This window comes from Lynx canadensis, chromosome D1 (assembly GCF_007474595.2).
Source record: "Lynx canadensis isolate LIC74 chromosome D1, mLynCan4.pri.v2, whole genome shotgun sequence".
NCBI classification, from domain to species: Eukaryota; Metazoa; Chordata; class Mammalia; order Carnivora; family Felidae; genus Lynx; species Lynx canadensis.
This window is the reverse complement of record NC_044312.2, coordinates 65,318,965-65,846,349: the sequence shown is the minus strand read 5'-3', so window position 1 is coordinate 65,846,349 and position 527,385 is coordinate 65,318,965. Positions and strand designations below refer to the sequence as shown.

At 41.7% G+C, this 527,385-nt stretch overlaps 9 protein-coding genes, 2 long non-coding RNA genes, 2 other non-coding genes and 1 pseudogene across 21 annotated transcripts; 8 read left to right on the top strand and 6 right to left on the bottom strand.

The window, feature by feature from the left end:
• The first annotated feature begins 14,084 nt into the window (after positions 1-14,084).
• On the top strand, positions 14,085-39,192 carry NRIP3 (nuclear receptor interacting protein 3). Its single transcript, XM_030333428.1, has 7 exons — positions 14,085-14,316; positions 31,386-31,547; positions 32,052-32,134; positions 34,047-34,186; positions 35,613-35,665; positions 35,787-35,881; positions 36,165-39,192. Exons 1-7 carry the CDS (start codon positions 14,143-14,145, stop codon positions 36,178-36,180), a joined length of 723 nt encoding a protein of 240 aa, XP_030189288.1. The 5' UTR covers positions 14,085-14,142; the 3' UTR covers positions 36,181-39,192.
• Positions 39,193-52,811: 13,619 nt separating this feature from the next.
• TMEM9B (TMEM9 domain family member B) lies at positions 52,812-66,932 on the top strand. Of its 2 annotated transcripts, XM_030332469.1 has the most exons (6): positions 52,812-53,033; positions 55,136-55,227; positions 59,326-59,434; positions 61,310-61,444; positions 65,749-65,922; positions 66,479-66,932. In XM_030332469.1, the coding sequence occupies exons 1-5, from the start codon at positions 52,929-52,931 to the stop codon at positions 65,902-65,904; spliced, it is 597 nt and encodes a 198-aa protein (XP_030188329.1). In that variant the 5' UTR covers positions 52,812-52,928; the 3' UTR covers positions 65,905-65,922; positions 66,479-66,932. The 2 variants fall into 2 exon arrangements, with proteins under 2 accessions (XP_030188329.1, XP_030188330.1); XM_030332470.1 differs by lacking the exon at positions 55,136-55,227 and having other exon boundaries at positions 52,950-53,033; positions 65,749-66,932.
• A 7,891-nt stretch (positions 66,933-74,823) lies between these two features.
• Positions 74,824-75,749, top strand: ASCL3 (achaete-scute family bHLH transcription factor 3). The gene has a single exon (XM_030333631.1). It carries the CDS (start codon positions 74,824-74,826, stop codon positions 75,367-75,369), a length of 546 nt encoding a protein of 181 aa, XP_030189491.1. The 3' UTR covers positions 75,370-75,749.
• Positions 75,750-79,093: 3,344 nt separating this feature from the next.
• Positions 79,094-87,311, top strand: CD1H11orf16 (chromosome D1 C11orf16 homolog). Its single transcript, XM_032595074.1, is given in 7 exon segments — positions 79,094-79,272; positions 80,542-80,698; positions 82,564-82,798; positions 83,395-84,054; positions 86,898-87,018; positions 87,020-87,111; positions 87,208-87,311. Coding segments are annotated over 7 exon segments (1,536 nt in total). The 5' UTR covers positions 79,094-79,105.
• A 902-nt stretch (positions 87,312-88,213) lies between these two features.
• Positions 88,214-95,889, bottom strand: AKIP1 (A-kinase interacting protein 1). Of its 2 annotated transcripts, XM_032595125.1 has the most exons (5): positions 95,351-95,888; positions 94,807-94,887; positions 92,528-92,632; positions 90,872-90,946; positions 88,214-88,660 (listed from the first exon to the last, which is right to left on the bottom strand). In XM_032595125.1, the coding sequence occupies exons 1-5, from the start codon at positions 95,570-95,572 to the stop codon at positions 88,520-88,522; spliced, it is 624 nt and encodes a 207-aa protein (XP_032451016.1). In that variant the 5' UTR covers positions 95,573-95,888; the 3' UTR covers positions 88,214-88,519. The 2 variants fall into 2 exon arrangements, with proteins under 2 accessions (XP_032451016.1, XP_032451017.1); XM_032595126.1 differs by lacking the exon at positions 90,872-90,946 and having other exon boundaries at positions 95,351-95,889.
• A 176-nt stretch (positions 95,890-96,065) lies between these two features.
• On the top strand, positions 96,066-117,363 carry LOC116738345. 2 transcript variants are annotated; one of them, XR_004344191.1, is made up of 3 exons: positions 96,066-96,515; positions 98,525-98,595; positions 117,110-117,363. It is a non-coding gene; the product is annotated as an uncharacterized LOC116738345 (long non-coding RNA). The 2 variants fall into 2 exon arrangements; XR_004344192.1 differs by lacking the exon at positions 96,066-96,515 and adding an exon at positions 96,539-96,843.
• Positions 117,364-117,606: 243 nt separating this feature from the next.
• On the top strand, positions 117,607-275,965 carry DENND2B (DENN domain containing 2B). 4 transcript variants are annotated; one of them, XM_030332095.1, is made up of 22 exons: positions 117,607-117,759; positions 119,051-119,183; positions 166,437-166,525; positions 224,321-224,425; positions 241,397-242,641; positions 246,078-246,214; positions 253,829-253,980; positions 255,492-255,707; positions 256,744-256,840; positions 257,437-257,481; positions 258,479-258,663; positions 259,730-259,839; positions 260,055-260,124; positions 262,858-262,935; positions 263,490-263,630; positions 267,305-267,453; positions 271,125-271,302; positions 271,603-271,644; positions 272,529-272,640; positions 273,387-273,626; positions 274,507-274,593; positions 275,218-275,965. In XM_030332095.1, exons 4-22 carry the CDS (start codon positions 224,346-224,348, stop codon positions 275,250-275,252), a joined length of 3,399 nt encoding a protein of 1,132 aa, XP_030187955.1. In that variant the 5' UTR covers positions 117,607-117,759; positions 119,051-119,183; positions 166,437-166,525; positions 224,321-224,345; the 3' UTR covers positions 275,253-275,965. The 4 variants fall into 4 exon arrangements, with proteins under 4 accessions (XP_030187955.1, XP_030187957.1, XP_030187954.1 ...); XM_030332094.2 differs by lacking the exons at positions 117,607-117,759; positions 119,051-119,183; positions 166,437-166,525 and adding an exon at positions 166,987-167,319; XM_030332096.1 differs by lacking the exons at positions 117,607-117,759; positions 119,051-119,183; positions 166,437-166,525 and adding an exon at positions 195,538-195,658.
• A 6,189-nt stretch (positions 275,966-282,154) lies between these two features.
• On the bottom strand, positions 282,155-285,938 carry RPL27A (ribosomal protein L27a). The gene is made up of 5 exons (XM_030332502.1): positions 285,588-285,938; positions 285,130-285,193; positions 284,611-284,686; positions 283,758-283,932; positions 282,155-282,327 (listed from the first exon to the last, which is right to left on the bottom strand). The coding sequence occupies exons 1-5, from the start codon at positions 285,588-285,590 to the stop codon at positions 282,199-282,201; spliced, it is 447 nt and encodes a 148-aa protein (XP_030188362.1). The 5' UTR covers positions 285,591-285,938; the 3' UTR covers positions 282,155-282,198.
• On the bottom strand, positions 282,453-282,583 carry LOC115526633. Its single transcript, XR_003972682.1, has one exon. It is a non-coding gene; the product is annotated as a small nucleolar RNA SNORA3/SNORA45 family (small nucleolar RNA).
• LOC115526634 lies at positions 284,302-284,431 on the bottom strand. The gene has a single exon (XR_003972683.1). It is a non-coding gene; the product is annotated as a small nucleolar RNA SNORA3/SNORA45 family (small nucleolar RNA).
• On the top strand, positions 285,881-344,958 carry TRIM66 (tripartite motif containing 66). Of its 2 annotated transcripts, none has more exons than XM_030332499.1 (20): positions 285,881-288,323; positions 312,221-312,324; positions 313,761-313,908; positions 314,777-314,909; positions 315,236-315,352; positions 316,650-316,764; positions 317,317-317,463; positions 319,631-319,748; positions 321,174-322,078; positions 323,457-323,618; positions 334,593-335,114; positions 335,280-335,472; positions 336,977-337,037; positions 337,464-337,638; positions 337,944-338,233; positions 338,722-338,848; positions 339,175-339,249; positions 339,611-339,763; positions 340,175-340,393; positions 341,140-344,958. In XM_030332499.1, the coding sequence occupies exons 1-20, from the start codon at positions 288,272-288,274 to the stop codon at positions 341,197-341,199; spliced, it is 3,876 nt and encodes a 1,291-aa protein (XP_030188359.1). In that variant the 5' UTR covers positions 285,881-288,271; the 3' UTR covers positions 341,200-344,958. The 2 variants fall into 2 exon arrangements, with proteins under 2 accessions (XP_030188359.1, XP_032451015.1); XM_032595124.1 differs by lacking the exon at positions 285,881-288,323 and adding an exon at positions 306,041-306,155.
• A 14,448-nt stretch (positions 344,959-359,406) lies between these two features.
• STK33 (serine/threonine kinase 33) lies at positions 359,407-526,955 on the top strand. Of its 2 annotated transcripts, none has more exons than XM_030333370.1 (13): positions 359,407-359,586; positions 459,072-459,462; positions 460,749-460,862; positions 465,157-465,270; positions 467,680-467,784; positions 472,686-472,824; positions 475,286-475,374; positions 477,789-477,873; positions 484,838-484,913; positions 488,968-489,080; positions 489,523-489,608; positions 507,566-507,772; positions 526,120-526,955. In XM_030333370.1, the coding sequence occupies exons 2-13, from the start codon at positions 459,238-459,240 to the stop codon at positions 526,330-526,332; spliced, it is 1,566 nt and encodes a 521-aa protein (XP_030189230.1). In that variant the 5' UTR covers positions 359,407-359,586; positions 459,072-459,237; the 3' UTR covers positions 526,333-526,955. The 2 variants fall into 2 exon arrangements, with proteins under 2 accessions (XP_030189230.1, XP_030189231.1); XM_030333371.1 differs by lacking the exon at positions 359,407-359,586 and adding an exon at positions 362,760-362,845.
• Positions 426,322-426,728, bottom strand: LOC115525943 (annotated as a pseudogene).
• Positions 502,322-516,647, bottom strand: LOC115525944. The gene is made up of 3 exons (XR_003972497.1): positions 516,637-516,647; positions 509,895-509,901; positions 502,322-502,391 (listed from the first exon to the last, which is right to left on the bottom strand). It is a non-coding gene; the product is annotated as an uncharacterized LOC115525944 (long non-coding RNA).
• Positions 526,956-527,385: the final 430 nt, after the last annotated feature.

Below are 527,385 nucleotides of genomic sequence, written 5' to 3'. Positions count from 1 at the left end.
GATGGCCTTCCTAGTTGCCAGCTTCCACTCTGCAGTGAATGCACAGTGCTGGTTTTAGCACCTTCAGCTGTGCCTTCAGATGCTCTGCTGGGCCCTGCATCAGGGCCTGGAGAGTTCAGGCCAGATGTGATCTCCTTGGTGGATGAGAATCACCCACTGTTATGAAAAGGAGATTTCACAGATCCTGAGTCACTACTGCCAAGGGTGCTACTTCTCAGTGGGCTTGCCTCCACAGGTGTCTGAGGGCCACATGGGCCACTGTGCAGCCAGACGGTTATGTTTGCCTTCCTTGCCCACTCTTCAAGGTCAGGCACTACCGCAGCTCTGAGGACGTGAGCGGCACCACTAAGGGTGGGCTCGTTCTCTTAGTCACCACACCACCGCCAGGAGCAGCTGCACAAATCCCCGTCTCCAGGTACTGCAGAATCACATTTGGTTGGCACAGTGGGGACTCACAATCATTTTCTTCCGCAGAATCTTGAATTCTCAACATTACTTAATTTGTAAAAATTTAAATCCATAGGCAAAAATCTCATTACAGTGAAGAAAAAAAGAATCCTATCAAACAAGCTGCCATTTCCCTAATGAATGGGCTGAACTACACACACCTATAGTGTTTTGTTACTTCAGTAACAAACTAACTCTGTACACCAAAGTACTAAAAAATGGTTAGCAAATATTTTTAAAGAAAACAGAGCCTATTGGGAAGCTCTCTTTTCACCTCAGTTGTTGTTTTTTTAACCTACTTACAACATTGATTAAAAAAAAAAAAAAAACCCTAATCCAAATTTTCTTCTTTATTTGCATGGGTCCTAAATACCCATTTCCAAATTGCTTTTCAAAAATGTGAATATTTTCATTTTTTACAATCATCATCAAAATAAGCACTTGGAGTTTGTCATACAAGGACTTTGTCTACATTTCTGAGTCTCATCATAAGATGAAAATTCAAATGTAATATAACCTGAGTCAGTGACCCGATCCATGTGGAGGAGGGGTGAGCGGAACTGTGCCATCCTGTCCTAAGCGCGTTAGTAACTCTATGTTCATGACTGTGTGATGCTGTATTGCTGAGGTCACAGGAAGGCTAGGGATGGAAATGTACTGTGGGCTGAGACCCCACACGAGAGCTGTGCTCCTGGCACAAGCATGAGCAACTGAGGTCCTCCCTAAGCTTCCTCTCTATCCCCGTCAACCACCCTGCGAGATGTTGTGGTGGGCTGGCTGCCTGGGGCTACTGTTGCTACCTACTAAATCAATCAATATTTATTGAACCTCTGCTCTGTGCCAGGTACTGTTCTAGGCCTTAGGGATGCCCAGTCACAAGGCAGACAGGGTCCTTGCCCTCATGGGACTTACATTTTAGAGGGAGGAGATAGTCAATGACTAAACAAATCACCACAAAAAAGTATCAGCTAGCATTAAATGTTATGTTGTAAGTTAATGTGACACATGACTGTGTCACTACTTTAGAATTATGGATTATGGATGTCCTTTCTGGGGAAATGACATTTCAAACTGAAAATAGCCAGAAGGAACCAGTCTTGGGACAGGAACAGTCAGGGCAAAGAGTACTCCAGAGAGAGGGAAACCAAGTGCAAAGGCTGGCAGGCAGAAGCCAGCATGTGTGGGGGTCACAGTCCAGTGAGGAAGCAAATGGGATGAAGTGAGGCCAGGGGACTGGACAGGAGCCAGAGCACATCAAGCTTTGGAATCCAGAATGAGGGGTTCGGGTTTAATTCTGAATATGTTGTGAAGCTTTTAGAGGGGTTTAAGCAGAGGAGTGGGATGACCTGATTTATGTTTGTAAAAGATCGTTCTGGTTACTATATGAATAGATTTCAGAAAAAGGCATGGAGGCAGAGAGCCATTAACAAACTATTGCAACCAACCAGGCAGTCATCCAGGTAGGAGATGAGTTTGTCTGGGTTAAGGTTGTAGAAGTGGAGATGTGAGAATAGTTTCTGGGCATGTTTTGGGGCAGAGTCAAGAATTCGCATGAGGATTGGATGGAGAGGAAGGGAAAGGCAGCAACCCAAGAGGCCTCCTACTTGCCTGAGCAACTGGTAGCTGGAGGAGACCACAGGAAGAGAGAGTCTGGGACGTGTGACCATTTTAAAACATGTCCACAACTTCTTTGATGCTTCTTCCATGGAAAGTTGGTGGTCTTTTGACCCTCCCCTTAACTTGGAGCTCTGTGACTGCTTCCCCAGTTTAGTGTGGCAGAAATAACATTTTACCAGTTCCCAGGCCCAGGACTTCAGACACTGGCAATTTCCACTTCTTTTGCTCACACCGAGAACTCAGTCACCACAGCCTATGGAGCAGCCATGCAGAGAGGAACCACGGCCCCCGACCCATAGCCCAGCTGAGCTCCCAGGTGACAGCAAGTAAAACTATGTGAGTGAGCCATGTGGGAGTGAATTCTCCAGCCCCATGTCCAGCCGCCCTAGCTAGTACTTTACAGAGCAGTTCCCATCAAGCCATACCAAAATTGCAGACTCATGAGCAAAATCAATGGTTATTGTTTTTTTCCGTCACTAGGTTTTGGGGTGATTTCTTATGCAATAATAAGATACTGGAAAAGGAGAGCTCAGTTTGGGCCATTTCAAGTATAAGGTACCTGTTTAGGAATGCACACTCAAGAGTTCAGGTAGGCAATTGATTCTGTGAAGCCCCAGGAGAGGTCAGTGCTGGAATATGAATTTTAACATGACAGAATTTTAACATCATCATGAGACATGAGGTAGCGGTCACCTGGGAAAAGTATGTACGTAAAGACCAGGGAGCTCTGAATTCTGGGATTCCCTGTGTGGGCACAGGACCAAGACTTGGAGGAACTGCTTGTTAAGTAAACAGGAAGAGGTCAGAGCTGTTTCCCCTGCCCTCTAAGAGAGCTCTTTCTGTGGGAGGACACTGAGTGGAAGTGAAATCTGTACAAGACCTTCCTTCCAGCTGTGGATATTGTTCTTGAACCATTTACTTAAGTGCTGCATTTGTGGATTTAGCAACGTTTCCCTTGAGTTTCCAGTGCTAATAAAAGAGTGTTTGCCTTTTCACACTACCAGATGATTATCTTCACTGTGGAAAATTGCTTCCTCTGAATCATTCTCTGAGCTGTTAAATGTGTTGTCTGTAGGCATTCACTGGATTTAGGCTTGCAGGTGATTTTAAAATTGTCATGTGGTAATCTGGGATTGTGGCTGCACAGCACAAAGCAAGGACTTACTTGCCCTCAGGCAGATCTTTGTGGGGAGAGCATCAGGGCTGTTGCTGCAGGCTGCTTTAGTGGGTGGGCCCGTGTGCTGGGGAAGTGCACCCACACCAAGCCCAGCCTCTATCCTCTCTTCAGTCCAGAAGGGATGCCTCCTCCTAGGGCTGTCAGCATCTCTGCTTCCTTTCACACAGCAGGGTGAGTCCTGAGAGCCTTACCCAAGCCTATATCACTCTTAGCCAGTATTTGGGAGGCAAATGGATTAGATGAGGAGTAAAGCAGTTTCCTCACCAAGTTCAGGGAGGTTTGTTATCTATGGCCTCCTTGCTTGGCAAGCCATCCTCGGAATCCAGGCCCTACGTGTGGCCACTAGGGGCCCATCCATAGGAAGTGAGAAGCCTTGGTGAGGCTTCCTTTCTGTGGCATCTTCTACTCCAGGGGACTGTGAACCCAGCTTGGGTTTCCTGAGTATGTGTGGTTCCCTGCTTCCTTCTCCCTTCAGGTAGTCCTGATTGGCTTGCAGGAGACCATCCTCAAGGACCTGATGGCCCAGCAAGGCTGTTCCTGTGATAGATAGTCACAAAGACCTAACTACTCAGTGGGGATCACTTTCCAGAGAACACAGTAGGATCAAAATAGAATTATAGATTTAGAAAGTGAAACCACTCTAATTCTCAGGGAGGCTGCTTTAAAAGCTGAATAAAAGGTCACAAATTCACCTACTGCAAATAATGATAGTAACTTAGCATTATTTGGTTTTCAGAATATCTCATTAGGGGAATGCTACTACAGACATGAGTTACTAATAATTATTTGTTATGTGTTCACTCATTTATTCATTTATCCAACATATTTCTTGCACACTTACTAAGCACTAAGTACTGTAGGAGCTGGTGTGCTGTAGTGAGCAAAATAAAGTCATTGCTTTTGTGTTTATATTCTAATGGAGAGAGACAGAAAATAAATAAATATAAATAGCAAAGTCAAGTGTGGTAACTGTTTAAAGGAAATAAAGAAGGGTAAAATGGTAGAAGATGAATAGGTGGTGAGAGGGAGTTGCTATTTTAGATAGGGTGAGCTCATCGTTGGAGTCATGAATCCAAGCTTCTCCCAGGGCACTCGCTCCTGAAGCCTACCATGGCAGTGCTGGCCCTGGCAAGTTCCCCTACGCACCCAGCAAGCACATTTCATCTCATGCCAGGCTGACCAGAGCTCCAAGTTGTGAACAAGCCATTTTGTAATTTCTAGAGCACGCACCACCTAGTGGTTGTAAAATGGAATAGATCAGTGTCTCATTCATCCCCCTGCTTTGGAGTTTAAATGGCCACAATTCAGGGCAAAATGTTACCAGTGAGATGTTGTGGACCAGGGCTGTGACTGATTGCATGTTGTTTAATACAGCCCTCAGAATGTATCTGTTTAGATCTTTTCCTTATCTCTGCCTGGCCTAATGACTAATGACCAGGTGGGAAGTCATTGAGTTGGGTCTTTTCAAACTGTCAACAGTGCTCTGAATCATGCCCAAACACACACACACACACACACACACACACACACACCTCATTCATTCATTCATTCATTCATTTATTGTTAATGGTCTAGGCACCATGCTAGGTTGGATATATACTGCTGAGACAGGAGGGAAAAGGAGTTGAAAGAATGAGGGGGGAGAATCCCCATATTGTAATCTTGTGAAATCTTTTAGCACATGTAGTTCCAGGAGCTACCATACCCCTGACCTTGGACTGTCCTCTGATCCTATAGTCTACACTAGGACTGAAGGATAACTTTGAAGCACAGTTTGGAGTTTTCTGTCTTTTCCCTACACAGTGCAAAAAGCAGAAATACAAACCTACCTCAAATGGGCTTTGGTGCTGGCTTTGCCTTATATTTTTTTTTAATTAAAAAAGTGTTTATTTATGAGAGAGAGAGAGAGAGAGAGAGAGAGAGAGAGGCAGAGCATGAGCAGGGGAGGGGCAGAGAGAGAAAGACACACAGAAGCAGAAGCAGGCTCCAGGCTCTGAGCTGTCAGCACAGAGCCCAATGTGGGGCTTGAACCCACGAACCAGGAGATCATGACCTGAGCGGAAGTCAGATACTAAACCAACTGAGCCACCCAGGTGCCCCTGGCTTTGCCTTATTATACACACTTTGTGATTAAAGAAAAATTAATAGCTGCTGAGCAGGAAATGAAACTAATGCCCCAGGGAGGACAGAGCCCAGCAATGTGTAACATCAAGACAGTGTGGCAGTTAAAGAGTGTGAGCTTGTGGTAAACCCTGGCCAGGTCTTCTGTGCTCAGCCCTCCGCAGCCTTGTGGGTAACTCACTGTGTGACCACAAACTGGTCATTTTCACACACTGCCAATGCAGCTGCATGTGCATGATATCTGTCCAACATATAAAACTGGATGATATAGCAGGATGGTAATGGCGACAAAGCAAGAATGTGTGTCCAGAATACCAATGTTAGATCCAGGTGACCTGGCTTGAGGAAGGGAGCTTTCAGCAGCCACAAAGGTACCCAAGCAGGAATTTTAGGTGATGTGGATGCAGGTATCAGAGGCCTGGTAAACCCTTACTGAGGACTTCCAGTAAGGAACTGGTGTGACTCAAGCAGCATCAGTCATCCAATATCCCCCCTCCCAGAATTCCCAATGTTCTCTTTATGAATGCATTCTCTCTGTTTATCTTAGTGAAAGGTTTCTCTAAGAGTGTTTCCTAATGCTCATTTTCTCCAGGACTCCTATTATGTCCTCTGCAGTACCTGGATTGGTATCCCAGCTCTGCCACTTAATAGGTGTGCGGCCTTGCACAAGTCACTTTACCTCTCTGTGCCTCAGTTTCCTCATATGGTATGTACACTGACTGGATAGGGTTGTTGTGAGAATTAAATGAGTTCCTCATGGAAAACTCTTGGAATACTGCCTGGAATGTAGGAAGGGCTCAGTAAATGTTAACTATTATCATCACCATTATTTCCCACTTCTGAAGACTTGAGAAGTTAAATCCAAGATGCTTTTTTTTTTTTTTTTAACATCTGCTGGGTTTATTTGAACATTCAGAAGACAAGGCAGGAAACAATAATAGGAAAGAGGATGGGGTGTAGCAATCAGAGCTCAGAGCACCTCCCAGAGCCAGGAGACACTTAACTTAGCTCAGTGAGTAGTCAGGGGAGCCAGGGCCCTGGAGCGCCAGCCATGTCAGCACCATGGGAAAGAGGACTCAGGTGAGTCCACAAGCAAATCTCTGGCCAGCAGATGTGCCCACCTCAGGAGATGCGATGGCGGGAGGTGTCCGCCATTGGTCACCTACTGGAGGGTGTGCTGGGCCTTCCAACCACCCCATGGGTCAGCCTAAATCCCAAATCTATTTTTAAATGGGTTCACACTATGCTGGTTTCTCCCATCTCACTGAAACACAAGGCCCTTTAGTCACAGGCTTTGTAGTGGGATGTGTTCTAGGAACAGAATTAGAGCTTGAAGCAGGAAAGAAAGGCCAGAATGCCTGACTTCGGTTCTCACACAAGACCTCTGAAAACCCTTATCTTCCTGAGCAGGGAAAGTGAAATGGACTTGTCCAATCTCCTCAGACTGCTCTCAGGTCAGGAACAGCACACCGCACAGAGGCCTGTCTGTCCTTCATCTTTCCTTACTTCCAGTCTTCAGCCCCTGATGTGTGAGGACGTCAGTACATCTTGCTGAGTCCAGGACAACACATTCTCCAGAAATGTCTATCTCGAATTTGATGTTACCAACATGGCAAAGTCCAACTTCTAACTCCAGAGAGGCAGTAATCAGGGTTGTAGGCAAATCAAGCCTACAAAGAGACTCACTAGGCCAGGATGTGAACTCGGGGCCCAAAAGGAAAGAGTGAGGAATCTGTATGAGCCCTCACGATCAGCAGGACAAAGTCCCTGATGAGACATGAGGACACAGGCCTGGCCAACGTGGGTGTGACCACCACGCAACACGTGCCTGGGAGAGCACCGAACTCAAATGTGCTGATGGAGTATAGACAACCTGGAAAAGAGAGAATTTCATCTTTTAAAAAGTCATGAATGGGGGACAAAAAAAATCTAGTAATTATACAGAAGAGAAATCAGGCAATACCTTGATCAGATGTTCAGAATTATCATCTCCAGTAAAAGGCATAAGGACATCACATGGCTCCACATCCCCTGAAAGAACATACCATCACCTATACAGTACTCAGGCCAAGAATGCAAAGCCTCAATGTCAATACAAAGAAATTTCAGATACAAACAAAATGAAGAATACTCTATTTTTAAAAAGGGAGAGGAGTTGAAAAACAACTTGTACACCAATGAAATTTAAAACTTTTGCATTTTAAAAAATACCATCAAGAAAGTGAAAAGGCAACTCATAGAATGGGGAAAAATGTTTACAAATCATATATCTAACAAGGGTCTTGTAGCTAGAATACATAAAGAACTCTTACAGCTCAATCATAAAAAGGCAAATAACAAAAATGAGCAAAGTATCTGAACAGATATTTTTCTAAAGAAGATAAATAAATGGCCAATAAGCACATGAAAAGATGTTTGCCATCGTCAGCCATTAGGGGAATGCAAATCAAAACCACAATGAGACACGATCTCACACCCACTAAGATAGCTACAATTAAAGAGTCAGATAATAACAAGTGTTGTTGAGGATGTGGAGACATTGGAATTCTCATACACTGCTGGTAGGGATGTAAAATAGTGTAGCCACTTTGGAAAAGTCTGTTCCTCAAAAGGTTATATCTCTATAAAATAATTTTTTTCTATAATATGGAAGACTGAATTCTTCAAAAATGTCAATGTCATAAAAGACAAAGCTTTGGAACTATTCCAGACGAAAGGAGGCTAAAGAAACACAGCAACCAAATACAATACCTGACCCTAGCCTGGGTCCTATATTGGAGGAATATGTCACAAAGAACATTATTGGATCAATGGATAAAACTGGAATATGAACAGAAGGTTAGATAAAAATGTTATATCCATGTAAATTCAAGAAGTTTATATCTATACTGTGGTTACATAAGAGAAAAATCCCTATTCTTAGAAAATACACAATGAAATATTAGTGGTAAAGGGTGATGATATAGGTAACTCATACTCAAATGGTTCAGAAAAAAAAGTGTGTTATGTGTGTTGGGAAAAGCAAATGATACAGCAAATGGAGTAAAATGTTAATAATCTGGTTAAAGGATATAGAGCTGTTCTTTAGACTGTTTTCATTTTTGCAACTTTTTGTAAGTTTGAAATCATTTACAAATAACCACAAATGACTTTTCTCTATGGGCCGTGCAGAGCTGTGTGAAAATAGGTCAGAGTAAATGTTGTATGAGTGTGTGCGTGTGGTGTGTAGATGTCTGCACACCCAAGTGCCTATACATGTTCCATAGGGCGCTTTGTGTCTCCTATACTATTTGCCCCATTTGGCCTTGGACTTACTCAGCAAGGGCCATTGGCCTCTCGCTGTCACACCCAAGGAATTTTTTTAGCTACTGTGGGGAAAGCAGTAGAGCCTCTGTGTGCCTGAGGCAGGCGGAGGTAACCAGAGTGAGCTGCCCTGCAGCTTTCTTGCCTTCGGCTGGGAGCAGGCAGGTCAGGCCTAGGCTGCATTCTGAGAGGCTTGCCATCTTCAGAGGTCTGTTTCCAGACTGAAGAGCTCTCTACTGGCCTCTGGAGGGCTGATCTTTCTCCAAGTTCTCTGCAGTCCTGGAGAGGGGAATGAGAGGGAAAGAGGACTCATATTTATTGAGGGCTCACTTTGTGCCAGGCCCTGTGCTTTACATGTTATTTTATTTAAACCACTCAGAGCCCTGCCAGATGGGTAAACTGAGGCTCAGAGAGTTGCAGTAATTTGGCCAAGGTTCCACAGTGAGCAGGAGGCAGAGCCAGATTTGGAGCCAAGCCTAGATTCCCCTCTTTCCCCCAGAAACTCTTGCTTCAGATACTGAGATTTTTTCCCCCTTCCTTCTCTTCTCTTTGCTGTCTGATTTGAGGTCACAGCCTGTCCTTATCCCAGGAAATGAAACAAAATCATTGCTAACAGGAATGAATCCAAAAGACCTAGTCAACTTTGGAAAACACCAGCAGGGCTGCCATCAGCCCTGTTTCTATGAGGCTACGGTGATGCTGGGAATCACTCCGAAGGAAGAAGACAGAAATATCTCATCTTTGCTTTAACCTGCCAAAGTAGACATAATCTTTGGCGCTGTGTGCCAAGTCATGGTTTCTGTGTAGCCAGAGATCCTGGCACACATATGGTACCTGCAGTGGACAGGTGTTTGAAGAATCTTCCTGACAGAGGGAGTTGGGGTGGGGTGGAGGGCACCAGAGGAGAAAGCAGACTCTGCAGCTATAAGGATGGGGGTGGTGAACAAAGGGGTTCTGGGCAGTGGCCATTACTTCCAGGGGTGCCCAAGGGCAAAGTCAGAGCAAAATATGCATAGGTGGGAAAGAGGGGGATAAAAACTCTTTAGAAATCTCCACTTTCTCCTCTACTCTTCCATTTACTCTTCTGGTCTCCTGGCCCCAGCACTCTTTCTATACCCCATTCTCAAAGGTCTTCCTATTAGCTGAAGACTCAAAGGAGGGGTGCTGGGAGAACAGATTATAAACTGGGAGCTGCTGACAGTCACAAGACAGGGAGAGCCTACCTACGGTGGCATCACCTCAGTGCCTAGAGTGGTAATGTCATTTGAGCCCTTGGATCCAGCCATGCCTGAAGTCCCTGCACTTTTAAATAAGAGGACCCAAAGGTTTACACTTTTGTTTAAGAAATTTTCAGTAGGGCTTCTGTCACTTATAATAAGAACAACACAAATAAAATCCTGATTGAAACAGCATCAATTTGTCTAATACACTTTTCAAGGACTAATCCTCTACAATAGCCAAGGCAAGATGCAGGGAACTTTAGTACAGAACCATATGAATGGTAAATTCAGAATCCAGAGGCACCATGGACAGGAAGAGAGCTGGCCAGCCCCTGCCTCAGGAGGCCGTGGCTCCAGAGAAGGTATAAGATGCGCAGGTCCAAATTGCATTGCCTGGAGCTTTATAGAAAGGCTTGGAGCAGGCATAGGTCAGGGCCCACTCTGAGACTTAGCAACCTATGGGTTTTCCTGAGTCTGTCTCAAGTGACAACTATGGTAGCTACCTTCTGCTGAGCCTTTATTCTGTGCCAAAATGTGTTATGTGTATTATTTTATTTAATCCTCACAGCAGCCCTGAGACAGAGATGTTACTGGCATTGCTTTCTAGATGAGGAACTAAAACAGTGGTGAAGTAAGTTACTAGTCATATAGCTGGTAAGTGGCAGAGCAGGGATTCAAGCCTAGTTGTTTTTAAAATTTTCTGTAATGTTTATTTATTTTTGAGAGTGAGAGAGATAGAGCATGAGCAGGGGAGGGGCAAAGAGAGAGAGAGGGAGATACAGAATCCAAAACAGGCTCCAAGCTCCAAGCTGTCAGCACAGAGCCCAATGCGGGGCTTGAACCCACGAACTGTATACGATCATGACCTGAGCTAAAGTAGGACGCTCAACCGACTGAGCCACCCAGGTGCCCCTCAAGCCTAGTTGTTTTTTTTTTTTTTTTTTCAACGTTTATTTATTTTTGGGACAGAGAGAGACAGAGCATGAACGGGGGAGGGGCAGAGAGAGAGGGAGACACAGAATTGGAAACAGGCTCCAGGCTCTGAGCCATCAGCCCAGAGCCCGACGCGGGGCTCGAACTCACGGACCGCGAGATCGTGACCTGGCTGAAGTCGGACGCTTAACCGACTGCGCCACCCAGGCGCCCCAAGCCTAGTTGTTTTTAAGAATTACATTATACTTCTTCCAAGAGGGGCCAATAGGGCAGGGAAGGTTGGCTATATGGAGAATTAATGATCTTTTCTGTCGGTAAAGCCCTCCAGAGTTCACAAAGGTTAATTTTATATGCAATCTTACTGTACTCATCTTACACATAAGGAAACTGAGGCTTAGAGGCAGCAAGTGACTTTCTCATAGTCATTTGGGAAAACTGGATAAACTTACCAGGGATGATACTCCTCAAACAGAGCAGCCAGGCTGCAGTTTGCAGAAACTCATAGTGTATGTGCAGGCTAGCCTCACTACACTGACCCATGCTTAAGTGAAGTGATGCTATCAGTCTGGCTGAGGATGATCTCTAAGAGATAAGGGGACCAATTGTGGTTTGGCCACAGATCCAATTGCAGAACACAAATCCCATTATAGCAAAGAGCTCTGCATTCATAAAAAGATCCCTAGCTCCAGCCAAAGTCCTGTTTAGTTTTCAGCAACACTTGATATGGACAAATTCCAGTTCAATCAGAGACATTCAGCTTCCTGGTGTTCCCAGAGGGGGAGCAGGGAATCTTGCTATAAAAGGAGCCCCTTACTTCCACTGGGCCATCCTCAGCAAAAGGGCTGCAAGACTGAGTTAGTTGCCTAAGAAGTGGTAGCTGGAATCTGCCTGCCTGGCTTCCTCCCAGAGGAAAGTAGCTGTCCCAGCTTAAGCCCCAGGGGCCCTCACTGTTGGACCTGCCTTGATGCATTGCCCAGTCACAGGTACCTGTCCTAGAGAGACAAGGCAAGGCTGTCTTTCACTGTTCCCTGGGTGATTCATGCCTGGAGGAGTGACCAGGCAGGAATCCAGGCAACAGGACAGAAGGGGCCAGGGCAGCCACTGTTGTTCACTGCTGGAAGCATATCAAAGGACTGGAAGGTGAGCTGCAATCCCACCTCCTTTTTGCCCCTCCCTCCAAGAGATCCTGCCCTTGATGAATGGGGCTAGGGGGCAGGGGCTTTCTTGAAGCCAGGTGAGTAGCCTTCCGGACTTCTGGATTTCTTTTCCCACAAGCAGGCTGTGAGCTGTGAATCTAGGACAAGTGTTGAAGACAGGAATGGAAGGTAAGAAGCAGGTTCATGAGTTGAAACCCAGTCCTTCCAGGTCTGGGAAGTCCAGCACATGTTCTGGGGGCAGACAGTCTTTCCCAGCTGTGCCACTTGCCTTCCTTGGGCAAGACCTTAACTTCTTGCCATACTTACACTAGTATTATTGAGCACCTTGTATGTGCTGTGCTAGGGATTTAATGGTAAGCAAAAAAATAGACTCAATTGCCTTCTTAGAGCTTACAGTTAGTAAAGAAGATAAATATTAATCAAACAACCAATAAGATGCCCACTACCACATACACACACAAGAAAAGTCCAGGAGAGATGTAGAGCATATAATTAGGGAAAATTCACCCACTCTGGGAATTGAGAGAAGGCTTTCCTAAAGAAATGATAATGGAGCTGAGGCCTGTTTACTGAACAGGGTAGAAGGGACATTCCATGCAGATAGAACGAGATATTCAAGGGTAGGCCATGTGGCAAGGAGAATGGCTCCTCCAAGGAACGGGAAGAAGGCTCAGGAGGCAGAAGAAGTGCAGATTGGAGACCCAAGTGGGGACAGACCATGCAAGAATGTGGGTCTTAAGAGCAATAGACAGTTTTTTGTGGTGCTTTAAACAGAGAGGTGAGATTAACACACTTGTAGTTTGAAAGGTTTACTCTGGCAGCAAAAAACAATGGATTAGAAGAGAATCAAAGAACATTCAGGAGAGCAGTTAGGAGGTCTCCGGCATTTGCCTGTAAAATGGGAATAATAGGTAATACTATCTCATAAGCTGTTACCAGGATTTCATGAAATACCGCATTTTAAGTATTTATGCCAGCACCTGACACACAGTAAAAGCTCAGTTAATGTCGTTATTGTTACTTTTGTTGGTTCTCTTCGTAGAGCTGATCTTTCTGCTTCGTATCTGCTCCTGTCAGACAAGGTGGGAGAGGGTAGTGGCGGTGGTTTCTAGGGTGGAAGTGTGGTTTGTCTTAAGTCGCAAGGTAGAGGCCAGAAGCCAGATGCCTGAAAGGCTCTTTAGAATGGCTTGAGAGTATCAAGGACTCACAAAGAACACCGAGCTCCGATTGCTCTCGGAAGCATGCTGGAGAGTGAAAGACCCTCCGACGGTAAGCCCTAGGGGTGCTTTTCTCCCCGGTGTTCCGAAGAGCAGGTGTGGGGCACTATGCACTCCTGTGCAGTAGCGCGGAGGCGGGAGCCATTGCCACTCCTCAGCCCTAGGCTGACTCTCAGGATTCCAGCCAGCCCTGCGCCCCCCGGCTCGCAAGTGAGGATGCGGGTACATGGACAGAGGGTGCCAGGAGGTGGAGTGGGGGGTGGGGGAGGTGTCCCCGGAAAGCCGGCTCCAGCCAGCCTGCAGGGGCTGCCCCCTCCCCAGTCACGTGGCCTGGTGGGTGGGGACCGACCTGAAGTTGCAGAAATCCTGAGCCATCCCAACTCTGAAGTGCGCTGTGGACGTTGGGGTTCCTGGAGGGGGCGCGGAGGTGAGAATTTGCAAAGCCGAGCAGCGGCGCGGACGGAGGGACTTGGGGCATGGCTCAGCTGGCGGTGATCCCGGGGTCCGCCACGGCGTGGCCAGGTGAGCGGCAGTCGGGTGCTACGGCGGCTGGGGTGGGAGAGGCTGCTCCACCAAGGGGCCCCCACACCCTATCCCGGTCCAGGGGATGCGGGGCACCCGCAACAGGAGAGGGCGGTGGGATAAAGCGGCCGTGGTAGAGCCTCGGCACTCTGAGTCAGTTCAGCCAGCGTCACCCCTTGTCACCGGTCCTTCCCTTCAACGAGGTGCCTCAGAGACCCGCAGCGGCCCGCGGACGCTGGGGAGCCGTGAGCAGGGAGGGGGCGCTCCGCTGGCCCCGCCCCTCGCGCGCGCACTGGCTGCTCCCCGTGACGTCACGCTCGGCTATAAAACTCTCGGCGCGCGCCTCTCGCGGCGCTGGAGGAGCTCGAGGCTGAGGGCTGCTGGGGAGAGGAGAGCGACGCGGACGCCGGGCCGCGGGCGCCTCAGCGATGTTTTACTCAGGGCTCCTCAGCGAGGGCGGCCGCAAGGAAACGGACATGCGGGAGGCCGCGTCGCTGCGGCAGCAGCGCCGGATGAAGCAAGCCGTGCAGTTCATTCATAAGGACTCCGCCGACCTGCTGCCCTTGGACGGCCTCAAGAAGCTGGGCTCGTCCAAGGACACGGTGAGCCCCCCGCAGCCGCGCCACCTGGGGATGCCCGCACGCGGCGACCGGTCACCGTCGCGCCGTGCGGTCTCCCCGGGCCCGCCCTTGGCCGCTTTCACTGAGTCACCCGCCCGGCCTCCGCCCCCGCCTCCGCCCGCCGCTGTCCGCTGTCTCGCTCTCGCTGGCTCGGATTCCTGTCCATCCAGCATCTCCCTGCTTCGCTTTCTGTCGGGATTCCGTCGTAGCTTTCTTTTCTAGCTCGCGCTGCCTTCCGCTTCGTGCCTCTGTCTAGAGTAGGAGACCCTGCCCTGCCTTCTGGCCCTCTGGTCGCCTTTCCTTCCCGTTATTCTCATTCGTAGTACCGAATTCGATTGCATGGGGCTTGAGCCTCGCTTGGCCGGGCTGCTTGGCCAGTCCAGTGACCCAGACAGAGGTGACTCCTTAATGGGTGTGGGAAGGAGAGGAAGAAGTGGGAAGGGGGGTTTCTTGGCAGTCACCATACCCAGATGATTTTGCTACATCCATTTCCCCCTTTGCCAAGTCTACTTCTCCGTTTGATTTTGGGCTTATCTACCTTGACCTTCTTCTGAGGAGGGAGAGAGAAAAAGGGTCGAATGTGAAGGTTTCTTGAACCCCAGACATCTCTTCATCATTCTCATCCACCTCTACCTCCAAAGAGTGGATACAGGCAGCCAGGCTGCTCCATCTCGCTGGCCAGCTAACGTGTGGAGCTGGAGCTGGCGCAGGCTTTTTTTCTAGCAGGGTCGTTCTTTGCCTTAAGAAGGAGAAACTCCAGGACAGGAGGTCTGGGTTCAAAGACCATGCTGTCCTCTCTAGGAGGGGGGTGGATGGTTCAGTATTGCTAGTTTAAAGAACTGTGCTTGACTCTCATCCTTCAGTCACTGTAGTGGAACTGGGCCAAATATTTGTTTAGGTTTGCAGTTTTATCTGGAGTTTTCTTGTAGTTTACTTGTTTTCTTGAATTTCACAATCACGGTATTATCTGGGCAATAGGTTATGAAGCATTAATTAAATGTCTTTTAAATGAGGTAGGTGGTCTGTATAATTTTTTCAGTGTTTTTTGAGATTTTGGAATATTTAATTTGGCATTAATTTGGTATAATATTTGGCAGAGAAAGAAAGGTGTCAGCCTGGTTCACTGAAATTGCCATTGCAAGCCCTAGATAGTATGGAAGGTAGAGCTTCTGAATCCACTTCCTTTTTTTTTTTTTTTTAACCATGACTAATGACACACAGATTCCAATATCAGATTTGCCCTCCCCCATTATGATAGAGAATAATTTTAGTTATTTTTGAGCAGGGAAAGGCTATCCAGTTATTTTTCTCTGATTTTTCCAAGGTATGTTACAGGATAGTCAACCTAATTCATACTCACTCAGAATCGTGAGTGACTGAAATGCATTCCTGGAAAAAAGATAACTCTCTGTCTTCCCTTCTTTCACTTTAAAGTGGTCTAGATTCATGTAGCAAACCAGGTCTAAATCTTACCTTTAGGCCAAAATAATCCTAGTTCCTAAAAGCTTCAGGAACCAATAAAGAGGGAAGTATTTAAGAAAAGAAGTAAAATGTGGAATGTTTTTCTTCCCCTTATGCTGGATATAAGAAATGATTGACATTTGGTTGTCCTGGGCTGTCGGAGTTCCCTAGCCCTGAGGAACTACCACTCTATCCTTCTGCTTAGCATTCCTTGTATTACTTCATCCTGTGTAGGAAGAATTCTGTCTGCTTCTCTGACTCCAGTCTGTGTCACTGGAGTCACACAGGAGCTGATAGCATAAAACATAGGCAGTCAGTTGGAAGGAGGACGCATCCTCAAGAAGCAAGTTATTGCCACGGATATGATGCATAGCAGTTTACTGTGAGACCTTGAATTAGGATTCACACTTTTTCTCTGAAAAAGAGAGAAATCCATTGCCATGGATTTGATATCCCTCTCTCACTGTTCTCACACTCTTAATGTGAAAATGATTACACAGAGGAGCTAGAACAGGTCACAGAAACCAAGGCAGATTGGGGTAGGGAAAGAAAAGCTATGAGTACTGGGGTGAGGTAGCATGATTAAGCTCTCTTGAAACTGATGTTGCTGCCTCAGTACAATCTAAGAAATAACCTTAGAAGTACCCTATCACTTCACTTTATGCCTATGTCTGGTAGTGTAGACAATGACTGAATTTTCTTTCACCGAAGTGAAAATTTGAGCCAAAACTAATTGATAGGTCTGTGGTACAAACCCAATAGAAGAGGAACGAGAAAAAGAGGGAGATGGGGGAAAGAAAAAATTAGGTTTTTGTTGTTGTTGATGGTACAGAAATAAAGAGAGGACAACTTAGTTTGAGATTTCTTTTTTTTAGTTTTTAATGTTTATTTTTTTTTAATTTTTTTTAACGTTTATTTATTTTTGAGACAGAGAGAGACAGAGCATGAACGGGGGAGGGTCAGAGAGAGGGAGACACAGAATCTGGAACAGGCTCCAGGCTCTGAGCTGTCAGCACAGAGCCTGACGCGGGGCTCGAACTCACAGACGGCAAGATCATGACCTGAGCTGAAGTCGGCCGCCCAACCGACTGAGCCACCCAGGCACCCCTTAATGTTTATTTTTAAGAGAGAGACAGAGAGAGTGTGTGCAAGTAGGGGAGGGGCAGAGAGAGAGGGAGACACAAAATCTGAAACAGGCTCCAGGCTCTGAGCTGTCAGCGCAGAGCTTGACGCAGGGCTTGAACTCACAGACAGTGAGATCATGACCTGAGTCAAAGTCAGACGCTTAACTGACTGAACAACCAGGTGCCCCAGGACAACTTAGTTTGAATTGACTTGGGTTTGTGCCAGTGAGGAGATTGTGGTTTGTTTTCCTCACCCTAGTGACCTATATTAGAATTATACTGTTGGGTTTTATGAATTATCTACCTTTTAACATGCTGTTTCTGAAATATTCACTATTTGATACCAGCCTGCCAACTTTTTTTTTTTGGATTGGCAAAGAGCACCTGTAGGCAATAAAATGTGGTCTTGTTCTCTTGGACCCAGGGAAGTGCCTTTGTCCTATTCCTGTTTATGTGTAGTTGGCTGCGACAAAGTCTGCTGTGGATATAATCTTACTTCTTATGTCTAGTTACCTTATTTTGTTTATCCTTTCATTTTGTGATTTTTTTTCTGTATTAGATTAAGAACCAAAATCAAAGATATGAATGAGTAATATTTTATTTGATTTATTTTTTTTTTAAGTTGATGAAGTTGGAGAAAAAAATTTCTACTCTTGGAATTTTGCCTCTTGTAATTTCTTTTGTCTTAGCTACCAGTTTCATAAATGTTCTTTTCATTGAGGTAAGGACTTTTTATTTTTAAAAAATGTTTGTTTAATTTTGAGAGAGAGGGAGAGAGAGAGAGATCTAGAGTGCAAGTGTGTGTTGGGGAGGGGCAGAGAGAGAGAGAGAAAGAGAGAATCCCAAGCAGGTTTTGCACTGACATTGCAAATCCCAATGCAGTGCTCGATCTCATGGTGATGAGATCATGACCTGAGCCAAAATCCAGAGTTGGATGCTTAACCGACTGAGCCACCCAGGTGCTCCAGGACTTTTTAATTTTTAAAAACAATGCTGTCGGGGCGCCTGGGTGGTGCAGTCGGTTAAGCGTCCGACTTCAGCCAGGTCACGATCTCGCAGTCCGTGAGTTCGAGCCCCGCGTCGGGCTCTGGGCTGATGGCTCAGAGCCTGGAGCCTGTTTCCGATTCTGTGTCTCCCTCTCTCTCTGCCCCTCCCCCGTTCATGCTCTGTCTCTCTCTGTCCCAAAAATAAATAAACGTTGAAAAAAAAATAAAATAAAAAATAAAAACAATGTTGTCAAATAGCTGTCTTTCCTACATGATAATATTATTGACCATCAGGTTATATCTTTAGTTTTCCAGCAATAGAAAGAGTTTTTCTTTCCCATATATGATTGAATCTACTTATAGCCAAATGCTTTAGAAAAACTCACTAGAATTAGGAATGAAGGCTGCAGTAAGGATGGTAGAACACAGCAAAGCCACCTGACCATGAAATCCCTAGTCTTATACTCTGAGCATCTGATCTACCTGATCACAGAATGCCATAAGACATCCCTACTGGTATATATTTTGAATCAGAGAACTTTTGGAGCCTTAGAAGAGAAGCATGAAATACCAGTATAACACCAGGATCTGGTGCAAACTGAAGAGTCAGAGCTATGATTGTATCCAATTATAGCAAACATTATTTGAACACTTGCTGTGTTCAGGACACAGTACTAGGTGCTCAGACCACAAAGAAGATAGCAGTTTCTTTCTACAAGAAGTTTATAAATCAGGGGAAGGACAGGATAAATTAATTTAAAACAAGTAAATGTGTAATATATCAAGTAGCAATAAGTGCTATGGAGAAAATAAACCAGGGTAAGGGGAATAGAGAGTACAATGGCCAGGGTAGGGTGGAGTGGAACCTTGTACTTTATACAAGGTGGTCAGGTAAGGCCTCTCCGATAAGATTACATTGTAGAAGATATTGAAGGAAATCAGAGAGCAAAATATCTTGGGAAGGAATGTTTTAGGCAGAAGGAATAGAAAGTACAGAGGCCTGAAGTGTCAGTATGCTTGATGTGACTGAAAAACTATAAGAAAGTCATTGCGGTCAGAGCAAAATGAGTAAGTGGCAGGGTGATAGGAGATAACATCAGAGAAATAGTGGGAGGCCAAACTACTCAGGACCTTATAGGTCATTGTAGATTTATTTGGCTTTTAATCCGATATGGGAAACCAGTAGAAGACTTTGTACAGAGGGGTGACATGACATGACTTATTTTATAAAAAGATTTCTCAGACTACTGTGTAGATTAGGCTGATGATGGGCAAGAGTAGAAGCAGGGTGACTGATTAGGAGTTTTGTTATCTAGTAATCCAGGCAAAAGATGAAGGTGGCTCAGAGCAGTGAGAAAGCAGTGAAGGGGACAAGGAAAGATCAGGTTCTTGAAGGTAGAACTGACAAGTTTAGTTGATAGATTGGATTAGAGATCTGAAAGAAAGTAGTCAAGAATGACCTTAAGGTTTTTGATTTAGCAGTTGGAAGAATAAAGTTGCCATTTACTGAAATGGCTAAGACTACAGGAAGAGTAGATTAGGGATATGGATTAGGAATCAGGAATTTGATTTTTGAATGAGTTAAGTTTGGGTTATCTCTTAGTTAATCAGGAATCAGGTGTAGTTGTTGAGTAGACAGCTCCATGAGAAGACAAATAACACCATCAGGAAGCCTATGCTTGTTGCCAAGGTGTTATAGTCTATAAGCACTAGAGGAGTTCAGTGGAAGAAGTGATTACTTTGGCTCAGTGTGGCAATAGTAATGGAGATCAACATCTGATTACAATGTCACCATTTCATAGTGAGTCAACTGACTACAAGATGTTATGGAGAGGAGGCTGCCAGAGTGTGCCCTATAGAACCTCAGAGCAAGAACTTTACAGTTTATCTGGTCCAGTCCCTGCCTGTGTGAATCCTTCCTAACAAAAATGCAGCCTGCCATGGGCACCTGAGAAACTGCTCAGACTAATCCACAAAGCAGACAACAATCAGGAATAGGGATCTTCTCTTTGAAATAACATGTCCGTGAGCTACACAGAAGGTCTGGAGCAACATAATGGCCTACCTTAGACAGAGCCCCATTTGTTGTTGTTGTTATAGTTGTTGTTGTTGTTGTTTATTTTAGAGAAGAAGAGAGCAAGAGCAGGGGAGAGAGGCAGAGGGAGAAAAAGAGACTCTTAAGCAGGCTCCGTGTTCAGTGCAGAGCCTGATGTGGGGCTCAAACCCATGACCCTGGGATCATGACCTGAGCCAAAATCAAGAGTTGAATGCTCAACCAACTGAGCCACCCAGGCGCTCCAGTCCCCATGAGTTTTTGAATAAATGTAAACCCACAGACAACTTGTCTATGTTCCCATGGGGGTAGAATGGGTCACATGTTATATATGCAATGAGTAAACAAAGAAGAGAAGGCACAGATACTAGTGCTCTTTTAGATTTCCAAGGCCTGATAGATCTGTATATTCAGCTTGAAATGAGAGTCAATCAGGAGTCCATGTTTATCCACAAACTTTAAATGAGGACTAAATGGAGTAGGATAATTTCATGCCCTTTTAGGGAAAAAAAAAAAGAATGGTAATCAGTTTCAATTTTAAGCTGAGCATGAGGATTTTAAATATGTATATACATATATATATATACTTACTAACATTTAAGCGCTTACTGTATACCTGATGTGGTGTTAAATGTTCATATGGATCATCTCATTTAATCCTCACCAGTGCACTACAAAGTGCTTACTAACTTGAACTCAACTTTGTCTGACTCCAAGGTATGTATTTTATTATTATTTTTTTATTTTTTATTTTTTTGGAAGGTGGCAGGTTTAATAAGCAAAAAGAACTTACATATGAGGCTTGTCTTGGGCATCAGTAAGACAAGAAGACTCTTGCACCTGCCCACCACATCTTAAAAGCTTATTGGGAGGCCTTGATTAGGTTCACTTACACATACCATGAAGGTGTTCTCAACACATCTCTACCTCAACACTGTCTATGTTCTTGGAGCAGCCTCTGGGAGTGGGAAGGGCAAGTGGAATTCACATTCCGAGGACAGGGGTGGGGATAAGAGCCTTGGATGGTACAGTGCCAGCTCATGGGTCAACCCAGTGATCATATCTTTTCCATGACCTTCCCCAACATTTTATAATAACAAGAAAATCCTAATTCCTTTTCCCATCTCTTGTGTCATTGCCAGTATTAATTTCATTTCACCTATACATAAGAGTATATCAGCATCTACTATATAAAAGCATTGTATAAAATCATATGTAATAAAATATATTGTTGCTATTATAATTTTGAAAAAAACTGTTATTTGTTACCTTAATTAAGAATAAAAAAAAGGAAAGGCCTTGTTTTAGTTTCACTTATTGCTTTTATAGTACTCTTCCTATCTTTATATAGATCCAAGCTTCTGACATGTCATTTTCCTTCTCTCTAAAAAACTTCTCTAATATTTCTTGCAAGGCACATCACTGGCAACAAATTCCCTTAATTTTTGCTTTTCTGAGATACGCTTTATTTCTTTTTCACTTTTGTTTGTTTGTTTATTTTGAGAGAGAGAGAGAGAGAGAATGCACAGGTGAGCAAGAGCAGGGAGGGGCAGAGAAAGAGGGAGAGAGAGAATCCCAAGCAGTGCACTGTCAGCGCAGAGCCTGATGTGGGGCTCCAACTCAAGAATTGTGAAACCATGACCTGAGCCGAAATCAAGAGTCGGATGCTTAACTGACTGAGCTACCCAGGCTCCCCACTTCTTCACTTTTGAAGGATAATTTGGCAGGTACAGATTTTGAGATTAGTGGGAGTTTTCTCTCTACACTTTATTAATTTAATTTATTAATTTTATTTTATTTAAAAAAATTTTTAAAAATGTTTATTTTAGAGAGAGACAGAGAGACAGAGCATGAGTGGGGGAGGGGCAGAGAGAGAAGGAGACACAGAATCCAAAGCAGGCTCCAGACTGTAAGCTGTCAGCACAGAGACTGACATGGGGCTCGAACTCACAAACTGTGAGATCATGACCTGGGCCGAAGTCAGATATTTAACTGACTGAGCCATGCAGGCGCCCCTAATTTTAATTTTTTAAATATAGTTGACACACAACGTTATACTACTTTCAGGTGTACAACATAGTGATTCAACTTCCCTATAGGTTATGCTATTCTCACCACAAATGTAACTATCATCCATCACTATACAATGCTATTACAGTATCATTGACTATATTGCCTATGCTGTGCCTTTTGTTCCCATGACATATTCATTGTATAACTGGAAGCCTGTATCTCCCACTCCCCTTCACCCATTTTGCTCACCTCTCCCACCCCCTTCCCTCTGGCAACCATCAGTTTGTTCTCTGTATTTATAGATCTAATTCTATAAAGCATATATTTTAAATACTATTCTAAGCAAGGGTTGGCAAACTTTTTCTATAAAGGACCAGATAGTAACTATTTTCAGCTTTTTAGTCCAGTCTCTGTCTCAACTACTCAACAATGCTATTGTAGTGCAAAAGCATCCATAGACAGTAAATGAGTGAGGTTGGTTGTGTTTCAATAAACCTTTATTTACAAAAATAGGTATCAGGCTGGATTTGGCTTATGGACTGTATTTGCTGACCCCACTTTCAAAGTGGTTCTAGTTGTGGTTCTATTGCTAGCTAGAAACCTTGGGTCTCTCTTCTGGGAATAAAAGCTACAAATGGGAGAGACTTATGTAATTTCAACTCTATTGTCTGGTCTGGTCTATTCTGTGGACCACAAAATTCCATTAGTTTGATTCTGTCTGGCTTCAGTGCAGTATAGGTAAAGGGATTAAGAAAGTGGCCTTAGAAGTTCTTGCTCAAAACATGATTTTGTGGCATTCTGCAGTATAATCTACTTCCTCTCACCTCACTTTTCTTCCCACTCTATAGCCTGATTAGAAGAAGAGATATTTAAGCAGATTGGATGCCAGATTGAGGAACCTCAGCTATTTCCACCCAGAATACAACACTGCCCACAGAGTGCATTTCCTTCAGAAGCTCCTGATAATAGTGAAGGCAGCACATTTGAGCTTGCTGCTAAGGCTTAGATGCCTAAACCCTGGTTAGGGTTTAGCAGCCACATTTCAGAAACAGGAGAGAACCAGGGACTGCTTAGGTTAGTAGTACCTTGTTGAGGTAAAGCATAAAGCAAGATCCATGTCAGTAGGATGACTGGAGAATTATGTCCAAAGGTCACCAGAGTGCCTGTAGCACCTTTCTAACTAATTACTAATGTGTGTCTTGAAGGACTTCAGGAAACTAGAATACAGTTCTTGGAAAGCCAATTTTTCAATAAACATAAAAATAAACCACCTAAGTAAATTTCCTAAGCAATAGTCAAGGAGTGGGAAAGTAAATTACAAACTATGTAATGTGTAAGTATTGAAGGGATTCTGAAAGAAAGATCTAGATGATGTTAATCAAGAAAGGCTTTTTGAAGAAGTAAAGAGTAGAGATTTGTTTATTCAGTACTATATCAAGAACTAGGGGTATAGCTGTGATCAAGACATTTATGGTCCCTGCTCTTGTGGAATTAACAACCTAGTGGGGAAGTGAAATAGTAAACAAGTAAATAAGCAAAATAATTGTGGATTTATAGTTACTATGAAATAAAGAGTAGGATATGTTAATAACTGAAGAGGTGGGGTACCCACTTTAAATAGTATAGTTGGGGGGGCATCTTTGATGAAATGACATTTGAGCTGAGACTTGAAAAAATGAGAACAAGCTAACTATTTGAAGTGTTAGTGGGAGAACATTGCAGACAGAGGGAATAACAGGTGCAAAGGCATTGGAATGGGGAAGAGTTTTTGAACAAGGAAGTATGGATGAATAAAGGGAGTGTGGCATGTATATGGTATGTAGATGGAGGTTGGAGCAATGGACAAGAACCAGATGATGCAGAACCACATAGACCATGGTAAGAAGTTTGAATTTTATTCAAAGAATAATAGGAAGCTATTGAAAGGTTTGGAGTAAGGGAATGTATTATCCAACTTATATTTTTAAAAACTCACCCTGGTTGCTATGTAGAGAATGAACTGGAAAAGGATGAAAGAAGAGGCAGAAGATAAGTTAGGAGTTTTTTTGCAGTTCAGGTAAGAAGTGATGAACCAACATATAGAAGCAACCTAGGTGTCCATCTGTGGATGAATGGACAAAGAAAATGTAGTATATATATATAATATTCAACCATAAAAAAGTATTAAATCTTAACCATTTGTGACAACATAGATGACTGTGAGGGTCATGCTAAGTGAAATAAGTCAGAGAAATACAGATACCATATGATCTCACTTATAAGTGGAATCTAAAAAACACAACAAACAAACAAAACAACCAAGGTCATAGATACAGAGAACAGATTGGTGCTTCCTGGAGGGCAGGGGAGCGAAATGGATGAAAGTGGTCAAATGGTACAGACTTCCAGCTATAAAAAAATAAGTCATGGGGATATCATGTCCAGCATGATGACTATAGTTAATACTAGCGTACTGCATATTTCAAAGTTGCTAAGAGGGTAGATATTGAAAGTCCTCATTATAAGGAAAAAAGGGAAAAAATTATAACTATGTATGGTGATGAGTGTTAACTAGACTTATTGTGGTGATCATTTTGCAGTATATACAAATATGAAATCATGTCATATACCTATAACTAATATAATGCATGTATAATGTAATTATACCTCAATATTTAAAAATTGCATTGTTTAAAATAAAACTTAGAGGATGAGGTCAATTAAAGTTACATTGCATTTTTAAGGTCTAACAAGCTTTGAAGGTTTTCTGCAAGTATAAAAGACAAAAAAATGATGATGGCTTGGATTAGATTGGAGGTAGTAAAGATGGGGAGGAGTAGATTAATTCCAGATATGTTTTAGAGAAAGCAACAATGGTACTTTGGGATGGAAGTTTAGGGAAAGGAAAGAATCAAAAATAGATGGGTGTATGGTGGTGCCATTTTACCAAGTTGGTGGAAAGGGAGAGATCCATAATGTTAAAACTGAACAGGACTTGGAAGCTCAAACAAACTTATTTTATTACTGATGAAGAAAGCAAGGCTTGAGAAAAGTAATGCCTACCAAGATTAGTGATTGGCCCAAGATAATATATGACAACTGATCATTTTGCTGAAAGTAGAAAGTCTTCCTGGAGGAATAAAGATAAGTTTGGGAAGGAGGATGAATGGTACTGGAAGATCTTTAATGTTAAATTGAAGATTTTGTGTTTGATATACCTGGCCAGAAAACCTCTGTAGGTTAAGGAGACCATGAAACTAGTCTTTTAGGAGATTTCTTGGATTTAGCAATAACAGTAGAAATGGAGAGGGAAATATAAGGTGTTAAAGAGGTAGCAGAGTTTCACTCACCGAGATAGGGAATAAGGGAGAAAGTTCAGGTTTTGTGGGAAAGATCAGTGCGACAAGTTAAGTTTGAAAGTGCCTGTGGAATGTCTAAGTAGAAAGTTCAAAGTGGCAGTTGGATCTATGAGTCTAAAACTCAGAAGTGAGATCTGGGCATGAGACAGCGTCATCATCATAAAGGTAGTAATTTATGCGATGAAAGTAGATAAGGTTGCCCTGAAAGAATATGTAGAGTGAAGAAAGGACCAAAGACAGATTAGTGATTTAAGAAACGAGCAGAGGTAAGGGAACCAGTAAAAGAGATAGATGCCAAATAGAGACAGAAAGGTTGTTTTAGAAGCTAGTGGAGTGTGTCAGGAAAAATGGAGTGGCTGTGTTTTGTTGCAGCATTGTTTCTAATGGCAGACATGTAGAAACAATCTAAATGTCCATCAGTAGTTAAATAGTTAAATTGAGGTATATTTGAACCACAAACTCAAATGTCTGCAGAGGATATGCTGTTTTAAAATGCAGGAAATAGGGCAGATGTAAGAGAACAGGTGCCAAGGTGGTTACCTGCCTAAGTTACATTGTTGGTGCCTGTGCATACACGCATGCACACACACTTTGGTTTTTGCATGATTGGGCTGATACTGTTGGATAGCTAAATCATCACCCATTCTCAGACCTTTTCTACCTGCATGTCTCCTCTATAGAGATTAGAAAAGCTGAATTCTCTCCCAACTCCCTTTGCAGTTAAGACTGGACATGTGAATTCTGATCAAGAAGATATAGGGAAAATACTGAGGGAACTTCTGGGAAAACTTTTGCTTTCCTGATGAAAGGGATAGATGGCACATTGTCCCTTCATCCTTCCTCACTCCTTGAGGAATATTTATATGACCATGAGGGGATATCCAAGAGTACAGAGACAGTAGCCCCGAAATTGTTAAACTGCTGAATTATTGCCAACATCTGTCTACCTCCAGACTTCTTGTTATATGAGAAAAAACACACTTCCATTTAAGACATTGTAATTTGGCTTTTCTTGTGGCTGAACATTTTCCTACTATATGGGGTATACTGTTTCATGTAATGTTTGTTTTTATAAAAGATACATTTAAAAATTTAGACTATTCCTTGTGTAGGGATCTCTATATATCTAGGTCAATGGTGATATTATTATTTCTTGACTTAATTGATTTTATCATTATCTATTGATTTTCTACCATAATAGGTAAGGGTTTAATTCTCTTACACCTCTTTATTATGTCCTCTCTCCTAATATACTAATATTCTGTTAACTGTTTTGGGTCCAATCAGCATTTACTGCTTAGTAAATAAGAAACTGGAACTGTTCATATTATTCACAGCTGGGTCAAATAATGTACTGTATTTCCTTTCTCATACAAATATTTGCTTTTCTCAAAATTAATAGTTGACAGCTTATTTTTTATGTAAAATTTAAATCTCCAAGTACCTTAAAACTGTAGATGATATACCAGGTCCATCACTTTTTTCTTGGAGACATCCTTCCTGGAGCCCTCCATCCTCTAATTTCATTTTGGACTGGTTGCTCTCAAGACCTGTTATATATCCTATATCCTAGACTTTTCCTTCAGCATCATTTTCAGAATATCCTTTGCCTCTATTCTCTATTGGATCCTTTGTTCTTGGACCATATGATTTTTTTCTTTGTTCATTGGTTTCCCTCACTTTGGTGGAGCATGTCCTTCAGTAGTTTCTTAACGATTCATGGGAAATATCTTTCCTGAGTTTTGACTGATAGTTTGGCTACGTTAGGAAACTATGCACTGTCAAATTTTTAAAAAGTATTATTCCATTGTCTTTTAGCTTCTCTAGTTATCCCTATGCCATTTTGGTTCCAAATCCTTTGTATTTGGATCATCTTTTTCTCTTTGGAAGATTTTGCAATCTGTGTCACCTATAATATTCCAAAAATTCATAGTGATGTGAAATTTTGTTGTGGGCCTTTCTTCTCTTACTAGATGAGGCTCTACGTGGATTTTTTCAATCTTTAAATCCATATCCTTCAGCTCTGACTTAGTATGGTACTCCATCCTCACCCTTAGCTGTTCTAGAAATCTGACAGTACATAATTTCTAAGTCTAGATAAACTATTAACCAGACAGAGTTTTTTTGATTTACTATTTAAAAAAGAATAAACTTTTGGCATACTTCCCATTTGTCTGGGTCAAGTGGGAGTTTTATGAAGCCTTTATACTGATCTATTTCCAACCCTCTAACTGTAGAGGTTCTAATACCTCTAACTCCTCAGCCTTTTCAGAGTTTTAGTTTGAGTAGGAAAACTGCTTTTACAGTTAGACCCCAAAAATATAATAGCTCAAACATAATAGTTTATTTTTTCTTAAGTAACAGTACTAGTAGAAAGGTCAGCAAGACAGTCTTCTTCCATATAGTCATTTAGGGACCTAGACTGACAGTGGCTCTTCTGTCTTTAACATGTCACCTCTAAAGGTTGCCCGGGTGGCTCAGTCAGTTGAGTGTCTGACTTCAGCTCAGGTCATGATCTTGTTCATGGGTTTGAGCCCTGCATCGGCCTCTGTGCTGACAGCTCAGAGCCTGGAGTCTGCTTCAGATTCTGTGTCTCCCTCTCTGTCTGCCCCTCCACTGCTCATGTTCTGTCTGTCTGTCTGTCTGTCTCTCTCTCTCTCTCAAATACACATTAAAAATTTTTTTTGAATGTGACCTCTAAGAAGGTTATCTTAAGGATCATTTCCATTCCAACCAGTCAGAAGAGAAAAAGAATGGAGGAATGTGCACAGGATATTTTTATGGATCAGGTCTAAAGTGGTACATGTAGCTTCTTCTCACATTCCGTTGGCTAGAAGTCAGTCATATGACCATGCCTAACTACAAGGAAGTTGTACTGCACAAGAGAACATGGATTTTGATGAACAACTGGCAGTCTTTGCCACTCTAGCATTGTATGGAGTGGAATAGTGTGAAGCTTTCTTTAGTCTAGGTCAGTTACCACTTTTCTGTTTGCTTCTCAGATTCCACAATTTTGTCTCTTTTTGTCTCTTCTTTTTTGTTATTGTTGTTTCCTGTATATTGTTCTTTTTGTTCTTATAGGTTTAGGCCTTTCTTCTTCCTTGACTATTATTTTAGTGCAATTTTGGTTGGGAGCACAGGTAAATATGCAGTTGCATGTCATTTAAAGCCTGTAGGCATAATAAAATGACCACAGAAAACTATTTCTGAGGTTCATGTGGGTTTATTGGCTGTGAATTTTCAACTCCTAAACTATATTATGAATACTTTTAGTTATGAAATTGAACAAAGAGAATTATATGTATGACATAGAAAAATGTCTTTCAAATATTAAACAAAAGTAGAAAATGTTAGAACTGTGTTATAGTATGATCTTATTTTTGTATGTGTTTGTATATGTACTAAAATGTTTGGAAGGATATACTTCTAAATTTAATGGTAGTTATTTGTAGAAAGTGGGACTGAGGAATGGTTGAGTTGAGGGACACTCCCTTTTGATTTTATATATTTCAGTGATATTTGAATTTTTTCACTGAGCATGTATTGTGTTTGAACCTTTTTTGGTTACTAAAGAAAAGAACACATAAATTGTCAGCAGGGTCAAATGCCCCAGATAACTCAAGGAAAAATGAAGGCTGAAAAATATCTACCAGATTTGGAAATTAGGAGATTATTATTGGTGTTGAGGGATCAGAAGTAATCTCAGTGAAGAAAATATAGGATATCAGGAAATAGACATAGTGATTTGGGGCTTCTTTAAAAATAGACTATTCAGTGGGGCGCCTGGGTGGCTCAGTCAGTTAAGCTTCCACATCTTCATTTTAGCTCAAGTCATGATCTCATGGTTCGTGGGATCAAGCCCTGCGTTGGGTTCCATGCTGACAGTGCAGAATCTGCTTGAGATTCTCTCTCTCTCTCTCTCTCTTAAAATAAATAATTAAACTTAAAAAAATAGACTATTCAAGACAAGGGTGTGATTAGAGGAGGATGCTGAATTGAGGGTCTGAGGTTATGTGGAGTTTTCTCCCCAATATATGAGCACTTTGAGTATGTTTTATAACCTGTGGAGGAAGGATTCTATATGGAGGGAGGAAAATTCAGAAGAGCAATGACTTCAAGGAAAATAATTTCAGAATTTTCCTCATCTGTCCAGTGATGATTAGACTCCTTTGCAAGATTAGGAGTAGTGAGGTAAAGCCATGTTCAGCAAGACTGATGTAGAAGGAAAGCCCCAAACTTTCAGTGAGCAGGGCTTTCGTTAAATGGCCTTTGAATGAATCCCTTCTAGTCTTCAGTTCTACAAAGGTAGTTTATCTGAGTTGGTTCTGCTGAGCATGGACTTGATCGAAGCAAACACCCTGCTTTAATATGACTTGAGCTAGGAACCAGGCTTATTAGTGAGAGAGATAAGAATGAAGAATTTCTGTTTCTTTTGAGGAGCAAAGCATTTTCCAGTGTCACATCAGGAAATCTGACAGAGTTAGCACTTCCTCTAGCTCCTTATCAAGTTAAGAAACTCTCATTTTCTTTTTAAGTGCCTCTCTCTCTCTCTGTCTCTCTCTCTCTCTCTCTTTTTCCCAAGGATACTAATTTAGAATCTGTTTTGCCAAGAGTCTGTGTATTTTGGGAATCCATTTCTTCACCTCACCAGGGTTACAGTGAGTCATGGCTCTGACTCCATTCTTCCTCAGAAATTGTAAGGTGGTAGATAATTAAGACCTTATCCAGTTTTAACCCCTTTCTTGGGAAAATTCTAGGCTCTAGGCTTCTAAGAGTGATCCTCTTCGCCCTAAAATTGGAGAGGCACCTGGTATGTGTTATATAGAAACTTGGAGTTAGACTCTTTCCTCTGAGAGATTTTAAATATTATTGTAAACTGAGGATAAGATTCTTGTGTATAGAAATTACTCAGGTCAAATGAGTTCTTATCAAGAGGTAACCTATATTTTCTACAGGCCACTTTGTGTAGAAAGAGCAGAGCATGGATATGGCTGCCCTATGAACTCTCCAAACAGAATTTCTGTCAAAGAGCAGACTTGAATTCACATTCCTCATTCTGCCTCCTAATATTAGGTATCCTGGCATAGATATAAGGTCTTATTAAGTCTCCTGTTTCTTGGTCAGTCGCTTCCCCTTTTACACTCCCACTTTTTGGCCCATTGGAGAGAGAGAGAGTGGATAACAAGCATCTGACAAGGTGCATCTTGAGGTCCAGAGGCTGTCAGCAAGGATTAGTCATATGGGTTCTGCCAGGTTCCAAAGTGTCTCCTGAGAGGGTTGCTCAGCAGGTATGGATTCCTCTCTTCCTGCCCCAACCACCCCATGAGTTGCCTAGCCCACAGGACAATCAGGTCACGAAGGCATATGAAGACTGGGTCCAAAAGATGAGACTGTAAGGGAATGAGACTTGAAATAAAAGTGGGCAGGGACATCTGGGTGGCTCAGTCGGTTGAGCGTCTGACTTCAGCTCAGGTCATGATCTCACATTTGTGGGTTTGAGCCCCATTTTGGGCTCTGGGCTGACAGCTCGGAGCCTGGAGCCTGCTTCGAATTCTGTGTCTCTCCCTCTCTCTGTCCCTCCCCCACTCGCTCTCTGTCTCTCAAAAATAAATAAAAAGAAATGGAAGTGAGCAGAGCTTCTGACAACCAGTACTGGGTAGGTTTCTTTGGTCTGTGAGAATGAGCTGCCTCATCTGTAAATTACCTGGGAGGATACATTTCTTCCACATAGACTAAGGTCACTTTAGCCCTTGTAAGGGAAGGGAAGGCAGTAGGCCTTCCAAATCACAAGGGTCCCTCAGTTCTCTTTAGTCATAGAATATTCACTGGCCCTATCCACATTTTCCAATGTCCCACCTTGCTCTTTAATTCATTCAGGGTGGCCTACTGCAAATTGATTCATAGTACCTGCTCTGATAATACCAATGAAGTCTCTACTTGAAGGAAGAATAAATAAGAAGCAAAGGTAGAGCGCAGTTATGTGAGGTTCCTTCATTACTTCTGTGGGACCTGGGGGACAATAGGAAAGGGGGGAAATGACCTGTCACTAAGATGCCTCTGCTTTCTATTCCTCAAGCAACCTCATAACATTCTGCAGAGGCGCCTCATGGAAACCAACCTGTCTAAACTTCGAAGCAGCCGTGTTCCTTGGGCCTCCAAGACCAACAAACTGAGTCAGGCTAAGTCTGAGGGACTAAAGAAGTCTGATGATGATGACATGATTTTGGTTTCTTGCCAGGTAATATTCTGAGAGTAGTTTTTCCAGGGTTTTCTGGAACAGGATTTGGGCCCATTGTGATCCCCATAGTGGGGCCCTCTCCTCCAAACTATAGAGTGTGGGTCTTATCATGGACTCACCGTAAGTGAGTTTTACCGGAAGCATATGCAGCATTTTTATGCATGTATATCTTTATGGGAAAAAGGACCAAAGCTTTCATCATATTTGCAAGAATGCGTAGTACACACACACACACACACACACACACACACACACACACACTTAAAATTAAGAGCTACTTGGTGTATAGAACTATAAACACACAAAATTCTTTGGGATCCTCTGACAGCTCTAGATTCAGCAGGAAAAAAGCTCCTAAAGGAGATTCTGCCATGGATAAAGATGAGACATTACCAGCCCATAATGGTGAGATGCTCTCCAGCCCTGCCTTTCATATGACATCTGCTTGCTCCCTTCCCTTTTGCTTCTCTAGCTCCTGCTGAACAGTATGTTTCCTCTCCACAGTGTGCTGGAAAGGATGTGAAAGCCTTGGTTGACACAGGCTGTCAATATAATCTCATCTCTTCAGCCTGTGTGGATAGACTGGGGTAAGTAGCCACTTGTACTGGGTGGGAATCAGATGCTAATGCACTCTTTTCCTGAATCTATTTTGAGGTTAGAGATGGTGAGGGTCTCTACCAAGGCTCCAAGAGAAGTGTACAGAGTTCAACTAGTCAGCTGGAATTAGTCCTTAGTAGAGGGGGCATGGTAGATTCCCAGGCACGTCGGAGAAATCAGTGAGCCAGGAAAGCCTCAGGTTTTCCATCAACTCCCACCTATTAATTTCTGAGCAAAGACTTTGAGGGTCTATAATGAGAGAGTGTGAGATCCTTGGTTCATTGTTTGCCATGGCCTGATTCTGATATGTGCCCTGCCAGGACAACAGATTAGAAGGAGCTGTCCTGTTGGTATATCCCAGATGAGTAAAAGCAGGGATGCACTTTATCTTAGCTTACTCAGCATACTTCTGGAAGCCATACTGCCTGTCCCAAGAAGATAGAACTTAGAATAGGATGGCTATTGCTGCTGGGCCTGAACCATCATAGGTGTGATTAGCTAGCTGTTCCTTAGTGCCTTTCCTCTCTGTAAAGAACACGTAAAATCAAATCTTACTGCTTCTCCAGCTGGGGATTGGGTGTGAAGCAGATACTTCATATATTGAATGTCTTTGGTTATTTAACAGCTAGAATTGGGTTCTTCCTCTTCTGGTCAGAGAAAGTCATTTTGTATCTTTCCTCCTTTTCAGTCAATGGGTACTTTTATTTCTTTCCTTCTTCCTTCTCTTTCCTCCTAAGTAGCAGGGGGGGCCCTAAGGTCTAGCCCAGAATTGGAAGAATCAATCCAATGTCATTTTCTACTTTTCTAGCCCTCAGTACAGCAAATCATTCCCAGCTCAAATATCTTTATTGAAACAATCACTAGTGTAGATAAAATGGTCCATTCTAAGCTACTTTCAAGATGTTCATATTCTTAGGTGGGACTAGAACAAAGCTTGGTTTGTATAGTTAGTGACCTCTGCCACCTGATCTGTTCCTTCTTGTTTCTACCCTGTCCTCACCCTCACTACCACTGTAACTCTTTGAAGCTGGCTCTGTGGGATTTGTACACTGATATTTAGGCTGGTGGGAGGAGCCCAGGACACAAGTGCTCCAGTGGGAAGAATCCTGAGCTTTTTTATGTGGTGAAGAGGTGAAATACAGTGTAACATGATGGTTCCAGAAAGACTAATAATGTCCTGATGCATAATTAGGCACCAGTCTGCCATGGTTCCAGCAGAATTAATAACCATCTGTAAAACTGCAGTTATTTTTCTTTTGGATGAGCTATAACACCAAAAGAGAGGAAATGGAGTAATGCAGAAGTATTGGCACAGAAAGTCCATAATTAAGTTTTTATCCACCAACCCATAATAACTTGGGTGCTAGCTGTTCCAATCAGCTTATATAACTGTGTAAAACCTGGGTGCTGTTCCTTTCCTTTCTCCCCTGCAGAGACAAGTTAAATTAATTATGAATTTCTCCATGATATTCCTTGCTGATATCAATATCAATGTGATTACCAAATAAGTACCAGCATCCACTAACCTTATATCCTAAGACTGATGAGGATAAACTGCCCTCTCTGAGGGCAGTTAGCTGTTAACTAAGTTGCCTTGCATATAAGTGGGGATTTTAGGATGCAGAAGAGGATTTTCTGAGTGTATCAACTTTCATTTACACCAATGCAGATAGTGACATAGCTTTTTGAGAACAGCAGCTAAATCTTTCAGTTTTTGTATCCCCTGGCATAGGTAGGACAAAATTCTGAAACAAGAAGTATAGGCTTTCTAGCACTTTTTTTTTGGTAAATTAAACCCAGGAAAGCCTGGAAAATTACACCTGGGGGCCAGAAGGTAGAAATTGCCAGATTTTATCAAAAACCTCTGCCAACGGGATTCTGATAGTTCCCTCTCTGATGCAGACTCAAGGAGCATGTCAGATCTCACAAGCATGAAGGAGAGAAACTTTCTCTACCCCGGCATCTGAAAGTAGTGGGCCAGATTGAGCACCTGGTGATCACACTGGGTTCCCTCCGTCTGGACTGTCCAGCAGCTGTGGTTGGTGAGTAGAATTGAAAGTGGGACCTATGGACCCCTTTTGTAAACCCTCTCCCTTCTTCCACCAAACCCTTGTGAGGTCTCATGCCTGTAAATAACTGACTTCTTCAAAATCCCAGGTTTCCACTTTTTCTGTACTATAGACTTGTCCCAATTTTTACTCTCCAAAGTACCAGATGGGCTCTGAGCTACATTCAAGACATGTTGAGAATCACTAAGAAAAAGGAGTGTGTAATTCAGGATAAAAAAAATTTAAGGGTAAGAAAATAGACATTTTTGTGTGCCAGTGAAGATGGTTCCTGAAAGCTTTCCCTGAGCTATTGGAGGTAGAAGGCAAGATCCTCTTACTCCTTTGCCATAAATCACTTTCTACTACCTCTTGTACTTTCCCTGATGTAGTCTCCTCTACACTACTGTAAATCCTGAGTTTTGTCTAAAGGCCTTTGGCTTTTAGAGTTTTTTTTTTCAATATATGAAATTTATTGTCAAATTGGTTTCCACACAACACCCAGTGCTCATCCCAAAAGGTGCCCTCCTCAATACCCATCACCCACCCTCCCCTCCCTCCCACCCCCCATCAACCCTCAGTTTGTTCTCAGTTTTTTAAGAGTCTGTTATGCTTTGGCTCTCTCCCACTCTAACCTCTTTTTTTTTTTTCCTTCCCCTCCCCCATGGGTTTCTGTTAAGTTTCTCAGGATCCACATAAGAGTGAAAACAGGGGCGCCTGGGTGGCGCAGTCGGTTAAGCGTCCGACTTCAGCCAGGTCACGATCTCGCGGTCTGTGAGTTCGAGCCCCGCGTCAGGCTCTGGGCTGATGGCTCAGAGCCTGGAGCCTGTTTCCGATTCTGTGTCTCCTTCTCTCTCTGCCCCTCCCCCGTTCATGCTCTGTCTCTCTCTGTCCCAAAAATAAATAAACGTTGAAAAAAAAATTAAAAAAAAAAAAAGAGTGAAAACATATGGTATCTGTCTTTCTCTGTATGGCTTATTTCACTTAGCATCACACTCTCCAGTTCCATCCACGTTGCTACAAAGGGCCATATTTCGTTCTTTCTCATTGCCATGTAGTACTCCATTGTGTATATAAACCACAATTTCTTTATCCATTCATCAGTTGATGGACATTTAGGCTCTTTCCATAATTTGGCTATTGTTGAGAGTGCTGCTATAAACATTGGGGTACAAGTGCCCCTATGCATCAGCACTCCTGTATCCCTTGGGTAAATGGCTTTTAGAGTTTTAAAGACCTAGGTTTGAATCTTGGCTCTATCATCTTTTAACTGTAATGATCTGGGAAAATTATTTAATATAATAAATGCTCAACAGATGTTTATTGGATGGATGGATGGATGGATGATTAGATGGAACCCAATAGTGATAAGGCTGACTTCTAAACCAGAATGGCAATAGTTGAATCTTACTTTTTTTTTTAGAGGACAATGAGAAAAACTTGTCCCTTGGTCTCCAGACTCTCCGATCCCTTAAGGTAGGGTTGATTTTATTTTCCCTTTGATACTTACTCTCTGGGTGGGGGTGGGGTGGGGGGGGTCCTTTTGCACTGACAGTAGGATTATTGACAGTGCCCAGTGATTCTCCTTTGTTTTCAGTGCATAATAAATTTGGATAAGCACCGACTGATCATGGGAAAGACAGACAAGGAAGAAATCCCTTTTGTGGAGACAGTTTCCTTGAATGAAGACAAGTAAGTGCCCAAATGAGTCAGGTCAAGTAAAATCCACTTGTCATTAGGTGGAGGGTTCTCATACAGGATATTGGGTTGTGTTTGTTCTTCAGTCTTGCCATAAGTACATTCACCCCTAACCCCTAGAGTTCACCATCCCACAAAACTCTCTAGCCCATATTCTGGAATGAGTAGTAATGATACTGGTGGGGAAATTAAGTAGCTTTTAAACTAAAATTGTACTTGCCTTCAACCTAACTTCTTTGAATTTGGTATCATTTCTTCTATTTCTTTCTCATTTCAGCACTTCAGAAGCATAACTACAGACTGCAGCATGTCTGCACGTATGCATACATACCAGGTTGACAGATTGAGAAACCTGGGTTTGAACCAAATGCTGTAGCAACTTGCTGTGGACCAAGTCCTTTCCTCTGATAGAAGCTCCAGGGGCTCCTTCCCACCCAGACCTCTCTAGACTTTAGTCTGTGCTTAGAGATCTTATCTGGTTATAGCCATTGTTTTTTACTCCTCTGATCACTTAATTTATAGACCTTTTGACACTGCCAGGTCTCACTTGTGGCCTACTTCTCTGCTTCTTCCAGGAATTTGCTTTTATTAGTCAGGTATAGGGGCTGTCAGGTTCTATTTCTCTATAGATACACTTGCTTCTTTTCCTATAGCTAAAATGTATAATAAACAGGAACCTGACCTTTATCTCCTTTCAGCTGTTTCAAAGAGGTGCAGGATACCTAGGTCTCAGAATTAGAATTTCTTCTAATTCATTCGTTGATTTATCAAGTACAAATTTATCTGAAAGGGCCAAGAGAGATCATCTAGTTAAACCCTTTTATTTAAAGGTCCAGAGAGGCAAATGAATTGTCTAAGCTCTTATACTAAGTCAGTGGCAGAGAAACCTAGAGACTCAGACTTGACAAGCCAAGACTATGTTCATTCTCCCATTCTGCTACTTTTGTCTTCAGGCCTTGAGAGGAGAATGAAGAGGTGGGGGGTTGTAAAAACGCAGGGTAGGGGAAGAATCTGCTTTGGGGATGGGTGCCAGGAGGATCTGAGTAGCCCTCCCTCCTGTGTGCTAAGTCTACTAAAAGTCTCTGCACCCAGTTGTCACATATAGGGCCTTATTTTGGTGCCTAAAAGCTGAGGGTACAAAGATGAATGAGATGGTCTCTCACTGTGAACTTCTTAGAGGGGAGAAGGGGGAAAGGAGCCACAGACAGAAGAACATTAATCACTTTCTGAGATGGAATTGAAGGCTATGTTAAATAATCAGGGGATCACTATTAGACATTGATACCTCCAAGATCCAGTCATTATTTCTGCCCAGTCTATTATTTGTCTGCCATGGACTCAAGTAGCTGGTATCATGAATAGGGAAAGGAGATGCAAAAAACCTGAAGAGGTCCAGAATAGAAGGAAATACTAGGTAGAATAAGTTGGTGGAAACTCCTACCTATGGAAGCCTTTCTGGGGTGGTGGTCAGGAATGAAACTTCCAGGCAGGAAACTGAGGGTTGGGAAGCTCTTCAGCTTTGCTCTATTTTAAGGAAAGAGGCAGGGTAGGAGCTGGCAGTGTTAAGGACAACTTTTTCTGACTGCCCAATGTCCCCTGCCTCTTCTCAAAACATTGGAGGTCACAGGGGTATCTTGAAGCTTTTTTGTTGGGGTGTCAGCTTAGGCACACAGATACCTATAATGGAATCTCCCCTTCAATTTGGTCATAAAAGTACTTGGAGAAGTCAGAAAAATACTCAGCTATGTCTTTTTAAGAGATTCCCTACTCTATCCTTGCTTCATGGAAGTAGTTTCCAGCGCATTTAACAGATCCCATGTTGAACTTTGCCAGGTCCCACCTATAATCTCATCTAGTGTTCAGCTACTGCCTCTACCAAACAACTTTTTGGAACTGTGAATGTTTTTAGGCTTACAGAAGCTCCCTAAGGACTAGGAACTTGGTGACTCCCACTTGAACAGCTAGGCAGCCATAGTACAGCCTAGGTCACCCCAAGGCTCCCCTTCTTATCAGCCTCTATAGCGGAAGCAAGATGGAAAACTAAGCACAGCCACAGCAGAGGAGGCCATGCCTGAACTTCAGCAGGGGTGATCCCAGTTTACCAGCCTTCAGTGCCCCCTCCAAATTTACCACATTTTTTCCTGGGGTGAGGGAGACCTGTGCCTTTCCACTGAGGCCTCTCCACTCTCTTGCCCTACCTATCATGGCATCACTTTGGCCTGCTCTTTACCCTAAGGCTGAGTTGAAATACTTCACCCCTTCCTTCCCAGGTTGAAAATTCCACTCCAAGCCTTGACTCTTGGCTACTCGACAGGCATATTGTAAGTTCCTTCACCTGGTTTATCCTTATTTGGATTCCTGGTGGACCAAGTGAGGCCAGAAATTCTTAGGTGTTAGAAAGATGTGACTGATTCTGACAAATTGAGTTGAGGATTATGTGGTGTCAGAGGAATGATCAGATGGCCTTTAGTGATCTTTCTGGCCTCTGAAAATTAATGATTTTCCAATTTTGGAATAGAAACAATTGGGATGATCCGAGCTTAGGATATCATAACCTCATTCAGTGCAGTCAGATCATTTGAATTCACTAACCAAATAATTGTGCTTTAAACCTCAGGCTTTATAGAGGTACCTAAAAATGTCTAAAGACAATTATGGGAAGTCTTGAACTTCATTAATCTTTAAATGCTGCCAAGTTTATTATTCTGGTAGCCCATATCTCTCTGGTATTCATGAGGGAGCACCTGATCTACTTTTTGGGAGCTGGCAAGGTAAAAAAGTAAAGTTATTCTTCCCAGAATTCCCTACAAAATTCTCTCTGGCACCTCTGATTCAGGATGTGAGAAGAAAGTGTCTACCCAGGTCAGAGTTCTCAAGACAGGCAGTAGCAGGCATTAACCCTGCAGAACTAGTACCCCCCTCATTCCTTATTAGATCTCCATCTCAAGTACAAGAAGTTTGAAAAATATTGTTTTTGTTATTTGGTATATCTATGCCTGAGTTATTTGAGGAACAAATGTTTTCTGACTTTTCTATTTCCTTGCCCTGCACAGACCCCATCTGGTAAGATTTTCTATTCCTTAGCTCAAAGTGTCTGTAGAATGGAATGCTTATTGTGTCAGCTGCCCTGACTCTTGTGTAATAGAAGCATCCTTCCAGGCTGGAGACATGGAGGAGATGAACTGGATTCTTCCCTCCTTCTGTTGCCAAGCCTCTACATTGGCACTTTACCTGCTCAGTGTTTATGGCTGTGTTGGGTTTATTTGTGAGATTGATGTAACAATAAAGTGAAATCTTCCCCTCTGTGTGCTTGTCTGACAAAGTCTCTGTGTCAGGGCCCCTGGAAGGTGAGGGAGCCCAGGCACAGCCTAATTGCATCAGTGTTTCTCTCATAGGGTCTTCTGAACACAAGGCTTTGAGGTCCTCATTTTTCCATTGCTACTGGTCCTTTGGCAGTCTCTTACTGGCTGTATGTCCTTGGGAAAATTAGTGACCCTCTCTGAGCTTGGTTTTGTAATTTTTAAAACATATTTATTAATAGTATTTGCTACACAGTATCAAATGTAAAGAGGCTGTCATATAGTCATCCCTTAAAGATTTAACTGCATGTGAGAATAATCTTTCATGGTGGGTCAGCAGAGTGTAAGAGAATAATTCTTCCAGAAAGGGAAATATTATTTAGTTAAAATAAATAGCACAGGTTTGGGAAGGGGAAATATTATTGAATGAGCCTTAATATATATTAAGTTAAAGCCATTGTCTAAATGACATTTCAAATAAATGCATTTTACAGATGATAGAAACTTTTAAGCATTAATATTTTAATATTTAAACAGTATGATTAAAGAATCAGCAAGAAACATTTTTTAACTATGACAGTGGTTATCACAATCTAGAATTATGGTTCCACTACTACTCAGATGATACCACCTTAAAAGGTTTTCTCTTATTTTTGTCCATTTACTCTAAATTTTAAAAATTAAAAAGATTTACCCAATGTTACTCTTAGTCAATGGATGACAGATTCAAGATTCAAGATTATCTTAATAGAATGAAATAAAGAAAAATAAGTTTTAAAGAGTTAAAAAAATAGATCCTGACTTTCATTTAAAAAAAAATCTATTGCTCTTGCACAGTGGGGGAAATCTTGGATTAACAGGTTTACATGAGAATGATGTTGGTGTTTTAATTAAGGAGTGTAGAATTATTCAGGACTCTGTGTAGGAGATGTCATTTGTAAGATAGGAACATGTGCACAATTTGTGGAACATCTAGAACAAGGCAATGACAACATGATTACTGGCTTCAGAGCTGTCGTGGAAAGTGTTCCTTCTGGAACCAGAAGGCAATCATTTCCAGTAGGTGGAGGTTTCAGGGAGGCATACAGATCCTGGTTCAGTTGGAGGGAAGCATCTACTATAAACCAGGGACTATGCTAACTCCTGCAAAGAAGGTAGTATTTTTCACAGTTTTGCAGAAGGAAAAGCTAAGGCTCAGAGTGGTATCAAGATACAACTGTTTGGCACAATTAAATGAACTGTCTCTAAATTTTCTTTCACTGGAAGTGAAAGGTGGAATGATCATTTTCTAGCAATATTGTGAAAGATTTCTGTATTGCGTAGAAGGTTGGATAAAGAGACCTCCAACGTAATTTCTGATGCCAAAATTCTTTGATTCTAGGATATCTTTACTAAATGGCATTGTGAATCAAATATAGTCTCTTGTCAACTCACTGCCATCACTACAAACAGACTCATTAATTTGGACTTAAATTATGATCTTTTTACCCAGATTTGAAGGGTTGCAGGTTACTGATCTTATGGAATCAGAAAGCAGAAAGAAACTGTGTATTATAGCTTGGACTCCTCTGTTGGCTGTCACTTCTTCCTTCCATTATTAGTGCATCCTGAGCTATAATATGCTACTGTCTTATTTTGTGCTCATTTGTCTGGCCAATGAACTACTGGCAGCTGTTTCTCACATGGTGTCAAGCATATGGGCATTGTGACAACTGTTTTCTCAAAGATGTTTTTATTCATGGGTCATGGTATATTCTGGAAGACTGGGGCTGCCAGATGCCTGACCAGAATAGAGAACAATGGGCCTTTATCTAATTTTATTAAGTGATTGGTCCAAAGGTTTTAACAACCTGATGACTACAAGCCTTGTTCTTTCTCTCCAGCACCTTTATCACGTTCTTTCCTAGACCTATGCCTCTAACCAGCAAATCCCAGCCATAAACATCAGAGAGGGGAATTCAGTCTTAGCATTGCTTTTACTAGAACCATAGTGGCCTCCAAATTTGTAATTAATATAGGAAACTTAACTCTCCAGGGAACTCACATACTTTGATATTGACATACTCAAACCATGCCTGTTGTCTAGAAGAGGAGAAATCGGTTGGGAAAGGGGAGTATGTTTGATCAAGTGGAGATACTTGTGTTTGCCAGGGGAGAAACTTGGAGGGGAAAGGGAGGGGAAAATATAATCTTCTGTACTGTGAGCCTAGATAACAGGCATTTAATAACCTTTCTTTCATCATGTGGCAAACTAATGTGGAATGTCTTGGGATTCTTGATTCCTTGGATACACTAGATGACCTTGTAATTGGGGGAGCTGCTAAAGTGGTTCTCATCTTACATATTTTAAAAATGGGTAAGGAGATGAGAATTTGATTGGTACTGGGGCTGATCATATGAAGAAGCAATTACTCTTTTTTGAAAGTTCTACAGAAACTGTCTCTTACATGACTGACTGAGTTCATAATAGTTTGTGGCATATATGAACCAGTGGGGAATAGAAAGTATATTAAAGTTAACAGGTTTCATAAAGACCAATTAGACTGTAGGTGTGTGTGAAAGGGGCCAGTTCTAAGCTCTGAGGAAGGGTAGCCAGAGAGTAAGGCCAGCTGGGGCTGCTCATTGGAGTATAGAATTTCAGAAATAGTAGGGCTCAGTATCAGCAGGTAAGGGGTGAGGGGAAGGGCAGGAATTGAAAAGAGTGATAGTTAAAAGGAAGCAACACCAAAGTGGGAATGCCAGCATAAGTTGATTCCACCACTGGTGTTCAGATCCGTCTGTATATACCAAAAGCCTGGATGGTGGGCCAGTCAGAGCCTATGTATTTGAGGGACTGAGGAGCATCCTGGGAAGAGTGAACCAGTCAGACATGTCTGACCCCTTAACAAAATTCTTGTTAGCAACATCTTACTAAAAATGGTGGACTGAAAATACAGCTTCCTCCCAAAACTCCACTAAAATAACAGTACGGGTGCTTGGGTGGTTTAGTCGGTTAAGTGTCTGACTTTTGATTTTGGCTCAGGTCGTGATCTCACAGTTTGTAAGATCAGCCCTTTGTCAGGCTCTGTGCTGACTACATCGAGTCTGTTTAGGATTCTCACTCTCCTTCTCTCTCTGCCCCTCCCCTGCTTGTGCTTGGTCGTTCTCTTTCTCAAACAAACATTTAAAAAAATAATGGTAAAAAATATTAAATGACATAAATCAATGAGGACAAAGAACGTGGGAGAAAAGATAATAGCACCCAAACAATGTCAACAAAATCTTTGAATATGGAAAGTAAAAGACAAGCAACAATTGTTGGAGCAGTCTAGAGTAAGTAGAAATCTAGTGTGGGGAGTGGGGGCTGGGGTGGGGGATAATAATAATAATAATAATAATAATCAAGCACATGTGTGCCACAGAACCACAGAAAAGACTGAGTGAGGAATTGGAGACATCAGTCATCTGAATATCAAGTGGCAGGGGTAGAGGGCTAAAAACACAATGATTACTTTGGCTATAAAGTAAGTTAGAGCTGAGATCCTCACCTGTTATTCATTTGTTTGTTCATTCCTTCGTCCCCTGGAGAAGCTGAATTAGTCGGAGTCACCAAGAACAACTGGGAGGTGGGAGAAGACATCCCACTGAAAATGGAGATTTAAAGTTGAGCATTCTGAAGCATCAGACACTTCTGTCCCTTGCTCTTTTAAGACAGTGCTTTCACTGCAGCCCTTTCAAGGTGGTTTTTTCCTCCCACATTCCTATTATTGATCTAGAGTTGGAGTAGATGTGCTCCTTGTTCCTTATCACTGCTTCCAGATATTTCTCCCTTTGTCTTCCTTTAAAACTCCCCAGCTTTGAGTCTCATGCCATCAAATTGTATCCCTTATTTCATTATTGCTGTCATCTACAAAATCTACTAGTCCCTGGGTCATTCACTATCATTTCTCAAAAAGTTTAGCTCTTGGCTTATTTCACTCCCCCCAACACTACTCTGTTTTAATTCTTGGTGATTTAATTATATACATGGATGATCCTTTCAACACCCTGACATATTGGTTCCTTGAATAACAGTGTTACATCGATTTTATCCTCTCCTATTCCCTGCCATTCATTCCCATGTTCATACCTTTGATGTTATTTCCAAACACTCTAACTCCTCCATGTCAGGCTCATGTATCTCACTGTTTGACCACCACATTCTATCTTCCAGCCATGTCCTAGTAACTTGATTCCAACACTCCTTTGGCTACCACCTTTCACTGTCCCTACCCTCTCTCTCTGAGTTCCTCTCTTCCCATCATTAACCAATTTGGGTCCTAGGGCCAGTCATTACAATGATTCACTTGCATATACTTTTAACTCTGTATACCCTCTTTTTCTCACACTCACTTCACAAAACTACAATGTTAGTTAAAACCAGCTCTTTGCTTACTCTGTGCCTGCACATGTGCAGCAACCATGCTGACTGGTCTCACTTTTAGTTTTTAATTCCAGTGTAGTTAACATACAGCATTATATTAGTTTTGGGTGTACAATGTAGTGATTCAGCAGTTCCATATATTTACTCAGTGCTCATCAAGATAAGTGTACTCTTAATCCTCTTCACCTATTTCACCCATCCCACCACTAGTCTCCCCTCTGGTAAAAGTCTGTTTTTTGGTTTGTCGTCCCCCCCCCCCCACACCGCTTTATTCATTTGTTTTGTTTCTTAAATTCCACATATGAGTGAAATCATATGGTATTTGTCTTTCTCTGACTGGCTTATTTTGCTTAGCATTTATACTTGCTAGATCCATCCATGTTGTTGCAAATGGCAAGATTTCATTCCTTTTTATGGCTGAATAATATTCTGTGTGTGCGTGTATACTGCATCTTCTTTATCATCAGTCAGTGGACACTGGGCTGCTTCCATAGTTTGGGTATTGTAAATAATACTGCAATAGACATAGGGGTACATATATCCACTCTAATTCATGTTTTTGTATTCTTTGGATGAATACCCAATAGTACAATTACTGGATCATAGGATAGTTCCATTTTTAGTTTTTTGAGGAAGCTGCGGACTGTTTTCCACAGTGGCTGCACCAGTTTGCATTCCCACCAATAGTGTACAAGGATTCCTTTTTCTCCATATCCTTGCCAACACTTGTTGTTTGAGTTTTTTATTTTAGCCATACTGACAGGTGTGGGGTGATACCTCACTGTGGTTTTGATTTGCATTCCCTAATGATAAGTGATGTTGAGCATCTTTTCATGTATCTGTTGGCTATTCTGTATGTCTTCTTTGGAGAAATGTCTGTTCATGTCTTCTGCCCAATTTTTAATTGGATTATTTGTTTTATTGCTGTTGAGTTGTAGAAGTTCTTTGTATATTTTGGATAATAGCCCTTTATTGGATATGTCATTTGCAAATATCTTCTCCCATTCAGTAAGTTGTCTTTTAGTTTTGTTGTTTCTTTTTCTGTACATAAGCTTTTTATTTTTAGGGTGCCTAGGTGGCTCAGTTGGTTGAGTTTCTGACTCTTGGTTTGGGCTCAGGTCATGATCTGATACTCATGGGATTGAGTCCCACATCAGGCTCCATGCTGAGTGTGGAGCCTGCTTGAGATTCTTTCTCCCTCTGTCCTCTCCCTCACTTGATCCCTCCCTCTCTCTCTAAAAAGAAAAAAAAAAGAAGCTTCTTGATGTAGTCAATAGTTTGTTTTTGCTTTTGTTTCCCTTGTTCAGGAAACATATCTTAAAAAATGATGCTACAGCCAATTACTGCTTGTGTTCTCTCTTCTACGATTTTTATGGTTTCAGGTCTGACATTCACGTCCTTAATCCATTTTGAGTTTATTTTTGTGTATGGTGTAAGAGTGGTCCAGATTCATTCTTTTGCATGTAGCTGTCTAGTTTTCCAGCACCATTTGTTAAAGAGACTATCTTTTTCCCATTGCACATTCTTGCCTCCTTTGTTGAAGATTGTGACTGGGCTCACTTTATTTCTTTTAAATAATTTTTTAATGTTTATTTATTTTTGAGAGAGAGACAGACAGACAGACAGAGAGGAAGGGAGACACAGAACCAGAAGCAGGCTCCAGGCTCTGAGCTGTCAGCACAGAACCTGATGCGGGACTCAAACCCACAAACCATCAGATCATGATCTGAGCCGAAGTCAGACGCTTAACCAACTGAGCCACCCAGGCGCCCCATGACTGGCCTCACTTTAAATTCATGTCCATAACTCTCAGGTCCTTACCTCTGCCCAGCAATCCTATTTCCTTAGTCATTCCCCTTCCCATTCTCCTAGATCAGAGATCTGCAAACTATTTACATAAAGGACCAGATAATAAGTATTTTATGCTTTGCAGGGCATACAGTCTTTTTAATAACTAATCTACTCTGCCATTGTAGCAGAATGGCAATATGTAAATGAGTTGAATTTGAATTTTATATAATCTGTGTCACAATATAGTATTCATGTTTAGATTTCTTCCCCCAACCATTTATTTTTTTAAAAATTTTTTTTAAACGTTTATTTATTTTTGAGACAGAGAGAGACAGAGCATGAACAGGGGAGGAGCAGAGAGAGAGGGAGACACAGAATCCGAAACAGGCTCCAGGCTCTGAGCTGTCAGCACAGAGCCCGACGCGGGGCTCGAACTCATGGACTGTGAGATCATGACCTGAGCCAACCTGATGCTTAACCGACCAAGCCACCCAGGCACCCCTCTTCCCCCAACCATTTAAAAGTATGAAAATTATTCTTAGATTGCAGGTTGTACAAAAACAAGACTTGGCCATAGGCTGTGGTTTGCTGCGCTATGTCCTAAGTTATTTCATACCTTCTCTTCTTCTCAAGTCTCTAACACCTCTTTTCCCATTCTCTCAGATGATGACCTTGCTTTCTACTTCATTCATAAAATAATCAGCAACACTTACTACCCCTACCTTATGTAGCCTGTAACTACCCTCTCACTTGCATCTGTATACATATATTCAGCTTTCTCTTCTGTTACTGTTACCATAGCACAACACCTAACTACTGTATAATTTACCACTTTTGTTTATTGTCCGTCTCCCCCTCTAGAAGCTTAGTTTCAAGAAGATAGGGAGTTTTTCTGTTTTTTTTTTTTTTTTTTTTTTTATGAAATTTATTGACAAATTGGTTTCCATACAACACCCAGTGCTCATCCCAAAAGGTGCCCTCCTCAATACCCATCACCCACCCTCCCCTCCCTCCCACCCCCCATCAACCCTCAGTTTGTTCTCAGTTTTTAACAGTCTCTTATGCTTTGGCTCTCTCCCACTCTAACCTCTTTTTTTTTTTTTTTTTCCTTCCCCTCCCCCATGGGTTCCTGTTAAGTTTCTCAGGATCCACATAAGAGTGAAACCATATGGTATCTGTCTTTCTCTGTATGGCTTATTTCACTTAGCATTACACTCTCCAGATCCATCCACGTTGCTACAAAGGGCCATATTTCATTTTTTCTCATTGCCACATAGTACTCCATTGTGTATATATACCACAATTTCTTTATCCATTCATCAGTTGATGGACATTTAGGCTCTTTCCATACTTTGGCTATTGTTGAGAGTGCTGCTATGAACATTGGGGTACAAGTGCCCCTATGCATCAGTACTCCTGTATCCCTTGGATAAATTCCTAGCAGTGCTATTGCTGGGTCATAGGGTAGGTCTATTTTTAATTTTCTGAGGAACCTCCACACTGCTTTCCAGAGCGGCTGCACCAATTTGCATTCCCACCAACAGTGCAAGAGGGTTCCCGTTTCTCCACATCCTCTCCAGCATCTATAGTCTCCTGATTTGTTCATTTTGGCCACTCTGACTGGCGTGAGGTGATACCTGAGTGTGGTTTTGATTTGTATTTCCCTGATAAGGAGCGACGCTGAACATCTTTTCATGTGCCTGTTGGCCATCTGGATGTCTTCTTTAGAGAAGTGTCTATTCATGTTTTCTGCCCATTTCTTCACTGGGTTATTTGTTTTTCGGGTGTGGAGTTTGGTGAGCTCTTTATAGATTTTAGATACTAGCCCTTTGTCCGATATGTCATTTGCAAATATCTTTTCCCATTCCGTTGGTTGCCTTTTAGTTTTGTTGGTTGTTTCCTTTGCTGTGCAGAGTTTTTCTGTTTTATACACTGATGTATACCCAGAACTGGAACAGTGTTTACCATGCAAGTATTCAGCAAATACTTGAATGAATGGACACACACTCCCAGACCAGCAAGCAGAAGTTTAGAGAATTTTTCTTCAGAGAAACTTATCTCTACTTCCAAGAGAAAAGACTTACCTATCTTGTTATTTGGAGATCTCCTTGAGCACACCAACTGGTAATTTTTCAAATTTCTTTAAAAAACATCCACAGTAAGAAATCCCCATTTTATGGGATTGACCCAGTACTTGAAATGTACATATGGTGTGTACATAAAAGTTCCATAGAATAACTTTTTTTATATGTGATATATTCTGATATATTTTCCATTCTTTTCTGTCATTTGGGGCAGCAAGGGGCAGGGATTGGTTACAACTGATTACATTTATTTCACAAACCACTAATGGGTTTGCAATCAGAATTCTGAATACTGCAGGGTGTCCTAATTACAAGCCCTGTCCATGTACACTGAGCTTCCAATCAGCTTTCTAAGACTGCACTCTTAGCCAAGGATCTCTAGACATTAAGAAAAGCTTCTCATACGAAAGATAGAAACAAAGACTGAAAAACTCAATGCAGACAATTCAAGAAATAAAACATTAGAAATATTCTCAGATAAATAAGATATTGCATCCCCCAGATGGAAGAGAATGCTATTTAAAGGGTAGAGGGAAGGGTGGACAAGAAAGTACTCTAGTAAATATAAGGCAGGATAACTGAAATGTAAAAATTCAAAAGAAGATTTGGAATATGTAAATCTTTCAGGAAAAAAAGTAGAAAAGGGAAGAAATGATAAATTATCCTAGGACAAAAGCTGTGCAGTAGGCTTAGAGAATAACTGGTCCAGAGTAAGGGAGGATGATGGATTCTTAGAGGGTTGTCTCCAGTTTAAAAAACAAACTGATTTATTTGAATGTATTGAGAGAAGACTTTCAGATAAATTAATTATAGATACTTGAGTGCTAGCCACTTAAGAAAGCATGGAAAAAGAGGCAATGGCTAATTTCAGTCAAAAAGCCAAAATTTAGTATTATGCTAATGGGGTCAACTATGAATAATACGTAGTCATAATATATTGAATGGTTATTTACCTAAGGTGTTATTAGATACATTGAAGGATAGAGAAATAGGTGTTTATGAGAGGGCATTAAAGTATAAATGCATAGTCTGTTTCCTATAGCAAGAGGTAAGATAATAGACCAAACTGAAAAATCAAGAACTAGTAGTATAAGCATGTTATTAAGAAATATGGAGAGGGGCACTTGGGTGGCTCAGTTGGTTAAGCATCCAACTCTTGGTTTCAGCTCAGATTGTGAACTCTTGGTTTGTGAGATCAGTCCCATGGCTGGCTCTGCACTGATAGTGCGGATCCTGCTTGGGATTCTCTCTCCTGTTCTCTCTGCCTCTCTCCTGCTCACACACTCTGTCTCTCAAAATAAATGAATAGACATTAAAAAATATGTATGGAGAGGGCCGCCTGGACGGCTCAGTTGGTTGAGTGTCCAACTTCAGCTCAGGTCATCATCTTGCAGTTGGTGGGTTTGAGCCCCGCGTCAGGCTCTGTGCTGACAGCTCAGAGCCTGGAGCCTGCTTCAGATTCTGTGTGTCCTCCTCTCTCTGCCCCTCCCATGCTCATGCTCTGTCTTGCTCTATCTCTCAATAATAAATAAACATTAAAAAAAAGAAAAAAAAATATATATATATATATGGACATAAATCCCAAGAGATAGCTAAAAGGTAAAAAAAAAAAAAAAAAAAAAAAAAAAAAAGCTTGTCTCTGAGGAGCTGAAATTGAGAGTGTAGAGGGCTGGGGCAGAGTCTGCTGTGAAATCCTATTTGATTTTTTAAAATATACTATATTGGTAAAAATAAACACAAATGTAGATTTCATTTATTTGAAAATCATAATGGTTTAGAGAGGAGGGACTGTTATCCTTAAGTGTTCCCTTAGAACACTGGGAGACCAACAATACAGATTTAGCAGTCTTCTGAAGGAAACTCTTAAGATCCTCCCAGCTTTGGTACTAAATCTTGTATTGTTTTGTTATTTTAGGGACTCCAGTAACTTATCAGCAATAGTTGCACCAGCATTTCTACGAATAGGGAGAATATTCTGGCCCCATATATTGTTATCATGGTGGGGACCAGCAAGTGATGTGGCATGGCACACTTAACACAGCTTTACAGGCAGCAGAGGGCAGAAAATCTCACTAAAGGAGGTCAAGTAGGAGGAAGTATCCTGGTCAGGCACGTGGTAAAGGAGAGGGCTCATATAAGACATTCCTGGGTATGCTCAGAAATAACTGGAAGAACTTGTGTGTGTGTGTGTGTGTGTGTGTGTGTTTGTGTGTGTCCTGTCCTGCCATAACCACTACAGGCACAATCCAAGGAAACCATCATCATTCATGTTGTGCATGACTCCATTTGTTCTGGACTGGCATGGCCTGGGAAAGTGTTGAGTAGATCGGGTAGGGTGGAGAAATAAGAAAGGGGCATCCAGAGAGCTGTTTGATCACTGGAGGGGAAAGGAGGTGAGGAGGCTACAGACAGAGCTGGCAAAACCTTGGTCCCAGATACACTTGTCCTGGGTTGTTGCTTCTGTGCTTCCTAACCTTCTAACTTCCACATTTAAATCCCCCCACCAGGGAAATTTTCAGCCCTCAAAAAGAAGAGGGCCCAGGCCAAGTGGGAAGGTGCCCCTGGATCTATGTCACTCCTTAAAAAAGAATGAAGTCAGGAAACCTAGTCACAGGGAAGCAAGAAAAAAGGAGGGGAAGAGTGGATACTGACTAAGGGAAAAGATTGGGTACTAAGGCCAGTCTTTCCTATAAAAAGAACTCTGATATGGCCTGAAGGTCTAGGAAGATCCTATGTCAGAAATCTCCCCTCTCCTGCCTACTATGGTGCCCCAGATCCCATCCATAGTTCTTTGGGCTCAGCATCACCTTCTAATGGTCAGAAAGGAATCAAGTAGGGATTCAAGTAGGTACCTGGTTGTTTGACACAGACCAGAGGAACCTCTCCTGTTCACCCTTTCCCTTTTCTGGATCCCCACATTTATTGGTTTTTACACTATCCCAGTCTCCAGGTACGAAGATAATAGGCAAAGTCCCTGCCCTCAAAGAGCTCGCAATATTTGAGTGGAGGCTGGGAATATAGAGGCAGATGTGAAGGCATAATTTTACCATAATGGGGTAAGTTATGAGGTATTTGCACAAACACAGAAGGGAGTGCACTTAAGTCAGGTAAGTCTCTCTAGCTTAGAAGACCCCTGACCTAAGGGGAAAGTGTTATCTAGGTGTGAGCAGGGCAGAACAAGAGGAACTAACCTCTCTACTTCTTTTGCATCACCTAAAATTACTTTCTTTCCTTTCTTTTTTTTTTTTTTTTTGGCGGAGATTTACCTCCCCTAAACCCTTGGCTCCAGCTGTCCCAATTCCTCCCAGTCACCTTTCTCTTTACCCAAGCCTGAGTCTTCATTCAGCCTCCAGCCAGGCAACCATCTTACAGTCACTCTTCACTCATGGTAGCCATATTCCATATTCTACAACAGTGATACCTAACATAAATATTAAATTCTCTACTAGCTACATTTAAGAAGTAAAAAGAAACAAATGAAATTATTTTAATAACATTTTATTTAATCCAATGTATCTGAAATATTTCAACCTTAATATAAAAATATTGATATTTTGGTTTTTTTTTTTTTTGTATGAAGTCTTTGAAATCCAATGTCTATTCTACACTCAATTCAGACTAGTCACATTTCAAGTGCTCAATTACCACATGTGACTAGTGACTATGTATTGGACAGTGTAACCTTAAAATTCTGCTTCCATGAGTGTACTTGGTATTTCTCCATTAAACAGATGAGGCCTATCAGAGGCATTACTATATATTTATTTTAAGCCTTTGTACTCCCAGTCAAGGGAGAACAATTTTGAAGAAAAGGCCTATGAGGTTTTAGCCAGAGTACTCCCTTTAAATGCCAGACCTAGACAATTAACCCTAAATTGATCCCAAACTTGCTTTTAGCAATCACAGATCCACAATGCCTCACAGGCACATCTGACCTCAGGTGTCTCCAGGTTGTTCTCTGGCCAACAGACCACCCACAACAAAGACTTGATATTTCACTAATGTGACAGTATCTTCACAGGGCAGCCTGGAGGGACTTTGATGGAAGGTCATCTAGTCCTACCCCTCTGATTCTGGTTGGGACTAGGTGCCATTTGGGATCGAAAGGGGTTAAATATTTGGGGGGCAACATCAGACACCTTGTGTTACATTCTAGCATCAACAATAATCCCATGGGAGAAAAATACTGAAAAAATTCTATTAAAACATTTCTGCAAACCAGAAAAACCTGTAAGTTTTGTTTAAAGAAAGAAACATGGGTATCCCATGGGACAATTTGAAATCCACAGATAAAAGTTCAATCTCATACTGAACCAAGAACCAGAGGCTCAGAAAAGGTAAGTGTTTTGCCTAGTCATTCAGCAAATCTGTAGTAGTGGTGATGAACCCTGTATCCTTTCCATTATCCAGCTCCACTCTCCACTAAGTGAAAAATATTTTAATTGGAGACACTGTGCCATCTCCAGGGTTCTAAATTACCTATAGAGGATGACCTGCACTGGAAAGACCGGTCAGCGCTCCCCCAACTCTGACTTAGGGGCCAGTCGCCCTGAATAGGATTGCAGCACCGGGATCCCCCACCTTCTGGAGTCCTGGGCAGACGAGGCCACTAGGGTGGTTCTTTGTCCAACTCCACACCCTGCGGAGCCTGCCCTGGCCTGGCCCACGCCACGTCGCTGTGGCCCAGTTCCGGCATCAGGGTGAGCCTAGACGGTCAGCCCCCAGCGGGAGGCAAGTGGGGAGACCTAAATAGAAGCCAGACCCACGAAAGCAGAGACTTAAAAACCCTGCGGGGAGCGGCGTTCGAGAGGCGCACGGGCGGCAGGTTGGTACCCAAAGTGCCAGAGAGGACCCCAAACCCCTGGTTGAGGGGGTTAGGCTTCCCGGGAAAGGATGGTTCGGCCAGTCAGTCCCATAGCTCCGTTTCCACGCCTGCCACCCGCCCCCCTGCGCCTGCGGGATGCGCCGCCCTCTCAAGCAATCCCTGGGGCTTGGGCTCACTGCAGCCTAGTGTCCGGCAACGAACGGCTCCGGCCTCGCAGGGGTCGCTGGAGGTTCCCATCTCAGCTCCTGGGCTTACTGGGGGTCTACCTGGGCGAGCGGACTTTACAGAGCACTGGCGGTCCACAGCCCCCACTGCTACTGCATCCGAGAAAGGCAGCCTCGCGCCTCAAAGTTCTGCCAGGCCAAGGCTGCGCCCCCGGAGGCTCCCCTTTCATTTTCGCGGTCCGAGTGTACGCGGGACAGGCGTCTGCACGGCGCAGCCTCTGGACCCTTAGCACCGGCAACCGCTTCCGGGGCGGAAGCTTTTTGTAGCTGACCCGGCGCGGCCGTGACGCCAAAGCCCAGACGGAAGTGCGGGCGGAGGAGCCGGAGCCGGAGCCGGAGCCCGAGACTGAGCCCCAGCTGGGAGCAGGTCTCGGGGGGCGGGCTCCGGGCTGTGGGAACTGCTGGGCCTGGCAGCGATGGCGACTCTGTGGGGAGGCTTTCTACGGCTTGGCTCCTTGCTCAGCCTTTCCTGCCTGGCGCTCTCAGTGCTGCTGCTGGTGCAGCTGTCAGACGCCGCCAAGGTGAGTCTGCCCAGCCTGCGCTCCAGACTGGAGCTCCTCCCCTGCCCCTGGCCTTGCGGAAACTGAGTCTGTCAACCTGCTCCCCACCCCACTCCTCTCCCAGCCCTGCCAGCCCGACCCCTGGCTTCACAGCCCTAGCAAACCCCCCACCCAACACCCTACTGCCTGATAGCACTCTCGCCCTCTGGTCCTGACAGTCTGACAGTCACTGCCCCCACTCCCACCCCTAGCCCCGACACTACTCTCCTCTTTCCCGCCTGATACCCCGCCTGCGGCCCCAGCTCCACCCAGCCCTGACAGTGCGCACAGCCTGGAGAGGCAACTCCTCTAGCTCCTAGACACTTCCCTTCCCAGCCCCTACAGCACCCACCTGAAACTTTACAGCCTTTCCAACTCTAAGAGCCTTTAACTTTCCACCCTTAATTAAGCTCCAGACAGTCTACCGCCGCCCTCTACCTGCCTCACAGACAGCCCTCTTCCTCACCCTCCCGCTCCATTCCCTAAGCCAAAGTGATAGGAAGCCCCCATGTCACGGAAATCTTCCCTCTTAGGAACTGACTCATTTCAACTCATCCCTCCCCAGTGTAAGAACTTGGCCTTTCCTGGCAGCCTTCCTTCCCAATAGGACCTACACAGAGTCTCTCTCACCAGCCTAGTAACCTAACCTAACTCTCTCTAGGATCTCTTGGCCCTTGTTTGCCTTCTCTTTCCCTGATAATTTAGGGGAGAAGGGAGGATCCAAACTGCAGGAGAGGTGAAGTTGTGGCCTTCTCCCCTGCTCCAGTTCTTGGTCCTTCTAGCCTCCTCATGCTGCTCTTTAATCCCCTTCATGCCCCCACCCTCCAGACGTGCTCTGGCCCCATACACACTTGTGTTTCCTCCTTGATGAGCTAGCTCCTTCTTGGAGAAAACAGAAGGAATTCACATTAATGTCATGGGAAAACAATGACATTTGCATTTTTTAAAAATAGGAGATTTAATCTATAATATCTTTAAATATAGGGGCTGAGAAAGACGGGTTACATGCAGACATATCAGGGGGTTTTAAACTGGGAGTTCTTTTTGAAATCTTCCTTACCTCCCACCAGAAACAGGGACAGCAGCTTCTCCTGACTTTCAGAACATTGCTGGCATCCTCTGCACATCTCCTGTGTCACTTTAAGTATTATAATCATGTATTTGTTTGTCAGTCTCCATTACTAGGGTGTGTCTTAATAACTGGCAGGAATCTGAATCTACTTCCTTGAGCACAAGTTCTGGTACTGAACAGATGCTCACTAAGTGGTTGCTGAATGAATGAATGCATTGTCAACAGTTCTGCCACACATAGCATCACATATATAGCAACACTGGGCCTTGTCCTCTGGGGACTAATGAGCCGCTGCCTTCTCAGATAAATTCCCTTTTGCTAATGAAGCTTCTCCTACTCCCTGTACTCCTATATTTAGTCACCTCTTTCTCCACCTCTTGCAACTTGCTTATCAGTAGTTATACTCTCTGTCTACCAGAATTGGAAGCAAAGTTTCCTGGGAAGGGTAGACCAAACTGATCTCAGCTAGACTCAGCTACTTCCCTGTGTACTTCCTTTCTAAATTGTAGCTGAGTGCCTCTAAAACTTCATACCTTGTATAGAGTTCTAGTACAACCCCTTTTATCCATATCAATGCCATTTTACCAGAGGGTGGAAGAATGGTGGATAAAAGAATTGTGACTTGTTTTATAAGTAATATTTAGTTTGATTCTTCCCCATCCTTTTGTAATTGGATTCTTATTTGCAGGCACAGCTGTCTGCTGTGTCTTTTTACTAGCAGGCAGAGGGTGATAACATTAGCACAGTTTGACTGTCATATGACCTGTAAATTGTAAGTAATAAACCACAGATCATGTACAGGTATTATTTCAAAATAATTTTATGTAATATATAAAGATTCATTAGCATTACCAAAAAGAACCTGACTTTTTAAAAGTTTTATTTCTCAGAATTAATGGTTTTAGAATATTTGACAGGGGATGCTTAGTAAAATGTATATGGTACAGTTTTTTAAAAAAATATCGATGCTAACATGTCAACAAGCTATACTAAGTTTCCATTTTGGTTACAGAACTTCGAGGATGTCCGATGTAAATGTATCTGTCCTCCCTATAAAGATAATTCTGGGCATATTTATAATAAGAACATATCCCAAAAAGATTGGTAAGTATTCTAGATTACTGAATTACCTGTCAAATTTCTTTCTATGGGTGTCATTGTTAGCCCAGAATGTTTATCCAATGTATTGTTTCCTTTTTAGGTACAGCTGATCTTTGAACAACGTAGGGCTTAGGTGTGCCAACCCTGGTACAGCCAAAAATATCCCCCAAAACTTAACTACTGATATAGCCTACTGTTGACCAGAAGGCTCACCAGTAACATAGTTAATTAACACGTACTTTGTATGTTATATGTATTTTGTGCTTTACTCTTACAATAAAGTAAGCTAGAAAAAGAAAATATTAAGACAGTCATAAGAAAGAGAAAATACATTTACTGTGTCTACTGAAAGAAATTTGTGTACAGTGGACCCATGCAGTTCAAACCCTTATTGTTCAAGGGTCACCTGTATTTCTTTTTAATTGTAAGTGTCAAATTCCACTTCCATTTGAAAAAGTGAGAGTAAGGCTCCGCGTGCTTGATGTAAACTTAAAGGAATATGGCCAAAACACAAAACCCCAAGTAGGGAGTATTTTATAAGGGATGGAATTGAGTTTGTGGCACCTACCTGCCCATAGCTACCTTCTGGCTATCTTAGTCCTCCCTCTTGGTTTTCAGTGGAAGGTAAGCAAGCCTCATTTATCTGGGTTATAATTTTCACACCTTGTAGGTTTTGATGATATATTGCCAACTACATAGGAGACTATGTTTAGAAGTGTCAAAAGGCTCAGGACGGAATGGGAAGGAGCCGTGTATAGCATAGTTTCCCAGTCGGTATGCCATGGTTTAAGGTGTGTCAAGAACTCCCTCAGCCCTTGGGGTAATCAAGCAGGCCTATGATGACGGGGATCTTGCCTCACTGGTCACCAGTAGCCCCCTCTATTTATGGACCTGACAAATGATAAGTTTTCCACATATGACATAAAATGATTGGGAAGCAGTTGTTTTGTAGCAGGATGGATGGGCTCCTTCTCATGAAATTGTGATATTTTATGGTTTGTAACCATGGTGGAATATTGCTGGGATAGGCTTACAAGAAAAATAGCTCTTTATGCTAGGAACTTTTCACACATACCTGATTTCACAACTAAATATACAGCAAAATTTTTGAAAGCAAAAATTAAGTTCATTTGGTTACAATATTCCAAATTGATTTTGAAAAAGAAAAGGTAGCCTTTGAGCATGTGTATTTTTTCTGATACTGTTGTCTGTTCTTCCCATGATATGCATTTAGGTTCAGTCTGATATTTGATAAGTGTGTTCTTGAAAATTGCTTATGAACTTCCATGCTCCACTTTAAATTGTCTCTTATTAGAGGGGCGCCTGGGTGTCTCTGTCGGTTAAGCATCTGACTCTAGATATTGGCGTAGATCATGATCTCATGGTTTGTGAGTTTGAGCCTCACATTGGGCTCTATGCTGACAGTGCAGATCCTGCTTGGGATTCTCTCTACCTCTCTCTCTCTCTCTCTCTCTCTCTCTCTCTCTCTGCCCCTCTCCTACTCATGGCCGTTCATATGCTGTCTCTCAAAAGTAAACAAATAAATGTCTCATATTACAAAGTGATTTAGCTATATTTTTATAGATTTGTATATCATCAAGTTACTTTTATGATATAAGAAAGCTCAAATAAATTACGTTATTCCTATAAATTTTCCAAATACATTAAAAACATTTAGGTTAATCTATTATTATTAATAGAATATGATGCCTGTTATTGGAGGGGCAGGTAAACTCACTGTTCAAGTGTTTAGCACTGATCTTTTCACTGACTTTATAATTCCAGGTTCAGACAGAACTATATGCCATTCATCTTTGGGTATTGGTAAAAATAGGGGGCTTTGAAAATAAACAACTGAGAACAAAGCTTGTTTCCGATTTTTCTTCCCTTTCTCCCTTGCTTCCTTCCTGCAGCTCAGCCTTTTACTGAGGATATGTTCTCAGTTATTAACTGGCTTTAAAAGGGTAGGCAGGTTATGATTAACCAGGATGTTATGGCTTTACAAAGCCTCCAATAACTATTTGGTCCTAGGTATAGTTTTACCTTGTGGCTTCCATTTCATCCATTGTTGGCATTAATTTTTTATTGACTTACACTGTCTAACTTAAGAAAAGTTTGAGTTCTCTGGTTTGTGTTTGGGATATGATGTAAGTCCTCCTTTTGGCACTAGGGGGAGGTGTTGCCTCGTTCCCAGAATGGTTGCGTTCTTTACCTGGGTTCTGTGTTTATCATGACCAGCCACCCAGAACCAACCTTCCTGCTTCCTTTCCCACCCCGCACAACTTTTGCACAATGCTCAATATCTCCTTGTTATTAAACTACATCAGTACTTAAAAAGAAACACTCAGTACTCAACATTTAGATTCTCAAGTAATTCCTGGGTATTGTTATGAAGGCTTCCGAAGCTGAAATAGGAAACTAGGAGATAAGTCTTATTTTCCTGAGGTTTAGAGAAATACAGGGGAGCTGACCTAGGTGGTAGGAGCCCTGGGTTCTATGAAAGTGTTGGGCTAGGATTCTGAGATAGATTACCTTACCATACTACCAGTTGAGGTTTCTTTTTCATTAGTACCTTTGTTAAAATTAAATAACCTGTTAGGGATAACTGATGGAATTTTTATCATTTATGCCATTTTGGGTTTTCTCTCTTATGCCATGGCTTGAGGGAATGGGACACATAAAAAAGTACAGCAAAGGAAAAGCTGTAGCCTAGAGAATTGTGTGCCCCCAAGAAAGATGGGTGGGGTGAGACAGGATGCTATTGTAGAGTTCTTTAGGCAGTAAGAAGTGCCTAAAGAAGAGATGACAAAAGAAAATTGCCCAGCAGCTGGCAGGACAGGAAACTTTTGCCTACTTTTTTAAAAAAAAGTTTTTTAATGTTTATTTATTTTTGAGAGCGAGAGACAGAGCACAAGCGGGGAAGGGGCAGAGAGAGAGAGAGACCTAGAATCTGAAGCAGGCTCCGGGCTCTGAGCTGTCAGCAGAGAGCACGACGTGGGGCTTGAACTCACAAGCCACCATGACCTGAGTGGAAGTCGGATACTTAATCAGTTGAGCCACCCAGGTGCCCCTTGCCTACTTTTGCTGAAGGTGAACAGAGTAGTAGGCTCTTAATAGCTGGGAAGAGTAATAATTTAATTATTTCCTAGAATTCACAGATTTCTGGGAAAAGATTTTTTGGATAGAATTTCTTTTTTCATAAGTGGCCTGGAAAATGGGGGGAAAATAAAGAATATCCAACAACAAAAATATTCAGCCTTTTATTATTTTTTATATACTTCTTCTGGGTAATCAGTTTGCACTTTTAAATATTTTTGTTGTCCTAAGCCTATTTTCCCATGCTTTTTCAATAGACCTTTGCTCATTAAGAAAAGTAATTGTTTTTTACTGTGCCTTTGAGTGTTCAGAGTTTCAGAATTTACCAACTGTTAAGTGTGATTAGCCATTCAGATACCACACTGTGGCAGTTAAGACTAAATTCATTCATAAAAGAGATATCTCATATTTGAACAATGTCCCAAGATACTTTAAATCATTTAAAGCAGTTTTTCTTGGTAACTGTACAAGTCTAAATATAACTTGATATGCTAAGTAATTTTCAATGCCTTTTGGGATTTTTAACTGTTAACAGCAGCACTTTTTTTTTAACTTCTTTTTTTAATGTTTATTTTTGAGAGAGAGAGAGAGAGAGACAAAGCATGAGTGGGGGAGGGGCAGAGAGAGAGGGAGACAAGAATCTGAAGCAGGCTCCAGCTCCGAGCTGTCAGCACAGAGCCCGATGCGGGGCTCGAACCCACAGACCGCGAGATCATGACCTGAGCCAAAGTCGGATGCTCAACCGACTGAGCCACCCAGGCGCTCCAACAAGCAGCACTTTTGAAAATAGCTACTTGATATATGTCTTTATGATTCTTAGACTGTTAAATCTCACTAAATTGCTAATATTGAGAAAGCAAATGATTTCACTTCCCTTAATAGTTGTTCCTTAAATTCTGTAATTGGGTAAGGTCAGTGATTATTCTGGATTTCAGGAAAGTTTTGATCAGTACAAGTAGAACATCCAGGTAGCCTGATACAGTATTTTTATCTTTGTTTTTTCAGCGATTGCCTTCATGTTGTGGATCCCATGCCCGTGCGCGGGCCTGATGTAGAAGCATACTGTCTACGCTGTGAATGCAAGTACGAGGAAAGAAGCTCTGTTACGATCAAGGTAAAAAAAAAAAAAAAATTCATCTTTTTTGCTTCTGGAATAGTTCTTCATGGTATCTAGACAAGTAAGAAAATTTTGGACATCTGGATTCTATTTTAGTCACTCAAGTACTGTTCTTCTCTCCCCTCCTCACCACCCGCGAACACTTTTCCTTCCTCACCCTCAATATCAACCCCAGAGAACTGTGGGCCTGCTCTCTGCCCACCTCATTGAGATACTTTGTGGGTTTATTAGGACACGTTACATAGGTGTGATATGAAATGGCACAAAAATGCCCTACATGTATATCCCAAAACATATCCTGGCTTTTTTGTGGGCCATGTTTGCCAGAAGCTAGTAAAAGCACAGCATGACTAGGCCCTCTTCTTCCTGCCTTCTCAACCCTTAGGGAAAAAATTATATAAATAGACTACTTTGTTCTAGAAATAACACTTCTGGATTCTAAGATTTCCTTTCTTTATTTCTTATAGGAAATAGAATATAGGTCACTCTCCTCACCATTTGGACCTCTAATGAATTAAATTACTTTATTATGGTGGCTAACAGTTCTCCTCCCCAATTTTTTACATGGAACTTCCTATTCATTTTCCCTGAGAAAAGACTTCATGAAGAATCTGGGGTGGTCAGTGTAACAATTACAAAGATTTCTGTGGGAGAGTTTCTGTTCCAGCAGGATGCTATCCGGTAGAGAAATCCTCACTGTACGTTTTTATTTTTCAACTAAATTTTTGATGTGTAATTACACATGAGTGACCCTGAAAGTCACTCACTGTAAGTGTATAATTGAATACATTTGGGGAAATTTAAAACAATTAAAAAAAATTTTTAGATTTAGTGTTACAACATTCCCATCACCCCAAAAAGATCCCTCATGCCTATTTACAGTTAATCTTATTCCCACACCTTAGCCCTTGACAATCACTATTCTGCTTTGTGTCTCTACAGATCTGGATATTTCATATGAATAGAATCATACAATATGTGGTCTTCTGTGGCTGGTTTCTTTCACTTAGTATGTTTTTAAGGTTTATCCATGTTCTAGCACGTTATCAGTATTTAATTCCTTTTTTTTACTGAATAGCATTTTAGTATATGAATATACCACACTTTCATTATCCATTCATTAATTGATAGACATTTGAGTTATTTCCACATTTTGATTATTATGAATAAATAATAAATATCTGTCATAAATATCTGTGCACATGTCTTTGTGTGAATATATGTTTTCCTCTCAGGTAGATTCCTTAGAGAGATAAGTTTATTTTAACTTTTAAGAGACTGCTGGAATGTTTTCCAAAGTGGTTGTACCATTTTACATTCCCACCAGCAATGTATGAGGGTTCATGTTTTCCACATTCTTGCTAACATTTGGCACTATCTTTAATTATAGCTATTCCAGAGGCTGTACTTTTTGACAGCATACAAATTAAGATCTCAGGGAAATCACTGACCTGAAGTGTATTTTTGTATATCTAAATTGATCTAAAAGAGTATTCTGTTGAAATTCATCTGAATTACATTTTTTGTAAGGGTTCCTTTAAGTTGTCTTAACACAGTGCTGCTGAATCTAGGATACCATCTTCAGGTGCAAAAAGCAAACTGTGTGCTAGCAGCTTTGACAGATGATTATCAGTAGGTGAAGACGGAGTTTTGAAAACTTGCAAAAAGATCTCAAAGACAACATGCTTACTTTCCTCGTTCTATTTAAATAATACTTTGGTGAAGAGTTGAGTTTGTTTATGTTGGAATCTGGTTTGTATAAGAATCCTATATGCTTTGCTGAAAAATCAGTCTTCACTGTGGTGTCATTATTACACAAAATTCTGATTTCTTGGCTTGAATAGAGATTAACTTATTTTCAATTTCCTTCAGGTTACCATTATAATTTATCTCTCCATTTTGGGCCTTCTACTTCTGTACATGGTATATCTTACCCTTGTTGAGCCCATACTGAAGAGACGCCTGTTTGGACACTCACAATTGATACAGAGCGATGATGATGTTGGGGTAAGTACTTGGCTTGCCCTAGCTGTGAGGCCAGTCTCTGTCCTCATCTGATACAAAGAGCAAGTGAAAAATGGTCGCATATAGATGTTCATGTGCTGGAGCAGATGCTCAAATAGAGAAGCTAAGGACTGGTCTGATTGTAGTATATGTCTCTTCATGAGGAAATTGCTCTGTAAAGCCATCAATATGGTAGTTTAAACTTGGTGAGTGTGCTGCGCAAGGCTTTGCCCTTTAGTATCAAGGGCACAATCTTCATTGCCTTTCCCTGTTTACACTGAGAAAAGCTTCTGAGATAGATTTCTCCCCAAGCTCCTGCCTGAATACCTTTCCTGTCAGCATGACCAAATATATTAGAGGGCAGAGGCTTTAGTGAAGGGAAGCATGAAGACAATGTTCTTTTCTTAATGAGGTGCAGCTTGATAACCTGCTGATGTTTTATATTTCTTTTTCCCTCCTTCTAAAAAAAAAATCTCTGATCTTTGAAGGAAAATAAAACTATCATTCTCAATTCTCTTCCTGTCTTCAAAACACATTTATATTTGTACATATACTTGGTATAATGTGTGTAAATTAGTTTGTGGTCTCCTTTTTATGTTAACATTACTTCATTCACAAATGTCTAGTAATGAACATACTCCACAGACTTGTTATTTATTCAGTATAACTTAGAGAATTATATTGTTTTGTTATTATCCTGTTTGGGCCTCTTTCCAAATTTTCTACTATTTCATTCTTCTATATGTACATATTTTCAGAAATTACTTTTATTTTGGATTACTCTATTGGCCTATGTTCCTTAAAATGGGTAAAATTCAACAGTTTCAAGAGCCAATCCCAAAAGCTTAAGCCAGCGTGAGCCCTTGCCAACCATAGTCAGAAGTCCTTTTACTCTGGAATTGCTTGTGGACTTGTTGCTAAAAGATGGGAAAAGGATATCCTGACTAGATGGCTTGAGTTATAACTACAAACAGAGCCTACTTTTCAATGAATACATTATCATATGAATATCAATTATGAATACTTAACTGATTTGGGCAAGATTTCATTTATGTTTTGTCAAGAACTTTCATAGAAACACCTCTGCCTCTTTTTTCCTTGCTTCCTTATTAATTCAACCAATACATAATGAGTAACTTTTCTGTATCAGGTCCTCTGCTAGGGACTAGGAATAAAGAGATGAATGAAACAGAGACAGACACATAAAAGAAATGACTAATTACAGTACGTTTCCACCTTTTATTTTTAAACATGTAACAAACGCCTATTTATTTTGTAAGAATTCAAGGCAGGGAGTGATAGGCTGGGAGAAAGGTCAAGACTGGAGATCTGATGTGGTCAAAAACTAGGCATATGGGGCTAAAGGGACAAGAGAGCTAGAAGCACAGGAGGTTGTACACCAGAAGCATTAGAGTCTCAAATACTGTTCCCATGTTACTTCTCATTCACATATGACAGATTTTCTCCACCTCAACAGTATTGACATTTTGGGTTGGATAATTCTTTGTTGTGGGGTATTCTCCCGTCCATTGTAAGGTACTTAGCCGCGTCCTTGACCTCTGCCCCCTAGATGCCAGTGGCACCCTTTATCCCAATCATGATTATCAGAAATGTCCACGGATATTGGCAAATGTTCCTGGGGGGCAAAACACTCCCAGTTGGGAACTAACATGAAAATGTTATGTATTAAAGGCCACATAAACCATTTCATAATAGGCACCCAGATAGAAAGTCTGACTTAAAACTATATTCTTTGCAGTATAAAATATCTGGCTCCTGATTTTAGAAATAATGTAACACACATAGAACATACAAGAAGTGGATGCACAAATGCGTAGAAGAAAACATGTAGGAAAGTCATGTGATTGGTAGGGTAATGTGCTTAATAACCATTTTGTTCACCAGTGATTGATTCTGTGCATGTGTTAACTGAAAACATGTTCTCTGAGATGTCTGGCTGACTCTTGGATATCTATTGACTTGATTCTGGGCAGAGAGAAAGGTTTTCTAACCTCCAGCTGTGAATTTATGGTAACAACTCTGTACAAAAAGAAGCTAAATTTAAATTCCTACAATTGTTGCTTATCTATCATGAGGGTTCTTTACTATTTATGTGCTTTTAAAAATGCTTTATTAAATTCTGTTAAATTCTTTTATTTTTTCCATTTTTGTTCACTGTAGAGCATTTTAAATCAAGTGAGAATTAGTATAAATAGTTAAGAAGCTCACTGCAAGTAGTCACAATATTTATCGTATCATGTATCCATGACACATCATTGCTGTTATCAAAGCATTGCATTAAAACATGTTTTGTATTTATTGTAATTTTATCAGGTGTAAAAAGAACAAACATATAAAAGGGGTAAATCTCTATTTGCATTCTCCCAGCATCCATGACCATGAGCAGCTAGTTCAATCTTGTTCTGATAGGTGGAGAACAGACCAAAAGGATTAACTGGTTTGTTTAGTCCTTTAAATTTGTCCCTTAGAAAGTTTTTTCTCCCCCTACCTTGAAGGGTAGATAACAGGACTATGAAATTGAGAGCTGCTCTGCTGATAAAGTATATCCTTCTTCCCACTCTTGTTTATGTCAAAACAAACCAATGGTAATACTATTTTATATACAAGTTCATTGAAGCACCATATTCCCATAGAGTCATTTTAATCTACTTGGACAAAATCAGTGTGTAGAGATGATGTAACACCAAGTCAAGGTTAGGTGAGGTAAGCCTTGTGTTTGCTTGTTAGATGACCTCGGGTCAGTGTATTTCAAGTAATCAAACAACTTCAGCCTTTCTCTTTCCTGACCTTTTTTCTTAAATCTTTGAAACATTTTGAACTTTATGGAATATGTTTTTATTATTTTCATTTGTAAGGTTAAAAATTTTTTAAAGGGGCAGGGGGCTTGCCTTTTGCCTTTGTTGTAACAAGCTGGTACCTAAAGTAAGTGAAAAGTTGAGGCGGTTTTGGCAGAGAAGGCAGGGAAAAAGATTCCTTATAGAAAACTCTTTGATGTATTTGAAATGTAGACATTGTGTAAGTGTCTTTCTATAAAAAGAAGACCAGGTGTTATAACTCCACATAGTGAAAGTTGTATATATAGTTAATGTGGTTATGGATAGCTTTCTATAGACGTGCTGACTCCCGCCCTGGATATATAATAGAGCTTTTGCAAACGTGCACAGCAAAACAATATTTCTTTCTTTGAGGCAAGGTTTAATGAGAGAGGTACAACTTGTGACTTGGATCCTATGTTGGAACATTTAGAAGCTTTGCTAACACAGGGTTCAGGAAGAAGATCAAGGAAAAGGCAAACAAAAGCAATGAACTAGTATTGAATGCTTTTTGTCATTTAGGCAGCTGTGTTTATATCAAATCCATAGATAGATTAGCATAGTGGTTTCCTGTGTAATGACTACAAACATCAGTGGCATTGGTTTACTTTCACCAGGATAGCTTGGTTTTCTACACAGGTACCTGAGTAACCCTTCAGTAGCTTCTTTCCGAAAGCAGCAACTAACATGGAAGCCCCTGAGTGCCCAGTAGTGAAAGATTCAAGTACTTATCAAATAAAAAGGCTGAAGTAATAATTCCTACTGTCCTTGGTAATAGATGGTAATTGTAGCACTTGAGCTATGTCTCTTTTCCTTACAGACTCGGGGAGGGGGAATGAAAAGGATTTTGGAAACCAGTCCATTTAGTGTATGTGTTAAAGATGCAGGGAAATATTAAAACCAGCCAAGATAAGATCCTGTCAACTCCTCTCCCAAGGATGAATGTGGCCCCAAGCTGGCAAGTTAACAATTCTAATGTAATGGGAGTCAGGAAATTAAATGACAAGTCTTTCCTCTGCAAGATTAGCTATATAGTATTGAATAAAACAGGGAGAAGTCCTGCTTTTCATATCTGTAACAGGTAGCTATTAATGTGGAAATGGATTTTCTTTCCCCTACTTGTCAGGGAAAGCTTGTCTTTAACATAAATGACCACTGTCTGTCTTGGTCCCTGCTTCTTCTGGGAAATGTCTTTGGAAATGGTGACTCAAGGAAACATTTCACAAATACCTCCTCATCAGTCATACTACTTGAACCACCTATTACTGTAGTTGAGTTCATCCTGCTTCTGGCACTTGGGTACCTAGGAGTGCTTGGTCAAAGAGATGGTCTGTTGTTTGAAGTCCAGCTGCTCCTATCTCTGTGGCTGGATAATGGCAGTTTTGTGTGTGTGTGTGTGTGTGTGTGTGTGTGTGTGTGTGTGTTTCACACTATCATGCCACCTCTGATGTTCTCCATTCCTGGACTTTTCAGGATCACCAGCCTTTTGCAAATGCCCACGATGTGCTAGCCCGCTCCCGCAGTCGAGCCAATGTGCTGAATAAGGTAGAGTATGCCCAGCAGCGCTGGAAGCTTCAAGTTCAAGAGCAGCGAAAATCCGTCTTTGACCGTCATGTTGTCCTCAGCTAATTGGAAATCATACTGCAGGTGATTAGAAAGAAATAAGGCAGACAACTGAAAAAAAATTGACTGAGTATTCCTGGGTTTTGTTTTAATACCCTGTTGATTTCACCAACTCTTGCTGGGAAATTCAGCATTGGAAACAAAAATGTGCTTGGTATTTTCTTTTCTTGTTAAGGTATTAATACAGACATTTTTAAAAGCACACACCTCAAAGTCAACCAATAAACCTTTTTCCTATTTGTGACTTTTACTAATAAAAAATAAGCCTGCCTGTAAATTATCTTGAAGTCCTTTACCTGGAACAAACACTGTCTTTTTCACCACACAGTTTTAACTTGGTTTTCAAGATAATTTTCAGGTGTTGTTGTTTTGTTTTATTCTGTTTTGTTTTTCTGGCAGGGGCGGGGAGGGATGTGTGGGAAGTGGTTAGCTTAACTTTTCTCAAGTCACTTTACTAAACACACTTTTGTAAATAGACTTAACATTCTATTTTCAAGTTTCATTTATATTTTGCAGTGTAGCCAGCCTCATCAAAGCCCTGAATTACCCATTTGAATTTTGCACTGACTATATTATCTAGGTATCTGGTTCGCCTGTGGCTGCACTTCATGGTAAAGTGGATCTGAAATACCTGGCGGCTCTTCATAAAATGCAGATTTTCCTCATGTACTGTGATGTCCGATGCAATGCATCCTAGGACAAACTAGCAATTTGCTAGTTTACTCTAATGACTAAACATAGTCTGGTGTGTGTGGTCTTTCTCATCTTCTTCTAGTATCTTTAAGGATGAATCCTAAGAACTTGGACACTTGCAATAAAGGAATTTTCTTTTACCCCAAGCCTCTCTGGATTGGTGACATACACACCTTTGTCAACATTTCCGGTCAGGTGGAGAGGCAGCTGTTTGAGCTCTAGTGTGTTCTGGGGTTCTGGGGGCCTCCTTCTGAAATGTGTAACAGTTATTGGATAACTGGCTTTTTTCTTTGGACGTCCTCTTTGGAATGTAACAATAAAAATAATTTTTGAAACACTTACCAGTATATCTATGTCTCCTAACTTTTCTCTCCTCCTTCATTTGCTGCATAATACATTCAAAGATACAAAGACATTTGGTATCATGTTATGAGACTACTGTTTTATGACAGTTTAATTATAAAATATTGGTACTAAATTGTGTGTGTGTGGAGAAAAAGGGAGAAAGAGAAAATGTATGGGTATTTTGATGTGGCCCTGAAAGTATACAAATATTATTTTGACAAATAGATTAAAATTCATGTAAAAAAACACATGAAGGAGTGCTTGTTCTAAGAAATTCTTGGCAAAATGATAATTAAATTACATTAAATTAATAAGGCCAAGGTTTTAGGAGCTCTTAATGGGTTTTTTGGCTAGTCAAAAACATTTTTTTTGAACCTACGAACCTAATCTAAACTTATTGATTTTATTGTTAGTATTAAAAGATGTAAGTTCAACTACGACCAAGTGGAATTTATCTCATGTATGCAAGTCTGATTGAACATTGAAAAATCAACAAATCTATCACAGCAACAGGCTAAAGAAAAATGACATGATCCTATCAATAGATGCAGAAAAAGCATTTGACACAATTCAAAACCCATTTATGATAAAAACTCTTGGTAAACTAGGAATAGAGGAGAAATCCTTCAACTTTATAAAGAACGTCTACAGAAACCTATAGCTAACATCATACTTCATAGAATCCAGAAGATTTCCTATTAACCAGGGACAAGGCAAGGATACCATATCTTCTCATCACTTTCTTTTCAACACCATACTGCAAATTCTAGCTAATGCAATAACAAGAAAAGAAAAGTTCTACGGATTGGGAAGGAAGAAATAAAACAGCTTAGATGATATGATTGCTTACAAAATCCAAAAGAATTAGCAAAACAAAACCCCCAAACTCCTGGAACTAAGTGATCTATACAAAGGTTGCAAGATAGAAGGTTAATATACACAGGCCAATTGCTTTCATATATACTATCTAAAGTGAAATTGAAAACAATACAGAGGCACCTGGGTGGCTCAGTTGGTTAAGCGGCTGCCTCTTCATTTCGGCTCAGGTCATGATCTCACGGTTCATGAGACCAAGCCCCACATTGGGCTCTATGCAGACAGCACGGATCTTGCTTGGGATTCTCTCCTTTATTCTCTCTCTGCCCCTCCCCTGCTCCTGTTCTCTCTCTCGCTCTCAAAATAAATAAACATAAAAAAATACAATATAGTTTACATTAGTACCCCCCAAAATGAAATTGGTATAAATATAACAAAATATGTACAAAATATACATGAGGAGAAACTACAAAACTAATGAAAGAGATCGAAGAACTAAATAAGTGGAGAGATATTCCATATCCATGGATAGGACAACTCAATATTGATTGACAAGATGTCAGTTTTTCCTAATGATCTATAGATTCAACACAATCCCAGCCAAAATCTCAGCAAATAATTTTGTGGATATCAACAAACTGATCCTCAAGCTTATATAAAGAGACAAAAGACCCAGAAAGCCAACACAATATTAATGGAAAAGAACAAAGTTGAAGGACTGACATATCTGACTCTAAGACTTAATATAAAGCTATAGTAATCAAGTCAGTGTCAGTATGGTATTGACCAAAGAATAGATACGAATAGAACAGAGAGCCCAGAAATAGGCCCACACAAATGTAGTTAACTAATCTTGACAAAGGAACAAAGACAATGCAATGGAGAAAGCATTTTCAACAAATGGTGCTGGAACAACTATATCCACATGCGAAAACAAAACAAACAAAAACACTAGATAACAGACCTGAGACCCTTCAAAAAATTAACTCAAAATAGATCATAGTGCTAAATGTAAAACACAAAATTTAAATGCCTAGAAGATAACATAGGAGAGAATCTAGATGACCTTTGGTTTGGTGATAACTTTTTAGACAAAACACTAACAGCGTGAATGGTGAAAGAAGTTGGGAGTTCATTAAAATTAAAAACTTGTGCTCTGTGAAAGACACTGTCAAAAGAACAAGATGAGCCAGACTGGGAGAAAATATTTGCAAAAGACATACATTTCTATGATCCAAAATATACAAAGAACTCCTAAAAGTCAACAAGAAGATAAACAACCTGACTTAAAAATGGGCCAAACACCGGAACGGTACCTCACCAAAGAAGATACACTGATGGCAAATAATTATATGAAAAGATGCTCCACGTCATGTCATTAGGGACATACAAATTAAAGCAACAATGAGATACTACTACACACTATTGGAATGGCCAAAATGCGGGACACTGACAACACCAAATGCTGGTGTGGATGTGGAGAAACAGGAACTCTCATTCATTGCTGGTGGGAGCTCAAAATTGTATGGCCACTTTGGAAAACAGTTTGGCAGTTTCTTAACAAAACTAAACATGCACTTATTATATGATCCAGTAATCACACTCCTTGGTATTTGCCTAAATAAGTTGAAATCTTATCTTCACACAAAAACCTGCCCACGGATGGCTATAGCAGCTTTATTCATAATTAGCAAAACTTGGATGCAACCAAGATGTCTTTCAGTAGGTTAATGGATAAGTAAACTGTGATACACCCAGACAATGGAATATTATTCATCACTAAAAAGAAATGAGTTATCATGCCATAAAAATACATGGAGGAACCTTAAATGCATATTACTAAATGAAAGAAGCCAATCTGAAAAGGCTACATACTGCATGATTCTGACTATATGACATTCCGGGAAAGGCAAAACTATGGTGGCAGTAAAAAAATCAGTGGTTGTCAGGGGAGGGATGAAAAGGTGAAGCATAGAGGCTTTTTAGGGCACTAAAACTATTCTGTATGAGACTGTAATGGTGGATGCATGTCATTATACATTTGTTAAAACTCATAAAATGTACACTAAGAGTGAACTGTTGGGTAAACTATGGACTTTGAGTGATGTGTCAATATTGGTTCATCAATTGTAACAAATATGTTACTGGGGCAGGATGTTGGCAGTGGGGAAGGATGTGCAAGTGCAGGGAATGGGTATATGGGATCTTTGTACTTTCTTTTTTTTTTTTTAATTTTTTTTTTCAACGTTTATTTATTTTTGGGACAGAGAGAGACAGAGCATGAATGGGGGAGGGGCAGAGAGAGAGGGAGACACAGAATCGGAAACAGGCTCCAGGCTCTGAGCCATCAGCCCAGAGCCCGATGCGGGGCTCGAACTCACGGACCGCGAGATCGTGACCTGGCTGAAGTCGGACGCCTAACCGACTGCGCCACCCAGGCGCCCCATGTACTTTCTGCTCAATTTTGCTGTGCATCTAAAGTTACTCTAAAAAATAAAGTCTAAATAGAGGAAAATATAACAGGTATCTTAACAAAATGTATTAGGTTTATATTTAGGTTCATGTTTACCTCCCTGGTTATAGCCTTAATCTCTATTTAAAAGAATATTGACCAACACTATGAGACTATTACTTAAAGATACTTTCCATAAATAATTTTGATAGAAAATCATATGAATCAGATGGCTGGGAGGCATTCTTTTTACAAAATAATTTGTTATAAGAGTCCAGTTTTGTAAGCAAACCTTTCTATTTAGCATTGTTATGTGTTGTCATATCTACATATGAAGTAGAAAAAATGGCTAAACCAGAACTAAGCAGTTCTGTTTAACTGTAAGCTACTTTGCATACAGTTACTAAATGATCACCTATAAATCAGGTTACGTCTGACACAGCCCAAAATACAGCATCTTAGCTACAAAACAGGTAAGAGACTCTTTTCCAGAGTGGCCCACAGAGGGAGAATAAGAATATGGCTTTTAAGAAAATTCCCAGGCACAGTTGGTAAATGATGAATTTTATCAACTGATTATTCCATTGTCTTAAACTATCAAATAAGCCCATAAATTGAAAGATCCAGATTTTGCTGGTGATTAGATCTGGAGAAGTGGAAAGGGTTTGGTTTGGAAATCAGGAGACCTAGGTTCTGACCCCTGCTCTGCTATGAGCTCTGCAAGCTTAGCCAACTCACAACCTATGAGGGATTGGATAAGAGGATTTGTAAGATTCTTTCCATCCCTAAGATTCCATAAATCAATTATACGTGCAGTTGTAGCTTTTTTTTTCTTACAGGCTAGATATTTTTAATATCTTTGAAAAGTTGAAGTTTTTATGCTCAGCAGAACTACCGGAATCTCTTAGGATTTTATCATTAAGACCTCATCATTTATTTCCCAGAAGACAGAAATCTGAGATTTTCCCAAGATAGGTGCCTTTGTTAGCTGTGCATGTATCTGGAGCTGTGAAGCCCCAACACCAATAATCTGTGTTGCTTTATTTTAAAAATTTGTACTCAATTTCTGCAAATACTTCCATCCTCCAGTAGGTTTCTATCTTGACCCTCTTCTTTACTGCATTAATCATTGTATCACTCTGTTGTGTTGTGATTAAATTTTATTCTTTGAGTAAAAGATAATCATATTTCAATGCTACTACATTGATTGGTGAACTTTTGGGAAATGCTTAGTAAAAAAAAAGCTTCTCAACAGCGTGTCTACAGAGACACCAAGCTCTTTTTCTAAGAATTATGCATAGTCTAGTTAAAGCCTAGAAACTTTCAAGTACCTGTGGCATATGTAAATTACTCAGATTTCATCTGGGTCAAGGTTTAAGACATTAAAACTATCTGTCAGGGTAAAACCATACCTATAGAATTCTTGTGTGTAATTGGCTTTGCTGACATCTGCTTTACATTGTGATACTCTGTTGTGTCAGTTCTGGCTTATTAGCTATAGGCAGAAATAAGACTCTGCTGTTCTCAGAAATGTAGAAATATAGACTCCATACCCACTGTGCCATTTTTGTAGCTTCTGCCATCCATGTTCTTTATCTCTTATCCTCTGGAATTCCTGCCTTGGGAATTTCCTAACTTTTCTCTCAGCAACTTTTTATTTTTGATAGAATCTTGGCTAGTTTTTAATCTTCAAGAGATTTTTGTTTTATGTTAGTTATTTTAGGCCAATTTGGTCAGTAATTTGGAATCTTTCATTTCTTGTTCCTTTGTTTTGATTTTTAATTGCACCTACACACTTGTCTCATCCCCACCTCCAACCCCCAACCCCATATTAGGAAGAGCTTTTCCTGGCATTTGCTCCTTTCCTGGGTGTTTCACCATGACTTCTTATAGCACTCCTCACCTCTCACCCTCCCCACCCCCATCACATACTGCCCTCTCTGATTCTATAGTCTTTTTCATCTTTCAGTAGCCATACTAGATGGGATAGGCTTTTTCGCACTTTATTTTAAAATAATACACTTCATTAGGGGCACTTGGGTGACTCAGTTGGTTAAGACTAAGACTCTTGATCTCAGCTCAGGGTTGTGAGTTCAAGCCCCAGGTTGGGCTCTTGGGCTGGGCATGAAACCTACTTACAAAGAAAAAAAGGGGGGGGGCACCTGGGTGGCTTAGTTGGTTAAGTATCCGACTTCGGCTCAGGTCATGTTCTTACGGCTCCTGAGTTAGTTCTAGCCCAGCATCGGGCTCTGTGCCGACAGCTCAGAGCCTGGAGCCTGCTTTTCATTCTGTGTCTCCCTCTCTCTCTGCCCCTCCCCTTCTCATGCTCTGTCTCTCTCTCCCTCTCTCAAAAATAAATTAGCATTAAAAACATTTAAAAAAAAGAAAAGAAGAGAAAAGAAAAAAATATATATACCTCATTGTGTTTGAATTCTGGTGCTTAGAGGCTACACCACCCATTATATAGTATAGCTTGCAGGTTGTTGCTATGCTCAGGTAGAGAAGCAAGTGAAATGTTACCTAATCTTGCTCATAAACAGGTCTGAGGTTTTTCAGGTGGGGAGGGGAAGTTGCCTCTTTTTCTTTACACATGCCAACTATAGAGGCCAAGCCCTCATTCCTAAAGATGTTTTAAAATCACATCCTTGAGGAATTAACAGAAAGTCATATTTCCCTCTTTTCTGGAGGCCCACAGGTAGATTTCATGTTGCTTTTTCCATTTTAGGTATGATCGTCTCTCAACCAATATGTTTTAGATAGGCCAATGTTTGATTTTCCAGTGTTAGGGAAAATATAAGCCAGGTTTTTCTGTGAGCTGCAATTTAGAAAGGGACACTACACAAGTATTCATCTGTAAAGAAAGGAAAGCGGAAAATAACTGATGCCTGTACATTATATATATTTTTTCATTTGATCCTCACAACCACCCTGCAGAGTAGTTAATAACTCAGTTGATCATAGGAAAAAAACTGAAGCTCAGAAAGGTTAAGAAGCTTGCCTAAGGACACATAGCTATGAAGGGGCAAAGCCAAGTTTGAAACTCAAGGGTGTTATAACTGAAAGAAAAATGCTCTTTTCTTACAGCACTACCCTACCTCCCAGTTAACTCGTTACTCTGAAGTATCCCTGTAAAATCTGCTGTGGCTTTATTATTATAGTCAAAGGCAAAAAGTAACGGTTGTTTAATAAATGAGGTGCATGAAGACCTATTCAGAAAAAAGGAATGTATTGGTGTGGGACTTCTTGGGTATAATTTTCTATCCTTATGTTCTGTTAAAAAAACAACAACAAAACACCTAAATACAGATGGACTTCATTCAATATATTTAAAGTTCTATGTAAGTAAAAATATGTAATTTGACTATGTTTAAGTATATTAGGGGAGTTTCTTATTTAAAAGAATCTTAAAGTGAATTTTTTTTTTTTTTTTTTTTTTTTTTTTTTTTTTTTTTGGGACAGAGAGAGACAGAGCATGAACGGGGGAGGGGCAGAGAGAGGGAGACACAGAATCAGAAACAGGCTCCAGGCTCTGAGCCATCAGCCCAGAGCCCGACGCGGGGCTCGAACTCACGGACCGCAAGATCGTGACCTGGCTGAAGTCGGACGCTTAACCGACTGCGCCACCCAGGCGCCCCTTAAAGTGAATTTTTAAGAGCAAATGATTCCTTTCTTATTTTTATTTTTTATTTTTCCTGTGGTGTATCAGGTATTACTTAAGAAGGCTATGCCCGTGAGGTTGCATGATCATTAACTCGTTTGTAATGTTTCCAGCATGTATTTGAATATTGTGGTATTTCAATGTTTCCCAAACTTTACTTATTTGCATTGCATGCACTTTCACGGTCTTCATTATCTGTATTCCACCTGTACTATTATTTACTTACTACTTTTCTTTAAGTGAGATTTTTTTTACTCAAGCAGATGTATTTTTTAATGTTTTTTTTTTAACATTTACTTATTATTGAGAGACAGAGCATGAACAGGGGAGGGGCCGAGAGATGGGGAGACACAGAATCCAAAGCAGGCTCCAGGCTCTGAGCTGTCAGCACAGAGCCCGACGCAGGGCTTGAACTCACAAACCATGAGATCATGACCTGAGCCGAAGTCGGACGCTTAACCGATGGAGCCACCCAGGTGCCCCAAGCAGATGTATTTTTAAAAGAAATTTTGTATCACTTCCATAAATGTGAACTCAGTATAATTCACAATTAATAGAAATTAACAGCAAAGCATTATTAAATTCTAGCTAGATACTATTGCTTGTTGAAGGCCTCCATCTGGGGAGAATCAGAAAGCATTCTAGTAATGTGGAAGACACACTCTTACAAGACTAAAGCTGTATCTTTGTAATCACAAGGATCAAAAGAGCTGGAAGAGAATAACTTTCTTACAAAGTGAGTCAGTGTTATTTAATGCTGTTCCCCTGTACCACCAAAAATTCCTCTCTTCCTACCCACAGAGTATTATAGCCCAATATCGTTTTCAGAATGAGCTCAGAAACTATGCATCAAAGCAGAGAAGTCTTTAAACTATTGATCTCTGAGAAAATCAATGAGACCTGCTCTCTTTTGATCTGGTCAAATTAATAAACTTGGTTATGTTTCCAGGCTAAAGAGGAAATGATGGACAATCGAAGCTACTCTAATCTGCCAGAAAAACTGCCTGTTTTCTCTGATTCTGTCCACTTGCCACTGACCAGGTCCTTCTATCTGGACCCCATGGTCACTTTCCACCTGTACCCTGATGCCCCAGTACCATCCCCTTTCTCTGAAGACCTGCCATTGCTGCCTTTTCCCAATGATTCCCTGATCATGGAAAATTATGGTGAACCCTGCTCCTTCTCCTTCCCCATGCCTTATGCAAATTACAGAAGGTGTGAATATGCCTATGGGCCAGCCTTCATCCAGAAAAGGAATGAACGGGAAAGGCAGCGGGTAAAGTGTGTCAATGAAGGCTATGCCCAGCTCCGACATCATCTGCCAGAAGAGTACTTGGAGAAACGACTCAGCAAAGTGGAAACCCTCAGAGCTGCTATCAAGTACATTAATTACCTGCAGTCTCTTCTGTACCCTGATAAGACTGAAACCAAGAATAACCCTGAGAAAGTTTCCTCCATAATGGCAACCACCAGCCGCCACAGTGACCCCATTTTTAGAATCATTTGATCCTAAACAGAAACAAATAATTTCACAAAATGGAGTCTTTTACAGCATCATTCGATAGTTTTTCCTAAATGTAATTTCTGAATAGGCAAATAACAGCTCAAATGTTAACCTAGGCTGGCTATTTCTTACGGGGGTTTCAGACATATGACAATTACCTTATGTGGATTGAGAAGATGCATCTTAAGCTTTGGTGATTTCTTTCAAGAACTTTAGAGGAGCAGAAGTCCCCAGGATTCTCTGTAAATCTCCCCTAGCCCTTCTCACACACTTGGCCAGAGTCTCAGCCATGAGACACTCTCACAAAAGTATTGTAAAGTATGACTAATGACTGCTCAATGCTTGTAATGCGTTTTGCAGACACTTCACGCGAAATGACCACAATGAACCTCTCTTGATTTGTCAAAGTGTGGTGGTTTTTATTGCTAGCATTTGGGGTTGACAGAAAATCTACACATCTCTATCTTACTCATGTCCTGATGGGAGAACGTCCCAGGGCTGAAGCAAAGGTAGTTAACAAAGTCTTGTTGTCATGTGAAATTATTTTGGAGTCATCTTTTTCCTGCATGCAGAATACTTCCTCAGGCAGCCTAGTGTAGGGGTTAAGGAGGCAGTCTCTGGAATCAAACTGCCTCAGTTTAAACTAGGACTCTTGCTACCTTCTCTCCATGTCTCATTTCTTCATCCACAGAGTGAGAATAATAATAACAGGAACTGTCCCCCATGTTTATGAGGAGAATTAACAGTGCCTGACACAGAAGTATTCATAACCATTATTATGATTGTTACTATTATTTTTAAAAAATTTTTAAAGTTTATTTATTTTGAGAGAGAGAGAGAGAGAGAGAGAGAGAGAGAGAAACAGAGGCAGAAGGAGGGAGGGGCAGCGAGAGAGAGGGAGAATCTCAAACAGGCTTGGTGCTGTCAGACAGAGCCTGATGCGGGGCTTGAACTCATAAACTGTGAGATCATGACTGAGCCGAAATCAAGAATCGGATACTTAACATACTGAGCCACCCAGGCGCCCCATTATTATTACTATTATTAACCTTGTTTTGTCCATAGCATCACCATTCTCCAGGTTCTCCTGGCCAGAAAATGTGCATGTGCCTCGCCTTTCCTTCACCCCTGGGAAGGACTGTCACTGCCCCATATCTTGGAGTCTGCCTTCAAAATGTCTCTATTTCCATTCCCATGACCAGTGTCAGCTCTTCCTTCTCCCTTAACTCCCAGGTTCCATCTGTCACCAAGCCCAGTCAGGACTTTCCATAAACTGGCACATTCATCTCTACTGTCATCTCTGTAAAGTCTTCCCACTCCAGCCATTACTCGTTGCTTTATTTTGTACACATATCTCCTTGAAGTTCCTATCCTACTATCTTTACACTCTGTATTACACACCTATCTCTTCAGTAGACCAGTCTTATTCCTTCTAAATTGTTAGCACCCAACAAAGAGCCTCAAATCAGGCAGGTGTTGTGGGTAAAATATTTGGTGTTACTATTTTCCTATTCCACTCCTGTCATATCATATCCGGTCACTGTTAACAGTCTCCTCCCTGGCCTCCTGGGCTCTATTCTTAACTGGTTACATTCTCACTCTGATGTTTTTTCTTAAAGCATTTCCTGTCACTTCATTGTGTGAAGATGTCAAGACCCTATTACATATTCCCTTTGATTACCATTTTGTTTACATGTATCTTCTTGGTTTTCAAAGCTCCCACTGATCTGGCACTTTCCCAAATAGTCACATCTTGATTTTCTCATGACACCCCATTTCCTCCAAAAGAGAAAATCAGTCTTGCAAAGGCATCCTTCTCTCTTAGCTCTTGACTCCTAAACTGGAATATTCTCCTTTTTCCCTCCATCATTGAAATCCTACCTGTCTTATTCTCTCACTGCCAGAGACTCCATTGGCCTTTCTTGGACTCCAATTTTGTGCACCAAAGAACTCGGCCTTTAGCAACAGTCAGTCAAATCTGTATAGCAATAGGGCTGCCTTCAGTCAGGGCTCAACAATGTCACCAAGAACCTGTTTTGTTTACGTCTATTCTCCCTTTCTCTGGGAATAGCTTCAGTATCCCACAAAGGCAGCCAGAAGCCCCTAGAACAATGTACTTTCTTATTTATGCATAGAAAGAGAGGAAACAGAAAGTCTATAATCCAGAATTCCCAACAAAAGTCTTGAGATTTATTCTGATTGGAGAGGCTAGGAACATGCCCATACTTAACCAAACCCCAGGAGCAACCCCAGGGGAATGGAATGTGCTGATTGACACTCATTATACCTGTGGAGCTGGGGGTGTGGTCAGCCTCTCCTAATCACACGAGTCTGCAAATGGAAATGGGAACTGTTGGAAGAGGGGAATGGACGTGGGGAAAAACACTTGCAAATGTCCCAGTATACTTTTTTGGTATTCTCCCCTGAACACAGTGCCAGGCACATAATCGGTGCACAATGGCCGTCACATGCCTCAAACACCAGCCTGTTCCATGGACATTCAAATAAGTGCGGAGTCCAGACTTCTGTTCCCTTGGTCACTGGTGTCCACTCCCATCACCCCCAAGTGGTAACCACAACTCTGCTCTTCAGCAGGGTCCTGTCTGTTACAGAAAAGATGTGCCCACATGTTTAGTTATTTTGCTTTAAACTACAGATACATTCTATCTTAGAGTCCTTTGGCCAGTCAGGGGCTCACCCGACCTGGTCTCCTGCCTGCACAGGGTGGAGACAGATCAGTAGCCCCTAGTCTCTGTAGTGACAGTTCCCTCCCTCACAGGACTCCCCTGGGTCATGAGGGCTTCCCACCATGACTGCCTCTTCCAGCAGTGGGAAAGTCTGAACTTTGGGGAAATGAGGCTGCAATGGGCTTTCTCTCTAATGCCCTTTCTCCCCCTCTTCCAAGAGAAACCCTCTCCTCTCTCCCCTGCCATGTCTCCCAAGGCCCCCTGCCACTCCTGTGCACGTGCTCAGTACACTCAGTCCACAGTGTTCCTGCTGTCTTGGATCCATGGCAACCTGCTTGGCAACCAGGAGTCAGTTGGGCTGAGGCTCTGAGCTCCAACTGTCAGACGGGCTGAGGCTGAGGTGGAGGAGTTTGGGGCTGTGAGTAAGTCCCCTTGGGGTCAGCCCTGTGGGCTTGGGCAGGGGCAGACCCTAACATAGCTCTGGTGGGCTGGGGCAATGGAGTGTGATGTTGGGAGCGGGGTGGCAGCTGTCACCTCTAAACAGGTCTGTGGAGGACACAACCCTGGGATCTCAGCTCTACCTGGGGCTAGTGTTAGTCCTGTGGGCCACTAGGTTAGGAAGGGAGTCTGTGGCTTAGGTTAGGGGTCAGTTTGTCATGAGGGTTAGGCCAGTCATATTTGTGCTGTTTTACCTCCGGGAGTCCCTACACCTGGGGAGAAGGAAAAAACTAGCACACATTGAGCTGCTTATACGCCAGGTGCATCCCATATATTCTCTCCTGTGCCATAGCTGAAGCACAGTGGTGGAGTGAGCACGCAGCCTGCAGGCTGTGAAGGATTTAAAGCTCGGTCTCTCTGAAGTCACAACTCTTGCCCTTTCAACCCCTCCTGTACCTTCTGAGCCAAGGTTCTCAAGGCAGGTGATTCAGAGGACAGTCTGTGGGAGCAGTTGGAGGCTGCTAATGGCAGAACTGAGCCCTGCTCCAGCCAGCAGCCCTCTGCTGCAACTCAGGTAATGGTGTGCTTGTTCTCAGGTGGTTTCCCTGAAGGCCATGGAATCCTCTGCAGGGCCCAGGATTCCTTTGCCCAAATACTGCAGTGTGGCCTCAACCCTGAAGTCCGCCTCCTGGGCTGGTGCTGCTCCCTGCTGGGACTTCTCCTTCACCTGCCCCTTTGCCATCCAGGCACCCTGGCTCAGCCGGCACATCCCCCTTACCAGGTACTAGTCTCTGCACCTCTGGCGGAAGGGGACTTCCCCCCCCCCTTTGTTCCCCTCTGGTGTTGGCTCTCGATGGCATATCACGAGGGAGACAATTTGCTTCCTGGGAAGGCTGAAAGGGTTTCTTCACTGTGTGGGCTAGGAGTTGCTTGGGGTATTATGTCACTAGTGTGTAAACTGTACTCCTTGTAGCACTTAGTAGAGGGTGGCAGGTGTCAAGGTTAGACGTGGGAGAGAAGGCAGTCAGGCATTCACCAGTTAAAGAGTTTCTAGCTCATTTTACCATTACCCAAGAGACTTGCCCCGGCACCGTGTGAGAAATGAGGGTTTCTGCAACCAACAGCTAAGGTGAGGTCTCCAGGTGCCTCCACAGGTCCCCTCAGTATCCCTCGGTTATCCTGGCCTTTCCTAATTTCCTCCGTGGGCTGTCTAAAGTGTGATTGCAGAAGAGGGAAAGGGAGCTCAGCCCTCAAGCACACACAAGTGGTGTCAGTTCCAGGGACTCACTTGTGTCCGTGACACTCAATTCTGTTCTGCCCAGGTTAGGGACATGCCAGCTTGAACCCTTAATAGCCCGGCTTTCTGGATTCATCTATGTGGACCTTCTCGTTCAAAGCCAGAGTTAAGCATCCCTGTATCCAGGCTTTCCCACAAAGTAACCGGCTGCTTCAGAAAACCCATGCCCTGACTCAACCATCCCACACCCCCACACCCCTGGTTTGGCCCTGTCCACAAAACTTTTCAGGAGTGGCTTCTCCTTTATTTCTGTCTCTCAGGCCCCTAGTCAGCTCCGCCGTGCTTCCCTTGCTCAAATACTTCCTCCTCCCTTCTGAGCCCACAAGCATCCTTCCAGTTTTACTCCTTTGGCACTAGCATCGAAACACGCATATGAATCCATCCTGGATTCCCACGCGCCACCTTAGGATTTACCTCCCCAGGGCCCTTTCCTGGTCTCCTGTTCAGTCTCAGAACCAGTGTTAATTCACTTGAATATATCAAGGCGAATCACATTTTGATGACCTTGAAGCAATTCTCAATCCCCAAACGATATTCCCTTTCACTGTCCTCTCCTTCTGCCCCTTCCAGCAGTGTATCGTAGCATACTGGAAGCCACAGATTGCCAGCCACCTTTCACATGGATTTCTGTTCCATATAGCCTTACATGTCATACACATGCCACGGTGCTGCTCAGATCTGTGAAACGTGTTTCTCGATGTTTTCAGGGCTTGATCGTCTCCATTCCCTAATTCCATTTGTGTTTTTTTGCAGATATGCATCTTACCACCCGTGTCTCCACATTGCTGACTCCGCATGGCAGGGGCCTGGCTGGTCGGGAAGAGTTGGAGATGCTGCTGACACATGGATCCTCGCAAGAAGGGCACCAGATGGCTTTTATTACTGGGCTCAGATAAAGGCTGCTCCAGAGGCAAGTTCCTCGCACGTCCCAGCACCCTCCTCTGGGTGGCCCTGTCACACCTGCTATGCCTCAGCTGTGTGTGTCCAGCAGTTCAGTTTCGTGGATAAGCACATGTCTTTCGTGGCCACGTTCCAGAAGGGAAATGTAATGTCAGTGAGTGTATCAGTCTTCTAGGGCTGTGTAACAGAGTAGCACAAACAGGGTGGCTTAAATAATAGAAATGTATTATCTCTCAGTTCTGGAGAGTAAAACCCAGATGTTGGCAGAATTGGTTCTTCTGAAGGCTATGAGGGAGAATATGTTCCACATGCCTGTTCTGATTGACTTCTGGTGGCTTGCTGCCAATCTCTGCTGTTCCTTGGCTTGAAGAAGTGGCACCCCAATCTTGGCCCCACCTTCAATTGGTATCTTCCCTCTGTGCATGTCCGTGTTCACATTTCCCCTTTATAGAAGAGCATCAGTCATTGGGGGTCACCTGGGTGGCTAATTTGGTTAAGCGTCTGACTCTTGATTTTGGCTCAGGTCATGATCTCACAGTTTGTGACTTGAAGCCTCCCCCGCCCCCGCCCCCGCCCCCACCCCCCATTGGGCTCTGTGCTGACAGTATGGAGCTTGCTTAGATTTCTCTCTCTGGCCCTCCCCTGCTTGTGCTTTCTCTCACAAATAACTTAAAAAAAGAAGATCAGTCATTGGATTAGGCAGCCACCCCCCTCAGCCTACCATGACCTTGTCTTCACTAATTATGATCCTATTCCCAAATAAAGTCATATTTGGAGGGGCTTGGACTCTAACAGATGAATTCGAGGATACAATTGAACCTGTGACAGTGAAGAAAGTTTGCAGTAAAAAGTGCTTTGTTCAGGAAAATTCAATGTGTTGAATTATGTGCACCAGCCTAAAGGAAAGAAGCAAACCCCTCTGCCCACACATGTGCCTCTGTACCTGTACACACGGAAGTGTCGTCCCCCACATGCTGGGAGTCAGGCCTACCCTGTACTTCAGTGGCTGTTTACTTCTTTGGGATTTTTTTCTCTTCTTTTCAACACTTCTTTTCAGACTTCGTGCATGTGGATTCATGGAGGGAAGACTAGTGTGAATTTCCGTTCAGAAGTCATTTTGTCATTTTTCCAGTAACTAAATGTGAATTTCAATGAAATATTAGCACAGTTTTGTTCAAGTAATAGGTTGTCTCATGATTAATTTTTTTGTGATTAATTTGTAACCAGAATTTATTTCTCTTTAAAATCATACCGAGTTCTCAAAACAGCATGTACTTTCAGTAGCTTGAGTACTTCCCTGCCCTCTCTTTTATGATGTCCACTTGCTGAGCCAAACCTATCCTCACTGATGTAATGGCAGTGCTGAGGGCTGCCCTCATGTTAGGCCACAGCTGCTCCTTGCCCATGTGGATGTGGGCCTGTGGATGCATATGCGGCCCCTGGTTGGTCTTGGATGCAGGGACAACATTTTTGGGGAATGCCAGGAGGACGGGGAGTACACTGGGGAAAGATCCAGAGGACGCAGGTTATCCCTGGGAATTGCAGGCCAAATATATAGGGGAGCAAAGACAGACAGGAAAAGAGGAAGGGAAAGGAATGGCAGGAAGTGATAAAAGTTGCCCATGGTGAAAAGAGGTCGAGGGAAGAAGGTCCACACCACAGCCGGCCTGTCCCTGTCTCTGTCCCCTGGCCCTCACTGTGAGTAAGCCAGCCCCTGGGCCTGGTTCTGGGAACTGTAAGCCAGCCCCTGGGCCTGGTTCTGGGAACTGTAAGCCAGCCCCTGGGCCTGGTTCTGGGGCATTGTAGGGAAGTGCAGTGCTTCCCTGTTCTACTTCCCAGTGCCACATCTTACGCTGAGTGTTTTCTTTTCCACAGTTGGAGAGACAGGGGGCCCTGCTTGTGGAATTTGAGGTTCCCACTGCCACAGACCCAAAGCTGCCAGCCCAGCGGCAGAGTGTGGTCTTAGAAGAAGATGTCATTCAGTTCTTGCCGTGCGTAGAACACTCACCACGGCCAGGGGACAAGGTGCTTGCAGCCTGGGATCCAGACCAGCAGCGGTATGGCCCTGGCACGGTTCTCTTGGGCTTGGAGGCGAGAGACCCCCTGAGAGGTAAGGGGAGCTGCTCTGACCTATCAGTCCCCGGAGGGAGCCAGGCTGGTAGGAGAGAGCCAAAAGTGTCTTAGAGGGGAGTGTAGGGTCTTAGAGGTGTTAAAAAAAAAATCCTCACCCCCTCACCTGCAGCTTAATTGTGGATGTGGCAACAGATAAAAAAGATCATAACTTTTGGATTATAAAATGCTTTTCATCAGGGAAAAATAGCCTAAAACTATTATGTCTAAATAGGTTAGCTAACCTATGGTGCGATGGGGCCATACTCGTGACGGGTCCCCCATCAAGTCATCAAGGAGACAGTCCCCTCTGCAGGGTGCACCAGCTAGCATCATTGCAGTTTAGACAGTGAGAAGGGGAGGCCTCTCCTCTTTCCCCTCTGGGGATGCATTTTGACTTTGACCTGAAAACTGAGACAGGGAGGTGCCTGCAAGTGCAATGGGAAGTGGCAGTAGGTAGATAGGGGGTGGGTGAGGGAATGTTCCGGGGAAGGCTCTCCAGGGAGGGGAGGCCGGCAGAGCAGAGGCTGCCCTGAGGTTTGCTTTGAGGCCATGACATAGAAGAGGTAACTGACAAAATGTTGCTCTGTTATGTAGCATCAAAAGGAGGAGGAATTACTGTTCACTTCTGGAATGGCAAGACAGCTACTGTGCCTCTGGGCCAGGTCAGGTGGGTGCCCCCAGCTGTGTGGAAGAAGGCTGTGGAGAGGCTGCACAAGCCTTTAACCAGGGAGCACCCCGGGCCCCTCCTCTGGGCCCCTTGCTGCTCTCCGCTGGGACCGGTCGCTGGATGTGTCATCAGCGGGCTTTCTCCAGGCTCTCTGTTCCTGTGCCCGCCCTGTCTCCCCCAGGCCTGCTGCCAGCTGCCGTACCAGACCTGCCTCTGCTACTGTCCCTGGGCAGGACCCACCTGGTGGCCTCTAGCCAGGGCCTCAGGGGCCACAGCCACAGAACATCCAGAGGTGGAACTAAAGCCCACAGCACAACTTTTGCCTCTGGAGGGTCCTGCAGAAGAGGAAGCAGTAGCAGTGCAAGCTCCCATGGGTGTTTCTTCCTCTTCTTCCTCCTCTTCTTCTGAGGAAGAGGATTTGGAGAACGGTCTGGAGATGCGCCTCCCGCAGAGGCTGGCGGTGGACAGCACAGTCAACACAGACCCTATTCTTCTTGAGAAGTCTCTGAGGAGGCAGGGTGCCCTCTGCCAGCCCGAGTGGAGGTATTGGAGGAGAAACGGGCCTGAGCCCTGTCCTGGGAAGCCAGGTACAACACCTCCTGAGATCCCTGCTCCCTTCCCTCCCATGTATCTCTTAGGAATCTCATGCATGTGTCCACTGTACTGGGATTGGAAGTAACACTTAGGTGTGTGGCCATGTTGAAGGGGAAGCTGGGACAAGAGGGAAATAGTGGGTTTCCATCTGAACAATAAAACCCACTAAGAAAAGATGGGTTGATCTTTGTGTGAAGGTTTGCATCCCTATTTAACAACTGTATTTTCCTTCTTCACTTGTCTGTGCTGACAGGGCACTGCCATTGTCTGCTTTGGCCTGCCCCATACCCCTACTTTTTTTTCTTGGAGCCCTTGAGTTTTCTCTAGATGAAGAGTCAAAATGCCCCCAGGTGTCAATTAGTCTTCAGTGTCCCGAGAAGCACAGAAACTGGTCTTTAAATATTGGTCGTCAGGCCTTACTCCCGGATGGTCCCCTTAGTAAATCAGAGTGGGGAGAAGCAGGCCCTGCGTCATGCTGCTCACTCCTTACAAGGGATTGTAATCCCAATGGCTTACAAAGGGATTGTTGTTGGCAATCCACAGCCATCCTCACCTTCACCTTGAGCTATGAAGTGTGAGACATGCTCCCCTCATAGGTTTAGAAGCAGTCTATCGCTGACATGCTTCACCTCTGTCAAATTTAATTCCCAGTAAGCCCCAGCAAGAGCAGAAACCTAAGTCAGCTGGCAGAGGTGGATGGGATGAGCCCAGCCCTAGACCAGATCTTGGGGCTAACATCCAGTGAACTAAATGAACATTCAATCTGAGGCAGGAGGCTATGTGGTTAAAGAATACCACTCCTAAGGGCTTGAGGATCTTGAGGCACCACCCACATTGGGACCCACTGTGTGTCCCTGTTTAAGGCCACTGCCCTATTTCCAGGAGAGCTGAGGCTCAGCCAGAAGGACCTCTGAGCCCCTGAGGATTTCAATCTTGCCCCAGGGGTAAAAACTTTATTGGTCTTCAGTTCCAGAAAGTTAAATTATTTCTACACTGAGAAACTTTCTTGGTGACTCCTGGGCCCCTGGGCTTTGGGGTGGTTGGGAATGGACAGGGGTTGGCTGCTGTTGGACTTAAACTGAGGGCTCTAGACCTTCTTTGGTTTTCAAGATGGGGATCTTTCCCCCACCTCTGAGAGGGGGGTAACTAGAGAAACAAGAATCCAGCTGTGTGCAGCTGAGCTCCTCCTCCCCTGAGAGGAAACTCTGTATTGATAATATAAAGGGGGGGGGGGCAGGTTCTTGGGCTCCTGTAAAATAGATCCCTGATCTTACAGTGAGAGGCTGTGAGAGGTACTGGCAGAAGCTACTTGGAAACAACTGTTTCTACCAGATATACCCTCTCTATAAGTGATATTATAAAGAAAATGGTGCCCAAACCTAGAGTTTTCATGCTAAATTCTCCGTAGCTTCCACTGCCTCCTGCTTCAGCAGACTGGAGAGAGAAAAGCTGTACCTATCCGACAGAGAGGAGTCTGTAGGGAGCAACTGAGCAGCACGGGGTTCAGTTTCAGGGAGGAACGCTAGAGGGGTAACCAGAGGGGACATGGAGGTCAGACATGCCCCAGGCACCAGTCTGCCTTCCCACTGCTGTAGCTCTGCTCAGCACAACATTCCACCTAGACTGGTTCCAGACCTGGCTAAGTACAAACTTCCCCTAAAGCTCTTCTCTCCCTCCAGTGCCCAGCCACCCACATTCAGTCTCTCTGCCCCTCACCACATTTAAACTGCTCCACTCTGAAGTGTTTTGTTCCCTCCCAAAGCAATTTCTAATTGACTATAAAGAAGATAAATATGGTACCTGCAGGTACTCAGCCTGGTTTGCCCTTAGGTATTAGATCACTTGTTACGCTCCAGGCAAAGGTTAATTCTTAGAGCTCACACATGAGGATCACAGGACCTGCCCTCTCCCAGCTCACAACCCTGTGCCCAAAGCTATGGGGAATATACTCGAGTCGGGGTGTGGAGAAAGGGGCCATCCCTGACCCTTGTCACAGGTGGGGCATTGTGTGCCATAACTAACTAGTGAAAAAGAGGTGCAAATCATGTGTGCACCAGGGTTGGGAACAATGGCAAATGCCAGTACTTTCCTTTTCTCCCCTACATATTTTGTATGTTTTTAAGGAAATCTGCTACTTTGCTTCTTCTAATTGTGCTTGATGGCACCAATCAACTACCGATGTTTGACAGTCAGTCTTAGGCTCTGCCTTGTAAGAATCCCCTCGTGTGGGTCCCTCTGCCCTCCACACTTGGTTATTTTTGAGTTACCGTTTGATCCTCACATAACAATTCTGGAGAGGTCAGGTTGCTGGCTGCCCAGTTAGGTTGCTCTTCTCCCATGCTTACAACCTAAACAGGATTCAGTCTGTGGTTTTCAAAGCCAGGACAGGGACGGATTCCTGTACAGCATTCCTTCCTTTTTAGATTACTGTCCTATTCCCCTTGGAGTCACATCTCCCAATGTTTTGTTGTGCCTCGTTCAACCTTTCAAAACTTGTTTTCCCAGTAGCTTGCCACCTTTTCTTTGTGATCAGTGTGATTTACAAGCTCCTTTGACAGGTGGCAGTTGGCCACCTTTGCTTCCCCTACTGGCTGGCTTGAAAATCATGACTAATACCTTCTCCACCCAGTTCCAAATGTGGCTATCAGATATAACCTATCCAAAAAGCATAATGGCCAGAAATAACTACCAGACTTTATTTCTCTTTATAAACAGCAGTGCCAGACACTTACAGATAGTTCAGAGATTCTGGGATCCGTGATGTGGTTCTATTTCAGTCATCAAGACTCATCCCATGGTGGCACACACAACATAAGTAATTAAATTTGGGGTTTAGGAACAAGACGTGGCATCATCTGGAAAGAGAGGGGCGGCAAACAACAGAGGGTACGAACTGTAGTGGTGGGGAGAACCAAGGAGCTGGTTCTGGAAGCAAGCGGCATGAAGTGGCCACAGAGCAGAGGAAGCTGAACACAGAAAATGGAGCCAGGGTACAGTGACACACGGGAGGGAAAGGAATGGCCCTCAGAACGAACGCCCTGAGGAGCCAGGTAAAGCAGGATGGTCGGGAAGGGGCTTCTCAAGGACTCCTTGTGTGGTTCTTCATGCTCCTTTTGAGAACGAAAAATCCCATGCTCTCTTCCCAGGAAAACGCACAGACCCACGATTTTGCATTCAGTTTCAGAAGGCTTACAGAACCCACAAGGCTGATCACAGTCTCCTTGGGGAGGCCAGGATCCCACTGAAATGACACTTTACCCTAGGGTGATGGGCATGGGTCTGCTTTATCAGGCCTCTGTCCATGGGAGTCTGTTCCTCCCTAGGAATGCTAATATAGCTCTACATAAAACTTAGTTTTCATCATATAAAATATTGGCATTCATCCTAAGGAAAGACTTGTTACATTCAGAATGAGATGAATTACCAGGCAACCAAACAGACAGATGCAATACTGTTGACACGGTACCTTAAAGAAGTTTAGGGCACATCAAGGACTTTTGAAAACCAGTGACTTTTGGGGCGCCTGGGTGGCTCAGTCAGTTAAGTGTCCAACTCCTGACTTCAGCTCAGATCATGATCTCACGGTTTGTGGGATTGAGCCTTAGGTCGGGCCCTGTGTCAGGCTCTGTGCTGATAGCACGGAGTCTGCTTGGGATTCTCTCTCTCCCTCTCTGCCCCTCCCCAGTGCACATAAATAAATAAAATCTGTGACTTTTGAGCCTTATAATTATAGTCAGCATAAGACTCTCAGGATTTTTTTTTTTAATAGGAAGCTAGAAGAGTAGTGGTGGTAAATACCTGAGGAGGCATTACAAAGTGGTTAAGTCCTTCTTCAATGGACGGAGGCAGAGTGCAGGCCTCAGGTGACAGTCGAATAAGCAGCAGCATCTTCACCCATTAAGACTTCCCGGCAGATGAGCGGCAGGAAGGCACCTGCCACAAGGGGCACAGGAGTCTGGTGGCCACGGCCAGGGCTCCCTGACAGGGGACTGGGGAGATTGCTCGAGGATGCCTCCTCCACAGAAGCTGCAGGGGGTGATTGGCCTGCTTTGGGGAAATGTGTCCACAGCCTCTCTGCCATCGTTTCATAAGCCTCCAGCTATGCGTGAGCGACACTGTTTCACCTCTTAATACCAATAAAAAGGAATTCTCTTCATTTCCAAATCATCTCCCTTTATTATAATTAGCCTTTACCTGGAAAGTAAGCAGTTAAAAACAATTCAGATAGCATCATTACATTATTATTTTCAGCCAAGGGGGGGGGGGGGGGGCGGGCACTTCCAGAATTTTAAGTTAAAATAGGCACTGAAAGAGACAAACTCCAGTTCCCAGGAAGACTGACCCTCTACAGTCAGCAGTAAAAGCAGGAGTAATGTGTAAATATTAAGAGAATCATATGGTGACTTTATTCTTCTTGCTACTTAAGAAAAGGTGATGCGATGGCCGTGATGGTCAACATCATACGGCGAAGACCAAGTCCACACTTTGTCCTGAGTCCACTGCTACCACGTGAGTCTTGGTTAAATCATTTGCACCCACAGTGACGGAATAGGTCCCCGGATATACTTCTATGTAGAGGTCCTTAGAGATGTTTTCAGCCTGCAAGAAAAAGCATGTATTAGCGGTTTAGAGATTTTCTATCACAGTGCCATCAGGGCACCTCCAGCAAGGTGACCCCTGTGTGCCAGAAGTACAGTGGAACAAAGCACTGATGTGGGACATGGAGGTCCTGCTTTCAAGTCAGCCTGGGAAGACAACAGGAATGTCATTTAGGTAAGTCTGTGCCTTGTGCCTGTTCCCTTGTGCCTGTTCCCTTATTTCTAAAACTGTGATACCTACCTCACAGCATGTATGTGAAAACACTTTGTAAGCGCTAGAATGTTACAAGAACATGAAGGGTCATAAATGGGACACTCCAATCATCGTGTTGGGGATCAAAAACAGACAGTGGCACCTGTTAGCACAGATTAGCAGTAATGACAAGGCACCATGGAATAACGAGACCCTTTTTAACTGTGCTTTGCTAACTCAGGAGGAAGATGAACTATTCTCTTCTCTGAAAATGGAGCACACTAGAGTAGATCCCATTCCATCATGCAGCAAGGCGGCTGGCTGGCCAAAGCCTCCCCCGGAGGATTGGTTGTCCCATAGTACAAAGCACGGGAAACTGGAGTCAACGGAAAGAGTTGTGTTTAGAGCTGTGCCGAACACAGACCATCTCCCAAGGACAGATTCAACACATGGCTGGGAAGTGGGTAGATGTGCGGCCAGGGGAGGGGTCTCAGTTCTGATGGCAGATGGCAACACCGCACACAGGAGAAGAGAAGAGCCTGTAGTAAAGAGCCAAAGCTCACATCCTACAGCTGGGACGTCCTGCATGCTTCCTCAGTGCTGGGCGGGGTGGGGCGGGGCGGGGGGGGGGGGCAGTAGCCACAGGGAGCAGCTGCCCTTTCTACCACCATACCCGCGGCCCAAACCAAACCACCGGCCAGCAAATTCCACAAGGAGGAATAAATGGTAATATTTATACTTTTATGAAACTGCCTCCCCGCCCTCTACTTTGCAGAGATTTAAAGTGAACTTTTCCTCGGACGCCTGGGTGGTTCATTCGGTTGAACTTCCTACTCCCAGTTTCGGCTCAGGTCATGATCTCACAGTTGTGTGGGCTTGAACCTCGCATCGGGCTCTGCACTGACAGTGAGGAGTCTGCTTGGGATTCTTTCTCTCACCCTCCCCTGCCCCTCCCTTGCTCATGCTGTCTCTGTCTCTCTCCAAATAAATAAAAGTTAAAAAAAATTAAAAATAAAGTGAACTTTTTCCAAAGCTGCTTTAACCTCTGTTCTTTCACACTCAGTTACTGCAAAATTGGCCTTATTATCATTTAAGTGACACGAATGCATAGGACTCTACCACAACTACGCATTGGTCATCAACTAAGTACACAAAAGTCGGTTTCAGAAAATTCGGCTATATTGGAATCACAGAAAGCCAAGGATACTTCATTTGTCTGCATAAAAGGAAACACAGGGGTAAGACTGGCATCTGTGATTTCAACACCATGAATATCGGGCAGATTAGCATTACCAAAATTCAGCAAGCATGGGAGGCATCTAAACCTTACAACTTATCTGCGCTAGAAGCAGAATATTGTTCATTGCCACTAACTCTAGCATATTCTGAATCCTGGCTAGTAGCACACTGTAGACAAATAAAGATTAAGCAAACTATTCCAGCAACATGCTGGAGTTCCTTTTCTCAGAATTCCAGCCCTTCCAACTTCCAGAAAATTCCCTGGGTTCATGAACTAATGAGTACTTTATTCTAAAAATGAAAAACTCATCACTGCGTTTTTACAGGGAAACATTTGTGGAAAATGAGAACAAATCCCTTCAAATGTTTTGGAACTCGATCTAACCAAATTTATATGTTTCAGAATTTCAGCAATGGTTTTCACTTTGTAAGCAGGAGGGTCAGCACCCCCCTGCTGCTTGAACAGATGGTGGGATTCCAGCAGGACCCAGTGCCAGCCCAGCTGGGCCGTAGGAATGGAGATGTGAATACTTCACATTCTTTCCAACCGCAAGTATGAGCCCAAGCACAAAGAGTATCCCTTAAGCTTCAAGTGAAGGAAGGATACCAAGAAAACATAATTTTACATTGAATCAAAATGCTGTATTCTCTCTTTCCTCAAGGGTGAAACCTCCCAACTTCAAATACTATGGATCTGGTACAAAGAACACTCTAACCAGGTCAACTGGTTCATGGAATGCACTGGTGGTGAAGCCCAGAACACAGAAGATCTGTACTCACAGGCTGCTGAGAGGCCTCTAGAGCACACTCTGATGCGTGAGAGATGACTCCAAGACCAAGAGAGGTGTCTTTTCTCTGAAGAGATAAGTTGAAACACTGATTAGTGCCCAGACTTCTGGATTATAACAAGAAACTTTCTCTTACTTTATTAGGGTTTAATAATTGTTCTGTCAGTTTCTTCTAAGTTGTCACCTAAGTTATTAAGGCTTTTAGTGAACTCTGTGAGGTATTTGTAGTCAGATGTTTACCATGTTATTTAATTAATTAATTTATTTAAAACATTTATTTTAGTGACAGAGTGCGAGGAGGTAAGGGGCGGAGAGACAGACATACAGAATCCGAAGCAGGCTCCAGACTCTGAGCACAGAGCCTGACGTGAGGGTCGAACCCACGAACTGTGAAATCATGACCTGAGCCAAAGTTGCACGTTTACCTGACTGAGCCACCCAGGCACCCCTACCATGATTCTTCTTTATACTTATGTGGGCTTTGGAGACAGACCTGAATTTGAATCCTATCTCCTGCTTTACAAAAAGGGGTGGATTAATTTCTCTAAGTCCGTTTCCTAGTCTACAACATGGGGATACTAGATTGGAGATTTTAAGTGCAAGAGTGACTGACACTTAGCAGGCTCTCAGAAAATAAAATTCTCTTCTATGCTTCTCCCAGGAGTGGGGGTACTAGAGGAGAAAGGCAGAACTGATAAAGTCGATCTCCCTTAGAAGCACTAACTTACATTTTATAGGAAGGGATGGGAGGGGCAGGACTGACCCTTGCTCATACGTAACCCCCTTAGGATCAGGCAAGAAAAGGGAACCCAGGATTTGGGCCGTGTTGGTGCTCCACACATGCCAGGGAAACGGGAGGGGCTTCCAGCGTGCATCCAGCCCTCACTCACATCCTTGTGGCCATTCTTCTGTCCTTTCCCTGAACCCACAGGCCAGAGAAGTCAGGAATCCAATCTGTGGATTAGACTCTGAACTTAAGTTTGCTGTCTTCAAGTACAACTAGGAGAGTTTAAAAAGAGCAAAACAAAACAAAACCCTACTCTCTTCAAAAACAACAATGGACTCCTATGGCATCAGTTCAACAAGTAGAATCTTTGGCTTCCCCAGAACATGTGGTAAAAGACAGGTAAGACGGTAGTAAGAGGCCTATAATTGTTCCTAATACTAGTAGTTTATGTTCTAATATTTTAGGAAAAGAATTCTGTTACAAGAGACCCCCCCCCTTACACTTCCTTTTTTAAAATTACCAAACACATGATAATTATCACTAACTTAGGGTGAAGTATGTGATTATTAAAAACCTCTTTCGTATCTGTAGATGTAGGTGAGGACATCTGAAGCTCTCCTCTTTAAGCCTGTCCAAGGATCCTGGGACTCAGGATTTCAGGCTCAACTGAAGATGCTGCAGTGGCATCAATCTTATCTTTTGGACAAAATCCTATTTCGTGTTCATTGCTGCGAGGTCTCCAAGGTTGGGGGTTGATACATTTCCATTGAACACTGTAATGCTGAGACACAAAGTAATCCCCCAAATACAAATCCAGCAGGAACTCCTAATTACAGGGTATCACTTCGGGGGTGGTGGTGGGTGTGTGGGTGTGTGTATGTGCGTACTAAGAGCATGGCACGGACAGCTGAGGATACATACCTGACCATTCCTCCCGTCACAGCACAAATGCAGTTCCGACTTCCTTCTGTGATAACGAGAGACGTGGGCTGCCCCTCCATCCTCCAGTACAGATGAATAATATTTCTATAGAAGTGATGTGAAAGATATTGGGTAACCAAATAGTCTGATCAAATTAAAAAAAAAAAAAAACAAACCCAAAAACCTCCCTGCTACTTGGGGGAAATGTGGTTATGGAGGGAGGCATCAGAGCAAAGGTAAATCATCCAGTCTCTTGACAGGCCTCTGAAGTTAAGGAACAACTCTGAGCCCACGTAAAGTAGCTGCAGAGAAGGAAACTGCATTTGGCATCACTTTGCTGCCATCTGCTGTCTTTGTAGGGCAAGAATTCTGACCACCTACAGTTGGGCAGGACGATGCTCTCTGCCAGGTTAAATAATTGTCACAACGTCTTTGCCCCAATGTCAAGTACATATGCCCTTCCACCTCCTCTCATCACAAATTCTGATGAGCTGTTCCATTTTTATTGTCTAAGTCCCAGACAAGCACAAGGGAAGAGGGGTGCATCTCCTTGAGACTTAGAAATACAACAGGAAATGTAACAAAAACTCAACAGCTAGGCAATCGTTCTGTCCATGCGGGGGAGGGGGGGAAGAGGTCTGTAATTTAAGGACAATAATCCAAAGGATCAGAAAGCAGTTACATTTTTTCTTGTCTATTTCCTTCCTCCCCCTCGAAGTTAACCTTAAACTTGCCCTTGATTATGACTAATGATGAGGACATCACAAGCCTGCTTGTTTTGAACACAGTGTACAAAAAGTGTTTAAGGCATGAGACCAAAAGAATGAGAAGCTGGGGATAGCACTTCAGGACATAGGTCTAATGATGTATTTTAGGGGCTCCTTCAAAATTGTAAAGGCAAGCTCAGAACACATCTTAATTCTATCTCGAGAAAGCCACGGGATTCTGAGACTCGATTCAGAGTGAAAATCTGAAGTATGGACTGAAAATCAAAATGAAGAACACCAATTTGCTAAACCTCAAACCAAAGATCAATGTTATTCCTTTTACTGAACCATGTACCAAAATGTTTAAGTTGATCACTTCACAGAAAAGCTGAAGTTATGGATTTTTCTAAAACTAACAGAATAACATAAAAATATTCTCTGGGCCATATCTCATTGATAGGAATCCTGTTCTTGGAGTCAGAGGGCTTTTACAAAAGATGTAGAGAGAGAAGAGATTTTTAAAAACCTTAATAGATGAAATTGAAACAAGGTATTCTCTTCCTTCTCCCTTGTAGACCAGCATCCTTATAACCACATTAAGAATCACATCATGTTAAGGCTGGAAGAGACCACAGAGTCTGCCATAACTTCTAGATAACAGAGTATCTTCCATGCAGGTAATTTCCTTGAATGCAGGCTGGCCTGCCTTCACCATTCCTTCAAAGTACTTAAAGATGACTTAGTGTATGGTTTTGAGAAGAGAGTCTTTAAAACCTTTGTACACTCATTTCAGTGAATGGTACCAAAAATATCCCTCAAGTCCCTCATGCTGACAGTTCATGACAATTTTCTGGTGTTCATCTCTCAGTGGAAACCAAAGAAACAGACTCTAGAGGCTGGAAAGCACTTTAGAGATCTTCATTTTATGACAGGGAAGGTAGGCTGAGAGAGACCAGCAGGCCCAGGGCATCATAGCCAGAAAGTGGCGGAACATGGGTGTGATTCCTGGGAGGTTGCTCTGCTAGTAAGCCACACCACCTTTGATGAGGGCACTCATCAGGTTATGAGGGTTCCACATAACCATCTTCATGGCCAACAAGTGATATGGACTCATAGGGACATACTTAAAAACAAATTACCGGGGACTTGAAACAGAGGTTAAATTCTAGTGTAGGGAATTTGTTTCTGTTTTTGTTTCAATACATTTCGAAAACCAGAAAGGCTCAGTTCCAGTTTAGAGTGACCTTACTGATGTTTAACTTTAGTTCAGTTCGAAGTTAAAAAAAAATCCCTAATATCTGGACTTGATTGTTTTGGAAGTCAGCAAATAGTCTGACTTCCCCCAATAGTCTGTATCCTCAATAATACCTACAGAACTGGACAAACAATATCTGTTGAATAAATTCTAATTTGGATTTATCACCCGGTTTAAATCCCTGTTTACAACCTGCCCTTGAAGGCGGGGCAGGGCAAACAGGCAGTCTCCAGATTCTCCCTAAATTCTGCAAAGATCCACTTTGTGATCCATCTGCAGGTGGATCAAGGGCATGGCTTTGGCTTACACCAACTTACCCCACACTGACTTGAAGTATAGTCCATGAATTCTGCCATTGTTCTGAAGGAAGCACTGAGGGTTGGTTGTCTTTCTTCTCTCTATTTAAATAAATGGCAAATCACAGGTGAGATGTGGTATTCCCTACTGGAGAATGAAGTCATTTGGAGAATGGAGTCTTTCTTGCTTTTCAAAAGGCCTCTGCAAGTTTAAGTCAGTAAGAAGGACCTTACTGAGAAAGAATTCCAATCTAATAGGAATTTATCCAGGACAAGGAAAGGTTTCTAGCTTTCCTGTAAAATCAGGTGGTAACATGTAAGATTTTTTTATATATATATAAAAAAGTAACATACCAGGGCCGACCACTAGCGGTACCCTAAACTACCCAACAAGAATCTATCAAATGTCAAGAGTTTTCAGGGGGCTTTCCGTTCATTGTCCCGTTACTTTACAGCTTCCGCCAAGAACAGGACCCCTCAGGTGCTTCTGCTGGGCGTGCCCAGGTTGCCAGCAGGCCACCAGGAGCGAATGAATGGGCTAGTCCCCCAGCACAGGAGCCCTCACCTCTCCCGGGAGAAGGCGCTGGGGGCCGGCTGCTGGCCGTCTTTCTCGGTCAGGCAGTTCCCGGGAAGTGACCCCCACGCTGCTTTGGGGGAGCTCCCGCGAATGCCAGTCCACCGCCCTCCTCTTGGCCCGCTCCAGCACTTCTTGACCCAGCCTAGCCGTGCGCTGCAGGGCACGTCGGTCCACCCCGTTCAGCGCCGCGGCCGCCAAACAGTTCTCCATGTCTCCCTGCGCGGGTACATACACACAAACACGGGCTGGTCAGAGGGCCGCCGCGACCCTACTCCCGCTGCGGGTGGGAGCCCCGACTCGACTTCCCCGGCGACCACCGCCCCCAGTTCCGCCCCCAACGCGCCCTCGGGCCGGTGCCCGTCCGGGGGCCAGCTGGTGCGAGCAGATTCCCTCCATTTCCGTCTCCCCCCTCCCCTCGGTAGGGGGCCCTGACCCACTCGCCTTTCCAGGCGCATGCGCACAGCCCTGTGTTGGGGAGGGAAGGCTGGACCTGGAGAACCCGGCGCCGGCGCAGCAGGCCATTGGCGGGGGGCTGGGCCTGGGGCCTGCGCCGACCACGCCTTTTGCGTCCTGGCTGCGGCCCGGGAGCGCCGGTTGCCGGGCTAACTGCCGGGCGCAGGGGCGGGGCTTGGCGGCGTGCGGGGCGTGGAAGTCTGAGTCGAACCAGGGCCGGGGCCGGCCAGTCTGCGCCTGCGGTGGGACCCCTGGGCTGGGGGCCATGTCCTCCGAGGTCATCTTCAGCGCTTTACGTGATGGACTCGGAGTAAAGTTAGTTGGTCGCCTGTTGGGCTAAGAAACTGTGGGGAATAAGACACCTGCCTCCAGGAGCCTTTTTCTGCCTGGTCCATAGTTTGGGATACCGCTACTCTAAAAACTTTATTTGAGATGAGGTGAGGCCACACAGTGAGGCCGCCAAGGTGGCGCTTGGAGAAGAGTGTGGCCCGCCGGCTGTGGGCAGTGGGACTCGGGGCCCTCCGCCAGAAGACAGGTGTTCAGGGCCGGAGGGGCATCTGAGTTCTACGTACAGCTCCGTAGTCTCATCGTGGCGGCTTTCTAACTTCTCTGGTGGAGAGTAGGGACTCACACATTTTTGGAAGCCTCTTCTCTTGGGGGGTTGAACCCAGCTTTCAAGAATAGTTGCAGCAACGTTTAAGTAAGAAGCTATGCATCGTTTTCTTCCTCTCCATTCCTCACCTCTGGGTTATTTGATAGAAGGTATAGCCCAAGGTCTCGCTGCTAATTAGCGACTGGGCTACACCACACTGCGCACAGCCAGCACAGCAAAGCCTTGACGTTCAGGAAGAACCACTTTAAGGGATACTGCTCATTAGGGGTCATTTTAAGGGACACGAGGAAATCAATGCTGACCTCGTCTCCTCAGCAGATGGCTTGATCAGCAGTTCTGGGCCACCAGGATACCACTGCAACCTCCATCTGCACTGTGGCTCATTTCCTGCTTTCCTCTCACAGAAGGAAATTAAGTAAAAGTGTTCATTATCTTTGGGATATTTTCAGTGTAGTATAAAATATTCTAAAACTTTTCCTTCAGTAAATGGTTTTTATTGCCTCCTTTAGAACTTAGTGGTTAGGCGCACATGGTCCCGAATATCCAGTCTGGAGAGCTGAGTTTGAATTCAGACTTTGCCACTTTTTTGCTGTGTTGATTCTGGGCGAACAAGTTACTTCTTTGAACTTCGCTTTTCCTCTTCTCTATACGTAGGGATACTAATAGTAGCAACCTCCTAGACTGTAAGCTTCTTGAGAGTGGGGACCATGTTCATTTTGTTTACTGAGTTTAAGGCGCATCTAGTATTTTTTATCTGTGACAGAAGAGGCTAAAAATAGCTCTTGAATGCAGTGAAGTAGGAATTGGGTTGCTGGGTTTTTTTGTGTGTGTGTGAGATAAATCCTCTAAAATGCTTAGCCCGATTCCTTGCAAACAGTAAGTGCTCCACAGATTTAACTAGCATTATAACGCTCCAAGCACTGTTCTAGGACTTGTGGAAAATAGAAATGGATCAGGTTAAAGCAGAATAAAAACGAGAGAATGATGCACATAAAATCTGTAATGCCAGAGGCCAAATATTAAGATTTTGTTCATAAGCTGTTGTTATAAGATTGATAAAGTGCTATGAGGCTTAGAGGAGAAAGGGATACTTTTCAGTTGGGGGTATCAAGAAAGGCTCGTTAGAGAAGAAGGCATTTGAGCAAAAGTCTTGAGGATGGCCCAAGAATTAATAACAGATATTTAAAATCCCTGTTAACTGCTTTTATAATGAATGTGGTTCGAACTTTTAACTGTGTCTATGTAACCATGAGCACATATTTAACCGTTTTCTACCTCAGTTTTGTCATCTTTAAAATGGGAATAATAATAGTATATTCCTTATAGAGTTGTTGTGAGAATCAAATAAATTAATACATATAAAATGCTTTGAATAGTACTTGACACATAGTAAATACTCAGTAAATATTAGCTAGTATTATCTTAATCAGACTTCAGCCTTGTCTCCCAATATGTCCTTACTTACCTGATACTATATCCATACCTCACATCACTTGGCTTTCTTCCACAGGATTCTGTTACTACCTCCCATTCCCAATTCCATTCCAGTTGAAGCATTACTTTTTATCAAGTCAACTTTTTGAAATCTGCTATTCCCAGATGCAACCTCTGTTTCCATGGCTTTCTTTTTTTTTAATATTGATGTACTCATCCCAATCTGATTTAAATTATATTAGTTATGCTTCATTTTCTTTCAAGGTGGAAATTATTCCTGATTTGTTTCTAAACATCCAGGGCTTGTTAAGCAGTAGGTGTTCATTAGGCATTTGTTGGATTTACTGACTTAATTTTTTATTTAAATAGATCCCTGTTAGGCCAGATAAGAGTTGGCTTCTTGGAAAAAAAAAATCTACCTACATACTTGAGTGAATATAAGGAATATTCGGTTATAACTAATTTTCCCAGAATTTAACAGTTAGAAATATATGGAAAGAAGATGCTTGGAATGAAACTAAAGCCTAAAGACTGACATGAAATTAAAATTTTGCATTTATTTTTATATTTATAAACATATTTATATATATCTTTTTAAAAAATGCTTTCAAGGTTTGAACCATAAACCACAGATTGAGAGGCTCCTTTTTCTCTTTTTTAAGATTGGATGGAAATAATGATGGAACATGACCTACCATCAGGCCCTATGTGGATCAAACACAGCCCAAGCCAGGTATTCCTTAAAGCCACTGGTGGGACTTGGAAATATAACAGAAAATAGAGGGAGGGAATATGATCAGGAATGTATCTGATCATCAGTGGAGAAAGGAACTGTTGATGTAAGTCTTTCATGATTTCTTTCTTCATGACGTAAATACATTACAGGGAACACATAGAAGTTGTCTAGAAGTTCCCCTTGTATTCTGGGGAATAGTTGAGTTGGAGGACATCTTTATTCCTGGAATCTGTGGAAAGAGATTGGTGCTGTATTTGGGACTTTTTGAGGAGCAGAAAAACCAACTTTAGTGAAGAGAAAATGTAAATTATTTTTCTCTGTGTGAAGAAGGCTAAAGAAGGGTTAAAAACCTATGATGTAAAAGTGGGTATCATGCCAGAGTTAGACAATGATTTATACTGTACATACCAGAGAATGTATAAATCATTTTATTTGACAGGTGGTATTTTTATTTCTTCAACAGACTTAGGGAGCTTTAGAATCATTACAGCTTTGTAAAGTAGTATTATAGACTGAGTTATTAGATCATTCATTTTGCCTGATTACATCAACTCATTGGGTTTTTGGAGAATGAAAGAAAGTCATTATCAAAATTGTCATCTTGATTATATAGATTAAAGAAAATGGATCAAAGTTCTGAGAATTAGCTTTCACAACCTGTTAAAAATTAAAAAATTGGAAGTTAAAAAATTGATTGAGAGCAGGGATGATTAGGGAAAAGTTTTGTCATTTTAAAAACCATCAGAGATTAAAGGAATAGTAATTTTGGTGGATATAAATAGTTGGAATCCATGTGGAGTTTTAAAAAAACTACCTTATTGAGTTGAGGTATGATTTACCTTACATTACATTATATTCACCTGTTTTTTAAGTGTATAATTCAATAAATTTTAGTAACTGTACAGAATTTTTGCAGACATCACCACAATCCAATTTTGGAACATTTCCATTACCTGAAAAAGATCCCTGTGCCCACCATATGCAGTTAGTCTCAGGTCCTATCTCTAGAACCAGGCAACCATTATTCTGCTTGCTGTTTCTATAAATTTGCCTTTTCTAGGCAGCTCATATAAATGAATCATACAGTATGTGAACTTTTTTGTTTGGCTTCACTTAGCAAAATGTTTTTGAGGCTCATCCATGTTGTGGCAGGTATCAGTACTTCATTCCTTTGTATGACTGAATAATACTCCATTATATGAATATCCTACATTTTGTTTATCCAGTCACTAGTTGATAGCCATTTTAATTGTTTTCACTTGAGGACTGTTATGAATAATGCTGCTATGAAAGATTAGGTATGAGGCTTTGTGTAGGCACAGATTTTAATTTCTCTTGAGGAGACACTTAGGAGTGGAATTGATGAGTGGTTATGTTAAATTTATGTTTAACATTTTAAGAAACTGCCAAATTGTGTTCCAAAGTGGCTGTCTCATTTTAAATTTCCACAAGTGTTGTATGAAGGTTCCAGTTTTTCCAGACCCTCCACAGTACTTGCTATTGTTTGTCGTTTGATTAGAGTCATTCTACTGGGCATCCAGTAGTAGCTCATTGTGATTTTAATTTGCATTTCTTTAATGACCACTGATGTTCAGCACATTTTCTTATAGCTATTAGCCATTCCTATTCTATTGTCTATTCAATATGTCTATTCAATAGATGTCTATTCGATGTCTATTCACATCTTTTGCCCATTTTTTTAAATGTTTATTTTTGAAAGAGTGAAAGTTGGGGAGGGGCGGAGAGAGAGGGTGACAGAGGATCCAAAGCGGGTTCTACGCTGACAGCAGTGAGCCCGATATGGGTCTTGAGCTCACAAATTGTGAAATCATGGCCTGACCCAAAGTTGGCCACTCAACCAGCTGAGCCACCAAGGCACCCCAACCTTTTGCCCATTTTTAATTGGCTTTTTAAAAAGTTGTTATTGAGTTATAAGAGTTCTTGCTCTGAACAAGAATTCTTGATCAGATGTATGATGTATAAGGATATTTTCTCAGTCTGTGTCATGTTTTTCTTAATGGTGTTTTTTTGAAACACATCTTAAATTTTGATGAAGTCCATTTCTTAATTTTTTTTCTTTTATGGATTGTGCTTTTGGTAGCTAGAAAATCTTTTTGCCAAATGATCTGTGTACAAGTTGGGGAACAAAACATCAAGTCTGCTATGACTTACTTTCTGTTGTGTGCAAGTCATCACATTCAGGCAGTGAATACCTAGGACACGTGCACACCTTCCAGACCACCAAGGATGTGTGAGAGTTTATCAAGGTCCACTATGGCTAGCATGCTCCTGGGTCTTACTGTTAAATTTCTGCTGGTCTGTTGCTTACCCCAACCAATACTGCAGTCTCAGCCAGCTGTGATGTTGATTTTCCCTGATTGTTTACCACTTGTTTTCTAAGGTCACTTGTTTCTGACAATACCCTAGGCACCAAATCAAGTCAGTGCCCTCCAACGGTAGAACTACTGATTTTCATGACTTGTCCTGTCTTAACAGAACTACTGTGTTGGCGCTGGGGTCAGGGAAAGGGAGTGGGAACAGCCTCTGTTGTCCCAGAGTCCCACTTTTCTCACAGAGGTTCAGTAGTTTTATTATTTATTTATTTTAAAAATAAATGCTTTCCAAATGTTTATTTATTTATTTTGGGGGAGAAAGAAGAGAGAGAGAGAGAGAGAGAGAGAGAGACAGACAGACACACCATGGGGGGGGGAGGGGTGCAGAGAGAGAGAGGAAGGGAGAGAATTCCAAGCAGGCTCCACACTCAGCATGGAGCCTCACATAGGGCTAGATCTCAACGACCCGTGAGATCATGACCTGAGCTAAAGTCAAGAGTCAGATATTTAACCAACTGAGCCATCCAGGTGCCCCCAAAATAAGTGCTTTTCAATTTGTTGTGTACCTCTGGTCAATTTCCAAAAAAAAAAAAAAAAACCCCAAAAAACAAAAAGGCTGAAATGCTTTTTTTTGACAATTTTGTATAGTTTTTTGTGGCTTTGGACAGATGATTTACCAATCTCCTTAATCTATCATTCTGGAATTACCCCTAGGTAGAGTTTTAATGTCCTAAAAACTGACACCATATATCCTGACTGATGTAGCAGCTTTTTAAAAATTAATATTTAGATCTTACCACTCCCTTCCAATTTTACATCCTTCCTAGCTTTTTAAAACACAATTGTTGACTCTCTTGAGGTTTACTTTTACATATTCTTTTAGGATGAAATTTATGTTTATTCTTTCTATCAGTATTTCTTTTTTTTTTTTTTAATTTTTTTTAACGTTTATTTATTTTTGAGACAGAGAGAGACAGAGCATGAACGGGGGAGGGTCAGAGAGAGAGGGAGACACAGAATCTGAAACAGGCCCCGGGCTCTGAGCTGTCAGCACAGAGCCCGACGCGGGGCTCGAACTCACAGACTGTGAGATCGTGACCCGAGCTGAAGTCGGACGCTCAACCGACTGAGCCACCCAGGCGCCCCTCTATCAGTATTTCTTTATTTGTTCAGTGGTCATTTAAGTCTTTGTTCTATATTGATGTTGGAATGTATTTGCATTTCAGGAAGCTCTCATAAGTCGAGTAGGAAGCCAAATTTCCAGGGTTGGAATTACAACATTTTTGAGTAAACCTTGGTTATATATTCTGGTCTGTGCTAAGTCTATCTAATTATAATTATAGGTGTATCCCATTTTAAGAAATAATAGAAATATGTTTAAAAATTTAATAAGTAATATGGTGATTATATTATTTAAAATGTGCTGTTCACACTCAAATATTCGTATCCTTCAGCTTGTGACTTTTTTCCACTTATACACCATCCTCTTAACATTGTGTAGACAACATAAAATGGTCTACAGAAAAAGTTTCTGTATTTTTTTTTTTTCCTTATGAGACCCAATAGTAACTAAGGCAAAGATGTCCTATTTGGGAGAGATGGGACAGATTGGGGGGATATTGAAAGTTATGCCTGGTGGCTGTGGACAATGAGCGAGGATCCCAAAGTTGAGATGGCTCAAATTATTATCTGAAGTTGATTATAGGATGAGGCATGGCAGGTAGAGAGGTATGTCACCTTTTGTACTACTCTGTTCCTTGGGCCGGGGAAATTTTCTCTTTATCGTGGACTGGGCAAGATTGGGCATAAGGTGAGTGGGGCAGAGGATGCTTTCATTATGAGGAAGGAGGAGAAGAATATAGTAGCCAAATAGAACATGCAGCCTTGTGGAGAGAGGAGGTGCAAAAAGCTCACTAGGCTTGACACAGGGCAGAAGATTTCCCTGGCTGATAGTAGGCGTTCTGAGTCAACAGCTAGATCCTCATCTTCCTTTTTGGATTTTAAGAAAGTAAAAGTCAAGTGAGGTCAAAGGATTATTTAATAAATGTGATAGCCAGATTTGAGGGTCCATTATCTGATGCATAACATGGACAGAGGGACAGAAGGAAATGGACTAGAGAATGTTTCAGACTAATTGGTTTTAGGTGTGGTCCTCTGACTAACTTATTCTTTGACTTAATTTTTGTGCTGACATCTCATTTTATAAGTCCTAGCTTAGTCTCAGTGCTAGCACTTATAAAATGAGATGTTAAAACAAAAATTAAAATCATGGATGTGAAATACTTGGAAAGACACATTGCTACATAAATGTAAGAAAATATCATTGTATAATGCTAAAATATTAAGAGCTACTGCTAAATGAAACTTTCTCATAAGATAAAGCTTCACCAAAATTGCAATGAAAATTAATGGAAAGATGAGGTTTAATTTACCACAGATTTCAATATGCATATATTGAGTCTATGCTCGCTGAACAGTTAAGGTTCTTGTGTGTTAAAAGTGAAGGACAGATCACTTAAGTGACATAAACCCTATAGGTACCATGATTTTAAAATCCTTTTCTGCTTACTGTGTTTATGATGCTAGTTTAAACTGAGTACATTTGCTTTGTAAGAATCCAAAGGAGAAGATTTTTCCAAAAAAAGATGATGGTCTGTTTATCTAGGCCCTCCAAAAGCATTTCCTGCCAGGCAGTTGACATGTAGCCTTGGCACAATTTCAGAAAACTATTTGCTTCTGTTTACCCTTCCAGATACAGCATCTCCTAGGAATTGAGATGAGGAATCTCCTTTAACTCTTTTAAACTTTATAAAGTTTATGTAACACTTTTGGGTCTCCTCTTTATGTTAGCACAATGAAAATTCCTGTGTCTTTAACTTCTAAAAAAAATGCCTCTGTTTTAGTAATTGACTAGCAGAGAAGTCAAAGCCTTAAAGTGAATTAACCCAATAAAATGTAATTAGAATATTCCTTTTCCCATATGATTGTTAAGCTAAGTCTCCTTTTCAGAAAACTCAATGCAATTATATCTGAATATATAAAACTTATTAATCATGGGATAAGTGTTAACATTTGCAAAATCCTTCTTCACTAAGAAACAGAACCCACTATTGAGTTTTTCTGAAGAGTATGCTCTGCTTAATTGACTTATAATATTTTTCTTTTTCTTTTCATGTAACATTTCATAATAGTATGTTTAAAAAATAAAAATTACTCAAAATTTTTATCCCTTTTAGGGAGTCAATTTGTTTCTAAATGTTTTTAATATTCATTATATAGTTAGGAATATAAGAGCATATTATAGCTTTATTGTGACCCCAGAATGCATGCTATTTTAATTAAGTATAAATGTATCTTTGAGGGAATGTGACAGCCAGTATATTAATATAAAGATGAGAAATTTGAGATACAGGAAAAATACAGTAACTTCAGTACCTACTACAGTTAAATGTTGGCAAATTTAGGTCCTCTCTGCACACTGTTGTTAAATATATTAATTATTACTTACCTTCTTTGTCCTACCAGAATGAACTAAAAAGGATTCTAAAACTCTAGCCAGCACCAGGGTAGGCAGCAGTAGATGAAGAAGGATAAGAAGCTGTGATGACCCCGAAATGAATGGCATAGGAAGGTAGCAAGAGAATAGTTTATGATCAGGCCTAGGCTGGGGAACTGGAGCCAGGTAAGTGGTTCAGATTCAGAGCGTATCCATGATCCAAGGTCAGAAGAAGGCCATGAATTGGAACAAGATGACTACTGAATGGCAAGGGTCAGGGCAAGCAACAGATCAGAGACAAAAGTACAGGAGATTGGCATACAAACACCAGTGAGATGGGCAGGTGGGGAATGATAAGCATATGTCCAAAGTTTGGAGTCTCAAATTTAAGGTTGCCATTAGAATTTGTCCCATTAATACTCTGGACAGCATAGATCTCACATTTCCCACCCTCCTTTTCTCTGTAATTTACAAGGTTTCAGACATAGTTGGAAGACATGACCCTGCTTTTCCACAACTGATACTGAAGGCCTATGTGCTGAGATGAATGGCTCCCTGCAATAAGGGAATCAAGAGTCAACATAGTCTAGAGTCTAGAGAGTTCTGTCTTCGAGGCTGGAATTGTAAGGGCAAAATGATTTAGAAAAGATAGGGTCACCATTGTTATCATGCACAAAGAGTTATCTTGGTCTTGTGAATTGGGGACATTGGTCCATTCCATGACTTCTTATCTGTCTTGAAACCATGTTGGTTCCCAGATTACCTGGCCCAGCAACAATCTGGGTACTGACTGACAGCCTCAGCCCAATCCTGTGAATCTATACCACCTTAATTTTTAGGACTTCCAGCTATATATTCCAGGGGAAGTAAAGAATAGGAGATCCAGAGTCAGGGTGAAACAAGCAGAATGACTGAGACAATCCTCTCTGTTAGTCAGGGAACTAGTATCACGGTCCTCTCAGAGACCGAGCTCATCCTCCCCCTCACTGCACTGTCTGTCATGGAGTAGGTCCTTAATAAATTTTGGTTGAATATTGAATTATTGCAGGGGCCTACAAGTGATGAAAGTAACTTAGTGGGAGAAGGAGTGGGAGAGGAACTCCTGACATAGGCACAGAGCCTGAATGCAGCTTTCATATATGAGAAAGATGAAACTATATTGCTAGGGATGTCCTAGAAATAAATGAAGATACAAAGAAGTTATTAACATACCCATGGTTATAGAGCCATCCAGGGCAGCACTAGAAATTTACCGAGTGTCTTTTGTTTTCAGATTTATGCTGTGTACACTAAACAAATGGTGTGTAAAGATTCAAAACAGTGCTTAGGCCAGCAAAAAAAAATTTTTTTTAATTAATATAAAGTTTGAGTAAGTGAAATTTTGAAGATGATGGAATCTAATTGATAACTTCCTTACTCTTTAACCTGTAGATAATCTCCCTTTTAAAAGTGTTCATTATAGTAGTGATTATGCAGAGAAGAAGCCTGTGATGAAAATGTGGTATAAAATTGTGTTCTTTGTTCAGCAAGTTAAAACAAGCTGGTCTGTAAGCAATTATTATCTTCATCAAAATTCCTAGCTCTAATGTTTTGGCTTCATTGGCCCGGCACGTATGCCTTCTTGAACAATTGGATGGATTTAAAACACTTATGAGATGTTTGTGCTTATATCTTAACATAGCATCAGTTCAACAGGAAAGAGAGAGAGAAAAAAAGTAACATTTGGCATTAGGGCATGGTTTTAAAAAGAAAATCAAACCAAAACTAAAGTAAACAAAAATCCCTTACAGCGCTTAAATCCCTGTATACGAATGAACATTCTTTATTGAGCCTTGTAATGCCTTCAGTAGCCATGCTGTAGTTAGTGTTCAGGAGTGTCTTTCTGTTCCTTACTCTTTAATCACCTAATGTTTCTGGAAAGATTACTGGAGGGTTGGCTACCCGTCACTAACATTTTTATATGGGTGATGCATTCTAAAGAAATCTCTTCTTGCCTTTTTTGCTGTATTTTTGGTTATTCCAAACAACAGCAACAACAAATATATACTGTAATCTAAGGAAACTCTTCAGGTGCCTGGTTGGGTAAGCAGATGATTTAAAAGTGAATTAGCTTTTTAAATTCTGAATTTGCATATGTGTGAGTGACTATGAAGAATGTGCCTTTGGATAAGATTGGGAATGTTTGGTTAAAAAATAATAACCTTTTAAGATTAAAAATATTCACAGGTGCATTTTTAAGCTTATATAATTTTTTCTAGGGTGTTGGGTTTCTGTTTACATTCTTTGGTTAGCTAATGATCACATAATCTAATATTTACACTATATATTCTTTTGAAATTATTGTAATGCAACAGCCATTTATTGGGTAGCTGTCATTTACTAGATACTGAAGATGGATACACCTTCAAGAGGTACACATTCTAGCAGAATCAACAGATTGGGTGTCATGGTGAACAATACTTGTGAACAGATGTTCTGGGCTATGGACTGTGCGTTGGGTGCAAAGAGAGGGAGTAATTCATTCTGCCTAGGAGCAGGCTTTACTGAAAAGGTGACCTTTGAGTTGGGCCTATCAAAAGTGTTAACCTTCTTGACATTTTCAGGAAATGACAAGTTATTTATGAGACTGAGCATAATGAAGCCAATATGTAGAGTCTGATAGAAGAGTTAGAAGGAAAAATGTACAAAATTTCCATAAGGTAGAAGAAAAAGACAATGAGATGGACAAATAAAGGATCAATCTAGGAGGTCCAACATATAAATAGGAGTTCTAGAAAGAGAAATTAGAGAAAATTAGGGGAGGAAATCTATGAAAAACAAAACAAAACATTTATTGGAACTAAATCAAGGAATATGAGCCTCCAGATTAAAAGGGCCCACTTTTAATGTGCCTTAGAACAATGTTTGAAAAAGTACCCATATGCAGGCACATCATCATGAAATTTCAGATTTCAGATAGAAAAGATCCTCCAAGCTAGCAGACACAAAAAATGCATTATATTTCCCAGCTGCAATACTAGAAAGCATATGACCAGTAGAACAATAACTTCTAAAATCTGAATAAAAAATATTTTTTATTTAGAATTCTTTACCAGACTAAACTGTCAGTCCAGTGGGAGAATAGTTTGAAATCATTTTCAGCCTTGTAAAGGATCAATTTTTTTTTTTACCTTCTATGTACCCTTTCTCAGAAACTACAACAGGGATCGAAAAAGAAAGAGGAAGACATGAGATGCAGGAAACAAAAGATCCAACATAGTAGAGTTATTCTTCAAAAGGAATAGGCATGCTTCTGGGATAAGAGATAGGGAGGCAAGCAGATGCATTTTGACATAGTAGAGGAATGTCAAGGAAGGTACACCTCTGCTTTTTCAGCGATGAGGGCAAGGTTGCCTGCTAACAGTAATTGGTTAGAAGTTTTGAAAATATACAAACTTGGGACAGTTGTTGTGGAAAGCAAGAAAAGAATCTTAATCACTAGGAATAATGAAAAAAGGATTGTTGAGCAGTATTCAGTACAGTGAGGCGGTTTGTAGTGAAGCCTGTCAGTTTCTTTTGCACCTTTCAGTAGGTTTTCAGAAATCATAAAGGTACTTCTTGTCAGTCAACTTCAATGCTCTTTATCAGAGATCACTTTTTCCTGAGATGCTCTGAAGATTTGTTTGTATAACACAAACTGAATTTTGGTTGGTAAAGGATCAGTTTCCTCATGGTATTAGATCTGTATGCTGGAAAGCTGAGACTCTTAAAAAATTACAATTGGTAGTAAAAATCACACACACACACACACACACACACACACACACACACACACACACCACACAGAGGTTAGAGTGACAGCTTCCAATGCATCTGTAACCCAGACTTTTTGAGCCCTTAAATCTTGGCTCTTTAAGTCTTGATGACTTGAAGGTTGGTTGATGACTTAGATACTGGGGAGGAAGGAACTAAAGACCGAATGGAATGCTAGTTATTCTGCAAGAAAAGAAAAGAGGAAAGAAAGGAGGAAATAAGATAGATGTGAGTGCTGGGAAGAGGTTGGCCTTCCAGGAGACTGAGGGCAGCTCTGTCCTCTGACTTGAGTGTATCAGCCATGTTTCTCAAGCTAACAGAGATGTTGGGGTAGATTACACTTAACAATAGGGTAGGCACATACAAACTGTCACCCCCATCTTACTGATGTTTAAATTTTCAAAGTCATAACTATGACTATACAAATGGTAATGTGAGTAACTTTTTCATAACTATTTTAACAGAAGCTCTCTAAGCATTTATCATTCCATTTGTTAAGAAAATAGTTATTCTTTTTTTTTTTTTTAATTTTTTTTTTTCAACGTTTATTTATTTTGGGGACAGAGAGAGACAGAGCATGAACGGGGGAGGAGCAGAGAGAGAGGGAGACACAGAATCGGAAACAGGCTCCAGGCTCTGAGCCATCAGCCCAGAGCCCGACGCGGGGCTCGAACTCACAGACCGCGAGATCGTGACCTGGCTGAAGTCGGACGCTTAACCGACTGCGCCACCCAGGCGCCCCAAGAAAATAGTTATTCTATTATACTGTTTGTTTGAGTCCACTAAGCGTGTAATTTTGGTCATCTCTGAGCTAGACATCTTTTCCTTGACTCTAACCTGTAGTCTAGAATCTCCCATAGAGTTTTTTTCAATTATAACTGCCTAGACCCTACCTCTAGAGATTCTGCATCAGAATCTCTAGACATGTCCTGGACTACAGCATTGCATTTTTATAAACTCCTCAGATGATTTTTCCCCCTGAGGACACATATTTTATTCTTTAAAGAAATGTAAAGGAATTGGAAGAGGACTACAGTTCTCAGGTGATTTCTGATGTGCACGAAGGTTGAAGACTATCTTTGTTTCTAATTTACTCAGCACATTGCATCCATAATTATATTCCTGAAATGCACATCATGTTACTCTTTTCCTCAAAAGCATTGTCTCTTCATGCCCTTCAGAATAAAATTCAAATTTCTTAGTACTGCTTTTTTAGCCTTCCTAGATCTGACCCTGTGTCAGTCAGAGTAGGTTTAGCCTATGCTGCAATAGCAACCCCTGAAATTTCAGTGGCTTAAGACAATAAAAGTCTATTTCTTGGGGCACCTGGGTGGCTCAGTCAGTTAAGCATTTGACTCTTGATTTTGGCTCAGGTCATGATCTTGCAGTTGTGAGATCCATGCTGAGCATGGAGCCTGCTTGGGATTCTGTCTCCCTGTGCCCCTCCCCTGTTGTCACTCACTGTCTCTCTCTGTCTCTGCCTCTGTCTCTCAAAAAAAGTCTATTTCTTACTCATATAAGATGTCCAGCATGGGTCAATAGGGAGGCACTACTTTATTCAGTGACCCATTCTGCCCCATTGTCTCACATGGCTTTGGATCTGTGTGGTTAGAGAAGAGAGGCATGCACATCTCTTACTCATTTTCTTTTTTTCTTTTTTTTTTTTTTTTTTTTAGGTAGGCTCAACATCCAACATGGGGCTTGAATTTATGACCCCAAGATTAAGAGTTGCATACTCTACTAACTGAGCCAGCCAGGTTCCCCTCTCACTCATTCTTAGAAATTTTGGCCTGGAGGTGACATGAGTCATTTCTGCTCACAACCTGTTGGCTAGAAAGTCATATGGCCCTACCTAATTGTAAGGTGAATGGAACATATAGACTTCTGGGGACTGGGCAGGATATTAGTAAGCATTTGTTGTATCTACCACAGACCCATATCTCCCTATTTTTTTTTTTTAAGGTTAAGTTGGACTTCATACAACTTCATAAAAATTAACCATTTGAAATGTAGAATTCAATGGCATTAATTGCATTCACGATGCTGTGCAACAATCACTTCTGTCTAGTTCCAAAACATTTTCATCACCCCTAATGGAGACCCCATACTTATTTCTCCCTCCCTCCAGCCCCTGCCAACCACTAATCTTCTTTTTGTCTCTTGGATTTACCTGTTTTGGATAGTACATATAAATGGAATAATACAATATGTGGCCTTTTGTGTCTGGCTTCTTTCACTTACGTAATGTTATCCAAGTTCATCACATTCTAGGATGTTTCAGCACCTCATTCCTTTTTGTGGCCAAGTAATATTTCAGTATATGAATATACCACATTTTGTTTATCAATTCATCTGTTGATGGACACTTGGGTTGTTTCTACCTTTTGGTTATTGTGAATAGTGCTATGAAAATTCATGCACAATTAATTTGAACACCTGTTTTCAGTCCTTGCAGTTTATACCTAGGACTGAAATTGTGGGGTCATATGGTTATTCTATGTTTAACTTGTTGAGGAACCACCAAACTGTTTTCCACTAATCTGCCCTTTTAGCCTCTGTTACTCTAGTCAAATGAAGAGCAGTCATTGTTCTTAAAGTTAGTAGTTCACAGCTCAGGCAATTCCTGTGGTTTTGAATTATCTCCTCCTCTTTTCTATTTATTGAAAAGAAATTGTAACAATTACTTAAGATTCAGTTCTGACCCTCTTTCCATCAGTTTTTGGGAGGAAAGTCTACTACTGCAAATTCCTCTTTTTTTCTCCTCTTTATCTCTTTTATAACACATATTTTATTCTGATATATTGTTACTATGTGCCTCCCTCACTAGATTTTAGATTTGCTTATATGACTTATCTCTTTTATGCTCCATTGATGTCAAAGACAGTTTTTTGCAGGTGTTTAATAAATGTTTGTTGAGTGAATAAAGAAGTAAATAGCTATAGCTATTTTTTTCTCATTTGCTGTAGGTTCATTTTTTTTTTTTTGCAAGTAATATGGAAAATTACTAGAAGAGATCACATTCTCACAATTCTTATTTCGGGGATGCTTTTGGGGCAAAGTTTAGTGAGCTTAGTGACAGAGATAAATCATTCTTCAATCTAGGGATATTTTGATTAGATCTAAAACTGATACCATTGGAACAAAAATTGATAACTAGTGTTTCAAATCAGTAAATTTTTAGACTTTCATTTCTTCCAATTAAAAATTATCTTTAAGCCCCTGAGAGAAGAAAAAGGACCATTCAACAAGACATACGAGTGAGAGACCTTTCAGTCTTCGTGAGCTTTTCTGAGCTTTTTCTTGTTTCCTGTCCATCTAAAGAGCATCCAGTATCTCATCTTATTCTTTATTCTCTCCCAGGTCTAGCCTGCCCAGCCTCATCAGTCAAACAGTCCTAACACTTTCTTTAAGTAAATAGTAAATAGCCTGGTATTTGGAATAAAACCCCAAATAGCATTACAGAGCAAAAAATAAATGGACCTAGGTCAGACTAAACCTTTTTGTAAGCTGATTATAGGAAAAGAGACTTGATTTTATGTACTATATCTCTCATACACTTAGGAAGGGGAGAGTGAAAAGTACTACATGGTATTCAGGCAAGGAAACAGATTCTGTTCTGAAAAAGGGGATAAGGGAAACTGTTCAGTTAGCCCTTAAGTACTTTAACAAACTAATAGCTTATTTGTAGCTTTATGTTAAAATCCCAATTATAACACTTATGAAAGTAATAATCACTTAAATCCAAATGAGATTTACCATCTTGACAAAAATAATGTATATCTTAAAACATAAGGTTCTTAAGATCTTTATTAATAACCTTGTAACTTATGTTAACTATACCTACCAAGAGTATACTAAGTCAATTTTCCCCCTTAAATTCTGTGTAGATATAAATAGAATCTTTCTCTTATTACAAAAGAAAAATTTCAGGTTGTGAGGGTATGTATATGCCAGAAGTTTTTGTACAGATTTTCACTGTCAGTCTATTAACACAGTAACAGAAGGAACTATTTATTGGAGGGCTTGTTTAAGAAAAACATAAAAATGAGGAAGTTATTTACAAACAGATGTGGCATTTTATAACCACATCTGCATGTTAACCAACATTGCTCGCTGAAGCTATTTTGTAGTCTGGAGTTGTGCGTAGTAACGCTCATAAGTAAAATGAAGGTTGCAATTCTGCTAATCCTTCCAGTGGACTGAAATAGAGCGTGAACCCTTAGCTTTGCTCTAGAATGGGGATTCCTATCTTTTTTGAGATCTTGAACCTCTTTGATAATCCGTTATAGGCTTTGGACTTCTTCTCCCAAAAATGCGTTATACACAATAAATAATTTTATGTTCCCTTTGAATATCTCTGGAAACATATACAAGAAACTACAGTGATTGCCTGAAGAGAGGGGAGCTGGAGGACAGGAGTAGGAAGGAAGACTTCTCTTTCTCCAAATATCCTTTTATACTGTTTTTTAAGTTTTCAACCAGGTATATATCTTACATATACGTATACATATACGTATAAAAAAAAATATATATATATATATATATATATATATATGTATTTTAAAGTCACAATGAAAAAATGTTTACACACAATTTTGGGTTCTGTGCTTCTTATACCCTGCAATTAAAAAAAATTTTTTAATGTTTGTTTATTTTTTTGAGAGAGAGAGAGAGAGAGAGAGAGAGAGCACGCACAAGTGGAGGAGGGGCAGAGAGAGAGGGAGACACAGAATCTGAAACAGTCTCCAGGCTCTGAGCTGTCAGCGCAGAGCCTGACGCAGGGCTTGAACCCATGAACCGTGAGATCATGATCTGAGCCTAAGTCAGATACTTAAACAACTGAGGCCTCCCCCCCGCCCCCCCCCCCCCCCCCCCGCCATCGCCCCGGTGCCCCACTTATCCTCTACAATTTTAAAAACTAAGTAGCTTTTAACAGAATATACATTAGGTCAGTTACGGATTATCTTACTTGATTACCAAAGATAGAAATATAATCAATAGTTTCAGTGACCTATTAGTGCTATTGTTTGTTTAACAAAACATGCTGAGTCCTCAATGATCTGTTTTGAAATCTTGTTAAACTTTGTTTAGTAGGAATATACTTTTTTTAAACATCAGTTTAAGGATTTTTTTTTCTTTCAGAGGTAGGCTGTAAAGGCAATTGTGACTAAGGAAGTTGCTTATTGGGAAGAAAAGAGCTATATTATGTTTCAATTCATATAATGTCTTGCTTGATTTCTTTTGGGAAGCCTGTGTGAGTGTGTGGTGATAGAGGGGCTTTCCTCTAAGGGAAAATTGGCCTATGTAGAACTGACAAAGATCTTACAATTAATTTAGTGTAGTGTTTCTTAACCTTGGAGATTCTAATTCAGTAGGTCTGGGACTACGGCCAGAAACTGTATTTCTGACAAGCTTCTTAGATGATTCTGAAGGGCTCTCAGCTTTAGGAACTAGTGTTCTAGTACATGCTATTATGCTTTACTGATTGCAAAAATTCATCATAAGGATTCATACTACTGACATTTCAACTGTGTGAATGTAAGTCCCGTTCACCTTTTGAGGGTCTTGGAAAAGAGGAAAGTAAAAAGCCAGAGGGATGACCTTGATAGCTACTCCTGAGGCATGCTGGGCTTCTGGAGATTACAGATCAGAGTTGTTTTATATTGAAACTGGCCCTAAGTCTTAAAGCTTATGGAAAAAGTTCAAGGGTGAATATTGGATGCTTTAGAAATGAGGTTCTACTCAAATGTAGGGGGAATGGAAACAGAATTGGATTAAATAGTACTTGTTGAGGTTATGGATTAATTAGTAATTATTTAGAGTGATTGAAAATTATTACTAATTTTTAATAATTAGTAATTATTTAGAGTGATTTCAATATTTACCATTTAAGTTTAGTTATTTAAAACAAAACATAAAATTTTTATTAAAAATTTAAAGAAGGAAATGATATGTAGAAAAGCATGCCCTAGAAAACTTAAAGATAGGTCATCTGGGCCAAACTTCTTGCCCAGTTGCCTGCCTTAGAGAAACCTGGTTATTTGGATCATGAAGCATAATAAGATTCCAATTCCCCCTTTAATTATGACCACATATAATATTGTAGGCAGAGTATGTAGGAGGAAGTAACTGCTTCATGAGTACTAGACCTGCAAACCTGGAAGACTTCCTCAAAAATCTTAATCCCTTTGTCCCTCGAAGAAAAAAAAAACACTCCAAAGCAAAATCTATGAACCAGAAAACCCAAGCCACTCACCATGTTTAAGTGCAGGATTTAAAATAGCAAAAGGAAGTAAAGCCCATCTCTGTGATGTCAAGTGCTATTTTGGTATATAACAAAATAGTTGAATCATAAGTCCCTCAAAGTTAAAATATTAAACAGACTCTTAGCTATAAGATGTGTTGCCAGGCATCTGTATGGAATATAAGCATGTAATCAGAGTGTATTGTATTTCTCCACACAAAGAGAAGCAAAGCTACTGCTTCTAAAGATTAGGAAACTTTCATTAGACTGACAGAAGACAGTACAGAGGAAATGGCTTGGGGGTGGAGGCGATGTATTTGAGAGGATGAAAGGAACAGTATTCATACTATCCAAATTAGAGCCAGGATGTTTATGCTCAAATCTTGTCTTGCCTCTGTGTTGAGGGGACTGAATAATGGGGACTTGAGAAAGTGTATCTGGGAGATCCCTAAATTAGGCACCAAATATACCAAATTCCTCTTGTAAACTCTTATTTGCGAATAAAGCCCAAAGCCAGCTAATGCTAATTACCTCTTCCTCTTTTCTGTTGCTAGTATCCTTCCTAAAGCTGTTATTTCATTCAGTTGTTTACAAGTCACATGCCTCTACAGGATTGTCACCTTATGGGGAGTGGTTTTATTCATCTTTCATTTACTCAAACACCATGTACTTATTGTGCACATATTTCATGCTGGGTACTGTGCTGGGCACATAACAATGTAATTATTAGCAAAGATAGACTTGGTCCGAGTCCTCGAGCTTACAGCTCCCTTAGTTTTGTCGTGTGACGTGGACATTAGATTAATGTAAATTACTTAATTAGCACCTTTTAAATTAGTATTAAAAACATTTCAGTTGTCAGTGTCTCTAATAAAATTTTGGCCAGTGTTAACTGACTGAGACTGACATCAGTGGAGTTTAGACTCAAGACTATATTTAGGCTGTATTTAAAAAACTTAATGGGATGTTAATTTTCTTTCTGAAAGAGCAGATCTAATTAAGGTTTTTCTTAAGAATTAGAAAAGCTCTATGCATAATTTGCAATAGCATTGGCAAAAAAAAAAAAAAAGAACTATTTGTATCTCATTATTGCCCTCTTACATTGCTTTTAGTACACATAGGAGGCAGCAGCAGCAGCTCTTGGAGATGAAAACAGTTACTGTCCTGGGTCTGAATAGAGAAAATCTTGATGCTTTCTTTTGGGATGGCTTTCTTTACAGTTGTCATTCATAAGAAAGGACTTTAATAAGTAGAAGTTTTAATAGTCTTGCAAGTGAGAAACTTAAGAACCTCCTTATACAGCATAAGGAGCTGCAGGTGGAATTTGCCTGGAGTGTTATTACATTCTGTGGCTTGTGTCCCCTAAGGATTCTTCTACATGAATTCTCTTGTTGCTTTTGGAGAGTAGAACCACCCTAATTTGAGACTGAAGATTGGAGAAGGCTAAGTCCATCCATATATGGCCTTGGTCTCCTGAAGGGTTCAAGTACTTCACTAAACTAGAGGAGAAACTCACTGCTAGATTTTGAATTTGGAGTAAAACTTGTTTTGATTTGCCTAGTTTCAGGTTGTCATCTGTATTTTCCAGTGTGCCTCAACAATGGAAACCTTGGGTTTTCTTAATGTAGAATCAATTCACTTTACCAAGAGCTGATATATTTTTCACACACAGACAACTGTGTTACTCTGTGTATAAGGCCTTCTGCTAGAAAGGCCAAATGTATTCTCTGGCACTAATATTACAAGATAAAGAGTTCGTGCCAGTGATTTATATTAATATCCTTTTCGGGCAAAGGAACAATAGACTTTATCGGTTTGATTCTTGCCACTATTTCTGTTTGATCATGAAAAAGTTAAATTATTTTTAGGATGTGTCTTAAAGTCCCCATTATTATTATTTTTGAGCAAGAGAGAATGTGAGCGAGTAGGGGAGGGGCAGAAGGAGAGGGAGAATTCTAACCAGGCTTAATGCTCAGCGCAGAGCCAGACTCTGGGCTTGATCCTCACATCTTTGAGATCATGACCTGAGCTGAAATCAAGAGTCTAATGCTCAACCTACTGAGCCACCCAGGTGCCTCCCTGCCCCCACCCCCACCCCACCATTATTTCTGAGCTGAATAAATCCCTCTTTCAGACATGTGACAATTGAATTGGCCTGGGCTTTGAAACATGTCTTGGCCTTTATAGCCTGTTTATCTTCATTCATATACATTTGCTCCTTCAAGCTATAACTAGGTTTGTTAAAGTCAGATTCCAATATCAAAGTCTATTTATAGTGATTTATGGGATGAGAAATTGGGTAACATGGGTTCCTAACATCCCACCAAGTATGTGTGGGTTTGGATTTTAAGTGGTTTGCATGATTCTTTTCCAAGTGGATTGTCACACTGAGTTAACAATGTCTTTCAGAATTCCACTAATAAATCACAGATTCTCACTGCTAGTATTCCATTGCTTATTTAATGACACCCTATTCTAGTTTTGGGTTTTGCAAGCCAAATGGAGTATTTAAAACAAAATCTCAGAATGCCCTTGGAACTTTCGGTTCAGATCAAACTCCTTGGAACCCTACTGCTTTCAGAGTTCCTCTGCCACTGTTGGCAGTACCAAACGTAGCTTCTTGTAATGTCTTTTTGGGTTTTGCAGGGCTGCCCCAGGCCAAGGGCTGGAAGAACGGAAAGAGCTCATCGGTTTGTTTGAAGGCAGACAAGCTGTACAGGCAGCTGTTCCCAGACTCTCCCAGCTCCGGCTTTTCATGCATACCAGCAGAGCCGCTTTTTTCCTCCAGTGATTGAAACCATCTGGACTGCAGGGGGGTCACGTGTGTATGAGAAAATGACATAAAGTTTCAGATCCCCTTGTGTTTTGCTCCAGACCCAGACAATTCTTGTTCGGATGGTGCCGAGGTGAGGGCCGTCCGGTTTGTGGGCCAACTCTTCATCCTGCCCCCCACCTCCATTTTCCCAACCCCAGCACACCCTCCCCCCCCCCCCCCCCCCAAGCTCCACACTCTCAGCGCGGGTTTTCTTTTTCCCTCCAGTGCCTTGGAGCACACCCCGCCACCGGGCTCAGCAGCCCACCCTCTCTGTCTCGGGTGGAGGCACACCTCCTCCACGCCCCCCTCCACTCAAATCTGTGCTCCCTCCCATCTCTCCCCCTAACCCGGCCGCAGCCCCGGGCGCGGATGCCTGCCCGACCACCGCCCTCTCTCCCGGAGCGGCTCCTCCTCCGGGCTGCGCGGCTCCAGACAAGCCCCCATCAGTGCGAGCGCCCAGCCTGGCTGGAGAACTCAAGAGGTAAGAGCGTCCGGCCGCCGCCCTGGCTTTCCCAGTCCGTCTTCCCTCGGGAGGGGGTGGGGTGCCCGTGCCCTGGCTCCCGCGGCGGGCGGGCAGGAGGGGCGCCGGTTCCGCTCTGCCGCGCCCTGCCCGCCGCTGCAGCCCTAGCCCTTTTCCCGCTATTCACCGCTCCTAGCCCCGGCCAAGTTTCAGCTCTGTGAGTATTCGCGCCGGGCGCCCACACTCGGGGGCCTCTGCAGGCGCAGAAGAGCAGGGCGGAGGGGCAGCTCGGCGGGGCTGGTGGGGACTGCCCTCTGGGCGGTGGGTCGGGGCAGCCTTTCCGGCGGGCTGGGGCCACGCAGTTGGGGGTGGGGAGCAGGGAGACCAGGGATCTGGGGAAGTGCAAAGCTGCGGTGCGCAGAGGAGACTGCGGGCAGTCCCGGCGGGCCTGTGAATGGGTTTCGCGTGCAGCCGCCGGTTGGTCCCCTGGACTCGCCAAGCTGCTCTGCCGTGGCTGTTGAGCCCTAACCTGCGGCTGTGGTGGTTGTATGCAGGCTCCTTGAGGGACACGCGCGCGCGCGCGCGCGCGCACACACACACACACACACACACACACACACACACACACACACACACGGAACTCAAACAAAGGAAAATTAACTTTGCACTCTATGACTTTAACAAATTAAACTGCAAGTATTGGTGAATGATTAGCTTTCCTTTTTTGTCCTTCACCTGAAATGCACTAAGTATTAAAGATGTATTTTTTAAGTGACTCAAGACTAGCCAATGTTTGTGCTACCTTATCCAAGAATTTAGTAATTTAGTAGAATTTAAGAGACTGAACATTTTCAAGTGTTTCTAAGGATTATTGCATTTTCCTGGGATCTTTATACGAATGTAGTTTACAGTTACTTGGACATGAATAAAACAACTACACTAACTGAGAGAATTTGTTTTAATGCTGCCTTAGTCTAGCTCTTGGTTTTATCCCATGCAGGTGTTTCTCTTGTTTGGGCAGCAGGGTCTTGGGAATGGGAAAGAGGTCATTATCTCAGCTCCAGGACAGTTTTGAGTTATCTTTTATATGCACACACTTCAACTGGCCATCTTGGGATAGGGCCACAAGATTAAAACTCAAGTGACTGTGTTACTTTTTTCCCCCAAGTAGTATTTTCAGAAGGTGAATCCCTTCACTGATGAGATTTTTCAGAGACGGGTTTCTAAAGAACCTGAAATAGTCTAGATTTCAGAAAGCTGATCAAAAGTAGAAACCAAATTGCTCATAGTCTGTCTCCCGTGCTGAATTAAGGACTGCACAAAGAAGGAGCTTAAGAAGAGCCTGTTGAATGCATGGAGTGAAGTAAAGGCTTCCTGGACTCTGCTGGCTTGTCTGAGAGTTCCACTGTGACTACGTAGATACAAGCATCCTTTTCATTTTTCTGGTAACTATTACCCTTGGAAAAACTCCCTAAGATATGGGGGTGATTTGTTCAAGTGCATATGGGAAGTGGTGTTATCTTCAAAGTATTTTTTATGGAACACTTGGTGACTGGCTGATAATTAGTAAAAACTTTGCTCTTGGGTTTGTGGATTCATTGGGGAAAGAGGAGTGACACATAAGAGAAGAATAAAAATTTTAGATCCATTGGCTTAGAATATAAGAATTAATTATAGAAGCTCAGAGGAGAATATGATTATGAACCAGAGTGCCTTTAAGGAAGAGAAGGGATTTCAATTAGGCCTTGAAGCAAAGCATGGCTCTAAACCTGGTGGAGAGTTGCTAGGGAGAGTTTCCAAGAAGAGAGACAGTAGATCATTTGGATTGGAGCTGGGGAGAAATGTGATGCTTACTGAGCATCTTACTCGGTGCCACATGCCACACTGTCTCTTTCATCTTCTAGTGATACGAAGTAGGTATTGTTACTCTTGTCTTACAGAGAGGGAATTCTTGTTTTACAAAGAGAAGAGCTGAAATATAAGTAACTTGCTGAAGATCACACAGGTAGTGAGTGGTAAAGCTGGAATTCTAACTCCTGGTTGTCTACCTCTAAAGTTTGTGCCTCCACAGCTGCCTTCCACAATGGGCAGTGGGAAGTTCAGTTGAAGCAGACTGGTCAGCTTGAATTCTGGCTCAGGAGTTGCAACTTTATCCTATATGCATGGTCTGGCTTTAAAGATTTTTGAGAAAAGGAGTGATGGGCAAAGCCATTTTTTGAAGATTAATGTGACATCAGGGTACAGGATTTGTAACTTGCTCATCACAGGTAAGGTGCAAGATGTAGTTCTTAATAAAGGAGGTTAAAAAAAAAAGGTGAATGTAGGAAAGATACCTGGATGTTTAAATTCCTGGCCTCTCCAGTAGCTTGGTTCACTGGGTAAGACTTTGTTGCACTGACCACAGGGCTGCTGGGGATCTAGAAAAGAGCTGGATCTGACCGGGCTAACATTGAACTGGAATGTATATGTGGGGCAACATGGTTTGTGCTTTATATTTCCCACATGTGTTGCAATGCTTTGGTGAAAGTTTTTTGTTTTGTTTTGTTTTGTTTTGTTTTGTTTGTTTGTTTGTTTTTATAATTACCCTAGGACAGAGATCAATGTTATAATTTGTTTAAGAGCCTTTACTAAGTGGGAAAGTTAAGCTCCCAAACCAGGGCTTCTGCTCTAAAGATCTCATTTAAGTTGTGGTGTCCTTTCCCCCCAACATTTCCTTGTTTCCTAAAAATGCTGAATTTTAAAATTTGGTATTGCCAAGGTAAAAATGAATTGAGATTCCGTTTCTTAATAAAACCAGTTAAGAGAAAATGCACTTTATTTCACTTTTTTGTCATGGAGGAACAATAGGATGCCTTTGCAAAGTTACTGTGTGGGAATTTCAAAGGGATAGGAAAGCCAGGATTTAGAGATGTGCAGAGCTCTTCCTACCCCTCTACATTTCTTACCAGTGAGTTGTGTTCATATATACACTTAGAGAGCTTAGGGGGCCTTTGAATACCCAAGTTTATAGCTAGACCCTTTGATTCTCTGCAGATAATGGGCTCAGGAAGGGCAGCAGTGGGTGGAGCCATTTTATTAGAATTGTCTCCCACTTTGAATACAGTCTAGTGCAACTGGTTCTTCCTTGTGCAACATCTAGGCCTTTTTCTCTGAACTTGTCAGTACTCTAAAGAATTGGTTTTTAGGCAAGGGATACCAGGTAGTGGGGGAGTTGTGCCCAAAAAAGGCAGAAAATCAAGTTGGTCAACTAGAGAATTTTTATTATTTGTTTGTTTGTTTATATATTTATTTTTGAGAGCAAGAGCTTGTGCATGTGCAAGCAGGGGAGGGACAGAGGGAGAGGGAGAGAGAGAATCTTAAGCAGGCTCCACAGTCAGTGCAGAGCCAGACATGGGGCTCAATCTAAGGACTGTGAGATCATGACCTGAGCCAAAATCAAGAGTTGGATGCTTAACTGACCTAGCCACCCAGGCGCCCCAAGGATTTTTATTTTAATTAATGTTAGAGTCAACCATAGTTTTGTGTAAAATAAAAAATGTAAACCCAACATAGGATCTCAGTTCTCTATACCCATTTTTACCTTAAAGAGCCTCTAACTGGAGAGCTTGCTTACCCCATTGATAGGGCTTTGATAGGTAAAATTCTCACGACCGGCTCTAATCGTATCAGGACGACTCAGTTTGGGTTTTGGATCTCAGAGGAATGTGACTTCTCAGCATAGGGGATTTAGACTCCAAAGATATCGGTTCAAGTTCCAGCTTTGCCACTTTTGTTTAGAAGTGTCTGGAGTTTGATATCAGAGGGATTTCTTAGCTCAGTTTTTCTGGTTCTTCTAGGTGAGGGTAATGCTCTAGCATTAGACAGAGCTCATGCCCCGATTAGTCCCTTGGTTCCTTCTTGTAGTTTGTTATCTTGTGTCACCTGAAAGCCATTTTGTTTCATCTGTAGCCTGTAGTTATAGATCAGAAAGGAAAATCAGCTGGGATTTCCTCTAGAGAATGGCAAGTCTCATTGTTGGTGATCTTTTGGTAGGAGTTTCTGTGAGAATGCTGTTAAGTTCTGAGAATTGAGGTTTCAAATAGCGACTTTGGCAATGCTCTTATTTATTTATTTTATTATTTTTTCCACTATAAAGGTCTTTTTTTTATATGAAATTTATTGTCAAATTGGTTTCCATACAACACCCAGTGCTCATCCCAACAGGTGCCCTCCTCAATGCCCATCACCCACTTTCCCCTCCCTCCCACCCCTCATCAACCCTCAGTTTAGTCTCAGTTTTTAAGAGTCTCTTGTGGTTTGCTTCCCTCCCTAACTTTTTTTTTCCCCCTTCCCCTACCCCCATGGTCTTCTTCTGTTAAGTTTCTCAGGATCCACATAAGAGTGAAAACATGGTATCTGTCTTTCTCTGTATGACTTATTTCACTTAGCATAACACTCTCCAGTTCCATCCACATTGCTACAAAAGGCCATATTTCATTCCTTCTCATTGCCAAGTAGTATTCCATTGTATATATAAACCACAACGTCTTTATCCATTCATCAGTTGATAGACAATTTAGGCTCTTTCCATAATTTGGCTATTGCTGAAAGTACTGCTATAAACATTGGGGTACAAGTGCCCCTATGCATCAGCACTCCTGTATCCCTTGGGTAAATTCCTAGCAGTGCTATTGCTGGGTCATAGGGTAGATCTGTTTCCAATTTTTTGAGGAACCTGCACACTGTTTTCTAGAGTGGCTGCACCAGTTTGCATTCCCACCAATGGTGCAAGAGGGTTCCCATTTCTCCACATCCTCTCCAGCATCTGTAGTCTCCTGATTTGTTCATTTTAGCTACTCTGACTGGTGTGAGGTGGTATCTCAGTGTGGTTTTGATTTGTATTTCCCTGATGAGGAGTTACGTTGGACAGTGCTCTTAGTTAAATGTCAGAGATGTTTGGTTGCATTTTTGGTTCATTGCTTACTCACACAGTTGTTAATGTTTTTATATTTGGTAAGCATTTGTTATTTTTATCATTTATTAAAGGAGTGATTTAGATTTTCTAAGGTAGCTGAAAGCTTTAGAAAAATAGGACTGGGGTATCCTTTTGGTTCTCAGATATAATCTCCTGTATAGTACAACCATTTGACTATTTTAACTCACTCTGCCTCCAAATATCCTTAATCTCTCTCAAGTGATTTGCTGTCTCTCAAGAGATTTCACAACCTCTCTAGGAAACATTTTCTGAGCTTTCCAGACTGATAATCACAGATTATCTCCTTGTTATTAGCCTGAGTTTTCTTTTCATGTTTCTTGCTTTCACGGTTTTCCCATCCTTCTTCAACACACAAATGTTCACAGAGGGAACAAGTTGTCTTTCCTGGGCCCCAGTGGCATCTACCAAATGTGCAGATTGCCCCTCTGGACTCATCCTTTCTTTCTCTTTGTCTGGCTAAACAAGCTGAGCACTCTGTATTTTTCTTTATACAACTCTCTTTTTAGACCCATGATTATACTTGTTGCTTTGTTTTTTGTTTTATGCAGGAAGTCAATATCAGATATGTAAGCAATTACAGGTTTCAGTGAAGGGAGCCTTTTGGAAATAAAATGTGCTTTTTCTTCCTATCGGCATGAATAATTGTGTAACATATGTAAATACTGAAGATGATCTTCTAAAAAAATATCAAAAGAATTTTGCCTAAGTCCCCTTTAAGAGCTTAAAAAGAATCCAGCCTTTATAAGATTACTCTAAAAGTAACAGACTATCCCAATTGAGGCCCTTCTAGAAGTGTGGGAATCATTTGTTTAAACCAGAACTTAGGATACCCAAGCAAATATGATAGAAAGAATCTACTTAACACTTTGTTAATAGCATAAGAAATAAAACTCTTTTTAATGGACATTTTGTGATAAAGGTCATAGTGATTAGAATATGTTGGGAACCCTGATTGTCAGTGCTCTGGAAACTACTTTGAGTAGACAAGTATAAATGTTAGTGGCTTTTTGTCTTTCTTTGGTGTGAAATTGGGATCTTGGATGTTAATTTAACTAAGAACAAGTTTGAATCTGGGTATTTGTGGATTTCCCCCCTACCCTTCTCCGTATTCTTTTTATTCTGAAGGCTAATTGGAGTGGAGTAGCAAGTGCCTCTAACCAAGGTATCCTTGTGTTGGGATGTTTTATCAGACACTGGTCTGTATTATTGTCATTCATACACCCTTACTTGTGTTCACCATTTATTGAATATCTGCTGTGGAAAAAGCACTGGGTTAGTCCTTCTTAAGCATCTGTTTGTTCTCTTACTATTTTTTTTTTTTTTTTTTTTTTTTTTAGTGAACACCATATTAGGTGTTTGATGAATCAGTGAATGGGTAAAGCTAAAAAGTTAGAAATTATTTTTGGATGTGGGTGTTGGATATCTCTTGATTTGAATGCTGCTGTTGGGAAGTGGCCATGCTTATATCATTCTGCGCTCTCTTCTAGGTGCTGTGATGATCCTTGACAAGGAGGCTGAACATGTGGGGTATATTTTCTAGTGAGTGAACAGGGCCCGGTTAATTATTTTTGCTACCAGTTGTGTTAGATTACATTTTCTATTGCCAGGAACTTCACTTAGCATAATATCCACTGCAGTAGAAAATACCCAGTGGTTGGTAGTGAGAACTACCTGGAGAGGGTTTTCCTGAAGGTCTGTTTTGCCAAGGATAGATTCTAGGTGCTTGGATCCAAAGGGCTTCTACACAGACCAGAGTGATTCTCACACTGGGACCCAAGGGGAATGGAAATTCTCTTAAAATGTTTTACTAGTATGGGAGGGAAGCCAAAGCTTTTGTTTTTCAATGGACAGTAGAATCTGTACTAGAGATGAAGAAAAGCCAGCTTACAGATGAATATTTAGTGCTCTATAGGGTTAGGGAAAGCATGGAAAAATGGGATTTAAGGTCAGAGTGTTCATTTGAGTCCTTAATGTCAAATTAATAAAAAAATCAGTTCCAAGGGTTTTGTTTTGCTATTTTTTTCCATATCTGTGTTTTGACAGGTCACTGTCTTAAATTAGAATAGTATTTAGGACCAAAACGTTTATATAGCAAGTGATATAGTAGAGTCATGGGAGATGGGCAGAGGCCACTTTGTGTCTTATTTCAGATGGACCATTTAAAAAATCCCCATGAGTAGCTTAGTGGTTAGAATTAGTTTGAAATAGCTTTGCTGAAAGGTATTGGTAAAATAACATTTATCAGTTTTTGTTTATTCCTGATTTAGATAAAAGCAAGAAGGCCAATTTGAGAGCTGTATCATGTGCCCAGCCCTGCCCACATACAAGTTGCCTACTTAGTTCCCATGTATTTGTCACTGTTATTGGTCCCTGGGAGGCCAGGGGTAGATCTCAGGGTATGAGGCTCAGACTTGGTTGAAACCGCATCAAGAGGTGCCTGGCTGGCTTAGTTGGTGGAACATTCGACTCTTAATCTTGGGGTTATGAGTTTGAGCCCCATGTTGGATGCAGAGATTACTTAAAATCTTCAAAAAAAGAAGAGCTGGCCCTGATAGGTTACTAGGGCTGTGGGTGTAGGGAAATGGGTGGATGGGACAGGGAAGAAAACCAGAAGAGCATGTAGTTCTGTGGAAATCGAGTAAAGAAATGAAAAAGTTATAACTCTTTTTTTCCCTCATTGACTTAGACCTCCATTCCATTGAAAACGTTTACTACTTGAGGTTATTTTATGAACCCTCATAGTAACTAGGTGAAGGCACTGTGACTTCTGTACACTGACGGGAAGGACACTCCTAGATGATTCTCTGGATATGTATTTGGGTTGTTTCCGTTCTTTCCCTCTTTTTTACCTAGGCTGTGATGCTGTTTTGTTTTTTTTTCTTAAGAAATATTCTGGCTTTGGTGTCTAGAAATTTTTAGGGCTATGGGGATCGGGGGCAGGGGTGCTGAGTGTGACATGTTGCCAGTATGAGAGGCTTTTACACCCAGACAAATTTCCAGGAAAGAGGGTCAGAAAATGTATACCCAAAGTCAGAAGGGAAAATGGCATGGCAGGTAGTGTGACTGCTTTGGCCATTGTGACTGTGTCTGTTCAGATGGGCCTGATGGTTGGATGATGGAATGGTACTGAGAATATTTTATAATCCACATCATTTCTTAAAGATTTTTTTCTTTAGGAAAAAGCATAGTACATTACATTGATTTTTGTTTTGAAATTTACATGACCTATCCATAAGTGAGCATACAGAGAAATGAACTTTCTTGAGATCACACAGCTCAAAAGATGAAGAGCCAGGATGTGAACCTAGACAGTTACACACTGAATGCCAAGCCTGTAACTGGTTCTGTATAGCCTCTAACTGGTCCCAGCTCTTCTGCTGTCCCTTTATAGTCTCTTCTCCACATAGCAACCAAAGTATTATGTGTGTCCCCTACTTTAGCCCTCATATTTAGAGTTCAGATTTACTGCCCAAGTCCTTAAGTGCTCTAGCCTCTAGTTTTCCACCTGCTGTCCACCGTCCTGCCCATCTCTTCTGTCTCAGAGCCTTTGCCTTGTACCTGGGATATTCTTCTTGAATATTGCTAGTTTGTACCCTCCCTCATTTAGGTGTCAGCTCAAATGCATCTCCTTGAGGAGGCTGTCCCTGACCATCCTATGCAAACTTCTCTTAGTGAATCTTTAATCCTTCCTTTGTTTTTCTTTCTAAAATTATATTACGTATTTGTGTGTTTTTCCTGTTTGCTTTCACAAATAAATAAACTTCGGGGGATTAGGGAGTTGGTCCATCTGTTTACTGGTATCCTTACTTTTTAGAACAGTATGTGGAAAGTTTTCTTTAAATATTTGTTAAATGACTAAGTGGTGTCATTTGCATTTGATGTTCATGTTTAACATGACTTCACTTGGATAAAAATAGTAGAGGGGAAAAGGATATGCAGGTGATACATACAAGTCTGGGTCTTACTTGCTTTTATATTTATTACCAAGGCTTTACCATAATATCTGGCCAAAAAAAATGCTCAGAATATCTGAGTTGAACAAATGCACAGTTTGATTTATTTTGGATTACACACAGGAGTTCAGAGAAGGGAGAGAATAGTGTGGACTGGAGTCCTTAGAGAAATTTGTGGAGGACTTGTAGGCTTTCAAGGCGAGATTGAGTTTGGTTGGTTTGTTGTTGTTTTTGTTATTTAAAGCTGGAAGGACTCTTAAGATGATCTAGCTCAAGCTTCTTGGTTATAAATGGGGAAACTGAGCCCAGAGAGACAAGAACTTGCCCAAAGGCACACATGGTTTTGTTAGAACCATGTCTGGAATCCAGGTATTTTGATTCCTAGGTCAGTTCTCTTTCCTCTATACAGTGCTTCCTTCAGAATGAAGGAGGAGCTTTGAGGGGTGGGAAGTGACTAGGAATAGCATGAGCAAAGGCTCAGAGGCAGAAAAGATGTTGGTTTGTGTGGGATAGAAATTGGGATGGAAATTAGGCCATGTTAATTGAATCAGCGAGTTAATGAAAGAGATCCATGGGAGATATAGTAGGCTGTAGAAGCTGTGTAAGACCAGATCCTGGAGGATTATTTTTTTTAAATGTTTATTTATTTTGAGAGAGAGTGTGTGTGCGAGCAGGGAAGGGGCAGAGAGAGAGGAGAGAGGGACTCTCAAGCAGGCTCCACTCAGAGCCTGAAATGGCCGATCTCATGAACCGTGAGATCATGACCTGAGCAGAAATCAAGAGTCAGACTCTTAACTGACTGAGCCATCCAGGCACCCCTAATATTTTATTTTTAAGTAATCTCTACACCCAGTGTGGGGCTTGAAGTAATGATCCCGAGATCCAGAGTTGCATGGCTCTACTGACTGAGCCAGCCAGGCCCCAGATCCTGGAGAATCTTGAATGTTATCTTGAAGAGTTTAAATTTGGAATGACAGGGAGACATGTGAAAATACTTTAAATATTGTTCTGTATTTTCTCTTCAGTGAAGGTGACAAATAATGTAATATAGAAAATGGAGTATAATTGAAGAATAAGTTGGAGCCTTGTAAGAGTTAGGAAGCCATTATAATAATCCAGATATCAGTGTAGTTTGGGGAGTAGTAACATTTCAGTTTGTTTTGTTTTTGTTTTTAGAAATTGTGTATTTTTTGAAGATGATATGTAATTCTCTGACAAAAGGTGTGTACCCTGATTTCTAAGAGAGTTTGGGAGCAATAAGCCTGGAGAACCAGTATTTTACTTTATTTAATTCCGTATATGTTGTAAATGAACTTTTAGTGTCTCGATGGTAATCCCTCTTAAGAAACCCAGGTCAGGTTAGTAAAGTAGGGATAGAAGATAACACTGCCCTCCATGTGAAGATCATGGTGGAGAGCACGGGCAGGGGCAGAAGGAACAGATGGGCAGTGAATGAGAGCAGCTTCCAAAAGAGAGTCTGGACCTCTCTGTCACAGGTACTGCATTGTGGCTGGGGAGTCAGGCATCCAGGGTCCTCAGCCTGGCACCATTTCTTCCTTCCTTCTTTCCTTCCTTCCTTCCTTCCTTCCTTCCTTCCTTCCTTCCTTCCTTCCCTCCTTCCTTCTCCTTGGACACAAGAGGTCAGTGGGAGTAAGAACCAGGCTTCTGGGCCCACAAATGCTTTGGATGGATTGGTTGTGTTGAAGCTCGGGCCTACTCATGTAGTCCACATAAGTTTTCAACTGGAACTGATGAGAATAGACTAATACAACCCTTACCAAGCCAGTGAATTGGCACAGGGTATGATACTTTAAAAGTTTTTCCATCCTCAGGAATCTTTTTCCATCTCTAAGGGAAAACTTTAAAAGTCAGCATGTAAGTGAGAACACAGACCTTTAAATAATATCTCATACTGGATCTGAGAGTTTGAGTTGCAAAAAAATCCTGGAGCATTTAACATTCAACAAATACTTATTGAGCAGGACCTGTTAAACACCTAATACTGTGCTTAGTATTGGAACTTTAATCTTTTGATCATGCTGCATCAAATGTTATTAATAAGATATTAACATTTGGCTCTATTTCACATTCAGTTTAGCCCCCAACATTATATAGCTCGTCCATAAACCCTCAGTTAGTTCAGACTGTTCACTTACGCTTGCAGTCACTTGTTGAAAGTTTACTATATAAGAGGCAATATGATGAATGTTGAGGCAGTTTTGAAGGTGAACAAGGATTAGTGAGGGTCCTCAACTGGTCACCTGGAATATACCAGGTAGATCTGGCAGCTGTTAAGTTTCCTGGGATTCCTAGCCCAAGAGGAGGGGGTTTCAGCAGTAGTGCATCCCTCTTCACTTGTTCTGCTCACACTAGGTCCTCCCCTGTCCCCCTTGCCACTGTTCTCCAAGCCTATCTTTAAATTTAAGAGAAATCAAAATTAGCTCCTTTGCATTAAATTGGGGAAGTTCCATTAAGGGCAGCACTTCTCTGACAAAACGTTCAATAAAGTTTGAAATCTTTCCCAGAGAATCTCTTCTGTCTGTGTAATCTCAAAGAAGAGGCTTCTCCATGAGAACTTTCCTCCTTCCTCTGAAAGTTGCTTTGCCTACAGTTGGACACACAGTATGCAGCATTCGGTATTTCTCAGGCTCTTCACTTTGGCCTGCTTCACTGGCTCTTTGTGGAGATGCCAGGAGGGGCATGTTGCCTTGTTTTTTTAGAGTGAATGACACAAATGAGGGAGGCAATCATGCTAAATTTTCCCATCATTTGGAAAGGCAGCTGCTCAACAGAAGAGAGGCAAAAGAAGATGGATGCAGAAGAGTGTTTCATCGAGGCTTTGAATTGCCAATTGGAGTGAGGTTGTTTTCCCCTCCTTTGCTTGGTATCTGGAGCCAGTTTGTACATTGTCTGTTGGGGTTTGCTCTGCTTTATTCATGTCTGCAACAACACTGAGAAGCATATTTTATTCTTAATTTTGGTACCCTCTTCCTGTGGGATCTCAGCTATCTTCAGGGCTTCAACTATTTCCTTTTTTTTTTTTTTTTTTTTTTTTGCTTATTTATTTATTTTGAGAGAGACAGAGACAGTGCAAGTGGGGAGGGGCAAAAAGAGAGGGAGAAAGGGAGAGTGAGAAAGAGCACGTGCATGCAAGTGCATGAGTGAGGGAGGGGCCGAGGGAGAAGGGGAGAGAGAGAATCTTAAGCAGGCTCCACACCTAGTGCTGAACTGGTGCTCCATCTCATGACCAGCCATAAGATCATGACCTGAACCGAAATCAAGAGTCGGATGCTTAACTAACTGAGCCACCCTGGTACCCCTCAAATCCTTTTTATACCACTCATTATATGTGATCCTGGACAAGTCACTTAACCTCTCCGTGCTTCAGTTTCCTCATCTGTAAAATGGGGGTAAAAATAGTGCCTACCTCCTAAGGTCTTTGTGAGGACAAATGAATTAATATATGTAAGTACTTAGATGACCTGGCATGTAATTTAGTGTGTATAATTATTGCTGTTGGACAGCTGGATGATCTGCAGGCCTCTCAAAATTTCTCTGTTTAGTTTAGTACCTATCTCTATAAAGCTGTCTTTCTTCTGTATTTATGAGCTCCTTTATTGATATCAGAGTCATCTCTGATTTCTCCTTTTTTCTCAGTAATCATACTCGAAGTCTTGTCAGTTACATTTCCCAAAAGTCCTCCTCACTGTCTTGCCTCCAACTCAGTTAAAGATTTGACCATCTTTTTTGTGGAATGCATCCTTAATGTCTCAGAATGCCTGCCCCTGGATGTTTTTCAGTCAGTCTCTCAGGCTGCTCCCAAGAGTGATCTTTCTAAAATAGTTTAATTATCATAGTTCCTTTCTAGAAACCCTTTCCTTTTTTATGAGGAATAACATACAGTAAAGTGCACAAATATTAAACATATAACTTACTGGCTTTCAGCATATGTAGTCACCCATGTAACCACTCTCAGATCAAGATATAGAACATTTCCAGCTTTATGTCTCTTTTGAGGTAGAATGTGCATTCCTACCCCTAACCACTCTTTTATTACCATTTGTTTTTCCTTTTTTCTTTTCAAATCTTTACAAATACTTAAAATAGAATTCTTTTTTACAGTTTTATTGAGAAATAATTGCTATACATCACTGCATAAAACTAAGGTGTACAACATGATGATTTGATTTTCATGTATCATGAAATGATTATCACAGTAGGTTCAGCTAACATTCATCTTGTATAGATATAATAAAAAGAAAAGACAGAAGGACAGAATAAAGAAAAAAATTTCTCCTTGTGATGAGAACTCTTAGGATATACTCTCTTAGCTGCTTTCCTGTATGTCATATAGCGGTGTTAGCTATGGTCATCATGTATGTTACATGCATAGTGCTTATTTGTCTTGTAACTGGAAGTTTGTATCTACTGCTAATCACTCGTGTATCTCCATTTTGCTTTTTCTTAATCTTTGTGTAAATGAATCATAAAAACCCTTTATTGATTCTTCTTGTTCTATATCTTTGACAGAGTAATTCTAAACTCACTTAATGTGACATTCAAACATGTTTGGTCATCTGGCTTTTACTTCAGGTCCTTTGCCCGTAGCCTGCCCTTCCTGCCATGCATGTAGTGTACAAACACAATAGGCTCTTTTTCCCTTTCATTTTTTTGTGCCTGATATTCTCTTGGCCTTCTACTTCATTCCCTGGCAAATTCATCCTTAAAAACTCAGTTCTAGGCAGAATCAAGCCCTTCTCTGTTCTCTGGAGGCATGATTATTATAGTTGGTTACTTATTTACATGTCTTTCTCCTCTACTTATCATTTTCAAGAGCCCATGGATGGGGCACCTCCCCCCCGCCCAGTTTTACACAGGTAATTCATATTTTCTCCAGAAAAATTAGAAAACAGAAACAACAAAAAAACCCCAAAACCCATTATATAGAGATGACCATTGTTTACATATATACCAAAATATATACCAACACTGTCATTCATTCACAAAATAGACAGTCATTCACAAAATACTAAATATCTGCTTTGTTATTTACATTTAGTTCCCCCCCTACTTTTTGTTGTTATAAAAACACTGTTGAACATCCTTATGCCTATATTTTAGTGCAGTTCCCTGATTATTTTTGGAGGATACATTTGTAGATGTAGATGAAAGAGATGAACATTTTTAAGGACTTTTGATACACTTAGCCAAATCACTTTCCAAAAAGTCTTTACCCTGGGTACACTTCTGCTAGGGTAAGAGTGCATGTTTTCAGCTGTCTCTGCGAAACTAAAAAGAAGGAAAATGGTATTTTGTAAATCTGATAAGATAAAAATGGTTTTGCATTACTGTTTTAATTTGCATCTCTTTGATTGCTACTGAGGTTGAGTATTTTCTCATATGCTTAATACCATTTAATTTATATTATATAATTTATATTTCTTATGTGATTTATATGTTCATGTATTATATTTGTACTGATTTTATCAATGTTTTTAATATTAAGGATATTAAGTCATATATACTACATATATATCCCTCAGTTTGTCATTTATCTAACTTTAATTTGTTTCTAAATATAAACATTTTAAATAATTTAATGTAGTGAAATGTATTAGTCTTTTATTATTGTTTAAAGTTTATTTATTTATTTTGAGAGAGAGAGAGGGAGAGAGAGTGCACTCATGCAAGCATGCATGCATGGAAGAAGGACGGAGAAAGAGGGAAAAAGAGAATCCCAAGCAGGCTCTGTGCTGTGAGCCTGATGCAGGGCTTGATTTCATGAATCATGAGATCATGACCTGAGCTGGAATGAAGAGTCAAATGCTTAAATGACTGAGCCACCCAGCCACTCCAAATTTATTAGTCTTTTAAATAATTTTTTTACCTGTGGTGTCATTCTTAGAATGATCTTCCTGAGGGAATATTAGATAAATATCCATTATATATTTTTCTACTTCTTTTGTAATGTCATTTTTTGCATTTAAATCTTTACTCAATCTGGAACTTATTCTGTTACAAAATCATACTACTAATGATAGCTAATTTTTTGAGTGCATATTATATGCTAGGCACTTGCTTCACTTATACTGACTCATTTAAACTTTCAACAAACCTGTGCTATAGGCACTGTTAGTATCACTGTAAATTGACTTGCTGAAGGTTGCTCAGCTAGTAAGTTGCAAAGATAGGAGTCAAGTTCAGATAGTTGAGCCCTAGAGCCCATGTCCTCAACTACTCTGCTAACTTAATTTTTTCCCAATGACCTAATGTCATTTTTTAAGGAATCCATTCTTTCGCCACTGTTTTGAAATTGCCAATTTTAATCATATGTTAAATTTATACATATACTTAGGTATGTTACAAACTTTTGTTCCACTGCGCTGTCTGTCTTTTTTGGTGATAATGCCACACTGTTTTAATTTGTGTAGTTGAAAGATGGTATTCTCCTCACCTTTGCATCCCCAGTGCTTAGCAGTGACTGCTGCCTTGTAGGTATTTAATGAATATTTGCAGAATGATGTCACTCTTGGAGGTTCATGGATAGAATTCAGAGGGTCTGCAGCTTGGCTAGGAAAAAATTACATCATCATTTTCATTGATCCCAGACTGAAATTTAATATTTCTTTTAATTATGAATATAGGCAATAAAGCACAGTAGTAATAGCACTACCTTTGACTTCGTCATGGATATTTGCCAGGGTGAACCTTAGGTTAAAAACTCTTGCTTTATTGTATTTCTTTCTTGGGGCCATTTTATCTTTGTGTCTCATACCTAGGCAGTGACTGATACTTAGTAGATGCCCAATAAATATGCTAATTTTAAAAACTTTTAATTTTCAAATATGCACAAAAGTCAAAGAACTGCATAATGAACTCCCATAATGACTTCTTCATCCAGCTTCAAATATTATCAGCATTTTGCCAGTTTTGTTTTATCTATCTGTCCTCATTTCTGGATTATGCTATTTTACCCAATGATATTTCAGAAAGCAAATCTAATTGATAAGGACTTGAAAATATATAGCCCTTCTTTTTTTTTTTTTTTATATTTATTTAGTTTTTGGGAGAGTGCAAGCAGGGGAGGGGCAGAGAGAGGGGACAGAGGATCCAAAGCAGGCTTTGTGCTGACAGGCTGATAGCAGCGAGCCTGATGGGGAGCTAGAACTTACGAAATGTGAGATCATGACCTGAGCCTAAGTCGGATGCTCAACCAACTGAGCCACCCATGCGCCCCAGCCCTTCTTTTTTTTTTTTTTTTTTAATGTTTGTTTTTATTTTTGAGATAGAGAGAGACAGCCTGCTCACGAGCAGGGGAAGGGCAGAGAGAGAGGGAGACACAGAATCTGAAGTAGGCTCCAGGCTCTGAGCTGTCTGCACAGAACCTTATGCGAAGCTTGAACCCAGGAACTGTGAGATCATGACCTGAGCCGAAGTCAGACACTTAACTGACTGAGCCACCTAGGTGCCCTCGAAAAACATATAGCAATTCTTAATAAATTTAACAAAAGTAAACTAATTCCTCAATATCATCTGTTACCCAGCTTGTATTTAAATGTCCTCTATTGTCTCAAAGGTGTCTTTTACTCAAATTGGATTTTTGAATTGGGATCCATGTAATACCTACACTTTGTATTTGGTTGATATGCCTCTTCTTGCATGTTAAAGACATTATATAAATTATTTGTTAACTTATCTTCATGTTCTGATACTGCTCCCACCCTCCTTCTCTGTTGCTTACTTTGGTATATTTTTACTGGTAACTTATTGTTGATAATTGCTCTTTTCCCCATTTAACATTTTATTCATCATTTTAGTAAATTGTTGATTTTGGTTATTTAGTCTTATTTTTAAAACTTGCATCATTTGAAGTTGTTCTTTCAGCCATATTTTGGACTGAGGTATGTGATGCATAAATTTCTTAAGATCAAAGCTCTAACAGATACTTCTTTTTCATTTGCTCAACAAGTCTAACCTTGTTAAATAATTTCAGGTTGGGGTGCCTGGGTGGCTCAGTCAGTTAAGTGTCTGACTTTGGCTCAGGTCATGATCTTGTGGTTTGTGAGTTCAAGCCCTGTGTTGGGCTCTGTGCTGATAGCTCGGAGCCTGGAGCCTGCTTCAGATTCTGTGTTTCCCTCTCTCTGCTCCTCCCCCACTTGTGTGAGTGTGCTCTCTCTCTCAAGAATAAATGAACATTAAAACAATTTTTTAAAAGTAGGAATTTGGGGTAAAAAAATAGTTTCTCTGGGGCATCTGGGTGGTTCAGTTGATTAAGCATCTGTCTTCAGGCTCAGGTCATGATCTCATGGTTTATGAGTTCAAGCCCCACATCGGGTTCTTTGCTGTCTATACGGAGCACGCTTCACATCCTCTGTCCCCCTCTCTGTCTGCCCCTCCCCTGCTTGCACTTTTTCCTCTCAAAAATAAATAAATAAAAACTCAAAAAAATGAAAAAATACTTTTTCTGAGAGTTTTATACACATCTGTGGGCCTTAATTGTATCCTCTGTAGAATTGGAAGAAATTCAGATTTGGGTCTTTTCTACAGGCAGAATTTTTTCTTTTCTTTATACTTCAAAAATATGAGAATGTGATAGTGTTAGTCTGTGGTTGTTGATTTTTTTCAGAATTCTATACATCGTTTGTATTTGGACCAAACTCTTTTTTCTGGACAGTTTGCTTCCATGAAAATTTTAATTACAGATTTGAGCCCATTTGCTGAAAGACTTCTACTATTTGCAGGGTGGTTCTCTGAGCTGCATTCCTTCTCATGATTTTCAGCTTGTACATTCTTGAATCTCTCTTTATCTTTCATTCATTTCTGCATATCATATCTTTTTCTTGATTTCTTGATTGGTAGCATCACTTCTGTTTTTTTTTTTTTTTTTTTTCAACGTTTATTTATTTTTGGGACAGAGAGAGACAGAGCATGAACGGGCGAGGGGCAGAGAGAGAGGGAGACACAGAATCGGAAACAGGCTCCAGGCTCTGAGCCATCAGCCCAGAGCCCGACGCGGGGCTCGAACTCACAGACCGCGAGATCGTGACCTGGCTGAAGTCGGACGCTTAACCGACTGCGCCACCCAGGCGCCCCGCATCACTTCTGTTTTTATCACATTCATCCCTTCATTGCTTTAGTATGGACCTCCTGTTTTTACAGCCTGTACTCGTATAGTCATTATGATGGTCTGTTTTATCTCCTTGAGAATCAGGAGATGCCAACTGTTCTGATTTGATTGATTCAAATTTGAATTGAATTGATTCAATTCAATAAATTTGATTGATTGATTGTTTACTGTGGGGAAGGCATTCCATTATAGGGATTAGCTTTGTTTTTGTTTCCTAAGTTTTTTTTTTTCTTTGCTTATATCTTTTTCCTGTTTATTAAGTTTTCTAAGTTTACTTGTTGATTCCCCATTCATAGTTTCAGACTATTTGGTTTGCACTGTATTTACTGAGATTTGTGAGAAGTTCTTTTCAATATATTGAGATCCTATTTCAGCCTCATTATAAAGGGTTAAGGAATTGAGCCATTTTTAATTTTTCTGACGGTTTAATTAATGATCACCTAATTATAAACCCCCCATTTTGGAAAATGACTTCATAAAAGAGAAGTGAAATTCCAGACTCCCGTTTCATTTTTTTAAGTTTATTTATTTTTTATTTATTTAGAGAGAGAGAGAAAATATTAGAGGGGCAGAGAGAGGGGGAGAGAGAGAGAATCCCAAGCAGGCTCTGCACTGCCAGCATGGAGCCCAATGTGGGGCTGGAATTCACAAACCACGGGATCATGAGTTGAGCTGAAATCAAGAATAGGATGCTTGGGGCGCCTGGGTGGCTCAGTCGGTTAAGCGTCCGACTTCGGCTCAGGTCATGATCTCACAGTTTGTGAATTTGAGCCCCACGTCAGGCTCTGTGATGACAGCTCAGAGCCTGGAGCCTGCTTCGGATTCTGTGTCTTCTTCTCTCTGCCCCTCCCCTCCCCTGCACATGCTCTGTCTTTTTCTGTCTCAAAAATAAATAAAAAATTAAAAAAAAAAGAAAAAAAGAATAGGACACTTAACCCACTGAGCCAGCCAGGAGCCACCTCCCCACCCTTGTCCCATTTCACTTTTGTTAAGATGAATTTGAAGGAAGAGCCCTACCATGATGGGAGAAAGCTCTGTATGAAGATGTGGCTTGTGCTTGAGAGACACAATGCTTGGGCATGCTTCTGGAGAGCTTCCTGACTCCTGTAGCCTCCAGGTCTGTGAAGGCAGTTGCGCTCCTGGTGTCCCCTTTCTCAGTCACTCTGCTCCCACTTGGCTAGAAGTGGGAGAAGGCATTGCTGTTATTTATTCTGACTCTTTTGCCATTTCTGTGTCTGGTGTTTGAAAACTCCCAGGATAGCAAAGGAACAATTAGGAATATTTTTTAAAAAATGAATGACTCAGGGCGCCTGGGTGGCTCAGTAGGTTAAGCGTCTGACTTCGGCTCAGGTCATGATGTCACGGTCTATGAGTTGGAGCCCTGCGTCGGGCTCTGTGCTGACAGCTCGGAGCCTGGAGCCTGCTTCGGATTCTGTGTCTTGCTCTCTCTCTGACTCTCCCCCGTTCATGCTCTGTCTCTTTCTGTCTCAAAAATAAATAAACATTAAAAAATTTTTTTTTAAAAATGAATGACTTAGTAACAAATCCTTTCCCAAATGAGATGGTTCCTGTTTTTGCTTTCAACAAAACTGAAAGAGTTGCCCTCTGGTAGATGATTAAAAATAATTAAAAAAAATTTTTAAATTATTTATTTATTTTTGAGAGAGAGAGAGAGAGAGAGAGCGAGCGAGCATGCACACAAGCCGGGGAGGGGCTGTGAGAGAGGGAGACACAGAATCTAGAAGCAGGCTCCAGGCTCTGAGCTGTCAGCATAGAACCCGATGTAGGGTTTGAACTCATGACCTGAGCTGAAGTCAGACGCTCAACCGACTGAGCCACCCAGGCATCCCAAAATAATTTTTGAATATGGATCACTGTGTAATTTGGGCATCTAACTCAGAGTGCAAAGATTGATATTGCTATAACAAAAGTTCTTTCATTCCTATGTAGTTATTTATGTGAACAAAGTTTCTTGGCCCTTGCAACATATAGACTAGAAATACAGAAATTAATGCATTTATAATAAAATTTTGCTTTTTATATTTAATACAAATTTGTAATATGAATGTTTTGATCAGTTGCATAATAGTAATAAATATAATGAAAACTTAATCCAAAAGAAATTATTTTTTGGACATTTAGAGTCTATATCATAGGATTTAAAAATATGTAAATGTATTTATATATAATACTTATATTGCAGAGAAATGTCAAAAGTTGATCACTAAAAGATTTTCAAGCATAAATATTAGGATAAAATCCTGAGAAGGAAGTAAAAGGTAAAAGTTCATAGAGAAGAAGGAATGGGTATAAAATTTCATGCTTTTTTTTTTTTTTAAATGGATGGTGATGGGGTGCCTGGGTGACTCAGTCAGTTAAGCGTCTGACTTCAGCTCAGGTCATGATCTCACAGCTCGTGAGTTCAAGTCCCGCGTTGGGCTCTGTGCTGACAGCTCCAAGCTGGAGCCTGTTTTGATTCCGTGTCTCCCTCTCTCTCTGCACCTCTCCCGCTTGTGCTCTGCCTCTCTCTCTCAAAAATAAATAAATAAATATTTTAAAAAATTTAAATGGATGGTGATAGATTGTAAATCACTATGGTATTCAGACTTCATTGGATGAATTTGGACTCATTTAAAAAAAGAGTAATGTAGTACTTTCATTTTAAAACGTCAATATTTATAAAATGCCAATATTTATAATAGGCTAGAAAGCATATTTCTACTACTATTTATGATGCAAACACATATGTTTAAAAGTAATTTTTAACTTGGACATATGGGAAGAATACTTGTTTTGTAAAATTCTTTTAGGGCAACATGAGAAACATTTATAGTAGAGTATGATATAGGTGATTAACTAGAGGAGAAGGAGGAATAATAAGGAAAAGATGCAAAGGAAGCCCCAGGATCACAGAAAGCAACCAGAGAAGGTGCTATTGGAGCTGCATCTTGAGGGACAATGGGAGTTGGCTAGCAAAGTAGAGGTGGAAAGGAAGGGGGAACAGTGTATACAAAAGACCTGGAGGTATAAAAGAACATGGAGACTTTGGGGGAGATGGCTGGAGTGGCATGAGGTGGATGGGGATTTATAGCCAGCCTGACAGTACACTTTGATGGCCTGGAAAGCAGAGGTGATGGGGGGTGGGGATGTGGAGGTGGGGGTGGGGGAGTGGAGGTCTTTTGAGGGAGCTCTTGCTAAAGGCCAGGCAGGAGGTAGTGAGGACAAGTGCAGTCCATTAATGGTGCCTTTTCCCCAGTGGCTCTTTTCCGTATTGGTAATCTTCTAGACATTCTTACAAATGTAGAGGTTCTTCTTTTTTTTAATTTATTAAAAAAAATTTTTTTAAAGTTTATTTATTTTGAGAGAGGGAGAGAAAGAATCCCAAGCAGGCTCTGCACTGACAGTGTGTGTGGAGTCCGATGCGGGACTCAAACCCACAAACCATGAGATCATGACCTGAGCTGAAATTAAGAGTTGGACGCTTAGCTGACTAAGCCACCCAGGGGCCCCACAAATGTGAAGATTCTTATTTATATTCTGCTAGGGTAGAAAAGTGAGGTTCTATTCCACTTCTAGGTTTTGTACGTCAGTAGTGATGTGCAGGCTGAGATTAGCACTAGAGTCCAAGGATTCTTTCTACACACTGGCCACATGTTTAGTTGAGGCCTTCAGCTTGTCATGGAAAAGGCTGACTACGTTTTTAGAGCCCAAATTTGAGATCCTTGGGCCAATAAAGGATTTACCCCCGCTGATTTGTAAATTTGTTTATGTGAAAAGCTTTTACAAACTTCTACAAATTAAATCAAATTTAACACATAAATTTAACTAAATCACCCTTATAAAGAATTCAACTGTATAAAATTTCTTTGGTCCCAGAAAAGGTAGCCCACAAGGGCATACTTCTGGCCCATCTGGTACTGGGAATTCTTTTGTTTTCATGATGGAGAAGTTCCCCATTATAGGGATCAAAATAAGAGGGCTGTAAAATAAGACTATGTATAGTCCAGAAAAAACAGAAAAAATTGATTACACTTTTTTGCCTGTTTGAAGTATTTGTTCTGCAAAGTGATAGAGCCCTGATTCAGTGTTTGCGTAGAGCAGATTGAATGAACTCCAAAAGGAAATCATCAAAGGGTTGATTTGATACCACACAGAAACACGAGGTGATGAGATGTGTGGTTTTTCCACATTTTAATATTTTCCAGGATGACACTGAAAGCCTTGCCCTTAGAGAACCCGGAGCCACCTAATAATTCATTCTTTCAGGCTCTTAAGAAGGAGAAATGGAAGATTTATACCCGTTCAGTAGCTGCCCTGGGCCTTTCCTAGGAGAGCCTGGAAAGGAATTGAGGACAGCCATGGAAATATAACCAGCAAGGCCTAGCTCTTGGGGACAATAGGAGAGAATGCTGTCAAGCAAGTACTGAGTCAGTTCAGGAGACCTATTCTGTGCCATTCACTACTTAACACTTTCATAAATCTTACTAATTGTCTCAAAGAGGAGGAAGTCAGGACTTGGAGAAATCAAGGAACTTGCCTGATCCAGAATTTGAACACAGGTTCATTTGATTCCAAAACCCTTTCCACTACACTGTGATGCTTCCTTGTGCTGAAATCACGGAAATGAGCGATCGATCATTCTGAATTGAATCAGGGAACTTATGGTATCCAGCTAACTGTTCTGAAAAACTCTGAGTATGCTTTATTTGGTGGCATTTGGGGAGAGGAGTAATTCTGGCTAGGAGAGAGGAATTGGGGGGAAACACTAGGAGTTCTTCAGATCGTCTGTTTCATGAAAAGGGATTTTGTGTTGTGGCGTCTAATCTTTGGTGGTGGCTTGGAGGAAGTGGCTCCTGAACTCGTTTGCCATGAGTAATCCTTGTGAAGGAAAATGCGAGAAGACTAGCACACTCCAGGGATATGGTATTTCACAAAACACGGTTTTTGTTTGTTTGTTTTTTTGAGGCCAACATGGGATTCCCAGATTAAAATTTTTTTCTCAGGGAAAGAGACTAGAAATAAACAAAAACCTCAAATCTTGTATCTTCACATCATGTAAGAAAGGGCATTTGAAAACTAGACTAATAAATAAATTAAAACAAACAAGTAAATAAAATAGGATGAAAGGGCAAGCCCTTTCCAAGAATACCTTATCCTCCTCTTGTACAAAATTAGGTTAGTTTTAAAATATTTTGAATCAAGAAAAATGACAACATAAAATTTATTGACGTGTTTGTCAGTTTGGGAACTTTTATTTGATGGTACAGTGTTAGGAGGGGCTTGCCTGTCTGGTTGTTTCATACTTTTTTTCTTTTTTTAAATTACAGTTACTGTTGATAGTCCATTTCAACAGGTGTGTTGATGAAAACAGCTGTCAATAGTTCACTCAATATGGAATATTCTGGTGAATGGAGAGAAGGGGAGTAAGAGCAGTTCTTAGCTTTCGGTTCGGTGGCCGGGCTAAGAAGGCAGCACGAGTTGTAGCTCTGTGGTCTGATTGGTAAAGGCCATGGGGACAGTGCCGGCTGCAGGGACCTGGCTGCCCCTGATTCCCATGCTCCCTTGTGGGGTGGGGGGTGAGGGCTGTGTAGGCCTCTCACTGCCCAGTATAGAACAGGTGGGAATTCATTTGAGAGAGATGCTGCAGATGGCAAAAAAACAAAAAAAAAATCTTTTATCATGGCCTGGACCAGTATTTAAGGGAACCGCTCCTCTGAAGGAATTATCCTGTTTGGTTCTCCAAGATAATCTAAAGGCAGAGGCATAGACAAAGGCCCATTGTTTTCTCCAGGGCAGCTGTTTATTACATTGGTGCTTAGGAGGGGTGTGGGAAGCCAGCAGGACTATGGTCTAGGTGCTCAGATTTGGGGGTGGTCCTGCTGCTCTGCCTGGTTGTTTTCTTCTGAGTCTCTCTTATGGGAACTTGGGGCAAACTGCATTTTCCTCCAGGCAGTAAAGTCTTAGCTTCACTTTCTACAGGGTCTCCATGCCCAGGAGTTGTGAATGCCAAGTGCCTGAAAAAAAGCCTAAAGGCAGCTTGGGAATTCCCCAACGCTCCTAGCCTGCCTCTCTTGTCCAAGGGAACACTTACCTTCTGCATTTCCACGGCCCAGCTAGGGGAAGTGTGTGTTTTGGCCTCTGGAGAAGGGCACTTTAACTTTCCTGGCCTGTTTACATTAGTTTGGTCCTTTCTGCCTTTGATTACAAATGAGGCCTTGGATGGGGGATTTCCCTGCTTCCATGGAGGTCACTCCTTCCTTTTGTCTGCTTTCACAATTTTTCCACCTGGAGAAGAGCTGTCCTCCCCATCCTTCCCTCCCCTCCTCCACCCCTCATTATTAAAATACTGTCCTTGGCTTAACTCTTCCTGTCATAGACTTGGCCTAGTGGATCAGTTCACATTCAGGAAGCAATTAATCTGTCTCCTCAGATTCTCTTTTGCTGTGTTCTTTGACTTAATTAGATCTTTTTTCATTTGCCTGTCACTGCCTTAGTTGTCAGTACTCTCCCTAAGAAAGTGTTTCTTCCAAGCCCAGAGGCTGGACCGCTTATTGGTTCTTGTTGTATTGATGCAGGATTTCCTGGTTCTTTGGAATGTCTTGGCTGCTCCAGTAAAATGTAAACTCTCTGAGGTTAAGAGCTTTAGATTCGTTCTTTCTCTTTTCCCCAGTCTATGGTATGGCATGTGAGAAGAAAGGTGGGCTTTATGGGGAGGGTGACCACCACTGGCAGAATTTGCCAGTGAGGCTATCTCATCCTTGCTCTCCATGTCAGCCTGTCCATGCAGAGCACAGCCACAGCCATACCCTCTCTGAGGCTGACATCACTGTGTGCTAGACTCTGGGTCACAGTAGGTAGGTACAAGAGAAAACTCTTTTGCCCTTAGGGGCAGTGGTAGAAGGCTTGCCTGAGATCTCTGTGTTCCTTTGTGCTAACTCCCCTTTTCTTCTGGTTCATTTGAACAATCCTGCTTTCAGAGCCTCTGACAGAGTTGAGGGATCCTATCTGCACTTTGAAGCCTTTTCTTTCTTAAAAGTCCTTGGAAAGCTCAAGTGAGTTTTACTTGATGGTAATAACTTTTTCACTCTGCTCAAAGCTTTCACACTCTTGGGAGAGCTTCTCTCTTGGGTAATTGGGGTAGAATTTTTTTTGTTTTTTTTAAATCAGTGGACTTCGTTCTGTATAGTGACTTCTTCTATTCCCTCACGTCTTCCTTCAGATTGATCTTGGGTCTTGTTCTCCCTTTGGAAGAACTTTGTTTGGGTCCCTCAAATTTCACTAATGACACTCCTTGCTAGTGGTTCTCTGCCTGCAGCCTGTCTACCCTCTCCTTGAGTTCCTGGTGCCCATCTCATGCCCATAGATTTCTGTCTTCACAGCTTGGTACTGTCATATATTTTCTTCTGGCCTCTGTTTGTCCAGTTCTTAGATGACAGTCTATTTACATTCATTCACATTTAGACCTAGAATCCTATTTTTAAATCTCACCTTTTTTTTTTTTTTTTTTTTAAATCTGATTCCCTTGCCCCTAGCGTGTCTTCAGTTTAAGATTGGGTCTCTTCCTCTTGTGCCACCCACATGCTGGCCTTAGCAGTGGTCTTCCCTTCAGTTTCCCCGTATGCTGCTCCTACCTCACTCCCACAGTCTTCCCCTCCGGCATAGATCACAAAGGAAATATTTAGTTAGTCTCTGCCAAACATTCTGGCCGTGTTGTTTTGCTTAAGAAGACATGCAGATAAACTGTTTTGATTCTTGGTCTTGGTGCTCTAGGGCAGATGTTCCTCCTAAAACGGAGGTATTGTGGTCAGCCAAAACAGTGCTGGACCAGAGTTTGGAGAATTGGATTCTAGTCCCTGCCGCGCTATTAATTTGTGGTGTGATATTGCGCAAAGCACATTTCTATGTCTCAATTTCCTTTTGTCAAAAGGGGCCTTATGATAAAGAAGACAGGAATCTGTGGGCATGAGATGGGAACCCAGAGAGTAAGTCTGGGGGACCAAGGAGATAGTAGACAGGTTAGAGGTAGAGAACCATTACTGTGAGTATCATTAGTGGAACCAGAAGGAAATGCAAATTCAAATGCAGATAAAATTAATATATATAATCACTTTGAAAAAGTATAAGATGTGATAACAAAATGGTGGAAATTTCTTGACCAGGATGACTTCAGGGAGAACTGCCTTGTCCATCCCTAGGGTTGCTCTGGGTCTACACCTATTTGCTGTCACCCTTGGGATGTGGGAGGCTTGGCCTTCTGCGGGTTCAGTTCCAGAATTCCACCTCCCACCTTCTACCTCCTTCATAACCCCAGGAATATTTGAAACTCAGCCCAGATCCTCACCTGGCTTTGATTTCCTCATCATGTGGAGAATGGTCCTTGGAAGTTGTAGTTTCCAGAAACCTTAAATGTTTGCTAACATGTCCAACTTCTGCATTTGTTGATAACTCCTTCTGTGCATGGCTGTGTTCCAGTTCTTGTGCCCTAAAGGTGATTCCAGCAAGAAGGGGGGAATCTTTGGGGGATCCTATCACTAGAAACTAGGAAATAAAAGCAGACGAAAGAACTGAGAGATGCCCTCTTGGTGTTCATGAGAGGCAGATGTTTGAAGAAGAAACAAAGTGGTTTAACATCTTCCTAGGTAAACCACAGCCCCATTACACCTACTCAGATAGGCAGAGCTACATTTTTCCATATCCCTACCTGTCCCCTTCTGAAAGGATTCTGGAATTTAATCAGATCTTGCCTAGTTTATATTTTTTTATTTATAGTTAAAGATTTACATTGGTTTCTTCCAGCACAGAATGAGTTGGACAGAGATAGTCTCCAGAGTCTTTTGCTGTTCTGTGATCCTTTGTCAGACATAATCAGCAGAAACTTTCCTAAATGAGTACAGAGGATACTTGTCTCTGCAGGGTTAGTGATATGGTTTTGTACTCACTATTGCTATGCCCAACCCTGGAGGCTCTCAGGCTGCTGAAACAGAACTGAGTGGAGTAGTTCTGGGAGTAGAGTTATGTAATTGACTCTGTATACTTTCTCTTTTATATATATTATATAAATACATATAATATTTAATATGTATAATATATAATATATAATATATATACATAATACATAATATATAATATATATATATGGAGAGAGAGAGAGAGAGAGAAAGTGGGGGAGAGGGACAGAAGGAGAAAGAGAGAGAGAATCTTAAGTAGGGTCTGTGTTCAGTTTGGAGCCTGATGTGGGGCTTGATCCCATGACCCTGGGATTATGACCTGAGCTGAAATCAAGAGATGGACGCTCAAACGACTGAGCCACCCAGGCATCCCAACTCTGTATGGACCCAACTTTCAACTGGACATTATTTACTATTCTGCCGTTCTTTATTTATCTCTAAACTCTGTGATATATAGCAGAGTTCCCACGCCGTATTTTTTTACTCCATAAGCTCTGATTCCATCTTGGCCCTACATCACCAATGAGGGTGTCTTCTCCTTTACTGGGACTGGTGGAGCTAGGTGACTTCGAACTCTGGGATAGTTCCTGTTCTTTAGGTAGCTAGATATTCCAAATCATCCAGCTCCAAGGGAATAGGCAGTGAGTGTTTTCTGTAGGCTTTGTAAACATGTTCATTGTGAATGTCAACATCATCTGGGCAAAATAAGAGCTTGACTTGGGGCTTGATAAGGGTTATGAGCCCATATCTGCCTATTTGGTACTTTCCATCATCCCATTTGGTCTTAAGCCAAGTTGTCCAAGGCAGATGGCACACCTGGTAGTTGTCAGGTGATGCCTGATGTGCTGATGTGTCCTCTCTGCCACTCTAGTTCTGGATCCTCATGAGTCCTCTGGCTTTTGTGTCTCTCACCAAACAGAGCTCATACTGTCAAAACACTGCCAGTGTTTTTTAAACCCTACTCATGTCCTCTTTAACCCTCTTCTTCCATCCTCTTTCTTTCCCACCTATTTTGCTTGGTTATCTCAGGAAGCACCCTCCTCGCCCCCTTGCCTCTTTGAGTGTAGAGTAAAATCTAGCCCTAATAGCTGAGAAGTAGGGCATCCAGAACACGTTGAAAAGTCAGACATTTGGGAATGAAATTAAATGGTGTGAAAAATTAGTGGTACACATCTTGTCCTTGTAAATACCTTTTGACATCCCTAAAAATTCCCATCTTACAATTAATCTGTCCTTCTTCCATGACCACAACTTTGGATATGTGAAAATTATCTAATTTTATCTTTCTTATGTTTTGTTTTATTCCTAGTATTTACACAGGTATTTTTGTACATTTATTTTACACAAACAGTATTTTGACCGTGTTATTTGGTAATGAGCTTATCTGGGTATTCAACGACCATGTCTAATATTGTTTATTTGGGAAAATGTCTTCAACTTTTAGAAGTGACTGACTGATAAAGGAGGTATCAGTGAAAACATAGTCTTCTCCCTCTGGCCCCTGCTGGTGCTGGTACCTTGGAAGGGGCTGACTATATATATTCCTGTCATCTGGAGAAGAAGAGAGGTGCTGCCAGGCATGCCTGGAGCTAGATGAGGAGAGTGTGGTCCTGCTCCTGCCTTTTGTCTGAGTCTCTAGGAGGGACCCAGAGGTGCTGGAGTATGCCATGCCTGCCTTTGCCTAAGCTCTCTTCCCCTGCCCTCCACACTGTGTGTCACTTCAGGACATTCAAGACACTTCAAGACTGAAGAAGTACCCCCACTTTGGAAATCATGATCTAATTATGATAGGCCCACATCCTTTAAACATGTTGTTTGGTGGAGTTAATTGAATTATCCCTTCCTATTTTGAATGGGAAACAATACATTCTTGTGATGCTATATCAGGTCTTGAATGGAAATCTTCTAGTTTGAGGCTGTGTACATTTCCAGTGGGAGAAATCTGCTGCCAATTTGTGAAAACTGAAGATGTCCCTGTGCTCTGCGTGTAAACTGTAGCATCTCAATTGGAATGAGCAGTTCAGGAAAATGGAACAATTTTTTTGACTAAAATTCTAAACTTCACTAGGTTCCAAGTGACTGGGAATTTCCTGTTAGAGTGGGAAAGCTCATCCATGTGTTTTTGCCTGGGGACAGTGTGTGTCATTTAGTTCCAGAGAAGTTCGTCCATAGCTGATTTCCTCTTTCTTTGTCTGTCTTTCTCTGGTGCCCAGGAGTGGTGCAGTATGCATTTTGATCATGGTTGGGGAATAAAATCTGTAGCCTTAGGGGAGGGTGAAACTAATGGTTCTTCAAAGTAGCAAACCTTTCACCTTTGCCTCATTGGTACCAAGCTGTAAGTAACTGAACTAATCAGCTACAGACGCTTATTGTGCAATTTTGAGGTGAGCATGGGCAAAATCCCAGGGGCTGGGAGGCAGACATGTGGCTACCAGAGAGATGACATCAGCTAGTTTCCTGGTGCTGTGGAGGAAGGGGAGATTCCAGGTGCTCAGCCGCCTTCCTGCACGTGGGGGTGTCTAATGCCACCCCCAGTCCCGTTGGCAGCCAAAGCCTTTGCTTGGGAAAAGCCTTTGTCTAATTCTTGCCCCCTCCTGTCCCCACAGGGACCTGAAATTAGAAGGGGTCTTGCAGCTTTGGCTGTGGAACAGAGCTTTGAGAAAGGAATATACATGTGTGTCTCTATGTGTCTGTGTAGTTTGTGTTAATGCTAACAACTGATGAGGGTTTCTAAACTGAGGGTTGAATATGAGATGGGAAAGCATTATCTGCAGTTTTTAGAATCTGTATTAGGAATTGTCCTTTTCTTGGAAGGGAAAGCATTTTATTATTTGACTAGTTTTTTGTTAAAATTATCTGATTATTTTCTTTTGATACTCTTAATGTGATGACACTTAGTATACAACAGGAAGGCATTTCTAATTTCCTTTCTGTGTTCTGCTCCTTCTCCTGGCTTATCCTGGAACAGAACCTCACAAAGCCATAATCTGTGACAATTGGAGAAAGAACTTCTGCAGGGAAGAGCTTCCTTTTTGCTTAGCCTTGCCTTGTGTATGGGTGTCTAGGAACTGCGGTGAGGCTTCTTGGGAAGCCTGCACCCCACAGCAGGTATGGAAAAAGTTTTATGACCTCTGAAGCATGACAGAGAGAATAGAGAATAGAGCTGGGAGGTGTTGGAGCCTGTGAAACCCATCTGCTTACCAGCTTTACTTTTCTGTCAGATGTTGGGTATCCAGTCTGGTTCTACCCTCCTCCCCTAAGAACGTGGGAAAAAATGAAGCTGCTGCATGGAAGGCAGGTGATAAAGCCATCGGCAAAAGCTTATACTCAGAGGTTCAGACCTGAGTCTGGCCTGGCTTGGGTTTCTTTGGGGTTGTCAGTACTTAGGGTTTGTTTCTAAGACTCTTGCTCACATTCAAGTATAGCCACTGCTTACTTGAAGCCGTCTGGGGCCAGCCCAGGCGTGTTCTATCTGGGCGTGTTTCTACTGCTGTACTTTTCTCTTCTTTTGGGCTTTCAGATAGGAGGACCTTCAAGGTCTCTGAGCTGCCAGAGTCCTTCTTCTGAGAGCCTGGTTCCTCCCCTTCTGCGCCCAGGAAGCTGTGGTAAGCTCTTGGTTTCCTTCTTAGCTGGGCACTTCTGGGAAGCTGTCTGCATTCCTTTCTGCCCAACTCTGCCTCCGGGACTCTGTGGGGTGCGGTTGCTTCAGTCCTCTGTGATGCAGAATGCTAAGGCAGTTCCACAGAGGCCACTCTCTGGAGATGGCCAGGAGTGTGAAGGTAGAATTGCCCATCTCTGGAGATGGCCAGGAGTGTGAAGGTAGAATTGCCCTTTCTTGCCACCCTGGAAGCAGGAGCTTGCTTTTCATGGGATGTGGTATGGCACTGATTTTTCTTTTTTTTTCTCTTTAATTTTTTTTTCAACGTTTTTTATTTACTTTTGGGACAGAGAGAGACAGAGCATGAACAGGGGAGGGGCAGAGAGAGAGTGAGACACAGAATCGGAAACAGGCTCCAGGCTCTGAGCCATCAGCCCAGAGCCCAACGTGGGGCTCGAACCCACGGACCGCGAGATCATGACCTGGCTGAAGTCGGACGCTTAACCGACTGCGCCACCCAGGCGCCCCGGCACTGATTTTTCTTAAAACTTTCTCCAACTTGTTTCCCCGTCTCCTTGCTACTCTGTAAGGGAGTGGGGAGGAAGCCTGGTGCTCAGTTTCCTGTGATCTCGCTTTGGTACTGGAGATGGACGCAGCAGATGCCTTTTGTGAGGAAGGAGTTTAGAGGCAGGTGAGAGAATCTGTTTTCTGGTTGCTGTATAGCTGGGTGTCTTCCCAGGCTGGGTATGTTCACACTGTGAATGGTTTATGTTGGCATCTCCTCCTCCTTAAAGGCAAGTGCCACTTTCACCTGGTTTAAAATCTTAACGGAGGGCACCATCATCAGCTCCTGTAAAGTAACAAGGGCCCAAGAGAGCATTAAGAAGAATGAACATGCTGGGCAAAAGATAAGCCTGAAAGAAAGAGGCTTCTTGCCCAAATACCACCCAAGGGATTGTGTGTGTGTGTGTGTGTGTGTGTGTGTGTGTGTGTGTGTGTGAGATGTCTGGAAGTAGAGGGTGAGAGTGAACACTGCTAATGAATAGGAAAGGGTAGTAAATCTGGAGAGGGAATGGAGCAAGCTGGCTGTGGAGAACATGGAAGCTGGGAATTTTTGCAGAGCTGTGTTTTAGAGTAGCTGGAGGCCCATGGTAGTGGGAAGGTGGGCATCTCCGTTGTGCTTGCATTGCTGAATACCTTGAGTATGATGGCCTTGAATGCCTTCCTCTGTGAATAGAGCTGGTCCTGCGATAGCCCTCTCCATTCTGCATCTGTATTATACCTGTGTAATTCTTGTCTGCCAGAGGTCCTGGCCTAGAGTGTTCTGAGGCAGAGGCAGTGGGTCTGAGAGTGGGTTGGCCAGCCAGAGTCCCCACCTCCCAGTTTGCTGGCTCCCTAAGGATGAGAAGAAGCATCTTTGTAGCTGCCAGTCCTGGCTGACACAGCTTGTAGAGGTGTCTGTACCCTGGCAGGTTACAGAAACTTCTCATGGATGCCTGGCTCTTTGGGGTTTGAGAACTGATGGGGCTTCATCTGAAGCAGGCCTACCTGAGGGCCTCCTGGGTGGCTCAGTTGGTTAAGCGTCTGACTTCAGCATGGGTCATGATCTCGCGTTCCATGAGTTTGAGCCCTGCATCAGGCTCTGTGCTGACAGCTCAGAGCCTGGAGCCTGCTTCAGATTCTGTGTCTCCCTCTCTCTCCGCCCCTCCCCCACTTGCACTCTGTCTCTCTGTCTCTCAAAAATGAATAAATGTTAAAAAAAATTTTTTTTTGAAGCAGACCTACCTCAAGGGCCCAAATCTGAAATGTGTATTACAGAATTATTGCTAGTCTTGGCTCTTCATCCCTCTGTGTCTCTCTCCTCCCTTTATTTTCCCATCACTGTCAGGGATTGTGAGCAGCTACCGCCATCACATAGACTGATCAGGACATTAAGAATGGAGCTAAATATAACTGTGCACACTGCCGTGGTGTGCTCAGGCTCATTCTTAGAGAAGAGGTTAATCTGAATCTGTGATGATCGATAGGGCCTTTCCACCCCAAACAGAGTGGGTGAAAGCAGGAAGGAAAAGGTGGGAAGGTACTTCAGGGGTTGGTAGGGTATTGATTCCACCCCTTCCCTTTCCCCCTCCTCTACCTCCAGCGTATCCTGTGAATGGTCAGGGCAGGAGAGAAAACCAAGATACTGCTTTGCAGCCATCAGGCAGTTGTCAAGTACTTGCTGAATTTTTCAGCCTAACCAGCATTTTGATGCAAATATTGTATAATGCTTGTTTGTTGCCTGAGGGAACCTATAATCTCTAGGAGAGACAAAATTTATTAAACAGAGGATATCAAAGATCTTAACTGTGTTTAGTTACTAACTGAGTATATTTATACTTCAGAAATGAGAAAGTCGTGTCTTAAAACTATAGGAAAGCTTTCTTGGAGGAGGCAGAATCTTTCCTGGTCTTTGAAAGTTAGATGGACTTTATATAAGCAAAGGAGAAGTGGGAAGTGTTGTGGATGTGGAGAAGAGCAAAAACATAGAATGTGACATGGTTAGGGTCACTGATGATCTGCCTTGGGAGTGATGGGTCTTGTGGAGCAGAGCTGGGAATTTGAACCCTGGGACTTCTACTTTGGTGCATAGGAGATGGGAAGTGAAGCAGTGGCGATGAGAGTTTGTAGAAATCACTCTTGTAGAAAAAAGTAGAGTAATTTTGGAGAGGACAGAGATTGGCAGTAAGGAGACCTGTTAAAGAGTGTGGGACATCAGCAACAGGAAGAGAGAAGAAGGGGGTAAAACCCTAGAGAATATTTAGAAGCAGAGGAAGTTGGACCCAGACATGGGATGTTAGGGATGAAGTTGAGGGAAAGACAGAAGATGTCAAAATGTCTGCCCTATCAGAGTGGACTGTTACTGGTAACTTGTGTTTATGAAATGCTTTGCACTTTTTAGAGCATTTTTTCATTCAGTAAGTATCTCAGAGTTGTCTGGGCTCTTTACAGTTCATCTAGTCTGGTTCATTTTCCAGGTGGGGATTAGAAAGGGGAAGTTGCTGCTCCCGTTTCACACAGCTATTTAGTGGTAAAACTGGACCTCCAGTCTCAGCCCGCCATCTCCTAAGGGAATTTTAAGAGAAGAGTACATGGAGGAAGGAGCGTGGGATCAGGAAAAGTCCTGGCTAGTTGGGTGACATTAGGTGATTACTAATTTCTGATCAAAATGAAGCTTACTCAGAGGCATTCAGACCAGCTCTGAGAATTTTTTTTTTTTTTTTTTTTTTTTTTTTTTTTTTTTTTTGGAGAATTACTAGACAAGAAGATGGATTCTTTGGGTCCTTCTAGTTCTGAGATTCTTAAGAGTGTACGAAAAGATGTATATGAAAGGTACTGAATTGGGTTTCCTGGGAGACTGGCTGGTTTCCAGTGTGGTCTTTTCTAAGGGAGTTTCTAGAGTTAATTTGCTCCATATGATTTTCACCTTATGTGCTGACCGCAGAACCTAACCACTGAGGAGGACACAACTCTGCTGTTAGTGGACTATAGCCAGTGATAATCAGGAGCCAAGAACTCAGTATTTGCAGAGTTACATTTATGGCTCTTTTTATATTATCCACTTTTCCCCACCTCCTCTTGAAACACAAAACACACACGCACACACACACGCACACACACACACACACACACACTTTCCTCCACTCCCTTCCCTCTCTCCTTCCGTTCCTCTTTTATTCTTTCTCCTTCACTGTTTTTCTTGTCTCGTCCCCCATCCTCCATCTCTGTCCTTTACACTCTTGTCCATCTTGTTCTCTCAACAACTTCCTGTGTTGAGTGACTTCACCTCTTGGTTTGAACTCAGACATGACTACAGCAAAGCACCTTGGAATATCCTGCTTTGTCTGTATCCCCTGATGCGGTGACTGGCGCCCAGTGATCAGAGCCAGAATCCAGGAGTCATTCTGGGCACTTCCTTACCTCCATAGTCAGTCATCCTGCATCCCCCAAGTTCTTGTTTTCTATTAAAATAGCTCCTGATCATCCCTCCTTGTCCATTCCCATTGCCCATACAGCAGGAGAGAGAGACCAGAAAGAGAGGTCACAGTTGAAAAAAGAAAAGTAAAGATGAGGGTCACTTTTGGTGTCCTCAGAAGCATTTTGCAAACCTCCAAATCCCAAGTAGAGCCTTTTTGTTTGCCTGTCACACATTTGTAGCTCTCTTCTCTGAGATTGGCTGCTGGCTGTGCTTCTGCTAGCCGTGTTTGGACACAGTCTGAATCTGAAAAGGAACAATAATTTAATCAGCAGTCGTAACTCTCTTGGGAGGACATAGAGTCAAGCCTCATCTTCTCCGTAAACTGTTCCCAAGTAGATTTACCTCTCTTCAGCTCCGGTAGGCCTTTTCCTTGGAAGAGATGTGTCCCACGCATGACTGAGCACAGATGTTATCTGCATTGACATGAGTGGCTGCAATCTTTCATCAGCTTGAGGACTCTCAAATGGTTGACTTCCTGTGCTTGCTCAGGTTTGAAGAGAGCCAGTGTCTCTGAGATACAGCCTTTGGAGGCCTACAGCTCTTGAGAAAGAAGCCTTCTGCTGGCATCTGCTGTGCCAGGGACAGTGGTCCCTGACCCTTTGTTTTTTGTACTCTTCCCCCCTCCTCCCAGTCATTTAGCAGTGTTAGCCAACCAGTTACATGGACTTTGGGTAATCATGTTAACCCAGCATAAGGAATCCTGACGCTGAGGGAATAATAGACTTTCTGAATTCTTTCTTTCCTTCAAGAGGCTAAGTTGTACTCAGATATGTTCCTTGACATCCTTGGAGTAATGCTCAGGAATTCCCCCAAGTATGCTATTCTCAGACTTCCAAACAAGCTTCCTCCTGTTTCTGTCCTTCAGGATCTTCAACTACTTTCTCCTTTCCCTTTACTTTCCTCTATTTTCCCCCTCATCATCTCACCTCTCTTCCCTTCCTTACAACCTGGGGCCTAATTTTTTCCCCTATTGCATAGGTTTTTCTATGTTGACCTCTCAGTAGAAGAACATTATTTTTTTAAGTTTATTTATTTATTTTGGGGTAGAGAGTGAGCAAGTGTGTGAACAATAGAGGGGAAGAGAGAATCCCAAGCAGGCTCCTCTCTGTCAGCTCAGATGGGGCTCGATCTCATGATCCTGAGATCATGATCTGAGCCAAAAATCGAGAGTTGGATGCTTAGCTGACTGAGCCACCCAGGTACCCCTGAGTGAAGAACATTTGGAAGCACCTCTTTGTATACAAAAGCCACCTAGCTCTATTTTACGTAAAAGTGGGATACACCTAGTACATGTATTGTTAAGGAAGGAGCTAATCATTCTAGAAACTTCTAGGTTTGTATTCTTTGGAAAAAAGAGAATGGTTTAAAAAAATGACATTTTGTACTATAGGATGTTGAAGTTTATTTAATGTGACCCTCTTCTGTAGACCAGGGCTGCCTTCCATGTTTCTAGGATAAGAACTAGGTTTTGAGGGGCCGCTGCTCTTCTCTCTCTTGCTGATTCTTCCTAAGTATTTAGAAGAAGTATCATAGTTTTCCATTTTGGGAGATAAGCTGGCATGTATATATCCCAGCAATGCCTGATGGAGCTGAAATGCTGCATTCCTACTGTCTAATGTTTCAGTTATAATAGTCAAACCCGAGTCCTTATTCTCCAATAACTATCAGATGACACCTTAGTATAGAAGGCTAAAGGTCCACGAGAATTCACTCTGCTGGTTAAAAATATCACTTTGTAATTCTGATCATGATGAACCATGGTTTGGGGAGATGATGGTTAAGAATTGTTGAGATTCTTGAGCTTCTCTGTGTCCTTACTAAAGCCTGGGTGGTCAGAGCCCCAAATGGGAGGTTCCAGGGTGAGTAGCAGGAATGACAAAGGGCAGATCAGGCAGGGCTCAGCTGGCCCTTCTTTATGTGAGCTTTCTTTATCTCATCTAGCCACCAGTCCCCCGGAGATGACTCCATAGGGATAAAAGTGGTATCTTCCTGTTCTGCAGGAGGACTTAAGAGCCTCACGATCCAGACGTGTTATCTTATTTCTCAGCTTAAGGGGCTCCATAGACTTGATTTTTTTCCCTTCAGTATACTTGCCTGAGATGTTATTAAGACTCCATTTACTCCTGAGTCTGCACATAGGGTGTGTGTCCCCTGGATGCACAATTGTTCTAATGCAAATGGAGCAGAGTAAGACGTGGACCTCATTTGATCTGGGCTCTGTATTTCAGTCAGTGAATCTAAAAATCACATGGACTCATCGGTTGACTCCTATTGAATCATTTCTCAAATCTTCACTTATACCATCTTCATCCTGTGTTGTTACGCAGTTTTTTTCCCTAAACTTAAGTATAAAATAATGTCTTTTGTCCTTTTAAAATTTCATCTTGTTATATTTAACCTATGGTTCCAGTTTGTTGAGGCCTTTATTCTGATTCTCTCTAGTATATAAATTATTCCTCCCATTTAGGTTGTCAGAGGCATTTCAGATAAGCATGTCTTCCCCAAGTCATTGATAAAAAGGGTGACAATGGTAGGATCTAGAACAGATGGGAAGTGGCCAAACTTCTAGGAGTTCCAGAGTGCTTCTTCTTAGTTGATCCATATTGCAGCACCGTTTGGCTCCAGCTGTCCTGACTTCCCAGACCATCCAGCTGCCAGTATATTTCTGTTTTATCCTTAAGATCAAGGGAAGTTTTTCTGAAATCCAGATAAATTGTGCTCCCAGCATTTTTTGATATATGTGTGTGCAAATGTATGTGTTTATTTTTTGTGATATATCATATATATCATATACAAATATGTATCATGGAAATATGTGTGCATATTACTTTTTAAACCCCAAGTTGTTATTTATAGACTACTTGATTTCTATCACTGTGTGTTTTACATGTAATGTCTCCTTTATTCTCTACAATAATTTTATATTAACTTTATTCATTGAAAGTAATAATGTGTTTTAGTATGATTTGTGTGTAATCTCTAGTGGCTGATACTTCCTTCTCTATGTCCTTTCCACTTTTCACTTTTCTTTGTTCTGGAGTTTTGCCTGTGATATTGCTTATTTAATAAGTACTTATTGAGTACTTCCTATATGTAAAAAAAACACCGCATTATAGTCTGTTGAAAATTCAAAGACTAATAAGAAATGATCTCTTTGCTCAGAAAAGCTTTTATGTTATTACAGATATGAAGGGATGAACAATAGCTTGGTGGGGGAAGGAGTGAAAGCAGAATAACTCAGAAAAGAGAATCCTGAGTGTGAATGGGATGGTGAAGTTAGTCCATTACCAGGTTCTGAATGGGAAGCTCTAGAAGCCATAGTGGTGGTATGTTCCATGTCAGAACCTTTGTACAAAGATAGAAAGTATCCAATTGACTGACTGTTTTAAATCCTATCCCAATACTTTGTTGGAGTGTCTTACTGAGTTTGAGAGTAAGGAGAGGCTGGCCTGGCAAGGGGGGCCACTTCTGAAATCTTTCACTTAAAAATATTATTAAAAATATAGACAGTACTTTTTTTTATATGTCCAGTTTAAATGTGAATATTCTTGGGGCACCTGGGTGGCTCAGTCTGTTGAGTCTGACTCTTGGTTTCAGCTCAGAACATGATTTCATGTTTCGTGGGTTTGAGTCCCATGTTGGACTCTACACTGCTTGGTATTCTCTAGCTCTCCTTCTCTCTCTGCCCCTCCCCCACTTGCATTGCCTCTGTCTCTCTCAAAATAAATAAATAAACTTAAAAAAATTAAAAAAATAAATGTGACTATTAATGTACCCACAACTCAGCTTAATAAAGAAAACATTACCATTAGTTTTAAAATCTCCTATGTGCCTTTAATAATAATTGTCTTAATGAAAAAAAAAGTTTTTTTTAATGTTTATTTATTTTTTTGAGAGAGGGGGGGAACGGGGGAGGGGCAAGAGAGAGGGAGACAGAATCCCAAGCAGGCTCCAGGCTCTGAGGTGTCAGCACAGAGCCCAATGTGGGGCTCAAACCCATGAACTGTGAGATCATGACCTGAGCCGAAGTCAGATGCTTATGGACTGAGCCACCCAGGCGCCCCAATAATTGTTTTAATTTAAGAAAATCAATATGTATGTTAAATTGTAGAAGTAAAATAGTGTAAAGTATTTCAAACTTAGTAAAAAGGAAAAAAATGTGTTTATTGTTTTGGCATTATTTCCTTTTTCACATGCATGTGTTTTTATTAGTGTAGTTACAGCTCTGTTTTGCATAGTTAGCATTGTCTGATGCTGTTAAAGTCCTCACAGTCATCACTTAAAGTTAATTCCCAACTAAGTGATACATGTAACACGTGTAAAAGTAATACATATAGGTTCAAAAGGTACAAAAAGATGTACAGAGAAAAGTGAGTCTTGCCCTGGCTTTCTCTTCTCTTTCCCTAGAGCCAGTTGCTGCTAGCAGCTTGTGGATTGTGGTCGTCTCTTTTAATGCTGCACAATAGTCCAGTGTAGTGTTTCGCAGACTGCAGGTCATCACTAGTGGGTTGGAAAATCATTTAGCGGGGCTGTACAAGCTCTGTTTGTTTTCTTAATGAAATAGATTACGATAGAAAATAGCAGGGAGCATCTCCCATGGTAAAGATAAGTACTGTTCTGAGAAAACTTTTTGGTTCAGTTTTATACACACACACATGCCCTCTCACATATGCACATACTATGTTATATTTGTAGTTTTTACTCTGGATCCTGGTCAAAGCATACTTGAAATTTACCAATCTAGTAATGATTGACATTGAGGTTGTTCCTAGTTTTTCATTATTATAAATAATACTGGGAATAGGCATTTTTCCCCCCTCATACTACAGAATTTTTTTTTTAATGTTTATTTATTTTTGAGAGAGAGACAGAGACAGAGACAGAGCATGAGCTGGGGAAGGGGCAGGGACAGAGAGGAAGACACAGAATCTGAAACAGGCTCCAGGCTCTGAGCTGTCAGCACAGAGCCCAGTGCAGGGCTCAAACTTGGGAACAGTGAGATCATGACCTGAGCCGAAGTTGTACGCCCAACCTACTGAGCCACCCAGGTGCCCCTACAGAATGTTTTTTTTTTTTTTTTTTTTTTTTTTTTTTAGGGTAACTTCCTAGAAGTGAGAATACTGAGCCAAAGGATATGAACATTTTAATTAATGTAGCCAAGTTACTTTCTAAAATCTTTGTCCCATTTACTCTTTAATAAATGCTGTCTGTATTTTATTTAGTATAGGTTATTTTTATTTTAACACATTTTCTATGCATTATAAATGTTTTATATATATATTTATATATATTCATATATATATTCATATATATATATATATAAATATATATATATATATACATTTAAATATTGATTTTGAGAGAGAGAGAGCACAAGTAGGGAAGGGGAGAGGGAGAGAGAGAGAGAGCTGTCATCACAGAGCCGGATGCTGGGCTTGATCTCATGACTGTGAGATTGTGACCTAAGCCAAAATCAAGAGTCAGGTGCCTAACCAACTGAGCCACCCAGGTGCCCCAATGTGTTATATACTTTTTAATTAAATGGGATAATTTGTTACTTTTCTCAAAGTAATATAAAGTGAACACTTCTCTATTATACTAAATATTCTTTTTTTTAATGTTTATTTATTTTTGAGAGAGAGCACATGAGTTGGGGAAGGGCAGAGAGAGGGAGACAGAGAATCCAAAGCAGGTGCCACGCTGTCAGCATAAAGCCTGATGTGGGGCTCGAACCCACAAATCATGAGGTCATGACCTGACCCAAAGTTGGATGCTCAACTGACTGAGCCACCGAGGTGCCCCTATACTAAATATTCCTCTAGAGCCACTACTCTCATTCTGGGGGGAGCTTTTCTTGGATGTGGGATGCAAGGGGTGACTGCTCTTAGTGTTTCTCAAACTGGAGCCATTCTTACCCATTCTTATGATTTGTACCATATATACTTTTATTTACTGATCTTTAAGTTGGCTTTTTTAGAGCTTTTTATTTTTAAGTAATTGTAAACTTACAGAAAAGTTGTAGAGACAATACAAGTTCCCTTACCCTTTTATAACTATGGTACAATTATCAACTAAGAAGTTAATAGTAGTGTAGTGTAAACTGTAGACTTAATTTGGATTTCATTAGTTTTTCTATTCCAGGATCTAATCCAGGTTCCCACATTACATTTATGTATTGTGTCTTTTTAATCTCTTCCAGTCTCTGACAGTTCTGCACTCTGTCCTTGTCTTTTATGACCTTGAGACTTTTAAGGAGTGGTAGCCAGGTATTTTATAGGATGTCCCTCAAGTCAGGTTTGTTTGATGTTTTCTCATTATTAGACTGAGGTTATGAATTTTTGGGAGGAATGCCACAGAAATGAAATGCCCTTCTTACTGCATCATGTCAGGGCTACATGATGTCAGTATGACTTATTAATAGTAATGTTAACTTTGATCACTTGGTAAAGATAATGTCTGCTGGGTTTCTTCATTGTCAAGTTTTTGTATTTCTGCCTTTGTAATTATAAAGATACTGTGAAGCTGTGCAAGTCTGCTATTTCTCTTTAAACTTCTATCCACTAACTTTAGCAAACAAAATTAAAAGCAAACACAAAATATATACAATCGACATTTAAACAACATGGGTTTGAACAGTGAAGGTGCAGATGGTGCACTTATGCTTGGATTTTGTTTTATAAATACAGTGTAGTACTGTAGATGTATTCTCTCTCCCTTATGGTTTTCTTAATAGCATTTTCTTTTCTCTAGCTTGCTTTATTGTAAGAACATAGTATATAATACATATAACATACAAAATAGGTATTAATGATGGTTTATGTTATCAGTAAGGCTTCCAGTGTGCAGTAGGCTATTAGTAGTTAAGTAGTGGGGAAGTCAAAAGTTATATGCAGATTTTTAAGTGCACAGGGGGCCAGCACCCCAACCCCCATGTTGTTCATGGGTTAACTGTACCTTTTTTTTTTTTTTTTTAGCATTGGTCTAATCAATGAGATCAGTGAAAATGATAGCTGGTTGTGTTTTTTCTTATGCACATTAAGACAAATACAAAAGTATTAAACATTTTTAAAATGTCCATATACCACTTATAATCATCTGTATACACACCATACCTTGGAAACTCTGGACCACTCTGAGGTACTAAGCACCAAATAGTTTAGGTTTTGTGCTGATATTGTTGATCCCTTATTAAGGTTGATTAGTTGGTTGGTTTCATTAGTTCATATATTAAAAATGTAATAATTGTGCTTGGGACAGAGTCCTAAACTAGAATTCAGAGTTAAGAATTCAAGTAGTTCTTGCCCTGAAGAATATTATAGGCTAGTAGGAGAATTAAGTTGAATAGCCTTGGTACACTAAAATACAAGGCAGTGAGCACAGCTAACAACTGTTAGTACTTAGGAGTATAGGCGCTGTGGGTAGAGAATCCAGTCCAGGCGGGGAAAATCAGGGGAAACAGCATGGAGGAGATGACACAGTCTGGGCCCACATTTCCTACAGCTTTACCCAGATCTTATTCTGAGGGGCACTTTTTTTTTCAGGCTCCAGGTATTTTCTTGGTTATATCATGGAGAAGCCATTTGAGTCCACAGTCTTCTTATTCCACCATCTCCCTTCCCCCCACTTTGTGCTCTATCTCCCCCATCTTGAAGCTTTAGTCATGACAGGTTAAGATCTTGGTTGAGCTCAGAGTTCTAAGTAAGCATGAGAAGCACATTCTGGAAAGGTAAAATGGTGCTTTTAGAGGGGGGTCTGGTATATTGCCTGTCCAGTCTTTCCTGGCCCCAGACTGTGTTTATGTGGCCCAGTGTTAAAATGCTCAGACTTGGCAAGGGACAGTAGTCAGAGGTCTGTGGATTTGAGAGATTCTAGGAAATTAGCCCATATATGAGCATTGTGACAGATACTCCAAGAGACTGGATGAAGCCACTGTGTATCTTGTGATCTGGGGATCTGAATTGTGAGTTTCATACTGAGGGTTGGAAGCTGAATAGAGGTAAACTAAGGCTAGAAGGCTGACAGACCAAAGGAAAGTGTGCTCAACCCAGCATGATGTCTAGTAGCCATTTCACCACAGGGCGGTAGGATCCAGGATAATTACAGGCTGAATCCCATACTCTTTTACTTCAGAGTCTTAGTGTTGGGTGGGAGGGTAGGAGATGGGTGGGAGGCAGGTAGGATTAAGGCAGGAGTAAGGACCCCAGAGAATATCCTGCCATAAAACGGCAGGATTTGAACACAGAATGGCTCTTTCTCTGTTTTCCCGGGAAGGCTGTGCAAGCAGAGTATGTGTAGTAGTGGCCAGCACACTGGAGGTCCTGCTGGATGTGCCCCCTGACAGAGGCAGAGGAGGCTGGGGTTGCCATCTGGAGGGAGACATTTATTTTGTTGCTTCAAAGGTGCTGGTAGAAGAGACTGCTTGATTTGTAGTAGGCAGATTATCTCTCAAGAGAACTAAGATATTGCCAATTCTTCTGCTTTGTAAAAGCGGCTTTGTCTCAGACTGATGGCCAGGAGTAAGTCCCTGGGAGCCTCAGTCTCCTTCCAGGCACTTCCCAGGCCATTTCCAAATTTCCGCATCTGGTGTTTAGTATCTTTATTCTCTCTCTGGCTTTCCTTAGTCAAGAAGCCTGAATCTTCCATCTTCTCCTCCAGGAAAGCCTGCCCTATTTGGGGGGACAGTCTTCTGTCTGATACCAGGCAGATGACTCCAGAGCCCCAGATCAGGGGCTCTGCTGAAAGAGTTAGATGGAGACTCTGTAGCCCCTGAAACAAGAAGTCTTCTTGCTGCTCTGGACTCTTCAGAAAGCACTGGGACTAGGTGACTAGGACAGAACAGTTGGACTGGGCGACTGCAAGAGAAAATTCAAGCTGGAAGGACCCTTAGAGAACAGCTAGTTCAAACAGCCCAATTGCCCTCTTGTTATACACAGGGAAAAGCAGAGGCTTTTCAGTGGGGGCAGGGTTTTGCTCAAGATCTTACCACCCTGGAAACCAGGACCTGGGCTCCAGCCTGCTGACTCCTTCTTTCCCTCTCTGAATTTTTAATTTTTCCCTTCTTAGCCACATTGCCACTCAGAGGTAGAAAAAGAAAACTGGAAAGCCCTAAAGGGCTCTTGTGTAAGTCTGCCTGCTCACATGGCGGCCAGAGCCCAGTATAGAAATGGGCAGGATACGTGCCTGATTTCCCTGTTACTTGGCTAGAACTAGCTGTCTTTGGTGGAGATGCTGCTAGACTCCAGTCTGGTGGGCACTGGGAGGCTTCTGAAGTACACGGCATCTTTTAGGCATTCTGGTATCCAACAACAGCTTACTTTTCTTGAATTCCTTTGATCCCAAAGTAAGGAGTGACTTTAAAAGATTTACTTTGCTCCTCTGTTTTCAGGTTTGGAATTTCAGTTGTTTTTAAAGAGCTAAGAAAATACTATAGACTCTTCTAGGAACTAGATCTAGAATCTAATCATATATATATACATATATATATGTATATGTATATATATATACACACACATATATATACACATATATACACACACATACATATATATACACACATATATATACACATATATATACACACACATATATATATATACACACATACACACACACACACATATATATTCTCTTGGTACAGTGTAAGTCTATACACTCAAATTCCCTCATCTTATGGAGGAGACAGCTTCTGTATTTATTTTTTAAGAAGTCTTTTTCAAGGATCAATCTATTACATGAATAGATTGCCCACTGTGAATGAGATAATAAAATTGGTAGACCTCATGGGGCTCACAACTGTGGGGGATACAGGGGTACAAGTGACAGTGATAAAATGATATAAATATCATGATGAAGGCATCTTCAAACTGTTGTGGGATTGCAGACTAATCAAACAGATTCTGCCAAGAGATCAGGAAATATTTCTCAGGGGAGGTGATAACGGAGTTGGGCCTTGAAAGCAGTAAGCTTTTGCCTGTCGTAGAGGCGGAGGTAGGGAGGCGGATAAAGGTAACAGCATAAGCACTGGGGAGGGGCTGTAGGAGAGGAAAAACGCAGTGTTCAGGGCATAGGTGGTGTGTGGTTGTTGTGCCAGTAGATGGGTGTGGGCAGCAGGGGAAGCATGGGCAGCAGATGAAGCCAGAAAGGATTTCAGATTTTGGTGCTAATGTATCTCATGAGGGGGTTTAGTCACACTGCTGTTACTGTTATTTAGGCTTTCCTTATTTTCCCCTCAAATAGTAGTTTTATATATATATATATATATATATATATATATATGTATATGTATAAATGTGTATATATATATATATGTATGAATGTGTATGTATACATATACAAATATTTAATAATGAAAAAATTTTTTTCAAACCTTTTATACTCCAAATTATAAAACATAAGATGATTTTTTTTTTAGGGAAAATGTATTTCTTGCAAGTACAGTGACCTGCACAGTAGACATAAGAGAAAGCGTTTTTGTCCCTGAATGCTGCTGACCTGAGAGAACCTTCTCATGTATGGGAGTTGGGCCATTCCTGCATCCCGCTTGGTTTGGCAATGTTACTGGTGGAGGAGTGCCTGTAATGGGTAATGGGAGAGGCTATAAAACCCTGGAGCGCGTCCCTAGAAGAGTGACCTTACGAGGAAATTTCTGGGAAACAAACCACAGGGAGACTTTACAGGAATTTTTGGTTGAGCCCACAGGCAAGGCACATAAGAAAAGGGGATGTAATTATAGTTTGTAAGCCTATGAAAAGAAACAATGAGTGACATGAAATAGCTGTTCTAAGTTTCTTCTTCCTGTAGGACAGGATGAAATGTGTTGTTTTTTTTTTTTTTTTTTTTTTTTTGCATTCATTCAGCAGACATTAATTGAGTGCCAGCTGGGATCTGGGCCCCATACTAAATGCAGGGAATAGGGCGGCAAAAACAGTCAAGGTTCCTGCTCCTAAAGGAACTCACTGGGGAAAACTGACATTATGAAAAGGATGGATATATTTTGGTTAGAGATGATGGTGAGTGCTATGAAGGATAAATCCTCATTTAGATTGGAGGATTGTGGAAGACTTCTCTGAGGAGGTGAGAGTCCCGGTTGAGGCAAGGTAAGAACCAGTTTGGCACATGGGGAGTGACACAGGCAAAGGGGAACAGCTTGGGGAAAATCTGGCCCTTGTAGCTGGCACACTCAGGTGGAGGGCAGGAAATGTGCTGAGAGGAGGCTGGAGAAGGATCACAGGGCCTTCTAGGTCCTGGTAAGAATCAAGCTTTCATCTAAAGTGCAGTGGGAAGACACTGAAGTGTGTTAAGGAGGAAATGACATGATCTGATGTAAAAGGGTGATTCAGACAGCTGCATGGAGAATGGAGCTGTGAGGGCAAGAGTGAAAGCTGGGGCAATCGGACATTTTTCAGTCATTAAGGAACGGGACTAGGGTGGAGGTGGAGGTGCAGAAAAATGGACGGATACATTTTGGAAAAAGAAATGTTTGGAATTGGTAAATGGATTGGATATGGAGAGGGGGAGGTGGGAATATGCAAGGGTATCTCTCAGATTTCTGGCATAGGTATGCATGCATGCCACTCAACAGATCCTAGACCACATGAGGCTGTAAGAGCCCTATCATTTGGGAAAGGTCAAACAGGATTGGTCTGAATCCAGCTGTGCAGGGGCAGCAGGGGGATTCAGCTGTCCTCTTGCTCTGCCTAGTGCAGAGAGCTTATACCTGTCACAGCACCCAAGCAGGGATTCTGATTCTCCCATAATGGGGCCCTTACTGTGTCCCTTCCCCTAGAGGACAAGGCTCTAAAGAACCTCTGTGAACTCCAGCATGCCACTAGGGGGAGCATGGCCTGCATTCTGTTCCTGGTCTGTGGGGCTTTTTGAAGTTTGCATTACTTTAGAGTCTGACTTGTGTCTTCAGCCCTGGTCCTGGCCCCTGGCCCCTCACAGTGCTTAGAAGAATGCCTGACATATGGTAGGTGCTGGATCAATATTTGTTGGTGCTAATACTGTAACTGAGTATTAGCTTGTTGTAGAAGTGGATGGGCATCACCTCTTCTTAGTGTGGGTACTTGGAAGTGGAGGGTCAGGAGGAGAGCAAAGGGATGCCTGTTGGGAATGGGAAGGGGAGAGGTTCAGTGACTTGATGGTGTTCCACTTGTCATTTCATTCAGTCTTTCTTTGCAGACGTGGGGAACTAGGGCCTTTGAGGGATTCCTGAGCTGGTGTTTGGGTCAGGTCAGGCTTCTGTAGTGGGAAATTGGACCTGACCGTTTTGAAGCTCTGATTGCTTCACTAAAGCAATAGTGCCCACCACTTAGGATTTATTTCCTGTTGGATTTTCTAACACTTTCCCTACCTTAGCTTCTGACATATATTTACTTTTTAAACTCAAGTCAATTAAAATCTTATTTTGATAATTTTGTGATATATCAGAGGTCAATAAAAGTCAAAAGGATTCTATAAAGGATTGCTGCATTAAAGATTCCATCAGGACCTCACTGGCAGTGTTTTAGGAAAGCCGCATTGAAAAATCTCTTACTTGGGGCACCTGGGTGGCTCAGTTGGTTAAGCATCTGACTTTGGCTCAGGTCATGATCTTGTTGTTCATGAGTTTGAGCCCCACATCAGGCTCTGTGCTGACAGCTCAGAGCCTGGAGCCTACTTCAGATTCTGTGTCTTCCTCTCTCTCTGCCCCTCCCCCGCTTGTGCTCTGTCTGTCTCTCTCTCTCTCTCTTTCAAAAAATAAACCAACATTAAATTAAAAAAAAAGAAAGAAAAAGAAAAATCTCTTCTTTGAGCCTCGGTGTTCTCCTCTTGGAGAGATAACAGAGGCCCTGGGTTTTGTTTGTCTGTATGTAGTGAAAACAGTAGAGATGAATGAAGTTCTTAGCTCAGTGCCCGACTTAAGAAGAATGCTTTTACATAGTCATCTCTTTTATGCCCGTCCCAGCCCTATCAGTTGCCCATGGGACAGGTTTCATAGGTAGAAACTGGGAGGGTAGGTGACTTGCCCAAGGTCACATGGCTAGTTAATGGTGGAACCAGATACTGCCAAGGTCTTCTGACCCCCTGCTCCACCTGGTTTCTCTGCAGCCTCTCTGCTTACTACACAAAAGAGAGTTGAAAAGCTTCTGTACTCTTTCTAGATCTGTTATTTTCTGGTTCTGTGACCTGGGGCAAGTCATTTGACCTCTCTTTCAGATTTTCATCTCAATCTGTTAAATTAGATTTAATAATCTGTGATAATAGCAGTCCTAACTTTCAGGTCAGTTGTGTTGAACAGATGAGTCAAGATTTCTGAGAGTACTTCGAAAAAGTGTAAGGTAAATTATAGCTACAGGGCAAGACTTTTCCCTCTAATCTTTGTATCATTACCTTCTACAGCTCATAGATGCTATCATACAGTCTTCAGGCCAACAGGATGGTAGTCAGGTCTAATTCACAATGACTCAGAAAGATTCTCTGCCTTCCTCCTTGTATCTCAATATTGGCTATCAAAAAAGTTGTTAGTTTTTAAGATCAGATGGTAGTGTGCTTTAGTGGAAGGACACTGGACTAAAGGACAATGGACTGGCCTCTACTAGTTCTTTGACGGCCTAACTCACTAGCTGTGTAACTGTGGGCTGAACATTTGATCTCTCTGAGCCTCAGTTTTCCCATGTATAAAATGGTAATAATATTGCTCAGTGTATTTCAGAAGGTTTGAGGGTCAGACAAAATAGTGCATATAATAGAAGGTCATGGGGCGCCTGTGTGGCTCAGTTGGTTGAGCATCCAACTGAGCTTGATCTCAGCTCGGGTCATGATCCCAGGGTTGCGGGATCACAAAGAAGAAATATACATGGGGGGATTGAATTGAGAGGGCCTGCTGTGTCCTAGGCACTGTGCTGGCTCTTGGACAAAAATGATAGTATCCCCGGCTGTGACAGCAGCTCACAGACATCCAGGGGCTTTAGCTGTAGGTCCTGAGCAGGGCAGAGAGATGAGATTGTGTTTGTATCTTGTTTGTTGCTTCTGCTATGACTCTGGACTTGTCTGGGACTCTTAATGGTCCTGACCTGGTGTCTTTCCTCTCTGTTGCAGGAAGATGAGAGACTGCTTGGGTATCAGCAATAGTACCATGAGTCCCTGCACTGGTTAAAGCCATCGCCACAACCTGGGCAGGGAGCAAGGTAAGTGGAGAGGCCAGTCCAGGCGAGCTCCTGGGATGTGAATACATTTCCGCCTCAAGTGCTGCCCGGAAAATCCCAAGTGCACAAACAAGTCAAGGCAATGCATCTGGGTCCTCCTACCCACACTCCAGGACCCAGAGGAAGGGCTTGCTTCCCCTCCCAAGTGCTCCAGCTAGCTCCCTCCCTGCTGGCCAGGCTTCTTCCAAGTTAAAAAAAAAAAAAAATGAGACACTAGAGGGGAGGAAAACAAGTCCACTCACTGTCTTTCCCTTCTCCCATCTTAACTGTTCAAGCAAGTTCCCAGGAGCTGCCCAGAGCTCTTGTTTGACTGGAAGGGAGGTAGGAGGAGTGGAATGTGTGCAAAACCCGAGCTGATCAAAAGACAGTGCTGTTTCATGGAAGCCTCCCAGAACTGAGAGCGGGAGAGAAGGGGGGTGGAGGGGGAGAGAGGAGAGGAGACAGACAGAGAGAGAAGGAGAGAGAGAGAGAGAGAGAGAGAGCACGAGCGCGAGCGCACAAGCAAGAGCAGGAGAGAGAGAGCAAGCCAGAGCACAGAGCACGCTGGCTGGCGAGAACAGGGTCTCCATGACAACTGGCCTGGCCGGCTAGAAGTGCTCTGCTCATTTGGCTGGAAGGAGCGCCACGAAAGGTCAGAGGAAGGAGCTGTGGGAAGCTCGCAGCAGGTATCGGAGCTTAAGCGAGTGGATTTTGGGGCCCTGGGCTCCCTTACAGACTGTGGTGTGAGCCAAACTCTGCCGAGAATGGAGTGGGCAGGAAAGCACCGGGACTTTCAGGTAAGGTCAGCTCCGGCTTGGATTGTTTTTTCTCCTTTCCTGGCCATAGTCTTGGGCTGTTTTCTGGGAGGCAGGGATAAGTCTGTACTCTCTGCTCAGGGTTTGGGGCTCAGGAATGATGTCATGCTCCAACAGTTGGATTCTATTAGCTTAAGGAGGAGGGAAACAGCCAATTTTCTTGACTTTGCAAATCTAGCTGATCTCACTCTTGCTGAACCTGAGGTGTTTAGACTTTTCTGTAGAAATCATCATCTTGTATTTAGCACAAAGGCTTAGGATATTTTACAGAAACAGTTTTTTTATATAGAAAAAGCAAGTTATCGTCATTCCAGCATTGTGTTTGGAGTTCCTACGTGGAAACTCCAGTGTCTTTTGAGTGGCTTGGTTTGTTCTAGTGAACACTGTCTGTTTTGTCTCTTGGTGTTGCTATGTCTGACCTGTAGTGAAAAAAGAAAAAGCTCCAATTAGCTAGGAGCTTGTGGTGAGTTCCCAGTCTCTGGAGCAGTTATTAGGACAGAGGGACTGTCTTAGGGATATCTGAGCTAGGGTCACTCTCTTCGTTTCTCCCTCAGGTAACTTGGAAAGAAGCAAGCTGTCCTCCTTTATTAATAAGGCCCATCACAGGCTTTGCTAAAGGAGGCTGGCAGGTGTGTGTGTGTTTTGGGCTGGGGGTGGGGGCTGTGAAGAGGTTTCCTATACAGATATCTCTGAGTGAGCTCTCAGTGGTGGCTGCTACTAGGTTGCCTGTGGAGACATGAGGCACGGGGTTGTGGTTGTGGAGACACAGTACTGAGGTACTGTGATGGATTCTTCAGGTTAATATTTTAACCAAATCTCAGAGCACGCACTGTCCACACTGTGCATTCCTGTTTTGTTTGTCCTATGCTTTGGTGAAACTTGTTCTGTCCCAGAGGAGTGGTGTGTGCTAAGCTCAGTGTGGCCTAGGAGAGGAGATCCTTCCAGAAAGGCACTTTTATAGGTGATGGGGTAGTTAGGTTCTCAGTGATCTTATTTGGAGCATTAATGCAGCAGATACTCCCTGCAGTGGAGACTTATCAGGAGATGTGCTTCCACTTCAGCCATGTTACATCTCAAACTTACTGCTGGGCCTTAGGGAACATTGTGGATGCCTCTGGTTTCTCTGTGGGTTGAGGGAACAGCTGCTGTCCTGGCTCTTCGGTTTTTCTTCTTGAACTTTTTGAACAGAATGTCTTTTGTATTCTGGCAGACAATGAGGGGGCCTTCTGATTAACTTCGGGTCAGCTTGCCAGTAAAAGCACTGACCATGTCCCCAGTTTGGGCTCCCTGATTGTATACATGTACGCATCAGTATTGTGGCCTGAGGGTCCACAAGGGTGAACTCCGTGGCCCTGGACCTCAGATGGGCCACTGCTATAGTGATGCCTCCTTTTAATACACTCCCAGTGATCCTCTGCTTAGTTGAAACCTCTGTTTTGTTGGAAGCATATGGCATTGCACTGTTGGTTGGGATTTAAATTTGGGGGTGTGAGGAGGAGGCCTCTCTGAGTCAGTGGGCAGTGCAAATCCAGAATCCCACTTTTCTACTCAAGTGGCTGTGGTTGGGGTTCCTCTAACTTTATCACCCCCACACATATGAAGAGGGTGAGCAGGTGGTCATTCTTTTGATGTAGCAGAATGAGTACTGGATTTGAGGTGAGGAGACTTAGGTCCATGGTCAGGTTCTGCTACTTGCCATCAAGGTGGCCATGGGCAAGACCATTAACCTATGTGACCTTTAGATTTATTAGCTCTGAGATGAGAGATAATGATATAACTACTTTAACAGGTCTGTTGGGAGGAACAAAAATGAGGTAATTTATGTGAAAGTGGGGCATCTAGGTGGTGCAGTCAGTTAAGTGTCCGCCTCTTGATCTCCACTGAGGTCATGATGTCACAGTTTGTGAGTTTGAGCCCTGCATCAGGCTCTGTGCTGATGGCGTGGATTTGGCTCGGGGTTCTGTCTCTCCTTCTGTCTGCCCCTCCCCAACTTGTACTCTCTCTCTCTCTCTCTTTCTCTCAAAATAAATAAGCTTAAAACAATTTCTATGAAAGTAATTTTAAGCAAGTCAAGTCCTGTATAATGTGAGATGTTGTGAATTAAAGCTTGAATGATGGCCCCATTCTCTTCTGGAAAGGCATTTTGCCTCTCTGGTCTAGTTTCCCAATTTATAAAGTGCCCTATTCTTTTGTGCATTTATAAATAAAAATGAGAAAAAAACCTTTAAAAAGTCCTTCGAGATATTAAAGGAAACAAATGATGCTTTCTTTGGGAAATAGAAGAGTGATGTTCACTGCAGGTTTGAGTCTCATAAATAATGCTTCAGAGATGAAGCTTTCTTTGCTTAGGTTACCCGACTCATGTGTTTAGTATAGAAGAGAAGGATTCCAAGAGACTCTTCGCTTTTCCAGTGTCCCACAGCTAACTACCTGGCAGTTATGGTATACATTTCAGTAGCTGGAAGAGAGGCTTCTGATTGTGAGGGCTGGTTCCCTCATTCTGCTAGCTGGGTTCTGGGTCTGAAAGACAGGGTTTGGGGTGCCTGGGTGGCGCAGTCGGTTAAGCGTCCGACTTCAGCCAGGTCACGATCTCGCGGTCCGTGAGTTGGAGCCCCGCGTCAGGCTCTGGGCTGATGGCTCGGAGCCTGGAGCCTGTTTCTGATTCTGTGTCTCCCTCTCTCTCTGCCCCTCCCCCGTTCATGCAGTGTCTCTCTCTGTCCCAAAAATAAATAAAAAACGTTGAAAAAAAAATTAAAAAAAAAAAAATGAAAGACAGGGTTTAACCGGCAGGCAGTTATCACTCTGAAAGGCTCTTTGGGGGCTGGGCAGCTCTTTTAGGAACCTGTATGGCTACAGCTTAGAGGGAAACAAGAAAGAAATGAGGAAGTGGGAATTTCAAGGGCAGAGATTCTTGATATGCATTGGGACTATGCCAAGGAACAGAAAAGCAGGGGTGGGGAGACTTCAGGAAAGGGCACCCAGATCTGTTCTCAGGGAGTGTGTAGGGCTCATGGCATGCTAGGTGGGAACACAGGGAGAGACCTGGCCCCCCATTTGGCAGCCTCAGCTTTTGTAGCAGGACAGGGCAAGCTTCCATGCCCTGGAGTAGGCTCTGGGAAGAAGCCCCTGGGAAGACCCTGAGGAGACAGATCTGTTATTGTTTAACAACAGAGCCTTTTTTCAGGTGACTCCATCACAGTAGCCTCTCAGGCCCGACAGAGAAGTGGTCCGTAGCTTAGATTGGGGCTGCAGCTGGTCCCCACTCCTGCTCAGTCCAGCTTCCCAGAGGTGAGTCACACGTTGGATGGATCCCTCCATATTCTTTAAGGATTAAAAAGTAACGTTCCTGTTCTCACTCCCTCTCTCCCCTTCCTCTACTGCCCTTCCTACATACTCTCCCTCTGGGCTCCCTCTCTCTAAAATTAGAATAATCAGTTACCCAAGGAAGTTGAAACTTTGAAATGCCTTAGAGGACAGGCCTAGGGCATCCTGAATTCTGCTGGCTCTACCCTGTCCCTGGAATGGAGGGTGTGGGTTTACAGTATGCAGGGGTGCCTCTGACTCCAGATATCTTGGCAACACTGCTGAGTTATAAGTAAGAGAGGCTGTGCTCCGTGTCTACCTAATCTGATTCTAAGAACTACTTTGGGGAGGACCACGGGGAGGAGGTGGAAAGGTCAGAGTCTGGGACTGCGAGAACACCTCCCTGCAGGCAGGTGGGGCTGAGAGACTGAAGAGCATGTCTTCTTGTTGCTTCTCTTTGTCTGTTATGTGTCACTGCCCTGGAGTCTCCTGATTTCCAGTGTTGGGCCCAAGAGAGTTTGCCAAGGCAGCCAAGCGAAGGGAATGTGTATCTGAGCCTAGAGGAGTCCAGGCAGCCGCCCTGCAGAGTGTTGGCTTGGCCTCCCTTCTGAGCCTTTACATTAGCTTGGAAGAAGAGGGTGTTTAGGGTGGACAGGGGTGGGGGAGGGGGAAATCTGCTGGTAGATAATTGAGTTCTTTGAGTTAGAGTAACCATGGAAAGTGGAGAAGGGGCCAGGAGGGCATGAAAGAAAAAAAAAATTACCATCTGGCATAGTCTGCAGAGATTTCTCTATAAAGCCTGAGGGAGAACTTGCATTAGTGAGCACCTTCTCCTGGGGATGGGGAGGGAGATTCTGAGCATCTATTTTTGGCTTGGGAGGAGGCACTGTGTGCATCTATCTCAGTAGGTGGGTGCAGTAAAATGCTGGGTGCATCTATCTTAGGGGAATATGCTGCATAATATTGCCTGATAGAAAAATCCCCAGTGTCTCTGTTTCCACCTGTAAGACCTAGAAAACTTGCCTGTGTGTATTTGTGTGTTGAGGGGAGAGGAGGATGTTAAATGAGTTTAGACCTCATTGTAGGATTTCTCCAAAGATCCCTTCTCTTATTATTTCTGGCTCTGATATACTGTTCTTGAAGGGCTATTGAAATGATCACAATATTCTCATCTAAAAACTGCCTATATGTTAGATTGCACTGTATCTATAAAAGGTGAATTATATATGCAATTAGGGTATGAAAGCTGACCTGTTTCTAAGTGTTTGTCATATAAACCACCCATTTCTCAAAGATACAGACTCCTCTTCTGTGTGACTTGTCTCTGAAGGGGTTTGTATATGAGCTAGAGATTGACTAATGAGAAACAGTACAGTGAATGAAGGACTGTTTGACCCTGGGGAAAATGAAATGAACTGGGAGTTAGGGGAGACAAGATCTGAAGCAGTAGGAAAACTAGAAGGAAACAGGAGAAAGGCCCTGGGCAAGGGGACTGGGGAAAGGTAGTTCCGAGGGGAAGCAGGGGAGATAGAAGGTAGTTCTTGGGCTGCTCTAGGAGGCCTTTACAATTTAGCAGAAGGCTGGCCTGTCCCCGGGGGACCCAATGAGACAGCGTTGTGTCCTGGGAGGCCGGCATTGGAGTTGACACCCCTGTTCATTTGCTCTTGGGCTCAGAGGCATCTCTGGTACCCATATGCCCTCTTAGTCTGTTCACCCATTTTGTCAGTGAATACAGAGTGGCTAGGCCAAGGGCTGGGGAGGGTCTATATAGTAGCAAGTGAGGGACTTATCCCATATATATATTATGTTAGATGTTGTATTGTAGTTATTTCCTCCCCAAAGTGAGCCTCTGTGTGTTCGACTAAGAAAGAAGAAACAAAGACCCGCTGAAGTTTGGCGTTTTGCAGGTAGGGTTAATGATCATCTCATGCGTTAGGCTGGGAAGAAGGAGGAATAGCCAACTCTTAGACTCTGATGTGAAGTACTGTTTGAATGATGGACGAAAGCCAACTATAAAGGACTGGAAATATGAGGAGGGAGAGGGTTCTAGGTCTCTGTTGAAGTTTCTCTGAGAGTGTCAGTGAATTGGGTGTGGGAGGATAGGAAAAGGGAAAGGGAAAGGGAAAAATTGGAAAGAAAACTATATAGTCAGCTAGTTTTCAGAACTCTTTAGCCTTGTTAGAGGAAGTGAATTTTGGTGTGCTCACTTACATCTTGGAACACAGCTCCCTGATGGAGTTCTGACAGCTAAATATCATAGATTGCTTTTAAATGAATCAACCTGCAATGTGTTTGTTCAGCTATCAGTGACTCTTGATGCTCAGTGCGTGTGTGGTGGAATGGACCACTTGCACTTACTGTGAATGTCTCAGTGCAGCAAGGTGTGGTAATGAAGAGCTGGTGCCCAAGGGTCTTACACGCCTAGGTTTAGAACCTGCCATTACAGTTACTGGCTGTGTGACCTTGGACAAGTTGTTTAATCTCCCTGAGCCTCCCTTTTCTGTGAGGCATCTGTGAAATGTATAATAGTAGTACTTAGCTTGTTAGCATTGTGCCAAGGAGTGAATGAAATGACACCCGTAAGGCTCTCAGCCAGTGCCTGGCACCTAGTAAAGGTTCGGTGCTTTCCATTATCATTATGAACTTAGTGCAGCATTTTGAAGAGTACAGCGGGCATCTCTCTCTTTTTTTTTTTCCAAAGATTTATTTCGAGAGAGAGAGAGAGAGAGTGAGAAGGGGGAGGGGCAGAGGAAGAGGGTGAGAGAGAATCCCAAGCAGCCCCCACGCTGTCAGCACACAGCCTGATGTGGGGTTCAATCTTACAAATTGTGAAATCATGACCTGAGTTGAAACCAAGAAGTTTTGACTGAGCCGCCCAGGTGTCCCTATACTTTGCATTTTATTCACCTTTCTGACACCTGGGGAGAGTCTCCACGGTGGTCCTTCTCACCCCAGCTTCAGAGGCTCTGCTTTACCCTCCTGTAGGATGCCTACCCTTCACTGTCATGGCAGACTAGAACTTCTTCTTGCCAGTTGCTTCCTGGCAGCCTGCCCAGTCAGGGCCCTAGGTCCTCCTTCCCCCAACATTGGCCGCCCTTCACAAGCTGCTGTTGGTCCTTCTACTTCCATGAATCCTACCTGTGTATCCTTTAAGACCCTTTGTAGCCAGCCTACGTGCTTAGTAGTCTGGCTCTTCCTCTTACTATCTGTGGATCTCTGGGGAGTTAACCTTTGTAAACCTTAGTGTCTGCATCTGTAAATTGGGAATAATCTTACTCCTTTCAAAGGTTTGTTGTAAGGGTTAAATGAGTTAATTTTTTTAAATAATTTTTTAAAATGTTTACTTATTTGGAGGGGGAGGGGCCGAGAGAGAGGGAGACACAGAATGTGAAGCAGGCTCCGAGCTGTCAGCATCGAGCCTGATGTGGGACTCGAATCCATGAACCATGAGATCATGACCTGAGCTAAAGTTGGATACTTAACCTTCTGAGCCACCCAGGTGCACCAAATTAGTGAATTTATATAGCGCACTTAGCTTAGTTGCTGGCACAAATATGCTTTCAGTAATTGTTAGCTGTAATTGTTGTTTGAGATCTGTCCCTCCTGTGAGTTCCTCGGCCTCCATATAGCAGTACAGAGAGCCCTGGCCAGGTGGTCAGCAGATCTGAGCTTTAGTCCTGGATCTGTTGGTGACTTTTGGGTGACCTTGGGGAAGTAACCTTGGCTTCTCTAGGCTTCAGTTTCCTCTTCTAGAAAGTGGGGGGGTTTAGATAGAATGTTTTCATTGACATTTTGACTTGACTCTTAAATGCATATGTCTTGTCTTTCCAACTAGATTCCCTGAAGTTTTATAAAATTATTCCCCAAATTGGCCAACATATATTGCTTATGCTTAAAAAATATTTGCATAGCTTTTTTTTTTTTTAATCCTATCAGCTGGATTCTAGAAAGCATTTGACTTGGTTCTCATAACTTGGAGCCTGGAATCTTGCTCTCAGATGCACAGGGCTTGGTTGTAACAACCTGCAAAGAGGCTCCAGCCTTTAGTAAGTTAGAAAATCTACCAGGTTAGTAAGAAAGGAGGTGGGTTTCACTTGGTGCTCCTGGGGAAATTTTGGTTGACAGATGTTTAGGGTACTTATTTGTTCTGCTGTATAGACTCAGATCAGCTTTGTGAATAAGTACTGCCATCACTATTTCCTTCTCTCTGTGGAGAAAAATGTTTCCTTCAGGATTTGAAGCGAGCCATTGGTGCTCAAAGAAAAACCTGTGTGTTACGAGAAGAGCTGTCTAATGAAAGAGTGACATTTAGAGCCTGGGCTCCGGAGGCAGACAGTAGGGGTTCATATTCTGGTTCTGCTACTTACTAGTTCTGAGATCTTGGGTAAGTTATGGAGCCTGTCCATGCCCCAGCTCCTTTTCTGTGAAACAGAAGTGCTAATTGTATTATTTTGTAGTGTTGTGGTAAGGCCTAAGTGTCACGTGCTTAGGATAGTACCTTGTATCTGGTGCTGAATGAAATGTGAGCAATTACTGTTATATATCTTATTACCTTGTAAGCCAAGCAGAGTTTGTTTCCGAATGGTTGGTTTGTCTGGTTTGTTCTGCTGAGAAATGTGGAGCGATGTTCCCTTCCTCCATGTTTTGGGCAGACATCTAGTATCAGCAGAGCAGCAATAAGTGTCCTGCAATCAGTACATAGATTGTAGCTCTTGTACTTTGCTTTTGTAAAGAAATATATAAACCAGAAAGAGAATCTGAGCCAAAAGAGCATGTAGGTTTAAAGGACCTTCTGTGATGAGTAACACATGTTATATGGCACTGGAGTTAGGGGCATGGCAGAACCCTGGGTAAAAGAGGAAGATGGGAAGTGGGATGACAGAAAGTAGAGCTAGGTAATGAAGAGTGGCAAGTATCTCTGAGCAAGTGGTAGTGGCTATGACAGTAAGCCCCACTGAGAAGCTCCTGGCACTTTATCTTCCCTGTAGGTACGTTGACTCCTCAGCCCCAGGTGAGACTTGCCCCCGCACCCCACAGTGCTCACTCAGATCAATCTCAGAGGAATGGTGGATTGGGATGAGTCGGCTCTAATCTGTTCCTAACTAGAATGAGTAGCATGAGTAGCTCGGTGTGTCTTATCTACAAGTATAATTATAAAGAGATTTCCTTTTCCAGCTGTAAGAAACAGGAACTTTTGCTGCCAAACTTAGCAGCATGTTTTAAGTCCTTCAAATCTCCTCTGAGTGCTACCAAAGCTCTCAGCTTTGTTGTTATCTCTTGTTGAAATATAGCCTGGAAAGGTCATATCAACAGTGCCAATTTATGGGCCTGCTGAACCCAAGCAGGCCTAGGGCAGAATGGGGAGTTCCTGGGAGTAGGTGTTTCACAGATTTTCCCTTTGAGTTAGGCTGTTTATAATTTAAGGTTCTTTTTGCTTTAGAGAAGACCAAACTCTGAAGATTAGGGTCAAACATTGTATTTCTTCTGCAGTTTTACTTGTGTAGGCAGGCACTCAGACTCTACAGTAGCTCCCTGTACGGCTGGGAGAGGCTCAGCCTTGATGGGACTTACGGCTGCCAAAACCATGCCTGGCACTCCTTATAGGAGGTAAGTTTTCTTGGCACAAAGTTATGCCAGAATCCTTCACCCCATTTAGTTTATTAGCAGTTTTTGACCTATCGTGTGTTCTGAAGGGGTGATTAAAAGTGGCCAAGAGCACATGGTATAGAAACCACACATAGAGATTTTGCACTCATCTGAGGAGAAAAAGGTCAGATCTGTGTGTGCATATACAGTACTCTGTCACTTGGTAAAACAGATACAAATAGGGAAAGGAAACTAAAGAACTTAACTGACCCCAGCATCTATAAAGAAGCGTGGTACTTGAATGCCAGAGGAAAATACCTGGGACAGCTGAGGTGAACTTGGCAATGGCAGTGACCTTGGTTGGCAGTCTGTGACTTGACCAACTCAGCTGCTGTGTTCAGAGAATTGAGGCTTTGGAATCTAGGAAGGGAAGAGAGCACTGAAATTTTTTATTTTCTTTGCTTCCCTCTAACCCCCTGATTCACTCACCAGTCTGGGTTCAGACGCACATGGAAAGATTGCCAGATAAATTGCTGTTTTTGAAGTGGTATGGGCAGCACTGTCCTCTCTGTGTCTCTGTGTCTCTGGGTTTGAGTCCTCACTGCTGCTCAGGAGTGAGTTACTGCTCCCCTGTGCTGGAAGAGCTGGCTGGGAGGAGACGGGTGGTAAAAAAGGCAGTGATGGTGGTAAGAAGCCATGGAGACAATAACACCTCTGACATCATCCCAGGCCCTGAGAGTAGTTAATGTTTTGTCAGCAGGGGAGTTGGGATGACTGTTTGTGTTCCCCAAGAGTTTATTTCTCCTCAGCCTTAAAAAAATTAATTAAGAAATTAATTGAAGTATAGTTAACATACAATGTTATGTTAGTTTCAGGTGTACAGCATAGTTATTTGACAATTCTATACATTACTCAGTGCTCACCAGGCCAAGTAGTCACCATCTGTCACCACACAAGGTTATTACAATATTAGTGAATATTTTCCCTATGCTGCACTTTTTATCTCCATGATGTATTTATTTTGTAACCGGGAACTTGTGCCTCTTAATCCCTCTTATCTATTTCACCCATTCCTCCACCTGCCCCCGCCTCTGGCAACCACCAGTGTATTCTCTGTATTTAAGAGTTTCTTTTTTGTTGTTGTATGTTTGTTTGTTTGTTGCATTTTGTATATTCCACATATAAGTGAAATTGTATGGTATTTGTCTTCCTGTGTCTTATTTCACTTAGCACTATACCCTCTAGGTCTATTCATGTTGTCACAAATGCCAGGATCTCATTATTCTTTATGGCTGAGGAATATTCCAAAGCGCGCGTGTGTGTGTGTGTGTGTGTGTGTACCATATCTTTATCCATTCATCTTTTGATGGATACTTGAGTTGCTTCTATATCTTGGCTATTGTAAATTGGGACAACCACTGTGGAAAACAGTATGGAAGGTTCTCAGAATTAAAAACGGAAATACCGGGGCGCCTGGGTGGCTCAGTCAGTTGAGCGTCCGACTTTGGCTCAGGTCATGATCTCATGGCTTATGGGTTTGAGCCCTGTGTCAGGCTCTGTGCTGACAGCTCAGAGCTTGGAGCCTGCTTCAGATTCTCTCTCTCTCTCTCTCTCTCTCTCTCTCTCTCTTCCCCTGTTTGTGCTCTCTCTCTCTCTCTCTCAAGTAGAAATAAACATTAAAAAAATTAAATTAAAAAATGGAAATATCATCTGATCCAGTAATTCCACTAGTAGATGTTTACCCAAAGAAAACAAAAGACTAACTTGAAAAGATATATGCACCCCTATATTTATTGCAGCATTATTTATAAGAGTCTTTCTCTTTTTACTTTACACTCTTTCCTGGAGATTCCATCTTCTGCTACCAGGTAGAGAAGTAGGGTGTGGGGTGTGTGTGTCAAACTCTGCACCTCTTGTTTAGAAACTTTTTATTTATTCATTCATTTATTTATTACATGTTTATTGAGTACCCATTCTGGTCTAGGCACTGTTCTATATGTAGAGATGACTGAGACAGCAAAGTATATGTGTCATGGAGCTTAAAATGTTTGGGGTAGCAGTCAGTAAATAAGTAAACAATAAATGAGATAATGATAGTGATATGAGCTATGAGAGAAATAGTGGTGATGTAAAAGAGAGAGAGTAGCAGGAACTTGAAAGCTATTAAAAGAGGAGTTAGAGAAAGCCTCTCTGAGAATGGGACATTGGAGCTGCAGGTTCAAGCACAAAAAGAAATTGTGAATGTTCAGGTTTGGGGCATGTACATTTCTGGAGGAGGGAACAGTAAGGGCAAAGGCCCTGAGGTAGGAAAGAGCTTGGCATGTTGAAAGAACATGAAGTTCATTGTTAGAATATAAGGAGCCAGTGATTATAAGGGCATAAAATGTTGGTAGAGGCTAGTTCAGGTACAGCCTTTTGGCCATGGTAAGGAGTTTGGAGAACCAATGTGAAGGGTGTACATTCTAGGTCTGTGGCACAACCAGAGATAGGATGTCAAAATGTGAAAGGGATGGCTAAGAGGAACATTGGATTTGATTGAGAAGAATCAAGAAAAAATATGGGGAAATTGAGGGGGATCTGGAGTGGGGATAGGCCTAGCTAATTAGCTAAAAGAAGTGGAATAAGTATAATTCCATACTGCATAATTCTTGGGATCAAGCAATATATGTTTTAAAAACTGCTGTATATTTTAGGTTTGTGGTATATCATTAGTAGAATGCTTTCTGTATTCCAGGCATTGTATTACACCAGGCACTTTTACTTACATCATTTCAGTAAATTCTCACAATCATCTTTGAGTGAATTTGCTGATATTTTGATGTCTACATATGAGGAACTGAGAGTGGCTAACTTGCTTAAAATCCAAATCTAAGCCTGTCTGATTCCAAAGGATATGCTCCTTTTATACCTCCACTCTAATTGGTATACCAACTGTACTTTCTTTTAGTTATCTAACATACTTCATGTGCATTTTACCTCTGAACTGTTATGTGTTGTTTACTGTTATGTTCTGCCATCTATCCATTGGGAGCTAGGATGGATTTTGGATGTTTGTCGATTTTAATGAGTTCTTTTCAACTTTCTCTGAAAGGAGTACCTGGTTAAGTATGGAGAATTCCATTCCAAATAAAAAACCGGGGAGGCTGGGGGTAGGTGGCAAGACTCAGAAGCAGATAACCTGTATCATAACTCTTTGGGTAGGAGAAGTGATGGTCTTTTTCATTAACAATATTCCACAAGTAGTTAGATGTCTTAGATTACGATTCCTTCTGTTTTATAGTAAAAAGATAGAATTTGTTTTGGGAAAATATAACTAATTTTCAGTAAATTAGCATTTGTAAATAAACTATGATTTCCTAGTTCACAGGTTTCTTTTAGAATCTCAAAGTTCATTGGAAATGTTTGAGGAAATAAATTTAACAGGCCACAACTTTCACTTGCTGGAAATTGAACATTGACTAGTTTCTATTGGTGGATACTTCCTTTTTTTGAAGGATTGATCCTGTTTGGATTCTATAAAGCAAGGGTCAGGATTCTGAAATGAAAATGTGTGGGCTGTTTGTAAACTCTCATTCTCGGTGTTCATGAGATCTGTGTTCAGCCTTGTCAGCCAGCTTAGATGGAATAGTTTGAAGGGCAGAGCAGGGTGAGATTGAATTTCAGATTTAGCATGGATTCTTGACACACAGAGGAATTTTCTTTTGTAATGGGATTCTGCTTTCCTGTCTCCCCTGTCCCTGTCTGTTTTAGTAACCACTTTGCTTCTGGAGGAAAAGATGTGTGGTTAGGAAAGATTCATGTAGACAACGTTTTTATCTTTAGCACTGATTCGCTGAGCAAACATGAGATGCTCACCTACCATGAGTAGGTACATACAGACGAATTAGGGGTGAGGCTAAGAAGATTGGTTTGGTCAGATCTTTAAGGGCTTGAACCCTCCAGGTACTGGAGAATCCTTCTTTTGAAAATAGGAAAGGAACACAATTGGATTTGGTTGGTAGAAAAGAAACCTGTGAGACCGTGTGGAAGATAGAATGGGGGTGGGAGGAAACTTGTCTTATTGGGTATAACTAGTGAGGGCAGTATTCCAGTCTCTCACAGCTTATTTAAAACTGAGTATAAGGGAAGTCTGGAGGATCTGAACTCCAGATTGTAGGTTTTCAGACTTGAGAGGGGCTCCAAATTCACCTGGAGAGCTAGTTTCCAATTCAGTAGATCTGGAGTGGGGCCTGGGGGTGTGCATTTTTAACAAGTTTCTAAGTGCTGCTGCTGGTTGGGAACCACTGTGTAAGAGGCTCAGCAGCTGAGATTCAAAAAGGGTGTGAGGGCCAGATGTAATCCGTATGCCTTCTTTCAGTGACCTAGAATTTCATGTCTATACTTTAGAATCTCTTGGGTGGCTTACCACTGTAATGTCAACAAAGCCCAGTAAAGGTCCATGCCCTCAGTCACAGTGACTCTTCTCACGATATCCATATCACTTCCGGATGAGGTTTCCAGCTGAGTGCTTGTCTCTAAGCAGCTGTTTGACTTATTTTTGGAAAATGCCCATCCTGGCCTCTTGGTTCTATTAGGAGAGATGACATTTATGCCAGGATGAGCTCCCATCTTGCCCTTTAGCACACCCCCTGGTTGGCAGGACTGTTTTAGGGACTGCCGTCAGGCTTAGTTCTGAGTGTGTTGTGTTGATTAGCCAGGTTTACACAGGACATGCCTGGGAGATTATCTCTTTAGCCCAGGAGTTGAATTTCCAGGACAAAGTCCACAGTTGGCAGCTGATAGTCTGAGAACACCTGGAAGAGAGGATTTCACTTGGCTTTCGCTTAGCCAGGCCTCTCAGTGCCTCTTCCCACAGAGGTCGGGTGTTCTACTTGTCTGCTGCCCACGTGGGTATCTTTGGGATGCTTCTCCCAGAGCAGTGTCGCTCCAAGCAGTGTTCCCTTGCTCTCTGTTTCAGGATCTGTGGCTTCATGTGAGACACTTGAGTGAATAATCATAAGCTGCCCTCTCTTCCTTGAGGTTCTCATTTCTTGAATCACTGTCTGTGCTTGCTTCTCTCCTTGGGGAAGGATCTCCATTTTCTCCTCTATGGTAGGTGACTCTTAGATTTTCCCTGACACCCCCCTTTTCTTAGCTTTGCTCATTAGTTCAGCACAGTTGTAGAATTCTGTTTCAGTATGGGAAGAGATATTAAAGGTTACCTGACCTAGCACTGCCCAACCTTTTTCTTATCCCTGCACACACAAGAAGTGATAACTTTTGTAAGGCACGTTGGGATAACAGGAGGAGGCTCCTGGTAGCGCTGAGCCCCAGTGCTGCCCTGGGGCTTGAAGGAGTCGCGATGTCTACACAACCATAACCCATTCTTGGCATTGTGGTTGGGAACTCTGGTCCAGTCCCACTTGCGTCAGAGTCCCACTTGCGTCAGGTGAGAAAACCGAGCGCCCAAGGTGCGGAGCCAGGACGGGGAATTGACTTTTGATTCAGGGCTTTGCTGTAAACATTTCACAAGAACTATAATGTGTTACAATTTCAAATTAGTAAGCGTGCATGAAACTATCTCAGGTTAATTTTCCTTTAAGACCTTTTTTGGTGGGGGGCACCTGGGTGGCTCAGTTGGTTGAGCATCTGACTCTTCTTGATTTTGGCCCAGGTCATGAACTCCTAGTTGGTGAGATCGAGCCCTGTGTTGGGCTCTGTGGTGACAGCGTGTACTTGGGATTCTCTCTCCCCCAATCTCTCTCTGCTCCTCTGCCACTTGCTCTCTCTCTCTCTCAAAATAAGTAAATATTTTTAAAAAGTATTTTTTTAATAACAAAAGTAATACATTTGTTCTGTAAACTTTTACACAATAGGAAAATACATGTTGGAATATGAGCCTTTCCTATAAACTGGTGCCCCAGGAGTATAATCACTGTTAACAGTTTCCTCTACAATACATTTATATAAACATTTATTTTATTTTATTTTATTTTTTTTTTTTCAACGTTTTTTTTATTTATTTTTGGGACAGAGAGAGACAGAGCATGAACGGGGGAGGGGCAGAGAGAGAGGGAGACACAGAATCGGAAACAGGCTCCAGGCTCCGAGCCATCAGCCCAGAGCCCGACGCGGGGCTCGAACTCCCGGACCGCGAGATCGTGACCTGGCTGAAGTCGGACGCTTAACCGACTGCGCCACCCAGGTGCCCCACATTTATTTTATTTTTATAAAAATGATTATATTCTAACCAAAAATGGAAAATAAAAAGTATTGGCGAGGATGTGGAAAAATTAGGATCCTCATACACTGCTGGTGGGAATATAAATGGTACAGCTGTTGGGGAACAAATTCAAAAGCTAAAACTTACGATGTGACCCAGCAACTCCACTCCTAGGTATTTATGCCCCCCAAAATTGAAAACAGGGACTCAAATAATTATATGCCAATATTCGTAGCAGCATTACCCACAGTAGCCAAAAGGTGGAAACAATCCAAGTGTTCACCTGCTGATGTATAAGTAAAATGTGGTGTATGCACACAATGGAATATTATTCATCCATAAAAAGGGATGAAGTTCTGATACTTGCTACAGTGTGAATGAACCTTGAAAACATTGTGCTAAGTGAAATAAACCAGACACAAAAGGATAGATATCGTATGATTCTGCTTATGTGCAATATCTTTAATTGGCAAATTCATTGAGATAGAGTAAATTAGAGGTTACCAAGAATTTGGGGAGAGGGGACAATGAGGAGCTATTGTATAATGATGGTTACAGAGTTCTGTTGGGGTGATGAAAAAGTTTTAGAAATAGATAGTGGTGATGGTTGCACAAGATTGTGAATGTAATTAATGTCACTGAATTATAAACTTAAAAATGCTTAAGATGGTAGATTTTATATATGTTTTGCCCCAATTAAAAAATGAATAACAAGATTATACTCTACTGAAAATGGTTTCACTTGGTAATTTATCTAGGCTATTTTTCCATGTCAGTACATTACTTTGAACAGCAGCATTGTGTTTCTTCAGGTGGATGTAATGTAATTTATTTAACCAAGCCCCTATTGATGGACACTTGAGTTGTTTCCAATTTCAACTGTTATAAACAGGGCTGCAGTAGCCAGCAGCACACGGCTGTCTTTGCCCCAGCGTTGTAGTACTTGTACTACCTTAGGCAAAATTCCTAGAAGGGAAGATTTGCTGATCAAAGGCATGCTCATTTAAGATGTTAATAAATATTGCTTAACCACTTTCCAGAGAAGTTGCATCAATGTAATTCTCATCAACAGTATGTAAAGGTGCCTGTTTCTCCCCCACCCTTGCCAACATGGCTGTTGTAAATCTTATAAACGATTGTAATCTTTGCTGATCTGATAGGCGAAAAGGATTTCTTATTTGTTACTTAGGATTTCTTTACTTGTTAGTGAAATTGAACACCTTTTATGCTCACTGGTAGCTGTGTTCATTCTTTTGGGAATTTTTGGTTCAAATACTTTGTTCATTTTTCTATTTGGTCATTATTTTATCTTGTAGATTCAGTAAGAGCTTTTAAATAACATGTTACGTTAGAACTGTTTTCCATATAAGTTGCTGATATTTTTCCCCTCAGTTTATTTTTAAGTTTTGACTTTTTATGTTAATTACTTGCTTTTCATATATCTTATAGATCATATGTCTTAAATTTTTATTTAGGCAAATGTATGATATTTTCCTTCAGGGCTTGTTTTTCTCTCATTAGTGGCTTTTGAGTTGAATTTTGTGTCATACTTAGAAAAGTTTTCTTCCCTCCTCAGAATTATACAACTCATTGATTTTTTTCTAGTGTTTATCATTCCAATTTTTTACATTTAAGTTGTAACTAAGTTTCTGGTAAGGATTGAGGTAAGAATTAAATTTTATTGATAAAATACCTGAAAATAACCTTCTCCTATTAAATCAGCTCTTTTTATAAAATTTGTGAATGTCTATTACATTTACTTTAGTGTTTTTAAAAAACATTTATTAATTTATTTTGAGAGAGAAGAGAGAGAGCAGGGAAGGGTCAGAAAGAGAGAGAGAGAGAGAGAGAAAGAGAGAGAGAGAGAGAGAGAGAGAGAGAGAGAGAGAGAGAGAGAATCCCAAGCAGGCTTCCTGCTGTCAGCACAGAGCCCCAGGTGGGGCTCCAACTCACAAACTGAGATCATGACCTGAGCTGAAACCAAAAGTGGGATGCTTAACACACTGAGCCACTCAGGTGCCCCTACATTAATGTTTTTTGTGAGTGAGGCTACCAATATTCAAATTCTTGCAATATAAAGGCCTTTAGCGAGAGAGGGAGATCAAGGAATTGTGCCCAAGTCTTCTGATTGCCAATCCTGTTTTTTTTGTTTGTTTGCTATTATCCTTACACAGTGCAGCCAGATTCCTTTTCTTGATGTTTGGGGAAAATTGCATCATTCCTCTTCTGAGAAACTTTATAGTGAATCCTATGTGCAATCATATTTGACACATTAGACCTGGGTAGTGTGACATGAAAGCCTTGTTCTTAAACCTGGTGAGGTGAGCTCAGCCTGGCTGAGGTGAGAGCAGAGAGACAATTACATGCTTGGTGCTGAGGAGACTAAAGGGCCAAAGTCAAAGGGATGTTAAGACAACATCCAGGAATGTTGTGACTCTGGGTGAGGGGAGCAGCAGGAAGAAGAGTGAAGAAACTTGGATGCTTACAAGATTAAGGAAGATTTTTGAACTGAGAGAAGGAAGAAGAATAATTATTTAAGGTCCTGGATACTAAACTAGTTAGGTCCCACCTAATTATATTTTTTAAAAATTTATTTATTTATCTATCTATTTACATTTTAGGTACATACAGTACAATATTGATTTCAGGACTAGAATTCAGTGATTCATCACTTACATACAACAACACACAGTGCTCATCATGAGTGCCCTCCTCAGTACCAATCACCTATCTAGCCCATCTCCCATGTGCCTCCCTCTGTCAGCCCACAGTTTGTTTTCTGTCATTAAGAGTCTCTTGTGGTTTGTTTCCCTCTCTTCTCTTTTTTTCCCTTCCTTCCCATATGTTTATCTGTTTTGTTTCTTAAATTATACATATGAGTGAAGTCATATGGTATTTGTCTTTCTCTGACCGACTTATTTCATGTAGCATAATACAGTCTAGCTCTATCCACATCACTGCAAATGGCAAGATTTCAGTTTTTGATGGCTGAGTAATATTCTGTCATATATATCACATGTGATATATATATCACATCTTCTTTATCCATTCATCACTTAATGGACATTTGGACTCTCTCCATAGCTTGGCTATTGTTGATAATGCTGCTGTAAACATTGGGGTGCATGTACCCCTTCGAATCTGTATTTTTATATTCTTTGGGTAAATACCTAATAGTGCAATTGCTGGATTATAGGGTAGTTCTGTTTTTAGTTTTTTGAGGAACTTCCATACTCTTCTCCAGAGTGGCTGCACCAGTTTGCATTCCCACCAGCAGTGCAAGAGTGTGTTCCCTTTTTCCCGTATCCTCACCAACACCTGTTGTTCCTTTTTAAAAACATTTTTTTTTCCACGTTTATTTATTTTTGGGACAGAGAGAGACAGAGCATGAACGGGGGAGGGGCAGAGAGAGAGGGAGACACAGAATCGGAAACAGGCTCCAGGCTCTGAGCCATCAGCCCAGAGCCCCACGCGGGGCTCGAACTCACGGACCGTGAGATCGTGACCTGGCTGAAGTCGGACGCTTAACCGACTGCGCCACCCAGGCGCCCCTAAAAACATTTTTTAATGTTTATTTATTTTTGAGAGACAGACAGAGCATGAGTGGGGGAGAGGCAGAGAGAGAGGGAGACACAGAATCTGAAGCAGTCTCCAGGCTCTGAGCTCTCAGCACAGAGCCTGACACAGGGCTTGAGCTCATGAACCACGAGATCATGACCTGAGCCAAAGTTGGACACTTAACCAACTGAGCCACCCAGGCGCCCTGACACCTGTTGTTTCTTGTGTTGCTAATTCTAGCCATTCTGATGGATATGAGGTCATATCTCATCATGGTTTTGATTTGTCTTTTTCCCTGATGATGAGTGATGTTGAACATTTTTTCATGTGTCTGTTAGCCATCTGGATGTCTTCTTTGAAATATTGGGACTTCATCAAGATAAAAAGTTTCTGTGTAGCAAAGGAAATAATCAATAAAACAGCCTATGGCATGACATATCTGATAAAGGTTTAGAAATAAAGAACTTAGGGGCGCCTGGGTGGCGCAGTCGGTTAAGCGTCCGACTTCAGCCAGGTCACGATCTCGCGGTCCGTGAGTTCGAGCCCCGCGTCAGGCTCTGGGCTGATGGCTGGGAGCCTGGAGCCTGTTTCCGATTCTGTGTCTCCCTCTCTCTCTGCCCCTCCCCCGTTCATGCTCTGTCTCTCTCTGTCCCAAAAATAAATAAACGTTGAAAAAAAAATTAAAAAAAAAGAAATAAAGAACTTATCAAATTCAACACTCAAAAACCGAGTATAACCCAGTTAAGAAATGGGCAGAAGACATGAATAGACACTTTCAAAGAAAACATCCAGATTTTTTTTTTTTTAATTAGAGAGAAAGTGTGAGTGCACAAACATGTGAGTGGGGGAGGGGTCAGAGGGAGAGAGAGAATCTTTTTTTTTGATTATTTTTTTTAAATTTAATTTTTTATTTTTTTAAATTTACATCCAAATTAGTTAGCATATAGTGCAACAATGATTTCAGGAGTAGATTCCTTAGTGCCCCTTACGCATTTAGCCCATCCCCCCTCCCACACCCCCTCCAGTAACCCTCAGTTTGTTCTCCATATTTATGAGTCTCGTCTGTTTTGTCCCTCTCCCTGTTTTTATATTATTTTTGTTTTCCTTCCCTTATGTTCATCTATTTTGTCTCTTAAAGTTCTCATATGAGTGAAGTCATATGATTTTTGCCTTTCTCTGACTGACTAATTTCACTTAGCATAATACCCTCCAGTTCTATCCACGTAGTTGCAAATGGCAAGATTTCATTCTTTTTGATTGCTGAGTAATACTCCATTGTGTGTGTGTGTGTGTGTGTATATATATATATATATATACACACACACCTCTCTCTCTCTCTCTCTCTCTCTCTCTATATATATATATATATATATACACCACATCTTCTTTATCCATTCATCTATCGATGGACATTTGGGCTCTTTCCATACTTTGGCTACTGTTGATAGTGCTGCTATAAACATGAGGTTGCATGTGTTCCTTTGAAACAGCACACCTATATCCTGTGGGTAAATGCCTAGTAGTGCAATTGCTGGGTCGTAGGGTAGTTCTGTTTTTAGTTTTTTTGAGGAACCTCCATACTGTTTTCCAGAGTGGCTGCACCAGCTTGCATTCCCAGGGAGAGAGAGAATCCTAAGCAGGCTTCATGCTTAGCATAGAGCCCTGAAATGGGGCTCGAACCCATGAGCCTTAAGATGACCTGAGCCAAAAATCAAGAGTCAGACACTCAACCAACTGACTTACCCAGGTGCCCCTAATTATATTTTAAAAGTCATCTTTTAGTGCTGGATCAGCCAAGGGTTGTTGCTCCTAAGGGTTGTGAACCCATAAGAGAAAGCCTTATTCAAGGGTCAGAGTAAGTAAAATCTTGCAACCAGAGAAGTTAGGGTTTGAAAGACCCAGGAGAGCAGCATCAACCTGGCATCATTTCTGTTCTTGTCAGCCAGGATCTTAGATGGAAATATTTTTAGTGGGAATAGGCTAAATAAGGAAGCAGGAGGAATGAACGACTTCAGACCAGCGGATGTTCATTAGGCCTCTGTAGGACCAGCTGCATATAGACATAATCCCTACCCTTAAGGAATTTAGTAGTTCAGTGGACAAGGCACATAAAAGGTCAATATAAGTGGCACCAGGAGGAAGGGATTCGTTTAGTCACCGGCAGGAAGGAAGAGTGTGATCAAGATGAGGGCAAGGTTTCACAGAGGAAATGATGCAGATTTAGGTTTTGAAGTATGAAAAAATTGTGGCTTTTTTTTTAAGTTTGTTCCTTTTGGCCATCATGAATAGTTTTTTTTTTTTAATTTTTTATAACGTTTATTTATTATTGAAAGACAGAGAGAGACAGAGTATGAACAGGGGAGGGGCAGAGAGAGAGGGAGACACAGAATCTGAAGCAGGCTCCAGGCTCTGAGCTGTCGGCACAGAGCCTGACGCGGGGCTCAAACTCACAAACCAGGAGATCATGACCTGAGCCGAAGTCGGACGCTTAACTGACTGAGCCACCCAGGCGTCCCATGAATAGTTATTTTTTAAGTGGACAAGCCAAAGGAAGGGCATTCCAATGTAGAGGGATCAGCATGTGCCAAGACTGAGAGGAATGAAGCAGTATGTGCAAAGTTCTGTGCACATAACTACCAACTTGGTCATTTTTGCTGTGCGTGGTAGGGCAGGATGAGCAGCGGCAAGGTGAGACTGCAGAGACTGGTCTCCAGAACTAGCCCTTGTAGGGATGGATCTGCCGTTGCTCTGCATACCAGATCACCCCAAACTTAGTGGGTGTTTAAACAACAATAATTTTGTTATTACCTCTCATGGTTTTGGAGGTTTTGCTTGCAGTCTTCTCATGTAGTTTTAGTTAGGTGGTGGCTGGGGCTGGAATCATCAGAAGGCTTCCTCCTCCTGTGTGTGGTACCTGAGCTGGGGAGATTCAAGCATCTGGGGCTCCTGTGGTCTGCTGCTCTCACTCCACCCTCCCCCCACCCCCCCATTATTACTCCCTGTGGTCACTCTAGCATGGTGGTCTCAGGGATTGCTGGATTTCTTATCAGGTGGCTCAGGACTTGAAAGCTAGTGACCCTAGAGAGGCTGGCAGAGGTTGCATGGCCTTTATCTAACCTAGCCTTGGAAGTGAAGTACCCTCACATAGGCCACATTCTGTTCCTTGAGGTAGTTAAAGGGGCTCTTCTGATTTAAGGAGAGGAATATCAGACAGTTTGCCAACTTGTTTTGAAAGCATGAGAGTATAAAGAAACTTGAATTTTATGCTATGGGACAGTTTTTCCCAAACTTAATTCATTGCTTACCATCTTCACAGTATTACCATGGCCTCTTAATACCTGAACTGTTATTTACATAATGTTTAAATCAGCTCACTTTTGAACTTAAATTTGTTTTAAAAGGAAATGTTATCTCACTTTCTTAAAGTGGAAAATCAATATTACTTGTGATACACACAAGGTAACTTTTAAGTAAATACAGTGAGGACAAACAGTTTTAGCCAGGGGCGCCTGGGTGGCTCAGTTAGTTAAATGTCTGACTTTTGCTTTCCGCTCAGGTCATGATCTCACAGTTCATGAGATTGAGCCCTGAGTGGGACTCTGTGCTGATAGTGTGGAGCCTGCTTGGGATTCTCTCTCTCCCTCCCTCTCCTTCTCTCTCTGCCTTGCTCACACACACTCTTTCTCTCTCTCAAACTTATAAAAAAGAAATTAAAAAAATATTTAGCTAGATACTGCTGCCTATGAAAGTCTCTTTTAAGAGATCAAGTGAGGGGCGCCTGGGTGGCGCAGTCGGTTAAGCGTCCGACTTCAGCCAGGTCACGATCTCGCGGTCCGTGAGTTCGAGCCCCGCGTCAGGCTCTGGGCTGATGGCTCGGAGCCTGGAGCCTGTTTCCGATTCTGTGTCTCCCTCTCTCTCTGCCCCTCCCCCGTTCATGCTCTGTCTCTCCCTGTCCCAAAAATAAATAAACGTTGAAAAAAAAATTAAAAAAAAAAAAAAAAGAGATCAAGTGATTAGAGCTAGAGCTAGCAGCAGCGTGTGGAGACTTTCTATTGAATCGAGTGAGAGGTTTGCAAGAACAGGTGAACGACTCAATCACCTTGTGATTTCATGCCGCAGGGTGCCTGCCCTATAGTTCTTTACTGCGTTCTGGCAAGCACTGCTGTGGGCAGTGGAGCCACTAAAAGCACTTGAACCCTGGAGTGATACGGTGAACTTGCATTGCAGCAGGATCACTTTGGTTGAAGTGTAGGAAATAGGCTTGTAGAAAGTAAAAGTAGAAGCAAGGAGATGGTTCTTAGAGGATTATGGCAGTAAGTCAAGCCAATTGATGATAAACGCTGTGTGAATAAGGGGCAGGGGAAAGGAGGAGGTGAACCTGAGGCATTAAGGAGGCAGCATTGGCAGGGCCAGACTGAGTTGGAGTAAGAAGGAGAAGGAGAAGTCAGAGATGACTTGTAGAGTTGGGGAAAAGTGGAGAAAGTTTGTCGGAAAAGTACAAGAGGCAAAAAGTGTTTTATTAGAGGTGGAGTAGAAATGATGAGTTCAATTTTAGGCCTTTCTTTTTCTTAAAATTAAAAAAAAATTTTTTCTCTTAAATTTTTTAACATAAATTCACTTGGCACCCCATGGATTTGTCTGATTGTTTCTTTAGGGTGTTGTGTAGCTTCTTCCTCTCTCCCCTGTACTTTCTGTAAACTGCAGATTAGATCTAGAGGCTTGATTAGATTTAGGATAAGCATTTGTGGGGGGAGGAGGAAACCCTTTATAAATAATGCAGCAGATCAGAGGCACATAATGTCTGGTTTTCCCACTATTATTGATGCTAAACTTGGTCACTACTTAAGATAGGGCCAGCCAAATTTCTCCATTGTAAAATTACAGTTTTCATTTTATAACCAGCAGATAATCTGTGGGTAACCTTTGGCACTGTTCCCCATCAATCTTTCACTTAAGTGGTTTTATTTTTTCAACTTTTTATTGTGGAAAATGTCAAACATAGACAAAAGTAGAGAGAATCAAAGATGAACAGCTATACATCCATCATCCATCTTCAGCTGTTATTAGTACTTGGCCTAACTTGTTTTATTTCCATCCTTGTCTGCTACCTCTCCTTCTTCTCCACTGGATTTTTGGAAGCAAATTGTAGGCATCATACCATTTCATCCATAAATACTTCAGAATGTCTTTCTGAAAGACCTTTCAGACACATTTTGGACACGTTGATTTTTGATCAGTAGATTTTAGTTGCCCTCAGAAGGTACAAAGGATGCTGATGGTTGAACTGATCCAGAGTTAGGGCTTTACAAGTAGGTGCAGTGGAAGGAGAAGGGGTTAGTGATTTAAGGATGTGATGGATCATGGATTCTTGCTTGGAAGTTCATACTGCGAATCCTTCAGTGGTCTGGCCTCACAGCCCCTCAATCTGTTCAGCTCTAAAGACTTCATCTTCTATCCTCTTCTGGTTTCATCTTATAGCATGACCATATCTTTGGCCTCATCACCTAGAGATGTTCCACTTTCAGCATCCTAAGCTCTGAAATTGCTCTCCCTCTCTAGTCTTCTGGATGCTTACACATCCCACTCTTCATTGTCTCCTCTGGATAGCTGATTCTCTCACGTTTCGCTGCTTGTAGAGCCTCTTAGTGCCCTCAGGACTGCCTGCTTATTTTCTCATTCAGTCTGAACCCCAAAGATAAGAATTCCAGTCATGTACTGGATTACCTGATTTCCCTCCCTCTCTTCTCCTTCCTGTGCTCTTCGGTCCTTGTGGGCTCCATAATCAGATTTTTCTGCTACAGCCCTAGATTTCTGAGGGTTCCTCCATTTTTCAGAAGCACAGTTCCTGACCCTTCATTCCTGTCTCAGAAAATTATATGATTTCCCAGAGAAAAGATAAGACCCTTAATTTGGTTTTCAAAGCCCTCTAAGATCTGGTATTTCTCTTTCCAATTCTCCTTTTCCCTGGTTTACTTCCAGTTAAACTCCCGCCAGGCTGAACATCTTGTTTTCTTTCATATGTCTTCTACTTTCTTGCCTCCAAGACTTTGCTCATGTAGTTCCATCCATGCCCCAGTGTAAGGGCAGCCCTCTCTATTGAGTCCCTCCTGCTTCTTCAGTTGGAAGTAATCCCCCTCTACCTAAATCCACAGCGTTTCATCTCTCCAATGGCCCTTAAAATAGTCTTCCTGGTACTTACTATATTTATGTTTCTATTATATACACCTTACTAGAATGTGAACTCTTTGAGGATGGACTCATGCGTGAGGCATTTTGGTGTCCCAACCAGTGCTAAGCACATGAATTTGCACATGATGATGTTCAGTATGTATTAATTGAATGCACATATGATTGTGTGAATGGAAGGAGGGGAGACTGTTGCCCTGGCTTACTTACCAGAGACTTGTACTTAAAATTTCCTAGCCCTTCTCCTGTTCTAGTGAGTAAAGAATCAGACTTAGCTTGACTTGGCCCAGTAGAGGAATAGACCAAGCTCCTGACCCACATTGCAACGGGCGGAACACAAAGTTTGTCCCACTGTGGGAGCAGGAGCCTTGAGTACCAAGAGTTCCAGCAGGATGTTTCGGGTTTAGGGAGTTAGGCTGGCTTGGCTACATTCTGTGCACTGTAGGGGAGAGGATTTCAAAGTAGTACAGAAAAAGGAAACACTGAGAATGCTCTTGGCAGAGGTGGGAGCAGAGGGATTGGAGAGCATGGTGACCCTGAGGGGAGGGTTTTATTTTCATCAAGTCAGGCCAGTCCTTTTCCTCCTTACCCCCCAGGGCTGAGCCTCAGTTGGATATGGGAAAACATGTGGGCACGATGTTTGCCATTCTTCCTGCCTTGGGACCTTGAGTCATAGTCTAACTCTTCATCTCAAATAACCTCCTGTCTCATTCTGTCCAACTACTGTTTGTCCTTTAAGGTCTGGCTCATATTTCTCTCCCATAGAAACCCTTTCCTGAGCTACTCTAGCCCCTCCACTTCCAACCATTTTACTTTAGAGTACTTTAACTCTGTATCTCACATTTGAATTTTTTCCTATTGTTTTCTTGTCTCCCTAAGTTAGTCTGTGAGCTCCTTGAGTGCAAGAATCACATGTCATGTTTTTTTGTGTGTGTGTCTTTTTTTTTCTGCTGAAAACAAAGCAGTGACCAGTAATTACCACTGATTTTATTGAGGAGCCTGATACTAGAGCCTGATACTAGAACTTGAGAAGATTATCAGTAACAGAAAAACTGAAGATGGGAAAGGGCATGAAGGTTAAGCTTCATGAGCTGGGTCTCCAGAGTTTGGGTCTGGGGAGGCAATGCCTGTTTGTCTTTAACAATCACCTAGTGTACAAGAGAAGAGAGTGGGTTTCCTGAATTCTGGCTTTTGAAGCTCTGAATTCCAACAGTACTCAGCATCCAGGCAGGTAAGGGAATGAGGTGTTCAGGGCATGGCCTCCAGGGAAGAAGAAGGTGGGCTGATGGCTGGGGCCTCGCACAGCGGTGGACAGCTTGGGGTAAGCTGGCACCATGCTGGTTCCCCTCGTACGTGGGAGCGTTAGGCACACATGGTAGATTGGTGCTCGAAGGACCCTCACCAGCCTCTTCCCCGAGCTGGAAGCAGAACAGGGAGCAGCAAGCCAGTTGGCTGACTTGCGTTTTCTGCCTTAAAGTACTTTGTTTCTGTTGCTAACAACAGACATGGGTAGTGTAAATAAAACACAGACACACAGGCACATAGACACATATGTAGAGGCTGAAAATTTGAGTTGTTAGGGGCAGGAGGAGGGGCTGAGGTGGAAGGGGACTGAAAATGTGTAGCTAAGTCTCTGAAGATACTTAGTGTGAGCTGGGTCCTCTTCCAGCCTTTGAGGATAGAGTAGCTGAGTGAGGGAGCCTGGGCAGTCAGGTAGGGTATGATACTGTCTGGATACCACAAGTTATCAAAGACTAAGTGCTTGTTAACGGTTGGATGCAAAGCTTCACTCAGGCAGATACTCCTCCAAGTGAGATGCTTGTGATCTGAGGGCTGGTGGCAGCTTCTTCTCATCTGTCCTGTCTTTCTTTTAAGGCTTTTTGCTCATTGATCCCTTGTAGTGCTCTATGTGGTATACATTGACCAGCAGTGGTTGTGACCTTTCTAATGGTCTTGACCTGTCCAAGACCCCAGAGGTCTGCACACCTAAACATGTGACTGGTGTTTTGGGTAATGTCCTGAAAGCTGTGAGCTTCCTTAGTATGGACTGACACGCCATTCAGCCTTGTGGGGGGTTGGGGTAATCCTACCAGTAGGATGCTGAACAGTTAGTGCCATAACTAGCAGTTGTGTCTCATGTGAGACAAGCTTTTTAGAAACTTGAAGTCCAGATAGACTGTGATGAGAATAGGTAATGAGGAAGACTGTGAGTCTCCATTGCTGGAAATATAAATAGGAGTGGGTTAGGTGTTCTCTCTTCCTTTCTTCCTGGATCCAAAAGGCATCTAAGATTACATCTGGAGGACATTTTCTATTTCTATTCAGGGGGAAAAAAGAGTCTATATTGATATGATATGTCTCATGGAGTTACTGCATTTGTTCCTACAGGAGTTAAAGGCTCAAGGGACAAGTGAATGGGTTACCTATTTTTTAACTTAGAAGGTATGCAAGATTATCCCTATAATAACAGCCATCAGACTTATATTCTGATAATCTTTCTTGAATAGGAGAGAGAGGAATAGAGTTACTATTAGGGTCTGAGAATTGCACATTACCCTGAGGGACCTCAGGAGGTTGCCTCCCATGTGACCATCATCTATGCAGTCACAGTGGCACAAAGTCTTTTTAAAAAGACTTTAATCGCTTTTTAAATGTTTATTTATTTTTGAGAGAGAGAGTGTGTGAGAGGCAGAGAGAGACAGAGACAGAGACAGAGAGAGACAGAGGCTCAGAAGCATGCTCTGAGCTGACAGCAGAGAGTCCATGGCTTGAACTCACAAACCATGAGATCATGACCAGAGCCAAAGTCAGACACTTAACAAACTGAGCCACCCAGGACCTCCAAAGTCTGGGAACTCTTGAGGAGAGTATTGGTCATTTTCTCTCCATTTTCTGGCTTAGGAAGGGTAGTCTAGGGCTATTACTGAATGGGGTTGGATTCAGCCTACCTCTGAAGCTGATAAAACTCCAAAGCAGGAGGCAGCACTACTCCCCAGGTGATCGGAGAGAATGATGGTTCTTGTAATAAAATATGTTCGAAACCACCAAACCTGGGTGGCTTCTTGGAGATGCTTAAGGGAGAGGCATGAAGATCTCGTCCAACTGGACTTCATTTCTCACCCCCTTGTGTTCCCCCACAAGAATCACAGCAAGTTTCCAGTTGAGGTCTGGTCATTGACTCCCCTACCTGCACAGTTCAAGTGAGCAGGGAGGTTTATGTGAAGCCCCTCCCACCGGTTAGACACATGTAGGGCTGTGTTGTTTTCCTTATTGTGTACTCAGTGTCTGGCCTGGTGCCTGGCACAGAGGAAGTGCATAGTCATTGTTTGTGGATTGAGTGGCTTCTCCACCTAAGTCTGAGACCTTAGACTAGGCCTTGGAGCATGGATAGTATTTGGATAAGCAGAAAGGAAGGAAAGACTCCAGGCAGGAAGTGGTTTGAGCACAAAAACATGGAGGCAGAAATGGACATGCTTGCAGCAGGAGGTATTCTGTTCAGAGAGAGAAGTGTGTGTGTGTGTGTGTGTGTGTGTGTGTGTGTGTATGTGCGTGCGCAGGTCTGTGTGTCTTTGTGTGGAGGGGAATGGAGGGTGTGGTAGTATGGTGAGGGGTGGTGGAAGAAGAGAAGTATGATTGGTTGGTAGCATTTGACAAGGTTCTGGAAGAACTGGAAGAATCTGGATCTGGTATGGTTGGCAATTGAGGAGCCCCAAGGAATGACATGATTATATTGATGTTCCAGGATGCTTGGTCTGTTGTTTATGAGCGGAGAGGACTGGACGTGGAAGCATAAAGGGAAACTAGTAATGATAATAGTAATACTTCACATTTATTTAGTGTGAAGTGATAAGCTGGAGAAAAATTGCATAGAAGATGACATAGTTAGCTTCTTCATATTTGGCTATATTTGGCTCTTATTTGGTTAAATAAGAAATGGCTCCAAGGACATCTTCTGCTTCCCAAAACGTGTCCTTGAAACTGCTGGAGCTGGGGCTGTTATCTGACTCGGCTAGGCTGCTAAGTTTCTGCACACTCTCTGCCAGGAACTAATGTCCTTTGGCGTCAGCTGGGGTGTGTCCCCAATCCAGCCAACTGGAAGGTCAGAGAAATTAGCCACTAGAATGTGCCCATTAGTGCTATGAGGGGTTACAACCTGTCACTGGAATCCTAAGCCTGGGAACTGCTTCTCTCACAGGGCTTTTCCAAGTTGGAACAGGCTAACTGTTCTAGCACTGACTGCTCCCTTATTTGGACACTAAATTTTCAGGGTGAGATTGGACTTCTCCTTTGGTTTAGGAGAGTTTTTTAAGGATCTGCTACCCTTTTGAGTGATTTTCAGAGATAACATGACATTAGAGCCATAATTTTCTTCACCTGATTCTTTACTTGGCCTCCAGCCCATCCACTTATAAAACCAGGATGGGGCCCTGTCTGCTTACCTCAGTCTTCCTAGGGGAAAAATGGATTAACTCATCGTGAAGCCAAGAGTCAGGGTGGCTGAGGCTCAAGAGTGACTCCAGGGCTTGGGGGTGACTTCATGTCCAGCCTTGGGGCTTATCTCTTGGCTTTGGGGAATTTACACTCAGCATTGACTTGGTGGAGTTGTAGTTTATCAGCCCAGCTTCAGGTGGGGCCAAGGTGGGGAGCAAGGTGCAGGGAGGGGTGTGAGTTAGTGGTGGTGGTCGTGGGTGGTGTGGTGCTGCCAAGTGTGAAGAATCTTCTGTGGCAACTTTGAGAGCATACTTCTTCCCCTGCCCACACCCTACCATAGACAGCTAATTCTTCCAGAAACCTGGCTCTGTCAACTTCTGCCTTTCCTTGTGGTTGACCCCTGCAAACCTCAGGAAAGTAACTGAGCTCATGAGGGTGACATTGGATCCTACTGGAAGAGGGGAAAGCAGGAAGGAGAACATGCTTCTGTCCACAAAGGTGTGCTTTCACTAGTTGGAACTCGCTGTGAGGCGGCCTTCAGCCCTTTGGGCAGTTACTGTGGGTTTATAGTGTGATGCTGTATGTGGAAGAGGCTGTAACGCATGGAGACAGGTATGACTGTGGAGTGGAGGCAGGGCCTCCAACCCAACCCCAAGTAGGGGCTAACTGAACTGAAAAACAGTTACTGCCCAGAAAGAAAGCATGTTGGGCAGGGGTAAATTCTGTTTGCGCGACGCCTCACTTAATCTACACAATACTTCGTGGTGGGAACTGTCATCTCCATTTAATAGAGGAGGAAACCGAAGTTTAGAAAGGTTAGGTCACTCATAGCCAGTGGAAGCAGAGTTGGAATTTATAACCAAGACAACTCTTTTCCATTATTCATTATAGAGGAAACCATGACAAGCTATTAATTTTAATACACTCTTTATTTTAGAATAGTTTTAGATTTACACAAACGTTGTAAAGAGAGAACAGAGAGTTTCTGTAGACCCTGCAAGCCATTAAGTTTTTTCTTCCCCTTCTGGTCCATTTCATGAGGATTCGTGGGGGGTGGGGGTGGAATACAGATTTGGAGTAAGGACATTTTCCCCCAAAGATCCTAACTTGCAGATTTTTCAGCTAGGAGTTTTGGAAGTCCATCAAAGTACATAATTTCTCCCCCAGTTCCACTTTGTCCCAGCTCTGCCGGACTAGACTAGACCTGGCTTTTGACTCTAGTTTCAGAGTCAAATACCCTAGTTTCTTCCTTTTTTTTTTTAATATATATTTTTTAATGTTTATTTATTTTTGAGAGAGAGAGAGAGAGAGAGAGAGAGAGGCAGAAACAGAGGGAGACACAGAATCCGAAGCAGGTTCCAGGCTCTGAGCTGTCAGCGCAGAGCCCGACACAGGGCTCAAAACCACGAACTGTGAGATCATGACCTGAGTTGAAGTCAGACGCTTCACTGACTGAGCCACGCAGGTGCCCCACATGCCCTAATTTCTGATGCTGTCAGTAGAATTAGATAGCAACTGAGTTTCAGAGTTAGGGAAGGCAGGTCATGGTGGGGAGGATCTTTAGCCGTTTGGCTCCTGGACATTCTTCTGTCTGATGTGACTGTGACAGGGCAGTGTTAACAGTTTGAGCTGGTGGTTCATGGACTGGAGCTAGAGCCCTCCGGAGGGACACAGGGAGCATCAGTGTGGGGAGGCCTGTTTGCTTGGATGCTCTTGAGTCTGCCTTTGCACGGTGAAGAGTGTTTTGTAGCCATGGCTTCTCTGGGCCCAGGCCTCTGTCTGCAAGCAGGCAGGCTGGCTGTGGGCAGGATAATATCCATGGGCAGCTGGTGTCCTTTGTTTTGGGTACCAGGCATATTCTCCATTTAAGGGAAAGGGGTCTACAATCTCCTTGGCTCTGGGTGTGAATGGGCTGGCCCAAAGTTTGCTCATGGCCTTTGCTGGATGTGCTTTTTCAATGAGATCATTTCAGAATTACATTCCTATGAAATTATATTTCACTCAGGACGTGAAACTGGATTTGTGTAAAAGCATTGGCACTAAAACTCAGGGCTAAGAGCAGGGCAGAAATGAGAATAGGGATAAACAGCCTCTTCTTTAGAAGGAGGAGAAGACAGAAGGAGAGAGAAAACAGTTGTTAAAGGATTTTGCATTTAAAATTGGTACACTGTAAGCATACTCAGGGAGTAGGGATTGCCCTTAGACTGTAGAAAGGCAGACACGATATTTGTTGTCCCACCTGCCTGCCGCTTCCAGGCAGTAGGGGCTCATTCTCCCACATATTTCTCTCTCAGAGCTTGTTCTGTCTCTGTCTCTCTGTCTTTGTTTCTCTCTCATTGGCTCTGTCTCTGTCTCTCTTTGTCTCCCTCTGTCTCTGTCTCTCTGCCTCTGTCTGCCTGTATCTCTCTCTCTCTCTCTCTCTCTCTCTCTCTCTCTCTCTCTCTGTCTCACACACACACACACACACACACACACACACACATACACACACAACACGGCCCTTTCATGCTGGCAGTATGAGATTATCATATTCTGTATGATTCTGATTTGTATCCCTGTGTAAATACTGTTCTCTTAGCTCAGAATGTCATTCTCTCCATTTATCTGCTTCAGAAACTCCAGTCACACTCTAAAACTCATTCGCCTTCTCTGAACTCTACTGTGCTGCCCTGAGACAGTTATTTTCTGGTACTTCTGTGCTATCACCCCTTTGTGCATCCTGCTCTTTTGTACTTCTCATTTCTTGTATCTGGAGGGGAAGGATATTTCACCCAGTAGCTTGTGTGGTGCTTCATCAAGAGTAGGTGCTCATTAAATGATTGTTGAAGGAAGGAAGTGAATAAATGAAGACTTGGATATAAGCAAAAGTTGAGTACTGCAAACAGGGTGAGCCACAGAATGGTGGCTAACACAGCATAAATGACCTCAGATGCCAGGAGACTAGAGTCAGACTTGCAGAAAAGGTGATGCATGGGGCACCTTAGTGGCTCAGTTTGTTGAGCATCCGACTCTTGATTTTAGCTCAGGTCATGATTCCAGGGTTGTGGGATGGAGACCTGCATCAGGCTCCACACTGATACTGGAGCCTGCTTAAGACTCAATCTCTCTCTCTCTCTCTCTCTCTCTCTCTTTCTCTCTTTCTCTCCCCTCCCCCTCTCCCCCTTTCTTCCTCTCCCTCACTTATGCTCTCTTTCTCTCTCTCTTTCCTCAAAAAAAAAATGTGCAAAAAAGGGGGGGATACATATGTATGCACACAAAAATAAAAGTTTGAAGGTTAGATGATGCCACTTCCTAGTAAACTGTGCAAAGCTACAGCAGGATAGAGAGGAAAGAGCTCTAGATTTGGAATTGGGGATTCTGCTGGTGGTGGTAATAATACTCATAATTATTAATAACAACAGCAACAATAATAACATAATAACAGCATAATCCTTACTGTGACCAGACGCCATTCCAGGCACTTCCTTACTATAAGCCCTGTGAGGCAGCTTAATTAACAATTATTAATTGTTGACATATGAAGAACTGAGGTCACATAGCTACAAAGTAGTTCTAGGCCTGGTTCTGTACTTACTAGTTGAGTGACCTTGGGATAAGACAGCCTCCCTGGAGTCTCAGCCTTTGTTAAATGCAGAAAATACTCCTGCCTGATAAAGTCTGTAGCACGTGCAACTCTTGGTCTTGGGGTCTTGAATTTAAATCCCATGTTGGGTGTCAAGGTTACTAAAAAAAGAAAAAGTTGGAGAATATACTTATGGCATGTAACCTCTGAGGCTTGCTTGGTAGACTCCACTGAGATAATAACATGTGAAAGTGGTTTTGAAAACTATAAAGCACTCTTAAAGTACTTTGAACTAGTGCTCAGGAAGAAGGGAAACTTATATAGTAATTGTGGTTTAGGTATTGGGCTCATACTTAATGTGTATGCTGCTGAGTGTGGGGCCACAATTGTGCTTCACAGCTTTCCTGAACTGGCTTGTGGCAGTATCTTTGAGTATATTTATAATCGGGATTTGAGGGGTGCCTGGGTGGCTCAGTTGGTTAAGCGTGTGACTCTTGGTTTTGGCTCAGGTTGTGATCTCATGGTTTCATGGGTTCAAGCCCTGTGTCAGGCTCTATGTTGGTAGCATGAAGCCTGCTTGGGAGTCTCTCTCTGCCTCTCTCTCTCTCTGCCTCACCCCCATTTTCTCTCTCTCTCTCTCTCTCTCAAAAATAAATAAATAAACTTCAAAAAAATAATCAGGATTTGAGCTGTCATTAATGAATTAAGAAACCAGTTTTTATTGGAGATATATATATATGAATTATCACTAAAACAGATTCTTAGGGCTAACCAGCCCTTCCTTTCTAGCCAGCAAAGTAGTGTAAAGCAGGATGGTGGGCATTGGCGTGGGGGAGAATTACTCTGTTGGGCCCTTAGGAGCAGTGAGACCACTCAGCTGGTGGCAGAGAGGCTGGCTCAGAGAAGAGGCCTGTGTCAGCTCCCACAGCCCAGCTGCACAGCAGCAACTGGAGGATTCTGTGGGCTGGTGGGTGTGACCTGTTTTTCTTCAGGTGAGAAATTTGTGGGGCGTCTTAAAAGTTGATGTATATTGCTATTGCCTTGATAATGGAGACTGTGTGCAAGAAAATGGTCCATTTTTTGGAACATTGGGCTCCTCGATGTGCCACGACTTAGGTTTGGGAGTGAACTGTGCTGAGTCAGGCAGTGGATAAGGAAGAGGGGTGAAGGGCGTGGAATAGGGGTGTCTCCATATGCAGCCAAGAAGAGCAGTGTGGCCCTTCTGAAGCCAGTTGCTAACCAATATTCTCTGGACATCCTTAGAGCCAAGCAGCCTCCTCCGTGAGGTCTGAGCTCAGAGTGCCTCCAGCCTAATAGCTGCCTGGATTGGCCATGATGCCTGTGTGAATAATTATAGGTCACTGAACAGAACCGCTAGTCAGCTACATCCCTCAAAAATGCCTAATTGTAGGCTACAAATATGAAAATATACAAAAGATTAGATGCATGTCATACCCCATTACAGAGAGCAATGGCATGAGTCAGATGTGACTTGGGTGGCTTTTAGTATGTGAAAGCTGCTTGGTGAGCATGCTGGCTGGCCCAGAAGAATGCAGGAGGAATATTCCCCATGCTTCTCACAAGGAGACTAGGGACTTAGGTGAGAAAATACATGCTGAGACCATAGCTTGCTCTCTGTATCTGCACTTGCAGATAAATGAATGTGATTTCCTGAAGGTAGATTTGATTCCTCTTTGGGAATTGTCTCCAGCATCAGTTTACAAACCACGTTAGAAAACGTCACATTTGAGTCTAGGACTCTTGGCATTTGTGAGTCCAACATTTTTGGATTTAACCATTTCTACCACCCCTGGAGTCTTGTGAAGTGTATTAGTTTGTAGATTGCTGATGTTAACCTTAAAAATAAAACTTACTTTGCCATCAAAATGGGTTTATTCAGGAATAGCAGAGAATTACAATTCAAGACAAACAAGCTACCACAAAACCATACGCAAGTCCAAAGAACGAAGGAGAGGAACACTCTTTTATTGAGGAAAAGGGGAAATTGGGAGGGGCTGTTATAAACAAAAAGTCCATTGAAGTATAGTGGTTTTTCATTGGCTGAATTGTGACCTCTCATTGGCTGGGCTGTTGCTGGGAGAAGAGAAAAACCTTTCTTCTTCCTGCTGGTCTAGTAAAGTAGCTGAAGTAGTGTGGACTTCCTTTTGGGCCTGCAATTGTGAGAGCTCCCACTTCTGGCCTCCTGACTCCATTTTAATTTTTTTTTTTTCTGTTTTTTTTTTTCTTTTTCTTTCAACGTTTTTTTAAATTTATTTTTGGGACAGAGAGAGACAGGGCATGAACGGGGGAGGGGCAGAGAGAGAGGGAGACACAGAATCGGAAACAGGCTCCAGGCTCTGAGCCATCAGCCCAGAGCCCGACGCGGGGCTCGAACTCACGGACCGCGAGATCGTGACCTGGCTGAAGTCGGATGCTTAACCGACAGTGCCACCCAGGCGCCCCTCCTGACTCCATTTTAAATGAAGTTTCTTTTTATTAATTTTCATACTGAGGTCCGAGTGTGAAACATGGTGCTGCAAGGACTCAGGAGAGCAGGGTGCTTTGAGTCTGTCTTTGTGCTGAGCATTAGATCTCCATTCGGAATGATCTGTGCATTTGTGAGGAAGGTAAAATAGGTTAGGATAAGAATTCTTTTTTTTCCTAAGGTTTTCTTTTTAAGGTTTATTTGAGAGAGAGAGCAAGAGAGAGAGAGAGTGCCAAGTGTGAGTTGGGGAGAGGCAGAGAGATATAGAATGAATGAATGAATTCTGGGCAGGCTCTGCACTGTCAGTGTGATACGAGGCTCGAACTCATGAACTGCGAGATCACGACCCAAGGGGAAGTCAGACGCTTAATTGACTGAACCACCCAGGCACCTCAGGGTAAGGATTTTTTTTTTTTTTTTTAATGTTTATTTATTTTTGAGAGAGACAGAGACAGAATGCAAGTGGGTTAGGGGCAGAGAGAGAGGGAGACATAGAGTCCGAAGCAGGCTCCAGGCTCTGAGCTGTCAGCACAGAGCCTGACGCAGGCTCGAACTTATAACTGTGAGATCATGACCGAGCCGAAGTCGGACGCTCAACCGACTGAGCCACCCAGGTGCCCCTGGTAAGGATTTTTAAAATGAGTCTGTGGAGTAGCTTGTGAACCCCCTAAAAGGAAAACCCTGAAATGGGAGACAGGGTTTCTGTGGGGGTTATTGGGGTTTATTAGATAGCCACAGGGCTCTGTGACTCAAAGTGAGTAACTGCTGTCCTCTAAAGAGTGGAGATTTGGGACAGTTTCAGTACACATCCCCTTTGATATGAAGGCTCTACAGTATACTTGACAGTTACTGCTTATTCTGACCTAAGATGGTTTTCTCTAGTTTGTACTTTTTTTTGGTCATATGAATGAGTTAGCATCCTTGAAGAATGCAGATTTTCCTTCAGAGAAACTTCAAATCGTATTTCAAAGCCTCTGAGGGCAGTTTCCAAATGAGAGTTTCAGAAATGCTTTGACAATGTATTGGATGGAATAAACATTTAGGCCTTTAAGGACTACTTTGAAGAGGGTAACGTCTGGGTGTATTGTGTATTTGTGTATCATTATTGTTAAATAATCTGCTTCATTACCTGTAGTTATAACTTTCATGCCCTCACCAGTTGGAGCCAAGCCTACAGCTCTAGCACAAGCTAGGCAAAGAAGATCGTAGAATTATTTCTTTGAAAATTGCTCTATAGTAACTATGTTGTCATTCAGGTGGCCTCTAGCAGGATAATTGCCTGAGGCTGATGGGGATATGATAAGCTCCTTGAGAGAAGTGAAAGCATCTGAAATACCTCATGTTACCTGTCAGGACCATACTTACCTATTGCTGGGCTGAGGGAGCTTGGGTTCACGTAGAAGCCTACTTTGCCAGGTGGTGGTGAAACGGGGGCTTTAATAAATGTTCAGCCTGGTGGCTTGCTCTGGTCTGATCTGGTCGAACACCCTGCTGTCTCTCAGTGGGAGGCCCCTCCACAGCTGAAAAGGCAGCCTTAGCTTAGTCTAGATTTCTAGGCTTTTTAAGTAGCAGAAGTGGTAGGTAGGGTTCATCTGTGGCCTTTGGGGTCTTCTTTCCTCTCAGTTTCAAATTCTTTAGTCAATTCTGAAACCAAGGAATCTGAATATGGAAGGGACCTTACATGCCATCTGTGCTAAACTACAAAGCAGGGCGAGAGGGGAGATAGACTAAGTTTATCTACCTTATTCACTGCTGTGTCCATAACATCTTAATTAAGTGAATGGCATGTAGTAGGGATTCAAACAATACTTTCTGGAAGTGAATACTTTCTGGAGTGAGTCCCTGTGAACACCAACAACTTCACACCATTGCTATTGCTTCATTAATTCATCTATTTGACAACTATTAATAAGCACCTACTGTGTGCTATTTACCCTGAGTTCTGGGATATACTACGGTGAACAAGATAGTCCTTGTCTTCAAGAGCATAGTTTGTAATTGAGAAAATTGGTAATTAAAAAGAACTTAAAGTCTTTAATTGGAATTTAAGACTAAAAAATTCTTCCTCATTTTCTCCGTTCTGGATCTTCTTATGTCTGAGGTCTCTTTGGGGGCCGTAGAAAACACATATAATCCCTTTTTCACATGAGAGCCTTTCGGAATTCTCAAGGCAATTATCCTCTTCCTCCATCCCCAGTCTTGTCTTCTCCAGGGTAAACATTCTCCATTCCTTTAGTCATTTCTCCCATCACATGCCTCTGAGTGCCCCCTCCATCCCGGTTGCTGTCCTCAGGATGCAGTCCAAACTGAGTCTGTCCATTTGACAGTGTGCAGTCCAGAACTCAATACAGTATCCCAAACATTAAGTTCCAGGGAACACTCCAGCCTGGAGCCCTTCCTGCGTTTCTGCTTTTCTGTGTTTTCTCTGGGCCCAAGCAATGGCCTATGGAAAGAGAAGGTCCTGGACTTGGCCAGACTGAGAACATCTTCATATCTGGCTGGCTAACCCTAAAAGTGAAACTTTGTTTTGTCTTCTTTCTGCCTTTGCCCCCAACCCCTACCCCTCTCCCTTGATATGGACAGTCTATGTACAGCCTTGCTGCCTGCCAGTGGCTTGCCTTTCCTTTTCTGAGTCACTGCCCTTCATTACCAGGGAAATTAGCATGAAAAAGCAAATTCCAGTTCTATAACTTTATTCTGTTCTAGCCCTTTGTCACATTCTGTACCCCAACCCCCACCAAAAATGACAAAAGTTGAGTCTTGTGACATCACAATAGTTAGCTATTGTATCAAAGGCCATGATGTCACCAACGGAGGATTATAACTTCAGGGAAGAATGGAGGGAGGGAGTGTAGCAGGCTAGAGACTCCTTAGGAACAAAGGAGTTATTTTTATGCAAATCTTCACCCAAAAAGCAGCAGTGGCCTTTCTATGGATGGGCTGTCTGTCAGTGGAAGCCCTCACCCAGATTCCCATTGCTCCCTCCCTCTGTGGATTAATGGTTTGGTTTGTGGACATTGCCCAAGCCTGAGCATGTGTGGAAGTCTCCTGCTGGCGGGCTGGCTTCTGGGCTGGCTTTGGGTTTTGTTCATGAAGTCAGTACTGAATAGAGCTTTTTAGGGAGGGAGTTCAGAGGAGAGCCTGGGAGCCTGGGGTGAAGCTGACACGGATGTGCACAGCCTCCGGGTTGAGAGAGAGCTGATGTGCAGCCACTTGTCTTCCGGCAGAGGGGCAGCTGTTCTGTCGGGCTCCGTGTGCCTCCACGTGCCCTCCATAGACCTGAGTGCTTGCTGCTCACCTGTTTCTGGGGCAGGGTTGGGTGTGCCCTGGGGACTCCTTTTTGGCTCCTGGATGCAGAGATGTAAAAACACCTGCTGCAGATGTTCCCAAACGTTCTCAGTTCGTGGGCGCTTTATATTTCAGTAATTTTTTCAGTGTCCGTAGACATTTAGGTCTAAACAATTTAGTAAGTACTTATATCCTAACAACTGACTACCCATTTGAAAAAATTATACACCTAAATGGAAAGGAAACATACTTTTATTTCATAAATAATTACAGTTACTAACTAGTGGGTCATACTGGGCCCTGTACCATGTCTCACATCTTAGTATGGGGACAGATGGTAGCTACACTTGTAGTGAACATGGCATCATGGATGAACTTGTAGAATCACGATTTATACACCCGAAACTATTGCAACATTGGTTGTCAACTAGTCAAAAAACCCCTCACATCTTGGAATCAGATTGAATATTGCCATCCTCATTTCCTGTTCTACATTGCTTTTCACATGGTACTCGCTTTTTATCACTGTAGCTGCTGAAAACCCAGCTTCACCAAGAAATGGCATCACTAAAAAGAATGTAGTGTGATCTGATGTTAAAACTGTGAACTCGTGGGATGTCCGGCAAATGTTGAATATTGCTCTGTTTCCCTCAAAAAAATTAAAATATCTTGTATTTTACTGTGAGTTCATTGCAGTGCTCTAGGATACCTCAGCACACAGTTTGAGAATCACAGACCTGCAATTGCCAAGCAGCACTTGCTTTGTTTAAAGGAGGAAAAAGAGGCAAATTCTGTCCCCATAATGACTCTTAAAGAAGTTGGACAGATGGATGGACAGAGTCCCCTTACCTGCAGTCTCTGCTTCGGCATGACTGCACTTTTTTGGGGAAGGCCTTTCTTTGACCAGGGTCTGGCTTTGTGAGAGTTTCTGTTCCTGAGTGGGGAAGAATGATGAAGAGAAAAGGCCTGCAGAGCAGCAAGAGAGGAGCATCTCTTATATTTATTTTGTGCTGATTCAGGGCCCTCTGAAGTAGTCGGCTTAAAGAAAAATGGGATTTTTAACACCAAGAATTTGGGGGCCAGGCAGGGGACCTCTGCTAATATCCTTTTCAAACTCTATCCACATAGAGCGGGGCTGCAGGTGTGTACTTGGGATAGAGGATGGCTTCCTGCCGCAAGATATGACAAAGACCAAGGGACTGATGTGCTCTGGTATCAATTATGGAGCTCAATGCTAACCTTCTCCAGACTCTGGTGTCTGCCACTTACTGTGTATCCCTGGGCAAATTACTTAGCCTGAGCCTCAGTTTCTTCACCCGTAAAGTAGAAATACTGACAGATTAAATGAGATAAATGCATGCATAGAGCCAGCAAAGTCTGCTGTGTATGTACACTTTCATCTACTGCCTTCCAAAATTGAGGAACAAAGGGCTTTTCTCCAAAAGTGATCTGGCCAAGATCTGCAGTATGAGAATAAATCTACTTCTTCATGATAATTCTGTGTATCTAATGTTCTCAAATCTTCTGAGCCCCTTTAACCTGTGTACACACTCCGTGGGTTCCTTTTTCATTTTCTAAATGACATTTAAAAAATGAACAGAGTTCTTATTTAATGTAGTTAATTTATCAGCGTTTTCCATTAGGTTGTCACTTTTTGTGTCCTGTTCCAGAAATCTCAGCCTCCTCCAAGGTCTGTCTCTTTGGCTTTTGCTCATGGTTTTTCTTCTGTTTTCAGTGCTCCTCTTTTGTCTTCTTTATCTTTCCCAAGCCCTGCAAGACCCAGCCCAGTATCACTCTCTGTCTTCTCCAGATGCCCTCCTAAAATCCATTCTGGCCACCTGATTAGGTGTCCTTCTCCTTGTTCCCAGAGCTCTGTGTTCATACTTCTTTCACAGCTCTTGTTACATTGTACCAGAATCTTTTTTAATCTAACTCAGGCAGGATAGGATAGCTGCTCAAGGGCAAAGACCAGATTAAAGCACAGTGGTTTGGGGGCTTGGCTGGGAAGATATTCTCAAAGGGTTTGAGTAAGTAAATAATTGAAAGCCTTAGGTGCCCACACCTGGCCCTCTTCTCTACTTCTCTGACAGTATTTCCCAACCTATCTTAACCGTTCCCCCTTTGGATGAACGTAAAAATCTTGTGGGCAGATCGTGACTCCCCCAGGGAGTATAATCCTGATTGAGAGTTAACTACATTCTAGTGCTTCACAGAGGTCTGTTCAGTAGTATCCACAATGTAGACATGAGAAAAGAGAGGTCCTGTAATTCATTAAGATCCATAGAAAGGACCCTTGCATTTTGCAGTCAGAAAGTCCTTGTAATCTTTGCAGAGAGCAATTTCAGGTCAGTTCTTAGGCTGCAGTCACCCCTGCCCTGAATCTTTTGGATGCTCAGAGGGCTGGTCCTTTTTGAGTTTTCTGAGTGGGTAGGATTGTTGCAGGTAGGGTTAGACTCTGAACTGGAAAGGTTTGTGGGGTTGGAAGATGGGCCTGGATAATGGAGCCTGAAGCTGTTCACCCTGTCCAGGAAGGGCCACTCTGAGCTGGTGGCAAATTTTTTTCATTCAAAAAATATTTTTTGAGGGCCTACTGTGTGTCAGGCAGTGTTCTAGCCACTGAGGACACAGATTATGAACAAAAATCCTTAGCTTATATAAACACAGTAAGTGGGAAAAAAAAGTAGTATGTGAGATTGCAATAAATGATATGGAGAAAAATAAACCAAGAAGTGGGGAATAGGAGTGGTGAGGGGTCACAGAATGGAGGAAGGTTATTTTTGGTTTTGTTTTTAAAGATTTTATTTTTATTTATTTATTTAAAAAAAATTTTTTTTCAACGTTTATTTATTTTTTTTTGGGACAGAGAGAGACAGAGCATGAATGGGGGAGGGGCAGAGAGAGAGGGAGACACAGAATCGGAAACAGGCTCCAGGCTCCGAGCCATCAGCCCAGAGCCCGACGCGGGGCTCGAACTCACGGACCGCGAGATCGTGACCTGGCTGAAGTCGGACGCTTAACCGACTGCACCACCCAGGTGCCCCTAAAGATTTTATTTTTAAATAATCTCCACACCCAACATGGGCTCAAACTTGCAACCCCGAGATCAAGAGTTGCATGCTCTACTGACTGAGCCAGTTAGGCACCCCAGAGAAGATTTTTTTTTTAAGTTTTATTTATTTATTTTGAGAGAGAGAGAGAGAGAGAGAGCACATGCTGAAGGGGGAGAGAGAGAGAGAGAGAGAGAGAGAGAGAGAGAGAGAGAGAGAGAATCACAGGAACATTCTGCACCATTTGTACAGAGCCCAATGTGGGGCTTGAACTCATGAACCATGAGATCATGACCTGGGCTGAAATCAAGAGTCAGACACTTAGCCGACTGAGCCGACTGAGCACTCAGATGCCCCAAAGAAGGTTTTTTAGTGGGAATTTTGTTAATACTAAGTTTTTACAGTGTGGTCAGGGAAGGCCCCATTAAGAAGGGGACACATGTGACCCAAGTCCTGGAAGAAGAAGGAGCAGGCTTTCTTGTGGGGTGTTCTGTAGTTACAGGGCATGGCCAAGTATGAAGGCCCTGAGGTAGCACATGCTTTGGGTGTTTGAGAAAGCAACAAGGAGGCAGTGTGGCTAGTGTGGAAAGAGTAAGGGGAAGAATAGTTGAAAGGAGGTCAAAGATCTCATGAAGAGCCTTGTGAGTCATTTTACTTATGAGTAAAAAGACTTGCTTTTACTTTGGGAGCCATGTCAGGGTTTTCAGCAGAAAGGTGACAAGATCTGCACTAATGCTGGTGGTAGGTTATTGAGGGTCTGCTCTGATAGTTACTGTTTTCTCAGTGAAACAGGAAGCAAAGTCAGCTAGAAGAGTAAGAAAAAGGAAAGAGATTTTAAGATTGAGAATGGGGGAAAGCTAACCCACCATCTAGAGACTTCAAGTGTGTTCCCTCTTGGTTCTCAGTATCCTCTGTTTTTCGTAGATGGCTTCTCATTCGTCTCTGTGTTCTCATTATAGAGGTGGGATATTCTGCCTAATGCTACAGATAGAAGAATGGAAGTATGGAGACTTGTGCAGTCCCTTTGGCCCTTACTATTCCCTAGTCTTCTTCTGAGAAAGTTGGCTTGTGGGTGGTGTGTTTTTTAGAGCAGGGAAGGCATCTTTCCATCAGTCAGGTTGAGTTCACCTAGACTGGAAAGCATGGGAAGGGGGAGAAGGAGGTCAAGATTTAGGATCAAGAAAGGCTTCAGAAAGAAGTTGACACTTGAGTTGAATATTCAAGAAAGAGTGGGGGAGGAGGACATCAAGATAGAAGGAATTGGTTAAACAAAACCTTAAAGACATGAACATTATTGGCATCTGCAGAAAATGGCAACCAGTCTGCTGTGGCTGGCCAGAGGAAGGCACTGTGTGAGACAGGTCTGTGGCCTTTGAATCATCATCATGATTATGGGATCCACTTCTTGCCAAAGTGAACGAGGGCAGTGGTTAGCCCCAAGGAGCAGGGCTCTTTGTGGGGCAAGCCTCTGTTCTACTTTCTTTTTCCAAGTGCTGCCAAGTCATTCGACAGAGCAGGCTCTGCTGTCCTGGCAGAGCTGGGTTCAGCTGCTTGCTGACAGGCTGAGTTTCCAGACCAGCTGAAACAGCCATGTCTGGGTTTTTAAAACTATCTTGGAAGCCACCAGATTTCCTTTGGCCTGCAATTGCCTAACAAGCCCTCACCCCATTTCAGGCTTTCAGGAAACATTTAAACCCAGCTTCCAACCTCCACAGAATCTGTACTGAAGTGGAGAAGGACCATCTGGCAGGAAAAGGGATTGAAAATGGTTGAGGTTGAAAACCCAAACTTATAGGCCTCTTTGAGGAGGAGGGTTGGGAAAGAGGATGTGGGAGTGATAAATGGACAGTGAAAAGATGGAAAGAGCTTATTTTTTTTCTGATTATTATTCAACAACAACAACAACAAAAACCATCTTTTCCCGTGGCTGCATGAGGAAGATTTCAGCCTCATGGTGACCTGTAAAAACACCCAGCATTTCTGACTTCCCAGCAAAACAAATCTCAGTTCTTCTCCACTTGACCAGGCTTATGATTCCCTTGACATTTTTGCTTGAAGAGCTTTCTGGACCTAGAATCTGAGAACCTGGGGCTGGCATGGAAAGGCTCCAAGGTATAAGGTATGTAGAGGTAGTGACAGAGAAAAAGGGTCTGGCATTTTGGAGGGAAGTATGGGATAGAGTTGAGAAGATCATTCCTGGCTCCCTTTCTAAAGCTTTTGGTGCCTACCCAGCCAAACTCTGAGCCCACTTTGTCCCCTTTCCTTGTAAGCCCTTGATTTTAGGCACAGCAGAGCCAAAGACAGGTTTTGGGCAGATAACCAATAAGAAATGAATCGGGAAAGGAGGGGAGGAAAAGGGGGATGAAGGAGGAGAAGCCAGCGTGAATGAGATGAAGGCAAGATTCCCAGGAACAGCCTTTCCTTGTGGGTGTGTTGGATGAGAACTTGTTACTGAAGCAGCGTTCAGGAAGATAATAGGGATACTTGTGAGGAGATTGATTGAAAGCCTCGAGGTGGACAAGATCGGCTGAGGGGTAGGAGGAAAAGGCCTGCCATTGACAGTCTGACTGGGTGGCAGCCACAGTGGGAAACTCTCATCAGCTTTACAGCAGCTGTGACTTTGGGAAGAGAAGGAGCACACTTTAAAGGATATGCCCTGTGTGGGATTTCTAGGGCCCTTTGTCATCCTTGCCTCTGACTCCCTGGGGGTCCTCTTCTGTCATCAGTTAACAAGTCAGTTCACATTTAGTTGAGCACCCAGGGAAGAACTAGCTAGAACTGCCCCATAGCTTTCTCAGCCATGTGGGGACAGAGGAGGCCAGCATGGTGGGAGAGCAGTGTCGCTGAACTTCCTAGGAATGCCAAGCAACAGAGAGGCTGTGCAGGTGAGCTGTTAGTCCAGGCAGAGCCATGAAAGGGAGACAAAGCCCTTCCCTCCCACCTTAGTCTAATCCAAGGACATCTGCTGGAGAGAAGGAAAGACTCAAACACTCTTTTGGGAACTCTGGTTTGCATGGTTAAAGGGAACTCATTCTAATGATGATCCTCCCTGAAGCTGGTAGAGCCAATATTGGTTGCTGGGACTCTTGAAGGAGGAAATTAAAGACCTAAGCCCTCCTCCAGGGAGTTGCTGGTCTGTTCCTTTTCTTGGCCAGGGACCAGTGATGAGGAAAGGTTGCAGGAGGGAGTCAGTAAGAAGGTAAGGAGGGTCTGAGTAGGTGTTCCCTGGGCAGGGGTAGTAGGAATGTTGACCCCACCATGGTCAGATGACAGCTGTACAGACCTGTACAGTCTCCAGGCTGCAACCAGGTTCTCAGGGCACACATGGAGCTCTGTTCCCTTTCCCACCTCTTCCTTCTCTTTGGGCTGCTTCCTAAGCTGCCACATCCACGTGGGATATTGCTTAAGAAATGAGTGGAATGTAGTTGTTAGCAGAAATTCTCTTACATGGTTTAGAGGTTTCCTTTGTCAGGTGTCTTGACTTCTTACCTGGACCAGTAAAACAGAGTGCTTGACAGTGACTGTCTTTCCTCTCAATGGCGACTTTAACCCTAGCAAAATGGGAGGCTTTCTTCCAAATGCCTGTGTCTATTCCTCATCACTCTCAAGCTTCATATGTCTCCTCCTTCAGGGCAAGGCATATTGTCACATCCACGATTAGGCCTGCAGAAAAGTATCATACAGACATTTAGAAATATCACCTAAACAAAGGGAAACAGGTTTTTTTTTGCTCTAGGATAGGAAGGTTCATTCTTAGAGTCTGGGCATCCCTCAGAAGGAACTCCCTTAAGAGACTGACCTGATGGTCCCTTCTTGGACCTTCAGAGAACACAGATATTCTCTGTGGTCATGGGATTGGATTGTAGGGAGAAGAAGTGGGAGAGAGAGTTGCAAGATGAAGGCTAGCCTGAGCAAAAGCTGGGAGCCTTTCAGAGGTCTTTCCTCCAGTGACAGTGAGGAGAGAAAATGGGGGGTTTCAAGTGACTAAGAGGCAGTGCCCTGGACTAGACTAGGCTCCTCTTCCCTGCACTGCTCAGGCCCAGCTGTACCGAGGCTTTGTGTGGATGCTCCACAGGAAGCATGCTTCTGGTACGGTACCTCCTAACCTTTCCCTGCTGGGACTCAGGCTGGGGCTGTAGCACTCACCTGCTGATAGAGTCAGGTCACAGAGCTGAGTAAAGCTGGCCAGCTGTAGGCACTGGGTGGGCAGGGACAGCGGTAAATTGGAGAGAGCTTGCTGCATCTAAGTGAGCCACTTCTGGGGCACCTGGGTGGCTCAGTCGGTCCAGCGTCCAACTCTTGGTTCCAGCTCAGGTCAGTGATCTCATGGTTTGGTTCCTGAGTTTGAGTCCCGCATCAGGGTCCCCGCTGACAGTGCAGAGCCTGCTTGGGATTCTCTGTCTCTCCCTCTCTGCCCCTACCTTGCTCACACTGTCTCTCTCACTCTCAAATAAAAAAATAAAAAATAAATGGGCCACTTTTACTCAGTCTAGTCAATTGTTGCCACACAGAAATGCAGTAACATCAGATTTTCTGGTTTTTCAAGAGAAGCCAGAATCTGATTTTTATTTGTATTTTATTTGTACCCACCCACTTTTTAAAAATTTTTGACAACTAGGGGTGCCTGGGTGGCTCAGTTGGTTGAGCCTCTGACTTCGGCCCAGGTCATGATCTTGTGATTCACCAGTTCGAGCCCTGCATCGATCGGGCTCTGTGCTGACAGCTCAGAGCCTGGAACCTGGAGCCTAGAGCTGCTTCAGATTCTGTTTTTTCCTCTCTCTCTGCCCCTCCCCTGCCCACTCTCTGTTTCTCTTTCTCAAAAATAAATAAATGTTAAAAAAAAATAAAATGTTTGACAATTCAAATTATTTAAAAATAAAGGGAGGGCCAGATAAGACATATTTTTTTGCTCTTGCAAACCATCAGTTTATGTCTTGCAGACACCGGTTTATGTCTTCAGTATAAACTCTTTTTCCCAGGAGTTCAAAGTGAGGAGAAAGTGAGGAAGGCGGATGTTAGGTACCAGAGGTGAGTGGCAGGAAGAGTTGTTTTGAGATATAAGAACACTGGGCACACCAGAAAATTGAGTAACTGTTTAGAGGAGACATTGATAATGCTTTCATATTATTATCCATATTGTATTATAGATCTCATATTGTACCTGCTCCTTTGTCTTTGAGGGTCAGTGGTTCTGTGCAGGGTGGGAGCAGCTGAGGGGTGGGAGGAGGAAGAGGAGCTGAATGAACATCCATCTTTTATTTGCTTATAGCTGGGAAAATCCTTAGGAGGATAGTCAGTAGTGACCCTTTGTACCTTCCCAAGTCCTCAAAGTGGTAGGACAGAAGTTTTCACACTTACAGGTATATAAACTAGCTTAAAATGCAAATTTCTAGTCCCCATTCCTATAGATTCTCATTCAGGAGGTGGAGGTGGGGCCTGGGACTCTATTTTTAACAAGCAGCCCACTGATGTTAGGGCAAGTGAGTACACAGTGGAGTCAGACAGAGCTGAGGCCACATTCCTGTTCTGTTCCTTTGCTGCGTGAGTGATCTTGGGCCAATCATTCAGTCTCTTTGAAACTAAATTTCCTGATTGGAAAAATGGGCCTGTATCATCACTACCTTGCAGGCTGGTGAGAGCAGAATCAGAAGATGATTAGAGATAATGCAAGGTCCTGGCTCTGAGCTGTGGCACTGGTGCAGGCTCAAGTGCCTGTGTGGCCACTTTCTAGCCAAGTGACTTGAGGCAAGCTATTTAACTGCTCTGTACCTTGGTTTCCTTGATATGTGTAAATAATAATACCTACTTCATAAAGTTGTTACTAGGATTAAGTGATTTAATACATGTGAAGCACTTATAACTTCAGGTATTACAATTATATAAAGAATGTAGCAGCATGTCTTAATAAATGTACCTTTGCTTTTCCTTAGGCCCTCTAACTGTGGGTAACAAATAGGTTGAGGCTCACTTCAAATGTCACTTCCCTATGAGACATTCCTGGGGTACACTTTTTACTTGACTCTTGTCCCTTTATTGTTACATCCTCTAGGGCAAGGACCGTGTCTGTCCATTTTTATATTCTAGTACGTTTGCATAGTGCTTAGCATAGTATAGCAAACAGATTGAATGACAGTACCAGCGACTCTGAAAATGACTTAAGGTCAAGAATGGTTGCCTTCCACATACCCACCGAAGCATGATCTGGAAGAAAAACCTTTTATTAAGCTTTTGTATGCCAGGCAATCACGTGAGGTAGGTCATGTTATTATTATTGCTCTTATAGTGACAAAGTTTAGTCTTTGAAACTCACTTGTTCAGTGTCACTTAACTAGCAGTTGATAGAGGCAGGGTTGGACTTAGTTATTTGACCCCAAATCAGGTGTTCTTCCCACTGCACCTCAAGTACCTGGGACTGTGGTTTGTCTGTCTCAATGCAGTTTATAGAAAAATTCTGGGGGTACCTAATTATAGTCCTTTCTCTGGATAGTCCTGACTCTTCAGATAGTTGTCTATAATTTGTTAGAGCTAGGGTTTTGAGCAATTTGTCATTGGTCGTAGATGCTAACTGAACATTTCACTTTCTAAACAAGCAGTTTCTTCTTGGACTTTGCCACTGATGGGCCTGAGAACAAAACAGTGTCTCAGTTCCCTTCTCTGCTCCATGCTCAGTGGCTATTTCCTCTAACTGGAGTGTCTTCTCTCCTTGCAGCCCGACTAGCCAAGGTATCAGACTGAAAGCATAGATGAGAACCTGGAGTTGCTCTTAGGGCCCTGGGAGAAGCAGTGCCCCCCAGGAAGCCAGCCATGCAGAGTGCTCACGTCTGAGCTTCAGGTGTAAAGGGTTAGCCTGTGCCTTAGTTCCTCAAGCCCCTAGATTATTCCCTGAGCTGATAGACCTGGCCTAGTGAGAGCAGGTGGGAGGAAGGATGATGAGTTGGCATCTCTGTTCTTCTGACTTAGCAGGCCTGTCTGGGGTTCTCAGCAGTGCCTGCCCAAGATACCTGAACTCCTAGGCTACTTTTGAGGCTAGCAGCTGCGATCTTGCAGAAGTGTGATCAAGAGTCCTTGCCATAGGCCTTGTAACAATTTTGATCCACTCCTCTCTTGGTTACCTCTTCACAGGATTTTTCTTCTTGGCCCAAGAAATGTCAAAGTCATCTGTATTTTTCTTTCTTACTAAGTTGGCTCTGTGTTCTCATATTCAACTACGTAAAAGCATTTGTGAGCAGTGGGTCCACCCTCCTTAGATCGGAAATATGGGAGAAGAAAGAATATATTTTTTATCATGTTATTTTAATATTTTTCAGTTTCTGGTCTTTCCACAAATCTTCTGCCCTTTCCCTAAGGACCTGCCCTGGAGCTGCTAGAGCATGTCTAGTGTTGTTTTGATGGGTTATGATGGTTATTGTGACCATTGTTACCATGGGCACGGTTGAAAGCTCATACTTAGCAAGTTGATTCCTTGTAGTGCTGTGCTCCCTGAGGACCCTGAGAACTGGCCTGGGAAAGCTTCCAGAGGCTGCCTTTTCTCTCGCTTCCTTCTGTTGTGCACACAGCCATATGCCAAGCACTTAACTTGGCATGGGGCTGAGAGCCAGTGTGCACAGACTGGTGCAGGATTGACTTCTCCTCCTCCTCATTATCATCATCATCATCACCATCATCACTAACATTATGCTGTATACTTAGGTTTAAAGATTTTTTTCCCTAACAGATAGAGAAGGGTTTTCTCTACTTAATGAAGGATAAAAGTGAGTCTCAGGTTTGGTTTTCTTTCAAAAGCATCTGCAGTCTTCACAATGGAGGGACGTTTCATTACTATCACCTGATGCCTGCTGGCTTCTTCCTCCCTTTCCAACTCCCACTTTACCTGCTCCCACCATCAATAAAAACATAATCTGGAGAGCCTCCATGATGAAGTTAAAGAAATTAGAGGAAGTGCATTTCATATTGAAATTAGGAGAGAACTAGGAATGATAACAAAAATTACGGTTGGGCTTATTTTTTGCCATTGAGACCAATTGCTATTCTGCACCAAGGTAATAAGTAAGACAGCCTCTAGGATTAAGGCCTTTAGTGGCTGTAAATAAATATGTTTAATTTTTTTTTTCTAAATCCAAGTTAGTTAACATATAGTATAATAATGGCCTCAGGAGTAGAATTGAGTGATGCATCACTTACATATAACACCCAGTGCTCATCCCAACAAGTGTCCCCCTCCCCCATTTAGCCCATCCCTCCACCCAACACCCCTCCAGCAACCCTCAGTTTGTTCTCTGTATTTAAGAGTCTCTTATGGTTTGCCTCCCTCTCTCTTCTTATTTTTCCTTCCCTTCCCGTATGTTCATCTTTTGGGTTTCTTAAATTCCACATATGAGTGAAATCACATGATATTTGTCTTTCTCTGACTGACTTATTTTGTTTAGCATAATACCCTCTAGGTCCATCCATGTTGTTGCAAATGGCAAGATTTCATTCTTTTTGATTGCCGAATAATAGTCCATTTTATATATATATACACACACACACACACACACACACACACACATATATATATACATACATACACACACTAAAATAATATTCTGTTTTATGTGTATATATATATATACACACACACACATACACACACATTTATAGTGCTTCTATAAATATTGGGGTGCATGTGTCCCTTCAAATCAGCATTTTTGTATCCCTTGGATAAATACCTAGTAGTGCAATTGCTGGGTTGTAGGATAGTTCTATTTCTAATTTTTTGAGGAACCTCCATACTGTTTTCCAGAGTGGCTGCACCAGTTTGCATTTCCACCAATAGTGCAAAAGTATTCCTCTTTCTCCACATCATCACCAACATCTCTTGTTGCTTAAGTTGTTAATTTTAGCCATTTTGACAGGTGTGAGGTGGTTCCTCATTGTGGTTTTGATTTGTATTTTCCTAATATGAGTGATGTTGAGCATCTTTTCATGGTTCTGTTAGCCATCTGGATGTAAACAAATATGTTTAACTTTCACATCCAAATATACTTCATTTTGGTCTGTGTGATGGGAATACCAATCAGAGTGAGAATGGCTGTTCAGCTTCCAGGAAGGGGGTGCTAGTTCAGGCCAGAATGTACGTTCACACTGGAAATATGCTTGGTGTATCAGTTGTGTTCTCTCTCACATCCACTCTTCAGGGCACTTAAAAAAGGGGGGGGGGTTTTGGTCCTTAAGTTTTATTTGAACAACTATCTTGAGATATAACTTACATACTATAAAATTCATACATTTTACTTGTTTTAGTATGTTCAGAGTTGTGCAACCATCACCACTAATTCCAGTACTTTTTTTTCACCCCAAAAAGAAGCCCAAACTCATTGCAGTCATTCCCAAGTATGCCACTCTCAACCCAACTTAGGCAATTACTAATTTACTTTCTGTCTGTATAGATTTGCCTATTCTGGACATTTTGTAAAATTGGCACGAGGTTTCATGCATGTTATAGAATGTATCGGTATTTCTTATTCCTTTTTATGTGTGAATAATATTCCATTGTATGGATATACCATACTTTGTTTATGCATTCGTTCACTGATGATCATTTGGATTTGTTTCCACTTTTTGGCTATTATGAATAATGCTGTTATGAACATTTGTGTACAGATATTTGTGTGGACACAGTTATATTGCTCTTGGGTATAAACCTAGGAGTGGATCATGCTGGGTCATATGGTAACTCTGTGTATAACTTTTTGAGGAACTGCCAAACCGTTTTCCAAAATGTTTGCACCATTGTACATTCTCACCAGCAATGAATGAAAGTTCCAGTTTCTCCACAGCCTCACTAAAATTTTTTTTAACATTTATTTATTTTTGAGAGAGAGAGAGAGAAACTGAGCATGAGCAGGGGAGGGGTAGAGAGAGAGGGAGACACAGAATCTGAAGCAGGCTCCAGGCTCTCAGCTGTGAACACAGAACCCGATGTGGGGCTTGAACCCATGAACCGTGAGACCATGACCTGAGCCGAAGTCAGATGCTTAACAGACTGACCCACCCAAGTACCCCTTAATTTTTTAATTTTTAATTCTCTTATTTTTACAGATATCTTTATTGCTTATGCTCTACCTAACTATTGGACTCAAGATTCTGAGGCTTGCAGTGGATAGAGCTAGATAAAGTGCCTGGTCTACTCTAGCACTTTATAAACCATCAGTGAATATAATGTCCTGTGACATCATCTAAACTGTCTTAGTAAACAAATGTTCTACTATAGCAAGGGTCAGGAAACCATGGTCCATTGGCCAAATCCCAGACATTCACCACTTGGTTTTGTAAATACAGTTTTACTGAAACGTAATCGTTTATGCCTATTAATTTACATACAATCAGTGGCTATTTTCATATTATGTGAAGAGTTCAGTAATTGGAACAGAGACTGTATGACCTATATAGCCTAAGATATTTATTATTTAGGCCTTACGGAAAAATTTACCTACCCCTGTTCTAGACACAAATTAGTATTCTGAGAAAAAAAGTGGGAAGGAGTTCTACCATCAAATAAGTCCAAGAAGTGGCATATCTCTTCATGAAAATTTAAATTTTATGCTAACAAGAAAAAAATCTAGAGTTCTGCATAAGTATGAACATACATATACATATACAAACTCACACATATATATCAACTTGATTTTACACCATTACTTTACAGAGTTTTTAAATTTAAATACAATTTAGTTAACATATAGTGTAATAATGATTTCAGGAATAGAATTTAGTGATTCCTCACTTGCATACAATACCCAGTGCTCATCCCAACAAGTGTCCTCCTTAATGCCTCTCATCCATGTAGCCCATCCCCCCACCCAACATCCTGCCAGCAACCCTCACTTTGTTCTCTGTATTTAGGAGTCTCTTATGGTTTGTCTCTCTCTCTGTTTTTATATTATTTTTGCTTCCCTTCCCTTATGTTCATCTGTTTTATATCTTAAATTCCACTTATGAGTGAAATCATATGATATTTGTCTTCCTGACTGACTTATTTCGCTTAGCATAATATACTCTAGTTTCATCCACGTTGTTGCAAGTGGCAAGATTTCATTCTTTTTGATTGCCAATATTCCTGTGTGTGTGTGTGTGTGTGTGTGTGTGTGTGTGTGTGTGTGTATACCACATCTTCTTTATCCATTCATCTATCAATGGACATTTGGGCTCTTTCCATACTTTGGCTATTGTTGATAGTACTGCTATAAATATTGGGGTGCATGTGCCACTTTGAATCAGCACTCCTGTATCCTTTGGATAAATACTTAGCAGTGTAATTGCTGGGTTGTAGGATAGTTCTATTTCTATTTCTATTTCTAATTTTTTGAGGAACCTCCATACTGTTTTCTAGAGTGGCTGCACCAGTTTGCCCTCTCAGTGCAAAAGGGTTCCTTTCTCCACATCCTCACCAAAATCTGTTATTGCCTGAGTTGTTAATGCTAGCCATTCTGACGTGTGTGAGGTGGCATCTCATTGTGGTTTTGATTTGTATTACCCTGATTATGAGTGATGTTGAGCATTTTTTCATGTGTCTGTTAGTCATTTAGGTGTCTTCTTTGGAGAAGTGTCTACTCATGTCTTTTGCCCATTTCTTCACTGGATTATTTGTGTGTTGGGTGTTGAGTTTGATAAGTTCTCATATAGATTTTGGGTAATAACCCTTTATCTGATATTCATTTGCAAATATCTTCTCCCATTCCATTGTTGCTGTTTAGTTTTGCTGATTGTTTCCTTTGCTGTGCAGAAGCTTTTTATCTTGATGAGGTCCCAATAGTTCATTTTTGCTTTTGTTTCCCTTGCCTCCGGAGATGTGTCAAGTAAGACATTGCTGCAGCTGAGGTCAAAGGGGTTGCCTGTTTTCTCCACTAGGATTTTGATGGCTTCCTATCTTATGTTTAGGTCTTTCATCCATTTTGAGTATATTTTTGTGTATGGTGTAAGAAAGTAGTCCAGGTTCATTCTTCTGCATTTCTCTGTCCAGTTTTCCCAGCACCATTTGCTGAAGAGACTGTCTTTATTCCATTAGATATTCTTTCCTGCTTTGTCAGAGATTAGTCGGCCATACGTTTGTGGGTCCATTTCTGGGTTCTCTATTCTGTTCCATTGATCTATGTGTTTGTTTTGTGCCACACTGTCGTGATGATTACAGCTTTGTAATACACCTTGAAGTCCAGAATTATGATGCCTCCAGCTTTGGTTTTCTTTTTCAACATTACTTTGGCTATTTGGAGTCTTTTCTGGTTCCATACAAATTTTAGAATTGTTTGTTCTAGCTCTGTGAAGAATGCTTGTGTTATTTTGATAGGGATTGCATTGAATATGTAGATTACTTTGGATAATATCAACATTTTAACAATATTTGTTCTTCCAATCCATGAGCATGGAATATTTTTCCTTTTTTTGTGTGTCTTCTTCAATATCTTTCATAAGCTTTCTATAGTTTTCTGTGTATAGATTTTTTTTACCTCTTTGGTTAGGTTTACTCTAGGTATTTTATGGTGTTTTGTGCAATTGTAAATGGGATCAATTCCTTGATTTCTCTTTCTGCTGTTTCATTATTGGTGTATAGAAGTGCAACTGATTTCTGTGCATTGATTTTATATCCTGCGACTTTGCTGAATTTGTGTGTAAGTTCTAGCAGGTTTTTGGTGGAGTTCTTGGGTTTTCCACATAGAGTATCACATTGTCTGAGAAGAGTAAAGACTTCCTCTTTACTGATTTGGATGCATTTTATTTCTTTGTGTTGTCTGATTAGATAACAGTGGTAAGAGTAGACATCCTTGTTGTGTTCCTTATCTTAGGGGGAAAGCTCTCAGCTTTTCCCCATTGAGGATGATATTAGCGGTGAGTCTTTCATATATGGCTTTTATGAACTTGAGGTAGATCCTTCTGTCCCTACTTTCTTGAGGGTTTTTATCAAGAAAGGATGCTTTATTTTGTCAAATGCTTTTTCTGCATAGTAACATTTGTTTTTATCTGTCTGTTTGATTATAGCCATCCTGGTGGGTGTGCAATACCCAAGGGCAATACCTTCTTGTAGTTTTGATTTCTATTTCTCTGATGACTAGTGATGTTGAACATTGTTTCATGGGCTTATTGGCAAATTTTACAACTTTAGAGAAATGTCTATTCAAATCCTTTGTTTACTTTTTTAAGTTTATTTATTTTGAGAGAGAGAGAGAGAGAGAGAGCATGGGAGGTTTAAGTTTATTTATTTTGAGAGAGAGAGAGAGAATCCCAATCGGCCCTGCACTGTCAGCACAGATCCTAAGGTGGGACTTGATCCCATAAACTGTGAGATCATAACCTGAGCTGAAAACAAGAGTTGGATGCTTAGCTGTCTGAGGCACCCAGGCTCCTTCCTTTGTCTACTTCTTAATTGAGTTATTTGTCTTTTTATTATTGAATTGAAAGAATTCTTTATATATTCTGGATACGAGCTTCTTAGCAGATATGTGATTTGCAAATAATATCCCCCACTCATTGGTGTCTTTTATTTATTTTTATTTAAAAAAATTTTTTTAATGTTTATTTATTTTTGAGAAAGAGAGAGAGAGAGAGGGAGAGAGAGAACAAACATGAGAGAATCCCAAGCAGGTTCTGCACTGTTAGTGCCGAGCCCAATGTGGGGCTGGAACTCACGAACTGTGAGATCATGGCCTGAGCCAAAACCCAAGAGTCAGATACTTAACCGACTGAGCCACCCAGGTATCCCTCACTGTCATTATTTAGAAGTAAAATTGATTTAAAAAAATATTACTCTGTATCCTGAAAACTTGCTTGACTTTGTATATTAGCTTAAGAGTATTTTAGTGGAATCCTTTGGATTTTCTGTGTACAAGATTATACCATCTGCAACTAAGAGATAATTCTACTGATTCCTTTCCAATCTGGATGTACTCTTAAGTTATAACCTTTTTCTTCCTTTTATTATTTTAGCATAAAATAATGTTCCCTAAAGGATAATGATATATTAGCTAACTCTTTACAGTACATGAATGGATATTTTTCACTTTGTCAGTACTTAAATACCATAACATATATTACTTTTATCTTAATGGATATTAGAAAAAAATGATAGCTCATAATTTTATGGTGTTGGCTCGTATGTTACTTTATCAGAATATTCTTCCCTAAACATTTTATTTAAAATAACAGATCTTCAGGGGACCTGGGTGACTCAGTCAGTTAAGCATCCAACTTCAGCTCAGGTCATGATCTCTTGGTTGGTGAGTTTGAGCCCTGCATTGGGCTCTGTGCTGACAGCTTAGAGCCTGGAGCCTGCTTTGGATTCTGTGTCTCCCTCTCTCTCTACCCCTCCCCTGCTCATGCTCTGTCTGTCTGTCTGTCTCTCTCTCTCTCAAAAATAAATAAACATTAAAATTTTTTTTTTTAAATAACAGATATTCTTGGTGGGGGGCTGGGTGACTCAGTCGGTTGAGCATCTGACTCTTGATTTTGGGTCAGGCCATGATCTCACCATTTCTGAGTTGGAGCCCCCACATTGGGCTCTGCACTAACAACACAGATCTTGCTTAGAATTCTCTCTCTCCTTTCTCTCTGCCCCTCCCCTGCTCGCGTGCTCTCTCTCTCTCCCTCTCAAAATAAATAAACATTTTAAAAAAGTGAAATAAGATAAAATAAAATAACATATCTTCTTTACTCCCCACCTACCCTGCATCATTTTCTTCTTCGTATTGTACGTATTATACACAAATGTACACTGATGTATCACACATATGTGACATGTGCAGGTTTATTGCCTGTTTCTCCCCACTGAGATGTAAGCTCCCTGAGGGCAGAGACTTTGTTTCATTCTTTGCTGGATGGCAGTGCCTAGGACATGGGTGCTCAGTAAACATTTGTATTTGTTGAATGACTAAATGATTACTTGTATAGAACAAGGTTAAACATTTTGAGACAAGCAAGTCTGTTTCAGGTTGATTCAAGAAAAATGCTGAATAAATAGTTGTTCAGGAGGTATGCAAATAAGATGGAATTTGTAAAGTCTCTATGGCATGCTAGAAGTTTGGGACTTCTAAGAAACAAAAAGAGGTAGGATGGAGATGGAGTTTTGTCATTTTCGGTGAAGTGGTAAGTTATCTGTTAGCTCCTAGACTTATTCCGTAACTCAGATCAGGGGTCCCTTGAGGCTCCCCCTAAGCCATAACACTTGGAATTAAATATATGTGGGAAAGTGGTTCCTACCACCGCCACACAAACCCTCTTGGCAGTTTTGGAGGTCATCTGGAAATGTTTGAGGTGCTTTTGGCTGCCCATGGAAACTTGGCTTATAGGCCTTGTCTTCTTTGCAGGGCTCTGGGTTTTCAGAAAGCCGAAATGACCATGACTGCCAACAAGAATTCCAGCATCACCCACGGAGCTGGAGGCACTAAGGCCCCTCGGGGGACTCTGAGCAGGTGAGCAGGGGAGCACTGATGGGGGAATGGGGCTCACTGGAGGGTGGCATCAAGGGGCAGCCATATGGCTTTGGTCCAAAATGTAAATGATTATCATCATGACTCTGATGGTCAGCCAGGTGAATGATCCTGGCCCAGCTCATGCTGACACTGAAGCAAAAACCATCTCTAATATATATGCCATTTTTCAGCTCTATAAGTGTTCATAGGGGAGAACAAACAGGGACCCTAAAACAGACTTTGATTTGTGCTGTTGGAGGAGCCTAGGGCTCCAGGAATGGAGCCAGCAAGAAGCAGCTGATGTTCTCCTGGCTGTATCCTTTTTCCTAAGATGGGGACAGCTTGGGGGCTGTGCCTGAGCTAGGCTACACTGTAGTGAGGGAAGTTGACCACATTGGGGTTAGGGGTGGAGAGGCAGTTATGCATATTAGCACAAGTTCCAAGCAGAGAAGTCCAGGTTCTACAAGAATATAGGCTGGGCTGTAAACAAAGCATCTTGGGAATTTTACTCAGCGTAAGCTATAATCCACTTTCCTGGTTTTGTTTTCTTTTTAAAAGTGGGAATGTAGAACAATAGAAAAACCACAGATTTTGAAATCATATACAATTGGCTTCAAGTCCAGCTCTGGATTTGAGATAGTGAGATCTCAGGACACTTTCTTATACCCTCTAAAATCTTAGTTACTCATCTACGAAATAATAATAATAATAGTACTTACCTCACAGAGTTGCTGTGAGGATTAAATGACATAATATATGTCAGTGCTTAGTGTAGTGCCTGGCATAAAGCTTCTCAATAAATATTAGCTCCTTCCCTATGATGGGATGAAAGCTTCCAGAGCTGAAAGATAGATGTACTGTTCTCACCAGGGCTTCAAAAGTTTTGGTTGAGGCTGGATGCTGATGTCCTCGAAGAACCTCTGGGCTCTTTTATTAAAGCCATGTACCTTTTCTAGCCTCTTCTGCTGAATCTAAGGTGGATAAATTTGACTTTTGGGACCTCAACCAGTAGAATGGATAGCTGTGAGAAGGATGCTCAGCTTAGGCTGGGATAGGGCTAGTTCCTCTCTGTGTGTCTGGGCTGTGCAGTGCCAGGGTGAATCTGATGGGGTGTCTGTCCAGAGCTGGCGGAAGTTGTTTGGTTCATTCAGAACTGGAATCAAGATATGGTTGAAAGAATGGAACACTGCACATCGTCCCTAAAGGAGTGACTGGTGTGAACGAGGCAAGAGGAGTTTCCTGTACCACACATTCGAGGTTTGGTCCCAGTGGAAATGGCCTGGATGGACTGTGTCAACCAGACAGAGATTGGGAGATTCTGGAACTTAGGCACACAAATTGGATAGCCACTTTGTGGCAGCAAGACCAACAAGAACAGCCCCTACCTCCTGCCCTTGCACCTCCTCTAACCTAGGTAGAGTTCCTTGCATACTTGCGTCCCTGAAGTGGGTGAGCCAGAGAATGGCAGGGACTGACAACTTCTTGGGTAAAACAGGTAGAAAACCTGAACTCTCCCAGGGCATGTTGGTGGCCACAGCAGAAGCAGATCTAGATATTAGAGTCTTTATCTCCCATTGTCTGCTTCTGGGGAACCTCTTTGCTGGGCTCTCACTGGTCTGGTGGCATGTGTTACTGAGACTGAGTTAGCAGATGGAGACTGGGAACTAAGATTCCCATTTTTTTTTTTTTTAATATGAGACTGTAACAGTAAAATAAGCATTATTTGTGATTGTATAGTTTTATTCTTAATTTTAAAGAAATAGTGTATTTAAGACCTGCATTAGAAATTACCATACCAGCAGCCTTCAACTCCTTTAAATATTCATTTTTTTTCTTCCAATTTCCTACTATGTGGGGATGGAATGGGAGATGGAGGTTTTACAGCAAGTCACAAGGCAGAATCTGGGCCACTGACAGGTACCTGTTTCTGTTTGGAAAATATATACCTACATGTTTTAAATATTTTTAGAAATTGCTCTTCCTTGAACTTCCTAGCATGCTTGCCATCATAACATGATAGATGATGTTTGTAAATATCTGAGCGTCTGATGTGCCTAAAAAAAGAATTCTTCCAGCCTCCCCTCTAAGTGTTCACTTCCTTTCTTTACTGTCATATTTCTGCTTCCCTTCCTCCCTCCTTTCCTGGGCTTTTAGCATGGAGTCCCAGGCCTCTGTGGCTGGCTGTATCCTTCTCTCAGAGGCTACCACTTGGACTGTGGGTGCTATTTTGAAATTGTCATCTGGTGGTTTCTCTGGCTGTCTTCACCCCCAGCCATTTCTAGGGGGTGTTCTTTGGGCTGAGTAGGGCACTAAATCACCAGCTCATTTAGGAAGTCATTGTCAATGAACTCTGAGGGCTTTGCTGTCAGGTGCCAGGCTCTGTGGTAGACAATGGGGGACAAAGAAGAATGACCCATTCTCTTTCGTCAAGGCATTTACAACTTGGATTGATGACCTTGGCACCTGAATTTCTTAGTCTGACCTTTCAATAGATGTTTGGCAGTGACCCGAGGCCCTTTTTATCATTGCTAGCCCAGGGGTCTCAGTGGGAAAAGACTCCTTGGTGTGATGCGAACTTTGGTTGGGAAGTATGAGGGTACTAGGGCTTGGGAAAGCTAGGTGTTTGACTCCCTGACTGCTTTGGGGACCTCCACATCATCACATGGAGGCAGAGGAATCCAGTGGTACTAGGAGGCATTTGTATCTCACTTTGGGGGTAGAAGGTACTCTGGGGCACGGAAAGGTGGGAAAGGTGGGATGGGACCCTGTGGAACTGTCAGGATAGGTATTTGCAAGTTTGTGCCCTTAATTTGAATGAGATTTCACTTGAGCCAATATGGGTTAAGGATCCTGGACTCCATTCTATTTGTGTGTGGGGGGGTGGGGGGGTGGGTGTTTTGCTTATTTATTTCCTTCCTTTTCTTCTGCAGCCCAGTGTTCATTGGCAGGATACACAGGAGGAAGAAATCTAAGCCTTTTCATTTGACCACCAACGTTTTGTTCTTTGCTATGTTTTGGTCTCTTGGAGCAGGTTTCCCTTTCTCTTTGTTGATGGGGCAGGAGAGGCACACTGTTTCACCCTTAGCTGCCAGATACACCCTCCCACAGGTTGTTCCCACTCTAGCTCGTATTCATTTCTGGGAGTGGGAGGTGGGAGTCTCAAAGGTCCCCTGGATCTCGGAGGCTAGGCTTCATGATGCTGGTGTTGATGACCTGGGGTGGGACTAGAAGCAGAGTGGTGACTTGCAAACAAGGAAGTGTTGTGTGTAAAGCGAATTCAGCCACCTGTGTGGGGTGAACTTTGTTTGCTACTTGTTGCCTTCCGGGAATTTCACTTGCGTTGTAAGGCCTGGCAGGCAGCAGGGGGTGTTCTCAGGAGACTTGTTATGCCTGCCGATTACCTTAACAGCTTCTGCACTGTGAACCTCCAGCACCCGGTTGTTGCCACATGGAAATATGGGCAGTCGGTATTGTGTTTGGGAACCTTGCCTCTGGATGTAGGTGCAAGAAACCTGGGTGCCTATAAAAATGTAGACTTCTTGGGGGTCAAGGACTTTGATTGACTTCTTTCCTTCTCCTTTGAGCTTGGAACAATGCCTGTTCTGTGGAAGATGATAACTATTTTTGGCCAGTTGATGAGATGTCTGGGCAGTGAGCCTGTTGGAGAATAGGCTGCTGTGCTATTTGAATCTTTATGGTATCTTGCTAGTAGGTCTTACCAACTTTGGGCTCCCTTTCCATTCAGTCCAAAGACTTTTAGAAAAGCATAACTGAAAATAACCTTAGAGCTCATTCAGTATTAACCCACTTGTTTTATAGATTGGGAAGCTGAGACATAGAAAAGAAGAGGTGCTCCCCCCAAATACAAAGCTAATGGGAGGATGAACTCAAGCCTAGCTCTCTTGATCCTTCTATTATTTTATTGTGCCACTACATTCACCTCCCTCTAAACATTCCTGGGATCTCCCTGCTCAAAAACTATTGTCAAGTAGGATATGGTCAAACTTGGCCTGGCTTGTAAGGCTTTCATAAAAAGCCCTGATATTTCTTTCTACTCTTACCTTTCACTATTGCCTAATGCAAAACTTGCATTTCTGCCAGTCTAGATGCAGATGTTACTTCTTTCCCAGTGCTTTTCTTAACTACCCAGCTAAGAAGGATTTCTCTACTCTCTGTATTCACACTTAGAATCCTGAGTTTGGAGCCTCCAAATGGCACTAATCATATAGTAGCTCATAGAGTGAATATTTGTGTGGGTCTTTTTTCCCCTACTCAATTAGAACTCTTTGGAGGCCCAACAGATACTCTTTTGGAATGTTAAAGTTGGAGGTGTCTTGGGATTCATTTGGCTCAATTACTTGATGTTACATATGAGGAAGCTAAAACCCACATAGCTAATTGACAGTGGAACTGTAAATTCAACTTATATTTACAGGTTTCTGTGCAGAGGGAGACATTGATTTGTAGTGAAATCCAGAGAGGTCTTGAGATCCCACTGCTAAAGTGGACACAGATCTGGACCCTGTGCCTGGATTTCAGGAAGAGGGTAAGAGCTAGCAGATAGGGAAAGTCTCCTGAGAGTACTGGCTGTGGGTAAAAAAGCAGGCTACTTCTCAGGAGAACCTCTGGCCTTAGCCCCCCGTTACTTGAGATGCTTCCTAGAATCCACCCATGATGTCATCAGTATTTGTCTGGTTATTTATTGCTACATAACAAACAACCCTAAACTTAGTGGCTGACAACATTAATAGTCATTTATTTTGCTCACAAATTGCAATTTGGGTAGGGCTCATTAGGAAAAGCCTGTCTCTTTTCCTTGCAGCATTGGTGACGCAGTGGCTGGAGGCTGGAATCATCTGAAGACTTGTTCACTTACATGTCTGACTGTTGATTCTGGTGGTCAGCTGGGATCTCAGCTGCAGAACACCTACGTGTGGCCTCTGTGTTTGGTTGCATGCTTTTACAGCATGATGTCTGGATTCCAAGAGTGAGCATCTCCAGAGAACAAGGCAGAAAATGCATGACATTTTAATGACCTAGCCTCAGAAGTTACATAGTGTTTTTTCTGTTTTACTCTGTTGATTAAGGAGATAACAAAGGTCTGCCGAAGTTCAAGGTAAAGAGCTCTGCACGGCAATTCCAACGTGGGGGTGTGTGTGAGGGTGTTCCTCCACACCACTAAGCAATTCTCTGACATCAGCTTGGTGCCCAACAGTTCAACTCAATTCTGAGACTGGCTACCAGAGATACCATCAGATTCCACAGGTTAAGGGCTCGGTTTCATAAGAGGGCCCTTTCCTTCAGATGCTAATCTCAAGCCCAGGTTGTTACCTGTGCTCTGACCAACTGGCTAAAACATCAGAGGTTCCCACAACTCTCCTTGAGTTCATTAATTTACTAGAGTGGCTCACAGAACTCAAGAAATACATTTACTCATTAGATTACCAGTTTATTACAAAGGATATTAATAGATACGAATCAACAGCCAGATGAGGAGATACATAGGGCCAGGTCCCAAGCAAAGGATCTTCTGTCCTGGGGAGCCTGGGCCTGGCATAGTGGCATGTGGAAGCATTCTGATTCACCAGGCTGGAACCTCTCTAAACCCTTCCCTTTTGGGTTTTATGGAGGCTTCAGTTACACAGGCGTGACTGAGGATGATCATGGGCCATTGGTGGTTGATTCACCCTCCAGCCCCCTCCTCTCCTTGGTGTTCAAGGGAGAACAGAAAGTTCCAGCCCTCTAATCTCAAGGTTGGTTTTCCTGGCAGACAGCCCTCAGGTTTAGGTGTAGTCCAAAAGTCACTTCATTAGCATAACAAAAGACACCGTTATCACTGTCATCACTTAGGCAATTCCAAGGGATTTAGGAGCTCTGTGCTAGAAATGGGACTAAGACCAATTACATATTTCTTACTGTAAATCACAGTATCACACAAGAGGAGGGAAACTAATTCCCACTTGATGAGAGGATTATCAACATCACATTGCTAGAAGGGCATGTGAGATAGGGTAGGTTGTGGGCACTCTCTTTGGAAAATACAATCTGCCATGGTCTGCCCTCTGATCACAAAAATTCACATCCTTCCCAAATGTGAAATACACTCAGTCTCTCCCCTAAGATCCCAGGTCTCCTCCTTTTAATGGCATCAGCTTAAATTCTAGGATCTTGTCATGTAAGTCAGGTCCAGATATAGATGAAACTCTTTGGGTGCAGTCCCTTTCATTGGGTGCAGTTCCTTGAGTACTGTTCCTCTTGATGTGAAGACCTATAAACTAAAGAGAATTTATATCTGCCACCCAAAATACCCCGGTGGGACAGGCCTAGAGTAACCGCTGTAGATACTTCTTTTCAGAAAGGGGAACACTGGAGGCCACACAGCAGTTAGGGGTCCATTGTAATTCTTATATTCAGTGAGGGCACAAATTACCAATTCCTTGATTAGGTCTTGGTTTTACTGCCTTGGAGGCATTTACCTTGTCTCTGGCTCCATCCTCAGGGCTTTTGGTTATCCCGACTCTTCTTTTTCCTTTTCCATAAAAAGTAGTCCATTCTTACAGGTGAGTAGTTTTCTCCAACTGCTTCATGTGCATAGTATTTCAAGAGTCCAGAGCCTTCCTTTCATTTTACTGTCTCTGTGCTTCTCAGTTCCAGCTGATGATACAGTTCCTTTAAAAACTTTGTGAGTTTCTTCCGAATCACTTTATAATCCACTGCAGTAGACAAAAGGCACATTTACAAATCACCTCACCACGAGTCCTTTCCCACTTTGGGTTCTCTGTGAGACTGCTTGGTTCTTAAGAGTCTTAGACGCTTTACTATTTACAGAGGATCTGCCAGGCCTACCCTTAAAATTGTTAGAAGGCCTTTTGTGTGTCTGTCTGTAAGATTTTATGAGACAATGCTTGAAAACATTTTTTAGGTCTTGACAAGGATCTTCCAGTCCCACTCCAGATATTTTTTAAAGAGATTTATTGAAGGATAATTAAAGTATAATAAACTGAACAGTCTTAAGTATACAGTCTGATTAGTTTACACATTTACGCACATACACACATGCAGTAAAACTGCCCCCACAATCGGAAAGCCATTTCTTAATTAGGGACTTTTTTCTTGTTTGGAGAGACTGAGACTGAAACAAGTGTTATCTCCTAACATAGAAAGCCCTTTCCCATTTATATTTCCTTTTTTGGCTCATCTCTTCTCTCTCTTACTATATGCAGCTAGAAGTCAGATGGCGCCTTAGCACTCTACTTGGAAATACCTTAAGCGAGTTCATTAAATTAGGTATATTTTCTATTTTCCATGTCACCACTGGTGACAGGATTAGCAAACTTTCCAATGTTTTTTGAGGGTCCCCTTCCTCTAGCTTCTACTAACATTTTCCTTACTTTCCCTTAAGTCCCTCCTGATAGCCAGTCACTCAGTCCCAAAGTCACTGATTTAGGATTTTGTTTCAACAGCACTCTGTTTCTAGGTACCGAAATCTGTTCAGTTATCTACTGCTATATAACTATCCTGGAATTTTATGGTGTAAAACAACCATTTTATTATGCTCACAGAGTCTGTAGCTTAGGAATTCAGACAGCACTGCAGGGATGGCTGTTCCCTGCTCCATGATGTCTGGGTCCTTGGCTGGAAAGACTTCACGGTGTAGGGTAACTCTAGGGGCTGGTATTACCTAGAGGTGTCTTACCTTACGTGTCTGGGGGTTGATGTTGGCTATTTCTGGAACCTCAGTTGGGACTGTTAGAATACCTATATGTGCCCACTCTGTGTGGCCTGGGCTTCCTCACAGCATGGGAGACAGGAAGTAGAAGCTGCTGGTTTCTTGAGGCTTGGGCCTGAAAATCGACAGATTCATTTCAGTTGTATTCTATTGGTCAGGCAGTCACAGAGTCCAGATTCAAGAGGAGGGGTCATTTTTATAGGAGGCATGTCAGAGAATTGGGGGACCATATTTTAAAATAATTACAAGTATCTTTAATATGGTTTCCTGAAACTACATTTCTCTCCTTGTTGGCTTTGCATAGTACCTGGTTCTGTTTTGTAAAGCAGTTTCATTTTTACCGGGAGCTATTCCTGTAAGGCATAATTTTTACCTGCCTCAGGGAGGGCTTCTGTCTTGTAACTGCTCTGTACTACTTAGGGGACTTAGGGTCCCCCCCAGAGAAGAGCTCACCAATCCTCTTTATGCTTCCCTAGAAATCAGCTGGAAGGCAGGCAGGTGTGCCTTTGGTAGATTCTTAGATGTACTTTTGGAAGTGAAAAGGTGACTCCGGTTCTGCTCTGACCCTACCTACTGTTCTACCTACCCTGACAAGCTGTGATTGATCTCAAGAATCTCTAGAGATGGTGGCTCATATGAAGCCCCACTTGGTGGATGAGGCTGTCCTGGGCCCTGTTGTGGGGGTCCAGCCATTTGAGATGAGGTTGCTTTGGGAACAGGAAGTCCAAGTTGTGAGAGTTTCCCTGTCCTTTGGCTTTTTATCAGGACCATCCCAGAGTGGGATCTCAGTGGGAGTTATTGAACTGAGCACCTGCTCCGGCCTGGGGAACAAACTTTGGGACTTGCTGACAGGATTCAGGCAGACTTCCTCCCCTTTCTCCTCCCGTGTGACTCAGAGTATGGCCTTGAGGGAATACGGTGAGAATGTCATCTCCAGAGTTGGGGCAGTCACTGCATGGTGGTAGGATCCTGATGTCCACTGAGCCAACAAGGGCCCACCTTCATTGAACAGCCCGAGAATGGTGGATGGCCAACTTCTAGGCAGTTTCATTCAGAAGCAGGCTGGACACTTGTTTGGTAAAGACTAAGCATATTGGAAGCTGGGCTCTGTATAATCTTAATCTGTAAACAGGCTCACTTGATGTGGTCTACAGCCCATCTTGGTACCTCTGGGGCTATTTCCTGGACCCATAGGAACCTTCCCCAACTGGCCCCAACTTGGTTTTCTTCCTGATACTGATACTCTCAGAAGCCCTGCCACCAGAACATGCTGAGTTCAGAAATCTCTTGTCATCAAGGACTAATTAAAGATAGCCTTCCCTTGGGGCGCCTGGGTGGCGCAGTCGGTTAAGCGTCCGACTTCAGCCAGGTCACGATCTCGCGGTCCGTGAGTTCGAGCCCCGCGTCAGGCTCTGGGCTGATGGCTCAGAGCCTGGAGCCTGTTTCCGATTCTGTGTCTCCCTCTCTCTCTGCCCCTCCCCCGTTCATGCTCTGTCTCTCTCTGTCTCAAAAATAAATAAAACGTTGAAAAAAAATTAAAAAAAAAAAACATTTAAAGATAGCCTTCCCTCCCAAAGAGTCCTTGGGTACACTTGGCATCCCTCAGCATGACTGCTTACTGCTATATTACTGGAGAATGGCTCAGATCACTAAGCGAAGGGTTAGGTTGTATTCTTATAAAATAATACCAGAGGAAAGGGCACATAGTTTGATAGTTTGCATTTTAACTCTCACTTTCTGTCTATGTACACACCCACACACACACTTTAAATTTAAAACTTTCTTCTTTAAATTTTTTTCTTTAAATTTCTTTTTTTTTTTTTAATTTTTCTTTAAATTTCTCTTTCTATACCCTTAGTTCATACTCTTTGTTTCCTACTCACTTGTCTTATATATTTGTCTGTATGTGAGTATTTATGCTCCTCTGCTCCTTTGCATTCTCTCCCCTTTCTTCTCTCTTTCTCCTTTTATCTCTGTAAATGTTGGTTTTGGCCAGTCCCATGCTGCGGTGTTGGCATGCGCGCCTGTGCGGAGAGCAGATCTGGCTGCCTGCTGACAAGGCAGTGGTGTGAGTGTTGCGTTTCACAGTGTCTGCCTTCCCAGGGGCAAACCTGGGATTTTAGAATAAAGAGCAAGAGATGATCAGAGCAGAGTCTTAGATGTCTTTTAGCTGTGTTGTATTTACTTTTATATTTCTTTTATATTCCTGGAGCCATTTATGGTGTTCAAGCACTTTTGAAAAGTACATCATTTTAGCCACACAGCTAGTAGTAAGGATACTTAGAGCAAGTGTTTTTCCTGTTTTATGGATAAAGAATCTGAGGCACAGAGGATTTAGGTGACTTTTCCATGAGTACATCCAGGAAGTGATGGGACTAGGACCAGAGGAAACCCAGGTTTTTAGACTCTTAGTCTGTTATATGATTTTTGCCTTATGGGAGAGGTCTTTGGGAACTGACACCTGCCCTCTGGGCTGCACTGAGTGCTTTGTGTAACTTTTTGTATTGTTCTTCAGGTCATATATCAACAAGAGGGGGAGGCAGGGAAGTCTGTGCCTGTCCTGGGCAGGCAAAAGGAGACCTAAGTTTTAACCATTTATTTTTTATTCATTCATTTAGTCGTTCAACATAAACATTAATTCCTACTAAATTCTAGATGCATTACAAAGAATGGGGGATACGAAGATTAATAAGACTCTGTTACCACCTTCAACTAGGTCCATTCATTGTCTAGTAAGGGAGGCAAGTGAGGAAATAATATAGTCCAATAACATGTTACAAGTACCATAACAGACATTTTTCCAGGCTCAGTGGAGGCATCAAAACATAGCTGTCTCCACCTGGATGAAGGGGGTAGGATCAAGAGAGATTCCAGAGTGCAGCTACAGAGATATGTAAGTGACCAAGCCAGCATTCCAGGCAAAGGAAACAACGTGGGAAGCCTAGAAGCATGAAAAGCAAGGAGTTTGACGTGGGTAGGATACAGGATTGCATGTAAGAAAAGACTGTGAGATGACAAAGGAAAAAATAAATAGGGGAAAGGAGTTTGATGTGGGTAGGATACAGGATTGCATGTAAGAAAAAATAGTGAGATGACAGAGGAAAAATAAATAAGGACCAGATCATGAGGGGCCTTGACATCCATGTCAATGAATTTGCACTTCATTCTGTGGATAGTGGGGAGTGTCAAGCATGAGGAGTTTCCCTTACTAGAAAGATGTCAGAAGATAAGAGGATTGATGAGAACTGGGTTAAGGTTGAAGGCAGAGAGAGAGATTAAGAGATTGTTTCAATAGTCCCGGTGAAAGATCAGATCTGAAAGAAGGAAGTAGCAGCAGTGGGGATGATGAGGAAGGGGACATATCTGAGAGATGTGAAGGATGTAAAATTGGTAGGACTTAGTCATTATGTAGATCTGTGTGTTTGGGGAAGGAGCTGGGTACATATGGTTGAAGGAGCGGGAAACAAAGAACAAATCTGGATCTTTTCTCCCCTCTGTGGAATGAGTTGGAAAACATGAAAGCAGTAAAAGCCAATGGTGGAAGCATAAAGCAGCACAGGGATGAGAGAGACTACGTGAGAAGATACTCAGCCCAGGTAGATGAGAGTGAGAACAAAAGGGATTCTCCAGTCTAAGGGCAACCCTTCTAGATGGACATTGGATCCCCATCCCCTTTACTGCTTGCTTAAGGACATTGCTCCTGAATTTGCCTGCTTTCATCCTGCACCAACAGCTTTTCTCACCACAGTGAGTCTAGTCACCCTACGACATTATTACAGTATTGTTGATTACATTCCCTATGCTGTACTCTTCATCTCTGTGACTTATTTATTTTATAGCTGGAAGGTTGTACCTCTTAATCCCTTTCACCTATTTTGCCCATCCCCCCACCTCCCTCCCTTTTGGCAATGATTAGTTTGTTTTCTGTGTTTAAGGATTTGTTTGTTTGTTTAGATTCCATATATAAGTGTAGTCATGTGGTTTTTGTCTTTTTCTATCTTATTTCATTTAGTATAATACCTTATAGTTCATCCCTGCTGTCATAAATGGCAAGATCTCATTCTTTTTTATGGTTTAGTAATACTCCACTGTGTATTGGTATATGTGTGTGTGTACATCTTCATTATCCAGTCATCTGTTGATAAACACTTAGGTTGCTTTTGTATCTTGGCTATTGTGAGTAATGCTGCAATCAACATAGAAGTGCATACTTCTTTTTGAATTATTGCTTTCATTTTCTTTGGGTAAATACCCAGTAGTGGTATTACTACATCAGATGGCATTTCTATTTATTTTATTTTATTTTATTTTAGAGAGAGAGAGAGAGAGAAAGAGAGTGCACTAGCGGGGAAGGGGGGCAGAGAGAGAGAAAGAGAAGCCCAAGCAGACTCCACACTGAATGCAGAGCCTGATGCAGGGCTTAATCCCATGACCCTGGGGTTATTACCCAAGCCAAAATCAAGAATCAGGCACTCAACCAACTGAACTACCCATGCGCCCTTCTATTTTTATTTATTTATTTTTATTTATTTATTTTTTAATGTTTTATTTATTTTTGAGACAGAGACAGAGCAGGAACGGGGGAGGGTCAGAGAGAGAGGGAGACACAGAATCTGAAGCAGGCTCCAGGCTCTGAGCTGTCAGCACGGAGCCCAACGCGGGGCTTGAACTCACGGACCGTGAGATCATGACCTGAGCCGAAGTCGGACGCTTAACCAACTGAGCCATCCAGGCGCCCCTATTTTTGATCTCTTGAGGAACCTTGATACTGTTCTCCACAGTAGTTGTACCAATATACATTCCAACCAAAAGTATACAAGGGTTCCCTTTTTTCCATATGCTCGCCAGTGCTTGTTATTTCTTGTCTTTGTGATACTAGCCACTTTGGGGGGGCAAAGACTGATGGAAGCTGTTTCTATTCTTGGGATTACAGAACTAGCTCCATTTGTAGGGAGTGCTCAGAGGAGATTCTCAGAAGAGTGCCAGAGCCCCTAGTAAAGAGAATGAGATCCAAACATCAAGACCATGGAGATCCAAGACCAAGACCATCGAGACCAACAACTGCTCTATGGGGAAGTGGAGGAGAGGCACAGGGATGGAAGGTCCAGGGCAGTGGTTTTGCACTGGGATAGGGCAGGCCAATTATACACAAGGCTGGCCTTTCCCACCTGCATCATTTTACTGTTGCATTGTAGCAAACCACCCGAAAACGTAGTGGTTTAGAACAGTTTATTCTCACGTTTCTGTGCATTTACTGGGCAGTCCCTCCACTGGTTTCCTCTGGAGTCACTCATGTAGCCAAGTTCACTTGGATCCAAGATGACCTCACTCACGTGTTAGACTCACGTGTCAGGCTCACACTGAGGCGGGCTGTCGGCTGCAGGGGCCTCAGTTGCGCTCCTCTTGTCCTCTAAAAGACTAGACTGGCTTCCTTACATGACATTCTCAGGGTAGCATTCTAGGTATATAAAGGGGGCTTCTGCAAGGCCTCTTGAGGCCTCAGGTTTGGAACTTCACTTAATTTCTACTCCATTCTTTTGGTCAAAGCATATCACAAGATCAACCTAGATTTAAGGGGCAGAAAAATAGAATCCACCTTTTGATAGCATGAGCTGCAAAAGATTTACAGCCATTTTTAATTTACTTCCCTCCCCTTTCACCCCAGATGTTTAGAATCTAAGAACAAAGGTAAGCTCTTTGAAAAAGTTTGCCAAGCAATTGTTCTGAGTGCTGAGCCCCTCATTAATATTAGTTATTATCAGGCTAAGATTGATTGCTATGTGTTAGCCACTGAGCTCAACACTTGACATATATTGTCTCTATTCCTTACAATAATCCCCAGAGTTGTGTGCTTTTTTAACTTCCATTTTACAGATCAAGATACTAAGGTTTAAAGAGTTGAAGTTATTTGCTGAAAGTCATGTAACTTGGTAGTGGCTATGCTGAAATGTGAACCCTAAGGCTTTCTAATGTTCTTACCCTCTGTTGAGAACAACTGGCCTAGCATAACCATTAAGTGAAAAACTTAATACCAACGATAATTACAGTCATAGTGAGTTACAGTGTACGATATCAGCTCACATCCATAGTCTCATTTGCCCATTATGACAACCCAATGACGTAGTTGGATCGGTTTTGAGGGATTGAAACTGGAAGCTCAGAGTGGGCGGCTTTGCCCAAGGTCACATTCCTAAAAAGGTAGAATTAGAAACAGGGAGAGTTAAGTGAGAATGGCATGAAGGCAAGGGCTTATCTATATTGTTTACAAATTTATTCCTAGAACCCTGGAGTGAGTGATGAACCTGGAGATGCCTGGGCTCCAGGCCCCTTTTTTCATCCCAAGCTGATACAGCACTTGGGGCCTGGCCTGTGTGGGAGGCTGTGCAAGGAATACCTGTAGCTCTGGCCACAGCTCAGCAATGATACAGAGACCAGGACCTTTAAAGGCAAGGGTCAGTCTCTTCTCTATTTGATGATTCATGCAAGGAGGGAAACTAAACTTTAGTTACAGCAGGGTAGGCATTTAGGCATTGAGAGAATTTCTTGCTTTGTGGAGATTTCTCCATGCTGGAACTACTACGGGAAGTTAGGGAGCCATTTGCTGTGAAATCATGCTGGAATCAGACCAGAGATCCTTACCCTATTTCTTTCCCACCTGTGGGAACTGTGCCACACACATCTACTCCCCATAAGTACAGTGGCTTCATGGCCTGATGACTTCTCATCTTGGGAGTTTGAGGAGACGCATCTCTAAGGGAGCATATCAAAATGTCTGGAGCAATGAGGCATAATCAAAAGGCTTCCTAAGAGATTCTGAGTCTCATTAGATGCCTGTCATCTCCCACTAGATTTTAAACTTCATAAGGACATGAATTTTTGTCTCTTTTGTTTATTCTTTTTTTTTTAACGTTTTATTTATTTTTGAGACAGGGAGAGACAGAGCATGAACAGAGGAGGGTCAGAGAGAGGGAGACACAGAATCTGAAGCAGGCTCCAGGCTCTGAGCTGTCAGCACAGAGCCCGACGCGGGGCTCGAACTCACGGACCGCGAGATCATGACCTGAGCCGAAGTCGGCCGCTTAACCGACTGAGCCACCCAGGCACCCCTTTTGTTTATTCTTATATCTAGCACCTAGAGCAGAGCCTGGTCCATAGTAGATGCTCACTAAGTATTTGTTGAATGAAAAAACACAAATTAAAGTTGTTTTCTATTCAAGGCATCTTCTCCCACCTCCAATTGAGAATAGCTGAAACAGAATCCTTTGTGTAGTCCAGACTTTACTGGCTTACAGGGCTGGACTGATGGCCTTCTGTATCCATGGTTCTGTGAAATAAATGAGGGACTTCAGGCCTCCCTCGATTGTGAGTAGGTTGGGATCTCCCCAGGCTCAAGCTTGGCACATTGCCCTGCTGCTGCCTACTCTAGGGAGCGCTGAGGCTTATTCTTTTCACACGTCCTTACTGAGCAGAGTCTCTTTGGTCATTGGCTTGGCTGGGCACTGAATTTCTCTCATCTGTGCCCATGTACACGTGGGATGGCTCTTGTTTGACTTGCCCTTTTAAAAACAACTTAAGCATGTTGAGGTTTCCTGTTGATCGGGGGCAGCCAGAGGCTATGACCCAACAGGGAATTGTCGGCCAATCCCTGACTCACCCAAGCTACGGTTTTCTGTGTGTGAGCAAGCAGTGACAGCAGGCTGGCTTGAGGGCAGCTGGCTGCCTTCCTGTGGATGGCATGGGACTCTGGAGCCTGTGAGGCTACTGCCCGGCTTTAAGGCCCATGGTGTTAGGGTCAGGTAGGCCTTTGTAGCATGTGGCGTTGGCAAAAACCCTGCTGTCTTTGAACTAAAATTGTTTGAGAAGAAGGCTGGAAGTTGACAGTGAACTAAAAAGATAGTCCTCTCATGGTTCTTGTCAGTAAGCTCACCTTTACCTTTTTGTTTCTTTATTTGTCCTTCATTCCCTGAGCACCTTACAGATACTGAGGATGTGTCCTTCCACCTGGAAGAAATCGTGGTCTAGTAGGGGAGAGGTCTAGAGGTCTTGAGGGGGAAGAGGTCCCTGATCCTTATAAATGCACTGTTTGAGACAGGGCTGTGCCCAGTGCTGTGAGGGTTCCTGCCGAGTTATGTCCTGGAGCCTAGGCAGTTGACAAAGATGGCAGAGGCCACTGCTTCGTCTTCAGAGGGGGCCACATCATATACCGTGAATTCCTGTCCTGGCTTCCCTCCTCACTAGCTGAGGGGCCTTGGATGAGATATTTAGCCTTTCTGGGCTTCAGTGTTTTTCATTTGTAAAATGAAGATCATAATAAACAATAATTATTATATAGAGTTTTTGTGAAGACTAAATGAGTTAACAGTATGTATTATTTAGAACTATTCCTCATATCTGATAAGATCTATGTGTGGATTTAGAGCTAGAAGTGGCCAGTGCTTGTTTGAAGGGATGCCACCGCTGGAAGGTAGAGCTGCCTGAGGAGCTGGCCTCCTTTCCCCATGGGCGTCCTCACTGACAGGGCCAAGAGGACTCTTTCTTGAGAGACCCTTCTGATCCTTTTGAGACCTTCAGAGATCTGAATTCTGGTCAGGACTCAAGCTGAGCTGCATATGTTGTGGTGGTAACAGAAGTCTCAGGGGAGACAGGGCTTTGTTAAAGAGACAGATCAAAGCGCTTGGGTGTATATTTGGGGCAGTGCAGGAAGTAGTGTGCTGGAGATGCTTTCTAGTAGCTCCTGAGAACTGATCACTAGCATTTCTTCCCAATGTCACATTCAGTGAGGTCATGTTGGTAGCTTAAAATCAGCCACAATAGGAATATTTATACCATGGAAGTTGGCAAACATTACAGATCTGTGCTTTGTCTTTCAGAGGGCCGATTGCTAAATATTTTGCAGACACCGCTGGCCTTACTGTGCTCTAGTTGGCAGATGTAGATTCTGGGGATCCTCTCACCTGACACAGAGCTGGCTTCTGCTCCAGATGGTACTCAGGGTCTCTGGGCTTGAACTGGGCAGAGAGACCCATTGAGTTTGGCCTGCTGTGGATAAGGAGCTGTTCCTTTCCTTGAGGATGGCTTTGGAGGTGTATTACTTGAATAGAGTACTTTGAGCTTGAACGTCCTGTAGGAAAGAGTTACTTAGCTCTCTACAAATGTAACACCGTACCTCTGGTTGTCGGGCCACTCACTGCCATTTTCTCTTCTTTTCCTTTTGTTTTTGTTTTTGTTTTTGTTGGTTTTAGGTCTCAGTCAGTCTCTCCACCTCCAGTTCTCTCCCCACCAAGGAGTCCCATCTACCCATTCAGTGATAGTGAAACGTCAGCCTGCAGGTACCCAAGCCGCTCCAGCTCCCGGCTGCTCCTCAAGGACTGGCACCCCCGTGATCTTTCACCCCCAAATCCTCAAGCTCATTCCCCAGACACTTCACCACCCATCTGTCCTCTCAAGGCCACCAACTTCAGTTATTTGGACAGAAGCCCTTCAGTGTGCAAGAGAGAGGACCAGAAGGAGAATGTCCAAGGGGCATCCCAGGATGTAGAGGGAGTAGCTGCTTGCCTCCCCCTTGCCCAGAGCACCCCATCCCTGGGGCCGGGAACCGGCTCACGGAGCTCCTTTCTGAACCGCACTGGCAACCGTGCCCATAGCCTGGGCATCCGGGAGAAGATCTCAGCATGGGAGGGTCGCCGAGAGGCTTCGCCCAGGATGAGCATGTGTGGGGAGAAGCGGGAGGGCTCTGGGGGCGAGTGGGCAGTCAGTGAAGGCTGTCCCAGCGTGGCGCCATCCCCCTGCAGCTCAGAAAAAACCTTCGATTTCAAGGGCCTCCGGAGGATGAGCAGGACCTTCTCAGAGTGTTCCTACCCTGAGACCGAGGAGGAGGGAGAGGCGCTCCCTGTCCGGGACTCTTTCTACCGGCTAGAGAGACGGGCAGGCCGGAGTGAGCCCAGTGCCTTCCTCAGGGGGCATGGCAGTAGGAAAGAGAGCTCAGCAGTGCTGAGTCGGATCCAGAAAATTGAACAGGCCCTGAAGGAGCAGCCAGGCCGGGGACTCCCCCAGCTCCCCAGCAGCTGCTACAGTGTAGACCGAGGGAAAAGGAAGACTGGGACCTTGGGAACCTTGGAGGAACTGACAGGGAGCACGAGTGTGAGCACTGGCAACCGGGCAGGAGGAGTGGCTGGAGTTGGGGGGGAGGCAGGCCCACCCCTGGAGAGAGAAGGCAGTAGCTCCACTAAGCCAGGGACCCCGGGAAATAGCCTGAGCTCCCAGCTGCTGCCATCAAAGAGCTCCCTTGATCCCGCTGTGAACCCTGTTCCCAAACCCAAGCGCACCTTTGAATATGAGGCTGACAAGAATCCCAAGAGTAAGCCAAGCAATGGTCTACCTCCTTCGCCCACACCTGCTGCTCCACCCCCCCTGCCCTCCACCCCAGCCCCACCAGTCACCCGGAGACCCAAGAAGGACACGCGTGGTCACCGCAAGTCCCAGAGCAGGTAACGAATGTTCCTCCAGTGTCTTCACAGCCGGGTACTGTGGCTTTCTTTTCGATGGAAGATGTGAAAGCAGACTGTAGTTGTGGGTCACAGTCAGAAGTGCTTCATGGATCCTGAAGCAGTGAGTAATTGTCAGGTGGTGACATCAATTAGGTGAAAAAGAAATTGTTCTGCTCTTTCAGGATAAGGATACATAAACGTGAGTGGGAGGATGAAAATGCTTCTTCCAAATGCTGTCTACTGAAGGTGTGGGCTGGATTTGGCCTTGGGGGGAGAGTTGGGCTACGTCTTGAGCCCTGTTGGAACTGCCTTGGTCCTTGTGGGAAAGGTAGGACCACCTTACTTTTAGATAGAATGGGCAGTCCTTTGAGGAACGTAGGATCTTAGTCTCATGACTACCTGAAATGCCAGCATTAGAAACTTATTTCCTTGAGGGAATCATTATCTGAATACTGCATGTTGCCATTAACATAGTAGCATCAATACATTTAAGATGATTTTCTCTCTCCTGAGGGCTGCCTGGCCATTTAGGGATCCTGGGCCTTTAGGAAGAGGAGATCCTTGGATTGTGAAAGGGGAGACTGATGGAAAATGTGTCAAAGAATATTTTACTGGTTTTTTGGCCATGTTCAAGAAAGGCCTGTCCTGACACTGTCATTAGCTTCCTGCTCAGTCTCAGCATTCTTGACCCTGGACTACCTGGGCTGTCTCCACAATTATAAGTGACTGACTGGGCACTGGAGCTGCTAGGGTTGTGAAAGTTGACAGACACCTTATTCTCTGAATTGGGGTAGGCGGGAGCCCGCCTCCTTAGAAAGGCCTGTCTCTTTCTCCCTCACTGCCTTTCTCTTCTAACCCAAAGTCAGATGGCATTTGGGCTTATTTTACTTCTCGGGGTTCTTCAGTTGGGTCTAATACTTCAGGCTACACCCAGCATATCATTCAGGGATACCATCATATAGATAACTGCTCAGCCATGAGAGGAAGACATCAGAAAGTTTCAGGTGCATGGGCCAGAAGAGCCCTGGGTAATCCTATGTTTTGGCTTACCCCAACATGCTTACTGGCTCTCAAGACTTTAACAGCCTGCCAGGAGTGTTTGCTTTGTTCTGATTTATCCATTTCTATAAATACCCATCTAGAGCCTGCCATGCACTAAACCTTGTACTGGATAAGGGGACACAGGGTCAAATAAGATACGGTTCTTCTATTCTTCCATTCTTGATGTGGTACAGGAGGTAGATCACAGATAAATCCTAGATGCTCTATGTGACACGATCCATGTCAGTGTAGGATGCTACAGAGACCCAGAGGAAGAGGCAGCTAAATTAGACAGGGGAGTGCGGGAAGCCTCCTTATAGAGGGAGTTGTTGAGCTAAATTTAGAAGAACAAAAAAGCAGTTAGCTAGGTGGAAAAGGGGATGTGGGAGAGTATATCAGCCCGAAGGTTTAACACATACTCCTGTACATGTTACATTTATATATAATATATACACACACATATACCATATATGGTGGAGTCACTTCACATAATAATTAACATAGCAAATTAAAAAATCTGTGCTCTTGGAAAAAAAGAGAGACCATTCAAAAAGTATAAGTTCTTTTATTTGCCTATTCACACAGTGGCATATTCCCTGGAGGAGCATGAGATGGTAAGTTTGTTTCGGTTGTGTCAGGCATGATTCTTATATTTAACAATTTTTTATTTAAAAAATATCAACCAAGTATTTCTTTTGGTATTCAACCAAAAAAAAAAAAAGAAAGAAAGAAATCTGTTAAAAATAAATCTGTGGAGAAACTGACTATATTAGTCTTAATTAAAGACAGTGTGTGTTGGTCTTCAATGTGGTATCTTCCTGAGGGATTTTCAAGGGTAATTTGGCTGAACATGATTTGTATATCTGTATATTTGAGAACTATCTGCAAAAGATGTTGACCTCACAGTATATATGTTAATGAAAGCTTGATCTCAGACAGCCAGTATCTGTGAGCCAACATTCAGGAACTACTGCACTTAATCATTGGATATTTAACTGGGTCAGAAGTCTAGGTCAGAGACAGACTTGGGAGCCATCATAGTAGGAATGGTAGATATAGCAATGGCCATCAGTATTTGGCTCCCAGAGAGCACAGAGTGAGAGAAAGAATCCTGAAGACAGAACTCTGAGAGACTCTGGCATTTAAAAGGCAAGTGGAAAAGGTATATCCCTCACATGAACCTGAAAACTAATTGCCAAAGAAGCTGTTGACTGTGTCATGGAGGTGAAGGGAGGAGGGTGCTGGTGTAGAGTGTTCAGCTGTGTCAAGTGCTACAGAATAGCTAGGCAAACTGAGAACAGAATGTGGCTTTTAGGACACCTTTAGTCCTTGACTTGCACCCCAAGACTCTGAGAAGTTGTTCATTAAACAAGAGAGAAAGGCTGAAATATCTAATGGTAACCAAAAGAAGAGGGAGGTGTTAATTAATGGGAGGAGGTCTTCAGTCAGTATCTTTCCTTTCTCTCCCCCCCCCCCCCCCCCGGAGTCTGCTGGGACCTGCCTTGGAGAGGGAGAGGACGCAGCTAGGGTCAAGTCTTAGATAACGGAGGAGAGGAGTAGAGAGTACTGTGGGCTCAAGCTGTCTGAGGAGCTAACAAGCCGTGGTTTTGAAATTCTGTAGTAGAGGCGATGGCTATTTGCAGTATGGAAAGGAGCAGCTGACTAGCTCAAGGGAAGCTGGGTCTTGGAAGTAGCTTCTGGCTGCAAATTGCCCTCCTTGTTCCACCTCAAAAGTGGTATGATTTGTTTGGAGGTCTCAGCCCTTCCTCTTCTAACGATGCACCTATCACCACTTGATTCCCTGACCCCCAAACAGCCCTGGGCATCACCCATCCACTGTTGAGCCCTTACTACCTGTTCAGAGCAGGAGCGCTTGCTAGGATGCGGGCATAATGGAGGCTCCAGAGGCTGAACAGGCACTCCATTCTGTGGTACTGGCAGATACTTTGCAAGGATGATAGGCTCTGGGGCTTGGAGGCCCAGGTTAAAAGCTCAGACCCTGGAGTCAGACAGCCTCAGTGAGTCTGGCCACTTGTCACACTTCATCTCCCTGAGCCTCCATCTCCTCATTCATAAAATGGCACAATAGCTAGTAGCAGCATTGTGAAGATTAATGAGGTCCATGTGCAAGGTGTTTGACATAGCATCTGACACATCGCACCCTTTTTAGCTGTGGGATTTGTTAACTGGTATGATTAGCAGGCACTGAGGCTGGGGTCTCTCAGACCATTTATCTCCTCATTTGAATGGTAAGTTTGGATCCACCTTGATACATTGCTTGGTAGCTGGTTTGTGAGGAGCACCTCTGGTCTTTGCTGTTGCCCATGGCCATTCCCCCAATGAGGCGGTTGGAATCTAGTTCTGCTGAAATGACCCATGCTCTTGTTATCCACAGAAAATCCTTTGAGTTTGAGGATGCATCCAGTCTCCAGTCCCTGTACCCCTCTTCTCCCACTGAGAATGGTACTGAGAGCCAACCCAAGTTTGGATCCAAAAGCACTTTAGAAGAAAATGCCTATGAAGATATTGTGGGTAAGCTGTGGTAGAGGTGGCGGGCTGGTTTATCTCTGGGGGCTGCAGAACAGGAACAGGAGGGACACTCCCAGGTTCCACTTCATTCACTGGGGGCAGACATGGCCCAGCTTCTGGAACTTCTCAAGAAAATGGGCATCAGGGGAAGCATCTTGGAAAAGACTGAGCAGCTAAGAGATTAAAGCCTGACCTTGAATGAACTGAAACTGAAAGGGCTTCTGGGACCACAGTAAGGGGAAAACCATATCATTCCTTTTATTTTCAGAAGGCTTCCTTAGCTGTGTGTCCTTCCTTAGCTGTGTAATCTTAGGCAAATCACGTTTCTGAGGCCTGTTTCCTCTTATAAAGTGATGATGATGATACGTTAATAACAACAACAATAATAATAATAATAATAATAATACCTCAAAGGATTATTGTTAGGATTCAATGAGATAAAATGTATATCAGAGTACCTAGCACAGTGCCTGGTCCTTAATATGTATCTCTTCTACTTTCTCTTAAAGTAAATGGTGTCAAGAAAGCATCTGGGATTTTATTCTGCTTGCATCCTAACAAGTTTAGCCTTCCCTGGCTTCACAGATGCTGGCCGAAGACACAAGACTCTTGGATCACAGTCAAAGGACATTATTACTCATGGCACAGCAGGCAGCACATGGGTCCCCTTGCTCCCAGGTCCCATGAGGCAGTGTGGAGGAGGTCCAGGTTGAAACTGCACTTACAAGTGGGTCTGTGTGCCAGGAGGAACTTCAGGCTGAAGGAATCCCAATCTTTCCAGGGGGTGGCTAGCAAACATGCCCAACCTTTGCCCCACAAGGAGGTCTTGTTTTTATTATTCTGGCCAGGAAACAAACCTGCCTCTGCCCTGGAGGAAGACACTATCTCTACCTTCTGAGGTTGTTTGCTATACATCTTTGAAAAGACAGTCTGGATGGGTCCTTCCCCTTGCTCAAAAGTCAGAAATGTAGGGGCGCCTGGGTGGCGCAGTCGGTTAAGCGTCCGGCTTCAGCCAGGTCACGATCTCGCGGTCCGTGAGTTCGAGCCCCGCGTCGGGCTCTGGGCTGATGGCTCAGAGCCTGGAGCCTGTTTCCGATTCTGTGTCTCCCTCTCTCTCTGCCCCTCCCCCGTTCATGCTCTGTCTCTCTCTGTCCCAAAAATAAATAAACGTTGAAAAAAAAAATAAAAAAAAAAAAAGTCAGAAATGTAAAATACCATGGAGAATTGTCCTTCAACAACTGGGAGGACTTGGTGTTGGCAAACTTGTGTTCCAGGGTCAACAAAAAACCGGTAGTCTAGGCTGCGTTGGGTTTATTTTGGGCTTTCATTTGAATCCTGGTCTCATTCTCTTTAGTGGGGCTTCAGTTTTGTTGGAGTAAAGTATGTGTGAGTGTCACTCAAGAGAAGCAGTGTGCTTGTGCACTTGACCCCTCCTCTCTCATCTCTGGCTCTGTCTCATCTCTGTGTTAGGCCTTGAGGCTGGAGACCCTTGAAAGTTCTTAGTTAACATATTAGAGAGAAAAACGGCCCTAATGGAGAACCCTCCAGATTCTCCTAAGACTAGAGAATCTTAGGAAGAGGGGATCGTCTATTCCCTCATTTGATCTTTGCCACCAGTTTCATAGTTTTCTCCTGATAACTTGCTGGGCCAGCATTTCTGGGGAAATAGCAGCAGTGCTTGGATCCACATAGGCACTGCTTCCCCAGGAGCAGAATATATAGTATATAGCCATCCAAAATTAGGTCATAACAGGAATACTGTGGGATTGAGGTCCCTAGAATAGCAAAAGGGTTTAGGGAGGGAGGCCTTTTCTCTTAACCCTGGGAAAAAGCATTGTACATATAGTCACCCAGAGTTGAGGTCAAGACCTGTGGGGATCAGCTCCATATCCCCATCTTCCTCCCCACTCCAGTTTCAGGATACATTTCTGTTTCCTCTAGCTTAGAAGAAACCAGAATGTGTTATTGCTGCCCAGGGCCCTCCAGAGCACCCAGTGTGGCTGCTGCAGTGGGCCAAGGAGGCTATGGTTCTTAACCCCACTCCCCCAGTAGACCAGGCACTGCCCACACTGTGATCCTCTTCTCTGAGAAGGCTTTGCAGCCCTTCTGTGCTGTCCTGTCATTTCAGGCGGGGAAATGTTTTGTATCAGCTGAACTGAAATAAGAGAAAGGGATGCTTCAACCATCTCTCCCTGTGCAGAGTTCCATGTTCCAAGGCTCTGTCTGGGCTTGTTTGGGGACCATATCTGGTGGTACAGGGGGAGATGAGAATCTGAGGGGCACTGTCCTAGGAAACAGAACTGTTCTCTGGGCCTTCTTAGGTCAGGTTAGGGAGAAGAGGGAGAGAGAGGCAAGTATGTCTGGGTCTCAGTCTCTTCACTTAGTAGAGGGGACTTACTGCCACTTTGGGATGTTGTATGAGGAGGCAAAGAAATATAGGAGCAGCTTGGATGCTTCTTGAATGTGTGAGTTAGAGCTGGGGGTAAGGGCTGGTATGGGATGAGGTTGGAATTAGGGTGTATTCCTTAGCTGCTCACTTGGCTTCTGGATCTTTGGAGCATTATGCAGAGAGTACGGGAGGAGTACTCAGGAAAGTGTTAGAGGGAAGGCAGGGGAGTGACCCAGACACCTGGGTTTTGCTTCTGCTTTGTGGGGTGTGGGTGTAGTTAGTTCAGTGCCCTGGATATGGCTTCCTCCTTTGTATCCCCCACAACAGTGCTGTCTGAATTTCTAGACTTGACCAGGGAGGCTAGAGGGAAGTACAAGAGAGAATATCTCTCTCAGATTCTGGTTGATTTATCCCCTTCTCCTTCCCGGGAGACAGGCCCAAGAATTTGGACTCCCCCAGAGGCTTCACCAGGGCCTTTGTTGCTGAACTCTGAATGTCAGTTTCACTTTTGCCTGGGATTGACCAGTGCTTAGGACTTCCCAGGAGCCTTCTCTCTGTTCTTGGCCCAGCCTGTGCTCTATGAGGTTAAGGTCGTTTCTGGTTCTGTTTGGATTAACGAACTCTTATGTTGCCTTGCTTGCACAGTGACAGACAAAGCTTTGTTTTGGGTGTGTGATAATGGGGCCGGCGGGGGGCAGGGAGCACCCACGTTAAGTCTCCATCTTGGGGACCAGTTGATTGGATTGGAGTTTCTGGTCTGTTAGAGGTTGAGTATCAATTGGCCCAGAAACTAACATGTCTTCTCTGTAAGCAGTGGACTTGAATGAGGGGCCTCAGGGAATTTGCTGGCCTCCTGCCCACACCAGGCATGATGCCTGGGGACCTGAGGTGGGATATTCCAAAACAGGCTGAGGTTTATCCTGCTAATTTGCAATAGAGGGGTTCAAAAATAAAGTTACTGTCTTTTTGCTTTCTGGGGCTGTTAATTCTCGCCTGTCCAATTTGACATCTGCCCCTGAAGATGCTGCTATTCTACAAAGCCTTATAATCATTTGCATTTTGAGCCTGACACTTAAAAATGCACCCAAGGAAGCAGCTTGTTAGGGAGTTATGTGGAGTGGCCTCGGCGCCTGACCAGGGAGCCTGGACTGCATTCCTGCAGAGGTTCCCACTCCCATCAGCTAGTTGGGCTTGAGGGAGAGTTTCCAGGAACTTGAACGGGATGGGAGCTGGGGACAGAGCCAGTTAGCCTGACTGCAAAGCGTTTTGAACCTCTGTTCTTTCTGCCTTCTTCTCTTATTTGTCCCCAGGCAGGAAGGTAGTAAGGAACATAGGACACCTAACAGCATTGAGGCTGCAACCCAGAGTGTGTTGTGGGGGATTTGGGCCTTTATCCTGGCCCTCTCTCCACCTTGGGAAGGAGGGGAAGAAGCTGAGAACCAGGAGAAACAGCTGGTTCAAACCGGGAGAGGTTTTGACAGGGAAGCTGTAGACTGGGCCCTAATCAGGGTGTGGTCAGGAAGCTTAGGATTGTGTTGGGAGAAATTCTCAGTGCCTGTGCATATTCACACACATTTTGTCCCTAACTGGTTCTTCCAGTGTGTGTGTGTGTGTGTGTGTGTGTGTGTGTGTGTGTGTGTTGAGTGAGTACTGTTTGGTACATGTGGTTAATGACCAAAGTTGCTGTGGGGAGAAATGGGGACAGGGCTGGGTGGGTGGGGGTGGGTTTCTTCCTTTGAGAGGATCAGTGTGATAAGTTTGGTCTCTGACAAGCCCCTTTGAAACAGTGCAAAGCAGAAATTCTTGGCGATGCCCTTGTTCCATATCTCATCAGCAAAGCTGGGAAGGGCTGAGACCTCTGGCTTCCCCAGCTGGGCTTGATGTGATGGGGCTGCTCAGGTCCAGGCTTCTGGGGAAGAGGGCCTACCTCTTTTCCCACTCCTAGGGCATTGTGGTGCGGACCACCCTTGAGGAAGCTGTGTGAGTGGGAATGCAGGTAAAAGTCTGGTGTCTACCAGGCTTCCTGTCTCCCACCCATGCCCCTGCTAAATCTTTCCCATACTCACTCAGCTGTAGCTTCTCCAGCCTTGCTGTTGTCTTGTTTCCCCAGAGGGAGTTCGGAGCCCTTTTCCCCAACCCTCCTCCTCTCCCAATTCTGAGCCATTGCTTCAGGGTTAATTTTCTCTTGGCAGGTTCAGGTGTGGTTCTACTCAGGGCCTGCTTGGTCTCTGCATATTCCCATCCCCTGGGCACCCTTAGTCCCTGGAAAAAATGACTGGGGGTATGTCCCCTGAGACAGTTCCAAAACAGTGGCCAGAAACAGTCTTGGAAGTCAAGAGTAGCAGGTGAACTAGGGCTGTGAAGGCCCAGCTAAGGGTGGGGAGGCAGGGCTTGGGCCAGCAGTCGTTTCCTGGAGAAGGGATTAGTGGCCTGCTTATATCAGAGAGGATTTTAAGCATTGCTGAAGAAGAAAGAAGCTGGTGTTAAGGCTGGGAAGACAGGAGGGGCATTGAGGCTTTCCTGAAATTTTGTTTCCAGAGGCAGTACTAGTATTGAGACCCTGGTGTTCCCAACTGTTTTCTTGTCACTGATGTGTATCAACATTGTACTTCTATTACTTCCCTGGACCTCAGTCCCTTATATCTATTTCTGAGAGCTTTGGATTTTATATCAGTTTTCAAGGCTCTGATTCTTGGGGAAGAAAGAAGGAAGAGAAGGAAGGTGAGAGGGAGAAGAAAGGAATGAGGGAAGGATGGAGGAAAGAGGGTTTGTGTTGGGAGTCATGTCATGGCACTCAGAATCTATTAGGAAGTTTAGAAACATCTGTCTAAAGCAGTTGTTCTTAATGGGGCAGGGGAGTAATTTCAACCATCCACCCATCCTTCCTTCCTTCCTTCCTTCCTTCCTTCCTTCCCTCCCTCCCTCCCTCCCTCCCTCCTTCGTTCCATACATTCATCCATCCATTCACCCATCCGTGCATTTATCCATCTGCTCAGGGGACATTTGAGAGTGTCTGGAGACATTTCTGGTTATTACAACAGAGGTGGTGCTACTGTCATCTAGTGGATTGAGGCCAGGGTTGCTGCTGAACATCCTACAAATGCACAGGAAAGGCTACCACCACAACAAGAATTTCCCAGCCCCAAATGTCAGTAGTTTGGAGAAACTCTGATCTAAAGGACTTGAGAGACAAGGTCATCCTGTTGGTTTGAGGGATGATGATAAGGACTTTGGCTGGTCATCCAGGTCAAGGCAGTTTGGATTTGATGAGCTTGGAATAAATGTTCTTCCTGCCCCCATCTGAGCAGTGATGCTCTGGTCCTGTTTCCCACTATCAGGAAGATTGTGTCCTGGCATTCTTGATTCCTTGATCCACCCACCTCATCAATACAGAATATATTTTGGAGGGAGACCAAGAAGTACTGAGTCTCTCCTGACTCCTCTCTAAGTGCCTAGAGTAGGGTAGGCTGGATGCCAGGTTTGATACTTGGCTTCTTGAGGCAGGGTTGCTGGGCCAGCTCTGCTTAGTCAGGACTCTGGAATGGAGACAAGTCATATTCATAGCATGACTGTGTTACAGGAAAACTCCGCTCAATTGCTGGGGACTCTGCGTGGTGCTCGGAATCACTTCATCCAGTCCCAAATCCTTTCTTGACCCATTCTTGACTCAAGTTCAAGAGATTCGCGTTGCTCCCATGGCACCCTTCCTTCACATCTCTTCCCTCCCCCTACCTCTGTTGAATGCATTTCCTAAATTCATTGTGGTTTTTCATGATAATAATAAATAGATCCCCCAGTCTGGGGGATTTGAGGGGGGTAACTGTAGATTCCCCCAGTTTGGGGGAAACTGAGAATTCTGTAAGCATATAGGGATTACTTTTTCTTTTGTGTTCCATCCTAGGAAAGCTTACACTGTCAGTGGCCTTGTTTCTAATCATATGGCTCTTTATTCTGCCTGCTCCCTGAGAAGTGGTATTTGAACTCCTCCCGGGTGTGAGGCACATCCAGGCATCTGCAGGGCTCAGCAGTCACTAGGCTCCATTCTGGTGCTGACCAGGGAAAAGAGGAGTGAGGCCTGTTCTCTTCATGTATGCTACCCCCAGCACAGCCTAATGCTGGTCACTGGTGCGTAGGTCCCACGTCCCAGACAGGGGCATTGATGTGGCAGGGAGGATATGGAAAGACAAGGAAAAGAGGAGCAGAGGGCTGTATTCACTCACAGTGCCCACAGATCCATTGCAGGCTTGAGCCAGGACTGACCTGGCTCATGATGTTATTGGAGTGTAGCAACGTCCAGGTATGGTTGTAGGGAAAGAGGTAGGCAGGTATGGCTATGGGTAGGAGTTGCTTTTATGGGCAGGGACTGTGCTGTCAACTTCCCGAGGTTTGCTTGTAGTGACAGTACAGTGCCTACTGCCAGGGTTTTAAGAATTGGTTCTGAAAAGCAAAAACTCCCCACCCTCACCCCTAGGCCCAGGCTGCGGTCAGGCCTTTCACACCTCCCTATGTCATAGCAGGAGGGCTTATTCCAAAAGGGGAGTGAAGATCAATCTGTTTTTCCAGGTCAGCAGTAGAGGAATTAGAGTGACACTGTAATGAGAGCAGTACGTTGAGCAGATCGTTACCGAAATCTCACTACTTGACTGACAGTGTTCTGGTGTGGGGGTTATCTGTGGACGGGATGGTAGACCTGCCCTGAAAGAGCGGTGCATGGTAGAGTGATTGAGAGGGAAGCCTGGGAGCGCCTTGCTCCTTATAGTTCATCAGTGTTCCTCCATGCCCATCCCACAGAGTGGTCTTCAGGGAGCATTGCTAATGGGACAGCCTGGTGACCTCTGAAAGCCTTTCCTACCTTGAACTGTGTATCTCCGGGGCTTTCACGGCAGAGGAACTGGAGCCAAGGAACGACGCCTGGTGTTGGCTTTGTCCTCTGGCTGGGTGCAGGCAGGGGTAGCTGAGCCAGTCTTGTGCAATCTCTGAATTTATAAAGCAGAGGCCAGACAAGGCTGAGCTGAAGTGGGGGTGGGGGTGGGGGGGTTCGCTTCTGGTTTTGGAGCCGGGATCTGTTTGTAGCCTCCCCACTGCAGACGGGCAGCTGTATGACTCATGGGCTAAAGGGCCAGGCAGAAGCCATTCTCTTTGGTTCACAGGAATTCTGCTTGTTTATTTGTGAGTGCATGTGTTTCCTCCTTCCCTTCTCCCCGTCTCTAACTTCTCCCCCTCTGCAGGAGATCTACCCAAGGAGAATCCATACGAGGATGTGGACTTAAAGAGCCGAAGAGCAGGACGAAAATCCCAGCAACTGTCTGAAAACTCCTTGGACTCTTTGCACAGGATGTGGGGTCCTCAGGACAGGAAGTACAACAACCCACCCACTCAGGTAACTGCAGCCCTGACTTGAGCCAGTGCGAGGGCCACAGGAGAGGCCTGTCCCACCAGGGTTTGGGCCCACTTCCACTCACGCTCTTTCCCTCATAGTGCTTGACAAAGGAGGTGACCTCAGGAAAGGCCTCTGCATGCAGGGACTAATGTCATGTCAGAATCCTCACGGGGAAGTGAGGCATGCCCTTGGGGCACCCTGCCCCATGCTCTTCCCTTCACTGCTTGAGCTCTGAGCTGCAACACCAAGGCATGAGCCTCTGCCGCCTCCTGTCTTATCATTGTTCCTGCTCCCCTTCTGTGGGTAACAGAAAGATGGGGGCCCCGGTTGGAGTCCTGATATTCTGCAGCTCTGGCAGAAATGATCTCAGTACTGGCATTTGGGGGCCAGGCATAGGCCCAAGAACCAGATTTGGAGAGCTAGACGCGTGTCTACCAGACCTTGAGCCACTTGTGTTGGAGGAAATAAGAATGAATCTTTAAGGACTGATAGAAGGCAGAATGAGAAAAAAGATGGAGTCAAAGGAGGCCCTTAGACTCTAGCTCATTCTGGCCTTATCTGGGGTGGACAGGAAGCAGGAGAATGGACCTACCCAGGCAATTCGAATTTTCTTTGCAAATGGAGGGACCTGGATATTTTGTAACATTGGCTAGAGAATACAGAAATTTCTTCTGGCTTTGGAACGATGTAATCATTTTTATACAAGAGTCACCTTTCTAATGTGCTGTATTCAAACAGGCTTCCACTGAACTTATGTTGCCAGACTGGTTGGGTGGGAAGAGGGCCTTGGGGGACGGGAGGAAGGAGGACTTAACTGAAGAGTGATGAGAGGGAATTCCAGATGCAGACAGTGCGTAGGAGGCAGGCTGAGTTGGCAGGGGTGCTGCCTTTCTATCAGTGAGCTGGGTCTGCGAAGAGTAAGGTGCCCTGTTGGGAGGAGTGTTGGTCTAGATGGAGAGAGTAGATCAGGGCCAGGGAGGGGCAGCTGGGTGAAGGCAACTGGCTATGAGGCCCACCTTGCCAGGCTTTGATAGATAGTGAGAGCCCAGAGCCCTTCTGTTTTTCTTGGAAGAAGTAAGCAGGACCAGGCTGTCATGTGGATTATGGCCCCTGCTAAAGAAGCCTTTTAGGGCTGGATTGGGGGCTCGGGGTTGGTGGGAGGTTGGGGTGGGGGGAGACTAGCTCCATCAGCCAGGCTGAATAATGAGCAAAGTCTAAGCCTTGCCCCAAAGCTCACAAGGAGCCCCCAGAATTCCTGCTTGGCCTTATCTTTTCACTCAGATGAGAGCCCAGTTTTCTTAGCCTCTGCTTTCTTTTTTTCTGGCAGAGGTGGTTCAGCTTCCTTTGTAGAAGCATGTATCTAATCTAGCCCTGACCTGCTGATTAGCAGCTGAGGTCTTAAAAGAGGAAACCCAGGCAGAGGGAAATTCCAGGATGGGATTCGGGGGAGCCAGGGATGCCAGCCAAGGCATGTGGTGAACCCCTCTCCCATGTCTTCTCTCCCATGCCAGCTGTCCCTGAAACCCAACAGCCAGTCCCTGCGCAGTGGGAACTGGTCAGAAAGGAAGAGCCACCGGCTGCCACGATTACCCAAAAGGCACAGCCATGACGACATGCTGCTGCTGGCTCAGCTGAGCCTGCCGTCTTCACCCTCTAGCCTTAATGAGGACAGCCTCAGCACCACAAGTGAGCTGCTGTCCAGCCGAAGGGCCCGCCGCATTCCCAAGGTAGCCTCCCCAGAGGAGCCAACCGGGGCTGGGCAGGTGGGTGGGCAGGTGGGCAGCTCTTCCCTCCCTCCCTCCCTCCCTCCCTCCCTCCCTCCCTTCCTTCCTTCCTTCCTTCCTTCCTTCCTTCCTTCCTTCCTTCCTTCCTTCCTTCCTTCCTTCCTTCCTTTCTTCCCTTCCTAATCTGGGGCTACTTCCTCAATTCTCCTTGAATAAATTCTGGGTCCTCACATTGGCCCTTTCTCTTTCATCTGGTTAATTCTCTATCTTATTACCAAAGATGCATTAACGAGTAATGAATGAGTGCACAGATATTAGGGCAAGGACAGGCTAGCCTCTCCCCCAGGGAGCACTCTATGCCATTGAATGAATGGAAACCAGTCCTTTAGGAGACTCCCCATTAGTGAGTGTGGGGTGTGCATTTGGAGATCTCTGCACACATTAAACACTTCCAGGCTTTGAAGGACCTAGGACTCAAACATGAGTCTTCCTTTCTCTGACTCTCAGAATTGAAAGTTTTCAGCAATGATTTGCACACACAGGCAGTCAGACCCAAATCCCCAGCCCAAAGCTGCAGGATTTAGCCAAATGGTATTTTTAGCTTGCAAACAATGCTTGGGTATATTGGGAATTTAGCTCCTTCCTGTCGGGGCCCCAGGTTATAGCCTAGAGGGAAAGGCTCGAATCTTTGTTCCTGTTATTATGTCTGAGGAGCTCTTTGTCTCCTTTGGTTCAGTGACTCTGGGGACCCAGAAGCTCCCATCCTGTCTAGTTTGATCACAGTTCCTTCCTCTAGGGAGCTAAGTTTAACATCGTTGCACATTGGGGCAGGAGACCAGTTAGGGGATGAGGTAAAGAGCAACCAGACAGTCTGCACTCAGGGTCAGTGCAGCAGGGAGACCGGGACCGGGCCCAGTGTCAGGAGGGCAGAAAGCTTGCACCTGAGGGAATGAATGGGCTACTAATCAGCCTTCTTGGAAGTAGGGGCAACTGGTTACCTCACCAGGGTTACCTCACCCTCCCTGCTTTTCTCACCCAGCTTGTCCAAAGAATTAACTCCATCTACAACGCCAAGAGGGGAAAGAAGAGGTTAAAAAAGCTGTCTATGTCCAGCATTGAGACAGCATCACTGAGAGGTAGGCCTTGATATCTGAGCTGGTTCAGGTATCTGGGGCCCTTGGACGTTAGGAATGGGGAGAGGCACGGACTTGCCTCAATTTACCCTTCTTTGGGCTGATCACAGGATTCTGCTGCCTTCTAGGAGGGTAGAGTCCTGCCAAGAAGTAGCACATAGAAGGGGAGGGCCAAAGAGGGAAGGAAGCCATGGGATGGGTTAGTTCAGGCTTTGGGCTGCACGGCCCTGATTAGGGAGGTGGGTGTGGGAATCTGCTTCTGGCAAAAGGAAAGGCCGGGCTTATAGAGCTCTGTGGTCTGTTTCCCATTTCAAATCTTCACGTCCTGGAGGCAAGCCCTGTGTTCCAGACCTATAGGCCTCTCTTCTGGTTCAGCCTCCAGCTCAGCCTTCAGCAGCTTTCCCCAGATCAGGACTGGGTGGAGAGGGGTTTGTATAGCAGTTAGCACCTTCAGTTTGAACTCAGGGGACCCTGGGCCCATAGAAGCCCAGACTAGGTATGATCCATCCCTTGTGAGGATAGCTGGGAGGGGGGCATGGAGAACATTGGCTGTGGGGCGGTGGCTCAGCAAGCGTGCACTCCTGCTGTTACTTTTCCAGATGAGAATAGTGAGAGCGAGAGCGACTCTGACGACAGGTTCAAAGGTGAGGTGTGGCTCCCCAAGAACACGGAACCCCTTCCCAGCCCTCTCTGTAGGGACTCGCCCCCCTCCCTCTACACATATAGTTCCAACGTCCCCATTTGGCCTGCTTTGGAGAGGCAACAGGCAGGCAGGATAGCAGCCAACAGAGCAAGGAACTATAGGGGAGCCTCTCCTACTGCGTGCAAGGCAGCCCTGCCAAGTTGAACTCAGACAGCCCCCTTCACCTGGACTTCCACAAGGTGTCGTCCCCGAGAGTTAGGTGCTAGATTTGCCTGGTAAATGCTGCAAATCTGGAGGTTTAGAGGTGGGTTTAGAAGATTGCAAGTACCTCTTCTGGCTTAAGAAACGTTCCCACGGTCTGAGGAAAACTGGTCCTCTGGAGGCCCCAAAGCCACTCACCCCCCATATCCATAGAGAGGAGGCCTGCCACCTCCCTGAAAAGGTTTTGGGAACTTCCTGTTCCGGAAGCCTTGGACAAATGTCTGTTCTTTCTCTACTGGGAAACCTGCCTAGACTTTCCTGGATGGTTATAGTATGTGGAACCTAGCTCCTTCCTTCCCTTCTCTACTGGTTCCCCCAGGCATGTGGGCAAGTGGACTTTGGGTCAGGAAACTGGGACAAAGGGTCCAGGTCCAAGGACTCTTAGAGGGGTCCAGGATGAAGCCTCCATGGAGGTCCACGTTTTCTCATGTTGACACTAGGCAGAGGTAGGTAGGCGCAGTGATACACGCCTGGGTTTGCTGGGCTCAAGCAGTCTTGCCAGCCCCAGCCCAGCCTCCAGAGGCTCCAGTAGTAGCTCCCTGAGGCAGGGTAGGGCCTTTGCACAGGCGTAGATACATTGCTCCTGCCACTTCTCCCCCAAAACCTGCCTGGACAGGGCATCAGACCAGGCTCCCGCACTTAGAGGTGGTCCACAGAGGCAGAGCCTGAGAGGGAGGCTGATGTGGAATCTGTGAGGGTCCAGCCTGCCTGTCCCCTGACCTGTGACCTGCCCCCAGCCCACACACAGCGCCTAGTCCACATCCAGTCGATGCTGAAGCGTGCGCCCAGCTATCGGACCCTGGAGCTGGAACTGCTCGAGTGGCAAGAGCGGGAGCTTTTTGAGTACTTTGTGGTGGTGTCCCTCAAGAAGAAGCCATCTCGAAACACCTACCTCCCTGAAGTCTCCTACCAGTTTCCCAAGGTGAGGCCATCTCTCCCTCCTCCCATCCCCTCCTCTAGCACCTTCTTCCTGGCCCATCTGTGCAGCAAGAGAGATCCTGGTCCTGCTGCAGTCACTCCCCTCACTGCGACAGCCCTGAGCATAGATCCTGCTAGCCAGCAGGGAACAGAGGGCTTCAGGGGGTGTGGGTTTGGGTCAGTGCTTGTTCAGAGCATGAGGGTGGAGAGAACACCTCCCAGTATGCTTAGAATGAAATCCAAATTTTTTATAAGGTTGGCAAAGGGCCTGAGGAAGGGCCCCCAGGTACTTCTACTATTTTATTTCTTTTTTTTTAAACCATTTTATTGAGACCTAATTCACATACTGTATAATTCAGCCAGTTAAAGTATACAGTTCAATGACTTTTAGTATATTCAGAGTTGTACAATTAGAACATTTTTATCACCTAAAAAAGAAACCCTGTACCAATGAGTTGTCCCTCCCCATCCCCTACCTACCTTCCCTCTTACCACACCTTCTCTGCCCATCACCAGCCAGCCAACCTGGCCTCCTTTCTCTCTGCCTCTGCCTGGAATGTTCTTTCTTCAGCTCTGCACATGGCTGCCAGCTCTTTTTCATTCCTCATTCTCTGCCCATATAGTACCTCTTCCAGGAGATCTTTCCAAATACCTAAGATATCCCTTCCCCTGCCTGGTTCTGTCTGTCATATCTCCCTATTTATTTCCTTTGCAGCACCCTCTGAAATTTTGTTGTTGAGTATCTCACCCTCCTGACTAGAATGTGCAGGGACAGGGACCTTGCCCATGTTGTTTTCCATCGGTAGCCCCAGAGCATGACACAGGGCCAGGTGCCACAGAAAAGCGCTCATTTGGCACATATTGAATGAATAAATGATGACTCAGCCCACACCCAGACCTCGCTGTAAGAATCGGGAATGGGAACAGGATTGCTGAGAAGCAGAAGCATGCCAGTTGGTAGGATGCCATCTAGAGCTCTCAGGGGAGGAGACGCTTCTCAGCCACCCCCCACCACCTCCAGGATCCACGTCTTCTCTTGTCTATCTCTCCCTATATTTCTCTCCCCATAGCTGGACCGACCCACCAAGCAGATGCGGGAGGCAGAGGAGAGGCTCAAGGCCATTCCCCAGTTTTGTTTCCCTGATGCCAAGGACTGGCTTCCTGTGTCAGAGTATAGCAGGTGAGGCCTGGCCTGGTCTGGCTGGAGGCAGGAGGGGGCAGAATCTCCTTTACCTCCATAGCAGGGGCAACTGCAAGGGGCACACCCAAGTCCCAGCCTGCTCTCTTACAGCAACCTAGCCCTTCACCCCTCCTTGGGAGGGCATTCCCTCTTCTTGGGTGCTATTTCCTGGGTCCTCTGATGCTTCCCTGATGCCAGACCCCTCCCTATTCCAGTGAGACTTTCTCTTTCATGCTGACTGGGGAAGATGGCAGCAGACGCTTTGGCTACTGCAGGCGCTTACTGGTGAGTAGGGCCATTCAGTCCTTGTGGGGCTGGGCCACATGTGTGTATAAGTGTGTGTGCATGCATCTTCTTCAACTCTAGCTTGTATGAGAGCCTACATTCTGCTTCCTCGTATGCTCCATGATGCCACCGCAGAGCACACGTGCACACACACACACACACAGTCTCACACACTCACAAGGAGGAGGCACTCCTGGGATGGCAGGACTCAGAATGACCCCTTTGATCAGGCCCCAGGATCTAAGATAATCTGCAATAAGAGGAGAGAGTGAATCACCTTCTACTGGGCTGTCATATGTTTTTAACTTTCCTACACTTTTTCTTCTCATTCATTTCCCTCGGGCTTCTGGGCTCTGATTGCTGATGCTAGATTGAAGGATCATATCACTTCAGCAGTATGTGTGTGCATCAGACAGGGGTGGAGGACAACCTTCCTCATGCCCATACTGGCCAGCCTGATGTGAGGAAGAATCCTGTCTGTGGTCTGATAGTGTTGGAGGCTGAGGAGGGACAGAGCAGTACCTTCCCTGGGATTCTGGGAGAGATGCCTTGAACACAGGAGAAAGGGAAGGTTTTGAAAATATAAGCATGTTATATAGAGAGAAGCCCTTCCCCAAACCCCTTCCCGTAGTTCTGAGAAATAGACTGAGGTAAGGTAAAGAGAGTCCTGTTACACTCCTCCCTGAAGTTCACTAGGGATGTTGTTGGTTTGGGGTGTCAGCAGTGTTTAAGGGTCCCCATGCCTTAGTGGGACAAGGACTCACTAGATGCCAGTCCTAGGCAAAGGTAATGTATAGGAGGGACCCCAAACGATGGATTCTGGGTCATTCATTCATTCATTCATTCCGAAACACGTACCATACTCCTGTTGAGGGTCAGGCAGCATGTTAAAGGCACAAAAAGATGAGTTAGACATGAATCCAACCCAATCCTCAAGGAATTTTAGATAGTCTAGTAGAGGAGGTAGAACTTTCAACATAGAAGGGAAGACAAAGGGAATGAATTATTATTTAGGACCTATTATGTTCTAGGCTAGATGCTTTAAGTATGTCATCTTTTTTGATCCTTTTAATAGTCCATGAGGTATTATTATGTCAGTTCTATAGATTAAGAAATGGAATGACTTGCCCAGGGTCACACAGCCAGTGAGAGACAGAGCCAGGATTGACCCTAAGTTCTTGAATACCAAGTCTGATATTCTTGGATCACCCCAAAGGGTAGTCCGGGGGGAAGGGATATTTGAATATTGAATGCCCAGTGAGTAGGGCTAAGGGAATGTGGAGCAGTATGGATGCCAGGTGGGGAGCCAGGCAGAGTCCAGCATGCCCCAGGTTCACCTGGGCCTGGAGAGGAATGTTCCAAAGGCTGCCTTTGCAGGAATAGTGATGGAGCAGAGCCTCTCCTTTGCAGCGGGCCTGCTGCCCCCAGGGAAGAGCGTGTTTGTCCTGGCGTGCTCAGAGAGGGCCTGGGCTGGGTCCCTGCCAAGGGGGCTGGCACTAGCTCGGCATTCCTGTAGATTGGACACAATGATTCTAACCCAAATCCCACATACTTGATTTAATCACTTGGGGCTTTAGGGGAGGCGGGGGAGAGGGAAAGAGAGAGGAGTGAGTTTCAGGCCTAATATGGACAAAAACAGATTCTGCCTTCTCTTTAGATCTGTGACGTGTGGCCAGCAGGTTTGGAAACTGAAATAGACCCATCTGCATTTGCTTAGCAGCCTGCATGAGGGGCCAGCACCTGCTGCTCTGCTCCCTCCCTACTTGGCCTTGCCAGGCACTCAGGCCTCTGAGCCAGAGGCAGCCACAGAGTCCTGCCAGCCCCTGGCTGGAGAAGTAGACTCCTGTGGACTCATCCCAGCCTGCATTTGGGGTCTCCAGGTCCAGGGAGCTCTTAATGCACATCTCCTCCAGCCAGTCACCTTTTCAGTCTCCTTTTTCCTTCGTTCACCGCTGGTAGCATACCTCTATTGTGTCTTTGTGTCCCTTTCCCTTCTATCCTGTCAGAAGGCAGCATGCTTTAGAGATAAGACAGCAAATCAGAGGCCAAAAGAGACTCCTGGCTCCATGACTTTTAGATGCATGCCCTTGGGCAATGGCTTAATATTTTTGTAACTCAGTTTACTCATCTATAAAATGCAGATGATAGTGCCTGAGTCACAAGGTATTGTCAGGTACCAAGCCCAGGATTCACATATGGTAAATATTCAGTAAATAGTACTTTACCGCCCTTATCTATTTTCAGTTTGCCTTACTAGAATGGGGTGGATCAAGAAGGAGGAAAGGGGAATCTAGAATAGGAATGTTTTAGAATGTCCCCTGTGAGCCGCAGAGGACTACACCGCTTGCTCCTAAGAATGTACACAAGTCCCTCTCGTTACCATTGCATCCTCTGGATTCCCAGCCTTAGAGATGTAAATCTATGAGTCACCCTAAAGCTTCTGCCATACTGCTTAATCCTTTGCCAGTCTCTGTCTGTGTCCTCCTGGAAGGAGCTTAGCAGGAGTCTGGCACCTTGGGCTGGAAGACCCAGCAGAGGCTGAAGCCTGCCCCCCAAGAGTGTCAGCCTTTCCAGACCTGGGGCCTGGTTGAGTAGAGGTTTAGTGGGGTCTTGGAGTCTTCCACTAGGAGAGCAGTCCTTAGTTTCCTTCAGTTCCCAAGGAAAAGCAGCCAGATGTGGTCATCATGCATTCTCTGTATCTGTCTCTCTCTCCTCTGCCTCGTCCCGACCCAGCCAAGTGGGAAAGGGCCTCGGCTGCCAGAAGTATACTGTGTCATCAGCCGCCTTGGCTGCTTCGGCTTGTTTTCCAAGGTAAGAGGGTTCCGGCTTACTTCCCTCCCCTTTCCCCCAGCGGACAGCTCCCTTAGGAGTATCAGCAGCCAGCTTAGATGAGAAAACCACCTGTGTGTGTGAGTGAGTGAGCTCGAGAGAAAGAGAATGCAAGAGCAATAGAGCAGGCTCTCTGACTCCTTCCTGTTCTCAAGCCTGACTTCCCAGCTGTCCAGCTGGCATCTCCCCAGCTCCTTGTACCAGCCTGGTCTGCCAGTGTCATAGCTGTCCCTAGGCCATGGGAAGAGCCAGAGTCCTTGGGGAAGCAAAGTGCCCAGGGACCCAACTCCCAAGTGGTATTTCCTTTGCCCAGCTCCTGGGTGTGAGGCAAGGATGAGTTAATGAGCAGAGCAGTCATTGAGTGCAAGGGAACCAGGAAGGGTAGAGTGTAAATCTGCTGGTGAGACAGTCCTCCTGTCCCCCAGCTTTTGGCCCCAGCTGGTCAGATGCCAGGCCACCCTCTTCTCTGCCCAGGAGGTAGGGAAAGGGCAGTGCCCTGATACCCTTCCTTTTTGGACTGCTGGTGGTGGGTACAGGTCCTCGATGAGGTGGAGCGCCGGCGTGGGATCTCTGCCGCCTTGGTCTATCCCTTCATGAGAAGTCTCATGGAGTCGCCCTTCCCTGCCCCGGGGAAGACCATCAAAGTGAAGACATTTCTTCCAGGTGCTGGCAATGAGGTAGGGATTTCTGCTGCCTGTTCTCTCACACGATGGATGGGGGCTGGAGCAAGGCCTGCTGAGCCAATGCTGCAGTCCCCAGGAGGGGCAGAGCATGGCCCCTTCCTTGCTCTCCATGTGTGTGCACCTAATCAGTAGGGACTGGAGAAGTGAATGACAGAACTGTAATTGGGGCCCAACTCCCTGCAGCTGCAAGGGGGCCTTCCCTGACCTGCTTGGACTCCACTGCATTCCACCTGCCCTCCTTTAATTCATTCATCAGGGATTTCCTGGTAATGTTTTCTCACAGTCAGGGATCGCGCCACACCTGGGAGCAGTCATGAAGTTGACGTGGGACACAGCTCTGAGCTTGTGGGGTTCGTAATCTAGTGGGAGAGACCAATAGTAAATACATACACATGCGTTTAAATAGACAGTTTCTAAAGTGTTAAGTGCCAAGTGCAAGCACAGGAGTGAGAGTGTGTAACAGGGGATCTGCTTTAGGTTTGGGGGGGCTAGGGAAGGCCTCCTCTGAAGAAGCGACTAAGGTGAGTAGAGTCAGCTAAATGAAGTGGAGGAGGGAGACTGAAAGAGAAGGGTGTGGATGGGAGGTTATTCCAGGTAGAGAGGGAATGGCGTGGGCAAAGGCTTATGTTGGGAAAGTGACAAGGAACTGAAAACAGGTCGAGATGGTCTAAAGGGTGGTGAGCAGGGTGTGATAGGAAGCAAGGGCCACGTCACAGTGTGCCTGCTAGGCCAAGGTGAGGATTTTGGATGTCATCTAAAGCAGGGTTATAAGATCTGAGATGTTCTTTTAAAAGCTCACTCTGGCTGCTATGGAGATCATGGATGGGAGTGAAAACAGGGAGACCAGCTAAGCTCCTGTATAGTATTACAGGCAAGAGATGATAGTAGCTAGGATTAAGGTGTGGTAGAAAAATGAGGAGAAGTAGGTGGAGTTGAGATGTGTTTTAGAATTACGACCAGTTTGAGTGGAAATAAATGTTAGGGAGATTTTAAGGCTAACTCCCAGCTTTCTCGCTTGAGTGACAGGGTAGATGATGGAGTGCTGCCTGTAGGGGGAGCAGGCTCTGAAGAGGAAGAGGAGGAAGTGGATCTTGTATGTGTTGTTTAAGATACCTGTGAGGCACCCGAGAGAAGATCCTCCTCAGACCTGGGGAACTCCAACATTTAGGGGTCCTGCAGCGGAAGAGTAGCCACCCTCAGGAGTGAGAAGACAGGAAGAATAGCAGGCCGTGGCTTGGAAGCCAAGAAGGGGGCATCTCCAGAAGGAAGGGGTGATCAGATGAGGTCAGGGTGAGGAATGGCAAGATGCCATGAGGAATGGCAATGACAAGAGTGGATTTCAGTGGAGCTGGGGCCAGGGACCCAGACGCCTGAGTGGATTGAGTAGAGAAGTGAATTGGAGTGAGAAAGTGGGAATAGACTGCATGGACATCTCTTCAAGACGCTTGGTGATGAAGAGAACTAGGGAAGGGGACAGTCAGTGGTTGAAAGGGGGCTCCAGATGGTTGTCTTGAGGCTGGTGGGAATGGCCCAGCTGAGGCAGAGGTGAAAGAAGCAGGGAGGGAGAGGACCCTCTGTCGCCCAGGAGGTGACAGGGCTGTGGGATCCGGGGAGGGACTGACTTTCATTAGGAGAAATAGGCACTTCCTTGTGGGTTGGCAGGAAGGGCCATGGCTCATAGATTTTGGATTCTCCTCTGGCGGCTTCGGTTTTCTCAAAATGGAAAAGAAGGCCATTTGAGAGTGAGAGGTGGGTGCTGGGTTCTAGCAGAGGGAAGAAGAAATGGCTTAGTTGCTGCAGAGTGGGAGAGGGTCTGACTGTAGAAACACAGGGTACTGCCGGTGGCTCAAATGCCATTTCAGGGCTTTCTCTTGGCCTCTTTTCAACCACCCTCGTTTGGAGGGACTTTAGGCTTCTTGAGGGGTCTGGCGCAAGATGGCCAGCCTTGCCCTGATGGGAGATCCCAGCAGCCTGCCTGAGAGCCCTTCGGGATGACCCCACCCTCACCAGCCTCATTTCTCAGCACTCTGACTTGAATTGCTTACTGTCGCTGAACCCTGCTTCCTTTTGCCTTGAACACTCTTCCCTTCTCTCATTAGACGGCCCAAGTGAAGTATCTTGTGCTCTGAGCCACTGCCCTGACCCCTTCCTGTCTCAGCTGGGGTCTCGCCCTTCCTCTGGGCCCTCTGGGCCCCCGTACAGATGTGAAGCGTAGCTTCCTCCGTTCTGACACCAATCTCACAGCTGTGGTTGTTTAGACTCAGTCAGCCCCGCTGGACTGTGACCCTCGAGGGCAGGGGTGAGTGAGAGGAGGCCCAGGCCCCATGAGCTGCTTTTGTGCATTCTCACACCCTGGAGGGACCCCAGGGGGTAGTGGGAGTGTGAAGCTGCGCTGCAGAGCAGAGCCTGCTGGACTGCACGCAGACTCCTGGGGGTGGAGCGGCGTGGGAGAGCGTCACTGTGACTTCTGGGGTGGGGCAAGCACAAGTGGGGTGCGGGGGCCTCTGGGGAAACTGTGGTATGGGATTCCTTGTGTGTGCGTGGCATCGTGCTCACCACTGGGCCTTCTGGGAGTTCACCATCCAGTGGGAAAGATAGCATGCACCCATCGCTAGGGCAGCTTGTGCCAGGTCTCTGGGACCTGGAGAGATGAGTACTGAGCTAGGACTTTGAACTTCCCTTGCTTAGACCCTGAGAAATACATGAGATGATATGGGGCTCTAAAGGGGATCTAAGAGGGAATTCATTTTTCACCCTGCTTATCAGGAGGCCTGCACCTCCTTGCTGCCCACATGCGCTGAGAGACTGAGGAGACTCTGCAGGTCCCTGTGACAGCTGCTTTGGCATGGCCTGGGCATCAGCAGTTTCTCCTGCTCTCACAGCTAGGGTCAATTGCTATCCTTCACCCTTTGGATTGCCCTCAGGGAAGTGGCTTTCTGTGCCACAGCAGTGACCTTGGGAGTGGCCTTGCAGCACCCCGGAGGGAGGACAGCTAGGTCTGGCCCAGATACAGAAAGTCCTGCTTCCTGGCACTGTTGTGGAATAGCCAGCCCTTTCCTTATGTTTTCCTTGTCACTGGCACAGAGATTAGACAGGCTGGCAGAGACAGAGGCCAGAATGGTAGGACAAACATGACCTCTGGAAGGAAACTCTAACAGGAAAGGGAGAGGACATGACAACAAGGACACTAGCATTGGCTTTCAAGAGGTGGCAGTCAGGGATACAGAGATGCTGCTCTTCCTAGGGCCTGGGGAGCAGCAATTGGTTTTGGGGTCTGGTCAGCGTGGATGCCAAGACCTTTGTTTGGGGAGATGGACAAGGGGGCGGGGGGTACCCCACAGATAAAGCTGTGTGGTCCCCTCATTCTCCTTATCTGTAAGAATAGTCACCTCTCCTCCTTTTCCTGAGAGCCTGATGGATGGCCCATCAACTCCTTCCTTCTGGAGCCTCCTTCATCATCCAGTTTGCCCCAGTGCTCAGAGGATAGGTGTCTAAGTACTGTGGTCTGAGAGGAGACAGAGACTGGGTCTTACTGCATGGTGGCGTAGATTAGAGACCTGGAAAAGGGAAGGTGGGGAGAGAAACCTCCAGCCTGTCACTTTGTATAGGACCCGGTGTGACACCCACCTGGCCTGCCTAGACCCACTTTCCCCCTTGCTCTCCTGCAGGTGTTAGAGCTGCGGCGGCCCATGGACTCCCGGCTGGAGCATGTGGACTTTGAGTGCCTCTTTACCTGTCTCAGTGTGCGCCAGCTCATCCGAATCTTTGCCTCGCTGCTGCTGGAGCGTCGGGTCATTTTTGTGGCAGATAAGCTCAGGTAGGGCCCAGCAGGGTAAGGGGAAGAAGAGGGGGAAGGCACATCCACTAATTAATCTGACATGTATTTACGAGCCCTGGTATATGCCAGCTACTGTGGTATTGGTGTGGTAGGATTGAGAACCCAAGGGAGGACTTGGCCTGAGGGAAGAGGTGGGACATTTGTTCTTTTGCCCCAGCCAAGTGTGCAGATACAGATACATTTTATGGAGAAAGGTAGAGTAAGGAGATTTCTGGCTGATGGCTGCACTTCCTCTGAAAGGGCAGGCAAGGCCATCTCTGTGGGATGCTGAGTTTGAGGAGAGGTATGAATTCTAGGCAGAACCACTGTGAGGAAGGGCCAAGGGCACTGACTAGAGGTAGGAGGAGTAATGCTGAGCCCCCCAGGGAGGAACCAGTTAGGGCATCACCTGCAGAGGACAATTGATTGGCATGACTCAGGGCCAGGCACTTGGGGATTTGTGGAGAAGGACAAGGTGAGGCACTGAGGGTGCTGGGGAGGAGACTGGTTGCAGGAAGGTTGTCTAGTCAAACTAGGAAAGGGAAAAAATGTCCAGAGACAGGAGGTGCCTGTGAGGCAGGGCAGCTGGTTTAGGGTGAGTAAGAAAAGAGCTGGTTGGATCATAGGTCTTGGTCAAAAATGTTGACATTTATGATTTTACAGGTAGAGAAGTTCTAGATGCCAAGATCTGGTTGTGGCCATGGGAGGGGTGTTGTGGAAGGAGCTGAACTCTTCTAGGCAGTCAGGATTTAAAAGAAAATGTCTCAGTCCATTCAAGCTGCTGTGACAAAATACCAGACTGAGTAGCTTGTAAACAACAGAAATGTATTTCTCAGTTCTAAAGGCTGGGTGTCCAAGATCAGGGCACCAACGCGGTTGTGTTCTGGTGAGGGCCTGCTTCTTGGTTCACAGCTCGTGCCTTCTCACTGTGTCCTCATATGGTGGAAGGGGCAAGGGAGCTCTATGGGTCTGTTTTATAAGGACATGCATCCCATTCATGAGGGCCCCACCCTCATGACCTGAGTACCTCCCAAAGGCCCCACCTCCTAACACTATCATATTTGGGTTTTGGATTTCAGCATTGGAATTTTGGGCGCAAATATTTAAACCATAGAGTATGTGTGGGGAGTGGACAGGCAGGGAAAGGATGAGATCTTGGCAACACATTGTGTATTTTTTTGGTCAAAGAATCCATCACAGGAAGAAGTGGTTTCTTTAGATGGGTAGAATTAATTCAGTCATTTGGACATTTGTTAACCTACCTGCTTTGTGCCATACCACGTGCCAGGTGCTAATAGGAGGGGGAGAAAAGGAAAATCCTCTTTCTGGTTGGTCCTCAGTAGGCCCAGGCTCCCTGGGGTCTTTCTGTCTGTGTGAGGGGCTACTGAGGAGAGCTGGGGAAAGGGGCCCCTAAATGCCCTCACAGGGCACTGGGGCAGGAAGCCAGGCCCACCCTTGGCCCAGGAGAAGGAAGAGGAGGAAATGCCAGGGCTGCTGACTTTTCCAGAGAAGGCCAGCCTTAGAAATGAAAACAGCCCCTCACTTCCTGCCCCAGTCTCAGTGTTTCTTTATCCCACAGCTCTTTGTATCTTGTGGGCCCATCAGGTCCTCAGGAAGGGACCAAGCCCAGCAGCTGGAACTAGCCAGGTACAGCAGCTCCATGGGGCCCCTATCTGCTACCTCTCTGCCCCCTGGTTCACTATCCATCAGCAAAGCCACTGGCTTCCCAGCTGTGAGGTTCTGCTCTGGCCAGAGCTTGGTGTCCCTAATGAAGGCTGGACCCTGAGGTTTCTTTTCCTGAAGGTTCCATTCCCTCACTCAGGGCAGGGCCTCATCTTTGCCACCCCCACCCATAGCCCAGCTCCACTAGGGCTCTGAATAGAGCTGTTGTTTTCTGTGGCTGCCCCTGCCTCTGAGCACATTCCTGCACCATTCTGGAAGGAAAGTACCCCAAGGCTCTGTTCTTTGCCTGGCTCAGCATTCAAGTTCTGCCACTCTTGGATCTTAGAAAAGATGTCTATCATGCACAGGGTCTGCCTGTGACTGGAGAGGGGCAGGGTAGGCAGTCCAGCGATGGCATGCAGGCCTGAACTGGGTCAGGGCTCAGTAAGTCCAGCCAGCTCATGTTCCATTGCTCACATTTTAGGTTTTCCACAAATCCTTTATCCCTCTGGTCTAGTTTTATGTCTGAGTATATGGGAGGGATGCACTATGTATATACACAGGTTCTGCAGTGATCAGCCCTAGGGGTTATATAAAACCTTCTGCCTCCAAAGACCCAGGCTCATTGGAGGGGATTGTGGAGATCAGTGTGTCCCTCCACCCTGAGACAGCCCTTTTCTACATCTTTTCTGGATGGCTCTCCTCACCATGTGGGGAGCTGTTGTCCCCAAGGGAAGGACTGTCAGAGTCAGGACACCTGGGTCTCTTCCTCAAGGCCCAGCACTATTTTAGGTGTCCATAGGGTGGCAGGAGAGCCAGACAAGGCACTGGGTGACAAAATACTTGTGAACATCCAAAGATCCTTCTGTAAGAGGGGGTTTGCTTCTGTCATGGATTGAACTGTGTTCTCCTACTGGTGGGGCATTAGGAAAGGGAGAGAATCCCTGCTGGATCTGATCAAGTAGAGTCTATTATGGCTAATAGGTGGGACCAATAGACGCAGCGGGTCAGAGTGGGAAAGTCAGGTTTAAGACTGAACTTGACTGCAGGCCTCTGCCTTCTCATCTATAATATGGCCCCTAGGGGAGAGCCTTTGATTTTCCTCCCAACAGATGGGTTGTTCAAGCCGGGTGGATCTCCTGTGTTTACCAGTGCCCCACACCGGCCCTTCACGTGGGGAGTATACACTTCCTTCTAGCTAGCACCCTACAGCTCTTCCTCCCTGTCTTGCACTGGTCATTCTGCTCTGATAGCCGGCCCTGTAGTGCTGCTGGGTCTAGAGGCCTGGAGCCCCTTCTAGGCTGAGAGAGGGATGGCCCCACTGAGACCTTAGGTGAGGAAAGGTGGGAGCGGACACTCTTCTCAGCTTGGTGGAATGGTGCCAGGTGCCTCACCTCAGTCAGGGGTCCTCAGTCAGACCACTTTTTGCAATTAGGGAGAGGGGGGTTAGGATAGAGGGCAGAGTAGTCAAGTAACACTGGACTGGGAGATGGGACAACTGGTTGTGTCCTAGGTCAGCCACTTATGAAACTGACCCTTCATATCCGTGGCCCCAGCTGTAAAATGTGGAATTGATAAGATGACCTATGAGGGCTTTCTAGTTCTTCCACATTATGAATTTGTGATCAACTCTTGCTTGCCTTATCCTCATACTCCCTGGCTTGAGCTGATACTCCCTCTCTAAGTTAGGCCTATCTGTACGTTAGTGTGGCCCTTGGGGTATGTAGGTGAGTCCTTTGTGTGTTCAAGTGTTGCTATACCTTAATCACTGTTCCTAGGTAGAGTCCCACAGAGGGCGGTACCAGTGTCCTTGAGGCCCTGAGTGGTGGGAATGTGGGGTCTTCACCAGCCTGCAGGGGCAGACCCAGACCTGAACTCCATTAGCACTTTTGTTGCACTGGGAGGTTTAACCTATAAAAGGATGTTTTGAACCCATAGCAGGCTCTAATTCCCCTTCACTGAAGGTGCTGGGCCTGGGTTCAGGTGCTTTGTCTCTGTCTGTCTACCAGTACCCTCTCCAGCTGCTCCCATGCTGTGGTGGCCTTGCTCTACCCCTTCTCCTGGCAGCACACCTTCATTCCTGTCCTTCCGGCCTCCATGATTGACATCGTCTGCTGTCCCACACCCTTCCTGGTTGGCCTGCTCTCCAGTTCCCTCCCCAAACTAAAGGAGCTGCCTGTGGAGGAGGTGGGCCACCTGGGGAGCCAGCTGGGCAAGGAGGGGAGGAAGGAAGGGACAGAAGGAACAGAAACTCCCAGAAGGGAGGGGCGGAGGGGGGAAAAAAGGGAGAAAGACCACTGGGATCTTCTCACTTGTGGCTTCTGGGCCTCTCTACCCAGCTCTTATCCTTTCTCCCTGGGTGGTCTGTCCCTGACTGGAGTTATTCCTATTGTCTGACTCTGGGAGTCCAGGAGGTCTGGAGGCCTGGGGAGGGCATTGCAGGGACTCACACCTTGCATCACTGCCACTAATGACTCTTTCTCTTAGGCACTGATGGTGAATCTGGGATCTGACCGATTCATCCGACAGGTAAGAGCAGGACACCACAGAATGTGGCCTGCCCTGGGTGGGTGCTTGTTTGATGCAGGCTGGAGAACACCCAGCACTGTCATACACATTGCTTAACTTTCGTAGCCTCTTTGTTGAGCTCTCTGGGTTCCATATTCACAGAATAGACAAAGGCGGGGAGAGGATGATCTGAGAAGTCTTGACCCCAACAGGATCTGCATTTCTGGTTGGGATTATCCAGTGTGACGGGAGTGTAGGTGTGTGGAGAGCATGGCCTGGAAGTCCAAACACTTGAGCTCTGGCTCTGCCAGTTTTGAGCTGCATGGTCTTGGCCAGGCCTCCGAAAATGCCAGGGAATGTCAAGGTTTGCAGTCATCGTGTCAATTTCAAAAAGCCTTTGCTAGTCTGGCTCTCCACTAAGGAGCATAGCCCACGGTGTACCCCCTGGGAATGTACAGTATGTTACACACCACTGACAGCTGTGACTCCTGGGTACAGGCATCAAGGTCCAGACAGACATGGAACCAGACTGCAGAAACAGGAAGGACAGCCTAGCCTTATAACTGAGACACAAGCCGGGCCACAGTTTCCCTGCCCTGAACCAGCTCTGCTTCCCACTTTGGAACTAGAGATCAGGGTGCTGGGCGAGGAATCCCTGACTGGTCCTGGCCAGTGAATGCCACCAACTGTACCACTTTTTACCTGTGTGACCTTGGACAAGTTTCTTAACCTCTCTTTGTGCTCAGCTTCTCATTATAAAATGAGGTTGATAACAGCATCAGGTTTATTGGGAGGAATGAATAAAATTATATATTTAAGTTCTTCAAACAGGGCCTAGCATATAGTAAGTGCTCAGCCAGTGTCAGATGTGATTATGATCACTGTGTGTTTTCCTTCTCCTATAGATGGATGATGAAGACACGCTGTTACCGAGGAAGTTACAGGCGGCTCTGGAGCAGGCTCTAGAGAGGAAGAACGAACTGATCTCCCAGGACTCTGACAGTGACTCTGATGATGGTGAGTGAGGCTTGCCCTGGGCAGGATCAGCTCTGCCCCCAGACTCCCTCTGCTCTGGGTCTGGGCTTCATGGTACTGGGACCCTGTTTCTACACACCAGACCCTTCTAGTTGATGAGGCTTCAGATATAGGACCTTGGTCTCAGTCTAGCCTAGGAATCTCTAGCCCCACTACCAGTGGGCTCAGGGAATAATGGGACTAAGGGGAGAGAAGTATTGTGGTGTCTTGTCAAAGAAACATAAACAACACTGGGGGCGCTTCTAGCGAGGCCCAGGCTATAAAGCTACCCTCTTCCCTCTACCTCAGGAGGTTTGAGAAGGAAAACCCAAAGACATGTGGCAACCACAGGACTCTTTTTGCTGACAGAAAACTAGTTATTCCTCCCTCTGGGGCCTTGCCTTGAGCCCCTGCAGGAGACGGAGGTAACTTCTTCTTCTTGTGAAGCCAGGAAAACCACCAAGGGTGAGGAGTGTGGGGAAAGTGATCCTCTGGTCTCTGATTTCCACTCTCATTCACTTGTGAATATTTGCCAACTTCCATGTTCAGACAATCATTTCTGATCTTCCAGCTCAGGGGCTAGTTACAAGGCCAGGAGCACAAGAGATAAGGTTTCAAAAACAGATAAGTGGTTCTGGCTGGAAGTTCTCTTGGGAGAGAGGGAGACAAAACCAGCTGGAGGGTGGGGTTGCAGGTTGGAGATTACAGATTCTTGACCTGAACCTCAAAGATTATCTTTTCTCTTCCAGAATGTAATACCCTCAACGGGCTGGTGTCAGAGGTGTTTATCCGGTTCTTTGTGGAGACTGTTGGGCACTACTCCCTCTTCCTGACCCAGAGTGAGAAGGGGGAGAGGGCCTTTCAGCGAGAAGCCTTCCGCAAGTCTGTGGCCTCCAAGAGCATCCGCCGTTTTCTGGAGGTTTTTATGGAGTCTCAGATGTTTGCTGGCTTCATCCAAGACAGGGAGCTAAGAAAGTGTCGTGCAAAGGGTAAGGCCAGAAGAGCTTGGGGTTGGGGGCTACGGGCCCTCTCCTCTATGTTTTCTGCTACTACAGGGCTGAATAGTTAGGTACTGTGATGGAAACTCTTCGGTATCATCAGCGAGGGCCAGTCCTCCTAACATTCCTTTCTTCTCATAGAAACTGCCAAGGGAGCTCTCTTCTGCTCCTGTCCCAGTAGATGCTGTCACAAGACTGTCCGCAGGCTGGAGCCACGTGGTTAGAGAGTAGGACTCCTCTCTACCCAAGAGTGGCATGCCATTGGTTGCCCATCCCCTCCTCAGATGCCTTTCTTATTCAGAGAAAAAGATAAGACTGAGCAATTTCAGGGGTTCTGAGAATCACAGGTTGGAAAAGCCCTTGAAGAAGATTGAGCTAGCTTTCTGTCTGAGGTTGGTGGCAGCCGCCGTTCAGAGGCTCAGCTCACTCTAGGACCTTTTTTATAAAATCTCATCAAGATCTTTCTGTCTAACCTCAGGGTTGTTATTTCTTCTGTGCACTACTACTGCCCATTTAGTTTAACAAATCTTTTGGAACAACACAGTAGAGTGATTTAAGAGGAACTAGAGAAGGTGCCCAGTTCTGAAATCAGGAATGGCATCTTTGCCTTATGGAATACAGTTCAGGGCCAGGGATGTGCACTGGGAGCCAAGGTACTGAGGGCTTCTTGCTTCAGCAATGAACACAGTGAGATGTCATTAATTATAGTTCCAATGAAACAGTCTGAATTCTAACAAGATGCTGCCATAAATTATAATTGCAGATCTTCAGTTTCTCCATTTTGGGGATCTGTGCCCATGATCCCCTCCAATAGGCCTCCCCTTTCCTCCCTGCAATGACTGTTTTCTTCCCTGTTCCTCCTCTTTCCCAGGCCTCTTTGAGCAGCGAGTGGAGCAGTATTTAGAGGAACTCCCAGACACTGAACAGAGTGGGATGAATAAGTTTCTCCGAGGTTTGGGTAAGAAGCATGGTCACTGATGAGATGGGTGTTCAGCAAGCAGGCTGTGTCCAAACTTCTCTAAACCAGTACCATCATTGGATATTTATATTGGGGCTGTAGACCGAACAGTAAGAGATCCCCTGGCAAAGAGGTTCCCAGCCCAGTGCTCCAAGACCATTTACCGCATTTACCAAACTGCAGAACCAGGAGAAACCACAGATCCCTACATAAATCAGGTCTTTTTCAGTGTACTCCTTCCTGAGTGAATATGAGGATGTTAGGGGCAGGGAGCTTTTCTCTAGGCCATAAAGGAGTCTACAGAAGTCGAGGTGCTAGAGTGTCCTTCTCTGAAAACCTCCACTCCCTTGAAAGAGCTCAGCCAATTAAATCATGGAATCATACAATGTCTCAGTTTAAAGGGAAATTGGGGCCAAAGAAGCTAAATAGCTTGCCCATATAGCCCCACAGTGATTGATACCAGTGCCCTAATTAGAGCTTTAGCATATTTTCAATGCCCTGAATCAGATCTGTCACAGCTGAAGTCCAGTCTTTCTAATCCTGTCTCCCACTGAGAGGGAGGGTTAGGGCTATTGGAAGAATTGATAATGAAACATTCTCACTCTTGCCCTCTCTGACCCACAGGCAACAAAATGAAGTTCCTCCACAAGAAGAATTAAGCCCCTTTCCCAGTAAGAGTCCAGTGCCTTGCAGAGCCTGGAGCCTGTGGAGGGGGCCAGCTTGGGACCCTCTGGGCCAACTGTGGCTGCTCTGCCCCCACAGACCCCACCTCCCAAGCCAGCCCACCTCTGCCTTCACGATATCCCAGGATACTGTTTGTAAATAATCTGCTGTAAGCTTTCTTATCTCTTTTTGTAACAAGCAAAGAGAATCTGGTAAATATTTGTATATTCCCAAGGGGCTGGGTGCTGGCGACTAGCCAATTATGTGCAGCTGACTGTCTCAGCCGAACCACTGATCTTTCCCTGGAGGCTCCTGGCCTGCCTGCCTGAGGTCCCTGCTGCCAGTCTTGGGCCCTGGAGTGCAGATGCTGTCTTGTTCTGTACAGGACTTTTTTTTTTTTTTAATCTTAGAGTTTCTATTTTTTTCTAGTAGTCCCCTCCCCTGACCCTCTGTTTTTGAAAGGCAAAGGCCAATCAATCCCCATTTGCAGTATGGTACCAGGCTCTCAGGTCTGGCCTTCTCTTGTTCCTCCTACCTTTGTGATGGTCAGTGAGTCATGGGAAGCCCACCCCTCCACCCCCCAGCTGTGCCAGGGATCTCTGGGCCCAGCTCCCAGTCTGTGGTGGCCATGATGCGGTACAGGGCATCCCTCCTTCCCACCATCTACGGGTGTTCTCAATAAACAGTGTACAGTTGTTTGGGCCCAGAGCCCTATGTGTTCCTCGGCTTTATTCATTATCTAGAGTTCTCTCTCCTGGGGGAAGGACTGAGATAGGCCAATCAGGAATGAAACACCATCATGTAGGGAGTTGAGTACCTCATTAAGAGTTTAGCTTTAGTGTGAGTCACTTACCTCCCCTGAAATCAAGTTCTCTAGCTTGAACTGTGTGACTGGTCTTAGAAGATACCTAGTCATCTTTCTTGTTCACCTTTCCTCTTCAGTAACCCAACTGTTCAGACTCTCCGTACATGTTCCCACGGATGCAAAGAATGCTCAGTGCTTTTGGCCCCACTGTTAGGTGAATCTTAACATTTTCCTATTTAGTATGAAGCCCTTAAGATATGATTGAGTATCCTGATATTGCTGGGGTGAAACTCCGCAAAAGCCAACACAGGCTTGCTCATAGCTCTGGTCTGCTGCCTACAGCTCTTCTGTCATTCTGTGACTAGTTTTTCCTGTTGGAACCCGAGGTTTGCATGCAGAAAGTTCTGCTACATTTCATGGAAAAGCAAGAAGAGAAACAGGGTGGGAAATATAGGTGGCTTAGGCTTTCCACCCACCCAACGCTTTCGCAGAGTAGAGACCTTGAAAATTGCCAAGATGAGGCATTCAGCTGGAATTCTTTTCACTGGAATTTGGTTTGGGTTTGGCAGGATTTGAACCAAGGAGTAGAGCTTTTCTCTCCTTCCACCCTGGCCTACTTAAACAGGAGACAAAACCCTATCCTGAGTCCCTTCCCTTCTCCCTGTTTCCACTGATGTCTGCGCAGGTCCCAACCTGTCTGTGGCTTGAGGTTGCTAACTGCCTCATAAAGCAAAGTAGCGGGTTTGTCTTCTGGGAAGGCAAAGTTGTCTTCTCTGAAAAAGCCTACTGTATAGTTGGTTTTGGCATCTTCCAGGTATAGAGAGAAAACTGCTTATAACCATAAAGTCCAGAGTCCAGTGCAGTTACCGTCCTTGGCTTCATGATAGTCATAGAAGTGGATTCTTTAACAATATAATAATAATTTCCAAAAGGTGCTCCTTCTTTCCTTCTCTTATTTCCTCTTTTTTAACGTGATTTCAAAGAACACTTAAGACGTGATCAGATCACATGATATATAGGTATAAATGCTTTTTTTAGAAAATTTGAAACTTTTATATATCTTTAAAATCTTAAGATACCTAAGATTAACCCAAAGGATTCCTTCCTCCTATGATGGCCACAGTTCTCATCCTAATTCAGGTAATCAGTACTGGCACATGATGCCTCTGGTTGGGCTGCAAAGGTCCATATGGTGAGTATTATGGACAAGACACAGAAATTTCTGGGGGGAATGTAGAGGAGGGTATGACCAGGGGATCTGGTGTGGGGTTGACAAAAAGTGGTCAGACCTTTTTTAAAAAAAATTTTTTTTTAATGTTTATTTTTGAGAGAGAGAGAGAGAGAGAGAGAGAGACAGAGCATGAGCAGGGGAGGGGCAGAGAGAGGGGGAGACACAGAATCGGAAGCAGGCTCCAGGCTCCGAGCTGTCAGCACAGAGCCCGACACGGGGCTCGAACTCATGAACTGTGAGATCATGACCTGAGCCGAAGTCGGACACTCAACTGACTGAGCCACCCAGGCTCCCCCAAAAGTGGTCAGGACTTCTTTCCAAGCTCTGTTTCACATGGTCTCTTGACCCCTAAACAGATGGTTCTCAACCCTATCACCATCCAACACTACTTTTCTATAGCAAATACTCTTAACTCTACCCTTTACTATCTTGAAATGAAATTCATAGATAATATAACCTACCTAAACACATCTTAACTTTAATATAAATAGGGATAAATAAAAGTATTTTGTTTTAACATGTATTTAAATATGTAAATGCTTGGGCACAGATACACTTAGAAGACACAGTGAGGTCAAATGCTCACACCTATACATAGAGTTACTGTGAACGCAGTAGCTACACATGCAGACAGGGAAAAGTGTTTTGTATTAGTAACTCAGATTCTACTGAGTACGTACTAAGAGAGTTGAACAACTTTTGGTAGTATTCTGAAGAAAACCCAGTACGAACTTCCATTGACTTAAACAGCATTTGGAATCCTGGAAAGCTGAGAAGTATATGAACTGGAACAAAAAAAGCTTTTTTATTACGTGTAAAATGATCTAAACTAAAATTTTCTTTGTTGTTTGGAATCAACCCCATACATGGCAGGACATTTAGCACCATGCTTGGTTGCTTCCCCTCCCTGTGACAAAAACTTCCCTCCCCATTTATTTCCAAATTGCACCCCCTAAAGGGTGGTATTGCCACCATTGAGAACAAATGTCCTTAAATAGTGCCTTTCTGACAACCCTGGGTCCGTTGCTCAGGGGTAATACAGTGCTGTCTCCTTTACCAGAAGCCCCAATATCTGTGGAGTGTCAGCCCTCTATTCTGGAGTTTAAAAAGGTCCAGGGTTTTCTCCTCAATCAGTATGGTAGAGCAGGGCAGGCTGCCCCATTATATCTTTAAATGCTTATTTTCTCTCTCTCTCTCTCTCTTTCTTTACTAAGTAACCATGCTCTGTAAGCAGTAGTGTCAAAAATGAGGAGAGGAGTGTGGGCTTAAGGGCAGTATTTTGAAGGAGTGCCCCTGGAAAACGGTATTATTCCAACTCTGGCTCACATCGAATGGTGTGTGAAATTAGAGACCTAAGAAAATCACTCTGATTATAATCACAGCTCAGTTATATTTTTGTTAAAAATAATACCCTTTATTTCCCATGTAGACTTGTAACTTACCTTGTACCCAAAATGACTTATTTATAAAGATACATAAACTATTTTTTTTAAAAAAACTTAAAGCGGGAATAAAAGTAAAACAAAGAGCCAGAATGAAGCATAATGAATGCTTTAACACTTTTAAGGATGATACACAAAATTATTTTCTTGAGCCAGATAATGTGGTGGTATGCATTACAAAACATCTTAGGTTTATTTGCCTATGCAGGTGGTGGTGGGTATCATATAAAAGGTCATGAAAACTCTAGACCAAGAGAAAATATTACTTTTCAGTACTGGCAAGCTATTGGTAGCTTTCAAATTATTTTCTGTCCATTTATATTGCCTTTTAATATGAAAATAATATGCATTTGGGTAAGCAAGAAACTCAAACTACTGAAACATACATCTCTCCCAAAGTTCATGAGGAAATGCCGGCTCAGTTTTATGTTCTTCCAGAATATTCCCGCGTGTGTACAAGCAGGTACCCAAAATAACTTGAACATAGCCGGCGCTCATCTTTTTGAAAACTGAAACTAATTCTGAGAAGTTTGGAAATTCCCCTTCTAACGTGTATAAAGGCCATGTTAACGCAAGTGAGGCCGAAGCAGGATCTAAAGCGCTGTGAGGTTAGCTGGGCCCCCCCCTCCCCCCGGGAGCGGGCCGGTATTTAACTCCCCCACCCGGCCTTGCAGGGGAAAGTCTCCCGGCCGCGCGACGCAGCGCGGCCCGCCCCCTGCCGGAACTGGCTGAGCACTGAAACTGAGCAGACGCCGAAAGGGCTTCCGGCCGTAGGAGTGGTAAAGGTCAACGTGACCCCGGAACCAGAACTTCACACACGCCGGAAGTAGTTCTCAGGGGCTGACGGAACAGAGCTGCCTAACGTGGGTGTTGAATGACGGCGTCGCCAAGGTGGGGCGGTGTACGCCCGTGAGTGCAGGCACAGGAGTGCCAACCTCTGCAGGTCTCTGGCTGTCATCCCCGTAGCCTCCCTTCCAATGGAGGCGGATGTTGACGCTGAGCCTACCCAGGCAGAAGGCACGTATTTGAATTTAAAACAATTCTTTTTAGCAGATTTTGATAACGGGGTCCCATTTTGCAATTATGTGGCCGTTATTGCCAACAAAGCTTGTTATAGCTACAGCCTCGAGGTTTGAATAAAAATATAAAGCACATGTACCTTAGGCCGGAAGTTATCTCCTTGGCAATTCAATCTTATGGAAAATTTAGCTGTTAACCTTATGTGCTTGGTAACAATGTTTTTCACAATTTGAATAGGTAAACGAATGGTTTAAGGAAATGGGAGTTACAGGGGTATCTGACAAAATTCTGTTCCCCATGTATGGGTGGGCGTTAACTCTATATACATATATCAGCTACTAGAGACCTAGCAGTAGGGGCCTCTGTGCTTACAGGGCAGGCTCAAAGCTTAGCAGTTTCAACATTTTGTTACCTCCGCGTGGACCACTGTTAATCTAAGCAGTGGTACCTTGCACTCAACTGAAACAAAGTCACAGTGTAATGTTTGCATTTGGTCCCATCAAATGAGCCAAATGGTCACTACAGGTCTGCTAGGAACATGAACGTATGGCTTTTCATTGGTCACTTAACTTCCTTGGCATTAAACCTGCAAAAAAAAAAATCAAAGCATCTGCCAACTTGTTAGTTGTAGATGCTTGAGTAAATGAACCAGGCAACTGACCCTGCCCTTCCCAGGCCAGGTACATGGTCTGGTACCTCAACTGTCTTCGACTTAAAATAGCTGAGGGACTTTCACGTTCAGGATGTCCATTTACAACAGGATTGGAAGGAGTATTATCCCACTCAACCCCATCCTGTTTATGGACAGTGAGGCTACATGGTACAAATAATGAATTTCCAAGAAAGACCCTGGCTATTAAGGAACTAATTTTCATCTATCTTTCACTAAACCCAACCTGTCCAGGCCTAACCATTTTGCTGGTCAGCCCTACCCCAATTCACCCAATCACCAAGTCCTGTCCATTGGGTCTTGTGAATCCTACTTTGTTTTCTCATTCCCATTTCCTTGTTTCTCCCACTGTAGCCCACTCCCTAACTACATTCTCCCTTGAATGCTTACTGCCCACCTAACACTTGCTTAACTTTTCCAAGTTGGTAAGCATGTATGCTCTTTCCTCTGCTTTGATCATTTTGCCTTGACTTAATCAGACCAAGGGGCTTTTCTTGTCTGCTTCCCTAACTGTCAAAAAGGTTTAGTAAAGCCTTCCATTTTACTTAATCCACACAATCCTCAATTTTAAAGATGAGAAAACTGGACTAAACTTAAGCCACCACAGCTGTTATGGTTTGGACTGCAATCTCAAACTTCATCTCAATCTTTTAAGATACTGTATTTATACATCTTTGGATCTTCAGTGTCTATTTGGAATCAATTAAACATTACTCTTATCAACTATAACCTGTTTAAACTGATGGCCTCAGCTTCCATTTATAGGTACACTATGGGAAAACCCATGGGTTTTATCTTCCTCCATCAGGACTATTACAGAGAAGCAAATCCAAATGATAAAGTTGTTTGTACAAGGGAGGAAAGCCTTCCTGGCACTTTTCTTAACCAAATCTACAAAGTTTGCTCCCCTGTGCTTCCTTATGTTTGAGGGTCTACAAAGTCCTCACCTGATTCCAGCTTCTGGCTTTTAGGATTTCCCAAATTCTATACTAGGTACATTTCAGACCAGAATCATTAATATCTCATGATGTATTTCTTTGAACATTACGACTCCTCTGCACAAGGACACAGGCTTTCTAGATTCCAAACCACTCTGATGTGTAAAAGCCCTGGTGCACTTAACATTCAGATTGGTAGGCCCCATCTCAAGATTTTGGTTATGACTAGAACAGTACAAGATGAGGGAGCCAAGGAGGAAAAACTTTAGTTTCAGGAATTACATCTTTCACAATTGCTTCAATCCTAACACATTGTTCACTATTTAAAATGTGCCTATCAAACTGAGTCTTCCTCTTTCCGGGTGCCTGGCTCAGTCAGTAGTGCATGCAACTTGATCTCTGGGTTATGAGTTAAAGCCCCCACACTGGGTGTACAGCTTACTTCAAAACAAAACAAAACAAACCCCTCCACACACAAAAATCCCGAATCTCCCCCCTGAGAGCCATGCATGACAGTTAAGGGTATTCTCCCACTCACTGTATTTTCAGAGTATACAATGCAAAACAGGCCTTTCAACTCTAAGATCCACAAATATGCTATCAACTTTATAAATGTTCAAGGTAGGTAATGGGCCAAGTCCTTTTAAGTACTGGTGCTATCTCTTGCACATTTTCTGAGTTGGCAAAGGAGCTCAGGCCCTCATACCCTTACTCCTGGATCTGTTACGTGGCTTTCAAATGTACAGGTAAGAGAGGCAGGGGTGCTAAAGAACTTACACCCAGACCAGAAGAGAAAAGCAGTTGTTAGTATTTAATGAACCTCTCTCCATGTGGCTTCAGGCTACCAGGACACAGGCTCCCCCCACACCCTTAATCTTCTCCTCAGCTCTTCTACTGAAGAATTTGGCCTTCACGATGACAGGCTGTTTGGGGAGCTTTCCCTTTCCCAATACTTTGTAGTAGCCCTGGAGAGATTGGGAAAAAGAAAAAAAAAAAAAAGAGTTCATAACACACACCATTGCAGGTACCAACTTCCTGATGCGTATAAAAAAAGATGTCTGCCAATCTGCTCCATCTAGGAACTGGGAGGGCATGTTTCTGATCTGGGCACTACCGGGGGCACAGAATGCCCTCGCCAGTGAATCAAGACCAGTGGATTCTCTCTGAGGACTCTAGCACACCAGGACAAGAGATGTGTCAGGATGTGACTCTAGCCTCAGGCAAAGCACAAACTCCCCTCTCCAATTACTAGCTGATTAACAACAAAAAAAGAAAAAGAAAAAAAAAGAAAGGGAAAACCACATTCCCAGCAGTATTCCAAGAAGTCCTGACCATGAAAATTGCTCAAGTGATGTTACACAGGGAAAAGGGATCTAAAACTTAATTGAAAGCCCCCTTAAGATTTAGAATACCTCCACACCCATGGGAGCTGACACTACGCCCAGAGCTCCAAAAAGATACAGAAAAATCCTTTGTCATCATCAGTGTTTTGGGGTGTGGGTGGGAATCTCTTCAGATAATGTAGCTCCTTAAATAACAATCAAACATATTAGGACTTTATTCTGTAAGGGGAATAAAGATTCAAGAGCTGTGCCTCATGTAAGCAGACCAGAGCCAGTTGAGTTAACATACTGCCAAAAGCTCAGGCCAGAAATGCAAACCTGTACAAATCAGGGCAACAGTGGGAATGAAATTATGGATTGGAAAAACATTCAAGAAAGAACAAATACAAGTACTTGAATGAATGAGGGACTGGAAAGATTATTATTCTTCCAATGTTTTGCTTGAATCACAATTGAGCTCAATTTTGGTGAGTTAGCTGTGACAATTCTATCAAAAGGTGGACCAGTCTGAGGGCACCTGGGTGGCTTAGTCGGTCAAGTGTCCAACTCTTTATTTCGGCTCAGGTCATGATCTCATAGTTTGTGGAATTGAGCCTTGCAACAGAATTCTCTCTCTGCCGCTCCCCACTCCTGCATGCAAGTAATCTCTTGCTCTCAAAATACACATTTTTTTTTTTTTTTAAAAGGTGGAACTGTCTAAATATTTTTTTTTCTTTTTTTTTTTTTTCAACGTTTATTTTTATTTTTTGGGACAGAGAGAGACAGAGCATGAACGGGGGAGGGGCAGAGAGAGAGGGAGACACAGAATCGGAAACAGGCTCCAGGCTCCGAGCCATCAGCCCAGAGCCTGACGCGGGGCTCGAACTCACGGACCGCGAGATCGTGACCTGGCTGAAGTCGGACGCTTAACCGACTGCGCCACCCAGGCGCCCCAAAGGTGGAACTGTCTAGTAGATAACTGGGTATGGATTCCAGGCAGGAGATCAAGTAGATTAGATTACGAAGAATTTTAAGACGCAAGAACCATATAAAGGTAACAAATATTCACTCACCGATCGCACCACATCAATGATAGGAGCAGCTCCAGTCTTGTTTTTGGCAGCATTTACCCGTGTCTGCTCACTGACCAAGGTCCACAGTTTATCAAGGTTAACAGTTGGGCAGAAGCTCTGGTTCCTTTTTAAGTGGTAATGCCTCATACCAACTTTTCCAAAGTAACCTGGATGACTGGGAAGAGACGGGCAATCACTTTAATGATCTCCCTTTAGTGACGTTTACCATCCTCACTGTCCATCTCCCTCAGTTATAGTGTAAATTGTTCACTGGTGGATTATAGTGAAAATAGCAGATACCCCATTCGTTGCTGAATTAAAACAAATCTTTAAGAAAAGCCTCCAAAGATGTTCAGGAGTAAAAAACTACCCTTATTTCAAGGAACCAGAAGTCACTTAGAAAGTAAGAGGCAGTGCCAAGACTAAAGGTCTTCCAGCTCACTTGACAGCATTTTATGGAAAATCAACACATTCTTAGAATAGAGGTTTTCTAAGCAAATTTGAGGGAATAAGTGAATCTAACAGGTATACAGGTTAATCTGATGCATGTCACTAACCCGGTGACTGACTATGCCATGAGGGTCACAGCCAGTGAATAAGGTCAGCAATTACTCTTCGAGGACTCTAGCACACCAAGGCAATAGCTGATACCCAAGCGTGACTCTAGCCTCGATGACAAGTTCTCAGTTCACATCAAATGGTAACCTGGTGAAAGGTAAAAGCCAGGAACAGACGAGGCTTTTGAGTGGTAAGAGGCTTGCTTCCCATTAAAGGTGTTCTAGGGCAGCCCTCTGCCCCTAAATGCAGACTGCCAGTGCCAGTGAAAAGTACAGTACAGCTAAGAGGCACTCACTATTTGTCAAAGTTGATCCTGTGGTGATGCATGCCACCAGCATTACCCCGGCCTCCTGGGTGCTTCCGGTGCTTGCCTGAAAGAATACAAAATTACAGTTAACATAGCCCTCACCAGCCCCTCAATTCTTCTCCCAAAACCATTTCCCCACATTTCTGCATCTCTACTTATCTTGTTCCCAGTCTACAATACCTCTCTAAGCATTGCTATTCCTTCAAACTCCAGGTGAAACATCTCTATGCAGTGTTCCACATCACAGCACTATCCACAGTGCTCCATGCCTTCAATCAATTCAACACTTTGCCCCAGTTTTCATTCATTCCTCCAAATGATGTGAAATTCCCTAAAAATGGAGTACTGGTGAGAATTCTCACAGGGGAAAGAAAAAAAACAGCTAACATTCAAACTTAATCCGAATGACCACACAAAGCTAACCCACTTCTACCCTACCTACTTCCTGGCTAGCTAAGCACCCGACAGGGAGTTCAAAGCAGACCGGGATGGGACGCCGGCACTTACCAATGCGGCCGTGGCCATGGCTCACGTGGCCCCGAAGTTTGCGGGTCTTTCTCAGTCTGGATGGCTGTATGAAAAAAGGTGCTTGGTATTAAGGCCAAAGGGAGGTAGGTGTGGCAGGGGGCCAACTTGCCCGTCTGCGAGGCGTCTGTAGGCCTGGGGAATTAAGATCTGCTTTGCAGCACATTCAGCAAAGTTGATATTACGAACTGGCCTGGGGACAAGCGGCCTCATCAGGGCGGCGCCCAAGCGCGCCGGCCCGCATGTCTCAGAGACCCAAACTCCGAGCGGAGCACGCGGCCCCAAGGTCCCAGGCCCCTGCCGGGCACCCTGCGCTGAGGCCTGCCATGCGCGGCCTGGGAGACCGGGCTAAGGTGAGGGGTGGGTGGTTGGGGTGCAACGCGAGTGGAGCTCGCGGCCTGAACCAGCAACAACGGGGAAGCACGAAAATAAGCACCTACCATGTCGGCGGCCCAGAAGAAAGAGGGAGGCCTCCGCGAAATCTCGCGGTACTGACAACGGAGGCGGAGCCAATGAGACTCACTTCCGGCCAGGGAGACCCGGCCTTGGGCGGGGCCTCTTGGGTCTCGCGGGTCTCGCGTGACTACAAGGCTGGCCCCTGCTTCTTTCTGCGGGGTGTCCTGGTCCTCTCCAGGAAATACCAGTGGCCCTGACGTGTGGGAGTCGTGCTGGTCGCTATCTTCTTTCGCTCTGGCTCTGAGGCTGAGAGCTTTCGCGGAATCCGTCGCTTGGGGCGCTGTATGGTCCAAGCTGTCGCGGTGACTTGGCCCTGGAACCCGACTAGGCCACCGTACCCGTCAGACGCCCCAGTTCTGAGTCGTCCAACGCGTCTCGCTCCGTTCTTGCGGTCTGCTCGGCCCTGGCGGTAGCGGTTGCCGTCTTGTCTCCCAGCAGCAGTGAGGATTCGCGAGACGCTATTTGATCCTCAGTGTGCTTACCGGTGTCTCGCTCTGCTACCTGTGGAGTCTTTCACTAGATGTCTCCACCACCCACCGGCACCTGCTGACCTACACTCCAGGGAGGCGTTCGGTCTTAATTCCTCCTTTGCCCTTGTGCTATCTTCTGGGCCTCCACAGATTGAACAATCTGATATACTTCAGGCACCAGTATACCTGGTTGCTTTATGGTCCTTTATATACAGACTCTGTAAATACTTTTTCTAACCACCCAGTTTGAATTTTCACTTGAACCTAGTTGACATGGCCGTGACCTCCCTCTCCTGGACTAGAGAATCCCTGTTCACTTCGACCCAGTGCAAGTGTCTTTTTTCCTGTGAAACTTCTCTGACCCATTCAGTCATTGTTGCTTACTTTCCCCACTTGTGCCCTCACACAATCAAGTACATAGCTCTTATATAATTCTTGATCCACATTTGTCTTCCGTACTAGACCAAATTCCTTAACGGCTCAGGAATATTTTCTTTTATCCATGCACTCCCAGTTCCTGGCATGTAGTGCATGTTCAACAAATTATTAAGTGACCGAATGTAACTACTCTCACCTCCCTGTCTTCACTAACTGGAAGAGCCCTCTTTCGAGTCTCAATCAGTGTTCGAAATCCCATTCTTTCAATTACTCTGTGTGTGTATTTATTTTCCCTGCCCCATTCCTGTCAGCTAAAATATATTTTAGCTAAATATCCTAAATTCTCCCTGACTGTCTTCTACCTGCTACCCTGGCTTTTTCCTTTACAGCCAAGCTCCCCAAAAGCGAAGTCTACAAATTCTGTCCATTTGTTCATTTCCCATTCATTGTTTAATCCACTGTAATCTAGCCCTCAGCTACACTACTTCAATGAAATTGCTCTTTTTCGAAGCATCAATTAAACAAATACCAGTTGAATGGACTCTTCCTATTCCTCATACCACTTCTCTCTGTTGTACTTTACCTCTTTCACTTCTTTATAGAAATTCTTGCCTTCTTCTTGTCTCTCTGGCCACTTCACAGCCTTTTCAGGTTCTTCTAATTTTATGAACCATTCAAGTGGTGATATTTTTCACCCTCCGGTTCTTGCTCTTTATCTTTTCACAATACACAGTCTTCTTGGGTGAATTTATTTTGGGTGGCTTCAATTCACAATGTTATTGCTGAGCTCCACACTCATGTGTTTACTTAATTTCTGATTATTATTCCTTGGACATTCTACAGACAAACTAGGTAAACATATTCAAAGACTTCAATTTTCCTTTCTCACCGGTGCCTTCTCCTTTATACTGTATCTTGGTGAGTGGTGCTCATGTCCACTTAGATAGTGATGTCATGGACACCTGAAAATTGTTCCCGAGCCTTCTTTTCCTCTAATACACTGTCACCATATCCGTTTGTTCTCTATCTCCAATCTGCTTCCTCCTTTCAAGCCCCCATGACACTGCCTTCATTAAGACCCTCATCATGTCTCTTATCCCGAGTTCAGCATCCTCCTGTGGCACCCTGCCTGCATTCTAACTCTCCTCCAGTCCCTTCATCCTTCACACCTCTGCCAGGTTAATCTTCCCAAAACATAACTTTCATCCTTTCACTTACTTGATCAAAAAGTTGGATAGCTCCCTATTACCTACAGAAAGGCCTATGTGCCTTTCCAAACCAACCTCAGCTTTTCCTCTTATACCAGCTTTCTACTGTAGCCAAACTTGCTACGTCCATTCTACCTTTTTGCCTGTGCTGGTGCCATTTCTCATGCCTATACTGCTCATCTTATTCCTGAACAGATATCCTGAATCTCCCTCAACGTTTAGGGCCCACCTTATATTCTGCTTCTTCCCAGAACACTCCAGTCCAGAGTGATAATAGCCAAATACACCTTGCAATCTTACAAATTGCTTCTGCCTGAGAGGTCAACACTACCAGCTCCATTTTATGAATGAGAATGAAAGAATTGAGGCACAGAAGTTTGAATGACTTACCGATGGCTACAGAGCTGCCAAGATACAGAGCCTGGGCCTACCTAGCCTTTAGTCTTCTCTTTCCAGATCTGCTTTTACCTCAGTGACCACTCCCTCTCCTTCAGTCCTCAATCACATACTACCTGTGGCCAGCAGAAACAGGGGTCTTGAGAGTCGGGGGCAAGGTCTAAGAAGAGATCACCCTGTATTTGACATTGAAGTTGGCCAGAAAGTGCACAAGGGATGAACCGAGCTACCTGGAAACTACCCTTGGGAACATGGTCTGTGAATGGAGGTAAGCTGGGCAGAGCTTTGGGAATGAAAGGTAACCATCAAGTGTCTTGTGAGGAGGGCCTAGAGCCAGGACAAATACTGTTCAGGGGGTATAGGTAGGGTTCTGGGTAATTGGCACTGCTTCTGGATAGTTTTGCCAGGTTCTTTGGTTATAGAGGAGCTATATCCTATCCCTCAGGCCATCCATCTGAATGGAAATTCTCCGAGTGGACCAGCACTCTGTGTTGGGTTCTGTGTTCACCTAACATTCTTCTCATTGATGGTTCTATCACGGTGGAGGGAATTCCCTGGGTGATTGTCTGGCTCTGGTTTCTAGCAGGTTCCCTTTCATTCCTAAGGGCTCATGTGTGGTTTGTCAATGTGGGTCAGTTTCCCTAGGCTGACCAGCTCTGAGACAGCAAGTTCTGTATCTGCAAAGTTGAGTAGCATCCAGACATTAGGTATTAGGTAACCTGTCCCTCTCCACCAGGCACACGGAAAGTGCTGAGACATGACCTCTGAGAGGCCTGCTTCTCTGTGACATCTCTTCTGAAGTAGAGTGTGGTCTTGTGACATCTCAGGCATATGGGCTCCCCCAGAGAGTCAGAGCCTCAGAAAATATCTGTGAAATGAGCAGAAGGGAGATGATGCCAGACAGCAGCCTGGCGAGACAGGTAAATGTGGTGCTAACCTTTTCTGGAACCCACGCCTTTCTCTAGGGAACCTTATGAACACACCGCACCCTGAAGAGGGCTCTGGTGGTCTCCTTTTCTTTTTCTCCTCTCTGGGTTCCTGAGTTCCTTAGCAGTCCTTCACATGGCAACAACAGCCTGGGTAGATCCAACCTTGTTTTCTTGCTCTCCATCTTTAGGTTTGGACATTTGGAAAGATTATGTTGCTTTCCTTTTTCAAGTAAAGATTGTTAATTTAAGATGGAAAGAGCCAGGGTTTCTGTTCTTTTTTTTTTTTTTTTTTTTATGTTTTTTTTTTTTTTTTACGTTTATTTATTTTTGGGACAGAGAGAGACAGAGCATGAATGGGGGAGGGGCAGAGAGAGAGGGAGACACAGAATCGGAAACAGGCTCCAGGCTCCGAGCCATCAGCCCAGAGCCCGACGCGGGGCTCGAACTCACGCACCGCGAGATCGTGACCTGGCTGAAGTCGGACGTTTAACCGACTGCGCCACCCAGGCGCCCCTTTAATGTTTATTTTTGAGAGACAGAGTGTGAGCGGGGGAGGGGCAGAAAGAGGGAAACACAGAATGTGAAGCAGGCTCCAGGCTCTGAGCTGTCAGCACAGAGCCCGAAGTGGGCTCCAACTCACGAGCTGTGAGATCATGACCCGAGCCAAAGTTGGACGCCCAACCAATTAAGCCACCCAGGCGCCCTAGGGTTTCTGTTCTTTTTAAGTGAGAGTTCTAGAAAAACTCAGAAATCCTAATGTATTTCAGAAAGGATTTTAAAAATAGCATGTAATAGAAAATCCAGTAAAACATTAAAGAAAATCTTTAAAAATATAAGTATAAACATCTCAAATGATAACACTTTATAATGCTTTTTTATGTCTGAATATTACTTTCAGCTCTTGTCTACGTGGAGACATAGCTATCTACAAAGCTGATGATCATAGCATACAAATCCTTTTGTATTCTGCTTTTCATTTAATACCGTGATATTTTTCTGTATCACTACTCAGTCTTCATGATTATTATTTTTAATATCTTAAGACTGATTTATCTTCAGCATGTACTGTAACTTACTAAGCCATTTTCTCCTGTATTTTTTTTTGTTTCTTTTTGTGTTTTTGGTTGTTGTTCTTATTGTGTTCTTTGCTATTAGAGACAGTGATGCAATGGACATTTGTGTGTATGTGTTTTTTCTTCTTCTATTGAATAGCTTGTCTAGGGTAAATTCCCAGGAGTGAGATTGCTGTATTATAGGGTATGAACATTTTTATGATTCATTTTATGCTGTTTTTTTCCCCAAATGGATTGTACCAATTTATGCACCAGCAGCATGTATAGTTACCACTTTCAGCTACACCAGGCTCGGGGGGTTTTGTTGTTGTTGTTTTGCCTTTATCAGTAGTTTTTGATAAATGGCAATATAGTATTTAGAGAAAAATCCATAGGACCACAGGGTTTTCTTGAGCACAAAGTAAAAATAATCTAATTTGAAGATTAGGAATTTCCAGGAGTCTTTCCTAACGCTGTTGAATAGATTTTTTAAAAATCTCATTATACTACATGGAAAATGTATTCCTAGAAGCTTTGTTGCAAGCTAGGGTGGAAAACCTTGCTGCCATTAAACTCAGAATAGCAAAATGTGAAGAGAGGAATTCGAGGATATTAGAGGACAGTTTATCCAATAGCACAACAAGGAAGGGCTTAAATATTTGGATTTTAATTTAATTTCAGATGATAAAATCAGCAGAAAAAACATAGAAGCTTGGGTTCATTTCCTACCCCCTTTTTTTTTTAAGTTTATTTATCTACAGAGAGAGAGCAGGGGAGCGACAGAGAGAGGAGAGAGAGAATCCCAAGCAGGCTCCACACTGTCAGTGTGTGCGGAGCCTGATGTGGGGCTTGAACCCACCAACCACTACATCGTGACCAGAGCTGAAATCTGGAGTCACCCAGGCACCCCTCTACCTCTATTTTTACTAGCTGAATGATATTAAATGAACAACATACTCTCTTTGGATCTTAGTTTTCTTGTTTGTCTAATGAAAAATACTGAGATTTATTCTTTCATTTTAGAAATATTTATTGAGTGCATACTGTGTGTAGACACTATGTATATGTGCCAGGCAGTGAGGAGTGGGGACAATGGTGAACAAGAAAGACTAAGTTCTGTTCTAGGACTGTGTCTAAAATAGACAGTATACAAGTAAACAGATAATATATCATGTTCAAACCATCTAGCATCGAGTGGGTGTTCTCTCATTGCCTAGTGTGTCTCTCTCCTCTTTTCCTCCTGAACTGAATCTTGTTTTGATGATCACTTGCTCTGTACTACCCATGTGAACAGTCTTTGAAATTCTTACCCCCAGTGTGGCATGGAATGACTTGCTCTGCCATTCCTTGGCAAGGCTACAGAAACTCTCAGATCAGGCTGTGGGGTGTTAAAAGGAAGTGATTTGTGAGCAAGGTAATGTTATATGTGAGGCTTTCTGTCCTTCCAGACTTTGACATGTTTCATTTAGTCCTAGTTTCCTGGTTCCATGACTTAGAGCAGAGGTCTCAGGCTGATTACTGGTATATTTTGTTTGACTCATGCTGTTTTCAAGTTTTTATTTTTTTTTTTAATGTTTATTTATTTTTGAGAGAGAGGGAGACAGAGTACCAGTGTGTGTGTGTGTGTGTGTGTGTGTGTGTGTGTGTGTGTGTGGCAGGGAGGGGGGTGGAGAGAGAGAGAGACACACACAGAATCCGAAGCAGGCTCCAGGCTCCGAGCTGTCAGCCCAGAGCACAATGCGGGGCTCAAACTCAGGAGCTGTGAGATCATGACCTTAGCCAAAGTCTGATGCCTAACCACCTGGGCCACCGAGGCACCCCTGTTTTCATGTTTTTAAATTTTAATTAGTTGCCAACGTTTCAGAGTTTAAGTAAAAATTTGGATTTCTGGCGTTTTGAAAAACTAAGATTTGGCAACAGTGGACCCATATTCTTTTTATTATTATTTTTAATGTTTATTCATTTTTGAAAGACAGAGAGAGACAGAGCACAAGCAGGGGTGGAGTGGGGAGAGAGGGGGACACAGAATCTGAAGCAGGCTCCAGGCTCTGAGTTGTCAGCCCAGAGCCCGACGTGGGGCTCAAACCCATGAACCGCAAGATCATGACCTGAGCCAAAGTTAGACGCTCAACAGACTGAGCCACCCAGGCGCCCTGAGACCCATATTCTTTTAGGTGGAGCACTTCGCTATTTACATGCCTGGCCCCCATAGGCATTCGAATCTGCTACCCCTGGCTTAAGTACATTCTGCCATACTCTATCCCTTTTCCTAGGTCAGAGGAGGTAGGAAGGAGAGGGAAGAGCTAAGGCATAGTGGAAAGCAGCCAGAGGAAGGGGATAGAAGAGAGGTCATTTGACCTTCCCCCTTTACTCTCAAATCAGAGACTCTATTGTTTGGTTGTGCCTTTAATTTAAGCTTTACCCTCTGAGTTACTTCAGTTGCTCTTCCAAGACAGAAGTGAAATATTTATTTATATTCTTACCCTGAGTAGTGCCCACTGATGTTGGAAAGCCATGCCACCACTTTGAATCCCCTGAGTTGTTATTTATTTATTTTTAAAGTTTATTTATTTATTTATTGAGAGAAAGAGAGAGCATGAGCGGGGAAAGGAAAGAGAGAGAGGGAGAAAGAGAATCTTAACAGGCTCTGCACCGTCAGCATAGAGCCCGATGCAGGGTGATCTCATCAACCCTTAAGATCATGCCTGAGCCGAAATCAAGAGTTGGATGCTTAACCAACTGAGCCACCCAGGCACCCTCCCCTCCCAGAGTTGTCATTTAAAGCCTAATGCAACAGTTCTCAAAGTATGGTCTGTAGACCTGTGGCAGGAAGCAGGGGCAGGGTGGGGATGGTGATGGTCCCTGAGACTCTTTCACAAGTGTCCACAGGATCACAAGTTTCCACAGAGTCAAAACCATTTTCATAACACTACAGAATGTTATTTGCCCTTTTCACTGGATTGGCATTTGCACTGATAGTGCCAAAGCAAATGCCAAAGGTGGTGTGTAAAAAGCCAAAGATGCTGGTAGAAGTCATTGTATTCTTCACTGCTAGGCACTCACAGGAAAAGGGAAAGGACGGGAGGAGAAGGGAGAAGCCAGTTTCACTTAGGCGTGTCCATGATGAGGTAGGCAATATTTTATTAAATTCCAGTCCTTATATATGCATCATTTTAATATTCTTTGTGAAGAAACTGGAAGTGTGCATAAAGCATTTCTACTTATCAGAGTGAGGAACTGCACTTGTACTATTATTTGAGTTGCAAGCTGAACTAGCCTTTTTTTTTTTTTTTTTTTTTTTTTTTTGTACAACACCAGTTTTACTTGAGAGAACAGCTGACAGACAAACTGTGGTTATTCAGACTTGAGAATATGGCAAATATGCTCTCAAAAATGAAGTGAGCTTGTCATTTCAAGGAAAAAAACCTGACAGTATTTGTTGCCAATGATAAAATTAGAGCTTTCAGCAAAATTTAGAATTCTGGTAAAGGCATAGCTGCCTCTATGAGTTTGACATCTTCCTAATAAAGTATTTTCCAATAAGACTGGAGGTGATGTTTAAGAGTGTGATGTTTTGTTACCGTATAAGGAAACATCAGTGTTTGAAGCGTCTACATAAGTCATTGGATCAATGTTTTCCAAATGACAGATGCCTGGTGTTCTAAAATGATGCCTAGGTAGAAGGGCAGTTTACAGTGCAAGACAGACCAGTGGATTTTCATGTCACAGGGTAAGAAAAATTCACTGATGTAGTTTCAGATTCCACATTACAACTAAGCTTTAAGAAAGTGCTACTTGTTGTAGTTTCAAAGGATATCCACAGTTACCTGATAAGGCAATTAAAAATACTCTTATCTTTTCCAATTGCACAGCCCTGCGAGGCTGGCTTTTCTTCATACACTGTAAACAGAACAACATACAGCAGATGGACTACGGAAGCAGGTATGGCAATCCAGCTGGCTTTTATTAACACAGACATTAATGAGGTTTGCAAAAAGGAAAAACAATGTCACTCTTCTCCCTAAATTTATTTTTTTAATAGTTTTTTTTTTCCTAAAAAGCATGCTATTCAGGTTGACATGTAATACGTTTATTGTTTTTAAATGAATTAATATTTTAAAATTATCTCAGTTTTCATTCATAACATGGTAAATAGTAGTAGATATAACCCACATAAATAAAATCTCTTTGGTGTCCTGAATAATTAAGTCTGATATTTTCGAAGTCTAACAAAATAAACTCAGCCACACTTAAACCTTCTAAGACCGATTGCCCTTCCCTCCACCAGCACTACTATGCTGCCCTCTGGGAAATAACTACTCTTAGAGCCCCAAAATGAATTAGAGGTGAGAGTCCGTCCATTATTTTATTTAGTGGCATTTTGCTGGGCCTCCAAGCAGCCTGGCCTCTCCCAGCCTTGTCACTCTTCATCTTTAATGGGTTTGGCTCCCAAAGACTGTGGACTGAAATGAAAGTTCTGTCAAATCTGCATAACTCCAGAGCTCCAGGTGTGAATTAAATGACATTTGGTTTCTTTCTTAAGTAGGTACAAGTATAAAATGAGGTACACTTCTTTTGCTCTTATACAAAACTTACATAAAATTGAATACAGTTTGCAAGTTATAAAAAACCAAAACAATCAAATTAACAATATCAATTTCATTTGCAGATGATGTGTTGCTGAACTAAATTGCTATTACAGTTTAAATGTGGTGCTCCCAGTGTGGCCAGGTGTGGCAAACTTTTGCCAGGGTGATGATGGCTTAATTTCCCTACCTCCTACATCTGTTCCAAGCACGATGAAACATTCCTCACCACATGCCACAATGTTATTGAGACTTCATGTGGCAAGAATGCATCATTTACATATTAAGGCTGCCCCTTTCTCTTCCCATTTGCCTGAGACAAATAAGTGCATGGTGTGAATTAGATCCTAAACTCTTAACACTGCCTCTAAAATCTTGTTGAGGTGGATATGTAGATGAATTGGAACATTTATAGATTTAAAAATTCTTATCAGAATGAATACTAATTTTAAAAAATAGTGAGGAGAACTCACAAAAATATGTGTGTTGGACCTTAGCTTGAGAAATATTTCAGTAGTAAGGGTGTGAAGCCCAATTTTGAATTTGAATTTGAACTTTGCTATTTGCCATCTGTCTTTGTGCAATTACCCAAACTCTCTGAACCTCAGTTTCCTCAGCCTGTCCTTCATGGTTTCACTGAATTCATAGAAGTATCATAATGCCTATCTCTAAGAGTAGTTGTGAGGTTTGAGATAAAGCATATAAAGCACCTGGTATAAACTTGGCTTTTAATACATTTCCTTTTCTTTTCCAAAATCTTGGACCAGGCTTGCCCACTAATAAAAAGAAGCACAGGTAGATCTTGGACACTTTTGAAGGCAAACAAACCTTGTAAGAAACACACAACCTAGCAGACCTCTCTAGGCTTTATTTTCCACAGTGGAGAAGTGAGAGTTTGGGGCTGAGCCCTGCAGGTTTCAGGGCACGAGCCTCCAGTTCTCAGAGTCCTCTCTGGCCTGTCCAGGAACATCCCCCACCCCAAAGAAATTAATCACTCTGCTTTGTGCTTCACTTATAGGCAGTGGAGCTTGCTCACTCTGCACGCTGCTTTATACCTGAGGAGGTCGTTGCAAGAGCCCCGGTCCTGGGCACGGTCATGGGCATGGGGTCAGATATGGGTATGAGCTTTATGGGGCTGCCACTAGTTGACCAGAAACACAAGAGTGGTCATATGGAGCCCGTGGTACTGGCCTGTTCATTGTGCCGACAGAACCTGCAGGCTGTCGGTGCCTGACTCCTACCCTGCCAGCATTTGCTCTGTAAGGACTGCTTCCAGGGCTTGATCCAGGATCTGAGGCAGGTTGCCAAGGCTTGTGGGACTGTCTCAGATGGTAAGTACAAAAGTACCACAGGTTCCCCTCCTTCACATCATAGGTCTCTTCCTGTTTCATAGGAACCGAATTTCAAGTGTAGAAAGAATCGGAATTTAAATGCCCAAGGGACACTCATTGCTGAGCGCAACTCTTTAGGGAATCTGTGAGACAAAGCAAATCCTCCTGATGCCTGCTATATCTGTTTTGTAAGCTGGGACTCGCCATGCTTGGGATTTCCTTAGATTGGTGGCAGACCGAGAAACCTGGGAAGGTGTTGATTCAAGGTTTGGCTGGCTCCCCAGACAGAGAGGACGTGTGTCCTGGCTCACTAAACTTCCCAGGCGAGGCGGAGGGAGAACTGCTGGCCCCCTAGGATTGGTCAGGACCTGATTATGAACAGACGCACACTGACTAGCAACCATTCACCAGTTAAATTGCTGCTTAGTGGGAGGAGCTTGTGTCTCACTCCTGAATGTCAGGTTTCCTAGGGAACAGTCTCATTGAGGACTGTGAGTCCTTGGAGACAGGAACCAGATCCCTGCATCTCAGCGTTCTAGCACAGGCATGCAACAGAGGTGCAGTCTCTGTTGGGTGAACTTGGAGAATGAGAAAGTCAAACAAGTAGAGAGTATTTAGGAACATCATCTTTATTTTTGTTATCTGCAGTATTGTTAAAGTGATTTGTGGCACAAGTCTAGGCTCCTTGAGGCATTGTAGCAGTGCAGTTGTCCTTAGGTATGAATTTGGGGCCCTCTAAATCCTTGGGTAAACTGTGTAACCTCTCTGGGCTCTTTTGTGAGTTTGGAGCACAGAAAAGATAGTGTACGTTGATTTTAAAAATTAATGTCTGGGGGCGCCTGGGTGGCGCAGTCGGTTAAGCGTCCGACTTCAGCCAGGTCACGATCTCGCGGTCCGTGAGTTCGAGCCCCGCGTCGGGCTCTGGGCTGATGGCTCAGAGCCTGGAGCCTGTTTCCAATTCTGTGTCTCCCTCTCTCTCTGCCCCTCCCCCATTCATGCTCTGTCTCTCTCTGTCCCAAAAATAAATAAACGTTGAAAAAAAAAATTTAAAATAAAAAAAAAAAAAAATTAATGTCTGGGGGTGCCTGGGTGGCTCAGTCCGTTGAGCATCGACTTCAGCTCAGGTCATGATCTCGCAGTCTGTGAATTGGAGTCCCACGTTGGGCTCTGTGCTGACAGCTCAGAGCCTGGAGCCTGCTTCAGATTCTATGTCTCCCTCTCTCTCTGCCCCTCCCCCACTCTCTGTCTCTGTCTCTCAAAAATAAATAAACGTTAAAAAGATAAAACTTAATGTCTGATTTTTAAACTTAAATTTCATTCTTCCTTAACTTTTTAATTTTACCTTATAAATCTCATTCTATTTATGTGGCAAATTTTAACAATCATTTTTAAAGGGACTTTATTAATATTTGAACATATTTACAAACTTAGCTAATAATTGCTTTCATAAGTTAAATGTATTTTATTTTTCTTTTTTTAAAAAAATGTTTATTATTTTGAAAGAGAGAGAGAGAAAGCAAATGAGGGAGGGGCAGAGGGAGAAGGAGAGAGAGAATCCCAAGCAGGCTCTACGCTGTTAGCAGAGCCTAACACAGGGCTTGATCTCACAAACTGTGAGATCATGACCTAAGCTGAAATCAAGAGTTGGACACTTAACCCACTGAGCCATCCAGGCACCTCATATTTTACTCTTTTTTTTTTAAGTATTTCAATTGTCTAGCAAATAAACATTCCTAATTAAAGGACACTTGGAAATCTAATAAGTTAAATTTATAAACATGGTGAATCTTAAATATGTCTTAAAAAGTTCCTTTAGAATATATAAAGAACTTCTACAACCCAACAATAAAAAAAAATCAAACAACCTAATTTAACATGGGCAAAGAACTTGAATAGACATTTCTCCAAACAGGATATACAAATGGCCAATGAGCACACAAAAAGATGCTCAGTATCACTAATCTTTAGGGAAATACAAATCAAAACCACAATGGGATGCCACCTCATACCCATTAGGATGGCTACTATTAAAAAAAAAAAAAAAAGAACAGAAAATAACCAGTGTTGGTGAGGATATGGAGAAAGTGAATCCTTGTATATTATTAGTGGGAATATAAAATGGTATAGCTTCTGTGGAAAACAGCACAGCCATTCCTCAAAAAATTAAAAAATAGAATTACCATATGGTCCAGCAATTCTGCTTCTGGGTGTATACCAGAGAGAATTAAAGAATTTTGGGGCGCCTGGGTGGCGCAGTCGGTTAAGCGTCCGACTTCAGCCAGGTCACGATCTCGCGGTCCGTGAGTTCGAGCCCCACGTCGGGCTCTGGGCTGATGGCTCAGAGCCTGGAGCCTGTTTCCGATTCTGTGTCTCCCTCTCTCTCTGCCCCTCGCCCGTTCATGCTCTGTCTCTCTCTGTCCCAAAAATAAATAAACGTTGAAAAAAAAATTTAAAAAAAAAAAAAAAAAAAAAAGAATTTAAAGCAGGGACTCAAAGAAGTATTTGTACACCTGTGTTCAAAGCAGCATTATTCACATGGCCAAAAGGCAGAAGTAACCCAGGTGTCCACTGAAAGATGAATGGATAAACAAAATGTGGTGTATAGGTACAATGGAATATTATTTAGTCTTAATAAGGAAGAAAATTCTGACATATGTTACAGCATGAATGAACCTTGAGAACATCATACTAAATAAAATAAGCCAGTTACAAAAAAACAAATAGTTGGGACGCCTGGGTAGTTCAGTCGGTTAAGCGTCCGACTTCGGCTCAGGTCACGATCTCATGGTCCGTGAGTTCAAGCCCCGCGTCGGGCTCTGTGCTGACAGCTCAGATCCTGGAGCCTGCTTCAGATTCTGTGTCTCCCTCTCTCTCTCTGCTCCTCCCCCGTTCATGCTCTGTCTCTCTCTGTCTCAAAAATAAATAAACATTAAAAAAAAATAGTCTATGATTCTATTTACATGAGGTACCTAGAGTAGTCAAATTCATAGAGACAGAAAATAGAATGGTGGTTGCCAGCGACTGGGGGGAGTGGGGAATGGAGAGTTGTTATATAATGGTATTGAGTTTCAGTTTTGCCCATGTTTTAATCAGGTTTGTTGTTTTTGTTGAGTTGTAGGAGTTCTTTATATATTAGGGGTGCTAGACCCTTATCAGATAATATGATTTGTAAATATTTTCTCTCATTCAGTGGGTTGGACTTTTGTTCTGTTAATAGTGTCCTTTGATGCATAAAAGATTTGAATTTTGCTAAAGTCCAACTTCTCTATTTTTGCTTTTGTTGCCTGTGCTTTTGGTGTCATATCCATGAAATCATTGCCAAATCCATTGTTGTGAAGCTTTTCCTCTGTATTTTCTTTTAAGAGTTTTATAGTTTAACTCATGTTTAAGTCTTTGATCTCATTTGGGATTTTTAACATGAACTAATTATGCATGTCTCAAGGCTTTGTGTGGCTCTCAAGTCGAAAATTAAATCATACTAATGACAATTATTAGAATCATAGTGTTTATTTGCCAAGTTATTTGAAGTGTAATGGAGAATAAAAATATAAGCCTTGGTGTCAATGTATTTGGGCATATGAGTGTGAGTTCTAATCTGCCTGCCACTTAGTAGTTGGACAGCTTGGGCAAGTTGTCTTGCTTATGAAATGAGGATGGTAATAGTAGTAATTAACTTAAAGGATTGTTATGAAAATGAAATGATAACATACACATAGAACATTCTGTGCTACTCATAGTATATAGTAATAAGACAAGAAACATAAAAAAATACTATTATTTAGAACTTTTGAAACTGAAGTGGAAAAAAATCTGTTAGATGTGAACATGCTTGATTTAGAACAAGAGAGACAATTTCTTTTCCTTTTTTTTTTTTTTTTTTTTTTGAGAGACAATTTCTTAAATATGTGGCATCTTATATTCCTTGGTGTATCTTATGGTCTGGCTAGGCCTTTGCTACCTTCCATATTTGCGTTTTTGGATGGAGAGTAGAATCAGCTTCCATGACTACTTGGAGATTTTAGGACTCTATGCTGTGTGGTATTTGTTGGTTTGTATGTTTGTCTCCTTCATGGGTATTTGACTTCTGTGTAGCTGGCTCTATGGCATTTAGGGTACAGAGATGAAAAGGCAGGGCCCTTGTCCTCAAGAAACTCATGTTCTGTTGAAGGGCAAATAACTAGACAGATGATTATAATATGGTGCGGCAGGGGTGTGAAGAGAAGGTTGTTGAAAGTTCAGGCATAGCAGCAATGCCTCTGGGAGGTTCTCCACGGACCAAGTCTGGTGGATATCAGTTGCTTACTGAATGTTTTCTGAAGAACTAAAAGAATGGTACCCAAATGAGCTGCTTCATGAAAAGGAGAGCTGTGCTCTCTCTCTGGTAGGTCTAGTGAGAGACCCAATACCTGAACTTGATTTCTGGTCCATAATTTGAGAAGCCATGCTCTGGGAGTCTGGTTCTTTGGAAAGAGCTTTAAGCACTTCCACTTTGTCCAGCAGAGTAGGGGCACAGACTTGCTAAAATGCTTATTGTATTGCTGTCAATCTGGAGTTTTCAAAAGTAAAATGTGGAAGCAGGTAGAGAGGAGGTGAGTGGAGGCTGAAGAATAAATAGGGTGCATCGGTGCCTCCAGCCATATGCCAACAGTGCATGGGGATATGTCATTTTCCATAAATCTAGTTCTGCTAGTTGCTGGGCAGAGCTGAGCATTGCTGTGTTGCATCGGCTGTGTGCCTGGGCTCGGGTTCTGGCCAGCTGGTTTCCAACTCCAGTCCCTCGGTGGAGCCTTCCCATGCCTGCACTTTTGCACTGGTACTTGGCACTGGGGAGGACATGAGGTGGGCATCTTATTCAACTGGACCGAGTCTTTCAACTCTACAACTCCACAGCCCAACACAGAACCTGACACAGGATGGGGGCTCAGGTGAATATTTATTGATCGAATGATTTAATCACTGGATTCACAGAGATCTCCCATGGCTCTTACCTGGAAGGAAGACTGTTTCACTTGTGACACTGCCCCTTTCTACTTCTCAAGTTGCAAGGTGCACATATATTTTTCAAGCACCTGCAGAGACTGCACTAGGTCCTCGTGCCTGTATTATCTTTTCTACACTTTGCAATCACCCTATAATTAGGCATTCCCATTTTACAGATGAAAAACCTGGGGATTGTGAATATGTAAGGTCTAAGGTCAAAAACAACTGCTAAATGTCAGCTCAGGTCAAACCTGTCTTCAAAGCTTGTGATCTGCACTTTAGCACTTCGCTCTGGGAAAGATTTCACCCGGAATCACTGAACTGATGGAGACTCTGCGGAAAATCTTTGAGGAAAGAACCAATGGTGCAGCCTGAGTCATCAGGTGCACATCTTTAATGAGGCCACAGCTTAGCTGAGATTCCCTCCCCCCCCCCCCCCCCCCCCCCCCAGCAACTCCAGCACAGTGGGAAGTGTGTCTACATTAGGTCTCTGCCTCTAAGGAGACCAGCTGGGCAAAGTCTTCAAAAGGTAGTGATGGGGACCAGAGCAAAGGCAGCTCTGTGCTGAGCACACAATGGCTTAGCCATGCAGTGGGATGACTGGTGCTGAAGGCTCTGTGCAGAAAGGCTGGATATTGGAAGTGGATTTACTCAGCCAATGAGAATATCTATTTGGGACTATTTGCCTTTAAGCCTAATTGAAAATGGTCCCAGGTCAAACTCTATCTGAGAAGTTAGCCATTGAGTCACAAAGTGATACTTTAAAATGTAGCGAGCTCTGAAGGGAGCTGGTGGGCCTGAAACTGACATTTACCATGTGTCTTCAAAATTCTCAGGACTCCTATAGCTCTATTTGTTGTTTTAGGGAAGAAAGGCAATTAATTGGATATTTCCTTCCCCAGGTAAGTAAAAGGAACATTGTTCTTTCTTTTCAAATCTACTAAAAGACAAATCCTAGCTGAGAGACCTTGATTCTGATTTCTAAGTTTTAGAATCTACTTGTTTAGTATTTTACTTTTCCTGTTATCAATGTGGGTGATTTGTGAGATGTGAGCAGAACCCTGGTAAGGAAGTCATGGCCTTTGGAGCTCAGTCTGGACTCCAGCACTAATTGGGCAATCCCAGGTCTTCTCTGGCTTTCAGGGCTGGACTTGAAGAGCTCTAAGAACACCAAATAACCACGATAGCCTCATGCTTCCCAAAACTAGTGATGGGTGACAGCACATCCCTTGTAAACTGCAGATGCTGAAAAGGGGAGCAATCTCTGTCCCTTGGTGGGCAGGTCTTGGGACTTTGGGAAGATCCAAAGAGAGGGAACTGATGCAACATGCTACAACCTCAGAGTCAGAGAAGGAAATGATGATCTTAATGAGAGCTCAGCTGGAGGGGCTCTTAATGGCCTGGGGTGAGAGTGGGAGGCAGCAGGGGTGAGATCTCAGCTATAGGAGCCTGGAAGGCAGAGTTGTTTGCCCAGTCCAGGTACTGAACTGTGTCCCCAACCATTGTGGGGTCTGTTGTGGGCAGTGACCCAAGTCTCCTAGGTGGAGGGTAGCCAGCTGAGCTGGGCTGAGCTGAGTGTGCAGCAGGTGCAGAAGCTGGAGCTCCGGAGCCCTATCAGTGGGATGGCTTTTTAGTTCATGAACAGTTTCCTCACCTTAATTGGCTCTCCAGGGCCCTGGGAGTAGCACCAGCACCTCAGAACAGTACCCGTTACTGGGAGAGCAATTCCCTTGGTAACGGGAAGGAGGCAGGCTGTATTCTCGGGGATATGCTGGCTGCTGCTGACACTGCTTGGGAGGATATAGCTAGAGCAGATTTGCTGAGGGAGGGAGTTCAAGGTGGTTGTGATTGATAGATAGGGTCTTGGAGGTGACCCTTGTCTGCTGGAGCTCTCTCATTCAAGGGGGACCAGCCATGGTTGACTGCTGTGGAGGCTAAAGAGCAGGAAAGACCCTTGGAGCTTATCTCTAATCCCTCACTGAATAAATGGGGCATCAGGAGTCCAGAAAGCATTAGAATCCTGCTGAATGCCATAGTTGTTACAGAGCCAGAAAGAAAATTCATCTCCTTTGCCTGCCAATCCAGGGTTTGCCCGGGCTTGAGGGCCAGTAGTAACTGCAGACCTAGAGTAGCCTGCTGCCCTTTGTTCTTCCACTGTCTCTCTGTCCAGGCCCAGTTGGAGATGGAGACAGTGGCTTTGCATGGAGTGTCACTGAAGTCCTTGGATTGACTCTTGAGATTTGAAGGGAAGGATATAGAGGTGCCAATCTATCAGATGAGATGAGCCCAGATTCCTCCCACTTGTATCTTCTGCATTCTGTTCTGGGTTCTTTCTTGGCACCGAAAGCTTGTTTCAGTCAGGTGGTCCCCTTGGAGCATGGGCTCTGAAAGCTGTGAACCATCCATCTCCTCAGCCTATCACCTAGCTCTCATGCCCAGTTTCTGACTCTAGCTTAGATCCGCCACCTGGCTGTGCCCACACTCTCTGGCTGTCCTTGTCTAACCACACTTTACCTATTGCCTGTGTGCATTATGTTCCTAAATCCTCTAGCCTCAACCCTGACCACTCTCTTCTATTGTGGGCTTGCATTTTGAGCTATCTAAAAGGCTCTCAGTTGCTTACAGTTCAGAACAGAAACTTAGCATGGCCTTCAAGGCTCTTCCTAATCTGACTCCAAGCTAATTTTAGAGCCTCATCTCTGTCACTCCTCCTGCATGAGCCAGCTTTACGAATCTTTCCCCTAGAGGCCTCACATTTTGACATCTGTAATCCTCTGTGTCTGATGTTCCCTCCTCCTGAAGTGCCCTTTTCTTGTTAGTAACATCTTACCCCAAACTGAAGGTTGGCTCAAATGTGACCCAGTTATCATAACTTAGAGGACACAGGGTGGAGGTTAACTTGGGAATAAGCAGGACCCCATTACTGGAATTGAGCCCTTTGTCAAGGGTGAGGTTAGAACAATTTAATTTAAGTAGCTGTTGCTTTAGGCCAGGGGCCAGCATAGTTTTTCTGTAAAGGGCTAGATGGTAAATATATTTGGTTTTGTGGGTCATATAGGCTCTGTTACCGCTACTTAATTCTGCCACTGCAGCACAGACAATATGGGAATGGATGGGCATGACCGTGTTCCAGTAAATTTTTACTTACAAAAACAGGCAACCTGTGGTTTTCTGACCCCTGTTTTAGTCTCTGCCTGGGGAAATTGGATGGATTTGAACCTGTGAGTGACATCAAGTAGGAATATCCATATAGGAGCCAGGCAGGCCCAGGAAAATATGGAAGGAAATTTCAGGTAGGGAATAGTGTTAGGATGAGGCATGCAGAAAAGGGGAGGAGGCAAAGGAGGGAGTTAATTTTGGCTGCAATATAGGATTGTTTGAAGGAGAGAAGTGAGAACTCTGGAATGGAAATTTGAGGCCACATTATGAAGGGTCTTGACCAATTTAAGCTCTAGGCAGTGGGGAGACACTGGATACTTTGGTCAATGAATACGATCAAATACGTATTTTTAAAAAGTTATTCTGGTTCAGTGAGAAGAATGATTGGAGGAGACAAGACTGGATGCAGAAAGCCCTGCTAGGAGGCTACTGTAGTTGTCCTGGCCATTGGTTCCAGATTACTGGTCCTCAAATGCCTAAGAATTACTTGGGTTACTCACCAAAAATATAGATTCTTGGTCCCACACCCGCATACAAGAGATCTAGATTTGGCAGATTCAGGTTTTCTAACAAACCCTCAAGATTTGTGAATCACTGGTCCAGCAAAGCAGAATTAAGCCTGACCCAGAGAGGCTATGGATACCAGAGAAAGTGGGGCCCACATAAGATGAGATTTGGCAAGTACCCTCTTACTCCCTCTTATCTCTGTCTGTGACAGCCCATCCATTTGACCCCTTTTTCTTCACACACCACCACTCCTTCCAACATCTTGTTTTGGTCATGCCTTATTGGTTCTCTTTGAAACACTTCTGTCCCTTTCTTTCCATTTCTGCCCTTGTTCAGGGTCCCATCAATGCTAAACTGGACAAGGCTTCTCCCTGTGCCCCATCTCCAGTTCATCAGGATAATCATAAAGCCCAGCTTTGTCACTCTCCAGAGCCTTTGCTTTTAGGATAAAGGTGAAGCTCCTTAGTTTAGCATTCAGGGTCCTTCAGGAGCTTACTCTCCTACCAGTCTTTCCAAGCTTATTCCCCGCCACTTCCCATCTGTGCTTTTAAAATTTTCCTGTGCTCTGTGTTTTTGCAATTATTTTGTGCTTGTAGTCTTGCCTCATCCTAATGTCTTTCCTCTAATTCGACCCTGCTTTTCCTTCCCTTTTTTCTCCCTGCTTGTGTTTGACTGTATCTCCCTGGGGGGGTTAGAGTTAGCTGCCAAGGGACACCTCCCAGGACCTTTATGCATCACAAATGTGTGTCTTCCCCATCTGAAGTCCTAATCCTCCACTTGTGACGGACAATTGGTCACTATGGCAACTGACTGTGACGTCACAGGATAAGGACTTCAGGTGAAGTGGCAGGAGCAGGTGAGTGTGTAGGAGATAGATTTTAATGTCTGTCGAAGGCCTCCCCCCCACACCCTCCTTCAGTGCCGGGGGCATGGAGGGATATCTCGGGCTCCTGCTGATTTTTAAAAGGATGCGGTGAGAGTGTGTGCCTGGCATCTGCGTGCTGCAGCAGTGTGGGGCTGACAGAGTGTGTCAACTTGAGCTCTGGTTGTGCAGGCACCGCTGCTGCGTGAGCCTGTTATTCCATTCTGGATTGCTATTTTGATACCCAGATTGCATCATTCTTCCTACGTATAAACAGGGGGTCCCCAGGGCCCTGCAGCTACTCACTTCTCCACCAACACTGTTGTTGTGATGAGCTCTATTTAAATGAGCTGCCGGATCGGGGCAGATTCCAGCCATACATGAGCACTGTCATTTTGGGGAACATGGAGGGCTGAAGGATTTTTGGATCGAATCCTAAAAGGCTGAGAGTGATGGCCTCCCGAGCTGTGCAGAGGGCGACAGAGCTAGTTCCTGAAAGTTGAAAATCTCGTTTTCTTCCTTCTGAGCTTCTATTCCAAGGCACCCAGAGGATTAGGAAGGAGATGCAGCTAGGAAGAGAGTCGCCTCTTTGAGGTCTCCCTCTTGCTGTTCAGTTTGGGAAATTGCTGCAGAGCCTTCGAGATAAACAGGAACAGGAGGAGTCAACCAACCTTTTCTTGCAGGAGCATCTCAGGTGAGCTGGAGAAATGCAGCCCTGGCTGAGGATGTATCAGAGAAAGGAGAGGACCCAGGGTGTTCCCCTTCCCCTACCCAGTGCCCAGTTCCCCAAGGGTTATTAGGCCCTGCAGCCCATTTGGCTGCAGCACGCAGGGTGGGTGTTCCTGGGCACCTGGTAAACACTGTCCTCTGGGACCTGTGGTGGTCTCACCTGTCGCTCTTCTGACTTCTCTCCCAGGTGTTGCTCTAATCACAGGGCAACAGAGCCTCAGGTAAGCCTGCTGGCAGCCAGGGGCAGGAGCAGCAGTTACCTTAAGATCAAAATTTGCCTTTCTAGCAGGGACTGGGCATCTTGGGAATGGGTGCAATGTATTTCTAGAGGGGGTTGCTGCTTTGAGTTATGGGCTGGAGGAAGGCTGCTGGGGCTTGTGTTGTGGGGGGCTTAGCTGACGCCTTGTACCCTGGGGCTCCCCTCGGGTGGGAGGGCAGGAGTGAGGATGGCCAACATGCCAGAGGATACTACCACAGAGTAGTTTTTCTCTCCTTGCCTAGTGATTGGCAGAGGCTTGTGGAGTAGAATGTCTTACTTGTGGATACAGAGGTAGGTAATCAAGGACTGCCCAGTGGTTCAAGGCAGCACCTACATTTTACAAGGGCTCTGTGGTTTTCAGGTAAGTCCCTCCCTCTCTCTGGCCTCCATGTCACCATCTGTATGGTGAGGGAACTGGCTACTTGAACAGCGCAGAGCTAGGTCTGTCCAGCTTTGGTTCTACAGGTGAGAACTGGCAGGGGAGCATCAGGCTGCCTCAGAGGATCCCACTGCTCTGTTGGGAGTCCGAGCTTGGGCTCCAGCTGTAAAGTTCCTTGGAGCCCTGGACAAAAGCTGTAGAATGAAGGGCTTCTTAACCCTCGGTGAGTTTCTTGGCACCAGGCTCAGGCTTATGTGACGGGGGTTTTTGTGCCCCTACCTGGTGGGCTGAGCTGACCCAATGCTAGCTTTCTTGAGACCTCCCTGGGATATCTCTCCCACCATAACCCCCTGGTGCCCAGGTTGCCTTGGCGCTGCTGTTCACGTCTGAAGGGTGGACTACCCAGTCTTGACTCCTGTCCCTTGCTGCCTCACTCAGTCCGGAGCAGAGCGCACCCTAGGCCCCAGCAGCCATGCTTGTAGTGCCAAAGCTCAGGCAGCACCCTAAGTCTGCTCCTGGGTCCTTCAGTGGAGCTGGGAGTTAGGGGGGGCAGGAGGTGTCCTCCAGCTCGCTGCTGGTCCCCAGGGTACCCACGTATCAGGACACCTGCTGTCTGGTGGGAATGTGCCCTTTTCTCTTCCTTGCCAGAGGGGAAATACATCACCTCCACATTCAAAATGTTTCCTAACTTTGTGGAGCCTCTTTAAAACTGGCCGATCCTGCCTTCCTCAGCCGCATGGTGTGGGGAAAGAGCTATCAGACTTAGGCACAGGGGTAGGAGAGACTCTCTCTAAGGTGCTGGTTCTCAAACATGGTTGTATGTTGTAATCACCTGGGGAATTTTAACAAATATTTATGCCTGGATTCCACCTCCTAAAACTCTGATTTAATTGATATGGAATGGACATCAGGATGTTTAAAGTGCCCCACAGGATTCAAATATGTAACAAAGTTCGAGAACCACTGGTTCTATAATATGAAACTGTCCCCAGATTTATTACCACGCAGAAAAACTCTTCTTCGCCTGCCTTTTCTCAAGGAGTCTATTTTATAAAACTTTAAACACAGACGGGGCTGGCTTCCCAGCTCCTTCCTTCTGGATTCCCATAATCCAAAGCTGGGTCCAGGTCATAATTAGAGTCTGATCATTATTTTGGCATGTTTTACTTACAATAAAATTATCTAATTAAAATAAAATTACCTTGTTTACATTTGAATTAGAGAGATATAGCATAATGGAAAGGGGTGGATTTTAATTTTTTTAATGTTTGTTTATTTTTGAGAAAGGGAGACAGAGTGCAATCAGGGAGGGGCAGAGAGAGAGGGAGACACAGAATCTGAAACAGGCTCCAGGCTCTGAGCTGTCAGCACAGAGCCAGATGCGGGGCTCAAACTCATGGACCGCGAGATCATGATCTGAGCCAAAGTTGGATGCTTTACTGACTGAGCCATCCAGGTGCTCTGGAAAGGGGTGGATTTTAGAGGCAGGGAGACTTGATTTCCAATCATGGCTCTGCTGCTGTTTCATATGATCTTTGCCAGATGACAACTTCTTAGAGCCTCAGTCTCCCCAGCTATGAAATGGGGATAATGTCTGCCTCTCAGAGGTGGTTTGATGATTAACTGAGATAACATGCATAAAGTGTCTCGTGCAGGGAGTGGTGGTAAAAGAATGATCCACCCCAGGGACGGGAGTGCTCATTCTTATGACAGGTGGACTGAACGCCTTCAGCTTTCAGAACTTCTCTCCCAGGCTCGTAGGTCCCCAGAAGAACCTCTGGGGCCTGTGACTTCTTCATTCGGGAGGCAGGAACCCCACTTCCTCTAGGGATGGTGGTGTGTGGCCTTTGGGCCCTGGCTCTGCATTGCTCAGAATTGATGTTTCTGTGTATGAAATAAAAGCTTAAGGCTTGAATAATCCTGATAGAAAAAAAAGAAACATATCTAAATATTTTGTGCAATATGTGATTTAAATATGTATTGATGACTAAATATTAAACATTAAATGTTCAATATTATAAGCAGATGTTTGGTTATTTTGTATATACATCTGTAGCCCTAGGGGTTCATGTATTATAGTTGTCTAAAATAAAACTTTATTTTGGGATTTGCACTGAAGAATGGGGAACCCCCTTGAAACAAAAGCTCAAGGTTAACACAGCTTGATGGGGGCTAGGGGCCTTCTGAAGGAAGATAAGAATTTCTGGACAAAGATGTCATGACCCAAAGAGAGCACATGTCCTCTGTGTCCACTCTGGGCCCCACAGCCTCCCTGGGGCCTGCTTGTACCAATGCCGTGGTGGTATTCCATCTCTGCTGTCTGCCACGACAGCCCCTTGTCAGATGGGATGACTTTTAGACGTAGGCCTCCCCTAAGCCATAAGCCTGTCCCCTGACTTGCTGACAAAGACGATTGACAGGTCACTGTTTGGCTATCTGTCCCATCCAGTCTTGCCCAGGGGAATATTTCTGGAGTTTGGGTACATTAGGCAGAGGAAGTGGGTTGGATAATCCACACTTCCCTGCTGTTCCTGTTCCCCTCATATTAAGGATGTAGACAATAAAGTTCAGGGGAAAGAGGTCACTTACCTAAGGTTACACAGATAGTGCCAGCCCTAGACCTGGAACCCACATCTCCCAATTCACAGCCTTTCACAGCTCTAGATCAGACCTGATTCCTTTATCATCCTGGCTGGCTTTTTTCTCATCACCCTGAAAACCTCCAGATGGCTTCTTACTACTTTCAGTGGCTGTGAGTGCAAGGAATACGCATGGGATACCCAAACCCCAAAGAAATATAATTGTCCAATCTGCTAAAAATTATGCAATATCTTTTAGTGCCAATTGTGGATTATTTTTGTATGCAGACATATGAACAGATAGTTAAAATGCAATGTGATATTTGTCATACTAGAAGGATGTTCAGGGTGCTGTGGGAACCCAGAAGAGGGAATAATTAACTCATCCTGAGGGAAATCAACCCTGCTTCTTAAAGGCAGAACATTTGAACAGGTTTGAAAGGATGAATAGGAGTTTATTTGAAAAGGAGGGGAGCAAGAAAGAGTATTTCAGGGAGAGGGAACAGCACTCTCATAAACAGAGTTATGCAGAGGTTTGACAATCTGAAGACAGCAGAGATATTTGCCCCAGCAAGGACACAGGGTGTGAGGCAGGTGAAGCTGAAGATAAGATTAGAGTGAAGTAAGGCCATCTTGAGCACCAAGATGAGGATTTTGGCATTTATGGCCAGGGGCAGTAGAGGATGTGCTATGAGGCCTTGTCTGATCTATTCAGTTGTTTCTCCCTTTTTTCCTTGATGCTAATGAGACTAATGTTTGGGCATCTGTTACCAGGGGGTTAGAAGCCTTGTGGAAATTATTTTCAACATTTAGAGCAGTGTTTCTGACCTGGGGGTAGATAAGGGGAGTCTCTTCAGGGTGAGCCAAATGGAAGAGAGGGACAGTCACCCAATTCCCCTGGATGATGACACCTATGAAGAGCATTCTTCTTTGCCTCTGGCCACTGTTCCTGACAGGCAGGAGAATGTCTTAGGGATTGCAGATCCATGGCTCTGTGAGGGGTGTGTGTGTGTGTGGCAGGGGGTGTCTCTTCAGTGGGGGGAAGGGGAGAACAAGTATTGAATTATTACTTTGCATGATTTGGTGGATTTTGGTTTTTCCAGGATAGATCAGTTAGCTTTTGCTCCATTATAAGACACTCAAGACTTAGTAGTTTAAAAATACTGATTCTATAGGTCAGCAGTTTGGGCTGGGACTCTCTGGCTGGTTCTTTGGGGCTTGGCTGGGCTTGGCTAGGCTCAACTGTGCTCACTCCTTTGTCTGTATTCAGCCAGTGAGTCATTTGGGGCTAACTGGTTTATGACGGCTTCAAGTGAGCACTAGAGAGAACCGAGGTCTCTGTCTGCATAGTCTTTCATCCAGCAATCTAACCTGGGGTCGTTCAGGTGGAAGTCTTAGAGTTCTGAGGGCAGAGCTAAATCATACAAAGCCACTCGAGGCCTAGGCTTAGAACTGGTTCAGCATCACTTTTGTGGCTTTCTTTTGGCCAGAGTACATGATGAAGGTGGCCTAGCTTCAAAGGGTGGAGAATAGACTCCATGCTACAGCATGGATGCAGGGGGGTTGTGGGGGTGGGGGGAGAATTTATGGTTATTTTTTCACTCTACCTCTCAGACTATCTGACTTCCATCACTTGGGAGAGTTGATAATTGAGGTCATTGCCTTGCCATAAATGGGATATGAGAAATGTTTTGATTTCAAAGTCAACGTTCGTGGAGGATCAGGTGCTTTCTCAAGTATTATTTAATTTAAACCTTGCAACTCTTATTTTCCCTTCCTATTTCACACGTGAAGAAACAGGACACCTGAGGAACTAAGTGAGATTAAGTGACTCGCCCAACCAAGGTCACTGGGTGGTAAACCTTGTGTTTAGACGTAAGTTTGTCTAACTGCAGGTCTAGAGCAACTGCCATTGTATCATTTCGATGATATGAGGCAGAAAATACTATGGTGGTACCGCTGCATTCTCTGTCATAGCCACCCCTTTCCAGGTGGCCCTCATGCCTGGGCACAGGCACCTGGCCCTCCCCAGGAGCCGCATTTCCTTGCACCCAGTGAGCTTCCTGCTCTTGAGGTGGGCCCGAAGAGCACTCTAGTCTCCAGGGCGGCAGTCTATGTTGCTTATGTAGTTCGGGAACCCCGTATACTGAGGAAAGTGCTGGAGATGTTTACATTTCCCTGGGGAGAGGGTATAGGGCAAAATGTTCGTGTACCCAGGTGAAACATACGTCTGTGTAGGGCGTGCAATATGGACTAGGTGGGGAAGGCCCCACAAAATCTCTGTGAGCCCCATGGGCAGACTGATTGGTATTGGCAGTAAGAAGAGAAAAATATCTGCTAGATGAGCAGACAGGGAGGCCTTGCTTTCTGTGGGAAGAGCTTTCTAGAAGCTCTGGCTTTGAGATCTTTATAGTAGTTCTGCTGTGTGGTAACCTTAGTGGCTGGATCTGTGTCCTGGGGTAAACTGACCCCCTGGAGCTTAGCCAATAATGGGAGGTTGGGTCTCAGAGCTGGGAAATGAGGAGTGGGAGCAGCAGGAAGGCACCCAGTTAATCAGAAGCAGAACAGGTAGCTTGGCTTGTGAGGAAGTCGGGAAGGTGGATGTGAGGAGGTCTGTAGGGCTGGCCCCTAAAGGAGTGGTCATGTCCAGAGTACCTAGATGGTAAGTGCAGACTATGACATCAAACACAGGTCATTTTGGCGCGAGGGGTTTTGACACATGCCTTGGTGTTGTGTAGTAGAAAGCCTTGTGTCTAGGCCTTATGTATAATCTGCCATGTTGCCCTGACTCTGCTTTTTTGCCCCCTTCCCAGAGCTCATCTCCTGTCCTGGGTGTAAGCAAGTAGACCTCACCAGGGATGTAACTGAGCATTTTTTTCTGCAGTGCTTTTCTACTGGGCAATCCAAGATGGCCAGGGTAAGTCAGGACAAGAAAACAACTGATCCTTTTCAGAAATCTGTGGGGCCCCTGTCCGTAAGTTCATCTATTCACCCATCACTTCATCTGACTTGTTACCCCTCCATCAATTTGCCTAATCTTCCTTCCTTCCTTCCTTCCTTCCTTCCTTCCTTCCTTCCTTCCATCCATCCATCCATCCCTCCATCCCTCCATCTAAAGAGAATTAAAATATTTGAGTTGGGGGAAGTAAAATGGGGCTATTTTTCTCTCTCTTATAGCTCTGACTGAAAAATATTAGTACTGATCTTTTATTTCCTTTTTTCTTCCCCTCAGTTGAAACTTATACACCAGCTAAATGGGTTAATCAATCTTGCCTATATTTAGCAACTAATACTTCTTTTTCTGAGTTTCTGCAATTTTACATCACTTACTGCCTGGCACCTACTGTTCCTTTCTCCTCTGGGGTATTCCTGGCACTACATTTTCTTCATTTGCCAGTGTACTTACTTGATCCTGTATTGAATTCTTAGTGAATGTCTGACATGTGCCAGGCCCTGTGCTGGGTGCTAGGGAGACAAACATCCATGTTCTCTACTCTCAAGGAATTCATAGTTTAATGAGTAACACTTGTATTTCTCTTCTTTTTTTCCCTCCTTCCCCCTATGGGTTTGTCAGAGGCCAGTATGAGTACAAAGCTGTCAGAATACACATTATTTTGATGGCCTATATTATCCAGGCACAGACAGGCTACTTTTTTACAAATCTTTTTTACACATGTTTTTACATTACCCTGCCAGATATTTGCTGACCAAATCAATGAACCTTTGGACTAGGAGAGGACTAGGTTCTCTTGGGTCCAGCAAGCCCCAGTTGTGGAAACACAGCTCTGAGAGTTGGTCTGTACTTGTTCTTTCTTGGCTGTATATGATCGATTGTCTTTCTGTGTACTCCCACATCTGTGGCTTCTCCCTTTTTGCAGGCACGCTGAACTTCCCCGCTTTTGCCTGTATTCTCCCATTTTACTCCCCTGCATGCTTGGGAAACTTCTACCTGTCATTCCATATCCAATCAGAAGTCACTTCCTCATGAAATATTTCCTGGCAACTCCTAGACTGAGCTCCTGGAAACCTCCCTGTGCTTCCTTAACACTGGCTGTGTGCTTTTTTCACAGCATCATCCATTAACCGTCTGCCATGCCCTGCAGGCTATGTCGCCTGGGAAGTAGATCTTTGCCTTCTCCTCATCTTCAGCTTGAGACTTGAGGGAATAGTCCCTGTGGCCACTATTCTTTTAGTCACAAAGGATGACTTCCTTCACAAGCCACCACTGTCACTCCTAGGTGGCTTTCCAAAACTGACTGCCCTATCGAGAATAGCCCTACAGGCCCCCAGTCCCTCATGGAGGCAGGCCCAATTGAGGATGCTGTCAGTAACTCCAGACCTCTCTGCTTCCAGAACTGCTCCGAGTGCAAGGAGAAGAGGGCAGCACACATCCTCTGCACCTACTGCAACCGCTGGCTGTGCAGCTCCTGCACGGAGGAGCACCGGCACGGCCCAGCCCCCGGGGGCCCTCTCTTTCCCCGGGCCCAGAAGGGCCCGCCAGGTATCTCTCCCTGCTTCCCCCACCGGCTCATGTGCCCTTAAGCAGTTCTGGCCCCTAAAACCTCTGGAGAGTGGCTCTCTGACCTTGTCTCCCTACTGGGGTGAAGGTAAAGGTGGTCTTAGAGCCTTTCCCAAAAGAAAAATGTCTCCTCCAGAGTCACAGCCACAGTGCAAGTTCATGGCTAGGCTCTCCTTTGTTGGGGGTGGGAGGGGTGAGTGTGGGTGAGATGTGCAGGGAAGAGTAGTCCTGAATTATTGTGAGTGCTAGCCGAGTTCCCTACTTTCACCTCTAAGTAGAACAATCATGCCTCACTTCTATTTAGTTACTTGCATAATTAAACAGCCTGGATCAGGGCTTGTCCATTGGCCCATTCATTGCCACTTGTTTTCAATGACAGTCTCCTTGACAGTCTTTGCCCAAGGTCCTTGAACTGTAGGAAGGTTTTTACCTTAGTTACACCCACATGAACCAGAGTTAATGGTCTGTGACCTGGCCTATAGCCCCCGCAGCAGCACTCTGGTTAATGAAGAGCTTTAGGTTGAATTTTAGAGGATCCATTACTCTGCAGAAGATCCATGTGCTGCAGTAGCAGGCCCCTTCCTCAGCCTCTGGCAGGTGGTGAGATACCTGGGGCTGGGTGGTGTGTGATTTCTGGACAGCTGGGCAAATCCAGCCCGGCTAAGCTCACATTCTTCCTTGTGCTCCTGGAACCTCACTGGCCCAGAGAGAGGCCTTTCCTGTCTGCACCACCTTTCCTCCAGGTTCTGTGTCTCCCCTGTGTCCATTGAGGGCTGAGGGCTGCTCACTGGAGCTTAACTGAGAGTCTTCCTGAGCAAGAGAAGCCCACTCTCTCTGTCTTCTCTGGCAGGAGTGACTGGTGGTTCTGGGGACTTCGCCTTGTACTGTCCTCTACACACACAAGAAGTGCTCAAGCTATTCTGTGAGACTTGTGATGTTCTAACATGCCATAGCTGCCTCATGGTGGAACACAAAGAACATAGGTAGGGATGGCTGGCTGCTCAAAGGGGGCCTGGGAGGGTTCTGGACTCTGCTTTGCTAGTGCTGGCCTCCCAGTGCATCAAAATCCTCTCTGCCTGCGCCAATCTGGAGCCCTGAGGCTGGAGTTTTTCTCTGCTCTTGCCGTGGGGCTTCTCTGGAGAAGACCTGAAGGGTTAAGACTCTGCACTATATCTGACTTTCCCTAGATGTAATAATCCCAGCTTCCATGGGCCTGGCTGAGACAATACATGGTGGGGGTTCTTGCTTGACTGGCATGCTCAGAAGAATACTCGGATCTCCTCAGCTTTTTCTCTGCCTCCTTCTTTAGGTGTAGACATCTTGAAGAAGTTTTGCAAAACCAGAGGATGCTTCTGGAAAGTGTGACTACACAGGTGGCTCATAAGAAATCTAATCTACAGACCTCTGCAAAGCAAATTGAGGACAGGTAACACAGACTAGTCCTTTGCCAATTGTGGAAATGCTCTGTTTCTTGACATCCTGGATGTTGATATCAGGCTATGAGATGTAGTACTTATGAAGAATACATGAGGTTAAGCAGATGTGGGCATGTGTCCCAGAAGGCATATGTCCTGGAACTTAGAGGTCTCAGGGCCAGTGAAAGGGCTTTGGGCCATCACTTGGTAAATGGGACCAAGCTAGGTCGGGGTGATCAGTGTGAGTTTGAGCCTAGGCACATGCCTCCTGAATGTGGCCCATGACAGACACAGCCAGGGTAGGTACTTGAGAATGATGGCACGAAGCAGATTCTGGGTTTATCATGAGGGTGCAGTAACTCAGTGGAAATCTACCCTTTATCATCCCTTTCCCAGTGTCTTCCATATACATCTACAAATGATATAGAACCATTAATATTTAATGTAGGAAGAGGAATTAGTAGACACTAAGAGCTCATCATGTGGCAGACACTGGGTTGGACATCATACATGCATTATTTTGTTCAATTCTTACAATTCTTAGAGTTGGATTAGCTCCATTGTACTAATGAGAAGACTGAGGTTCAGAGAGGTTAGGTGACTTGTCTGAGATCACACAGCTAGTCAGTGACTGAGCTGGATTTGGAAGCTAGGTATATGTGACTCCAAAGCCTGTGTTCTTTTTTAAAAAAACAACTTTATTGAGCTATAGTTTATATACCATAAAATTGTTCTTTTAAAATGTACAATTCAGTGGTTTTCAGTATATTCCAAGTTGTGTAAATCATTGTTACCATCTACTTTTAGAACATTTTATCACTCCCCAAAGAAACCCAGTACACATTATTAGTAGTTACTCTCCATTCCCCCCAACATCCCTAGCCCTTGGCAACCACTAGTCTTCTTTCTGTCCTTGCCCATGCTCTTTTTACTGCATGGCATTGTTTAGTGGAGCATCCACTTTTTTAAGACAACAGATTACACGATGTCATATTCATACTCACTCTTTCTGTCCTGTCTCCATTGCTGTGTAACTAGTGAGCTGCTGGGTTGACCTGAGTGTGGACCTGATATTTACCTAGAGAAAACCTGGTTGAACTTTGGGCCATTGGCCCACTTAGATCAAGTGGGCTGCGTGTGCAAAGGGTAGGGTGGTGGAGGAGGGTTCTTATTTCTTTATATTTGGTGTCTGCTGGGCCCTGATCTACATAGGCAGCCTCTAAGTTGTTGGCTGTTTTGTTTGTTATCTCTAGGTCATCATGGGCCTGGAGGAGGGGCTCATCATGCTATGTCCCATTCTATTTATAGGATTTTTGAAGTGAAGCATCAACACAGGAAGGTGGAAAACCAGATCAAAATGGCCAAGATGGTTCTGATGAATGAGCTGAACAAACAGGCCAATGGGCTCATAGAGGAGTTGGAGGTATATGTGGACAGATGGATCAGATGGCTGGGTTGGCGATCTCCCTGGGTCAGAAACCAGGCACATATCAAGCTAGTCCCAGGGCTTAGAGCCCCCTTGGCTGGAATTCAGATATGCAGTTTCCATAGCTTTCTGCTGTTCTCTATATCTTAAAATGTCCAGTCTAATTTGGGGAGGATGGCTCATTAGGGGCTGGAAAATCAGTTCAAACTCCCATGAATGCTATAAGGCTTTAAGTCATCTGCCTTCCTGGTCTATACACGCTTATCGCCTTGGAAGAGAGGATCATGAAACAAGTTATGCCCAAGAGATGTAGGCATTTGTTCATGTCCTCGTTCATTTATCACCCATTTCGTATTTGCACTATAAAATCCACCCACCTTCCTCCCTCCCTTCCTGTGTCCCTCTGTCCCACTGTTGTCCTCTCAGGGGCACAATCTTGTCTGACCCTGTCAGGGTCACACCGATCCACAGGCCACCAGACTCCCCAAACAGGGGGACTGAAGTCCAAGAACAGGATCAGGGACTCTGTCTTTGTCCATACATACGCAGGGCATTACTAATGAGAGAAAGCGGAAGCTGGAGCAACAGCTACAGAGCATCATGGTTCTCAACCGCCAGTTTGAACATGTGCAGAACTTCATCAATTGGGCTGTCTGCAGCAAAACCAGTGTCCCTTTCCTGTTCAGCAAAGAGCTGGTAAGAGCTCCAACTCATCAATCACTGCCTTTGGGCTAGTAAGTGAATAAGCATCTTTTTACCAAACCCCACAGTGCCAAGGTGCTAAAATGGTCTTGCTTTCCTCCAGACAACTCAGGTGGGAAATTCTGGAGTCCTGTGTTAGGTCATGGATTGAGACATGAGCCCGGACACCAGCAGTGTTCTGGGCATCCCGTAGACAATTGTTTGGGTTTAAATGGGGGCTAAGACGAAAGGAGGCATCGAGGATGATATTGAGGTATTGGGCTTGTGAGGATGGTGAAGACCAGAAGAAGGAGAAAGAATTTTGAAAGAAGTTGGTGGGGTTTATATTTGTATATGTTGAATCTAAGGTGCCTGCAGGGTATCTCGAAGATGTCCAAAATCTGTTTTGCTTGACGGGTCTGGAAGTCAGAAGAAAAATCAGGGTTGGGGCTAGAGATGTAGGAGTAACTGGGATCTTGGTGGTATCACCTCGGAAGAGTGTGTGAAGGAAGAGGACAAGAAATCTGGAACCCAGGGCAATACTATCATTTTCAGCATAGACAAAGGAAGAAGAAGAGTAAAGGACGGTGAGAAGAAATAGTCATAGATGGCATGAAAAATAGGAGGGTGTGGTGCACATAAATGAACAGTTTCACATTTCAAGTCGTCCACATTATTGTCGCTACCTAGGTGAAAGAGGAGTAGTGAAGAGAAGCCTTGAGATTTGGGAATCAGGAGGTCCCTGGTGATCTTCTGAAAGAAATTCCAGCAAAACAGGAGGGTGAAAAGCTAGACTGAGGGGCCTTAGAGGAGGTGGGGAGGAATTAGAAACAAGTGAAAAGAGGGGAAATAAGGTTGCTTGAGAAGGGGATGGATTTGGAGGATTGATTTTTTTTTTTTAATGTGGAAGGCATTTGTGCAAGTTTCTTTGGGAGAAGAGGTTGATGATTGAGAAAGGAGATGTGTAGTGGAGTGAGCATCTTGAGAAGGCAGGAAGAAATAGGACCTAGAATGAACCAGTGGACCCTAAATGGAAGGGGCACCCCTCTGAGAAGGAAGAACAGGAAGGTCTCAGTATACTGTAGTTAAGGTTGGAGGTACATATGGTACCAGTTTGGGGAAGTTTGTCTTTTGTGTCTTTTGTCCTTTCTGAAGTAGGAGGTGATAATAGGAGAATTAGGCACTGGGTAAGTAGAATTGAGGAGAGAAGTGTGGACTTTAGATAGTCATCGAGGACAGTGGAAGAGGAAGCCAACAAGAAAAGAAGTGATAAGAAAAAGGACTATAGGGTGCCCCCGAGGTTAGTGATCACTGAAGTGGCCCCAGATAACATGGCTTTGGGATGTCTGAATCGACGTAAGGCTAATAGACTGTGGTGATGCAGAGGGAGTTAAGCGCTAGTGATACTGTTACTGAAAATGATGGGAAGCTGGAATGGCCCTAGGGACCAATGGCACAGGGCTTGGGGAGTTCGGTAAGGTTGAGGAGCAAGCATGCTCAGAAAGAGTGAGAGCTAGTTAAAGCAGGGGCCAGTTGCTAGAGATGAAGGTCTCTAGAAGATGAAAAGGTCTGGGTGAGGTGGCTGACCTGAAAAGAGGGGTGAAGGTGATTGACACGAAAGAGAGGAAGGAAGAGGCCAAGATGCTGACTGAGGCATTGGTTAACTAGATGATGGCAAGGGTGAGTTGGACACTTGCCAAAATCCTGGATAAATGGAAAAGTTCATGATAGGGGATAGATGGAAGTGATGAGGGAGGAAGAGGGCAGTTGTTAGGATGGGGTGTTACATATGGATGGAAGGACAGCAGTGGGAGCTCAGAGAATGTCTGCCTTTGTAGGCTTTCAAATCAAGGTTATGGAAGAATGAATGCAACTCTTGAGAGGGCTGCCAGGCAGGTGATGTCTGAGGGAGAATTATAGACCATTCAAGGCCTGAAAGATAAAAGTATAGGGGATCAGGAAACCTGGATAAGAGGAAGGGCATGAGCTGGTAGGGGCAGGGAGGGGACAAGGTCAGGGGAAGGGATGTGAAGATACCAAGGTGCAAGGAAATGAGCGTATGGGGGACCTGAGGCTAAAGACCTATGGCTTTGAGCCCTTCACCCTGTCGAAGAGTGAGGGAGAGGGAGTTGTCATTCAGGTGCAAGATGCCCAAAGAAATGACCTTTGGCTCTGTTGTCAGATTGTGTTTCAGATGCAGCGACTGCTGGAGACAAACTGTAACACAGATCCTGGCTCCCCTTGGAGTATCAGATTCACCTGGGAGCCTAACTTCTGGACCAAGCAACTGGCTTCCCTTGGTGAGTCAGGGCCCACCCTGTGGGCTTTTACATAAGTGCTAACAATGAATAGAGAGCATCTTCTTAGCTTACTGGGTATGTTAGCCTAATCCCAAGAGAAGGCACTCCCTGAGACTGCCAGTGGTCATGGAGTCACTCAGCAGACCATTTTGTGTGTGCGGGAGTGAGGTGGGGTTGAGGAGGGGGACAACTTAAATAGCAATGGCAATGCAGGACTTTTGTAACAGGACCAGTTGAAATCTGAGGTTTCCATTCTGCATGAATGTCCCTGTTACCTTGGTTTCATTGCTAGAGGAAACAAGACAGTGGCTCTGCTCTTCAGACTGCTGTATGGCAGTTCAGGTGAACCTCTGTCTCTGTGGCCATACAAGGGTATTCGTGTGCGTAGGCACAAAATGGGTATCAGCAACAAGGTGAGGGAAGGAGGGAGGGAGAAGGGTAGTGTCCACACACCTCCTCTGGAGTCAAGATGGAAACAGATAATCCATGGCCCTCCCTGCTGCAGTGATTTTCTGGCATTGAGTCTTTAGGCAGAATGTAGACAACCTGAGGTTGTACCTGTGTTGATGGCCCAATGGTAGGTTTGTTAAGCTAACGGCCAACTGCTGCCTTCATCTGGGTTGTTAACCTCTATGGAAGGTTTTTGAACTTGACAGAAGCATAATATTTAGATTTATTCTTTGCTTCCCTCTCCACTTTGATTTAATTCAGCAGACCTTTGGCAGGCCCTTGCTGTGGGCCAGCACCCCATGCTGGGTGCTGAGGGATCAGAGATGAATAGAAAACACCTCTGGCTCTCAAGTTGTTGGGTCTTCCCTAAGCAAGCCTCATCAAAACAATGAGGCGAGGAAGCCACGAGATTGAGCTAGGCATATATACTGTCTACTAATGCACGAAGCCTTGGGACCTTGGGACAGTGTTTGTGTCTGCTACTGACCTGGTGTTGGAGCTCTCCGACTCTGTCCATCCTACTTGCCCAAAACACAGCCTCCCAGACCTATATTTGGAGACTTATTCATTTGTCCCAGGGTCAATTCTCTCTCCTTTGCTACTCTCCAGCATACTACCTCCCCATCCCCAATGTTGACTTTTTTTTTTTTTTTGGTCTGAGCCTGTGTTAAAAAGGAGTGGGTGCTATTTGAAGGAGTCCATGGTTTCTGTAGTGGGATACAAACAGAGTGAGGACTGAGCATCTGGTAAAAGCTGAGCTAATGTCTCAAATGTCCCTGGCCCCCAAAGGTCCATACTGGTTCCATTGCCGACAGCATTCTAGACCAAATCTTAGAGTTCAGGGGTTGAATTTCCTAATCTCTGCACCTGGTACAGGTCCACTGACTGATGTCCTTTGGTCCCGGGAGCAGGAAGTGGCAAGCAGGGAACAACTGCAGAGTCCCTTTGGAAACATTCTCTATTCTGAATTTTCAGGCTGTATAACTACTGAAGGTGGACAGCTGTCCCGGGCAGAGACTCCTGCTTATGGAGGCTTACAGGGACCGCCATCCTTTTATCAAAGCCATCAGTCCCCAGTGGCACAGCAAGAGACTCTCAGCCACCCCTCACATAAGTTCCAGTCTCCAGCACTGTGTTCCTCATCTGTGTGCTGCTCCCACTGCTCCCCAGTCTCGCCCTCCCTCAAAGGTCAGGTCCCCCCACCCGGCATACACTCAGCTCACAGCTTCAGGCAACCCTCTGAGATGGCACCCCAACAACTGGGGTCTCTGCAGTGCCCTGCCCTGCTGCCCAGGGAGAAAGAGCTGGCTTGTAATCCTCAGCCACCAAAACTGATGCAGCCCTGGCTGGAAACGCAGCCCCCCGTGGAGCAGGAGAACTCGTCTCAGCGGCCGGGGCAGCAGCTGACTTCCCAGCCAGTGTGCATTGTGCCCCCGCAGGATGTTCAGCAAGGAGCCCATGCCCAGCCCCCCTTACAGACCCCCTCCATCCAAGTCCAGTTTGGCCACCACCAGAAGCTGAAGCTCAGCCACTTTCAGCAGCAGCCACAGCAGCAGCTGCCTCCTCTGCCGCCTCCGCCGCCCCCACCCCAGCAGCCGCCGCCGCCACCTCTACCTCCATCCCAGCACCTGGCTTCTAGTCAGCATGGAAGCCCGCCTGGGCCTGCCTGCTCCCAGAACATGGATATAATGCACCACAAATTTGAGCTGGAGGAGATGCAGAAGGACCTGGAGCTTCTCCTTCAGGCTCAGCAGCCCAGCCTGCAGCTGAATCAGACCAAATCTCCTCAGCACCTTCAGCAAACCATTGTGGGGCAGATCAACTACATTGTGAGGCAGCCAGCACCCATCCAGTCCCAGAGCCAGGAGGATGCCGTGCAGGTGAGCCTCAGGGTGGCTTGGGACACATGTCCTCCCTGTCCTGGGATCGCTCGGCAAACACAGCCTCCCCAGTCACAGGAACACAGATTCTTCATCTTAGGGTGGCCTTGAACTCAGCCGTCACATTTCAAGTCCTCCCTGGGTTCCCCTGCCCATCACAGAAAAGCTCTAGAGAGCATGGTACTTTGCCCCAACATAGATCTGGGCTCAATACTCTCCAGAGTGGCCTGGCTTAGCCCTGCCTTCCTAGATGACGCTAGGGACCTTGTCCATTAATAGAATCTTCTGAGCTGTGCTAGACTCCTGCCATTGCCAGGACAGAAGGGAGGCTGTTTCTTATCTTTATAACCTCCCACTTCCCTGGCTGGGAACTTAGGAATCTCAGGTGAAAGGGGAGAGCTTCAGGAGCAGCGGGAGGGCATGCCTTTGATTCTAGTGGGCAGCAGCTTTCCAACACTACTCAGCTGTGGACTTAAAATTTACTTCAGATATCTTAAGCTGGGTATGTTTTATATATACTATACGATTTATCCTATCAACAGTGTTAGGTGGGCATTGCCATGTGTATTTTATAGGTGCAGAAGAGGGGGTTAGAGAAGGTAAGCACTTTGCCTAGAGATCATAAAACATTGAGCGGCAGACAGAGCCAAGGCTTGGATCCCGGTCTGCTGACTGTAATTGCACAGAAGAGGCCTCTTTCTCTCCCTGGGGGAGTGATGAATGCCGCTCCTGTCTTCTCTCAGTCACGAGCCAACTGAGGAGGTACATTTGTACCTCTGGGATCTTTGCTGCATTCCACATCTTCATCCTTAACTAGTGCTTTTCTTTTTTTCCTGGAGTTTCCTGTTCCAGCCCCTTCTCCCCATCCTTTCTCACTTTTTCCCCAGTGGTATGTCCTTTAATTCTGTAATCACGTTTGTATCTTCAAAGCAGCTCTATGGACTTTTACTTTATTATAAAATATAAGGCCTCACATTTCTGCTTTAGCACTGACAGCGTCAGATCATGCTTCAGATGTCTCCCTCTGTGGCTCAGTTCCTTTGAGGAGATATGAAGCCACCCTCATGATGGCAGAGAAAGGTCTAGGGTTCACTGAGGACCACAGGCAAAATGGAAGTCAGAACCATTAGGATTGCTAAAGTGAATACGGCAGGGTTAGCCCAGAATTCTTGGTTTGGGTTCTATCTTGAGACTATCATATTAGGATGTAGTCTCAGCAAGAGTTTAGATAAGAGTATCTTTCTTTCTGAAAAATTTTCAAGCAGGTCACAATGTATAGTTGATGACAATGAGTAATGCAGGGTGGCCATCAGCCTTTGCTGCTGCCATTGCTACTCTTTGCGGTAAAACCCACTCAAATTCTTATTTTCTTCTTCAGGCTTCAGATGAGCCCCCAGCATCTGAAGGTCCAAAGCCGGCTCTCCCTCTTGACAAGAATACTGCTGCTAACTTGCCCCAGGCGTCTGGGGAAGAAACCCCTCCCAGTGTCCCCCCACTGGACAACACCATCCAGCACTCCTCTCCAAATGTGGTGAGAAAGGTACTAATGGAGCCCGCATTCCCTGACCATGGGGGACCCGCTGCCACCCAAGAGCCCGGGGCCCTGGATGAGGATGACTGGGCTGGGGGGAGGAGTGTCCCTGTTCCATCCCTGGATATTACGCAGCCCTGACTCATGCTGTCTGTCCTAATGAGTCTGCAACAGAGTCCTCCTTCACCCCATTTCCACTCCCACACGCACTTAAAATGACAGCAATTGTCCTTCATTTAGGGTGGAAGTGGTAAAGGGAAAGGGAAATTACACACTTACACAGTGCCTGGAATGGTGCATGGGCTTCACAGTTCTGTGAGGTGGGCACCCCCACTTTCTAGCTGAGGAAACTGAGGTCCAGGGCCCTATAGTTTGTAGACAAGAGGGGTGAGGTTTATTTAAAACCGGGTTTGTCAGAATCCAGAGACTGTTTTTTCTCTGCAATGAAAATGGGGGAAGTATTTTATGTGTCCCCACAACCCAAAATTGATTGGCTTTAGAATTTGAATCAGTGGAGTTTTTTGGGTGAGTGATTTGTAAGGACATCCTGCAGAGGTAGCTGAGCATCTAGGGGCACTGAGAATTCTGGAAGATAAGCTACCCTTCCTGTCCACCAACTTACCTGCTTGCTAGAAATGTTCATTTACCCCGGCAACAGCCCAGAATACCACAGCCCATCAGCTGTCTTCCCCTTAGCCCTGCCCTTCACCCTCACCCCTGTCATCCTCCTAGCTGGAACCTCATTGATGTGTTGTGCTCCCCACTCAGCCTGCCCTGTGTGCCTTGGCCTGTTTCTACTTGTCCTGTTGCCTTCTTTGGCCTGGTGCCTCCTCTCAGCCCTGCACTTGAAGCTGTGTCAGCTCTTCAGTACCCTCCCAGACTGCATGCTTAGCCCTGCACATCCCCCTGGCTCTGTGGCCCCAGTACACAGTTGTCCTATGTACCTGCCCCTCACTGTGTTTCCCCCAGTGACGCTGATGCCATATGTATCTTAGATTAGTCTATCCCAGTGACACTTGAGAAGAGACTTTAGAAAAACAAGGGATGGCAAAATGAAATGGTAACTTGGAAAACCCTGGTGATGCTTGAAGTCTGGCCCAGGCCTCTGGTATTAGTGGTTGTTTGCCTATGCTGGGCCTGTCCTACCCTATTGAAAATGGTTTGGCCTAGAGGCCATAGAGATGCTATAAATAGGCCCTTTGTGGCTCTTAAGGGTTTAACTTTTTACACTTAGGCTGTTTGTCTATCGATCCATCCATTTATTCACTCACTGTTTTATATATATATACATATATATATATATACATATATATATACACATATACATATATATATATACACACACACACATATATATACCCATATGTATATATACTTATATATATGCTAGTATATGCTAGATGTTTTGCTAGGTTTCAGGCACATATCAGTGAATAAGATAGTCTCACACTGAAGCTTACAGTCTAGTGGGAGAGACAGTTAAATAAGCAACAACAATAAATATGATAAAGGGCTGTGATAGTCACTGGGGTGTATAGAAGGAGCACATAACACTGGCAGAAGAACTTTTCACAGAGGACTTCTTTTGGGACAAGATTTTTAAGCTGAGGTTTGAAGATGTTAGGCTAGTGAAGGGGTGGGGAGAGGGCTAGAATAAATATCCAAAACAAATGGCTAGTAGGAAAGTCCAGAAGTGCGAGAAAGCCTGGGGTGCTTAGGGGGTTTCAGACAACTTGGCTTGGTAGGAACATGAGGTGTACTGTGGATGGGAGTGAAACCAGAGTGCTTGGAAGGCCTTGTAAATTATGATACAGAGTTTAGGATTCAGTCTTGGGGGTTGTGAGGAGCGAATGAAGGATTTCTAGCAAGGGATATGGTTTGAATTAAATTTTAGAAAGTTCACTTTAGTTGTAGGAAGGGAGACCAAAATACAGAGAAATAAGAGAGGCTAAATGGAATCAGTAACAATGGGTATAAGGAGGAAGCATGGACTTCAAGAGATCAGATCACAAGAGCTTTTGGACTTGAAGTCTGATTGGTGATGGAAAGTGAGGGAGAGAAAATCCTTTGGCTTGACACCCAGGTCTGTCTTGCCCACTGGGTTGCCATTCACTGAGATGGGGGCATGGGAAGAAGGGCCTATTTGGGGGGAGGAAAAAATTAAGTTTGAATTGTTGGTGTTCTCCTGTGGAAGCTACATAAGAAGATGACCAGAAGGCAGCTAGCTCTAGGTGTATGTAGTTCAGAAGGCAACATGGGGATTGCCAGTGCTCAAGTGTAGTAGAAGCCACACAGAAAATGCCACTGCTTATTTAATGAGTCTTGGTTCTGTCCCCACACACAGTACAAAGGAAAGGAGGTGAACCGTGTGCAAGCATGGAGTCCACGCTGCCTGTGTGGGTAGCCCACAGGGATCTCTGATCAGCAAGGGGATGCTGCCCTACTGTGTGCCTTTGGGTTGGCAGTGGGGTTAGTGAAGGTCCTAGGAACTCTGACTTTTCATCTTGACCTGCCCCTGACCCTTATTAACCCGGGCTCATGCAGAGGTTTGGAGGAGCAAGTGGCCCAGCCTTTTCCCGATGTTTTATAGGCTTCTTCATGGCTTGGACTCCCCGAGAAAGGAACCTCAATGTTGCCATCCTGGCCCAGAGCAGCCTTTGGGTCTACTTGACTGAGAGAGGTACTGGTTATACACAAAGCTACTGAGATCAGAGAAAGGGCTTTCTTTTGGTGGGAATTCATTGTCTGAAAGCTTGGATTAGGCATGGTGGAGGGTATGAAGATTGAGGACACCAAACAACATTTTGAGCATCTTATCATTAAATGATAATACTTTGTATAGCATTTTTCTATCTCTTCCCGTAGGTTTTTACATGTATTTTTCCATTTTATGTCTTTGTTTATCATAGAAGTGTTATGAGGAAGCCACTTTCATATTCCCCTTTGAAAGATGTGGAAACTGAGACACAGAGAGGTTAAGTGACCCACCTAAGAGTTATACAGCTGAGCATTGGCAAAGTTGGGACCAGAGCATGGGTTCCTGGCTCTGCTCGTGCTCGGGGACTAGGTTAGACTGTCTCTCCCCGTGTACTGCAGTGTGACAAGTACGACTCCATCTGGCCGCCCGCTTGCTGGATTTTCCCCCTTACAGTCGTTGGGAGTAGCCTGAGGCCCTGCTGGGGAGAGCTCTTAGGACCCAGCCTCGTTTGGTCTTGGTTATCTCTATCTGGTAAAGGTGTTTTAGCCTCCAATCTGCTCCTGAGCCTGTGATGGCCTGTGAGTGCCAGGGAAGTCGGAAGTCTATGTGAAGGCCACGGACCAGAGGAAGCTGGGACACCAGGCGTCTCTCTGGGTGTTCCACAGCGACTCCTCCATGCTCTGAGCTGCTCACTGATGTTACATCACCACGAGGAGGACTTCCGCTACAGCACAGCAGCTGTGCACAAGTACCTGGGGGTTGGTGCTGACTGAGCTGATGGTGAACGCATTGCTGCTGAAAGTGAGATAGGAACGTTTTTGAATGGGCTTTCTAGTGGCTTGAGCTCGGCAGTCTCGGAAGGAGCTCATCCCACTACCTTCCCTGCATCCAGCAGGGTGTTTTGGAATGAATTTTGACATTTGCCTGGCCCTCACGGTTGCCTGATCTTGGTTTAGCCACTCTGAAGAGAAACCACGGTTACCACACTACAAAGAATACCTTATATCCCAGGTGAAACTGGAAGAAATTTTGATGGCTGCATTTTATACTTCTGAATGAGTCAACTGCTGAAGGACACACATGCACTCTTTTCCTCAGACCTGTCCTGAAGTCAAGGCTGTGGGCATCACAGAGAGCCTGTCTGAGCCATAATTCAGCTGCAAGGGGGACCTCTCTTCCACTCACATGTGGTCCACATCCTCCACGGAAGGCTGAGCAAGACCACCAGGATGCTGCTTATGGCTTCAGAGGAGTCTGAGATGTATTTTTAGTAAATGATGCCCAAGCAGTAGGCATTCCTGTGGTCTACATTAGTAAGAGTGACGCAGAAGAGGAAGGGATAATGACTCACATGAAGAGCATTTATATCATTATCAAAGCACTTTGATGCCTGAGTTTTTAATTTGATTCTTATAACTCAAATGTACATTAACCTGTGGAGGAGGAAATTAAAGTCCAGAGATGGGAAGTGTCTTGCTTTAACTCATACTCTAAATCTTGGCTTACATAAAGGAAGTACTGGGTGTCCTGCCTTCATAGTCTCCAGATCCATGGCCATGGGCCAGGTCATGGCTTCTCAACTCCAGGAATGATCATTGCCTCATAGCCTGGTCTCAACAGCAGAATTTGCTCAGAATCTTCCCAGGGCCTCGTGAAGCTTTCTTAGGGCACAGCCTGAGTTCTGGTCAGGAATTGCAGAACTATACAGAGTTCTGCTCTGTCCTGCTCAGAAACCAAGCCAAGTATTCCCCAGGCTGGCTCCCTGAATTTTCCAACTTCTAGGAAGACTCTTTCCTCTGTTCTAGCCGGATTTCACTTACAGATCAAATCTAAGATCTTTGTCTAGGTTTCCTGGTTCATGAGAAAACATGTTGGTCCTTGCTCCTGGGCCCTAAATTTCCTTACAGTGGACTGGCCAAAATATCTCTGGCCTAATTCTTTAGAGTCTCCAAGGCTTGGGTTTGAGTGTTTCATTCATTCTGGCTTTTACTTCAGATTTATAGGAATCAGCCTATTCCTTTCCTCTTCCTTCCACCTCTGACTCTAAGATCCTCTTTACCATTTCTGTCTTTCCTGAATCATCAGGACACTGGAAACTCTTCAGTTCTTATCTCTTCATCACCCATGAATGTTTTCCCGTTTGATTCTGGTCAGTTAGCATGTATTACCATAGTTATATCCAAAGGAATAGTCTTTTTTTTTTTAAGATTTATGATTTAATTTAATTTAATTTTTTTAAATTTACATCCAAGTTAGTTAGCATATAGTGCAACAATGATTTAAGGAGTAGATTCCTTAATTCCCCTTACCCTTTTAGCCCATTCCCCCTCCCAAACCCCCTCCAGCAACATTCTGTTTGTTCTCCATGTTTATTAGTCTCTTACACTTTGTCCCCCTCCTTGTTTTTATATTATTTTTGTTTCCCTTCCCTTATGTTCATCTGTTTTGTCTCTTAAAGTCCTCATATGAATGAAGTCATATGATATTTGTCTTTCTCTGACTGACTAATTTCACTTAGCATGATACCCTCCAGTTCCATCCACATAGCTGCAAATGGCAAGATTTCATTCTTTTTGATTGCTGAGTAATACTTCATTGTATATATATACCACATCTTCTTTATCCATTCATCCATCGATGGACATTTGGGCTCTTTCTATACTTTGGCTACTGTTGATAGTGCTGCTATAAACATGGGCGTGCATGTGTCCCTTTGAAACAGCACACCTGTGTCCCTTGGATAAATACCTAGTAGTGCAATTGCTGGGTCGTAGGGTAGTTCTATTTTTAGTTTTTTTGAGGAACTTCCATACTGTTTTCCAGAGTGGCTGCACCAGCTTGCATTCCCATCCAAAGGAATAGTCTTAATTTGTATAAGAGCTTTTCATTCAGCTGGGGGACCACTCACTGTCCATAAAAGCTACAACTTTGCTATTAAAAATCAACTGTGAAACAACTTGCTGGGGAAATGAGTTCCTTCCTCAGGTATCTGATTCAGTTGTTTGAAGATCTACTAATGTTAAACCAGTCTACCCAATCTGAAGCTTTGAAGCACTCAGATATTCCATGATTTAATACAAATCTGTATACCTCAATCCTTATCTCCTCATCTGTTTCTTTCAACCAGAATGAAGGCCTTTAATGCATTTCCAAGACTTAACTTCCAAGTCATTGCTCCTCTTTCCTCTGTACATTTACAGGGCAATCAGTCTTTGACAATCCTAACTACTGGGGCAAAAACCCAGAAGTGAGCAGGCAAAGCTTCGGAGCAGCAACAAGAACAGATGTCACAAAGCCCACACATTATTTATGCATGAGATCATAAGGCCACACTCAGGTGTCTAGTATAGAGGTCTTGACAGCAAACTTAGTTACATGGTTTCCTTTGGAAATTTTAGTTTTCCTACGTGGTAGCAGTAAGCAGAGTGAAGCAAGGAGTCAGGACTTCTGTAATGTCAGCTAACGACAAAGGAGAAGACAAGAACCATCACCTGGAAAAGTGCCACAGTGTGAGGTTATTTGGTGAAAGGACAAGCTAAGCCCTGCATTGCCTTATAGCATCACTGAACTACAGCCTACTCCAGCAACAGAAGTCCATCCAAGCTTGTTTATGTCCTTAAGGAGTGGTCTCATTAGGCTTCATGAACTCTATTTAATATGACAGGGTGGTGTGTAAAGTGTTTTAGAAGTAGTCCCATTCAAAATAATTTTTTAAAGCCAACTGCATTTTGTTATTGAAAGAGGTATGGTTCAGATATATGGAAAATTAATATCTGTGGAACACCACCCTATTTGTGCTGCTTTATCCCCAGCAATATTATCTTGCTGTAAGAACCTGAAATTTATATTAAACTCAGGGCATGTGCATTAAGTGTCTGTTTATTGACTTCTCTATCATGTTTTACTAGAGCACTAGCTTTCTAGCTAATGGCACAAAAGCAAGACCAGCCAGCAGGCTTTTAAGGCTGGGCCCAGACTCCTAGTCTTAGGCCTATATAAGCTTGGGAAATCTGTGTAATTGCTCTGTGTCTCAGTTTCCTTTTCTGTTGAATGAAAGAACAGTGCCTTCTCCAAATTTTGATGACATCATGTGACAATCATTGTAATGATATAAATAAGCACAATGAACTCCAGAAAAAGACCCAAGTGGTGAGGATGGGAATGGAGGTGGCAGGTGGACGAAGGATTGCACAGGTGACTAGTAGAAGAGGCTGACAGACAGTTCAGGGAACTCGTAGGTCAGGCAGGTTGTGGATGCTGGTGGTTCAGACAGATTCTGTAGGTTCCAGGTGAGGTGATTTAGACAGGTCACAGGTCAGGCAGGTGGCAAACAGAGATAAAGAGAGAAAAGAAGAGGAAAGGGACACATATAGGAACATACAGCGTGGGGGAAGGAAAGAAAATTAGGAGCAAGTGAGGAGACACTATGTAAGAGAGGTAAGAGGCTCGGAGCAGTCTCCCCTTGTACCACAGAGATGACCTGAGCTGATTTCAGAGTGAATGTTTTTGGCATTTTTGTCTTCTCTTCCTCCCTGATCTAGAAAATAGTTGTTCACTTGCAGACTTCAAAGTACATATTTTGCCTCATGAAATCTGAAGGTTTTACATGTGAAGAAGAAGGAAAGGTGTCATGTAGCTGACAACTTGGAAGCGTCAGTAGTTGCCATTTATAGACCTTACAGTTGGCCATATAATTTTGTCTTCTCTCCTTTGATCTCTGAACAATCCTGGTTGCTAGAGAGGGCAGGCAATGTCATCTCCATTGAGAGATGAGCACCTTCTGTGTGTGAGGCACCAAATGTCAGGAATGGCCATATTCTCAAGCCTAGTGTGCTCTCAAGAAGCCCTGTCCTTCCTCCCAGGCCCTGGTTCCTCAGCCTGCTTTCCTGGCCTGGAAATTTGATTCTCCCCTTGCCTCTACTCACTTTGCAGCACTGGCAGCAGGGTAGAAAGGAGGTTCTCAATCCTGTGTTTCTTCCTACACATGAAATAGTTCCTTCCATTTTAATATTTTGCATCTCTTCACCCAGAGAGCCAAATGAAGTATCAAAAATAACTAACACACAGCATACATATGTTCCAGAAATGCAGCTCTATTTGTATAGCCTATAGAAATGGGTGGTGCTGGCTTCCTTATAACACTTTCTCTGAGATCCTGGAAATTTCTCAGGTTCTTTTTACCACTACTAAGGCTTTCCCCTACTTCCTGATAGCTGTGGTCTCCTTGAGATTGAATGTGAATGTGGACTTGAAAAAGACTAGTCTAGTCTGCAGTCTCTTAGGACATGTTATTGACCTTGTGCTGTGTGCTCGGTGTTTATAGGAGCAGGTTCAGCAGGCCCAACTCAAACTAAACTGTGATAGAATTTCCACAGTTCTTCTAGGGCTCAGTACTCATGCCCTCCTGTCCTCTATCATTAAGTCATACTTCATGATGCACAATAAATAATCAGGACAGGGGAGTAGATATCCTACAAAGATATCCTACCTTTAATCTGGAGATGTAGAGATATCCTGCCTCTAATCTGGGGAGCGTTGTCTTTGGGGATTTAATGTTGTGCATATCTTGTGACCTACAGCACCTGACCATTATTACTTGGGATTGTCCCAGGTTGATTTTGATGCCCTTAATGCTTGGCACCAAGGATCTCACACAGAGCCATCTATGTCATTGGCAGATGAGATGACAACCAGAGTTGCACTAAATATACATGTCAAATGGGGAAAAGGTGAAAGAAACCAGCTCAAAGGGTTAGACTGTCCTATGTTACAAAAGAGATTCCAACAATCTTTGGGTATTCTTGTAGGTAGATAAGGAAAGATCGAATCTTAGAAAGCTGTGGTAGTATATAACCAGGACAGCAGGGAATGCCAAGGGATGCAGGCCAGGGCATGTTTGAGGTGGCTCTTCCATGCTTAATCTACCCAATTTGCTCTGAGTATTCTCCCCATACCTCGTTCTCCTCAATATTCCTTATCTTGGGACTTAGACTATAGAGCAAATGGAAGCCTTTTTATTGAACACTATTGCACTACCAAGGAACATCTAAAAATAAAAAATTTTCTTTGGAGAAACAAAGGTATTTAGCTTATCTGCTTTTCGAATTGGGAATTAAGAATAGAAAATGTAAGCTTTACTAAAGCAGTTAAATAATAAGGGAAAGGTGTTGGGAGAGAAGAGGAAGAGATGATAAGAAGAAAGGAAAACAGGAGAGGTAGAGGGAGCAGGCGAGGGAAGGACAGAGGCTGAAGTGTAGAGTGTGGGAAGGGGAGGGGAGGAAGCACAGGGAAGGACAGAGCTAGATGGGCCACAGTCAAGAGTGTGGCTTCGGGGCCAGAGATCTGGATTCTAAATCTGTGAAAATCCCACATCAAGTATCATTGTTAGTTGGTGGAATATTGAAAGGATCCCCCGAGATCAGGAACAAGACAATTCAGCTACTATCGCTGCTTCTATTTGACCTGGTACGGGAGGTCTTAGCTGGTGGAGTAAGGCCGGAAAACACAGGAGAAGGAAGAAATAAAACTTAACTCTTCACAGATGACATGATTTGTGTTCACAGAAATTCCCCAAGTGACTTCAGCAAGGTCTCTGGTACCAGGTCAATATGCAAAAATCGTGTTTCTGCGTGTGAGCACAAGTAAAGAGAAATAGAAATATACAAAATTATGTGTTCAGTAGCATTAAAAACTTCAGATGCCTTTCTGAAACTCATTTTTCTCAAGTGTAAAATTAGGGCCATAAGAAGAATAATAACAATAACAATAATTGCAGCAGCATTAGCCGTAGCTGGGGTTTGTTGAGTACCTACAATATGGCAGATGTTCTAAATCTTTACATGGATTCTTTCTTTTAACCTTCACAACAACCCTTTAATGTTTGTTATGAGGATTAAGCGAGGAAATGTATGTAAGACACTTAGCAAATTTCCTTACATATAATAAATGCTCAATAAATTTTAGCTATATGAAGACAACCATTATTTTAGAGAGATGCATAGGCACAGTTTTTAATAGAACTAAGCTGCTATTTGTTTGGTTTAAGATTTGTAGAATAAAAAATCACACATTATGTTGTTTTTTAAAATTGTAAATAGCTCATTAATTCATTTATTCAGCCAGGGACTGCTCCTGAGTCTAGAAATACACTGGGTAAGCAAAATAAGTAAAATCCATGCCCTAATAGAGTTTACAATTCATGGAGGAAACGGAGATTAATCAAATGGTCTTACAGCTACGAGAATACAGTATAAAAAGGAGTTATGAGAACACAAAAGAGGGAACCAGGCCTGGGCCACAGAATGAAAAGAGGCTTTGCTCTAAAAAAAATCACAGGTGAGCTGAGTTCAGAAGGGTAAGTGGGACAGGGGCAGGGATAGGACAATGTTCCCTGGAGCAGAAGCAGTCTCTTTGAAAGGGATGAAGATTCTAGGTGGAAGGAAGGCTTGGCTTGTTTCAGGAACTGAAAAATGTGTGAGTGGCTGGAGCTCAGAGAATGGGAGGGTTCAGGGATGAACTGTGGCTGCAGAGCAGGACAGGGGATAAGCCATTGATTTCACAGTTGTCCTGAGTGGTGGAATGCACTGTAGGGCTTTATGCAAAGGAAAAGAATGGCTTTATGCAAAGGAATTAGTTCCCCAGCACTAACTGGGGCTCCCTGAGCCTTGGCATTATCTCAGAGAAGGCCTGAGGCAGATCAGAGTTTGAGCCTTCTGAACTTCCTTCCACTTTTATGTAACAGAAACTAGTCTATAGGACCCCCAGAAGGGACAAGAAGGCACTAGTGACTTAGTCAGAAGGGAATGTGAAGCTGGAGGGCAGTCCTACAGTCTGACCCTTTGACTAGGTACTGGATAGGGGTTGAGGGGCGTGGGCTAATGGTGGCTGTGTGTGTGTGTGTGTGTGTGTGTGTGTGTGTGTGCGCGCACGCACGTGCACATGCACACATGCGCATACCACCCTCAGGTCAGGTGGTAGGCTATCTCTCACTCTTCCACACTGTCTTGTCTCTTTCTCTCTCCCTCCCTCTCTCTCTCTCTCACACACACACATTCACACACATATGCACGCCAGTGTCCTCAGCCTGTGCCTGCCTCTCTACCAGCCTCCTTGGTGCAGGGGAATGGGAATGGGGACTTCATGTGCTGTGTGAGTTCCTTGCTACTACTAGTCTCTGAGGCCAGGGTGAAATCTGAGCGTGGGAGTTCTTGAGGGCTGCACCTCTCTCCTCCTTCCCCCCCATTCCCTGCTAAGAGCCTGACTCTGCCTTGTCTTTACTCCTGCAGCACTCCACTTCGGTGAGCATCATGGGCTTTTCCAACACACTGGAGATGGAGTTGTCATCTACCAGGCTGGCAAGGACCCTAGAGCCACAGATCCAGAGCGTGAGCAGCCTGCCTGCCGCCCCTTCCCACATGGTACCAAGCCTGCTGAGCAGCACCCCCACAACTGTGTCCAGCCTGATGAGCAGTCAAAACCAGGCTATGCCCAGCCTGACAGTGGGTCATCTGCCGACCATACCCAGCCTTGTGCGCGGCACACCCCAGTCCGTGCCCAGCCTGATGAGTGATTCCTCCCAGGCCATCACAAGCCTAGCAAGTGATCAGTCACAGGCCAGGCCCAACCTGATGTCTGGTCCCACCCAGGCTATGCCAAGTCTGGCGACTTGTCCTCTGCAGAGCATGCCTCCAGCTTCTGACGTGCAACCAGAAACTGGATCCAGCTGCAGTCCTGGCTCTGGGCGAGCTGTAGGGAGCCTGTGCCCTGGAGATGGGGCTGACCCCTCTCTCGGGAATGCCCTGTGTAAGGTAAGTCCTGGGTAAATACCATTCCACACCCTCTACTCATCACTGGGCAAAAGGGTGGCCGCTGCAGATAAGAGGTTATCCTTGCCTTAGCTTAATAGCTTTATGACCAGTAACAATAAAAATGTCTCATTTCTTTGATTCCTGTTGGCCTTTCGCTTTTGAAAGATGGAAAGTGAGGATTCTACCCGCTTCACTGACTCTCTGAGACAAGACTCCACAACCCCTGGTCTGGATGCTTCCAAGGACTTGGCTATCCCTTCAGAACTAGAGGAGCCAATTAACCTCTCTGTGAAGAAACCCCCACTGGTCCCAGTGATCAACACGTCCATGGCTCTGCAACAGTACCGGAACCCAAAAGGTGAGGCTCAAGTCAGTAGCCTGTTATTTGTGCTGGCCACAAACATGAGCTCAGCACTCCCAAGTGACAGAGAGGTCAGGAGACAGGCTCTAGGTGTGAGGGAGCAGTGTTTCTCTCTCTCTCTGCTCAGTTCACTTCTTCCCTCTAGAACTGACTTATTGGTACCTGTTCTGTTTTCCTCACTGTGGCCGGGGCTGATCCAGGCATGGCCAAGACTTAGCTCCACGTAACATTCCCATGGAGGTCTGGGTTAGAGGTGGGGGAAGCAGGAAGAACTCATCCCAGAAGGAAGAACTCTTCCCGGGAAGAACTCATCCCAAAACTCATCCCAGAAGGGCTAGCCTTGGCAAAATATTTTAGGGAACAGAGCATGTGTGACTTTGGAGTCAGGTAGATCTATCATAGAAAACCAGCTCTGTCTTTTTATGTTTGATCCTGTGTGAGACCCCTAACCTTTCTGAGGTGATTTCTTTCTCTGTAAATGGGGCTAGTGTAACTACTTTGTAGACTACTGGGCCAAATAACTACAGTGAGATCATTTGATGACTTTCTCTGTAGTAACAAGAACTTGCCTTGCACCCAGCAGTCATCTGGATTTATGGTGTGCCTCATAGTAAAGAGAATTTGGACTGGTGGAGATTGGCTCTGATTCTCTTCTCAGCTACCTACATCCCTTCTCAAATGGGACTTGCCTTCTTCTGTGGTAGGCGAGGGCTAGCTGGAAAATTTGTAAGCAACTGCTGAGTGAAAATTTGGGACTTTTTCTGTTTAGTGTATGATGTGTGTTTAGTCTGTAATGATCCGTCTATTTCCCATATATCTAATAAATGAAAATGAAATAATTTTCCCCTTGTTTCTTTGCACTGACTGAAAGACTAACTGAACACTGATTGGTTCTTATTAACTGTGTAATAATGGAAACCTGAATTTTAAATAATCAAATTTTTGGACTGTGCTTGCCCAAGGAAAGTGCCTAGGATAGTGCCTGGTGCTGAGTGGGTGCTCACTAAATGCTAGTATCCTCCTCTCTCCCCACACTTCCCCCTGCCCAGCTACACAGGCTCTACTGCTCTACCCAGCGTAGGGCTACGGGAGCCTCTTTCCTATGTGGTATGAGCTAGATTCTCAGGCAGTACTAGAATATCAGAATTTGGCTGAAAATGCAGAGGCTGGACAGAATGACCCCTGAGAGCACGTAACCCCAGTATATGGGAAACAAGAGATTTCTGAGCTCATTTGGAAGGTGAGAAGCTGGCCCCTCACCCGACCCAACACTCACCCATAGACAGCCTCTGAGTGTTGTTTCTCTTTTTAAAAGAAGGTGGCCTTCTTCTCTCAGGAAGGAGAGCTGTGTTAGGATTGCCACCATTATGAATGATTACACTGTGGGTAACAGTTGTATGATAGCTGTGTGGCCAAAGGTATGAATAGCACATGAGTGGAAGGTATGGGTATTGGGCATGTTGTTATAATGTATGTCACAGGTATTTGTCTTTTGCATTAGAGTATGAGAATTTTAAACAAGGAGCCCTGGAATTGGATGCAAAAGGGAACCAGAGTATCAGGTAACAGGCTCTTGGCCCAACCTCCCTCTCCCACCCCTCAACTTCATGTCCTGGGAGGTTGGCACAGAAAGTCAGCACACTTGATGACTTCACTAGAAGCAGAAGTTTGCCTGCAACTGTCTTCTTCAACTCCCAGACCCTTGAGTAGGATCTGTGTGGTTGGGAGTCTGGGATGCCTGTGGGAAGCTATCCTGGCTCCTGCACCAGAGGGCATGTGCTCTGTGTGAAGTCCTCCCTCTTTAGGAATCCCCTCTTCTTTGAGCAAACAGCTCGCCGGGGGTGGGAGGGAGAAACATGGGCCTGCATGGGGTGGGACTGAGGAGATCTTGAGCAGCAGTTCAGTTGTCGGATCATGGTTGAGCTGACTTAGAGGCTGGGGTCAGAGGAGGCTCCCACTAAGACCCAGGGGTGTCTCTCTTGCCACAGGCCCTTCAACAGCGAGCCTAAGATTCCCTATGTGCGACTGGAGCGGCTCAAGATCTGTGCTGCCTCCTCGGGAGAGATGCCTGTGTTCAAGTTGAAGCCCCAGAAGAATGAGCAGGATGGGAGCTTCCTGCTGATCATCGAGTGTGGCACTGAGTCCTCCAGCATGTCTATTAAGGTACCACTCTGTTCTGTCTTGTCCTTGAGCTTGGCCCACCTTAGGAGCCTCTCTTCTTTCTCCACTTCATTCAGAATTCTGGCTCTGGCCTTGTCCAGAGTCTGAGTGGGGCTGCAGACTGACCAGACTTGTCCTCGGCTGCCAGGGGCTTGTGAGATGCATATCAGGAGGCTCAGCATTCTTGGGGCTCAGCTGGCCTGGGGGCCTGGAATAAATTGGTGCCCAGGGCTTATCAGTCCCTCCTCTCCCTCCCTCCACAACTTGTTGGTGCTGTGCTGACTGCTCAGACTCACTTCTTCTCCAAGGTCAGCCAGAACAACATGCCTGATGCCATCCAGGCCCCAAGTCTGGGGGGAAGAAAGGTCACTGTCACTTCTCTGGCGGGGCAGCAGCCACCAGAGGGGGAGGGTGCATCTCCTGAAGAACAAAGACTCATTCCTCGGACCCCTGGAGCCAAGAAGGGGCCCCCGGTACCAATAGAGAATGAAGACTTCTGCGCTGTGTGCCTCAATGGGGGAGAGTTGCTGTGCTGCGATCGCTGCCCCAAAGTGTTCCACCTTTCCTGCCACTTGCCGGCCCTGCTCAGCTTCCCCGGGTGAGTTGTGCCAATCTAGGGCCATTGGCTGCCTAGCAGGGTGATCTTCCAGGGATGACTATTCCAGGCCAGGCCCACAGAGCTCCTTCAAATGGGCTTCCTCCCCTCTCTGGGCCTGCATGAATTGCAGGTATGTGAGTCAGTGGCCCTACTGCCTTGTGCCTTCTATGCATGGATAGGAAGGTGTTTGAAATTTGAGTGGCTGTTTTTCTTCCTCTGTTCCCAGTTTCTTCCTACACACACAGGTTTGTCCCCATACTCCTCTCTCAGCCCCTTGCTAAATCCAATTTTTTTCTGGATTCACTCCATCCCAAGTTAGTGAATTTCTTTAAAGCTTGTGGTTAGGAAGCCATTCCCTACAGGGCAGGCCTAGGGACTGAGTCTCCCATACCATTCTCTCTCTCTGCCTCCGTCTTGGAGCAGAGGGAGAGGGGAGGTGGCTCTGGGCCACCTGCTGATGCCTAATTTGGCCTCATCTGCCTCTGCAGGGGAGACTGGGTATGTACCTTGTGCCGCAGCCTGACCCAGCCCGAGATGGAGTACGACTGTGAGAATGCCCGCTATAATCAGCCTGGAATGCGGGCCACTCCTGGCCTGAGCATCTATGACCAGAAGGTAGGGAGGGGTTTCTGAAAACAAGGTTCCCTGCCTGGGGCAGCCTCCCTGTGCCAGGGGCTGAGGCGTTTCTGAGGGGGATGGGAAGTCTCTCCAGGTATCTCTCTGTTGGGCTATGCCTGACAGCTTGGCCCATGGGGGTTTTTGCTATGGATTCCCTTCTGCCAGCTGTCTTCCTCTAGTCTAGCAGGCTGTGCTGTGCCTTAACGTGTTGGCCCACGCCCTGTGGGACAGAGCTGACCCCGCTGGAGTTATCAGGGTCACTGTCTTCAGTTCTTGAGATGGGGCCAGGCCGAAGTAACGTGCTGCCATTCTGGTTTCTGCAGAAGTGTGAAAAGCTGGTACTGTCCTTGTGCTGCCATAGCCTCAGCCTGCCCTTCCATGAACCTGTCAGCCCGCTGGTAAGGAAGGCTTCCTGTTTCTGCCGGCTCCGAGGGCCCTGGGCCTGAGTGTGAGTCCAAGTGCTACCCTGGGGCGGGCTCAGGTCATGGCCGCTGGAAGTCTGATTAATCCGTGCATGGGCTAGCGGACTCAGTGTGGCCACTGCAGCCCCCCAGCCCAGCTGCTGCTACACCACACCTGACTTGACAGTGAAACATTCCTCCTTCTCTCTTTTTGTCTCCTTTCTTCTCTTTTCTTCTTGCTGCTGTTCTCTTGTGTCCTTTCACATCTGTTTCAACTCATTCTCCATCTCTCTCTCTTTCTTCTCTGTACCTCTACTTCTCTCTTCCTGCTTTGCTTCCCCTTCTTTGCTCCCCCAAGGCTCGGCATTACTACCAGATTATCAAGAGGCCCATGGACCTGTCAATCATTCGGAGGAAGCTGCAAAAGAAGGACCCAGCTCACTACACCACCCCAGAGGAGGTGGTGTCAGATGTCCGCCTCATGTTCTGGAACTGTGCGAAGTTCAATTATGTATGTCTTGCCTGTTTTCCCCCTCCTCTATTTCCCAGTGACCCCAAGACTCATGCCTGGATGGGGGATATCAGGTTTGGTCCTGAGCTGCCATAAGGACATGGGAACCTTTTAGGGTCTCCCGTAGTGAGTGTTTAAAAGCTCTCTCCCACACTTGGGCCTCAGTGTGGACTCAGAAGGAAGAAGGGGGGAATGCTAGTGGTTGGCCCTCTGTGGGTAACTGTCAGAGTCACTTCTGCTTGAAGAGATGGTACTAAACTGGTTATCTTGAGTCTTCAGGAGAAAATGTCACATTCTAGACCTCCAGGAAACCTAGCCAGGCTTTGTGCTCTTTGTATAGCTCTTGAGGGACCTGGAAGAGATGGGGTGGTGGATACGGGCCAGACCATCACTGCTCTCCTTCCCCTTCAGCCCGACTCAGAGGTTGCAGAGGCCGGCCGCTGCCTGGAAGTGTTCTTTGAGGGCTGGTTGAAGGAGATCTACCCGGAGAAACGGTTTGCCCAGCCAAGGCAGGAGGACTCAGACTCCGAGGAGGTGTCAAGCGAGAGTGGGTATTCCACTCCGCAGGGTTTCCCATGGCCCCCCTACGTGCAGGAGGGCATCCAACCCAAGAGGCGGCGGCGACATATGGTAAAGAGTTGCTGCCAGCTGGCAGGCAGGTTGTGGGGCCGGTGGGTGGGCAGTCAGGGGGCACCCAAGCAGCGTGTACAGAGCAGCCTAAAGCAAAGCTGCTGGAGGCATAGAGAGTACTCAGAAGGAACCCTTGCTCCCAAGCCTGTAGTCTAACAGGAAGTCAGGGCAGTGCAGGGCTCATCAAGTCTCATTACCACTGAGGCTTGAAACTCAGAGAGGTGGATGCGTCTGCCCAGGGTCACCCAGCAAATTAACAGCAGAATCAGAGTGGGGAGCCAGGTCTCCCAATTCACAGCTCAATGCTGATTCTTCTCCACTGTGGTCCCCAGAAGAAGAGAAACATCTGGTCTCAGGGCCTGGTCTCAAATTCCATTTGGGAGAAAGGAAGGGATATTTTCACCCCCTTGGTGTAGAGAAGGAGGGAGAGGTGTTGCTCACAGTAGAGAGAGCGCTTCTGACCTGTGTCTGGTCCCACATATGCAGACATGGGACACAGTTCAGTGCTGTTTCATTCCACTGAAATGTCTTGCCTGCCTGCCTGCTGTGTGCAGCCATCCCCAGTTGTTTACATCACTTGGCCCACCATGTTTAGTGGCTGCAGTGAGTTTTGCTGTTGCATTCCTGGGGCAGAGGAAAACACTTTGGCTCTGGGGAGTCCCAGTCTGGACACTTTGCCTTTGCACGTTAATAAGCACTACCTTTGGTTATTTTGATTCCACACACACATATTTTTTTTCTTTCAGGAGAATGAAAGAGCAAAAAGAATGTCGTTCCGCCTGGCCAGCAGCATCTCCCAGGTGTGAGAGCTGGCGGTACAGCGAGCACTCTGGCAGCTGGCGCCCCATCCTGTTGACCACTCCTCCCCACCTTTCAGCTCATTCTCTTCAGATCGTGGATGTGAGACAAGTCTTGTCGAGCTGTGTAGTGCTCTTTGCCGTTTGCATCTTACAACATTCATTTGGGAGCCATAGTGCATCCACTACAGAGAAGATTTCAGTAATAAACAGCAAAGAGGGAGGTGTTCCCTATTACCAGAAAAATCAGATGTGTGGGGTCCACTTGACAAGACCAAGTCTGGTCAGGCTTGGGAGGACTTAACTTCCTTGGTGACTGCTCTCTGCTAAGGAGAGCAGACTTTTCTCAGTGTGTAAGGCTCAGGAGCAATGTATCTATCTGAAATCCTCCTGGGTCCAGAAGAGGGTAAAAGAAGGGAGAGAGGTTCTGACATATGGCAGGCCTGTGATCCCTGGCCCAGCACAGCCAAAGACTGTCACTGTTTGCCTTTGCTTGGCCTGCCAGGACAGGAAGCTGCCCTGGGCAGGGTGATGGAGGCTTCCAGAGGCCATAGGTCTCAATTGGTGCCTATTCGGGTTCTAACGGTTTTCAGGGTATTTGTTTCTCATGCTCCCTGTCCCGATGTTGACTTAGGTGGCCACTATGAAAGTGCTCTAGGTGGTATGTATGGCATTCTTGACAGGGCCAGGTGGCTGTGCAGGGACCACCGACAGCTTCAGGCTCAGACGTGCAGGCTTAAGGAGATGTCAACTTCAGAGCCTGTCCTCTGTGCCACTTACTTTGGGTTAATAACTCTTCTTTAGTGTCAGAACCTGCCTTCCTAGAAGTGATTGTCAGTGGCCATCCCTTCATTGTCTCCACTCAGAGATCTGGAGCCCGAGTTCGAGTAAACCTGAGAGTTGGATTGGGCAAGGGGAGTGACCCAGAACTGGCTCGCTGTGCTAGGCTTCTCCTCTGTCGTAGAGATCCTAGTTCTCAGCCTTTCCACGTTCGCAGAGCCAAAGATCAGAAGTGAGTTCTCGGACTCACTCACCCCCAGGCTGTCTGCAGCCCCCAAAAAAGTCAGGACTCTACTGGCAGCCCTTTTCTGTTGGAGGTTGGAGAAGGCCAAAGGGACTGCCAGGAGCATGGTGTAATCATTCATGGGGGAAGTTCTGTCTAGGGTAGAGAAGAGGAAACTGACAGGTGAGAAGCTAGTGTCCTTCAGTGACTTTGAAGCAACTTCAGGACATCACTTCTCCGAGAATGCAGAAGGAAATGTTCTAGAAGCCACGGGAACAGGAATTCCAGACTCTATCTCGGATGGAGATGGATCTTCATGGTCCGTGTGGGGTGTTTGGGGAAGGCTGCATAGGCAGATGCTGGGGGTCAAGCTACTTCCTCAGCCAGGACTTGGTTGAGAAGGACCCTATTGCTGATGGTGTTGGGGGAGCTGCAGACCTGGCGCTTCAGTGGCCTGGCCCAGAGACATCACTTTGTCGTGGCTTGGCTTTATTTTTGCTAAAAGATGAAATTTAAGGAAGCTGTTGTTTGTAGGGCCTTTGTTAAGGGGAACATTCTGCTCAGAGAAAGCTCTGCTTTCTTTGTCAGTTGGTGGTGCTGCTCATTTCCTTTGCCACCCAGGCTGAGAGGCCATCCTCCACCGGCCATTCTTTCACCAGCACCTGCCAGGCTCTCCTGCACAGACAGGCTTCCATAATCCCGTTTCCCAGTTTGGGGTAACTAAGTCTTTCGTGCTTCACTAGCCAGGCAATCTTTAGACCTAGCCCTCTGTTCTTTGGGGCTCACATGACTCTCTGGCTTGGGCTCTGGCCACTTTCCTTTCAATGTTTGAATCGTTTTCTCTGTTTAGTTGACTTGGCGAGGTTCCCTCTGTAATTACCTCATGAATTCATGCTCTAGGTCATCTTTCCTGTGTTGTGGCCCCCATTTCCACCTTCCCTGAGTGAGAATCATGGTGCTTTGTGTCAGATAGCCAAGTGAGGGCTGTGACAGTCTCAAACCTGACTGAGATCCTTCCACAGGACCAACCGAAGACTACAAATATAAAGCAGAAATGTGGGGCTAAATGCTTAGCTCCCCTTTTATTCGTGAAGCTCCTAGCTGGGTATAGCCTGCTGGGCCAGGGGATCGTAGTAACGTAGTCGAGAGTCACGTATTCCTTTCCCACCGCAGAGACCCTGCATGCTGAGAGGCCCACTTTCGGCACCTGAGCAGATGTAGGGTATCCTCCCTGCAAGGGTGCAAGGCCATGGCCCGCCACACCACCCCTGCACTGCTTACCCCACACACTGCCCTCCCCCAGGCTTTTCCTGTGTACTTAGCACCAATGTTTTGTGTCATGGTTTTTGGTTTGTTTTGTTTTGCATGCAGAAAACAGAACATGACTTTTTATAAATTAAAAAAAAAAAAGCTGCTAGCTGAGTGACTGACTTCAGTGGCTCTTCCTTAACATCTGAGCTGTTCCTGCTTTTGACTCACTCCCACAATGGCCCCTTTTGAAGTCAGGCAAGTCCTTTGGCCCTTGACAAAGTCATGAAATGGAAATACAGCAAGTTCCGGGGCCTCACAGTATAGAATGCAGTCCTAGAGGAGAAGTTGGGCTCCTTGGACGTGGGAGAAACAGGAGAGCCAAGCGGCTTCAGTGGAGGCAAAGGGGGGGTTTCAGTGCAAACACTGCTGCAGGATGAATTGCAGAGTCCTCTTCCAGAACGTGGGCAGGCTGGCCCTACCTGACTCCTAATAATTGCCAACTATACCCTCTGCAGGTCCTCCTCCCACAGTGGCAGCTGCTGGGCCCTCTGTAGGCTCTGCGCCAGGCAGTCCTCACCATCAGACTCGGTGGGTTCTGGCTCCCTGTGCCCTCTTCTGGTGACAGCTCTTTGCCTTGCTCCTAAGACCTAGATCCCTCCTTATTTGTTCCTGGGCTCCGCTCTGCTTCCTCTCTGACTCCAGGATGTCCCTGTAGTTTTCCCTTCTGAACCCCCCCAACACCTTCTGGATCACCATGCCCTGTGCTTCCTCTTCTGCTTCTCCCTCCCTCCCTGCTGTTTATTTAAATGCCTGCTCCTTTATCTCAGTTTCCTGACCCTCTCTCTCTCTTTCTTTGTTCTCCCGGGTCTTTCAGCCTTCTCCTGGTGGGCTGCTTCCTCTCCCTACCCTGAACCTGTGGCCCATCACACACTGACCTTTTTTATCAGCATCCTGAACTTTCTTATCCTCTCCATCTCAAAACTTCCCCTGAAACTGCCAACCATTCTCCATTTTCTGCATCAGCTTATTTGCTGCTCTATCTTCCTGGGTTGCTAAACATGACAGATTCAGAGTTGACACCCTCAGATGGGCTGTCAGCATTGAATGGGTATCTTTGATGTGATTGCGTTGCTCTCTGTCCACGCCCCTCATCTTTGCTTTCAGCCAACAACTGACGTCACTGCCTATTCACAGAAAAGTCCCTAAAGCAAGAACCTCCTTGCCCATTGGCTCCTTTCTCCTTCCCATCTGTCTGTGTCTACATCCCTCCTCACATCCTTCCCTTTTGCTCCTGTTGGGTGCTCTGTTTCTTGAATCCTGCTGTATGGCCTCCAAGACTTTGCTCTGCCCCTCATCCACTGCCCCATTTGCTGGGGTCTTAACTTCCCTCTCACTGGTGCTCCACATAGCCTACAAACAAGCAAAGGTCTCCCCAAGACTAAAGCAAAACGCTTAGGGTATGTTGCCCCTTATACATTTTCCTTATTAGCCAAGTTTCTTTTTTTTTAAATTTTTATTAAAAAATTTTTTTAACATTTATTTATTTTTGACAGAAACAGAGCATGAGTGGGGGAGGGGCAGAGAGAGAGGGAGACACAGAATCCAAAGCCAGCTCCAGGCTCTGAGCTGTCAGCACAGAGCCTGACGTGGGGCTCGAACCCACGAATCACGAGATCATGAGCTGAAGTTGGATGCTCAACTGACTGAGCCACCCAGGAGCCCCCAAGTTTCTTTAAAAAAGGATTTTTTTCCATTAGTTCTTCTCAGTCGCTCTTCAACCCTCCACAGTTTTTCATAAAAGTCACCAGTGACCACCCATTGCCAAATAGAAAGAAGACCTTTCAGTCCTCAGCTGTCTGGAACTCTCCACAACATTTCACACCACTTCACAGCATTTCTACCACTTCCTCTTTGAAACAGCCCCTTCACATGGCCTTTATGACACCATACGTCCCTGGATTATTCTCTTACCTGTCAGCCACACAGGCTGAGCTTTTCTTAAAATCTTGACAAGGGAACACATCCATAGAGCTTTGTGGTCTCTCCCCTTCAGGAATTGGGCCATCAGGAGGAAGCACAGCCGCTCTGCTCCCCACCCTCTAAGTCTCCCATTTTCCTTGAGTCCATTTCTTCTCCTGGACTCAGTTCTCCCCATGCCAGTCATGTTTATGAACTCTCTAGGGAGGACAGCATCTGTGAGCCCTTCCCTCTGTTTTTCCCAGTGCATCATGGAGACAGGTTTTAGCTTTAGTCGCCAAGAGGTCCCATCTAAATCAGCCCACGAATGTGGATTGAGCCTTACCAAGAAACAGTTTGATAAATGGGATTCCCAGGCTGATGGGCAGCTCCCAAGTACAAGTTAGAGGCACTTGGGATCATGGTATACCATGTTGCCATGCATGGTTCAGTGAGCTCCTAACCAGGAGGAGGATCCTGGCAGGGGTGAGTGTAATACTCACTGGTAATACTGGTAATACTCTGGTAGAGGGAAAACTGAGAAGTGCTGTGATTCATCACTTGCTTGGGGCTCTGCTGAGGTCATCCTGGCCTCTTTTAGCCAGGTCTTTCCCATCTGATTATCACCACCTGCTTGCTCCAGTTGTTCCTAGAGCTGGAGGTAGATGGTGGTTGTTTTCTTGGAGGTGGGGAAATATAGTAGAAACTTACGTGACTTGAGATGCTGAACACCTAAATTTCACCTCTGCCAGTTATGAGCTATGTGACCTTGGGTACAGTTTCCCCTTCTATAGAGTTGGTGGAGGGGGGAGGGTTGAAAACAGTGATCTCTCAGAGGCTTTATAGCTGGAAAGATGGTGATACTGATTCTAACCCTAAAGCTCAGGCCACACAGGGAGCAAGGGAACGTTGGGGAGTCTTGGCCAAGATAGGTCAAAGAGACTCATAGGCCAAACTGAGGTGCTTTGAGGAAAGCAGCTTTGAGCTGCTTCTTGAACTGTATACCCATTCCTCAAGCTGCATCTCTTTCTTGGATATCCAGGGTGAATTCTTCTTAGGCCTTTTTCAGAAGTGGCCATTAGATCCAAAGTGGTTGGGGGCAGGAGGGAGGAATATTGTAAAGGGAAGTGTCACTGATCTTAAAAGGACCTACACATTCAAGAACAAATTAAAAAATAACACTTTTCTTTACCAATAATTGTGTCCCAGAGTGTTTCTTCAGTAGCAATGGTTGAACCTACTTCATGGTCTTTTTGCCTCATCATTAAGAGCCCAAGGTGGGGAATAGACTGGGAAGCCTTCTCTCTAGGGAAGAACTCAGCTCTCTGCTTATTGAATGAACACAGCCCATTCCTCAAAATTAAGGCAATGAGGTTGAGGTGGAGTTAGGGGAAAACCACCTGAGTGCCCACCACTTCTAGGCAATGAACACCTCAAGAATGTTCCTTTATCTAGTGCCATTCCCCAGTTGCCTAGACTTAGCTGTCTTCTCTGCCCACTCTATGCCAGTGGTGTCTAGCCATTTAGGGTGCAAGGACATTGTTCTGAATATTCATCATTCATTTTAACTGCATAGAATCTGAACCCCTTTCCTATTTGGATGAATTCCCCACTTCAGGAGTCTTGGGAGGAAGAGCTAACTCCTCACTATAGTAGCTAAATGTACTAAAATCTTGATTTACCATGTCCCTGGTAGCCAGGATACAGTTCTAATGGTAGTCATTAAAAAAAGCATGGGGGGGGGGTGGTGGCTCAGGGACCACAGAGACTTCTTGGTGGTGGTATTGGTTGCAGGTAGGTGAGGTTTCCATGGCAGCAAGAGCAGCAGAACAAGTTGAAGCCCCTGGTGCCTGATGGCAGGGATGGTTCCTACAGCAGACCAGTTAGCTCCTAGTTCTCTCGCCTTTCCAACGGCTCTATGAACTCTCTAAACAAATATTTTAAGAAACTCATTTTCTGCTTAAATTAACCAGAATTGGGTTCTTTTACTTGGAACTAAGCACCCTAACTGATGCAGAAATCTCAGAGAATCTAGTGAAGTCAGGGACCCACTCTCCAAGCTCCAGACCCACATGTCCTATGGTCTATTGGACACCTCCACTTGGGTGTCTCAATGTCACCTGACATACTAGCCAGTCCCTGGCACCCTTAACATATTCTTCTTCAATATTCCCTATCTTGGAAGCCAGGGATGCGGGAAGAAAACCAGGAGGATGTGGTGTCAGAGAAGTTTGTGTTTCAAGGAAGGATGATCATCACTTTTAATATTTAAAATGATACCTGAAAGTCTTCTCTAACCTTATCCCTTTCCAGACTGGCCCAAGTACCTGAAACCTTATCCACACCTCCTCTGAGTTTTCTTCTGTGTTTGTCCTTACTAATTTTCTAAGTACTATCTTTCTCCAGGTCCCAGGGACATCAGCCTGTCCACTCTGAACTCCTCAGTTTCCATGGCAAGCAACTACAGCAAGCCTACTCCCCAGAGCAAGCCCTGTCCTGACAGGCAGGCCTATAGCAGACCTGTTCCTCTTGCACATGTGGCCAATCTACCTTTTTATCCACTAGGCAGTAAAGGAAGAGCCTAGTCCAGGGCCTAATATAAAAATAAGTACCAAAAAATTAAAAATAGCAAAGTCTAAATAAATACCCAGTGTCTAAGTTTTAACCCCATTAATTATTCATTTTATAACAATTCCACAATATTTCTCCATGAATGCTGAACCTACAGAGCAGGAGACCCAGCGTACAGCAAGCCCAGGAAGCTTAGGAACATCCTTTTGGTCCAGTGGGCAAATAATGCTCTGTTTTTGATATAAGAGTGCAGGCTCAACTGCTGCAACAACAAAAGAGACCCCAAAATAAAGGGGCTTAAAAAATAGCAATGTATTTCTTTTTCAGGTGACAGTCTGAGAGGTAAGCAAGAAGTCTTTTTCAGGTGACAGTCTGAGAGGTAAACAAGCAGTTTAAGGTGGGTAGATGGCTCTTCTCTTCGAGGCTGTCAAAGAACCCAGGTTCTTTATAAGTTCTGGTGTCACCATTCTCTAGGATTCAACCAGGGATTGAAGTGGTTAACCATCTTATCTGTGTGCCTGCCTTGAGGAAGGGTAAAGAGAGAGGAAGTGGAGGGCAAGCAGTTTCATTTAAAACCCGTGTCTTGGGAGTTGTATACATTGCTGCTTCTGAAATGCAAATTAGTGAAGCATTCCATATTTTTAAGTATGAGCTTTGAATCAAAGTCATTGTTAGATTTCTTCCATGCATGTATGTGTTCCAGTAACGCCAATGGGATGGTGTTAGAATAGAGTTGCATGGATAAAATCTGGTTCAGAAAAGAAAAAACACAAACAAAAGCCCTGTGTCTTGGAAGTTGTGCACATCACTGCTTCTCAAAATCAGTGGGCCAGATCTTATTCCTGAGACAACATCCAGCCTCAGAGGAGGCTTGGAAACATGAACACCATAGCCTCAGCCAAAGGACTGAGACCTGGTGCTGGTGGAAGCAGTTGCTCTTCTCTAGGGTTATACTATCCATTTGTTCCAGTGAGTCCCAGGCGTGGCCCACTGACAGGGTCACTTCATGGCAAAGGCTGTGCCAGGGCCATGTCTCTGTGCCTTCTTAAGTTTATTAATTAGCTGAGTGGAGCATTCATCCTCTCTGTCCTGGATAAAATGTATCTCTGGGTAGCCAAGTATTTGATGAGCGGAAGTGTCTCTTTCAAAAGTATTCCAGCTAATAATTGAAGGGTTGGTAGTTTGGAATATCACCATTTTTCAACCCCTAATGAATTCATAAATCTGGGTGATGACCACGCATAGCTACCCATATCACAAAAAGAGAGACATCTAGACATTACATGCCTCCTGATTGAAGAACACAATATCACCTATGAAATGCTTCCAAACAGAGGATCTGAAACTAATCAGGCCTCTAGATCTACCTACCAATTAACAGATGTAGCTCCCACATGACAGAAAATGCAAAGAATAGAGGAACACCTTGAATGACATCACAAGGATACAGTCAGCAAAATTCAGTCTGTGGAACCCATAGGACAAGTGATTTGGTTTCTTCAACAAACATATTGCAAGGGGGATAACGTGGGATGGACAGGAAACATACGGATTAAAGAGACTTAAAAAGCATATAAATCAATTGTGAAGTGTGGAACTTACTTACGTCCTGATTTAAACTAAAAATATCATGAGGCAATTGGGAAAAGCTGAACACTAACAGGATATTTGATGATACCAAAAACTTACTATTTTTCATGTTATTTTTATTTTGTTATTTTACATTTTTATTGTTTTAGAGGGTAAGGGTTTGTTTTAGTACAATATTAGAAACAATAAAAAGCCTATAGAATATGGTTAAATAATTACTAGAACATAATTTTAAATGATATTTAAGGAATTTATAGGACATACTTTAAATGAGACAAAAATTCTCAAAATCTTTGTTTGGACTAAGAATCTGCCCAGAGTAATGGATGCATAAAGGGAGAAGAAAATTCCAAAGTTCTTCTGACTTGAGAAACCTCTCGAGTATTTCTGGAAGCAGAGACATCAGTTTAAACAATTATCAAAAGAGGAATAAATTATTAATGCAAACAAACAGATTTGCAGATTAGATTACCTTTTATAGAACATCATAACACTCTCTGAAGCACAGGATGCTTTTGTATGAATAACATTTCCAAGGCTCACTGAACAACCCTGCTCTGTTTTCTGTTACTATAAATTTTCACGCAGTCTCCACAGTGGATAGGGATGTCTAGAAGATTGTCTAGTGTTTACTGTTAGTTGGACTAGGTTGATTCTCACTAGCAGCTAGAATGGCCTAAATTTTCAAGTCTGAACACGAAAATGCTATCATTTTACTTTAAGACAAAATTTCCTGCCTAAGAAGCTTTAAGTGTATAATAGAAAAGAGAATAACAACTACATAAAGTACCTGGTCCTTAGATCAAATACTAGATACCAGATCCAAAAATAAACCAACCAACCCAGTTGTAAAGGACATTATTTGGGCAAGTGGGAAAATGTTAATATGGGTTGGTAGCTTGTGTTGATATGAAATTTCCTGAGCATGATAATTTGAACTGTGGTTGTAGGGGAGAATGCTAAAGTATTTAGGGATGAAGTGTCACGTTGCATGCAACTCTTAAAGGTTCATAAAAATGATGTGTTATATTACTAAAGTAAATGTGGCAAAAACTTAACAATTGGTAATTGTAGATGAAGGGTGTTTGGGTGTTCATTACACTGTTCTTGGGAGGAGAAGGGCAAATTTAACAAATAGAATATGAGGCATGCATCTAGAATGGCAACAGGGAAAATACTTATGAGATGATGCCCATCAAAAAAAAAAGCAGAACACAGAATTATATGTAAAATCAAAGGAAAAAAGATATAAATAGATTAAAATGTTGTCAGTGGTTATATATTAGGGTGGTAGCATTATGGTGTATATTAGGGTGGTAGCGTTATGATTTTCCTGCTTTTTCTCCAAACTTTGCACTAAAAGGTTATACTACTTTTACACTTATGCAAATATATAAACTTTTATCATGGTGTGTTTCAAGTATCATCCTGTGTGTCTTAGCTCATTCCCCCCTTCTCAGAGAGCATGTCCTAACCACCCAATCTGAAGTGGACCTCAGGCACTTTCTCTCACAACCTTGTTTTATTGTCATCGTAGCACTTACTACTATATCGTTTATCTTTTACTTGCTTTCTTGCTTATTGTCTGAGTCACCCCTCATACGATGTAAGCTTCCTGAGAGCGGAAATCTTGCCCAGACCCTAGAACAGTGCCTGTAGCTGCTCAATGGGTATATGTTGAATGAATAACTCAGGTCTTTGTCATCCAGACTCCCACTTTACTGGGGACTCTCAAGTCTTGAGAAGGGGAAGAACTTGTCCAACGTTCCTCACAAGTTAGTGGCGATGTCGAACTAGAACTCAGGCTTTGTGACTCAGGTCTCTATAGTGTCTTCTTTCAAAATTTCTCAGGCTGAAATAGCTCCTGAGCACCAGACAAGTGGCAGAAGTAAAAGAGGATGCACAGAGCATTCCCCTTGTTGCAGTGTGCCAGAAGCCCCATAGGTGGCGCCAGCAGCACTTATGTAGCTCTAGGGAAACTGGAAAAAGTGGTAAAGGCAAACTCCAGAGAGACATTTTGATGAGAAGCAGGATATCTGACAGTCTTAAATTGTCTCTCTACCTATTGCTCATTAGTTGTGAGGGAGAAAAAATATACAGTGATTATACAGAGGAGAAATCCACACCTTGACTGTGTGATCAAAATAACATCACGGATGAGGGACAGATGGACGTATTGTGAGTCCAGAAGTGATACACTGATGAGGGCACATCACTTATATAGTAACGAAGCCCGGAATGCACAACCTGAATCTAATGGGAAAGACATCAGACAAGCTAAAAATGAGAAATGTTATGTTAGGGTCAGGGGATAGGGGACAAGATTTTTAAAAATTGTCCTTGTCACTAATGACAAAGAAAAATTGTAAAAATGTTCTAGATTAAAAGAGGCTAAAGAGACATGACAGCTAAATGCAATACCTGAGACTAGACTCAGCTATTGAGTCCTGGGTCCTGTACTGGAGGGCAGGAAATGCTATCAAGGGCATTATTGGGTCAATTGACAAAATTGGAATGTGGACAGTAGACTGCGTTATTGTATCAATTTAAATATACTACAGCTGATAACTGTACTGGGTTATAATAGAATATCCTTATTTTTAGGGAGTGTGCACTGGAGTGTTTAGGAGCAAAAGGCCAGAGTGTATGACACTTAATTTTAAAGGGTGCAGGAAAAAAAACTGTGTGTGTGTATAAATATATAAATATATATTTATTTATAATTCAAAGATATAAAGTATATTATATATTTATATATACTTTATATCTTTGAATTATAAAGTATATATAAATATATAAATATAAATATATAATATATAATATATATTTATAAATATATCAATATAAAAATATAAATAAAAATATAAATATATATAAATATATAATATACTTTATATCTTTGAATTATAAAAATATGTATACATGTATATGTATATGTAGATATAAACAAAGCAAATGGGGTAAAATATTAAGAGGTGAATCTGGGTAAAGATTCCTTTTACTATTTTTTCTTTTTACTATTGGATTTTCTTTTTATTATTTTTATTTTTGCCATTTTTCTGTAAGTTTGAAATTATTTCCAAATATAAATTTACAAAGCAAAACCACATTGAAGGATGGTGGTTCCAGGTGCCTCCCCTGCCCACCCTTCTTTCTGTGGCACAATTCAGAGCTGGTGTCCTGCCTCACTTGTGAGTGACTTCTGCTGTCCCTTTGCTTCAGTCATTTCTCTCCTGAAAAGACTGAGTTTGGCTTCCAGCCTGTGAGGCTGAGGCCTAAGCTGGAAGGGGTGGAACTACTCTGTCCATGGCTGGGAAATGTTGCTGAAGCCTCTGTAAGGAGAAGGTGGAGAAGCAGTGGAGGGCTCTGAGTCCCGTCTTCACCCCCGACTCTGGTCTCTGGGGCCTGAGGATATCCATGGGGTCAGCTCATTGGAAGCAATCAGGCTCAGGCTAGGTTTCCCCAGTCATTCTGAAGAGGCATCTGGTACCTGGGGGACTCAGTTGGGCTGGGTGTGGCGTGAGCCTTGGCAGTATTGGGACAAGGAGGGCTTTGCTACCCTTTCCCTCTACCTACAGTTCCTTGGAAGAGACACAATTCATTTTCTCTCCTGAGTCTGGCATGCTGGACACCCCTGAATCATCAGGAATCCTTCCAATCTTCCAATGATTTACTTTGCATTAAATCAGCAAAATTGGAGGTCAGGTGATAGGAAGAACATTTGCCCCAGGTCTGACCCTGCACTTCTTTCTGGGATGACTTCTGGTGGTGTTTCCCCCGGGTCCCATACTCAACAAGTAAGAGGGAATTCATCCCTCCAACCCCATGCTGGGCCTGCCTCTCACCCAGATCTTCTCATAGGAGAGGGAGGTCAATCTTTGCAGTCAACTGGAGAAAAATGCAGACAGTCTGGACTAAGGCTCCAGTTCCCTTTTACTCATGTTGAAGGCAAGCAAAAAGAGATTACTCCCTCTTATGTGAGCTCAGTAAATAAAGTTCTAGACCATGAAATCCCCTAGGCGTAGCCCAAAAATGTTTGAATGAGCTAATCAAACCACCAAATGACTGGTGTTTTCATCATTAAACCACCAGAAGACTCACTGTTAGCTTTAGTTACTCTTTTGGCCAACTTTGTATTGGAGAACGCTGAAGACTGAGGTAATGGCTGACTTGCACCATAGCATGCCACAGGTAAGACAGGAAGTGATGCCTAATGGTTAGGAGCACAGAGTCAGGATCACCCAGATGGGACTCACCCTTACTAGCTACGTAGTCTTGGACAGGTCGCTCCAACACACAGTACTTCCGTTTCTTTGTCTATAAAATGGGGATGATGATAGGACCTACCTCATGAGGTTGTTGTGGGGATTGAATACATTCGAATATATAAAGCATTTGGGACAGTGCCTGGCATAGAGCTGGTGACATTAGGTGAGTTAGTATAACCTGTATTTTATGAAAACCAAGACACAAAGAGGCTGGCACTTTCTTGGTCCTTCAGGGAAGAAGGATATATCAGGTTTGCTACCTGGCTGACAGCAATATATAATCAAGTTGTAAGGTACAACCCAACTTCAAAGTTTGAAAAATGAAAAAATGTGGATTTTAAAATCCATGAACTATAAAGCACTATTTAATTATTTTATTTTTAAATTGAGATATAATTCATATACCATAAAATTCACCCTTTTAAAGTGCACAATTCAGTGTTGTTTAGTGTATTCACAAGGTTGTGCAACCATCACCACTAATTTTAGAGCATTTTCATCACCCTAAAAAGAAACCCCACACCTGTTAGCATTCTCCCCCCATTCCCCACCTTTTCACAGTCTCTGGCAACCACTTAATCTACTTTCCCTATATATAGATTTGCCTATTCTGGACATTTCACATACATGGAATCATGCAATATATGGATGTTTGCATCTGTCTTCTTGCACTTAGCATAATATTTTCAAGGTTTATCTATGTTGTACCATGTATATGTTCTTTGTTCCTTTTTATGGCCAAGCAATATTCCATTGTATGGATACACCAGTGCATATGGCATGAAGTACACATGCAAATTCACTTCTTTTCGTGTGCCCATGGTTTGGCCATGCCATCATTTGTTCAAAAGACCATTCCCACCCCCCCTCCCCCCATTGAATTATCTTGGCACTCTTGTCAATTGGTCAGTGATGCATGGGTTTATTTCTGGACTCTCAATTCTATTCCATTGGTCTATATGTTTATCCTTATGCCAGCCTGGAAGTCTTAATTAACATAGCTTTATAGTAAATTTTGAAATCAGGAACTGTGAGCCCCCCCCAACTTTGTTTTTTTTTTTCAGGTTGTTTTCCCTGCTCTGGATTTCTTGCATCTCCCTATGAATTTTAGGATCAGATTGTCAATTTCTGCAAAAAAAAGCAGCTGAGATTTTGATAAGGATCACATTGAATTTGTAGGTGAATTTGGGGAGTATTGCTATCTTAACAATATCAAGTCTTCCAACCCATTGAAACATTAATTTAGTTTTGGTCTATACTAACTTGACTTGAATTGGTTTTATTTGACAAGGAGGCTAGGTCAGACATCCACGGTTTATCAGAAAAACTGAGTTAATTGTCAAATGTTTCATTTTGAACTGTGGGGATAAGGTACATTTTTATTTTTGTCAAGGTAGGAGAAGAGAAAAAATAGAAAGACTTGCATAAATTTGTAGAGCCTACCAGAATCAAAGATAGAGCTCATTAGGAAAAAGTTACATTTTTCAAAGACATGTCCCCATTCAAAAAATTGTAATATAACACATAATTATAGATCAGAAAAATTACAGAGTGTTTTTTTTGTGATGTTGAGTGTCTCAGAAATCTTTTGAATAACAGAGATACATTTTAATGAATGCATAAAGCAATTCTTCTTGACTTAAGAAAACTGAAGTCCATTCCTTCCCCCCAAATTTTGGTATTTTTACTGATAGGGTAAACAAACCCTGGAACAAACTGTACTAATTGCTTCTATGTTTTGTTATAGTGACAAACTTTAATTCCCATCTCTCTCCCTTAAATGTCAAGCAACTTGATATTGCACTGTAACAATGACATTACCACATGGGGTGTTTAAATAAACAGCATACAACACTTGTTGCCAGCAGTGACATTAATAATTATGGGAACAGAATGAGAGAAGATTGTTGTATAGTAATGGCCCCTGCAAAAGATTGAGTTTGTCATGTTGGTGGTCATGGTGTGGCAATCTATTACCTCACTGAGATTCAATGACTCCAGCTATGGTAACTACCCATAATATTTAATGTAGCTGCCTTGAGTCACTGGAAAACTTCAAAAAATTTTTTTTCTAAGGCATTTACATCAAGTGTTCCCAGGAAAACCCTATGCCCCTAGGTGCATATTTTAGGGAGTTGTGTTTTACTTCTTTGTGTAGTTTCTGATTCCTGTTTACAAATGTTAGTGATATTTGTGTACTAGAAATGAATATTTGTCTATTTGTCAGCCTACCTATCTACCTATTTATTCATCTATATTTCACCATGTTCTACAAAGCCTGTCTTCCTTCCTTCCTTCCTTCCTTCCTTCCTTCCTTCTTGTTTCCTTTCATTTATTCATTTACTAATGCCATGATTTTTTATTAAATAGCTATTAAGTTCCAGGGACTGTTCCAGGCACTGGGAACAAGCAATGAACAGCGAGGCTGGAGCCTAACTTCTGCTGAGGAAAGAAAGAAAATAAACAGGCTTGTTTCAGGTGGTGTTAAGTGCCCTAAGACAACAAAGCAGGCAAAGTGATAGACTGTGGAGTGGCACTACTTTAGATACAGGGATCAGGGGAGGCTTTTCTGAGGAGGTGGCAAGTGAGCAGAGACCTGAATGATGAAAAAGAACCAGCCTTGGGGAGGTATGGGGGCACAACATTGTAGATAAAGGAAACAGTAAGTGCAAGTTATTTGAAGCAGTTTAAAATAATACAGTCCATACAATGAAAGACTGCAAAAAGATAAAAGTAGAAATGAGGGAAAATGGAAGAGAGAGAACAGGAGAACGTTGTATTGCTGGTGTGCAAGCCATAGAGTTCAGCAAAGTTATGAAAGTTGAGCTGCAACTTTGGTTCCTATCTTCCTGGAAACCAAGGTGAAAAGGGAAACACGATCGGTTTCATGGTATGTCTTCTTCATAAGGAAAAGAAGTGTCAGTTTTTCAAGGGGAAAAAGATGATTTTTTTGGCACTTAGGATGGAAATACATTTCTTGTGCGGACCTTTCTATAGTAGGCCATTCTATACGGGGCACAGAGTGATTGTATTTGTCATCAGCTTTAGGATAATTTGTTACAACAGCCATAAAACTAGTATAATTAGATCTATTAAGGATGCAGTAACAGAAACTTGGTCACTTAAACTAGCTTAAGCAAAGGAGAGCACTTTATTATAGAGATTTGAAATATTCCATGAAATTCTAGGAATGTAGCTCATTTCAGGAAATAATACTAGGATTAGGGATAGGAAGCTGTCAGAACTCTTTTGGTCTCTTCTCTGGTCTCTTTGTGGATCTTTTTCATCCTTCCTATTCTCTTCACATTTTTCCTGCAGCCTGGTCTTCTGCATTTCTACAGGCCATGTGGTGGGAAGCATGTCTATGGACAGCAACTGATTTTCCATGTTTCTATGTTAGCTACCTAGAGAAAAACTGAAATCTCTCAGTCCTAATTCCAAATTCCTGGGAGAGAGATATGATTGGCTCAGCTTGAGTCAGCTAACTACTATAGGAGCAACTGACTGTAGTCTGGTGGCCTAGTTACCTTGTCTGAGGATCCAAGGCTAGTTTCCAGAAAAAGACATCTGTTCTGCTGTTTTTAAAATACACTCATGTAGGGGTCAAGAAACCGTTTAATGGGTTTAAACCAACATTAAAAAGAGATAAAAATATCGGTGCATAGCATGTGGTATGGGTAATATTTTATAAAATTTGTTTCAGTTATTAAAGGTATAGGTCCATGTGTATTGGGTGATAACGCATATTTCTTTGGGTGGATTATGGTCCAAAAAGTTTGCAGAACCCTAAAATTGGTAATCTGGTAGGATTCTGTTACAGAGATGTAATAAATAGCATTCTAAAATAATGTATTTTTTTAATAGCATTTTTCAATATAATCAGATGGCATAAGGATAAAGCATGACTTGGTACAGACAATTTTGCAAGGGTGAAGACAAAGTGGTCTTTGTCTGGCTTCTTTCAGGCTAAAATATAGCTAGTGGTGTGTCCAACCTGGCTTTGTATCACGGTCACTTGAGGACCTCTTAAAAATGATTTTAATGGGATCTGTCAAATCGGGATTCCTATAAGTGTAACCTGTGAATCTGTATTTAAACACAAAATGAAGCAAAACAAACAGATGTCTCTGATAGGTAGTCAGGTTTGGGACTTGCTAACCCCGAAACTATATAAGCCAGAGACTATATAACCTAGAGGGGTCATCTCCATACCTTTTAAACAATTCTCCCTAACTGCAGTTTCTCTCAACTGGGCTTTTCATAGGCATTAGGAAGTGAACAATTTGAATTTATTTCTTGGTAAGGATCTGGAATGTAAGGCTTCATAGCTGCCGATTAAAGGCAAATAAACCCGTACACTTCACAGTTCAGTGAAGCAGATGGCAAAGTTCATCTCCTTTTGTTGGACTTTGTGGCACTAACGCTCATGCTTGGATAGGGCAGTGTGAGGGGGAGGGGCAAAGGGAAAATTCTTACAGGCTATTTCACATCCTTTTTGTACAATAGTTCTGTATTTCTCCGGAACAAAGTCTGGCCAAGACCCCAAAATTCTACAGTTCAGGATATGGCAGGGATTGTTTGCGCTTGGAAAATTTGCAAAACTGACGTCATTTTGAGTTTTCTGATGAACCGGACAGCGTGAACCAGTTGCCCTGGGTACCCTCCCCCCCGCCCCCCAGGTTCTAAGCAATAAAATAAATGGACCTGCTGTACCAAGTTATTGGCTATTAATCAACTGAATTTTAGAGGATATCTGCCTGAAATAATTAGGCCAGTATTAGCAGAGTTGCATTTCATCTCCACAGCTGCTCTAGAGCAGGACCCTTGTTCACAGAAGCCATTCCTAAAGCAGGTCAAGAAATACATTAGTACAGCTGGAACCCATTATTTCTAGCCACTATTGCAGGGGGCCTGCTTTCAGATGGTTCCACTGAGGTTTGTGGCTAAAACTTATTTCTGGGAATTATCATCTTGTCTGTGAGCGGCGTTCGCGGCCCCTCTGAGGGGACACACACCCTTCACCCAGGCCTCCGCGCAGCGCTGACAACGGGTTCATGTTTCCGGGTTTGGGGACCAGCTCCGCACACACCGCCGGGCGATGCGTGCAGTTCCGGCCGCCACTGGCTGGCCGCTGCCTCCCGCGCTCTGCCTGGGAATACCCGCTGGGCGTCGCCTCGGTACTGCGATGGCACTGTTAGCGGGCTTTCATTACGTGTGAGGTGCGGCTGCTTCTCTGTCCCCGAGCCAGGGTTCTCTGGCCGGTCTCGGGGAGGGCTGCTCGCGGGGCCCGCTGGCGCCTCCTCGCCGGCCCAGCCGCGGGGCGAAGGGGCTTCGCTGCAGCAGACGCGCCGTGTCCCCGCGCGGCCCCCGTCCACCTCCCCGCGGCCTCGCCGCCGGCCGAAAAGTTTCTCCAGGGGCGGAATTCCGGGCTCGGCGACCCCCAGAGCCGAGGGTGCGCGCCCCTGGGTGGCCGGCCGGCCCGCGGGGCCTGGTGAGTTCCCCACCCCCCAGACGCCGCGCCCCAGGGCCCGGCCGTTGCTGTGGCAACGAGCAGGCAAACCGGCCGCAGGGCCTCCCGCTGCGGGCGGGCCCGCCTCCCCTCTCAGTGTCTCCGGGGGCCCAGCCGTTGGGACCTCGTATACCCCGGGTCTCGTGTTCGGGGTGATCCCGGTCTGCCCAGTTTCAGCTCCACCTTCTCACCTCCACCCATCCTGGGACCTGACCCCTTTTGGAAGTTTAAAGTGAACTTACTGTAGGGTAAGTGTGATTTGGAAAAAAGAACACATCCTTAAAATTTGAATTTGCGGGCTCCCTACCCCCACCCCCATTTCTCTCTTTTTTAATCTCCTAGCGCTTGCTCCTAGTAGGGCCTCAATCTGGGGGACTTCTTACAGCACTTGATGCAGTCCCTTGCACACAGTGGTTGCAATCCGAGGAGCTTGTATGGCCTTAGAGCAGCCCCTGACTGGCCACGTGGATAGGAAATTTAAGCACTCTTCTCTCTTTCCTCATCTGTCAATGCAGATTGTAATTTCTCACAAAGTTGTGGGCTCGAAGGAGCTTGTGTGTGAAACTGCTTCGTGAACCGTGAATGTAAAGCACTTGGGAATTAGTCGTAAGGGATATTTGCATGCTGCAAGTGGTTTGATACTCCTGGTCCCACAGCACCAGCTAAGACAGACCTTTTTGGTCCGACCACCAAACAGCTCCAATGTCCAACCAGAAAATAGGGTTGTCATGCATTGGAGGAGGGCTCTGTGAATGGAAAAAGAAACACCAACACATTTTGAACCTAAACTTCCTCCTTGTATTATTATGCACTCCTCCTTCCCCTCCTCCCCCAGCCTTCCCATTACCACCCGAATGCAGATATTTCGTTTCACACATTTAAATCTCTAGCCCAACATTGAAATCTAGAGATTTAAATCTCTAGCGTTTCTATCTCAATGAATCACACCATCATCCCTCCTGTTTGCAAGCCAGAAATGTTGGACTCCTTCTTCACACCTGCCACTCCCTCCCCTTCCATCTCTAAATTATCATCAAACCAATGATTATCTGTTCATTTTATCCTCAAATCAGTGTCAACGCATCCACTTATTTTGGTCCCTACCACTGGTACCCTACACCAAGCTACCATTATCTCTTGCCTGGTCTCCTATAGTAGCCTCTTAACTAGTCCAAAGGTATTCATCCTGCCCTGTTCATGTTCCTATCTGTTCTTTGGACTGCAGCAGGAGTAATCTTTTAAAAGTTAAAATTTGATTATGATACCTCTTTTCTCCTCCATCACCCCCTGCTTAAAATCCATCATGACTTTTTGTTCTTAGGATAAAGATACAATTTCTTAATATGGCCCACAAATTGGGTGGCTGTATACTTTAACATCCAGATCAAGATAGTTTTGAGAGTAAAAGACAGTGCTATTATTTACACTGGGACTGTTCCCTAGCATTCTGGGGCAAATGGTTACTCTACCTATAAGGCCCTGTGGCACCTTCCTCTTCTCCAGCCGGATCTTACACTAGGCTCTGCTGGTTCTCTGTGTTCCAATTACACTGGTTCTTTTTCAGTCCTTTGTCACCATTTTCCCTCCTACTAAGGGCCTTTTCACGTGATCTTCTCCCTGCCAGGTATGCTCTTCCCTCTTCTCTTTAGTCTGGTTAACTCTTGCTCATCCTTCGCATCTTAGACCAAATAGTTTCCCCTGGGAAAACTGCCTCTGACCACTCCATCTAGGACAGACCCCCTTCGGGTATAGGCTCTTCTGACACCGTCTCTCTCCTTGCATTTATCACAATTGCAATTTTATTTGTCTGTGTGACTGGCACATAGGATGTAGTTGATAAATACTTGAATGTCTGACTTACAAGCATTTCCCAGTGTCATTAGTCTCTGAAAACGCCACATTGTGGTTAACAGCACAGACTGCAGATGGGATGCTTGGATTTGAATTTCAGCTCCCCCACAATTCCTTATTTGAAACCTGTGGGGCTAGCTGTGTTTTAAAGTTGAGAGTGTGTCTGACTATAGAAAGACAACATGGTGTGTATACTGTATCACTTTTAAGTGGGGTCTGGGGCAGTACCGTGTAATCAAACACGTTACTTTTTCTTTAGTGAGATGACGTCACTCTAAGTGGGATAAAGGCTGTACATAGTTTTGCATCAGTTCAGGTCAAGTTTTGCCAAAAAATCAGTTTGCTACAAATTTATGAGAATCCTTTTTGGATTTTAGGATTTCATGGGAGTCTGTCCCAGCATAACCTTTAGGTAATCACTTAACTTCTCTGTGCCTGAGATTCCTCAACGGTAAAATGAGGAGGCTTATAGCATCTACCTACCTCACAGGTTCTGTTTGTGTTTTTGTGAGGAATACATGTGTTAATACGAGTTGGCCTTTGGACAATGTGGGGTTTAGGGGCACCGATCCCCCAACACAGTTGGAAATCCATATACAGCTTTTGGCTCCCCCAAGTGTAACTACGAATAGCCTACAGTTGATCAGAGGCCTTACCGATAACACAAACAACACATACTTTGTATGTTAGATGTATTAGATACTGTATTCTTACAGCAAAGCAAGCTGGAGAAAATGTTATTAATAAAATCATAAGGAGAGAAAATACATCTATAGCATTGTACCATATTGGAAAAGATCCACGTGTAAGTGGATCCGCACAGTTCAAACCTGTGTTGTTCAAAGGTTGGCTGTACATGTTGCTGGCTTAGAACAGTGAATGGTCTTTCATCATTGCTATAGTAGGGTCAGCTCTTATTATATCATTTTATTAGCTTCATTACAATCCACATTGTGTATTAACTGTAATTTATTTGCAATTTACTTATTGTTGGATATTTATATTTCAAGCACAAAAATGAAGAGATGAACGTCTTTATATTTAAATCTTTTGACTAGATTTTTGATAACTGATTAAGATCAGTTCCTAAAAATGCAATTGCAATCAAAGCACAGGATCATTGGGACTACTCTTGAAACTTATGGCCGCCTTCAGAAAGATTATACCAGTTCACCATCCTACCATCAGTTTTGTGATGCCTGTGTTAGCATTATTATTTTTAAAAAATCTTTGCTAATTTCACAGATAAAAATAGTACCTCCTCATTTTAACTCAGATCTTTCATTATTGAGGTTTTAAGCATTAAAAAATCTCATTGTTAGCTATTAGGTATTTCTTTTCTGTGAATTACCTGCACAGACTCTATGATGGCTTTTATATTGGAGCCTCAGTTTTTAAAAATCAATGGTTTGTTTGATTTCTGCTTCCCGCAGTCCAGGCAGGAGCCAGTATGCTGGGCTTTGGCTGGAATTAGTTGGATAGGTATCCGTGGAGCCTGGGGCGAGTTGTAACTTGCCCGCAAGCTACAGAGCAAAGTGGAAAGCAGTGTTTCAGAGGCTGCGTCTCGGGGAAAATCTGAAATCAAGACCAGGCTGACCGTGTGTTTACCTGAATCTTCAGTCTAACAGGACTTGGAAGAAAGAGGGCTTGCAGGAGGTAGGAGGCAAAGGACCGAGGCAGAAGGAGGCGGAATGATTCTGAAAAATGGGGGAGAGAGAAACTGTAACCTCTTTTTCGTAGGGACAATGTAATTTATTGTATGGATGAAGAGGGGGTATGCTGGGGGTACTGTCTTGGCCAGACACTGATTTGTGCGGACTCTTGATAGAATAAGGACATTAACCCTTCTCTGTCATATGGGACCATCCCCTCACAATTGCCATTTCGCTTAATTTATGATGGTTTTTGATTTCTAGAAATTGAAATAATTCTATGTTTTCTACCTATTAGTCTTTTCCTTTTTGATTCATTACCTTTATGCTTAGAAAGTACTTTCCATGCAGAGACCAAATAACTGTCTGCATTTTCTTTAAAAATGCTAGTTTGTGATGTCAGCCCATCAAGGAAGAGTTAATGGAAGTGAGTAAAAGAGAGTTGAGTAGTGTGATTTCCAACCAAAATCTAAAAGATGCTGATACAAAGGGATGTCCTCGTGTCATCTTCACGTCCCCTTGAAGATAGAGCTTACGTGCTCCAAGCGAGCTCTGAAGAAGACTTTTTCTGACGGGGTCTGTCACGCTTTGTGAACTTGTACAGTCAGATCCTTAGACACTTTTGGAAATGTCCTGAGAGGAGAAGATGTGATCTCTGAAGATTCTTTCTACTTCTTTTGTCCTATATATGATCCTATTTGGTATTTCAAGCACTTACAGTTGTTAGATACTGCGAGATGATTTCCCTGTTTTTAAAAGAGGCTTAAGAAAAGGAAAATGTAATATTAATTGCTGACCTTCTGGCACTGGTAAATTAGTACGTTTCAAGATGTGCTTCAAAAAGAATTTTCCTTCCTGCTGAGCTCCAGTATGGATCAATGAGGCAAATTGTGTTTTGCTTGGATCTGTCTTAGTGTTCCAGAATGTAAAGAGTGGACAACTTACTGTTAAGCCTTATTGATATATTCTTTCTTAGTTTGTTAACTAAAATGAATTGTGGAGTATGAGAAACTAATCACCTCACAAACTCATGCAGTTTTGTCAACCCGAAGTTTTTGTTTGTTTGTTTGTTGTTTGTTTGTTTGTTTTTGACCTGAAGTTTTTTTATTTCCAGAAGGGTTTATTTATTTTTAATTTTTTAACTGTTTATTTATTTTTGAGAGAGAGAGAGAGACAGAGTGTGAGTGGGGGAGCGGAAGAGAGAGAGGGAGACAGAATTGAAGCAGGCTCCAGGCTCTGAGCTATCAGCACAGAGCCTGATATGGGGCTTGAACTCATGAACCGGGAGATCATGACCTGAACCGAAGTGGGATGCTTAACTGACTGAGCCACCCAGGTGCCCCTATTTTAGAAAGATTGATTGAGTGAGGGGCAGTGACTTTTATAATTAATCAGAATATCTTTTCTACTTATAATGGACTAATTATCTTTCTTAATAGCCATTGATGTGTCAGTTTGAATGCCAGTGAGAATGTGCTATTACATTACAAAAAGAAAGAGCTTTCTATTGGCTAAGATAAGTTAATTTAGAAATACTGTTACCATTTGCCTTAATTTTTGATCTAAAGTATTTAGTAAACATTATCAACTGTTATAAACATTCATCCAACAAATATTTATTGGGTACATATGATGTTCCAGGCACAGTTCTAGAATACTGTGTTTTCACTTGTACAAAGTTTGCTTGTGATTCAATATTCTTTTTTTAATTAAAAAATTTTTTTAATGTTTATTTTTGAGAGAGAGAGAGAGAGAGCACAAGCAGGGGAGGTCAGAGACAGAGGGAGACACAGAATCTGAAGGAGGCTCCAGCTCTGGGCTGTCAGCACAGAGCCCAGTGTGGGGCTTGAACTCAAGAACCGCGAGATCATAACCTGAGCTGAAGTCGGACACTTAAGCAACTGAGCTACCCAGCGCCCCTGTGATTCAGTATTCTTCACATGAGCTGTACTTATTTGGAAAAAATTGGTCATTTGGACTCACACATATTCATTCAGGGAATCTAAGAAAAGCCTTATGGAAAATGTTCATCCAGTCTCTTAAGGTTGAGATGCTGGTAATTGAAAGTTCTACTCCGTTACTTTGTTGTTATTGTGGTGGAATGCTCACTCGCAGCGACAGAGCTTGCTGGGAGAGAAACCATTTACCATTTACCAAAGGCAGTGCGTCTGAGGCTCAGGTTCTTATACCCGAATTCTTTCAAGTCTGTTTGCGGTTAGCAGATCTAACATAGAAGCTCTTCTATCTGCTCTTGGGAGCTCAGCTTGCAATCAGCTGAGATACCAGGAAGAAAGCAAATATTTATCCTTGGGCGTTTTTTCACGGAAATCAAATTAATTTTTCCTCTCAACCTTCTTTATGTTGGTGTTCAGTTTATGACAATAAAATTCAATGCTTTTCATATTTGTTATTATGAAAGTAAACACCAATGTACAGCGGTGCTTTTCAAGTTAACTTAATTGCTTTTCTGTTATAGCTCTTTGATGGTACATATGTACACTTAGCTCATTTTTTATAGTTGTGCCTTTTTTATTGAGATATAATTAACATAGTATAAAATTCACCCTTTTAAAGTGTACAATCAAGTTTTTAGGATATCACTAGGGTTTGCAGCCATCACCACTATCTAATTCCAGAAGGTTTTATCACCTTAAAAGAGAAATCCCACATCCATTAGCAGTCAACCTCCAACTCCCCTCCCCCAGCACCTGACAAACACTAATCTACTTCAGTAATCTACCTTCTGTCTCTGTAGATTTGCCTATTATATAAATGGAGCCATACAATATGAGGCCTTTTGCATTTGGTTTCCCTCAGTTAGCACAATGTTTTTCAGAATCGCTTCTATTGTAGTATGTGTTAGTACTTCATTCCTTTTGATGACCAAGTAAAATTCCGTCAAATAGATATACCACCTTTTGTGTATACATCAGTAGGTGGCCATTTGTGGTGTTTCCAGTTTGGGCTATCAGGAATCTAGCTGCTATGAATATTTGCATATGAGTTTTTATGTGAACATATGTTTTCATTTCTCCTGAGTATATACCTGAAAGTGAAAATGCTGGTTGTACAGTAACTGTATGTTTAACTCTTTGAAGAGTGTCAAAGTGTTTTCTAAAGTGGCTGCACCATTTTACATTCCCACCAGAAATGTGTAAGTGTTCTCATGTCTCCATATAATCATCAATGCTTGTTTCTTGTCTTTTTGATTATTGCCATCCTAATAGGTGTGAAGAGGTATGTCATTATATTTCGATTTGCATTGTCCTGATGACTAACGATGTTGAAATCTTTTCATGTGTTTATTGCAATTTGTATATCTTCTTTGAAGAAATATGTATTTAAATCCTTTGCTTTTTTTTATTTGGATTATCTTTAAACATTTTTTTATTACATGTATTTATTTTTGAGATACAGGGTGAGACAGAGCACGAGTGGGGGAGGGGCGGAGAGAGAAGGAGACACAGAATCCAAAGCAAGCTCCAGGTTCCGAGCAAGCATTCAGCACAGAGCCCAATGTGGGGCCCGAACCCACAAACCATGAGATCATGACCTGAGCCTAAGTCGGACACTTAACCTAAGACTGAGCCACCCAGGCACCCCTGGATTATCTTTTTTTAAAGTATTTATTTTTGAGAGAGAGAGAGAGACAGAGAGACAGAGAGAGAGGGAGACAAAGAATCTGAAGCAGGCTCCAGGCTCTGAGCTGTCCACACAGAGCCCGATGCTGGGCTTGGACTCATGAACCATGAGATCAAGACCTGAGCCGAGTCAGTCCCTCAACTGACTGAGCCACCCAGGGGCCGTTGGATTGTCTTTTTATTGTTTAGTTGCAAGAGTTCTTTATATATTCTGATATTCTGAATACTAGACCCTTATCAGATAGATATTTTACAAATATTTTCTCTCATTATGTAGACTGTCTTTTTACTTTCTTGGTAGTGGCCTTTGAGGAACAAAAGCTTTTAATTTTTGAAGTCTAGTTTGTCTATTTTTTCTTTGGTTGTTTGGCTTTAGATGTCCTATCTGAAAAACTGTTGCCTAACTCAAGGTCACAAAGATTTAACCTATATGTTTTCTCTTAGGATTTTTGTAGTTTTAGCTCTTACATTTAAGTCTTTGATCCATTTTGAGTTCATTTTTGTATATGTGTGAGGTAGGTGTCCAGATCCATTTCTTTTGTGTGTGGATATCCAGTTGTCCCAGCACCATTTGTTGTACACCTCACTTTATTTGTCAACTGGTGAGTCATGTTTTGGAGAAACAGAATTTGGCTGATTTCTTGTCATCTCAATTAGATGCCACCATTCTACACACTGAACATTCCAGGCAAAGGAGCATCTGTACTGCTAGCTAGAAGCTAGGACTTTGGCTCCAGTTTTCTGTGTAGGCTTATAGCTTGGTGAATTGGCTTGTAGGTGATAGAAGCTTCAGGCCTGCTTCCCTCTCTAATTTACCTTAAGGCCTCTAAGTGGACCTATGTGGCTGCCTCCTGGCCGTCTTTACTCTGAATTATAGCCTGATTCTCATTTGACCTCTGGGGAAAGGAGAAGAGTCAAGGAGAAGTTGCTTCCTCCTTTCTTTAGAAAGGCCCTAAAATTACCCTTCTAGCCTCATGGGAGGGACAGAAGAGCCCTGTGAAAGGGGGTGATACTCAAACAGAGCTTTTCACCTGTTTGTGCCTCCCATTGAAAGCTCTTTTCTCTGCAGTTATGACCTAATTGAGACTTGGCTGATTTCAGAACTCCTTTTCCTTGGAATAGAATGATAAGGAAGGGAGCTTTGGGTTCCTCCAAGAGATTCAAGTGGTAATGTGGAAAAAGCTTAGGATTGGGGTCAGGCTCACCCGAGTTCAAATTTTGGTTCTCTACATCTCTGTCTTGGGTTTCTTTATCTATAAAATAGGCTTTGTAATCCAATTTCCAAGGATGGTTTTGAAAAACAAAGTGTCATATGTAAAGTACCTAACAGATTTGGAGCCCCCAAGGAAACACTGGTTTCCTTTCCCTCTTCCAAATTTTCTGGGAAATTTGTATAAATCTGTAGAAATACATTTAAAAAAAAAAACTCCATAGTATCTTAGAGTTAGTTGGAAGGGACCTTCATATTATGACGATAATACTTTGTTGAGGGGCGTCTGGGTGGGTCAGTGGGTTAAGCGTCTGACTTCGGCTCAGGTCATGATCTAATTTGAGTTCATGAGTTCAAGCCCTGCGTTGGGCTCTGTGCTGATAGCTCAGAGCCTGGATCCTGTTTCAGATTCTGTGTCTCCCTCTCTCTGCCCCTCCCCTGGTCATGCTCTATCTCTCTCTCTCTCTCTCAAAAATAAAGAAACATTAAAAAAAATAAAAAAAAATATTTTGTTGAATCTGTCAGAGAGCCCTTTTCATGTTTATGTACTGGATTTAGTTAGTATTGATCACTTACCATACTTCAGGCACTGTTCTCCACATGTGTGTCATTAGTCAGTGGAGGAGAGATGACAGACATGCATGACAGAAAGCCTGATGCATGGCTGTCACTTCATGCATCCTCACTTCTCCCGTTTGATTCATTCACTTGGTAAGTTATGAGCCAGACGCTATTGTAGATTCTTGGGATACAGAGATACACTCTTTGAGCTCATGGTCTCTTGTGGAGGGAAGTAAACCAAGAAATTACAAACCAAGAAATTACAAAGCTACAAAGGTGCTCTGGGAGTTGGAAGAAAGCACTCCCCAGTCTGCCTGGGCAAGTCAAGGAAGGATGAGGCAAAGAGGAAAGGAGTCTGAGGCAGGAGGACAGAAGGCCCGCAGGCCTGGAGGTGGGAGACAGTATTCTTTAAGGAAGTTGATACCCAGGGGAATAATCAGAGACAGTAACTAGATAGCATAGTAACACCAGCTTAAAAAGAGCCTGTTATGCTAGGCTGAATTTAAGGTCTGTTTTGATGGTGAAAACAAACACAATTTGTAGTTAAGAATTAACATCTATCTTGGCTTTATTCTCATTCTAAGCCTAGGTTTAAAAAAATCCTTGCTTTCGGGGCGCCTGGGTGGCGCAGTCGGTTAAGCGTCCGACTTCAGCCAGGTCACGATCTCGCGGTCCGTGAGTTCGAGCCCCGCGTCGGGCTCTGGGCTGATGGCTCAGAGCCTGGAGGCTATTTCCGATTCTGTGTCTCCCTCTCTCTCTGCCCCTCCCCCGTTCATGCTCTGTCTCTCTCTGTCCCAAAAATAAATAAAAAACGTTGAAAAAAAAAACTAAAAAAAAAAAAAAAAATCCTTGCTTTGTTTTTCGTCTTTAGCATTTTTTCCAAGTATCTGCTATTTTAGGCTTTTGCCTTGGTGGCTCTCTTCACATAGCATCTGGCCATTTTGATATCATCTAGGTTACTAGCCTCTCTACTTTGGGGTTATAGCTCATGGAGAGCTCCCTCTGTGTCTGTATACTTTCTCTGGAAGAGTCTATTTCCTGTTTTCCCCAGGACTCAGTCAGTAATGGGAAAGACCCACCATGTTGGCTGAGAGCTGGGTAGGGAGAGGGCTGTTGGAGGGGGGCCGGGTACATGGGGAAGGCCCCTGAACTGGAGGTACTGTCAGCCGGCGCTTCTGATGTTGGCATAGCTATAGCCTCTCTTCTGCTCTTCTCCCGCAGTCACTCACTCACTGACTCTGCTCCGGAGCTATATCTCCCGGCCTCTCTTGCTTTGCCTTATTCAGAGGAACTGAGGGATTGAGAAGTGGCCCTGAAGCTCAGGAATCTTAGCCTCGTTGGTGGCAGCCAGTCTCCACCCATCCATTCACTTATCCCCTCAAGACACAGTCTAAGCTGGCTTTTCTGACATGAGAGGACACGACTGAATTTCCAGAGGTCAGTCGTGTAGGACTTTGTTCAGAGATCCTCCCTACATTTTAAATCATTGAAGAAACTGGCCTTGGAAAGAAGATTGGTTAGGGGGTGGGAAGGGAGAAGGGAGGGTGTGACAGCTGTTTTCAAATATCGAAGGGTTGTTTAAGTAGAGTGGACAAGGTACTAGATTTTGGTCTGGAATTCTGGCCCTACCTTTTACTAGCTTTGTTTTTTTTTTTTCTTTTTCTTTTTCTTTTTTTTTTTAAATCTGAATTCTTTTAAGCCTAAAATAATTCTGTGATTTAATAAATGTAGCAGGCAGTGCCTCTACTGATTAGATCTGGATTCTTGAGGCAGATTGAGTGGCAGCGTTTTAGCATTTTGAGCTCAGCCACTAGTGAATTGAAGTTGTAATAGCTGTATTTATTATACCCAGAATTGAATGAGTTATTAATAAACCATTCCTTAGTCCCATATTATCTCTGTTTTACAGACTAATTTTTTTCAATAGGATTTCCTTAATTGTATCAAATGTTTCATTCCTAGAATGCTGAACACGTCTGATTGGTATAATCTCCAGGGAAACTAGACAGTCTTAATTACATCTAGTGTTTTGATTTCATTTGATTCTTTAGATGAGATTAAAAGTAATTTATTTTAAAGACTAAGACTACTCTCTGTGTACCTATGCTTATTGCAAATTTAGAAAGCTTTGGTCATATTACATTTGCATTACCAGTATATCAGATAATTTAGGTTGTGAACTAATATATAGGGTAGGTAACTTCTTTCAGAACAAAAAGCTTGATGACACTTTTTTTTTCACTACCCTCCCCCCACTTTTCTCATCATTGTCTTTGGATAGCATTGATTTATATTTTCTGTTCATTTAGCCATTTCCATACTATATGTCAAGACTTGCTCCCTAAGAAGTAGAGGGTTCTTGGATTTGACTCTTTCTGAAATATCTGTCTCCTAGTGAATGAATGTTGGTCATAATTTGTAGAGCATGTGACTTTTAGTTCTAGATGCCCTTTTTCATTACAGATACTGGCAAGCTGAATTTCATCTAGAGGAGAGTGCAGCATCTTTACATGACATGGGGATAGCTCAGGGTACCGGGGATGTAGAAAACATGACTTGCCTACAGGAACAAGCAGACATACTCTTTTTCTTCATATCTAGAAGACTGAGAGCTATTTTTTTTTTTAATTTTTAAAATGTTTATTTTTGAGAGAGAGAGAGAGAGAGAGAGAGAGAGAGAGAGAGAGAGAGAACAAGCAGGGGAACAGCAGAGAGAGAGGGGGACAGAGGATCCAAAGTGGGCTCTGCTCTGATAGCAGCAAGCCCAGCACGGGGCTTGAACACATGAACCGTGAGATCACGACCTGACCAAAGTTGGGTGCTCAACTGACTGAGCCACCCTGGCGCCTCACAGAAGACTGAGACCTATTAAAGAGGAAGTAGGCAGGAGCAACTGGGTGGCTCAGTCGGTTTAGCATCTGACTTCGGCTCAGGTCATGATCTCATGGTTTGTGGGTTCGAGCCCCGCATCAGGCTCTGGTGCTGGCAGCTCAGAGCCTGGAGCCTGCTTCAGATTCTGTGTCTCCCTCTGTCTCTGCCCCTCCCCGACTTGTTCTCTCTCTCTCTCTCTCTCTCTTTCTTTCTCTCTAAAAAATAAGTAAACATGGGCACCTGGGTGGCTCAGTTGGTTAAGGGTCTGATTTTGGCTCAAGTCATGATCTTGTGGTCGGTGAGTTCAAGCCTTGCATCTGGCTCTGTGCTGACAGCTCAGAGCCTGGAGCTTGCTTTGGATACTGGGTCTCCCTTTCTCTCTGCCTCCCCTTTGCTCACGTTCTGTCTCTGTCTCTGTCTGTCTCTCAAAAATAAACAAACATTAAAAAAAATAAAAAAATAAGGGGCACCTGGGTGGCTCAGTCAGTTGGGTGTCAGACTTCAGTTCAGGTCATGATCTCACAGCTCGTGAGTTCGAGTCCCACGTCAGGCTCTGTGCTGACAGCTCAGAGCCTGGAGCCTGCTTTGGATTCGATGTTTCCCTCTCTGTCTGTCCCTTCCCAACTCACACTCTGTCTCTTTCTCAAAAATAAATAAACATTAAAAAATTTTTTTTTACTGAATAAACATTAAAAAATTAAAAAAAAAAAATAAAGAGGGACTAGGCATATCCATAGAAGGACAGACCAAGCATGACCTGTAGGAATATTTATAGGGAAAATACTTTTGGCTCAGTCTGAAGAGAAACATTCCATCATGGTATCCAATGACATGAGCTTTTGGGGGAAAATAAAGAATGGGATCCCTGTTATTGGAAAACTTTTAGTGGTGTCCATGTCAGCATATATCAAATCTTCCATGAAAAAGTCCCAGGTACTAGATGTCCTTTGGTGTTCTTTCCATTTCCTGGATTCTGTGGTTGCCTCCCCACTCCTGGTACTATAATGTGGCTACTTCTCCATTCTAGGTTTTGCTTTAGTGATTCATGTGATTGACTTTATTTTCCTGAAGAACCATAGCACAGAATTCTGGGGCTTGGTAGATAAAACTGCCTGACATTAAATCTTTGTAGATAATTCACAAAGTGGATATATACCATGTGCACATATATACTTATACACATACATCTGTTTTGTATAATGGAAAGTTGTTATACTTTTGTAGTTTTGTCCTCTGTTCCTATTGTTATAAAATATCATATGCTTTAGAGACCTCTGAGTCTTGTAAAAAGAAATTTTTAAATTTTGACATTTATTTATCAAATTGATTTTAAAGAATTCAGCTCTGTTAAGTTTTCAAAATAGAGCCAACAAAGAGCCTTTGTGGGAATAGGAATTAAAAACTGGTGAGATTACTTGAGAAAGATCTATAAAATAGTATAGACTTTTAATTAGTATCTTAGATATTTAAGAATAGGAAGTGAGAACACTATAGTCATTTTGGAAAATTGTGTTTTCAGACTCACTTTCTAATTGGATTGTTGAGTGCAGTATCAGTGGCTTCAAAGGGCATCACAATTCATTGCAGTTCTGACCTGGGGTAATAGATATAGAGGTAAAATGAAATCCATTTTCCTTAAGAACTACTGGTTTTATGAAATGATTAAATCTGATTTTAGAATAAAGCATTAAGTGCAAACCACTAAGAGTTCAAAAAGTACTTACAGGTCCCATGAAAGAAGATTTAGTGCATTTAGCTTTCAAACAGTTTTCTCATTGTAGATGAAATGCCTTTAAATTGATGCAAGTTATCATGCCGATAAATTAATAAACTATGAGAAGATACATATCTTCTCTTTGGAATGGACTCATTCTCCAGGGACAGACGGTTCTCTTCCAGAGCAGACTTCTGAAGTGGTAAGACGTTAGAGAAGTCTATTTCCTGCATGAACTTAAGCTCAATGTGGGTGCTGTTAAAGCTTTGATTTGGTATTACAAAAAAGAAAGTCATCATACTAGGGGAATTTGCCCATTGATAAAGATTTAAGTTTTATAGGAGTTTTGGAATTCTTTAATACGTTTCATTCTAAGGGCCCAAAGTCTATGATTATGTACGAATACATCTCTCTTTCTATGCAGCCCAGGCCATTGGTATTAGAGAATATGGGGAATGTCCTTAAGTGCCTTAGGGAGCAAAAGCCTTGGCAGTCTTGGGGAAGGAACAGATCCTCTGACTGTGCTAAATCCAAATCTGCCAGAGGGTAACCTTTTCTTCTAACTTCAGCCTGAGTACTGTGCAGTGTAAATAGTGATATTTAATGTCGAAGTCATGATTTTTCAAATATTTGGGTATCTGATGCAAATAACGAACAAATGAATTTATCCCTTTGTGTCTGAACATTTTAGAGTTCCATAACTAAATGAAAATATGATAATGAATTTCTGTTGAAAATCTCCAATGTTTTTTCTCCCCTTAATAGCAAAGTATCCTCATGCATCTTTCTCAAAATATTATTAATAATATTGGCCACAGACAACCGTTTTTGAACTATTTGAATTGATGTGGTTTTTTAGACACGAAGCTGGGGCACAGAACAGCTTTCTTCTTTCCCTCTTCCCTTTTCTGCCTGCTCCCTTTTTATTGCCTCTGTGCTTCTCCACAGGATATATAAAAAACTCTCTGCGGAGGTCCTTACTTCATAAGCTTATTTGTAGAGTGCCAGTGGGATGGGACTGAGAAGTCATTGTTGCTGTTATTAATTCCTATTAATAACTTTTAAAAAGTTTGCTGAGTTACCTGGATGTTAACGTTCAGCAATTTCACTTCTTCTGTCCTCTTTCCTTCCATCTATGGGAGTTCTCTACCACCTTCACTGCCGCCTTTTGGCTTATTTGCAGAAACAGACTTTTCTCTCTCTTTCTTTCCCTTCCTCCCTCTTTCTCTCCTTTTCACAAACCCTGGATACCTACCGTGTAACCTGAAGGATACGATGATGAGTTAATGATAGGACCAGTGTCCTCAAGAGCGGGCTGGTGGCACAGAGGTATGCACATAATATGATGGAGTGTGATCAAGATAGCACCCTGTGAGAACCAGGGACACAGTGCCAGCAAGAATGGAGGGTAGAGAAGCTTATGTATGCTTTGGGGGTCGGGCTGGGGAGAATAAGAGAAATGAACATTGACTTTGAAGGTAGAGGTGTGATTGAGTATTAATTTTTTTGTTTAATCAGTGTCATTTAATCCGCATGGATTTTAGGCATCGATTTCAGGCATTTTCAGTTCAGCGTGGTGGAACTTATAGTTGGCCGGAAGATTGAAGCATTATTTTATATCCTTAAAATATCTTCTATGATAGATTTTTTTTTTTTAGCTTCCAGAGGCTTAGCAGGATAACTCTTAGTGTTCATGATTTCTTGCCTCTGCATTACTGAAAACTTTTTCCGCCTATTTCTTCCGAGAAGCCCATTTTTCAATTTCTTAAGGATTCTGACCCGGTCACTGGATCGTCATAATGATTAGATTCTGTGTCATACTGACTGTTTTCCTGAGACTTTCAACTTATGTGTTTATTAGTATTTTAGTTACTTGGTTTACTTTGGTTGGTTTTAAAAAATCCTTACACTTAGCATTGTTCATAAAATATGCATAAATCTTATGGAGCCCTAACTGTGATGTTAAGTAATTTATTTAACAAATATTTGATAGAGCACCTACTCTGTGGCAGACGTTGTGGTGAGCACTAGGATAAAGGAACGATGTGGTCTGTACCTTCACAGAGCTTATAGTGTGATGGGGTTACAGACAGGTAAGTGGGCAACTGCAAAGGTGCTATGATAGGGAAAGTACATGGGACTGTGTGATGCATACAAAAGGCACCTAATCCAGACTTAGGGGCCAGAAGATGTGTCTTTGAAAGGAGTGGCATCTACATTAAGACTGAAGGGTGGATAGAAACCATCCAGGTAAAAGGTAGAGTATAGGGCATGGTGTTTCCAGCAGAGGAAATAACATTTGAGAGTCAGGGTGGACCTGAGAGACACAGGGACTGCAAGAATGTTGACAGGAGCCTAGAGTACAAGGGGAGGGAGTGGATAAGAATGGGGCTGAAGACCATATCTTACATATTGTGCTGGGCTTGGTGAGCCTCATTAAGGAATCCAGACTTCAGTTCAAGCTAAGAGGAGGTAATGGATGGGCTTTGAGTAGGGGGATGGCATGACTCGATATGCGTTTTAGAAAAATCATTTTGGTTGCAGTTTGGTGAATATACTGAAGAGAGCTCTGGATGAAGAGATCAGTTGATTGGAGGCTGGTATAGTGATCCAAGCAGGAGACATTGGAGTTGTAGGTGTTACATGACTAAAACTTGAGGTGAGATGGAGTTTCAGCTTAACTGAACTTTGGACTAGGTTTTGATTTCCTGTCTTGATGAAAAACTTCTGGATTTTTAAAATGTATTTTTTTATTTTAAGTTTTATTTAAATTCCAGCTAGTTAACATACGTGTAATATTAGTTTCAGGTGTACAATATATTGATTGAACAATTCCATGCAGCACCTGCCCTCCTTAATACCCATCACCTGTTCTACTCCCCACCTCTCACCTCTCTTCTGGAAACCATCAGTTTGTTGTTTTAAAAAAAATGTGGTTTTTTTACATTTATTTATTTTTGAGAGACAGAGAAAGAGCACAAGTGGGGGAAGGGCAGAGAGAGAGGGAGACACAGAATCCAAAGCAGGCTCCAGGCTCTGAGCTGTCAGTACAGAGCCCGACGCGGGGCTCGAACCTATGAGAACTGCAAGATGATGACCTGAGCCAAAGTCAGACGCTTAACCGACTGAGCCACCCAGGCACCCCCAGTTTGTTCTTTTTAGTTAAGAGTCTATTTAGTGTATTTAGTCTGTTTAGTTAAGAGTCTGTTTCTTGGCTTGCCTTTTTCTAATTTTTTTCCTCCTTTGCTTGTTTGAAAAAAAGTCTGGATTTTAAGCTGTGTTAGAACAAATATCTTGTGACATTAAAAAAAATCATATTTCTGTTGAAAATAGTAGCACATATTATAAAGTGTACAGGCATTATTCTAAGCACTTTACATTATAAATTGACTTATACTTTACAACAATCCAGTGGAATGGCTACTAGTTTTATCCCAATCAGACAGATGATAAAACTGCAATGTAGGTTAAGTAATATGCCCAAGGTCAGATAGCTAGTAAGTGTCTAAGCTGGGATTTGAACTATGACAGTTTGGGGCCAGGGTCAGTTCTCTTAATCATTGCTCCCCATTCTTGGCAATATGGGGGACCAAGCATGAGCCCTCCTCTCCAACCATCTCCTAGTCTATATCCATTCTGAAGAGAAGCAGATTCATTTCAAAAAAAGAAGTAGAAGCAGAATTTGTAGATTTAGAGAGAGGGCAAAGAGAAGAATGACTCTTAGATTTGTGGTTTGGTCTCTTGGGGGACTGTGGGACCTATTCACAGAAACAGGGAGAAGAGTGAGTTTAGGCGGAGATTGAGAGTGGAAGAGGAGCAAGGTGAGATAATTATTGCTGTTATAAACATGTTGCATTTGAAGTGCTTGGGCGTCATCCTTGTAGATATGCTCAGGGGGGAGTTGGATGGGTCTGGTTATTTGCCACCATAGTAGCTGGAATTCAGAGAGAGACGTGTGGCTACCAGATCCAGGATAGCTCCTGGGAAACAGGTCTTGTTTTAAATAGGTAGAAGCCTTCTAGGTGAGGGAAGCACAGTGCACTTGATGACTTCCTGGTAAGAATGTGGGTGAAAGGAGATGATCTGAAGTCTAGGCATTTTTTTTTTTTCTCATGAAGCACGCGGCCTTTGGCAATTCACTCCTCTTCTTTGGCTTTCATTTACTTATTATTTATTTTATTATTTTAAAATCATTTACATTCATATTTGATAGATTACCCTTCGATTAAGAATGTTCATCTATAAAAGAATAAAAATATCTTCTCTGCTTGCCTCGCCATTGTTGAATATGAGAATGTCCTTTAATGGCCCTTCCGTTTCTGAAATTCTTATTTTAGGAATTGAACTCTGGTGTTCAAACATACTTTGTAAATGGTAAAGTAAGAATACAAATATAAATTAGTGGCATTTGGTATTTGGTAAAGATTATGTGCATAAGTCTGTAGATAGTGGCAAACATGCAATGGCTCCTGATTGTCTTGCCTGTGAAATTAAACCTCTTTAGCTGATTCTTGGGGTTTAAGCCAATCCCTGGTAGTTATAAAATGAACAGAAATGGTTGGATGTCATTTTTTTTTGAAAGAGGAACTAGCAAAATTTGCTCACTGAAAGTAAGAGAAAAAGAGATTGGTGATGACTGTATCTTTGTGATTTCCAAGTCCACAGTATCATTTGAAAGAAAACATGACATAATAATTTCCAGGAACTGTGCTAAGTGATTTATATACTTGATTTGGTTTAATTCTCACAGTAACTATCATTACTCCCATTTTATAGGTGAACAAACTGGGGCTTAGAGAACCTGCCTAAGGTCATACTGGTAAATGGCAGAGCTGGGACTCAAGCCCAGGTCTTCTTATCCACAGAGCCTCTGCATGTAACTATCACACTATATAGGCTTTCAGTTTAAAGGTTAATTATTTTTTTGAGTAGATTACATTTATACTTGGTATAATTTAAAAATATAAAGGTCTCTAGTGAAAAAGTCTTTCTTCTGTCCCTGCCCTCTTTATACTCATTTCCCTAAAGTAAGAATCCTTTCAGAGATGTTCTGTATGCATGTGTGTGTAACTGTAACTTAGGTATATAAGAATATACATATATAACATACACGCAGTATATTCTATACAAATAAAATTTCACTCATTTTACACAAACAGTAGGGTACTATAGGCCTACACCTTGATTTTTTTTTTTTTTTTTTTTTTTTTTTTTTGCCTAACAATATCAAGGAGATTGTTTCGGTTAAAAAAAAAGGCTATTTTTTAAATAGCTGCATAATATTCCCCTGTATGCATATACCCCTAGTCTTCTATTGCAGGGCATTTGGATATTTACCAATATTTTGCTATTACAAACAATGTCTAATAAGTAACTTTTCATTTGAGTTATTTTGTACATGTGTGAGTCCACCATGTACGCTAAACAAGAACCCAGGGGGTTGCTCTGAGTATGGTGAAATTCACTATAGGAAGAGTTATATTTTATTACTAAGATGTAAGGTGTTTTTTATTCCAAGTATATAAGTGTGTAATAATCAACAGATATGTAACTGCTTTTCTATCAGCAGGGCTCCACATCAAGTACTGTAAACATATATATGCAAAGGCTTGTAGACTCCAAAAATGAGAAAAAAAAAGGTTATGGCATAGTTGGCTGACTTGGAGTGAAAGATGTCTGCATATGAGCAGACATTTACTCAACAGAGTGAAAATTTCATTCCTAAAGAAAAATGACTTGGTTCTTCATGGAAGAGCTCCCTTGGAGATGCATAAATGCATTTGACCCTTACTAAGATGATGGTACGATTCTTGCTTCAGAAAGTCGCCATTTAAAAATGGCTACAATGGCTCTTTTACCATTGAGTATATTCAGTAAATGGGCAAAAGGGAGTTTTTAAGATCTATATGTAAAGTGAAGAAAACCAAAGCAAGCTTGGATGTAAAGAACTGTAGAGCTGTGAGGTGGAGTGGAGTGCAAGTGGTATAGAGTAGCTTCTGCACTGGTAGAACATGCAGTGAATGTGGAGGTAAACATGGATACAATTACATAGTACTTTGTATTTTTATGTGTAATCAGTGGGCAGTTACTATTTTCAGGAGTGTTTCTAGATATTCTAAAGTGAACCTGAAGACTACAAAAAGAAATACATTTATATGTCTAGATAAACTAGCTTCAGGAGAGTGTCATGGCAGAATCAAGGAACAGATTTAAGATTTTTCTGCTTATAGCACATTACATAAGTAATAGATAATAAATGAAGTTTGTGAAAAGTCATGTAGACGTTTTAAATTTGAGTCAAGGCTGAATTTGATTTGCTGTCCTAATATTCCAATTTATTAATTATGCATTCTTAGAATATCTTTGTTGGTTTTTCTTTCTGGCTGTTTTCTCTTTCATAGTTATTAGCTCTAGAATCTATTGTTAATGAACTCTATAATACCGAAAAAAGTCACTTTAATTAATAAAAATTTTAAATCTTTTACCCAGAAACAGAACTTCTTAGTTTGTTCGTGTTGCATTTGGAACATAATCATCACATGTAAAAAAGTGATACTACCATATTTTGGTAGTTATGTCATATTAGCTATTAAGTACTGTTAGCTCCATACTGGATCCATTTGGGGGCTCCTGTCCTCCTGCATTTTCTTCTAAATGAATCCTCCTGTCCCACAACCTATTCTGACACATCAAAGTTCCTGCCATTCCCAACTGCCCTTCCTCAAAGTCTGATTACAGCAAGGTTGACTAATTGCTCTGAAGGCTTTTCAGCAGTTAAGACCCATGTTGCTTGGCTCGTTCTCATGTGTATAACACTTGACTGTCAGTGTTCAAGAGCTCCTGTTTCTGTTTCCCAGCAAACTCACAGTTTGCTGCTATTGGTTCTGAGGTCACATGTGCAACTTTCTTTAGCATCTAATCTAGTTCAGCTGGGCCCAGAGTGGCTATGTCCTTTTTTGGTCCCACCTTTTTTTTTTTTTTTTTTTGTCTGCATCTTCACATCTCATTTTGTCTGTTCTGAGCATTCTCTCTGCTGGAGAAGGAAGAAACAAAATAGAAATTAACACATGTTTAAGATGTGGTCATACATATAGCTCATTACTATTTCATCCTTTTATGGGTTGTGATTTTTTTTTGGAATGCTTATGTTTATATTAGTTTGATATCACAAATGAATCCATTTGTAAAAACTCCATTAAACCAACTATTGTTACAAAGTTATCATGTCTGTGAATTAGGTATTCACTTTTAAATGTTATAGTGATAATATTCTAATGGTATTCCTTGGAACTTCTGGATAATGTTCATCCATGTATTTGGAGAGAAAATGGAAAGCAATAAGAACTTGGAGTTCACTTGTTCTTTGGGAAGTTTTGCTTGAGTAAGATCCACTGGCATCCATTGGGTTGAGGTCACTTAGATGGAACATCTTACATTATTAAGCTTCAGTATCCCTGTGTACTAGTTAGCAGGTATCATGATTCTTATTTTACAACTCAGAAGATTGAGGTGCAAAGGTTAAATAGCTTGCATGGGAACACTGAATGTTCAATAGGATTGTAGGAGTGGGATCTGAGTATTATTTAACCCATGGGATCTCTGATTAAGTAGTTTCAGATAATACTATGGCAGTCTGTTCTTTGTTCATGGTCATTTATTCTTAATCAAGGAGTGGGAATGGATCACAGTGATGAATAAAAATAGTTGGGGGCGCTCGGGTGGCTCAGTTGGTTAAGCATTCAACTTCAGTTCGGGTCATGATCTCACAGCTCGTGAGTTCCAGACCCGCATTGGGCTTTGTGCTGACAGCTCGGAGCCTGGAACCTGCTTCGGATTCTCTGTCTCCTTCTCTCTCTGCCCCTCCCCTGCTCACATTCTGTCTGTCTGTCTCTCTGTCAAAAAATAAACAAACATTAAGAAAATACTTGATTAAAGTTATACTGTATGATACATTCCACTTTGGTTATTTCTCATAAATTTGTCAAAATGGTGTGATAGAATTCTTTTAAAAATAGGAGATTCTAGGCTTATTGAATTTCTGTTTTTCCCCTCCAATATTTTTTTTATACCTTAAAAGACTGTAGAGTAATAGCTTTTACATTCTGAAACTCAGGAAACATTTCCATTTTAAAATTAAATTAGCATCTTTAAATTCTGGTTTCAAAAATGTATTTTCCCCCAAAAGAACATGTTTATTAACATTGTTTAATTACAGAATACATACAGAAAAACTGAAATTCTTGTTGCTTATATTTACTTAGTATATTTGACTTGCTTCCTTTTAATACTATAAGTTTATTTCCTGAGTCCTGGCTTGAAAATAATGAATGTCAAAGTACATTTAAGTTATGTCACAGTTTGAGATTACAGGTGCCTCATATGAAAAATGCATATTTTCTAATTTTTCAGTCTATAAGCTTCAAATTCTGTTTTACTCTTTGATGAGGACTAGTTCTTAAATTAAAGCAATGGATTAGTGCATGAAATTTGTTGAAAGCTGTTCCTTTGCAATATTCTGATGCTTCCTCAATAAGTATCTGATGTTCTTTCTCTCTCTCTCTCTCTCTCTCTCTCTATATATATATATATATATATATATATAATGTTTATTTATTTACTTTGAGAGGGGGGAGGGGCAGAGAGAGAAGGAGAGAAAGAATCCCTAACCGGGCCCTGCTGTACTGTCAACACAGAGCATGATGTGGAGCTTGATCTCATGAACTGTGAGATCATGACCAGAACTGAAATCAAGAGTCAGAAGCTTAACCAACTGAACAAACCAGGTGCTCCTCACCTTATGTTTTTAAAATGATTTTTTATTACAAGATAATTATAGAGTCACATGCAGTTGTAAGAGATAATAGAGATCCTGTGGGACTCTTCATCCCGTTTCCCCCACTGGTGACATCTTACATGAAGTATGGTACAATATCACAACCAGGAAATTGACATAAATACAATTTTATTCAGATTTCACCAATTTTAATTGTGTGTGTGTGTGTGTGTGTGTGCGTGCGCGTGTGTTTGTAGGATCCCTCATGCCACAACCACCTCCCTCTCCCCTCACCTAATCCCCGGGAACCACTGGTCCTGTCTCCATCTCTGTATAGTGTTATCATTTCAAGAATGTTATATACATGTACCTTATTTTTTCCCTTCATATGCATCGTATCTGAAAATAAGAACAACTACAGGGAAAAGGGAAAAAGATTCTTAATATTTGTGTCTGCTCTGTCAGCAGACCTATATTATTAGGTGTTCTAAGGTTTTCTTTGAAAGAAAGGCAAAGTTATAACCTTAATATTCACTAGGTAAATTATTTTCCCTGGACATAAATAATAGTTTCCATATAGTAAAATGCTGAGTTACTAAATCTGTAGCATTGACACGTTAAAAAATTCTTGTAATTCAACTTTCCACTTAAAAATCACCTTTTCAGAGAGACTATGTTGATTATTCAAACTAAAGCAGTTTCCAAGTTACTCTCAATCTCTCTGTCCTCTTGTTTTCATGATAGTACTTAGGCACTTTATTCTTTGTCTATCTCTCCCTCTTTACCCTCTTAAGATATAAGCTCGGTGAGAGGAGGGAATTTGTTTGTAGTTTTCATTTAATATTTCCAGTGCCTGGGGTGGTGCCTCTACATAAAATGCTCTTATTGCATGAAATGCATGTCATAGGTCTGAAAACATATCTTCTAAACTCATGTTTGTTTGTTTACTTTGACGATAAATTTTAATTTTGAATGGTGCCCTGACTATGCTTGAGTGTTGGTGTATAGTGCTAAAATATTTGAATCATTTTAGTATAATTTAGTCAGCCAGTGAGTTGTTTGGGAACCTTAAATCCCAGGGAAGTAGAACAATTCTTTCGTTCCTTGTTCAGGTCTATTTGAAGTCATCCAGTAGTCTTTTGTGAAATGACAGAACTCTAGAACATTTATCACTTGCTTCCTTTCATAGTATTACTCTTAAGAGTCTGGTCTGATAGTAGATTTCCTGGGTTTGAAGCCTGTCTCTATCATTTATTAGCTGTGTGGCTTTGTGCATATTACCAACCTGTCTGTATCTTGGTTTCATAATCTGTTAGATAAAGATATTAATAGGACCTATTTTATAGAGTTGTTATAAGAATTAAGTGAGACAGTATCCTAAAAGTACTTAGACCACTTCCTGGCACATAAAAGATATTTAATAAATGTAAGCTATTATTATTTAGTGTGAGAAAGTTAGTATCTGCTTTATTCACACATCAAGCAGTTGAAATAACACAATTTATGCTATACATCTAATCAGATAGTAATGTATCATAAGAGTTTTATCTACAATCAGAAAATGGATTTCAGGTTTATTTATTTCCTCTTATTACATTAGATGGTTTTGAGAACATCAAATAGTTTGGAAAGTGCTGAAAGGAAATGAAATCTGAAAGGCCCGGGAACATATTCTCTTGATTGTTGGTTGTAATTCTTGCTTTGAATGAGAGAGGTCACCTCAGAACATAGACTATTCTTTTATTGTCCATGCAAATTGTGGTCACTAATATGAGTTTCCCAGACATTGGTTAAATGCTGATAGTAAAAGGCAGTCATGAAGAGGATTAGGAAGCTACTGCTGTTTGTTTTTAGCTCCCCTTAACTCCCCCACTTAGAGCTCTCTCTTCGTCCTTTCTTCTCGGATGCCTGGTTTCTGCTTGCTGCCCTTTGCACACCATCCCATAAACATTTTCTATACCATCTACAAATGTAAGTTTGTTACTGATTGGCTAACTCCTTATATTGAGTTAGTTGCTATAATATCTTCCTTGCCTGTAACTATAGGTTTACAAGAAGTTGCAAAGAAGTGTACAGGGAGGTTCCATGTACCTTTTACCCATTGTCCCCTAATATTAACATCTCAAGTAACTATAGTATACTGCCAATACTAGAAAACTGACATTGGTACAATCCAAAGAGTTTATTCTGTACATTTATTTGTGTGTGTGGGTGTGTGTGGTTTTTGGAGGTTTTTTTAAAAAATCATGTGTAGTTTTGTGTAGCCATCACTACAATCAAGACACTGAACTGTACCATCACCATAAGGCTCCCTGTGCTACTCCTTTATAGCCACACCCACCCCTCCTCCTATCTGTAATCCCTGAAGACCACTAATTTGTTCTCCTCTTTATATTTTTGTTACTCTAAAAATGATATATAAATCAAATCATAAAGTATGCTACTTTTTGAGACTGGCTTTTTCCATTCAGCTTAGTTCCCGTGAGGTTCATCTGTCAAAGTTTGTGGCATGTATTAATAGTTTGTTTCCTTTTTATTTCTGAGTAGTTTTCCTTGGTATGGATGCATCACAATTTGTTGAACTATTCACCTGTTGGAGAATATTTGGGGCATTTCCAGTTTTTGACTGGTACTAATTAAGCTGCTATGAACATTCATGTTTAGATTTCTATGTGAACACAAATGATCATTTCTTTGGAATAAATGCCCAAGAGTACAACTGCTAGGTTATATGGTAAGTCTCTTTTTTAGTTTTATTTTATTTATTAAAAATTTTTTTTTAATGTTTACTTATTTTTGAGAGAGTGAGAATGAGGGAGGGGCAGAGAGCAAGTGTGACACAGAATCTGAAGCAGGCTCCAGGTTCTGAGCTGTCAGCACAGGGCCTAATGCGGGCTTTGAACTCGTGAACCATGAGATCATGACCTGAGCCGAAGTCAGACGCTTAACTGACTAAGCCACCAGGTGCCCCTATCTTTTAGTTTTAAAAGAAACTGTCAAGCTATTTATCAGAGTGACTGTATCATTTTACATTTCCACCAACACTGTATGAGTGATCTAATTTTTCTTTCTGTTTTTCAAATTTTATTTATTTATTTAAGTAATTTCTACACCCAACGTGGGGCTTGAACTTACAACCCTGAGATCGAGAGTCTTCATCTCTTTGGACTGAGTCAGCCAGGCACCCCAATGAGTGATCTAACTTTTCACGTCCTCACATCATTTGGTAGTGTCATTATTTTTTATTTTAGCCAGTCTGATGGTGATATATCATTGTGATTTTAGTTCACATGTCCCTAATGGCCAGTGATATTGATCATCTTTTTATGTGCTTATTTGTCATTTGTGTAGCTTCTTCAGTGAAATGTCTGTTCATGTGTTTTGCCCATTTTCTAATTGTATTTTTGAATGTTGGATTTTGAGAGTTCTTTGTATATTCTAGATACAAGTCATTTGTCAGATGTATGATTTGCAAATATTTTCTCCAGGTCTATATGTTGCCTTTTTTAGACCCTTACCAAAGTCTTTCACCGAGCATAAATTTTTACTTTTGATGAGGTTAACTTATCAGTGTTTCCTTTTTATCTATATTGTTTTGAAAAACCTGGCATGCCAGTTTGGAGTTTGTTGAAATTCTTGGATCTGTGGATTTGTAGTTGTCATCATATTTATAAAATTTCCAGCCATTATTTCTTTATTTTTTCTGCTCTCCTTTTGATACCATTTATATGTATACTGGATGCTTGATATTGTCCTACAGGTCACTGAAGCCCTGTTTATTCCTATTTAGCCTTTTTATTTTCTCTCTGTGCTTCGTTTTGGATAGTTCCTGTTGCTATGCCTTCACACTAACTGATCTTTCCTTTGGAAGTGTCTAATATGTTGTTAATCCTGCCTACTCTATTTTTTATTTCATGTATTATATTTTTCATCTGTGGAGATTCCTTGAGATCATTAAAAAAATCTTCCATTTATCTCTTAATCATCTTCATGTATTTCTCTATCCTTTTAAACATGTAGGGCATATTTATAATAGTTGTTTTAACATTTTTGACTGATAGATCTATCACCTCTGTCATTTGGGGGCCATAAGCCTGCCGGCTTTTAACTGGATGTCAGACATTGTGACTTCCGTGTTGTTGGTTGATAGATTAAGTTGACTTCTTTACATAGTGCTGGATTTTGTTCTGGCATGCAGTTAAGTTGCTTGAAGTCATTTGAAGCCTTTTGAGACTTACTTTTAAGTTTAGGGCAGTTGTTTCCACAGTATCTGTTGAAAAGACTTTTATAATTCATTGAATTACTTTGCCACCTTTGTTGAAAATCGGTTGACCTCAGCTCTATTCCATTGATTTCTTCCATGCCCCAATACCACAGTGTCTCGATTACTGTGCCTTTATATTGAGTCTTGAAACCAGGTAGTGTGAGTCCTCCAACTTTTTCTTTTTTAAGACTGTTTTATCTTTTCTGGGACCTCTGCCTTTATAAATACACTCTGGAATCAGTTTGCCAACTTCTATAAAATGTGCAGCGAAGTTGAGAATTACAGAATAGACCTTGGTAAAATCCATACCTTCTGATGTTTCTTAGAAGTCATTTTGTGGGTCTTCTCTAGAAAATACTCCTTAGGAGGATTGGGCTTCATTCTACTTCAGCTTCTATATCTTTTAATTTCTAAAAAGGTGCTGTAATATATATACTGTCATATATCATTATTATATATACTAATAAATACTTTTCTTTAGGTCTTTGCCTGGGTATATTTGTTGCCTTGTATACTGAATTGTTATTGTTTCAATCTTAAAAATATAAGAGTTGATTTAGTACTAGAAAAACAAGAAAGTAACATAGCACATCATTGATTAAATCTGTCAACAAAGGATGTGTAAGAGAATTGAGCTATTTCCTCTGTAGTATCAGAATTGATCTTCCTTTTGCTGTATTATATTTTCTAGGCAGGTATTAGGGAAATATTCAGGGACACAGTTTTTATGGCACTGTACTTAATGAAATATCAGTACTGTAATGAAGAAGCATTGTTGCTTTTATATTTATAAATAAGCTTGAGTTTCCCAAAAACTTCAAACAGGCTATATTTTGCTGTTATCTTAAAATATATGCTTAATAGTGTTACATTTCTTGGTTACTTTAAATGATTTTTTCTAGAAATCATTTACCTAACCATATTGCAGTATTCATTTTTGCAATTATTTTTGAGTTGTGGTTTTACGTATATAAAACATTATCCACAATTTATGATTCCAGTTACATAAATTGGTCCTTTTAGTCTCTTGTAGTAAATACATGTAGATGTTATGAATAAGATCTTAGAGGAACTTTTATGTCATTTTAATGGGCTCATGTTTGTATTGAATAACTGAATTGCAACTTTTAATTTCAGTCTGGAATGTTCACAGAATAAAATATTTGAATTAACTGAAATGAATTAGGGCACCTCAGGACAGTGATGGAAAGAACTAAGAACTATATTCATTTTATTAGAGTGATCATATTGTTTTATGAGAAAACAAGCCATTTTGCTCTGGATGGCAATTATTTGCAGTAAAGAAGTACCTTGGAATTATAGATCATTTTTCAGTTTTATGGGCATTTCTGTCAGCTGAAAATAATTGCTGATTTGGGCTTTCCTTGGAGCAAGAGGTGGAAATTATTTTATTAACTTTGTATGGAGGCATCTTTTAGTTATTAATTAGATATATTACTCTGGAAGCAGTGGAATATTGTTTTCTGAAGTTTAGAATTCTGTAATATAAGCCTAATAAAAGAGTAAGTCGGTTGTAGAAAAGTGCTACATGTGTGATTCAGAGAATCTGAGGCTGATGATGATTTAGTGTGCAGCAAGGTGCTAACTGTATTTGCTACAGACATTGAGTAAAAAGGAGTTCAAAGCCTGAAAGATCCAGGTGGATTTGGCTGTTGTTTTAAAAGATAGTATGTGGTGTTCTTCATTATGTTCATATTGGGACTATAAAAAGACTTTCCAGTATTTCCCACAGAATGATAATCAGGTATAGTTCCCTTCCTTCTGATCCCCGCCTTCCCCCCACCCCCCGCTGTTATATTATATACAGGCATAACTCATGTATTTCTGGAAATGGAGGACTAACTGGATTGGTGCTATATTGGTTTGTTATAGCCTAATCCCTTAAGAAATGTGTACCTGTCAGGACTCTTGGTTTTCTTCATATCCTCTGAAATTATGCTATGACTCCAACCACCTTGTAACAGCTACAAATCACAATAATGAATAATTTTATGTCACTGAGCTGTGTACCACACAGTGTTATAGATACTTTCCATATATTGACTCATTTGACCCTCACGTCAATTCTGTGAGGTAGGGTAATATTATTTTTTTTTTCCATTTTACAGATGGAAACTGAGACAAACACTGTCAGCTAGAAAGTGACAGAAGTGAGCTATGAAATAAATTCTCTGCTCTTAATCCTATTCTTTCATGTTTAGCTCAAATTGATTAAGAAATCCCAAGTAACTTTTTATTAATAGCACTTTAAACATCATTAACAGTATCATAAGTTTGACAACTCCGACTTTGTATTAAAGACATCTCCAAAAAGCTTGTTTGGTAATTTCTTTAATTTCCACTAGAGGTCAGTCTGTCATTTGGCAATGTCAATATTGTCTGCTTCCTGTTCTTGGAAGTGCAAAATTTCGAGCATACTAAGTTAAAGAAGTGTGCTCTGAAAGAAACTTGGGTAGCAGGATACATTTTGAATTAGAAACATAATGAGTCATCTTTATAGTAATAAAGGCATATATGACCATTATAAGACCCAATATTGGCTCAATACTGTATTTGCAGAATTTAATAAAGATATCCTAGGAGATGATAACTGGCAGAGAAAAGGCTAATGACCTTGACCTTTCTTTATTGCCTCTAAACTAATCACATATTAAATATTCGACCAATTTTGGGTTGCTGGTACTTCAAATCCCATTTAATTCTTTCAAGGATGTAGAATTTACCCTGAGAGTAATGAAATAGTGAAATTATTGAAATTGTTCACTAATAGATACTCTCTGGTGATTTTAATGCAATATGGGTCTAAGAATTTTTTAAAGTAGCCTAGAGACTTTTATTTCTCAGCTTTCAAGTTTTAGAAATAACAAGGTATTGAATTATTTTTTTTTTATAATTTTTTTTAACGTTTATTTATTTTTGAGACAGAGAGAGAGCATGAACGGGGGAGGGTCAGAGAGAGGGAGACACAGAATCCGAAACAGGCTCCAGGCTCTGAGCTGTCAGCACAGAGCCCGACGCGGGGCTTGAACTCACTGACCGCAAGATCATGACCTGAGCCGAAGTCGGCCGCTTAACCGACTGAGCCACCCAGGCGCCCCACAAGGTATTGAATTATGATGCAGAAACCAAGAGTCTTCATTTGGAAGCAACATTTTGAGGCAACTTCTGTGGTTGTAAAATAGGAATGCCATATTTTGGCAGATCCCAAATAGTTATTTGGAGACTCTGTCATGGTCCCAAGGACAGAGTAATTTAACCAGCAATGTTAGTTATATGTAAGAAATGGTTTTGGCTACTGCAGGTTAAATAGACTTTTAGCCAGCCTTGAAACTAATGGAAACAATCTGACTTGACTTCAGATTTGTCACACTGGAAATGAATGGCAACATGCAGAAGAGGCCAGGCCAAGGAGGGGATTTACACAGGAAGGTAGGTCAGCAGAGTTTGTAGGTCTGGAAGGGGAAGAAGTTAAATCCAGGGGATTGTTGGAAGAGAGAGGGAAGAGAGGCCTGCACATAGAGAGAGATAGGCAGAAGCAGACAGGATATTGGGCTTCCAAGTATACAAGTTACATCTAAGACCCTAGATTCTTCAGAGGTAGCAGAGAACCACTGAGCCGAAGGTAAGAAAGAGTTGGTGATTCTTAACAGTACCTTTCCCTTGCTGAGTACTTAATACATGTCAGGTACTGTGGGAAGATACTTTGTATATATTATCTTATTTTCTTCTTATCTTATAAGGCAGATTCTAATCCCCTTTTATAGAGAAGATGACTGAGGCCCAGAGAGTTTCATTAACTTGCCTGAGGTCATACAGCTTGTAAATGTCTGGGCTGAGATTTGAACCCAGGGCTTTGTGATTCCAGCTATGAAGTTGTGCTTCCTGATGCAGAAGATATTTCTTTTCTGCCTCAGTTTTATGCTTCCTGCAGGGTAGGGACAGTCATAGGCTTACATCCAATGGGAAATTAACCCCATGGGTAAACCCCAATTATAGCAAAAGTCGAGGGTTATAGCTTCCAGGGAGGCGGGAGTGGGTATATTTTTGTTAAAAATGTGAAGCTTCTTCACCTCTGCCTATATTCACAGTAAAGACCTATATTCTCCACATAGCAGTGATTAGGTGGTGGTGAATCTATCCCTTGTACTTCTCACTACTTTGTTGTTTTTTTTTTTTCCTCTCCTAAAATCCACTAATTATCTTACTAGGTGTTCTCTCTGTTGGCTTGGTTTTTCATAAATGACACTACTGGAGGTGCCCTCTCAAGGACTTTCTAGAGTCTTAATAGGAAGAGTAGTGGGCCAGCCTAAAAGGAAGTTTAGGGATCACTAATTTGGTCTGTCAGTATACTTTTGTCACTTTATTTTTACACCTGCAGGCAGCAGTGCTTCTGAGATCTTTTGGTTCTTTAAAGATAGCTTTGATCCTAGATCTCTTTCTGCTTGGGATATGTTTTTGAAGGGCTGAGGACAGAATGTCAGCTTTCTTCTCCCAAAGGCACCCGTTGCTGAATTTCCCCTATAATCTGGGTCTTTCATCATTTCCTCCATGTTGATGGTGGCACTAGACCTGGGGAATAGCATTTATCTTTTGTTTTTTGACCTAAGTGACTGGTTAATGGTGAAAGGGCCATCAGCTAAGAATGCTTTTAATAAGGCCCTCTTTTTTGTGGTCTAGCCAGGGTCTATCTATGGTCAACTGCTAAAAGTATTCCCCAAGTTCTCTTGCTTTTTTCATCTGAAGTTGCTTGAAGGTGATACTTAGGAAGAGTACATCCACATGCTGTACAAGGGCAAGCAAAAGCTGTATTTCTTTATATAGCTTTTAATCTCTTGGTTAAAACTTTGATTTATTTTTGACAAAATAATATAGAATTCTTAACCTAGCAGTATAGCCTAACACTGGATCCACAAGTGCCAGAATTCCCTTCTAAGTCTTTAGCAGAATTCTATGAGCCCAAAGTGCCTACTTTCTTCCAAGAGGCTTTTGGGATTGAATTTACTAATCCCTGTTTTTAATCCATAAATGCCCACAGTAAGCTCTCTCTCCTAATTGCTATTTCATAGAGAAAGAACACATTTGATGGGACTTTCCCTATCATCCAAATCCATGAACCTGCTTGCACCCATTCACTCTTCCTCAAATAGCTTCCCAACTCCCTTTCCTACTCATTTCCTATATCTTACAACTAAAGTCATATTACAAATTCAAATCAGATAATTTCACTCTTAAGACTTATATGTTACTTTGCATTGCCCTCAGGATAAAGCCTGAAATCTTTAATGTAGACCTCAAGGCCCTATAGGAGATGGCCCTTGCCTCTCTCACCATCTTTGACAGCGGCATAGCCCTTCTTCACAGTCCAGCCATTCTGGTCCCCTTTGGTTTCCTCAAGTCTGTCACGTTCCTACCTGGATTCTCCTTTTGGAATGTATTCTTTGCTTCCCCTAGCTAACTGCTCATGGGCCTTCAGATCTCTGCTCAGGTATCAGTCTTTAGAAGAGATCCCAATGTAGTCAGATCTCTTAATTATCAACTTAATTGCATTTTTCCTACATGTTTTTATTGCCAGAAATTTCACTATCTCTCTGTTGAGGACTCTCCCTTCACTTTATGTGTTGTCTAAGGACTTGGACATTCCGAAGGAGTGTACCAGGTAGAGAGTGAATTGGAAATCTGGTAAGTACAATAGAGCTGTTGCTGATAAAGACTTGTTGTTGAATACTGGTCCTGCATAGCCCAAGGAATAAATTATCTGTTACGTTGGAATGACCTGTCCAAACCACAGAATGTGTCATTGGTTGATACTCATACACTCAGTCATTGCTCCTCAAAGCATAATCTTGTGTTTATGGTGGTTATAGGCGGGGCCAGAGTCACTTGTCACTCTTTCTTCATGAATACTTGGGTTGAGTTGAACGAGAGTCACCAACTCAGACAGCTCCTGTCTAGCAACTACTCTTTCAGTGACACTTGCATCCCTTCTTGCCAGAAGACTTTGGTCATGGCCATGTCAGGTTTACCCCAGCAGATTTTCCTAACTTGGAATTCCAAGGAATACTCTCAGAAGGCCTATGGGCTTTGCATTCCAAGAATCAGGGTAGTTATTTTTAGGTTCTACAGCTAAAAAAAGTTCTATTACATCCAGGGTACTTACTAATCTTGCCGCCTGTCACCAAGGGAGGCAAATCTAAGGGATTCTTTACAAAATGAAGAAAATTAGTCTTAAGGAGACTTTTGCCTCTTCCCGTACTGAGAAGCACCACAGAAATTTTTAGCTAAAATAATTTAATCCATACCTCTTGGGCACTCTATTTAATCTCTGCTTTAACAACCACCCTTTTACTACTTATTGATCTATTATCCTTGTGATTATTTGTTTAAAACCTGTCTTCCTTGCTATAAGTTCCAAGAAGGTAGGAACTATTTCTGCCTTCTTCACTTCAGTGCCTTTCAAAGTGGTTTGCACATTGTTAACATTCCATGCATATTTGATGAGTGAATGGATTGTAAGTTTTTCAAAATAGATTTTAATAGTAACTATGACTTCTAAAGATTCAGGAGATATTTAGAAAAGTAAAGGCAGTTAAACATATTCCCCAGCATGGAACTAATTAAAACTCAACAAATATAATGAAAATACAAAGAAAAGTTCCGTGAAACTAGGAGATGTTTCAGTTCTAGGCTGTGGACTGATTTCTAAGAGGTAGAGTGAAATATGGATCAAATCTAGGAAGGAAGCTAAAAGCTGATATACACTTCTCTAGATTGTAAACAGAGTGAAATTAAGTGAATTTCACTGAAAGAAAGTGGAGGGCCTTGAATGCCTATCCTATGAGGTTTAGGAGTTGGAGCAGACTATGTGAAAAATTGGCAAGTCTCTAAGGGAGCTAGTTCCATATTTCAGAATAGAGGGAGAGTTGAGGCTTAGCGAACAGTATTTTTTTTATACTCAGCTTCTAACCTATAGTGAAATGAGGGAGAAGAAAGAGGAAGAAATGAGCTTCGCAGAAGTTGAGCAGAATCAAATGAACAAGCAATAAATTAGCAAACCAAAGTTGGCTAAATTGCTTTACCCTAATTATACAGATGAAGTGCTTTTCAGATTAAGAATTATTTCGGGGGGAAAAAAGAATTATTTCAGGAAATAGAAATTCCAGGAAAATACATCTATATTCACTCAAATAATATGAAGGGAACATAGGATTTTTAAAAATTGAAATTAAGGAAAAGAAGGCAATTCCTTTCCAGTGGTGACGGTCATGGGAGGTGAGGCTTTGGAGCTGTTGGAAGCCACTCCCTGCCTCAAGGAGGAAGTTGGTCTGTCTGTGATAGTAAGGGCCAGTCAACACTATAGAAGCAGTTAAAATAAAAGATAAGAGAGAAACCACCTTGGTTGAGATAAAAAGGGGTGATGGTGATGTTGGTGGCGTTGGAGTGTGTGGTTTTAGTTATCCCTGAGGCCCTGATGCTTTGTATGCATTTCCTAGAGACAGATGAGGTACTCCAGTATCCTTACAATACATTTCTTTTATCTGAGCCAGTTCAAGTTAGCCTTCTACCATTTGATAAATGCTTGCAACTAGAAGTTTTATATAATATAATATACATAATAAAGACAGGTAGAGAAGATCCAACATATGAATTATTGGTGTGCCTAACAAAGAGAGCAGAACAAATGAACAGAAAAAAATGAAATATATGATAGAAAAAAAACTTTTAGAAATTAAGGAAATTCATAATACGTAGAATCAAAAAGGCACGCGGTTCTAGGAAAAACTGAAACAGGATAATACCAAATAAGCACGTGATAAGAAAGCTAGCATGCTTCAAGGTTAAGAAGAGAATCTTCTGGGAATCTGGGAATAAAAAGCAAGTCACTCAAAAGGTGGAAAATCAGACTGACCTTAAATGTCATGGTGATAGTCAAAGCCAGGAGATAGTGATTAAGTGTTGTTTCTAGAGCTTTGGTGGGGTATATGTGGGAAGACTTGATACCTAGTCAAGCTATTGCTTATATAGAAAGGTATTAAACAATATTCTCAAACATCCAAGGACCTAGATCCTGAAAAACTACCTAATGAATAAAATTAGTCATTTATTTGACAAATAAGGAAAATAAGGAATGGAGAAGCATATGATGGTCTTCGAAAGGATTGGCAGGGCAATTCACTTAAATGTTGAACTAAGTCAAATCTGAATAACTGCATTTTGTGAAAACAGAAGAAAATGTAAGGGGTATACAATTAATAGTGAAAAAGAATTTATAACAAATGTAAGGTGGGGGAAGACAGAAGAGGCAAAGGTATATGTAAGTGTGTGAACTCATTTTTCTTAGTGGAGAGAGAGTGAGTAGATACAGCCTAAAGTTGATGAATTTACTGGTCTGAGGTGAAATCTTGGCTCTGCCACATACCAGCTGTGTAACTTCAGATAAGTTTGAACTTCATCTGTAGTCACAGAATCTTCATCTGTATCATGGAGATAATGACACTACCAACCTGCTAAGGTTGTGAGGATTAAATGCAATAATGTATGTGAAGTGCTCAGAACAGTGCCTAGCCCAGAGTAAGCATTCACTAACAATTACTGTTATTTACTATTACTATTTTAAAAAGAAAATATGGGCAGATAGTTTTATAATCTTAGGACAGAGGTAGTCTTTCTAGGCATAACTTTAAGCCCAGAGACCATAAAGGAAAAGGTGAATAATTTGATCTCATAAAAAGTAAAACCTTTTGCATGGTAAAATCACTGTGATAAGAGTCAGTGAACAAAGACTCAAGTAGGGAAGAATAATTGCAATATACTTTACAGAAGGGTTGATATTGTTAATATTCAGGGATCTCTGATAAGTCAGCAAGAAAATATGAGCAACCAGGGCAAAAATGGGTGATCTGAATGAATAAACATTTTACAGAAAAATAAAAATTTTTGAAAAAATTCTTAGTCTCTCTTATCATTGAAGAGGTAGAAATTAAAACCAGATGCCATTTTTTTCATTTATGAAATTGACAATGATAAGTTTGAAAATATTTAATGTTACGGTGTGGTGAAATGGGCATTCTCACATCCTTTCTTGAGGGCAATTTGGCATTTATCAAAATTAGAAATGTTCACACCTTTTATCTCAGCAATGCTACTTCTAAGAATATATTCTGCAAATATATTTTTCTTAGAGTACAAGGATATATGTGAAAGGATATTGTTTATAGCATTGCTTAAAAGAGAAACAACTTGGAAACAATTTACTTGACTACTGATGTGAGTTTGTTAAATAACTTAAGGTGCTTACATACCTTGGAATATCATATAGCCATTAAAACAGAAGCTGTATAAATATATATACTGATAATGGAAAAGTGGCCAGGCTATAATATTTACAGAAAAAAGTTATACAAGACTAGATACAGTGTTACCTTATTTACTAAAAATAATACATAATTTATTCATATAAATGCATAGAAAATTTCTAGAATGTTACACAAGAACCATTAAAAGTAGTTGTGTCTGAGGTAGAGAATGGAGATGTTGTAAACATTTGTTTTCATTTTACACCCTCTGGATTCTTCCAGTCTTCATTATAACAATCATCTTTTAATTTTATGGTAATTAAAGAAAGATAATCTTCCATTGACTGGTGACTGTATTGGTTTTGAAAGTGGAATTCAATATTTTGGGAATAAAATTATTTGGGGGGTAGATAGCAAAACAAATCAACTAAGTTCAACAAATGTTTGTTCAACAAAAATTAAGTAAGCCCCAACTTTGCATGAAGGACAGAACTGACTGTTCTTGATGCTTACAAACCTGGGGAACATATAATGCTTGATAAATGCTATAAATAGAGATTCAGACATTTCTCCTAGAGGTTGCGTTTTCCTAATTAAAACCAGATGAAATGAGATATGTTTGCAAACACTGTGTTCACTACATGACCATTGTTGTGATCCCAACCTAGAAACTAGTACCAAGGACAAAAACAGTGCTATTGCTAAGCTTTGTGAATTAGGCTATGCCAGATTGTTGGCTTTGGGTTTGGGTTATCATCATAAAGGCTGCTGGTGGTATAGAGAAGATGTGAGCCGGTATGGTAATGATAATACTGATGCTAGGAAAAGAAGATCCAGCATTCCTGAACAAAAAACTAGATTTGATCAAATGTTGTATTTACCAGTGATGTTTAGATTTTATGTCACTATATACTTATGACTGTAAAGGCAATGATTTTATGAAGAAGATTGTACTTTCATGGAGCCAAGCAGATGCCAGCATTTCCGAGTTTGGCCATTTAATTTACACAAATCATTTAGAAATTGCGACTTTTTTCTACTAGAGAATCTGTGATTTTTCAAAATCTTGTGATTCCATTGAATTCAAGATATTTGAACAATGGGAAATGATTGCAGTATCCAGTTGGCATTGGCTGTTTGATTCTAAATACCCACATAGGTCTGCTATTAACGCTTGTTTTGAAAACCTGAATTTGCGGCAGTGTAATTGATATATTAAGAAACAATTTAAGCATAAATGAGTTTTGTATTTGCTTATGCACAATTTTGTCAGCAAGAAATCCCAGGTGAGGGGCGCCTGGGTGGCTTAGTTGGTTAAACGTCCGACTCTTGATTTAGGCTCAGGTCATGATTTCACAGTTTGTGAGTTGGAGCGGTGCGATGGGCTGCACACTGACAGTGCAGAGCCTGCTTGGGATTCTCTCTCTCTCCCTCTCTCTCTGCCTCTCCCTTGCTCACTCTCTTTCTCTCTCTCTCTCAAAATAAATAAATAAACTTTAAAAAAAAAAGCACCAGGTGAACGTAAAATACTGCAACTAGTTGAACTGAGCAGTGTAGGAATACAAAAAATGGCATGTGCTCACACCTGGGATATCCACCAGCTACCTCAGTTAGAGTGTCATGAGCCACACCGACCCGCAGCTGGTGTCACATCTTTCCCTCTGATTTCAGATAACCTTTCCACAACTTAGCAATTAACTCACAAACTACAGCCTTCCAAGCACTCACATCTGCAAGCAAACTTCAGGTCTTTTTCAAGGTAAGGTACCATATATATGTATTTCTTAACCGTTTAACATGTATAAAGATGTGCTACCTTTTTTCCTAGGTTCCTATCTTTTGTGTGTGTGTCACTGACAAAGTTTTTGAGTATTGTATCCCTAACTGCATTTCCCTCATAAGTCCTGTGTTTTCTGTTGTGTGATTTTTACATAGTGTAGTGATTTTTAGGAACATAGATGACTCTGTATAACAAAAATGACTTCCTCCTTAAACAAATCTATGCTGATCTCTTTTTTTCTTTTCATTTTAAGTTTATATGGTGCACCTGATTTGCAAAATTTACATGCACAAACACTCCCTAATGGGTTATGGAAATTATATTTTTCCTTCTGTTGCGGGTGCTCCATTGTACCAAGTTAGCCCAGCATTTCCAGGGTTAAGCCAACTTCTCTAGTTCCTTACTGACAGTTGGTCAGGGAGTTTACATATACTAATGAATTGGGTGATTTTTCTAAATTAAAATTTTGCAAAGGGCTTCATCTTTATCAGGATCCCAAGCGCACATGTTGAACTCCTTTGGACTTCTCTAGACCTCTGTTCGTTACTCTGCTAATTTTCTATACATTTATTATTATATGAAGAAAATATCATAACAAGTTTGTAGCGTGAAACACAAAGGTGCAAGTAGCATGTGATTGAAAACCACATATTTATTATTTGGAAATGAAGTACTTGTGAGGAAGCTTAGCCATCTTTCTTTGAGGGTTTTGTCGACTCCAGTGATGATTTAATTTAATATAAAATCTTTCATGTTGAATGTTGAAGTTCTTTTTGAGGTTCCAGCATGATAGCATAGTCACAACAAATACATAATCACCTTCTTGACATCTGACTTACAATGCTTACTTACCCTGTACTTAGATTCTGTTCCTTATTCCAGTTGACTCACTAGTTGCCTTATGAATTATTTCTGTAAAAGTATGAGAAGAGTGTCTGTTTTGGCTTGAATACCTGGTTTAAGATTTACTTTGCTGAAGTATAGACTTCTACTCAAATTTTAGAAGATAGGAATTTGGCCTTAAGTTGAAATTTACGAATTCTTTTAATGTTTTCTCTCTGAAAGAATCTTTGCCATTTTAGCAAAGGGGCATTACATTCATGACCTTAAAATATCTTCTCTTTTTCATTCATTCATTCTTCAGAGAACAAATTTTGTTAAGTGCCTACTATGTGTGGTGCTGTTTTATATCTGGAGAATATGGTGATGAGTGAAGATAGTCCTGTCCTTCCTCTCATAATCTGATGGGGGAGATAGACGTTAATCAATTACTGACCAAAATGTGTAATTACAGATTGTGGTAAGTGCCATGAAGAAAAAAGTACAAGTTCCTTTGGAACAGAGAAAAACCAGCGAGACCTAATTCAGATAAGTGATTAAAAAAGGCCTTTCTGAGGAAGTGACATTTAAACTGAGACCTACAGGATAAGGAGTTTACCGGAAGGGAAAGGGGGTGGAAGGATTTCCAGGCAGAGGCAAGAGGTTTTGTGATATCATTTTATAGTACTTATGACCTTTTTAGATGCTTATATAATTAGGTACTAGTCTATGAGCAAGACAGTTTATAGAGCTGTGTTACTGAAAAGATGCATATAAATTACATTTTTATAAATGAATTCCTGAATTCCTGCAGGCTTACATTATACTCACTGTGCTATATCATCTGCATTTGATTGATGTTCAGTTACTTCAATTACTGCTAGATTGATATTTCTGAAGCACAACTTTGATGATGCTTTCTCCTGCTCAGAAATCTTTACCAGCTCCCCAATTACCCAATAAAGTCCAGACTTCTCAGCCTTGTGGTCAAACTTTTCCAAATTGGTCCTAGTGTCAATAGCCTCTTTCATCTTTAATCACTCCTCTTTTGGCAGTGCTCCGTGTTAGCCAACAGAATTTCTGGATGAGCATGGATGCTTTCTTATATGTCCACCTTCACTTGTGTGGTTTCTCTTTCCTTGCAATCTGTTTACCTCCTTCTAAGATGGTGCAAGACCCATGCATATTTCCAGACCCATCTCACATGTTACCATCTAATCTCAGTGTCTTTCTCTGATCACCCTGGCTGGGAGTCACTTCTTTTTCTTCTCACTTCTTATGACATTTTATTTTTACTGCTCTTGAGTCACTTCTTACTTTGTTTTGAAGCTATTTCTAGGCATGTCTTATCTTCCCCGCTAGACTTGTAAGCTTCTTGAGGCCAAAACCTGTGACGGACAAGTCTTTGCTTTTCTCCCTGTGCCTGATACAGTCCCTTGCGATTGTAGGCTCCAAATAAAACTTTTGAAAGGAATTTATAAGTTAATTGTTGGTTGCTACATTTCCCTTCAAAAGTAGTTAATGATGTCTAAACAGATGCATCAGGGAACTGATATATACAAGAATCCTTTGTAATGTTAGTAATCCTAAATTCAGATTTTCTTACAAAGGGATACTACTTGTTTGGGATGTTTATAGGTCTTTTTGCCCATTTCAGTGACATTGATTCACAGAGATTATTTTAGATTCATAAGTGGTGCTGTCATTTCCATTTTTGCCTCCCTTTTGAAGGTTTGCATGCTCATTTAGCCGTAAAAAAGAATGAAAAGAACAAATCAACACCCTCTCTGGTTGTTGATACCCAGCGGGGAGAAATAGATTTGAAAGCATGTCTAGGTAATGTATTTATTTTGATTGTTTTGGGTTTTCCAAGTGAATGTGGCTTTAAATGAGCTTGGAATAGTCCCATATAGAATTTCGTTATTCATTGGTTCATTTGGACCTATACCTCTGGTAAACAACTTCCTATTTCTAACTTTTTATTGAGAAGTTGTGCCCTTCATTTCTGTCTGAATAAACATTTGAACAGCTTTTAGATTGCTCTTCAACGTATAACTGTAAGACCATGTCATGGCTTTAGTTGATGTAATCCTTAGAGTTTTTTTTCTACTGAAATAACATCATCTCAGGCGATATTTGAATATACAGGATGGTGATATATTTCTCATAGAAACATTTGTCTTCAAGAATAATCAAAACAAAGTATAGTTGCAGAATAATGTGGAAATGTTTATAATTGACACAGTATTTGTAATTAACATTATTTTGGCTGGAAGCATGTCTTTGTAAGTCTCAGTTATATTCATTTTTTTCCCTTTTGTAAATGGTAGCTTTTTAAAAGAGAAATTAGGGGCACCTGGGTGGCTCCATCAGTTAAGCGTCCGACTTCAGCTCAGGTCATGATCTCACGGTTCATGAATTCGAGCTCTGCATCGGGCTCTATGCTGACAGCTCAGAGCCTGGAGCCTGCTTTGGATTCTGTGTCTCCCTCTCTCTCTGCCCCTCCCTGCTCATGCTCTGTCTATCTCTCTCTCAAAAATAAATAAAACATTAAAAAAAAAACCCAAATTAAGAGAGAAATAATTTCGGAATTCTTCATCTTTATGATTAGCTCTGTTGTTCTTAAAATTTAACCCTGGAATAGTATATGATTCAGTATAAATTAATGAATATATGTGAATTATCAGAGGGTCTTTTTCCTTGAATATATGATTTACTTTTCATATAAAATTGTAAAAAATTTGAAAAATTTAGAAAAGTTATAAGGAAAAAATAAAATGTATTCATAATTCCTCTTCAGAAACAATCATCATCCTAGGTATTCGTTAATGAAAATCAGTCCCTAGTTATGTAACAGTAAAGACTACATATAAATCTGGGTTAAAAAATATAAAAATCTGGCTTCCTCCCTGGAGACAGTTTTCATATTAGATTAAGTTGGGGACTCTAGAATTTTTCTTTTTTTCTTTTTTAAAATTTGTATTTATTTTTTGAGAGAGATAGAAACAGAGCATGAGCTGGGGAGGGGAAGGGAGAGAGGGAGACACAGAATCCAAAGCAGGCTCCAGGCTCTGAACGGTCAGCACAGAGCCCGATGCGGGGCCTCAAAGGCACCAACTGTGAGATCACGACCTGAGCCAAAGTTGGCTGAAGTCGGATGGACGGACACTTAACCGACTGAGACACCAGGTGCCCCTAGGGGGCTCTGTAATTAAAAAAATTTCTTTATGATTGTTTTGACTTGGAAATTGTGAATGACTGTTTAGGAAGGTCATGTGACATGAGCCTTTTAAGCTTTTCTAGTTACATCGTTCACATGATGAGTATTTTCTAAAGACTATTTGTTTTAGTTATTTAATCCTGACTTGTGAATTTTAATTTTTTTTTAATGTTTATTTTTGACAGAGAGAAAGACAGAGCGTGAGTGGGGGAGGGGCAGAGAGAGAGAGGGAGACACAGAATCTGAAGCAGGCTCTAGGCTCCGAGCTATCAGCACAGAGCCCCATGTGGGGCTTGAACTCACAAACCGTGAGATCATGACCTAAGCCGAAGTCAGACGCTTAACCAACTGAGCCACCCAGGTGCCCCCTGACTTGTGAATTTTAACTACTTTGGTTTATCAACAAATGTGGCCAAGTAAAATAATAGTGTTTCAATTCCCATAGTTAAAAACTATGCATTTTTGAGCTGTTAATCACCAAAGGCATTTGAAAATGTATTCATCTGCTAAATTGAGTAACAGTTAAATCGTCAATGTAGTGTCTCTCTTTTGGATTCCTTGGAATCATGGCATAGGTCAAGATCCTTGGTAAACATGTGACTTTCATTTAGTCATATTTGACACTAGGGGGAAATCATGAATGACTAGATAAAGATCTTGAGGCTAGGCATATAGTCTGTATTAGGCAGCATCAAATTGAGGGAGGTAATAAGAAGCTATAAAAAGTGAAAACTAAATCATTTTGTTTATTAAGGTTCATTAATTCATTCAGAAATTCGATTTCGTTTGATTGTGTGCTTGGTATTATTTTATATCAGGGTTTCCCAGCCCTGGAACTATTGACATTTTGGACTGGATGACTCTTTGTTGTGAGGTTGTCCTGTGCATTGTTAATGTTTAGCAGCATCCTTGGCTTCTACCCTCAGATGCCAGTAGGGCTCACCCAGTTGTGACGATTAAAAATGTCCCCAGGCATTGCCAAATGTCCCCCAGTGGGCAAAAATCACCTCTGGTTGAGAACCACTGTTTTAGATGAACATTTAAAAAAATTATTTTTAACATTTATTATTGAGAGACAGAGAGAGACAGAGCATGAGCATGGGAGAGGCAGAGAGAGGAGGAGACACAGAATCTGAAGGAGGCTCCAGGCTCTGAGCTGTTGGCACAGAGCCCGATGCAGGGCTCAAACTCACAAACCCAGCGAGATCATGACCTGAGCCGAAGTCGGACGCTTAACCGACTGAGCCACCCAGAGGCCCCTTAGATGAACATTTTAAAAGCAAATTTTTTGAAATATATTTTGTATTGTTTCCCAATTTCAAATATGTTCCATGTGATTTGGTCTTTCAGTATTTCCCAGATAGTGTCCTATCTGAAAAAATGGCTTAGGTGTTATAATGGAATATGGAACTAGCCATTTAGACTATAGAAATACTGAAAAACCTTACATCTGAAAATTAACAATTGACTTAATCATGATTCTATAGCATTTGTGACATCTTGAATCAAATAATCTACTGTTTCTTGATCTGTTGAAAAGGACTCTGGCACAAATTTTTACAAAGAAACCTAATGCCTGTTATTTTTCCTCCTTTAAGAATGATCCTATTCATCTTTTGTTTTAAAGGCTCTGTAACTTATTGGTACTGCATAGAAATTCCATTATTATAGAGACTGTTCTCTGTGCTTCTCTGCTGCATCCTTTTCTGAAGTTATGAGAGATGTGAAACATATTCTGAAAATTCATTCAAAGCTTTACAACTTATTATATCCAGGAGAGACAGCTTTAGGATGGCTGAGGTTTCTGGTTGAAGTACTTCAAGTTGAAATCCATACTCCATTAGACTCTCCAACATTGTGACCTTAATTTTCCAGATATTTTGCCCTTTAAATTGAAAGCAGCATTTTAATACTATTGAAATCTTCTGGAGGGGCTTGTAATATCAAGGCTTAAGTTGTGAAACATTTTAAACAAATGAAAAGTAAAATAGCAAGTGACTTAGGCCTGTATAATTTTATATATTTTTTTATTCCAAAATATACAGTGATAGAAAGATGCGCATGGAATGTGCTTAATGCACTGGAGTTGGTGAAAAAAAAAGCTATTTAGTAAGGAATTGCTCCTACTGTACTGGAGCAGAATTTCTTCCATGGTTTTTTTTTTTTTTTCTTGGCATTGCCTAAAGAGTTTCTCATTAGGAATAGTTGTTAGTTCTCTGAAGTTAGGAAATTTACTTTGTATAAAACTGAGGTCTGGGTGAAATGAAAATCTGCTTGGACAATAGCTAGTGAGTTATCTTGCTTCAGCAGATAAAGCAGGAAATGTAAAACTGTATTATACCACAGAGTCAAGAAACCGAGAACTATTTAAGAAAAAAAAAAAACCTCCGTGGAAAAGGGGAGATGAAAAGCCTCTTGTTCTTTCATTAGTAAATTAGGTCAGTTTTTAAATAATACGCTTATTGAAAAATGTACACATTTTTCAAGTAATTGATATAATTTAATCCAACTCATATCTTAAGGTATAAAACTGAATTTTTTAGGGGCCCTTAATTGCTTCGTCTATTTTCCATTGTAAAATGTTGTTTAGAACCTAAATTGATCATATAATCTTTTCTTTAGTTTGTGGCTCACTGAAGGATGATACATCGAATATTCTTTATTAATCTATAGAAGCTTAAAATTTATATTAGTCTATATTATAGAAGCTTAAAATTTAATATTTATATATTAAAATTTATATATAGTTACATTATATTTATATGTTTGTATAATACTTTAGTTATGAGTTAGCTATTAAGGGGATACTGTAACCTCCCTGAGTTCTTTTTACACATACTCATGTTAGCTAAATGCCAAATACATCACATGATTATGTTAATGTCAAGTCATTATTGCACGAGTTACTTGGGGTATTCTTTAATGTAAGGAAGCAATTGCAGATAGATTCTCCAAATCTTTTAATGTCCTGTTGCAGTCCAAAATTAGAGTACTTTACTCTTACTGGTATTGATGTTTTTATGGACACTCCCTTGCTTTGGGCTAAAGGTGAAAAGATTCTTGTCTGTTTGTCGGAGGTTTTTTGGCTGAGAGTTTGGTTCACCGAGTCAGTAGGTCAATGTTTAGTCTCCATGTTGACCAGTTGTCCTACTTCTTTATCTTATTCAGATACACTCTCCCAAATGATTACTCATGGCCTCATCAGACCAGGAAAAGAGAGATTTATCACCTCCACTGAGAGAACAACTTTTAGGCTGTAGCAGTGTCCCAAGATGGCTCTCAAGCCCCCCTGGAAGACTGGACTCAGTAACAGTATAAAAATGTCTCTTCTGTAAACTTTGCATATCATTCAGTAGTAAAATCCTTCTAGCTAGATCTGACATTTCTTGGATATGGCTGAACATCAAAGGGAGAACAAATTTTGGACAATTATTAAACTTATTCATCCCAGTTTATATCATCACTATATTTGGAAATATTCCTTTTAGCTTTTATGTACTGTCCTCCAGTCCAAATGGTTAATTGGCCAGACAGCAGTAGTTCATTGTCCCATAATTATCACTGGAAACAGTTCCTGACTCCTGACTTTCAGGGGCTCTTCTGTTAGGAATTGTAGCTCTAGATTCTTCCCCTTTTTAGTACTTTTGAAAGGAGTAGATGTTCTGCTCCTTGTTCAGAGTCTGTAGAGACATGCATATATGTGTGTTTGTTTGTTCATTTGTTCATTCATTCATGCATTCATTCATTTGACATTTGTTGAACACCAGACACTAGTGCAGGACACATCTTGCCTATCCTCTTGAGCAATTCATTTTTCCAGAAAAATTCCTGTGATAGGCTTTTTCCCCTAGTAGCAACAAAGCAATCTATGAAATTATACTTATGATTACTAAAATGACAAGATTCACCCTTAATATTTCCCTTAATAGAACATCTCAGCATAGAAATAAAGGACATAAAGAAAACCAAATGAGATTTTAGTCCTGAAAAAATACAATGATTGAAAAAAAATCACTAGTATTTAGATTTAGGCTTAATTAAATTCTAGTTCAATTGTTAAATAATAATACTTCACAGGCAGTGCTGTGTATTTCCTATTATAGCACACAATGAGCCTCACACCGACATCATCAGACACATAGTGTCTGGTTGTCCTGCTTTTGGTGAGGCTAGTAGTGATCAGTGGGCTCAGGTGGTATCAGCTTGATTCCCATCCCATTGTGGAGTCCCCTCAACAACCTTTCTTTTCTTTATTCTTGATGTTCTGAAATTTTATGATTATTGATGTGGACCATTTTTCCTTAATTTTGCTGTGAAATCTGTGGATGCTTTCGATTTGGAAATTCATTTTGGAAATTCTTTACTCCTGAGAAGTTTATTTGTATTATTTCTTTGATAATTTCTTCCCTTTTGTTTTCTCTCTTCTTTTTTTGCTTGAACTCATTATTCAAGGGTTGTACCTCCTAAACATGTCATTTAATTTTCTCATCTATTCACTCTCATTTTCCATCTTTGTGTCATTTTGGTCTATTTTCTAAGACATTTCCCAAGTTTATCTTCTAACTCCTTTAACTTTTTTTTAAGATTGTTTCTGAATGTTCTTTTGTTGTAGCTTCTTATTTCATGGATATGATATCTTTTAACTCTTGAGGAACATTACAATTTGGCATAATTCTGCTTCTGGCCTTCCCTCTGCTTTTCTTTGAGTTCCTTTCCCCCCATTTGTTTTTATTTTCTTTCACTTTTGTGTCTTTAATAAAATGTCTATTTATCTTTGCCTATGTTTTCCTATTTAAGAATGAGGTATCAAAATTGCATGACAAGCTCTGTGTCAGCTGGTCAAGACAACCTGGTAAAGATCTAAGCCTTTTTTTTCTGGGGGCTGCAGGCAAGGAATACTTGTATGTCAGTGTCTGTGCATTGTGTGTGTGTGTGTGTGTGTGTGTGTGTGTGAGAGAGAGAGAGAGAGAGAGAGAGAGAGAGAGAGAGAGAGAGCTTCTCCAGTGGGGCAGGCTTCATTCTCCTATGTGGTAGCTATAAGCCTGGCTCCTAGCCCTCTGGGCCATAAGCAAGGGAAGAGGCTGGGGAAACTCAGTATGGTGCTTCACTTTTGATCTAAGAAAAACTTGCCTTCCAAGCCAGAGAAGGCACCCGCCTGGGAGGGTAACTTCCCGGTCTTTTGTAGGTTGGGGAGGAATAGTAGCCAGGCTGTGCAGAATCTTGGGGTACTTATGAAATTTTTGCATTGACTGGGACAACTCAAATCTGTAAAGTGTTTTAGTAACATTTTAGACAGTAAGCCAAATAATTCAATGCCTGGATCATTTAAGTTTCTTGTATTGAGGGCTAGGAGAGAATAGAGTACCAGACACTGGTGACTGGGACTAAAGTGACACCTCCCTCACACCCAAGCAGTCAGGCAAATTTACCATATTTTTCTGCCTCTTTGGTGTAAAAGAAATAATATTTTTTCTATAACTTATTGCTATACCAGGTTTAGGGGTGAGTTTCCATACTCTTTCTTTCCTGGATATCTTGCTAAGGTGCTTAGAGGATTCTATTCTTCCAGGGAAATATCTGTACTCTTCTCTTTCTCTCTTCCTAAACATTTTATTCAGTATTTTACATTTTTTTCCAAGAGACCCACTGTGCAGGGTCCTTTCAAAGGCAACCACTTCCTAGTCCTTGGTCTTAAGATCAATAGGACCTTACAGAGACATATTTTTATTTCTGAGTATCGCAGATTGCAGTTCTTTAATAATAGCAATTTCATTTTGGTGGATCAGGTGTCACTCAAAACAGTAGAATGCCCAGTGGAACCACAGATCACCTAATTGTTTTCAATGGATGATGATTTAATATGTTACAGAATTGTATATAGCCATTTCTCATGCCTTAGAGCAGTGGCTTTCAAGCATTTAAACCCCAATCTCAGTACGAAAAAATTTACGTTGCTACACACACAGACACACACACATTCACACATATACCTGAAAGCCAGTTTGAAGAAATAATACCTTTATGACAAGTGTTGGACTCTCATATTTTCTATCCTTTTTAATTTTAGAATGTTGTGCTCCACAAATGACTTACAATTTGTAAATCACTGCAGTTGTAGTTCTTAATATTTGAGGGGGGATAACAGATTCTGAACCTTTTTGGCACTCTGATGAAAGCAATGGACTCTCTTTTCAGGAAAATGCACATACATACATTTTTGCATACATTTTCAGTCTTTAGGCATAAACATGGACTCCTTAGTTCTAAAAGTTTCTATGCTAGATAACATTTGGAATTATCTTGCTTTCCTGATAGATTTCACCCAACATGCCTGGACAAATATCAACTGCACAGCAGATTTTCTGCCCTTCCTCCCCTCCTCTTTTTAAATATTACTAATATAGTTTTGCAGACCAAAGAAAGTATGTGATAAATAAAACTTCATCTTGCATATCAAGGTTAAAAATCTCAGATGAGCCTTATTCTTCCTGGGAATAGAGTTGTCTTTATAGTATTTTGAGTCAGGGCACAAGGACAAACACTTGTATCTGATATGTCAGGAGCCATTGTGTCCTTTACAGAGATATTCCTTTGCTAGGAACTTAGCACATCAGTCCCCTAGCAACTGCAGGCTGATTTCTGGCCATCTTCATTTCTGGAGGAGAAACTTATTTATTACCAGTCACCTTCCCCAACTGTTCTTTATAACCACCATCTGGTAATTAGAATGGGGCTACGGCTTTGTGGTGTGAACTTCTGCCTCCCCTCCCTTTCACCTTTCGTGCTTTCTATCCTTCCTTCCACAAATATTTATTGAGTTCTTTCTATGTGCCAGGCTTTGTTAATGTGAGGAATAACACAATGGTTGGAAAAACTCCATGTCTGGGTGTGCCCGGCTGACCCTTGCCTCATTCTTATGTGGTTCATTCTCCTGTGCCACCAATCTTGGACTCTGTGGCAGCCCTGCTCCTTCCTGCTTTACTGGGATTTGGCATTTAACTTTTTCCTACCCACGTTGGACATTTTCATCTGCAATTTTTCTTCTGCCTAGAACAACAAACATATACATATATTTTCTTATGCAATTTTTCTTTTGCCTAGTACAACAAATGCATTTTTGCCTTTTAAATAATAAAGTAAATATGCAAATCTTAAAATATTTCTGTTGTTAATATGTTCTGGGTCACTATTTTGGAAATAACATTATGGGAATATGGTGTTAATGTGCACAAATCACTCCCTGAGAGTTGGGATCTGTGAAAGATGTCTTAATAACGGGGGCATTTTCAACTGATAAAATATGGGCTCATAGCGTTTGAAACATTATTAGTATTCTTTCAAGAGCAGACATCAATCTCAGAAATCTTGTGTACAAACATGACAAAATTGGTCTGTATTACACTCTGATAAAATCACAAAATGATTTTATTTTCTTCACTTTCTTATGAATGTGAAACATTTGCATAGTATTACAATAACTTCCACAGCAGTTGGAATGCGATCTGATACATTGTTAATGGTGTGGTTAAAAATGTGTGCAATACATCCATATTTTGTGGCAGTTTTCCAATAGTTTTTTGAAAAAATTCTTAAACCTTGTATGTTTTACAATCAGGCTCGGCAAATAGACACCATCTCCGCTGCAAGTTACTTCTTTCAGTGCTCGTGGTAGACATCTCTAATTGATCACAACATTTTTTCTCACTGAGCTTGGACAGTCTTACATCCCCTTTAACATAGTGATCCAGGTTGTTGCTAAGTTGGTGAAAAGGGTATGTGAGATGAAAGCTATTTGTCCTATCAGTTTTGGACCTGAACCATCAAATCAGCAGAGGATACCAAAATGTCTGCTGAAGGCAAAGTTTGGCAAATTAGGGCGTGGGGGCAAAGGGCCAAAATAGTTAAGTATTTTAGGCTTTGTGGGTCATATAGTCTCTGTTGCACCTACTCAGCTTTGCCACTGTAGTGCCAAAGCAGACGTAGACACTATGTAAATGAATGAGTATGGCTATATTCTAGTAGAACTTTATAGAAATAGGAGGTGGACTAGATTTGCCCAACAAGTCATAGCTTGCTAGCCTCTGGTTTAAATCGCTGCTACTCAGGGTATACTTTGTGGCCAAGAGGTGTCAACATGATCTGTACCCTTGTTAGAAATGTGGATCCTTGGGGCGCCTGGGTGGCTCAGTGGGTTGAACGTCTGACTTCGGCCCAGGTCATGATCTCACAGTTTGTGAGTTCGAGCCCCACGTCGGGCTCTGTGCTGTCAGCTCAGAGCCCGGAGCCTGCTTCAGATTCTGTGTCTCCCTCTCTCTCTGCCGCATCCCCACTCATGCTCTGTCTCTCTCTGTCTTAAAAATAAATAAAACATTTAAAAAAATTAAAAAAAAAAAAAGAAATGCGGATCCTTGTTCTGCACTCTAGGCTTATGAAATCAGAATCTGTGGGGATGGGGCCCAGGAATCTGCATGTTTACTAGCTGGCAAGGTGATTCTGATGCCCACTAAAGTTCGAGAGCCCCTGGTTCAAATAACATGGCACTTCTCTTCTTTAAAAGCTTCATAGAACTCAGCTGTGAAAATAACCTCGTGCATTTATTTAGCAGCTCATCTTTAACCACTCTTCCTGTCTCTTCATGACATTTGATCTATTCAAGCTTTCCACTTATTTGGTTATTTTTGGGAGTTCACATTTTGTTAGAAAGTGATGTTTCCTCTAGGCTTCAAATTTTTGCTTTGGTGGTTTTAAAACATTTCTGTAAAACTTTTGACATTCCTATCAAGACATGGATTTCTGTTCACTCCCCTTGGATCTAGGCAGGCTTATGAATGCTTCGACCAATAGAGTTATGGCAGAAATGATGCTATGTAACTTCCAAGGCTGGTTCAGAAAAGGCCGTGCAGCTTTTACTCAGTTCTCAGAGAGACTCACTGTGGGGGAAGTCTGCTGCATGTAAGAAGTCTGAGTACTCTGACTCCACCATGCTGGAGAGGGCATGTGTAAGCTCCCAGATGTCAGCGAGCACAGAGTGAGCCATCTTGGGCACACAATCTAATTGAACCTCCAGGTGACTGCAACCCTGCTGGCATCACAGTGATGTCATGTGAGAAGTTGTTAGCCCAGATGAGCCCTTCCTGACTTCTCAACTGATAATATCTGTGAACATAATATTTGTTGTTTTAAGCCACTAAGTTTTGGGGTAGTTTGTTATGCAGCATTTTTAACTGGGGAAGTTACCCTTTTGTTTTATAATTATATTCATGTCTCTCTTATCTGAGCTTATGATTTCTTTCATACTCCTGATCTTAGATATATTTTGCTCTCAATTTTCTTTAATTAGAGTTGAAGAGGTTTTATCTATTTTATTAATCATGTCAAAGAACAAGTTTTTACATTTTGTATTTTATCATTTGAGATATTTCTGTTTCATTAACTGAAGCTTTACCTTTATTCACTTTTTTCTTCTTACTTTCTGTTTATTTAATTGTTCATTTCTTAGTTGCTAAAGGTGAGTACTAGGTTAACTTCCTTTTTCATTTTACTTCTTTTGTAAGAAGTATATTAGAAGCTAGAAGATTTTTTTTCCTGAGTATAATTTTCACTGTGTCCCACAAGTTTGGTAGGAAATATTTACCTCTTCATAGTTTTCTGGAGAGTTTGTAATTTCAATTTTGATTTTTTTTTTTAACCAACACATTTTGGAAAGTGTTTCCAAATTTCTAAGTAGTTAAGTTTTTCTTCTTTCTGGGGTAGAGGGATGTTCTTCCATTTTTCCAGCATCTATAGTAAGTACATATTTCTCTACTACAAGAAAACAAAATTCCAACAATTTTCCCTAGCAAGACCCTTTCTTCTTCCCTTACCAGTAAGTTTGTTTTATGCTTTGGAGTGCTTTTACCTCCTGACTCCGCACATGAATGCTTTAAATGCTTTTGCTTCTGCTGTCTCCCTGTGCCTGACCTTCACAAACCTAAGCTGTTTTTTTTCCCAATAGTTTAGTAATATTTGTTTCAGACTGTGATTAGGTTTTTATTCATTAATTACCTCTGATAGTGTATGTTCTCATTTCATTTCAAGGTACTGTGTGATGCTCCCCCCAATTCTCTCCGTGTACACAAAGGCTTTCTTCCAACCTAAGGCATAGGCAGTACTTAGCATACCTTTTTGACCCCCACTCCCACCAGCCACAAGACTACTGGAAAATGCCTATTAAGTAATATGCTTATTTGAATTTACCCCTAATTTATTTGGGTATACTTTCACAACCCAAATATTTTGTTTAGAGAGTTGATTTCATTGAAAATTTTGGAAAGAAATACTGCTCAATACATACAAAGTTGCAGGATGGAACTTGACGATAGTTACATGGAAGATTTTCATTAAAAGTATCTCTTCCTGGATATTTCAAAAAGATAAACATTTAATAACTGAACCCATATCCTTTAAGTGAGAATTATACTTAATGTAGATCAGATTATACCATTTACTCTTTGAATATGTTGTAGTAAGTGGCATTTAGAATTGTTTGGGATTTTGACGGTTATTCATTTTAAGCTCCTATTTAGGGAGAAATCCATTCTCCACATTTCCCAACTCCTGTGTAATAACTTCTGCTCTTTTATGGAATTAAATGGATTTCTTTCCTGCTTCCTTGGGCTAACATGCCTTCCCCTGTCTTATAATATTTTTCCTTAAGTAACCTGTTGAGACATTTTGTTTTCCATTTTCAAAGGTATATCAACTCATTTTTAATTAAACATGATATAAATTTTGATAAACCAAAATTTGGGATTGATAATTTAGCGTTTTTTAATACCAAAGTTGGAAAAGCTTGCTCTTTTCATCTTATACTTTATAACTTTGTTTTTTTCTGCCTTGAAGTAAAATTATTTGTATTTACACTATGTTATTTCCTCTAAGGTTGAAAGAGTCAAGGACCTTACTACTTGTTTCCTTCATAGGGCCCATAATTCCTTGTACATAGTAGGAGCTTGACAAATATTATTAAATAAATGGCTGAATAAATACTTGTGACTGCTATTGTGATAATGGTAAAGCGATTTTAGTAATGGTCCTACACATTTGCCATGGTAACTTTAGAGCAAAATTATTTTCTGCATATAATCAAAATATAAATATAGTACATAGTATTTATACACAGAAGGATAAATTTTGAGAAACCTATTCATATATGGATCTCAAAGTCTTTAGATACATTTTTAAACATTTATTTAGATCCAAGTTAGTTAACATATAGTGTAATAATAATTTTAGGAATAGAATTTACTGATTCATCACTTATATATAACACCCAGTACTCATCCCAACAAGTGCCCTTCTTAATGTCCATTGCCCTTTTAGCCCATCCCCCCACCCACCACCCCACCAGCAACCCTCAGTTTGTTCTCTGTATTTAAGAGTCTCTTATGGTTTGTCTCCTTTCTGTTTTTATCTTATTTTTGCTTTCCTTCCCCTGTGTTCATTTGTTTTGTTTCTTAAATTCCATATATGAGTGAAATCATATATTTGTCGTTCTCTGATTGACTTATTTTGCTTAGCATAATACATTCTAGTTCCATGCATGTTGTTGCAAATGGCAAGATTTCATTCTTTTTGATCACTGAGTAATATTCCAGTGTTAATATGTACCACATCTTCTTTATACTTATATCAGTCAATGGACATTTGGGCTCTTTCCATACTTCGGCTATTGTCAATAGTGCTGCTATAATCAAGGGGTGCATGTGCCCCTTGGAATCAGGACTCCTGTATCCTTTGGATAAATACCTAGTAGTGCAATCACTGGGTCATAGGGTAGTTCTGTTTTTAATTTTTTGTGGAACCTCCATACTGTTTTCCAGAGTGTCTGCACAAGTTTGCATTCCCACCAGCAGTGCAAAAGGGTTCCTCTTTCTCTGTATCCTCGCCATCTGTTGTTTCTTGAATTGTTCATTTTAGCCATTTTGACAGGTGTGAGGTGGTATCTCATTGTGGTTTTGATTTGTATTTCCCTGATGGTTGAGCATCTTTTCATGTGTCTATTAGCCATCTGGATGTCTTCTTTGGAGAAGTGTCTATTCATGTCTTTTGCCCATTTCTTCACTGGATTATTTGTTTTTTGGGTGTTGACTTTGATAAGTTCTTTATATATTTTGGATACTAACCCTTTATCTGATATGTCATTTGCAAATATCTTCTCCCATTACGTCATTGCCTTTAAGTTTTGCTGATTGTTTCCTTCCCTGTGCAGCTTTTTATCTTGATGGGGTCCCAATAGTTCATTTTGGCTTTTGTTTCCTTTGCCTCAGGAGACGTGTCAAGTAAGAAGTTGCTGTGGCAGAGGTCAAAGAGGTTGTTGCCTGCTTTCTCCTCTAGGATTTTGATGGCTTCTTGTCTAACGTCTTATTCATTTTGAGTTTATTTTTGTGTATGATGTAAGAAAGTGGTCCAGGTTCATTTTTCTGCATTTCACTGTCCAGTTTCCCCAGCACCATTTGCTGAAGAGACTTTTTTCCCACTGGATAGTCTTTCCTGCTTTGTCAAAGATTAGTTGGCCATACATTTGTGGATATGTTTCTGGGTTCTCTATTCTGTTCCATTGATCTGTGTGTCTGTTTTTTGCCAGTACTATACTGTCTTGATGATTACAGCTTTGTAATACAGCTTGAAGTCTGGAATTATGATGCCTCCAGCTTTGGTTTTTTTTTTTTTCCCCCAACGTTACTTGAGCTATTCGGGGTCTTTTCTGGTTCCATACAAATTTTAGAATTCTTTGTTCCAGCTCTGTGAAGAATTCTTTTGTTATTTTGATAAGGACTGCATTGAATGTGTAGATTGTTTTCAGTAGTATAGACATTTTAACAATATTTGTTCTTCCAATCCATGAGCATGGAATGTTTTTCCATTTCTTTGTGTCTTCTACAATTTTGTTCATTAGCTTTCTCTAGTTTTCAGTGTACGGATCTATTACCTCTTTGGTTAGGTTTATTTCTAGGTATATTATGGCTTTTGGTGAAATTGTAAATGGGATAAATTCTTTAATTTCTCTTTCTGCTGCTTCATTATTAGTGTGTGGAAATGAAACTGATTTCTGTGCATTGACTTTATATCCTGCAACTTTGCTGAATTTCTGGATCAGTTCTAGCAGTTTTTTGGTGTAATATTTTGGGTTTTCTATGTAGAGTATCATGACATCCGGAAAGAGTGAAAGTTTGACTTCCTCCTTGCCAATTTGGATGCCTTTTTTTTTTAATCCTTATTTATTTTTGAGAGAGAGAGAGAGAGAGACAGAGTGCAAGCAGAGAAGGGGGAGAGAGAGAGGGAGACACAGAATCTGAAGCAGGCTCCAGGCTCCGAGCTGTCAACACAGAGCCCGACACGGGGCTCAAACTCATGAACCATGAGATGATGACATGAGCCGAAGTCAGCTGCTTAACTGACTGAGCCACCCAGGCCTGGATGCCTTTTATTTCTTTTTGTTGTCTGACTGCTGGGGCTAGGACTTCCAACACTATGTTGAAGAACAGCAGTGAGAGTGGACATTCTCTATTGTGTTCCTGGCCTTAGGGGGAAAGCTCTCAGTTTTTCCCCATTGAGGATGATAAGCTGCAGATTTTTCATATATGACCTTTATGATCTCGAGGTATGATCCTTCTATCCATACCTTCTTGAGGGTTTTATCAAGAAAGGATGCTGTATTTTTTCAAATTATTTTTCTGCATCTATTGAGAGGATCATGTGGTTATCATCATTTATTAGTGTGATGTATCACATTGGTTGATTTGCGGATATTGAACCAGCCCTGCATCCCAGGAATAAATCCTGTTTGACCGTGGTGAATAATTCTTTTTTAATGTATTATTGGATCCAGTTTGCTAATATCTTGTTGAGAAGTTTTGCATCCATGTTCATCAGAGAAATTGGTCTGTAGGTCTCCTTTTTAGTGGGGTCATTGTCTGGTTTTGGAATCAAGGTAATGCTGGTCTCATAGAATGTGTTTGGAAGTTTTTCTTCTATTTCTATTTTTTGGAAAAGCATCAAAAGAATAGGTATTAATTCTTCTTTAAATGTTTGGAAGAATTTCCCTGGAAAGCCATCCAGCCCTTGACTCTTGTTTGTTGGAAGATTTTTGATTACTGATTTAATTTCTTTACTGGCTATGGGTCTGTTCAAATTTTCTATTTCTTCCAGTTTCAGTTTTGGTAGTGTATAGGTTTCTAGGAATTTGTCCATTTCTTCCAGATTGCCCATTTTATTGGCATATAATTGCTCATAATATTCTCTTATTATTATTGTTTGTATTTCTGCGGTGTTGGTTGTGATCTCTCCTCTTGCATTCATGATTTACTTATTTTGATCCTTTCCTTTCTCTTTTTGATCAATCTGCCTAGGGATTTGTTAGTTTTGTGAATTCTTTCAAAGAACCAGCTCCTGGTTTTGTTCATATGTTCTGTTTTTTTAAAAACATTTGAATAGCATTGATTTCTGTCCTACTCTTTATTATTTCCCTTCTTCTGCTAGTTTTGGGCTTTATCTGCTGTTCTTTCTCCAGGTCCTTTAGCTATAATGTTAGGTTGTGTATTTGAAACCTTTCTTCCTTCTTTGGGAAGGTCTGGATTGCTATATACTTCCCTCTTATGACTGCCTTTGCTGCATCTCAGAGGTTTTGGATAGTCATGTTTTCATTTTCATTTGGTTTTCTATGTACTTTTTAATTTGCTCTTTCATTTCTTGGTTAACCCATTCATTCTATAATAGCACATTCTTTAATCTCCAAATATTCATGGTCTTTCCAAATTTTTTCTTATGGTGATTTCAAGTTTCATATCATTGTGGTCTGAAAGTATGCATGGTATGATCTCAGTCTTTTTGTACTTGTTGAGGGCTGGTTTGTACCCCAGTATGTGATCTGTTCTGGAGAATATTCCATCTGCAGTCAAGAAGAATGTGTATTCCGCTGCTTTAGGATGAAATGTTCTGCATATCTGTTAAGTACTTCTGGTCCAATGTGTCATTCAAAGCCATTGTTTCCTTGTTGATTTTCTGCTTAGGTATCTTTCCATTGTGTTAAGTGGGGTATTGAAGTCCCCTACTATTATGGTATTATTATCAATGAGCTTCTTTATGTTTGTTATTAATTGATTTATATATTTGAGTGCTTCCATGTTGGGAGCATGTATTTATATTTACAGTTGTTAGATCTTCTTGGTGTTAGACCTCTTAATTATGATTTAGTGCCCTTCTTCATCTCTTGTTACAGTCTTTATTTATTTATTTATTTTAATTTTGTGTTTTTAATTTATGTTCAAATTAGTTAAATATAGTGCAACAATGATTACAGGAGTAGATTCCTTAATGCCCCTTACCCATTTAGCCCATCCCCCCTCCCACAACCCCTCTGGTAAACCTCTGTTTGTTCTCCATATTTAAAAGCCTCTTATGTTTTGTCCCCCTCCTGGTTTTTATATTATTTTTGTTTCCCTTCCCTTATGTTCATCTGTTTTGTCTCTTAAAGTCTTCATATGAGTGAAGTCATATGATATTTGTCTTTCTCTAACTAACTTCGCTTAGCATAATACCCTCCAGTTCCATCCATGTAGTTGCAAATGGCAAGGTTTCATTCTATTTGATTGCCAAGTAATACTCCATTGTATATATATACCACATCTTCTGTATCCATCATCCATCAATGGACATTTGGGCTCTTTCCATACTTTGGCTATTGTTGATAGTGCTGCTATAAACATTGCATATGTCCCTTTGAAACAGCACACCTGTATCCCTTGGATAAATACCTAATAGTGCAAGTGCTGGGTCGTAGGGTAGTTCTTTTTTTAATTTTTTGAGGAACCTGCATACAGCTTTCCATAGTGGCTGCACCAGCTTGCATTCCCACCAACAACGCAAAAGAGATCCTCTTTCTCCGCATCCTCGCCAACATCTGTTGTTGCCTGAGTTGTTAATGTTAGCCATTCTGACAGGTGTGAGGTGATATCTCATTGTAGTTTTGATTTGTATTTCCCTGATGATGAGTGATGTGGAGCATTTTTTCATGTGTCGGTTGGCCATCTGTATGTCTTCTTTGGAGAAGTGTCTATTCATGTCTTTTGCCCATTTCTTCACTGGATTATTTGTTTTTTGGGTGTTGAGTTTGATAAGTTCTTTATAGATTTTGAATACCAACCCTTTATCTGATAGGTCCTTTGCAAATATCTTCTCCCATTCTGTCAGTTGCTTTTTAGTTTTGCTGATTGTTTCCTTTTCTGTGCAGAAGCTTTTTATTTTCATGAGGTTCCAGTAGTTCATTTTTGCTTTTGTTTCCCTTGCCTCCAGAGACGTATTGAGTAAGAAGTTGCTGTGGCCAAGATCAAACAGGTTTTTGCCTGCTTTCTTCTTGAGAATTTTGATGGCTTCCTGTCTTACATTTAGGTCTTTCATCCATTTTGAGGTTATTTTTGGTGTGTGTATGGTGTAAGAAGGTGGTCCAGCTTGATTCTTCTGCCTGTCACTGTCCAGTTTTCACAGCACCACTTGCTGAAGAGACTCTTTATTCCGTTGGATATTCTTTTTTTTTTTTTTTTTGGATATTCTTTTCTGTGTTGTCAAAGATTAGTTGGCATACATTTGTGGGTCCATTTCTGGGTTCTCTATTCTGTTTCCTTGTTTCCTTGTTGATCTGAGTGTCTGTTCTTGTGCCAGTACCATACTGTCTTGATGATTATAGCTTTGTAATACAGTTTGAAGTCTGAGACTGTGATGCCTCCAGCTTTGGTTTTCTTTTTCAAGATTGCTTTGGCTATTCCAGGTCTTTCTGGTTCCATATAATTTTAGAATTCTTTGTTCTATCTCTGTGAAGAATGCTGGTGTTATTTTGATAGAGATTGCATTGAATATGTAGATTGCTTTGGGTAGTATTGACATTTTAGTATTTGTTCCTCCTATCCAGTAGCATGGAATCTTTTTGTATTTTTTTGTGTCTTCTTCAGTTTCTTTCAGAAGCTTTCTATACTTCTCAGTGTATAGATTTTTCACCTCTTTGGTTAGATTTATTCTTAGGTATTTTATGGTTTTGGGGCAATTGTAAATGGGATCGATTCCTTGATTTCTCTTTCTGTTGCTTCATTGTTGGTGTATGGGAATGCAACTGATTTCTGTGCGTTGATTTTATATCCTGCAACTTGGCTGAATTCGTGAATCAGTTCTAGCAGTTTTTTGGTAGAATCTCTTGGGTTTTCCATATAGAGTATCATGTCATCAGCAAAGAGTGAAAGTTTGACCTCCTGGCTGATTTGGATGCCTTTTATTTCTTTGTGTTGTCTGATTGCAGAGGCTAAGACTTCCAATACTATGTTGAATAACAGTGGCAAGAGTGGACATCCCTGTCTTGTTCCTGACCTTAGGGGGAAAGCTCTCAGTTTTTCCCCATTGAGAATGATATTAGCATTGGGTCTTTCATATATGGCTTCCATGATCTCAGGGTATGATCCTTCTATCCCTACTTTCTTGAGGGTTTTTATCAAGAAAGGATGCTGTATTTGTGAAATGCTTTCTCTGCATCTATTTAGAGGATCATATGGCTCTTGTCCTTTCTTTTATTGATGTGATGAATCACAGTGATTGTTTTATGGATATTGAACCAGCCCTGCATCCAAGGTATAAATCCCACTTGGTTGTGGTGAATAATTTTTTTAATGTATTGTTGGATCCAGTTGGCTAATATCTTGTTGAGGATTTTTGCATCCATGTTCATCAGGGAAATTGGTTTGTAGTTCTCCTTTTTAGTGTGGTCTGTGTCTCGTTTTGGAATCAAGGTAATGCTGGCTTCATAGAAAGAGTTTGGAAGTTTTCTTTCCATTTCTATTTTTTGGAACATCTTCAAGAGAATAGGTGTTAACTCTTCCTTAAATGTTTGGTAGAATTTCCCCTGGAAAGCCATCTGACCCTGGACTCTTGTTTTTTGGGAGACTTTGTTTACTAATTCGATTTCTTTACTGGTTATGGGTCTGTTCAAATTTTCTATTTCTTCCTGTTTCAGTTTTGGTAGTGTATATGTTTCTAGGAATGTGTCCATTTCTTCCAGATTGCCCATTTTATTGGCATATAATTGTTCATAATATTCTATTATTGTTTTTATTTCTGCTGTGTTGGTTGTGATCTCTCCTCTTTCATTCTTGATTTTATTTACTTGGGTTATTTCCTTTTTGATCAAACTGACTAGTGGTTTATCAATTTTGTTAATTCTTTCAAAGAACCAGCTTCTGGTTTCATTGATGTGTTCTGTTTTTTTGTTTTGTTTTGTTTTTGTTTGTTTGTTTTTTTTTTTTTGGTTTCAATAGCATTAGTTTTTGCTAATTTCCTGTCTTCTGCTGGTTGTGGGTTTCATTTGCTGTTCTTTTTCCAGTTCTTTAAGGCATAAGGTTAGGTTGTGTATCTGAGATCTTTCTTCCTTCTTTAGGAACGTCTGGATTGCTGTATACTTTCCTCTTATGACTGCCTTTCCTGCATCCCAGAGGTTTTGGGTTGTGGTGTTATCATTTTCATTGGCTTCCATGAACTTTTTCATTTCCTCTTTAACTTCTTGGTTAGCCCATTCATTCTTTAGTAGGATATTCTTTAGTATCCAAGTCTTTGTTACCTTACCAAATTTTTTCTTGTTGATTTCGAGTTTCATAACGTTGTGGTCTGAAAATATGCATGGTATGATCTCGATCTTTTTGTACTTATTGAGGGCTGATTTGTGTCCCAGTATGTGGCCTATTCTGGAGAACGTTCCATGTGCACTAGAGAAGAATGTATATTCCCCTGCTTTAGGATGAAATGTTCTGAATATATCTGTTAAGTCCATCTGGTCTGGTGTGTCATTCAAAGGTGTTGTTTCCTTGTTGATGTTTTGATTAGATGATCTGTCCATTGCTGTGAGTGGGGTGTTGAAGCCCCCTACTATTATGGTATTACTATCAATGAGTTTCTTTATGTTTGTGATTAATTTATTTATATATTTGGTTGCTGTCCACATTTGGCCCATAAATGTTTATAATTGTTAGGTATTCTTGATGGATAGACCCTTTAATTATGATATAATGCCCTTATTCATCTCTTGATACAGTCTTTATTTTAAAGTCTAGATTGTCTGATATAAGTATGGCTACTTCGGCTTTCTTTTGTTGACCATTAGCATGATAGATGGTTCTCCATCCCCTTAATTTCAATCTGAAGGTGTCTTAGGTCTAAAGTGGGTCTCTTGTAAACGGTATATAGATGCATCTTATTTTCTTATCCATTCTGTTACCCTATGTCTTTTGATTGGAGCATTTAGTCCATTGATTTTTAGAGTGAGTACTGAAAGATATGAATTTATTGCCATTATGTTGCTTGAGAGTTGAAGCTTCTGGTGGTGTTCTCGGGTCCTTTCTAGTCTTTGTTGCTTTTGGTTTTTATTTATTTCTTTATTTTTTTTTCATCTTTTCTCCCCTCAGAGAGTCCCCCTTAAAATTTCTTGCAGGGCTGGTTTAGTGGTCACAAACTCCTTTAATTTTTGTTTGTCTGGGAAACTTTTTATCTCTCTTTCTATTTTGAATGACAGCCTTGCTGGATAAAGAACTCTTGGCTGCATACTTTTCTGATTCAGCACATTGAATATATCCTGCCACTCTTTTCTGGCGTGCCAAGTTTCTGTGGGTAGGTCTGCTGCAAACCTGATCTGTCTTCCCTTGTAGGTTAAGGACTTTTCCCCCCTTGTTGCTTTCATGATTGTCTCCTTGCCTGAGTACTTTGTGAATTTGACTATGATATGCCTTGTTGATGGTCAGTTTTTGTTGAATCTAATGGGGGTCCTCTGTGCTTCCTGGATTTTGATGTCTGTGTCCTTTCCCAGGTTAGGAAAATTTTCCACTATGATTTGCTCACATAACCCTTCTACCCCTGTTTCTCTCTCTTCCTCTTCTGGGACCTCTATAATTCTGATGTTGTTCCTTTTTAAGGAGTCACTGATTTCTCTAATTCTTAAATCATGTTATTTTGCCTTAATCTCTCTTCTTTTTCTGCTTCATTATTCTCCATAAGTTTGTCCTCTGTATCACTGATTCTCTGTTCTGCCTCATCCATTCTTGTTGCCGTGGCATCCATTCGAGTTTGCAGCTCAGTTATAGCATTTTTTATTTCATCTGACTAGCTTTTACTTCTTTTATCTCCACAGAAAGGGATTCTAATCTATTTTCTACTCCAGCTAGTATTATCGTGATTCTAAATTCTGGTTCAGACATCTTGCTTGTATCTGTGTTGGTTAATTCCCTGGCTGTCATTTCTCCCTGCTCTTTCTTTTGGGGTGTATTCCTTAATTTTGCGATTTTGAAGGGAGAAAAGGAATTAATGAGGTAAAAAAAATTAAAATTGAATATTAAAATTAAACAAATATTAAATTTAAAAAATCAAAACAAACACACACACACACAAAATGAAATAAATTATGCTATTTCCTAGGTGTATTTTGGTCTGGGTGTTGAAGGGGGCTTGATAGATTAAAGAAAAAAGGGGAAAGAGAAAAAAAAGGAAATTCTTTGAAAATTTGAAAAAATGAATACACTGAAGTAGACTAAAATGAAATGATGGAAGTAAAATAAAATTTGAAAAATGTACACAAAAGTAAAAAATATAGTAGAAAAAATAAAAATATTTTAATAAAAATTGAAAACAAAAATGAACTTTTTCTGTATTCAAGAAAAAAAAGAAATGAAAAAAAGAAAAAAGAAGAAAAAAAGAAAGAAAACTGAATAGGTGGACTGGTGAACAGACTGAAATATGACCGAAATTACTTTGTTTTTCCCTAGAAGTCAAACTATGAAGCACTTTATAGTCCATAAACTAAGTAGATGGAGAGAATTCTTTTCCTGAAGAGCGAGGTTGGCCCAGTTGGGCGGGCCTTAGTGAAACGGCTCCGTTCTCCACTAGATGGCACTGCTTAGCTTACTGGGGTGGATTGTTGTGGCGCTTGTAGGTGTGTATGTGCATGTGCAGGAGAAATGAAAATGGTGTCACCCAGCTACCTAGTCTCTAGTATCAGAACTCTGTTCTTCCCGATCAGCAATTGCACACCTGTCATTTGTGTTCAGCTTCCATCCACTCCCTGCTTTTACACAATCCATGACCAAGCCCCAGGCAGTACCTCCCTCCTGAGTTTTGTCTCAGATGCAGCTGTTTTTCCTGACCCCTTACTTCTGAGGGACTGCAGCTTTGACCCATTCTGCCCCTCTGCAGGAGGGTCTCACCAAGCAATGGCCGGGTGCCGGCTGCACCCAGGAATGTTTGCGGGACTGTGCTGCTGCCTGCCCCAGAAAAAGTTTGCGACATAGTGTAGCAGCCGTGTTTTAGGGATTATGGAAAATCACAACACACATCTGGCACCAGGCTTCACCCTTAACGACCTTGTTCCAGCACCAGTGAATGTGGTTGTTCTCCAGGGTCCACTGGAGCCTTGCCTTTGGGCGACCCACACAGCCTCTACCAGGTGTCCTCCCAGCAGAAAATGTCTCTCCCCATGTGGCCTGAAGAACCCCAGACTCCACTCTGCTCCTGGAGATTCACCCTTCCCACCAGAGCACCGCCAGATATTGAGCTGTGGAGTTTCAGACTCTGTACTCCCCCTGTTTATAGTCTTAATGGAATTTAAACCCTCTCCTTTCTCCTTTCTCCCTTTTTAGTTCAGTCCCTGCAGCTGTTTCCACTTTTCCACTTTCTTTCCAGCTGCTTTTGGTGGGGGGTGCTTTTCCTGTATTCTCCCTCCCCTGTTTCTGTCCTCTTTCTGCATGCAAAAGCAACTCCCTGACCTCCGTGGCTTCTCTCTCCCCAAGTTCACCTCTCTGCGCTGGGTACCTGCTGAATTCTGTGGTTCAGGTTGTGCAGATTGTTGTGTTAATCCTCAGATCAGTTTTCTAGGTTTGCAGGATGGATTAGTGTTGGTCTGGCTGTATTTCATGGACACAAGACACACAAAAAACTTCCATGCTATTCCATCATTTTGGCTTCTCCTACAGTCTTTATTTTAAAATCTAGTTTATCTGATATAAGTATGGCCACTCCAGCTTTCTTTTGATGACCATTAACATAATAGATGGTTCTCAATCCCCTTACTTTCAATCTGTAGATGTCTTACGGTCTAAAATGAGTCTCTTGTTGGCAGCATATAGATGGGTCTTCTTGGGGCACCTAGGTGACTCAGTTAGTTAAGCATCCAGTTTTGACTCAGGTCATGATCTTGCAGCTCATGAGTTCGAGCCCCATGTGGGGCTTGTGCTGACAGCTTAGAGCTTGGAGCCTGCTTGAGATTCTGTGTCTCCCTCTTTCTCTGGCCCTCTACAACTCATGCTCTGTTTCTGTCTCTCTCTCAAATATAAATAAAAATGTTAAAAAATATATGAGTCTTGTTTTCTTATCTATTCTGATACCCTGTATCTTTGATTGGACTATTTAGTCTATTTATATTTAGAGTGAGTACAGAAAGATATGAATTTAGTGCCATTGTGTTGCCTGTAGAGTTGGTGTTTCTGGTGATGTTCTCTGGTCCTTTCTAGTCTTTGTTGCTTTTGTTTTGTTTTTTTTTTTCTTTTCTCCACTCAAAGCACCCCCACCCCCCTTAACTTTTCTCACAGGGCTGGTTTAGTGTCACGAACTCCTTTAGTTTTTTTGTTTTTTGTTTTTGTCTGGGAAACTCTTTATCTCTCCTTCTATTTTGAATGACAGCCTTGCTGGATAAAGAATTCTTGGCTGCATATTTTCTTTTGATTCAGCGCATTGAATATTTCCTACCACTCCTTTCTGGCCTGCAAAGGTTCAGTGGATAGGTCTCCTATGAATCTGATCTGTCTTCTCTATTAGGGTGAGAACTTTTTTTCCCTTGCTGCTTTCATAATTCTTTCCTTGTCTGTGTATGTTGTGAATTTGACTATGATCTGCCTTGTTGATGGTGTCGGTTTTGTTAAATCTAATAGGAGTTCTCTGTGCTTCTTGGATTTTGATGTCTGTGTCCTTCCCCAGATTAGGAAAGTTTTCTGTTGTAATTTGCTCACATAAACTTTTTGCCTCTTTTTCTCTCTTCTTATTCTGGTACTCCTATTCAGATGTTACTCCCTTTTAATAAGTCATTACATTCTCTAAGTCTTATATCCCTATCTTTTGCTTTTGTTTCCTCTTTTTTTCTGTCTCATTATTCTCCATAATTTTATCTTCTATATCACTGATTCACTGCTGTGCTTCATCCACCCTTGCTGTCATGGCAACCATTTGAGATTGCATCTCAGTTATAGCATTTTTAATTTCAGCCTGACTAGATTTTATTTATCTCCACAGAAGGGGATTCTAGGGATTCTCTTGTGCCTTCTATGCTTTTTTCAACCCCAGCTAGTATTCCTATTATCATGGTTCTAAATTCTAGTTCAGACATCTTGCTTCTATCTGTGTTAAGTCCCTGGCTGTCATTTCTTCCTGTTCTTTCTTTTGGGTGAATTCCTTCATCTTGTCATTTTGGAGGAAGAAAAAAATTAATAAAATGAAAAATAATTTTAAAAATTAAAAACAAAACAAAAAATCAAATAAAGGAAACTATACCCCAGGTGTGGTTTGGTCCTCTTGTTGAAAGAAGCTTGATAAAATGAGAAAAAAGGGAAAGGAAAGGGAAAAAAAGGAAAAAGGTAAGAAAAAAATTTAAAAATTAAAAAAATATGTAACAAAGTAGAATAAAATAAAATGAAATAGAATAAAAAATTTAAGAAAATAAAGTAAAAAAAATAAAAATAAAATTTTCCTTTTCTGTATCCAAGAAAGAGAAAGAAAAGAATGGGGGGAAAAACCAACTTAAGTAAAAACAGCAGCAAAGAAAAGGAACTAATAAATGAACCAGCCAATAGAATGAAACCCAAATGAAGTTACATCCAGTTTCCCCTAGAACTGAAACTATGAAGCACTCTATAGTCTGTACACTAAGCAGGTGGAGGGACTTATGCTGGTCTTCTGGGAGACGTGCTTGGAGGGTGCAGTTGGGCAGAACTTGGTGTAATAGCTCCATTCTCCACTAGGTGGCACTGTGTAGCTTACTGGGGTGGATCAGTGTGATGTGCATGCGTGTGCATGCATACCTGCGTGTGCACAGGAGAGGTGAAAATGACTTTAGCCAGTCCCCTAGTCTCTGGTGAAGGAACTTCATGCTCTCACCAACCTGCGATCACCACCCCTCCTTTGTCTCAGGCCTCTGTCCACTCCCTGCCTACTTCCAAGCTGTTCACCTTCCAGGCAGCACCTCCCTCCAGAGTTTTATCTCAGATGGGGCTGTGTTTCAAAATCCCACACTTCAGAGACCCCTGTGGCTTGGGCCCCCACTGACTATCTGGGGGAGGGTCTTGCTGAGCATTGGCCAGGTGCCAACTGGCCCCAGGAAATGTTCGTGCAATCATGGAGTGTCAGAGGTTTAGACATTATGGCAAATCACAACACAGGTGGCACCAGGTTTTGTGGTGTTCTGGTTTGTACCAACAGCAAACAAAGCTTTTTTCTGGGGTCTGCTGGGATCTTTGCCTGTGGGGAGGCTGTTTGTCATCTACCAAATGCACTCCAAGCAGGGGAACCACTTCTCCCTGTGTGGCACATGGACCTCTCAGACCACACTGCCTGCTCCTAAGGATTCACCCTTTTTCCTTACTGGAGCACTGCCAGGCACTGAGCTCTGAAACTTTAATCAAAGTCTTTAGATACTTGATAGTTCTTTCACTATCTGGATATGGCAAGACCAATGAGTTAAGCAGTAATTTAGCTATTCAGTGCAGATGAAACATGTATATGTGATATAATAGTCCTTTTTCCTTTACCTCTCCAAAGCATTTAGAGCAGATTTTGTCCATGTTTTGATGATGGTTACCAATGCCATACAGTATTGGGGAAATTATAAGACAGACATAAGGCAAAATTGGGGACTGGGGAGCACTTGGGCACCTTGGAAATCTGAGCAGAGGCAGAGTCAGGCACGTTGGACAATAAGCAGATTTAGTGACGGGACACTGGAAGATTCCCTGGGGTTGGTTGCTCATTCCAGAGGAGGAGAGCCAACAAGGGCAAGAGAAACAATAGTATCTAAGCAACAAACCAGATAACTTTCAAGTTTATGTCTAAGTGTTGCTGTTAGTTGGTGTATCAAATATTTTAGTAGTTTGTCTTCCACTCAGACTGGGTAAGTAGGAGTAAGAAGGAAACCAACTATGACCAATTCTTTTCTTTTTTTGTGTGTAGTTTTATGGTTTTATTAATACAAATACCATGTGCACATAAGCCGTCTATTCATTTCCTTCATTGTGAAGCCTGGCATTAGGATTGGTGACTCTGGTGGCCAACTGGGTTGCTCTTTCCCACAACAGCTTTGCAATTCTTGGAGGAGACATTGTGAGTAACCTCTGCACAGTAAGATTAGTTGCACATCAGCAGCACTTCAGGCTCCTTGATGTTGTGGACTAGGAACTTCTGGAAGCCACTGGGAAGCATGTGCTTTGTTTTCTTATTGCTCCCATAACCAATGTTGGGCATCAAAATCTGGCCCTTGAATCTTCGGTACACCCTATTGTCTATACCTCTGGGATTCTACCAGTTGCACTTAATTTTGACATATCACTCTGATTGGTTTTGGATGAACTTCTTGGTCCTCTTTTAACAATTTTGGGCTTCACAGAGGTCTGAGGGCAGTCATGATGCTGAATAGGAGATGGCTATCACCTCTGCAGGAAGTTCTAAGGAAAAGAACTATGACCAGTTCTTAGTTCCTATAGGTTGAATTTTCATTTATGTCTATAGTTGTATGTAGTGGTACCTGGATACCTAGTCAAAATTATTAACTTTTTCCTGTGTTCCCATGGTATCAACCTCTATTGAGCACTTAATTGTTCTTCCTTGTGTTAAAGTTACTTGATCACATATCTAGATTGGCATTTTTCAGTACCAATTTGGTCAAATTTGGGAACATGACCATTACTGGATAGTGAAATCAATTTAGTGGAGTGGTGGTAGGGTGTTGTGACAAGAATATTTTTTAAATGGGAATAGAATAGATAAGAATAGCAAATACAGTATATTAGAAATACTAAGAATATTTTTGTGAAATACATATTTCAGTATATATACATATATACACAAAAATTTATATATATGCCCATATATATGTACAAATACATTTATATATAGTAAATATAAATAAATATATATAATAAATGTATAAATGTGTTTGTAATTGTGGATAAGGTAAAGCCCATTTGAGAAATACTTGACTGCACTGAAAAATTCTTATAAAAAGAGTGTGATTGATCTTTGCATTCTTCAGTTAATTTTATATTATAAGTACTCTCTAAATGCTCCTGGAATGATTATGGTATTTGTCTCAGTAGTCACTGTGTTAACAAAAAAAGACTTGTTTACCCAATCAGTTTCTGATTTGGCTTATGTGGATGTAGAGATTTTTTATCAGCGGTGCCTTTAAGTCTATCTACCACCCATTATTTAGTCTTCTTTAGTTAGATGGATTTGACAAGGGTATACACTATCTTTCCTCCTTTACCTTTACCTTTACCACAAGTTTCATCAAAGAATCTTTGCTGGGGCATAATGGGAGGAGTGTGGTCATGATTTAGATTCATTTCCCCTTCCATTATCCCACAACACATACTGAGTGCTTACAGTTTATTACTAATACTGGCCTCAGGCTAGTCACTTCATTTTTGAAGGATAGTTTTTACTGGATTTAGAAACATTGGTTGAAAGGTTTTTTTTTTTCTTTTAGAACTTTGAATGTGTCATCTCTCTTCCTTCTGATTTCATGATTTCTGATGAGAATTCAGCTGTTAATTGTACTGAACATTCCTTGAATGTAATAAATCACTCCTCTGTTACTGCTTTTAGATTCTCCTTGTCTTTTTCTTTTGATAGTTTGATTAATATGTGTTCAGGTGTGGATCTTTTTGAAGTTATCCTACTTAGAAATTTTTGAGCTTGTTGGATATGGTGATTAATGTTTTTTATTAAATTTGAATCAAATTATCAAATTTGGAAGTTCTGGGCCATTATTTCTTCAAATATTCTTTTTGCCCCTTTTTATTTCTCCTCTTTTTCTGAGACTCCCATTATTCATATATTGGTACTTTTGATGGTGTCTTCACAGATATAAAGGCTATGTTAATTTTTCTTCATTCTTTTTGTTTATTTTGTTCCTCAAACTAGATAATCTCTGTTAATTTATCTTCATTTCACTGTTTCTTTCTTCTGTCTGCTCATATCTGCTATTGAGCATCTATAATGAAATATTCATTTTAATTATACTTTTCAACTTCAGAATTGTATTTAAACAAATAGTTTATGCATATTTATAGATAATTTCTGTTTGGTGTGATATCCTCAAACTTTAGTTCCTTAGGCATGGTTTCCTTCATTTCTTAGAACATATTTAAAATTGCTTATATAAAGTCTTTGTCCAACATTCTGACCCCAAGGTCAGCCAGAGATGAATGCTTAGGAGCTTCTCAAATCTTTCCTGTGGATGGATGGTGCAGCCCTATGTGTATGTGTGGCCTCCTAGGTGCCCAAGAATATGTTGGAGCTTTTCAAGGCACCTATGGACATCGTAATTTTCAGCTTTGTCTCTTAAGCTTTTTGGTTAGATTTTTGGCTACTATTGCGCTAAGTATTAACCACTACTTCAGGCAGCTATGAAGTTATAAACTTGATTGTAATTGTTTTCAGAAAATGCCCCCTGGAAGAAGATGCTGTACAAGTTGAGCCCTGATTCAGGTCAAGTACAGACTAACTTCTAAGTGGGTCTCCCAGAGAACTATCACAAAGGTCAAGAAATGAGTATTCTTAGGGGATGAGAATTGAAAAGAACTCTAGCCCCATCCCTTCCACTGCTCTCCCCACATCCCTTCCACTGCTCTCCCCAGCAACTACTAGGCTATTTTTTTTTTTTTTTTTGATGGCTATTGCAAAAATAGTGTGGGAGATGGGACTAAGGGAAGTGAAAATGTGACAAAGCTTCCTGTTCTTCCTGATAGACAACTATTTATTTAAAAAAAAAAAAGTGCTTCCTGGGCACCTGGGTGGCTCAGTCAGTTAAGCATCTGATTCTTGATTCTGGCTCAGGTCATGCTCTCACAGTTAATTAAATCAAGCCCTATGTCAGGCTCACACTGGGTATGGAGCCTGCTTCAGATTCTGTGTCTCCTTCTTCTATACCTCCCCTGCTCATGCTTGCTCTCTCTGTCTCTCAAAAAAAAAAATCCTTCCTGTGTCACTGCAAGCCTTTGGTTAATTTCCATCTCTCTGAAAAGGTTTATTCTAATAATTTTTGTCAGCTTTTTCATTGCCTTTATGCAAGAACAATTTTGGAAGTCCCTAATCTGTCATTTTTGCCAACAATACCCCATAGCTTACTTTTTAAATATAATTTTTCAGTCCTCATCTCTCTTGAAATTTTGAGCCATTTGGCTTTTGACAAACCTTTCCATCATTAAATATCCTCCTTCCTGCCTCTATGGACAATCCTTTCCATTGATCAGTGGACTCTCTTCCTCAGATTATCCTTTAGGAGTTGATATTCCTGAAAGTCCTGTCATTGGCTCTCTCTTTTAAAAATTTTAATTCCAGCATAATTAACATACGGTGTTATATTAGCTTCAGGTGTACAACATAGTGATTCAGCAGCTCCGTATTACTCAGTGCTCATCAAGATAAGCGTACTCTTAATCCTCTTCACTTATTTCACCTCCCACCTACATCCCCTCTGTTTGTTCTCTTTAGTTAGGAGTCTGTCTTCTTTCCCCTCTATTTGTATGTTTTGTTTCTTAAATTCCACATATGAGTGAAATCATATGGTATTTGTCTTTCTCTGACTGGCTTATTTTGCTTAGCATCATACTCTTCAGATCTGTCTATGTTGCAGATGGTAAGATTTCATACTTTTTAATGGCTAAGTAACATTACATCATATATATATATACACACACATATGTATACCATATCTTTTCTTTTAAGTTTTTATTTAAATTTTAGTTAGTTAACATAGTGTAATACTCATTTTGGGTATACAGCATAGTGATTCAACACTTCCACACATCCCTTGATGCTCAGCACAAGTGCACTGCTTAATTCACATCACCTATTTAACCCATCCCACACCCACATCCCTTCTGGTAACCCATCAGTTTGTTCTCCATAGTTAAGAGTCTGTTTCTCGGTTTGCCTCTGTCTCTTTTTTCCGCCTTTGCTCATTTATTTTGTTTCTTAGATTTTATTTATTTATTTATTTATTTATTTATTTATTTATTTAATTTGTAAGTAATCTCTGCACCCAACATGGGGCTGGAATTCACAACCCCAAGATCAACAGTTGCGTGCTCTACTGACTGAGCCAGCCAACCACCCTTGTTTTGTTTCTTAAGCCACATATGAGTGAAATCATATGATATTTGTCTTTCTCTGATTTATTTTGCATAGCATAATGCTTTCTAGCTCCTTCCATGTTGTTGCAAATGGGAAGATTTTATTCTTTTTTGTCACTGAGTTATATTCATATATATTTGAATATATAAGCTTTAAACTTTTGTCCAGTTTCTATAAGCCTTTTTAAGTTAAAAATTTTTTAATGTTTATTTTATTTTTGAGAGAAAGAGAGCAAGAGAGGGTGCTAGTGGGGGAGGGAAGAGAGAGGAAATACAGAGTCTGAAGCAGGCTCCAGGCTCCAGGCTCCAAGCTGTCAGCACAGAGCCCGATGTGGGGCTCGAACCCGCGAACCGTGAAATCATGACCTGAGCCAAAGTCAGATGCTTAACTGACTAAACCACCTGGACACCCCAATAAGCCTTTTATAAAAATGTTTATTTATTTTTGAGAGAGAGGGAAAGAGCAAGAGAGAAAGACAGGCAGAGAGAGAGAGAAGAAGTGGGGGGGAGGGGCAGAGAGAGAGGAGGACAGAGGATCCAAAGCAGGCTCTGTGCTGACAGCAGAGTACCTGATGTGGCTCATACTCACAATCCATGAGATCATGACCTGAGCTGAAGTCAGGCATTTAACCAATGGAGCCACCCAGGTGCCCCTACTGCGTCTTCTTTTTCTAGTAGTGCATTGGATCATAGGGTAGTTCTATTTTTGACTTTTTAAGGAATCTCCATACTGTTTTCCAGAGTGGCTACACTAGTTTGCATTCCCACCAGCAGTGTAAGAGGGTCCCCTTTTCTCCATATCCTTGCCAACCCCTGTTGTTTCTTGTGTTGCTGATTTTAGCCATTCTGATTGGTGTGAGGTGGTAGCTCATTGTAGTTTTGATTTGTATTTCCCTGATGATAAGTAATGTTGAGCATCTTTTCATGTGTCTGTTGGCCATCTGGATGTTTTTGGGAAAATGTCTATTCATGTCTTCTTCCATTTTTAATTGGATTGTTTGGTATTTGGGTGTTGAGTATTATAAGTTCTTTATATATTTTGCATACTAACCCTTTATTGGATATGTCATTTGTAATATCAGTAGGTTGCCTTTAATTTTTTGATTGTTTCCTTTGCTGTGCAGAAGCTTTTTGATGTAGTCCCAATAGTTTATTTTTGCCTTTGTTTTCCTTACCTTAGGAGATGTATCTAGAAAGGTGTTGTTATGGCCAGTGTCAGAGAAATTACTGTCTCTGCTCTCTTCTGGGATTTTTATGGCTTCAAGTCTCACATTTAGGTCCTCAATCTATCTTGATTGTATTTTTGTGTATGGTGTAAAAAACTGGTCCATTTTCATTCTTTGGCATGTAGCTGTCCAGTTTTCCCAACACCATTAGTTGAAGAGACTGCCTTTTTCTCATTGCATATTCTTGCCTACTTTGTGGAAGATTAATTTACCATATAATTGTGGGTTTATTTTTGGGCTTTCTATTCTGTTCCATTGATCTATGTGTCTATTTTGTGCCAGCACCATATTGTTTTTATTACTATAGCTTTGCAATATAACTTGAAGTCTGGAATTATGATACCTCCAGTTTTGTTTTTCTCAATTTCTCTTTCTTCTGCTTCATTATTGATGTACAGAAATGTGGGGCACCAGGGTGACTCAGTTGAGCGTCTGATTTTTGCTCAGGTCATGATCTCATGGTTCATGAGTTTGTGCCTCACATCAGGCTTGCTTCTGTCAGTGGGGAGCCTGCCTCAGATCCTCTGTCCCCCTCTCTCTCTAACCCTCCCCCGCTGGTACTCTCTCTCTCAAAAATAAATAAACATCAGAAATTCAATGGATTTCTGTACATGGATTTTGTATTCTTTGATCTTACTGAGTTCATTTATCAGTTGTAGTAGTTTTTTGGTCAACTCTTTAGGGTTTTCTATATATAGTATCATGTCATCTGCAAATAGTGAAAGTTTTATTACTTCCTTACCAGTTTGGATGCCTTTTATTTCTTTTTGTTGTCTGATTGCAGTGGCTAGAACTTCCAGTACTCTGTTGAATGGAAGTGGTGAGAGTGGATATTCTTGTCTTGTTCCTGATCTTAGGGGGAAAACTATCATTGAGTATGATGTTAGCTGTGGGTTTTTCATGTAAGGCCTTTATTATATTGAGGTATGACCCTGCAAACCTACTTTGTTGAGGGTTTTTATCATGAATGGATGTTGTACTTTGTTGGATGCTTTTTGTGCATCTGTTGAAATGATCATATGGTTTTTATCCTTTCTCTTATAGTTGTGATATATTACGTTGACTGATTTGTAAATATTGAACCACGCCTGCATCCTGGGAATAAATCCCACTTGATCATGGTGATTGATTTTTTTTAATGTATTATTGGATTCAGTTTGCTAATACTTTATTGAGGATTTTTGCATCTATGTTCATCAGAGACATTGTCCTATAGTTTTAGTGGTGTCTTTATCTGCTTTTGTTATCAAGGTAATGCTGGCATTATAGAATGCATTTTCACGTTTTCCTTCCTGTTCTATTTTTCAGAAAAGTTGGAGAAGCCTAGGTATTAACTCTTCTTCAAATGTTTGATAGAATAACCTGTGAAAACTGTCAGGTCTTGGACTTTTGTTTGTTGGAAGTTTTTAAATTACTGATTTAATTTCATTGCTGGTGATCAGTCTGTTCAAATTTTCTATTTCTTCCAGCTTAAGTTTTGATATGTTATGTATCGCTAGGAATTTACCCATTTCTTTTAAGTTGTCTTATATGTTGGGATATAATTAATTTAATTTATTTTTGAGACAGAGACAGAACATGAGCAGGGGAGAGGCAGAGAGAAAAGGAGACACAGAATCTGAAGCAGGCTCCAGGCTCTGAGCTTTTAGCACAGAGCCTGACGTGGGGCTCAAACTCATGAACCGTGAGATCATGACCTGAGCCAAAGTCGGTTGCTTAACCGACTGAGCCACCCAGCTGCCCCTGGCATATAATTTTTTATAATACGCCCTTACAGTCTTTTGTGTTTCTGTGATGTTGGTTGTTATTTCTCCTCTTTCATATCTGATTTTATTTGAGTTCTCTCTCTCTCTCTCTCTTTAAGTTTATTTATTTATTTTGAGAGGGAGAGCAAGAGAGAGTGGGGGAGGGGCAGAGAGCCAGGGAGAGAGAATCCCAAGCAGGCTTCGTGCTGTCAACCCAGTCTGATGTGGGGCTCAAACTCACAAACTGTGAGATCATGACCTGAGCCAAAATCAAGAGTCAGATGCTTAACTGACAGAGCCACCCAGGTGCCACCCCCCACCTTTTTTTTTTTTTTAAGTGTATTTATCTTTCTTTTTAAAGAATCTGGCTAGAGGTTGTTGATCTTTTGAAAGAACCAGCTCGTGGTTTCATTGTTCTGTTTATTGTTTTTTAGTTTAGTATATCATTTATTTTAGTTTATCATTTATCATTTATCATTTAGTTTAGTATATAATTTTTTCTGCTCTAATATTTATTATTTTCTTCCTTATGCTGGTTTTGGGTTTTGTTTGTTTTTTTCTAGCTCCTTTAGGTAAGTTTAGGTTGTTTATGTGAGATTTTTCTTTCTTCTTGAGGTATGCCTGTATTGTTGTAAACCTCCCTCTTAGAACTGATTTTGTTGCATCCCCAAATTTTGAACCATTGTGTTTTCATTTTCATTTGTCTCCATGTAATTTTTAATTTCTTTGTTTTCGTGGTTGACCCATTGATTGTTTAGTAGCATGTTATTTAAACTCCATGTATTTGTGCTCTTTCCAGATTTTTTCTTGTGGTTGATTTCTAGTTTCATAGTGTTATGGTCAGAAAAGATACATGGTATGACTTAGGTCTTTCTGAATTTGTTGACTTGTTTTGTGGCATAATAGGTGATCTATTCCGAAGAATTTTCCATGTGTACTTGAAAAGAATGTGTATTCTGCTGATTTAGGATGGAATGTTCTGAATATATTTGTTAAATTCATTAAAAGCCACTGTTTCCTTGTTGATTTTCTGTTTGGAAGATCTGTTCATTGATGTAAGTGGGATGTCAAAGTCCCCTACTATTATTATATTACTATTGATTAGTTCCTTTATATTTGTTATTAACTATTTTATGTATTTGGGTGTGCCTTCTTTGTTCCTTGTTACAGTCTTTGTTTTAAAGTCTGTTTTGTTCGATATAAGTATTTCTACCCTGGCTTTCTTTTGACAGCTATTTGCATGATAAATGTTTCTCCATCCCCTCACTTTCAATCTATAGGTGTCATTAGGTCTGAAATGAGTCTCTTGTAGATAGCAATATATAGGTCTTGTCTTTTAATCCATTTTGTCACCTTACGTTTTTTTGATTGGAACATTTAGACCATTTACATTTAAAGTAATTATTGATAGATATGTATTTCTAGCCATTTTGTTACTTGTTTTGTGGTTGTTTTTGTAGTTATCTTGTTCTCTTCTCTCACGGTTTGCAGGCTTTCTTTAATGATATACTTGGATTTCTTTCTCTATTTTTTACATACCTATTATTGTTTTTTGATTTGTGGTTACCATTGGTTTGTAATATAACACCTGCATATAGAAGTCTATATTAAGTTGATGGTTGCTTAAGTTTGAATGCCTTCTTATTTCTCTCCCCCCATGTTTTAGGTACGTGGTGTCATACTTCACATCCTTTTATTTTGTGAGTTCCTTGATTGATTTCTACAGATATACTTATTTTTACTGCTTTTGTGCTTCCTGCTTTTCTTACTCTTATTTATGGTCTTTCCTTCCCACTCAGAGAATCCCCTTTAATATTTCTTGTAGTTCTTTTAGTTTTTGTTTGTCTGGGAAACTCTTTATATCTCCTTCTGTTCTGAAGGATAGCCTTGCTGGATAGAGTATCTTGCCTGCAGATTTTTTCCTTTCAGCACTTTGAATATATCATGCCACTCCCTTCTGGCTTGCAACATTTGCTGAAAAAAATCTGATAGCCTTATGGGGTTTCCCTTGTATATAACTGTCTTTTCTCTTGATGCTTTAAAAATTTTTTCTTTATCAGTACTTTTTTCCATTTTAATCGCTATGTGTCTTGGTGTGGACCTCCTTGAGTTGATTTGGGCAAGGGACTTATCGTTGTGCTTTCTAGTTCTAGATATCTGTTTCTTTCCCCAGATGAGGGAAGTTTTCATCTATTATGTCTTCACATGAATTTTCTGCCCCCTTTTGTCTCTCCTCTTCTGGGATCCCTATAATACAAATGTTATTAGGCTTGATCGAATCACTGAGTTTCCTAAGTCTATTCTCATTTTGCATAATTTTTTTCCTCCTATCTGCTCAGCTTAATTACTTTCTATTACTCTGTCCTTCAGGTCACTAATTCATTCTTCTGCTTTCTCTAACTTGCTGTTTATTCCATCTAATGTATTTTTTATTTCATTTGTTGTGTTCTTCATTTCTGATTACTTCATTTTTATCTCTTTGTTAAGGGTCTCACTGATGTCCTCCACTCTTTTCTCAAGTTCAGTGAGTATCTTTATGATCATCACTTAAAATTCTCTATCAGGCATATTACTTACATCTGTTTTGCTTAGGTCTTTTACTGTGGCTATGTCCTGTTCTTTCATTTGGGACATATTCCTCTGTCTCCTCATTTTGTCTTACTCTGTGTCTGTTTCTCCATGTTAGGAAAGTCAGCTATGTTTTCTGTTCTTGAAAGCAGTGGATATATGAAGAAGAGGTCCTATAGTGCCCTTCAGTGCAGTGTCCCCTGTCCACCAGAATCTGGTACTTAAGGAATATTTTCTATGTGTGTTTTGTGCACCCTGCTGTTGTGTCCTGGCCACTTTCCTTCAGTCCAGTCATCTGTGGTGGCTCTGTTTGCCTGTTTTGGGCAGTATTTGGTCCTCAGCTGAGGTGGGGTGTGCAGTTTTAACAAGGTTTGTCTTGATCTTCTGTGGGACCACTGTCTTCACTGGGACTGAGGTCCCCTAAGTGCACAAGTCAGGAGATGTGGTGTTGGCAAGTTTTGTGGTAGTATTATCAGGGAGGGTGTGCACAGAACTTGGACTGAAGCAAGAGTGACTGGAAAGGGTGGATCTTGGTATAAGCAGATTAGGTCATGAATGTCATGCTGCACTGGTTCCTGCAAATGATCACGTGTTTGTACTGGCGGGTGTGTGGGGGGGGGAATTGGCACCTTCTGCTTTGTTCCTAGAGGGGTCTCCCTGTGAACCTCCCCTTCCAAGACATGCTCTGAGATGAGTAAATAACTTTCCCTCATGAATGCCTCAGGCAGTTTTCAAACTGCAGCTTCAATGTTATGTCTCCATAGGCTATTTGTTGTGCTGTCTCTTTAAGGGTGGAGACTCAGCTTCCTATCACCCTTTGAGCTCTCTCAGAACCAAACCTGCTGATTTATTTTTAAAATTCCAGGGCATAAGTCCTGTTGGTTGTACAAATTCCTAAAATTTGGGCCCTGTTGCTTTCAAAGCCAAATGGTATGAGGATTCAAGGATTCCTCTTCCTTGTCTGGGCTCCAGTTTGGGACAGTTTGTTTCTCTCCTTTCTTCACACCCATGGCTCCCTGCCTCCTGTAGGCAGCCATAGTCTTGTGTTAGCTCCCCACCATGTCTCCACCCTTCTTAACCTCTGTGATATGGCCTTTTCTGTACCTTTAGTTGTTGAGTTTGTTCTGACAGTCTTTGGGCCATTTTCTGGGTTATTTACACTGATGTGTGTGTTATCTAGTTGTATCTGGGGAACAAGATGAGCTTAGAGTCCTCTTTTTCTGCCATTCTGCCATCTTCCCAGTGCTTTCTGTCCTCAGGTCTAAGTTTTCATTCCATACATCCTTCTTGGGTGATTTCACCTACACCAATGATTTCAGTTGCCTCTGCTATGATGTGAGTCTTAAATCCAACTTTCTAACCTAGATTTATTTCTCTTTATCTCTGGACTTACATATCCACAACCCTCTTAGGCATCTCCCTTTTAGTGCCCTAAAGGCAAAACTAACTTAGTGTATCCCAAACTGAACTGATTATCTTACTTCAAACCTATTCTTCCTCCTCCCCTTACTCTCTCAGTAATTTGGCCGTCATCCACCTCAGTACTCAAGGTATTCTTGACTTTTCTCTTTCTCTCACCATGGTCATAGCCAATCATTTACCAAGTTTTATTACTCTATTTCCTATATATTTCCAGAATCTGACTATTTTCCCCATCCCTGATGCTGCTTTTCTGATTAAGGCCACATTTATGTCTTTGCTTGGACTATTCTAATACTCTCTTGTCTTTCCATCTCCAGTCTTGTCTCACTTTTTATACATTTTCTATACTGAAAGAAGAATATGTGCTTCTACAAAGCACATTTCCTTTTGTCATTCTTTCACCCTGTAAACAATAGGTAGGAATATAGATACCATCCCTGCATCTAGGGAACTTGGGTATAGTGAGGGATACAGACAAATAAGTGCCAAGTACAATTCAGAGCATGATACGGCAAGTATAGTGCACTAAAGAGGTTGGCAGACACTCAACTGAATTCGATTCAAGATATCAAGAAAATTTGAGAAGAGATGATGTATAAGCTGAGATGGGCAGTAAGAGTAGGAATTATAATGATGAAGGGAAGAATGAAAAAGAGTGTTCCAGGCTGAGAGTGCATGAAGGAAGATGTAAAGAAGGCATGGGATTGTAGGAAATGAAAGAAGTTCTGTAGGTTGGAACACTTCATTTTGAGGAAGTAGTATGAGGTAAGACTGAAGAGATAAACCAGGGCCACATCCCATAGTCTCCTGTATGTCCTGTTAAGGACTCTGTGCTATTGGGGACCAGTGAAGTGATTTTTATTGGGAAGAAACATGATGTGGATTTGCATATTAGAAAGAACACCCTGACTATAATGAGGGGAATGTTTTCATTGAGAGGGCTGACTTGGAATCAGTGTAACTGGTTAGGAAGCTCTTGCATTAATCCAAGTAAGAGATGATATTGATGCGAACATTTGGAATGGAGAAAATCAGATGGATTTGAGAATTGTTTTGGAAGTAAAATGGACTTGTCATTGCTGGACATGGATATTGAGGGAGAAGAAAGAACTAAGGAAAATTCTGTATTATTCAGTTAATTAAGGTATCTATTTCAATAGTTATCTATTTAGAATATAAAACTGTTTTGTATTTATGTAAGTATGTATGCACATTAGTGACAAGAAAGTGTATGGTGTTTGTAGATTTTTTTCAAATGATCTACATCTGATGTAGGTCTAAAGATCTAAACTCCCCTGAATTGACTTTACTATATACTTGGTAAAAGCTAGCAAATGTAGGCCTAATGCCTGGGTCAATTTATTTCTTTCTGTGAGCCTAGCTTCTCATTTCCTATTGGGATTCATGATTAAAATCATCTCATCTCTTGTAGTCAACATTTTTTTCTATCCTAAGCATAAAACTATAATGGTCGATTCCATCAGCTATATGGAATGTTTCTGCTGTGGAATTTGCACTACAAAGCAATTGAAAACTTTTGTTTGTAGTGTAGGAGAAGATCTCACTAGGGTAAAAGGTTTTGCTGATTTTAGGTTCAGTTTTATTTAGTCACTTTTTATCAAATGAATGTATGACTACAGGACTAAATTTGCTATCTGATTAAAAAGCATACTGTGAAATATAGTGTTCTTTGAATTTGAAGATCTCTTTAAAAGTTTGTCATTTCATCAGTAAGACATGAAGAGAGAATCATTACTTATTTGTGCAGAAGAGGTTTGGAAACTCATATATTTGGACTTTCATATTCTTTTGCAAGGACTGTGCAAAAATAATGATCTTACAATCATTATTCCCTGAATTATTTCTAGTATTTGTTAAATTAATGTGTGGTTGTATATAGTATTGTTAAACAAAAGAGGCTTTATTTTTATTTTATGAAACAACAAAATTTTTCATATTATTTTTTAAATGTTATAGAGGGCATTTTAAATCTTTATCATAAAAAAATTCTTTTTAATTGAAAAGAAAAATTTTTTCTCCCCCAAAAAGAAATCCTCTCTGTTCTCAGTTGCTTTTAAAAATCTTGAAACTGTCAGTGAAATTGTGTAATCTAGTAATAACATGCCTAAGGCTTATTGCCTTTTCTTGGGTAACAGTATCAGCAAATGATGTGCTCTATCGATTTTAATCACATTGTTTTTACAGTTCCATTGCAAGATTTTGAAAACTCACCAAGTAAATAAATCTGTGGATGCAGACGCCTCCTTTCTCCGAAAATCTAACCATTTACATATTATTCCTTTTTGATCACTTGTTAAGATATTGTATAAACTAATGATATTTTGAAGGACTATTTGGCCTTTGTTAGTCTAAAACATTTTGCTTGATATATCAGCATTATATACTTAAAAATATATATAGAAAGGTGGTATTTGAGTCCCTGTAGCATTCAGAATTTAACATATAACAAGTTGCTTATGGGCTACTCTAGCAAGCCATTCCCTCAACAGTTCAGCTGCATACATCTAGAGCAAGCTCGCATAATTGTATTCTAAGTTAGCTATGAGCTAATTAGATGGCAATTTGTATCTTGAAACCCATGTAGAACAATATTTGGAACATTAGATTGAGAGGTTATTCCTGACTGATAAAATAATTTTCTGATGTTACTATCCATTAGATTTTGACAGAGTTTCATAATAATAACAATAACTTCCATTTATTAAGAGCTTACATTGTATCAGTACTTTACATACATCTTATCCTATCCTTATAGCAATTCTGTCATGTAGGTAGATAGACATCATCTATGTATATACTTTGCCTATGAGGAATCTGAGACCAGATAGGTTAAGTCACTGGTGAGTAGTTTGGACTTTGGTCTAACAGTAAAGCTTGGGTTCTTTCTGATTACCAAGGGCAAACACATTTCATCTGAAATTTTCTGTACATGTAAAATGGAATCATTCGGAGAAGACTTGTGAGGTTTTAATGCTCATAAATTGTTTAGGAATCTGGGGTCTTTAGACCCTAAATGGTAGAATACTGGTATTCAATTTCTTGGGACTGATAAAGCTTTGTTTGTAATAGTGCTACATTTGGAGTAGGGGTGTGTGTGTGTGTGTGTGTGTGTGTGTGTGTGTGTGTGTGTATAAAATCAATAACTTAATATTTTATGTGGAATTATAGTGGGAAGTTTTCTTTGAAATTTTTTTGTTATTTTGGAGCTAATTAGAACTATGCCATTTACATTGCAACATTTACTCTAGTGAAATTGTCACTAAATTGTAATTTTTTCATATGGTAGTAGATTTTGATTGATTATACTGGCTGGAGCCTATTCTTCATACTTTTGAGCTTTATAGTTTATGTTTTCAGCATCCACTGATGCTCTGTGTCCCCTCCACTGCCGAGCCTCCTATGCTTGCCGGAGGAGGTAGTGTTGGCATTTTGGTGGCCACTCTCTATTCACTCCAAATCTGTGGTTGGTTATTGTCAGGGTTGGAAGTGCTCACCTAACATGATTCCACTGCAGCAGTGGTATCTTTTCTCTTTCTTTTTGGTTTTCTCAGAATGAGAACCTTGTGTCCCACCCTACCCCATCTGTCTTTTGTGCCTGGTGGAGCCACTATTCTTCACTGAAAACACTCTTGTTTAACCTTGATCTTTTATGGAAGTGCTTCTCTCTTCTTGTCTTAACCAAACCTGGCTTGCTCACTCCTATTGTTCTTGCCTTCAAATGGAAATCACCTTTTTCTACTCCTCACCTTTTCTATGTTTTCTACTCCTCTGGAACCATAGGCTCTGGGCCCTTGCCTGTACTGGTGTCTCTGCCTGGAGAGCCTTTCCTTGACTTGTTCACCAACTGAACTCCAATTCATTCTTTAAGACTTAGTTTGACTATCACCTGTCCCATGAAACCCTTAGCAAGTCAGTAATAATGATTTTTAAAGCAGTAATATCTACCAGGCAAAGTACTAGACATTTTATAAGTGTTATCTAGTTAGTCCTCACAACAGTCATATAAAATAGTTAACTACCATTATTTCCACTTTACATATGGAGGAACTGAGCTAGTAAGTGTGGAAGTAGAGTTTGAATTCTGGTCTCTCTCATTCTAAAAATTTTTTGTTTCCTAGTAGATTATCTTATTTCCTTGATTGCTCCCCCTTTTGTATCACTTCTGTACTTTGTACGTACCTATTATTATCTTTATCATAATCATTATTAGGCCCATGTCTTGATAATGTCTCATCCCCAACACCCATGACTATCCTTGGTATATAACAAGTCTTAAAAAAATATTTGTTGGATATGTAAGTATACTGTTAGATGACTAGATTCTCAGTTGACCTGTTCTCCTATTTGGACCTCTGGTGCTCTTTGCTTATTGCTCTCTGGACACTCTTTTTGGCCAGATTTACAGAACCCTGGCAATTAAGTGCCTTTTAGGTCTTATTTTCCCCAAATTTTCCTATCTTGCTGAAATTAACAGCCATGACACATTGATTCCTGAGATATGACATTCTAAATGCTTTTATCTGGCTATGAATCTGGAGTTTATGTGCTACAGATAAGTGGCTTATCACTAGGAGTGAAGAAAACAGATTTCCAGAAAATAAGGAACCTTAATTGAGGTCACTTGGCTAGGGATCCTGAGAAGGTTAAGTTTCTAGCAGAAACCCTTTGAGTTTGACAACATGGTTCATTCCCCCAAATAAGTGCGTATGTGTTTATATCCTTTCAGACTCCTGAAAACCATAGTCTTGAGTAGAAAATACATATGAGGGTACAATAATAACCTGTTGTCTGATAGGGAATCTTTCAGAAGTGGGTGGAAATTTAGAAGATTGGGGTCAAGCCTGGTGTCAGGGCCTGGCTCTAGAAAGAGAGCTTCAAGATAGAGTGAGGATTTGGTTGTAGTGCATTTTTTTTTTTTTTTGGCCAGGAGACTTCCATAAGGATTTTCTGATTTTGTTTACATGACAGGCCACTGGCTCTCTTACACTACTTGACTACATTGGATTTTCTATTTGTAAGCTCTAAGACATTGTTTCCAGCAATTAGTAAATGACTTGCAATCAATAATCCTTATTTAAAGGAGACCTTCTACTGGACACAAGATGACAAGGTGAATAGAACATAGTTCCTGCCCTGGAGGGGGGCACACAGTTATGAGAAGTAGTCTTTGTTGTTGTTTTCTGTCATTAAATTATTTCTGTAGATACTTAAAAATAAGGATCATGGAATCTGTTGTTGGTGTTTTGTTGTAGACTGTTTGGAGTTGCTGAGTTTGCAGAGATTTGGCCACAGGAGAAAAGGTGCCCAGATATATCTAAATTGTGCTTCCAATATTTGAACATGATCTTGAGAGTCAGAATGCCTTTTCTAATATGGTATGAAACATTGGGGTTGGAATATTATATCACACATTTTCTTAGCTAACTAAATAGTTTCATGGAAAGTTGCTGGCTTTGTAAAGTTCCTCTCTTTTAATACTTCTGGGAATGTTTGGCATACAGGAAAGGCACTCTGACCACACAATTTTATATTAATATATTTTATTAGTGCAAAATTATTAATCAGTACTTGATAAACAAAGCTAGCAAACCTTTCAACTTTACCATCAAATTCTTAATGTTATTGATCCATTGCTAATTGGATTAAGATTGCTGAATACATATTTACTTTTTTTTTGAAGCTCTACTGTCTTAGAAAATTTCAATTATATAATACAATGTTATCAACTATAGTCATCATATTATACATTAGATTCTCAGAACTTATTCATCTTCTCACTGAAAGTTTGTATCCAATATGTAAGGTGATGGATGTGTTTATTAACTTGATGGGAGAATCCTTTCACAATGTATAGATATATCAAATTATCCCATTGTGTACTTTAATTATCTTATAATTTTATTTGTTATTTGTACCACAGTAAAGCTAGGAAAAAAAACATTCCTGAGTACAAAGAACACTATTTTTCCTTTAAGCATCCTTGATAGAGCACAGCTGAGTGTTCATGCCACAATTCTCAGTGTTCTACTTCTCTTCTAGAATTTATTAGCAATGTTGTATTTTTTGGCTGCCTTAGCTACATTTGGGCCCATTTGCTTACTCTTCACCTGTTATTCTCTGATTTTGTGAGTGGGAATGAAGTGTTATTTCCTTTTTCTTACAGTACCTTTTCTTCTGTAATTAACTTAGCCTTTTCTTTTCTAGCCAGGGCCACTACTCCTTAGCACATCCAGCTTTCCAGCTCATCCCCTTCCTCTTCATTATCACCCTTCCCCCATGGTAAATTCTTATAATGCTGTTCTATTACAGGTGAAATTCAGATTGGCTGAGGTGAAATTGAGGGCTGTAACTAGTTTGGCCCGGTCTGTGGTAGGAAAACAGAAACCCCATTATAATACTGAACCTCCATAATGGAGGTGAGGTTAGCTACCACTTTGGTTCCTTTAAATGTCTGCTTCACCAAAGATAAATGAGAAGTAGGGGGACCCTGGGCTTTCCTTGTTCCCTCACACACAGCTGTATTGAAATCAGATCACTTGGAACACCCAGGAAATTGTTCTGTGGAGTGGCAGAAGGATCTCCAAGGTTGGAGGAAGAAAGTGTGGCAGGTGCACGGTGCGTGGAAGTGAATTGGGGGAGAGAAAAATGGAGGTACTGTGGAGGGGAGGGAACTCTTTCAATGGAGAGACAAAAGGGAGAGAAAGAGAAAGGGGATACTGAGTTCAGTATCGGGTTCACATAAGAGACAAATCTCCCTAGACCATGGACTGGGGAGCAAGAAGTACTGAGTGATGCAGGTTTTTGTTTTTTCTTTTTTGGTTTTTTTTTTTTTTTTTTTTTTTGCGAACAATGTATGGAGCTAAAACTGGGAGGTTTGGAAGTGTGCAACTTTTCTCCAGAGCAGAGCAGTGGAGTGTACTCCTGGGGAGAAGGAGGGAGCTGCCCCTGGAGTGCATAGCGTGGTGTAGGAATCTCCAGGGTGCATTGGAAGAGAACATTCCCCTTGCTGGAATACATTTGGAAGAGGGTATATTGCCTCTCCAAGGACAAAAGCCCCTGTAGGTGCCAGCAAGAGGCTTTTCATCAGCAGGAGACAGAGGCACACCCAGAGGGAATATAACATTTGCTGCTTTTAGTGGTATTACACCATAGATTCTGAGCGCTGCACAGGTGTGGTACTTTTTTCTGGGACAAAGGACATCAGCACAGTGTGGAGAGGCTCTGCTCTGAAGGAGGGGGATGGCTCCACATGATGCCTGGTCCTTTAAGACTTCCAGTTTTGAAGCCCAGCCTTGTGCCCCCCCCCCAAAAAAAATGCAGGAGAGTTGTGGTGCAGGGCAAGCTGACCACCCTCACTGTTCTGTGAGGGCTACCTGAACAGTGAGGGGGTGTGAGATCTCCTCGAGATGGGAGATTGGGGTGGCACCATTTTCCCCAATACCAATACTGTGGGACTTCAAAGAGCAGCACAGTGGCCCCCAGTGGAGGTGGGACCAGTTTATGCCAAATTCTGCACCCCACCCCCGGCTCCCCAGTGCCTGGCAACAGCTTATTTGCTGGGGCGAGACTGACTCTGGGCTGTCATAGAAGGCCTCTCCTCCAAAAGACCAGCACAGCCAGCAGCCCCATGCACCAAGTTCACTGAAAATCAAGTGCTTCAAAACAATACCCGCAGTTCTGAGTGGAACCAGGACCAGAGTTACTTTTTTTTCTTTCTTCATTTCTTTTGGAATTAGGCTCATAATTTCTTTTTGTTTGTTTGTTTGTTTCATTTCCTTCTCTCTCTCTCTCTCTCTCTCTCTCTCTCTCTCTTTTGGATCAGGCTTCAATTTTTCTTTCTTTTCTTTTTTTCCTTTCTTTTTCTTTGGAATCAGCCTTATAGTTTTTTGATTTTCTATTTGTTTTTTTTTTTTTTTCATTCCCTTTCCTTTTTTCTTTTGGGATCAGGCTTTTCCCCTCTTTTTTTTCCCCAGACTTATTCTAGCAAACAAATCAAAGTACACCTAGTTAAAGATCCAAACACTTCCCACTGCAAGCAAGGAAGAGCTCTGCAGAGGACTGACCAGGGGGAAAGAGTAACAAAAACACAACAGTGAGTGCACACAGCATGTACCAGAAGCACTTTCTGAAGTTTCAGGCCCTGGACAGTGTATGACCCCTTTTTAATATAGTAGTACTCTCAGGTGCAGGAAATATAACAAGCTTTTAAAACACGCAAAAGACAGAAACTTAGCCAAAATGACAAGACAGAGGAATTCTCCCCAAAATAAAGGTAAAGAAGAAATCACAGCAAGGGACTTGCTCAAAATAGAAAAAAGCAATATATCTAAACAGGAATTTAGAACAACACTCATACTAGCTTGAAAAAGCACAGGAGACACCAGAGAAACCCTTGCTGCAGATACCAAAGACCTAAAACCTAGTCAGACTGAAATAAAAAATGATATAGCTGAGATGCAAAACTGACTGGATAGAGTCACAATGAGGAACGAAGAAGCAGAGGAGAGAATAGGTGATATAGAAGATAAAATTATGGAAAATAATGAAGCTGAAAACAAGAGGGAAAGGAAACTATTAGATCACCAGGGGAGACTTAAGGAACTTAGTGATTCATAAAATGAAATAATATGCATATCATAGGAGTCTTAGAAGAAGAAGTGTGAGGAAAAAGGGGTAGAAGGTTTATTTGTACAAATTATAGCTGAGAACTTCCCTAATCTGGCGAAGGAAACAGATATTCAAGTTCAAGAGGCACAGAGAACTCCCCTCAAATCAATAAAAACAGGTCGACACCATGACATATCATAATGAAACTTGCAAACTACAAAGAGAATTCTGAAAGGAGTTAGGGACAAAAGGTCCTTAACCTACAAGGGTACACACATAAGGTTAGCAGCAGACCTGTCCACTGAAACTTGGCAGGGCAAAAGGGAGTGACAGGAAATACTCAGTGTGCTGAATGGGAAAAATATGTAGCCAAGAATTCTTTATCCCGCGAAGTTGTCATTCAGAATAGGAGAGGTAATGAGTTTTCCAGACAACAAAAACTAAAGGAGTTCATGACGACTAAACCAGCCCTGTAAGAAATTTTAAGGGGGGCTTTCTGAGTGGAGAGGAAAAAAAAAAGAAGGCCAAAAGCAACAAAGACTCCAAAGGACCAGAAAATATCACCAGAAATACCAACTCTACAGGTAACACAATGGCCCTAAATTCGTATCTTTTAATAATCACTCTGAATGTAAATGGACTAAATGCTCCAATCAAAAGATATAGGGTATCAGAATGGATTAAAAAAACAAGATCATCTATATGCTGCCTACAAGAGACTCATTTTAGATCTAAAGACACCTGCAGATTGAAAGTGATAGAGAACCATCTATCATGCTAATGGATGTCAAAAGAAGACCAGAGTAGCCATACTTATATTAGACAAACTAGATTTTAAAACAAAGACTGTAACAAGAGATGAAAAGGAAATTATATCATAATTAAGGGATCTATCCATCAAGAAGATCTAATAATTGTGAATATTTATGCTTCCAATGTGGAAGCACCCAAATATATAAATCAATTAATAACAAACATGACAAAATTCATTGATAATAATACAATAATAGTAGGGGGCCTTTAATACCCCACTTACAATGGACAGATCATCTAAGCAGAAAATCAATAAGGAAACAATGGCTTTGAATGACACACTGGACCAGATGGACTTAACAGATATATTCAGAATATTTTACCCTAAAACAGCAGAACACATATTCTTCTCGAGTGCACATGGAACATTCTCCAGAATAGATCAAATACTTGGTCACAAATTAGCCCTCAACAGGTACAAAAAGACTGAGATCATATCATGCATATTTTCAGATCACAACACTATGAAACTTGAGGTCAACCACAAGAAAAAATTTGGAAAGCGCTCAAATACATGAAGGTTAAAGAACATTCTACTAAAGAATGAATGGGTTAACCAGAAAATTAAAGAAATAAAAAAAATACATGGAAACCAATGAAAATGAAAACACAACAGTCCAAACCCTTCAGGATGCAGCAAAGGCAGTCCTAAGAGGAAAGTATATTGCAATTCAGGCCTATCTCAAGAAGCAAGAAAGGTCCCAAATATACACCCAAACCTTACACCTAAAGGAGCTAGAAAAGGAGCAGCAAATAAAACCTAAAGCAGCAGAAGAAGGGAAATAATAAAGATTAGTGCAGAAATAAATGATGTAGGAACAAAAAGACCCAGTAGAACAGATAAATGAAACTAAGAATTTGAAAGAATTAATAAAATTGATAAACATAGCCAGACTTATCAAAAAGAAAAGAGATAAGACCCAAATAGATAAAAATCATGAAAGAGATCACAACAAACACCACAGAAATACAATTATAAGAGAATACTATGAAAATTTATATGCCAACAAACTGGGAAATCTGGAAGAAATGGACAAATTCCTAGAAACATATAAACTACCAAAACTGGAAAAGGAAGAAATAGAGAATTTGAACAGACCTGTAAACAGCAAAGAAATTGAATCAGTAATCAAAAATCTCCCAACAAACAAGAGTCCTGGGCCAGATTGTGTCCCAGGGGTATTCTATCAGACATGTAAAGCAGAGTTAATACCTATTCTCAAACGGTTCCAAAAAATAGAAATGGGAGGAAAGCATTGAAACTCATTCTATGAAGCCAGCATTACCATGATTCCAAAACCAGACAAAGACCCCACTAAAAAGAATTACAGGCCAATGTCTCTGATGAACCTAGATTCAGAAATTCTCAATAAGATACTAGCAAATCGAATTCAACAGTACCTGAAAAGAATTATTCACCATGATCAAGTGGGATTCATTCCTGGGCTGCAGGGCTGGTTCAGGATTTGCAAATCAATCACCAGGATATACCACATTAATAAAAGAAAAGATGAGAACCATATGATCCTCTCAATAGATGCAGAAAAAGCATTTGGCAAAATACAGCATCCTTTCTTGATAAAAACCCTCAAGAAAGTAGGGAGGGGTGCCTGAGTGGCTCAATTGGTTGAACTTCCAACTTCAGCTCAGGTCATGATCTCACAGTTCGTGGGTTTGAGCCTCGCACTGGGCTCTGTACTGACAGCTCAGAGCATGGATCCTGCTTCAGATTCTGTCTCTCTCTCTGCCCCTCCCCACTCCTGCTCTGTGTCTGTCTCTCTCTTTTTCTCAAAAAGTAAATAAACATTAAAAGAATAAAAAAATAAAAGCAAGTAGGGATAGAAGGAACATACCTCAAGATCACAACGGCCATATATTAAATAAAGACCCACTGCTAATATCCTCAATGGGGAAAAACTGAGAGCTTTCCCCCTAAGGTCAGGAACATAACAGGGATGTCTACTCTCACCACTGTAGTTCAACATAGTACTGGAAGTCCTAGCCTCAGCAGTCAGACAACAAAAAGAAATTAAAAGCATCCAAATAGCCAAGGAAGAAGTTAAACTTTCACTCTGCAGATGTCATGATACTCTGTGGGGAAAACCTGAAAGACTGCACCAAATACTGTTAGAACAGATCCATGAATTCAGCAATGTTGCAGGATATAAAATCAATGTACAGAACCCAGTTACATTTCTATACACCGATAGTGAAGCAGAAGAAAGAGAAATCAAAGAATTGATCCCATGTACAATTTCACCAAAAGCTGTAAGATACCTAGGAATAAACCTAACCAAAGAGGTAAAAGAGCTGTACGCTGAAAACTAGAGAAAGCTAATGAAAGAAATTGTAGAAGACACAAAGAAATGGAAAAACATTCCATGTTCATGGACTGGAAGAACAAATATTGTTAAAATGTCTATACTACCAAAAGCAATCTACACATTCAATACAATCCTTATCCAAATAATACAAGAATTCTTCACAGAGCTACAACAAAGAATTCTAAAATTTGTATGGAACCAGAAAAGACCCCGAATATCTAAAGTAATGTTGGGGAAAAAAACCCACCAAAGCTGGAGGCATCATAATTCCAACTTCAAGCTGTATTACAAAGTTGTAATCATCAAAACAGTATGGTACTGGCACAAAAACAGACACATAGATCAATGAAACAGAATAGAGAACCCAGAAACAGACCCATAAACGTATGGCCAACTAATCTTTGACAAAGCAGGAAAGACTACCCAATGGAATAAAGACAGTCTCTTCAGCAAATGGTGCTGGGAAAACTGGACAGCAACATGCAGAAGAATGAAACTAGACCACTTTCTTACACCGTACTGAAAAATAAAATTGGACGAAAAACTTAAGCGTAAGACAGGGAACCTAGAGGAGAAAACAAGCAACAATGTCTTTGGCCTCAGCCACAGCAACTTCTTACTTGACATGTCTCCTGGGGCAAGGGAAAGAAAAGCAAAAATGAACTGTTGGGACCTCATCAAGATAAAAAGCTGCACAGCGAAGAAAACAATCAACAAAACTAAAAGGCAAGTGATGGAATGGGAGAAGATATTTGCAGATGACGTATCAGATAAAAGAGTTAGTATCCAAAGTCTATGAAGAACTTATCATACTTAACACCCAGCAAACAAATAATCCAGAAGAAGAAATGGGCAGAAGATACGAATAGACACTTTTCTGAACAAGACATCCCAATTCCAAAGAAGTCATCCCGATGACTAATAGACACATGAAAAGATGCTCAACATCACTCATCATCAGGGAGATACAAATCCAAACCACGATGAGATACCACCTCACACCCGTCAGAATGGCTAACATTAACAACTCAGGCAACAACAGATGTTGGCAAGGATGCAGAGAAAGAACACTTTTGCACTGCTGGTGGGATTGCAAACTGCTAGAGCCACTCTGGAAAACAGTGTGGAAGTTCCTCAAAAGATTAAAAATAGAACTACTCTACGACCCAGCAATTGCACTACTACATTTATCCAAAGGATACAAAAAAATGCTGATTGGAAGAGGTACATGCACCCCAATGCTTATAGCAGTGTATCAACAATAGGCAAATTATGGAAAGTGCCCAAATGTCCATTGACTGACGAATGGATAAAGAAGATGTGGTATATATATACAATGGAACATTACTCAGTGATCAAAAAGAATGAAATCGCCATTTGCAACAACATGGATGGACGTGGAGGGTATTATGCTAAGAAAAATAAGTCAGTCAGAGAAAGACAGATATCATATGATTTCACTCATGTGGAATTTGAAAAACACAATGTTGTTGGCAGGGTGTTGGGTGGGGTATGGGCTAAATGGGCGATGGTGTTAAGGAGGGCACTTGTTAGGATGAGCGCTGGGTGTTATATGTAAGTCAGGAATCACTAAATTCTACTCCTGAAACCATTATTACACTATATATTATAGTGTTATAATATATATATATATATATATATATATATTATATGTTACCTAACTTGGATTTAAATTTCAAAAAATAAATAAATGTCTGCTTCACCTCAGTTAATCATTAGGAGTGATTCATCTTTGTAGATTGTTAGGCCTAGAAGGAACCTCAAGACATCCTAGTCTGTACTTAGAGACCTATGGTTTCCTGCCAATTGACTTTCCATCCTCTGCTTGGACATTTCTAGTGACAGAGATAGTCTTTCCTTTTATCTTCGATAGTTGTAAATGTTTGGAAGCCCTTTATATTAGATTGGCTTGCACTCTTGTTTTGAATCACATAGAAGTCTAATTCCTTATGCCTAATCCTTTTCATATTTATGAAGAGATCCTTCACATTCTCTTTGAGATATCCCTCCTTCATATGACCTATCTCTTTACTTTGCTGACTCTTCCTATATACCTGCCTATTTTTCTGCCTAAGTGATTTGTGATTCTGGCTCTTTCCCAGAAAACGAACACTCAGAAATTTTCTTTTTGCATAAGGACAGGCCTGTGCTGGCAGAAAAGGTACCTGATTTCAGGTTGCTTATAACATACAGGGAGAAGACACTGGACAGCAACAGGAAAGAAATCAGGGAGAGGTTTCTTAGTTTTCTCCAATCTCTTTAAGCCAAACTTTCTTAGTGAAATCTCTGTTTGAATCTTAAACTGCCTGTATGGGGACCACATTTAAGACTGTCCCTCCAGATTACAGCCCAATCAGTGGAGAATATTATGCAAATTAAAATAGGAAAAAAACGTAATAGCACATATCAGCTATTGAACATTCTAAACATATCTGTAATGACATAAATTTTAAACACAGTGTAAATTGTCTTTAAGACAACACACACTCATTTCCCTAATCATGCCCTTAATGAAAATAGTGAACAACTGCTGGTCTCCTTGAAAATATAACACTGTGATCTAGGAAGCTCATCTGGCCCCTCTTTCGGCTCTGTGAGCATGTTGGGAAAACAAGTAGTTAAATAGTGAAGATATAGTCATTCAGCTTGGTCTGCATAATGTCCGACAATCCAGAAGGTTTTTTTCTTCCTTTGAATAGAACACATTTTTGACTGAATTGACTGACTGTTTAGGTTCCTTGTAGACACAGTCTTAGCAAAGAAAACTAAAAATTGCTTTTGGGGAAGAAAATTGTAGCTAGTTATATCTCATAAAACCATTCTTGTGTTCATTTTCTGGAGGAAATTGCTGCGAGTGTATCTTCTAGGGCCAATATGTAAGAGACCTTTTTATGCTTAAATAAAAGCTCAGAGATTTTCTGTCTCAGAGTTGTTCCATTGACTTGTCTTAGTTCTGAAAATAAAATGAAAACCTTTAGTCAAAAGAAATCTCACACTTTAAATACTGACATAATTTGAACTTACTTTATTTGTTTACATTATGTCTAATACCTATGTTGTCCAGTCTTTGGAGATACAAAGAAACGCTATTATTATAGCAGAAGCTTCTTTGGTTTTCTGATACATTTTTTGGTACCTAAAGTCCTATTTAAACATAATTCCATGATTCCATAGAAAAATAGCTACTCATCTTTGTGTTTACATAAAGATATGTTAGGTTTGCAATGCTTGATTAAGTTTATGCCTTTAAAATATGAATGACATCATTTGGCCTGCTGGATAGTAGATTTATTTTAGTAAGAAATCTTTCAGATCAATTCATAAATGAGAAAGAAATAAATGTGAGTAAACATTTGTTCTATTTTGATTTTTAAGCTATAATGATTAGAATCCAGTCAGCCAAAAAGAAATTAAATTTGAAATCTAGTTCTTGTTAAGAAACTTTGCATGCAGCTCTTCAACCCATTGTTTTAGAACCTCTGTGGTATGAAAGTAGAACATTACTTTGGTAGATGTAATGGTTGGTAGGTTGGAGAGCAGAAAGAAACTCAGTGCGTAACAGGAACTCTGTGCCTTCTGAGTATAGCTCCTAAATGCAGCCAGGGCAATGGATAAATCAGAAACTGGAGGTAGAAGTTACTCAGAAGTCGACATCAGTGTCAGTGATGTGATGAAAACGTGATTTATTTTGAGAAATTGATGGAAAAATTAAAGGAAGTGCTTTCTGAGCAGAGCAAAGAAAAAGATAATTGTTTTAAGATACACACACACAAAAAAAACCATCTTGAACATGGGAAATTTATTATGTACAGATTCTGTTGAAAGTTTGTGGATAGATATACAGTAAATCTTGAAGGGTATGGAAAGCATGCCTTTAGGAGTACTGTTTATAATGAAATAAACCTTTACATTATGAACTCTTCTTTCAGTTTCTTGTAAAAAGCACTATAAAGTCAGTATCCTTAATGCATGCATAAAACAATGCCTTACACATCTTACATGCAACTTTTCTACACCCGCAGAGAGAAAACAGTAGTTTCCCTACACAGAAAGGCTGTTATTTGCAGATCTACTCGGCTGCTCTGAGTCATTGATGGTTACAGGCTTTATATTTAACTTGAAATGCAAAACAGTTTCTTCCAAGGCCTGAAGTTAAATCATTTCGCAAAGTGTATACAGGTATATTCTGGGTTTTCTTTGTCTTGCTAAATACACTTGAAAAACAAGGTCTAACTTTTTTTTTTTTAATTTTTTTTTTCAACATTTATTTATTTTTTTTGGGACAGAGAGAGACAGAGCATGAACGGGGTAGGGGCAGAGAGAGAGGGAGACACAGAATCAGAAACAGGCTCCAGGCTCCGAGCCATCAGCCCAGAGCCTGACGCGGGGCTCGAACTCACGGACCGCGAGATCGTGACCTGGCTGAAGTCGGACGCTTAACCGACTGCGCCACCCAGGCGCCCCAGGTCTAACATTTTTAAGACTGTGTGTGTGTGTTTGTTTAGTGGCATCAGTTGCATTCTTTCTTCCCTCCACATGCCAGGAGGGTCCTTTTATGTATCTTTTCCAGTGCTTGCCATTATGAGTTTTAATCACAGCAGGAGAATGCTTTTCACACAACTTTGATGGGGCCATACTTATTGGGATGGCTTGCCCATTATTTCTAGCTAAAATCTTGGACTATGCTGTACACATTATCTGGGGTTAATGTAAGTATAGCATTCAGGATTTTTGCATCTATTTGCAAATGAGATTGGCTTATAAGAATACCTTTTTCTTTTTTGAGAACTGCTGTGGTCAGGTTTTGGTTATTCTTACTAAGTGAAATGAACTGGATGGCTTTTCATTACCCTGAAATAGTTTATAGGGGAATCATCTGGTCCCTAAAAGTAGGAAAGAACTTTGTAGAGAACTTCTTGAATGAAATGATAAGTGCTGTGAATAAAAATAAAGCAAGGTAAGAGGACAGAGTGAATGGGTCTGCTGTTTCAGATGAGGTGGTTAGAAAAGTTCTCTCAAGTGAGCAGAAACCACCATGAAAAGAGGGATCAAGCCATGCAATTATCTGTGGAAGTGCATCTTAGGCAAAGGAAACAGAAGGGCCAAAGCCATAAGAACAGAATTTGGTTGACATATTCGAGGAACACTGAGGATGCTAGCCTATCTAGAGCAAGGGAGGTAATGATAAAATATGAACTCTGAGTGATAGTGAGAAGTCTTTGTTTGGAGCCCTATAGGCAAAAATCAACAAAAGTATATTTCTTTGTCTTTTCTGTTCATCTGAAATTTTATTCTTTAATCATGTTTTTCTTTATTTTTGATTTGATTTGCTCATGTATATTTTTATCCTTTTTTCTGTTTTTTAATAAAGGTTTAAGAATACAAGTTTTCTTTTAAGTACAGCATTGCTTGCACTCTATAAGGTTCATCATCATAAGTCACATGGACATCTCTAAGCTACAAAAAAGGCTGGGAAATGGAAGATTTTTATTTTGTTATTATTTAAAATTTTTTTAATGTTTATTTTTGAGAGAGAGAGAGAGAAAGTGCACAAAGAGGGGAGGGGCACAGAGAGAAGAGGACACAGAATCTGAGGCAGGCTTCAGGCTCTGAGCTGTCAGCACAGAGCCCAACGTGGGGCTCGAACTCACAAGCTGTGAGATCATGACCTGAGCCAAAGTCAGATGCTTAACCGACTGAGCCACCCAGGCACCCCAGAAATGGAAGATTTTTAAATGAATGTACATGGCAGCCCTGGTCAAAATCAGGATTCTGATAGTAAGGAATAATGGGAGAATCAATATTGGATAAACTACTAGCAATATTATTCATAGGGTGCCTGGGTAGCTCAGTCAGTTAAGTGTCTGACTCTTGATTTCAGCTCAGGTCATGATCTCATGGCGGTGAGATAGAGCCTTGCATTGGGCTCCTCTCTAGGTGTGCAATGTGCTTTATATTCTCTCTCTCTCTCTCTCTCTCTCTCTCTCTTCCTCTGCCCCTCCCCAGTTCATGCTCTTGTGCTCTCTTTCTCTCTTTCTCTCTCTCAACAACAAAAAAATCTTTCATAGAATCCTGTCATTTTCTGGGAGATTTTTCCTGTAGATTCTATGCTATACAAATTGTTACCAAACGTTGTGAAATGGAAGATACCCAACTTATTTTATGAAACTAGCCAGAAGCTTGTATCAAAACTAACAAAGATGGCTGAAAGGAAAATTATAGACCAGTTTAACTTATGAATGGAATTTTTAAAATTAATTAATTAAATTATTAATTTATATCCAAGTTATTCATACAGTGTGGCAATGATTTCAGGAGTAGATTCCTTAATGCGCCTTACCCTTTTAGCCCATCCCCCCCGACAACCCCTCCACAACCAACCCTCTGCTTGTTCTCTATATTTAAGAGTCTCTTATATGTTGTCCCCCTCCTTGTTTTTATATATATATATATATATAATATATATATAATGTTTATAATATATATATATGTTTATAATATATATATTATATGTATATAATATATATAATGTTTATATGTTTATATATATAAAATATATAATATTTATATATGTATAATATTATATTATATTATTAAATATTATATTAAATATTATATTAAATTATATATTATATTATATATAATATAATGTTTATAATATATATATTATATGTATATAATATATATAATATATATAATGTTTATATGTTTATATATATATCAAATATATGTTTATATATATATTATATATATTTTTTAGCTTCCCTTCCCTATGTTCATCTGTTTGGTCTCTTAAAGTCCTCATATGAATGGGGTGCGTGGGTGGCTCAGTCGGTTGGGCAGCCGATTTCGGCTCAGGTCATGATCTCGCGGTCCGTGAGTTCGAGCCCCGCATCGGGCTCTGGGCTGACAGCTCAGAGCCTGAAGCCTGTTTCAGATTCTGTGTCTCCCTCTCTCTGACCCTCCCCCGTTCATGCTCTGTCTCTCTCTGTCTCAAAAATAAATAAACGTTAAAAAAAAAAGTCCTCATATGAGTGAAGTCATATGATATTCGTCTTTCTCTGACTAATTTCACTTAGCATAATACCCTCTAGTTCCATCCATGTAGTTGCAAATGGCAAGATTTTATTCTGTTTGATTGCTGAGTAATACTCCATTGTATATATATACCACATCTTCTTTATCCATTCATCCGTCTATGGACATCTGGGCTCTTTCCATACTTTGGCTATTGTTGATAGTGCTGCTATAAACATTGCATGTGTACCTTCGAAACAGCACACCTATATCCCTTGGATAAATACCTAATAGTGCAAGTGCTGGGTCGTAGGGTAGTTCTTTTTTTAATTTTTTGAGGAACCTGCATACAGCTTTCCATAGTGGCTGCACCAGCTTGCATTCCCACCAACAACGCAAAAGAGATCCTCTTTCTCTGCATCCTTGCCAACATCTGTTTTTGCCTGAGTTGTTAATGTTAGCCATTCTGACAGGTGTGAGGTGGTATCTCATTGTAGTTTTGATTTGTATTTCCCTGATGATGAGTGATGTGGAGCATTTTTTCATGTGTCTGTTAGCCATCTGGATGTCTTCTTTGGAAAATTGTCTATTCATGTCTTTTGCCCATTTCTTCACTGGATTATTTGTTTTTTGGGTGTTGAGTTTGATAAGTTCTTTATAGATTTTGGATACTAACCCTTTATCTGATATGTCCTTTGCAAATATCTTCTCCCATTCTGTCGGTTGCTTTTTAGTTTTGCTGATTGTTTCCTTTTCTGTGCAGAAGCTTTATATTTTCATGAGGTCCTAATAGTTCATTTTTGCTTTTGTTTTCCTTGCCTCCAGAGACATGCTGAGTAAGAGGTTGCTGCAGGCAAGATCAAAGAGGTTTTTGCCTGCTTTCTGCTCGAGGATTTTGATGGTTTCCTGTCTTACATTTAGGTCTTTCATACATTTTGAGGGGTTTTTTTTTGTGTATGGTGTAAGAAAGTGGTCTAGTTTCATTCTTCTGCATGTTGCTGTCCAGTTTTCCCAGCACCATTTGCTGACAAGACTGTCTTTATTCCATTGGATATTCTTTCCTGCTTTGTCAAAGATTAGTTGTCCATACGTTTGTGGGTCCATTTCTGGATTCTCTATTCTGTTCCATTGATCTGAGTGTCTGTTCTTGTGCCAATACCATACTGTCTTGATGATTATAGCTTTGTAATACAGTTTGAAGTCCGAGATTGTGATGACTCCAGCTTTGGTTTTCTTTTTCAAGATTGCTTTGGCTATTCGGGGTCTTTTCTGGTTCCATACAAGTTTTAGGATTGTTTGTTGTAGCTCTGTGAAGAATGCTGTTGTTATTTTGATAGGGATTGCATGAATGTAATTGAAAGCCCCAAATACAAATGTATCAGTTTTTTAGCATCAGAAGAATCATCCATCATGATCATGTAGGGTTCATACTATTAAGTGTAAGAATGCCTTAATATTAGGAAATCTTTTTAAAGAACACAACATATCAAAAGATCCGATGAGAAAAAATATAATCACAATAGATAAGAATTGATAAAAGGTAGCACTCGTTTCTGATTAGAAAACTAGTCCTAGACAACTAAAACCAGAAAGACATTTCTTCACTGAAATAAAGGTATCTAACTTTTTCTCCTGGTCAAGCTTATTCCAGTTCAAAGGATAAAAGTATATTCCATATATCCCTAGCCTTATCAATCTGTGACTACAAAATATACTTTTATGTAATATAGGAAATAGTATGGTAAAAAACCATAATAATGTACTCCCAGTTACTTCTGGAAGTTTCTCAAGGTATTCTCTTATATGTACTGCAGAGCACATTTCTCCTTCCTCACATCTTTCCAACTCACATCTTTCCAGCTTGCCACCATATAACTGCCAATAACTCTAGTTAGGTAGAGTATGTCCAGTATGCTTGGTATACCTGTTTCTATGCTCAGGAAAAAATTGCACCCAGTAGTTCTTTTTTTCTTTCTTTTTTTTTTGCTATTTGAGTATAAAAATGAAGATACTTCTAATATTGCCTTAGAGCTTTAGTAATAAGTAGTTTTATCAAACAAAATTGTCTACTCCATTGTGAAGGTGTTAATATGAATTTGCCCTAATAATAAGCTGAGTAAGGTTTAAATTTTGAAACCACAGTAAATGAATGTTTTACATCACTATTTTTAAGCCTTTATTTTAAATTATTTTTTCTTTTTTTACCACAGCCCACATTAAGAAGAGGGAGTGGATGGGTGAGCTAGGTGAAGGGGATTAAAAGATACAAACTTCCAGTTATAAGTCACAGGGGTGTAAAAAGTACAGCATAGGAAATAGAGTCAATAATATTATAATAACTTTTTATGGTGACAGATGGTAACTAGATTTATGGTGATAATTTTGTAATGTATATAAATGTTGAATCATTATGTTGTATACCTAAAACTAATACACTATTATATGTCAATTATACTTCAATAAAAAGTATCTCTTATATTGTGACTCAGTACATACTCATACACAAACATTCTCTATATGTGTATTTACATAATTAGAAGTTTCATAGAAGTTACCAAGGATCTATGCAAAATACTCATATTATCCTCTTAGAATTAAAAAAAATTGATGTCAACCCACCAAATTGATTTCCCTAGACCATGCTTTTCAGCAATTTACGGTTATTAAATTTTGAAAGATGAAAATCCATTGGTTTTTAGAAATATGTCCTAATTTTGTTGTAAATATTAACTTTTCATGTATAGGCAGGATGCTTTCGGTGCTAACTCTAAGTTTTTCTCTAACTTATAGGAGGGTGACAGAATCAGAAAGAACCTTCTAAATTATTGTTTATTTTCTTTCTGCAGCTCTCATGTGTGAATATAAGTATAGTGCATCAGTAGTGTAAAGACCTCACCAACTGGAAGTTACAGTTTTCACCATCAGCTTACCTTATCCCTTTTGGTCTGGTTCTTTTCCTCAAGGAGTGGAAACTTCTTTCCTTCAAGTTGCTTTAGTTGCAGAGTTAAGCAAATGGCCAATAGTGGGTTTGGTAAACAATGCGCAAAATGCTCCAACTGTTCATCTACTTCTAAGCAAGATGTACTGTATGTATGTGCCTGTAGAAGAAGGCTTTCTCCAATCTCTGTGGTGGAAATGTCCCAAGAATCAAGCATGGGCAGCTCAGAATATGAAGTTTCAGCAGACAGAAAAAAAGAAAACCAACCCATCACAGATAGTGCCTCTGGGAAAGTTATGGTAAATATTGAAGTTTCTATATCCCAACACAAGTTGACATCCTATTTCCTAATCCCATCCTTAGCTTGATCCATATCCCTTGGTCCCTTGTCAGCTAAATCATTGCCTTCTTAACTATTAAAGGAACATTTATTGCTTATGTGAGAGGTGAGCAAAATTGGTTAGTAATTTCTTTTATGATAATTCCATCCACTGTTGAGTTATTTTCCATGATCACAAATAATTTGGAATGTTATTCCAGCTTCTTTAGTTTTTAATGGTTTATACAGAAATGAATTGGCTTTCAAATTGGATAAAATCTGAATTTGGGCCATTGTTATAGTGAAATATAGGGTGGTTATTATTTATGACAATTTCTGGTTATCTAGATGGAATATCAAATATACTTTGCAAAGCTGATGTATGTTAGTTACAATCTATGACTACCTGGTAGGATTGGTTTGCGGGGTATTTTACCTTTATGGAGAAGAGGCAGTATGGAAGATTGTAGTTGATACAGCACAACTTTGGAGACTGAGAGCAGTAAGTTTTATATTTATTTATTTATTTATTTATTTATTTATTTATTTAAATATGAAATTTATTGTCCAATGGTTTCCATACAACACACAGTGCTCATCCCAACAGGTGCCCTCCTACCCCCCATCAACCCTCAGTTTATTCTCAGTTTTTAAGAGTCTCTTACGGTTTGGCTCCCTCCCTCTCTAACTTTTTTTTTTCTTCCCCTCCCCCATGGTTTTCTGTTAAGTTTCTCAGGATCCACATAAGAGTGAAAACATATGGTATCTGTCTTTCTTTGTATGACTTATGTCACTTAGCATAACACTCTCCAGTTCCATCCATGTTGCTACAAAAGGCCATATTTCATTCTTTCTCATTGCCAAGTAGTATTCCATTGTGTATATAAACCACAATTTCTTTATCCATAATCATCAGGTAAGTTCTGATGGATTTGTGATGCAGGTTATCATGTAGACTTGCCTGGATTCAGGTGACTAGATTGAATGGCTGGCTTCTTATAGTCTCTTCTAGTGTAATAAGCCAATGAATCATATAGGACTTAGAATTTTAAAAAAGAATAAAAAACACAATATTTCTTTTATACAATAAATATCATAGCACACATTTAAAAACAAAAAAAGACAATATTTCTTTTACACAATAAATATAGCACACATTAAAGATTTGTCATATTATTTAAATTAGGGTTCTTATTTTGTCAAGATACATGTGTACTGTATTGTACTACAAATATATCTTAATTTTTTTATTCCTTTTGGTGTAAGCCCTCGAAAACCTCCAATGTGGAGAGAAAAACGTCTCAACAGCAATGGAGTCGGGGAAACATTACAGAAGGAAAAGTTCCTCACATAAGGATGGACAACGGAGCTGCTATTCGGGTATATAGAAAGCAAACTGAAACTTCTAGGAACTTGTAACTCAATAGTTAGTGGCAAAAATGATTTAAAAATTAGTTTCTAAGGAAAGGAAGGAAAGAAAAGAGAAAATTAATCAGTTTCAAGTATGCCGAAGTCTTTACCAAAGAAAATGCAGACTAATTATTTTTTCTGCGTATAGTGAACCAAATAGACTTTAATTAAAGCAGAGGACATTTTTAGTAGTAAAATGAGAACATTTTGGTCATTATGTCTTGCCTGTTGCTGAGAACAATCTTGGGGTCTTTGTGTAGACCTCTTGAAGACAGAGAAAGACCAGATGACTTGAAATGGTTTGGCTGTTCATTTCCTTGATGACTGGTACTGAGGCCAGAATTTTCCTCATGGACCCCTCCATTTTTTCTAGACTGTGATGGGATGGGTACCAATATTACTCTTCTAAGGATTCTAATTATTATGGTTTGAATATTATTACCATTTTAGAAATTAACATGTGTTCCTTTAACATCACATTAAAAGAACCACAATAAGAACAACTAGAAGAAGAAAATTGAATTAACATTAAATAACTTTTTTTTGACATTTATTTATTTTTGAGAGAGAGAGAGAGAGAGGGGTGGAAGGGCAGAGAAAGAGGGAGACACGGAGTCTGAAGCAGGCTCCAGGCTCTGAGCTGTCAGCACAGAACCCTATGCAGGGCTTGAAGTCATGAACTGTAAGATCATGACCTGAGCCAAAATTGGTTGCTTAACTGACTGAGGCACCCAGGCGCCCCAACATTAAATAACTTTAAAAAATGTGTTAAGAGGTGTTTGACAATTTACTTGAAGTGATCAGAAAAACTTCCTGAGAATTCTGACTTGAAAAATTTAATTCTCCCACTTTAAATAAAAAGCCTGTATTTGGGGGGGGGGGGGGTGCCTGAAGGGCTCAGTAGGTTAAGTGGCCAAGTCTTGGTTTTGGCTCAGGTCATGATATTATGGTTCATGGGTTCTAGCCCTGCACCCGGCTCTACAGTGATGGCACGGAGCCTGTTTGGGATTCTCTCTTCCTCTCTCTCTGCCTCTCCCCCACTCACTCTCTCTGTCTCTCTTTCAAAGTGGATAAATAATTTTAAAAAAATAGATAAATAACCTGTATTTTTAAAAAATCCACAACTTTACTGAATTTTAAATTTAGCCCTAAGAGCTTTTATAAAAGCGAAATATGTTCATTGTAAAATATTAGGAAAATATAGATAGAAAAGTGAAGAAAATAAAAATCATGAGCCAGATATAACCGAATTTAAAATTTATTACTTTTATTTTTTCTATACATGTATGTCTTACTCTATTTTTTCTTTCCAGTTCTTTTCCTGTTTTAAATTATGAAACATTTCAAATATATACATATTTTTAAGGAAATAATCTTAACTAGCATAACTGAAGTTTTTCTTGTCCTATTAAATGGACAGGATCATTTTAAAGTTTTTAAACATTTTGGAAGAGTATAAAAAAGGAATTAAAGTCATCCAAAATTCTACTATCCAGTGATAGCTACTCTTAATGTTTAGATGACCATCTTTCCAGATATCAATGTCAGCACCTTCACATACCCACATTTTCATAATGGGATCATATCATACATGCATTCATACTCTACACTGTATCATTCTATGTCAATAAAAATAGATCTACATTACCATTTTTATAGCATCCTCTTAAGATTATTACAAACAAGAAGTAATTTTCTCCTTATTTTCACCACTATGTAATTATGTCAAAGCAGTTAGTTGAAGAAAAAGATTAGTTTATGAAACTAGTTGGGCAATAGAGCTATTTCTATATCCATTCCTCATTTAAAATATCCTATTTAAACAGTGTTAAAATACTGTGTCCAAGTTGTGGTTCTATATGTTAAAAAAGCAAATGAGAGTTTTCTCATTTAAAGTACAAGAAAAATTGGAGAAATAGTTATATAGTTTATATCATTTTGTTCTGTGGAAAACAAAAGGGATAAATGACCATTTAAATTGAGATTTTACTCATTTTTCATAATACATAATTGGGAGTTACATATAAATATAATAAAAATAAAATTTTTGTCTTTTTTTAGTCATAGTTTTTCTGATTTTGATTCTCACCGTTAAGTGGTTGTAGGAAGAAGGAAGGGAAAAAGTAATTATAAATCACTGAAAGTCCCATCTTGGGAACCATCACCTGGGCAGGATGTACCCTATGTGAGTCCAGGAGTTGCCATTTGCATCATTCAAGACCATAAATCCAACATTCTTACCCCAGGGTTCAACTCCACATAACTGGTCTGTCACTTCTCACAGGTATATATATGTAGAAGGTTCCTGGCTGGCTGGCTTGCTGACTGAATTTGTTGATTGATTCATTCATTTACTGATTCATTCATTCATTCATTCATTCCATATTTGCACTGCTGTTCCTGTGGAATGCCTTCCTTGCTTTGTTTGCTTGGATGATAGAAAAAAGATTCTCGATTATTTGCTTTTGTTCCCTCACATGCTGATCTCAGAAGCCATCTCTTTTGTAATGTTTTCCCCTATTCTCCCAGTATTTTAGCTGTGGTCTCTGGCCCCAATGTTGTTTTGTATTTTTTTTTTAACTTAAGACTTTATAACTTAAGTGATAATCTTGTCTCTTGAGTAGCTTACAAATTCTGAGAAAACAGAAATTGTGTTTTATCCATTTTTGTATAAAATATGTACACAAGGAACTATCTAAGGAAAGTCTAACATGTTGAAGCCAAACATTTCTTCTTTCTTCCTTCCTTCTTTCCTTCCTCCCTCCCTCCGTGTCTCCCTCCCTCCCTCCCTTCCTTCTTTTCCCCACTATGTGCTAAGCATGAATGTTTTACCTACAAAGTTTCAGGGTAGGCTTTTTAAAGGCTTCCCTTGGTTGGTTTTTAAAGGATACAAAAGAAACAGCTTCTTAAGCTTCTAGACCATCTTGGAAGAAAAACATGAGCCAAAGTATTTGTAAGAAAGAGAGTAATAATAATACGTGAGGACCAATGCATACATACTGAGGGAAGTCAAAATAATGGAACAATTACCAAGGTGCAAAGTCGGGGAACTCCTTCGTGAAGGAGATAAGTAATTAGTTGGGCATTAAATCTTCTTTTATGAAAGTAAGACAGGAATGTAAGCAGCAGAAGATATGAAGATTAGCAGCTAATTTATCTCTTGCACGGCAAAGGTGAAAGTGGTTGCAGAGAAATGGAGTAGCATCTCCAGGGAAGGCTTTGACTGCTGACCCAGCAGAGGCTTCACCTAGTGGCATTACTTTAGATGTTTTGTCGTATTATAGTCCCCAGGCATCATGTGTCCAGAAAGTCTTATTAATACCCTGATATTGATTTGGATCAAGGAGACTGCCCCAACCAAACAGGAAAAGAAAGTGTAAATGAGTTACATGTTTGTTATTTTACAGTGAGAACCAGGATGCTGGTGTTGGCAAAAATAGTGCATTATTATTTTTTAAATAATCTTAACTTCTATTGGGTGCTTACTATGTTCTAGGTGCTATGCTTTTTTAAAAAAGTTGAAGTGTAGTTGACATACAATGTTACATTAGTTTCAGTTTCAGGTGTACAACTTAGTGGTTCGACAATTCTACTCATTATGCTATGCTCATCATGGGAAGTGCAGTTACCATCAGAAGTTAAATAATATGTGGAAGGATTCTTGGTCTGGATAGCGTTACTATGGATGGTTTTTATTTTCTTCTCAGTGCTGACTTACATTAAAATTTCTGTCAGATACTGCTTTTTCTAAAACAAAAGGAATGAAACCACTAAAGTGCTTTTAAATAGAAATAATGAAGTAAAGAAAAAGTGTTACTTGGTAAACGGCAAAGCAGCTATTCAGTGGTTAATAGGTGTTGATTTTATAATACAGCTCTCCGAATTTGGGGATAATTTCTTTGGTAAATGTATTTTATACACACAAACACACATTCATGTATGCGTTAATATTCCATTCCTCCTCTTTCTTATGAAGACATTTCATTCATTGTAGTTTGTAAGAGATTCATCTTGATACTTTTGAGGTTTTCTGTATGTCTCCATTGGGATGTTCATGGTTTTTCCTCCAAAGGGCAATTAATGAGATTTGCCAAAACTCATTTTTGGTTAATTAATATCAAATAGGTGGCATCTTCTATTTGATTTTACCCTGGAGCAGAAACTCTCTTCCCTTGGTTGGGTATCTATCAGTATTATGTGTTCATTTTTAATACCTGATGAATACCTGATGAAAGAGACAAAGGAGCTCTTATTTTTTATCCAGGAAATCTATACCTTTGGAAGAATATTGGGACAAGGGAGCTTTGGAATGGTCTTTGAAGCTACAGACAAGGAAACAGAAACTAAGTGGGCAATTAAAAAAGTGAACAAAGACAAGGTAAGACTTATTAGCAGCATCACACTGAGGGCATGGTGCCAGGGCAGGGTGGGGTAGGCGGTATAGTTTTCACACTAACAGCTGCCTCTGAGGGCAGGGCCTGGGCTGTTCCCCTGGATAAGTGTGGCCATTTCCCTAGCCTTCTGGGAAGGGACCTATTCTTGAACTCATGTATCTGGGAAAAGCAAATGAAGGATCAACTAATGTAACCAGTATGACCAAATAAGGGTAAAGTTCTTCGGAATGAGTTGAAAGTAAGGGCTGATTCTATGTCTGTGTAGCTGTAGGGCTAAGGGCTAGATATGGCTTAGCTAGACTGAAGTCTCAGTGTTCTCTCCCAGTGTAGTTCCAAGGGCTTTCCTCCTATCCTTTCCTCTCCTTTGATTCCCTATATCCTCATTGTTAGCTAAGTCTCTGATTATTCATCCCACCTGCTCTTCCCGTTTGAACCACTTTTTCAGCAACTGTCAACTGTGCTGTTTACTTGTAGCCACTGTTTTTCTCACTGGATTTCTCCTGGAGTGGACAATGACTGGGCTTGTCTTTAAGAGAGAGTCTAGCTTCTCAGGCTTTACACCTGATCATTTCATCAGCTTTTAAAAAACCTCTGTGCCTGGGAAAAGACAAAAGACGGTGTTTTTTTTTTTTTTCTTGGGTTTGTGATGATTAATACTACATTTACAAAGTGAAATAGTAAGTTTTATGTATTCTTTAAAACAGACTATAGAAAATTACATACCATTTCTCTCTAAAGTTTAATAAAATAACATACAAATCCTAATAAAGGGAGATCTAGAGACTTTCTGGAAATCTTTAGAATTCTAGAACCATTGTGCCACATGGGATGTTGTTTCCTTTGCCCCTTTGGTGTCAGGGAGGGCTGGGGGTTAGATTTTAGGGTTATATAGTAGGGTACCTGCATGCAACTTTAGGATTTCAAAGTCTTGCATACACATACTAATGATGAGCATTTATAGGCACTAATATAGTAAAATAAATTTATATACTCAATTTATGAATTGGACAATATATTTTACTGTATTATATGCAGGTTAGGCCATTTGGGGAGGGAGGTAGGAATGGAATTGAGACTTGTATTAGGAGAAATTGTGGTAACTTTCCATGTCTAGTCTAGATAAGAATCCACTCCTCACAGTTACTGTTTCTCTTGACCCTCTAGGATAACCTTTACTTGTTGACTTTCACCCTAGGGCGTAGTGGTAGGCAGTTTCCTACTCATTCTGAGATGGTAATGGTTGAAGGGTAAAGGTAATTGGATGCAGGGATAACTCTAGGTAAAATTTTAACTAGGTAAAATTTGCCATGTGATCCATCTTTTTGCAGTCCTTGAAGAACTATTACGCATTTTCTAACCTTGGTGGTGGCATGGGGGTGGGGCAGAGGGAAAAGACCTTTGTCGTCCCTTTCAGGGATGTTTTTATGTGAATAAGGGCAATGCTGGTAATTTAGATATCAATAAGGGGGGATGATTGGGGTGGTGGTAATGGTGGTAAGGGTAGAAAAGGCCCTTCTAGAATTTCTGAGATGACTGTAGAAAATCAATTGTACCCTGATTTGCGCTCCCTGGGATGTGCCTGCCTTTGCCTTTTCCCATCAGGTATGGTTAAAGGTTACATGTAAGGAGATAAAGCTGGAGTTAGGTTGGTCTGAAGGTAAGATCTCTCTGGGCTCTGTGCTGAAAGCTCAGAGCCTGGATCCTGCTTCGGATTCTGTGTCTCCCTCTCTCTGCCCCTTCCCTGCTCGTACTCTGTCTCTCTGTCTCTCAAAAATGAATAAACGTTAAAAAATTTTTTTTGAAGGTAAGATCTCTCTCTCTGTCTCTCTCTTAGAAGCTGGGGGTATCAGGAAGTGACATATTGCAGGGCTAGGTGTAGAATCTCACTGCCTATTTTGTATATAAATACAAACATATAAATATGTAAATAAAAGCATATATATATATATATATGCACACATATATCTTCAAAACAAAACAACAAAAGAAAAACATTTTGTTTTTAGCTTCTCCAAATGATGTCACTGGAAAGCAGATTTTGGTTTTATTATGCTAACATCACAGGATTAACATGATTTTGAAGGAAATACCAAAAGGCATTTTAAAAACTGGAACAATTCTCTCAGGGGACAGAGACCATGTTGTGGTTAATTTATAGAAACAGTCCAAGAAACAGATGTGGCTTGAGGCCAAATTATATATAACTTAAAATTGGACAAAGGAAAGAAGGGCCATAATTTAATCTTATCGTGGAAATAAGTTGCATATTATCGTTTGGAAAGGGAACTTCTCCAGAAAATGTAGGAAAAGATATAAAAATGACTGTAACTTTTATATTGAGGTTTGTATTAGTGACATTCATATGTGAAATCTATGCGTCCTCATTGTGAAAGGCTGGAAGCTCTGCTGTGAAGCTACTTGAACGGGAGGTGAATATCCTGAAAAGTGTGAAACACAAACATATCATACATCTGGAACAAGTGTTTGAGACGCCTGAGGTAAGGCTTGTTCAGGTGCTGCACTTTGAAAGTTGTTACTATTACAGATGAACATCACTCCCTTCTGCAGTCACCCCTGTAGGGCACAGGTGTTCCTGTCCGTGGCATGTGTCTGTCACTGGCGATTGATGAGGGCATTCTGGAGGACTTTTATTATTGATTATATAATTAGGTGTCTGATGATTAGATTGATGTCTTTAGTGATATTTCTGGGTGGCTTGTTGAAAACAAATGTTTACAATTGAAGCAACTTCATACACAAACAGATAGTAATTAGAGCTTCCTTAGAGATGGCTTTCCTTTTGTTTTGGGCTTTGGTGTCTCCATTAGAATCTCTTAGAATATTGTTGTAATTTTACAAGGTTAGCTTTATAAGAAAGTTGGCATGGGTATATTTGGCACTGTGTAGAAGATATTTTACCATCTGTGTTTTACCAATGTGTTTAATCTTCTTTCTTCCCTAGATGTTATCATTCTTCTCTTTAAATGCCTGTAATTTTTATTTACAGTTGTTCTGAAGCCTGAGTTATTTGCCATCCTGCCTCCAGATTGTTTAGTGCCTGTGGGTTTGGGCGTTTCTCTGCTTGGAGGCGGTATAATGTAGTGGTTAGGCATGTGGACTCTGGGCTCAGATTGCCTGTGCATTCGAATCCTGGCTCCACCACTTATTAGCCGGGAGACCATGTTGTTATCCAACCTCTCTATACTTTAGTTTCCTCATTTGTAAAATGGGTTTAATAATAGTATCGACCTCATTTGGTTGTGTGAGAAGGGAGACGATTCATTCTCAGAAATACCAAATAAAAGCAGTACTAAAACAGTAGCACTGTTACTACTGTCTAGTAACAGTAGGTTTACAACCTATTGGAAATATGTACAAATCTTCCCCACCCCCGCCCCCACACACAATGGAGTCCCAAACCCTTACACACTTCACTTCCCGGTTCTTCTTCCCCTCTCCGTTTCTGGGGCTTATTTTCGTGGGCTTTGCAATGAGCATGAGCCAAAGAACAAAGGGAGGAGGGACTGAAAGTCTCTGCGTCACCTCAGGGAATGTACATTTGTTCCAATCAGATTACTTTTTGCCTTACGCGGGTCTCGGCAATGCCCCGGTAAGGCTGTAACCTCGGTAGTACTCAGCCAGTGAGGAACCAGGGGAGGGACTCTTGTGCTAGGAAATAAATTATCTGCTGTAAATGCCCTGAGGGTGCCTGTCTGTCAGACACCCACTTGCAAGAATGTTGTTTAAAGCCTCACTTCACTGTGCTCTGAGTCTCTGCATCCTTTGATTGGGCCGGTGGGTTTATTCCTTACAGTTGTTGAAGGATTAAATGGGAAAATGGATATAAAGCATCTGTCTCTTTAATTGTTAGCTATTGTTCTTTGTTGCCTTTGTCAGTTTCTGAGGCAGAATTAGTCAGTTTGGGTTATGTAGTATGCTTGATTCATTAGGAGTGCTTGATAACTATGAAAGGCCACAGTTATCCTTTATGGGAGCAGTATACGGCAATGATGCCAAAAGTCTGTTCTTTTTAGTCTTCGAGTTGTTATTTTTTAATCCCCAAATCATGTTAAAATAGTTTTGCTCTTTGTCATCAGTTTTAATCAATTTGATTATATTGTGCCTTGCTGTAGTTTTCTTCATGTTTCTTGTGCTTGGGGTTCATGGAGCCTCTTAGATCTGTGAATTTATGGTTTTTATCAAATTTAAGCAAATCATTGGCCATTATTTGTTCAAATGCTTTTTCTGCCTTCTACTCCAAGTATCCATGTTAGAATGTTAGGTTGCTTGATATTGTCCACAGCTTACTTTCTCCTTTGTTTTCTTTGGTATACTTTTCCTTGCGATGTCTTCAGATTCAGTAATCTCTTTTTCTGTAACATCATGTGTGCTACTTATCTTTTCCAATGGAAATTTGATTTGATTCTTTTCTGTATCTTCCATGTTTCTATTTAACATGCTCTATATTTACTCCTCCTTAAATATAGTTATAATAACTTATAGCATTCTTTTCTACTAATTTTATCATATATGTCATTTCTAGGTCAGTTTCAATTGACTGATTTTTTTTTCCATTATGGGTTATGTTTTCCTGCTTCTTTGTATGCCTGTTAGTTTTTGGTAGGTTGCTAGATATTTTTATATTCTTATAACTACTCTTGAGCTTTATTGCAAGACATAGTTAGTTGGAAACCGTTCGATACTTCTGAAGCTTAAGCTTTGTTAGATGATACCAGAGCAGTCTTTGATCTAGGGCTAATTTTTTCTTACTACGGAAGTAAGACCCTTTGAGAGTACTTTACCTGATGTCCTGTGAATTATGAGATTTTCCACTTTGGCTAATGGGAATACAGGCTCTTTCTGGTCATGTGTAATCTCCAGTTATTGTTCCCTCTGCTCCTCTTGCATGGTTCTTTACCCAGCTTTGGGTAGTTCCCTCATACACATAAACTGAACAGGACTCTGCTGAAGACTTGACGGGGAGCTTCTGCAAATCTATGGAGCTTTCTCTGTGTACAGCTTTCTCCTCTTTTGGTACTCTGCCCTGTGAAATTTAGTTGTCTTGGCCTTCCTGGACTCCCTGTTCAATTTCCTCAATTCATGGAGACTGTTAGGCTCTCTTTGTATTCCTTCTTACTGCCTCATGGCCTACAGATCCTCTCTGGACAGTAAGGTAGGATGATCATGGGGCTTGGCTCATGTGTTTCCCCTCTTTCAGGAGTCATCACCCTATGCTGCCTAATGTCTAATGTCTGAAAATTGCTGTTTTATATATTTTGTCCATTTCTTAAGTTGTTTCAGGAGAGAGGGTCAGTCTAGTCTCTGTTACTCCATCTTGGGCACAAGTGGGAGTCCAAATCTAGAATAGTTTGAAGGCAGAGGAAATTATCATCTGTGATTGGTTTGTTGTGGTGGGTTTTTTTGTTTGTTTGTTTTTTAATGTACTGCTGGCCCTTGATTCACATAGGTCAGATTGCCCCCTCTCCTTCCCTCCCCAACTCAAATACTTAGACCTTCTAGGTCATCTTAAAGATGAATGGAAATTGTTACCTGATTGGATAGACCATGGTATTAGAACTGTCATTAAGTCAGACTATGTTATGGTTTTTTTGTGAATCCACATGTTCTCCAGATCTACACAATGATTTCTAATAATTATAAAAAGACTTATAAAAAACTTTTATTGATATACCTTTTATCAACTTTCATATTTAAACTTGACATCAATTTATGTTGTAAGCACGGCTAAAGTAACTCTTCTTTCCAAGTAGTTCACATACCACTTATGATCCCTACAGTGCTATCAGTGGAAATACGATGGCATAGTTCAAAAGCTTATTTATGTGTTAGACTTTGCACAATTCTTTAGTTACTTTTGAAATTCCAAAGCATCCTGAGGTTTAGTGGATTTGAATTTTGACTGTTGGGAGAAAGGGTGTTAATCTTCTATTCCTGTTTTCATGCTTGCTGATTGAATACAGATGCTGCATTAGTAGCGGCTATAGAATAGAATCAGACCCCCAAATTAAAAAAGAAATTACAAAAATTTAGCTGTGGAGGATGGAATGGGGCCGTGGAGGGTAGTCTACGACTGAATAGCAACAGATATGAAAAAGGCTTGCATTTTAGTTGCCTGTGAATCTTTTTGACTCAAGAAATGACTTCTAGAAAACCCAAAGTGGTCTTAATATGCATCAACATAAAAAGCAAATATGGAAGAGGCATTTTACCCCTGGCTTTTTCCTGCATATAACCAGTTAGTTACTAAGTCCTGCTATTTCTTCCTCCTAGGTAATTTTCATGTATTTTTCTTCTTCCCCTTCTTGTGTCCATTCTGTGCCTTGCATCTACCCCCCGTAAACAAAGGTCATCACACTATAGCATGCAAGCCCAATATGGCATGCTGCCTATTTTTTTTTATGGCCTGTAAGCTAAGTTTTTTTACATTTTTAAATGGCTGAAAAAAATTTAAAGAGTAAATATTTGATGGCATATGAAAAGCATATGAAACTAAAATTTCAAAGTCCATAGATAAAGTTTTGTTGTGTTGTTTATGGCTGCTGTTATGCTATAACAGCAGAGCTGAGTAGTTGCAAAAGAGATTGTACAACCTACAAAGGCAAAAATATTTACTATCTGGATCAGGCCTTTAGAGAAAAAGTTTGCTGAGCCCTGCTCTACATTGCTGTTAGAGTGTTCAGTTAGAAAGGCAGACTTAACAATAGCACACACCTTTCCCCCCACTCCAGACACCAGCTTAAAAGACTTCAGTGACTCCTTACTGCATATGGGGGAAAAATTGCAAACTCCTCTGTGTGACATCCAAGAATCTTTACAACCTGGCACTAACCTGTTTTTCCTAGCCTCGCCCCTCTCCACTCCACTGTTTTCCACCCTACCAAACTCCCAGTACTAGTAACACTGAGATATCTGTTCTTCTTTCAACAGTCAGTGCTGTTTCAATCTTTGAGTTTTTGCAAATACCATGTGTTAATCCTGTTCTTACCCCCATTCTCTAAGCATAAGTCCCGATTCAGGTATAAAAACCTGCGTTTAGTGTTACCTCCTCAGTGAGCATTCTTTAAACAGAGGCTCCTTTCCTCTGTAACCTCATGGCATTTTGGCTACACTTCTTTGATTAACACGTACCATACGATATTGTATTTCTGACTATACTGTGAACTCCTTCAGGGTTAAGATCTATGCCTTATGCTTCGTTGTTCCTCTGGCATCCTGCAGAGTATCTTGTGCATGATAGGTAATAAATAATTTTGAATGAGTAGATTGATGATTTAGATTATGATAATGTTTCTACTATGTATATGCAATATATAACATTTTAAAAATTCTCAACCGTATAATTTGCCCTCTCTCTCTCTTTTCAAAAATACAATGTCAGAAAATGTACCTGGTGATGGAGCTTTGTGAGGATGGAGAACTCAAAGAAATTCTGGATAGGAAAGGGCATTTCTCAGAGAATGAGACAAGGTGGATCATTCAAAGTCTCGCATCAGCTATAGCATATCTTCACAATAAGGGTAAGAAGAGGGTCATTCAGCTCGTTGACTCCATGAATGCAGACAGCACTTTTGTTTAAGAGTGATTGTATTCAGGATTCATAGTCACAAAAATAGTCCCCACTAAAACAGAAAATTTTATTTTAAAAAACTTTCTAAAGTTTTTTTCTTTTTAAAACTTTAATTAAATATAATAAATATATTTTAAATAGAAACAAGGCAAGTATACATTACATTGTACACGGACAAGGATGAATATTTCTATTCAACACTTTGAAAAGCTGCTAATCTTATCAAAACAAAAGTAGACAAGTCAATAATAAAAGTGAAATTTCAAAACACTTATATTGTATGGAAGTGTTGAATCACTAGATGCCTGGAACTTATATTACACTAAATACTTATATACACTACACGCTAACTGGAATTTAAATAAAAATCTATATATTCTGTGTGTGTGTGTATATATATATATATATATATTCTATATATTAAAATCTATATATTCTAGGCTTTTTTGTTGTTGTTTTTTGTTTTTTAGACTTAATTTTTACAGCAGTTTTAGGTTTGTAGCAAAACTGAGCAGAAGGTATAGGGATATCCCGTCTACCCCTGTCCATACATGCACAGCCTCCTCCAGTTAGCAAGATCCCCACCAGAATGGTACACATGTTACGACTGATGAGCCTACACTGACACACTGTTATCACCCAAAGCCCATAGTTCAAATCAGGGTTCACTCTTGGTGGTGTACATTCTGTCGGTTTTGAGAAACATATAATGACATGTATCTGCCATTCTAGTATCATACAGAATAGGTTCACTACCTTAAAAGCCACATGTAAAAATTATTCTAATTGCTTTACTGTTCTTTGATGTTAGTGCCACTGCTTTTCCTCAGGCACCCCCTTTTTCTCTTCAAGGTTAATTTGGCTCTCACATGACTTTAACACCTTCTCATTATACAGATGAGAGAAAAGTTTGTTCCAGAGAGGTGAAGTGACATGGTGAGGTGTGGCAGAGCTAGTATTAGAATGGACCCAGGGGTCCATTCTGCAGATATTTCCTGAGGGAGTTCTACATGTGGTTGGATCCAGAGTTAGAAAGATTAAAAGACAAGGCCCCACCCCTTAAGGAACTCAGCCTAGTGGGAGATTGAGTATAGAAAGCAAACTGTAATTCAATGTGATAATTTCTCTAATGGAGAGCCATATACAGCGCAAGGAGCATAGGAATGTAAGTGCCTCAGTTGACCTGAAAAGCCAGAGAAGGATTCACAGAGGAAAAAAATTTGAACTGAGGAATACAAATTCAGACAAAAAAGAGGGGAGGGCTTTCCAGGCAGGGGCAACAATTTTTGCAAGGGCAGGAAATCAAGGGCTTAAAATTATATGAATGTCAATCCTCCCACATTGAGCTATAAATTCAGTATAATGCCAACCAAAATTTCCACAGGATTTTTCATGGAACTTGATAAAATTATTCCGAAGTGGGCAAGAATAGCAAAGAAAACAATTATAAAGAATGATGGAGGCAGTAGGGAGACTTATTGGGTGGTATTTATGTCAGAAGAGATAAATAAGCAAAGTAACGGAAACATAAAAATTCCAAAAACACAGGTTGGGAACTGTGTAAGGGAACTATAAGTGATTAGGCAGAATTGCCATTCCAGGGCTCTTCAGCTACATTTTTCCAGCAATTGTACGTGTAACTTTTTTAAGTCTGGGGAAATGATTGCTATGGATATGAAGTGAATTAGTCACTTGCAGAGGAAATGTTTTGGCACATGATTATTTGCATGTACATAAAATCTTACCTGATGTCTGACATGTTCAACTGGAGATTTTGTGTCTCGGGGTTTCGTTTGTTTGCTTTGTATTTTAACATATAAAGAGTTAGGAAAGTTTGTGCTTATGTTGTAGAAAAATATATTGAAATGAGTGCAGTTTGTATACATGTAGTTAAGTTGCAGTATGTTAAATGTTTATATTGGCAATAACATATGCATGGAAGTAAAGAAGTAATCCTCTATTTGAAGACCTAAGGATATGGGAAACCTTACTGGGTTTGTAACTACAATGGTCTCCCTCCTCTGGGAATGCCGGACTTTGGGCAGGATCCTCTGTCCCACTCATTAGGCCACCAGTCATGAAGAGCATCTGCTAGAGCAGTAGGGGGATGGGGGAGAGGACAGAGTTAAAGAAAAGGGCCGCTTAAAGTTAAACACGTGGAGAAAAGGGATTTGAATAGAAGGAAATAGAACAGGACAGAATTGTGCTTGGCCCTCCCCAAAGTTTTGTATGTATGTATGTTTTATTTATTTATTTATTTATTTATTTATTTATTTATTTATTTATTTATTTTTCCAAAGTTTTTAACAGTGGACATTAACTTGTCAGCTATATATATTTGTTATATTTGTATCCCCTCTATTCTCCTGTCATTCACTATTCATTTGATTTGTTGTTTCTTTTCTTGGTAGATATAGTACACAGAGATCTAAAACTGGAAAACATAATGGTCAAAAGCAGCTTTACTGATGATAACAACGAAATGAACTTAAATATAAAGGTAAGATAAGGTATTAGAAATCATGGTAAATATTTGCCTGTAAACAGTTTGATAGCAAAGTGGCAAAGTACATCCTCTTTTTAAATATATTTTGGAAGCTTTTGAGCAGCCAGAAAATAAGTGTCTTGTGCTAAAAAAATAAAAATAAAACTTGGGGCACCTGGGTAGCTCAATTGAGCATCCGACTTCAGCTCAGGTCGTGATCTCACGGCTCATGAGTTCAAGCCCCACATTGGGCTCTGTGCTGACAGCTCGGAGCCTAGAGCCTGCTTTGACTTCTGTGTCTCCCTCTCTCTGCCCCTCCCCAGCTCGTGCTCTCTCTGTCTCTCTCTTTCTCAAAAATAAATAAATGTTAAAAAATTAAAACAAAATAAAATAAAGATAAAATTTTTACAAAAGAGGTTGTAACTGACAAGAATAATTTTACAAGTTAGGTAGTGCTATTGAATCTTTTTTAAAGTAGATATTCATTTGGATAGTTCTAAATCATTAGTTAAAGAAGCAAACAGATGCTCTGAATTCTAATTAATTTCAAATTTATGCCTGGTAATTTGATGTAAATGTGTTACAGATTTAGAGGAAAAAAAAAAACACCTTGGCTGTGCCTTTGATACTAAATTAACACTAAAGTCTGTATTTCTCATTGAAAATTTTCCTGGGTATTAATATTTATGTCCTAAGCACAATTAATGTGCCAAGTGTTTATTCCTCAAGATTTTATTCAAATTAAGTGTTCCTTAATGTCAAATAAATGATAGGATACATTATTTATTACTTAGCACTTTAATAGTGGCTGCTTTCAAAATATATGAATGTGTTAATTTAGGAATAAAATGTTGTCTGTGAATAACTCACTTTGTTGCAGAAGCTAAATCCCTATGTAATATAAGTGAGTTTAACAGCATTGTTTTACCAAAGTAAATAAATATTCTTGAATATTTTCATTTTAAACTCTGTGAGGGCAGGAATCATACATGTTTTATTGATTGTTGGTACCTAGAGTAATGTCTGAAAACATAGTATGTGCTCACTTAATATTTGGTAAATGAGGGAATGATTGCTCTCTAAAGAACTGAATTGATCGTGAAACCTTTTGTATATTTGATATCTGTGTAGATTTTCTGTGGAGAAAAGATACATATTATAATCCTCCAAGTGAGATAATTGTGAAAACTCCTGGAGAAAACGATCATTCTGTTTAGAAAAATAGTGGTATCACGTACTGATAGGAACATTTTCTTACTCCAGAAGGCCCTGGAAACTTTGCATTCAGTGTCTGTGGACCACGAGCCTATCTTTGGTTGTATGATCAATAAATGCGCCTGTTTTTTTGCTTTCAGCCCAAGGCTGTTCCAACTTGGGAGACAAGACCAAGGGCACATACTGAATATTTAATAACCGACTGTGTCCTGACCACGATTTGGAACAGAGCAGGAAGAGCGCAGTCGCAGCAGGGCCTCCCGTGTATTTCTAGCTCCACGGTCGCCTTTTTTTCCCTGTTAATTTGCTTCTGGTAGTTTTTAATAGCGTCGTAATTGTTTTAGTTAGTATATTCTAGAAACACAAAGGAAGTCATAGCAAAGAGAAGATGGTATTTACCAGAGATAGTGTCTTATAAATAATTTTTAAAAGGGGGCCGTTTCTGTGAGTGCTGCCAAGGATAATGACTGCATTTATAACGGTGCTTTAAACTGGAACAGAGCTTGAGTGTCAGAAAAATAGAGAGTAAACCTACTAAGGCCAGAATGCATTCTACAATGAAAGAGGTTTTTAAAAATAACTTTTTTTGGGGGCGCCTGGGTGGCGCAGTCGGTTAAGCGTCCGACTTCAGCCAGGTCACGATCTCGCGGTCCGTGAGTTTGAGCCCCGCGTCAGGCTCTGGGCTGATGGCTCAGAGCCTGGAGCCTGTTTCCGATTCTGTGTCTCCCTCTCTCTCTGCCCCTCCCCCGTTCATGCTCTGTCTCTCTCTGTCCCAAAAATAAATAAACGTTGGGAAAAAAAAATTAAAAAAAAAAAACAAAAAACTTTTTTTTTAATCTGAAAAAGCTAAATGCCTTCTTTCAAAATAGAACTTCCCATGTTGAGCCGGTAAGTTTAATTAGAAGGAACAATCAATCAATATCATGGGTGTTTGCTCCAGATAGGAGAAACCAGCCTTCTCTTTACCAACAAGGTTTTTCTTCTTCACAAAGAGGGGTGGAAGGGAAGTGAAAGCAAAGTCCTTATTAGTAATACAAATAAAACCCCTCCATCCTCAAGAATCCTTGAATTAAATACAGTGCAATTACAATGCGGCAGAACTCCTACTTTCACACTTGATCTTAGCCAAAAGGCCGAGGAGCGATTAGAACTCCTACTTTCAGAATGAGTGAACTCTGGGGCAGGAAACCAGGTGACTGTTTTTGTTTTTCTAGGTGACTGATTTTGGCTTAGCTGTGAAGAAGCAGGGTAGAAATGAAGCCATGCTGCAGACCACATGTGGGACTCCTATCTATATGGGTAAGTTCATAGATTTAAAATGATCTTTCTATATAAAGGAGTAGAACAACTAATGTAGATTAAAACTTGAGCAATTTGAAAGAACTCCTAAAACTCAACACTAAAAACAATCCAATTAAAAAGTGGACAGAAGAGTAGAATAGACACTTCTCCAAAGAAGACATCCGTATGGCCAACAGACACATGAAAACATGCTCAACATCATTCATCATCAGGGAAAAAGGCACATCGAAACCACGATGAGATACCACCTCACGCCTGTCAGAATGGCTACTGTCAAAAAGACAAGTAAGTGTTGGCGAGGATGTGGAGAAAAGGGAACCCTCGTATGCTGTTGGTGGGAATGTAGATTGATGCAGCCACTATGGAAAAAAGTGTGGAGGTTATTAAAAATAGAAATGCCATGTGATACAATAATTGCACTTATGAGTATTTACCTGGAGAAAACGAAGACACGGACTTGGGAAGATACGTGCACCTCCATGTTCATTGCAGCAGTATTTATAGTAGCGAAGCTATGTGAGTAGCCTAAGTGTCATCGATAGAGGAATGGATAAAGATGTGGTATGTTTGAGTATGTGTAATTACTCAGCCATGAAAAAGAATGAAATCTTGCCGTTTGCAACAACACAGATGGACCCAGAGGGCATTATGCTAAGTTAAAGAAGTCAGACAGAAAGAGGAAAATACCATATGATTTCACTTAAATGTGGAATCTAAAAAAATAAAACAAATGAACAAACAAAACAAAACGGAAACATGGGGCGCCTGGGTGGCGCAGTCGGTTAAGCGTCCGACTTCAGCCAGGTCACGATCTCGCGGTCCGTGAGTTTGAGCCCCGCGTCGGGCTCTGGGTTGATGGCTCAGAGCCTGGAGCCTGTTTCCGATTCTGTGTCTCCCTCTCTCTCTGCCCCTCCCCCGTTCATGCTCTGTCTCTCTCTGTCCCAAAAATAAATAAACGTTGAAAAAAAAAATTTTAAAAAAACAAAACGGAAACAGACTCGTAGATACAGAGAACACACTGGTAGTTTTGGGGGTGATGGGCAAAATAAGTGAAGGGGATTAAGAGGTACAGTCTTCCAGTTATAAAATAAATTAAGTCACGGGTATGTAAAGTACAGCATAGGGAATATAGTCAATAACATTGTAATAACTTTGTGTGGTGATAGATGGTGACTAGACTTATTGTGGTGTCCATTTAGTAACATATAAAAATGTTAAATCACTATGTTATACACCTGAAACTAATAGAATGTTGTATGTCAACTATACTTCAATTTAAAAAAAAGCAGAAAAGGGGCGCCTGGGTGGCTCAGTCGGTTGAGCGTCTGACTTCGGCTCAGGTCACGATCTTGCGGTCCGTGAGTTCGAGCCCCGCGTCAGGCTCTGGGCTGATGGCCCAGAGCCTGGAGCCTGCTTCCGATTCTGTGTCTCCCTCTCTCTCTGCCCCTCCCCCGTTCATGCTCTGTCTCTCTCTGTCTCAAAAATAAAATTAAAAAATGTTAAAAAAATAAATAAATAAATAAAATAAAAAAATTTAAAAAAGCAGAAAAAAAAAAAAAAAACCTGAGCAGTCTGATTTTGCCGTAATTTGACTTAATGGCCCTGTAATCAAGCTACTTTTTCTTTCCCTAGGTCAAATAATTTCATTGTTTTAGCAATTTTCTCGCAGTTCTTACCTTTAAAGATTATAGTTTTTATTGGTTTTCTGGACTCTTCTTAGAGTGTTTATATCTCTTAGGTAATCATACCCCAAACTTAATTATTGGTTTTGTGAATTCGTGCTGAAACCATGTGTGTGTTTTGCTTCTTTCCATCTCTTATCCATTTTTATTGCCATCAAGTGGTACATCATAAAGAGTACCGATTAGATATATTTTGTACAGCAACAGTTTACCATTTTTCCAAGTGTGATTTTTAACAGCTTTACTGAAGTACAATTTAAATGCCATAAAAAGTGTACCATTCAGTGATTTTTCCTGCATTCGCAGACTCGTGCAACCATCACCACAGTCCAGTTTTAGAGTGATTCTATCCCAGAAAATTGCCTCCTGCCCATTTGTACTCAATCTCATTCCCATCCCAGCCCCAGGTAACCACTAATCTTTTTGCCTCTCTGTATCTGCCTTTCCTGGACATTTCGTCTGACCGGAGTCATACCATATGTTGTCTTTTATGTCTGGCTTCTTTCACTGAAGCGTAATGTCTTTGCAGTACCTTCCTGTTGTAGCCGTAGTCTGTCCCTTTATGTTTCTGAACAGTTGTCTGTTGCATGGACATGCCACCTTTTGTTCATCTGTTAGCTGATGGCCATGCAGTGTGTCCAGTTCGGGGCTATTATGAATAATGCTGCTATGAACTTTTGGGTCCAAATTTTCATGTGGACACATTTTCTTTGGGCGCTACCTAGGAGTGAAGTTGCTGGGTCGTGGATTATTTATGTTTAACTTTTCAAGAAACTGCCAAGTGGTTTTTCAGAGTGGCTATACATTTTACCTTTCCACTAGCATGTGGGTATGAGGGTTCCAGTTTCTTTTTGTCCTTGCTCACTCTTGATAATTACCTTTCCTTGTAATTATAGTCATTGTAGTGGGTGTGAAGTAGTATCTCATTGTGGTTTTTTAATTTGCTAATTTAATTTTCCTAGTGGCCAATGAGGGTGAGCATCTTTTCACGTAGCTGTGAGTCACTCATAATCTTTGATGAAATGTCTATTCAGATCTGTACCTAGGAGATGATTATGTATTTTTTCTCTTTAAATTTATTAGTAGACTAATTGCATTAATTGGTTTTTAAAATGCTGAGCTATCCTTGCACCTTTGGATTAAACTCCAGGTGGTTTAATATACTGCTCTATTCAATTCGTCACTACTTTATTTAGGAGCTTTGAATGTAGCTTGCTTTCTTTTGTGCTGCCCTTGTCTTTTTTGATGTTAGGGTTATGCTAGCCTCATTTAAAAAATAAAATGATCTGCTCATTAACCACAAAGTAGCAGAAATTATCTATTCATTAATAGTTTGATGAAATTTCCCCTTAAAGTTTTTTGGCCCTGATTCCGTTTGGTAGGTTAAGTTTCTATTATATTTTCAATTTATCCTGGGTTATTCGTGTTTTGCACACCTTCTTAAATTGTTTTGATAGAAACTTGTTCATTATGTTGAGATTTTAAGATTTATTGGCATAAATGTGCATATTATATTCACTTATAATTTGGTTTTTAATTAAAAATATTTTTATGTTTATTTATTTTGGAGAGAGACAGAGTATTAGTGGGGCAGGGGCAGAGAGAGAGGGAGACATAGAATCTGAAGCAGGCTCCAGGCTCTGAGCTGTCAGCACGGAGCCCGGTGCCGGGCTCGAACCCGCGAACCATGAGATCATGACCTGAGCCAAAGTTGGATGCTTAGACGACTGAGCTACCCAGGCACCTCACACTTACAGTTTTGTAATTCTCCAGTGTATCTGTGGTTCTATACCCCTAATAATTCCTAATATTTTTTAAGAAGGTCATATGATGTCAGATTAGCAATATGTCCTGCATCACCGGCCTAACTTGGGATTCCAGCTCTGTCACTTACACCTGGGCAAAACAACCTGACTGCTTTTGTTGCAGTCTACATCTGTATAATGGGGAGTATGTCATCCATTTATCAAACAATTTTTGAGGGCCTACTTTGTGTCAGAACTGGTCTGGGTATTGGGACTACAGCAGTGAACAAAATAGAAAAAAATGTCATGTTGGTGCAAACATTAAACAAAATAAAAAAGTAAAATGTCTGGTATTATCTGGGATGTTAGAGAGAAGTGCTAAGAAAGAAAAATAAACCAGGGAAGGGGAGAGGATGTATTTAGGATGGTAATAATAATGTCTTTCTTATCAGGTTAACATGAGAATTGAAAGAGAAAATATATGTAAAGTGCTTAGCACATTACCTGACACTTAGTGGCCAATTTAAGCTCTTGTAATAATACTAATCATTTTTTTTCTTGATCAGATTTGTTAGTGGTTAGGACAATTTATTGGGCTTTCAAAGAACCAGCTCAAGTCTAATGTTATTTGATTGGCTTTTTCATTAGTTTCTGTTTTTATCTTTCTGAATTCCTTCTTTATATTTTATTTTGGTTTATTTAACTTCCTAAGCTAAATGCTTATTTATGTTCAGCGTTCTTATTTTCTACATATTTTCCTGAGTATTTCTTTGACCATTTCTTTTCCTATACAGTTTTCTTTCTAACTATTATTCATTTTTTAATAGTGTATAATTTTAGTTTTTGTCTTTAATCCAAGAATCATTGAGAAATGCTTTTAGAGTTTCCCAGGTGGTTGGGATATGTTTGATGTTCATGTGAATATGTGTTAGTTTTCCTAGCCGTTTGGTTTTTCTGCCTGGTTTTCTTCATTGTCCTGAGCAATTGTGACTTAAAGGTTTTTGGCTTCTAGGAATTGTTCTTTGTGATTGAACACATAGTTGGTTTTTGCAAATGTTGCATTGGATATTTGGAAAGTATATATATTCCTGGTTTGTTGACCACAAAAATTTCTCTGTGTGTGTATTTATAAAGTCAAATGTGATACCTTTGTGATTCAGACTTTGCATATTATTAATTTAATTTTGTTTGCTTCTGTTGACTTCTAAGAGAGAGAGTTATTAAAGTCATCCACCAAGATAGGGCTTTGACAAATCTTTTTGCACCTTTTATAGATTTCTTTAAAAACATCTTTGTTGAAATAAAATTTATGTACAATAAAATGCACAGATTTTACGTGTAAAGTTCAATGCATTTTGACAAATGCATGTGCTTATATAATCACCGCCCCGATGAAGGTATAGAACATCGCTTTTGCCCTGGAAAATTCCTTTGTCTTGCTCTCTGTCAGTCTCCCATCCAGACCCCAGCAACCACTGATGATTTTTATCACTAAATCTTAGGTTTTCTTGCCTAGAACTTTATTTAAATTGAATCAGTGTACATTCTTGTGTCTGTCTTCTGTTCCATGTCATGATTTTGAGACTTACCCATGTCGTGTCAGTGGATTATTCATTTCTATTGCTGAGGAGTATACTTAGTTCTGTTGTTTTTTTTTTTTTTTCCTACTTGATATATAAAGTTTCGAAACTGTTCTCTCTTATTTGGGAAAAGGCTACTTTAGATTCTGTTCATATCCTCCTGTTGGCAAAAGACATCTGGTCTGTAGTTACATGGGGAAAATATATCCAAGCACCCTGAGTTTTATGCCTGCTTATTAGCTGTCTACACTGATAACAAGTGAGAGAACAAGAGAGAAGACAGATGGTTTGTAGAGCTTTGCTGACTTCCTAAATGGCTCCCTGGCACCGTCATTCTGGCCTCTGCCTCCCTGTGAGCGCTGTGATGGCAGTGCATGTGGAAACGCCCCCGGTAATTAAGATGGCTCTGAAAGATGAAGGCCCAGAATCCCGGCCCTTGCCTTGTGGGGCACCCAGTGTGGAGGGCCTTCATGGAATCAAATCACAGACTTGCCCTTGTCATTGACTCAAAGCCACAGAGCGACTTGAACTCTAATGATTCAGTATTTAAAGAGTTTAAGTAGAGTTGAGGAATATAAGTAGCTACTTAAAGGAAAATACTAATTAATTTTCAATGATTTGGAAATGAATTACTTAGTTTTGTTAATTATCTATAGTTGAATCTTTATTCATTCTTCTCTTTACTTTTCGGTTCCTTTTTGTTGCTTTTTAGTTCCTTTGACAACAGGCAGAAGAAGTGAAATTCCATTTGCTTTTAGTAGTTATAAAAGAAGGGTCTGGGGCAGGGCGGGAGAATGAAACTTTTCTAAAATAACACCTTTTATGTGGGAGGTACTCTGTAGCTGTGTAACCTTAGGCAAGTCACTTCATATATCTGAACCTTAGTTTCCCCACTGGCAAAGTGAGCCAGATGCCCATCTCCCAAGATTTATAGTGTGATTTATACAAATAACATAATTTATATGAAAGTATTTTGTAAATATTAAAGTTCTATTGAAATATATACAGCTATATTTTATTTTTCTGTTTATAACTGTTTCATTCTTTCTTTTTCCTTAAGGAAAGATATTTGATCCCTAACCATAGAGGCACAATAGACTATTCCTGAAATATCATATGGGACATTTTTAAAGTCATTTTAAAAGCCAGCCATTATAAAGTAATCTAATCATTAAATTGTGCTCCCTTCAAGTAAAAAAAGAGAAAAAAAGAAAAAGAAAAAAGAAAAGAAAACAAAAAATAAAAGAAAGAAAAACAACTATTTTGAGAAGCTTGTTTAAAGGAGCCCTATTGTGAACACATTGTAAAGTACGGAGCACAGAACTGGGGACTCAGAGTACCTGGATCCTTTTCCTAGTTGGCGTTTTGATCCAGTTAGGTTGTAGGAGCTCTTTCTTTGCCACCTTAGTTTTCTCATTTAGAAGGTGTGGAAAATAATTTGTGTCCTGTCATAGGAGTGCTGTGTTGTTGTTGTTGTTATTATTATTATTATTATTATTATTATTATTATTTTACTAACGTGATTTATAACCATTTATCTTAGTTTCTCTGTGAATCCAGATTTCCACATATTGGGCTTGCTTTAAATTATATCCACTTCAGGCACGTATTCAATTCTATTTTTGGAAAGGAACTGAGATATTGTTGTCTTCTACTATAACTTACACAGTCTTTGCAAAATCATTTCTTAACAATTTCAAAGGAACGAAGAGTAGTACATTTAGTTACAGTTTATGCCATCGTTCCATTAGAAGCTAAATGACAGGAGTGAGGGTACAGTGACATCAATTGTTAAGGCCTGTACATTATTCATTTAACATCTGCTGTTGGTTCTCTTTTTCCCTGTGGGGGAATAAATTACAACACATCAGCACATTTTTCATGCTTTGTGTTTAAGCATTTAAACTTCATTTATTGTATTATTAATATTATTTCATTTCTGCTTATTTGGCAGCCCCTGAAGTTATCAATGCCCACGACTATAGCCAGCAGTGTGACATTTGGAGCATAGGTGTCATAATGTACATTCTGTAAGTAGCCTGCTAAAGGTACAGTTTAAAATGAATGGATAGTCCCTAACAGTAGAATTATATAGATTTTAAATGAAGATTCCACAATATAGGTTTTAAAAAATGACTGAAAAAACAATTGGGAAGTACTTCTGAAAGCTCTCTTATTTGCTGTTAGCTACATCCATTAGATATTTTTTTAATATTATAAATTTATAACATACAGGTTTGCTTTCCATTGACCTATAAATGCTAGAATATGTGACATGATCTGAGTGAACTCTTGCTTAACACCTCCCTGATCCTTTGCTACAAACCAGAAAGCTTCTTTATATTTTCTGAAGAGATTCATCAGGTAGAGACAGGTACTGGTACCTGGCACTTAGCTGTCCTATGAACAGGGCGTATGTGAGGAGTGGACACTAACTAGACAGAGGTTCATCCCAGGATCCAGAGAGTATTCCATAGTTCCTGATCTTCTTACTGCTACCGAAAACATTACTCTTTCTTTCTCACTCTCAGGAGTCAATCAAACCCCATGTCCTGTTAATTTTTCCTTTGAAAAGGAAATTCTTTGGTTTCTCTTCACTGGTATCACTTCTCCTTATGATCCATCTTCTAGAATATTACATTGTCTTTCTGACTGTTCTTCCTGCCCCCGGTCTCCCTCCCTAGTTCATCCTTCACATTGCTGTCAGGACTTTCTAAATTTCAAATCTGATGGTACTACTTTTGTGATTCACAACCTCTGATAATTCTCCCTTGTTATAGAAAAACGTCAGAGCATCCCAGCACGGCATAAAGGCAAGTTTTTCATGATCTGGCTCCAGAATGTCTTTCCAGTCTTGGGCTAGATGTGCATTCCCATGCACCTACCCTATGCTATAGCCACTCAGGCCACTCTTTCTGATTCACATACCGTGTATCACATGTCTCTGGGTCTTTGCTCATGCAGTTTCTTCTACTTAGAATGTTCTTTTACTTCTCTACTAACCTTTCTCCTGGGTCCTTCAGCTCAAACATTAACACCTTCTGTTTCCCTAACTCCTACCATCTACCCCAGCAGAGCTACTGCATTCATTATGTATATACATTCCTACACTCCAAAGAGGAGTTAAGGCAACATACAAAAATGCACGCAAAACAACAACACTGAAAGAAAAATGATAACATTTCATCAGGAAAGTTTGCACATGTGTACATTTGATGGAAGTGTTCACTTTCCTGTGTTCTCATAGCACTTTTTAAAACTATTGGAATATAATTGTTAGAGTATGTTTTTGTTTTCTGTTTTTGTTTTCTTTACTCTAAATTCCATGAAGGAGAGATCTTATATTATTCATCTTTGCATCCCTAGTATCTGGTACAATGGTAGGTATGTAGTCAGTGCTCAATATATGTTTGTTAAATTGAATTAAAGCGAATTATCTAAGAGGTGTTCTGAAAAGTTAGTGGCCATTGTTCTGCCTCTTGGTGAGTATGAACATTTTTATGCTGATGCAACATTAGTTTTATGGTCATATTGAAGATTTCACTGTGTACTACCTCTTCCAGATCATTTCTAAATATTGACATCACAGTAGTTACATTTTCACAGTTCTGTGAAGTGGAATACACAGGCAGCAGAAATTGGAAGATGTGATTGTAGCTGTAACTCAGATGGTCAACACACATCACTGCTCAGATTGCATGAAGTATAAACATATTCACAAAGTTTTTGATCATTGTTTTGTGCTGATTACAATCATACCATAAAAATTCTGAGCCTTAGTTTTTAATTAAAAATATAACTATTTTAAATTAGTGTTTTATACTTGTAAGAATTTCTAGACAAGTCAAACATAACATATGTAATCTATTATTACACAATTCATGTGGTATTTGCTGCCTTCTTAGTTTGAATTTGTTGTTAAAGAAAGTGATAGTGTATTACATATCTTAAATTTTTCTCCTTCTTAAAGATATAATTTGAATTTTTCTGCTTCAGAGCGTGACTGCATATCATCATAATGACATATTTTTTTCTTTACACTAGACTCTTACTTAGCTAATCAGTGCCTATTCATTAATTTGCCTGAGCCAGTGTTCTTATAGATAATTTCTTTCACCAAGGGCACAAACATATTACCTTCTCCAGGGGGGTTATTTTCTTGTTTATCAGTTACCCCTGATTCATTTCTGCTTAATTGGACAATGATAACGTACTTCCTCAAGGTGAAATTAACATAAACACTCTTCATGGGTACTATCCTCTGCTGTTGTGATTCCTATGAAGGCAACAGAAAATAATAGAAAGGCTTCAAGAGGCATTTTTCATGTCTTGGATTCCCTTTTCTGGATGTGCAGAAAATTGCTGTCATAAAATTTCATGTGCTGCTGATTGACCAACCATTAGATACATTTTGTGTAAGTAAAATTGCAAAGGACAGAAAAAAAGTGGAATTTTTTAAAAAGTAGCCCTTAAGCTATAGTGGCATGCGAGTCGGGCAATGCAGGGGCAGCTAAGAAATTGGTGAATGTGCATATCACTGGTTGTTAACAGACTCAATGAGCTGGACTCTTGCTGTCCTGTACTTGTTATAATAGATAGTAATTGTCCGTAAGACCATTTATCTAGCTTTTTTTTTATTGCATTTTGAAACTAAACAATAGGCAAATAAGATCAGAGAGAGAAGGGTCAGAATGAGCTGGAGAAATAAAAAGTATTAAAATAAGAGACTGTAGAACAACTTGATAAATACTGGTCTTTTAACAAGAAGCTATATAAATGAAGAGTTCTCTTTTCCAGCCTAGGTTGATCAACTACAAGGATGAAAGCAATTTTTTTCCCTACAAAATCATCATCACCATCCTCCTTATCATGTGAATTATTTATCAAATTTAGATTTATTCAAAAATGATCATAGTGAAGATTTTAAAAGAACTCCACAGTATAACTTTAAAAGTCAAAGTAAAAATCTAATTGCTGGGAAACTTAGAGATCATTATACTTATGGACATAATAGACTAGCATTTGCGGAGTGTAATATAATTATCCCATTTTATTCTTTCAGTAACAAAGTGGAAAAATATAATCCTGAGAGTTGAAGAACAGGCATATGGTATTGCCTCTGTGATGAGCCCAGGTTCAGCTCCTGTCTGGTTGTCATTGGCAAAATCTGGTTGTTGTCTATAGGGTTGTACTCAGAGGTTGGGACTGACAGTAAAGATGATGGGTAGCATTTGTTGAGAATATATTATGAAGAATTGGAACTCAGCTTTTACACGAGTTCTTATAGTTTTGGTCTGGATTACTGACTGAAGCATAGGCTTGCCATGCTCTTTGCAAAACATAGTACAGTACTTCCTTTGAAAAGAGTCTGAAGACACATAGTCCCTGTATTACAGAATGTGCAACAAGCCATGCTGACTTTATATATACTGCCAATGGTTTTTACTGATGTTGATCATTATGTAACTCAGCTTTCATTCTAGACTGAAGGGTCAAATCATCGTCATCTGACTTTCCTCATCCAGGTTGTCTTCCTTTTGTATACCAGTTTTGAAGAGTTGTGGTGATTTTAATGTATTTTTGGCTTTGACTCAGAGCCTGTACAGCCCAGGGTTTTTCTTGGTTTATTCTTACTAACATTTGTGTAGTATTTTACCATGGATACAACTCTCATTGGACTCTGAAAACTCAGTATATTTTCCTCAAATTTCAGTTTGAATTATGTCCTTTAAAGCATTACATTATCCTCTCTCACGTTGAAGTTCACCTCCACTATTATTTGCGTACTTAAAATCTCACACCTTCCTGTATTTTGGCCCTATTTAAGCTTAGATCTCCCCCATCTGGAACACCTTTGGGCCATTTGCTAATCTGGAGATTTCAAGGTCTATAAAGAGGGCCTAGCGCTAATCTTGCAAAAACCCTTTTCTCCTGTTTGTACATCTAGAGAGATCCCCACCTCTAGCTATCCTTTATTTAAATTTGAAGCACCCCTATTTCCAAGTCCTATGGAAACTTAATTTTTAATAGCATCATTTTGATTATTTTTTAAAAATCTAAACAAAATCATTGCCTTTGTTGTAGATTATGTGGAGAACCACCCTTTTTGGCAAGCTCAGAAGAGAAGCTATTTGAGCTAATAAGAAAGGGAGAACTACATTTTGAAGATCCAATCTGGGATTCCATAAGTGATTGCGGTAAGTATAGATCTGTTATTATTTACTGAAGGAAATCTATGTAATATAAGAAACTTGGCCAGTGATTCAAATACTCGAGATCTGTTTAATCATTGTATTTACTCGTAGAAATAAACACTATTTACTTGTAGAAATAGTGATCTCTTCACTGTGATTGTTGTTGTCAAAACTTCCAACAAAAACAGAAAATACATAGTAAAAATTGAAGAGGAAATTGCCAATCATCTAGCTCATTTTTACTATAGACCATAAACCAGCTAATCCAGGCCATAAAACCTCACTGTAGGCCTGTGAAACATTATTTATTAACCATTTGTACTGATGATATTTATTTTATAATTGCAGTCATTCCCTCAGGTCACATAGACCTTATTCTAAATAAACTGGAAAATGTATTAATTGTAGCTAAAATAAGATTTTCAGGATTTTCCCTTATTTGCAGCTAAAAGTGTGTTGAAACAACTTATGAAAGTAGACCCTGCTCACAGAATCACAGCTAAGGAACTTCTAGATAACCAGTGGATAACAGTAAGTGATAGTATTACTTCTTTTTTTTTCTTTTTGAGATGCTATCATTGCTTTTTTTTTTTAATTTGGCCTTGTCATTTATGTATAGTCTTAAAATAGTCAATTAGTTTCATCTTATGACAAGTTAAATTATTGAACCTTAACACATTTCTCAAATGGATATTTTCAAATTATTAAAACTATTACCACAGTTGTTTCTATATGTTTACAGAGGTTTAAATGAACTCTGCTTTGCTCCATGCCATATCAAGTCCTGTAGAAGAGAGCTGAGAAATGCCCGTTATGAAAACTGGAATATTGAAGCAGTCTGTACAGTTCAGTAACGTAAAGCACTGGAACTGTCCGCTTCTCTTTCAGCTCTTTGGATAGAAGGAATCTTCGGGGACTTGGAAAAACCAAGATCTCCTAACAGTGGCTGTTACCTGGCCTGAAATTTTGAGTAATTATTCATTTGCATATTGCTTTCCCCCATTAGACTAACTGCCTTCAGCATAGACCCTATATCTTACCATGCTTTGTATTTCTGTACTGAGAACATTACCTGGTCACAATAGGAACCTTGGAAGAAACAGCTCCTTACCTCTTAATATTTATTCTCTTTTTATTCTCTGGTATGAGGATCCTCACTTGCAGCTGGAAACGTTGCTATCTGGTCTTCTTTGCTAGTCATCCCCAGTTTTTGTTAGTTATCATGTTGGGGGAAGTAGGAGCAATTGTTGGGAAATGTCCTTAAATGGAAAGAGTATGGCATTCCTCATACCCATCTTCTTTGTTTGACTAGCCACGTTAGACCATAAAGTGGAATCCATAAACTGAGGATGGCAAAGCAATAAGATGCAAGGAGTCAGGGCTCTTAGTTCACAGAGCTGCCATGCCAGCCTTTGACTGCCCATCTCCAGAGATTTTCATAAAAACTGGAAACAAACTTCTGCCATCTTGAAGACACTGCAAAATATGTTGTTGAGCCTAAGACCAACTAATAATTGCTGAATGAGTGAATGATTCAATAAATGAGCAAGCCTGTAGGTATTTCAGAAAATGGTTTAAGAACTGAGATTGGAGATTTCTAAATACACATAGGAAATATTGCTAAGCAGTATTCATCTATGAAGAAATTATTGTACATCTATTATTTGCTAGACACTGTGCTAGGTACTGGAGATACATGATATGTGTACCTTGCAGTGGTATTGTCGCAAGGTGATGGTGGCTTGGACAGGGTGGTAGCAATAGAGTTGGAGAGAAATACATGTGACATGTTTTTTAGGTATAATTGACAGGACTTGGTGGTGGATTAGATGAGGAAAGAGGTTAAGGGAGGAGTCAAGGATGACTTCCAGATTTTTTTTTCCTGCAGGGAGGATGGTGACTCAAGAGTTCCATATTAGATGTGCAAAGCTTGAGACACCTAGCATCCAGGTGGAAATATTAAATAGATCATTGGATATGTGAGTCTGGAGCTGGGGAAGCCCAAGCTGGAGATAGAAGTTTGGGAATCATGAGTATATAGATGCCATGTAAAGTCATCGGGCTGAAGAGATAAATTGGTAAGAAGATACAGATAGAAAAGAGAAGAGGCCCCAGCACCCTGCCATGAGACACTACAGCATTCAGAAGAGGAGCAGCTAGCAGTGGGGGCTATGGAGGGATAGCAGGTAAGAAGAGGAGAAAATCGTGAGAGTGGTGCCAGAGAAGTTTAGTGAGAGGATTGGCAAAGTGAGAGCTTAGCTCCCAGGTAAATGCTGCTGAGAGGTCAAGGCGAGATGAGTTTCCATTAGACTGGCCAACAGAGGGGTTGGTGGTGACCCAGGTCAGTTTAGATATGTATCAGAAATTTATAGTGATGTCACTGTTCCTTTCAATTCTCTCATTTTCCTTTGGCAATTTGTAATCATTTTTTTGAATAATATATTTTTTTTTCCTTCAAGGGCTCAGAAACTAGTCTTCACTGAAAGCTGATTTCTGTCTGCCCTCTTCTATGAATGTGTTGATCTCTGAAATGCTTCTGTGCAATAAGTTTTTCTGGCCTGAAGTAATTGTGCAAATGAGCTAGCAGCTAGATCATGGCAAAACTGTTCTGAGTAGATTTGTAGTACAGCAAAATCAAAAACTGTAAAACAGATGGTGTGCCTTAGAAATCTATCTCTTTTCAGCATCACACAACATTCGGGTTTGGCCATTTAATTATTTGTTTTCTAATTAGTACAACTTTATTTCTGGCTTTGGTCATTTTTCCAGAAGTCTCCATTTTTGAGCCTCTGTAACATTTGTCTCTATGTAGTCTTTGCCAAATGGGTAGAGAAGTGACAGATAGCGTGTACTATATCAGACTACCCTAAGGAGTTCAGTGTATGAAGTTTGGAATATGGGCATTTCATAAACTTCTGAAAGGCAAAAAGACTCTTTTCTTCTTAGCTACTTGAAGTCTTCCTATAATTCATATCCTCTGTTTGAAATAATCTAAAAAGAATACGTTACTTCTCTCAGTACCTGGCTGCTTTATAAGCAGAGCTTATCTTTTGCAATATCTAACATGTAGAGACATTTTTTCAAAGGGCTTTATTGGATAAAAAGTTTTTATGGTTCAGCCTATGTATTGTGCATTTTGAAATATGGTATATATCTGAAAAGTATTCTGAGAAAAATAGTCATGGTTTCTCTATGTACATTTAAGTGAATGGAACTTAAAATAAATACATTTGTCATCCTGATTTCAAAAGTCAAAGATTAGATGTAAGGAAAGCCAGCCAAGAAATACTTTTCCTACAAAGGAAGAGTTTGATGATGGCTCCTACTGCCAGGAGTGTGCCTGAGATCCTCTTGTGTCTGTTTCTTCCTTTCTGTCCTCTTTACTCTCAACAGTGGTTCAGAAGTTTACTCCTTCTTATTAGGTAATTACAGTTGCCACTTGGTATTCCTTCAAGCCCCCTTCTGATAACTAACACCAAGAATTTGCATGTTTAACACGTTTCCAAGGTATTTTTAATGCCTACTTATATTTAAGAACCCAGTATAATTTAAGGAAACATTTTATTCTATGGCTTGTCATAAAGTAGTTTCCAGATTTGAGCCCTGTTGGTATTCTTCATACATTCAGTTAATTCCTTTGACCGAGTGTGTGTGTGCGCGCGCGTGTGTGTGTGTGTGTGTGTGTGTGCGCCTACCATGTTAGGCTAGGTAATAAAATATAATTGAAGATATATAAAGATATATAAAAATATAATTAAGGATAGATAATCTGATATAAGGAACTTAGAATCTGGTAAGGGAGACAAGCTATGTGTAAGATACAATACAGGGAAGAAAATAATAAATGACATAAGAAATTGCCAAATGACCAGAGGTATAGAGGCAAGCAAGTGTAAAATAAGGAAGTTCAGTTTGACTGGCAGATAAAATGCTTGAAGGAAAGAAGTGGGAAATGAACTTTTAAAAAAGGAAAGAAAATTGTGACAGGACGTGAATCCCAGTCTAAAAAAGTTTTAACTTGCTGTCATAGATAGTTGAGAACAATGTATACTCTTTGAAATGAAGGAAATTATTGTTGTAGTGCCTCAGTCTTGCAAGGTGGCTTTTTTAAAATGGCACAGCAGTCATTTAAATGTCTTTATTGATTTTAACAAGTATCTTTGGATTTTAATCCGTCAGCCATTATAGGGGTACAAAGATAAATAGAATGCAGCCTCTCGCCTTGAGTAATTTACCACAAAGTACAGTGTACTTTTGCTTTATGGTCACACTTTGTGAAGGCACTTGTCATCAAAGTGTGGGGGCTAATTTTAAAATGTTTTTTCTAGTGTGTGAACAAGACCCTTGTTCATTAATTTACAAGCTGTTATCCAGGTTTTGGTCATCAGCTTTTGACCTTTAGCCTTAACATACACACTCTACATAAGAGAGTGAAACTTTTCGGATGCCTGATTGTTGGGCATTTTTTCTCTACTGTATATTTTCATCCCAATATGTTAAGACTCTTACCTTTATTTTACTATATTTAGTTATTCTTAAATTGTGAATTACCTTATGTGTATGAATATGTTGAGGCCCTATTTAATGAAGGTTTTTATGAAAATTATGTTACAAAGGAACCCATGAGCCAGCAGCCTTGGGGATTTATTCAATATGCAATGATTGATATACACTTAATAATTCAATAAATATTTATTGAATACTACTATGTGCTGTGGAAGACACAGGGATGAGTCTGGCACAGTCCCTGCCCACAGGTTGCCCACAACCTAGTAAAGGGTTTAAAACAAAAATACAGGCAGTGAATGAATATATAATAATGTGTATGTGTGTGTATATATTACACATAGTATATAATAACATGTATTCTTTATGTACTATATAACATAGTGCTGTATAATATTATATAATATGGTAAGATAAAACATATGATGTAGTAATGTGGTGCTATATAATGTAGTGGTAGTACTAGATTTTTAAGAAGAGAGCTAATATTCCCTTTAGCAGATTATGGAAACTATTTAAAGTGAAGGTAATATGTGATCTGGCTCTGAAAGAATAGGTGAAAGTAGAAATTAATGTTACAGTCATGGTAAGAAGGAAGGGGATTCTAGATAGGAAGAACTTTGCAAAGATATAGAGACAGAAAAAAAAATGTGTACTATGTTCAGAGAATATGAAATATAGTAGTAATTCTGTTTTTCTAGAACCGTAGAAGACATGTAGGGAAGTAGGGGGAAATTAAGCCATGAAGGCAGGTGAGAACTGTTTTGCTCTAGACCTTGACTTACCTGGAGAAGACTTTATTTTCAGCTTATTTGACAATGGGTTGCTAATGGAAGGCAATGAAGTACCCTGATCACAGCTGAACCTATGTGAGTTTCTTCTTTGTCCCTCCGACTCTTGTAGGGTAGTTTGGGTGGACTTGGATGAGGTCTGTGGTCTAGATTCTGAGGGGAGAATGCCTATTCTAATGGAGTGTCCTGCCTGAGATAGTAAGAAGCTGGAAAAGCCCTAGGAATACATTTGAGTTGAAGGTCTTGAGGGAACTTGGCTAAAAGGCAGAAGCAGGATCTTGATGGGGAGATAAAATGAGGATCAGGGTCTGAATGGAAACAGGATGGGCACTGGAGCAGGTCGGGGACAAGTAGCCAAGTGTCTGCTCCATCAGTTAGTGGGCTGGTAGATGGATTCCTGGCGAGACAGAACTTCAGGAAGAATAATCTGGCAACAGCGCGTGGTATGGTGTGCTTGGGGCAAGCAGAAGTTGGAGCACCGAAATAGGATGTGGGTGAGATGATGAAGATCGGAACTTGGGCAAAAAGAATGGAACAGAGAGGAGGGGAAAAATCAGACATTGGGAAGAAAATCAGCACAATTTTTCAAATAAGTATGAATGTTAGGTAAAAGAGTACAAGGAATCAAAACTTTTTCAGGTGACTGGGAAAGTGGTGTAAGACAAAAAGAAAGTCTAGGAGAATTGCTGGTTTCGTAGATTGGAAAAAGAATGAGGCATTTTTTGGAATTGTATATTCAAACTTTTATGCTTAATTCCAACAATATTTAAAAATTATGAATCTCTGAAGATCTTTGTAGGTCAAGCTTAAAAATTTTTCATCATACATTTAATTTCAAAGGCTATAATGTTTTACAAATATTGACAAAAATAGAACTAATATTGTTTTTTACATGTATAGGATATTCATCTTATCCATTTGTAAAAACTTATGAACTCTTTTATAACAGAAACTTTAGGTTATTCATTCTTTCCTTTGAATTTGTATTTCTATTCCACTTCTTTCACAGAATCTTATCCATATATATTTTTACTTGAAAGGTTTTTATTAATCATCCTATCATTTGTCTCATTTTCCAAAAAAAAGGTTCAAATACATATTTAATACTTTGTTTTTATTCCCTGTGATTTTAAGTTTTAAAAATTTTAAACCTTTAAATGTTTAAAAATTATTTAACAATGATTTATCATTATGTTTATTAATACATAATTGATCAAGAGAACATAATTATAATTTGTTAAAATTATTAAGCATCACAAGTAAAATTATATTGGAAATGCATCTCTTTAGTGGATGGATAAAGCTGCATTTTTCCCCCAAACTGTTTATTCATCCATGATTGAATATTACTTACTGTTAGAGACAGCATTCAGCACCAATTGTATTGTTGTTTTAGTTTTTAAAGATACAGGCACCAAGGACCTTACATAAATAAGTAGATGGGAATGGAAGGAGTGTGTGTGTGTGTGTGTGTGTGTGTGTGTGTTTAATTTTTTAAAAATGTTTATTTACTTTTAAGAGAGAGAGACAGAGTGCAAGTGGGAGAGGGGTAGGGGGAGAGGGAGACACAGAATCTGAAGCAGATTCCAGGCTCTGAGCTGTCAGCACAGAGCCCAATGCAGGGCTCAAACTCGTGAACCACAAGATCATGACCTGAGCCAAAGTCAGACACTTAACTGACTGGGCCATCCAGGTGTCCCGGAAGGAGTTTTGACATAGCAGTGTCACTCAGTTCTTTAAATCTGTTTGAGTTAATTGTCAAAAACCACCCAGGGAGAGGCCACTTCCAAAAGGCTCTGTTCCTTCCCAAGATGCTGAATTAGCACAGAACACTGCATCTTCTCTGAAGATTAAACCTAGAGTAACTTTAGAGAAAAACCTCATGGTACAAGATTACAGAGAATACTATGAGAAATTCTTGGGAAAATAAAGGGTTCATTTGGAGCTGGTGTGTACGATTGGTGAGGCGGCAGCCAGGAGCCAGGATAGGAAGTTAAAATAGGAAGACAAAAAAAATCCAAGTTCCCATTTTGCTTCTCTTCCTTTGCCTTGGGACAGTGATACCTGTCGCCTCACAGAGGTCTTAAGGAATAAAATCAAAGCAGCACTAAAGCCCTGTTTTGAGTGAGAAGCTAAAGAAAAGGGGTGGGAAGTGACTGGTGTTCAGCATTGACTCCTTACGCATTGAACTCCAAGCTCCAGGACTGGTGGGTTATACTTTTATTTATTTTTTTAAGGCTTTAAGATTTTATTTTTTAACAAATAGTTGCTAATATTTCAGTGTTTTAGCAGGCTTTCCTTTCTAGCCATTTAATTTTCTTTATGCCTCTCCACCAAGTTGTTTTCCTTCCCTTACATTTTGGTGCACAGAATTGAATATGCCTACCAAGGCTAGAAAGCATTGATACTTTAACTTGTTAATCTTTCTCAGTTCTTTGGATACAGTCCTCCACTTGGGCACAGTACAACTCACAGACACTATACCATTTTTGTGTGCCTCCATCTTTACCAGACCAGCCTTCATCCTAAGACTTTTTTCCAACAGTAGCAAGATGGCTGCCACAGTCCAAGCATCACCTTCTCACATGACAGTATCTCAAGAAGGAAAAAAGGGGACAAAGACATAGTATACATTTCTTCAGTTTTACCAAGGAAAAAACTTTATCAAGATGGCACCCAGATAAATTCTCATTATTTCTCACTGGCCCAAAGTGAATCACATGGGCCATTCCTAGGTCTAGGAGAGGATGTGGAAATGAGTATCTGGCAAAAATGAATGGGATGGCCAAGACTGAAGAAACCCATAACTTATCCTTTTGATCTAGACACATCCAAACAAACAAATAAACAAACAAAAAACAAAAAACAAAAGAAGTCAGAGTACTCTTATCAAGAAAAAAGTCGGGAATAACTTTTAAATAGGTAACCAACATTTTCTGACCCATTTCCCCTTGAAGAATGACAGGTAGCATACAGAGGTGAACGATTTTCTTGATTTAGAAATTTGATGGATAATAGAGAATACGGGACAGTGAGAAAGTTGAGGTGGGGGAAGAGATGATTTTCACTTTGGAACATATAAACTTTGAAAAGCCTGTGGTGCCTTGAGGTGGATGTGTCCATGCAGGTGGGGTGAGAGGTGGAGCTAGATCTTAGCAGAACGCTGTGTGCTGGAGAGAGACCTGAGAGCCATCTAGAGAAAGTATATATAGAGAGGAGACAAGAGGAATGAGTATGGAATGCCAATATCTGAAGGATGAGAAAAGAAATTTAGACCCTGGAAGGCAGTTCACAAACATAAGATACTCAGAGACAAGAGAAAAACCAGGCCAGGGTAATATAAAAATCCAGAAAAGTTTTCAAGAAAGGACTGCTAAAGAGAGTCAAATACTGTGGAAAAGTCAAGTAAAATGAAGGGGGAAAGTGTCAACGATACAAGGTTATACTTTTAGGAGTACCTAAGGTCATTTCTCCTGGGAGAAGATTGATAAGGATGAAGCCCTGGACTGAGGAATAGCTTGGAGGGGGCATGTTTTTGGTGCTTAGGGTTCTTACCCCTACTTTTCCTTAAACTGCTGGGTTGAGGACCTGGATTTGGCCTTAGAACCATACACTGTCCTCCCAAGGACAAGTATTCCCTGGGGAAGATGAGATCACAGACCAAGTTTCAGACACCATTAGGAGAGTTTTGAATAGGCAGTCCAAAATTTGAAAATCAACAAAGTGAGCATACTAAAAGAGATAAGGGAAGATGTTAATAATATGAAGCAAGTATATGAAATAATAAAACAGAACCAAGTAGAACCATTTAAGTATAATAGTTGAAATACAGAATGCAATTATATAATTAATAGTGAAATGAGTGCAGCTGAAGAATGAATTTAAAAACTAGATGATCAGATTATAGAACTTTACAGAGGGAAGCAGGAAGATACACAAATTGAACATACAAAAAAAAAAAAAAAGAGAGAGAGAAAAAAAGTTATGTGGAGTTAAAAGTAAAAGTGCCCAAATTCATATAATAGGAGTTTGACAGGAAAAGTGAAAAAGGAGGAGGAGAAAATCTTTAAAGAAATAATAGAGATAAAATAATCGGCATTAAAGAAAAAAGAAAGATTTCAGATTTCAACAAATGGAAGAATCCTAAATAGGAGAGATAAGGAAGAACTGACAAAAGAGGCATAATGAAATTTAAGAACATCAAAAACAAAGAAAAAACTCTAAAAACTCCCAGAGAGAAATAGCAAATCATATGAAAAAGGGCAAGAATCACATTGACATCTTACTTTTGGGGAGCAACATTGGATATGCGCATAAATCGAGTAATATTCTAAATATATTAAAACACAAAGAACTTTGGGGCACCTGGGTGGCTCAGTCTGTTAAGCATCAGACTTGATTTTGGTTCAGGTCATGATCTCATGATTTTGTGAGTTCGAGCCCCGCGTCAGGCTCTGGGCTGATGGTACAGAGCCTGCTTGGGATTCTCTTGTCTCCCTCTCCCTCTGCCCCTCCCCGACTTGTGCTATCTCTATATCTCTCAAAATAAATAAATAAACTTAAAAAAAAAGACAAAGAACTTTAACTTTGAATTTTGTATCCACCCAAATTATCATTCAAATGAAAGGAATTATACAAATATTTTCAAATATACATGGAACCGGACACCTGGGACTTTTATGACAGTGGTCATATGGCAGATTGGTGGGAAAAAGAGAAACTGTTCAATAAATGGAGCTGGAATAAATGGTTATCCATATGAAAAAAAAATGGATAACCTATCCATTTTTCCTATCTCACATCCTATCTCCTATCTCACATCATAGACAAAAAAAGCAGCTCCAAATGAATCTAAGACTTAAATATTAAACACTAAAACTTTGAAACTTTTAGCAGAAAATATAGAAGAAAAATTTGGGCGCCTTGGAGGGTATAGGAAAGGATATTATTAGCAAGATAACAAAGGCACTAACATAAAAGAAATCATGGATAAACTTGACAAATATTAATCTTCAGAACTTTTCTGTTCATAAAATAATACTGTAGGTGAAGTTAACAGGTTATAAACTAGGAGAAGGCTTTTTGTAACCCAAATAATCAACAAAGGGTTAATATCATGAAATTTAGATAACTCTTACAAATCAATACAGAGAGGGCAAACAACCTAGTAGAAAATGGGCAAAAGACAGGACCAGGCATTTCATGACAGATGACCCACATTTGGCTAATGAACATGTGATAAGATATTCAATTGCATTAGTGATCGGGAAATACAAATTGAGACTTCAGTGAGATAAACCAAAAATTAAGAAATCTGACAATATTAGGAGTTGGAAAGGATGTAGATAAAGTGTATCCCTTAATCATTGCTGGTGAGAGTATTTATTGGTACAAAGGAAGAAGGGTCTGACACCATCCTATAAAGCTAACCATTCACATACTCTACAACCAGGAAATTTCACTCTTAAGAATATACCTAAGAGGAACTCTTGCACTTATATACCAGGAATATAGAAGTGTATATAGGAGCAAAATCCCAGAATCAGCCCAAATGCAGTTTGGTGAATGAATACATTGTGGTATGGTCTAACAATGGAATAATATATATTAGTAAAAATGATTAAACTACATGAAGTAATATCTGTGAAGCTATGAAATTGATCTTTAAATTCATCATAGCTTTGTTAAGACATAATCTACTTAACTACAAAATACACTGATTTTAAGTATATAGCCTGATGAATTTTTATATATGTATGTATCTGTGTAACTACCACCCAAAACAAAATATAGAACATTTCTATCCCCAACTAGAAAATTCCATTGTTCCCTTTTCCAGAGTGGGCTTACCACTCACCAGCAATGTGTGAGTTCTAGTTTTGCTCCTCATCTTCTCCAGTGCTTATTTTGTCAATATTTTTAACTTAGATACTCTGGAGGATATATAATAGCATCTCATTGTGTTTTTTTTTTAAGTTCATTTATTTATTTTGAGAGAGACAGAGAGAGAGTGTGTTTTTTTTTAATTTTATTTTTTATTTTTTAAAATTTACATCCAAATTAGTTAGCATATAGTGAAACAATGATTTCAGGAGTAGATTCCTTAATTATTCTGCACTTCCTGAATGACAAATGAAATTAACCACTTTAATTGTGCTTGTTGGCCTTTTCGATATCTTCTTCTTTTTTAAATCTTCTTTTGTGAAACATCTGTTCAAGCTTTTTCCCTCCATCTTTCTATTTGGTTTTAGGTCTTTAACTTATTGATTTATAGGAGTTTGTTATATACTTTAGATAAATGAGCATTCTGTGACACACAAATATATATACAGTAATGAGAATTGGAAGAAGCTGACTTAAGAAAAAGAACATAGAAAAGATTACTGCCAATCTTTTGAAAAAGAATAGATCATTGGAAATTGGGGGCCTTGAAATAGATTCCCCGCAGACTATCCCTGCCTACACATCCCTTTGAAAGTCTTCATGTACAGCCAGGTGTACACAGTTTGAAGAATGTTGGTTTGGAATATATCGAGTTTGTTTTTATTTTTCCAGATTTACTGAGATATAAATGATGTATAATATTATATAAATTTCAGGTGTACAACATAATGATTTCACATATGTATATATTGCCAATGATTACCACAATAAGTTTAGTTAAAACATCCATCAGCTCACATAGTTACAATTTTTTTCTTGTGATGGGAACTTTTAAGATCTACTGTCTTAGCAACTTTCAAATATACAATACGCTATTGAAGGCTCCACAACACCTCTAGCTAGAAATTCTTGGCAGGCAATTGGAAATACACTTCTGGCATAGGGTAAATTACTAACTTTCTCAGGCTGCTTTCCCCTGAAGAATAAGAATATCAGCACTAAACCTTGTATATTTGTATAGTTACTGCACTAAAAGAAAATCACTGAGATGACTTTTAGGAAAAATTGTAAAGTGGCACACAGTTGCTTACTTCAGTGGTCATTATTACCTTGGTATGCTGCTCATCGAGCAGCATCATGGTATGCTCATGGCTCATCGAGACCCATGAGGACGAGTTTGGTGATTTTGCTGGGTGCTAGAGTTCATGTTGGTATCTGCAATTTACATTATTTCTTTTCTTGCTGTAATTTACATTAATTACTACTTGTATAAAGGTAATAGTTAGGATTATCCATGGTAAGTGATTTAAATGGTAAACAAAAAAGGAAAAGTAACTTTCTTCCTCCATCCCCCTCATTCCCTCTTACTAAAGATAGCCATTGTTAAGTCTCTATGCATTCTTTTAAAAAAATTCTATATAATTACATATATATACATACCTTACACAAGCAAGTTCATATTATGCATGCTATTCTTTTCTATCTAATATATCTTGGAAAGATTTCCTTATTTTTTAAAAAGCAGCATTATATCCCAAACTATGGACACTATTATTTTCTAAATAGTCCACTATGAATATGAATATGGAACATTTAAGTTGTTTCAGACTGTTTCTGTTACAAACAGTGGTGCAACAAATGTTCTTATAAATATATATTTACTGTATTATCATGTACTGTATTATATCTATGCTGTAGATATGCATACTGTATTATCATATCTATAGGATAAATTCTTAACAGTGGAATTACTGGTCAGAGAGAATGTGAATTATCTATTTTGATAAGCTATTGCTAATTTACCCTCCCATAAAAAGCTCAAGTAAATGAAGGCGGAGGGTGGGCTAGATGGATGATGGGTACTCAGGAGGGCATTTGTGGGTTTTTTTTGTTTTTTGTTTCATTTTGTCTTTTGTTTTTTAATTTTTTAATGTTTATTTTTTGAGAGAGAGAGAGACAGAGAGACAGAGCATGAGTGGGGGAGGGGCAGAGAGAGACGGAGACACAGAATCCGAAGAGGCTCCAGGCTCTGAGCTGTCAGCACAGAGCCTGACATGGTGCTGAAACTCACAAACCGTGAGATCATGACCTGAGCCGAAGTCAGATGCTCAGCTGAGTCACCCATGTACCCCTACTCGGGAGGGCAGTTGTGATAAGCACTGGGTGTTGTAGATAAGTGATGAATCGGTGAATTCTACTCATGAAACCAATATTGCACTGTATGTTAACTAAAATTTAAATTAAACAAACAAATTCCCTTTTGATTTCCTATGTGATCCAATAAAAAAAAGCAAGTAGATGAGAAACGCTGTTTTCCCACACCCATACCAATACAGAGTATTGTCAAACTTAAACTTATGTCCATCTGTTAAGTGAAAATTGGCATCTCATTGTTTTGATTTGGGTTTTATTAATTTTGTGAAGTTGAACATTCTTCTGTGTTTTTTAATAAAGTGACTATTCCACTTTCCTATTGAAAAAATTTATTCCTAGGTATCAACTATACTCAATTAAGAATACATATATATTGTTAGGAACATCACAAAATGACGAGTTCTGGCTATTTACAAGAAATAGAATGATGACCAAAAGCTAAAGACCTCGAATGTTTTCTTTTAGCTTTGCCAATTTTATGTTTCGTATCACCTCACCCCAGCTCATGAATATTGTTCATTCATTCATTTAAAAATACTTGTTGCATACTTATTGTTTACCAAATACTTAGAGTTGCCGTCCTTGAGAAGTATGTTAGATGAGGGCATATGTTTGGGTCTCCATTTGTGGTCTTCATTTAATACTAAGGTTTTAAATCCAAATCTCAGTTTTTGCCAACGCTTCTTCTCCATGGGTGTTCATTTTCCATTTTTCAAAGTAAAATAGCCTCAGCCATCTGTTAGTTAAACAAGTGGAAATTTAGTAACCAAAAGGTTGGTGTTCTACTTTTGAAAGCCTCAGATTATTGGTCTGTTACTGCCGCTTTCTTGCCTCGTACTATTTCATAGTTGATGAGTTCAGTGTCTGACCCCTGATTCCCCAAGCCAGTAAAGGAAATTCAGAGGGTAGTGTCCTGATGGTAAAATCTACACAATCTACAGTGTCTGCCCTAATAATTCCACCCATCTTTGTTTTGGGTGATTGGTTCATTTGTAGTTTCTATTGACCCTAGAAGGCTCATGACACATAGCCCTGGGTCACTTAATCATCGGTCAGTCCAAGAATGCGATGCAATTCCTCCTCCAACTGCTAACAAGCAAGAAGAAGGTAGTCTAGTAAGTTATTGACTGGACTGTAGACAACAGGGAAAGTCTGGAGTCAGTATCACTATTTGTGCTCTGTTTGGTATCACACATGAATGTCAGAAACAAGGAGTTAGAGATTTCCAAGTAGCATGTTTCGGAGGGAATAATGTCCTATCCTGAATCCTTTCTTTTCTCCACAGCCTCTTTGGAATGAGAAATAGGGTCATTTCTTTGAGTGCAAAAGCGCTCTACTTTAGGCATTTAGAGTGTCAGTCATCAAGCTCTTATGCATATGTATATGTGAACCAAGCATTTGAAAGATTGCTGGAGATGCAGATTCAAGATAATCCAGGGAATCCTTGGTTTGTATAGTAGCACAGGACCATAAAAACAACAATGCAGGTTGAAAGAGCAAAGTGATGTTAATAATCATTGGGGAAAATTAGGATTGTTCCATGCACTTTAAAATTTTTTGTTAAACATTGAAAACTGTTGGTTATAATACTTAGAAAATGAAATGAAAGATAAACTGATTTTTTAGTGCATTGGAGTTTAAAACGTTAGAAATATCAGAATTAAAGTATATAATTTTTTAATAAAAACTTATCAAAATTAGCTTAAACAGTGCTTACCTTCTCCTGCTTGAATATAATACAATACAGAGGGAAGCGTCTTTTTTATATTTTGGTGAGTTATAATACAATTTTCTAAGTTTGGGTCAGCTTCCAACTTTTATCATTTGTGCTTTCAATGTCATAAATTATCTCTGAAAATTCTTTAAATGTCACCTTCTTTGCACAGTCTCTGGGGCACCTGCATCGTTTCTGCACACCACTTTCCTCCCATTTATGTTTATAAGTTTGCCTTCACCAAGTTCCTTGGGTTGCATGGCTAGGTTCTCTCAAATGGTGGCAGTGTCCATGCTTCCAAGGTCAGCTGCTTCTGCTATTGCTCCACTGACATTTGATTCAGATTCCACTTCCAGCCTGATCCCCTTTCATTTATTTGCTACACCTTCTTCTTAGCTGGCAAGTTCACTGGGAGGCAAGGAGGCAACACAACTGCATGCTTTGCTGCCTGTGTGTGAACTGAATAGCAAATGCCCGGTGTCCCGTCACAACAGACTGGGAAAGAAGTGACATGATCCGTCACTGATCACAATGCACATCTGTAATTTACATGGTGATTGTGGATTGAAGAGCTAGCAGTGAAGTTTGAACTTCATGTAATTAGTGTTAGTATACCATGGTGACTGCAGTTTGAACTGTGTTGTTGGGTGACTGATAGTATTTAACTAAGTCATGATGATTGAAATTCATACACATCAGGACTGTGCAAAGCAAGGACTGCCTGAATAAATGGGCTATCACATGGTGCTAATTGGATATGACTTCTGTAGTCATTACAGTTTTGTTGGGTATGCTGGTTGTACCATGGGCTCATTCTTTCTTTCTAAGGCTTTTTGGAAGTGACTTACAGAATGCAAATGTTTAATTTGCTATTTATATCAGGACAGGCTAAATTATCCTGTGGTAACAAATGACCCCCAAATCTCAGTGTCCTTTATGTCTTCCATCGCACATTGGCTGGGAGGAGAGGAGGAGGCTTTGTTTTACTTTGCCCTCACTCAGGGATCCAGGCTGAGGGAGGCTCCATCTCTCTGCTTCTGTAGTTACTCATGAAGGAATTGGGGATATGATACGTTGCACACCATCTTTTACATTTTCCACCCAGAGGTTATATATACTATTTCCAATAACATTTCACTGGCCAAAACAATTCACATGGTCATATCCCAGAAGAGGAAGAGAGGCAGAGGTCTACAACATGCCTAGAAGAAAGGAATGTTAGGTGAGCAGCCTTTGTGACTACCATAGTATCTAAAGAGTTACCTTACAGAAAGTTTATCAGGGAAGGGCAATTGAGGACTGGAAATACAGACATAGATAATATCAGATTGTCTGTCTGCTAGTGAAAGAATCAAGTTGAGGCAGAGTTTTGTCTACTAGCATTCGAGGAGCTGATATTGTAATTACATGAAAATTGGGGCTAAAGATCAGGATGAAACCAGGAAGTTGTAATAGAAGCTAGATGGATTATAGGGATCAAACAGGGCTGTTGGCAGAGCCCTGGAGGTCAGAACTCATTCAGATGAGAGATCAGAGACTCTACCATTGTAGACAATCCCAACTCTTTTACTGAGACTCCTTCTGTACTTCATCTGAATTTAAGATGACAACATCTTTTGAAGTTCTGGGATGCTTGACTAGAGATGACTCAAATTGAGCCTTGGAGGAAATGTAGGCTATGGGTTGGCAGAAGGCGTGGTGAAGGAATTCTGGGAGTGAACGGGTAGAGGATGCTATGGGTAGTGTTTTATCAAAAGCAGGATGCTAAGAAAGTGGTAAGAATATAGAACTTCTTAAAACAGGATGAAATAGAAGAATCATGGGGAATTAATTGCATAATGATCCTCATTTCATTGTTACCATTCCATACTTAATGTGTTTGTGTTTTTAACCACAAATCTGTTAAACTCTACAAATCCTCAACAGCGTGCTCAGATGGCTGCCCTTACACTGCCCTGTTTCATAGTATTTGGTGTCACTGATGCTTCCATCCACCCACATACCAAGTTAATGCAGAATCACTCCATAGCTGTGCCCACACCTGAATTTCCCATTTTAATCCAAATGTGATCCAAACTTGTCTAAACTTTCTCTACTAGTCTGAGTTAGGAGCAAAAATATTTAAGGCATTCCTACTCTAGCGGGAGCCATTTGAGACTACATTCATGTATTTCTTGGCACGAAGTGGGATATTATATTTGAGAAAAATATTGTTAATATAAAACAGTCAACTTTGATATGGGATAGTCACATCTGGGATAAAAGCAGTGTGCTGAATTAGTTATACTCAAATGACCACATCATATTGAAATCTTCCAGTCAAATAAAAGCTTTTATTTATTTTATTTTATCTTTTATTTTATTTAAAAAAATTTTTTTAGACGTTTATTTATTTTTGAGACAGAGAGAGACAGAGCATGAAGGGGGGAGGGTCAGAGAGAGGGAGACACAGAATCTGAAAGAGGCTCCAGGCTCCAAGCTGTCAGCACAGAGCCAGACGCAGGGCTCGAACTCCTGGACCGCGAGATCATGACCTGAGCCGAAGTCGGACGCTCAACCGACTGAGCCACCCAGGCGCCTCTCAAATAAAAGCTTTTAAATCAAAAATCAAATATCTATATTCTTGGACACAGTGATATTTTTTGTTTTTGTTTTTTTGTTTTTGTTTATTGTATCGTATATTATTTGAAATGACAATAAAGAAACCCCAAAAGCAAAAATGTCCAATGCAAATACAGACAAAATCCATTTTAAAATAAGATCTGCTGAGGGGCTCCTAGGTGGCTCAGGCGGCTAAGTGGCTGACTTCGGCTCGGGTCATGATCTCGCGGTCCGTGAGTTTGAGCCCCACGTTGGGCTTTGTGCTGACAGCTCAGAGCCTGGAGCCTGCTTCGGATTCTGTGTCTCCGTCTCTCTGCCCCTCCCCCACTCACGCTGTGTCTCTCTCTGTCTCTCAAAAATAAATAAACATTAAAAAAAAATTTTAAATAAGATCTGCTGACAATAAAGTGTCTCTCCATGAAATGGCATGAGATAATACAATTTTGAGGCTGTTTAACAGTGTTTACTCAATTGAATTTAGCATTTCTACCTAGACATTTTGATATTATATAAACTTGTCCTTAGTGTTGTACCCACTAGACTTGGGGCAAGTTTTTTTCATTCTTTGCATTTCCCTGTTAGTTTTCTACAAATAGCTCTAGAAGGGGGTCTTGCCCCACCTCCGAACCCTAACGGGTTGTACATGAGATCAGTCAAGAGGTACGAGCCATGTCAGTGCAGGAAGTATGCTCCAAAGGGCATCAGAAGTTTTGCTATTTATTCAGCATTATAGTTTTTCCATGCAATTTACTGGCTTTGGGGAAATATATTACTAAAAGATGTAAAAATCTCAATTTTCTAAACGGTTTATAACACCAAAAATTCATTGTTAATATTAGGGCAACATACTTTCTTCAGCAAGACCAACCAATGTGTTAGAAATGATGAAACAATGGAAAAATAACCCAGAAAGTGATGAGGAAGACACAACACATCCAGAGAAAAACTGGTCCATTCAAGAAAAGTTGAAAGGTTACCAACCCAGCAGACCCGGCGGAAATGTCCAGAACACCAGTAGCACTTCAGATGAAGAGGAGGAAAAACAGGTAGGAACCAACACAGCAAGTAGGAAGAGCAATTACTTCATTTCTCCAAACTGTAAAATACCCTCACAACCCTTGGAACAGTTTTTGCAATTCTTTTTTGTTGTTGGTTTGTAAGGAAGGGCCTACATGATAAAGCAAGTGAAGTTCTTTCCTCCCCCGAGACTGTCATGGTTTAGCAGTGTGACCTACGTGTTTATTTTAAGATCTGTAATTATGTAGGGCAGGGGTCTGCAAACTGTTCCCATGAAGGAACAGAGAGTAAATATTTTAGGCTTTGTGGGCCATAATAGTCTGTGTCACAACTTCTCAACTCCGATGTTTTAGCATGAAAATAGACAGACAGCAAATGAATGAGGGGGGCCATGTGGCAACAAAACTTTATTTACAAAAACAGATGGTGTGTGATATTTGGCCCATGGGTCAAAAGTAGTAATTTTTGTGCTTTACCAGGCTATACAATTTGGAATGGGTTTATGTGTTACCTAGAAAAAGATATATTACATCATCCAATGATCTGTTTCCAATTTTATGATTAACTGAAACTGTTTATGTAGCTTTATCATTTTGCCATATTAGATCTGAGTAGAGTTTTATTCTTTTTGGTGAGTAAAATTTAGTAACAATTTAATATCCTAACGATTTACCCAAACCCTTTCTTCTTTTGTTTCTATGTTTGCGTGAAACAAAATATATGTTCTATGTATGTTCTCTGTGTTTATTCTCTTCCTTATCTTGAGATCTAATGAACGTATTTGAATTCTCTTTTAATAATTGAGTGTCCTGTCAGTGGGGGCTGTGTTCACCTCAGGGCAACCCAGACCCCTGTGAGGAACTGTTGCTGGCTGGCTCCCTGAAGCATAGCATAGGTAGAGTGCAGACAAGGCCTGTAACGGTGGACCCTGAGCTGCACCCAGGAAGGTGTGGCTTTGCTGGCCCTTACCCTCCCATGATATCAGCTTTGTTAGCACTTGCAGAAAGAGACTTGACATACTGAGTGATCTACTGGTTGATTTTGATTTACTGGTTGAGAACTTCTTCATCTACTTAATAGCAAATATCTAGATAATAAGTTTCACATTCCATGACTCAGATGTTTCAAAATAATATTTCTAAAACCGTAATATAAACATAAGTTTGTTGAATTCCCTTCATCCTCTCTGGTCTGTTAATAACTCCTGCCATGTTTAGTAGCTGTGTGAATTCTATGTTGTTAAAAATAATACCCTAAAAACCCATGTTTGCATTTCCATTATTGAACATAGTTTGCAGATTTTTCTATTGGCTGACTTGGCATTTTATACATACATATTCATATGCACGCACACATGCACACACATACACATACATGCATATGCCATATACATATATGCAGTCGATCCTTGAATAATGGGAGTGGGGGAGCGCTGACCCCCATGCAGTCAAAAATTTGCATGTAACTACTGACTCCCCCAAAATTTAACTTCTAATAGCCTACTGTTGACTGAAACCTTGCCAATAACATTAATAGTCGATTAACACATATTTTGTATATTATATGTATTATATGCTGTAGTCTTACAATAAAGTAGTCTAGAAAAAAGAAAATGTTATTAAGAAAATCATAAGGAAAAGACATTTACAGTAGTGAGTGTACTGTACTTACCTAAAAAAATCCTTGTTTATAAGCAGACCTGCACAGTTCAAACCCCTGTTGTTCAAGGGTCAACTATATATGTACTCATGCACTCATGCACATGTATTAAACATATATACACACATGCATCTACATATACTCATATATATACCAACACAAATACTTACACGTACACCACATACACCCATATCATCTTTTATATTTTGTAGTCTTGGATTGTATCCATGTTTGTCACTGAATCTGACATAAAATATCCTTGTGAACCAAATATTTCGTTGTCTTCTGTCTCCTTTTACATTGCTCTGTCACACCTCTACCCTCTTGTCCCCTTCCTTCTGCAAGTCCTAGAGTGATAGAACTTCTGTGCTATTCTTAGCTACTTCCAACTAGGGAACAAAAGAATTGGAATTTGAGGTGCTTTATGGACGCTAGAACTTTATATAACCAGTGGTATTAATTTTATACCAGGTAGGTTGAAATTTTAAGAACAAAGATTCTACTCATCAGCAGGAAGAACTTTACTATAGTCACAGCTCCCCTGCACTAGAATAGGCTGGACCAAGGATAGTAGACCCCACCTCCCAGTTATTGGAAAGATTCATACAGGCTCTGGAAAGCTACTTGTTAGAAATGCTGTAGCAGGAATCCTGGATGCCTGGATGTCCTCTAAGGAACTTTCCAATGCTTAGGTTTTGGCTGTGATGTCTTGAGGGGAACACATTACCTTGTGCAGGAGTTTTTCTGAAAAGTGCTATCCCTTAAAAGAAAGACTTCTGATACATTTAACATATTAAGTTTTTTCATGGATTTTTATGAATAAATATGTTACTTTGTTAATTATATTGAAGCTGAGTTTATGCTAAGAAATTACTTCTTTTCTTTCAAATCTTCATTAACAGTAAATAGTATTCTAGTGTAAAGTTCTCAAGTGATAACTGAAAAATAGAGTTTGCCATTTACTCTTGAGTCCACACAGGATTCATATTGTAATTAATATTCTTAAGAGTGAAATTTTAATTTTATTAAAATTATTCTATGAATATTAAAATATTTCCCATGGGGAAAATTGTTTGTTAAAATTAGATTATATAAACAATTTGATGTGATAATATAAATAATTTATACCTAGAAAATTAAGGACATTCTTTTTCCATTAAAATTTTTGAAATTTGGCTTTAAGTGGAAATCTGCCAACAGTTCCTGCTTTCCACTGTATCATTGTTCTCTCTTCTGGAAAATCTCACAAATCCATTTAGAGCTCTGATTTTGTATTTTTTATAAACCAGGGTAATCATTCTTTTTAGCTAAGTGGCAGAGCTCTTGGAAAACTAACAGAGAAAGTGAGGATTTGTTATAAACAATATAAAAAACACTCGAACTAAGCACCTTCTTCTTTCACTGAATAACCATCCCTTAGTTCCAAATGCCCAGGTCATCGTGGACAAATATAGTCCACATCTCTTCATTGTTCATGTCTGTACTAAGGTAGGTATTCCTCTGTGCTTTTTCAAACTTGTCTTCAAATATGGCATTTGGCCTTGTCCTTTTTGTTTTTCTTTCTACTTCCAATTTTTCGTCTAATTTGGGTAATTGTGTCTTCGAGGATAAAAATGTTCTCTGGTGTGTATCTTGTGTTTTATAGGCTGAGTACATCTAGGTAATGTTTTATGTTTTTAGTAACCCTCTAAATTCCCTACAGTGGGGGCACCTGGGTGGCTCAGTAGGTTAAGCATCCGACTCCTGATTTCAGCTCAGGTCATGGTCTTGTGGTTCATGAGTTTGAGCCCCATGTCGGGCTCTCTGCTGGCAGTGGGGAGCCTGCTTGGAATTCCCCCTGTCTCTCCCTCTCTCTCTTCCCCTCCCCCATGTTCTGTCTCTCTCTCTCTTTTTCTCAAAATAAATAAATAAACTTTAAAAAAAGATCCACTGAAGAATTTTAAAAAATAAATAAGTTCCCTACAGTGGGTTCTTTTTTTTTAAATGTATATTTATTTATTTTGAGAGAGAGAACACAAGAGCATGAGCAGAGAGGGGCAGAGAGAGAGAGAGAGAGAGAGAGAGAGAATTCCAAGCAGGCTCCACACTGTCAGCCCAGAACCCGCCACTGGGCTCAAACTCACGAACCACAAGATCATGACCTGAGCTGAATCAAGACTCCAACGCTTAACTGACTGAGCCACCCAGGTACCCCTACAATGGGTGCTTAAATCTATTTTATCAGAGATACCCAAGACTTTAGTTCCTACAATAACATTTACTCATCTTCAAATGAGATGGTTGGCAGACCATTGCTCATTGCAGGAGTATGCCTTTTAACATTATGTCCTTAGTGATTTCAGATGCATACTACCATACTTTCATTATTTATTAATCTCAGAAAACAAGTGGGAAATGAATATCTGTAATTAAAATGCACTTCCCTCTAACTATGGAGGGAAGGACCAAAAATTCTGGATGTGATACAAGTATATCTGCATTACAGAATTCTTGCTTCATAAAAGAGAAACTTCTTAGTTGTTCAATTACTCATTGAACAGTCTTGAATGTACTTGTTTAATGAAAATGGAAGATTTTTCTAATTGTTTTCTCTTGTGATTAGTTTTGTTGACTGAAAACATGGCCTTTACAGTGTCACAGGAGATGGTACGTGTAGCAGATACTTTAGTCTAGAAAGTAGAAATTCAAGGTTGCTTAGAAACTTTGCAGTTATTTTGATCAATGAAATGTATTCATGTAGCAGTTCTTCAAAGACAAGAAATGTTTGAATTTAAATAACATGGAAATGAAACAGTTGAACTATGGTATGTTGATATATTTCTACGGGAAAGAGTCAGGTTTTCTTGGTATTTTAGTTGAGGAGGATAAAGATTTTCTTTTCTTGACAAATTAAACCTTAGCTCTGTGAGCCCATGTGACTCATGTGCAGATTTGGTGGTGCTTCCACAACTTTGGCACACTTTTGTAGTCCAAAATTGAAACGTCACAGTCTGGCACACACTTAAAATACAATGGCTAAAAACACAATCTCTGGATGTAGGCTGCATGCATTCAAATCTGGCTTCACCACTTACAAGCTTTACGACCTTGGGAAAATCTCTAGGCCTCTGTTTCCTCATCTATAAAATGCAAATAATGATGGTATCAACCAAGGATTAAATGGAATAATGCATGTGACACTCTTGACATAGTAAGCACTCATTAATGTTAGCTTTTATTATTTGATTATTATATCGCTAAAGAACTTGCGTAGAATATTACTAAAATTGCACATTTTTTCTTGTCAGCTTCAAGTCTCTTTTGGGTATAGGTATTTCAATAAACTAATGAACAAACCAAGAAATATCATTTTCAAAAATGATAAGGTGATGCTTCCAATCTCATTTGCCCTCTGAATTTTGTGAGGTCCCTAGATCCCTACTGTGGTAGCTTAGATTATTTTTTCCAATTATTTAATCCCTCTCTGTAAAGGATTTGTACATTCACATCTTTTGCCATGTGACATTTCAGTTCTCCCCACTAGAGTAGATGAAGGATATTTTCTCATCCCTCTAATGTTGGTTTTAACTGTATGACTTACTTTGGCTGATGGAATGTTAAGAGGTATGCTGTAAGTAGAGACCTTAAAAGTGTTTGCCTGATTTAGCTTGCTCTCTTGTATTTCTGCTACCTGACATGAGAAGAACATGCCTGCAGGGAGCCACCATTCCTGGAACTATGATTTGTGAAGCAGATCTGAACCTAATACAAAGCCTGAAGTCTAGTTGAGTCTACCATGGCTACCCCCTACAGCTAACTGAGAGAAAGCAGTGTTAGTTGTTATAAGATACTGAGACTTTTATAGTCATTAGTTATGTAATTGTCCCGAAAACAGTTAACATAGCAGACTTAAAATGCTATCCTTGAAAAGGACTGCTTGCGAGGTTGGCCCTTGGCTGGCTTCTGGGAACTTGGATTTGGTTGCTACCATTAACTGATAAGAATGATTCATTCTGGGACACCTGGGTGGCTCAGTCAGTTAAGCATCTAACTTCAGCTCAGGTCATGATATCATGGTTTGTGGGTTCGAGCCCCACATCTGGCTTTGTGCTGATGGTGAGGAGCCTGCTTTGGATTCTCTGTCTTGCTGTCTCTCTGCCCCTCCCCCACTCACACTCTTTCTCTCCCTCTGTCAAAAATAAATAATAAATAAATATTTAAAAAATGATTTATTCTATTTAAACTCTGTACAAATGATATGGTTTATGCTGGAACCTGCTTTCCTTCTGGGAGTCTGGGATTTTGGTAGGTGCTAGGCAGAGACTGCCCTCATGACCACTTCCCAATAAAAAGCCAGGGTGCCATTTCTAAGACATTCCCTGGTTGGCAACATTTGATATGTGTTGTCACAGCTCGTTGCTGGAGTAATTACATGCATTCTGTGTAACTCCTGAGTGAGGGCTTTTAGAAGCTTGAGCCTGGTTTCTACTGAACTTCACCTCAAGTACCTTTGACCTTTGCTAATTGTGCTTTGTAATAAATTGTAGCATGAGTACACCTATATTCTGAGTCCTGTGAGTCCTCCTAGTGAATCATGGAAACTAGAGGTGATTTAGGGGACCTCCCAAATGCTACCGTCCTCCCAAAGACAGTAGCATAACTGCAGCAATAGATGATTAATACAGATGCAAATAACTGTGCTAACATGAATCTTGACATGTTGTTCTTTGATCCAAAGCTGTTTACAATGCCAGTTGCCAATTTGGATTCGTAGGCTTCCATAAACAATAAGGCTTTTGTCCCTGCTACTCCAATTAAGTTTCACCACAAGCTTAGCCAGATTTCCACAGCTGAAGGAATGTATTATTGAATCCTTTCAAATCATTTCTATCCTGTCCCAAGCCTGGCTTTTGCTCAGCTCCCCTTAGGGACTGTAGCTGTTAGGATACCCACTGGGTTGGATTTTAACAAATATTGCTCTAATTCAAAATATATTGTAGGGATGCCTGGGTGGCTCAGTTGGTTAAGCATCCGACTTCAGCTCAGGTCATGATCTTGTGGTTCGTGAGTTTGAGCCCCACGTCGGGCTCTGTGCTTACAGCTCAGAGCCTGGAGCCTACTCCGGATTCTGTGTCTCCCTCTCTCTCTATCCCTCCCCTGCTCGTGGTATGTCTCTCTCTGTCTCAAAAATAAATAAACACTTTTTTAAAAATTAAAAAAAAATTGGCTGAGAGGAGATCCGACATGTCAGAAAAATAAAGGACCTGAAGTTCCCTTGTCCCTCAAACACAGCAGTCTAGATGCCGGAGTACTTTGAATTCCAAGAGTCTGGGCTACAGAGTGACAGAGACGGCTCCTGGGGCCTACAAGGACAACCTGGCAGTCCACAGGGCTACTTCAATGAACAAATCAAAGCACACCTGGTAGAGGGTCCAAAACATCACTACGAGTAGGGACATAAAGCAACCAGGGTCACAACAACAGAGAGCAAGTAACACACTCCAAAAAAAAAAAAAAAACCAAAAAACACCTCTTGAAGGTCCAGGCCCTAGACAGTGTATGACCCCTCTTTAATACAGTAGTGCTCACAGGTTCAGGACACATAACAAGCTTTTAAAACATGTGAGGGACAGAAGACTGGCCAAAATGACAGAACAGAAGAATTCTCCTCGAAAGAAATTCCTGGAAAAAATGACAGCTAAATAATTGATCAAAACAGATATAAACAATATATCTGATCAAGAATTTATAATAGTGGTCATAAGATTAATTGCTGGGCTTTAAAATTTTTTTTTAATTCAAAATATATTAATTTGGGTCCATTCATCTCTTATCCTGCCTTTAGGCTAATATTGTCACATGTATTATAGGTACATAATTATAAACCCCACAGAACAATGTTTTAATTTTGCTTTAAATAGTCATAAATATTTCCAGGAAGTTTTGTCTTTTATATGTACCCAGGTATTTTACCATTTCTGTTATTCTTTCATTTCTGAAAATCCAGTTTTCCATCTGGTATCATTTCCCTGCAGCTTGATTCAGTCTCTATTTCTCTGTTAAACCTACCTGGTGAATATTTAATTTTAGATGTTAAATTCTAAAATTTCCATTTGATTCTTTTTTGTTATTTCTATTTTTCTTCAGAGACCTTCTTTTTTCCTCAAAGAATATTTTCCTTTACATCATTGGTAATTGTTGTAATAACTGCTTTAAAATCCTTGTTTGCTAATATCAACATCTGGGTCACCTCAGGGTTTGTCTCTATTGATTATTATTTCTGTTGAGTAGTTCTGGACTGTATCCTAGAGATTAGAAGTGTTATGTTGTGCTGACTCTGGATTCAACTGCGTTCCTCCAAAAAGTGTTGATGTTTCTGTTTTAGCAGGCAATTAGTTGGTTGGGTACAAATTGCAAGTTTTCTCTTAGCCAGCAGTTCAAACCTTAGGTCAGTTCATTTCTCTTTAGCTGGGAAGAATTTAAGATGCCCCTTCTCTGGCTCTCTCCTTTCAGGGATTCCCTCATTACTTTCTTATGTCTGTGGTTGCTTTGAATTCTGTCCTCTAATTCTTTAGACTAGGGAGAGAAAATTGTAAAAGCATCCAGGGTTAGGAGGGTGGGGCTGGGGAACATGTTGGCATCAAAGGAACAGCATTTGATGCATCAACAGAAATAATGGAAGCCAGAAGACAATGGAGTGATGTCATTAAAGTGTTAAGTGGAAACAGAAATAAATCTTAAAAAACTGCCAATTTGGAATTCTATAGTGATAATTTTCTTCAAAAATATGGGGGAGGGGAAGGAAAAGAAAAAGAAAAAGAAAAAGAAAAAAAAGAAAAAGAAAAGAGATTAGAGAGGGAGGGAGCCAAAACATAAGAGACTCTTAAAAACTGAGAACAAACTGAGGGTTGATGGGGGGTGGGAAGGAGGGGAGGGTGGGTGATGGGTATTGAGGAAGGCACCTGTTGGGATGAGCACTGGGTGCTGTATGGAAACCATTTTGACAATAAATTTCATATTTAAAAAAAATAAAGATAAAATAAAAGATGTTTTCAAGTATGAAAAAGATGGAAGAATTTGTTACCAGCATATCTTACCATAAGAAATGCTCAAAGAAAATTCTCAAGATAAAAGAATCCCAGATAGAAATATTGATTGCAAAAAAGTATGAAGGGCATCAGCAAGAGTAAATATGTGAGTAAATATAAAATCATATTGATGGTTTAAAACAATAGCAATAACAATGAATCTAAACTTTCATCTCAATAAGCTAGAAAAAGAACAACAAATTAAGCACTCTCCCTACAAGAGGATATTGTGAATGACTTAGTGCCAACAAATTGGAAAATTTATATGAAATGTTCAGATTTATTTAAAAAACATCAAAGTAGATATACAAAACAGAAAATATGAATAGTTCTATATTTACTTTAAAAATTGAATCCATAATTAAGAAGTTGTCAGTAAAGAAAATTCCAATCTCAAATGATTTCACTGGTTAATTCTGAATATTTACAGAAGAGAAAGCTTGTTACGCAAACTCTTAAAATATTTTCCAACTCATTTATAAAGCAAGTATAACTTAAGTACCAAAACATGACAGGGATATTATAAGCAAAGATCATTGTTAGCCAATATCTCTCACAAATACAGACATAAAAATCCCAAACTAATATTAGCAAACAATCCTGAAACATATTAAAAAGATGACACATCATGGTCAAGTATACAGTATATTCCTGGGATTCCTTTGGATTAACATCCAAAATCAACAAATATAATTCGCCATATGGCCAACTAATCTGACAAAGCAGGAAAGAAGAGTATCCGGTGGAAAAAAAGACAGTCTGTTTGGCAAATGGTGCTGTGAGAACTGGACAGCAACATGCAGAAGAATGAAACTGGACCACTTTCTTACACCATACACAAAAGTAATATCAAAATGGATAAAAGACCTAAAAGTGAGACAGGAAACCATCAAAACCCTAGAGGAGAAAATAGGCAAAAACCTCTTTGACCTTGGTCACAGCAACTTCTTATTCGACATGTTTCCAAGGCAAGGGAAACAAAAGTAAAATGAACTATTGGGACCTCATCAAGGTAAAAAGCTTCTGCACTGCAATGGAAACAATCCAGAAAACTAAAAGGCAACCAGCAGAATGGGAGAAGATATTTGCAAATGACATATTGGATAAAGGGTTAGTATCCAAATTCTATAAGTAATTTACTAAACACCTGAAAACCAAATAATCCAGTGAAGAAAAGGGCAGAAGACATGAATAGACACTTTTCCAAAGAAGACATCCAGATGGCCAATAGACACATGAAAGGATGCTCAGCATCACTCATCATCAGGGAAATACAAATCAAAACCACACTGAGATATCAGCTCACACTGGTCAGGGTGGCTAAAATTAACAGCCAACAGGAAACGACAGATGTTGGCGAGGATGAGAGAAATGGGAAGCCTCTTGCACTGTTGGTGGGAATGAAAACTGGTGTAGCCACTCTGGAAAACAGTGTGGAGGTTCCTCAAAAAATTAAAAATAGAATTACCCTACAACCCAGCAATAGCACTACTAGGAAATTTATCCAAAGGATTCAGGAGTGCTGATTCATAGGGGCATATGTACCCCAATATTTATAGCAGCTCTATCAACAATAGCCAAATTATGGAAAGAGCCCAAATGTCCATCAACTGATGAATGGATGAAGAAGATGTGGTTTATATATACAATGGAATACTACTTGGCAATGAAAAAGAATGAAATCTTGCCATTTGCAACAATGCAGATGGAACTGGAGAGCATTATGTGAAATAAGTCAGAGGAAGACAGATATCATATGTGGAATTTAAGAAACTTAACAGAAGACCATGGAGGAAGGGAAGGGGAAAAAATAGGTGTAAACAGAGGGGGAGGGAAACCATAAGAGACCCTTAAATACAGAGAACAAACTGAGGGTTGATGGAAGGGCAGGGGAGAGGGGAAAATGGGTGATGGGCATTGAGGAGGGCACTTGTTGGGATGAGCACTGGGTGTTGTATGTAAGCGATGAATTATGGGAATCTGCTCCTGAAGCCAAGAGCACACTGTATGCACTATATGTTAGCTGTGTATACACTGTGTGTTAGCTAACTTGACAATAATTTATATTAAAAAAATAGGTAAAGGAGAAAAGCCACATGATTATCTCAGTAATTTTGAAAAAAATAATTTGATGAAATTCAACACTTAAACATGAGAAAAACCCTCAGTAGACTAGGAACAGATGGGAATTTCTTTCACATATTAAGGGATTTTTATATTAAAACAAAACCCTCTGTATCTAATATCATTCTTCATGGTGACATATTGAACACTTTCCAACTGAAGGTAGGATAAAGGCAAAGATGACCCTTTCTACTTCTCTTTAATATTGTACTAGAGATCTTAGCCAATGCAACAAGGCACATAAAAGAAAATTATATAGGTTGGAAAAGAAGAATAAAACTGTCTTTATTTTGACTGTGGAAAAAAAATCCCATGGGATCTACAAAAAGTGAGTTAAACAGTTTTCAAGATGCAAAATCTATATACAAAAATAGTCTTTTTATATATTAGCAATGAATAATTAGAAAGCAAAACTTAAAATACCATTTTAAATATCATAAAACATAAAATACTTAGTCTTAACTCTAACAGTATATGTGTACAATATTTATTCTAAATCCCACAACACACTGAAATTGACGAAAATGGAAATATTTGGAGAGAAAGACTATGTTTATGGATTGGAAGTTTGATACTGTTAAGATGTCAATTCTCCCCAAAGTGATTTATGACTTGAAAGCAATCCCAATTAAAATCTAAGACTTCGCTTTTCTGTTAGAAATTGACAAGATGATTCTAAAATTTGTTTGGAAATACATTAAGACCTAGAATAGCCAAAATAACACAAAAAAATGAAGTTGGAGAACTTATGTGACCTGATTTCAACACTTACTATATAGTTATAGTAATCAGTCCAATGTGGTATTGATGTAAGAATAGACAAATACATCATGGAAACAAAATAGAGTCTAAAAATAGGCCCACCCTTAGGTAGTCCATTGATTTTTGACAGATTTCTAAGCCATTCAGTAGGGGGAAAGATTTTTTTTTTCAGTAAACAGTACTGAGCTAATATGATACTTATATGAGGGAAAATGAACTTTGACCTCCAGCTCATACTATACACAAAAATTAGTTTGAAATGGATAGTAGACCTAAATCTAAAAGCTAAACTATAAAGCTCCTAAGAGAAACATAGGAGAATATCTTCTAACCTGAGAGTAGTCAAAGATTTCGTAGAACATCAGGAAGCATCTTTAAAAGTCAGATCAAATGGACTTCTTCAAAGTAAGTGCATTTGCTCATCTAAAGCATATTAAGAAAAAGAATAGGCAAGCCACAGACAGGGAGAAAATATTTGCAATAAATATATCTAACAAAGGACTTGTATCCAAAATATTGAGATAGTTCTTACAACTCAATAAGGCAACTCAATTTTTAAAATATGCACAAGATTTGAACAGACATTTCAGATAGGAAAATACACTAATAGTCAATAAGAATGTGAAAAAAATGTGCAACATCACTAGTTATCAGGAAAATGCAAATGATAACAGGAAAAGCCACAACATATATCACTATATCCTTTCTAGAATTGCCAAAATCTAAAAAATCCAGTCCATTTAGCAAATATTGGAGCAGTTGGAATTTTCCTACATTGCTTTGTGGAGTGCAAAATGATGGAGTTTCTTTGGAAACCAGTTGGGCAGTTACTTATAAAGTTAAGCATTTACTTACCATTTACCCAGAAATCCCAAGTATAAGTTCAGGAAAGGATTTGTAGAATATATTTATAGCAGCTTTATGTATAAAGAGCCTCAAACTGGAAACAGTCCAAATATCCAGTAGTAGAAGAATGGATAAACAAATTGTGGTATATCCATAAAATATGGAATACTACTTGGTAATACAAAGGAGTGAACCACTAATACATGGATGAATCTCGAAAACATATGTTGCAATACCATGAGCATCTATAATTATCTCAATAAAAATTTCTTTTTCTTAAATCTCAGTAAAAATTTCAATTAAAAAAGCATGTTAAGGAAAAGGAGTCAGACACAAAAGAGTACATACTGTATGTTGTTTCATTTATATGAGGTTTTAGAAAAGTAATTATGTTGAACTATATCAGAACACCTGTAGCCTCAGGATGGGAGGGAGTTGAGTGGGATGTGGACCCAGGGCAATTTGTAGGGAATTGTTCTACTTCTTGATTGAGTGTTGGTTATACAGGTCTATGCATTGTCAAAAGTCATCAATCTGTACACTTGAGATTTGTACATTCTACTGTATGTAAATTATACTTCAACTAAAAAAGAAAAGAGAAATTTATATCTCCCTGATTTGCAAGTTAGATTTTATTTTCATTAACTCCATACAAGGCCCAGCTATTTATGTAGATAGCCTTATAGAAGAAATCTATATATTTGGAAGTTAATTACTCTTCTTCCCTTTGGTTTTTCTTTCCCTTCCTTCTTCTTTCTGAAAACCACAGGAATGTGAGAGAAAGTGGGTGACCATTGCAAGCAAACTGGAGCTGAAAACTTGTATCAGAATGTTCTGTCACTTGGACCTTGTGCAGGCCTATAATTTGAATGTGTGACTCTAGAAATGGTTGCTATGGCGATAAACCACTTTACTTAAATAGCATGTATTTTACTCAAAATTCAGAGAAATGGTAACAGTTTCTAGTAATCATGTACTGGTATTAACTTGCAGGGATATGCCTAGAGCTTACAGGTTTTGCATCCATTATCACCAGATGAGTTCATCAGGTTAAAGTTATGCCAGTGAATAATGAAATATGTATATTTAGCCCAATTTTCTTGTTACATATCTCCCCTTGCACACATGGAGCCCCTTTCCAAGATTAATAATATGAGCTGAAGAAATCAGGCCATGGGTGCTGAATTACTAAAAGATGAAACCGGAGGGAACCTTGTAAGGTCATCTTTTCCATCATTCCACCTCCAGTAGGACTGACTATTCTTCAACCGTCCCAGGTGGAAAGAGCCTGTCAAAGATGAGGAACAATTGAAATGCTGCTTGGGGCCGCCCCTGGTATAACCATCTTGACTACAGCACAGAGCTGAGATCTTCCCCCTTGTGTGTTCTACAGATTGTGATTATATATGTCCTCTATTCTTTATATTTTTAGACTAAAGAGCTCTCTCTCGTAAAGAAACCTCCATCCATTAATCATATTAGTGACCTGTCTGTAAACCTTTCCTGGTTCCTTTATCTCTGTTCAAGCTGATTTGCAGTGTTTCAGGTATGAATTCTTCATGATTTTATGTAAGGATAAAGGATTTTTTTCTTTATTTCTAAAATGCTTTCTGATGATAGCTAGGTTTTCTTGATCACTGTGCAATGGTATGTTACCCTAGTATCTTCAGAGCACAATCTACAATGATTTGTAGATCCTTTTTGGACTGATAATGATGGCCAACAATCTCATAATGATCATTTAAACTCTTTTTCCCCTAGTACTGAATATTGAATTCCTCTCTCATCTTTCTCCCCCTCTGTACAACAGGATGGGAGCTCATCGCCTTCTATTTGCCTTTTATGACCTAGAAGATCTTAGTAATTCCTATAGCCTTGGTAATTTCACTTTTCATTTTTCTGTCACGTTACTCACAAAACTGTAAAATTGCATCAGTGACAGCATAGATCCCTGAGGAATCCCCTCAACTGTGAGAGAAGAAAAGGAGAAACCTAAAATTTAGATAACCTATAACCTACAAAGGAAATCCCTGAAACATTAAGATTTGTTTATATTCCTAGAGAAAAGCCTGGAAGCTGGAATTTGCCTTGGCCATTTGTGTTCAAGGAAGTGAGTGGCTTGGCTCTTGGTGAAGAAAGCTACAGCTCAGTCTAAAGGACATCATGAGAGCCGGCCTGCATCCATGTCTTGTTAGCATCAGAGCACAGTTTCAAATATCAGAGGTGATATTTAAGAGGGGAGACTCAGAGGCTTCAGGAAAGCTCTTACAATTCTGATTCCTAAACAATGGCATTCTAAACTTAATGCAACTGCAAATTAGCAGGGAAATGGTAAAGTGTGCACATGTGCATACACACACACACACACACACACACACCGTTTTACAAGGTGCACACATATACACAGAAGCTTCTAAGCATTTACAATAAACATCTGTATAAAGGTGAGTAGATTTGCATTGATATTACCAAGAAGTAAAAGAACAAGTATTGAGATTTGTTTCAGTGCAGCCAGTTTTGGGCCAACTTGGAGTTCAAAGAAAACATGGTTGACTATATTAGTTTTAACATGTATTAAATACCAAATTGAAAAGGAAATAAGAAAACAGGCACTTATATGTTGCCGGTAAGAATATAAGTTGGTACAGAGGCACTGGAAAGCAATATGGCGATACCTTTCAAAATTACAAATCCATAGATGTTTTGACTCAGAAGTCCTGCTTCTAAAATGTATAGCCTGTAGATATACTTACACATGTACAAAATGGCACAAGTGCAATAGTATTCACAGAAGCATTATTTGTACTAGGAAAAGTTTGGAAACGACCTGAATGTCCATTGTGAAGGGGCTGGCTAAATAAATATTCAAACAAGAGAATACTGCAGAGCCAAAAAGAAGAATGAGAACTCTTTACATATGGACGTGGAAGGATCCTCAAAATAATCATTAGTTGAAAAAAAAATCAAGGTGTGAAAGAACACTTACAGTGAGCTACCATTTGGATGAAAACAGGGAGAAGAAAGCATGTCAATATATGGATTAGATGGAACCATATGAAATTGCCATTATTAGGCTGTTTTGACCTGCAGAAATGACTACCAATTCAATCTGGTTCCACTTAATATTTGCTTGAAGATGCATGAACTCTCTGGAAGCATACACTGTAAATTGATAATATTGGTTGTCCCTGATGTGGGGCAGAGCAGAGTCAACTAGGGGGCAGGGAGAAGATTTTTAACACTGTGACTATTAAATCATGGGGTTGTACCACCTATTTTAAAAATACATCACTAAAATTAGATATAAATAAAATAATGAAATGTTGCTGAGGAATATTTTCTCATCTTGCTGTAGAATGAAACAGAAATACCATATTTCTGCACTAAAGCAACCAAACATTCTGGTTTAGTTTTCTCTTTCTTTCCCCTTTGCCAGAAAATTCTGAGGATAATCTTAAGTTACCTTATCCAAGAAGAAAACACCAGAGCCTCTAATGCGTTTGGGAAAAAGAAAAAATCATCTACATCACTAACCCTGCCCACAGAGACTGTCTCTGAGTATTTCTTTCTGGTGACTGCAACTTCTGAGTCTACTTTAATGACTCAAGTCCATTAACAAATGGAACCATGAGGAAGAATGGAAGTGTTGAGCTGCATATGAATATAAATACATTAAAAAGAAAATGGCTGAATCTGTGTTCCTATTCTGTAAAACAGTAGTTGTAGTGGACGTGTTCAAAGACATTTCCTCAACTACTTGGATGATCACTCAAAAGGTGGAAAATCAAAAGAGTGAAGGTTACACTTAGATTCACCTTTTAATAGGATTAAACTTTCATGAATTGAAATTTCCAAGATAGGTTTCCTGTCTTTGGGATCAGTGCTATTCTAAACAACGCAGCTTCTCTCCGGCCGGTTACTGGAGCATTAGGGGAGTTCACCCTCACCGTATTGCTGAACATGGGAGTTTTCAGTGAGAGGATACAATCTATGTTACGGAATGCTGATGCATTTTCAGTATTTTCTATTTTGTGAAAGAATACACAGAGAAGCAATGTGGACATTTTCGTGGGTGAAATAAATCTATGGAGAAAAGGACTTTTTTACATTTCTAAATTTATACAAATTAATTTTTTTCAATGTACAAAATTACCAGCTCAAGAATTAGCAGACATGGTTAGGAAGTCCTACATGAGTGATGTTCTGAAGAGACACATATTTAAGGCCTGTCTGCAATAAGCAAATGTCAGGTAAATGTTCTCTTTCTTTAAATACAGGTACCAAAAATCGTAAATGACCCGAAGTTCTGCTGCTGCACTGGGAGGTCACTTATTCATTGAACAAATATATATTAAGTGCCTACTACCGGGCATAAAACATGGCCATTTGTATCACAAGGGCCTGAGTGATCAAAGAAACACCAGGTTTATTTGTACAGTGTTACATGTAGTCTTTTCAGATTCTTTGAAAATTGTTAACCTGATTATTGATCCAGATGTAGAGTAACTTTGCGTTTGCCAGAGCGTTAAACTTACGAGCCCTTCCCAGACCATTTTGTGTCTGTGAGGCCTGCTGTATCTATTCTCCCCTGTCTCATCCCCCACCTTGCTTGTGTCCCCTTCTCCTAATACGTTCTCTGCTCTTTTAGAACTCTGTGCTCAGCTTCATTTCATGAGGAGTGCTCACTTCTTTTTTGTTGTCATTGTTAAGTTTATTTATTTATTTATTTAGAGAATGCAAGTGGGGGAGGGGCAGAGAGGAAGAGAGAGAGAATCCCAAGCAGGCTGTGCACTGTCAGGGCGGAGACTGATGCGGGGCTCCACATGGAGTTCAAACTCAAGAACATTAAGATCATGACCTGGGCCGGGGCACCTGGGTGGCTCAGTCGGTTAAGCGTCCGACTTCAGCTCAGGTCACGATCTCGCGGTCCGTGAGTTCGAGCCCCGCGTCGGGCTCTGGACTGATGGCTCAGAGCCTGGAGCCGGCTTCAGATTCTGTGTCTCCCTCTCTCTCTGCCCCTCCCCCGTTCATGCTCTGTCTCTCTCTGTCTCAAAAATAAGTAAACATTAAAAAAAGAAAAGATCATGACCTGGGCCAAAGTCAGAAGCTTAACCAACTGAGCCACCATGGCGCCCAGAGAAGTGATTACTTATAAAATGGGTCTAAGGTTAAAATGGACTCTGCTTCCCTCACGACAGCAGAATCAGAGACTGTTTCCTTGACAGTGGGGTGAGGTGACCTGAGAAAACACAATTGCCTATTGAGATCCCTTTTGTTTGTTTTGTGCCTTGAAGAAGTACTTTCATGGCCTCTATCTCAGTGCATTCTCATAATAAACCCATGTAGTAAACGTGCAAATACGTTTTCCCCATTTACCCGTGAGGCATCGAGACTCCAAGAGGTCCGTGGACCTGCCCACATGGTGTGACCGGGATCTGAAGCCAGGCTCCGGAGTGAGCACAGAGAATGGCGAGAGCGCGAGGAGTGGGCCATATGCAGCGACTGTGCCCAGGTCAGGAGGCGTAGCTGTGCTGTGCTGTGCCTGTCAGGTCAGCCGTACACGTGCCAGGGCCGGCCTGGAATTCTGTAAAGATGAAATGAGTGTGGTTATGTCCTGGCCAACTTCCCTATGCAAATGTTGCCAGATGTTTACTTTTGTTTCGCATGGCAGAGGATCTGAAATTGTGCCTGTGGTTTGCACTACACCAAACCCTAAACAGTTCTGTTTTCCTGAAAGTGCTAAAGGAACTTACTTGGGCATTTAATGACAGCCCTACAATGGGATTAGTTTCTATCTCCCCTCTGGAGAGTGCTCCGCCTTGCAAATCCTGGGCAACTTTGTAGTCCCTTGCTTCTTTGAATTGATAGATATTGCCTCGTGTCTGAAAAGTAATCCAGGCCTTTCCCTTTATTTCCAGTCCACTGCTTATGCAAAGAAATTTCCTGTGACCAGTAAGAAGGAAAACGCGGACAACTCGGACTCGAAGCATGCAAGTTCTGCATGTAGCAGAAACTTTCCAGCCGGACTCAAGGGAGAACCAGAGAAATCCCCCATGACGTCAAGCCAAGGACCGGCAACCAAATACATTGCTAAATCCAATGCCGTGCCTAGAACCAAAAAGAAACTCTAAGGTTCCCTTCACAGGTGAATAGTACAAACACAGAGCTGCTCTTTCTAGCGCTAAAGTGAGGAGACGGGAGGGGGAAAGGACAGGACTATGTCGAGCTTTTAGTCTTTTAGCCCCGCTGAGCCCTGCCATGTGTTTGCACCAGTTTAACCTCGGAGCCAGGGATCTTCAAGGCAGCCTAGTGTTAAGAACAGCCACCAACAGGCTTGATGGCGAGCTGTGGCTGCAGTTAACTCGAGGTTTTTGAGAGTTGTTTAGAGGAGCACGCGCCCTCAAAGCAAGGTGGTGGGCATACTTGCTCAGTTTTACTTCACATTCTTGTATTTGGGCACAATTATTTGTAGGAGAAAATGAGAGCCAAATATGGTGATGGAGGTCCCAAATAATTATGTGCGCTTTGCACTAGGAGATTTTGTTAGGAAATTACTAATAAACTTGCCATAGGCATAACAGCAGAAGTGCTTCAGCCATTCACATGTGTTCTTGTGATTTTAGGTTGGTGTAGATTATTTAAGACAACTTATTTTAAATGTAGAAGAATAGGAGATTTTTGTAACTGCTTGCCATTAAGTTGCTGCTAAATTCCCAATATATTGATTGAATCAATAAAAGACAGATGTCACCCATGCACGTTAATTTTTATGTTAACGAGAGGTGGATATAAAAGGTCCTCTAAGCCCTTATGCAAATTATGAGTTTGGCCTGCTTCTGCAAAGGTAGGCACATATCTTTGGGGAAGGTCACGAAGTGGATACAGGGGGAAATACATCATTACTCTTGGTGTTACAAGTATCTCCTTTCCACCCCAGGGAAATTGTTGTGCCTTTCGAGGTCAAACTGGGTGAGTAGATGCTTTGCTTGGCCTTCCAAACAAATTCTAAGGAAACAATCTGCATTTGCTTTTACTTGTATAAAGTAATACTCTAGTTTCACTCCACCTCTCCCGATGGGATTGTCTTAGACCTCCAAAATGAGCCTGCTGAGCATGTACTTAGTTGCATATAAATCCACTCAGTGGCTAATGGTAATAGAAGTACTTCTTGTGATTAATTTGGA

What these genes read in the sequence shown, in the direction of transcription:
- NRIP3 (XM_030333428.1), top strand. Translation starts at nt 14,143, where the DNA reads ATGTTTTACTCAGGGCTCCTCAGCGAGGGCGGCCGCAAGGAAACGGAC. An exon ending in TGATTTTGGTTTCTTGCCAG is followed by an intron (nt 31,548 to 32,051) that starts GTAATATTCTGA and finishes TCCTCTCCACAG; the next exon opens with TGTGCTGGAAAGGATGTGAA. An exon ending in CTGTCCAGCAGCTGTGGTTG is followed by an intron (nt 34,187 to 35,612) that starts GTGAGTAGAATT and finishes TTTTTTTTTTAG; the next exon opens with AGGACAATGAGAAAAACTTG.
- TMEM9B (XM_030332469.1), top strand. Translation starts at nt 52,929, where the DNA reads ATGGCGACTCTGTGGGGAGGCTTTCTACGGCTTGGCTCCTTGCTCAGC. An exon ending in AACATATCCCAAAAAGATTG is followed by an intron (nt 55,228 to 59,325) that starts GTAAGTATTCTA and finishes TTGTTTTTTCAG; the next exon opens with CGATTGCCTTCATGTTGTGG. An exon ending in GAAGCTCTGTTACGATCAAG is followed by an intron (nt 59,435 to 61,309) that starts GTAAAAAAAAAA and finishes AATTTCCTTCAG; the next exon opens with GTTACCATTATAATTTATCT.
- ASCL3 (XM_030333631.1), top strand. Translation starts at nt 74,824, where the DNA reads ATGATGGACAATCGAAGCTACTCTAATCTGCCAGAAAAACTGCCTGTT.
- AKIP1 (XM_032595125.1), bottom strand. Translation starts at nt 95,572, where the DNA reads ATGGAGAACTGTTTGGCGGCCGCGGCGCTGAACGGGGTGGACCGACGT. An exon ending in GTGACGGGAGGAATGGTCAG is followed by an intron (nt 90,947 to 92,527) that starts GTATGTATCCTC and finishes TTATCTCTTCAG; the next exon opens with AGAAAAGACACCTCTCTTGG. An exon ending in TAGAGGCCTCTCAGCAGCCT is followed by an intron (nt 88,661 to 90,871) that starts GTGAGTACAGAT and finishes TTTTTCTTGCAG; the next exon opens with GCTGAAAACATCTCTAAGGA.
- DENND2B (XM_030332095.1), top strand. Translation starts at nt 224,346, where the DNA reads ATGACCATGACTGCCAACAAGAATTCCAGCATCACCCACGGAGCTGGA. An exon ending in TTTGTGGCAGATAAGCTCAG is followed by an intron (nt 267,454 to 271,124) that starts GTAGGGCCCAGC and finishes TCTGTCTACCAG; the next exon opens with TACCCTCTCCAGCTGCTCCC. An exon ending in CTGACCGATTCATCCGACAG is followed by an intron (nt 271,645 to 272,528) that starts GTAAGAGCAGGA and finishes CTTCTCCTATAG; the next exon opens with ATGGATGATGAAGACACGCT.
- RPL27A (XM_030332502.1), bottom strand. An exon ending in CCATGGCCACGGCCGCATTG is followed by an intron (nt 284,687 to 285,129) that starts GTAAGTGCCGGC and finishes GTATTCTTTCAG; the next exon opens with GCAAGCACCGGAAGCACCCA. An exon ending in AGGATCAACTTTGACAAATA is followed by an intron (nt 283,933 to 284,610) that starts GTGAGTGCCTCT and finishes GTCTCTTCCCAG; the next exon opens with TCATCCAGGTTACTTTGGAA.
- TRIM66 (XM_030332499.1), top strand. Translation starts at nt 288,272, where the DNA reads ATGAACCGAGCTACCTGGAAACTACCCTTGGGAACATGGTCTGTGAAT. An exon ending in GTGGAACACAAAGAACATAG is followed by an intron (nt 314,910 to 315,235) that starts GTAGGGATGGCT and finishes CTCCTTCTTTAG; the next exon opens with GTGTAGACATCTTGAAGAAG. An exon ending in GCCAGGAGGATGCCGTGCAG is followed by an intron (nt 322,079 to 323,456) that starts GTGAGCCTCAGG and finishes TTTCTTCTTCAG; the next exon opens with GCTTCAGATGAGCCCCCAGC.
- STK33 (XM_030333370.1), top strand. Translation starts at nt 459,238, where the DNA reads ATGGCCAATAGTGGGTTTGGTAAACAATGCGCAAAATGCTCCAACTGT. An exon ending in GTGCCTCTGGGAAAGTTATG is followed by an intron (nt 459,463 to 460,748) that starts GTAAATATTGAA and finishes TTTTGGTGTAAG; the next exon opens with CCCTCGAAAACCTCCAATGT. An exon ending in ACAACGGAGCTGCTATTCGG is followed by an intron (nt 460,863 to 465,156) that starts GTATATAGAAAG and finishes TTTTTTATCCAG; the next exon opens with GAAATCTATACCTTTGGAAG.